A 549,056-nucleotide genomic window follows, 5' to 3' on the forward strand; every position below is an offset into this window, starting at 1 on the left:
ATTTCCCATATTCTCTAATACATCATAGCTAGTATTTCATGCCACTATTATTTTTGTTTCAAATTTTATGAATTTGTCTTTTATTTGCATTTTCAGAAAATGTCAACAAGGACTTAAATGGCAATCGGCATGTACCTTACTGAATCATTAAAATAATGCATGAGCAGAATCCAGTTTTAATCTACAACCTTCAGATATTGCTAAACTTGGCCTAATAACTTAATACTGGGATTTGATTCATCAATAATTGCAAGGATATAAAATTACCATTCCTATAGCTGGGCTGTTTAAGGTAATATTAAAGTTCTGTACCTTATTAGGTATAATAAAAGCATACTGAAACACAGTAAATTATTGAGTGGAGCTATGCAGAGAATTGACTGCTACAATGCAAAGTGAATAAACCAGAGAATTGGAAAGCATTTGGCAAGACTCAAAATGTCAAAGAGCCACATGTAGAGGTAAACAGTTTCATCACACTCTAATAAGTTCACTTCTATTTGAAAAAGAGAGACTTGTTAAATCTACAAGGAAATTCAGGGACAGATGGTTGCAATTCACCCAGGAATAGGTTAAAAAAACAACAACAGCTCAAACCTTCTGAGCATCTGGCAAAACCAATGATGCACTCTTATAACACACAAATATGCCTGCTCCTGTGTCTGGGGAATTCTGGGAGTTGAAGTCCACACATCTTAACATTGCTAAAGAAACACTGATCTAGTGAGATGTTAGGGCGGATGGGGAAAAATTATAAGGGGATAAGACTGGTAGGAAAATATAATTCTAATGGCTGTAGTTAGAATAGAATAGAATAGAATAGAATAGAATAGAATAGAATAGAATAGAATAGAATAGAATAGAATAGAATAGAATAGAATAGAATAGAATAGAATAGAATAGAATAGAATAGAATAGGTTTACTGGCCAAGTGTGATTGGACACACAAGAAATTTGTCTTGGTGTAAATACTCTCAGTATACATAAAGAAAAGATACATTCATTAAGAATATAGAATCATAACATACAACACTTAATAATAGTCATAGGGTACAATCAGCAATCAAATCATACTAGGAAACAGTCAATACAGATACAATACAGACAAGTATTTTTCAAAGCAATATAAGAATAAACCAATATAAATAAAACTGTTAATATCATGCACACTTCTTTAATTAGAACTTTTTGCAAGTATTGGTTAGCCAGTGTTTTAAGAAAAGTTGAGAGTATTAATGGATTAGAAAATGAGTTTTCAATGAAAGATTAGTCAAAATACAACTGGAAACCTGGTAAGAAGTTTCAGTCCATGGAAATAGATGGAAACCATTTTGAAATTGTGGTTTTGAGCCTAGTTCAGCTGTTTCCTGTGGAAAGTAATGCAGAGAAACTCAAGAAAATATTGAAAATATGTTTATACCAACATTCCTTTTATTTGATGCCAGGGCAATATACAGTATCTATACAAAACTATGAAAGATCAAACATACTCAAATTTGTTTCCTCAGTTAAACAAATATCACAAACCACATTAATGTGCCCAGATAGAATGGTAAGAATGTTGATTTGCTAACATGACAGCAGTTTTGGTATTTCGTCTACAATTGGGGAGCCTCTGCCAAGAAATGTTTTACCTTTGCATTTCTGCATAACTGAAGGTATCTGAAGAACAATATCAGCTACCAAACTCTTCAGAAACCATCTGTTTAAAACCAAACTCTTTAAAATTCTTTTTGCCTTATTGCTGGGATTGCTAGAAGTGGTGGAGGCAAGGCCATAATAATATAAAAGAAATCAAAGGCATCACAGAGGCTTTTTTCTGCAGTTTTTTTTTTGTTAAAAACTCAGTATATTTTAAAAAGTATAAAGAGGCATTATTCTTCATATACCTCAGGTGAAATATAGCTGTCATGATTATTAGCCACTGGTGGACTTAACTTTATATAAATCTGTCTTTGAAAGCTGCCCAAGTTGGCAACTATCGCTACAGGTTGTCGTGGAGAAACCTGTAATGATGTAATAAATTAATCCACCTGTTGTAAATCTCCATCAAGTTAAATGATAGGATAATCCAGACCCATCTATTCTGGATGCACACACAAGAAGCCTCTCACTATCCATGTTCTGAACATTATGCATTGCCTTTACACACATTTCTGCTTTAATTGTTTTTTCCCCCTATGCTAAAACTGCCCAACATAACAACTTTTCCACAAATAGTAATTTAGGATAGTATAGGACAGGACAGAATAAACAGAGTTGGAAGGGATCTTGGAGGTCTTCAAGTTCAACCCCCTGCTTAGGCAGCAAACCTTATACTATTTCAGACAAATGGTTGTCCAATGTCTTCTTAAAGATTTCCCGTGTTGGAGCATTCACAACTTCTGGAGGCAAGTTGTTCCACTGATTATTTATTCTGTCAGGAAATGTCTTCTTAGTTCTACGTTGCTTTTCTCCTTGATTAATTTCCATCCATTGCTTCTTGTCCTGCCCTCAGGTGCTTTGCAGAATAGCTTGACTCCCTCTTTTTGTAGCAACCTTTGAGATACCGGAACACTGCTATCATGTCACCCCTAGTCCTTTTCATTAAACTACTAGACAAACCAAATTCCAGTAACTGTTCTTTGTTTTAGCCTCCAGTCCCCTAATCATCTTTGTTGCTCTTCTCTGCACTCTTTCTAGAGTCTCAACATCTTTACAACATTTCTACATCTTCATCTCCAAGAAATGCAGTACACAGCATTGTTTTCAACCATATGCAGTATTTAAATAACTTTATAATGTTGTAATTGTTAAGATTCCTTTGCTAATATCAATATGGTTCTTTTTCACAGCAGGTATCCACTGGATCATTGATTTTTCCCATTCCCTTCTCTCCGTTTATAGAGTCCACCTGAAACTACATAAAATCAAAATAAACTTCTGTCATTAATCTGGCATTGTTTCCCATTGCCGCCACATAGACTAGTATTTCCTGATTAAGCGTAGCCTTTGAAGTGGATATACTGTATTTTCATATTAAGCAACATAATTTTCAAATTGTATCTTTGAGTCAGTCTTAATTCCAGACAACTGCCAACAAGTCCATGTGGGGGTTTTTGGCAATGTTTTCAGGAAAGGTTAACCATTGCCTCATTCTTAGGGCTCAGAGAAAATGACTGGCCCAAAGTCACCCAACTGGCTTCATTCCCAAGGCAGGGTTAGAACTTAAATCTTCCCAATTTCAGCCTGGTACCTTTAACCATTACATCAAACCGGTTATCTAAGCAATAAAAAAATGCCCCCCACAAAAATATATAATGGAATATTTTACCTTTCTGCATAGATATGTATACCCACATCATAAAGCAACATTTTAATTGGACTGTTCTAATAAACTCAAATTCCAGAAGCTTAAAACTCTTAAATTTGAAGTATTGCTTGCCAATTTTCATTGGATAGAGATAATGTTCTAACTGTTGATTAGTTTAACCCTAATAACGCCATTTGGGAAGGGTTTAGCAGAAACTTAAGATACACATAATAGATACACACTACAATTAGATATCCTCACAGAACTATTATACAAATATTCATACTACTGAACTCACGATTCCTAGCTTAATGTATAAGTGCTATATTTCATGTGATTGTATCTTGAATGAAGTTGCTGCCATCTAGTTGTAAATGCAGGCAGCAAACCTTTTTTTTTAGGAAATAAGATTGTTTATATGGAATTTTCCTTTTACATTTAGAGATAAAGGGAGAATTGAATCTAAATCATGGAAATTATTTGTCAAAGAATTACAGAAATTAACATAAGTTCTTGAACTTTATTCAAAAAAGTTTTCAACTTAAAGATTTCATCCAAGAAACCATTACAACTTTTGGTGAAATCAGGAGTCTGAATCTCTGTGTTGTATTTGTTGGCCTGTAACACTTTTGCTACTAAAAAAGGCAATATGTATTAAGAAGCTCATTCCCATGAATCTCCCTAGCACCGTAATGGCAAACCTATAGCACACGTGCCACAAGTGACACGCAGAGCCATTTGTGCTGGCACGCAAGCCGCAGGCAAACTTACCTTACTGCGCATGTGCACGCCTCACAGCTGATTTTTTTTCCCCAGTTGGTTTGAGGCCTTTTTCGGCCTCCCAGAGGCTTGGAAAAAGCCTCTGCAAGGCTTCTCAGAGTTAGAGGCCCGTTTCGTCACCTCCTGTAATACCGGAAGTGACAAAATGGGCCTATAATTCAGTATGAGAAGCCTTGCCTCTGGGAGGCCGAAAAAGGCCTCAAACCAGCCGAGGCACAGTGCAGGTAAGGAGATGGGGGATTGCTAGCACATGCGCAGGGGGCATGGGGAGGGGGAGCGTGCATTGCATTTTGGGTGCTGGCTCGCAAGTGCAGGTGCGCTGGTGCGCTGGCAACTTTTGGCACAGGAGCCCAAAAAGGTTAGCCACTACTGCCCTAGCAGATAAAAATTTCTTCTTGTCAAACTTCTCTTGTATATTGACTAAGCTCCATTTGCTACAAAAAAGACTATATATATTAAATAGCTCATCCCCATGAATTTCCTAAACAACTGAAAATTTCTTCTTAGCAAATTCCTTTTACACTTTGACTAAGCCCTTATTAGGGTTAAAAGGTCTTTTTTTTTTACATATTACACCTGGTTCCACTTTAATAGAAATAAAAATAACTGAATGAATGACTACAAGCTTATATTATTCATTGACGTGTCAACAACATATCAATTTCAATGGATAAAATTATTTTGATGCAGTACACATAAATGCTAACAGTATTTTTAAAAACCTGGTTAGAAAGACAAAAAATATTTATCCTAAAATATATATTCAGCAAAAGGATTGATATATTGATATACCTTACTGGGGACTGCACATAAATCTTGCATAAATGCAACTATCCTCACAAATAGTCTTACCAATTTCAGCAGAGTATTGCTGGAATCCGTATCTTCAGTCTGCAGCCTTCAGACTTTCAGAAAAAGCACTGATTCAGGTACCTGAAGATATCCACCAATGTGTCACTAGAGTGATGATACAGTTAAAACAAAACTAATCCAAATTTTTAAAAATTATTTCCTGAACCCAAAGCTGGGCATAGATCAGACTAAAATCTTACTTCAAAAACAATAGAAGGCACATTTATGGTTAGTACCTATGTTTTTCTAGAATAAAACTACTGTTTTATTATTCAAATCTTCATTTCTGCAAATTGTTAGTACGCAACATAAAGGCAGTGTTTGTTAAAACTATTTTGCCCAATCTAGTAATATAATCTGAGGACAGAGAAAAATGCAAATTTTGTTCTGCATAGTTGCAAACCTTCTATCAAAGAAACACCAGCATGCTTTTGCAGTTTTAATAAGTATTTGTTTTATCATCTCGACTGTTCATCAAATGTTTATATTAACTAAAGTTTTAAAACTGTGTTTTTAATCTTTTTGCTAGAAGCAGGTTGTCATACAGTTTCCACATTTTAATCAGTTTATGAACTTAATCAGACTACTGTATTAACTTCAGAACTGAGAGGATGTGGCTTTTCCAAGCCATAACGTAACACTCATGGTACTGTATCGTATGCAGATGGATCTCTTTCGGTTTCCATCTCCAATACCCAATCCTTTTGGTTGCCAGCTTTGTGATGTAGTTACCAACTTCTATGACTACCATTACAGAATTGGCTATTTCATAGGTGGTGATGAATGACAGTGGCACAGCAAAAAGTCCAATTATTCCACAGCTGAAGTATGGTGGTGTTTGAAGATAATAAATTATGGCACACAGCTGGAGCAACTGATCACTCTTTAAAGTTTTCAGATTTCCCTTTAACGGGAACAATATTTGCTGAGACTGCCTCTCTGGCTGAATTATTAAGTTATTTAACAATTCTAGCTACAAAGGTTTGCTGCGCACTAGTTTATCTTGTAAGTTATCTTGTCTGCAACTCGGTAATTGTTTTGAAATTAAGATGAAAATGTTCAGATAGCCAACCCTTTCTAAGTGTCACATTACAAAATCATATTGGTAGACAGCATTACATGTTTTATATATAATTGCATTATTAATACTGTAACGCTAAAATATGTACACCTAAAATCATTACAAAATCATCTACAAAAAAAGACTATTCCCAGCCTATAATCTTCTTAAATAGCAGCTGTTCAACAGTAGAAAGAATTCATAGTTCTGAAAGTGTCACTGAATTTTCTCTTCATAACACCTATTGTTTACACATTTTATGAACTCTACCAGTAAAATCCAATATGTTGAATAAGGATGTAGAAACTCACAACAAAATGAAAATCATGTAGGAGGGGAGAACTATGGAACAGATTATTTTTTTGTTACATCTTTTCTGGATATAGTATCCTACCTGTAGTATCCACCTGGCATTGAAGGAATGCTCTCAATTATTTTAAAAGGTTTACCATGCAAGTTGTCAACCTGTTTTGATTATTATGAAAGAAGAAGCAGCTCCAGTAAATAAGATATTTTATTGTGCATACAGTAAGGATTTTTCTTAAATAACTATTTCAAAATGAGTCCATAAAATCACATGCCATTCTACCAAATGCATGAGTTAAGCACCTTGACAAAATATGCAATGAAGGCATATAGCAAGAGTTAATGGGAAGTTAAGAGTTGATGGAAAACATGTTTACTTCCCAAAATCAAAGTCACCAGTATCACTGTCTTCCAACAGAAAAGGACTTGGAACATAGAAGAAGCAAAAAGCAACTTAAATTTGGCTTAAGGAAGTCAGAAGGAATTAAAAACAAATTGCACCACTTTTTAAAGTTTCCATGTGAGCATAAAGGGAAAAATGCATTTCTCTATGGAGAAATACTGCACTACTTTCACAAACTTATAATCCACTGCCGCTATACACAACATTGTTTCAGTGAGCATCTACTGTTCTCTCTCTTGAGAGAGAATTTTCACAGTTTTAATATAGAATGTTCTTCTACTATCTATCATAGGAACATCAGAAGATCTGGGTATATTAGCTCCTGAACAGAGATTTTTGTAAAGAGCAATGTTCAAATAAAGCCTTGAACTGGTATATCTATAATTTCTAATAGGTTGCAAACCCATCACTTATATACCATGTTTCCCCGAAAATAAGACCCAGTCCTTTTTCTGCCACCAAAAAAGGTACCAGGTCTTATTTTGGGGGGATTTCTTCCACTGACTCCCCTCGCTGCAGCAACACGGACAGCCCCGCCCAGCCCGAGTGGCTGCTGCCGGCCCACTCATGCATGTCACCCCGGCCTCCATTTCGCCATCAGAGGTCTTCAGAAAAGGCCTCTGCAGCTGAGAAACGGGCTCCGGATTGACACATACGGCACCCCTGGCCTCGTTTCGCTAACAGAGGCCTTCAGGAAAGGCCTCTGTAGCTGAGAAACAAGCTCCAGACTTGCGCACATGGTGCCCCCAGCTTCCATTTCGCTATCTGTTTTGCTGCAGCCAAGAAATGAGCTCCGGATTGATGCGCACGTCAATCCAGAGCTCTTTTCTTGGCTGCAGAGGTCTTTCCTGAAGGCCTCCGATAGTGAAACGGAGACTAGGTGCAATGCACGCAAGCAGCAGCAGCAGAAGTGGGCAACGCAAGGCAAGGCGAGGCAGGTGTCGGGGTGTGTGAGGCCTGGCTGCAACTGTCTGAAGGTAAGCAGCTCCATCCCTCCCCATCCCCCTCGCTTTTTACCTGTGCGCCTCGCCTTACCCCATGCAACCAGGTGCAATGGAGTGGGCAAGGTCTTAACTAGGGCTTATTTTGGTGGAGTAGGGTTTATATTGGGTGAAAGTGTAAACATCAAGCTTATTTTTGGGATAGGTCTTGTTTTCAGGGAAACACAGTAGCTTTTTCATATTTCTACAAATTTCTTCTTTACTTACAAGCACTGTGCAAAATTATATGCTTTAGAAATAAGAAAAAAACATATTGGCAACGTTCAGCATGATATTTGTGGATTTTACAGTTTTACAGCATCTTTACAAACATATTACTTAACTTACAGCTATCACATGGTCTAAGTATGAACTGTGATAACAAACAAAACTTTTAAAATTCCAATTTATTTCAGCTGTTTTCCAAAATTGAAATAGCTAAGAAATAGATTCATAGTAGATATGTTTTTGTGTTATATTTAATGATGAGAAATAAATTCTTCCTTTCACAAGTTCAGAATAAAATATATTATTTACTTTCCTTGAATAGCACTCTGGGACCATGCAGAATTTTCTTATAATAGCTGAATACCAAATGTCTATAGCATCCAAACAAATAACACAGCTATGTTATGAAGACATTCATAACATAGCTGTGTTATTTGTTTGGATGCTATAGACATTATACAATAACACAGCTATGTTATGAATGTCTTAACCACCATCTGAATCTGTTTTTTACAGACTGGGCAAACTGAACGTTCTTTCTTCAATCGTTTTGCACATGTGAAACAGGCCACCAAGTGAGCTGTCCTTCCATGGATAATGTTCCCATTCCGCGGCCTCTTCAGGCACACAAGGCAAGGCTTCATTAATTCTTTGCTATTTTCAAGAGGTTGCACTTCTTTTTCTGTGCACTTAAGAAGCCGCAGAGAGGGTTCTTTGTCTTTACATCCCAGGGCTAGATCCAAAGAATCCATAGAGCTTTTAGAGGACAGGTTGGGCTTGACCACTGAACTGCATAAGTCTTTAGGCCGTACAATTGGAGCAGATACTGTCCTTCGGCAATCTGGAACGTCTATGCCTTTCAGGTCTTCTTTACCGTGTATTATAGCAATGTTGGATGTAGACAGTGATGGTATTAGCTTGGGACAATCAGAGAACCAGTCTTTCCTTAAGGCCCAGCAGCGGAAGCAATACCTTTTAATGGGAGAATTGAACTTCTTGCATTTGACACACTGCCAACTGTCCTGCTGAATGAAAAGAAGCAGTCAAACCAATTATATTGATTCATATATAGTTTTTCTCCTTCTGTAAGGAGAAAGAACGCAAGTGCTTTCAATAGTGGCCCATTTAGTCCCTCAATTAAAACCAGTCAATATTCTAATTTGTTTATTTAAAACACTGAAGTCAATCTCTGATTAAGAAGCCCTTTTCCCATGAATTTCACTTTCATTTCTATTCTAGAATTTCATTTTACTACACAAAATTCTTAGTATCACATTCTAAATTCAAAAGACATTTAATGAATTTCTCAGCCTCCATTATAGTATAAAATGTGCTGAAACTACACAATTGATGGTGGCTTACTTGCTTACTCTACATACAAGAGGGATGGCTTTTGAGTTTGAAACTATAATTTATCTGACCAATGGCAAGTTTGTCAAGACGATACATACTGCAAAATATAGTTAATAAACAAAGCTTGATTTGCAATATAGATAACACATACTCCAACCTCAAACAGATACTTGGGCCAGCTAATCCAACCCTGTTTAATGCAGGAATTCATTTTTAAACATCTCCATACAGAGGGCTCTTCACGCTGTGCTTGACCACAGAATGTTGATTAGCAATTTGCTCCACTAGTTAACTGCACTTACTATTAAGATGTTTTTCCTAACATTCAACCAGAATCTTTTTCCTATAAAATGAGATCATTGTTCTACATCTTACACTCTTGGATGATAGTTTTGATATTCATTTGCATCTTTTGGCTTCAGGTACTTCAAAAGTGCTGTCAGTTATCTTTTTTCACCATTAAATTTAATTCTCAGAGTGTCCTAATTAAGTTTTCAGCCCTCAATCATTCTCACCTTCTTTAATGCACATATATCTGTTTTTCTGAAAAATATTTAAAGTATAGTGGCCAGAACAGAATGCAGTATTCTGATGGGATCTATCTAATACATATTTCAGTGGAAAATCTGTATTTTCTTGTATTTGCTAACCACTATTAAAAACAATGTTCGATTGATGTGAGCTAAAGTTGCATTTTCCTTTTTAACAGTGGGTTACACTGTTGACTTGTAGAAGTACAGCTACTGTGCCAATGTACCTTTCCTGTCTTAACACACTGCATAGACTTGTCTCCTACTATATCTTTCCATCAAGTGAGAGTAGAAACACTTCTGGTCCCATTAATTACAAGCAGTGTCAACTAGCAGGATCCAAGAAGTATATCATCTGCCTCAGTACCTGCTCCCACTCAACACACACACTCCAAGAACTGGATGGCTTCCACCCTGATGATGTTCAGGACCTACTGAAGACCAGGCTATTCTCTCAGGGTATGATCCCAGAGGTAGTATTCAGCAGGTTCTGACCAGTTCTGGAGAACCAGTAGCAGAAATTTTGAGTAGTTCAGAGAACCGGCAAATAATACCTCTGACTGGAGATTTTACAGTATCCTTCCCCTGCTATGCCCACCAAGCCATGCCCCACAGAACCAGTAGTAAAAAAAAATTGAATCCCACCACTAATGATGGCTGAGCCCTTGCTGGATGTTATTTTATTCTGTAGTATGATTCTTAGTTTTTACTTTTTAATTACTAGCCACTAGAATGAGTGAGGCAGCCTCTAAGCTGAATGAATGCATAAATAAATAACAGTAATAGCAATAGCCCTTGGACTTATATACTTCTCCATAGTGCTTTATAGCAGGGGTCGCCAATCTTTTGGACCTCAGGGACCACCAAACTCATAATTTTACATCCCGCGGACCACAGACCCTGGGAAAATCCCAAAAAAGAGTCTGCAGGAAATTCCCCACCCCGTTTTCCTTCCGATCGATCATTCTTTATTTGGGATAGCAGGATACCGTCTGCAGCTCTGTTCTCGGGGAGAGAGAGAGACTTTTGGCTTCATGCAAGGACAGCAGCCGAAGCAGCAGCAGTCTTTCTTTCTCTGCCCCAAACTCCGCCAGACATGAGTCTTTGCTGGCGCAACCTCTTGGAGCAGGAGGCCTTGCAGGGTCCCAAAGACTCATTTCTGGTAGAGTTTGGGGGAGAGAAAGAAAGACTTTTGCTGCTTTCCTTGCTTGCAGCCAAAAGCAGAAGAAAGAAGTGGAAAGAAGCAGCCCGGTGGCCAGGCGTGGAGTGAGTGGGGCAAGTTTCCCCCTCAATGCAAGCAACGCAATCCTTGTGTTCCCATGGGCCATGTGGGTAGCGCAGCCTTGTGTTCCCGCGCAACCTGGATTAATTGCTTTGGGGGGGTGACTTTTCTGCAGACCATCAAAATTTTCTCGCAGACCACCACTGGTCCCCGGCCCACTGGTTGGCAACCACTGCTTTATAGCACTCTCTTGAGTGATTTACAATCTAAGCATATTGCTCCCAACAATCTGGGTCCTCATTTTACCAACTCAGAAGGATGGAAGGCTGAGTCAACCCTGAGCCTGTCAGGATTGAACTCCAGGCTGTGGGCAGAGTTAGCTTTCAGTACTACATTCTAACCATTGCGCAACCAGGGCTCCTAAATAAACCCATCTGCCACAGAATCAAGTGTAGGTAAAGAAATGTAGGCAGAGAAACATTCAAGGTATAATAGCAAAAAACCTGTTTCACTGGAATATCATTATGGTGGTCTAAAATATTTCATATCCATTGTATAATGTTGAATTTCATTCTGTTATTTCCACTAGGAAAACAGCCTACCAAGATAATTTTGAATTGGGTTTATATCTTTTAAAATATTAGCTAGTCTGCACAATTTATACAGAGAAAAGACCAGATTAATATCTTAAAAATTATGGCCCACAAGGAATTGCTGCTATGCCAATCAGCTTTCAGCAGCAAGCCCCAGGGTGGCAGCAAAGGAGTTGGCAGTGTCCACGAGACTGCCAGAAGCACTCAGTAGTATGTCTTTCAGAGTGGATGTGGATGTGAAAGGCTGCAGGTCTTCCTGGTGACTGTGATACCACTGGATCAGCTATTTAAAAAAACCTGACAGGCTGCACAAAGCTGTTTGGCAGGCTGCTGCATGCAGTCTGGGGACCACATGTGGTGCAGGCCTGAGATAGCCTAGCCAGCTTTATGTCATGTTCCTGCCTGCCTTCCATTTATTTATCCAACCCCTTCATCAAAATGTTGAAAGCTATTGGGACCAGAACACAAAGCCTAATACTTTAGTTCACTGATGAGGAATCACTGATGAGCACTTGACAAGATTTTGATTTTCAAGCCTCATATAGATCTACTTAACACATGCCTTCCAGGCCCTTTGCTAATCAGACCATGGGGAGAAATATAAAGATAAATGTTTCTGCTTTCTCGTCCTTACATCCCAGCCCTTTCTCCAGCCCCTCCTTCCATTCACCTAATTTATTTCTTATATGCCACAAAAAAGTTAATTGTGTGTGTGTGGGAGGGGGGAGAAACAACAGGGATATTAAGTTCATTCACCTGCATTATCCTTTCTTCTAAAGTACACTATCCAAATCATTGTTAAAGCTATAGTAATCAGGAGATAACTAAGCAGAATTAAGAAGTGCTGCTATAGGGATGTACAATGAGCAAAATAAGAAGCATTGTCACCAATTTGTCTCAGCTCCAGAACATTTCAGTTCCACCTCTGCACAAGTACACAAATACAGTCAGTGACTATTTAAAAAAAACTTTCTAAAACCATTAGTTTGCTTATGCCAACATTTCAGCTATTTATTGAAAACTGATCTGAAGTCACAGAAGTGTGAGCAAAAAAGTTAGGTACGGATAACCCTCAACTAATAACAATAAATGGGCCCAGAACTTCCATCATTTAAGTGGTTATGTGGGTTACAGATGATTTTAATGGCCTTTTGTAACAGTCATTAAGTGAATCATTGTGGATAAATGAATCCAGCTTCCCCCATTGACTTACTTGTTGGAAGACCTCTGGGAAGTTTGCAAATAGTGATCACAATGACCCCAAGACAATGGAATTTTGTAAATACATACTGTTTGCCAACTGCCTGAATTTTAAACATATGACCACTTACGCTGTGATTTAAGTGCAAGAACTGTTTATAGGACAATTTTTCAGCACCATTGTAACTTCAAACAGTCATGAAATGAACTGTCATAAACTGAAGACTACCTGAATATCAGATCCAGCGATCAATGAAATGGAAGAATGATGCAGAAAGTTGAAAAATTAAAAGAAGCATAAAATGACTGAATGATTACCCTGAATTTCTTTAGGTCAATTAGACAAGACAGTTATTTTTCATTACTTCAGATGGTCCAATAAAAAACAACAGTAATGAGAACTATTGGTTTCTATCTCTTAAGTACTGAAAAAGCTGTTTTAACAAATTATACTAAGCTTGTAACCATAAACATTATAATCAAATCAAGTACACTAAATCTAAAAAGGTACCTCAGAGGGAATATCAGTATCTGTATCATCACTTAAAAACTGAGAATCTTCAAGGTCATCACAAGATGCTGTTTCACTCATCTATAATAAATAAATATAATATACAAATCAGAAAAGGAACATGCTGTCATGTTAGCACAGTAAGTGCAAAAGCATTACACTGGTCAATGCTTTAGATCAAAAGCTACATCAACGTTTTCTGATGTTTAATTTCTTACTATAAAGAAAAAGTTTTATTTTTGCAATTGGACTATGACAGCAATATGACCAATAGTGCGATTGTTAGTCCAGTTTAGTTAAGTGGTTAAGGCACCAGGCTAGAAAGCTGGAGACCACGAGTTCTAGTCCTGCCTTAAACACAAAAGTCATTTGGGTGACCTTGGGCTGGTTACTTTCAGCCCAACTCACCTCACAGGGTTGTTGTGGAGAAAGTAGGAGAAGGAAGCTGTGTGGAATACGTTTGCTGCATTGAATTATTTGTAAAAATAATAAAGGTGGGATTAAATAAATAAGTTATACTCATTTAACAGATATCTTCCAATTATTGGGACTTACTACTTTATTATCTTCTTTTCTTTCTTCATTAACTTGTTCACAATCAACTATTTTTGATGGGACTGTGACACTGAAGTTATCTGAAGTAGTTTCATTGAGGAACCACAAGTCATCTGTAGTATCTGAAACAATAGCAGTATCCACATCCTAAAGAAGAATGAAGAAGTACACTTTGAAGATTTTTAGACTTGCTATTTATTTGACTTTATAAAGGAAACTATAAACTACGACCTCACAAAGCATCTCTTTATAGCCACAGGCAGCTAGGTAAAAAATAACTTGCAATTTTCAATAACACTGCATTCTTCCTGTTTCAGTAATGTGTGCTGAGAAATTTTATTTAACACCCAACTTATAATATAAATTATACAATAACCTCAGGAAGGAGATAATTAAATAGAAACACGTACATATGCATCAAGTATTCTAGGGCCTGGATGCTTTAAATAGCTTCATTTTTCAAGGGAAAAGGCAGTCTCATTATTGTAATGAGAAAAAAGAATTGGTCTTCCATCATTCTTCCCAAACTTTATGTGATATAGTAAAGTCCAAGAGCAGTAAGATCAGGTATGAAATCTCTTTCATGTTGATGGTTTTCCAAATCCCTACTTTTCTCCCCATTATCCCGCATTACTTCCATAACTCCACTTTCTGGAAGTCTTTCTTATTTCCTTAAAAGTCACCAATTATATGACACTCTATAACAGAAAACAGTTTTTACTTTTATCTCTATGTCATTCTTTTTTTAATTATATCAAATAATATTAATAAGATCCACAGCAGGAGTCGCCAACCTCCCGGCCACTACCGGGCCGTGAGCTGTTCAAAACCAGGTCACCTGAAGCGGCAGGCAAGCATGCATGCATGCATCCTTCCTTGTGCAAGCAGTGGGCGAGTGCGTGCACATGCACTCCATTTCGCATGAGCGGCAGGCGCACATGCCCACTGCTCATGCAAATAGAGTTGCATGTACATGTTTGCCCACCGTTCACATGGAACCATCGCCTCTCTCCCTCCCCTCCCCTACAGTCCGCAAAACCGGAAAAGTTGGGGAACTCTATCTACAGGCTAGAAAGCTGGAGATTGTAAGTTCCAGTCCCACTTTAGCCATGAAAGTCAGCTGGGTGACCTTGGGCCAATCACACTCTCTCAGTCCAACTGTGTTCTGTGGTCACGGATTATTCCAATTGTTCCCTGAGGTTATCCAATGTGCTGGTATTTGTTTGGTATAAGGCCAGTATCTATGATCATTAAGCATGTTATTTTTCAGCCTTAAAAACAACAACTAAAAATGTCAAAGACCACTTGAGAATAAGAATCCTTTCAATGTTTAATAAAATAATGAAATCAGAGTAAGATATACAGGTTTATGCATATACATCATACTATTTGCTAATGTTTACCTTATTTGTATGTATATCTGTTGAATCATTACTTCTGGATTTGTAATTGTTTCTCAGATTCCCTAAAAACCACCATGGAAGGCCAGCTACATCCCATTCTTCAACTAACAAATCCAATGTGGTCTGCTCTTTTGAAAGGTTATCTATTAGTACCCCATCTGCAAAAGTGAAAAGACATTTAATTTAAAATAACTATGCTTGTGAAATCAACTGGCAAGCCTGATCACTCAGGTACAACTTAGTCTAACATTATATCCATGAATAGCCATCTGTGTGAATTACAAGTAGTCCTCAATCTGCAACCACATTTGGGGCCAGAATTTTTGTCTTAAGTCAGTGTGGCTGTAAAGCGAGTCATACACTACTGGATTTAATTTCATGACTATTTTTACCACTAAACTAATCAACATTTCTTGTCAGAAACTGCCTGAGAAAATTGCAAATGGTGACCATGTGACCATGGGATGCTGCAACCTGTCGTAAATGTAAGCCCATTCACAGTATCTGAATTGTGATCACTTGATCAAGAGCTGATGTGAAGGGACAGGTCATAAATCACTTTTTCTAAGGCCACTGTAACTTAGAACCATCTTTAAACAAATGGTTGTTAAGTCAAGGACAACCTGTAGATATTTCTATTTCCTCCAATCACATATTATAAACAAAAAGCTCTTTGTATTTACTTCTGTTCATATAGTGTGTGATATTTAATGATAGAGTTTAAATCTATCTTGAGAAATCACAAACAAGAGTTTTTCTAAGTAATCAACTATAAATTTGTAATATCTTATGAAGCTATTACTATCTTTATAGCAATGTGACTATTCTAAAAGCTACATGGAATAGCTTTGAAAACAGACTCCCCTTTTGACATTTTATTTATATATGCAATTTTCACAAATTAAATTGACTACTTGAATATTATCTAATTTGCATATTCACATGAGAGAGAAATAAGATGTTTTCTTAAAAATACTTTGGAATATCTAACTGTATTAAGAAATAATAGTAAAATAAAAAAGGAAAACCACCTAGGACTCACAGATACAACAAAAACAACCAGTATGTACATATTCTGCGAGATCCATTAGATAAATAATGTGTCCAGTAGTCAAAGCAATCTAATCGTGTCTATTTACCTTTTTTCTCCTTGCATGTATGCTTTAAGGAAGATAGATCATTTTCATGGTCTTCCTGTTCAGTGCTGAAACTGCTCTCTGTGTTATTATGCTTAAAGAAGAAAGGAGAAATAACTATCAGCTAAGATCCATGACAGAAGCACAGGGATGTAACACTTCCTTTCTTAGTCACCAGCTTAATAGCAATAGTCACATACAGTTCAAATACCATCAGAACTACAGTAGAAATAAGGACAAAAATTGCATTTATTAATTGAACAAGACATTTGCTAAAGATCAAATAGACATGGATATGCAACCTGATAGTTTCATAAGTCTTTCACTACAACTCTCATGGGAGTTGTAGCCCAAAACTTTTGGAAGATGCCAAGCTGCCTATCCCTGAACTTGTTGAGTGTGCATGTGTGTATTTACACGCACACAAACATACACAGAACACATTACAATACAGCTACAATAGGATAAATGTTTCTAAAAAGCTGCAAAGGAATGCTATCAAGCTTATTATCTCTATCAAATTAGGTAGCTTTCTCTTGAGAAGGACAATACTAATTCAACCATAGTATGAGAAACCATCTTGATTTTCCTAAGGTTTTCAAGTATTATGAGTTATTATGAAGTAATAATATCTATATCAGTCCCTGATAAATTAAAAAAAAAAACCTCCCACCCAGTGAAAGCTGGTGTGACTAAGGAAAAGAAATGCTACATCCCAGAGAACATGTTCAGAGAATGGAACTCTGTAGGTAGAGAACAGAGAAGGAGAACTCTGTCCCTGGTCCGTGGAGTCCCAAGAACTTCTGAAGAAGGCAAAGACTCACCAGTAAACAAGTCAGAAGTTCTAGCAATCCACTTTCCACAGATACAGAGAAGGGACACTCTGTACGACAAAATAAACCACCCAGCAATGGGTTTACCTTCAGCCGATCTTGACTTGGATTATCCTCACTCTGATCCTTTGCGAAAGCAAGTGTCTGTGCAGCATCTAGACAGCAGGTAAAGAAAGAAAAAACCTTCCCTGGTAATAACCATTCTCACAATACAAAGGGAGCCCTTGTCAAGCAAGCATACCAGGTTCTTCGTGTATGGGTTTGAAATGGTTCGAAATTTCTCACCCAACATAGTTCAATTTTTTTTAGCTCACTCACACATCGAGAATGGAGCTGATAGATCCAACTCTATTTCCCCTAAATCCTAATTACTGTAGCTACCACCTTCTAACACTAGAATAACAACCATTGCAGACATATTTGTCCTATTGCCATTTTTTAAAGAAAAGCCAGTGCATAGCTTGATCAGGGTCAGAACATGGTCAGTGCACTTCTAACCCAATGAGAAAGTAACTCTACCATCTCTGAAATATTAGGAAGTGCCCATTAGCGCCAGTACAATGTACCTTCCTTATATGTAGATACATTAGATGTGACTAGCTGGATCTTGAAGTGAAGGCAAATAAATATCTTTTTTGCACTTGGTATAACCCTGGTACAGCTTATTCTAAAGGTGCTTTTCAAAAGGCAGTGGGACTTTCTTGTTTTTTTTTCTTTGAAAATGTTTTGCTTCTCATCCAAGAAACTGTTCCAAGGATGAGAAGTGAAATGTTTTCAAGGAAAAAACCAAGGAAGTCCAGGTGCCTTTTAAAAAACACCTTTCGGATAACCACGACCTGGATGATTCTCCATAGATATTCTAGCTATGGCTTTTTTAAAAAATGCAATAATAAACTATGTTACTAACGTCATGTTATATGTTCTGTGATGGTCTTTTTCACCATAATAAAGATCTAGCTAGATGCCAATTCAACTCTGAAGTCGCATACATGTGTGCCATGGAAAACGACGAAGATTAAAAGAGAAGTCAGAAGTTTTTAAAATAGTTACATTCACTAACCATTCAGCAGCAGACATAATGGAACCTTCAGACTAAATTCGGAAACTCTGTAAAAACAACCGATTCAAATTTCTGGTGAGAATTATCTGCCTTGTCCCCCTTATACCAACTGGGGCAAAGAGAAGGAGATAGCCTCACTCACAGTTTTCACTTACAGTCATCCACTGCCAGCAAACCCCCTCCTGAAACATAAAAATAGGCTCTCTATTCTACTGCCTAGAAAGAAAATACAGATGTGCACACCTTGTTTTAACTTTGTGAATGTATTAGTCTCAAAATGATTCTCAAAACAAAATCGGGATCAAATCAAAAACAAAGAAGGATCACATTAAAAGAAACAATCTTCTGCAAAATACACTGAAACTGCACACAAGAACTCCGTTCTAGACAGACAGAGGTACTTCAGCCAGAAATTAGGATGACCCTTAACCTGAGAATAAAGAGCAATCTACAATAGTCACTCCTTTTTATATCAGATTGGAGAGCTCCATTGGTGGCATGTTCTTTGAAGTGACTGTAAAGGCCAGCATAAATAGTACCATGTATATAAAGCTTGCACTGAGAGCAATCTTATCATGCACAAAGCAAAACTATTGACTGATTGCTCATATATGCTTCTTAATTTAAAAAAAAATCAATGCACAATTGTCCCGACTGCTTTAGGAAAGCATCTTCAGATACAATTTTGAATTTTGTATTATGTCAAAATAAAGTTTATTTCATTTTTAGCTTTTAAAATTGTGTTAAATCACGCATTCAGGCAGCCAATCAAATCATCCCAGCAAATAAATACGAAACCCACTATCCTTAATATTATACTGATTTCTACAGAGCAAGGTCAGCAATACAGGTAGTCCGCACTTACCAACTGCCTTATTTAGTGACTGTTCAAATTTACAGTAGTTGAGAAAAACACAGCTTTGCAACCAATCCTTGCATATATGGCCGTCCCAAAGTTGGACAGCCACCATTTGCAAGGTTTACAACCAGTTTCCAGAAAACAGAATCAATGGAGAATGCAAATGTGAAATTACAAGTTAGAGTCCTATGATGTCTTGCTTAATGACCACAGTGATTTGCTTAACCAGAGAAACAGAAGTGACATCCAGCCTCATGACGTGATTTTTTGCTTAGCAACTGCCACACTTATTGACAGAGTTGCCAATGCCAATTGCGTTTAGTAAGCAAGGACTACCTGAATTCCTGTTTGAAACCCCATACTGGTCCACAACACTGGATTAATTGAACGTCTAGTGGAGATGTTAACAGAGATTATCTACTCCAATCAGACTAGTGGTAAATTAGCCAATTCTAACTAAAAAAAGGTGAAGAAATATACTGAAATCAAGATATGTGCATACACTCTGTATTTCTTTTAGTTGTTCTGGATGTATATGTAGTCCTCAAGTTACTGTCGCAACTGAGCCTTCCCATGACATAACTTCTGATGGTTGTAAAGTAGGTCAGTCATGTGACCAACCCCATTTTACTGTTTTTGCAGAGGTTGTAGTCATTAAGTGAACCCATGGTATAGGTTAGTTTTATTGAAAACTAAACATAAATGCTAGTTTATGGCCAAGCCATGACTGTGGGTCACTGAAAATGGCCATAAATGCAGCCTGTCTGCCAAATGCCCAAAGTGTGGTCATGTGCAGGGGCAGAGCACAACCACTGGAACCTCAACCAGTTGTTAAGTCTAGGACTATCTGTGGTCTGATTCTTTTCTGAAATGGAAAGAGTAGGACTGATTTTGTCTGAAATGCCAGCAACTGTTTGTGACTGAAACTATCAACTTCAGTATAACTGTCACACCACCCTCAGAATGACCACATTGATGTAGTTCAAAGAAGAAACAGAAACATTCTATACTTCTCCAGAATGCTCCATTCCCACAATGGCAGGTCTGGAAAATGCCTAAAAAAAGCCAACAGTATATTTATATGCAAAAATGCATTTAATATTCTCACACCAGACTCTCTGACAGTGTAGAACAAGGGTCTTCAAACTTGGCAGGTTTAAGACTTGTGGACTTCAACTCCCAGAATTCCTGAGCTAACATGACTGGAGGAGGAATTCTGGGAGTTGAAGTCCACAAGTCTTAAATCTATCCAGTTTGAAGTACCCTGGTGTAGAAAATGCAGTTACTATAATTCAATAGACAACTTAAAAATAATAAAAGCAAAACAAAACAAAAAATAGCTTTTGTTTTCTTCACCAGGAAAATGTTATGCATGTTCCATTTTCTGCATCTCAGAAGGATTTGGACAAAGGACAAAGCCATACAGGTAGAAAGCCTGGAGACCAGCACAGGATATGTCTATCGGCACACTTAAAACCATTGACACCATGATGGTGACCCTGATTCTGCATTCATTTCAATGTGTCAACATATTGCTAGCTTTTTTGTTAGCACAGGGCTGCAGAATCCCAATACTCCCAATCCTCAGAGCAATTCATCTCAAGCAAAGGCTTTCACATGTTTTTACTTACCAAGATTAATTTTACAAAAAGAATGAATTTGAAGAAACCTACCTGTAGTAGTGGCAAGAGTCACATTCCTTCTCAGCATATCATAAACAAGGCTGTGGAAAAAAAATGAATAATGAGCGGAGAACATAATTGCATAAAGGACATAATTATATAAGGAATAATTTAAAAAAGATAAAGTCGGGTCTAAACTGTCCAGTTGGGTCTGACTCTAGGGAGCGATGCTCATCTCCCTTTCCTAGCTGAGGGAGCCAGCATTGTATAAAAATGCTTCGGTGGTCACATGGCCAGCAAGACTATACCCTGAAGTGCACGAAACACTCTTTCCTTCCCACTGAAATGGTACCTATTTATCTACTTGCATTTGCCTGCTTTCAAACTGCTAGGTTGGCAGGAGGTGGAGCAGAAACAGGAGCTTGGGTCTCAAACTGACCACCTTCTGGTCAGCAAGCTCTGTTTCTTAACCACTAGGTCCCCGCACCCATGCATAAAGAATACTTCTTTTTAATTCAAATATTATGCAAGATGGAGTACTACTGAGCTATCCAATATCATGATACAGCACACGATTTATAAGAAGGAAAAGAAATCTACACCAGATGCATTTAGAGAAAGAATAGGAATAAATATGGCCTAATTTCAAGTCTTCAATTTTAAAAAAAACATGTTTAAACTTTTTTTCTCAGAACAGTTATCAGTTCTCTCATGTCAGTTCTCAAGCTGCCATTAAATCCTTATAGCCATAGCCATTGCTGGCATAAAGACTCTGCAGGAAAATTTATCATAAACTCAATTAACACAATGAATTCTTACTCTGTCAAGACAGGGATTTACTGTATGCATACAAAATTAAGCATGCCAAATATACCTGTACCTGCATACTTTTTAAAGAAAAAAAGAACCCTCTAGCCTTCAGAAATGATCTGTTTGGTTAAACCACTTGACAGAATGATGAGTATCAGATATGAAGCTGGGAGGCTTGATAAAATTTCCATCCACAGAATAGCAATAGCACTTAGACTTATATATCGCCCCATAATGCTTTACAGCAGCAGTCGCCAACCGGTGGGCCGCAGCCCACTGGTGAGCCGTGAGAAAATTTTGGTGGGCCACAGAGAAATCTCACCCCCAGAACCCCCACAAAGCAATTAATCCAGGTTGTGCAGAAACACAAGGCTGCGCCGCCCACATGGCACGCGGGACCCTCCTGCCCACTCACTCCTTACCTGGTAAACTTGCCTGCTAAATTGCTATTTTTCCTTTTTCCCACCATCATCTGTCCTGCTGTGCCGGGAGATTTAGATTAGCTAGGAAGCAGGAAATGGCTGGATTTCTTGCTTTCTAGCTAGCCTTTAAATCTTTGGGTCTGCTTTTAAGTACAGCCGAACCTCCCTTAGGACTGAAGTTTTGCTTGCAAGCAAATTCAGTGCAGACTCACGGCAAGCAAATTTGAGAGACTGAGCTAGCCGATGGCAGATAGATAGATCACTGAATGATTCTGTGAGCAACTCAATCTGCCTGCTTTGCCTGATTTTAGGTAAAAGTTGCTCATTTTTTATAAAAAATTCAATATTTACATGCATGGTGTTTTGTGAGTTAATTTTGTGAGTTTGCTTGTGAGCAAATTTTATGTGACAGACTGAGCTAGTCAATGGCAGATAGATAGATCTCTGAATGAATCTGTGAGCAACTCAATCTGCCTGCCTGCTTTGCCTGCTTTTGGGTAAAAGTTGCTCTTCTTTTTATAAAAAATTCAATATTTATATAAATATTTATAACATTTACATACAAGCCATGCCCAGCCAGTCACATGACCAAGCCACACCCACAAATTAGGCCACGCCCACAGAACCAGTTAGTGGTCCCTGGGATCTAAAATTATGAGTTTGGTGGTCCCTGAGGTCCAAAAGGTTGGCGACCCCTGCTTTACGGCATTCTCTGAGTGATTTACAACATCAGCATATTGCCCCCAACAATCTGGTCTTCATTTTATCAAGGATGGAAGGCGGAGTCTACCTTGAGTCCCATCGGGACTGAACTCCAGGCTGAGCAGAGTTAGCTTGCAATACTGCATTCAAACCACCACCAAGGCTCACTAAGAATAAGCCAATTCCATGCACAGGTAGAATTATATTAAACCTAAATTTTCAGGCTTCAAGCTATGAAATTGTTTAGAAAACAATTGGTTTTTTTGCAAGAATTTTTTACAAAATCAAAACAGAAGTTAGACAAGTCTAAATTTCTAAGTTTACTATCTGAATAATTTTTAACAGGAAAGAATATTCAAAAATAATAGTGGCACCTATAGACTGAAATAAAATATTCCATTTATTAATTTACACACTATTGTTTATTCCACTGCATATAAGAATATAGGAATATAGATATAGGAATATTCAAGACCCAATCTGTGAAATTTTTGCTTCTGTGTAGTTCCATTCCAAACTTCTCTACTGCATAGTTAGAATTAAGTTCACAGGACTTAAGTGAACAATACTATACTTGTGCAATTAAATCCCATGGCAACAGCATGGTCTTAAGTATGCACCAGCATGGGAGCAGAGAGTAACTGACTAAACAAGAGCAGTGTCTGCATGTTAGTACTGCACATGGATTCTAGCATGCTCATTTGCTTCCATTCTGCTATAGACAAATATACTGATCAGCCAAAGGAAAAAAAGAGACTGGAATATTCAGCATTCACATATAATATATACCCAAAGCATAGGAGATACGACTAGAAAATCAAGCATGCATTTTCTTCTTTATTCATTCTCTTAGAAAAAAAGGTAATAAATGTAACTAATCACGCAAATACAAATAAATAGAGTAAGCATAGTATTACAGTAACCAAATTCAGCAAAATATTAATGCAATTAATCAGGATGAAGTTAATAAACCAAATTGGTTGCAGGCAGTGGTGTGTTAGTAAATGTTTAAGAACTGGCTCCGCCACCTCCATTGCCACCAATGCCCTGTGTACAAGTAGTCCTTAACTTACAACAGTTCATTTAGTAACTGTTCAAAGTTACAACGGGATTGAAAAAGGGACTTATGACCATTTTTCACCTTTATGACTGTTGTAGCATTCACATGATCAAAATTCTGATGATGGAGAACTAATTTGTATTTATGACAGTTACAGTATCCCAGGATCATGTGAGCACTTTGTGGATCCCCAAGTGAATTGGGAACCCAGATTCACTTAACACCATGTGACTAACTTAACAATTTTAGCGATTCACTCAACAACTGTGGCAAGAAAAGTCGTAAAATGGAGCAAAATTTACTTAACAAATGTTTCATTTAACAGCAGAAATGTTAGGCTCCATTGTGGTCGTACGTCCAGGACTATTTGTAATAGCACAGAACAGCTGATTTGTAAGTTAGACATCAAGGCTCAATTCTACTTGTAAGTGGCTTGTAACATTTCTGAAAATTTAGTAATGGGCTTTCATGAACCAGTACAAACTGGCTCCACCACACCAGTGGTTTTAGGTTTTTCAATAAACCTAGTCATCAGAATTTTTCAATATGCTTCACTATTGAGCCTATAATCTATTCCAAGTATTATACAAGAGGATTAAGAAATATCGACAAAACAGATTTTGGTAACTCTGTTCTAATACTTATTAAATTCGCATTTGCCATTAAAGTTTATGTATTTGATAATTTCTTAGGATGTCACCAATTACAACACAATTCTCACAACAAAGTATTTACCATATTTTTTGCACTATAAGACCATAAGACGCACCTAGCTTTTCAGGAGGAAAGCAAGAAAAATATTTTTTTGCTTCTGCCTGCCACCAATTTCCTCCTTGTAGCAAACAGCAAACAGCCTGGTCAGCTTTAGCACAGCCTGATTTAGCACAAGCAGCTGATTGGCGGTTGCCTCGGCCTCCCGGAATACCGCCCATCAGCTATTCCAGGCTGCGGGGATCACCACCCATTACCGCCACCTATTGCTGCCTCCGCGCACCCCATTTTCGGCCTCCGCATGTCCGTTTTTTGGCCCGTTCCAGGCAACAGGAATCGCCAGCAGCAATCAGCGGCGATCTCCACTGCCTGGAATGGGCTGAAAATGGGACACGTGGAGACCGAAAATGGGGCACACAAAGGCCAAAAATGGGCACATGGAGGCAATGGGCAGCGGCGATCCCTGCAGCCTGGACAGCTGATTGGCGGTATTCTGGGAGGCCGAGCCAACCGCCGATCAGCTGTTCATGCTAAATCAGGGTGTGCTGAAGATGACCAGGCTGTTTGCTATTTGCCGCAAGGAGGCAAATTGCTAGGACGCAGGGGCTGAAGGGTGGGAGCCGGTGGGTAGAAGGGGGGGCTTCAGCAACATTTGCTCTATAAGATGCACAGACATTTCTACCCACTTTTTGGGGGGTTCTTATAGTGCGAAAAATACAGTAGCTAGATGTGTGTTACAGGGGTGGGATTCAACCGGTGTTACTACCGGTTTGGCTTTGCACATGTGTAAAGTAACCTTAGGCTGTGCCGCCCGGACAGCTGAAAAGCACTGCGCGCAGGTGCGCAGCGTTTGAAAAGCCTCTGTTTCCCTGCTTTTTCAACCTCAGTTGTGCCGCGCAAAGTAGCTGAAGTTGAAAAAGCAGAAAATAAACGTCATGTAAGAGCCCGGGAGGGTGGGCAGGCCAAACAGCAGCAAACACAGAACCGGTTCTGTGTCTGTTGCTCTTCAGAGCTACCGGCTCTATAGAACCAGACAGAACCAGTAGCATCCCACCCCTGGTGTTCCCAAAGGTAATATTGGGCCAGAATTCACTGTATCTACACAAAATAAAAGAGAACTCTTTGCTTTAGATATTAAAATTTGCAGAATCTTATTCTATTGGTATGATTTCCTACCTTGGTTCTTTTACAGAGAAACTCTGACAGCCCAAAAGCTTCCCCAGCTGGTCTTTTCCACAGTGTACCAGGTGCTGCTGCTCTTTATCATATAACTGTTTCTGTGCAATGTATTCTCCAAGATAGATCATACACTAAAAACAAAAAACAAAATGAAAATTTCAGTTATGCTAATACAAAAATCATCTCAGTAGTGTTACTTTCCATTGTTTCAGTAATTTTTAAACCTGTTGTATGTGTGCGTGCACACACATTTTTCAATGCAATATAACCAAACAACAAAGGAACACCATAAAGACAGCTATGGATCTCTACCATAATTCATTAAGTAAGAGAAAGTGTCCTGAAACATTTATAAAAAATCAATAAAGGTCTAAAATGAATCCAAAGAATAAGAAAATCACAGAATACATTTAAAAAGGAAAAGCAAAAGTTATGATCAGGTAAATAAAACCATCAGGAAAAATATGTGAGTTTATAGCCTCCAAAGGAACAATGGGCTTATTTATTATTAATTATGCTTATTATTTTAGTTTTAACTGCTTAATATTTATGTATGGCTTTATTAGTTTTTACATTTTATTTGAATAATGACCACTCTGTGAGGAAGATAGGTTTCTAAATGTGATATATAAATAAATATAAATAAAAATCCGGCCTATCACATGAAAATAGCCATACATTAGAATGTTTATTTCAAAAAAGTAATGTAATCTGAAAACCGAAAGAATTTCCATCAGACTTTTGTTAAATTAGATTATGCTTTGTCTGTATAAGATTGGATGCATTCAGATAGCCTTCCCTAGGCACCTAAAGGATCCAACCGGAAGAGACTTAAGTTCCCCAAAAATCTAGTGGGCATCTCTGCCCTGTATTTTGTGAGCTGGAAAGATCTTGAACTTACATTACCTTCTGCCCTATACACTCCAAGAAGGTGGATAGAGTACTCTCTAGGTTATCCTTCATGCTTGACCTATGCCTATCCAGGCTCCTGCAAGTTTCATGTGACCATATGGATCTGGGAGACTGTCAATATTCCTTTAACAGAGGGGATTCTGCCAGCAGTTTAGAAATCGACTGTGGTAAATCTCCTAAAATTATCTCCAGTTCAGCTAGTATTAGATAACTACCACCCACTCTCCAACCTTCCCTTTTCTGGTATTGGTAAATCCAATATAAATATGAAGCGGTATCTGGAACCTTTTCAGTCAGCATTTAGGCTGGAATTAAGATAGATAAGATAATTAAGACTTGTCACTCTTATAAATGACTACTAATAAGACCTGGCAGGAGGAATGAGCCTCTTGGGGTCCTTTTAGATCTCTCAGTGGCTTTTGTCATTATCCACCACGATACCTTACCAGGTTGAATTATGGAGATAAGGATTGGAAGCACTCTTTTGTAGTAATTCTGTTCCTGTCTCAGTCAATTATAGTGAGGAAGAAATCCTAATGGCCCCTACAATGCAATACAGGGGTCAGTTTCTCCTTTTTAACATCTGTATGACGATGCTAGCTAAAGTTAACTACTGTGTTTCTCAGAAAACACGGCCCATCCCAATAATAAGCCCAATCCTAATTTTTTTGGGGTGGGCCTAATATTACCCCTACCCCGAAAATAAGCCCGGGGGATGGGCATAGCCAGCACAAGTGGCAACGTGGGCATGGGGGGCGCAAGTGTCCAGCTGCAGAGAAGGACGAAAGTCATTCTGCGCTGAAGCAGAGGCATTCCGAGCCTTCAGTGTATGCCAGGATTGCAATGGTGAAGATTCGGAATGGAGCCTTCTGCGTTGCAATCCTGGGATACACTGAAGGCTCGGAGTGGAGCCGTTTTTGTGAAAGGCAGAAAAATGGGGAGGGGAATTTTCCTGCCTGTTATCCATTCCTTTTGGAGCAGGACCCTGCAAGGCTTGTTGTAGCATTGTACTCATGAATGGCAGCACCTCCGTGAGCTTCATCACACTGGTGCAGCTGGCATCCTACTGTGAACAGCTGCGCCAGTGTATCCAAACTCGTGGCGGCACGCACAACAGCACAGCAATTCTTGCAGGGTCCTGTTCAAAGAGGCTGCGTCGATGTGACGAACCACAGCAACGCTGCCACTCACATGCACAACAAGCCTTGCAGGGTCCTGGGATATGCTGAAGGCTCGGAGTGGAGCCGTTTTTCCGAAAGGCAGGGAAATGCAGAGGGAGGAGGAGCTTGAGGAATGGATGACAGGCAGGAAAATTCCCCTCCCCATTTTCCTACCGTTTGCCAAAAACCCTCCATTCTGAACGCTGAACTTTTGGAATTGAGGCTTTTTTGCGAACAAGGAGGAAAATGGGGAGGGGAAATTTTCCTGCCTGTCATTCTTCCCTCAGTCTGTGCTCCTTTTGTCTGCTACAGAAGCAGCCCGGTAGAGAGACAAGGGTGCGCATGGGGCGCTCTTTCAGGCACTAAAGAAGCGGCCCAGTGGAGAGGCAATGGTGCGCATGGGGCACTTTCAGCTGCTAAAGAAGGGACCCATTGGAGAGGGAAGGCCCATGGGACATTCCTTCGGATAGAAGCAGCCCAGTGGCTGGGCGAAGCGTGTTGGAGGGGAATTAAGACACCCCTCGAAAAGACGGCCTAGCCACTTTTTCGGGGGTCTAAAAAAGATAAGGCCCTGTCTTATTTTCTAAGAAACACGGTATTGCTGTATTTTTTGCACTATAAGATGCTCCAGACCATAAGACTCACCTAGCTTTTGGGGAAGAAAACAAGGGGGGGAAATCTGCCTCTGCCTCCCAGCAATTTGCCTCCTTGCAGCAAACAGCCTGGTCAGCTTCAGCCTGATTTAGCACGAGCAGCTGATTAGTGGATCGGCCTCCTGGAACTCTGCCGATCAGCTGTTCTAGGCTGTGGGGATTGCCACTGCCCATCGCCGCCACCTATTGCCACCACCTATTGCTGCCACGGCTTATTGCCGCTTCCATGCATCCCATTTTCAGCCTCCGTGCGCCCCATTTTTAGCCTGCTCCAGGAGGCAGGGATTCCTATCAGAGACAATAGGAGGCGGCAATCGGTAGCAATCCCTACCTCTTGGAACAGGCTGAAAATGGGGCACATGGTGGCAGCAATGGGCAGCAACTGCAACGATGGGCAGCGGTGATCCCCACAGCTTGGAACAGCTGATCAGCGGTATTCTGGGAGGCCGAGCCAACTGCCAATCAGCTGCTCATGCTAAATCAGGCTGTGCTGAAGCTGACCAGGTTATTTGCCGCAAGGAGGCAAATTGCTGGGAGGCAGAGGCCGAAGGGTGGGGGCTAGCGGGTGGGTGGGGCTTCGGCAACATTTGCTCTATAAGATGCACAGACATTTCCACCCATTTTTTTGTGTGTGGGAGGAGTGTGCATCTTATGGTGCAAAAAAATACTTGGGGTACAGTGTTATCACTGTATTAAAGGGAAGGGTGGTATTATTCTCTTATCCTGGTCCCTGAAGGCTGTCAGGATCTGAATGGGATAGACCTACCTAAAGCTGAGCCCAAACAAAACACTGTCCATTGAGGCTCTCCACCTATACCAATCTTGTATCTGCATGGTCAGGCTCTACCTCTTGTAAACAGGTCCTGCTAATATAGCAAATTAAGATGTACCTAGAAGGACTTTGCTCAACTTTGGCTGGTGTACCAAGTTGCAGACCTTAGTTTGCAGAAGACGACTTCCTCAATACCACCCAGTTAAACTATGGCAATGCAATTTACATGGTACTGCCTGTAAAAACTACTTAGAACCTGAATTAATCCAAAATGCACCAACCTGTGTGCTAACTAGTTCACGTTGTTGGGAACATATTCCACCTATATTGTGGATTCTGCAGTAGCTTTCATTTAATTGTTGCCGTGATACAATTTAAAGTACTAATTGCTAGTTTTGACCTTCATGGTTTGGCATCATGTTACCTACTGTAACTAAATTGCCCGCTCTAACATCTATGCAGAATTGCAGATTCTCAATTATCCAGGTCATGGATGTCCTAATGGTGCTTTTCAAAAGACAACTGGACTTGTTTTTTGGATGTGAGGAAAAATGTTTTCAAAGAAAAAACTAAGAAAGCCCACTTGCCTTTTGAAAAGCACCACTGGGATATGCCTGCTTTAATCCTGTATCAGCCTGACCGATTAGATCATATAGAGAAAAATTATTCCTGGTGCTCTAAAAAAATTAAAAAATCTCTTTTTTATGTAGTCCCTATTTGGGATATCAGAAAATAAATGAGGCTGTGCTCTACAGTCAATCTACTGAAAGTCTTGCTATAAAAATCACTCCAACACAGGGGTGGGATTCAAATTTTTAAACAACTGGTTCTGTGGGTGTGGCTTGGTGGGCGTGGCTAGGTGGCCATGTGACTGGGTGGGTCAAAAGAGCAAAACTCACTTTAACAATGCTCTTAGAGCACGGGGTTGGAATAGATGACCTCCAAGGTCCCTTCCAGCCCTGGATTGCTGTGCTGTTTCAAAGCATCCTCTGAAGCTGCATCTAGTGCCAGGGTTTGTGGCCCTTCCTTCCTCTCCTTTTTCTCTCCCTTCCTTCCTCCCTCCCTCCATCCATATATCATTCATTTTCACTTCCATTCCCTCTTTCTCCCTTCCCTCCCTCCCTTTCTTTCTGCCTTCCCTTCTTTTTCTTTCTTTCTTTCTTTCTTTCTTTCTTTCTTCTTTCTTTCTTTCTTTCTTTCTTTTTCTTTCTTTCTTTTTCTTTCTTTCTTTTCTTCTCCCTTCCCTCCCTCTTTCTTTCACCCCTTTCTTTCTTTCTCCCTTTCCTCTCTCCTTTCTTTTTCTTTCTCTCTTCCCTCTCTCTCACCCTCTTTTTTTCTTTCTCTCTTCCCTCCCTTTCTTTCTCCCATCCATCCCTCTTTTTCTTTTTTTCCTTCCTTCGCACCCTAGAAAGCCTCCCTAGAGCCTCCTGGGAGCAAAAATGGGGCACGGGGGTGTGCTCCATGTTGGGCCTAGGAAGCCTCCCTGGAGCCTCTTGGGAGCCAGAATCAAGTGCGTGGGGACTCCTGGGAAGGGCGGGGAGGGGAGGGCCCAGCTGGTCTTCGGAACTACCTGTTTGCCAAACTGGATGTAAAATTAACATCCGATTCACCTGAAATGGCCCGAGCCAGCTGAATCCCACCCCTGCTCTAGCATCATCTCTGAGTATGTTCAGGAAGATGATAAAGACAGAGCTAATCTGGAAAGCATTTTTACTTGTTTTGGAGTCATCTCCATGTAAATTGCATTGCTGTAGTTTAATTGGGTAGTATTGGGGATGCCTTCTTGTGCAAACTAAGGTCTGCAATTTGGTACACTAGCCAAAGCTGAGCAAAAGTCCTTCTAGATACATTTTTGTTTTATTCTTATTTCACTCTCAGAAGCTTTTCTTTTATGCATTTAAGCTTAGTTAAATGTTTTAAATTTGTTTTCTATCATATAAATCATGGAGAATCAAACTAATAGTCTCCAAGTGCAAATTAAGTAATAAAATGTAACAAGGTAGGCTGTAGTCTAGTGCATAACCTATAAGAGTAGTCCATTCTTCAAGCTGTATTTTATGCATAGAATTTATGCATAATATCATGACAGCCGCAGCAACAAAAAAAATCAGAAGAAAAAAACAAAATGAAGAAAGCTGGCTGTGCTTCTAGCTATTATAGAAAACAGGTTCTCACTGTGCTAAATGTAGGCTGCTATGGCAAATTAACATTTTAACATGGAAACTCATTCATTTGAAGCATTGGATTTGTTTTTTGCAAAAATATTGGAAGCTAAATAAGTTATTTAAATGCATAAGTATTTAAAATAAGTCAAACAACTCTGCGGGAATATCTGACACATTCCTAATGAAAAGCCACAGCATTTAATTCCTAACTGACAGAATAACCCTATAAATCACAGCCTGTGTCATTTTTCTAATACTGTACACACTTTGCATTTTAAATTTAAAAGAAATGACTTTATAGGATGTTTCCAGTTTAGCTGACATGACCTTTTCAATAGAGAAGAAATAAAAAGCATAATTTAAAAACATGCAAGCATCAATTGGTCACCAACGTCCTATACCTAGCAAGTGCAAACAAGTTATCAAGCACCCAGACTATAATGTCATGATGGGGGGGCAGCTACAACATTTGCAATGATTGGAAACTTTATAGGCTGTAAAACACCCTTTCCCAAGCCACTGATAATTCAAATCATTAAACGAACAGTCATAAGTCAAGGACTAACCGTACATTTTCTTTTTTCTCTTTTTAAATACTTGCCAGGACTACTGGTTTTACTCTAGAAGCATTGTCAGTATTCAAATTTTGCAGCCACATCACATGGAATAAGAATATGGATATAGACTTGGTCTGTACTGGATGCCATTAAAAAGTAAATTATGACAAATTTCTTTCTTAATTCAAATTTAGATAACCTGACTTTCCAGGGCAGAATTGAGTGCATAGGAACTCACCTCTTTTAATGTAAAAGTTTCGCCCTTAGCACCTGCTGCATGCAGAACTTTCAACAGTTGCAATTTTGGTCGTACCTATGATACACCAAATGGATTTTTTAAAGACATGTTGTATAAAGCTGGACAAATCAATATAAAAAACAACTTCCCACAGGTTACAAATTTAAAGCTTTACAAACCCCAATTCCAGATAAGTTTCACTTTATCAAGCTAGCAGAAGAAAGCAAATACAACTATTTCACAGAATCTCAGCAATGCAATGCTAACTTTTCCCTCTTCTATCAGATTACAGTATTAAATTGAAAAATGCAATTATATTACCTGTTTGACTGGTTCAAGTGATGATCTGCAGGCATTCTCAGATGGTTGAAATTGTGTGGAGGTAGATGTCATTTTGGTAGTATAGTAGCTGTCAGTATTAGAAGCCTAAAATAAAAATCAGGTTTTCTTAATACGTTTATACTCCCTTCTCCTCCAGCAGTTCCAACTGGTATACACAGGATTTCTTCCCCCAATATTTTGCCACACTTTGTGAGATAGATGGGTTAAGACAAAGGGAGAGAGTCACCAACCCAAAGATATCCAGTGGACTACCATAGCTGAGATAAGATTAAACATTCAGAAGTCTTTAGGCCAATTTGATATATATCATCTAAGGATAACACCAGAATGTGTAATTCTATCATGCCAATCATATTATATTTTAATTTTGGTTACCTTAAGCTTGAAAGAAAACCCTGCAATGCCCACTTTACTAAATCTCTCAGTGAGGCTTCCAAGATACCTTATTTAAAGTGTTGTTCCTTGCAAAGTTATTCAAACTGCTTGAAGCAAAAGAGAACTGTGCTCTTTGACATGTTGAGACAAGTAACTGACTCGTTAATGTGACTCACAGGATGTGAGTATTGCTGAATCATTCAACCACTACTGGAAATTCTCCCTCCAAGGTTTACTCAGCAAGTAATGATGAGACCACTATCTGCCCCTATTACTTAAACACTGATGGCAAATACATTTTATGCCACCATGATGTTTATATTTTTAAGATACCATAAGCTTAAGAATATAGATATTAAATATATAGTTTTCAAGTCAGAAAAACCCATTTAATTTTCACTAAGTGAAAGCAAAGAAAAAGACAACATCTCTACACTTCCTATTTTTATTTTAGGATTACTGTAGTATCAATTACCAAGCATGGAAAAGATTTGCATATTGTATTATATACCACTCTATAATATTATAAAGACATAACCTTATGTTTTCTCGACCACAAAGAACATTAAGATTGTAAAATCAAAGTATGCATAAAAAAGTAAAACTTAAAGCACCCTCAACATTAAAAACAAAACAAAACCAAAATTAAAACAGGGAAGTGCAGGCTACAAAGCAACCTGCCATAAAGTATGGGGAGGAAGGGATGCAGGGACGGAGATGACAGGAACCAGAAATGCAAACCAGAGCCAACAATTGAATGATCCAAGGACACAGGCATGGGAATGGAATGTGAAACCAAAGGACAAACTTTAGAACTGTTACCAAAACAACTAATTTGATCTTTATGACTTCAGCATTTTCAGTTTTAAAATGCTTAAATGTGCAGTAAGATATTCCCAAGAACAAAAAGCAACAATAGCAGTAATGCCATTTTGGGAATTTATTTCAAAGAACACGGTTTACCATGTAAGTATACAATCATTCAATCAGTATAAGCATAATTTTATTCCCTTAAAAGAACTTGGGTTTGTACTAGAAAATACACAATTTCTAATAGTATGAGCCCTAGCTCTTTGCTGCTTTAACAATGAAAATTTCAAATTGTGTCGAGATGGGTGGTGATCTATCACACCTGATAAAGTGGTGATAACAAACTTTGTCAAAGCTGACAAAGATCCTTTCAAACATTAAAAAAACCCTCATGATTCTCTAATAACATTACTGAATCAGTAGGCACTCTCCCCTACTCGATGACCAATCATCTAGAAAAGGCTAAATGAACAATCATGGTTTATTCTCCATTATGTCTAAACTAGGTTTCTTACTTTCATTATACTGTATTAATAAACCATATTGACCAATCTTGATTAACAATTATCACAATGTAATCCATATCTTTTGATAATGAGACAAATTTGTATGCCAGCATAGCAACTGTAATTCAACATATTGATGACATCATAGACCAAGTCTACATATGAGTTATCTCATATGGATAAATAAATAAAAGGAAAGAAGTACCCATATTCCTAAAACATACCAAGTAAGGAGCATGAACTCCAACATCTCCTTCTGGAAACAGCAATCCAACCAGGAGCAGAACCAGCATTAAGTATTATATTACATGGTCAACTCAACCAACTTTTGTATATATAGTATAACTACGGTTGAAAATAGACAATGAATTGTTGACTTTAAAACTAGATAGTAATAATGCATAAAATGACAGATGGCAAGCAACAGACCATAGCACATTTCCGTCCTACAGAATCAACAGAAACAGAAATGAAAATATGTACCAAAAAAAGCCACAGTGAGATACTATTTAAAAAGCACATAACCGATGGAATTAATTTAATTTACTTATGTTCAGTGGGTGAAGGTGTTCAATAAAATAGGCACATTTCTTATTTAAACTTATCCAGAGAAAGGTCTCTCTGTGTTACAATGTCAAAAAACACATACTTTGACCTAAAAGATGTTTAATAAATCATACTAGTTGAAATAAATTTTGCTAACAATGGAAAAATAATATGCCAACATCTTCTGGGATATTTTTTCAACTTTCTAGTTTAAACTACAGTACTGGGATTTCCTGATGATTTCCCATCAAAATGGATTCCACTTAGGTTTGGTCAACATCAGCAAAGGTCAACTAGGTGCTACCTCCATTGGAATCAAAAGCTTTCCATAGATTCTTTCCCAATCTAACCTGTTCCAAACATCAATATTCTTAATTTTTGCTAGAGTTTTGCACAAGTCCATTGTAGTTAGTAGATCAATTACTGATGTTCCAAATAACAGAACGCAATGATATTTCATATATCATACAGACTAAACAATGTAGTTTATTTAGTTGAACTTAAAGTGATATGTCAATCTAACCAATGTAATTCATGAGAGATTATGACAAAATGAGTGAATACACATGCTGAATGTGTTAACGTTTTGTGTGAGACTGTATCAATATTGTCTTAAGGTTTCTTGCCAGGATTTTTGCTGTAGGTGGCACAGAAACCACAGTATTTGATAAATATGGAACACAAATTAAGACAATTAGGACAGTAACAGTAAACCTATTGGAGTGAACATTTAGTAGTAAAGCAAAGCTTTCTCTGACTCCTGCACCATAGTATTAAATGCATAATGTGAGTACTGTGTATCATCCACAATAAAATTATGGAATATTGTCTTCCTATATACTTTGAATAAAAATGTCTTCTAATAACGAAAAGAAAAGAAACCACAGTATTTCCTATATTGCAACAGCAGACATTAAAATAAACTTACTTTTACCAAAGGAAGCCTTTTCAGTGAAGCATACACAAGAGAAAATTTCTAATCTATGTTATGTTTACTAACTACTTTGTCCCTAGTCAAAAGAGATACCATTTAGTTTTTCAGTTACTAATCTAACATATGGAGAGAATACAAAGTAGAGTCTTGCCACTGATACTTCAATTACTCACATGGTGGCTACTTCTCACATCAAAGTAAGTCTGTAGTAAGTCAAACTGCATCTTAGTACAAAGTGAGAACCTAGCAAAAGCTCTCATCTGGAATAGGTTAAGGTACTAGACTAGAAAGAAGTAGGAGTCTGTAATTTCCTGTCTCCACTACAGTACTAATCAGTCACAACCATGCTTCATTTCTGATCTGAGATAAGGTCAGCTAAATACTGCCACCTGCTGAGAATAAAGAATGGTAATTACAATAAATTAAAGTTGTCTCCTTTCAGTTTCATCCTGCAGTAAGATTTTAAGTCTCTCCTCTTTTTGAAATGTCTTTATGCTAACAATCAATGGACAAAAACTACATTTTTGTTCATACATAGCAATACCTGGAATAAAAGATACTCAATTGTAGTGGTACCATTGGGTTTTTAAGTAAGTTCATTTTTAATTATTTATCCCACACATTCATATGGGTTAGAGAAATGAATTTTATCTATTACAGCACTACTACAGCACTTTCTAGCTAGTCAATAATCTCTTTAAAGAATGTAAAAAAATTGGTTTTGAAAGAAAAGACACAAAAGATCTATGCTTGTTGAAAATTTTTGTAGTCATTATCCAGAAAAAATGAATATTTTTTCAAATTTTTAAATAAAACTTATAAATTTTATAAAATATTTGAATTATTCTTCTAAACTATATTGACAACAATTGTTCAATCATGAAAATAAAACCAATAGGCTTACTAAAAATATTGGCCTTCTTGAGAACCTTCTTACAGATCAATAGGGGGTATGGTTCTCCAAATCTTGGGAGGACAAGCTATACTACTAGGTAAATGCTACAACAGCAAAAGCACAATTCCTAAGTCTTGGATGACACAACCTGATGGAACACACACCATGCTAACTCCAATCAAATATGATGGGATAAGCAGAATTAACAAGAGACATGCAGTAATTGAGCCCCTTCTTGGCTCATTTTATCAACTGTTTCAAACCAAGAAACCAAATGTTGTTCTGTCCTATTTAGGGAAAACTAAATCCCTAATGCCCTTCTGGAATATTTTTTATTAAGAAATGGCAAATAACATCATTCCATGTTCAACAAGGCAGTGTAAAATGTTTACAGCTCAAAATGGCAGGCTCTACCATTGTCCCAAACATTTTAAATATTCTGCTATTCTCATTAGAAATAGCACTTAGATTTATATACCTCTCCATAGCATTTTACAGCATTCCCTAAGTGGTTTTACAATGTCAGCATATTTCTCCTCATTTTACCGACCTCAGAAGGTTGGAAGGCTGAGTCAACCTTGAGCTGGTCAGGATTGAACTCCTGGCTATGGGCAGAGTTAGCCTGCAATATCATGGCTTTTATATAAGGATAATTAGTAATTCAAACTTTTTTTGTTGTTTACAAAGGTAGATACACAGATTTCAATTATCAGGTGCTACCCACTTGGTCTATGGAGGGCTTTGCAAACAGTTCAGAAAAGGCGTATACTATCCACAACTCTTTAAAGCAGTATTTTTCAAACTTGCCCATTTAAAACTCTGCACCAGTGCTGGCTGGGGAATTCTGGGAGTTGAAGTCCACACATTTTAAAGTGGACTTCACCTTTGGAAAACACTGCTTTAAAGCAACTATATATTTGGTCTCTCTCCGTATTCCCACCTGCACCCATACACCTTTCTGCAATCTAGGCTGAAGCATTATAGTCCTACTGTGCACTACCTGACCTGCAGAAAAATTGACAAGGCACTGGAGTGGGTACAGTTATAGGACCTTCGGTTACTTGGAGGCCAGGAGAAGTATATAAAATGAGGCCAGCCTGGAGTATTTTTGAACCTTTGCATGCAATTCGCGACCTCATATCCTTTCTCTTGCACTCCCGCCTAATTCTTCGCTCCTTCCACTTTTAAACAACTTCCCCGCACTCATATTTCACCAGTTTCGGCATCTGTCCCACCGTGTTGGCAGTTTAAGAGGCTGCAAAAAAAATTCAAATTGAACTCACGGTAAAGCTCCTCAAGGCTGCCTTCCCCCCTAAACTGTTTCGGAGGAGGACCGAAGCTTCAAGCGGACCTCATCGCCTCCATTTTATTTTGGGAGGGTAAAGAAGGAAGCCGCCTTTTCGCCTGCGAGTTAACATGGAGCTCCACGTTCTTCCGTCCAGATCATAGAGAGCGGAGGCGCCCCTAAAGGAGCAGCCGCCTCAAACTTCCGGCAGAGGCGCCGACGAGTAAGAGAAACTTCCTAGGAAGCCTGGCTTTGGAGCGTAAACTCTTTGAACGTAAACTGCAGAAATGAGAAGAGTCGAGAACTCTATAAATTTGCGGGTTCAATTCTTGCTTAATCCTTGCTTTCTATTCTGTACAGGTGGTCCTCGACTTAAGGACCACAGTGGAGCTCAAAACTTCTGTTGCTACGTGAAGCAGGTGTTAAGTTCGTTTTGACCCGTTTTACGACCTTCCTTGCCACAGTTAAGTGAATCACTGTAGTTGTTAAATTTAGTCAAAACTCTGATTGAGTGAATTTGGCTTCCCCATTAACTTTGCTTGGCAGAAGGTCCCAAAAGATGATCACGTCACACACCCACACACCACACATGGCAACCGTCATAAATATGAGTCGGTTGCCAAGCATCTTCATTTTGATCACGTGACCACGGGGAATGCTGCAATGGTCGTAAGTGTGAGAACTGGTCATAAGTGACTTTTTTCAGTGCCGTTGTAACTTTGAACAAAATCGAGGATTACCTGTATTCTCTTTGCCTACCACGACTGCCCCTGGAGCTGTGGTGTTTTATGGACCCACATATCTCAATCGGCTGAAATATTTTCTTACAGACTGCAACCTACATCAAGGGCTTTTGTGTGCGCGCAGAACTGGTCAGTACCACCCACCTTACAAACAAATATTATTGTACCAGACTACCCTGCATTTATCTGAAGGGTAAATGGTTATCATACCCTTTTCCTAAGCTTGCAGGTTGTCGGTAACTTTTTCAAGCTTTAGAAAGCCATGAATATGCAACTATTGGCATCTAACCAAAGGATATTTTTTTTTCTTCTAAACTGATTTTTTTTCCTGCTGGATTTGCAACGTTGTTCATTCAAATCACCAGCAATAGATGCATTAATAGTCCCAGAAGTGATGCGACATTTATATTTATATTATACATGAAACAAATGTATTTATTTATGTCTTTATATTTAATACAACATTTATAACCATGCCGGATGTAAGGGAAACCTCCGCTGTGCGAAAACAATCTCTTGTTCCAAAATTACGGTTGGAATAGTGCCTTTGGGGAAACATATAACATCTTTGCAGAGTCACTCAACATGGAGCCCGGATAGCTCAGTCGGTAGAGCATCAGACTTTTAATCTGAGGGTCCAGGGTTCAAGTCCCTGTTCGGGCGAGTGTCTTTTTTTCTTTTCCTTTTTTTTATTCCGAACTTAAATTTCCCCTCCCTTTTTCCTTATGTAGTTCATATGTTTAATTTCGCCGATGTTTGCTCGACATACAGACGGACTTAAAACTAAAGTTCTTCACTTCCTATGTATTTTAAAAAGACAACCGGAATTTTATTCGTTCTTTTTCCAATTTTATCCTTTGAGCTTCCCGCAAGATAATTTTGGGTGTGATTTTCTATTAAAAATCATTTTCGCCCGAACAGGGACTTGAACCCTGGACCCTCAGATTAAAAGTCTGATGCTCTACCGACTGAGCTATCCGGGCACTCTTTTAAAAGCACTTTCTGCGTGCAAATGGCCTTTATCAATTCAAAAAAAAATGCGTGCTCTTTTTTTTTTTTTAAACTTCAGTTCATAACCTATCCACTCTCACTGATTTCTCGCTGCGCTAACCTTTCCTTTCTATGTCCTTTTCAATTTCTTATTTTTCAGAGAAAAGGTAGAAACCAGATAGGGCAAGGTTTTGAAAAAGAATTAAAGGATCAAACTGGTAATAAAACAGCTACCTCAGCCTGAGTTTTAGTTGGGCAATAACATACTAATTTTGAAAACCCTGCTTAAACCAGCAACGGAACTTCGCACCTCACCTATTATTTTGTTCCTTCAAAGTGAGCGTTGAAAAAATATCTCTGCTCTGAGCTTTCCCTTCTGCTTCCAATTGTGACGAAGCAGAAGTTTCATTGATAAACAAGGCGGTTTTGTTGAGTGCCCGGTTTTTACAACTTTTTTTTTTTTGCCACGATTGTTAAGTTAATCATATATTATATATTATTATTAACTATATATATTATTATTAACTTTCCCCTTTGATTTTGCTTTTTGGAAGCTGGTTGAGAAAGTTACAAATGGCCATCACATGATCTGAAGATAAAGAAAAGGAGGACATGATAGTAGTATTCCAGTATTTGAGAGGCTGCCACAAAGAGAAGGGGGAATCAATTTATTTTCCAAAGCACCAGAAGGCAAGATAAGAAACAATGGATGGAAACTAATCAAGGAGAGAAGCAACCTGGAATTGAGGAAAAACTGCCTAACAGTGAGGACAATTAACCAGTGGAATAGCTTGCCTTCACACATTGAGGTATTTAAGAAGAGACTGGGCTGTCACTTGTCTGAAATGGTATGGGGTCTCCTGCTTGAGCAAGAGGATTGACTAGAAGACCTCCAAAGTCCCTTCCAGCTCTATTCTCTATTCTAAATACATGACAGTTGCCAAAGGCCTTAATTTTGATCATGTGACTATGAAGAGGCTAGTTGTAAATGTGAAAATGGTTGTAAGTCACTTTTTTTCAGTGCCATTGTAACTTCAAAGAATTGTTAAAGGAACGGTTGAAAGTTGAGAAATTACTTGTACTAAATAAAAGAGACAGTAATTTTGCTCTATCTGAGAAAAATAACTTAAACCAAGACCTAACTTTTTAATGGTATTTTGACAATCTTAAGGAAGTTCATAGGCTTCAGTGTCATGGGCAAACTTTCCCAGAAAAGAAAGGATCCCTTGGTCTCTCAGTTTGTTTGTTTGTTTGCAGACATTTCATTACATCATCAATGCTAGTGAATATGAGGTTTGCTCCCTGTTTATATACAGTTGCTTGCCCTGCCAGTGTTGTTGCAAATGTGGTTTCCTCTTAGTAGTTTACTCATTAAGATATTGCTTTCGCTTGATTCTTTGTCTGGAATTAATCCTTGCTTATCTAGGGGGTGGCGGCTGGAGAGGATGTGGTCTTTTTGTTTCCTTCTTAGCTTCTTTATTGTCTCTTTTGAATGGTATATAAATGTGTTTTATATCTATGTGTCTATTGATGATAGATTTGTCTGAGTCGTAAGTTTCCAGGAATTGCCTAGTGTTTTTTTTTTTTTTTAGGATGCTTGCAATTTCCCAATTGAAATTATGATTGAGTTTGTCCATATCTTGTGAGATGACAAAGGAAGGAGCTTTACAACCTGTATGAGAAGCGTGCAGATGGAGAATCCAAGAAGAAAATGAAGTTATTGGTGACGAAATGCTATAGCATAGTGTATAATTCAGTTCATAAACTAGCTACTAGCAAGTTCATGTCTTCTGATTCTTCAAATTCTTTCCTGTACTGCCATAACTATCTCTACTGATAGTAGACAAAGGAAGAATTCCTTCCATAGAGGTAAAGAAATTTTATTAATATGATGTTTAATTCATATGCCAAGGAGCTCTGCATACATTCAGGCTTATCCATGCTGTATTCCATTTATAATTTGAACCTCTGTCTGTTTTTAAGGGTTCCATACTGTTAGGGATAACATTGTTTTACCCTAACTGTTTTGGGTAAAGATAATAAAATGATGAATCATGGTTTGTCAGATAAAGTGTATGTGACTTTAAGCTAAAGGAATGTAATTAAGGGTGCAGCTGTAAAAGTACTATATAAGCAGCAAGGCACTCTCTGGCTTACTGATCCCTAATTACTGGCTGGCTTATTGAAGACTGCATTCTTGCTGGATCGGGGAGGAGAAGAAGTGTTGGATTACTTTGAAGATATTTCTCAACGGAGAGAAGATAAGTTTTGGACAGATTTATTATATGTGTACTGACACTGGCTATTCGACACGGACTTTGCAATTAGAGTATCCTCGACAAGACTTGACTGAATTTGGTATATGACTAATGGACTGTTTATAATGACTATGCTATAATTCTTAAATGGAATAAACTATATTTTTGATAGCACAAGCGTATCTGTATTTTTACTGCGTGTTAACTAGAAAACTTATCTCACACATTTACCTGTCTTCCTATCTGACTTCGCTGCACATTCTGTTTAGTTTGTTTTCCTTAACACCCGTTGGGGAATCCAGGCTTAACACATACTTCTGTTGGCTAATAGACATGAGTCAACACCCCACTTCTCAACCTCCTCACCCCAATTCCTTTTCCCTATGTGTTTGTTTCTTTGACAGGCATACTGCAACTTGCTTGAAAATCATGGGGAAAATAATGGTAGTCATGTCTCTAATCCCTAAAATGTAATATCTATAGTAAAGCAATACTTTAATAAAAAATAACCTTATAAACCTCACACAAAAAGTGTTTAACCATTATTGATTTACTTATTTATTTAAATAGCATTACCAAAATAATTTCTATTTTAAATAATCCTTTAACAAGCCCTTTAAATGCTCTATATGCCCTGAATGGTCATCACTTTTATCTTTTATAAAATGGATATAATTCTGCCAGTTCTAGTATACACTGATTTCACTGATGCAATGATTTCCCTCTTTGTTTTGGGGGTGGATGAATTTTGTCAGTGAGCTATTGACCAGGCCTTATCAAAACATTTTTCAAATTTGAGATAATCTAAATATTTATATTGGTGGGCAATTATTAAATTTGCTACTAAAAGAAAATAAAGCATAAGTTTCTTACATTGTAACATTTTATTCCTCCCATCAATATATACGGCAACCCTACACTTGGTAAGAATTCAATTCTTTGCTATTGTTTTATTAAAAACCTTCATCCCAACTTTTGAAACTTTGTCATATATCCCCAAAAATAGAAGAATGGTGGTTTAATGCCAATAATGTATATTCTCAATCTATCATCCCTGCATGGAAGCAGATAAGAATTTCTTGGACCTCCACAGATTTGCCATATTGTGTATCATTTAACTGCATGCCTGAATCTGGCTCCCAAACTTCTTTTCTGCCTAATGTAGGTTACTGTAGTGATACATAAGTTTCCAACAAACCTGGTTTGATGTTGCTTCAGGTTGCTTGCAATAATTGATGACTGATTTCTCAAATTAGCAAGCATTGCATCATTCTTCTAACCCAATGAAATGAAATTTTGTCAGTACTTTATAATCCTATTGTTGCTCTATCTCTTCCTTACCATAAATTGCCAATTTTTATAAACATTTATTAGTGGACGTAAACTCTTATTTTTCAAGTATACTATTCTATCTTGGTTATAATACCCTGGTTGTATCATCAGGGAAATTAGTGGAGAAATAACTGGCATTACCCCAATGTGTAACCTTTTGGGAGTTTCAGAATTTTTTACCATCACTATGGTAGAGAAGTAAGAATGTTCCAAAAAACCAACTGTTTTAGCTATGAGTTCAAAATCAATCTCAAGATGGAAACTGTGGATGGCATATCTTCATCAGTAGCCTCCTCTCTTGGTTTCAGGTTAAGAATGTATTCCTGGTACATAAGAGAGATGCAAGTTATGTGCAGATGCACACAGAAACAAACCGTAAAGTTTAAAACAAATTATGCAAACATTCTTTCTACTAATTTTACTTTGAGAATATTGCATTAGTGTTTTTACATGTTTCTAATCATTTATTTTCTGAACTGAAAAGAGCTTTACTGTTCCATGATTTATTTATTTATTCCTTACTTTAATTTTTAAACTGAAAGTTTTTTTTTTTTTAGAATTGCTGGATTTCTTAAAACAATTGAAATACTGTAGCACTAAGGAAAGCAAGGAGTGGTTGAAACACGAAGTAGAAATTACAATTTCAGTACAAGTCTAATGTAATTTCTTTATGATTCAACTTAGATAGGATTTAGAGTAAACAAATGCTTCTACAATGTAGATGCTTACTCACTACTAAGTAGAATGTATTCAGTGAGTCAGATTTCCAGTGAACTACACAATACAGTATAGATTCCCTGTTAGTTATACTGTATTTTATTTGCTCCTCAGTGTAATTTTATTTTTGTCCACTTGGGAGCAGTGGAAACAATAAAACTTTTAATATGTTGAAATAAAATTCAATCTTATTAATGTAAATAATTTCAATAAATAAAAGTATGTTATTGCAATTGTACAATGCTACTACCAGATCTATGTTGCATAAGTCCAGATGACCATCAAAATCTATACAGTAGTAATGTAACACATTTATGAAACCAAGTGACAGTTTAATGTTTATTTATCAGTCAAGATAGCTAAATGTATATTTTTAAACATTTTACCTGTTGACAAATTCTTAGAATTTTGAAATAATATGAAATATACAACATGAGGCCATGTCAGTCCCAGAAACTTTGGATATAGTTCCAAACAGTGTCACTAAATTGTGACTACCTAGTTAAATAAATTGGAAGCAATAATTCAAATAAACCTTTCTTTCCAGATTAGTGGAATCTACACCTATGAACAAAAAATGCTCTATTCCTTTCAATTCAACATCAGAGAAGAAAAGGGTCTCAAAAGTTAATTATTACTGAGCCACAGCCATCAAAGTCAGGTCATCAATCACTTGTGGGAATGGCAGCAACCTCAGGTGACCATAGAAGAGATCAGCCAAATGATTGTTCCTACTTGGTTTTAAACACATAAGGGTCCTTTTTCCTCAATGTACCATTTCATTTTAATTACAGTAATGCATTCCTGGAACAAGCTTCCACAATGACATTGTAGGTACAGTTAATACACTTAATATTAATCCTAATTGTACTGCTAATTCATGCTTTGGGAATTACTTCTCAGCATGGATTCAGTCAAGATATGCTTCCTTTGTTCCTGACATTATTAAACTATATTATTTTATTCTTATGATGGCCAGGAGTGAGGGTGCTCTAGGTAACATTCTCTTTCAACTCCCAATTCCTTGGGGTACCATATCAGATTTTTTTTTAAAAAAAGTGTTCCTCTCCCCTTTCTGTTTCCCACTCTTGAGTCTCTTTCTCTTCCCCTATTATTTCTCACCCCAAATACCAAGTAATGTTATTTTTTTTCTTGTTTTTCTTTCTTTAATTTTTTTTTTAACTAGGTAGGATGTTAAAAAGAGCCTTTGTACTTTAATTTCTGCAGAAATCATTTAAGAGAGAAAGGAAGATGTTGTAGGAGTAAGAATGAACCTACACTGATTTTTCAGAAGAAGAAAAAATGTATTGCTTTAATTATTTGATGCAGGTTTGTCCTAATATTAACTGATGAAATGGTTTTCATGATAGACATTTTAAGGTATCGGAGCACTCTTTCTTATTTTGTAAGCTAGTACAGTGCCTTTTATTCTTATTTGATTGGATCTATTCTTAATGTGACAACATCTGGATCTAATATAATGTCCATTAAAAGTTGTGTTCTGGAAACTAAGAATATATTACTGTTTTGGAATCCAAAAATATTATGCCTAACTGGTTTCATATGATACGAAAGCTGCTGCCAACTAAGATAGTTGGCGTGGCAGTTAATGCGAAAGGATTGACATGAGCCTGGCAACAGTTATAGCATAAAATTGCATTATTTTATTCACTATTTTTTAAAAAAATTAAAAAGCTAACAGCGTTCTTGCACGATTGAGCATCAGTTTTTTTCCCCACAAGGTGATAACAGGTTTTGCTCCAAATCTTACCGGCGTTTTCTTGTTATGCCACAAGCTTAAAATGAGGTGTCACAAAAGAAAAAAAGAAAAAAAACAGAGGACGCCAAAGGAAAAAAAAAAAGTCGCAAGCCAACTTTCTCATTTAACTTGAAAAACCACCGGGAAAACAAAACAAAACTTCCTGTGGCGTTTGAAACCATCTTACCGGTGGAAGAAAGCAAAGGGTTTTGCCGGGCAACCTTAGTGAGTGCCCCACATTGTAAAAAATCAACCCCCATCGCCTCGAGGCTGGAATGGGGGGCGGGAGGGAGGGGTTGGGTCCGCGAGGCTTCAGAGACAGAAAACCGGGGTTGGTTTTCTGCGTTCCAGAAATGCAGCGGAGCGCCCGAAGTTGGCTCTGGACGGCGCGAGTTCATCCAGCCGACGCACGAGGTCTCCAGAAGGGGGCGCGTTTCCTCCCCCCCCTTTTCCCTCTATTGTCTCTCGTTCGTTTGCATCGCCGTTTCTCTCCGCCTCGTTCGCTCGGCTCAGCGACGGTGGGTTCATTCGGCGGCGGCGGCAGCGAACTTTCCGATTCATTTCCTGCTTGGATTTTAATGCCAGATGCTGGAGGATTAAGCGGATCATTCGGAGGGCTATCCCGGAATTTATCCCCCCAGGAGACAAGGAGAGCCCGAACCGAAGCGAGGAACACGAGAGAGAGAGAGAGGGGCGTTGTGGCAGAGGAAAGGCAAGCGGAATTCTCTCGTTCAGAAACTGCTGCAAGAAGATCCAGGAAATCAGGTAAGAAGGCGACTAGCTGCAGAAGGCAGGGAATCGAGTCGCGGAATGCTTTTGTGAAAGGGACCCGGGCAGAAAGATAGACCTTGCTGCTGATGCATGAGAGGGAACTGTTGCAGCCGCCCAACCTCGGAGAATCGTTTCAACCTTGACGAGCAGGTTGTAGGCACGGAGGCTGATCCCAGCTCGCTAGTGAATGGTAGAGAGGCGGGTCCTGCCCAGTTCCTGGAATAACACACCTTCCTAGCTGCAGAGGTAGATGAGTTGTTTTTTTTAAATGATTTTTAACAGGGTGTGCTTAGAAGTGAGATCCTCCTGAGTGCGCTTCTACCGCATCCTATCCCAATGGCTGGGAGTGAAGTGGGGAGATAAGATCAACAAAAGGGGTGCGTTGAAGAGTGAAAAACCTAATACTTTGAACGTGGACAGCAGTATTACTCTTCTGCTGAAGCTTTCCAGGCTGCTTGAAAGTCCTAATACAAAGCACCTTTCCTTAAACAAATATCAGAAGTAGCCTTCTCCAGCCAGCGATCTGGTAAATTCTCATTGAATAGGCTGGATTGCTGCCCCCATCATCCACAATTGGGCATCAGAGAGAGGGAGGCTTAAAAGGAATGAATATAAACTCCTTATATTGGAAGGAGAATGTACAGTTAGGATTTGGTTCACAGAGTTATAAGCATATTGTTGGAATATCTCATCAAACTCCTGAGTAAAGAGCTTCTTTCATAACTATTCCAGGTGTTCTATGCATCTGCATTATAACTATTACAGTATTAATGCTAAAAGTCTAGTGCAATTTTTGGGGATTTTACAATAGTCCTAATTAAAATGATGAACAGCAGGATAAAATCCTCAATTACAGAGTTATCTCTAATTTTCTTTGCAGAAGGGAAACAGGAGCTCTTGACCTATTAAAAAAATGCTTCTTTGGGCCAGATACAGGTTGCTTGTAACTCATTTTCTTTGTGCTGTCCAGCCCAGCATTGTAAAAATTAAATAAAAAACAGGAACATGAAACTGGATTTGGAGGTCTGTAAGTGTAAAGCTATGTATTTAATAGGTAGATGGAAAAAACTGCAGCCTTGACTTAAGTCCATGGACATAATATGTCCTTCACAACTATTTCTGTATCATCTCTTCTTCACTGTGATGTTAGTAGCCTTGTATTCTAGTACTGCATTATGTCATTACAATGTAACATTGAAGCAGTTCTAAAGATGTCTTACTCTTCTTCATTTTAGTGGTCACTGAGAAGGTGTGTGATCCACCTTAGCACAAATAGTTGCGTTAGGATTTTAATTTCCCCCCCTCCCCCTTGGCTTAAAAGCCAACAATTGTTAAACTCCGGTTATACATTACAATGCTTACCTACTTCCTAAGCTTTGCGCCATCTTTCCTTTAAGCAAACAAATAATCCCATCACATGTAATAAATGTATTGATTATCCCCAAAGGCAAAATACAATCCTCCAGGCAATGTAAATAAAACATAAATAGTATTACAACAAAGAAAATTCTAGGATTCCTGTGAACTGACTAATTGGTGGCAATGATATGGGAAGAAGGAAGAGATCTGGTAAGTTTTGCTATTGATTTCCAGCAATCTTTAGAAGAGGCCAGTCCCTTTATTATTTAAGGCCAACTAGAAAAGCTTTATCTGCAGTGAAATCTGCCTGGCAATGGAAGAAGGCTGCCCCTCCCCAGCTGGTAGAGCTGTGCAGGTCAGGGCTCACTGGCTACATTGCCATGGATTTTTAGCAAACAAAAGGCATAACATGACTGGGTCAGGCTAAACAGTTCCATTTATTTCAAGGGAAAGTAACAGGCATCTGTCTTAGAGCAGCAGGGAATTTTAAATCCACCATAGCTACCACCAAACTTCACGTCAGCCTTTCTCCAATCTGATACTCTCGGGTATCTTGAACCAACTCCACCTGCTCCGATCAGCATGAATATATGAAGTACAGAACTGTGGGGTATGCAAAGAATGCCGTATTTACCAGCTGGTTTGCTGTCATCTAGGGCAGTGGCCCCCAACCTTTTGGGCACCAAGGACCGGTGCCATGGAGAAAGGTCTTTCCACCAACCAGAGGGGGCGTGGTTGTATGTAGTGCCTGTATCCTGACCCGGTTGCTGTCATGCCGTGGACTGGTGGCGGTCCACGGACCGAGGACCTGATCTAGTGGTCCACTGGATTTTTGCAATCAAAATAAGGCAGCCCTTTCAGATAGGAAGATAATTTCCCTCCCCCCCATTAAACACCTGTCGTTTAGGTAGTTGAGATGAATCTACTAAGTTGGAGGAAGTGCAAATGATGAAGATATGCTGAGAATGCCTTTGAAAATTAGCCTTCCCAAACTGGCGGTGGTGTGGGACTCGTTGCTATACCGTTTGCCCTTTTTGTCATTCCTAAAAAGGGATTCTCACTTTTCTCTCCTCTGACTACTTATCTCTTCCTCTAGTTTATTTCCATCCACATCTGTTCTTTCCTTTCCTCCCATCTGTGACCTGGTTCCCCTACCCTACCCCATCCCTCCCCACCTTTTTTTTTTTTTTTTGCTATTTCTGCTGCACAGTGGAAGGGGCCTATATAGAAGGGTGTACTATATATGTGTATGTACTTCTGTTTGTGAAGAAAAGACTGATCCGTTTATACAGGTGGGAGATTAATAAATGGATTGTCTTATTTTACAGGCAATATATGTTATTAATTTAATCAGTATCTATTTTACCCTGGAGTTCCCCTTTTGGGAGATAGGTGTGCAAGGATGCCCATTCCCACATAGGTATCCACATACAGACAGATCCTTTGCCAGAGGGAGGGGAATCTTAAGATTGATTTCAGCTGCATCTGGAAACAACACCCAAGTTCTCAACGAGGGAAATCTGGCATTGCACAACATTTCTGTAGAAATGAATAATTTTATATTTCTGTTGAATGATTCTTATGGGGGTAGAGGGAGTTGTTTAATTTCAGGATTATCTTCCTTTTGGGTAAAGGGGAAATATTGTTGAACATTTAAGATTTACAGTAGGCAATCGACACGTTAGGCTTGTCAACTACTCCATAGCATACGTTGTGGGTTCGTTGCATGTAGAGCAGCAGTTGTTTTGCATGCCAAAAATTCCAGTTTGGGGGCTTCTGCAGAAATGGCTGGGAAAGGCAGAAGCCTGGAAGGTCATTACTACCAGCGTGGAGTTGATTCTAAGAGCTTGCTAGTCGATCTGCATTTTAAACATTAAAGACATAACTAGGAGCAAATATGATAATGAATAGTTGCTCCTGGCTGCCTATTCTAGAAATATCCAAAGAATAATTTTTGTACACAGTGTATTAGAATAATAGCCTGGATTCTACCCTTGGAGAAGGATTTCTGTTGATGGGAGTGTTTAAATGGATAATGCTGTACTAGGCAGTATTGTACTGCAGCACTTTGGTGTATTTTTATTCAGTAGGAATCCTGAACAGAGGTGGAGTGCCCTGCTCATTATTGGAAGGGGATGGTCTATGTCACCTAAAAATATGATGAATGAATGGTTCTGTTGTTGGACAGTATGGTTCCTCCTGGAAGCACTGTTTGGGCAATGTTGCACCTAAAAAAGAGGGAACACTTTATACTGAGATAAAGGGAAGAGACATCCTGCAAAAGAGGTGATATATTAGTTTTGTGCTGATACAGTCAAGGAAGACAGAACGTTCCAAGTTAAATACTGGCTGCTTCGACTTGGAACTAACTCAAAGAAGAGCTTTTGTGCTTTGTGCATTAAAAAAAAAAATCAAAGCTATAGCACAGCTTCCTCCAATATGATGCTGTCCAGAATATTTAGATGTGAAATACCCATCTAGCTTTAAGCAACATAGGAAATGATCCAGGATTATAGCAGATGTAGAGTCAAGCAATTGAAAAGCCATTAAATTTGTTTTGTGCATAGCAGCTGTTTATGGGCTCAACAAGGCATAATTTTGAATTTGTAGTATTTTTTTTCCTTTCCCTCATCAGCTACAGAATTAACCTAAAATGTTAGGATTTCCTTATCTGGCAAAGGATGATGGGAATGCAAGTGCTGTTTGTTCCTGTGATCTGTTCCATAGGTACAGGGAAGGAGGTTAATCACTTTTTTCACAGCTTCTCCAAAAACTGACAAAACAGCTGCAAGTCATTATAAGACTGCTTGGAGAGGACAATTGTGTTAGATGAACTGGAAATAATTTGCTTAGGTGAAATGGCTACTGGTCATGTGCAAAAATCTGGCCTGTAAGTTTTTATCTCATTTGGGGATGAGAGCAATATCAAGCATAAAAATTAATTACATAACAAATTGTTTATTACAGCCATAAGGCCAGAAGCAATTACTTAATGTTTCAGATATGCAATAAATTTTAGTTAATTAAAAGTATTTGTGTTGATAATTAAGTTTGAAGACACATTTCTCTATTTTTAATGCTTAGGATATATTTAGCCTCAACTACTGTAAATTGTACTAATGTGCTATATTAGATTTATATGTACACAAATACACTTGTCCTTTTGGCTCCTGATAGTATTCAACTAAATTTTCAAAAATTCTTAGCAGGTGAAGCATATTGTGTCCATCTGGAAAGAAATGCCAATTATTCTGATGGTTATGCACTAAGGAATAATCAGAATTTGGCAGTGACTGTCATTATAGAGCAGTTGGATGTCTGATCCTGTGCAAAGCTGGCCCCTTTGTGTCTTTGCCTGAGAGATGCAGCTGACTGTTTCTGCAGTGCAAATTGTCATGCGTGGCTGATTTGGACCGAAACTTCTGCATAGAAAATGAAAGCTGTGCAGAATTTAATTCTGAGAAGTAATAGGGTGACCCAGCAGTGAAGCTTACATTCGTTTAGCGTTAGGAATGCAACTGGCACAAAGGAGTTGACTTTGGCAAATCTTTCAGTTGGCTCTATGACACCAAGAATTTTTTAAATTGTTATTGCGAGAGATGAGAAATATTGGAGGAGATGCTAAAAATGTATCCTCTAAAACATTGTATTTAATTTTAGAAAACAGAAAATACTACAAATGGGGTCAGACATTCAACATAAATGGTGAATGGATTAGAACAAATGAAAATAACTTATGTACAAAAAGTCAATCTGTTAAATTCATGGCCACAATACATAGCAATGATCCCTAGCATGGCTTTGCTTAATGGGAGAAAATACAAATTCATGGGAGATAAGGCACCACTAAGGTACTGCAGTAGTTGTGTTTTCTATATACCTTATTTTTCAGACTATAAGATGCACCTAGATTTAGAGGAAAACAAGAAAAAAATAGTTTTCTGCACGAGCCCGTACAGGGCATGTAGGGGGTTTAGGAGGCCAAAAATGGGCCCATATTCACTCTATAAGATGCACAGACATTTCCACCCACTTTTAGTGGGGTGAAGTGCATCTTATAGTCCGAAAAATACAGTAGTTCTTCCACTTGCAGGCTTCTTTAAATCAGATGCTGAGATTATGAGCATGAGGATGCTATTGTACTTGTGCCTTGTATATGAGCTTTACTTAATCATGTGATCCAATCAGCTTTTCTAATATTTTTATAAGATTGAAACAATGCAATGCAAAAAATATTAGCTTAATTAATTCTAAGCATTAGCTTATTAAGTTGCCTGTTCAGCCCAAGAATATAGTACGTACGGCATTGTTCTGATGGTGGATAAGGACATCTCATCAATGTAAGATCAGAACCATTCTTCTCTGCCTTGTCTTATCCATCCATCTGTGAACTTACCCTTTCCTGTTTCCTATTGTTGGTTTTACCTTCCCAGATATTGAAATTGTAGGATGAATAGTTGTGTTTTCAAGGAATGAACTGAGAGAGATTAAGACAAACTTATGGTTGTGGGGCAGGTGTGTGTGTGTGTCCTGAAACAGAGTGCCTGAAATACTAGAGCAGCATTCCGACCTCTTGAAAGATGCTGAAAATAACCCAAGTATGTATCTTTTGTCTCCTTTGAAATCCTATAACATTTTTAAAAATAATACTCGGATACTATTGTTTATTCAGTTGTGTAAGCACTATTGGTTTCTGTATATTGCTGCGAATTACTTCTTCCAAGACTATTAATTTCATGCTCCCTTTGATCAGAGAAGCACAAAGAAATATTGATGGTTTCTGCCTGTCATTTTGCTGTCATGCAGGTATACATAGAGATGCACATACCTTGCATTCTGGAGGAAAAAAATAAAATGGTGTCTACAATTTTCTCATGCCTCTTAATGTGCCATTCCCACAGATTAAAGGTTTAGCAAAGATCAGTGTTATTTGTGGTGATACATGTTGAATAAGAAAATGCAGCCTGCAAGAAAATGATGGAAAAAGAATTGACTTTCAATTGGTTGGAGATTTTTGGTGCTGATTTTAAGCTCGGATAACATAATTTACTTTTAAAAGAATCTAGAATCAAACATTGTAGTGTAAATCACTTTGCCAAAATGTAATTGCATTCAGTTGTTAATTAAGATGTTAATTGATATCTACCCATGTCCTATATCCGTGATGGCGAACCTATGACACGCAGCAGCAACCAGTTTTAGTACAGAAAAGTTGAGCTAAGTCACGCCCAGGCTCCTTGCTGTCTCCTTGCTCACACAGCAAATACTATTTCAGTTTCCAAACAGCCCTCAACTCTCATTGACAGGACACTGATGAATACCGATGGATGCTGGTAGGCAGAGGCACAATTCCCCCCCCTCCCCATTTTCCTCCCCAAAAACTAAACCTGATCACATAGTTTCGTAGCAAAGCACGGGTATAGAGCTAGTCATAAATATCAGTAACTTCAATTTTAAAGACATTTTTTTCCAGGTTTGACATAATTTCAAAGTCAGTTTATTTTCAGCACCTCTGACTTCTTTGAGGCACCTAAAGTATCTGGTTCATACTGGGATATCCAAATATGCTTAATTTGTTTATATCGCTTTGCAACAAAACATTACTATTTTTTTTTCTTTTTGTTTGCTTTGCTGTTGCAATTTCATAATTGATTTGTTGGATATTGCTATTTGTCTGTATCCTTTTATTCTGTATGTCTTTTAAAAATTGCAATTGAAATATTAAATAAAATACTAGTGCTGCTTTAATTTCATGGTTTCAGGAATCAGGAGTTCTTGTACCTGACTACATCCTCCCTCCCAAAGTGGGTGGGCCTGTGCTGGGCCCTCCTTGCTCAGTTTAGCGGTTGCAAGTGATCTTCATGCTTGGCAGTTCATGCTGCCAGTGGGGAGAGGGGGAGTGGAGGATGGGCAACAAGCCTGGCTGTGAATTCCCACAGACTTCAGTACAATCTTTCTGCTTGACTTCCCATGTCTGTCTCTTGAACTGAGCAGGTGGTGCTCAGCTGCTAGAAATACAAGAGTTCTGGCCTCAGGCTGTTCACATTTGGGTTGCTGTAGCCTGCAAGTATTCAGCCACACGTTCCTTCTACCAGATGGGTTACCATCCCACCCCCCACAACTTGCTTTTAAAGGGCTTCTTTTCATGTGGTTTCCTGCAATTATAAGCCAAAATTAGTGGGGGTGGGGGGAGAGCTACAGAGGACAGCCTTCTGAATTTGCTGCTGTTTCTATAGAAAATCATTTTCCCCTTGCGCGTTTTCTTAGCATCCCTAAGATAAGACATTGCATTCCTGCATTGGATGTTAGATGATCAGTTATTTTTTTTAAATAAATAAAATAATAATGCTGCTGAACTTTCTGGGCAACAGGCCTAGATTCACAGTCGATCAAAAAGCTTATCAAAGGACAGAATTCAGTACGTTTGGGAGCCTGAGGTGTCTTTTTATGCTTCTGAAATAGACTGTTCATGTATGTATTTTAAAAAAGAATTTATGTAACAAATTTTAAACAGCTCCCATAGTGGTGAATGGGCCACAGTATGGCTCTTCTGATGTCTGAAAGACCCCAAAATAAAATACTTAAAAAAAAAAAACAAGATCTCAATCACTGCATAAAACATGGTGCAGCAACAGAGGAAATACGTTCTCATTCCCATCAGCCATTATGCACTACTGAATTATTCTGATTCCATTTCTCCTAGCTAATTTTCCCTGCGTCAATGTCTTTCTGAAAATTCTATCCTCTGTAGGAAATATTTAGGGGTTCTATTAGAAAAGCCTTATAACACACAGTATGTTCATATGTTACAATTATGCTCTAATCTGATTTAGTTCAATTTTTGCTTAACAGTTGTATAAACATAGCTATAAATTATAGTGTATTATTTTGGCTAATTTAATAAATTGTGATTAAGCAATCTATTACTTAAGATGATAAAGATACCAAAATGTCAGATTTATGTCTCTGAATTGCTGCTATCTCTTCAATATGTTTAGATATAACTCATGATGAAGGGACATATCTTGATTAATTGCAGTAGTTAGACTGAATGTTTTCCAATATATTCCTTAATAATATGAAGCTGTTGCTTTAGTTTACGTCCTGTTATAAGTCAAATAGGACTTTTGATCATCTTCCAAGTGTTGTATAAGCATCTTCATTCATTTGGTCATTATGATTTTTCTAGCCTAATAACTGATGCTTCTGAGCCCAGAAAAGCTTAACCAGGTGTTGCTATTTGCTAAAACAACATACAATTCAGAATCCCCCAAAAGGGAATGGCTTCCAACTAGGTGGTAGTAGCATTTTGTTAAACTTGACTGATTTGGGAAAATCAAGCAAAGTCAGACTTGGGTGGTTCTTGAATGAGAGCTCATCAGGAAATCCCAGGGTTTTAAACTAGATTAAAAAGAAAAAAGAAAACACCACCAGAAGACCATACAAATCTGTCCATTAATTATTGAGGCCTGAGTCCAACTTGAAAGGAACTTTATCTCTAATTGTTATGAACTTGTATTTCAACCAGAAGAATATTGTTATACACAAAATTATTCCTTATACCTTTAGCAATTATTAATTTAAATATTTGTTTCCCAGATTCTTATGAGATTCTTTACACTGGCTTTCAGCAAGAAGTGGAGGATCATTACCAGTCCTAAATAGCACGTAGCATTGCTATTGCTCCTGATGTCATACTCGCTAAAATAAAAGGTAATTATCACTGACCGTTGTAGTTCTGAAAATGACTAGAATATGGTGTGCTCTATGAATTATACTTTATTAAAACATACATTCCAATAGCTTTTCAATAATAGGTTAAAATGTACAAGATGACTTACGTAGACAAGCAATATAATGTATGAATCTTCTAGGAACTGAGGATGTTGTCTGTTATAAAGTCAGAAATGGTCCATTTACTTCTGTGTGGCCTACACTAGCTCTGACTTTCAGAGGAAATTGTTTTTCAGACCTACCAGACATACAGTGCCTTGAATATGCTTTTCCAAGTAAAACATGTGCTCTGTCTTTGAATTATATCCCCCATCCCATGAAATACTGTTTTGCTAATAAGATTAATATTCACACTTATTCAGAAACTGCACCATAATATCTTTTCACATGCTTTTTGGAGATGGAACCAAGATTGAGGTGTTAATGTGTGATGGATTTGTTAAGTGTGGAGTAAGCAGACCTCCCCAAGAGAATATAATAATTAAAAAGAGGAAGGCAAAACAGACTTCCCTTTGAATTTATTTCCTGGTCTATTCTAGTCTTGCTAGTGGGATTGATACCAGTCTTAAAATAACTTGAACTGGGGAGTTCTTAATCTTCTTATATGGGACCTCTCCATTGAGCTCAACTTTAGAAATGTATTTAGCGTAAGGGAAGCCCAACTTTAGGAATATAGAAAGATTTAGATTTAGATCTTTAGATCTTAGATCTTAATCTGTAAATTACCAAGATACCAAACTTAACAAGAGTTATGCCAATGCTAAAATGCAGGGAGTATACATGGATGGATTCTGATAGTGATTTTAATGAGAAATTCTTTTTTTAAACAAAAAAAACAACAACCGTAATAAGGCCAACTATCTAGATATCAAAAGGAAATACAGAGAAGATGAGAAAGCAATCATACAGAAATGATTGCAAATGAAAGCAATAAAATTGCCCTAACTAAATTAGTTACTTTTTATCTTCTTGAATAAAATGCAATATTAGGTTTTATCACATGTTCATGATATGATGGTTGGAGTGAGATTTTTGGAGCCTACTGCTTAAATATTAGTAGGCAGGTCCTTTTCATTCTTCTTTATCTTTGTTTCTTTTTCTCCTCTTTGAGTATTCCTTCCCATTCCTCAATTAATAGAATTGTTAGCAATTGATGGAATTATCAGTTAAAATAATTATTGGATGGAGGAGAGAAAAGAGAAGTGAAAACCAACTTCTTCAGGAAGACTAATTACTGCTTTGACTAGTCAAAGAAAAGTTTCTACTCATGATGTCCTAGTTCTAGCAAGTAAATAATTATTTAGGAGCTAAATCCACTTCTTTAGAACACTTGATGGAATTAAAAGCAACAACAACAGAGGTTTTTACTAATTATTTAAAGGGAATTACCTGGGACAACTGAAATATATGTATTCTGATCTGTCTCAATAGGGTCAGTTTATCAGGTGCTTTAGAAAGCCTTCTTATATCATAATAAACCAAGATGATTAAAGTTTCTATCACTCCAATACATTTTGCTGCCTGAAACCAAGAACAGATGCTGCTCTGCTAGTCAAAGTTCATATTATTAAAGCCCACTTAACTTACTTTAATAGGAAAAGCAACAAATCCCACACAAATGTCCCTCCTGATGCTGGCTGTAATTTTGCCTGTTAGAATCAGTCTGAGCTATTTGATCTTGCCAAGATTAAGCAGATGATGGCTCACCACTTTTGAGAGATGTAGAGTTGCCAGTTCTATGGAATGCCTCCCATTGGATATTAGATTAGCTCTAACCCTAACCACAAATATAACCTATGTAATTTAACCTATAATTTAACCCATCACATACCATTTTATAGAAGTTTTCTATTTTTACGTAGTAGCAATGAAAGAAATATACGAAAACTTGGAACTGTTGTTGAAGCGTATCAACCACACCAAGTACAAATGGAATATCTGAGAGATCTACGAGTAGTGACTCTGCTGCTTGGAATACAACTTACAGTAGATATACCCAGTACTGTTGCTACATATGCAAATAGGACAATCGTATGTATGAGAAAAGAGTTACATTAAAAAGAAATGGCCAGTCTGAAAGAATTTGATTCCAAGAAGTAGAGTATGACACATGACCAGTGGTGGTATTCTACCGGTTCTGCCCGGTTCTGCAGAGCCGGTAGTAGCCATGAGCAGCAAAGACTGAACTGGTTCTCTCCACCACTCTGCTGTTGGGCCCACCCGTCTGCCGGGACTCCCATACTCACCTTTATCCACTGAATTTGAAGCGCAGCTGCTTTGTGCGGCATAGAAGAGTGCCGCGGGGCAGCTGCTGAAGCGACCAGGATCATGCAGGCTTGCAGGAGGTGAATTAGAACGCCTCTGTGCCTGTGCAAAGTATGCATTTGGCACGCACATGCACCCAAAGTGTGTGCATATGCACAAAGCGCGCCACCAAGCCACACCCACCGAACCGATGGTAAAAATATTTGAACCCCACCATTGCACATGACTCTCGTTGATCAAACCAGATCCACTACAGAGAATATCAGTGACAATAATCAAGCAATGCATTCTAAATAGAAATGTAGAGAATGGGAACATTTAAAAAGAGAAAACTGACTTATTATGGATATTTGAAGTAGAACAACAGGAAACAAAGCCAACTCTATTCTATCATCTGAGAGCAAATAATAGTTTTATATGACAGGAAGACAGGTTGCAGATGAATGTTAGGAAAAACTTTTTAGGAGTAAGAACATTTAAACAGTGGTTTTTAACTTGTTTTTCATTTCTTTACATAGGTGCCCAGTGATTTGTTTATGCAGTTAATATATTTTTAAAGAATTATATCATCTGTGCCCTGTATTTGTTCTTATTTTTCTTTGCTTGGTCAGAGTGGATCTTACTTAGTAAGTCTGTTTGTGAGGTTCCACATGGAGTAGCTCACCTGATTGGTGGCTTTTTCACTACCTCAGTGAAGGTATTTAGTTGTGCTGCTAGATAATTGTGCTTTTTGTACACTGTAGCTCTACTACAGTTGGTAGTTGGAGTAGTCCTTTTTTCTTTGAAGTTGAGGCATTTATTGGAATAAGCTGAAAACAGTTTGTAAGCAGTTCCTATAGAAGTACTGAGTCATGCGGTTTTATTATCTCTTGTTTTTACACTGGTACAGGCCTCTGCAAATAACAAAGTCCATCTTTATTTTGTTTTCCCTATGATTTTCAATAATATAGCAGTCCATACTAATAACTGAATTAATGTCCATATACCTTAGAAATATAGAAAACTAACCACAGAACTTACTTACTTACTTATTTATTTATTTATTTATTTAATTGGAGAGGGGTTATTTTCTCAAAACTTCTGACAAAAAATGCTGACTATCAACAACTATCAGTCTAGAAAGCTTATTTTTCTGCCGCCATGGCTGCTTGATGATTACTTGCTGAAATAGATTTAAATGGAATTATATACCATAAAGAATTCTAGTGAGCTAAAACAATTTAGGAATTCAACCCCGCCTCCCTTTTAGGACTTTCAAGAGATCATTCTCAGGTTTAGTATAAAAATAATACTGATTCACTTGCTATTAAATGATGCATTCCATTCTTTAAATATTGTTAATGACTGTTTTTATGAAAGAATTGAATTTGACTCATTTGAATCCAAATTGGCACTTGTGCCTGTCCATTCTATAAAATGTGTGCAGAAGTAGCAAGATTGCCATCAATAATTAAATCTTCAATTTAATAAAATCTGCTACCTTCCTATTCTTTGTATAAAGCAAATTTAATCTCCTGATTAAAGATGATCAAGGAATGAAAAAAGAGGAGTTAATAATGGGTTTCAAGAAGACTTAGAACAGAAGATACAAATTGTTCCTCTTTCCACAGGCCTGTGAATGATTGTATAGTTAATTTATTTGTAATGTATTTATATTTATAATTGCTAATAATTTATTTTATTGATACTTTGAAGCAGAGAGTGATAGTTGTAATTTAAACTGAGGAAAAGGGGAAAAATTAAACAGACTTTAAAAGCAAAATTTCCTTTTCAAACATCCAAAACAGAGATGAATACCGGACAGGATATCTTCTTATTGAAATCTCTTCCTGCTTCTCTGATAAACAAGGCTGTTGGTCTGTAAAATTAGAATAAGGCTGTCTCTAGAGATGGAAATAATCTTACAGGAGTTGTTACCTTAGAGAAGAGTCAGGAAAATAAGAGCTTTTGCTATAGCTGTTCTCCTCAGTCTTAATAGTGGTTAATAGTTCAGCTTATTTAAAAATAAAACCATTGGTTTTCATGATTTCCAATAGTATTTAGTATTTATTTGATTTGTCAATCACTTACAAGATAATAGGTATAAGTATAAACATAGTTATGAATACATGAAATGGATACATATAAGAAAAATAAAAAGAAGCAATAGGACAGAGACGGTAGGCACGTTGGTGCGCTTATGCACTCCCCCTACAGGCCTCTTAGAAAAGGGATGAGGTCAATAGTAGACAGTCTAAGGTTAAAGTTTTTGGGGTTTGGGGAAGAAACCACAGTCAAGTAGAGTATTCCAAACATTGACCACTCTGTTGCTGAAGTCGTATTTTCTGCAGTCAAGTTTGGTTCTGTTAACCTTGAGTTTGTATCTATTGTGTGTTCTTGTATTGTTATGTTTGAAGCTGAAGTATTCATTGACAGGTAGGACATTGCAATGTATGATTTTATCTACTATACTTAGATCGGGCCGAAGGTGGTGTAGTTCTAGGTTTTCTAGGTCTAAAGTTTCAAGTCTGGTGGCATAAGGTATTCTGCAATGAGTAGAGGAGCAGAGAACTGTTCTTGTGAAATATTTCTGGACTTTTTCAATTGTGTTAATATCAGATACATGATATGGGTTCTAGACTGATAGGTATTAGTTCCAACATGCCAGAAAACTCTGTTAATATTGCAGCCTTTTAAACTGCATCCCTTTGCAGATCCAGATGGCCCTGACCCTGTTAACCTTTTACAAGGCTCTTGAAAACTTTAGCTGTTCCCTCAGGCCCTGAGGCCTGAAGGCTAGGCGAGCTCTGCTGTTGATGTGGCTTTATGATTGGGAGGTATTGTTTGCCTTTTGTGTAGCTCAGGGTTGAAATGAGGGGTCCTTGGTGTTCTCTGAGCTTGGTTGTCTTCTTGCAGATGTTTCATTATCCAAACTAGGTAGCATCATCAGTGCTAGCAAGGAATGGGGTTTGCTCTCAAGTTATATTCTAGTGGCTTGCCTTGTTAGTTTTGGAGTTGGTGGGAGTGGTTTTGGAGCTTCTTTGGTTGAGATGTTTACTGTTGGTTGGCAGTTCCTTGATTGGGGTATTTTTTAGTTTTTTATTTTATTTATTTATTTGTTTGATTTGCCAATTGTTTACAAGATAATAAGTATAAATGTATACATAGTTGTGAATACATGAAATGGTTACATATAAGAAAAATAAAAGAATAAGAGAAACAATAGGACAGGGACGGTAGGCACGTTGGTGCGCTTATGCACGCCCCCTACAGACCTCTTAGGAAAGGGGTGAGGTCAATAGTAGACAGTCTAAGGTTAAAGTTTTTGGGGTTTGGGGAAGAAACTACAGAGTCGGGTAGAGTATTCCAGACATTGACCACTCTATTGCTGAAGTCGTATTTCCTGCAATCAAGTTTGGTGCGGTTTACTTTGAGTTTGTATCTATTGTGTGCTCTTGTGTTGTTATGGTTGAAGCTGAAGTATTCATTGACAGGTAGGACATTGCAATGTATGATTTTGTATACCATGCTTAAGTCAGACCGAAGACGGCGTAATTCAAGGTTTTCTAGTTCTAGAATTTCAAGTCTGGTGGCATAAGGTATTCTACAGCGAGTAGAGGAGTGGAGAACTCTTCTTGTGAAATATTTCTGGACTTTCTCAATTGTGCTAATATCAGATACGTAGTGTGGGTTCCAGACTGATGAACTGTATTCGAGTATTGGTCTAGCAATGTTTTGTATGCTCTGGTTAGTAGTGTTATATTACCAGAGAAAAAGCTACGTAGGATTAGGTTAACAACTCTTAATGCCTTTTTGGCTATGTAGTTGCAGTGTGCTCTAGCACTTAGATCATTAGAGGTGAGTATTCCAAGGTCCTTTACAGAGCTTGGGTCATCAACAAGATCTTGACTATTCAGCTTGTATTTTATTTTCTGATTTTTTTGCCAATATGTAAGACAGAGCATTTATTTGTTGAGATTTGAAGTTGCCATTTGTTTGACCATTCGGATACATAGTCAAGATCTTTTAGTAGGGTAGCAGTATTGTCTGTGGTATTGAACAGCTTTACATCATCAGCGAAGAGAACGCAATTGCTCTTAATATGATCACAGAGGTCGTTTATGTAGAGTATGAAGAGAGTTGGTCCTAGAACACTGCCTTGGGGAACACCACTATTGACAGGTACTGGATTTGATAGGACGCTCCCGATTTTGACCATTTGTTGTCTGTTTGACAGGAATGCTTCTATCCAGTTATTCAGTTGTCCAGAGATACCATAGGATTTTATTTTTAGGAGTAGTTTGTCGTGTACCACTGAATCAAAGGCTTTACAGAAGTCTATGTAGATTGCGTCTATTGTTTTGCCCTGGTCGAGTTGTGTCGTCCATATGTTTTTGCAGTGTAAGAGTTGCAGATTACAGGATAGTTTTTCCTGAAACCAAATTGTTTATTGGAGAGTAGGTTATTTGTCTCTAAGTGAAGGATGATGGATTGGTTAATAATTGATTCCATGACTTTACAGGTGACGCAGCATAAGGAGATTGGCCTGTAGTTTTCAACTAGGCTTGGGTCTCCCTTTTTGAAGATGGGGATGACTGTGGCTTGTGACCATAGGTTAGGCAAGGAGCTGGTTCTGAAAGATTTTTCAAAGATTATGCTTAGAGGTTTGGCTATGGCAGTGGATAGCTTTCTTAAGAAGTAGGCACATATTCCATCCGGTCCAATAGTTCTTGATTGTTGATCTAATGTTAATCTTGGTATTAATCTATGCTCATCTGTGTGTTGATTTCTGGTAGAGAGAGGTATTTTGGTCTTTTTGTTCCCTTTTTGGCTTGTCAATTGTTTCTTTTTCACTGTATGTAGAAGTTATTTATGTGTCTATTCATGGCTAATTTGTCAAAGTGCCAGGCTTCCAGGAATTCTCTAGCATTTTTGGATTTGACTTGGTCTGGAATGGTAACAGTTAACCTGTTAAGTTTGGTTAATACCTATATGTTGTGAAATTAAAAGAGTGTCTTTAATTTCACATCTTCGACCTACAAGTGGCTGTTCATGGATGTGTTCTGCTAGTCTTCTGCCTGTTTGTCTAACACAGTGGCTGTTGTAGTCTTTATACAATATGTTATAGATGATTCCTGTTTTTTCCTCTGGGCAAACTCCATTCCTTACTAGCACTACTGCACTATTGCCCTCTGAAACATCTGCAAGAATCAGCCAATTTCAAAGAGCTCCTAATTGGCCTTGTGTGTTATGTATTATTCTCTAAACTGTTGGTTTTAACTTTTTTATGCCACCAAGAGTCCTAGGTATAAAATAGGCAGTCATATTTGAATAAAAAGTTAAAAATATTTTTTTGTGTGTGGTATAAAGCAACAGATGTGAAAAGATATTACAAATGCAGTTATAGAACCTATAGTTTAATGAAACCAAACTGCGGTTATTTTCTTATTGTTCTATTGTACAGCACCCTATGAATAGACGATGAGGGTCACAGAAAGAGACTCTGTTCTTTCCACTGCCCTGGGGTCGCAGATTGCTCACCACAGGCTTAGAATGAATGGTTTTTTTTGAAAGAAAAAAACATTCATGGTAAATTTCTTTCTCCAATCTAAAATCATAAACGGGCCCTGCTCCATTTATCCTTCCAGCCTAATGTGGTCACTTAGGAATGGACCTTGTCATGAATATTTATTTATTTTTATATCATCTTTGTTATTTTTAACAAACACGTTTATTCCTCCTTTATTTTCCCCACACCAACAGTCCTGTGAAGTGTGAAGTGTTGGTTGGGCTGATGAACCCAAAGTCACCCATTCGGCTTTTATGCCTCAGGCGGGACTAGAACTCCAGTCTCTAGCTTGATGCCTTAACCACTAGACCAAACTGTCTGTAGATGTCTATTTTATGGCCATTTCACTGCCAGCAAATATATATTCATTCTATTGTGTTTTTTGATCTTTAACTGTATGTGGGCTACTATGGAGCTTTGTAATCATCATCTTACTTTTTAGTTTTTATTATTAACACTTGTTTATTTTTGAGTGTCTTTAGCTGTTTTTATATTGCAATTATGAAACATTTTGGATAGAATGATAGCTGATTGATTCGACTGAAAATGCCAAGGGTGGAATCTGAAATATTTTATCTGTATTGAACAATGGAACATTTTCTTCTTTCCTCTGCTCTCAATAACCAAGAAAATTCTACACTGTATAGTAATAGTTGTTTAAATCTAAGTCTCACATTTGATCCCTGTTCAAAATTTTGTGTCCTGTATTTTTATGATAGTAGTGCTGCTGATATAATCTATTTTATCTCAGCTGTAAGTTGGTACTGGCTCCTGTTTCATCCGCTGAAGCCTATTGCATCAGCCATTTAACTCAGTAAAAAGAATGAGGTTGATTCAGACATTCTGTAGGGAAGCTTTCCAACTCTTATGACCCTATGACTTCTAGATGTTGACTTCACATACCAAGCTAACCATGACTAGTTTTCATCATGGTTTATTAAAACACAAAATCCTTGATTTATATAGCACACTAAGCCATAAGCCATGATTTGTAAGCTACAATTTCTAGTTCATATAAATAACCCCTTAAGTCCAAGTCACATAAATCATACTATGGCTTGATTATACATAATAATGCACAATTATTCGTAAGGCATGAGCTTTAGTCATTCTGGTCTAGGTAGAACCAGCACCTTACTTTAGTTTGCTTTAATGTCCCAACTATAAAGATTTTAGAGGACATCGCAACACTTCTCTGGCTTTGCCATATTTTGTACATGTTTTAGCATTTGTTGCTGTCATTTCCCCTGCTGGTATATTTTGCCACTAATTCGTGAGCTGTTGTGTTACTGCCTAAGAACGGTGTAGCAGTGTTAACAGTGTTTTCTCTTAATCACAGCAAGTATGATTATTAATTAAGTGCCTACAGTGTAGACTGATGGAATATCCTGACAAGGCTAAGGAGTTTACACTTACAGTGACACCTGCATCCTGCAAAAGAAACTAGTTCTTTAAATTCTTGCCAGGCTTCCCATAAAGGGTTTTTAACACATGCTTTAACAACTTCATCTCATTTTCCATGACTATAAATTGAGCAACACTCACATATGTTTACATTTCCATATGTGCTTATTTATTTGCTATTTATTACAGTTTATCTAATCCCCTTCAAAAAGTTGAAAGTGCACACCTGTTCCCCACTTCCTTAATAAATAAATGAGTGTGTGTATACTGTGTGTGTGAGTGAGAATTTGTGTGAATTTGTGCGTGTGAATTTGTGTGCGTGATAGAGAGAAAGCAGAAAACAAAAAGAGAAACTGCTCTATGGTCTGACAATTTGTACCCTGTTCTTCTGGTTGCAACCATTATGCTACTACTATATCAATTACGAATAAGGGTGTTTCATACTTCCTTTATGCATGCTTAGAATATGTCTAGAATGAGCCTTCAGAATACTGATTTGAGACAACATGCTTTTGCTAGTCCTCAGCAGATCTGAAGTTTTACAAGAAAATTTTATTCCATTTTTATAGTATATAATTTTCTATTCCTTGAAATTACTGGAAAATGTAATACAGATAAAAAATAAATAGAATTGAACAACTTAAGAATTAAAAATTGAATTTTAGTCCAATATTTTCTAGCGTCCTCACAAGTCCACCACATATGGTAATATGAGCCAGGTATCTGATGACATTTTCAGCATTTTTCAGATTTATTCTTGAACATTCTTGCTATTCTTGTCGGGGGGAAATGCCACCTGTAAAACATCTTATACAGATTTTCTTTATATGCTGTTGACATTGTCATTTTATAATTTTGAGACCACAATTTTTGCCATTTCTCTAAATCAATCCCATATCCAAAATTCTTCCCCCAAACAATCATAGTTTCTTTAACTTGTTCTTCCTCTAGTTTAATTTCCAGTAAATAACCATATAATTTTTTAATCACTTTTTCATCAGTACCTGTCAAAATCTTATCTAAGTCAGTCAATTTGTCATAGAATCCCTGTTTTAGAATCTTTAACATACCTTGAGTGTATTTGCGCATATGAAAACCAATTCATCTTTATACCTTGTTCTTCTAGATTTTGCATCGTTTTAAGTTCACCCTTTTCATCCAATATTTCCCCATATCTAACTGTTTGTTCCTTCTTGTATGTTATAGGATAAGAAAAAGCTTCAATAGTTGATAACCAAACTGGAATTTTCAAATAACATTGTCTCTTAATTTTCTCCCAGTTTAACCATAAAGACTCCCGATATAATGCCTTCTAAAATAGCCCTGCGATTTAGTTCCCTTATACCACAGAAAAGCATGCCAGCCCAGTAATAAATCATGTCCTTCTAGTGTCAACAATCTAGTCTTTCTTAATGTTATCCATTCTTTAGCCCACATCAAATTTGCAGCTTGATAATACAACTCCCAATTAGGAAGGCCAAATCCTCCTCTAATTCTAGCATCTTGTAAAAGTTTTAATTTTATTCTCACTTTCTTGCCTTGCCATATATACTTCAACACAATTTTATTTAAGTCTTCAAAATAATCTTTGCCAAGCCTAATTGGTATTGTTTGGAACAAATATAAAATTCTGGGTAAAATATTCATCTTGATTGTTGAAATTCTGCCTATTAATGACAATTGTAGGTTTTCCCATTTCTTCAGATCAAGTGCTATCTGCTGTTTGAGTTTAATATAGTTATTCTCTTTCAATGTAGTACATCTTGACGTCAAATATATCCCCAAATACTTAACCTTATTCGTGACTTGAATTTTCAATAGGTCTGCCAGTTCTTCTCTTTGTCTTAATAACATGTTCTTTGTCAGAATCTTTGTTTTATCTTTATTTATTTTCAAACCAGCCATCTCACCATACGTCTCTATCTTTTCCAATAGTTTTAAAGCTGTCTCTAGAGGATCTTCCAGAATGAAAACCAAATCATCCGCAAAGGCTTATAGTTTAAATTCCTCCTTTTTGATTTTCATTCCTTTTATATTTTGGTCCTCTCTAATATTTCTATTCAACACTTCCAAAGTCAATACAAATAGCAAAGGTGATAATGGACATCATTGTCTTGTGCCTTTTCTTATGTTAATAGAGTCTGTAAGTTCTCCCTCTATCATTACTTTTGCAGTTTGCTTATAGTATATAGCTTCTATTGCTTGAATAAATTTTCTGGCAAAACCCATCTGTTCCAGTAGTAGTAACATAAATCTCCATTTCACATTATCAAATGCCTTTTGGGCATCGAGGAATATCAAAGCCATTTGTTTTTCAGGATGCGCCTCATAATATTCCAAAGTGTCCAGAATTACTCTCATATTGTCTTTGATTTGTCTCTTTGGCAGAAATCCATTCTGATCAGAATGAATAAAATTATTTAAGTATTTTTTAAGCCTTTCTGCCAAGATTGAAGCAAAGATTTTATAATCTGCATTCAATAAAGAAATAGGTCTATAGTTCTTGATTTGTACTGGATCGGCCCCTTCTTTTGGAATAAGTGTAATGTAAGCTTCTGACCATGTTTTAGGTATCTTCTTATTTGACATAACTTCATTCATGACTTCTAGCAATGGGATGCTCAACAATTCTTGTAGTGTTTTATAAAATTCTGCCGGAAGCCCATCTGGACCTGGTGCTTTTCCATTATTCTGTCTGTTGAGTGCTTCGGTTAGTTCCATCATTGTTATAGTACTTTCTAACATTTTTTCAGTCTCTTTAGGTATCTTAGGTAGGTTAGCATTTTGTAAATACTGTTTAATTTTTTCCTCATCAATATCCTCTTGTTTATATAGTTGTCCATAAAAGTCTCAGATAATTGCCTTTTTCTCCTTATTACCATAGCACATTTGGCCTTGATCGTCTATTAACTGTAATATTTTCCTTGATTCTTTCTCCTTTCTCAGTTTGTATGCTAACCATCTACCTGGCCTATTTGCATCTTCAAAATAGTTCTGTTTAGCACTTCTAATTTTTTGTGCCAATTCTTCTTTCTCTATCTGACCCATTTTATGTTTAATTATGTCCATTTTAAGTTTAATATCTTTTTTCTGTGGCATTTTCTGTAATTCTTTTTCCAGTTTTTTGTGGTCAACTTCTAAAGCTTTGATAGTTTGCCTCTTCCTAACGGTCTTTTTCTTTGTATAGTCTATTATTAATCCTCTCGCATATGCCTTCATTGTATCCCAAACATTCTGTATTGAAGTATCTTCTTTTTTATTTTCACTAAAGAAGAAAGCCAATTCTTTCTCCATCCATTGTGTGAAGTCTTTTTCCTTTAAAATAGTATTATTTAATGTCCATCTAGATCTTCTTTTTTGTCCTTTCCATTTAATTGTCATTGGATTATGGTCTGCCCATGTACTTGTTTCAATATTTATTTCTTGAATATTAGATATTAATTCTGTTGATGTCCAAATCATATCTATTCTGGACCATGATAAATGTCTATTTGAGTAAAAAGTATATTGTTGAATTTTAGCATTTCTTTCTCTCCATATATCTTTTCAGTTTAATTCATCTATCATTTTGAAAAAGGATTTAGGGAGAGTCTTTCTATTTTGTCATATTGCTGTTGCTGTATAGTCCAGTTTATTGTCTACAATTCCATTGAAATCTCCCATCATAACTATATTAGCATAGTCCAGTTCAATTATTTTCATATGTAATTTTTTGTAGAATTCTTCTTGTTTGTCATTCGGGGCATAAATTGCAACCAGGAGTGTTTTTGTATTATTATCCACTATTTCAACCATTAATACTCTTCCATCTTCATCAGTATGAATCAGTTTTGCTGGGATAGTTTCTTTAATGTATAAAACCACTCCTCTTTTCTTACAGTGAGTCAGGGAAGTAAATATTTTCCCTAATTTTGGTCGTGCCAGTAATTGTTCATGTTGTTTTTTAATGTGTACTTCTTGTAAACAAATTACATCAATTTTAGCTTCTCTAATTTGTGAAAAAAAATTCTTCTTTTGGTAGCTGAGTTCAGTCCATTTATATTCATAGAAATCAGTTTTTTTTCCTCCATGATTATGTTTTGTATTTAGGTCTAACAGCTCTCGTAGATCTTACTTCACGTTGTTCTTTGGTCTCCGCTTGTCCACCTACTGCGCCTTCTTCTTTTCCCATCCCCATTTGGTCCTCTTGAAGTTCAGTTGAGATGATCTCTTTTTCTGTCTCTATTTCTCTGCTTTCGAAAAATTCATTGTAGAATATTTCTGCTTTCTCAATTGAGTCAATTCTGTGTCTCTGTTCTTGCCATGTAAACATTAATCCTTCTGGAATCAGCCATCTGTAATTCACCTCTTTTTTCAATAACATTTTAGTCAAGAATCGATATTCTCCTCTCATCTCTCTCACTTTTCTGGGTACTTGTTTTAAGACCACAATCTCATTGTCTTTATATTTCAATGTCTTCTCTCTTGCCACTTGTAATATTTGTGTTTTAATAGTTTTTTTTGTAAATCTGACGTGAACCTCTCTTGGTAGATTGTTCCTCATTGCATATCTTGTAAAGACTCGGTATATCTCATCTACTCCATCCATCATCTTTTCCTCTGTTATTCCCAGAGCTCCAGCCAGGATTTCTATCATTATATTGGGCTAAAATTCGCATATGGTTGGAAAAAATGACACAGAAACATATAGATTTAAAACCAGAGTTTTTTTTATTGGGAATCTTACCTGATACATACAATAAAAATTTGAAATATTTGATTGTAAATGTATTAACAGCGGCTAGGATTGTATTTGCTAAAAATTGGAAGAGTGAGAAAATACCATCACAGGAAGAAATTATTAAGAAAATATTGGAATGTGCTGAAATGAGTAGATTGACATTTGAAATTAGAGAACAAGAAGATAAACAATTCTATGAAATTTGGGACCTTTTCTATCAATGGCTAGATAATAAAATATAATAATAGAATATTTAGAATTTTAGGAAACAATGAATACATATTTTCTTTTTTTCTTTGATACTATCTTTATAAAATTTTATTAAGATAGACTTGGTATGACTTTATGATTTGCTATAAAATAAATTAAGTAAACTATAGTTATCTCGTCAAAGTATGAATTAATAAAATTATAGTCAAATGATTGCTTAATAATGATATCAGGCTATATAATTGTTGATTGATAATATGAGCTATTATGTAATATAACTACAATAGAGACTATGAAATGGATGCACACAAAAAAGTGGTAAACCAACCGACACACTGTCTGTAAACTCATGAAGGAAAGGATGATGTTTTTATGTTTTATGTGTTTTTGTTTGTTGTTAAAATTAATAAAACTGTGTTTTTTTTTAAAAAAAGAATTAGAAATTGAATTAAGTACAAATGATAAACATATGCTTGTTAAAATGTATAAACTTCTGTTGAAATTTGAAATGGAAGAACAAGTGAAAAAGTACATGATAAAATGGGCCACAATTAATGGACCAATGTTACAGGACTGAAATTCACATTGTGTTATAATTTAAGAGATAACTTTTATAAATGATGTATCATTGATACCACATAAATTATTTAAACTATATAAAGGTGCTTGAAAATGTGTAAAATATGAAGGGACATTACTGTGCATAGTAGACTTGCAAAAAAAAAGGATACAAACATTTACAAATGATGTAAATGATTTTAAAGATCAATATTCAGATGAAAATAACTGTTTTATTGGATTTATGAATAGTCAAAATTGGTTTTGTATATGGTAATTGCAGTAATACTATTGTATGTACAAAACCGGAAAGACATCAAAATACCCATAATGGGGTAGATTGTGAAGATGGTGGAATCTGCAGAAATGGCAGAACTGAGGTTTTTTTTATCAGGAATAAAGCATTAAGTACTTTAATAAAAGACTGGAAAACTCTTATGGGCATTTTGGTAAAAATGGGAAAAATGAATGGGTGATTTATGGTTTCAGACATATAATATTTATTCAAACATAAACTTAAATTATGGAATTCAGTTTCTCAAAATATAGCAACTTGAAAAGTTTTTAAGAGATGATTAGACCAATTCATAGAGATTGAAGTATATGTTATGATGAATATTATTGTGCCCCATATCAGAAAAGGTATATCTCTGAACTCTGGAAATATAAAGAGATGGTCTCACTGCAGTTATGTTCTGCTAAAAAAATTTTAATGGGTCCTTTTCTTGTCTTCTATGGAAGACAGTGTTGATGGCCATTTAATCTGAATGTTCAAAATACTAAACTTCTTTTGTCTTGACAGTAAGCACCTAAATGTCTACCCTATCTTGGGATCACATAACTTATCATTTTTTGCAGGAAAAAAACTGTAAACTTGAATTACTTGACGTATTATTGAACATGAACATAATATTTCAGGACTGGTTTCCTAGCAGGGTAAATATTTGTTGACTGTTTCAGTTTTCAGCTGAGGTAATGGTGATTGTGATAGCCATAGCAGTTTGTTTTCTCAAGTGCTGATCAAACACATGAAAACCTTTCGGTAAAGTAAACAGATATTAATGAAACTCACTTTATTGCCATGTTCTTTTGGTCTCTTAACTTTTAGGTGGCTGGTGGCACAGCATGCCTTTGTTCCTAAAACCTGAGTTGAGCACCCAGTAGTTACTGGTTTCAGCATTTGTTTTCCAAGAGATGTCTGCAACCAGAGGAAATGGAGAGCACTGGCAATCTTTGGAGTCTGTGGGGATTAGTCGTAAGGAGCTGGCTCTTGCAGAAGCCCTGCAGATGGAGTATGATGCCCTGTCCCGCCTGAGACAAGACAAGGAGGAGAACCAGGCAAAGCAAAACACCGATCAACCTCTAATTTCTTGGGATGATCCCATTCTGGATTACAACATACCTGCTGTAAGGAATGACTGCCATAATATTAAGGTCATGCGAGGTCTGTCTGGCTCAGATTCAACTCTCAACTATAATGCGCTCTCTAGCCAAGAAGTTTCAAGAGCTTTGGGGACCAACAACACTACCTCATCCAGATTGGTACCTGAAGCAGAAAGTCAACCTTGGTTAAAGAATCCTCTGTCTAGTGACTATTTGTACATTTTTGAGAGCACGGAGAAAGACTTCCTCAATGATCCCCTCAATAGTACACCCTGCCAGCACAGCAATGGTGGTAGGTCACCCAAAAAGCTTTCTCCTCCCCCACTGCCACCTCGCATTGCCATCTGGAACACTTCTGAAGCAAATCAACCTTCCCTCAAAGTATCCCAGCCCAATAATATTAACATGTTCTCCTCATCTCACGAGAGAGCTGATGGAAAATTGCTAGGTCGAAGAATCTCAGAGGAAGACCAATATAGCACAGTAGACTATGATGGCATTAATGATGCTATCACTCGACTCAACCTCAAGTCCACTTATGATACTGATCTTCTGAGAGAAGCCACTTGGAGCTGGAAGGAAGGCAGAAGCATTTTTGAGAAAGAAAGCAGTGGGAAGCCAGTTGCTCGCAGCAAAACCATGCCTCCTCAAGTCCCTCCCAGGACTTATGTCTCCAGATGTGGTGGACGGAAGAATGCTGCTCTCAACAAGAACCGGAGGATATCAGCAGATCCAGTAAGTCCATTTCATGTAAACAAAAAGATGGATGTTTAGTCCTTCTGCCAGAACACATTTGAGAGCATCACATAACCTTCTTAATGTTCTATATATCTATACTTTAAATTAAGTATGGATATTCTGGGAGTCAGAAGATTCCTAAACTTTGCCAAAGAAATTTAAGGAGATAAGAGTTCCATAAATTCAATTTAGTTCAATTCTTCTTTTTTAGAAGTAATAAAAGCAATATTATTTAAAACTATTTTTAAAAGTTCAGTCATTGGCTTCAGAAAATACAATTTGATAGTGGGCAGCCTTCTATATATACCTTTAACAATTTAAGAGAGTGAGTTAGCCACTTTTTTCCTGTACCACTGTCCTTTTTTTGTTCTCTGATTCATAGCAAATGAAAAATTCCATGGGGAAAGGTGTAGAATATAATTTATTGTTTAGTCCCTTTGCATTTCTAGTCTTCTAAATCAGTCCATAGAGTTGTATCATGTAAGATTCATAATTTATAGTATTTCTGCACCAATTCTTAAGATATGAACAAAATATCTGTTCCAATAAATTAGCCAAGCCAACTTCAATTCTATGTCTAGTTAATGTAAAATTTAAGAGACTCTCTTCCAGCAACAACAGTCGGCAATCTATAATGTACAACTGAAAACAGACAAAATTATCATGTAGATCCATACGAGGTAGTTCACCAGGACCCTACTGAAATAACAATTTAACTTCCTTATTCTAGTCTAAATGTTGGCTCTGGAATTCACTTCCCACTTGTATGTTTGGCTGCACCAAAGCTTGATATATGTCAGTGATCTTAACAGTTTGCCTTGGAAGGGAAGGACTGTATGTCAGTGAAGCTATTTATATTGCATGATCCATAGAGTAACAGTCTGAGGAAAGGCAGTGTCCAGTTAAAACACCATGAAAAGAGGAGTCTGTCTGTCTGTTTGAGCTACTGTTTCCAAAATAGTAGCTTGAATATTCATGTTTAAAAAGCTTGGCATTTTAGAAATAGTATCTTCTTAAATTGCTGTCAGCACATGAGTATCAGGAATATTGTGTACAATATATGCCAGCCTTTTCTTTTCATTACTTTTAATAAGTATGCTACAGCAGCATTCTGAGGAATAGGAAAAAAATTCTTTAGCCCTGAGTCATGGGGAGTATTTTTACTAGTTCATCTGGGATTGTGAGTGGACAGTGTTGTATTTTTGAATATAAGAGTAAATGAGAAATACCTCTGAAACATAAAGGATATGACTACAAGCAGCTTCTCTAAACCTTTGAAGATTAACTTTCTGTGCATCTAGAAATGGTAGAAGCTTGCAAAAATCATGTAAGTAATTCTCTAATTTTGATGTGCCAGAAAGTAATTACAAAAGAACATTAAGACTGCCATGAGTGTCTATTGTATTCTGTGCCCACCTCCACACATTTCTCTGTCTCTTTAATGGGTTAATTGTTCTGACAGTGGGTCTTTTGTTTGCTTTGAAGAAGTGAATGGAAGCTTTGGGTCCATGTGTACACTCCATTTGGTTGAGCTTGGCATTCAGAATGTTTCTACTCTTACTTCTGTCTCATCCAACTGTGACATTTGGGAAAGAGGAACAAAGTAACACATTTTGAGAAGCCTTCTTTAACCATTTTTCTGCTTGTCTGGGCTTTTAGTTACAGTATTATAAGGTTTGGGAAGGTTTGTTTTTTTTAGTTTAAAAGTTATACAATATGCTTTGTTCCACCAGCAGGAGTCTGAAAATGCAAGGGCATAAATATCTATGCTGGATATCATGTGCAATTTTTATTTAATCTATTAAAAAATCATTGTGATATGTTTATTCAGAAGTAATTGTGAACAGTTCTCAGCCAACCTATCTGAAAGAGAATTTTGAGCTGAAATGCAAGCATTATACCACACGGAATAAATAGTAAAATCTTATTTCTGCAGTAGTCAGTATTGAAAAAAACAAAACTATGCACTTACAATTCATTACAAATGTAAGCCTTCTACATCTTCAGTTTTGCTATAGATATAAGTTTGGCTGAGTGACTTTGGTTCAGTCACTCTCTCTGAATTCAATCCACTCACATGGTTATTGTTGTGGGGAAAATAGGATGAGGAAGGAGTATATTAAATATGTTTGCTGCCTTCAGCTATTTATAAAAATAATAAAGGCTGAATAAAAATAAATAAATAATAAAGCCTAAAGTCAAGTTATATACTGACTAGACATTGGACCAGTCCATAGTAGTTCTCTGGTCTTCACAATCTGTAAGCCAGGAAAAAAATGGCAAAAACTTTTATAGCCTAATAGGACTTTTGTTAACTTAGAGAGAAATAACTGTGTTTATGTTATATATAAAATGAAGCCAAGAATTGCTCCTGCCACTTTCCTTGATATATCTTTAACTGGTATATAAAATAATACTCAAAATATTTATTGATTGATGGTGGTGTTTCATTTATTTCTCTCCCACTTCCCATCCATGTTTGGTATCAGGGCACTTCTCGGCATTATCCCATGTCTAATGAACTATTTGAGGTGTCTGAGGAGAAAGATGAAGAGGTTGCTGCATTTTGCCACATGCTTGATGTGTGAGTACCAGTCTAGGATAGAAAATAATCCCTCAGAGTGTCTTTCCTTGGCTTTCCTCTGCCTAATTGTGTTTGTGTGTGATTTTCTTTGTCTGTTCATGTAACCAATGACCTAACCACGTGGACCCATTTATTGCTTAGTTCTTGATGCTTAGGGGAAAAGTGCTCTTGGTCTAAAGATTATGTTGCATTGTGTTTAAGCAAACACTTCACTGAGCAGTGTCTTAACCTGCATGTGATTGGATGAACCTAGGGAAGATTATGATTCCTACCACAGTCATCTAGGACTGATAAGAGGAGAGGAGGCATTCCTCCATGCTTTTTAAATCAAGGAACTGAGGAATCTCACAAGTAAAATTCAGTGAGTTGCAATGGTGGGCTGCCCTTTCATCGACAAGGGGCTCGCTGGTCACCCACGCATGCTTGCTTCGCTTGCATGCACCACTTTGGGACTGAAAAGCAGCTTCAAACAGGCAGCTAATCGACTCAGGCAGCTCCAGTGAATATAGCAGGGCGGCACAGAACTCACCTGGGCAACCTAGGTAGGGGAAAAGTTAGTTATTTAGGAAAAGCATAGAACAAGGGTTATTGGGCGGGCCCAGTCAGAGATCACAGCTAGGGGCTCGCCCATACCTCGCCGACCATCCAGCAGCCCAACACTGGTGAGTTACCACAATAGTTCAATCCACTGCAGCTTCATTTTGTGTTTTTTTTTTTAAAAAAATATTTATTTATTTTATTTTGTCAAGCGATTATAAGATAACAGATATAAGAATAAATATAGTTATGAATACATGAAATGGATACATATAAGAAAAATAAAAAGAAACAATAGGACAGGGACGGTGGCACGTTGGTGCACTTATGCACGCCCCCTACAGACTTCTTAGGAAAGGGGTGAGGTCTATGGGAGACACCGTTTTCAGAAGGAAGTCAAGCCAATATCTTTAACAGACCCTTGTTCCACCTGCATGAAAATGTTTCTGTTTTGCCATCCATTTGCCAAACGTAACCATTTCTGTCTCCATCATGTTTCTCATTCTTTTTAGCATGTTTAAAACTAACACCTAGTCTAGATTGGCCCCAACATTGTCTACATTAGCACTCATCAGTGGCGGTGCTATCTGGGCATCCTCAACTGAGGATTTGTAGAAATAGAGATATTATGTCAATATTTTGAGTCAAACCATAATTTCACTGTTTAAGGACTAACCCATTTCCAAGCCATTCACGTGATTCCATGGTGCATTGGAAATGTATGGTGCATTTCAATGGGAATCGCAGACTGGGTATTAACCCAAATATAGTATCTTAGAAAATGAACAAATATGAAAACCCAATTTAGCAAAGTTTTAACATCATGGCTGGAATTAAAAATGTGGAACAAATGAGAAAATTAAATGTAGATATCTTAAGATGAAGAGAAGAAAAAAAACACACAAAAGCCTATCAGCATGGCATATAATTATAGTAATTATAGTAGTATATATATACTATTTGTACCCATTTTGTCTTGTCCACAGATTGAGATCTGGCTATAGTACCAAGGATTACTCCCTCACAGGTTATGTCTGGAGCACTGTCAATCTCGGCCCTGAACATCTTGGCCATGGGGTTAGCCTGAAGGTGACCGTAGTTTATGATAGCCTACAAGAACCTCTCACATTCACTTGTGACTGTAAGTTTTTGGCTTGTACTAGGAATTTTCTTTGTTCTTTTTTTGGTGATCTATATATTTGTCTAGGGCAATAATTTTCATCTTTTTAAGACAAGAATATGAACTGAACTCAACTAATGAAATGGATCCATTTCCATTTCATAATGTAAATGTGTTTTATTTTCTTTTTGAATTTCTCAGGATATTTTTATCCTGCAGACATGTTAGTTTATGATTCGTGCCTTATCTTCTGGGAACACTTTTTTTCCCAGAGGGAAAGTGATGTTAAGACCCATGTCAAACTAACATTTCCAGCTTTCAGATAAGAAGTTTCAAACTTAAACTGACATAGAATACTTGTAAATGCTTATAAATTGGACAGATTTGACTATTCAGTATTTCTTGCCTCATCAACTACCTCTTCCACTTTTCTTTTATTGTTTTTAGGAAAAATAATGTCATCTAACTGCTGAAATTTGTTTTTGTTTTTTTAAGTCAGGGACCTTTTGTAGATCCCAATTTATATTGTGAAGATTTATGCCAGGCTCTTCCAAGCTGCTGCTATTTTGATGAAATGAATTATAACCATTTATCACTTATCCTGTTGCCTACACCATAATCTATGATCATAAGTTCTGTAAATACCATACAGCCACAAATAATGGGAACTAAAGTCCGAAATATCTGAAACATTCTAGAATAACCATCTCTACAGAAAATTACATGCAAATTATTTTTTTATTATTCTACTTTTTAGAATTTATGATTTTTTTTATTGTCACTTGGATACTGTGGTCTTTTGACTGCATTCATGGCTCCACTAAAAAGAATATAAAATAAATGTAGGTAGTATCTTTAGTGGGATACTACATCAGTTGGAAGGAATAGATGCTTTGTTGCCTTGGTAAATTGTAGCATCTAGCTCAGGGGTGTCAATGGTGGTGCCACGTGACGTATTGGGACTTTTTTCCCTTTCATTAAACTGGGCTTGGTGATGCATCTGGCCTGCGGGCTGGGAGTTTGACAGCCCTGATCTAGCTGATCTTGGCTGATCTAAACAATTAAGCCGGGTTAGTCCTGGTTAGCATTTGGATTGAGAGCCACCTGGAAATTCCAGGCTGTTGATTAAAAGAACAGAAAGAAATTATTTCCATAATATTGTCAAGAATCATGGATAACTAACCACAGCTGAATCCAGGACAAATTACTTTATCTTTTTTATATGTTTCATTGGTATCAGCTTGCACTCCATGTTGAAAATGGCATGAATCCTTCATTGGTGTCCGAAAAAATGAATCTACTGGAATAATTATGTCTGATAAGTATGATGAATTCCATGGGATTTTTGTCTTGGAAATCATAATGCTGACTATTCTTTCCTTTCCTCCCTCTTGCCCACGCTTGCAGGTTCCTCCACAGTGGATTTACTCATTTACCAGACCTTGTGTTACACTCATGATGAATTGTGCGACATTGATGTGGATGATTTTGTTCTCAAAATATGTGGTGTAGAGGAATTCCTCCTAAAGTGAGTGGGTAATATAAAAACGTAGGTTGTAATGTGGAATCTGGTTTTGAATAGATATATATAATATTCTCATCTGCCTTATTGTATTTGTGTCTGTTTTGCCTTCATTGTTATTTTTATCCTTTATCCTTGTGATTAGTAAAGAATTATATGACTAGGATTGCTACTTTAACTGTCTTAGTAATTCTCATTTCCATACTAATTGCTTGTAGTGTCTTTTAAAATCATCTGATTATAACTATGCCAAAGTAATAGTAATGAGGACAGGTTTTATATCACTAGGCAAGTGGTCCTTGACATACAATCACAAACGGGACTAGAATCTTGCTTATTGAACAAAGCAATCATTAAGCAAGATATCATATGACTGCTTCACTTGAGATTGCAATCCTGACACTCCCTATTTCAGTTGTTAAGCAATCTTGTGGGTCATTAAATGGACAAGTGTCCTGGATGAGGAATACAGGGTGTTTCAGGAGGGGGGAGACTCTAGGAGTCCCAGTGCAGGCCATGTGGCAATATATCTCCTCTCAAAAGCTGAAAATCTTCCCTGCCAAAATCCAAGGAGGATTTTCTGCTCCTGGATAGAGAGATACTTGCATGAGGTATGCCAGGTTTCCAGGGCCTCTTCCACCCACCCACCTTGAGGCATCCCTTACCTTAACCACCCTACCTGTCTTCCCTGGAAGCTGAAAATTCTGCTTGGATTTCGGCTCCCCATCACCTCTGGCAGCTGCCTTAAAGAACTGCCTGCTGGAAGATTTCAGCTCTGTGCCTTTTTGGATTACTGAAATCCAAGCAGGCAAGGAGGTGAAATCCTTTGGCAGGCAGTTTATTTAGCCAGCACCCAAAAGTGAGAAGGAGTCCTCTTAGAAGGTGGTGCCAACTTGCAAGCTTCCCTGCCAGCTTTCCCATTGATCTTCTGTAGAAGCCAGCAGAGAAGAATGTAAATTGCAATCACAAGGTTGCAGGATGTTTGGCTGCTGGTTGTAAATGTGAATAGGTTCCCAGATGACAATCACATGGCTGAAGGGGGTGGGGATGCAACATTTTGTGACAGTGGGGAAGGACTTTACAGGTCATAAAGCACCATTTCCTACGGCCTAGGCCGTCTTTAATTCAAACTGTTGTTAAGTGAACGGTCATAAATTGAGGACTGTCTAGTCTGTGTGTGCTTACGTATTTCTTAAGTTACTTAGCATAAGCTCACAAAACCATGTGTTAGGCTTCTGAAGATTGAAAGTTCTCTACATATTATAGAAAAGCCAGAATTTGAATTTGTTAAAAAAATAAATCAGTTTTTTCCATGCTATTAATCCAATTTACACAGCTTCCACGTTAAATACTCCTGGAATATTCTGCAATTATTTTAGCATCTGTAGAGTTGTATTGAAGATATTTAAGTCTGCATTTTCTAAAATGATTTGGTCTATAAGACATAATGGTTGGTTTTGCAAAATACAATTAATGCTCTGTTTATGAAATGCAGGCCTAGTAGAGAGCTATTTCAAGAGATGCTGTGTCAGCACTGATGCTTAAACACATTAATGTATGAGTCAAACAAATTGCTTGGAAAAAAAATCACCTTCAGTTTATACTTTAAAATTTGACCAACTATAATATGTGGGATGTCTATGGAGATTCTTATCCAGGTCATGGTTGTTCCAATCCTGTTTTTCTTTTTGTACATGTCCATTGACAAGGATAGTCAAGGGATCGTTAATGATGCTGATGGTGTATAAGTTGAGAACTACTCAAATCTTTTTGTTGTTGTTTCTTGGTTTTGTTCCTAGCACATTTTGATTGATAAATTGGATCAATTAAAAGGAGGCATGAATATCTCCTTTTACATTTTGTTTTTAAACAACAAAAATCACTTTTTTCATTTCATTGGAATTATGTCATTTTTAAAGTAGATGGAATAAAGAAAATGCAATATGTTTTCAAGGAAAAATCAATAAAGATCCTGATTGGTGAATTGTCAGTCAACTAATTAGGAGCTAATATTCCAAATATTCAATTGACCATTTAGAGAGATCTTCAGTCCTTCTTAACCACGGTGTGCTGTATTTTCAACCAGACAAATTACTCATTTACACACTGAGACATTTAGAGTAACCTTGTAGTTTTAAACTTAAGAGCTTGTGGTCCAGTTACAGCGGCTGAGTATGCAGCCTGGCAAGAGCAAATCGATTATTACTGAGACCAGCTTATTAAGGAATGGTCTTTAAAACCACTGAGATCTTAGCAGAGAACCATTCAATACGTCAGAGAGATGGAGAGCATATGCACTAAAAAGAAACAAACCTCCTGAATTCTGCAATTATGGTAACTGTGACAATTTTTTAAATGCATTCTTGTGGAAGTCTGCAACCATCAGCATGACTCAAACTACAGCCTGGTTTTCTCTTCATCAGTGAAGTTAGTGGATGCATGCACATATGTATGCCTAAATGGCTCAGAGATCTCAGCCTATCACTTTGGGAATCACTTAGTACATTAACAACTTTCAATATGCATTTTAAGTATTGGAAATACCTCCTGGCTTCTATCAATACTAAAGCTTCTTGTAGAATGAATTGAGTGAGCCACTGTAGAGGCATGGAAGAGTGTCCTGGACTTTAAGCCAAAGAAATAATAATAATAACTCCCAATGTTTTCTTACTGAGATTTTAAAATATTATTTTTACATGGTAGAGATTTAATAAGCTATAAGCAAAAAGAAAAATCTTCCGTTTATGTAACATCACTTAATTAAAAACAGAAGTAAGAGATTTGCATCAGAAAAAAAAATGACACTGCCAACCTAGAACCCACAGGCGCCTCTTGTTTTGTTTTGATTCTCCTTCCAGCAAAATCTGGCAATGTATTTATGGAAAGGAAAAGCCCTTTTTTATTATTGGAATCCATATCATAAAAGGAGGGGAAGAAGCAAAGCTGCTTTCACCAACATGTGCCTTCCAGCTGTGTTGAAACTACGCTTCCCAGAATTCCCAGTCAGCATCTGCTTTATTGGCTGAGAATGGTAGAATTTGTGTTCCCATCATTTTAGGAGGGCAGTAGTTGGGGAAAACTGCTATAAAATATACTGATGTGTGCCCGTTTTCTTGCTGTTGCAAAAGCCATTAGTTGACAATGAATTAGGCTGGGACTAAAGAGATCAGCTTAAGTCCAAATCTCTGCTTATATTAGTTCTTGGATCCCACGTATAATGCCTGCTTGATCATAACATTGCGCTCTTACTGTTCTTATTCATTTATTCTTTCCTTTCTTGCAAATTTGGAGCTCTAATTCATTCTTCCTAAATTAGATTTTTTCAGTTTGATGTTTTGTGCTATCTGGACTACAAACCCCACCTCCCAGTCGGCCTGGCCAATAATAATGCCGCTTAGAATAATGGAAAATGCACTTCAATGAAGCATAGTACCAGATTAAGGAGAAGTGGCTTAAATGACCTTCTTTAGTCCTATTTAGTTGAAACTGTTTTACTCGGATATATAAGTAATGTTGAGATGTATCCATTACCAATGGCAATTTGAACAGTGAATTTTGCTTTCTATTTTACAAATGGCAATGTACAACCCGTTACTTGCTACGGTTGATATTTTCTCCTCTGCTTAATGCAAGGGAAACTGCTGCCTATCTTGCTTGTGTACAAGGACAGCTTTGTTAGCCTGCAGGGATGGTATCCTTCCGTCTTTCTTTTCTGCCTAAATACCACCCCACAGAATCCTTCCCATGCATGTTGCCTTATGCCTCTGTCAAAAGAGAAAAAAAGCTGCAGCTTTTGCATTTGAAGACTAAATCATGTCAGCTATAGACTGCTATTTATTGTCCCTGTTTTGAAGGTGAAGCACATTAATCTGTGCTTTGTGGGGGTTCCTTGAATACTAATAAATGTACAAATGCTCAGTGGGTTGTTTTTTTTTAGGGAGACTAAACAATCAGTCAAAGCTCAAATGTGTGTATAGCCTATAAAAAGCTGTTCCTATACTGCTCTGTGTGCTTGTGTGCTCGCGCACATTGAAATGAACTGTCTTGCCCCTTCTCTGCTCTGCCCCACATCCGCCTCCTTGGCAGGACACTGAGTGCCGGATGAAGTGAGCAGGAGTTCCTTGTTGCCTCTCCATCCACATGGAAATATCTTCGATGAGCTGGTGTGCAAATGCCCTGGTCTATTAACCATGCCCCAAATGTTCCTTAGAAAACCGGGTTTTTTTTCCTAAGCTGTTCCACTAGAATGTTTTGCTTAGCTTTAAATTTGTTCTCGCTGCCTAAGAGAAGGATTAGCAAAGCTGACACTAGATAACAGCAATGGTTCACATGCCTTTCACCCTAATGCTGTTTTGACCTGCTTAGATGAGAGTTGCAACTGTAGTGATTATCAGCCCTATGATGTGGGTCAACCCATTATTTATTAATGTATTACAACATTTCTATCTTGCCACAGTCAAATGGTTCTTAGGGATTAACATAGTATAGGAAAAAATGCTTAAAGGACCCACAGTAGAAATAAGATCAGCATGAAATGAAAAGAACATAATGATAAAATTGCAGCTTAGTAATAAAAGAGGTCAAAAATACCACTGAAATGGTTCAGCGTACTTAAAATGCTCTCCAGAACAGTTTTGTTTTCAGCATCTTTCTCAATGCAAGCGGGAGGGACACATCTCAATCTCCTTAGGGAGCTGTTCCATAGATCCACTTACTAGTACTACAAAGCTGAAACTGCTGGCCCAACACCCTTTCCCTCCTAAAAGTAGGACATAAGAGCAGTTTCTCCCTAAAGGACCTGATAGACTGGATTGACTCTCCTTGGTCCAGGGGTCATATGGATATCTACGGCCCAAGCCATAAAGATTTTTATATGGCACATTAAATTAAGCCTAGAAGCTAATTGGTTGCCAGTTCAGAGCCTGTAGCAAAGGGACTTCCACAGTCTGATTCCAGTTAGCACAAGGGCAGTCATAGGGGTCCCCCGCGGCGTAAAAAAGGTTGGGGATCACTGCTGTATGGTAATAAAGGCATGAGTTTTTATTAGATGTTCTTGTGCCTTGCAAGGCTGCAACTAACACACCAATTGAAAGTTGCAGTTCCTACTGGTTGCACTAAAGCCATGAATCCAGAAAGATCCTGGATCTTTCATGAATTAATGAAAGTCATGAATCTGCTGTATCAAGAGTAATTTCTGCTTGTCCGAGTTAACACTTACGTTGATGAAAGACCTTAGTAGACAAATAGTGCCTCTTGTGTGGGAACTCAGCTTCAGTCAGGTCTGTCCCATCCAGATCCTGAGAGACTTGAGCATCCAACAATCTTCCCTATAACCCAAGGGCAATATAAAGTTATTTATCATTAGCATGCTGATGATAATGCATCCCAAATTGCTGGATAATTTTTCACCATTCATATAGAAGTTTAGTAGTGGTTTAGAAAAAAATTATGGTTGATTGTATCAAAAAATTCTTGAGATATCAAAAGAAAGGAAGCACCAACAATAAGATACAAATAAATATTTCCCTTCTTGCTGCAGAGCAGGGTAAGCAAGCATTCTGGTGACAAAATACTTGCTCACTGAATGGAGAAGTGCATATAAAGCATTTTCTTTAACCAGAGCAATGCCATGTAGACTTTCTGTCATTGGCACAGAAATGTATAGGAAAGAGGGAACGAAAGGAAATCTTCACTGTCATGTGACCCCTGAACTATAGTTTCCACATCCTGGTAGATCCTGCTGCTGCAAATACATTAGAAATTATCAGAGGCAGAATTTCCTGCTGATTTTGGGCAGGAAACAATATAAAACAATGGAAAAAAGTTAAATGAGAAGTAAATTTAATATGACAAGAAAGGGAGGTGGTTTGGAATGTACAAATTCTCTACAATAATGGGAGGGAAAGAAGGCTTCCTAAATTATCAAATACTGATAATAAAATAATGGTTTTAAAAGACTGGCACCTGGCTGGTAAAAAGCAATCCATCTTTGCTCTAAATGATCCTTCTTGTTCTTGTATGTTAGCCAGTATAATTTTTTTTGTTACAGTAATGTATAGTGTTGATGGCAACACTGAAACCAAAGGCAAATTATAGCACAAAAAACAACATAGGCTTTCTACATGCTATCAAGTCTCAGTGCAAATAGATGACAAAATTATTTTATTGTTCTGGCAAATGATAATCTATTCTAGACATTGGGGCATTTGATTCAGAGAAGCTCTGCTGGAGGTGGCATATATTCATTCATTATATTTTTAAAATTTACGTGGCCACTAACTCAAAGTGACTCTGCACAGCTGAGAAAAAGTCATCAACAAAATGGAGTTCATTTAAAACAAACTAAAACAATGAAATGGCAGCAGACTAAAATATACTACAATCCAACCTATTGGGACTTGGCTTATCCAGACCCCAAAATATGGAGGAAGATGTCTTAATTTCCTTTTTTAAAGACCTGCAGGTTTGGGATCAGCTATATCTCAGGGAGCAGATAGTTCCAAAAGTGAAGGGCCCCATCCAGAAGGCATACCTCCAAGGTCTCCTAAGATGGTATTGTCACATTGAAGAGGTCTGGAGTACGCCATCTTATATTCTTGTATTCCTTATTGGTGATGACTAGCACCTTGAATTGTATCCAGAGGTCTACTGCAAACCACTTGAATTTGTGAAGAAGGTATAATGAGGAACATACATGACTACCTCTGCTGCTGCATTCTGGACTAAATGAACACACGCACCTTTGTCTAGTCCAGAAATGGGTGCAATTTGTGCAAAAGACAAAGTTGTATGAAGACTTTTCTGGCTACAATTGCACTTGCCTGCCGGCAAGTCCAGGAGGACACCCAAATTGCACAAAGTCTAAACAGGAGAGTGTAGATATACTAAAGCAACTGTCTATCTCAAGATTAAAAGGGTCAAATCTATCCCAGCTAACATCACAGACCTGAGGATTAGTCAACTCCATAGGTCTTGCCCAGCTGGAATCCACCTTGGGAGTGAATTCAAATGATTTTATCCACCAGGTCTTGAGAATAAACTTCATAGCAACCCTGGAAGCTCTCTCCCAACTCCTCTTCATTCAGTAGAGATTGGGTTGCCCTGAACTGTGCTGCCCGGCAACACTCATAGGACACAATGTTGCTCACCCCTGGTTATCTGCAGGGGAGCACCCCAAACAACCCTCAGTCTCTTCTCCCCCCCCCAACAAAAAAAACAATAGTAGCCCTCCTACCCATTCCTATCCCAGCTTTGGAGGATAGGCACCCACTACCCCCAATTTAGCTAGATCTTATTCTTATAATACACACTATATTCTTTAAAAAAAAAGATTGTAAATATATGTAATTATAAACCCTCATTCCATTCCAGTTCAGTTCTATCATTAATAATCATTAAAATCTTAACATCTTTAACACTTCTTTTCAATTAAATATCATACTTCCTTAAAAACACATATAATCTCCATAATTAATTTTTCCCTTATTTCTCTTCACATATGTTTTATAAATCATTAAATATACCTTTTATTACATTTATTTATTGACAAGCATTCCACTGAATTACGATAGCTATTTTATCAGACATTTTAATCATACATTGTTTCATATTTTCAAAAATTATTTCTGTTTCTAATATAACCATATTATCTTATGTACCTTTGCAGAATCCCTTTTTCCATTAAATTTTCACCCATTATCTCTAAATAGGCCCTGTTCTCTGTATTTTGTGTCTGTCCTTTATGACTTCTTTTCCTTTCTTTCTTCCCTCTCATCTTCTCCCTCCCCTTTTTACCCCCTTGTCTCTCTATTTCTAATTCTCTCTTCTGCATTTTCCTCTTCTGTTGCTTTCTGATTTTATACTTATTTTTCACTCTATTTTTTTTTTTTGGAGTTGTTTTTCCCAATCTTAAACTTTCCATTCTCTTTCCCCCCTTTCCTTTTTTCCCCCATCTAAGATTACTTGTTCATTAAAGATGGCTTCTTCTTTATCACAATCTTCTTGTTCTGCAGGCATTTCTTGTTGTTTCTCATAATTCCAAATCTCCATTTCTAAAAACTGAAATACAAAGCAAAAAGAACCTCTCCCTTCTTGTGCATCTTCTTTGTACTTTTTAAGTTCCATTTTCAGTTCTTCTAAAAGTGGAGCCATTTTAAACAGTTTTAAACAACCACTCGATTGATTTTAGTCATTCAAATACAATAACCAAAAATCAAGAAACCATCAAGTAATCCAAATAGTCCCGAGTTATATCTTCTTATTTCTTTTTCAACTTTCTCTTCCTGAGGTTTTTGTTGCGAAAAACTGGTTTGAGCTTCTTCAGCGACAGACCGAAACCTCATTTCTGCGAGGCTTCGATCCGTGCTCGCCGCTGGAACGCCCTGAGCCAGCTGGCTTCGGGGATAAGCCACCCCGTAGAGGTGGTGAAGAGGGGGGAGACTGCCTGCAGGGTTGAGGAGAGCCACATCTCTCCTCCCCAGCTGGCCATTGCTCCCTTTCCCGAAGGCGGTTGTAGAGGTGGTCAGAAATGGCCACCACAAAGAAGAACTTGACCGGAAAAGAATGTGCAGGAGGAAGATAAGAGGAGAAAGTTTTGTTTGACCGGGTCAAACAGCAAAAGCAACAAATAAGGTACCCTGGAATTGAAACTATTAAAAAATAATAACATTGTTCCCTAAGAAGATTTTTAAGCTGCGAAGGAGAGAGAAAAGGGAAAAGATTTGGGGTTTTTTCTCCTTTTCCTATACTGACAGCTAAGAGACTTAAGTAAGAAATTGGGAAAAAAGTCCACTTTGACATCAATAGGCATTTAATGCTGAAAATCAAAAATCAAAGGGATAATAAAGATTTCTGGATAATTAAAAGCTTTTGAAAATAGGAAAGGAGAGAGGAAGAATAAAAGGGCAGGATCTGGAAGGGAGGAGACTGCCTGGAATTAAAAAAGAACTTATAGCAAAATCCCAACAAGACTTCCAAAAGATACATTCTAACTAAAAAATTACCTTTTAAAGCAATCAGTATATGTGAATTAAGTGTTGCACATTGCCAGTGTATCAAATGAATGTTTCTTACAAGTCTGTTATATCACTTCCTTAAAAGGAAATACTATTCTGGTAGCACATCTGACTTTTTACAAAGTTTCTTTTCCCAGACTTTGAAGTTTTGTTTTACTCTGATTTTCTTTCTCCACTTTAAAAGTAACTCTCTCTCTCTCTCTCTCTCTCCCTCTCTCCCTCTCTCTCTCTCTCTGTCCCCTGACAATCACATTTTTGTAATGACAGCTGTGCTGGATGGGCAAGCCAGGATGTAGGGTGGAGAGAGATAAATACTAACTTTTCCTTTTAGACTTGCAGGTAAAAGGGCCAGACGTCCTGTTCCATCTACTGTGAGGTAACCGCCCCTTTCCTCCTGAGCCCTTCCAACCATTCATTTTTCTGCATGAGAAACTGTACAGGCCACATAGCCTGTCCCAGGCCTTCTAAATTAACCCGTTGTCTTTGATAACTCGAACAGAATGGCTTTATTATTTGCATTGTTGTTTCTGAACAAAGAAGGTACTGTATTTTTTTGGAATACAAGACTCTCTGAAGTATAAGACGCACCTAGCTTTTGGGGAGGAAAACAAGAAAAAAAATCTGCCTCTGCCTCCCAGCAATTTGCCTCCTTGCAGAAAACGCACCCCGCCGTACACCCCATTTTTTTGCCTCCACACAACTGATTTTTGGCCTGTTCCAGTCAGCAGGGATTGGAACAGGTGGAAAATGGGGCACACGGAGGCCAAAAATGGAATGTGGAGACCAAAAATGGGGCACGCGGAGGCAGCAATAGGCTATGTCAATCCCTGCATCCTGAAACAGCTGATCATCAGGAGGCTGATCCAACTGACAACCAGCTGCTTGTGCTAATCAGGCTGAAGCTGAAACAGGGTGTTTGCTACAAGGAGGCAAATTGCTGGGAGGCAGAGGCCAAAGGTTGGGGGCTGGCGGGGCTTTGGCAACATTCGCTGCATAAAACGCACAGACATTTCCACCCACTTTTCAGGGTGGAAAAAGTGTGTCTTATACTCAGAAAAATATGGTAGATCTCCAGTGGCTCAGTGATTAAAGTGCTGTACTACAGGCTACTTCTGCTGACTATCGGCTGCCTGCAATTTTGCAGTTCAAGTCCCACCAGGCTCAAGGTTGACTCAGCCTTCCATCCTTCTGACGTGGGCAAATTGAGGACCCAGATTGTTGGGGGCAATATGCTGAGACTGTAAAACTGCTTAGAGAGGGCTGTAAAGCACTAGGCATAAGTCTAAGTGCTATTGCTATTGCTATCTCATTCCTGTTCTTGTCCTTTCTCTCAGACAGCAAAATGACTTGGTCCGATCTTGAATATAGGTCAATAGAACAACAGGGAGTTGCATTTGGTAGTCTTCATTCTGATGCAAGCAGAAACCCAACATCTTTCCCCCAGACTTTATAACATCTGGATTTAGCAGAAGCATTTGCTTCTCAAATTATTTTAGTATATACAAGCTTCAGGGAAATTGTGGTATGGTTATCTTTGGTTTCATGTTCCTTTTTCTGTCAGGTTATTTTTTTTCTTTATTTTAAATCATGTACTACAAAGATTAAATCAATATATCCTTTCTTTTTAAGATCATCAGTTTTAAGTGCTATGCTGCTATGTTTTCCACTAGACAATGAAAACCATAAGAATGTGTGTGTGTGTGTGTGTGTGTACATACATAAAAATAATGATTGAATTTGCAAATAGTTTTCTTGGGGAAGAGAACTGAGGCATAAAAGTCCTGTATAACTAAGTGCATGATTTATTCATTGTTTCTAAGCTAAGCAGCAGCAAAGGTATTCTTGTTCTGCACTATACACAGAATCATGAGGGTCCAGGGGGTGTGGAAATGGGGTAAGAGGAAGCAAGCAAGATCAGTTGCATCATTACATCATTGGAGAAGCAACATGGATTATATAATTTATGTCAGTTGTGTTCCATTGCAATCAGAAATTACTGTACATAACTCATGTCAAAATTTGCACAATGACATCATGACCTGTATCTGACATCTGTGTGTAGGCCACTGTATATCTGGTTAGAAGGAATTTTAGAAAACTTTGTTACTGGAATAATCTCAGAAATATACAGGGGAAAAAGTCCTTTACTTACATTTTCTGTACTTATTTGTATCATTCCAGCAAAGTTCCACTAGGAAGTCATGAATATATTCAACACTGCAGGAAGTTTGACATAGATATCCGGTTGCAGCTGATGAAGAGGAAGGCTGTTCGCAGTGACCTGGCTAGGACGGTAAATGTCTGGCTTGTAAACATGAAAATAGGCTCTGACAAAATTATTGCTTCTTAGCCGATTCTAATTCAGTATTTCCATTAACATCATGTAAGAGCAAGTTTGATATAAAAATAGTTCTTATATGTTGAGGGCTAAGACAGGGTCTTGACTTAAACTTAACTCTTTATATCATTTTTAATATTTTATTTTTAATCCATAATTATCAGTTTGACCTTGTTGCTTGCCTAGTTGCAAATCTTTAGTTGAGGACTCTAATCTTATTTATTCTTAAAGAGGAATAATAAGATTCAGCATATGTCTAATGCTAGAGGGTAACAACATGCTCTCCAGACTAGAGTCTTAGAACCTTATTTATGGTTAGAGGCATAATCTTAAAGGCATCTGAGATTAAACTGCTAATATTCAGTACCAAAAATATAATCCCTCCATTTTAATAAAATATATCCTATATGTGCTAATTGTCTCAGAGTCTTCATATATATTTTAGCAAAGATATCCCACCCCCAGATCTGCCCAAATAAAACCCAAAGTTCAGCCCTGCACACCCTGCACAAATATCTGATGATATTATTAACATGCCCACTGAAGTCCTAGGGGCAATTCAAAATCACTGTATTAATCATCAAAGTAACTCTGGCATCTGGCATCTTGACTCCTGTTTAAATGTCCCCTGCAATGTAGAATACCTTTCTGGTACAAGTATGCTTTTGATCAGATATTCTGATACCTGGGGAATGAGAATAACGATCACACCTGGGTGTCTGTTTATGCAGAATACTTCTTAGAGCTAATAGCTTCATTTTATACTTCTGCAATTAAAGTGTATCTTGCATTGCAACTACTACAGTGTTATTTTGTGTTGGACAAATTGCATCTCCCTAACATAAGAGAAGTTATCAGTGGTATAATTTCAGGACAGTAGCTTTAATAAATAGAATGTTGACAAGCCAGTAGTGATGTACAAAAGAGTGGGCCTATGTATGTAAAATTAAATGCTCAGAGCTGAATCCCTTGCTTTAATATTTTCATATAAGAGACTAGAAAATCAACTGGTAGCACCTTAAGATATCTTTTTTCAGAGGGCAGTTCTACGGGTCTATTCTGCTTCCTCAAAAATCTAAATCAAATTTAAAAACTATTTTCTAGAAACAAAATTGTTCCTGCAAATTAATAAGTAAGTAATCCTTTTGTCAGAAAGAAATTCACTGCTCTACTTCTTGGGAAGCATTTATGCATATAAATATCTTTTGTATTAAAAGCATTGTTTATTTATGCATTCATTCATTCGATCAATGTATATGGCAGCTATTTTACAAAAAAGAGCTCAGGGTGGCATATAAGGGCTAAAAACAATTGACAATAACCATGATGTCCAAGGTCATTAATACAACCCAACTCATAACCAACAGAGCTCATCTAACCATTTGGCCCAAATTACCTGGGTGGACAGTCAAGTCTTCAATAGCTTATAAATAACTAAAAAGGCTGGGGCCATCTGGATCTCTAGAGGGATGTTGTTTCATTGAGCAGGTGCTTCCACAGAGAAAGCTTTACTCTGGGGTCCAATAAGATGACATTATCTAATGAAAGGGACCTGAAATATGCCCTCCACGATAGATTAGTGAGGTAAGCAGACAGTATGGGAATCAAGTTGTCCTGCAAATAGCCTGGCCCTGTGCCATGTAGGCTTTATAGGTAATGACCAGCACCTCCCAAAAGTCCACTGGGAGCTGGTGCAGTGGTGCTATATAGGCCTAAAAAGAAACACCAACAGCTGCAGCTTCTGAATGCCTTTCAGGTCCATTGTAGAGTGCATTACAGTAATCCAAATGGGAGTTGATTAAGGTGTGAGTCACTGTGAGCAAAGCTCCCGGTCCAGGAATGGGTGCAATTAGTGCACAGTTAACTTGAACGAATGTACTCCTAGACATGCCTACCATTTCTTCTTCAAGCAGGAGACATGAGTGTAGGAATTACACACTGATTAAATGTTCCCCCACACAGATGGAAAATTTCTGGATCCTTGTGGGGAGGGTTAGGGATTGGAGGTTTTAAAACTGTTTGGCCTTGCCAGGGTTAAGCAGGCACCTTAATCCAAACCTCAACACCCTCATGCCATTGGATAAGAATCTTGATGGCATCACCTGGTTGGCCCAAGACAGAAATTTATAGTTTGGTTCATTATTGAACAATAACACAGGCAGCTTTGCAGAAGGCAGCTTTAGCAAGTGTAACAAAGAGATGTTGAATATTGTTGAGCAACTCCTTTTCTTAATGTAGGTGAATGATGACCAAAGCCCTTCCACACTCAACCACTATGTTCATCTACAAGAGAGGCCAATCAAGCAGACCATCACCAGGTAAAAAAAAATGAATTGAAACTGCAGTGTAGTTGGTAGAGAAACTACACAAATAGAACTTCTGTGGACTGTGGCCAGGGGTGTCAAACTCACATCGTCACATGATATATCGGGACTTTTTTCCCCTTCGCTAAACCAGGCATGGACACGGCCAGCACATGACGCATCTGTCCTGTGGGCCGGGAGTTTGACAGCCCTGGTATAGGCTAATACTAAATGACAAAAAGACACATAAAGAGACATAGCACTATCTGAGTTCTTAATGTGGGCCAGCCATGTTTGCAGGCCATATGGGGAAAATCTGCAACTCACTGGTATGACATGGTTAGCATGAAAATCTTCCATGTTCAACCTTGGCAGCTCTAAATATGGCTGGGAAAAACTCATGACTGAAAACCTGAAGAATTGCTAATCAGGACAAACAGTTCTGAGCTAGAAGTGTGCATACAGGCTTTGACTTGACATAAATCGATCCTCCACATGAAACAAACTTTTTTCCATTTTCTATTCTGAGCTGTTCATTGTTGCTTCTTCCTATAGGCAGGCCCTGACCCTTCTTTTTGATACTTTCCACAATGAGGTGGATGCATTCTTAGCAACTGAGGTAAGATGGCAGTGTTCAGATTTGGGGAGGGGCGGGCAATATGTTGATGGCAAGCTCAATTTCAGGAAATGGCAAGCACATTGGACCCTCTCATGGCTGGACATGTCAGTAGCACTTCCAAAGCATAACCTCAGAGAGCTGTGCTGAAATCAGAATGGTAAATCCCAACCCCAGCAGCAGATTAACAGCTGTTGAAACCAGTCAATGGTTGGGTTGGGTTGATGCTGCTACTACTGCTATGTTTATCATCCTCAAGGTAAAGGGCATAGAGTGGAGATGTTGCCACACATGATGAGTAGGTTTCATTGTTGCTACCTCTAAGGAGCCCATCCTGAGTGGGTACTCCAGATTTGGTGCTTGCCTGAATTATGCTTTTAAATAATATTTGGGACTTTGCTGTATTATTTGATGTGACTGAATATTACTAGACATGTAAGTATTATCCTTTTGTAATCTCTAGGATGTGAAATCACCCATCCAAAATGTTGCAATGGGTAGCCTAGCAATTCCACACCTCTTCTTCTAAGTCACTCTCATCTCTAATTCCTGACAACCACCCTATTGCAAGGCTTACACTTTTCAGAATTTGTACCATTATGTTTATCTTCTTGCTTCCTACCACAGCTTGTTTGAAGAACAGCAGAATAAGAAGGTTCTGAGCTTTGTTTGTTTATTAATTTATTATTCAAATTTGTGTAGTCACCCATCTTATATAACAAAGATATGCAACTTTTGGGGGGCTGAATGATACATTCAGTCTTCCAGAACATATCTAGGGCTGGCTGCCCACAATAGAAAGGTCTAGAATACATGAACAATTGTAGTATGTTAGGCAGCACCAAGGCTGGCGTATATATACTGGTAGCACATGCTTGCAGAGAAGGTGCATCACAGTTTGAGTGGTATCAGTAAAAATTAAAATCAGATATGAACAATGAGAAGCAGCAGCTGAGCCTGGGTTGCTTTGTTATTTTAGTAATGGTGGGCAGGATGGCTATGGGAAGCATTGGGTGGTGAAACGGCAGCGGCACTTGAGGGACCAAGTGATGCAAGAAAGTCCTCAATATTATTGTGCAAGACATTTCAGCATAAAAGGACTGTAATTCATAGGTTCGCTGCTACATTGGTGGCAAATTTGAAGAGCTCAGAGGCTCCATCCAGGCCTTTTGCAGTGTGGGGGCTGATTGTGTACCTCTGTTGTAAAGCAGTGTAACATCTGATAGCTTTTGTGTGCTTTGGTTACTCATTTGAAGATACCGAAAACAGTATTATAATAATAAAACAAATATTTTGTGATAATTTAAAGAAAATAAGTGGTAAACATATTTCCCCCACTGTGGTTTCCTCCAGTATGTTCCCCCACATCTCATTGCTCACAGCTTGTTTTATTTCCTTTCTGAAACTGGTCAGAGAAGGTTTTTTTTAGTGCTTCTTTAATGGGACTAGGTCTGCCTATAAAGATAGACAGTTAACACAGTTCTTACTCACTTCACATTTTCCTCATTCCATTTTGACTGCTTTATGGGAGTCAGATTTCCCAACATAAAGTTGGGGCTGTCAGCATAAGGGTACTTGGGATGGCAGCCAAGAGGCTGTACTACATAGCAGTATGAACTATCAGTCAAAGCAGGAAAGAGAAAAGAAAAAAAATTGGGTGTAGAGAAGTGGTTCTGAGGTTCTATTTTTTACATTGTCAGCAGAGCACCATAAGGTAGAAAGTTCCTCTTTGTTTCAGTTTTCCTTCCTTTTAGAGATAGTTATATATGTATGCATAAATGCATTTTGGTTTTGCTGCCAGGATCAGATCTTTGTGAAGCTTTGGCCTTTGCCCAGCCTTTTCTTTCCATTTAGAATAATCTGTGTTATTCAACTTTTGATGCAGAGATTAGAATGTTTGTTCTAGATCATATGAGTCATTGAAGTATGGGATAGGGAAGCAAGAGATCCTTGGAGTTCTTGCAGATGTGATACATAGTCAGCACTGAGTGTAAATGTTCTCCTTATTTTTGTCTTGTATTTTCTTACTATTATACTGTTACTGAAAGGTAAGAAATTTTATGTCCATAAGGACACAACTGAATAGCTGTGATACAAAAAAGTGGAAAGAGGAATTGAAGAAGAACAAAGAACATGAGTTTAGAGTGGCAGATCCTTTTAAATGAAGAGACATACTGAAATCTTGAATTTTTTTTTATGTGAAGCATTTCCTTTGACTCTTCCTGATTCAGAACTTATAATTTTAGAACTTACAGAACTATAAAGAACTGATTAGAATAAGTCTCCACTCAATTGAATGGGACATACTTCATAAGCTTGCGCTGACAAAATTTGTGACTCACTATGTCATAGAAGTTAAAGATAGATGCAATAGAAGTCATGGAACAACAGAATTGGAAGGGACCTTGGAGGTCTTTTAGTCCAACTGCTTGAGCACTAGGATACCTAGATCCCTCTCACAGATACCAGATATCACCTATTCTATAGTTGTATATTTGGGGTTTTTTGCCTATGTATAAAACCTTACTTTTTTAGCCACTGAATTACATTTTGTTGGATAGGGCACAGTGTTCAAATCTCAAGAACCTTCTGATTTTGAGCCTATCTTCTAAAATGTTTGTTGTTGCCTCATTTGGTGTTATCTACAAATTTGATGAGTTCCCCTTTTAATCCTCTTAGTAAATAATTTGAATAGGTTGAAGAATACTGGGCCTAAGACAGAGCATGAGGTATCCCACTGCATGCTTCCTTCCGTTTTAGATATTGTAGTGTCTAAACATTGAGGACTACACACTGAGTATGATTGGTCAGCCAGTTGAGAATCCCATCTAATGGTGATGCTATCTATCTCACATTTTTCTGTTTTACCAAGAAATAGACTGTGGTCTACTTTGTCAAATGCCTTACTGAAGTCTAAGTAAACTATGTCTACAACATTTCCCTCATCAACTAATGTAGTCACTTTGTCAAATAATGCAGTAAGATTTGTCTGGCATGATCTGTTTTTAACAAACCCATATTGGCTTTTAGTAATAGCTTTGCTCATTTCTAAGTGTTCCCAGATCTGTTGCTTAATTATCTTTTTCAGGATTTTCCCAGGTATTGATGTCAGGCTAATTAATCTGTAATTTCCTGGATCCATTCCCCCCCCCCCTTTTGAAGATTGGAACCACATGCAGTTCTCTGGTAGTTTCCCATTGCTCCAGTGGTTTTGAAACATTTGGTTTGTGGTTCTGAGATCATGTCTGCCAGCTTCTTCAGAATCCTGGGTTGCAATCCACCTGGTCCTGGCAATTTGAACTCATCTAGAGCAGGGGTCTCCAACCTTGGCAACTTTAAGCCTGGAGGACTTCAACTCCCAGAATTCCCCAGCCAGCAAAGCTGGCTGGGGAATTCTGGGAGTTGAAGTCCTCCAGGCTTAAAGTTGCCAAGATTGGAGACCCCTGATCTAGAGTGAATAGATAATCTCTTACCATTTTGTTGCCTAGTTTGACTTGTATTCCTATTGTGTCTTCTAGAGTACTGCTTTTGATTGGTTAGTCTCCCCCACCTTTTTTTAAAGATAGATGCAATTAAGCAATTCCCACTTTCTCCCTGCTACCTGTTACTTCCTTGCCATCTTCTCCCATCTTCTCCCGATCATGATTGTATCACTATGATTATGTATCACTATGCTCAAAATGGTTGAGGTCAGAACCTGCATCATTAGATAAATTAGATAGAGCTGGTGGTTTTATAAATGTGTGTAGGGTGAAAAATATTATCAAAGGGAAAATAAAATATAGTGCAAAATAAGGTAAAGCTTAAGCTTATTTGTTTAATTTCTATCCAATCTAAGAAATAAACAATTGATGCAATACTTGGGACAAATATTATGCAGTTTTTGTGTAAGTTGTATATATGAGAATGAGAGAAACACAGGGAATTTAACTATTATTCTGTTTTAGAGATTATTCATAAACAAATAATTTCAAATACATATAAAATCCTAAACAATTCATATTTGATTTTGTAAAAGATTGAGTTGTTAAGTCCTCTGAAAAGGAAAAACAATACTTTTATAGCTGAATGTACATATAGAAATTTCAGAAAATGTTTGTGAAAGTGATTCTAGTTTCCACAGAGCACAATTTTTTACACTTTGCACATTGTTTTTCCTGTTTGATACACATCTATCCCTTTGTTCCCAGTTTTGCTTTATGGGATCCCATTTCTTCAAGTGCTGTCCAGTGAAGGAAGAGAAATATCTTTCTTCCACATCTTGCAGGTCTGATCCTTACAGACTATATGCAACAGAACCTTCTCAGGACTCTTATCCAATAAATACCTGCATTTTGCTGGCAATAGGTGCAGTAAGCAACAGTGCCCCTTAGTGGCAATTCTTTCTATGCCTTCTGGAGCAATCACTTAAATTACTGTATATTGGTGGAAGATGTTAATACCATGTTTCTCATATAATAAGGCCGGGTCTTATTTTTTTTTTTGAGCCCCCCAAAAATGGCTAGGCTGTCTTTTTGGGTGTGACTTAATTCCCCCCCCCCCTTGCATCTTCAGGTGGGTGGGCGGCAACGGCTTGGATGTTGACCTCGGCGTTGGTGGGGCACTTCGTATCGGGGTCAACGCAGGCAGCACCATATCCGGGTGTGCAACAAAAGTAGTTCCTAACGGCAAGACCCCCCCACCATTCCCCACCATTTCGCATGTTTTAATATAGGCCTTAATTTGGGGGGAGGGGCTTAATTTAATTTCATGCCTATAAAACATGCTGGGACTTCCTATTAGGGGAGGCCGTATTGTTGGAGAAACAGGGTAGTTTCTTTCACATGTCTTCCAAATTCTACATGAAGGAATTGAAACACAGGAAATTCCTTCATGTAGAATTTAGAAGTCATGTGATGCTATCTTTTTTCTTTTAAATTCAAGTATGACTTTAATGTTGAAAAGCATTAAAGACATATTTGAAGCCATATTTGAATTTAAAACAGAAAAGGTGGTAATATTTTTTTTCCACAACTTTCTGTTTAGTTTTTGGTCACAAAGATGGTGAAGAGAAAATAAGGACCATCTGTGCTAAAGCTCACAAAAGTTCAATAGGATTTGTCAGAGGTGAGAAAGAGGAACAGACTCTTCTAAATTTAGAATGTTTACTGTAGTGGTGCTTTTTAGATAAATAATGTATATATATTTCCAATAGATACAACGGCCTTGTTTTAACTAACCATAGATTGATAGTACTACATTGAAAACTCCAACCAGAAACTCTTACCTGTTTCACGCTTCCTGCCCTCTTTGGCTCATGCAATTTCATTTAGTGCTTTCATTTCTGAGAATAGGGAGAAAGCAAAACAAAAGTTTCTCACTTTGATTTTGACACGCTTCCCAAGGTATCCTGCTCTGAAGACATTCTTGCTGTTTCTTTTGGGAAGAAATATTCCACTGATATCAAAGGAGAGGAAATACTTGAATTCCACACCCATGCTGGCTAGATCTTAATGATTGTCAGGCTCCCAAGCCATGTGTTAATGCAAAGATATAAATAACATAATTGTAGCTTACTCTTCCCAATGTTTCAATTATTCATCCAGGGAGATTTCCAACTGAAAGCAGAGCGGGTAGTCCAGTCTGTCATGGCCATTTGCAATGCTTTGGCTGCTGTAGAATCCCAGGAAATCACTGCAGCCCTGAATCACCTACCACCTTGTCCATCTCGCATGCAACCCAAAATCCAGAAGGTAAGAAGTGAGAGTCTGAAAAGTTCAGAAACAGCAAGCTTGAATTTTAACATCAGAGCCAAATAGATGAAAATGATAGGAGGGGAATTCAATGTATGCGAAGATAGGACAAGAGATGCTATTGCAGCTGCTTCCCCCTCCCTCCCCCTTTTAACTACAATAATGGTGTGTTGCATTCTATCCAGTTACTTTCTGGAAATATGTTGCTTTCTGCAAAGGAACAATTGTTCTTTCTACCTTTTTCAGAGCAGTTGAGTTTATTTACTTACCCACATAGTTTTCTGTGCCACTCCAGACAAGTAAGACACTGATTAATATGTGAATAAGGTGAGAGTTTTAAGTTACTGAAGCTCAGTCCATTTTGGATTCTTTCATATTGTTCATTTACATGGCTTGGTTTTACAAAATACTACCGGTATGTGATAATTGGTAGTTCCAGCATGGTGCTGAGCTTAAAATAAATCACATTATGATTTAGTGCAATGTGTAAGCCCAGACCAGCTAATGGAATAGTTTAGGATTGGTGATTGGTAACTTATGACCATAACAAGATAGAAAGAAGAATTATTCCCTCATTCCCTCACTATCTTGACCTACATAATAGATGTGGTGTGTGGGTGAACTTTAAGCCATTCGCATTAGCAGAACAAATGAAACCTGAGGCAGACCCTCAGAGATGATCTATTTTAAAAGTAGCATTTACAAACTGAACCTTTCTGAGCTTATGAACAATAGTCTGATCAAAGGAAATGCCCCATGCCCAGGAGATAATTAAAAAACATATCTGGAAATGTGTTTACTTAAGACATTAGTAATTATCTCTGAGCTTACATTGACAGGTCAAATTGCTAGACTGCCTGAGTTGCATAAATGGGTAGAGTAAAGAATCAAGCCAAATTCTGTAGATAAATAATGTTAGCAATGCTCTTTTAGATATGTAGATTTCCCTATGTAAATCCCCAGCCCGCTTAGTTGTTGCTAAGATTTCTGGGAGTTGGTCCATCTGGAGGACCTTAGGTCAGAATAAAAAGATCAATGGGTATTTAACATTGGAGCAAAACAGTAGAATGGGTGAATATTTGCTATGATGATTTAGTGAATAAACTTAGTTAGGATTGATTCCTCATTATCTCTCACAGGTGGTTTTCGGAACTGAAACATGTCTCTGTACTGTATATAAGGTGGTCAACTCATTAACATTAACTATTTTCAATTTTGTTTTTTTTTCCTGAATAGGATCCAAATGTTTTGGCCATGAGAGAAAACAGAGGTAAAAATTTCCTCTCTAATTAATGAATTCTGGAGGCTTTAGTAGTCTGTAGTCTATAACAACAAAAAACAATCACAATAAAAACAACAATGGCAATGTATATTAATTTTCTGAATCATTTGACTTCTTCATTTAGAATGAATACATAAAATGGAAAATTCCTTTGAGCAAGATCTTTGGACAGCTGATTTATCTTGGTCAGAGCAGTAGTGGAAGATTTTCAAAAAATGCCAATTACACCTTTGTGAGGCTGTGTTTGCTAATTATAATATTAGAGTTCTCTGAAGTAGGAACTCTTATAAGAAGGGTTTTTTTTAAGTCAAAAGCAGTGATAGTGTGATTTTGGTTAAAACTTTTTCTACCCATTTTCACAATTGAAATAGATTCAGTTTTCATTCATAGAGCAAGCCATATGAATACCAGCATGTTTTGTACAGCAGTAGACACATCACAACTTTATAGAAAATGAGCATTCCAGGGAAGAAAATAGTATTCAGTTCAGTGCTGAAGAACTTGGCATTGTCCTTGCTTTGGGTTTTTTGTTTGTTTGTTTGTTTTATTTTTTTGTGGCCTAGGAAAACTGATTTTTATATAGATGTTAAGTGATACTACAGACATTAGTCAAATGATTATTGGTAGAAAAGAAGGCAGCCTCTTTTCACAACACATGATTAGGACATGTTACTTAAGATATTAGAAATTGTCTTCTGGAAGGCATGAACCAACAGTCCAAATGAGTAACTTTGGAGAAGAACGTGCTACAGTACACCTAGACGGAGTTCACACACTCTGATAAGACATGGTTTCTTTAATCAGCTTTGCCCAAAAAACCCCACACTTGGCTGAGGTTGCTAAAACATTAAGCAATAAACAAACATCCTTCAAAAATGACAGTTGCAAGATTCACTCATGCTAAGCCAAAAATAAACCATGTTATACAAGTAAGCAAGTAAAGATTTTATTTGTTATTTCCAAATGTTTAGGTTTTAATTTTTAAGCAATTTTTGCAAAATTTGCAAATTATGTTTTGTATACAACATGATGAACCAAAAACAAGCCTTATACCTAGGAATTTAGAAGTAGGGAACTCCATAATGGATGAGCACCACTTACAGAACAACATCACTGTGGTCAAAATGTTTGCCATATGTATAAGCTCCACAGGGACATTTTCTTGATGGGCAGTTAAAAATGAATTCTAGAATTCATTCTAAATTCTCACAATATCTAAATAGATTCCTCTCTCCAACAGAGAAAATTGTAGAAGCTTTGACAGCCTCTATCTTGGATCTTGTGGAGCTGTATTGTAGTACCTTCAATGCAGACTTCCAGACAGTGGTACATGGGAATAGAAAGCATTCATTCTCCCAAGAAGCCCGACTGCTTTCCTGTCCTCTCTCCTTCAGGGTCTATGCTACCCATCGTATACCCATCACCTGGGCTACAAGGTAAACAAGAACATATTTTTGTAATAACTTGGCAATGTTTGGCAAAGGACAACAGGCATTTGAAGCTAGACCTAGGGGCTAGGTTTGAGACATCAGTCTTTAAGTCCACCTTCAAATGAGAAAGCTTGCTAGGTGACTTTGGGCCACAAAGTTCCTTTTAGCTCTGTGTGCCTCACATAGATAACAGTGGAAAAGGTACTGCTGTGTATGGCAAAAAGATGAAATGGAATATTAAAATAATAATGTACAAGTCTACAGCTATTGGAGGGATACTGGGAAGCTTCATTCCCATTTTGAAGTGGCCAGTCACTTATATCAACAAAGACATCCTTTCTGGCACATGGGAGAGGGCATCTCTTGTGGTTCCCAGGCTATGGAATGCATCCCCAAGGAGATGTCTTTGGTCCCCTTTCCCAGTTTTAAAGAGAAGGCTAAAAACTATCGTGTACTGATCTTAAGTTAATTGCATTGTCTTGTTTTTATGTTTTATAGATTTCCTTTTAATTGTTCTAGGCTGACTCGAGTGTTGTATGAAATATAAATCTAATAAAATAACCAGGATTGTAGAAAAGAATCTCCTATGAAGATCGCCAGGGTTCACTTTTGCCATTGAGGTGTAAAAATCAGAGAGAGCATCCATAAGGGAACTGTATATTTAATAGTACACATTCCACTCCTTTCCCCATGACAGCCTCTTTAAAGTACCTTTAAAGAGGGTCTATTCTCCCTGAAAGAATGAGATTAGCTGGTCAGATGAGCAAGGTCTAAATACAAGATTCTTTGTTCTCCTGCAAGTCTGATTCTGGAAACTCCCTGGGATGCTCCACTAGCACAGTCCATAGTTAGGTACCCTCCCTCCTGGGCTTGGCTCTATAGACAGTGACAGATGGCTGCTTCTCAGCCTGGGCTTCCCCTCTTGGACCAAAGACTGCTAGTGGAGGGGACTCACCTAATGGATATAGAGACAATAAGAAGTGTGTGTGTGGGGGGTGTTTCTTTGTAAACACTCTTTGCTCATGTGTTTTCATTCCAATAAAGACAGGGATGCAGTGACTGGGAGTAATCCACCTCCCCAGCAGCAGGAACACGTGAGAGGTGGTTGCAGAAGTTAGCTGCCATCCCTCCAGGGACCTCTTGCTTTTGTTCCATCCTTAATGTATTCCACTGAATGAGTGATTCTGAACAAAAGCAGTAGCCTGGGAAATCCAAGTCTGTCCTGACCTTTGTTACCCAGTAAGCCCTCCTAGCATCATCGTTCGGCACCTGTCACATGGCTGGCCTTCTGACAGAGCACCCTGTGATGGCATTCTAAAAGGCGTATGTCTCTCCAGCTGGCTGAGAAGGAAGTAGGGAAACACTTCTGAAAAGATAATAACCCCAGGAAGCACCCTGTGGTTGGTCTGTTGGGTGTGTGAGTGTGTGTGTGTGTGAAAATCTGTGGGAGAACTGTCCCTTTCTAGCCGTCTTCCTCCTCCTCCTTTGTTCAGCTATCTGAGCTGAAAAAATGACTTGGATAAGGCATCTTTCAACTGAGATTTGGATCAGTTCAAAAGGTGACTTAATTTAGATTTTAAAAAGGTTTGGTTTAGACACCCCAGTCCTGGCCATAACTTGAATATAATGTATTGGGTTGGATTTCTGTGCCCAAAGCTACACCTTTATTGGATGCCAGAAAAAAAGACTCAGGATTTTAAGATAATAGCAAAAATTGTAAACTTTAGAATCTTGAAATGTGGAAATTTCCCTTTAAAAATCATAGACATGAAAGAGGATATTATTTTGGTTGTCATACAGTCATCCAAATGTTTAGACTGGATTTGGCATTTTTATCAATCTAACCCTAACCCTTCTCAAGGACCTGGGATAAACAGATAAAAAAAACTGTTTAATGGTGTTTGAAATATGGTCACAGGATGTTGTCTTGTGCAATTGACTGTTAGTGATTTTGTCAAACCTGGTGGTGTTCAAGTGGTTATTGTTATTCCAAAGTGTAAATCCATTTGCTCAAATATATTAGTCATACACACACACACACACACACACACACACACACACACACACGTCCACTGGGAGGAGGAGGGAGAGGGAGGGAGGGAGGGAGGGAGAAAGAGAGAGAGAGAGAGAGAGACCTGCTAGCTTTATAAAGCTTTATACAGCTTGAAGATTTTTGTTTCTTGCCCTCCAGGATTTTCATTGGTATGTCACATAACCAATCATACAAAACAAAGCCAGTATTATTTTGGTATAGAGGAAACAGGGACTATCCTATGATATTATAAGTATAGGTGTATTATTATTATTAATTGTTCTTTTCCATCTCAGGCATACAAAAGTGGCTAATAATAGCTTTTAAAATTAAACAAAATGTAGGGAAATTTTGTTGAAAGACTGAAAGCAGAATTGATCCTAACCCAGCAAACATGCTTTCTTATTCTCCTGCTCACCTCTCAAACCAACTTCAGATAAAAGTTCTTTCAAGGCTTCCGAAAATTTATTGGCCTTTAATGAATCTCAGGTGGGGAAGGGAAATTATAGTTGAAAGCCATCTACTAATTGGAGATTCCTCTGGTTGCATGAATAATCTTTGGGCACATTATAGACTGAACACGAATCATCTGAATTTTTCTTTTATTGATTGTTAGCAAGCTGGATAGGAGTTTTCTGGGCTTGGGAATAAAACCAATTCTCACCTGTGAATCAGTTGCTGAACAGGAAATAAATCAAGGCATTTTTTTTCATGTGAACCTCCTATTTTTTTCTGCATTGCAGTTACACGTTACTGAAAGCCTCCATTTTTCTTTTCTTTCTTTTGCATTGTGAGATAATGAGAATTTGCTCGTCTGACCTTTATTGTCATCCATCTTTCTACAGCTACGAAGATTTCTACCTCTCTTGCTCACTCAGCCATGGGGGAAAGGACCTTTGCACTCCTCTGCAAACCCGAAAAGCTCATGTATACAAGTACCTCTTTCATCTAATCATCTGGGACCAACAGTAAGGCATCATCTCTTTAATCTGCCTTTGAAGTATAAGAACGGGAGAGAGCTTGTACATTCTTAATGTGGGGAGAGAGATAATGGCTTTTTTAAAAATGTTTTTCTGTGAAATGACTACTGTTCAGTGGCAAAGGATATGATACACTATCTCCCAAGAAGGCTCAATCCATTTTTAAAATCTCAAGACAATGTGTCAGGAACCCAACAGTGTGCCTCAACCAGCCTGGAATAGTTATAATTGAGTATCATCAACATACCTACTGATAAGGGGTATGTGTGTGTGCGTGTGTGTGTGTGTAAGCACCCCTGCAATTCATTCTTGATTCCTGGTGACCACCTAGACAAGTACATGAATTGGCATTTCAGAAATAGCTTGCTGTTGCTTTCTTCTTGGGGCTAAGAGATAGTGACTGGCCCAGTCACCCAATGAGCTTCATGCTAAAAATTGAAATAGAACTCACAGCTTCATGTTCTGAAGCTTGATGTTTTAACCACTATGCCAAACTGACTTCAAGCTGGCAATGCCTCATCCCAACCTGGCAAATAACTTCTTCTATAGTTTATATTAAATACGGTGGGGAAAGAGAAACGGAGCCTGTGGCGTCCCTCATTGGACAGTGGTGGGATTCAACCAGTTCGCACCACTTCAGCTGAACCGATTGTTAAATTGCTGGCTGGCCCCTCCCCTCCCCACCCTGTCCCTCCCAGGTAAGTGCAGGGAGGCCCACTAGGCCCAAAATGGGATGCGGGGGGGTTGCGGCGTGCCCCCCCCAGGCCTGTTTTTGCTGCCAGGGGGCTGCAGGGAGGCCTACTAGGCCCAAAATGGGGCATGAGGGAGTGGTACCCCCCTGTCACTCATTTTTGCTCCCAGGGTGGCTGCAAGAGGCCAAGTGCTGCATGTCATCCCCTGGCCATACCCACCATGGCCATGCCCATCCAGCCGGTCATTAGGGGAGAGAACCGGTTGTTAAATTATTTGAATCCCACCACTGTCATTAGAGTACTCGGAAGCTTGACTATTCTACCCCCTTGTGCAACTATGTTTATAGGAGTTCTGGTGGCGCAGTCATTAGAATGCAATATTGCAAGTAAACTCTACCCACAGCCTGGAGTTCGATCCTGATGGGGCTCGGTATTGACTCAGCCTTCCAGCCTTCTGAGATTGGTAAAAAGACAGCCTGTATTGTTAGGGTTAATATGCTGACATTGTGAACCACTCAGGGAATACTATAAAGCATGATGCAGTGGTATATGAGTCTTAAGTGCTATGACTATCACTGTTATTCACTCAGGCAGGAATAAATCCCTGCAAAACTGTGTCATTCCAGAAGAATACCATTTATTAGTGGTATCAAATCCTGCTGAGAAGTCCAACAGGCCCAAGAATTGTATATTCCAGACCTGACAAAATAATTCTATCAGTGCTAGTGCTGTTTCTGGCCTATGTTCAGAAACAATTTGATCCCAGAACACTTTCTTCCTTCATCAGAACTCAAGGTAACTTTAGAATATGCTGGTCTGCCCCAAAATAATAGATCAGAATATCTATGTTGAATGAATTAGACAATGTTCAGTACATTGTGTCATCCAGTATCAAAACAAAGCAGCCTTTATAAAATACAGAGTGCCTGACTACCCATTGAACATAAACTCATGCACTGATAGTTATTGTTTATCCTCCTTTTTAATGGAAATTCTGCTTTATGTAATGAGGAGTAGAGAAGCAATATAGGGATGTGATTGTTACCTATTTTCTATCCGTTGTTTTTCAATTCCACATCAGAATTTCCACAGTGCTCCAGTTCTGCTTTTTGAGGGCATAAATATAAGAAGCAACTCTACAACGGGACTTTATTTCTAATATTCCTATGCTATGATCTAAAATTGTTCTAAAACATACAAAAAACACACAAAATCAGAAGGCTCTACAGGGCTTGAAAACTGTAGGTTGCTTTTCCATGCGCTGAATTTTTATAAAATAACCAAAATCCACTATCAATAAAAATGGGAAAAGCTTACAAAGCATGTGGTGCATATTACTCTTAAATGAAGCTATTATTCCATAGCTTCTGTACTATCGTCTTTTATTTTTTTTTCATGAGTAACCAACGTGTGGCTTTCCGGCCAAGTATCTGTTGGAAACTAGCTTGCAATATTAGAGGAGGAGGAACACAATAAACACAAAGAAAGAGGCTTCAGGCACAATTTTGGTGGCTTTTTGGCACATGCCCACGATGTGTTTGCAAACTTCAATCTGATCTTAAAAGGTGGGGGGGGGACTGTTTTTTATTTGTTTGGATGAAATGGGGGTGGATAGGCTCACAAAGAACAGATGGTGCAAAAGTGACAAAGTGGTCTGCTATGCAAAGTGTAATTTGTCCCTAACTGCTTTTGTGATTCTGCAAAATAAACCCTGCATGCTTGGACAGTTCTTCTCAAGGGCAGATGTCTACATTTGGGAATCTGACAAAATAACTTCCGAGGGATATTGGATTGCAAAGCAACGGAGAGGGACAGGTTTCTTCTGTTAACCCTACACTCCCTGCCAGAGGATATATAGTATACTTTGGAGTTGTCAAGGTGGTGGATAAGAGAACTAGATCCGAAAATAGCTCAGGCAGCAAGAAGTCTGCTGCCCACTGTTGAGCTACAGATAACACTTAGTATTTTTATTAAGCCATCTGAAAAGGCCGTGTGAAAGAGATAATTTTAGAAGTTGTCTCTTCCAGCGAAGAAAACCCTCTAGAATCACTGGAGACCACCATGGAAAGTGTGACCTAAACTTCTCTTGGTAGGAGTGCTTTATTCAAGCAAGTAAAAATGGATTAAACTCCAGAGCGAAAAAGCTGGAATGAGGCGCCTACCATGTAGCTGTTTCTGCATACCCCTAGCTAGCTGCCAGAAGGGTTTACAGACATGAAAGATTTTGTACAGCACCTTTGGGCTGTCTTTGGGTCTCTATGAGGCTTCCCTGAGCACAGGCGTGCCCTCCAGCCTTGCTTACGCTACAGGATCAGCCTAGGATTCAGTTGGAAAACTTAAAGTAGCTGTATAGAATGGAGGAATGGAAACTTTGGAAGAAGGTTAGTGTGCCCTTCCCTTCCCTTTAATCCAGCCCAGAAACCTCCAGATGAAAATTTGGCATAGAGAGGAGTTATGTGGAGGTTTTCTGCAGTGGTGATTCTCTCCTTTCTGAATTTGGCTTTAGCTCCAAAGTCCATTTTGTATGGCAGAGCTCACCCATGATATCTGGGTGGCATTAATAAATATATTTCTAAGCATATGCTACATGTCATTTTCTCAGCATTAATAACCACTTGTCAGCTATTGAAGACAGAACTTTTAGGCAAAAGAAGTGGTGTTTTCTGCATTTTTTTCACCATTTAAAATGTTTGGGAATGTGATTCTCTACTTGATGTCTTAGTAACTACCAGCACTATCTTTTGTATTTATTTAAAATGAAATACCATAGTTGTTCATTTGCTATAATGTTGAATGCTTAACTTGCACAACCTTAAATTAACTCTTGATTCAGCTGTGGAGCTGGCTGTGATCAAATTAACTTCCTTCAATTCATTCTGTTCCTGTAAAATTATAATGGTATTGAGAAAAGGCAAAGTAAAGCTCTCAACACTTTCATCCTCCTAAACTGTATTTTGAATAACAAAACAGTTAGTGAAGTGTGAGGATAATTGTCATGTTTATTTCAATGGTTAGGCAGCTATTCAGCTCTTTATATAAGACTCTGTGTCCTACAATTATAAATTCTAGTATGTGTATTAGAAATCTCTAGTTCAGATGCTAATCCTTTCTCATATAAACATTGCACTGTGTATTGTTGTCTCTAGAAGAACACAAATCGTTTTCTTTCCTAGTAATTTAGCCTTTTGTTTCTGAGCCTCAAGAAGAAAAATCCTAAATACTAAAAATCTTCTTTTGTTTGCCTTTTTCCATACGAAGAACTATTTCCTTCTGCCAGAATAGAGTGAGTCATGTTGCCTTAACCATGCTTTCCTCACTCACCCGCTCCAATGCTGTGCAGCAGAAGCTTCATATGAGATACTGGTGTTAGAGCAGTGATAGTTTTTCAGAGTGACCTATTTCTTCTTTGGCAGTAGCTATTTTCCAGAAATATTCTTGCTTTAGCAAAGAATCAATATGATTTGGAGGCTGGGTGGGTATGTCCCAGTCCTCTGGCCTACTTTTCTTTTACACATTCTTTGATAAAGAGATTAAATACATTAATAAACTAAATACATTAATACAAAATTTATACTTAACTAGCACAAAACAAAATGGAAGCTGGAAAAAAGAATTTGTCACAATTTAAGTCTGTAGGGCATTGCTTACAGACTTAAATTTTGAGAAAGCTGGCTTGAGAAAGCTTTTCATACAAGCTTATGAAGATTACTGCACATCTTTATCTTTAAACACAAAAGATGTGTTCATCTTGGGATACCTGCCTATCCAATTCAGCCCTGCAATTTAATATGTTGCAGTGTCCCAGAGCAGCCATCCTCAGCCTGGGTGCCCCCAAGATTAGAAACCTGTTACACCCATATTTCTCAAGCCAACATACCCAGTGGAGAATAAGTTCCAGAACAATGTTAAACTTGGGGATACTGCGAGAAATTAAAAGGAAAAGTACAATTATTTATTTTAGAAGGCTTGCTAAAAGGAAGCCCAAACACACCATATTGCCTTAGCACTTGCTTGCAATTGTCACATCTTTAGTGTTGGGACCTGCTAGCTAACATACATACACGGCAGACTGAAACAGGTTTAAATATTTCCTTTTTATCTAGGAAATGCTGAAGGTTCTTAGCATCTTCACTAAACAATGATCTTCAGAGTCACAAGAAAGATCATAAAATTAGAACACAACATAGTCCACAAACGTTTAATTTGTCAGATATATGTTGCACTGAAACCCAAACACCTAAAAATACTATGATCTGACACCTCTACATGATTATTTCATTTCCAGTGCTAATTGATTTATTGCATTTCAGTTGTTTGAGGTGTTACTTACACTTTGAAACCCAAGGAATAGCACTAAAGCTTAGTGAGTTCAAGCGAGGCTTGGCTTCCCTATAGCCATTGAGCTAAAGAAGTAGCACTAGATCCTGCCTAGACAAGAGAGATAAAATTGCATTTATTCATATTCTTTCATGTTTATAAGGATCCAGATTTGAATAATGAATTATATTTGCCATCTATTTGGTCTAAACCTCCCTAATTTTTTCCAATGGCCATTGAATGAAGAAAGGAATGAAGGAGGGGACAAAGTGGAACATAAACCTAGCAAAGATGAATTACAGATAAAAGACTGGATTAAGATAAGATAGAAAAGATAACCTTTGTTGTCATTTTTTACCTTAAACCCACTTGCACACATTAAACATGAAATTCTGTTGCCTGCTCTCAAAAGAAAGCATATATTAACCCATACACATACATAACACACATATACACATGATTACACACACATGCATTTGTATACACACGCACACACACATATCAATCACTGCCCATTTTGAATACATAGTGGAAAGAAGAGACTTGAAAGTTCACAAGGTTGAGGCTATAAGAAACAAAACTGAATACTTTGATTGAACCATGATTGTTATGGAAAAGGCCTTTTATATGCTCTTTTTTAAAATATCAGCTACATATCAGTATAGTAAAATGGAAATCACAGAATATGCAAGGGTCTGGAATCTGTGATTCTTGGGAAGGTGCTGAGCTACAGCTTCATGAAACCCCTTCTAGGATGGCCAAATGTACTGTGAATTTTAATTCAGCAGCAACTGGAGGGACATAGGTTTCCCAGGCCTGGGACTGCTGTGAGCAGCTAGTGAGATAATTATTTTCTGTGATGAAAATGCTGTAGTGGAAATCCAATAGAGCATTGCTTTAAAAAAACACAGTAATTTTAAGCTAATTTATTGTAATCTCTTTCAGGATATGTTTCCCAGTTCAAATGAATTGTCTTCCCCGAGAGACTCTTCTGACAGCCACGCTCTTCGCTATTCCAGTCCCACCTCCTGGGAGCTCTTCGGAGACGAACAGGCAGCGCCGCACCCCAGAAGCTCTGGGCTGGGTCACTACCCCTCTCTTCAACTTTCGGCAGTAAGTGTGCCTGCTCCAATTACTTCTGTGGGAGGAATAGTGAACTCCACTGAGGATAAACAATGCAGCTTTTCAGAACATTGGTTTGAGATGAATTCCAAGGAGTTTGCTGTATTACTTTATTATAGCAAGCATAGAAAAGGAATCTGGTTGCAAAACTCTGAAGAACTCTCATAGAGTTCAACTCATCACAAAATATTCACTTAAATTGGCAGCTGAATGCATACTGTATACAGATAACCATATACTGTATATTCATTAGAATACATTGATATGAAGAGGAGAAAAAAATTGCAAGGCCAAAAGGACATGATTTAATACCTTATTTTTAATTGAATCATTGGTGAATGGAATCAAACTTTCAAATAATAAATGACTCGATGGTTCCTATTAATTGTTAGCCTTTTGTTGCTAAACACCTAAGCCACAGATATGGGGACATATAAGGAGTTGGAATGTATGTGGTGCATGTATCCATGAAAAGATTGCCAAGAGAGACTTGCCTGTCCACAAAATAGCCATAATGGTTGGGATGGTCATTCCTAAAACAATACTTTACTGAATACTGAATACTTACCATATGCTCTATCTATAATTTTCAAGAGACATTCCTCACAGAAATAGGAAGTTTTCCTGGTTATTTTTCCTTTAAAAAATGTTTTACAAAATCAGACATTTCATGAAGCCTGGTGAGTTCTAGAAAAACGTTTGAGGGCATGTAAGTTCCTACAGGCATCAAATTACCTATTTCTGATCTGGATCTATTTTGTTGGTAACTATCCCTTCAGGGAAGAAACAGTGGCCCAGAAAAAGCTGTCCAGGATGGCTCAAATGACTGTGTGATTAGCCAAGAGATATAAATATAGCACCCAACATTCCCTTGTATGTTTTTTGCTGCAAAAGTAATCCAAGACTATTTTTAGATTTTGTCCTGTATGATAGAATAGAATCGAATTCTTTATTCTGTGGTTGGACACACAAGTGTGCTTGGACACACAAGGAATTTATCTTGGTGCAAATACTCTCATTATACATAAAAGAAAAGATACATTTGTCAAGAATCATAAGGTACAACACTTAATGATAGTCATAGAGTACATTAAGCAATCAAATCATACTAGGAAACAGTCTATATAAATCATAAGGATACAAGCGACAAAGTTATGGTCATACAGTCACAACTGGGAGGGGAGGAGTGATGAGAAGATTAACAGTAATAGTAGTGCAGACTTTGTAATAGTTGAACAGTGTTGAGGGAATTATTTGTTTAGCAGAGTGATGGCTTTTGGGGAAAAACTGTTCTTGTGTCTAGTTGTTCTGGTGTGCAGTGCTCTATAGCGTCAGGTAGGAGTTGAAACAGTTTATGTCTGAGATGTGAGGGGTCTGTAAATATTTTCACAGGCCTCTTTTTGACTGGTGCAGGTCCTTGATTGAAGGCAGGTTGGTAGTAATTGTTTTTTCTGCAGTTCTAATTATCCTCTGAAGTCTGTGTCTGTCCTGTTGGGTTGCAGAACCAAACCAGACAGTTATAGAGGTGCAGATGATAGACTCAATAATTCCTCTGTAGAACTGTATCAGCAGCTCCTTGGGCAGTTTGAGCTTTCTGAGTTGGCACAGAAAGAACATTCTTTGTTGTGCTTTTTTGATGATGTTTTTGATATTAGGTGACCGTTTTAGGTCATGTAATATAGTAGAACCTAGAAATTTGAAGGTCTCTACTGTTGATACTGTGTTGTCTAATTTTGTAAGAGGTGGTAGTATGGAAGGGTTGCTTCTAAAGTCTACCACCATTTCTATGGTTTTGAATGTGTTCAATTCTAGATTGTTCTGGTCACACCACGAGGCAAGTTGTATAACATCCTGTCTGTATGCGGATTCGTCGTTGTCTCAAATGAGACCAATCACTGTTGTGTCATCAGCAAACTTCAGTATTTTAACAGATGCATCATTTGAGATGCAATCATTGGTATATAGGGAGAAGTGAAATGGAGAAAGCACACAGCCTTGGGGGGACCTTGTGCTAATTGTACAGGTATCAGATGTGATTCTTCCTAGCTTCACCTGCTGCTTCCTGTCTGTTAGGAAGCAAATATAAAATACAATATAAATACAAAATCAAGACACAAATACCTGTCAATTTACAAAACTGAAAAAAATGTGTTAAATGTTAGGAAAATCTTTCTTGTGATAAAAATGGTTCAATAGTGGAGTCAAATTACCAAGAGAATGGAAAGCTTTCCTCGGCTGAATATGTTCAACAAAGAAGACCACTATTTTCTGAAAATACTTCATTTGGGCTTCATTTCCATGATTCTAAGTAAACAAATAAATATCTACACCTGCAAATAACAATTATACTCAACAAAGTTGGATTAAAGATCTGTTTCTATACCTCTTTAATGAGCATTTTGAACCTCCTTTCAAACAGTGACATTGATATTGTCAGTATAACAGAGCAGTTTGTTTTGTTTTGGTAGATTCTATTGGAATTGCTTTCTCTTCTAAATTAATACTTTGCTTTATACAGGACCTGAATCTGCCATCAGTGAATTTGCTTGTGTTTTTCTTTTCTTCACAGAGTCCTGACTTGCGGAAGGAAACTCCTAGGTCTGTGGCCCGCAACTCAAGGTCCTTCTAGTGCCAGATCAAGCGCTCCCAACTTTAACCAGCCTGATAGTGTTATTCTACAAGTGAGTTTCCTGCTACAGCTCTGTTTTTTTATAACCTAAATTCAGACAAGAGGAAGTTATAATGACACTATGTCCACAGTCTGCTGTTGTACAAGCACCCCTACTGGGCTTAATTTAGAGTTCCTCTTTCCAGAGATATACAATAACTGACTTGTAGAAATTTTGTACTTGATTCAGCTTGATTCAGGTGTTAGTGAGGATTATCTTGCATGACTTTCAAAACAGAATATTTTTGATTAATGTTAGTTGCAGTCCCAAAGTATCGGCGTAGTGTTCCAGATTTTCAAAGGGAGGAATGAAGAAGCTATTCTCCTCCATAGGTTGTTTACACAGTATTGCAACATAGCAATTAAGATGTCAAATTAGGACTGGGAATTCCCAAGTTCTAGTCAACCTTCAGTTGCGGATGCTGGTGTCACAGGGAGTAGCAGCAGGGGGAAATGAAGGGATATTCCCTTACAAGCTGCCTTCAGCTCTTGAGAAAAGTCAGGATGTCAAATATAACAAATAATCACCACTGCCACAACAACTAGTGTCCTTCAACATTGTCTGTACTGGATGGGACTGGTGGGAGTTTTATCACATCATCTGGAGGGCCATACCTTCCCTATCCGTGATGAAGGATACAGGGAGCTATCCTGCTGAAGGAAACCTCATTAGTTCTTTGGGTTTCAGGATTTACTTTTTAAATGAAGGAAGCAAAGACTCCATTATGAGCGAAGAAATGAAGAGAAGGAGGCTGTATTTAAATGAAAAGTAAAAATGTTGCGAGAATGTGCTCTTAGTATTAATAGTGTTTTTACCCAAATCCAATAAAGAAAGAATGCATATCTTTCCAAAAGCACAAGCAGATTTGCACTTGTTAATTTCAAAGACCTGCATATCTTAAATTTAAATATCTGAAGAGCTATCACATAGAAAAGGGAGCTGACTTCGGGACAGTATTGCCCTAGAGGGCAGGACCAGTACAAATGAGTTAATGGTAGAACAGGCTGCCAAATGAAGTGTGAGTTCTCCATCAGGTAGGGAAGGATGACATTGCTTTAGGGCAGGAGTTTTCAAATATGATGAGCCTGTGAAATCTTTTTTTTAAAATATTATAGCTCCTGATCAAGAAGCAAAGCTTTAGAAAATCAGATGTGTTTGAATGAACTTTTTCCTCCTTTAGTTTCTCAGCAAGTCCTCACAGAGCAGTTTGAAAAACCCTGATCTGGGAGATCCTGCACTGAGTAAGGAGTTAGACCAGATGACCTTCACAGTCATTATGTCTATGACCTTTTGATTAATTTATGTTCATAGATGGCCATTTAGAAATCATTACATTTTCAGTACAAAAAAAAATGCATCTTAATAAGAGTTTTTTCCAGTGAGACCGGTCTATCAGGGAAACCTGGTCTACCGAAATATGGGATGGAGCATACTGCTTCCGCTTTCACCTTTCAATCCCAATCCAAGAGCCTTCGCAGGCAGTCGCTTTCACGACAAACTTTTTTTTTGTGTTGAATTTATATTTTACCAACATAGTCTCCCTTTTTTTCTTTGTCGGTAAAATATAAATTCAACATCTTAATAAGACCATGAAGACTTGGTTGTGTCCCCAGGTTGGCGCCCCAGATGTGTCAAAGACCAAAGTGCTTATCTATATAAACATCCATGGTTACAGTTCTACTTGCTTCCATATATATTTGATTTGTATTGTTTTAATTGTTTTTAATTTGTTTTGATGTTCTATTGCATACACCTCCCAGAGTCACTTGTTGAGATACGCAGCTATAGAAATCAAATAAATAAATCTTACAATAATTTGAAAGACTATGATTAAAGTCCTTGATGCCAGTTCTGTCTTAAAGCTAAAACCTGGTAGCCATAAACTTCACTGAATGCCCTTTCAAATAGCAAACTTTTGCTCTGATAAACTTCAGATAAATTGCTGGCCTCTACGAATTAGAGACACACTAATTCTATTCTCTTTTGGTGGATTTTTGTTTAGGAAAGCTAAAATCCTCATCATCATTATTATACACAAAAAATGGCAATGTACACAGCAAACAAGATAACTATGCTGGATTTTGTATCACAAATCACTAGTCAAACACTTCCCAAGTGTTTAGGACTGTGTGATGTATCGACGGATTAGGCAAACAGATCCCAGTAAGGTGGCCTTCTGCAGCTGATCAGTGGTGATTTTATCAGCGCCAATTGTTTTTAAGTGCTTGCCTAGGTCTTTAGGCACAGCACCCAGTGTGCCGAGTACCACTGGAACCACCTGCACTGGTTTATGCCAGAGTCTTTGCAGTTCGATTTTCAAGTCCTGATATCTGGTGATTTTTTCAAGTTGTTTCTCGTCGATTCTGCTGTCACCAGGTATGGCAATGTTGACGATCCACACTTTTTTTTCTCCACAATCATGATATCCAGGGTATTGTATTCCAAAACTTTGTCAGTCTGTATTTGGAAGTCCCACAGTAGTTTTGCATGCCCATTTTCGACCACTTTCTCAGGCTTATGATCCCACCAGTTCTTTGCTACAGGCAGATAGTAGTTGTGACACAAGTTCTAGTGGACCATCTGAGCAACTGTGTTGTGACTTTGTAGTCAGTCTGAGCGATTGTTTTGCAACATCTCAGTATGTGATCGATGGTTTCGTCCGCTTCTTTGTAGAGTCTGCATTTGGGGTCATCAGCAGATTTTTCTACTCTGGCTTTAATTGCATTTGTTCTGATGGATTATTATTATTATTATTATTATTATTATTATTATTACTAATACTACTACTATACTACTACTATTTTATCCTTTAATTCTCTTTCTTGTGAATACATGAAGGAATGCTGGGATATAAGAAGCTTGATATTATTGTTTTCTCTTTCATAGAACTGTTTTCCTTTATAAGAGAAAGGCAGAGTTGTTTTTCTGGATCTTGATTCCCTATATCATTCTGATTCTTCTGTTAATACCTAGTACAAGTGCTTGTAATTTATAACCCTTAATGTGATTCCCAGTAGTCATACACTCAACAGCAACTATTTCTTCTTTTTCTATTGCTTCGGTATATCTTCCTTCTTTTCAACTCTAGTGGATAACTTTCCTTCTCTCTCCTTTCCTGTGTTCTTTTTTCACTGGTATTTGTGAATAGCATTTGGCTATGAAATGAGATGGCAAAGTCTGCTGCTTAGGGTGTGGACAAAAGGAATGGAAAGCAAGGTAGAGATTGTTAAAGACTTGGCAGACAGAGAGGAAATCCAGCTGGGCTGGTTTAAAAAAAAGAAACCTTCTCCCTTGGGCCATATCATGTACACACCACTGACTTGGAGTAAAAATGAGAATCATTACTGAGCATCTGACCTCACCCTGCCTTGCTCCATTTACTTCCCTTCCCTGCTGCTGCAACTCTCTGACCTGCTTCTTCAGTATTGATTTATTTGGCCTGCAACCAAGCAGTTAATTCTACTTTTCCACAGTTACTTACAAATCCATTGGTTTCTTGATGAATTAATGTATTTTTTCATCAAAGCTGCTACTAGAGATGCGCATGCAATAACAAATGCATGCTCAATGCATTTATGTAGACATCATATCTTTATCCATAACTGGATCTGGTTGAAACTTTCTAACCGACAGAAACCTTATCACATCTTTCATCTTGAAAAACTCAAAGGAAATACCTTGTTAATCTATATAACAGCAAAAAGGCTCAGATTCCACAAGAATTTTAAAATCTTTGACAGACTGAGGCAATCCTAAAACACAGGCGCTTAACTTCAGTTTGATTTTTTAAGTACTTCCAAAGATGAAGTGAGGAAAGAGTGACACTGACAGAAAACAAAGAGCAAATATGAAAGAATAAGTGTACAAGTTCAAATTTGAGCCTACTCTATTGCAATTATTTTCCAGCTTGATTTCAATTGCAAAATACATTACATTTTTTAGAGTTATGTAAACTGTATTAGGGAAGAACAAGCCAGAAGATCTACTGAATGTAAATCATGACTATCTGGCCAGTTGTTTCATTGATAAAGTCACTAGTATTTACCTGAGTTGAATGTATAAGGACAAATGAAATAGTAAGGGTAGTCCAGTATTTTGCAATGATATTTGGGAGGTTTATGATCTTGTGCATCTTGAAGAAGTGAATAGGACTCTCCATCATATAAACCCCACCAGGTGTGGATTTACCATTTGCCCCTCCTGGTTGGTTAAAGTAGCTAAGGAGGGGAGATTAAGTGAGATCCTAGCTATAACTAATGCCTTGTGGCGGGGAGGGGGGAATTGAAGTCTCAGTGGTCTTGATGATAATCATAGTCTTATAGCCACTATTACCATCCTTTGGGGAGAAGATTATCAAGAAAGTGGTGGAACAACTACTGCATAGGATTTTGGAAGACATAGATTGCCTGAACTCATGGCAGTTAGAATTCAGGGCATAGGACATGGGGCAGCAACCTAAATCCTAATCCAAGCAAGACAGGGGAGCTATTAACTGAGAAACCCTAGGACAGGGGTGTCAAAATGGCAACCTGCAAGCCAGATGCATCAAGTGCAGGCCACACCCACCCCAGGTCCGCAAAGGCAAAAAACATCGTAATGCGTTACGTGACATCACGTGATGCGATTGAATTTGACACCCATGCTCTAGGACAGGGGTGTCCAACCTTGGCAACTTTAAGACTTGTGGACTTCAACTCCCAGAATTCCTCAGCCAGCTTTGCTGGCTGAGGAATTCTGGGAGTTGAAGTCCACAAGTCTTAAAGTTGCCAAGGTTGGACACCCCTGCTCTAGGACAATACAATAAAAGAGCACATTCATAATCCAGAGTTCTTCTTGGAATCATAGCTCTTGCTACAGGAGCTGTTGAAGGCAGAGGCCAGGAAAGCCTTGGACCAACTTCACCTGATATTCTAGTTGCAGCCTTTCCTAGAACAGAACAAACTGAAAATATTCAGTCATATCCTTGTCACCTCTTGCTTAGATTGCTGTAATTTGTTATATGTTTGAAGACTACCCAGAAGCTGTATTTCCCGCAAAATGAAGCTGCATGTGTGCTTAGTGGTCGATCTCAACATTGCCACATAATACTATTACTAGCTGGATTAGTTACCAGGTTATTTCGAAGGGTATATTCCATATGTGGCTCAGGTCACCCACAAGGTAAGTTTGTCTCCTATTCTCCTAGCCAGGATAATTTCACGTCAGGATAATTTCCCTGGAAGATCTTTAGAAATTGAATGTCTTGAGCCAATCCTAGAATGTGAGAAACTAGTTACTCACTGGAATTGTTTAATGTGTTGTTGCATATTGTTAATGCAGTCAGATTGAAGTGATGTGTATGTGAATGCATTGAATATTCACATTTCAGATTTATTATTTGTTTGTAATTCTTTCTTCAACATTCTAAACTAGCATTAGCTAATAGTTAGATTGCAGGAGAAAAGGGCAGGATTGAAGTTAAAATTTGCTCTTGACTTTCTAGAGAAGTCATAAAGTCTCAAAACATGGATTCTGATCCGAAGGTTAATCATTCTCATAGCCACAGTGCTACATTAGTTTTCCAAAGCAACTTGCCCACTCTGATCCTTCTTAATTAAGCCATATATTTAAACCCTGAATTATTTATTTAGTCTGTTTGCCTGTCTAGCATGCTATCCAATATTTCCACTAATTATGAATAATAAATCCTGGAGATGATATGTCTGTGTAGAAGATTTTGTGTGCCTCATATCTGCAGGAAGGCTGGGCATGAAGAACAACCATGCATTTGTGGTCACTTATATTAGCATTCACTATGGAGACAGGTCTGTTGGCATACTCAGAGCTGAATAGTACATTCCTTTTGCATATGGTGTGATGTGTATTGCCAGATTATTTGTTGTGCCAAATGCAGAGTTCAGATTAAACTTGGCAAATCAATACTCATTTACTTTTGTGCTAATATGGTGAATCACAGTTTGAATGCATGATGTGTGGTTGCGCAGTCAGATGATTCAGTGTTTGCCGTTTCCCTAGTAACATTATGATGATCAGGCTAAAAGGATAGGAGGTTTGGCTTTAAGCCTTTTTTTTTTTTATTCTTTTTCCTGGTTTATTCTTTGGTCTCCCTAGTCATCAAGCAGCTCCCAGAAACTGGAAACTGGGGTAGCTTGACTTAATCCTATAATTAATCCTATAAAGTTGACCCAACTCAAATCACTTTTGGCCCTGTCTTTCTTGCTTTGAAGAAAAATTACTTTTAAAAGCAACAAAATATGAGTGAAGGACAAGTATAAAAGCACTGCAGTAATGGTCTGTTCTAAATTGGATTAAGTGGAAATACATACTGCTACATCTTGACTCCTATTACTAGGAGGGGCCATGTAACTTGTTAACTGTTTTTACCAGAGACCATCTATAAAATAGATTAGATCCAGAAGTATAGTGCATGATGTAACTCAGGTCAATATACTGACCTGCACATTATACCTTCTGAAATGGATAATTAATGAACAAACTTGCATATTTTGGTAAGGAAGAGACCAGAGGAAATGGAAAAACAGTAACATATTGCTTCAATTATAAGAACTCTTTTTTCGAGTTATTTGTAATTCTGTAGATTATTGTACTACATAGGGATAAATTAAGCAATTAAGTGAATAATTTAATCTCCGTGCTGTCTAAATTGCCACTCAGAATAGTAATATTCTAATACAACTGGGAAAAACTATGATGCTTTCAGGCTAGTTTCATGAAGCGATATGAGAAAAGATTGCTTGCAATTAGATTGCCTTATAAATCAAGTGTCATACATTTCCAATATCAAAAAAACATTTTTGAATGCTGATAAAGTCTCTATGCTATTCTCTTCTCTTTCTCTTGCAGATTGACTTTCCCAGCTCATCATTTGAAATTAAGTTTACCAGCCCACCAGCAGCAGAATTCAGTCCCAAGTACAACTTCAACAGTCTTTTTGAGGGAGACCAGAGGAAACTAAAGGAGGTTATGCAGAAGGAATCACTTTACTGGTGAGAGGATGGAATCTTCATCCTGATCCATGTCCACCCAGACTGTTGAGGAAAGAAAGTCTGTAATGTTCATATTTTTGAATAAGCCAGATGACCTCAGGGAAGGAAGGTGGGGTGGAAAACTGCAACTCCAGCAGAAGTCCCACTTCCTTACCCAGAACTGCCCATTCTCTGTTTGGAAAGAAGTGGCAAGCAAGTGTTATCCATCTTCCTCCGCAAGAAATGGCTTCAGCTGCCCTTTGTCAATAAAAAAACACAGGTGCCATGTGACTTTTGATAAAATGTGTCATAATAGTTAGGAAAGGTGCTGCCAAACTCCTTCAAAATTTTTGTACCATAGACTAATATGGTTTTCCTTCTTTTATGGCCAAACTCTTAAGCTCCTCATTTTACCTCAAGAACTCCTTCCCCAAAAAAACAGATCTTGGAACATAGCTCAGAACATGCCATCAGGTAACTGAAGTTGTACATTTCTCCTTGAGGCAATGTGTCCATCTTGCTGCTGACATCTTTCCTTTTTCTGGATCGAATTGCTAAACAAGGCTAGTTAGATATTCTTATGGTCTGTGTTTCTCTTGTCAACTAGCCCCACGCATTATAGAAACAGTGGTGCACAATGTTGTATGTTTCAGTTTTCCCAACTTATAGACCTCCATACATTCTGATCTACAAGTATCACTGTCCTCAGCAAGCATAACCAACAAGGAAGTTTATCTGCAAACCAGCATTCAGAAGCATGCAGAATTGAATGGGTTCCGTTCTCTCACTAGGAATGCTTCCTTTCCATAAAATAGCTATTTAAGACATCATTTCTTCCACCAGCCTACTTTGTTTTTACTGGAACCGATCACCCCTTCTTAGTTTTATAGCATTTCTCCCCCCCACTCCGCCCCAATAGGTAGGAAGGAACAGATGACATTAACTGCCCATGGGACTTACTGTTTTTACTTCGCCCAAATGCCTGGTGTGCATTAAATTGGATCAGGCAGCAAGGGAGTTAATCCCATTCATTTTCTTTACAGAGTGCATACTTTGGGAAAGAAACACCCATTAACAGGAAATCCAGACTTGGGCCATCAGTTGTCCCCTTTCACTCATGGAAGGAGGAAGATTATGATATATGTATATGTTGAGGCAATGATTTACAGAATAACATAGGGTAAAAAAAGAAGTTTCCTATCCTGAGAAACATCTATGCTAAAAGCCCACAGTAAGAATTCAAAAGGAGATAAACGTTCAGCCGTCTTAAATTAAAAGCCTACATATGAATCTATGCCAGGGATGATGAGCCTTTTGGATTTGATGTGTCAAAAATTCAGAAAATGAATTTGCTCTTGTGTCAAAAAGAGGTATCTCTGGATCTCCTCTTCTCTGGACTTTCCACTCCAGACCCTCTGAAAGTCACAAGAGAGGGCCCTGCTCTTATACAGCCTCAGAAAATCATGGGATTGGATGCCTCAGAAACCTCATGAGCGAGGCTCTCTCACTTGTATTTCAGACTGTCTGGAGGTCTAGTGTGCCAACAAAAATATCACAGTAGCGCCATCACTGGCCCATGTTGTGGTTTCATCTTCCTTTAAATCAGAAGTGGAATTTTAAAAGGAAGATTTTTCAATATGGTGCCCTTCAAATATTTCGGGATTCGAATTCTTGGAATTTCCAACCTTATTTTCAGTTATTTTGAGTTGTCAGTTCTTGAGCATGGTGGCTGGGAAGTCTGGGGATTGCAGTCCCAACATACTTGGAATTCCCTGCTTTGGGCTAATGTAATCATAGCCTTGAGTTATAGTTTCTGCACAAATTTCTAACTTTTGTTTTGTGCTTGTGGTGTACTCTGTTGGTTTGGATGCTCTAGTGATGCATTATATTTAAAGGACCCTTCTTAAAATTCCGTTATTCCCTTACATGTTATTATTTTTATTACAACACACAATATTCTTCTTTTGGGGGAAGAAGAATACTGTCTCTTAAAATGGAGCGAACCTGCAACAAGGGAGCTTTGTAATTAAAGGCAACAAACCCTTCAAAGTTTATTAGCTCTGTGCCTCTTCATGTTAGACAGGCTGGTGCTGCAATTATATTTTTATTGCTTCCCTTACCACCACCATTACCATAAATCAGGTTGGGGGGAACAAGACTTAGAACAGTGGAAATTCAGCAGACGGGGTATTGTTTGTCTGCACTATAAAAACTAAGTGAACAGACAATACTATTATAGAGATAAGGGGTAGATTGGAAGCAACTGCAGTCCCTGTTTCTCTAAACTGTTAACTGCAAAGTCTTTTGGAAAGATAATATTTATGCTAGTGGCATTATCATATCCATTAATTTTTTTTTACTATTTCCATACATTTTTGCCACTATATTTGCAATGTCTATATTTTAGGAGGAAGCAATTGCCTGAGCAGTGTAAAGTAGACAAATAAGACCGACCTGATATCGCACAGGAGGCAATCGCACATACTTTCTTGCCTGCTCTGGGTCATTGCTGGGGTGGGAGGTTCTCATGGGTGGGCAACAATTTCACTCTCCATCTTTGTTCTGGCCCCAGTGAATTAATTTCCTGGACACAACTAAAGAACACTTGTGGGAACAGAGCTAGCATTATTATATGTGATTGCCCCTCCTATCTATCTTTGCCAAGGCCTCTGCAAGCTGCTTCCCCTCTTTTTCAAGAAACAATGCAACTGGGTTGAAATAGATGGATCTGGATCATAACCACAGCCTATTATAACCCTGAGCTCCCTCCAGAGTTTCCCTGCCTTACAGCACAGAAAGCTTGATTCCCCCAGGACTGGAAAACAATCTCCACCCCAGGAAACTGTTTCCATGAGTTTCAGTTGGAATGTTTTGAGAGAGGTGGCCTTTTCCTCACTGCTAAATAGCTACTGGTCAGAGTGGCTGTTTAAGCTTCAACCCCTTCCCCCAAAAGAGGACACCGATTTCAATAAAATGTGCATATACTAGTTAATATGCAGGGATGCAGAAGTAGAAGACATTCCTTTAATTACAAAATGCATAGAATACATTAGCTCACGAATACTGCTTTCAGTAGGGTTTGATTTGGACCACATAAACGATAGCTATGAGCATCTGCAGAGCATGTTTTCCTCTTCACTAAGTATAAACCATCGCCGGTCAACTAAAATGAGGATGATCAGATCTTATAAGATACAACCTGCTGCAATTTTTGAGTAATCCTGACCCTCATACGGGAAATGTAACCTATGCTACTCCATTCAGAAGCATGTTGAATTGTTAGTATAAATTGTGGAAAGGAAAAGGCAGAACTATATGCAAGACCAGCGATTGTTCACATGTAGTCCTCAACTTACAACCACAATTGGGAGTAAAATTTCCGTGGTAAGTTGTTGTAGTCATAAATTGAGTCAAACCGATTTTACAACAATTTTTGTGGCAGTCAATAAGTGAATCACGTGATTGTTAAGCAAATCCAGCTTCCTTAATGGGCATTGTTTTTGTCAGAAATCCTCAAAAAAGGGTTTCAAATCATCGTCAAGTAATGGCAAATGCAGCAACCAGTTACAAACATGAGTCAGTTGACAACTGGCAACTTTGGAATCACATGACACTCCTGCAGTTAGTGTATATACAGGTAGTCACTTTTTTGAAGGACATCGCAAATTTGAATCTTTGTTAAACAAATGGGTTGTAAGTCAACAACTACTTGTACTTCTTCTAGGAAGCAGCTTCTTCCTGAACTTTGTACATGTCATAATTGATTGCAGCTTTCTTGTTTTCAGTAGCCCTTTGGGAAGGTTGTCCTTTTAATCCCATTAGATAGGAGATGGAGTTGCTTCAGGTTCTCTCATTAGCCATCTGATCCTGTCATTTTCTTGGAGAGATTTGGCAGCTAATTGAAATAGAATAGGATATTTTCACATGAATTTGCTGCTCTCTGGTGGTTACACATATGGGAACATCTTTGTGATCCTGTATGAACCTATCTCACAGTATTTTTCTGTAAACAAAAAGTGTACAATCAAATGACACAGGCTAGTTTTATGATGGTCTTACATAGAGTATTTTAATAGCGTATAGCAGGGCTTGTCAAACTCCGGGCTGCGGGCTGGATGCGTCACACGCTGGCCATACCCACACCTGGTTTAGTGAAGGGAGGAAAAGTCCCAATACATCATGTGACACTACCGTGAGAATGTGAGTTTGACACCCCTGGCATATAATATTAAGATCACCTACAATGTATGTCACATTTTCTCAATATGATATAGAGATTTTTTAAAAAAATAAGCTAATTCCTATCCATACATCCATATCTAGTAAATATCAACATGGTAAATATCAACATAGTATAATAGACTTGCAGGACCAGCATGTTGTGTAACAAGGTCACATAGTGTAATAAGATTGGGACTGGGTTAGGGACTTCTGTCTTCACTGAGTTGTGTTCAAGAGGGGTGCACAAAGGGAGGCTCAGCCAATCTCATTGTACACGTGTTGTATTCTGACAATAAAGGTAATAATAATAAATACGATGGAAAAGGGAAGGGAATGGGGGTTGCAAAGCAATAGAAAAACAATTCTTGAAGTTGTAAGGAGCCAGCAGCCTTGACAGGTATGTCTGTGTGCTTTTAATTTAAAAGCAGACCCAAAATTCACTCTGTCCATCAGTCAGTGTCTAATTGCATAATTGTGAAAAATGTGCATAAGTGTTATTACATGGAGATTCTTTGTATCTCTTGTGTCTTTCTCTCATCCCAGGCTAACTGAAGCAGACAAAAAAAGATTATGGGAGAAGCGTTATTACTGCCATTCTGAGCCAGGTTCGCTGCCTCTGCTGCTTGCTAGTGCCCCAAGCTGGGAGTGGGCCTGCTTGCCTGACATCTATGCCCTGCTGAAACAATGGACACACATGAATCATCAAGATGCCCTTGGACTCTTACATGCAGCGTAAGTAAGAGCAAGTATTGGAAATGTCCAAAGTGCACAGATAGGGTGATCCTGATTCTACATTGCGTTTTGATTAGTCAGATCTTCCACCCTTGATTTTCTATCCATCTCCTCAATACTGGCAGTTGGACTAATTTGTTCTTCTAGACTAGCTCCTTAGGCTCAATCCTGTCTTAATTCGTTTACAGTAAAATGTGTTGAACTCACTAAATAGAAGATGAATAAATGTATAAGATCTGGTTATCCATGGGACTGTTTGTCATTTCTGCCCATTATGTGATCTGATGGAATTGGCATGCTCTAGATCCCATCAATTAAACAGTGCCATCTGGTAGGCACCCAGGAAGTTGCACTACAATCTGTGCAGTGTTTGCCCTCTCAAATGATGATGCCCTCCAACACTGATAAGGCTTGCACCTTGACCATATTCAAACAAGCCCTTAAAAGCTAGCTTATCACCAGGATTGAAGTAGGTGGCGAGCCCCTTGCATACATAGTTGATTTGTGAGAATTTTGTATTTTTCTGGATAGCTGATTTTCATGTTGCTTACATACTACTATTTTTAAATTATGTACTATAGGCTACTACAGATAAGGAATCCCATCTTGGTTGTGAAATTGTGAAGGCATGTTGTGATAGTAATAACTGCTATGCGGGGAGGGTCTTCATGAAATAGTTGCCACGGTGGCACAGACTGCAGTAAGAGTTGGTATCATATAGGCAGTTCAGTGAGTTACAGATATTGTTGAAAAGAATTCTCAGTTTGGCGCTTGGACAATGTGTCTTAATGAACATCTGTTATAAACTCTCTTACTGATGTGGCTGCAGGTTCCCAGATCAGGAAGTGAGAAGGACAGCTGTACAGTGGATTGATTCCATAAGTGATGCTGAGCTATTAGATTATCTGCCCCAGTTGGTACAGGTGAGTCGATGTGCTTATTGAAAGAATTGCCAAGGGTTTAGCTGGGAAATTATTGCTGTCAATTTGGGAACATGCCTATGAATGATTTGTAACTCAATAGAGGGTTATGTCTAGCAAGGAAATCGCTATGCTAGAGTCTCTGTTTTAGGAACTGATAAATTGTTCTCCTAGGGTAGCATTTCTTTAAATGATTAGGAATGTCATAGCTTCATAAGTTTTCAGGATGGTTGCTCTGCTGAGAAATCAGTTGTAATGAGATTATTTTGACCAAATACATCTGACCAAAGAACAGACATTTTTATAAGTAGATCATATCTTTCAGATCATATTTTTATATTTTGCATTGAATTCAGAACACTTTCTGTTTGGGGATTTTGCTTTCATACTTAACAGTTTTCAGTTTCCTTCTTCAGTACTCTGGCACAGGGTAGGCAAGTTCACAAGTAACCCTCATTTTGCAGTCCCAGGTCATCCTTCACAAAGTTTAGCAGTAAAATAGCAAATGTAGCTTCCCAGGTTTATTTTTTCTTTTGAGGCTAGAATGAGATAGTTGGGGATATGATTTGCCTGCAAGATAAAATATATTGATTTCTGCTCTGAACTCCTCCAAGGCTCCCCAGAGATAGATTTTTTAAAAATGTTCAGTTCTCCCAGCTGGTAAGATCTTGAACCATTTCCCCTCAGCCCCTGCAGTCAAAATAGATTTTAAAAATTAAAATAAAATAAAGCTGCTTTCCACAAAGAAGCTAAGTTCTTAAGTTATGTTTTCTGCATATGAATGTACCATATTTTCACAGCTATAATGCAGATTGGAGTTATTCCTGCTACACTTGTTAAAATGTATTTACATACATACATTATATGTATGTATATACATTAATTATTTTTACATAATTTTTACTGTGCTGTAACATCTCTTCTTGTACAATTATAAAGGTGTTATCATGTTTTAAGTGTAAAGAGTAAAGTAGCAATAGTATTCCATTAATGGATGTTTATGAATGTCTCCTTGGGGACTTTGTAAGCAATTTATTGGGGAAACCAATTTGTATTTTCTTGCATTGTGCACCACTGTTACATTTTCTGTTTCCATGCTTCTGTAGCTCACTGCAGGTTTTATAGCTTGCACCTCTTTTTTTTTTTTTTTTTTTTTTTTTGCTGTAAAACCAATTTATTTTCTTTTTGTAGGCTCTTAAGTATGAATGCTATTTGGACAGTCCCTTGGTGCGGTTTCTTATGAAGCGAGCCATTTGCGATCTGAGGATCACCCACTATTTTTTCTGGTAATATTGGTGGGCATAATGAGGGTAGAATGAGATACATAAGAAGATAAGTACTGATAGGAAAAAGGGGGACTCTAATTTCATTGTTGCTAGCAGACTTTTTTTATCCCATATTGCCCACTAATAATCAGGCTCAGGATAAAACAGTTCTTTGATTAAGATTTTTATCTATATAGATAATACTGTATACAGGGATATTTCATATAATTCCTGTTCTGTGGAGTTCCTGATGATCTCTGAACTTGGTTGTTTGCTTGAAAACTCTTCATTACCCAAATAGGCCATATCAGTATGAGTGAATATGGAGTGTGCTGTAGTTTGCCCTGATAATTTGGAGACAGGTATAGTTTTTACACCCCTAAACTACAAAAGGGCAGGGCAAACTACTGCATATAAACAGGCATAAAACAGCAACAAACCTCGTATAGACTTACAATAGTTTATTTAGTGACTGAAGTTACAAAGACATGGAAAAAAAATGGCTTATGACCATTTGTTTATGATCATTGCAGCATCCCCATGGTCACATGATCAAAATTCAGAGACCTGGCAACTGACTCATATTTATGACAGTTGCAGTGTCCCAGGGTCATGTGATCACTTTTTACGACCTCCTGATAAGCAAAGTCAATGGGGAAGCCAGATTCACTTAATAATTGTGTTACTAGCTTAATAGCTGCAGTGATTCACTTAACAGCTGTGGTAACAAAGGTTGTAAAATGGAGTGACATTAACAACTGTCTCATTTAGTAACAGAAATGTTGGGCTCAGTTGTGATCATAAGTAGAGGACTACCTGTTGCACGTTCACTTAGTCTGCATAGGAGAAGAGACAGAGAGCTTTTGCTTAGTTACTTCTACTAATGTAGATAATTTGAAGTATGGCTCCGTTCCACACTAACATTTCTATTTCCAGTGACAAAGTTTCTGTATTCCCAGGCTTCTGAAAGATGGTTTGAAGGATTCTCAGTTTAGCATTCGTTACCAGTACCTGCTGGCAGCTCTGTTATGTTGCTGTGGAAAGGGTCTGCGGGAGGAGTTTGACCGTCAATGTTGGCTTGTTAACACCTTGGCTAAGCTGGCTCAACATGTCCGTGAGGCTGCTCCATCATCGCGACAGGTATATGGCTTTATGGTGACTGGAGGAAAGAGCAGAGAGGAATAAGAATGGTAGACTTAATGTGCAATGATGAAATATTTAACTAAAAGTAGAAATGATGATGGAAAAAAGGAAATCATTATCTAAAGAATAGTATGTTTCCTCATAAGTTATGTTTCCACTAATTCCACAAGACAGTATGCAATAAATGATGTAAAAGTACTGGCTGATCAAGATTTTTATGCTGCCTAATGTTCTTTCCATGTTCTAAGATACATCTGAATCAGTGGTGGGATTCAAATTTTTTTACTACTGGTTCTGTGGGCATGGCAGGGGAAGGATACTGTAAAATCTCCAGTAAGAGTATTATTTCCCGGTTCTCCGAACTACTCAAAATTTCCGCTACTGGTTCTCCAGAACTGGTCAGAACCTCCTGAATACCACCTCTGATCTGAATGTTCTTACCTACTTCTCTAGGTATCTAGTGCAGTATGCTTTGGTTCTGGTTATCTGCAACATAGAAACAGAATTCTAATTTCTTTCCACTTAACTATGTATACCCCAAAAGATTGCAAGTGCTTTATAAGCTTACTGCCTGGAAGCAGAAACTGCATGTTAGATCTAAGTATGTTTGCTAATATTTGAATACAAATTTTAATTTGATACTATTTTGGGATCAAGTGGGCCTTGTTATTCACAATGGGTCCATTTCAACTGAACAACTGTGGATGACAAGACTATGAAAAGAAAAACACTTTTCACATGCACCAGAGTCAGTTCACCATGTAATACATGTGTAAAAAATATACAAAACCCCCTCAAAGCTATGAATATATGAAACTGTTCATCAAGAGTAATAAGGTTTGGTCTGTATTTTCCAGCTGTAGATACAGGAAATTACAACTAATGGTTCCACAAATAACAAGGGCTTCCTGTAAACGATTTTAATATTTTTTTTCAAAGTTGTCCATACACCTAATTATTAGAACTTTTCATGATATTGTGGCTTGTTTTAGCCAAGTTTCATATCATGTTACTAACAATACTAAAGCTAATGAGAAGAGCAGACACTTTATGGATAAATACTTTTTAGTGGTGAAAAATGACCTGCGTTGGAAAGGGATTTGAGTAAGCTGAAGTTAAGAGCTTATAGTTGTTGTTTTTCCTTTAGGCCATCCTTCGTGAGGGATTAGAGGATGTCAGACAGTTCTTCAATGTCAATGGCTCCTGTCGACTACCGCTTAGCCCCAGCCTGCTGGTGAAAGGAATTGTGCCCAGAGTATGTTGTTGACTGGTTAAAATGCTTTTATTTATATACTGTGGAAATGGGATTAGTTCTTCCTTCAACACCTTAGGAGTCACTCACTGAGATGCCATGTGTTTCATGTGCCAAAACCATCCAAGCTCCAGAGAAGCATTTCTATAACCAGTTTTTATGCAACATCTTACCTCTTTAGTATGAAAATAATTGGCTTCCATCACCTAACTATCCATTATTTCTGGTGGCTTTGTTTTATTTGGGCAATTAGTAATATATCCATGAGGAATAACATAATACCTTTGATCTGATCCTAAATCTGCATTGCGTAGTAATTCTTCTTCCAATGCTTGGGGATCATCGATCTCCCATATTGCTAGGGTGCTTGGTTGTAATATTCACCTCCCCCCATTGGTCTCCATTTGTCTTTGCTTGCAGGATTGTTCCTATTTCAATTCAAATGCTGTCCCCCTGAAGCTCTCTTTCCAGAATGTTGACCCCCTTGGAGAAAATATCCGTGTTATTTTTAAGGTAAGTGCTAGGCTGGAATTGTTTAGTTTTTAAGGAAGATCGCTGTTAGATTGAAATCTTCCTTCTGATTGGAAGGCAGGCAAAATTATTTCTACTATAATGTGCCTGAGGATTTGATTATGGTTGGGATGGAGACTGAATATCAGGTACAACAGGAAGTTGCTTTCTAATTCCAACTAGTATAATAAAAACTAGTGTAGACTTTGCTATTAAGCTAGATCCATATGGATCAGCAAGGTTTCTTAGCCTGAGGACTACGCTGCCTACAGTTGACTTTGCAGGCTGCACTCCTGTAATGGTTGGAGTCAAAACAGAGAGGGAGCAAGGCTAACTATACACATTGTTATATTCATCAATACATCTGTGTAGTTATAATCAAGCATATATCCAGACTTTCTCTTGTTCATGTGATGCTCTTTTCAACCTTCTCCCCCTGCAGTTTCAAAGCAACTCTTAGGGAAGTGATAATGATTCTGGAGTAAATTGGGGTTGACACCTTTTTAAAAAGTGAACAGGTGATTTAGGTTACATTGCATGTTTTAAAAAGAGGAAACATGTCTAATAACTTTCTCCTAATATCAATTATTAAAAAGCTCTGGAAATAATCTGTCTTAAATCATGCTTTTGTTCCCACAGTGCGGAGATGATCTTCGCCAAGATATGCTAACCCTGCAAATGATTCGCATAATGAACAAGATCTGGGTGCAAGAAGGTTTGAACATGCGCATGGTCATATTCCGTTGTTTTTCTACAGGCCGTGGTCGGGGTAAGCCTAGATCCAAGAATGAAACATTTTTAGTTTGGCGACTGCTGGTTTAAACTACAATTTTCTACCATCTGGGTGATCCTTCTTCTGAATTATCTATTAAAGACTGCCTAGAAAATGTGTTTATACAGTACATGAATTTGTCTCCCCAGGACAATTTTACATATGGCCTTGAGATGGTTGTGCATTCCTTCCATTTAATACAAATATCCACCTGGATACTATTGGGCTGTACAGCCCAGATGTCTGAATGGCAATAAGAATATCTTTCCTCTCCTATAACCAACCTCATTTCCATCCATTGTGCATTACAGGGATGGTGGAAATGATCCCCAATACAGAAACTTTGCGAAAAATTCAAGTGCAGCATGGTGTGACAGGTTCCTTCAAGGATCGTCCCCTTGCAGACTGGCTACAGAAGCACAACCCCAAGGAGGATGAATATGAAAAGGTAAAGAAAATGAACAAGAAAAACAATAAAATCATTTGCCTTAGAGTCAAATCCACAGTAATTACAAAAAGCAGAATAGAAGCACTGTAATTTAGATTTGTTTCTGTGTTTTCAGATCCATTTTTTTGTTTCTTTATTACAGTATTGGATCAAGAAGAAGCTAGTTTTTTTAATTTGGCATTATAATGGTATTTTAAGTCTCTGAAAATGAGAAGCAATATTAAGAATCATTTTTTTCCTTTACAAATTATATTTTAAAATCTCTGGATGCAGTGCTTAGCCACACACACATGATTTTGGCAAATGTGATCATTGTGTTAAGTTTACTTGCAAAAAGATTTGTAAATGAGAATGTCAGGTACTGCTAAATGTCCTTAACTGATTCCAGAAAGTGGCATATCATGGGTTTTGGTTTTTGTTTTGCTTCACACATAAATATACTGTACCTTGTAATCCCCCTTTCTATATTTTAGAAATCTCCCAAAACTTTCTCTACCCATTGCCTTACCTACCTTTCCCACTGATTCTTTTCATAGCTATTCTAAATACATCTTCATCTTTCAGGCAGTGGAGAATTTCATTTACTCCTGTGCTGGCTGCTGTGTAGCCACTTATGTTTTGGGAATCTGTGACCGGCACAATGACAACATCATGCTCAAAACAACCGGGCACATGTTCCATATTGACTTTGGAAGGTTTCTGGGTCATGCCCAGATGTTTGGCAACATCAAAAGGTGAGGGATCTTCTGAAATGGCTGCTCAAAGACTCTGCATGGCTGCTTTGAAATCCTCATAGGATTTTCTGAGAATGCATGTGCATTCCCACAAGTCATCATGCTTGGATTAGCTGTCAAAAGACATTTTATGATACTTTTTATTATTATTTTATTTTATTTTATTTTACTGTATATGCCCACCATCTCATATAACAACTCTGAGTGGCTTATACTATATTGTTCTAAAGATTATTATTATTATGATTGGCCACACAGTCAGCCAGAAGTTTAGACTAGATTTTTATTATTTATTTATACAGTACTACTAAAACTCCCATGTTGATTTTTTGTAATCTTCATTTGACAAAACAGTACATCATGGGGTAACAATTTTTGAATGAACATACCTTAAATTTAACGTCCACTTCAGCTTCATTGAGAAAATGACCAAGGGTGAGAAACAAAAGTGGCCACATTGGTTTTTCACATAAGAAATACTTTGCAACTGGATGGATTCCTTAGGATGATAGAAGCAGTCTAAGAATACCATGACATTAACATGGAAATCACCATAGTTACACTTCAGGAGAAATGCTGTTTGATATAGAAATGCAGCTCTTGGCATTTAAATCTTTTTAAACATTTCCTGTAAAGTGAGATTCATTTGTAATGTAATACCTAAAACATTTCAATTGGATGAAAGACAACAGTACCTGGCACTTAGCTGTCTCCATTATTTGGCAACAAAAGTGAGGCTAAAATTAATGTGAAAGTAGTTTACACAAAATAAAATTAATATAAACCCAGTATAAAATTATGGTAATATTATCCATAGAAATTAAGATTAAATGACAAAACTAAGTATTTTCAGCATGCCGCCTTAGATAATATCCTAGAATCGGCTTAGCTAAAGTAGTGGCACACGGAAAATAATTAATATTTTATGATGATTAAAATATAATTAACATTAAGTAAATAATAAATAATTGGTTGTTTTCCTTTCTGCATTTTAATACTTTTTACAATACAACCTTTCTACTTCCATGTCTGTTGCCCTTAGGCAAGGCCTGCAATAAGGCGGGAACTGGAACTCGGTGTCCCGGCTTCTAGCTTGGTGCCTTAACCATTAGATCAAACTGGATTAACAATTATTTATTAACAAATTAACAAATGGTCAAAAATTTCCCTGATATTTCTCTTTGTTTTTGAGATGTAATCATCATGTGATAACCAAAGCTCTTCCACCTCCTTCTAGACTCACATAACCAAATGTTATCACAATAGGGTAAAATGTAACAGAAGAAAAATTTGCATTCAATTTTCCACCAAATAAGTTATTTCAATTTGATAAAATTAGCTTTGATTCTAATGCAGCCTTAATTTCCAAATTTATTTTTATTCTTTTTTTTTTTTCACTCTGAGATGAGAAAGGAAAAAATGAAGGACAAATTCAATATTGTGTTGAAAGAGAAGGAGAATACTGTCATCTGTTTAGATGTGAAAACAGTTATTAACAAAGAAAAGCATACAATAAAAGGACTTGTTAGAAGAGCTGCAAATACTCTTGTTCATTTCATTGATGCCTATGTCTCTAAGCATGAACAAAAGATCCTGCCAGAAAATGCAGATACTTAACTGTTGAAAAAATTTGCCAGACATACTTAACAAAAATACCTTGTTAAATCTGCTGTTATCTTGCTAAAATCCAAAACTGTCATTCAGATGGAATGTCCAAGAGGATGTCTGAAGAACTATAAAATATATCTGCTTGGAACGATTATCCTTGGTCATTTTAAATATCATATTATTCATGGATTGGCTGGGATATAACACACAACTAAATTGGGGGTGTACTTTGAGAAACAAAACAAATAAATACAATTTGTGTCATGCTATGTAGTTTCATTTTGAATATTTAAGTTGGTTTTACATAACAATAGAAAAAAGAAAAATTAAATTCTAATATTGTTTTGTAAATAATATTTCAAAAGTTGATGAAAATCTTGTTTAAGTTTGAGTTATTTCATTAACATACTTGATGAATGAGTGTAGTTAGGAATGAAAAAGAAGTAAGCCTTGAAGTAACTACAATTAGCCACCTTGAGATATATAGATGTACCTTCTCTATAGGGACCGGGCTCCATTTGTCTTCACATCAGACATGGCTTATGTTATCAATGGTGGTGATAAACCCTCCAGTCGTTTCCATGATTTTGTGGATCTCTGCTGCCAAGCTTACAACCTGATCCGGAAGCATACTCATCTCTTCCTCAATCTTTTGGGACTGGTGAGAGAACCTATTCCCCACCCTATTGCTCATGCTCTTCAGTAATATTGCATACGTCCAGTCAGCACATTGTAATTCTTGCTGAACCCTTCATGTCAGTTGATAAGTTTTGTAGTTTTGAATATTCTCCCTTTTTCGAGCTTTGGGCAAAGATCAAGACAGAAAGTGCATAATCTCATGATTGCCCTGCCCAAAAATCTATTTTTTATTCCTGTAGCCACACAGACTAGGGACTTACTTTATTATTTTTCTTTAGACTTTATTTATCATTTTTATCCAGCTTCCCAAGGATCTGAGTTGCTCAAATATTGTTGTTTGATAAGTTAAAGATACTGTCACAAGATGTACTGTAAGCTGTGCCAAGTAAAACTACCTTCTGCAGTTGACTGATTGTGATTTTGTCAGTACTGATGGTGTTCAAGTGGTTCTCCAGTTACTCTGGGATTGCACCCAATTGCACCATTGATATTATTTTTGCTTTCTTTTGTCACAGTCATTCTACCTCTATTTGCAGGTCTTTGAATGTTGTGATTTCTCTTGTTCTTTCTTTACTATTCTGCTGTCTCAAGATACTGCAGTGACCATTTTCCAGACTTTTTGTCATTTATGTAAATGATTCTAAAGTCTGGGGCAGATGCTTTTCTGTGAATTCTAAAGACATCGAAGTCCTTAGGATCTTCCATCTATTACTTTGTCCATTTTGTGGTCCCATCACTTTTTGCCTCAAGGCAAATAGCTGTAATGATATGCAAAAAATACTTTTAGCAACAGTATTTCAGGAAATCAGAAGTAGATATTCCATTTGTGAAGCTGGGATTCCCATTGCTCATATTTTCAACAGCTGAACCTCTTCATTTTCCAATTCTAATTTTTGATCTCTTTTTTTCACTCAGATGCTCTCCTGTGGGATTCCTGAACTCTCTGACCTTGAGGACCTAAAATATGTTTATGATGCACTTAGACCACAAGACACTGAGGCAGATGCTACTACCTATTTTACCAGGTGAGAAGATATTAGTCTTAACAATGATCGTTAGAAAGTCAGAAAATGAAGAATCCAAACATCTGTGTCCCCAAAAATTTTTCACCAAAACTGTTCTGGAATCTTTATCAAAATCATGGCGTAGTAATAGTCAACTTTACATCACCATATAACTTAGAATTTCCATCCTTTGATACAGATTGATAGAGTCCAGCCTGGGCAGTGTAGCCACGAAGCTCAACTTCTTCATTCACAACCTGGCCCAGATGAAGTTCACGACATCAGACTCCCGGCCAATGTTGACATTTGCCCCGCGCGTGCACACAATCAAGACGTCTGGCCGTATCGTTGACATTTTTCTCTGTCGACATGAAAAGGTTTTCAATCCCAGCAAAGGATATGTGAGTCCTTTTTATGGCCATTTTGTTAGAGGGCACTACAGTAGAGACAATGTTAGGGCAGCTGGTCTAGATAAATGATGCTTAAACAGGGGTGGGATTCAAATTTTTTAACAACCGGTTCTGTGGGCGTGGCTTAGGTGGGTGTGGCTTGGTGGTCATGTGACTGGTGGTCATGGCTTGGTGGTCATGTTATTGGCTGGGCGTGGCCAACTCATTATCACTCACATCAAGGCACACATCTCCTTGCCTGGCCTCTCATGACTGTGAGGATGCTGCAACAGTCATAAGTGTGACAGGCATGATATTCTTCCGATTAAAATTGGAATTCCGATTTTTTGGGGAATCACCCCCTCCTTTTCCCCCACCCCTTCTTCTCCTCCTTCCCCTCCCCTCGAGGGCCCCGAGTCAGGAGTTGCTGGCGCGGCTCCAGTCCCAGCGTTGCCTCAGGAAGGGAAAGGCAAAAAGGAAGAGCGCGGCGGCGCTTGCAACGGCAGCAGCGGCTCCTGGTTTTGCCTTTCTCTTCCCGAGGCAACGCGGGACTGGAGCTGCATGGAGCTGCGCTGGCGGTAGCAACTCCTGACAGCCCCAGCCGGATACCTGAGCGGAGCCTGGGCGGTGCGAGCGGAGGCCGCTGAGCGGCAGGAAAAGGGAGTTGGGCCAGCCACAGACCAGCCTCCGTGCAACACGCCGCCGCCTGGCCCCGGCGAGGGAAAGCAGCGGGCGCTCCCCAGGCGTGCGGCGGGGGGTCTCTTTTGGCCAGCCCCGATTTTTTTTTCAGAGCGGAATGTCATGCCTGGTGTGAGAAATGGGCATAAGTCACTTTTTTCAGTGCCATTGTAACTTTGAATGGTCACTCCACACAAGTAAAGTACCAGCAAAGGAGGGGAAAAAAACTCCAGAGACATTCCTGAGACAGGAAGTCTAGTCCTGCCAAGAATGTAGTAAGAGTTAACGGAGAGGCAGTTTCTGTAAGCAACACCAGAATGTTTCCTTCCTGCCTTCCTTACAGGATTAGGCCAGTAATTTCTTCTAACAACCGGTTCTCTGAACTGCTTAGAATGTTAACAACCGGTTCTAGTGAATAGGTGCGAACTGGTAGAATCCCACCCTGCGCTTAAAGCAAGGGATAGTTTATACCAAACACAGAAATCATGTGGAATCTGCAGTTGAACCATATGAACTTTCATCTTTCCCTTGCAGATTTATATTCTGAAGGTAAAACGAGAACACCCATCTGAGGTCACATTCATTCAGCGCACATTTGAAGAGTTCCAGGAACTGCACAACAAGCTACGCCTTATCTTCCCCTCTTCACATCTTCCAAGGTCAGTTTCCATTTTGCTTATAACCTTCATTTTTCCTTGATGCACTCCTGTAATTAATCAGGGAAACTGATTGTGTATTTATTTACAATTCTCCATATGCTTTCCTGAATGAAATGCAATTTTTCTGCTAGGAAAGAATCAGAATCTGGGAATGAAGTAATTAAAAAAAGATAATCGGGTTCTTCATCTGTACATTCATAATGGGGCAATCAGTCATTTTTCAGGAAGTGCATATTATCATTATTATTAACCCATCTTACGGAGTACACGAGTGGGAAAAGTTGAAATGATTTCTGTTTAGGAAATAGATATAGTAGATGCGCTTATGCATATGATCATATAAACCTATTTTGAGCCTGTGTTAAAAATAACCTAAGCAAAGATATCAAGTTCAGAGACTATATAAAATGTGGCTGGATGCTGCATTCTGAATTGCAGGCATGCATTGAACACCCTGCCTTTTTGTCACTCTGCCTTTGATTCTTGCATGTTTACTAGGGCAGTTATTTCTTAATAGCATGCAGTTATGCTGCAAGAAATCCTAACTTAGTTCCCTTCTTTCCATAGCTTTTTTTCTGGGAAGCACCATTTTCTGAACCTTTTTACTCCTTCTGGCTGAATGTATGGAGAGAAATCAGAATTTGGTAGTCTCACCTTTTTAACATGAAGCAATTCCTTCCACGTACAGGACTTTTAAGGAGCAACCATATCTTTGAACCCGTCTGCTTCAGAAATTTTCTTGATGGTTGGGCTCACTGCTTAAATGTTTCTTTCTCCCCCACCCAATCCAATTTTCCAGCTTCCCTAGCAGGTTTATAATTGGACGATCACGAGGAGAGGCAGCCGCTGAGAGGAGGAAAGAGGAATTGAATGGCTACATCTGGCATCTAATTCATGCAGCTCCGGAGGTTGCTGAGGTAACATGGATGAAAAGAGATCATGCTAGCAAGACTAAGGAGAATTTGTAGGCAAAGTCTTTAATATATAATAATTCCACCTGAATTATTTTGCAGTTTGTCCCCAGGATTCTTGTCTAGACAATTTTGCTTGATTATTCTACCAAAAATTTAAATAGCTTATTGCTGCTCCTGAAATTACTTTACGTTGCTAGTACTGAAGCACGTTGGGTCCTAGGATGCATCAAAATTGCCCTGGTGCTTGATATTCTGCTAGGTTATTTGCATTGCAGAAGAGAAAGACAAGGCTGAAATCTCTTACTCTCACACATCTTTAGAGCTCTTAGCAGTGATGAATTGATATGTTAATAATATTCATGATAAGAAAAATGTCAAAAATCTCAGGTTACATATATAAGCTGAATCTTAACTCTTGGCAGTATTGGAGAGGGGACAGAAATAAGTGACACGTTATTTGCAGAACAAATGTATTGTCTCTAATGTTGAGGTTTTCTTGCAGTGTGACCTGGTATACACATTTTTCCACCCTCTTCCAAGGGACGAAATTGCTGCAGGCACCAATCCACCACCAAAGCCTGCAAGTAAATATCAGTATTATGCAAGTGGTAAAATTTATCTGCTTCAATATTCCATGTTTGGCTGACAGCTGGTCCTGAGTAGAATACATAAAATAAGAATATTTTCATGCAGCCTATCATGGGGTAAAGTCCATCATGCATTCCATTAGAGCAGGGGTGTCAAACTCCCAGCCCATGGGCCGGATGCGTCACGTGCTGGCCATACCCATGTCTGGTTTAGGGGGTTTAGTTTAGGGGGGAAAGTCATGATACATCACATGACGCCACTGTGATGCTATGAGTTTGACACCCCTGCATTAGGGGAAGAAAACAATCTTGATTATTTGACTATTTCTTCCTAAGAACTTATTCAGGGTGGCTATATATTTTTTAGGATCTGAACTGTACTTATAATGATCAACAAGAGGCAACACACAAGCAGTTTCATTTTATTTGGAATTAATCAGACATACATAGCCACATATTTATGGAGTTTAAACCTTCTCCTGGGAATTGTATTCATGGATTTTTGTTTGTTTAGATAACTATGTACAAGTCATAATCTTTGAGAACTGTCCTAGTCCTGACATTCAGCAATATTACAGGAAGGGATATAGCAATAGCAATAGCACTTAGACTTATATATACTGCTTTATAGTGCTTTACAGCCCTCTCAAAGCGGTTTACAGAGTCAGCATATTGCTCCCAACAATTTGGGTCCTCATTTTACCCACCTCGGAAGGATGGAAGGCTGAGTCAATCTTGAGCCTGGTGGGATTCAATCTGCCAAATTGCAGTAGGAGTAGCTTGTAGTACTGCACTCTAACCACTGCATCACCGAGGCTCTATGCATATATATACAGTATATATAAATAAAATGTTTTCTTAAGTTTTCGCAAGTACTTACATGTATGGTATTCAGCTTTGTTCGGGTATTTTCCCACGTCATTATAGTTGTGCTTTTAAAGTTGTAGCAACGTTTCAGCAGAATCTCATCTGCCATCATCAAGATTATTTTTGTTTGTGAGTGCAAACAAGTCACACCACAAGCCAGGCAAACACCTGGGCACAAACAGATCCCCCCTGATACCTCCAGCTCAAACACACCCCAACCAGGCACCCAGATGAAACCTCACTTCCTAATAAATGATAGCCGTTCATTTACTCGGAGCCCAGCTGCACTAAAAGCCTCCAATACAGGAACACAATGTTGCCAGCCAATCAAGACAAAAAAAGCTACAAAACAGACAGAAGATATTAGAAACACCAATCAAGCAGAACACAGCCAACTCCAAGATCAATAAACACAGACCAAGACTCCCAACCAATCAGGACGAAGAAAAAACCATTCTGGCACAGCAGTAGGCTAGCCCCAAATTTAAAACTGAAACGGCTGTGAAAGTCTGACTCACAGACGAACACAATACAGAAGCCTGATGATGGAAGATGAGATTGTGCCGAAACGTTGCTACAACTTTAAAAGCACAACTATAATGACATGGGAAAATACCCGAACAAAGCTGAATACCATATGTATGTATGTATGTATGTATGTATGTATGTATGTATGTATGTATGTATGTATATTTGTTTTCGTAGATTTTCACGGGTACAGGTATGTAGGTCTAGGTGTGTTCGGGTCTTTTCCCGTGTAAGATTAAGAGTATCTTGGCGACGTTTCGGCGAGGTCCCACTCGCCATCCTCAGGCTGGTGCTTTTGGCTTTGTGCCAGTGCAAGCAGTGTGTGATCGGAGCTGCCGTCTCTCTATAAATATTGGTGATGGGGGCTGGTGTGCTGGGCTGGTTGGCTGCGCTGCTGCCTCTTGATTGGTTGATGAAGTTGATGTTCGTAAAATGGGCTGTCTGATGGCCTTGTGAGTTTTGTTGTGGAGATATCCTGTAATCTCCTGGGTCGTTTGTTTTGTAGTGATCTTTTTTCCATTAGCCTCTCATGTTTTAACGGCTTGGGTAATGGGTTGTGTGATGGGCTTTCGAGTTCTTGTATTGTGGTATCCTGGCTCCTGTGTTGTAATCTCCTGGGTGGTTTGTGTTTTGGTCTCTTTTCCATTAGCCTCCTGTGTAGTAATGGGTTGTGTGATGACCTTGTGAGATTTATTGCTGTGGTATCCTTGGTCTTGTGCTGTGATATCCTGGGTCATTTGCTGTGTTGCAACTTCTTGAGTTCTTGTGGTATAATTTGCTGAGTTTTCTGATGTAATATCCTGAGCGGGTGGCTGTGATGTAGCATTCTGTGTTTTAGTCTGGCTTCGAGTTTGGGGTGTGGGTCTGTGTTCTTGGCGTGTGTCAGCTTGTTTGGTTTTGGGGTTGGGGGGGTGCGACAGCTGGCGAAGCAGCCGTGGTCTGTTTTCTGGATGGTGGTTGTCCTTCGTTTATAGGATGGGCTTGGGCCTGGGTCTGATGAGGGGGATTGTTGGTGGTGTACTGTGTTGTTTTGGGTCTGGTGCACTGGCACGAAGCCGAAAGCACCAGCCTGAGGATGGCGAGTGGGACCTCGCCGAAACGTCGCCAAGATACTCTTAACCTTACACGGGAAAAGACCTGAACACACCTAGACATACATTAAAAGCACAACTATAATGACGTGGGAAAATACCCAAACAAAGCTGAATACCATACATGTAAGTACCCGCAAAAACTTAAGAAAACATACACACACACAGAGAGATATATATAGAAGCCTGATGATGGCAGATGAGATTCTGCCGAAATGTTGCTACAACTTTAAAAGCACAACTACAATGACGTGGGAAAATACCCAAACAAAGCTGAATACCATATATATATATATATATATATATATATATATATATATATATATATATATATATATATATATATATATATATATATTCATTCATTCTGAGGTTTTCGGGTATTTGTATGGATCTTTGGTTATTCGGGTTTTCTCCCACATAAAATTGGAAGTATCTAGGTGACGTTTCGATGAAGTCTCATTCATCATCTTCAGGCTTGTGTCTTCGGCTTTGTGCTTCTCGGAGTAATTTTACGCTGGAGAAAACCCGAATAACCAAAGATCCATATATATATGTAAAATTGAAGTATCTAGGCGACGTTTTGATGAAGTCTCATTCATCAGAGGCTTGTGTCTTGAGAAGCACAAAGCCAAAGCTTGAAGATATGAGACTTCTACTTCTCGGTTTAAACTGAGAAGCACAAAGCAAAACAAACCTGAGTGAATGAGACTTCATCATCGCCTGTCTCCATCGGAGAAACCCGAATAACCAAAGATCCACATACAAATACCTGCGAAAACCTCAGAAAACAAATACACACACACACACACACACACACACACACACACTGTATCCTGATATGTAGAATCTATATTTAGAATGTTATATACAATATAGCATGATTTTGTAACCTCTAAGCACTTAACAACCACACTTAATAACAATCATTGGGACAACAATTTTCATTGCTAAGCATTGGAAAGCTAATCAGTTGTAAAGCGTGATGTCATGTAACTTCATCTCTTTGAGATGAAAATTACAACACTTCTGGTTGCTTTTCTTAAGCAATCTCACAGTCGTTAAACACAACTTCATGTGGTCGCCATTTATGACCTCCTATTGGCTTCCTCGTTGACTGTGCTTATAGAAAGCTGCCAGAAGAAGGTTGCAAATGGTTTCACGTGATCATGGAATGCTGTGACTTCATAATTGTGAGCCAGGTGCCCAGTGCCTAGATCGCAATCATATAACTGCAGGGATGTTGCAACTGATGTAAGACAAGGCCCTGTCTTAAGTACTCATTCAGACATAAGTCTGAACAGTTGCAAAACAAGTGGTCATTAAGTAAGGACCACTTATATATATTCTATGAAATACTAATATTGTCCACCAGACAGTACACAACCCATTTCACTGTGTTTGGAACTCATCTGCTGCACATAAATACAGATCTTATGGGCTTCAGTCCTATGATGATGATGTTATCCATTCAGTTGTGTCTGACTCTTGGTGATTCTATGGGCTAGGTCTTTCCACATCTTCCGAACTTGCACTGCTTCTTTGTCAATCCTATAGAGGAGGTGTCCCCAATGGCCATGGACCCATGGCTGCACAAGTGAGCAAAGCTTCATCTGCACATGCACAGAATCTAAGTAACATATGAAACCATGCCCCCCCCACCCATCCATGGGAATTTTTTTTTTTCATGGAACTGGTGCTGGAACCCAAAAGGTCGGAGGCAGCTTCTATAGAGAAACCTTTAGACTTTTAACAAACATAAGATTTCTTACATTGACTCAAGCAATTAAATTGAGAACTGGTGTATCAGTTAACATGGGGCAAAATATATAGGATATTAAGTTACATTGATTTTGTATTAATATTCTTTATATTTTATATTTTTAAAAGGGATTTTCAAAAATAGGACAAAGAAATGTTTTTTCAAAAAAACTACAAGCATTTCTGCTCTTCATAGCTGCTCCTATCTCTGCTACTAAGCAAAATATAATTTTATTTCATATTCCTTTTTCTTAGATGCTGTGTGGTCCCAACCAGTTGGAAAAGTCGGTGGAGAGGTGAAATTATCAATCTCCTATAAGAACAACAAGCTCTTTATAATGGTGATGCATATCCGTGGCCTTGTGAGTGCTTAACATTAGCTATTCTAACGGTGTCTTCTAACCAATCTTCTGCACATTTATACAGCCCAAAGAACTCATTAATCTAATCGATTTAATTTCTCTCTTTTAGCAGCCTATTCAGGATGGCAGTGATCCTGATCCTTATGTTAAGACTTATCTTCTGCCCGATCCTCAGAAAACCACCAAGAGGAAAACCAAAGTTGCTCGAAAAACTTGCAATCCAACTTACAATGAAATGGTATTTGTTTGTTCACCTTGTGTTAATGAAGTAGCCCTTGCATAGATTCAGAAATCCCAAGTACAAGCAGAGTTGGAGCAGATAAAGTGGTGGGCTGACACATTGTAGAATTTGAAAAGAGATGGATTTACTTTTTGAGCTCGCTGCTTGCCTGATTCTGGAGATTTAACATTTATAGAGTGGATTCAATTCCAAAACCTTTGTTGAAATTATCAATTTGCTTAGGCTAGAATGTAGACCATTCATTCTGGCAAAAATTGTGTGAAATAAGCTCATACTTCAGTGCAGCATACACAACTACAACCATCAAAACTTCTAATTAACATGGTATAAGTTTTGTACAGAGAATTACAGTCTGATGCTTTGCTTCTTGCTTCTCATAGTTGCAAAACTGAGGTGCAGTTGCTATGCAGTAGGCCGATCTGTCAACAGTAGCCAGATCTGTCTAGGAATCTGCAGGCACCAAAATATTGTCTTATCCATTAATGTGTTGCCAATTGAAATTATCTTATTCAATTTGCATGGATTTGAAGAATGATAAAATAGATTTGTTGTGTATTTGAAGGATTATAAAATGGATTAATGAAACAATAAATTAGGGAAATAACCTAGTAATAAAATGTACGCATTTTGTAAACAATCTAAGGTAGTGGCATCCCTAGGTAATATAGGGAAAGAAATATCTCAAACCCAACAGCCAATCTAAGAGATGATGCTAGGAAGCAGGATATTGTGATTTTAGGCATTGTGATTATCTAGTTATATAATATGGCTATACTAACCATATTATTCTAGCAAATATAGTGATATCTTTAATAGGAAGGGGTCAAAGGAAATTGACTTCAAAAAATACACTTCTGTATAATGATTTTATAATTTTAGAATAAATTTTATTTTAAATAATATATTAGAATATACTTTACCTTTGCCTTAATTACTTTTTCATCACCATAGTAACTGCAAACAGTTGCTAACAAGGTACTTGCTAAATGAGGATTACCTGTATTCTAGGAGAAAGTTAGATGTGAGAAGGTTAATGTTCTGCCATTTTTGGTATCTTCCAGCTTGTCTATGATGGAATTCCTAAAGGAGATCTACATCAGCGGGAGCTGCATCTGAGTGTCCTGAGTGAAGAGGGCTTTTGGGAAAACATCCTCCTTGGCGAGGTTATAATCAGACTACGGGATTTAGATCTGACACAGGAGAAGATGGGTTGGTTTGAACTGGGCTCTAGGAGCCATGGGATCATGTGAGAAGCAGGAAGGCAGCCTTAGTGTCTGTGGAACTACTTCGGCCCATGGAAGTCCTTGGGAACTAATGCATGTTCCAGGAGTTGTATCCTGGTATAAAACTCAAAGGATTTAATTCGAATAAGAAGATGGACATTTTGTTTCTGTGCAAATGAAGAGTTAATTTCCTGTGGAGAGTGAACATGTTGGGGTTAAGTCATGATAGGGAATCCTATGACTTGAAATGGCTGCTGTAGACTTTTATCTTTGAATACATTTACCTTGTGTCAAGGGAGCAATGACTTAACTGAGGGGGAGGGTTTAAATATTAAAGGCTTCCCCCTCCCCTTTGAGATATTTTTTATTTTAAAACAATTTGAGGCCAGATGTGAATTGTAGGGTGGAATCTAGATGTAGAGGAATGCTATAAATTAAGTTCTTATTGGACTTTTATAAGGTATTTTTTATTTTAAAGGAACATTTACATAAGTATGTGTGATGGGTTGGGAGATATGTGGATTCAGTATGAATGGAAGATTTAAACCCTTATCTCTGGGACAGGAGCTAATGTGCTCCAACACAAGCCATCGTGGAGACATTGCTTCCAAAGGAGAGCAGTAGTACTTGCACAAGCGCAGAACTTACATTTTTGATTTCTTATGATATGTAATCTAAAAAGCATGCTCTCCTAGATAAACATCTGCACTCATTTGGAGAAAGCAGAAGGCAACTCTATTGTTGATTGCAACAGTGCAGAAACAAAGGCCTTGACATTAACGTGTCTAAAAGCAATGTCTTATTTTTCAATCTTAGCTTTTCTAAATTGTCTCTTACATATATGGTGTTCTAGTCAGTCTCAAGAGATTGGATGGGATAATTTGTGGTAAGTTTTAGAAGCAAAGTGTTTTTCATTTACCCAAGCTAGGGAGTCATTGGAAGTCCGCTTTCATAATCACCAGCGTCAAAGAACTGATTCTTTAGATTAGCTAACGATCCCTTTACCCATCCATTTGTAAAGGATGGTCATTTATTTCCAGGCTACTTGATTGAAATAAATAACATATTAATGAGTCTTTAAAACCTTTATTCAGGCTTTTCTTCCAAGATGGCAGGTGAGAGGCAAAGTGGCTGGAACTTCTGAAAGTATTTGTGCTTATGACATTACTGTAACATCTCTTTAAAGCTGTTGGCACTGGCAAACTGCATTGTTGCCCTTTCTCAGAGAAGTAAAACTTTATAGAAAATGATGTGGGGATAGAGAAATTACCAACTATGAAAACTTTTTTCTCTTAAGAATAGATAATTGCTGATGGTTTTTTAATTATTTTTAAAAGAGACAAAGAGTTTTTCCACAAGAACGTCCACATCAATGGTGGGATTCAATTTTTTTTACTACCGGTTCTGTGGGCGTGGCTTGGTGGGTATGGCAGGGAAGGATACTGTAAAATCTCCAGTCAGAGGTGGTATTTGCCGGTTCTTTGAACTACTCAAAATTTCCACTACTGATTCTCCAGAAATGGTCAGAACCTGCTGAATACCACCTCTGGTCCACACCACTACCTTGCCTCAATGCCGACCATCTTCTAGCTCTTGCTGAACTGTTTACAGCAGGAACTCACAAAAAATGGCATGTTTCTCAGGATATGAAAATGTGAACTCAAAAAGTTTTTTTTTTAAAGTAGTTATTCATGCTGAGTTCAGTTTGGAGGAAAAAGCAAACTTGTGGGAGAAATCAATTTTTCCCCACTTTTGAGCTGACGGCTTTTTTTTTACTTTGTGTAATGATGTAACTGGATTTCAAAGAGACAACTACATGAGTGAATTTGGGGCATGACCTTTGAATATATCTTCCATTCTATAGGAAATGAGATAAAGGTGGCATCTTATGAATACCTGTGTCTTTTTACGTTGTAAAATGGTGACATTGGAAATAAATAAAGGAATTGGAATGCAATAGAGACTGTAGTATATCCATTTTAATAGCAAAAGGACTGAAAATATATATGCTTTTTCAAATAACTATGGCATCAACATAAAATATTGTAAGATTTCCTCCAATGTACTGTAAAAATGGGTTGAACTATAGCCCATTCTGACTTATTAGAAAAGTAAGGATAGAAAATTAGTAGCTCACCCCAAATATTGTTTCCCTACTTCTTTAGATGCATTTAGAGAAAACTAGTAATACTTTAAAATTACATGAAGAAATTACATTCCTAGTTCCTCATTCATAGTATATTCTCTTGTATAAAACAGAAGCTAAACTCTTGGAATAGTTCTTCATGAAAATAGAAATTTACAATTTTCCTTTAAAAAGAGCTTTCCATATAAATAGAATCAACAAGAAAAATAACCTCAGAGCAGTTATGTCTATAGTCTTTATTATTCTATTTTTGATTCTCCTATTACTGATGGCTTAGGAAATGACAAGAAAGTATTTTGTTAGGGATATACACCCTAGCAGAACCTGCACGGCAGTCAGGCAGGCAGGCAAATATGTGAGATAAACGTTTTTGTAGCTTACACTCAGTAAAACAGATACACTGTGCTAGTTAAATAGTTTATTCCAGTAATAGTTTTTAGCATAGTCAAACAGTCCATATATCTTTCACTAGTTCAGTCCATCCGGGGATTAATCAGTTGCAAAGTCCAGTGTCGAAAAAGAGGTCGTTAAACTTACAATATCAGTCCAGTAATATATCTCCTTGCAGTTAGAGATATGAAGAAGTCAAACCTCTTTTCTTTTTTCAGCAACAGCAGAGAACACGCAGTTAACAATCCATCATCGTCAGCAAGCAATCCAATAAGCCAGCAATCAATCAAGTTCTCTTGCTCCCTCTTATGGCGATTTACAGCCGCACCCAAAATTACATGCTTTGCAGTTAAAGTGACACACACATAAACTCACTATCATAGTTTATATATATTATTTTACCCAAACTACGTTAGGTAACCTATGTTATTCCTAACATATTTCACGTGAATTTCTTGGTCATTTCACTTCCATTTTTCCCTAGTTTCAACACTGGAAAAGAGTTGTGCCTCTTTATTCCAATGCATTCTTATATTCTAACTTCAGCTGTGCTAGAGGGTCTGTGTGATGTAAGAAGCCTGCCTCTCTGGAACACTGCTCAAAAAAATAAAGGGAACACAAAAATAAGACATCCTAGATCTGAATGAATGAAATATTCTTATTAAATAGTTTGTTCATTACATAGTTGAATGTGCTGACAACAAAATCACACAAAAATTATCAATGGCAATCAACTTTAGCAACCCATGATGGTCTGGATTTGGAGTTACACTCAAAATTAAAGTGGAAAAAAACACTACAGGCTGATCCAACTTTGATGTAATGTCCTTAAAACAAGTCAAAATGAGCCTCAGTAGTGTGTGTGGCCTCCATGTGTCTGTATGACCTCCCAACAACACCTGGGCATGCTCCTGATGAGGTGGCGGATGGTCTCCTGAGGGATCTCCTCCCACACCTGGACTAAAGCATCCCCCAACTCCTGGACAGTCTGTGGTGCAATGTGGCATTGGTGGATGGAGCGAGACATGATGTCCCAGATGTGCTCAATTGGATTTAGGTCTGGGGAACGGGTGGGCCAGTCCATAGCATCAATGCCCTCGTCTTGCAGGAACTGCTGACACACTCTAGCCACATGAGGTCTAGCATTTTCTTGCATTAGGAGGAACCCAGGGCCAACCGCACCAGCATATGGTCTCACAAGGGGTCTGAGGATCTCATCTCAGTACCTAATGGCAGTCAGGCTACTTCTGGTGAACACATGGAGGGCTGTGTGGCCCCCTAAAGAAATGCCACCCCACACCATTACTGATCCACTGCCAAACCGGTCATGCTGGAGGATGTTGCAGGCAGAATGTTCTCCATGGTGTCTCCGGACCCTGTCACGTCTGTCACATGTGCTCAGTGTGAACCTGCTTTCATCTGTGAAGAGCACAGGGCGCCAGTGGCGAATTTGCCAATCTTGGTGTTCTCTGGCAAATGCCAAACGTCCTGCATGGTGTTGGGCTGTAAGCACAACCCCCACCTGTGGACGTTGGGCCCTCATACCACCCTCATGGAGTCTGTTTCTGACCGTTTGAGCAGCCACATGCATATATGTGGCCCGCTGGAGGTCATTTTGCAGGGCTATGACAGTGCTCCTCCTGTCCCTCCTTGCACAAAGGCGAAGGTAGCAGTCCTGATGCTGGGTTGTTGCCCTCCTACGGCCTCCTCCACGTCTCCTGATGTATTGGCCTGTCTCCTGGTAGCGCCTCCATGCTCTGGACACTATGCTGGCAGACACAGCAAACCTTCTTTCAACAGCTCGCATTGATGTGTCATCCTGGATGATCTGCACTACCTGAGCTACTTGTGTGGGTTGTAGACTCCTTCTCATGCTACCACTAGAGTGACAGCACTGCCAGCATTCAAAAGTGACCAAACCATCAGCCAATAAGCATAGGAACTGAGAAGTCTGTGGTCACCACCTGCAGAACCACTCCTTTATTGAGGATGTCTTGCTAACTGCCTATGCTTTCCACCTGTTGTCTATTCCATTTGCACAACAGCATGTGAAATTGATTGTCAATCAGTGTTGCTTTCTAAGTGGACAGTTTGATTTCACAGAAGTGTGAATGACTTGGAGTTACATTGTGTTGTTTAAGTGTTCTTTTTATTTTTTTGAGCAGTGTATATTAATGAAACAGTTGAATCATACCTTCTTATATTACTTTTTTTTTTCTGAAGAGATACCCAAGGGACATTGATAATACCTCACATTCAAACTCTTCCTCACATTATGATGAAAGCCATGTTCAACATTATCTGATCAAGATTCTGGAATACACAGGGGTAAGTTTGCAGTAGCAGCCTGAAAAAGAGACCAGCAAAACAGGTTTTCTAATCTCCCTGTGCTCTAAGATAGTTTAAGAATAGTTTGCAATAGGCTTTTATTATCAAATTGCCCCCAATTTAGTCATTTTACCCCTTCTTTCAATAAGACTAAATGATGTGTTTCACATTTTAATTCTGTTTTGTTGTTATTGTACTATTATTCTGATCAGTGACCATGATAAAGACCAACTGATATATGCTTCAGGAGGCAACTTGCCCATTCACAAAAAGATTGCTGCACATAATTAGTTAAATGTTGCCTGCCTCTGCCTCTTTTCTTTCCTGAAAGATATTGCCTGTTATCCCAAATTGAATTTTTCTCTTCCTGGACAGGTCGACATAAGAATACTGAGCTGCATGTGACTAGCAATTTACAGGTAGTCCTTGACTTACAACTCCAATTGAGCTCAAGATTTATGTAGCTAAGTGAGAAATTTGTTAAGTGAGTTTTGCTCCATTTTATCACTTTTCTTGCCAGAGTTGTTAAATGAATCACTGCAGTTCTTAAATTAGTAGCATGGTTGTTAAATGAATTTGGCTTCCCCGTTGACTTTGCTTGTCAGAAGGTTGCAAAAAGGGATTACATAACCGCAAGACACCACAATAGTCATAACTATGAAACAGTTGCCAATCACCTGAATTTTGATCACATGATCATGGGGATACTGCAAAGGTTGTAACTGAAAAACAGTCATAAGTCACTTAGAAGTGCCATTGTAACTTTGAATGGTCACTAAATGAACTGTTGTAAGTTGAGAACTATCTATATTTGCTAAATTTCTGGAAAAGTAGTTAATTCTGGAAGCTAGTATTTGCCTTCACAATATGCCAAAATCTATTTTTAATTCAAATTATTACTTTATAATGAACAAGGCAAGGAGTATGGCTTGCATAAAGAGATGTAATTCCAGCCACATGTTAGGGAAGCTGGAGTTAGAGTGACTGAAGATAGCTGTGAACCTGGTTCTCAGACTGATAAACCCATTTCTCAGACCCATTTCTCAAATTGTCAAAACATGCAGTCTGCTTCTCCTCTATAAAATAGACACACCACTTCTCCTTTCCGTAGACATATCTTAATCACTCTTATTAATCTGAATTCAGATTTGTTCTTGAAATGAACCCTTTGCAATGCATGCTATTATTAGAGACCGAACAACATTTAAAAGTACTCTGGGAAACATAATGTAACCAATTGCCTATTCCAGTTTTCTCAACCTTGGCAGCTTTAAGATGGGTAGACTTCAACTCCCAGAATTTCCCAGCCAGCGACCATGGCCTATTCTTGTATTGGAAAAGGATACTGTGCTTTTTAAAACTGTATACCAGTGGATATATTAATAACTGAAAACACAGCATCCCAACCACCAAAGTCAAACTTTTTTCCTCTTATGGAATTTAACTCAAAAGAACAAAAAGAACATTATTTCTTTTTAACAATCTGATTGTACCCTTTGGGGATCCTTCAGTAGTAGTAGAGTATCTTTAACAGTACAATTTATACAATGTTTACAATTTACAAGAAGAAAATTAAAAGCTTTTTGGTTTGCTTATATTGTAGAAATGTGGGATGATTTTTATGATTGACACAAGGCTCATCTAAAGCTTGACTGTGTTAATTACCTAGCAACATAATGACACCTATCGCATTGATTGCACGGCTATTGCACCAGTACTATAACCTAGGAAAATAAACAACAACAATGAATACTTCCAATGGCACTCTTGGCCATTATATAATTTTCCATGAGTTTGAGGTTCATACCAGGCTTCATGCATCATAACACCTGCACTCCAAAAATAAGTAGGGTTGAGATTTATCTGAGGTCATATTAAGTTTTTTAAGTGGTAAAATAGAGACATAGATCATTTTGTCCCTTAAACTACCTCCCAAATTCAAAGAATGGTGCAGAGTAGATGCTAATAGATCATTTTTTTGTCTCCCTATGCACTTGATTTAATTAATAGATTTCTGTTTGGGGAAAAGAGATTCAAAAATATGCTTGGAAGCTATTTTTTTCTTGTTTAAGGCAAGTGCTTAGTCTCTAAGAGAGAGAAAAAAGGTCAGTAGTGTTCTTGTTATTTGATATGTATATAATTTATCCACAATAATAGAAATGTATTTTCTTAAGAATACCCTGCAAATTCTGCAAGTTGGTGAATGAACATACTAATCAGAACATAAGGAAGATGTCTCTAATTATTGAGTGAATTTCCTAATTATCTAGTGAGGACTAAATCACAAGACAGCTCATAAAATTGAATAAAAGATTCCCTATTCTAGTCAGGCCTTTGATATGTCTTAAATTGTTGAACTGGTAATGTATACACCAGGTATCTGTGTATCAATGTCTCAATATATCATTCTTTGAAATGCTTAGACATATTCACATACCTTTAGTGAATAATGAAATTCAAAAGTGACTTGACAAAATGTATCAGCCTTGCATAAACGCAGCAAAGAATTTAATCCAACAAGAAAAATATGTGCATTCTTTGATAAGATAGCCTCCTGAGGAATGCCAAAATAGCCTCCTGAGGAATGGTCGATATAAACAAGTCACAGATCTAAAAAAAAAAAAATGAGTTTCACATCTATTACCGTAGTATCATTTTTGCTAAGATGGGAGATGTATTACAATTATCTCATTAGATTTTTAATCCATCAACTAAATTCTGAGATTAAAAAGCATGTAATTAGTTAGATATAGATAAACAGAGTTGGAAGAGACCTTGTAGGTCATCTTTTAGTCCAAGCCTCTGCCCAAGCAGGAGACCCTATACCATTTCTGACAAATGGCAGTCCAATCTCTTCTTGAAAATCTCAAATGATGCTCTCACAACTTCCGAAGGTAAACTGTTCCAGTGCTTGCCTAATCAGCACTATCATTTAACATGCCAAAAATATGTCAAAATGACAAATGGCTTATTCTTTAAATATTTCCTAAATCTTTGTTATGTGGGTCTTATGTAAATGTTCTGAATATTTTTGTAACCTTATGTTTAAGATTGTAACAAAATAATCTGGGCACATGCACCAAGCTTGAAAGTGGGAGAGCATGAATTCTAGTCCTGCCTTAGGCATGGAGCCAGTTGGCTGACCTTGGGCCCATCATTCCTCTCTGGCAATGGCAGATCACTCTTTTCTTAACAAGAAAACAAGTGCAGGGACTTGTCCAGGCAGTCACCAAGAGTCAACACTGACTGAAATATGCTAAAGAAAAAATTAAATATCGCTGGAATTTTTTTAAAATTAAAAGATGGTTCTCAGTAAAAAAAAAAAAAAGAGAGAGAGAGAGAGAGAGAGAGAAACATGCAAATATTCAGCTGCACACTATTTTTTAGTAGAAGCAGAATAGTGAATTCAAATAATTTTAGATCCAAAATCTCAATTCTTTACTATCCTTGAAACAAGGCTAGCTTATCTAGTGGTTCCACCAAGCTAAGCAACCTTTGAGCTCTTGCCTACTACTATCTTAATACTATTTGCTGAGCAACCTAACCTTTGCACCAATCTCTAAAAGGGAATATTTTCCCTACACTTTCTACTCTTTTTTCCATACAGGCTTCATAGGTTTGCACACTGTCAGATTATAAGGCAAGATTACAAATCATAATGGCTAGATCATGTTCTGATTTAGCAGGGTGTATGAACCAGGCCATCTCAAAATATAACATGGGTGGCATGTTTTGGCTGCCTGTGTTATCTCACCACAACAATGGTTTATTAGCCTGGTTTAGGGCTTGAGGTGCCCATGTGTTTCACCAGCAACTAGCAGCAAGAAATAAAACGCCATGTCTCAAGTTTAGAAATAGACTTGCAAATCCGGGTGAGAAGTAAAATGTGCAACAACATTTTGCAATGAAGTGCTCCAATTCTGAATGCTAGTCAGCTCTCCCGCCCTCCCCCATCTGAGTTAACAAATCCAATGTTCAGTTTTCCCGTAAAGGGTTCGTGTGGGTTTCTCCTTTCCTTCCCCAAACATCTCGGAGATGGTGTCATTGTAACTGAAGAAAAGAACAGAGATGTAGGATATCTCTTTCAATTGTTTCCGGCAAAGGTAGCAGTCAAATCATCTTGAGTCAAGTGAAACTATAAAGTTTACATTGACCCATATGCAGCCGAACTCCACTATAATTTGCTAATTGTACTACTTCTAATCGTTCTTTAAAAAAAAAAATACTACTGGCTGATGCAATCCCTGGGCAGTGGCAGCATCCCAGTTACCCCCGGTTCCCTCTCGACCGTAGGCGGGGCTGCGTTTGACTAATCGCAAACTGTCAAAGGATGTGTAGATTACCCGGATGGTGACTGAAGCCCCACCCGCCATTTCTGCTTATCTTCTGGAAACTCTGGACTGCATTTCTTTCCTCCTCGCTACGAAATAGGCGCCTGCGCGTTCGCTCCCTCCTGAAAAGGGTCTTCCGCCGCCTGCCTTAACTGCTCTTTCCCTTCTCCGACCGCCGCCATTTTATTCCTTTCACGGAACCTGTGCCGTGAAAAGCTGAAAAGGGTCGCCGCCATTCGCTGAAAAGATGGCATGGCCCAGCTCGGGGAAAGGCCTCTTCCTCCTTAGAAATCCCACAACTGTCACAGGCCGACAGAAGCGGCCGATTCACCTCGGGTGGAAGCGCTGAGGTAAGGAGCACCCCCCACCCACCCATGGAGCCCCTGAGAGAGGGAGAGCAGGCGGCCTCTCGCCTCAACGTTTGCCCGCCCACGTTGCCGGCCCCTCAGCCCGACGCCCCGTTTTCACTGCTGCGGCTCTTGGCACAGCTGCTTCAGCGCCTCCTGCCCGGTCCGATCAGTCCCCTCTTTTGGCTGCCTTCCGAGGTCCATGCCACGGCGCCGGAGACTTCGGTACCAATGTGGGAGACGCCCGGCCTGCCTCCGATTTTGGCCGTTCAGCACCAGCTGCGCGTGGTCTCTTCCTCCTACGTGCTGGGGGCCTCCGACAAGAACAACTCCCTGCCCGGACTTCTGCGAGCCAAGTTTCCCAAGATCTTGCAGCCGTCCCCGTGGCAGCCGCATAAAGCCGGAGTTCTCGACGAGCCAGACTCGGATTGCGGCTACCACAGCTTGGAAGTCGAGGAGCAGCTGCGAGAGGCCTGGGCCCCAAAGGAGCCTGGTGGGGAAGGCCAAGAAGAGCGGGATCCCACGAAGGCCTCGCAGTCTCTGGATAGGGACGACGCTGAGCGGGAAGCGGCTGCGGAAAGTAGCTCCGAGGTAGAACCCGACCTGCCGGTGGTGGCCAGACCGGCCTGTCCTAACAAGCTTATCGATTACATTCTGGGGGGCGCTTGCAGCGGGGAAGAGAGCGAGGGGGAGGACAACGATGAAGACGAGGAGGAGGAGGATTGGTACGAGGAAGGGGAGGAGGAAGACGATGATGATGGCTTTGACAGTGAAGGGTCCCTTTCAGAGTCGGAAATAAGCCAAGATGGAGAAAGCAATGATCTGTGGAACTCTTTCTGTAGCCCCGATCCATACGACCCGTGGAACTTCACAGCAGCTATGCAGACAGCTGAGAATGTGAGAGAGGAAGGGTCTACAAGAGAGTCAAATGAAAGCGAAGTGGTCGAGGAGGAATCTTCCTCCTGGAGTGAAAGTTCTTGTGAGGAAGATGAATGGGAGTCTGGTAGCCTAGATGAATCTGAAAAATTGAAATTGTGGAATTCTTTCATTAACTTGGACGATCCTTATAACCCTTTCCATTTCAAGGCACAATTTCAGACTGCAGGAAAGAAAGGGAGAAGTGACTTGAAAGGATCCACAGGTTTAAGCCTTAGCCCCTCTCAAGGTAGTATCTTATTTAGCTGTCAGCTTCACCTATTTGATAGTGGAGGCACTGAAAATGCAAGGTATGGCATCCTCTCTAGGGAAAAGTGTAAGAAGAAGAAAAAGGTATGATTGTTTTTTATTTGTATATTGCTAATGGTGGGAGAGATTATTTCAATAGTGAATTCATATGCATTCTGGAATATGCAAAAAATTGGGATAACCTTTGCAAAAGATATGATTTAATTAGTGGATCAATTTTTTAATGAAAGTTAAATCTTGAACTTGTAGTTTGCATTATCCCAGTAAATTGCTTCATTGTTTTTTGGATTATAAAGCCTTTTTTTTTTTTTTTTCAAATTGAGAGATTTGGCCTCAAGGATCCAGGATGTAATAGCAAAAGTTCTGCTTGCTAATGCAACAAAATGAAGTATTTAAAAATTTCAAGTATTTGCAGATCTTCCTTAAAGAAAAATCAGACTCTCCTTTTCATATGCTCTCAATTACTTTATTTTGTTTTCATTAAAATGGGACATTTAATGCAAAAAAGACCAGGCTCTTAGATTTAAATGTAACTAATGGGGACTTTTCTCATGCATCTGGCATACTATGTACAACTTTTTCTAGAACAAAATCACAATTCAGCCACTTTGCTTTTTCTGAGGCCATGTTAAAACATCTCTTCCCCCTTTCCTCCAGCTGCTGTGGTACCATCTAGTGCAAGTTGTGTGGTTTTTTTACAGCTGCCTGCTCTTGGCAACTTGTCACTCCATTTGGTAAAGCAGTGATCAGATAATACAGTGCTTGAAGTAGTTCTATGTGATTGAACACATGAAATTACCTAGGATGACTTTCAAATTTTTCAAAAGAGCACTGAATTATATTTAGTCATACTTGAAATAGAATATTCTGCAAAAGTCATTGTGGTAAATTGTTCTTGGATTGAAAAATTGGAATTAAATAGTGTTTTTTTAATCTGATATATAATTTTAGTCTTGAAAATTAATGTTCATTGCAGTGTTTCTTTTTATGAAGAAAAATAACAGCATATGTAACACTTAGGATTTCAATATAAGGGATCTACTTTTTATTAAGACAATTATATTCTCTTAAACCTCAAGAAGTACAAATCTCACCTCCAATTTTGTGACCTAAAGTAGCCTTAGAGATGGTGATTGGTCAAAGAGGATCCAGTGAGCTTTATGTCAGATTTAAATATATTTTTATATACAGACACATTAATTGGACATGCTTACTTGTAGACATTCTGGTGTCTGCCACATATTTTGAACTATGACTACTATATGCTCTAGCTGGTGTTACAGCTGTTGGGAATTTCCTGAATTATCAAAAACATGGTGTTCTTGCTTTAACCACTAGTTTGCACTAGCTTTTATAAAGCAGTATAGTGAATTACTGTAAGGAAAATGAAGTTAATTATTTACTGCTCCTAATTTAAATATATATGACCCATTTATGATGTACTACTACTAGAAGTCTTTGTTCCCCTTGGTTGATAAACTAACTTTATGAATGTTTTATCCTATTCTAATGATAACTTAGCATTTTTGTCATTTTAGTTTTGCCTTCTGGTTAAATAATACAGCTTGCATCTAATTTATATTGTCTAGAACTAGAGGGATTAAAGATGTCATAAAATAACATGTTTTCAGAAATTCCTAAAGATATTTTAGATTATCCTTCCCTGTAAATCATTCAGTGACTACTTTCAAAACAAATTTCGAGTCCCTTGTGTATCTTTCTAGTGACACAGAAAATTAACGAAGATCTGTATGCAATATATAGTATAATATTACATGACCTGGTAATGGTACCCTAGAGAGAATTGTACAATGATGTAAAAGGCAAGAAAGGATAAGGCACAGAGGGAGAAGCTGATGTAACTTATCATTTTGTATGAAGGTACTAGCTTAGAGTGGAATGATTTTATGCATAACCCTAGTGCTACATTAAAAATGCCAAGTAATAAAGGACAATTTGTTTTATTAGGACCACTTAAATAGGTGTAAGCTTTTGATGTGATTATAAAAGAAGCAAGTGAGAAAGATTGTTAAGCAAGATATTCTAGTTTGCAGCTTATTACCATAAATTGTGTTCTGTTAATGAGGAAAGGGAGGGGAATTATAATTCTTTATTAGGTTTTTACTGTTTTGATGGTCCAGTACTTTAATATACTGTACTTTGTCCTGATTCCTTAATTGGCTAAATTGTATTAAACTTTAATTGCTATAAACTGAGGGTTCTTTTTAAAACAAATGCCATATATAACTCTAGTGCTTGTATAAATCATTTGAGCTTAACATGGTCAGGTCAAGTCAAAAGCGAATTTAGGATCAATAGCAATATAGGCCACAGCAGAACACAGCCTACTTCTGGCAAGATAGAACAATGTGGGGTAGAAAATAGCATCACCCAATGGATTCAGAATTGGCTGATAAATTGCACTCTACATGTAGCCCTGAAATGGAATTACATCTACATGTAGAGAAGCATGCAGTGGAATACCTCAGAGTTCTGTCTCTGTGCTCTTAAACATCTTCATAAACGATTTAGATGAGGGGGTTAAAGGGGAGCTCATCAAATTTGCAAATGACACCAGGCTGGAGGGAATTGCTATTGCTTTGAAAGATAGACTCAAGGTTCAAAGGATCTTGACAGACAAGAAAAATGGGCCTATCCAACAAGATGCAGTTCAGTGGTAAAAAAGTATGGTCCTGCACTTAGGCAGAAAAAGAATAAATACAGTATAGAATAGACAGTACCTGGTTCAATAGCAGTAACTACTAGAGGGATCTTGGTCCTAAAAGACCACCACTTAAGTTTGAGCCAGCAGTGTGCTACAGCTGCCCAAAAAGCCAATGTAGTTCTAGGATGCATCAACATCAAGGGGTAGCATCAAGATCATGAGAATAGTGCCACTTTATACCACACTAGTGTGGACTTGGAATACTGCATCGAGTTCTGATCACCAAGATACAAAAAAAGATGCTGGGACCTTAGAAGGAGGGTCCAGAGAAGAGCAACAAAGAGGTCTGGAAACTTAAACCATAAGATGAACAGTTGCAGTAACTATATTTAGGCTAGCAAAGAGAAGGTGACAGGATACCTGTCTTCCAGTACTTGAGGGACAATCACAGAAATGAGGGAGTTGACATATTCTCCTGAGGACAGGACAAGAAGCAACATGTGGGAACTTGTTAAAGAGAGAGCCTATATGGAACTAAGAAATTTCCCAACAGTGAGAGTAATTAAGCAATAGAACAGCCTGCCTCCCAGAGTTGTGAGTACTCCATGGCTGGAGGTTTTCAAGAATATTAATATCAATAATAGACATTCATTTGTCCAGGATGAAATAAGGATCTCCTGCCTTGGGTAGGGAGTTGAACTAAAAGACCTCCGGGTGCCTTCCAGCCCTATGATTCATATTTGAGAAAAATTCATAGCACATCAGAGTTTACATCCAAACACAGCCGATTTCCTTTATGTGAAAAGTTTCCATGCAGCAGATAACTTTAATAAACAACGTAGCAAGAAAGCAGTAACAGATTATTTATGTAAATATTACATTGTAACACAGCGTAATCACCAAAGTATATATTTTGCACAAGAATCTCTTCCACAATGGCATAGTAGAGTTAAAAATATATTTTCTTTTCCCAAATGATGAATGATAGGTTTATCTTTTTTGTTTTAATATCAAATATATTATAAAACAGCATCACATAAATGTCTGCTAATTTGATATAACTTTATACTTTACATAGGTGACTTTTCTTGAAGAAGTTACTGAGTATTATGTAAGCATTGAGGAAGATCGCAAGGGACCTTGGGAAGAGCTTGCACGTGATGGATGCCGTTTCCATAAACGAATTCAAGAGACTGAAGATGCTATTGGATATTGCTTAACAGTAGAGCACAGGCAGCGAATCCGTAATAGATTGCAGGAAATGTGTTATGAAAGACCTGATATATTTTAAACCCTTATTATCCAGGGTAATATTTTTAATGATATAAGCATCTTTTAAAAATGGCAGCTGCCTCTAATAGTATAAAACACAGAATTGGAGTAATTGTAAAACTTTCTCAATTCTTTGCCAACAAATATGGTATAAAAGCTGGATGCAGTGTTGAAACAAGTCTTTTGAACATCCAGTGTGTGCATAAGTGGTCCTTTCTAATCATAGTTTATTTTTTGCAAAAGCCAATCCAGACATGCCTGCTTGTGCATTTGTGTGTGTGTCCTGTCTCATTCACATATATGTAAGGAAAGAAATGTGTCAAATTTTGCACTTTTGAAAAGGGAAAAATATTTTCAAGTGTATTTATTGGGTTTGGAACCTAACAATGCAGTTCTGATTTAAAGTTTGTAAATTGCACCTTGTACTTATATTTGTACATACCAGAAAATTGTAATAATCTTATATTTCCTATAATTGAAATGAGTTTAATAATACTGTCTACTTCTCATTGGTCTTTTTCTTACATATTTGATTTTAACAAAACTCCTTTGCATAAAAGTACGTTACATTTTTAGAGATTATTATTTGGTTGGAATAGAATGCTGTATATTTTACAATAAAATTGCAAACAGTATTGGACTGCTAATGATAGCCACCAATTAAGGTAGTTTGTAACACATTCTTCCTCATTTTTGGCATACCAGTCTAATGGATATAGCTGCTGTGCATAGATCATCAAAGTTCTGCAGCAGTTTTCTTTATTTCAGAAAGAATCTACTCTCAATAAACACTGTAGTAAGGAAAATACAAAATACACTGATTTGACTGCAGTCTGCTCTAGAAATTTCCAGCTTATAGGAAAAAATAACATTCAATATTTGTAATGCTGATTGGTTACAAAGCTTACCAAAATAATCAGTATAGTCTTATAGCAGTTTAATCATTTCTAAGGATAGTTCTAGAAATATTTTAATGCAGTAATTATTCTTATCATTATTTAGTCAGGATACATGCTTTGATTATTGTATGCTTTCCAAATAGCTGTTATAAATCCAGTATTCAGAATTATTGGGAAAAATACATTGGTTTAAGTTATTGATTAGTTTTAGGTGTACTTTTCTAGAAGGAAGAAAGGCATGCCAGTAATATCCATTGCTGCAATATGTACTTAACACAAATCATAAGAAATGGCTTTACTTTTTTCTATCTTATGCTTTACTGACCTCATGTTTATACAATTGTTACGACAAGCATTCTGTGGTTTAGTCCAGGTAAATTCTAATAGAATAAATAGCCCTTTAAAAAAACATTTTTGATATACAACACAAAAGTATGTTTTGATATGTAACAGTCTAGATGATTTATATGTAGAATACTTGATGTATATCTGAAAAAGATTCCCGTGAAGGACTGCTATTAAATTTCATTGTGCTATCTGAGGCATTTCCAATTTAGTTGCACACTTGAGTATTTGGAACTTAGTTTCTGTATAAACGCATATCAGATAAAGCCACAGAGGATAGAAACATTTTCTATCTTGATACTGTTTTAAGTATTGTCTTTTATTGGTCAGTTATTGACTACTGGAAGGAATGATTGATGTTTCTCAGTGTGAAGCTATTTAAAATGAGTGCAGATTCTTGAAATAAAAATTCATGGCTTTTTGTCTCTCTGTAGAATAATTTAAATGGTGCTATAATGAAGGATGTCTTTATAAATTTATTTGTAACAAGACATGAAAAACTAATTCTAAAACTTTAAATCAAAACTGTAATCAGAATTTTATTTTTATATCATTTTAGAAAGGTGAACAAGAGACAGAAAACTTTTTGTTTATACAGTCCTAACTCTTAAAAATATTTGATTGTATCATTGTGTTTTATATTTAATATATATATTTCTGTATATAATAAAACACTTTAAAACTAATCTATAGATTGTAATAAACTTTAAAATGTTCGGAAACTTGTGCAGCTATACTGGGGTGTAGCTCTTAAAATAGGGTATTCTTTGGGAGCATGGAAATGCTTTTATAATTTGACTTTATTAAATACTTGGAATTGCTAAGTTAAGTACGCAAGGATGATACCAAATCAGATGTTATATGGAATTTGTTTTATTCAAGGTTGTCTTAAAAGGGTGCTAGAATGAATTTCTTGTCCTTTTGGATCTATTCCTGGTGTATGCTCATAAACTGACAAGAGTTTACAATGGCAGGAGAAATATAAGTTCAAAATATTTAGAATTAAAAACATTGACAATAATGATACACTTGACTCAGTTCATAAATTGGATCCCCTTGGGAATCCTCCAAAAGCTTTCTGACAGTACTCTGCTGTTTTGATGTATCAAAATTGTTACAGTAAATTTAAATGACATTTAAATGATGACACTGCCATATTAATGTGTTTATGTAGTATTTTCCTTGTTATGCTCTGCAGTCTCAATATAATTATCTTTCCATAATAATTGCCCAGATGTACAACTCATTTAACAATAGCAAAAAAAAAAGGATCAGAATTGACAGTACAAGATATTCACAAAATAGGCAGGTACAAATGAAATTAAATCAATTTTGCTCAGTTATTTTTCTCCAATCTTGAATTTGATCCATGGGATTTAATATGCATTTTTTGTTAATCTGTATCAACACTTAATTTAAAACTTATGGGATGAAATATCAAAGACAATGCTAAGGGAATTGCAGGACAAAAATAAACCTTGAAAAAAGTTTTAAGAAATCCCCCTTGACCACTCAGAAGAATATGACCCCAAACAGCAGGAAAGCTTCCTTGACTCATCAGGAAACTGGGCAAAGGGGGTAAATTTTATAGCCATTTTCCCCACCCCTTTGGAATCCTCCATTCTGGGATAATTAGCAATGGGAAATTAATGGCTGTATTTACATTCATTGGAGAGGAAGGGATTACAGATGAGTAAGCAAGCACATTGGGAATACACATTGAAAGGAATATCTTGGTGCCTGCCATTTGCTTAGGGGGCTGGGGGCTGCAAGGCAGGAGCACAAGGAAGTTATTAGGACAAAAGTGATTAAGGTTTTGCCAATTTCACATGGCAGCACAAACCAGCCCAGAGTATTCTTGGGGGAGAAGAGCAATCTGGGGAGAGATAGCTTGTTTAACAGATAATCAGAGTTGGAAGAGATCTTATAGGTCATCTAATCCAACCCCCCCCCCGCCGCCCAAGCGGGAGACCCTACACCATTTCTGACAGATGGCAGTCCAATCTCTTCTTGAAAGTCTCAAGTGATGGTGCTCCCACAACTTCTGAGGGCAAGCTGTTCCATTGGTTGTTCTCACTGTCAGAAAGTTTCTCCTTATTTCCAGGTTAAATCTCTCCTTGTTCAGTTTAAACAATCTTTATGCTTTGTGAGGGGAAAAATTCTTCCAGGAGGGAGAAGGAAAATGGGTCAAACAGTCGAACTTGGGGCTTACAAATTTCTCCGTCTTAATGTATACCTGCAATCCTATGAATTATGAACTTTGAAAAAAATGCAATTGTCAGTGGTTTATTTAAGAATCAAGTACAAATGAAATGCATTACGTTGTATATCTAATTTTTCCAGTCTAATTTAGAAATAATTTGGTTCCTTCTACATTAGTCAAAAGGAATTTCTAGTCTACAAAATCAGTAGAAATATACATGATTATGTTCAATTATAGACAACATTACAGGTTGTTTTCAAAAGAGAAATAAGCTCTAATGTTTCTTGTAGCAAACGTTTGGCTTGAATATGTGATACAAAAGTGTCAGTACAGTAATGTACTGTAAAACATAATAAACATAATAAGCCCAGTAAAACATAGTAGCAGTTTCAGAGGACTTTATCCTTTCTATATCAGCCATAATCATAGGGTAAGAACCTGGAAGAAAAACTGCAGTTTTAACATTTGTTCTGGATTCAGCAACAAATTTCTTACTTGATGCTGTTGTGCAAATGCAAAATACACATGTTTCTAATAACTGATCAAACACTATACTTGTGCTATCCTATCTTTCATTTCGGGTTTGAAATGAGGGATCCTTGATGCTCTCTGAGCATTGATGATGTTACCTAGTTTGGGTAATGAAACAACTGCAAGAAAAGAAGCTCAGAGAGCATCAAGGACCCCCCCCCCATACCACTGTTTTATCATCTGGTCCGCCCCCCAAATAATACAACATAGCAAAACATTTTCAGATAATGTTTCAGTTTAATACAGTTTAATACAGTTAAATTACTTCCAGAGGCTTGAACATCCCTATTTTTCACATGGGTCTTTTACATTTTGTTAATGTACAGTTGGCTTTCTAATTGCAAAAAGTTCAATCCTTAGGGTAAAATTAGAATCTTGCTTTTTCTGTGGGAGATAAGAGGAATATGGAAGAAACAAGGGGGGGGGAGGGTAAGCCACATCCCAACAGGAATGCAAATTCTGAATGAGTGTGATTTAGGGAAAATTTAATTAAAGCTGTTTAAATGTACAATAAAGTGATTGTGTAAGGTTAACAGCAATAATATGGGAAAGTAGATCACTCCTCTGAATGCTGGGTGTTCATCTGCCAATTCAATTTGCATTCCCTTCTAAATAAATGCATTACTATATTTCTGACATTTCTGAATGAAACTAATATTTTTTTAGTTCAACTGATTATAAAATCAAAATGGTACAAAAATTGCAGAAAGTGTGCACAACCAATAAGGTTTGCTTTTTTAAAAAATGAGTTTGGTAACACTTCAGTTTTAGATTCCAAGAATAATGTTTAAGAATGGCAAATATTTGTGCATGAGAGAAAAAGATCAGTATAACCCGACAAAAAATTTTCTGAGAGGTTGTTGCCTTCCAGGGAAGGATTGGATGTTGCTGGCCTCCAAGTCCAACAACAGCTGAAAAGCCATAAATTCAGCAGTACTGTCATATTTTGAAATGTTGTGTTATCAACAGCTTTAGCAACTTTGGTACTTTGCAGTGAAGGGGAAGATAGCTAGTGGTTGGGATTCTCCCTCAGCCCCAATACTCCAGACAAGGTGAGTAAAAGAGCAAGCGAATTTAACCATTCTGTCCATCTTTCTACAAGAACTGACCTGATCCTTCATCAAAGAATGACACTGCAATTGATGCCTTTTGATAATGGGCAGGAATGTGTTAGAATCTTAATAGTTTCTATTTTTGATTTATCATTTCATGGAAACACCATAAGCCTGCATTGATTTCTTTTTAAAAAATCTAAAAAATTAACCCTGCATTCTAGAGTGGTACTGTCAACCCTGAAGCTGACCTGAATTTTGAAGCTTCATTGTTGCCACACAGGAGCTGAGGGATAGGGAGGGCAATAGCCAAAACAATACTTTCTCCTGGGAACTAGACATTCTCACACCTGGTGAGGGGGGGGAGAGGAAGAGGAGTAACATTACCAGACAACTGGATGGTACCTTGATTGGACCATATGACATTGTTTGGGGAAGGGGAAAAACTTTTAATTAGGTGAAAACAGCAGGAACCTTCAGAGTTGGTTTTCACCAGAACTGTGCCAATATGATAAGCCAATAAAAATATTCTTTAAGGAATCTACCTGCCTCAGAGCTTTGTTTGCTATGGGTGTATTACTTGGAACCCTGACAGGTATTGCTAAATTAGCTGTGCTGATTACTAGTATATTTTTGAGAGTAATTCCAGGTCCTGTTCACTATGGTTTTGGACCTTAGTTCGTAGGGGCCTGCCTTTTCCCAATACTTTCTGCCTGGTTTACCTAGACAACTAGGGAGTGTATGCTAAGTGTTCCCAACTACCAAGGATGCAGTGTGAAAAGGACAATGGCAGTCATTTTCTCTGTTGCTTCCTCATTGCAGTGGAATAGTTCCACCCTTATGGGCTTCCAGAAGCGGGTGAAAACAAGGCTCTTCTAGGCATTAATTGCATTGTGGCTTTACACTATTTTTATTGTGTAAAGTTGATATGCTGCCTAGAATTTGGTTTCTGGCTGTCAAATTTCATAAGTAATAAACATGTAAATGCAGGATATATCATTAAGGTACTCAAAATGTTTTTACCCTTTACTAACCTGAGTCCAAAAACATGCTTCCAAATGCTTAAAATTTCCAAGCTCTCCCGGAAGCTAAAATTTGTCAGTTATAGTTTAAGATGTCCTTAACTTGGTGGTTTATCTCAGTGATCCCCAACTTTCGCCGGAGCACACTGCGCCACCGACCAGCACGGCGGCGCCCCTCTTTTGATGAAAAGGCTTCGGTGACCTCCCGGAGCCACGCCGCCACTCGAGGCTTTTCCGGGTGAAGGCTTCGGAACCCGAACCCCGCCCTCTTTTGACGTGCCCGTGAGCTCACCGGAAAGCCCCCGTCCCCTTTCATAAAGGCGCGCCCCCTGCCCAGTAGGACTTCCGGACCGACCACCCGGACGGGGGACTGGTTTATCTGTTTCATCAGGGAATATCCCAAAAGTGCTTTTCCAAAAGCAACTGGACTTTCTTTGTTTTTTCTTGAAGACATTTCGCTTCTCATTCAAAAAGCTTCTTCAGTTCTGAGAGAATGGTGGAGAATGGAAGGACATTCTCCATTCTCATTGTGCGAAATAAAGGCCACCCTTCCAAATGGCTGTATCGCAGACATTCGGGGGAAGTTACAGACCAGTCTAGCCAGGGTGGGACCAGCTTCCAGATATTTCTCACTTAATTTTCTTCTTGCTGTATCTTCTGCGTGCCCAATACTTTTTCCACTATTAAAAAGTTATTTTTCTCTATGTAAACTAGATTACCTGAAAGTATAGCAATTTTATTTAGCAATCAGTTACTTGGCATTTAAAATAAAGCTCAACACTATCATTGCAGTTTTTACATTTTATTAGCAGTACTCTATTTAATGAAGCATCCTTCATTTAATGTTGTTCTGTTTATGGTACTTCATTTCCTGCTTAATTAATGAATTCAGCTAGTAATCAAATTATTTCCACAACAATGTCTGGAGCAGTTGATAATGCTTCAGCTTTGACCTTGTTATTAGGTTCAAATTAAAACCCAATTCTTCATCTCATTCTGCATCTCATGTATCTCATTGGACATAACTTCAATAGGCAATAGTTGTTCAATTAAAATGGAATATCTGAGGATTTTGGGGGGGGATTCTTAATTAAAGGGAACTGAAATCTGGCTTGCTCATCTTTGCTTTGTAGGACACAGACTGCTTTTGCTGAATTAAATATGACAAGCTTTCTTTTGACCCTTTTCCCTTCACCAAGGATCATGAAAAGCTATAATTGATGACGAACAAGCCTTTATGACCCTCTGCGTAGAGGAATAAGCCTTAAACCCCACCTTTCCTAGTGAATAAGCTGTAATTAAGGACTAGAGTGAGCATGAAAGTAAAATACCTCCTTTCCTCAAGGTGAGAAATGTAGACACCGGGATGCAGTTAATAAGGAGAAAGAAATCCAGACAAAACTGCCTGCCTTCTCCCCCAGTTAAGTTATGGCAATTAGACTGAATGGTAGGCAGCAGAGGAAGTAAATTGGAGTCTCCTGCAGATTTTTTTCTTTTCTTTAGCAGCCGGAAGGGATTCTGTCTGCCAGCTTTTAAATGAAAGATCAGCCACTAGGCCTCAAAAGGGTTAATCAGGTGCTGTGGATTTTTTTTTTCTCTTCCTCCTGGGCTATTTGCAGTGGAACAGTTTCTGAGGAAAGGCTGACCTACCTGCATTCTGGTAGGACTGGCTCAAGTGGGTTTCGTTTTAACTCCGTGCTCCCATTCTGCTTAAAGCAGGAAGGGATGAGAGGCGGGTGAAGATCAGTTGAGGAGAGAGATAGCCTGTCCCTCCCCCTCTTTTTTTGGTGGCATTTGCAGTGGAAGGGACTGATGGCCACTGAGGAGGACATTGAATGGCTTGATCTGCCTGGCAAGTGGACCTATGGGGTTTGCAGGGATGGGAGAATCTTCTTTATCAAGTAGGTTTGGTTTGTGCTTTGTTGCTGTTTTTGGCTGTAAGGATGAGCTGGATATAACTCAACAAACTTTCATACCTTTCTTTCAGTCCCTATGCTTTTAGGTTGCTGGTAATGAGATAATAAATGTAGAAATATTATCTGAAAAGTCAGGATCTCTTTCCAAAACAGAACCAGTTTTAAATCTATGGTGAAGCATGGAATTTTTTATATACAACTTATTTACAACTAAATTTAATGAATTTGTTTGTATGTGTCTTTAGAGAGGCAATCTAAAAGATTTTGTTTCTGTTGATATAATCTGAAATCAAATTTTAATCTGATACTGGTTCTCTGTTTTTCTACCCTGCCTTTTTAGTATTTCTAAGCAACCCCACCCCATTTTTTGAAGTGGTGTTAGATTAGTTCTGAAAAGTTCCTTATTTGGTTTGCTGAACCTGCTGTGTTATCTACCAAGCTAATGTCAAATAGCCATAAACAATGCTATCCTACACATGGTTGAGAAGTAAATTCCACTAATTTCCATGGGGCTTTGTCCCTGATTGGCTATAGGAATGTAATCTAAGAAGCTCAGTTGTGAATCAGGAAATTGCCATTTCAAATCTTGTTTCTGACTCATGAAATGGCTTTATCATTTTTCCCCTTCAGTTTCTATTCCTCACATTAGACTTAGAGGGCTCCAACCCTGCTGAATTTTCAAGGGCTATTAAACTTTGCATTTCAATACTGTTCCCTCTTGTAGTACACCAGTATCAACACTATTCTGTTGATCAGATTTATACACACAAATCTCTGAATAGGTTATATAAGCCACCCAGAGTCTTGAGTGATGGGAGAGATATACAGGTCAGATAAATAACCATGTTAACTTCCTTACATCACTAAGAAAGCATTGAATAATGACAAAATTACAAATTCTTACCAAAAAGGTTGCTAGGATAAAGTCTTCTAGTTTCTAATTTTGTCAGTTATGTCTTCCTTCCCCACTCTCCCAAATTCTCTAGTTGACTCTCTCTTCCAATTTTCTGTTCCCTAAGAGATTGCTCAGCTATCATTGGTTGGGTGTTTTTCTCCCCCTTAAATATACTGTTGGCAGCTCTTCAAACTTTGAGAATCCTTGTGTATAGATAATGCTGTTTTTGCTACATAAAGATGCAATTTGGAAAATGAGTTCCCTGTGTGTGTTTGTGTGTGTGTGTATCTTTCCCTGTTGATAAAAGTACATGTCTGTAATGTAAGTTTTTGGGAAAAGTAGCAAGATTTAAAAAGGAATTATGATATATAGTTGGTATAACCTTTGTTCTGGTATCACACTTAGCGATAAGCATACTGTGATAAGGTGGTGGACAATTGTTGTTGATCTTTGAAATTGAAAATGATGTTCCATACATTTTAAATACTTTGTTTGGACTTGCTTATAGTGATGAAACAAAATCTACTTGCTGGACACATCCAGGCAGTGGCTATTCTATCCAGAGTGGGCACTTTTCCTGGCCAGGTAAGAAAAAACTAGCCTTTTGTTACCATGCATTCATTATAATAATACCGGACATCTGTGTTTGCACAGTTTTCCTCACTTGCTGTTCATAATAAAACATCTCTTGACTTGTTTCACTCTGGTGTCATACAGATGCGTTGCTCTTCAGATTCCATTTCCCCAGCCATGGATGACTAAGGGGAAGCTCCAGTTTGAGAAAAGCTGCTGTTGGCTAATTCTCTGAATGAGAACAGCATTCAAAATATGCTGTGTGCGTATTTTGTGTGCATAACAGCATTGAAAATATTCATGTGTGAATGTTAGGCTGGATTGATCAATATTATTTTGATGGATGCTAGGTTGTAATGCTACATGACAGGGATCTATACTTTTTTTCTCTGTTGATGGTCATCCTCCTGCAAATATTATCTCTGGCAGCCCTCATCAGTTATCAGTGAATAGTGAAGAACACCAAGTAATGGGCAAGGCCATCTATTCTGTCTGTTTCTGATATCCTTTTTTCCCCCACTCCATATTTTTCTTATTACTTTTCCTTTCTTCCTCATCACAAGCCACCAACAAAATATATTTCTTTTGTTCAGAAGTCTGAAGTGATTACTAGAACAAAGCTTTTGAAATTGGACTAGGACAAAAATAACTCTAGTGCTCCAACATTTATACTATGATCTACAAACTAAAGAAGAATACATACAGGTACTCCTCGACCTAGGACCACAATTGAGCCCAAAACTGATGTTGCTATATGAGACAGTTGAGTGAATTTTGCCTTATTTTACAACCTTTCTTGCTACAGTTAAGTAAATCACTGCAGTTAAGTTAATAACCTGGTTAAGTGAATCTGGCTTCCCAGTTGACTTTGCTTTTCAGAAGATTGCAAGAAGGAGATCATATGATCCCAGGACACATCATAAATATAGGTCAAGCATCTGAATTTTGACATGACCATGGTGATACTACAACGGTTGTAAGTGTGAAAAATGGTCATAAGTCACTTTTTCAGTTCCATTGTAATCAAATGGTCACCAAATGAACTGTTATAAGTTGAGGATACTTGTATGAGGTTTATAGAACCAAGCAGGATTTCTTTCATGGTGGTATTTGAAGCCATATTTAAATTATGAAGTTATATTTTGCAGAGAAGTCATCTTGATGATTGGCCATTTGAATGCATGTCCATTTTGTCCCAGGTAATCAACTCCTGCAATCTGCATTCTAGTCAAGGAGTTGACCTGGGGGATTGCAATTGCCACATCTCAGATGAATACTAAACCTAGAATCTTGCAGATGTGAGTTAAATATTTAACAATATAACACCAGAACATTGTAACAAAAAAAGTGTGAACACAGACTAGCAAAAGAGACTATTAGAATCACAGTATGAAGAAGAGTAACCAAAAATCATTGCCCTGTTATCCCTTTTATATAAAATTTTGATTAAGCACACTTTTTAGTCTGAGCAGCAGGATATTGCAATTTATTATTCCAGAGTATCACAATGTTGGACAGTATCTCACACTTTGAACTTCGGCAGACACTTTATACTACATTTGTAAGAATATGGGGTTATAGCAGGCTACACAATAATGCTCAGCATTTCAGATTTGAAGGCAAAAAAGATGCTTTGAAAAGGTGGGAGTGCAACTGTACCATCCATCTATAGCTCCTTGATTTAGTAGCAGCATGGTAGGAGAAAGATATGTTTGGGATTTTAGGATACAAGTCTATACTAAAAGTTTGTTTACAAGATTGTTCAATTTTTTCAGAAATGTATTGGGCAATAACAACTTTGGGTTTTTTAACATTGAATGTACTAAGTAAACCTAGATAGCATGTTTAAAATACACATTCCATTCACAAATGGAAACAAATGTTTCCATGACCTTTGACAATGACAAACATTTTAAAGTCATCTTCGGTGTCTCAAACTGAGTATATTGAGTTCAAGTTATCAGAGCAGATAGATATGACTCAAAGCTGATTCCAAATAAATATTTCTAGTCTCTGTGACGATTCTGAGTGCACAACTTGCAAGTATGAATGTGAAGATGAATTCTGCATTCAGTTTTACCACCCTGCTGAAGGAAAGATAGTTTCTGTAAATATAAATTGAGAAAGATAATGTGCTTTCATGTTACCATCTGGCCTCCTTTCTCCTTGTGTAACTACTATCTTTTAAGGAACTCCAACTATGTTCTTTCTTGGTTTCATAAGAATGGCATTAGATTCATCATTCAGTGATTTAGAACATTTGGTTCTAGATCATCCAGTAAATTTGAGTGGAAATTTGAAGAAATTCACTCCAGTTCCCAAATCCCTGATGGCTACAATCCCATATGAAAAACTATAAGTAACATGCGGTACATGTTCATTTTAAATATCTTCTGTGCTCAGAAATGTAGACAGAGAGCTCAACATTGAGTATTTGAAGTTTATTCCCAGAATAAACGTATTTGTTTATTCATGCGGCAGCTTGTAAAGACACAAAGTTAAGAGGAAAAAATTGAAGAAAGACCTCTAAAACCTAATTCAGACCAGTATATTTCAGAGCATCTCCCTTCAGAAACAAGTATGCCAGTGAATTCAGCTTCAACTACTCCCATAAGTGTACAGTATGCATGATAAGAAAGAGTATAGGATCAAGCCTCACTGAAGCTTCTATCTATACTCTTCAGACTCAGCTATCTGTACTTTGGAATGGCATGAACATCTGTTCATATTTTAATCAAGATGTTAATTGAATGTTTCTTTTGATTAACCGTCCCTATTGCATTGGCATCTTCCAGAAATACCTTGAGCATTTTGGAATTTGTAGTGCCATCACATATGGACTATAATGGTAGTGGGAATGACCTTTGGAGACACAAGGAAGACCTGCAGCTTAGATAGTGTCTGAAGAAGGGATGGCAAGTATAGAAAGCATCTCAGAAAGGACCTTCTCTAGTTTTCAGTAGAACAAAAGGGAGGGGAGAGGTGGTTGCATAATTGCCAAATACTGTTACTGTAACCTTCCAATAAAGTAGTCTTAGTACTCATGCTTGGTGCTTCTTGTTTTGAAGGGTTGACATAGAACCAGTTTGCTATCCAAAAATGCAAAAGAAACTAAGAAAAAAATAGGGATTTCCTGTGTAATTCTGAAAGTCAAGCTGTATATGTGTTGGGAGGGGAAAATATGAAGATGAACTCATTTCAGGTGCAATTTCCTGAGAGGCAACATTCCACATAGCAGAAAATCAGGTTTATAATTAAGAAGTCAGAGTTGTTAGGAAGGCCTCTTTCATCAAGGATCTCTCACTTACCTACCAGGATTTACTCATGGATCTCCAGGTTTGCTTTTGATTGTAGCCCCAAATTTTTGCAGGTGAGATAAATTAACCTGATTCAGGCAAGCTCAGTTTACCATTTGGGATGTCAGTTGGCAATTTGTGTGAAAATTGGGGTGGAGTGGAAGACAGATATTGCAAAATCCAAATTTTGCCTGTAGATTACATTTAAAGTGCAGAGATGATAGTTACCCTTACTACTTTCAAAAAAACATGTTAACGTTATTTTATTGTTTCATCTATCAAGTTACATTTATAAACTTCTCAAACCAGCGAACAGCTAGCCTTCATATTCTCCCTCGAGCCGCTCGGAGCATCCAGAGACTGGGATGTGCTTCTGAGTCCTCTTCTTGCAGGCTGAGCTTTAGATGAGGAAACGCTCCGCCCCTCACGTGGTATCGCGCAGCGTCTCCTGTCTTTTGCTCAGCCTCGAAGAGTCAGGCTGTGTTTCAGAGAGCTCCTTGGCTGATCGCACATTTCTTTACTATTACAACCCTCTCGTCTTGATAAGGTTTGCTTTTCCTTCCTCCTCCTGCGCAAAGGGTCTGGACTTAAGGGAAAATTTTCCCCGTCCTTGGGGCAAGGCTGCGGGCTCGCAGCGCGATAGCGCGACCCCCACCCTTATCTGATCGCTTCGCTGCCTCCGCGTTGCCTCGTGGCACGCGTTTTTCTTTACTGCTGGATTCCCCCACCTTAAACACCGATCGGGAGGGTCATCGCCCTAGGGCCCTAGGCGCTGTGCTGACCAGCGAAGCCCTCCCTTCCGTCCGAAGGCGTCCCGACGGTTCAGCTTGCGGCCGCCATTTTGGCTCCGCATCGTGGTCGGGCGCCATTTTGAATTTCTTTAGCTGCGGCGAATTGGAGCCCCAGGCCTTGGGTCAAAGCTTAGCTGCCCATTTCTTCCACCTGGCTGGCCCTTGTATTACTTGTTGGCCTCCCGCAGCCCGTTTTTCGGGCGGTTGCAGCCCCCTCCGGTTTTATTTTTCTTGTCTGAGGCCTGCTGCCAGAGGCTCTTCTTCTACCATAGGCCTCAGGTGTTTATTTGACTAATTGGCCTGTACTGAGATATACGAAGTTCTCACTGTTACGGTTACTGTTTAAAAAAAAAAAAAAAAAAAAAATCTATCTATATATATATATACTTAATACATATACAAAAGGAATATATTAAAAAAAAAAAAAATAACTTTTGTCTTGTACAATAATATTTTTTTACATATATAAATATATACGGATAACCTGTATATACATTTGGTACAAAAGCATAATAAAGATAAAAATCAATCAAAAGGATAAGGAAGAATTATAATTAGAGTATCTATTTTTCTGTACATACTATATTTCTTAGATACCTTACTGTTATCTCTGTACACAACAAATTCCAAAAGGGGAGAGGGCCAGCTTCACCTTCACCCGGCCTCATCCAGGCCTGATCTGGGCGTGCAACCGCCTTTGCTAGTAATTGTATCTAACATGGCAGACGACAATCCCTCTAAACGTCCTTCTTTGAAGGCTAAGGCAAAGTCCCACTACTTGCGCAGGCAGGACAAGGAACCTAAGGGCTCTAGACAGGACAAGGAACCTTCCAAGGCCGCCCAACGTGACGCCTTAAGGCGCCACAAAGCGTTGGAAAAAGAGTTTGACCGGCGTTCAAGGGAGTCCCGCTCGGAGCCGTCAATACCTCCTCCTCCAAACCCTTCTACCTCTGCTCAATCTCCCCTCAGACCCCTCTTCCCTACCTAGGCGCAGTTCGCTTCAGGGTCTTCCGACCCCGGACCTCCGACCAGACGGACCCCGAAGCCACCTTTACACCCACAGCCGCTGGTCTGCGCCACGATGAACCCTCTACCTCCGAGGTTCCACCTCACATCAGGGCTTGGATGGAATCAGCCATCCGCCAGGGCATAGCAGAGGGACTACAACACATGACAAGATCAGGCTTCTCTCCGCGAGCCTCCGAGCACGACTCGATATCTATCAGATCCCTTCCACAACCGGTCCCCCAGTTGATCAGGTACTCTCTCAGAGGGACAGCCCTCCTCCGATTGGGGCCCAGGTGGAGGAGGAAGGGGACTTTGGGGATTTCAGGAAGAGGAAGAGGATTCCCGGATGGGATCCTCCCGCACAGTGAACCCTCTTAGAGGCTGACATCATGGAAGGGGAGATGTCGGAGGACGAGGACCCTTCTCCCGACCAACCCTCCTTTGGGGGCTGTTTAAACCGCATATGTTCAAGTCCCTCCTCCTTAAGGCCAAGAATGTCTCTGGCCTTCTTTCACAGTCCGCTGCAGAAACCCCCCTGTCCCAGAGGGCCCGGAAGACTCCATTTTCACCCAACCAGTGGTGGAAGCTGAGGTCATCCCATCCCTCCCATCTTCGTAGATCTGGTAGCGAAGCAACTTACCTCCTCAGGGACCCCTCCCACTCCCTCTAGCCAAAACAAGAGATTCTTTAATCTCGATTCGGCTCTGTCTAACCTCCTGAATATCCCGGAGGTCGATGACCCCATTGTGGGTCTAGCCTCCTCCTCTACCCCTAGTGAGGCCCTAGAGGCCTTGAAACCTGAGGACAGGCGGGCGGAGCAGGCGCTCGCAGGGCTCACCTATCTGACGCCTGGGCCATTAAGTCAGCTACGGCCGCCTCATTTTCACGAGGTCCTCTATCCGCTGGCACGTCAGCTCAAGGACCACATCCCTGCTTCCAATCTCAGAGCTCACCAGGATATAGCGAAGTTAGTGGCTGCAGCCGAGTTCTCGGCTGACGCCACTTACCAGTCGGTAAAATTTTCTTCCAGGGCCATCACGTCGCATGTCACGGCTAGACGCATGCTATGGCTCAAACACTGGCAGGCGGACGTAAAGAATAAGGTCAAGCTGGCCACTGCCCCCATTACGGGAGATAAACTGTTTGGCCCAGCTTTGGAACCACTGCTGGTCGAGGGCCGCAGTAAGAGAAAGTATTTGCCCTCCCTTTTTCGAAGGTCGGAGGCCAGGGGCTCTCAGCCCTTTCGGAGGAGCTTTCACGCCCCTTCTACCAACCCCCTTCCCGCCCAGATATCCTAGACCCCTTCCTTCCGATCACAGGACCGCACGGACCGGGCGACAGATCCAGACGCGGTGGCGGCTACAAGAGACCCTTTGGGGATCGGGAGGAAGGCCCTACCGCAGAAGGTAGAGCCTCTTCCTCCCCCCGTTGGCGGCCGCCTCAGCCACTTCGCCGCCCAATGGGACATATCCACTTCCGATGCATGGGTTAGGGACACAATCAGGTTTGGCCTCGCCCTGGAGTTCAGGTCCGCTCCCTGATTGTTTCTTCCTCCCCTCCTCAAGGGATCCCTCCAAACGTGCACTAATGGATGCAGCCATCCATCATCTTCTTGACATCCAGGCCATTCAACCTGTCCCTCCGGATCAGAGAGGAAAGGGGTTTTACTCCCATCTCTTTGTGGTGCCCAAACACTCTGGGGGTTGGAGAGCCATCCTGGACTTGAAACGGCTCAACCGTCACCTTATCCAGCGTAGATTCAAAATGCACACTTTGCAATCAATTCTTTTAGGCACCAGGCGGGAGACTGGTTATCTTCCATAGATCTTTCGGAGGCATACCTCCATATTCCAATCAGGCCTTCCCATTTCAAATTCCTCAGGTTCTGTCACAATAGCCTTCATTATCAATACGTGGCCCTTCCCTTTGGACTGGCCTCGGCCCCCGGACCTTCACCAAGGTCCTGGCGGCTCTGGCGGCTCATCTCAGGAGCGTTTCTGTCCGCCTCCACTGCTACTTGGACGATATCCTTATTCTATCCCCGTCCAAATCCCAGGCAGTCAGGGATACCAGGGTCACTCTCTCCACCTTACAGGCACACGGGTTCCTAGTCAATTGGCAAAAGAGCCAACTTACCCCTTCCACCCGAATCAACCACTTGGGCGCCATAATTGATTCGGTTTCTCAAAAGTTTTCCTCTCCCAGGAGAGGTTCCTTAGCATTCAGGCCCTGGTCAAACAGATCAGGCGTTCAAGGAGGGTGGCCTTACTGGACCTCTCTAAATTGTTGGGCAAAATGGTGTCATGCATCTCTATTATTCCCTGGGCCCGTCTACACAGCAGATCCCTCCAGTGGTTCCTGCTCCCATTCCAACGATCCGGAAGAAGCAACTCGAAGGCCAGAGTCAGGGTCCCTCCAAGGGTCCTCACGTCTCTTCTATGGTGGACCAATCCCGCCATCAACAGAGGCCATCTCTTCGCGGAACCTCAACGACTCACCGTCACTACGGACGCAAGCCTGTCCGGTGGGGCGCTCATCTCGACTTCGCTCTCGGCTCAGGGCAGATGGTCGCCGTCCGAGCAAAGGTGCAGCATCAATTGGCTAGAGCTTCACGCTGTCCATCTGGCCCTGCGCAGTTTTCCTCAGATCCGCAAACATCACGTCCTCGTTCTCACGGACAACGTCACGGCCAAGGCCCATATCAACAGGCAAGGCGGCACCCAGTCCATCCAGCTAATGAGGGAAGCCGAGCGCCTTTGCCGCTGGGCAGAATCCAACCTCCTATCACTAAAGGCCGAACACATCTCCGGAGTAGACAATACTCAGGCGGACTGGCTGAGCAGGGCCACGGTGGACCAGGCAGAATGGCGTCTCCATCCATCCCTGTTCGAGGAAGCGTCCAGAATATTCGGCCTTCCGGTGGTGGATCTCTTCGCCTCCCCGTCCAACACTCAGCTTCCACGGTTCTTCTCCCGGTATCCATCTCACCGGTCGGAGAATCACAATGCTCTGCGCTGCCCATGGCCCCCAGGGCTCCTATATGCCTTCCCTCCGCTCCCGTTAGTTCCCAGAGTAATACAGAAACTTCTTCAGGAGAGGGCAGACCTTCTCCTGGTGGCTCCCTATTGGCCCAGGCGACCGTGGTTTGCGGATCTCCGCAATTTATCGGTAGCGCCCCATGGAGGATCCCCGGACAGGGTCTCCCTCTCTCAGGGGCCCTTCTGCATCCGGAGCCTCAATGGCTCCAGTTAGCCGTCTGGAGGTTGAGCGGATCCGTCTGACTAGTGAGAATCTCTCGAGTCAAGTCATCGACACTATTTTGGCCGCTAGGCGACCTTCCACTACACGAATTTACGATGCCACTTGGAAAGGGTTCTGCAAGTGGTGTAGCGGGTCTCAGATTGATCCCCTCTCTCCCTCAGTGGCTCAGATCCTAGATTTTCTTCAGGAAGGCCTCCGTAAAGGCCTCGCACCTAACACCCTGAGACGACAAGTTTCTGCCCTCTCAACCGTGGTCTCCTGTGATAACTACGGTTCCCTTTCTCATCACCCCGAATTAGATCTTTCCTTAGGGGCGCCACCAACCTGTGCCCTCCCACTGTTCACAGGTTCCCACATGGGACCTCAACAAGGTCCTCGTTTCTCTCACACGTTCCCGTTCGAACCCTTGAGAGATTCATCCCTTCAGTTTCTCACCTTTAAGGTAGTTTTTCTAGTAGCTATTACTTCTGCTCGTCGAGTTTCGGAAATAGCAGCTTTGTCAGTTAGGAGCGATCTATGTGTATTCCACGCTGATCGGGTGGTCCTTCGTCCTGACCCCACATTCCTACCCAAAGTTAACTCTCCCTTCCATAGGTCACAGGAACTGGTTCTACCAAATTTTTGCCCTAGGCCCTCCAGGGGCAGGGAGGTCCTCTGGCACACCCTAGATGTCAGAAGGGCCTTGCGTATATATATTAAGCGCACTCAACCCATGCGAAGGTCGGAATCCCTCTTCCTATCCTTTCAACCCAGGTCACTGGGGCTTAAGGTTTCTCCTTCCACCATCAGTCGCTGGATCAGGGCTACTATTGCGAGGTGCTACCTTTCCCATTCTCTGCCCGCTCCGGGTGGAATAACCGCCCATTCCACCAGAAGTGCAGCCACCTCGGCGGCCTGGGCCACGCAAGCCCCCATCGCTGACATTTGTCGGGCAGCCACCTGGACCTCTCCGTCCCGTTTATCAGACATTATAAAATAGATACGTACGCCTCAGCGGAGGCCTCTTTTGGCCGACGGGTCTTACAGAGGGTAATCAGTGATCCGGAGGGGCCTTCGGGCCAGACGGAGTCCCACCCGTAGGACAGCCCAGCTTTGGTATGTCCCAGTCTCTGGATGCTCCGAGCGGCTCGAGGGAGAATGGGCGTTGGTTCTTACCTGATACGCCCCTTCTCGGCGAGCCGCGAGGAGCATCCAGCCCCACCCTAATTTCTCCGTCTGGTGGGGAATCTTGCTTCAGCCAAGGAGCCAATAGTAGATTAGATAGAATTAATAACCTCTCTTCTCGTTATCGCAAAAACTGGGGAGGCTGCGCGATACCACGTGAGGGGGCGGAGCGTTTCCTCATCTAAAGCTCAGCCTGCAAGAAGAGGACTCAGAAGCACATCCCAGTCTCTGGATGCTCCTCGCGGCTCGCCGAGAAGGGCGTATCAGGTAAGAACCAACGCCCATTTTCAGAAATAGAAAAATTTTCCAGAATGTCTTTGTCTCAAGAATGCAAGATAAATTTTAATATATGAAAAACCAGAAGGTTGCTTATTTCACAGTAAACTCCATATTAAGCTTAAATTGCAGATATCACAGCTACAATATTTTGATCTGATTTTTGAAAATGTGATTTCTTTCCTCATTCTTCTTTCATCCTGATGAATTTTTTTTTGAAGCTTGCACAGTCCTTTGTCCACTTTATTTGGTTTGAATAAACTTGTATGGATTTTGCTTCTTTCTTATCTCAAAATCGAAAGGTGTTCTTTTTAGGAAAAAAAAACCCTAATAATCAGAGTCCTCATGGAGTAGCTGTGGTCCCTTCCTCTGTGATTGGACAGGGCAGTTGAGATGATGCACACTGAGCAATCTTTTCTCTCTTCTTTGTGGGTTACAATTGGTGATAAATAAAATGCTTCTTGGCAACAGGTAAGGGGGGGGGCAGGCAATAACATACAGAGGACAAATCAGGCTAGGGGATGTATTGGCATTGTCAACATGATAAATGATTGTGAATTTGACTAGACTGGCATCTCTAATAAGGTGGGATATTGAACTTGATCAAAAAGCCCCAAGGGCTGGGAGATCCTTGAAAGGTAATATTTTTTAAAAAGAGTGGTGGACAGAAAAGGCTTGATTTCTTATTTTAAGAAAACCTACCCTGGTGTATTGGGGGGAAAAGGAATCAAATCCATGTACATCTGCAGGTAGCAACTAAGATTAAACTAGAATGGCAACTGCATTATTACTGTTTGCCAAAAAAACCTTGCGCTCTTGGCCTTATGATTAAGATCAATATATATTGCCATCTAATTCCTTTTGCCTGAATAATACATCTTTTGTTAATGTTCTACATACTGTGGATATTACCTAGAATTGTTTGTGATGTATTTAGATAATGTCAAACTCATTATGTTGATTACATGTACATTCTTATAAACAATGTCTGACTCTGATTTAACACACACACACACACACACACACACACACACACACACACACACACCTAGGATTTCCTGGTGGTTGTACATCCATATATAAGCCAGGTCTGACCCTGATTAACTTTTATTTTTCATCACTTCCTGTACAATTTGCAGTTTAGCCCTTACTATGTAAGAGCTATTATTGTATAATAATTCATTTTGCACTCATTTTAGTATGCAAATTATGGTTTGGGGATTCTGCTCCTTAAATTTTGTTGCCCAGTTTGACTACTAACATGAATAGAAAGACATTGTAAAAACATAATAAAAATTTTTCTATGAAACCCATAGAAAATTTTTGTTTCTGAAACATTTTGCTTCTAAAATTTTGTTTGTAACTGCTTGGAACAGAAAAATTTCTAGTGTTAATAGGTATCATTGTTTCTTCAGATATGCCCAAAGGCTGGGAAATGGACACCACCTCAATGGGAACTACTTTTTTCATCAAGTAAGTTGCTAATATTTAGAATAAACCAAAATGATAATCGGGTTTATCCAATTAGAAACATTATGGTGACTTGTTCCTGGGAATGGAAATTAGGGGAAGTAGCTAAAGAAACCAATAATCCAACATTGTAGTTGAAAGCCACAGGGACTTGCTGTACATCTATTACCAAGTCATGGCCATGTTAGCGAATTTTTTGTAGTTCGCAAAATAATACATTGCATAGTACGTACCTGTCTAAGGCCAAGTTCCCCAGGTATCTCTGTCTCCCCAAAGATACCTTCCTTTTGTTTGCTACAATCCTTGCAGATCAAGCTTTTTGTGGTCCTAAGCCAGTTTTTCTCAACCTTGACAAACTGAAGATGTGTAAACCAGCATAGTTGAGAAACACTGTTTTAAAAAAAATATTTGAATTAAAAAATGGAAAGCTAGCATTTTGTAAAACTACAGAATCTATTCTCCTCCAGTGTGGTCTGTTGTTATTTTTTTTAAATAGTATCAAAAGTCCATATATCTGTAACTGCAAAACTAGCTGGGGGCTCCTGTTGGGAAGGTGTTCTCTATTAAGCAAGAAATTAAAACAAGTGCTCTTAAAATATACATGATAAAGTTTCTAAAAAGAAATTACAAGACATATCCACATTTAGAAAGTAATGTTTATTCTATCCCACCTGGAGTTTTCAATGATGTTTATGGATTACATATACAGTTAGCATCAATGTAATTTCATGCTATAATGAAGCTCTATCCCCAAACCGCACAAAATAGATAATGTATAAATAAAAAAGAGGACCCTTTATAAAACTATGGGTCTGTGCACATTTTTAGGATTAAATATTAACCAGCATTTGCTTGTCGAAACAGTTGTGTATTGAATTGTGTACAGTTGTTGAAACTGTATTTGATTTTTATTTTCTATTGCTACCAATAATCAACACAAAAAGCAATTTATTATTGCTTTTTGTTTTTAATTTTATGAGCAGTGGCACTGTATAAATATTTTTACTGTATACTAAAATTAGCATAGTTAATTTTCATAGCTATAGTAAAATTTTTGAGTTAAGCTCACACAACAGGATTTCTCAACAGTATAGCTATATGTGATTTTCTGTAATTGACAGGCTGTTCATTGTGAAAGGCAGGCTGTTAGACTACATAGATCCTGATCTAACTTTCTGATACTTAAGATACACCTAGAGAGGAGCACCTAATATTCTGATGCTTGGTTATTCTGCTGTGAGTAGGTGGTATAAAAAACTGAATATTTTGCAGTGGAAAAGTACCTATTGCATGCTACTGTAACAAGTCTGTTGCTACAAACTGAGATCAGCCTGTAACCTCAAAGCTGTTGCTTTAACCAGATCAGGTGACATTAAATAAATGGTGGATGCAATGAACAAAATAATTGTAATTGCTTTGGATTCCTAACACAATTGTCCTGGATGAAGTTGTATCTCTGAATCAAAGTCATACAACCATTACTGATATGCAGTTATGCTCATGTGGTTCAAGTAAACTATTAACCATTGTCACCATTCTGTTCTGGAACACAGATCAAATTACCAATGCTTATGTTTAAAGTCCTCTATGGTTTGTTCTTTCTCTCTTCGCCCTCTCCTCCCTCTCCCCCCATTACACATCTATGCTCAGGATTTTTAAAGTCTACAATCATCAGAATGAGAAATAAGAATCCACATATACAGCTGTAATAATATGTGTAGACAGCCTGGGAGGAAAATAAGAATCTCGTCTATTCTATATCTTTTCTTATTAGAACATTAATTATCACCAATTATGTAGCAGTGCAGATCTCAATACAATCAGAATAATATGAACTTGGGTATTGGTTCCCCCATCCCCAAATTGAATTGGAATTAATCATGCAATAGCATGATTTGGGAGCATACTGTGTCTAGATTAATTGGAAATTATATCCATGTCTGCAATCAAGGTCAGACTCTGCCTATAAAAACAGGTTGGTGTAAGGAAGATTGTAGAAACAGTTGCAACCTTAAGTGAATGTTTGTGCCTCTTCCCATAATCTATTTAAATTCTGAATATGCAAAAAAATCATCTTGTTATTAACCTTACAACTCACCAGACTCTCTGTTTGTCTAATTAAATGATCTTGAAAAATTTGAAACCTCAATATTTTTATAATTGTTACCCTAATATCTGTATTTTGTGATAACCAAAGTATGTCTCTCTGTGCATGTGCATTGATTTTAATGTAAAGAATCAACATCAGTTTTGTTGGCCTTTCTATATATTTTCAAAAATCTGTTGGTTACAGTATAATGTACATTAAAGCAATTTTTAAAAGCTTTTCATACTTTTAGATGAAACCTGCCACTATCTAATATATTATTACTTACTATGTCTTATTTATTATCTGTCTTATCTGTCTTCTCCACATACTTAACCATATGATCAGTACAATAAGATTGGTAAATAAGAAGTTGGCTTCCTTTTCCTTGAATTACTCAAATGCTAACTGTATCACAATAAGCCATCATTTCTTGAATAAGCCACAATGCTTAGGTTTACCCACTACCCTACGAAGTATGGTTTAAAGCAATAATGACTAGGTTTGTGTAACACACTAAGAATCAAACTGTATTTTGTTTCAGTACAACTGTTATATTTTAGTGCATACCAAGTGAAAAAGTCATAATATGACAATATTGCTACCAGCACTTCTTTTAACCAAATATTGTTGTAGCTTCCAGATTATAATTTCCATGAATCTCCAATGGCAACTACAAAAAATCTGAATAACAAGATAATCCTAATATTTTGTTTAAAGAGTTATCTATCTATAACAGGCCTAAAGTATGTGTACTTGCTTGTTGTTTGTATACCAAATTTATATTGTTTTATAAACTGTCTATAAGCAGTGCTGAATGGAGGTTGAATGCATTTTATAAGTATCAATAATCTAAAATATTTCTATCCAATTATCTAGCAACTTTCAACCAGTACCAATATTGAAAACTAAATCAACCGTAAAAGAAAGTGATGCGTTAAGAATGTGAATTGGTTTTCTCTAAGTGGTTTTGGGAAGAGGGTTGAACTAGTTCCAGGAGCAGTTGAGACTCTTTCTAGCAAACCTGTTCACAGTAATATAATGGTATTTACGCTTGACCTTCACAATTGAATGAGATGCTTAATAGCTAAACTTCCTTCTGCTTTGTTTCTCTCAGTATTAGTGAATGTGTATTAGATTGCAGCAACTTAGGAAACAATTGGCCTTTCACCATCTACTACTTAAGGCTGGCCAAAGATCAAAAATGTCCCATGGAGAGCAAATGCAGAGGCAGGGAATAATGTCATAGGTTTATACAGTAACTAACATTTGAAACCCTGATCCTTGATTGTGGATTTTGGAAGTAGTTGCAACATACGCAAACACAAAAGTAGGGTTATTGGTCTTCATAAGCAAGCTGAAAACATTGTGGGCATTTGGGGAGGGTTTAAAAAAAACTTATTTAAAGGCTGCACATTTTAAATTGCTGACTAATGGTAACTAACAGGTCAATGTCTAATCTAGTAGGTGCCTCTATTAAGCAAACCTGCTGTAAAACTGTGAGGAGGATCAGTGTGATTAAGGGATGTGGACCATGTTAAAAGTAAATGTGTGTGAATCTTCTGTTCTTCCAGGGAACTTTGTGTGAATCACTTCAATCTTTGAAAATTATTTGGTGATGACTTGAGACAGGACTTTTTCAGGACTTGCTGTGCTTATGTTTTAGAAAAAAACAATCTACAGTATTGAGATCTGCTAAGACACATCTTAGATGTCCTTCCATGACACACACAATACATCTTCCTCCCCTCTCATATACATTAACCAAGACCACTTTTCTTGTCATGAACATATTTTTCCCACAAAATATCTTGTTCATATTAAACAAAACTGTACTGTAATGCTAATATATATATATATATATATATATATATATATATATATATATATATATATATATATATATATATATATATATATATATATATATATATATTTTCTTAAGTTTTCTGGTACTTACATGTATGGCCTTCAGCTTTGTTCGGTATTTTCCACGTCATTATAGTTGTGCTTTTAAAGTTGTAGCAACGTTTCAGCAGAATCTCATCTGCCATCATCAGGCTTCTGTATTGTGTCCGTCTGTGAGTCAGACTTCTCAGAAGCACAGAGCTGAAGACAGAAGCCTGAAGATGATGAATGAGACTTCATCGAAACGTTGCGTAGATACTTCCAATCTTACGCGGGAGAAAACCTGAATAACCAAAGATCCACATACAAATACCGCATGAGATATATATATATATATATATATATATATATATATATATATATATATATATATATATATATATATATATTATATATATATATATATATATATATATATATATATATATATATATATATATATATATATATATATATATAATATATATATATGTGTGTGTGTGTATGTATATGTATGTATGTATATATATATACACACATATATATACATACACACACATATACATACATACATATACATACACACACATATACATACATACATACATACATATGATAAATATGTTCATTTTTGTAAAAAAAAAAAAGATTTGGTCACCTAGCAGTCAGTATTATTTTTCCAAAATAAGCCCTTTTGTATCGTTTTTGGGATGTGGCTTTTTCTCTTAGATTTATCTATCTATCCTATCTATCTTCTATCTATCTCTATCTCTCTCTCTCTCTCTCTCTCTCTCTCTCTCTCTCTCTCTCTCTCTCTCTCTCTCTCCCTCTCCCTCCCTCCCTCCCTCCCTCTCTCTCTCTCTCTCTCTCTCTCTTCCACATATAATATTTACCACAAGGTGGTGCCAAAGTTCAAACAATTGCAAAATAATTTTGTGAAACTAAATTATTATTTTCTCTGAAGTCATTTGGCAAGACAATTGCTCTTTTAAACAAGTCAGTGCAGCAAAGGCAGTCATACCTTTCTCATAATCAGGGCATAGTGTTTAGCAACCCTGAAGGGGAAACCCTATACACCTGTCTCTATATAAGATGAGAATGGGTTTAATTCACTGTAGCTTTATTTAATGGCCAGCTTGGCTGCAGGAAAGTTAATTCTCATCCTCAGCTTATCTGTTGCCTGGGAGGGGCTTGGCAATGTGGGATACCAGTGAAAGCATCAGGAACAAAACTATAAGAGGATTACGCTTTCTGGAGACCCCTCCCAAACCCAAGCCATCTGTAGCATAAGCACTACCCATTCAGAAGGAATAGTCTGAGGGCAAGTAGTAGACAGAGCCAAGAGTATTCTGTAAATGGAACTGCAGCAGTCCCACATTTTACAGCTTCCATAAATTAGCATGTTTGGAGAGGTTCCAGGCCACAAAAGAAACTGTGGTTGAATTTCCCCTTAGAATTGAGCCAAGAGTACATAAGTGAAAGGAATAAAATATACTTTTGGGGAAATTTGGATGGAAAAAAGCAGGATGGATGCCTTAATTTGACTTAGAAAATGGTTAGGGCAAATACTTTACATCTAAAACTTTTGAATCTTCCTCCCAAGAGTGTCCCCCATCAATCTCTGGCTGCATGACTCTTAGCAAGATATTGAAAACCTTCATGAAGCACTTGCCCTGTTTGAACTTGTGCATTCCCGTGGCATGATAGTATGGTTTGACTACAGTTTAAGGTAGTGAACAAATCCAGACACTGTGCCTTATTTATGCTTTGAATATAACCATCAGTTATTTATTCAATTAGCTATAGTTAAGAGAACCTTGTCTTGGTTTGTTATGTGAATCCAGTCTCACAATTAGTCTTTTGCAAACTACTGCATTTCAGCTCCCCAGAGTTATGGCAAGTATTAACAAAGCTATGCTAGTGAGAATTCTGAAAATCGATAGTCCAGCAAATCTGAATAAAGGGTTGGAGAAGACTGCCTATAATGGCTCCACTTAAACCATTTTCCCAAATCCTCATGAATGCAATGATGCCATCAGTAAAAAGAATGTCAAATCATATCTTGCTATTTTCTTCCAAGACTACAGACCAAAATGACTCTAATTGCAAGGATTAAAAAGGGCACAGAATCCACAGACCTGCCAGAAAGGGCACTGAACAAAGCCTCTGCTATTTGGCTCAACCTTCCTCAGAGATAGGGTACATGATTGCTGAATTGGTATTATGACCTAAAGAAATAAAATAACCCATATAACCCTTTGCAGCACAAACAATTTATAATCATGCTAGCTCGCATCACAGCCACAGGTCTAGAGAAAGGAATATGATGTACATCCATAATTGAGTATTATGGATAGATATGCTTTCAAAGGCATACTTCATATAACAATCCCACCTTTCTCCGGGTCCCTAGAAAGAATCTGGCCATGTTGCTATGCTCTTTTTCTGAGGCCTCCTTAGCTTATCTTCTGATAAGCTCCTTCACATTCAGTTTTCCAATGCTTTGTTTTCCCTAGTGAGGATGTTAGACCTACTAGGGAAGGTTCCACGCTCTCTTCATGCATGCTGGTTGAAAGTAGCTTATGGGGACCCTTTCATTCCAGGCTGGGCATAAGATCTTTTATTGGCTATGGTTGTTTATTTATTTTATTTTATTTATTTGATTTGTCAATCGCTTACAAGATAATAGGTATAAGTATAAACATTAGTAAGAATACAGGAAATAGGTACGAATAAATGGGGACAATAGGACAAGGATGGTAGGCACTATGGTGCACTTATGCACGCCCCTTACAGACCTCTTAGGAATGGGGTGAGGTCAATAGTGGATAGTTTGAAGTTAAAGGAGTGAGGGTTAGAGGATGTAACAGCAGAGTCAGGTAGTGCATTCCAGGCATTGACCACTCTGTTGCTGAAGTGGTACTTTCTGCAATCGAGTTTGAAGCGGTTTACATTGAGTTTGTATCTTTTGTGTGCTCTTGTATTGTTGTGGTTGAAGCTGAAGTAGTCATTGACTGGTAGGACATTGTAGCAGATAATTTTGTGCGCGATGCTTAAGTCTAACTGTAGGTGGCGTAGTTAAAGGTTGTCCAAGACCAAAATCTCAAGCCTGGTGATAGAGGGTAGCGTTTGCGAACTGGTGGGCTGCGGCAAACTGGTGGGCCATGAGAAAATTTTGGTGGGCCGCAGAGAAACCTTACCCCCAGAGCACCCCCACAAAGCAATTAATCCAGGCTGTGCAGAAACACAAGGCTGCGCCGCCCACATGGCCCGCGGGAACCCTCCCCACCCACTCACTCCTTACCCAGTAAACTTGCCTGTTAAATTGCTATTCTTCCTTTTTCCGACCATCATCTGTTCTGCTGTGCTGGGAGATTTAGATTAGCTAGGAAGCAGGAAATGGTTAGATGGTTAGATCCTCGGCTCTGCTTTTAAGCACAGCCAAACCTCCCTTAGGACTGAAGGTTTGCTTGCAAGCAAATTCAGTGCAGACTCACAGCAAGCAAATTTGAGAGACTGAGCTAGCCAATGGCAGATAGATAGATCATTGAATGATTCTGTGAGAAACTCAATCTGCCTGCTTTGCCTGATTGTGGGTAAAAGTTGCTCTTTTTTAAAATAAAAAATTCAATATTTACATGCATGGTGTGTTGTAGGTTAATTTTGTGAGTTTGCTTGTTAGCAAATTTTATGAGTTTACTTGCAAGCAAATTTTATGTGACAGACTGAGCTAGCCAATGGCAGATAGGTAGATCTCTGAATAAATCTGTGATTCTGTGAAGCAACTCAATCTGCCTGCCTGCTTTGCCTGATTTTGGGTAAAAGTTGCTCTTTTTAATAAAAAATTCAATATTTATATAAATATAATATTTACATACAAGCCATGCCCAGCCAGTCACATGACCAAGCCACACCCACAAATTAGGCCACACTCACAAAATCAGTTAGTGGTCCCTGGGATCTAAAATTATGAGTTTGGTGGTCCCTGAGGTCCAAACGTTTGGCGACCCCTGATATAGGGTATTCTGTTGCAAGCAGAGGAGTGTAGTACTCTTCTTGTGAAATACTTCTGGACTTGCTCAATTGTATTAATGTCCGATATGCTGTGCGGATTCCAGACTGATGAGCTGTATTTGAGTATTGGTCTGGCAAAAGTTTTGTATGCTCTAGTTAGCAATTTGATATTTCTGGAGGAGAAGCTTCATAAGATTAGATTTACAACTCTTAATGCCTTTTTGGCAATGCTGTTACAATGAGCTCTGGGTCTTAGGTCATTTGATATGAGAACTCCAAAGTCCTTGACAGAGTGAGGATCATCAACAAGGTCATATCCACCTAGTTTGTATTTGGTGTACTGATTTTTTTTTTACTAATGTGTAGGACAGAGCATTTGTTGGTCGAGATTTGGAGTTGCCAGATGTTTGACCATTCTGATACATAATCAAGGTTGCTTTGAAGGATAGTAGCATTGTCGGTGGTGTTGAATAGTTTTACGTCATCCGCAAAGAGGATGCAGTTGCTTATAAGGTGATTGCAAAGATCATTTATATAGAGTATAAAGAGGGTGGGTCCTAGAACGCTGCCTTGGGGAACATCGCTGTTAACTGGAGCAGGGTTTGATATAGCACTCCCTATTTTTACTATTTGTTGTCTGTGTGACAGGAACGCAGTAAGGGAGTAGCTGTATTCTCAGTCATTGATTTCTATAAAGGGAGTTTCTGAGGCTCAGATGCACTGAAGGAGTACCACAATATGATTGGTACAGCAGCTAGGTGATTTTGGGCTTAAGTGGAAGCAGTAAGAGCTACCATTTAAATGGAAATGTGTTTTGTGTTGGTTGTTTGAAAATGTATGGGGTTTTTTGTTGTTGCTGTTAAGCTGCAAGAATCCTAGATTTCTATCTGAGAACAGAATTTGCTGTTATCACTGTGTAGAATACCCCTACATTTTCTTCCAGGTTCAGTCATGGAATAACTGGTCAGAGGTGATTTTGTTGTCATGGTAAGTCATGGGTATGGTATATAATTTGGGATCTATGCCTCCATACACCATATTCCAACACCAGATGTTGTTCAGTGCTGGCTTTCATTTTGGGTACCTAATATGGTCTACAGAGAAAGATGGTGGATGATAAAGTTCAACAACACCCTTGCTCAGTGGTAACAGAAAATGTTTATTATCTAGATTTGCCGTCTCAGTTACTACCACTAATCGTGCTGCTAATTGCCAAACAGCTGTTCAGCATGCTAGACATTGTCACTGCATTCTCAACTGGATCACAAAATTCCTAAAAATTTAACAGTCACCCTTTGTAAGCTGGTATGACTTGGCTCTAGCACATCACTGCCCTTGTTTCATTTCAAAGAAAGAATTCTACTTTCTGAACTAACTTTGAGTTCCATATTTCTATACTGTATATTGAGAATACATAGCAATTATTTCTGAATAATAATCGTGCAAGGAATGTACGTTAATAATATGGGGAAGCTGGTCTGTGGGACACAGCAGATGGGGCTATGATACAAAATAAGTGACATTATCACACAAAGTCAGGATTAGAGAACTGACCTCCAATTTTTGGTTGTTTTGTTTTTTATTGCAATTTTCACGAGTTTTTCTCACTTTAATATGGCAGAAAAGTGTGCTATAATTTCTCAAGAGTGTTACCAAAAGTAAATTGGGGTGACAGGTTCAGAAGAAAATAGTGCTTTGAGTTTTCCAATTCATTTTGAACAGTAATGACCTTGTAAAATCCTTCCCAAACTTGTGTCATAAAACTCAACTAATGGTATCTTCAGAAAAAGAACATCTCCATTAAAAAAAAAGCGCTACTTAACCCTGGGAAAAGTTCTCTGATCATGTCTTTCTTTTGGATTTTCTAGAATTAGTAGCACTGTAGGAAGAAAGTTATGTTTACATAGACTAGGCAAAATATCAGAAAGATTTGGGGTACATTCTTTTATGAGTGGTAAGCTTACATCTTTTTTTTAAAAAAAATGATTAGTCTTAAAAGGTGTTACCAGCCTTTCAGTTATTTGGAATTACTGGGTAGGTAGTAAGACTGCAGATTATAGAGGAGTATTCCCTACTATATGCAGTAAGGCTGCAGAGTATAGTAGAGACTTCACAGTAGACAGTATTGTCCAGGGAAACACTATAATTCACATGCAGCCCTTGGTCACATTCTAATAAACACAAAAACACACACTCCATTTCGAATGATTTCCTTTCAACGTACTTCTCTTTTGGGGGTGGGAATAACAGGATTAATAATCCAGTGTATCTGTACTTCCTTAGTGTGTTAATGAAGGCTGATCTATGCAGAAAACTTGTTTTGTAGGTGCCCACGAATGCAGCTGCATTGCTGCAACCATCTTTGTTGGTAGTGTGCAATTAAAGTGTGACTTTTTAATCAGGCAATTGTGAATGAATGTGGGAGAAAACAGTTTAGCCTCCCTCTCCATAAAGGGAGGGGGACGAGAAAAATAGATCCTTGATTAGCCTGATATTGGTAGCCCCAAAGCTCAAAGTAGCATTTATAATATGTTTGAGTACATAAAGGGAAGGTATCTTTGACCCATATCTAACAAGTGTAGCACATCATCTACAGGGTAGCATCCTTACTCGAGGAAGCTCCTGGAGCCAGGGTGGGCGATGTTGACAAAGCATCTTTTCAAATTTGGGTCAGGAAGAGTTAATCCCACCCTGGTACTATTTACTCCTTGCGCTAAATGACAGAACGGGCATCACGTGATTTTTAAATCTCCTGAGAGCGCATGGAGCATGCCCAGCTCTGGCTCTTGATGCAGGATGCCAGACTCAGTAGCAGCCTCGCATCTTCTCCTTGTCCTACTGAGCTGTGACGATAAATTGGGGAGGGGGAGAACACGGCAATGATTGACTAGCATTGAAGGAGAGGAGCGGACGAGTGAGAAAGAAAGGGAGGGGGAAGAGGGACGGCTGCCATTCTACCAGAGGAAGAGGTGGCCGCGGCAGCAGCAGCAGCAGCAGCAGCCAAAAAAAAAAAAAAGGCTCTTGGTGGAGTGTGAGCAGAGGCAGGGGAGGTCATCGCCATGGCTTGGAATCTGCCCACCTGGAGATGAGCCACACAAAGCCACTGCACAGTGAGTGTCTCTGTATCTCCAAGGCATCGAATAGCTGGATGCTTATATTTGTAGAGGCAGCTAGCCAGCCATTGACAGGTGCATTGCTTGAGCTTTATGGAGGATGTTGGCGAGAGCCAGGGCAATGACAAAGAATCTTCAAACTGAAGGCTACTTCTTCCTGCAAAGCAGAAGAGGAAGCCTCTAAATGTGTGTGTGTGTGTGTGGCGGGAGGGCTCTGCTTGCATTGTATACCCCATCCTGTTTGCTTGCACAGGGGTCTTACTGTGCTGGGCTGTGAACGATGCTGAGCTTGAGTGGCAATGTCACTGGGTAAACGTGCCAGAAAGCATGTGCTGCTCTGAACATGCAGGTAGCCTAGCAGCCTTGATGGACCAGGGATGTACATATGCATGTATTTGTGAAAGAGAGAAACCGCTTGGATGTAGTATCATATTCCTGATATTGGAATTCTTTCGTAAACTTGTCTCCCTCCCTAATTAGGTTTTGGCAGGTAATTAGGGATAAAGATTTGATTTGGTTAAGCAAGGTGGGGATCTCAGCAGTTACCAAAAGGTTTCTTGAGTGCACATCTTCAAAGAGTTTGCTCACAATAACAGCTGGATTGTCTCGGCTCGTTGCCTTTTGCAGACAGCGCTTTAAAAGATATCTGTGTCTAGCAAGAGGGAAAGACTAGAAGTGGGAGAGACAAAACAATCCTTCACAAGATATGTGTAGCAGATAGAGGAAGTCAAGCCGCATTGGGTAAAGGTTATAATTGCAATGCGCTCTGCATGCTGTTCTATGAATAAGCCCCTTTAGATAGCATGGGTTTTACTCATGACTTTTTGGATCGTGTTATAAAGCTTGATTTATGAAACTCTAAAGTTTTCTATTGCTCTAAGTATCCGTTGTGTGCATATATGCTGTGATATGTATGTCTGCATTGGAAGGATTGTCTGATCTTACTGTTAGACGACAGAGGAACAGGAAAGTTGTCGCTTATGTCTTGTGATAACAGGAATCTAGGTGGAATTCAGGTCTGCTCAGCCATCAAGTACATTCTCAAAAATTAATCCAATAGTCAGTTTTAATTTAGGGGGCTATTGAGTACTGCTCAAAATGTGGGTGCGCATGTGGTTGTGCATGCCTCTATGCCATTAGGTATGCATGTGCATCAGCATGAATCTACACTGGTTATAGGCTTCATTGTGTTGTGTGGCAGAGCAATTGTTCACGCTAGCACAGGCCATCATAGCAATTTGTCTCAATGGAATGTGTCTGGTTTTTATAATGCTCTCACTACTGTTTCAGAATAAGATATGGTGGACAAAATGCCAGGGCATATTTGTATGTTATCAGTGCCATTCCCGGAGGTTTGTTCATTGCACATCTATGCCTTGTCTTAAGGGGACATAGCATGTAGTTCTCACTTCAAGCAGTGAACCGGACCTAGAAACGATTAAATACTGATTTAATTTCAGTGCTCGATGAGAAATTTCTCTTTCTGAAAAGTATTACTTTTGACCCGATCATTTTTCTTAAGCAGTCCGCTCTGTTAACTATCAGTGCTGCAAGGATCAACAGGAAACAGTTGTCTCCCAGTAAATTAAGCTGCCTTGAAAACAGGAGTTTCCTTAGCTCCAATTAACAGCAGTCTGTTTGTGATGCAGGATCCGAGCTCTGGGCTCCCTATCACGAGATCTTAGTAACCAGCTTTGCATCTATCTAGAGCAAACAAGGGTTTCTTCTGGCGTATCCAGTGCAGATTGAATAAATCATTTCACTTGCTTAGCTGCTGTTAAGGCTTCAAGATCTGCAGCTTAAACATAGTGCAGTGTGAATGGGTCTAGTGTGAGTTTGAGGCTGAAATCCTTTTCTGTAGCTGCTTCTCCCTCTTTTTCTTGTTGTTACTAGGAAAAACAACCACCAGATTCCCTCTTCCTAAAAAAAGCAGAAAACTGTTTCAATGTATGTGATATTGGAAATCCTGTGCAAAATGAGAGCTGGTTTGATGTAGTAGTTAGGGTATCAGACTAGAAACTGAGAGACTGTGAGTTCTAGTCCAGCCTTGGGCACCAAGCCAGCGGGGTTACCTTGGGCCAGTCACTTTTATCTCAGCCCTAGGAAGGAAACAATGGCAAAACACTTCTGACATCTTGCCAGAAAATTGCAGGGACTTATCCAGGCAGCCTCGAAGAATTGGATACAAATAAAGAAAGCGGGAGGGGGGGGGGAGCAAGGTTACAAAACCTAATCAAGCCCATTAAACAGGGGTCTCTGCTCTTGTGTATTTTTAACACCCCAATCCTAAAAACCATTATACAGAAATAATGTTAACTCCATTGAATCTTGTATGTATATGTTGATGTAATGAGTTTGGTCAAGATATGTGACTGTTTGAACAACTGCTTGGTGAATCACACTTTTGATAGACTGAAATTTTCAACTGTAATAATGCAGTGCACAGGATGGAGAAGCCAAATCCGATCCCTTGTTTTGAACTCACAATAAATTATTTATGCAGTTAAACCACAGAAATGTGCTCTGATTCATGTGGTTTATCTATAAACATGTGTATTATATCTTGTATTTGACTTTTTTTTAATACAACATTTGGGTAAATTTTAGTGCTGTAGGTTTGATAGCTTCAGGTTTGCAAACATTTGTAACATCTTTGCTAAGTATATTACACATTACCTATGCTTGAATTATAATGTAGGCCAGGATCTGTGTGGTTGTCTGTGATAAATAAAATTGGCTCCCGGGTAACTAGGCAGGAAACCTTTGCTAAGTAAAAAAAGAATACTTCTCCAGGATGACCTAATACAAGACATTTGAGTATGCAGTCATACATACATACATACATACATACATACATACATACATACATACATGTTACATTTGCAGACCTATTTGTAACCATTCATTTACTACATTGAAAAAAAATCCTTTCTCATCCATTGTATAACATTTCGGAAGTGAAGGGTTCTGACCATAGTTCCTGTCATATCTGAGCCCTTTTATGGTTGCTGAACTGCAGCATTATTTTTCCTCCTTTTTTTCAGACAAGATGTTGTATATCTCCATAAGTCAATGCTTGAATCTTTGGGGAACATTGGTGACGTTGGGTTAAGATTATATATGTTTTAAGTATAGTTTAGATTTCATACTTGAGTTATGTTGCTTCTGTAGGAGTTAATTTCCCTTATCCTGTCCATTATTAAGGATATTTTTCTCTTTGCTTAAGCCATATTTGTTCATCTTTTTAATTTTTATTTCAAAAAGGCTTAGAATGTAAAAAAGAAATCCTTAAAGGATAAATGTTCATGCAAAACTCACATATACTAAGAGTGCATAGCAACATTTCATAAAATAAAAGACCCTGGGTAAAAATGTGCTCAAATACCTTTTAAATAGGAAGAAAGGAAAAATAATGGGATTTCTTAAGGAAACAAATTTCAGTTATGGTGCCACACCTGAGAACACATTGTGCCTAATATTTTTCAGCCAAAAGAAGGGCAGTGGGGACATCTGACATTTTAGAATACATGTGGTGGGTATTATTCTAAAATGTCTACTATAACAGGGATTTCCAACCTTGGCAACTTTAAGCCTGGCGGACTTCAACTTGAAGTCGAAGTCGTCCAGGCTTAAAGTTGCCAAAGTTGGAGACCCCTGTACACTCATTTCCACAGAGGTCAGTCTGGTGAACTATTGCCCACTATCTCTTCTCCTGCACTAATACCCAGTTTACCTGTCTCTTTTTCTTGGCCAGGTGACACATCACTAAAGTAAGTCATACTCAGCTTCACCTATCCACCATTTATATTAAAGAATGGTGGTGGGGCTTCTGCAGGCCCAGAAATTTTCTTCAAAATAAAAGTAATAGTGTAGAGAGGAAATATCACCAAGCACTTTCACATTCTGGGGGAAAACAGAGGGTTGCCACTGAAAGTCTGGGGAAAAAAAACTCAGAAAAGAATCTGGGAATTTTTACTGAATGGGCCTTCTATTCCCATCTCCACCTCACAAAAAAATGCACATCTCTAATATTACAGTAAATCTCAGGCTTTCCATTTAAATGGCAAAAGAAGCTTAGCCACAAAGAGCAGGACACAATGTCAGGAGACTCATAAAATTTTTACATAATTTAAAATCATGTATGGAAGGAAACTGTTCTGCATTTTTTGTAAAATGTATAAAATCATTTCTTTGAAGTAAGTGCAGACAATTTAACTATGACTTTTCTTCCAGAAACATATTTTTTTGCATAATAACACAACTTGACTATCATTCTGTGTAATTAAGGCATTCTTTCGTTAAATTGTACTTCTTGCTTTTTTCAGATATGAAAAATATTATTTTTAATCCTTTAAGTTTCTTCATTAACTCACTTCTTATCTAGGGATGAGTTGCAAAGTTTCTTGCTCATTGCAAAGTATTTGATGGAGGACTCTTCATAAACTCCATTTCTGCTTTGGGTACTGGCCTGGGCTGTTTGTAGCAAGCTGAGATAGATGTCTATGTAATTCCTGCTAGTGCTGGGTGGCTGTGTGCTACTGTGGACACATGCTGTTATATAAGCAAAGTCCGCCCACCAACACTGATCTATTGAAGAGTCTGATAAACTTCCAAGAAATTTTGTATTTCTGGAACATGTTTTGAAGCTACTTTGGCATAGTACAGCCTTTCCAAACTGTGGCTGTCTAATCTATTCCGAGTGACAGTTCATAGGACTCTATGCTAGCTGAAAGTCTTGCCCGTGATCAGAGAGCCATAACCTCCTATAATGTATGACAATAGATGAATACAATCATCTGAAAGGACACCTTCCCCTTGACTCAGAAAACTTTAAGCTTATAACTAATCTCTTACATTTCTGCTAGGGTTCACATATACTCTCTGTTGGATGATAGAATAGTAATGTATCTAGAAGTTCATGAAAATAAGTAGAAGCCTGTTTGGTTGAGATTCTTCAAAAGAGCCATATATATAAGATTGTACACATGGGCATGAGTTTTTGTAAAGTTGATAGTAATACTGTTCATTGCATATTGATCTTAATGGTTTGGTTTTTTTCTGAAGCAAAGCCAAAGAGAATTTGATGATATAAGATGTATTATTAACAAACAAAAAATGCAAATGCCCTCCTTGGCTTTGAACAAGCATCCATGTGGAAAATTTGTGTATTAAAAAAAAAAATCAAAGGAAAGATTTCCATACTGAATTTGTAAGGACACATATTGTTTTGTTGCTTGCTAACAATGATCTGCCTCCCCCAATCCCTTTCTAGTCTAGTATTTGAAATGAGCCCCCTTGAAAGGTGAACTGTTTTTTTATCCTGATACACATTTGTACAACACATTCTCTCTCTCTCTCTCTCTCTCTCACACACACACACACACACACACAAATATTTACATCCTGTATCCCCACAAGCCTTAGATCTGTCAAAATTAATTTTCTCATCAGGAGTTTTCAATGCAAGGCATCATTGACAGGGAAGAATATTGCTTTACGGAACACAAGTTGCCACCAAGGACTATAGTATATGAATATTGCCTGTTCCCTCCTTCTGAGTACTCTGCCGTGCTGTTCCCCCATCCCCCGCCATTTTAGTATATGTTATAGCAAGATTACAAAAAAAAAGAAGAAGAATAGAATGCAACAAACATAAATAGGTAAATCCTAAAATATTTTCCGGGTCTCATGGCCAGGAAAAATCCTAAAGAAAATAGAAGAAAGGATAACAGAAGAAAATAATAGAAAAATATTAAATAAAAATACTAAACAGCTACAAAATATATTAAATACATAGAAACTAGTCATTACTGCTGTAACTTCTAGAAATCCACTATTCTACTTGAGAAAAATGAAATAAGGACATGTGTGATAAATGGCTTTCAAGCAGTTGCTATCCCGTACAAGGATGCCTACCAAATTATTTAAGCCCAGCACTATAATCATACAGTTCAACAAATAAGGTAATTTGTGGAAATAGCAGCATTTTGCTAGATCACAGGTGCACATATTTAGGCTTCATGTTTCAATTCAAGAATTGTATTTTAATTCCAAAATAGTATCTTGATTGGGCTGTAGATCAAACCTATTCTTCTCAGAAGCCTTAAAGAACACATATGTCAGGAGCATTATGATGGATAGCTTTCTTCTCACATAAATACTTATTTTTAGTGACTTTTTTTTAATACTCAGTTTGTGGATCTGCACAATGCAATTCTACAAGACTATAATATCCTCCCTCCTTTTTTTATGTTTATCTGAAGCTGCTGGTGAACTGGAGAGGTTAATCAAAATATTAAAGTGAGATGACCTGAGAAGTATTTCCATGTGTCATTTAAGTCAGGTAGAACTGCTTAGAGTCAAAATGAAGATTCAGAAACAGACTAGAAAAAGACAAAAAAAAATGAAACCAAATGTTAATACAGGACATGCCTGCAGTTGCTTTCTGGAACTACAGCAGATGCAAATGACATTGTACCAGGCAATCTGTGGACACTTCTCTTATTTTTGCTAGGTTCTCAGTCCAATCTGACCTGATGGCAAAGCCCAAGCTTTTAACATCATTTTTATTTCTAAGAATACCACAGCTCCTCTTATTCTCAGCAACCCTGAGAATGATTTATTACCTCATATCATGCAATCAAGTGTCTTTGAATCTATGTAGAATGGATAAGGGAATACAGAAGCACAAGGTATACTATCAATTTGTGTCTGATATATTTTATCAAAATGGCATCTTTTGTTTATCACCTCATCTCTCATGCAGTCATATATGCATATTTGGCTGTCAAAATGAAGTGTTTCACTTTTTAGATGAGGCGGTTCAGACAATTGATCTTTCACTGCAGGTGATTATTTCTCCTCCCATATTAGGATCAGACATAAATTAGATTACTTCTCATAGTCTATAGCACACAATAGATAGACTCTGTGGTTGTTATATTTTAGAAAAGCATATGCTCTTGCATATGGTATAAACAAAGGATTTACATGCATGTTGGACCTATCTAACATTCTGGTAACTTCTTCAAAGAAACAAAAGTATAATGAATTGGCAACAAAACAACAAAAAGAACAAATCTTCCCTGAATGCAGCCAAAAAGAAGAATCTCCTCATGTTTCTTTGGAAGATCATTGCTATTAGGTTTTTTTTTTTTCAAATGCACAATTTCTATATTGAGATTTCTCTCATTCGTCCATGGCCTTTATTTCATGCTCTCAGATCTAACTATTTATATTATTCTTTGAACTGTTGTCTGTAGAGACTTCAATTATGTTCCCACATCTCTCTAAGGATAATGTAGTTGATTTTATATTCATTGAACAGCATGTCTAAATTCAGTGATTATGATTTGTAAACTATGACATGGCTTAGAGTTGTACATGATGGCTTCTACAATAAACTTTGACATAATATTTACAAACCCATTCTTAAAATAGTGATTGCTATAAGCTAATGCTGCTAAAATATGAAGTAAAGGATTTAGGAGCAAGTGACAAGAAATATTACAGCCAGAGGGTTTTGTCATTACAATAATACAAACTCTACTTGGCCCTGTTGGTAAATGGACTTTTTAATGACCATATATAGAACTTTAAAGCAAGTATGCCTGTTTCTTTCTCCCTTCCCCAATATTTGATTCCTTAAACTTTTTTTTGGTTTATTATGCATTTTGCTAAAGGATATCTGGGAAGATCATCTAATGCATAGATGAGAGCTGAACTTTCACAGAAACATGTTTCATCCAAATTATGAAAATATCAATTTGGGAATATATGTTGGGACTGAATCTTTAAAAAAGAACATGAGTTTAAGCCTGCTGGCCTCCTTTGTTCCCCAAGGTATTAACAAAAGAAACATAGCTCTGCATCCTCTAAATACACCCCCCTCCTCAATCTACTATGGTTTCTTCTAAAACAGCTTGGCTTACAATTGTTTGGTATGCAGCCCAGGTCCATGCATTTTAGTGAGAGAGTCTGATTGGGTTTGCATGTATTGAATGCAGTTCATCACCATGCATGAAGCAGGAGCTTTTGGAGACAGATTTCTGCAGAAGGGTGACCTCAATGTTTTGGGAGAAAATTGGATGTATTATTCAGGATAATGCACCAGGAAAGAACCAGATGAAACTTGCATGAAATGAGTCTTTGCAAGTATTTGCTTTTTAAAATGTTCCCATCTTACTAGAGATATAGTAGTTCAGATTTAGATTGCTCACTGATTAGAATATTAAAAAGAACTGATCTTTGAATAAAAGACAAGAGTATAGTTCTGGGAAAAAAAGATATACGGTATATGTCATATGCAAAATAGTTTAAATGTTTAAATAGCAGTACTCTTATTATTTGACAGCATTTCCAAAAGTCCAGCATGTTGGGGAAATGCAGGTGAAAGATATTTACGTTGAAGTAATTAAAGTTGATGTTCCATTGTGATAAAGTCTATGATAAAATGTTGAAGACCTGAAATGTCAGGACTATCTAAAAGTAATGCTGTATTGAATTATTCAGGTCACACATATTGAATTCTTACAGCAAACTAAACTAGGATAAAATGGGGCTGACTTGTTTGTGGTTCAGTGTATTATAGAAAACCTAGCCATTATCTTAACCCGTTTTGTGAATCAGGACCTGTGTTAAGGTACAATATGATATACTTTTTGGGCACAGAATGTTGTGTGATAACAACAATTGTCTTTTGTGTTGTTGGGATTAGCAGTAAGTGCATTGTTTTGCTTAGTCAAATTTGCTGTCAAATTTTTCTTACCTCAATGTTAACGTATTATCTCTGCTCTGAATGACTAAACATAAGTAAGGTAAGCTTTGGAAAAAAATTCAGCTGCTAAATCAAGGTAAAGCTTGTCTTGAGCATATGGGATTCCTACTGACCCTCCCCCACAAGAGATTATTCGTAACTGAGTGATAGGCATTTAAAAGTAAAATGAAGGGAACTTGAATTCCTGCTTTGGTCTAAAACTTTAGGACTACAAAAATACAATCTTAAATTTGGCAGATTCAGATTTTTGGGACATAAATTTAAAAATAATATAATAACATTGTGTTTTCTTCATGAAGAAAGGAACAGGAATATTTTGATTGGGGTCAATGACCACACACAGAGATATGTATAAAAGAACTAATTTCAGTGTATGGTTTAATAAATTCAAGGACTTTACCAATTCAGCAGAGCCCCTTATCCTTAAGGGAGTACTAAATGATTTTATTGGTTAAAGAAATGAATTTGAATTAATCCGGTTAGAAATTTGGATGGGATTCTGCTTTGTTAGGGTAAGGGTCTGGGTATTTGATTTTTACTTTATTTATCTACTGCAGAGATCTCCAAACTTGGCAACTTTAAGACTTGTGGACTTCAACTCCCAGAATTCTCCAGCCAGCATAGCTGGCATAGCTGGCTGGAGAATTCTGGGAATTGAAGTCCACAAGTCTTAAAGTTGCCAAGTTTGGGGACCCCTGATCTATTGGGATCTGAATACAGCCCAGCCCCTGCTCAAGCTTAAAGCTGGCTTTGTGATTGGAGAGCTGGCAGAACCTCTCAGCCTGACTTAGTTCATAAGCCTGGTGTGAGGATAAAATGGGAGACATCTAAACTCCACTCTGGGCTCTTTTGTAGGGAACTTTGGAATTTTAAATAAACAAGTAGGTATGAAATATTCAATGAAAATATAAGCAACACTAGACACTGGAGAGGAAAAAGCAGGGGAGAATTGTATATACTAATTTGTGACCAGATATGAAAAGAATGAAAGCTTTTCACATGTTCATGACAAATTGAAACTCTTTACATATTAGAAGGTTCTAATTTGCAACCCTTTGCAAATGTCAATATAGGTTAAAATCAAAGATAACTGTCACTGGCCCATGAAAGAGGAAGGCAGGGGGTCAAATTCAGATATTGACAATCTTTTCATTGGAATCTCCAACATGCCAAATGAAAGTGTGCCAGAATTTGCATTAATGTAATCGTGTGGATGGATTTCAGGCAGCTGCTTTTGTTTCATCCCTTTAAGCTCTAGGAAAGCTTTGTGCCTTGACCTCTGGCCTGTCTTCATCCCATCTCCACTCACTCAGCCACCCCCCCTCCTTTCAGTTCCTTGATGGACTCTAATGAGTCTACAGCCCCACCAACAACCACTTAGACAGGCGTTAATTGTAGGTGCTGGGAAAGCAATAATTAAGAGATAATGAGGAAGCCTTTGTGTGAGTCTGGGCGTCCTGTGCCCATGTCAGCAAACACGCTGTTTGGGTGCTGAACACCCAGTTAGTCCTCTTTACGGGCTTAGCTTGCTGGCTAAAATGGAGCTGATGCAATCAGCCGAAAACACCCTGGAAGCTTGCCAATGCTCAGCAACTACTTTTGCTATTAAAAGAGTCAAGGGAAGAATTTCTAAGGGTGTGATATTTTTTGTACAGTTTTAGGATATGACCATACTCCTTAAAGCTGATGGCATATGCTTGTCTTCTGACTGACTTCTTATTGCTTTTTTCTTTCAACCCACCTTTGCACAGCACACTGGTGAAAGTAGTTTGATTAAATACCAATGTTAATAAATGAAAGAATTAAAAAAAAAATCCTGAATTTCCACATTAGCTAAAGATACGACTTGTTTGCATTGGCTTAGCGTGACTTGCTACTTTGTGAATCATGGTTTATGGCTTAGTGTTATATGTAGGAACAGATCACTTTGTACTTTTTTTCAAGACAACATGGTTAAAATAAGGCATGTCTTAGCACTGAAAAAGTTGATGAATAAATTCTATTAATGGCATTGAAATAAGTTCAGGAAAGAGGGCGAAGCAACTTTTAATCAATTGTCACCAATAGCTTGCATTTATCATGGTTTCTAATATTTATCAGATGTATATTCTACCTTTCTAAATTACTAAATTTAATTCTAAATTGTTATATCCCAGCCAGAGCCACTTTGGGTCAGATGGGCAGCTATAAAAAAAAAGCAATAAATAAATTGATATTCTTATCCTAAAACCTTTAACTTTGAATATCAATTTAGAAAATAACTTCAGATTAGCAGCAGCCTTGTTTTCTTTTAAGGCAAAAATCTTGGGTTATTTGGAACACTAATAAATTAGAATATAAGATTTAACAGACTCAAGCTGCTTCAGCAGAAGAAAGTCTTTTAAATGCCTTAAATCCTTTGCATATGCAATGCAACAGACTAATGCAAGAGTTGACACACCGATAAGGAAGTTGATCCTTGTGTGTGAACATGGGGTGTCATCAAATAAAAGCTTGTTGTCCATGCAATGGGTGAATAGAAATGATTGCGTAAGTTTGTACTCTGCAGAAATGCGTGAAAGGCTGATCCAAGTTCAGCTTCCACTTGGTGAATAGGGGCAAACAGGACAGTAAATATAAACCCAGCCACCTTCTCTTCAGCAGAACATTTCTTCACTTATCACATGCCTTCCCACACATTTACAGGCTTTTGCCTTTGCCCTAAAATCCCTGTGCTTAAATTCACAGTGTCTGACTTCTAAAAGGAGAGATGTTATTAAAAATTATCTGATGTGTTTTTATAAGCCACATATCTTTTTGAGCATAGGTTGATTTCTTTTTTTCTTCTATTTCTGGTTTCTTAGTATGAGAATGGAGCACATGTTTGCTCTTCTACTAGCAGTTTACATTTACTTTTATCAAGAAAAGTACCTCCTACTCTTGACATCCACAACTGCTTATAAGAATAAACACAAATGTATAAAATATGCAGGTGGGAAAACAATAAACTATATAAATAGAACTTGCAAATAAAAGATTACATTATGAACGTTCCTAATTCCAGGGAATCAACCAGGGATGCCAATCATCCAGAACACTCCTATTCACTATCCCGTCTGGTTTATATTTATACAAAGAGTTATTTACATTTCATAACTACCAAGTACTTTTTGGGGACTGTACTGCCATTTTGCTTCCTTCTAAGTTTCTAATTTCCCTAGCTGACTCTCATTTTGTATACTTCTGTGAACTTGGAAACGTCAACCACGGAGTGCCTGCATGCCTGCTCATACCTGTGAGTTGCATTATGGTTCACTTCAGTCAGCAACTTATAGGGAACCAGAGAATCACACTTTGCTATCACAGTAACAGGATAACTTATTTGATAGTGCTCACTGGTTTCTATACAAGATCAGTCATTCACTAAATAACAGAACAGAATAACAGAGTTGGAAGGGATCTTGGAGGCCTTCTAGTCCAACCTTTCTACTCAGGCAGGAAACCCTATAACATTTCAGACTAAAGGTTGTCCAATCTCTTCTTAAAAACTTCCAATGTTGGAGTATTTACAACTTCTGGAGGCAAGTTGTTTCACTGAATAATTGTTCTGTCAGGAAATGTCTTCTTAGTTCTAGGTTGCTTCTCTCTTTGATTAGTTTCCATCCATTGCTTCTTATCCTGCCTTCAGGTGATTTGGAGAATAGGTTTACCGCCCACCCCTTCTTTGTGGCAACTCTTTAGATCGGGATGTCAAACTTGCGGCCCACAGGCCAGATGCGTCACATGCTGGCTACGCCCACCTCCATTTTAGCAAAGGGGGGAAAAGTAGCAATACATCACGCGACGACACGACAACGTGAGTTTGACACCCCTGCCTTAGATATCGGAAGACTGCTATCATGTCCTTCATTAAACTAAATCTTTCCCTACCGAAAAGCAGCCTGTGATGCAGAATGAGGTTCTGTGAAAGAGGTAATCGAGAGAGTGCTTATAGCACCCCTGTTTTGTCACAACAGTACCAAATGATCCTTCAGCCATTTATCATAGGAGAGCTTCAAATTGAATAAAGAAGGGGGAAACACACACTGGCCTCCCTGCTTTCTCTCTCAGACTTCCAGATCCAGGTAGTCCTCGACTTATGACCACAATTGAGCCCAAAATTTCCATTGCTAAATAAGACAGACAGTAAATGAGTTTTGCCCCATTTTATGACCTTTCTTGCCCCATTTGTTAAGTTAATAGATTGTTAAGTGAATCTGGCTACCCCATTGACTTTGCTTGTCAAAAATTTGCACAAGATGATCAAATGACCTCAGGACACTGCAACCATCATAAATACATGCCAATTGCCAAGTGTCTGAGTTATCATATCACCATGGGGATGATGCAATGGTCGTAAGTGTGAAAACTGGTCATAAATCACTTGTTTTGGTGCCGTAACTTTGAATAGTCACTTAACAAATGGTTTTAAGTTAAGGACTAGCTGTTGTCTGAAACAGGGATGCTCCTGCATTAGCTTGAATGCAGGTAAAAATCTCCCTGTGATCAGGCTGTTTTCTTTATTAGGATCCTGATTACCAATCCTGGAAATAACTAACTTTTTAAAGGACAAGTATACAGTATTAAATTATCAAAACCTCTAGCTATCCTGGTGAACCAGTATCAGTAGAAAGTAGGCATTTTTAACATTATGCTTATATACCAGGGTTTATTCTTAATAGCCTCAGTGTTCAATTTTTTAAAAATAATATTGTCTTGAAGTGATTTAACCTGAAAATGTTACAAGATCCTATTACAGGCTCTATTATGGTACCAAGAGCAGCTCATCATGTCTCTGAAAAAGAAAACAACCTTAAGGACAATAATACTCATACTTTCTATAAGTAATGTTGAATATTTTCACTTGTAACATCTGTTTCTTATAATATGCACTTTAACGGGAATGTAGAAATGAGAAATATGTGGCTTAAAAAAATAGGCTAGAAAAAGAATAAAATCTTGGCTAGCAATTGGTGGAGGTGGGTTTGGGAGATAACTGAATGGAAATCATTTTTTAAAAACAAGATCTACAGTAAAGATACCAATTCCTACAACAAATATAGAACCAATGAGTTATTAAAGAGTTTATGATACTGGAAAGTTATGTTAAAAAGCTAAGTTTTAGAGGCAATATCTGGTTTGTCAGTGCAAAGTTGAGAACAATGCAATTTAAGACAGCTAGAAACTGACCTGGACATTAAAAAAAAAATCAAGAAAATATTGACTTGTATCTGATGATGCTGACAATTATCATTCCATTAAATATGGTTGTTTTAAAGGGAATAAAATGTGAAGTGGTGGCCTTTTTGTCCCTTTTTCCTCAAAGTTTACTTTAGGAAATAAATCCAAGAAGCAATTTTCTTACAAACTTCTGATCAGCTGTTGTTTTGGCCAAAATACAAAATTTCAGAGAATATTTATGAGTATCTAGAGATAGGAGTATTAATTTTTGCTGAATACCGATGCATATTACAAAGCATCATAAAACATAAACAATACATACCACTTTAGTCAGACTATAAGTATATAAGTAAGTATAAGTATATAAGTAAGTATAAGTATATAAGTAAGTATAAAACTTACTTTTATAATAATATATAAAACATATAATATCTTACCATATATGACACAGATGATATTCAAGTCCCATTGTTGCAAATAGTGCTAGACAAAAGACATAAACAGTGCTCATTGGGATGAGTGCAGCAGTCAGAGTCAGGGATGAATTTCAAAGGGTTGTGTTTAGTATATTTAGTGATACTGTACAACAGCCTAGACAAAATACATTTCTCTCATAATTTAGGACCATTAATTATGTATTGTAAAAAATGTGTCTGAGCCGCAACCCAACCACCCACGTTACTTAAGCATTATGATTAGATCAAATTAATGAAAGGTAAAATTAACCCGATACAAACACAGAATAAATTGGCTTTTCTTTCCAGATGAATAGGACACATTCACCCAAATAAGGCACCAGAAAATCTCTCTTCCTAGGTAACAACGTATTAGTTTCTTGATGAAGTGATTTCTTGATGACATTACTTCCAGATGCAGATGGGAGTTGTAAATGTAAGGGCATTCTTTTTCTTAGAGAAAAGGCATCTTAACTTATTCTTTTCTTCATAGTTTTCTATGTGAAATAAGCTTTCTTTATTTGTTGGGCAATACCTAAATATGCAATACAGGTAGTCCTCAACATAAAGCAGTTCTTTTAGTAGCTGTTCAAAGTTACAACAGCACTGAAAAAGTGACTTATGATCGTTTTTCACACTTATGACTGTTGCAGCATCCTCATGGCCACATGATCAAAATTCAGCCACTTGGCAACTCGATCATATTTATGATGATTGCTGTGTCCTGAGGTCATGGGATCAGCTTTTGCAACCTTCTGACAAGCAAAGTCAATGGGGAATCCAGATTCACTGAACAGCTATGTTACTAACTTAATGCATGCAGTGATTCAGTTAACAACTGATGCAGGAAAAGTCATAAAATGGGGCAAAACTCACTTAGCAAATGTTTCACTTAGCAACATAAATTTGGGGCTCAATTGGGGTCGTAACTCGAGGACTACCTGTACTCACCTGCAGCCTAAAACAACGTAGTCCAAAAGAAAAGTATGAACAAGTCATCTAAAAGGACTCATGTCATAATATTACCACCTAATTAAGGAATATTGAGATAAGTGCATATCGCATGGCTGAGCATTGATTTGTTGCTCTTTTAGCAGGAATGAATATCAGAAGCATTTTAGTTAACATGCTCTGTTTACCTAAAGATTTTGATTATGAACTCTGTGAATGAATATAATATTGACATAACTTTGAAATCTAGGAAGCTTCTTCTCAGTATCCCTGCAATGTGAGGAGACAATTCTTGCTCAACATCACCATTTCTTGGTTCTTAACAATGCCCCTGGCAATGAATTCAGTGCATTATCCTTCCTGCATAATTAAAAGGGATGGAAGAGTCTTGTTGGATTGAAGTGAGATCCATTTAGTCTAGAATGTATTCTAAGAGGACTGCTGTGGCTTCCCTGTTGTTTATCCCTGGCATCCTGATTGTGAAGTGGCAGTTCCATTTAACCTATAATGGCTAATAGCTGTCGATCCAATCTCCCCTGAATGGGCCTGTTTTTTTTTTTCTTTCAAAAAGCCATCTAAAAGCCATTTTCAGGAATCTGCCTCTTTGTAAGGGCTTTTAACGAACACTCTTGAGAACCAAATCTTTTGTTCAGCCCCGCCTTCCTTGCTTGCTTTGGTCTTTTATATGGGTACCTTTCTTTGGGTCAAGAAACTCAACCTTGCTCATTCACTAAGTAGCATCAGTACTGTCCAGAGAGGGGGCAGGAAGAAAAAGGCTGCAGCACAACCAAGCACACAGCATTGCTTGGCAGGCTTGGGTGAAGCTTTGGCATAGCTTGATAGGAGGCATTTTGCTCTGAATTGACAATATGCCTTTTTGTTTTCTGCATTGGCACATTAAACTAATATTTCTAGAAAGATGGAAGCAGCTATGGGAACATATAATGAAATAAGTGTGACATCATCTCATAAATGCCACAACTTATATACTGGTATCAGACTAGTGGTTGGAAGTATATAATGATAGTGATGATGCCATTCTGTGTCATTATTTCAGTATCCCTGTGGCTTGCTAGAGACATGGATGGGAGCAGCCTAAGTGATACGCACATGCACCACAAATGGCATCTAAGCAATATTAAAAAGAACTGGAGAAAGTAATAAGTTTGATACTTTTGGTGCCCAAGGTTTTCCCCATTAAGACAACATACTTTGCCAAACTCACCCAGCATCTTACAACAATAACAGTTTGTTTTCCCTCTCATTGAATATCACTGACCCATTTGGAAAAAGGGATCCTTTGGCCTTTCTGTTTCTAAAAAGAAAAATGATCTAATTAGTTATGTGCTATTTGTAGACATAAAATAAACTTTCAGATGTATCCGTGCTGCTTTTGAGGAGGGCTGCTTCCTGTACAGGTAGTCCTCCACATACAACACAATTGAACCCAAAATTTCTGTTGCAAAGTGAGACAGTTTTAAGTGAGTTTTGCCCCATTTTACAATCCTTGTGGCCACAGTTATTGAATCACTGAAGTTTTTAAGCTAGTTATAGCAATAGCACTTAGACTTATATACCACTTCACAATGCTTTACAGCCCTCTGTAAGCAGTTTACAGAGTCAGCATATTGCCCCCAACAATCTGGGTCCACATTTTACTGACCTCGAAATAATGGAAGCAGAGGTGGTATTCATCAGGTTCTGACCAGTTCTGGAGAATCGGTAGCGGAAATTTTGAGTAGTTTGGAGAACCGGTAAATACCACCCCTGACTGGCCCTGCCCCCATCTATTCTCTGCCTCTCGAGTCCCAGCTGATCAGCTTCTTTTGTTGCCCTGCACAGGAGAACAGAGCTGGAAAGCAGGTTAGTGGGGTGGGGAGGGAATGGGATTTTGCAGTAACCTTCCCCTGGAGTGGGGTGGGAATGGAGATTTTGCAGTATCCTTCCCCTGCTATGCCCACCAAGCCATGCCACTCCCACAGAACCGGTATTAAAATTTCTTGAATCCTATCACTGATTCTAATCACTGAGCCATCACAGCTCCTTAACATGGTTGTTAAACGAATCTGGCTTCTCCCTTGACTTTGCTTATCAGAAAGTATCAAAAAATGACTCTGAAACTATGAACCAGTTGCCAAGCATCTGAATTTTGATCGCATGACCAGGCAATAGTTGTAAGTGAGAAATATGGTCAGAAGTCACTTTTTTCAGTGCCATTCAAACAATCACTAAATGAACTGTTGTAAGTTGAGGACTACCTGTAATTTGTCTTTGCTAATAAAGACTGCCAGAAGGCAATGTGTTGAGAGCTCCTAGTTTTCCCTGTAATAGAGTGAAACGTCCTCTTAGCTAGCAATTTTTGTTATATTAGCTGTAATAATAAAGAAAAAACAAAGCGAGAGGATAGCAGTGCAATCTTTTAGTAGGACAGCCAGAATGACCAATCTTAAAAATTGGACTGCTTTTGGAGTAATCAGTCAAAGCTTGCTTGCAGAAGTTTAAAAAGTTAGAGTGAAATGTAGGAGAGCCACCCCTTTGCCTTCTTTCTGAACCTCTCTTTATTTTTCTGGCAATCCCTTTTCTGCTAATTTCATTACAGCTAATAGCATTATGCCCAAACCTTTCAGAAGCAATTTTGAATGCTGCCCTACAATTATTTTCACCACTGTTGTGCTTGTAGTGCCGCACGGATTGCCCACAACCGGATCAGTTCCCTCTCCAATTGATCATGGGGAAATGCAAATGTTGGTGCACAACAGGTTTGTCTCCTGTTTATTACAATGAGGAAAAAAAGAAACTATGGTTCAATTTAAAGAAGTATGGTGAAAATATAGCAAAGTGTGGTAGTGCTTCGACTTCGGCAGGGAAGAAAGCTGAGAACCCGAGAAATGGAATGAGGCAAGAAGTTTTGCCAATGGGAGACCATCTGGTTCATCATTCTAACTTAAATCCAGAAGTTAATCAGATCAACCACAACCAATCAGTTACCCAAGCCCAGTGGCATCATGGGAGGAACGCACTACTGCAAAATCAATCCAGATTAGCATAAGTACTACTTATGGAGGGCTCGTGGAGGGTCTATTTCCATAATCACGCAGCATAATACATTGCACTTTCTAGCAGTATGAACTGATTAGTTAAAGAAAGCTTTTAAAATTAGTTCAAGGGCTGCATGAAATGAGGCTGCATCTTCCTACAGTCCCACAGCTACAGGCTGCCTATCTTCACACAGGATTTTTCTAGAAACAATCCTCCCCCTTGGCAATCATTTGCATAGTGCTTTGTAATAAGTAAAACCTCATATAAATTCAGTGACATATTTTCAAATGTTGGCATTCCTATGTGATTTCTCATGAAATTTCAGAGTTTTTAAAAAGTATTTCATGGGAGCAGTGATGCCTCTTGGGGGTCTGGTGCCCCTCATGCACTATACAGACCTCCCCCCCTTTATTTTGTTCTAGCATCCAAAACTTCCTTGGAGATGCTCTTCTGAAGGACAATTAGAATTAACATCTATGTAATATCAATATCCAAAATCAGTGGGAAGTGGCTCTGGAATTTGGTGGACAAATGCTGGAATATTGTCAAAATTTGATAAAAAAAATATTTTGACAGTAGCACTAGCACTAGCTCTTAAACTTATATACTGCTTTACAGTGCTTTACAGCTCTCTCTAAGCGGTTTACAGAGTCAGCATATTTCTCCCAACAATTTTGGGTCCTCATTTTACTCACCTCGGAAGGATGGAAGGCTGAATCAACCTTGAGCGTGGTGAGATTTGAACTGCCAAATTGCAGGCAACCGGCAGCTGGCAGAAGTAGCCTGCAGTACTGCACTCTAACCACTGTGCCACTATGGCACAATGCGATGTACAAGCCAAGGCTGTACCTGGTTATGACAAACAGTTGGCAAACAGCTGGGAGTATAGAAAGACTATGGAGCAAGTGTTACCTGTTATTCTTCTGGGATATGATTTTCTAAAGTATGCAAGCTCTCTGTTGTTGAACTATTCACATTTATGTACAACATAAATTGGCTCTGGTGCCTCTGGCGTCTCAGCAATTTATCCAGCTGTCTGGGGATCTGGCCCACAGTAGCTCATAGTTTTCCTGAATAGTCTGTCATTGCATTTCAGTTCAGTTCAGATTTTTATTTTTATTTTTCAGCAAGGCAGAGAGCCATCTAACCTCCTCTGTGGTATATATTTCTCCTTGAATTATGAATGCTTAGCATTTTTGGTGTGGGTGGAATTCTGGTCTTATCTTGAAAAACAGTAAGATTCCTCTGGTGCCTATAGGGGCTAAAACTTGTTTTAAAATACTCATATTTTCGTCAAATCACGTGTGACACTCAAATGCTAAGCACATTTGCATTTATATGCCAACGCAGTCGTTTTAGCTTTTGCTATTACAGTAAAGGGCAGATCTTAGAGCAACTTTCCTTCGAGATTTTCCAGGGTTTATTTAAGCCAATGTGTTGAACTAACACAGAGTAGACCAAAAAGGGCATTTCCCCCCCTTTTATCTCCAACACTTCACTTTCTGATATAATCTTTTTCTTTTCTCCCAAGCAAAAAATAATAGGGAAGGAATTCGTAGCTCTTATTAGTGATCTGATCTTGCAGAGGTCTTCTGAAATTAAGGCAAGGTTTTTATGAAATAACCCAGGAGCCACAAATGGACTATGTCTGTGATATCTCTTATTTTGAGGGGGGAAACCCTGACAGGTAGCCCTGATGGATTTACAGATGATTTGAGAATCAGGTAAGAAGTTATTATTAACTTCATTCATATGATATATGAATTTTAAAAAGAATAAGCAGGTGGGGCGGGGGAGAGATGATAGTAATGTATTCCATTTATAAATTTCCTGTGATTTCCTTCATTTATTTCTTTTTGCTATAAAAAAATAACAATAGCAGCAACCACAACAAAAGACCCTGTTAAGGTGAAAAAGAGTCTGCATCTTATCTTTTCATGGATAAATGTATCAACTTTTTGTCTGATATAATGTTGTCTCCTTGGTCTGTCTTTCGTCAATGTTTAGTGTTTTAACAGCACATTTAAAAATAAAATAAAGATAGAGATGGTCCAATGATTCATCCATTTTAGTAAAAGGGGTTGGAGCTCAATGGAAAGGCATAAGCTGCAATTTTGTTATTTTGAAGTACAAAAGATAAACTCTGAAAGAGAGAAACTAGAAGACTTCTGAAATTTTTGGATCTTCTTTGTGTTTGGGACAAACTTTATAATGACAAATCATTTTGGACTCAGTTCTTCAGTCAAGGCGATTCCAAAATGCCATCTGTTGAAATATGTTTATCTCATGAAGCCTGTCTTTCATTAATGCTATTGACTTTTCTTTTTGGATGGTAAAACAGACACTTTTGGATTAACTAAGATCTAGCATAATTTTATCTGTTTTCTCTTCCTGATAATCTCCTCAATTCAGTGTCAAGGAAGAAAATAGAAATATATTGTTTTTACCTTTATATCTGCACTTGGATAAACAAATCTTGGCTTGAACTATGGTTTACTATAATGCTAGTAAATTTTAAACCTTATTTCTATATGTTGTAGTTAAAAATAACTAGTTTGGGTTTGCAGTTAATTGAAAATGGAAATAAGAAGTCAATATTTTGTCCTAACAGACATGGCATTAGGAGGTCAGGAAAGAGGAAGGAAGTAAAACTTACATCATATAAATATAATCCATTGTTTTTTATTGCAATTGAATGCCAAATAAGTTTGTGAAATGTTTAACTTTTTGAACTCCAATCTTTCTGTCTGGATACCCTCTGTATATGATTCTTTTCTATCATTTAGTATAGTTCTTAATTACTAACCCTGGGAGAGCAGCATTATGAAAACTTGTTAATTCAAACATTTACTGGGCTGTAATTTGCATTATTGTTCAAAATAATTTGGTGATCTTTTATTGCATGTAACAAGTTATAAAATACATATTCTGTACTTGTTTCTATCTCAGTGGCAATTGCTGGTACAGCTTGCACATTGAAAGGGGTCTGGATCTCATTGCTTTAAGAAAAGGAATCTTATTTTGCTATGGATTTTAGTCTGTTGTCTCCTTATAACTGAGCTCTGAATTTAGACATGCTCTTATATCAACTCTAAGAAGATACTTTTGTATCTTCAAAAGTTTCTAATGCTATTAATCCTCAGCAAGTTTTCAACTCTTAATTATATTGATTATAAATTCTGTTATCTGGTAAAGTAGCACAAAGCTTCTGATTTCTCACCATGTTATTGATATGATTTAGTGACAATGGGGGCTACCATAAATGGGTCATCCTTTTAGCAATGCATGACACTGAATCCAACCTTTGACTGAAAACATCCCCAGAGCAGATTTTCTTATGACATTTTCAAATCCTATCTTGATTGTGAAATTTGCTGTATAACATTGGCTCACTCATGATTTTTCAGTCTACCTGAGGAGGTTCAAAAAATAACACAGAGAAAGGTTAAAGAATTATGTAGCCTACATAGGGAAAAGGCAGACTACCTATACACTTTTTTTTTAAATGATTTTTTTTTTACATATCCTTTTTGTGCATCATATCATTTCAGTGAGGATGTGGGTTAAAGTTTCATGGAAAAGCTTAAGTTTGACCAAAAGTTGTTTAGCATGTGCTGAAAGGCTGAGTAAAACCTTGTTTCTAAAGCTATTGGTTTTATTGGTAGTTTGTTCTTCACTAATCTGCATGGCTCAGATTGCATGTGTGATGTGTCCTTCTCTATATTGTACTTTACATTAATAAAACATGTAGCAGTGCATTTCCCATCCCCAGAGACCTGAACAATGATCAGACAAATCTCCTTTGTTTTGATGAACTGTCAGATCAGAAGGCAATCCAGATGCGGTACGCTCTTCCTCTTCTTTCTTTATTGAGAACTTTATTTATACTCATAGACATATTCAGTGATGCTTATTGGTCTAAATAATACAATAATACAATTATTTAGACAGATAATGGTCTAAATAATACAATTGCTATTTTTTTTAAAAAAAAAAATTCCTTAAACAAAAATACAAATAAGTGAACTAGATTTAAAACCTAGAAGTAGAGAACATTCATTTGGAAGGAGTAACTACGGCACACACAGATACAAATGCCCTTCTCAAATAATAATATTGAAAAGATGGTACAGGATTATAATCCAGAAGGACCTGCCCTTTTCTAGCAGGGTCGTCTTGTTTAGAACTCTATGCCTACCTCTCCCTTCATCTTTTTTTTTTTTCCTATCCAAAACTGATTATGTGGGTTTGACATTTTGATGCACTGGTGGATGGATTGGGTTCACTTTGAAATGTCCTTGATAATGATCGAAGCAGGCATTGCCCATTCCCAGAGACCTCAACATCAGGCTAGCAAAGAGGGGCAGGAGAGGTGAAAGCTTGCTGTGTCTCAACCCAGCAATTAGTTCAACGGAAGTGGAAGCTGCAAGAATCATCTGTGATGGACTAAGGGCTCCTGGCCGTTATTCCTGCTGACAGCCTGTCCTGTTTGATCCATCATTTGGCCTGCTGCTCCTTGAAAGTGAAAGTGCCAATGCTTTATCTATTCGGGGAGACACTTTCCTGCAACAAGAGGCTTCATTTGGCTCTAATTTTTTGGCATGAAATTTAGCAGCAACAATCCTGTCAAAGCACAGACTTTGGTTAAATAAAACAAATAGAAAAAAGTAAAGTTTTTCAGAAACCTGATAATCTTTTACTGCTTCAGAGATATTTTAGCACATGGTCAATAAGAAGAGAACATTGCTGTTGGAATGCTTATTAAGCAGGACCCCTGGGGATATTAGGTGGTTATCTAAGGTGTAAAGTTAAGAGCATCAATTTTTAAGGAAAAAAATAAAAAAAATGTTTGGTACATTTATTAATAAACCCTAAAGTGCTATTTTTTCATTTGAAGTAAAAAGGAAATAATGTTCTTAGCCAGAGCTCCAGCCATAGTGCATCTTTCTTGGTCTGGGCCCCACTTATCTATGAGACAGAGCCACAGAAGAGATAGCTCAGAAAAATGTTAATATGTCAAAATGATGCTTTTATAAGGTGGGTGATGTTGGGATGCCTCCAAGTTCTTCTATGAGTTATAGTGTCTTGGCCTTAAGAGAGAATCTTACTGAGTTGAAGGAAGAAGTGTCTTTAAGCCGTATTCCTGCATAACTATAGCCTTGCTTTAATCAACACCATGTCTTCTTTGATGGCAACCATGGATCAAGAGTGAGAGGTGCTTAGAGGGGGGAGATTAGTTATTTGCATTTTTTAATGCAGTGCATATTGATATGTAAACAAGTGTGTGTTAGCATGAAGATCTGAAAGAGATTTATAAATCTATAAATGAAGTGGTGAGAATTTGGGCATATTATAGTATTAGAAAATCATTCTAGGATCATGCATTGATGATTAGATGCATTATTTATGAGATTAAAACTATCAAAATATAGGATGTGAAATACTTTTTGGACAATACAGAATGTCAAACCCCATCCATCTTGAGTAGGATTTGGGGCTGCCACAAGGGAGGATGGGTAACTGTGGGAATGAAAGTAAAGTAAGAAGGGAACAGTGGTGGGATTCAATTTATTTTTAATACTGGTTCTGTGGGCATGGCTTGGTGAGCGTGGCAGGGGAAGGATACTGTAAAATCTCTAGTCAGAGGTGGTATTTCTCCAAACTACTCAAAATTTCTGCTACTGGTTCTCCAGAACTGGTCAGAACCTGCTGAATGCCACCTCTGGAAGGGAGGATAGCACAACAACATTCTTTCATCAGAGGTCAAGTCCAAGTTTGGAGGGGAATGATTGGATTTGGTAGGAATTCAGAATGGAGGTGGATTGGAGAGTATGACTTGAGGGTCATCAGAAAGGGGATTGGATGTGAGTTTAATTTAGCAGGGAAAAATGCAGGATTTCAGATTCGGGTTATCCCTGATGTGCCAATATGACTTCTCTAATAAATTCTTACTTTGTCTCTGAGTGCTGAATTAAGATGGGGAGTTTGGTTGGAACGTTGACATAAAATCTGAGAATAAATAGTCAGTCTTCACACTTAACAATTTAGGGGAAAAATCCTTAGCATTCATTGAGCAATGGATACTTCAAGGGATACCAGTGGTCTATGCAGAAGTATGCTTAGAGAAGCCATATGTGACAGCCAACGGGATGAAACAGATATCAGAGATTTCATCTGAGTTTAACTCCCTATAAAATTATTAAACTAGTAACCTAACCAGGTTACTTTTTTTCACACTAACCTATTTCTTAGCTCCTCTATTAAAAAAATATGGGACAAGCTCAGGTATAGCAGGGCAGTCCACCATGTGATAGAAGCCTACGTTGGTTACATTGCTTTATTCATAATTATAAAATATATCTGAGTAGTCAAAATACCTGTATTTATTAGATATTTAACTATTAAACTACATTAAATTACTGAACTTTGACATATACTTCTCAGGTATTTTATGTGTGTATGTGTAAGTATATGGAGAGAGAGAGAGAGAACTGACTCCTTTACTGCGGAGGATAGAAGAAATAGAACAAAAGGTATGTCAAGGCCAAAGCAAGAAACAAACAAAAAAAAAAAAACCACTACAATAAAATAAAGAAGGATTTCTCTTATATTTCTCTTTGGTCAGTCCTTAGGAAATTCTTTCATTCTATTTGTTGTTGGTTTGATTATGCATTCCATTGTTATTTTAGTAAAGATACTTTAAACAATGTGATGACGCACAAAACTCTTGGTGTCCATGGTGAACATTTGTACCTGTTTTGTATACAAAACTTTACCTATCAAACATTTAAAAACAGTGTTCTCAGCCTACTGTACTGCTGTCTGAAAGTGTTAAGACTTCAATTTCATAATGTCCAATGGTGTGGAAGTTTCAGTAGAAGAGAAGATAGATAGTTCAGGATTGTGCTGTGGAGTCCTTAATGTTCTGAGATTGGTTGTTTGCTTCTAGATGCTTCATTACCCAACTAGGTAACATAATCAGTGCAAATAAGGAGGTGTTTAATCTCTGTTTATATACAGTCCCAAGCGTTGGTGAGGATGTGGTTTTCTCCTTGGTATTACTTGATAAAAGTATTGTTTTCTGCTTACTTGATTTGTTTGTCCAGGGTTAACCCCTGCTTATCTGGGTGTTGGTGTCTGGAGGGGAAATACTCTGGTCCATGTTTTTCTTCCTTGGCTTTTTAATTGTCTCTTTTGAATGGTGTATAAATATGGTTTATTTCTATGTACCTATTGATGGTTTATTTGCCTGAATGTCAAGCTTCTAGAGCATTTTTGGATTTAACTTGGTCTAGTATGCTTACAGTTTCCCAGTTGACCATGATTGAGTTTGCCCATGTGTTATTAGATAAAGGAGTTTTCATTGTAACTTGTGCACTAGTTGCTACATGCACTCTGCTAATCTTCTGCTTAGATACTGTAGTGGCTGTTATAGTTCTTACACCATATGTTGTATCTGACTATAACTATTGTAGACCTACCATATCTGCAGGACATGGCCTGACCACAGGATGGCAGCAGGATTAGAGCTTGCAGTTTTTATTTGCTACCTTATAGAGGCCTTCCCTTCCAGATTTTTGTAGTGGAGTTGAGCTCTGGTAACACCAGATTGAGAAAGACTGTTTAAAGGCACCCTTATGATAAAAAGTGGATGAGAGAATATATTGTTTCACAAGTGTATCAGTATTCCTTAATCAACTTCCTGGACTTTCCTTGAATCACAGGTAAAATGAAATAGGTAGGGCTCAATCAAATTTGGCAATGATCTTTCTGAAATAAAGACAGCTGGGTACAATTAGAAAATTATCCAAAAGATATTCAGAAGGATTGAATAGTAATGAAAGCCTGGAGATAAAAGCATCAATGATACTCTGCTTTTGGAAAGTATAGGAAAGGAAGTTGTGCAAAATGAGGTGGGGTGATACCAATGTATTTTTCTCACCAGGATATCTAAAACCATCCCATTTCTTTTCTTTTTTAATATAACTTATATTAAGAATTTTAATTACAATAGTAAAACCTAATATCAACCAAACTTGGAAAAAGAAAAGAGAATTGAAAGAAAGAATAAATGACATTCCAAACATTTAACAATTGTCTTTTGCGAGACAATTCTTTTGTCTTCAGCAATAAGAAAAATATTTTTTATGACGAAGTGACTTCTAACCTTCTTTACAAGTAGTGTAACTCTTCACCACCTATAAGGTTACAAACAAATATTTTTTCATCCAATATCCCATCTCTTATCTCTAAGAAAATCCATAAAACATCTATTTTTCAATCCTAGTGTCAGCAGAAAGTCCATAAAGGGTTGCCACAACCTTGCAAAAAAAAAAAAAAGGTCTTATTTTAACCTTGATGAATTAAACCAACTTTATATTCCTTTCCTTTACTTCTAACAGTCTTAATTCAATTGGATATCATTGTAGGATTTGATTTCTCATTCTGAAAGTCATTGGTTTCGTTTTCACAGAGCTTTCTTCAATTCAACATACCTGAACAACCTGAAGTCCCTATTCCATTCCTTTTCTAAAAAGTTGCCTACTTTTCTTTTCTTTTTGTCCTGTAAATAGACTAGCTCTATGAATCAGAGAATTAAGAGTTAGACCTGATTCATGTTTGCAGATCAAACGTTTTTGTAGTTTTTGTAGAAAAAATCAATTTGGGGTGATACGAAGAAATATTAAAGCATATCTGTGGTGTGCCATTGAAATGTATGTGTCATCACTTGAAGTTGTCAAGATACTCATTAATCAGCCCTTCCAAAGAAGCAGCTGAAGGAATAAAATTGCTCCAACCTTTGTATTTAAAAAATATATATGAAAAAATGCGACACACCAATCTCAACAAGGCATTTGTCAAAGTGTCTTGAGAGAGTTCTATTTTAATGCTTCGATCAATTTAATCAATGTCATTTGACCACCTTTATGAAAAAAATCACTTTTTTCAAGTAGAATGTTGTGAGAGCTCTGCTGTTTTAATAGCATAGAGTTTCTTCACTGAATTTCAAGGGGTTTTCATAACAAAGCACCTCACTGAACCTTTGTGCATCTCTGTGTGTGATAACTGGAGTTGCTGTGTGCCTCATACTCTCTTGTTGCCAACATCAACAATGTCATAGTATCTACTCTACGCCTACTGCAATCTCATTAGTAGTCTTTTTAACTACCCTGTCATCCAACATTACAGTTGTTTCCCTTGTTAGTTTCTTCTTTCTGACATCATTCATTATGGATTTATATTGTTGGTTCTAAAGTGTTTAATGACGCTTCCTGAAAATGCTTTTCTATTGTTTTGGTTTTAGTTGCCTCTGTTATTTTCTTATGCTTCTTTTGTGAATTTTGTTTCTTTTTATTTTCTCATTGGCGAAAGAAAAGTGTAATATTAACCAGTTAAGGACTACTCAATGCAAAGTTTCTGTATTATTAAAATCTACAGGCAGGTAAACTGTTGCTGAAGGTCTTGCAGAATTCTGCACAATGTGTGCCTTTTGGTTTCATCTGGCCATTCTGGTGGTCTAAAAAAGGCAAAGTCCCTGGCTTTGTGCCTTAATACAGTGCAGCTTGAACTAAAATTATAATATTGTAATAAACAAGCACAGATTAGAATCTGCTTTACTTTGTAGTGGTCAAAATATCTTATGTTCTAGAAACCATTGGCTTAGTATTTGACACTAACTTTAATATTAATGCTATTTTTTAAAGATACTAATGTAATAAAAATGGCTCTAAATCAAGGTAGTCTAGATTTAACAGTTTTGCTAATCCAAGAATGGATAGAAGATGACTCAGGTGTACCTGTACAATGAGGAACTGGTATATTTACATACCATTGGTTTTCCCACTTCCTTTACACACCTATTTGAGAATTGCTTTTGAATGTATGCATGCCTGCTGAGCTCCGCGTGATTGTAGGAGTGTTTCCTCCAAAGCATGTGTGGCAAACATTTCCTGTTCAAATTATCTATGCTAACACAAGTTGGCAAGACTCAGAGTTTCTCCTCAAACCTTGACATTTGATAGTCTATTAAGCAAGCGATATATGTTCTATTCAGTAATCAATAATTTGCAGCAGACTTTGAGTTGTCCAGTGTTGCTCACCAGTTTTTTTCCACTCAGTCTCAAGAAAATATATTGGGTACGTGTTGGAAATTTATGTATTTATTTAAAAATATTTACATAGTCACCAATCTTATACCAAAGTCTGGGTGGCTCTCATTCAAGAAATGAGATCACAACTGGGTTATAAACGGTGGGATTCAAATTTTTTTACTACCAGTTCTGTGGGCATGGCTTGGTGGGCATGGAATGGCTTGGTAGGTGTGGCTTGGTGGGCATGGCAGGGGAAGGATACTGCAAAATCTCCATTCCCTCCCCACCCCACTAAACTGCTTTCCAGCTCCATTCTCCTGTGCAGGGCAACAAAAGAAGACCCAGCCGATCAGAGAGTAGATGGGGGCAGGGCCAGTCAGAGGTGGTATTTGCTGGTTCTCCTAACTACTCATAATTTCTGCTACCGGTTCTCCAGAACTGGTCAGGACCTACTGAATACCACCTCTGGTTATAAACCTTCATTCTCTATTATCATCTAGTGCCCTGTAGTTAGTGTATAGAGCAAAGCAACAGTTCATGTAGTCAGTCTGCAGCAGTGGCATGGCAATTCCATCTTTAATTTCTCACCAGAATTCAGAGGCTAAGAACTATTGATAACCCTGAAGACTGGGATCATAGCTTATGAAGTGGTAAAGATTAGATCAAGTGTTTCTCAAACGTAACCACTTTAAAATGTGTGGACTTCAACTCCCAGAATTTTATAGAGCCAGCTATGCTGACTTGGGAATTCTGGAGTTGAAGTCTTCATGTCTTAAAAGTTGGAAAGGTTGAGAAAACTGGATTAGATTGATTGATTTGTGGTTATGTACCAATGTCTAGGCCAACCTGTATTTGTGGTAAAATATTTCTATACAAGACATTGGAAAAACATTGATGCCATTTTAATATTACTTCAGATGCTGTAGCAATTGTTTTTTAATTCCTTGGTAGGATGGCTAAAACAGATGTCTTTTTTTAGCTCCTCACATATGCTAAGTCAGATACATGAAATTAGCTTTGGAACTCTGTCATACTGCATGCTGTACACATGTAGGGATATGTTTATTAGCCCTAGCAAGATATGTTAGCATGAAATTTGAGACTCAGGAAAACTCATTGCATTAAGATTACTCAAGGAGATAATTTAATTTTAGAGCTGTTTCCAACACTAGCTTAAAAAAAATCTTACTTACATAGACCATCAAAGTTATGAGAGGCAGTTTTGTGTAATGGTTGAAGATACCAAGCTAGAAACTGAGAGATTATGAGTTCTTAGGCATGAAGCCAACTGGGTGACTTTGAACCAGTCAATTTCCCTCAGCATTAGGAAGAAAGCAGTGGCAAACTACTTCCGAAAATGCAGCCAATATTTTCCAGGAGTCAAAACTAATTCAAAGCTACCAAAATAGATATGGTATGATATTCTTTGAATATTTTAAATTCTACATTTGTGCATTTAATTGACAATTTAGATTTGAGGCATTTGATTACATTTAAATGCTATTTTGCCTTCTGAATTTTTAATTCAGTCAACTGTGTTCACCATCCTAATGAAACTAGAGTGAATACATTTTTCAGATAAATATTAGATTATCTTCACTCAGATTCATCATTTGAGATTATCAAGTATGCGACACACATTAAGAACTGAGGAATGCCAGCAGAAGATTGGATTTTTTTAATTATAGAGATGGTGTTGTTTTCCCTGAAGTAAAGTTTGATATTGTGCTCAATATTATTGGTTTTCTCTTGTTTTTATAAGGCGTTCATTGCCTAGAATTGCTTTGCGAATCACAGCAACTTATACTTTGTATAAATGTCATGGGAGATCACTTTTGGGAATGTAGTGCATACTGACATACAGACTTACCCATCATACTACCGTATTCTTTTTTGGGGCAAGCACTCTTAATGCAAATGGAATTCATGAGTAAGAAATAGTAAGCAAAAAAAAAGTATAATGTAAAAAGAAAGGGAAAAAAACAATGTGTAGGTAAATTTAATTTACACAAATAACAATCCCTACATCTCCTCATGCCTCTGTATCTTGCTTGCCTAAGTGCACTATTTCATTAACTGCCTTTTGTTCTTTAAACTTCTCACCTATTCTCTTTTTAAAGGGCCTCATCATCTCCATCCAACCATGACTTCCTCCTGATCCACTCACTCTTCTTTCATTATTTGTTTTGCAATCCAAATGTTATTCCTTCTCTATATGGCTAAACTATTTCAATGTATTTGTTTTGTATTGATTACCCACTCTGAAATTCAGTTCAGGTTCATTCAGCATGCATACATTCTTGAACTTATCTCTTCTTATTTTACCACACACATTTCCATTCCCACTCAGGTTTATACTTCTTCTAACATGCCTAACTCTCAATTCCATATATCAAACAGGGCAAAAACATGCTTTATATATAGTCATTTTCATTAACTTAAAAGTCACTCTTTGCAACAAATGACTTAATGCCTAAATACCTTTTTGTCAGTAGTTGCATGTTTTAAAACTTCTCCATAAATTTTAATAAACATTCCACCTACAGTATGTAGTACAGATTAATTTACTTCCTCTATTTTTGATGTTTATTTATACCTTGTCTACGTTTACTCAGATTTTCCTATCATACATAATAGCTTGGGTTTTGATATATTCAGATTCAAAGCTACATTCCTTGTTGCCTCATACAGTCTATGTAACATTTACCATAATTTTGTGTGTGTATTAATTTAATGTGATATATATATATAAACATATTATATATGTTTTCTGAGGTTCTCGCGGGTATTTGTATGTGGATCTTTGGTTATTCGGGTTTTCTCCCACGTAAGATTGGAAGTATCTAGGCAACGTTTCGATGAAGTCTCATTCATCATCTTCAGGCTTGTGTCTTCACTCTGAGAAGCACAGAGCGGAAGACACAAGCCTGAAGATGATGAATGAGACTTCATCGAAACTATTCAGAGATGTTTGGCTTTGGGGTGGTATAAAAAAGTTTAAGAAATAAATAATTAAATATTCATGAACTAGGCCACCAGGGTTTGGTTAAGAAACTATGGTTAAGAAGACCTAGTTTAACATAATATACAAACCCTGCTTGTATTTGGTAAATTAAGGGTAGATGAAAAACTGTATGTAAGTGAGAAACGAAATACATGGACTTTTGACCAAGTTTTTAAGAATTAAATTGCTACTGTTTATGGACAACCTTGGTTGTGTTTTCCATGAAGACAGCAATTAGTGAATGAGGCTGCAATTGGGAAAACAGTCTCTGTAATGTTAAGCCAAATGTTTGACATACTTTCTCTTTCAACAGTTGCATTAATTAATTTTTCATTTTTAAAAAAATAAATGTATTAATTTATTTCTTGCTGCATTAAACTGATGCTTCTCCAGTGCCATGAAGATATCAGTATTAAATAGCTGCTTTTTAGTTGCTATTGTTAAAACATCATCTGGTCTACAGCAGTTGCCACTTTTTCACCATTTCCTTGCCAAACCATGAAAATAGCTGGCATTTGAGATTACTTACTTATTTTGATAGTGATGAAAATGTGTCTTTTCTAGTTGGTATCATATATGCTCCACAGAGGAATGGCCTCTTCTTCAAATCTAATTTAGGTCTTTAATTAAATATACTGAGATTGTATCAAGCTAGAAATTGTTAATTTATTCAATACTTGATTCTACATGCACTTCATTTAACTTTAATCAAGGGTTCCATTATTTCTTTGTTTATTTTGCAAAAAGAAAAGGTTTTATGGATATATTCTATATACAGGATTAGAAGAGAATACCGGTAGGTAACATAGAAGTTCTATTTTTATGAACACATAACATTTCAAGAATAGTTCTCTGCTTTGCAAAGATTATTTGTGAATTCTCTTAGGTTTATACCTATTTCAGGATGCTCTAAGTGTGCAAGGTGATATTCAATAAGGAGTTAGGATCCTCTATAATTTTTGTAAGAACATATAACAACATAAGGTCCACCTTAATTTAGCACTTTGTTTTTCATGGTGGTATACCCACAAGCAGGAGGTAGAGTCATATTCTTTGCTCAGCACTGATTCCCTATAACTAGTATTTGGAGCCCCACTAGTCTTAAACTAGAAGTAATGTTGAGACCAGTAGCCATTGGCAAACCTATTTTCCATTAGTTACCCTTTTAAAGCCACCCAAGTTAGCAGCCATCATATGTGTAATATGCTATGTTATTATGAGTACTTTGGAATGCTAAAATAATATGAAGTGTGACTGTAACTCTGAATATTAGTTCCCAAATTGTCTGCACTAAATTAAAAAAAGCACTGATGCTATTCAAACACACAGAACATGCACAAGTGACAGCAATCCTTGAATTTATATACATATCCTCTTCCCCTGAGTCAACGGCAAGAAGCAGATTGGAAATTCATAATTTATTTATATTTTTCATTTTGTTTCAAGCAAGCCAGGATCAAATGTTACTGTAGGAAGAGGAGGAGCACAGATGTCTGAAGATTACTCATACTCTTGCCTTAGTGTCAGTTATAGTTGGGTTTGCATCTGAAGCAAGCCTATGATGATGATGCTATTCATTCAATCATGGCCAATTGTCAGCAATTCTGTGGACAAGAGCTCTCACATTGTCTGACCATATATGGCTTCTTTCAGTTTTTCAAGCTCCGCTGATATCAGCTTTGATGTGTCCATATTTTTGGTAGCCTCATTTCCTTTTACTGATGACCATTCCTGGTATAAGTGCCTTTTCCAGTGAGTTTGATTGCCTGTTGTGGCCGAAATAAGTAGGAATAAGTGGAATTTTATGATTTTTGCCTTCCAGTGAAATGTCTGGTTTTATACGCTCCACTACTTGCATGTCACCTTTGCTGTCCAAGAAATGTGCAGATTTAAATGTACTGACAAACCATTCTCATGATGTGCAGAAGATAAGCAAACTTGTATTTTGAATTATTTGTCTCTTTCTTTTCTGCACATATGCAAGTAATACATCTCTTCCTACACCTACTGTTGATTGAATATGAAAAGCTGGAATGAATCAAGCTAGCAAACCAATGTCTTAAAATCTGATAAAATGTTTTGTGTGATATTGATAAAAAAATTATCAATGGCAAAGAGACAAAGGGAATCTATATGAAGTGATTTAAGACATGCTGAATTATTTCATTTGTCCATTTAATGCTAGCTGTAAACACTAGTTTAAGCTGGGCAAGATGCCAGTCTTTTCTGTCAATACTTTCTTTCACTCCCTTCTGGCAGTGACTTTTTTGGGTCCTGTTAAATTTCCTATTCTCACATCTTTTACTTCCTGCCAAGAACATATCCTGTGTTTTGGAGCTATCCAAGTCTCAATACCCAAAGCCATGTCCGGTCAGAGATTGGGTGCTCTTGGGGGGGTCTCTGTGAAGGAAATTTGTTTCTGAATATTCGAAATGTCACTGTAGGCCATTTAAGAGATGCTTTGCCCAACATACAAATGCTCTAGTGGAATCCAAGCTCTTTAAATGCCATGGAATGTTAAGCTAGTTGTTGAATTTGCTGCAATTTGGCCCAATTTCCATTATCTTGTGCAGATAATTCTGTATGTTTGCAAGTTACATCTAATCAGATGTTTATCTGAAGAAGGAGGAAACAATATTGTTTTTGAAAGCTACTTTTCAATAGACAATGTATTTCTTTTTGTTTTGCTTTTTGTGTTTTCCTAATATTTGAATGGTGCTTATTCTTATTAAGGCATTTGCCGAAAATCATATTTTTGCACATGAGAACCTGCTAAATAGTAGGGACAGATTTTATTCATATTCCTTTTTTACCATCCATTTTAATGCAAATGCTATTGATTATTTTAAAAGTATTCATTAATGTTTAAAGACTTGATTTTAGTCTGGAGAATCAACAGGTAAATGTTTTTAATAGTGAAATAAATATACTATCCTCGAGAAATAATTGCATGTGCTCAGATATGAAGGAGAATTGCCAGGGTGGTATTTCCTCCCTAAACAGCACTCGTGGACACAATGCCATCTTAATGCAGTAGAAATATGACATTGTTATACCAGCTTTGCTCCTTTTAGATGAAAACATCTTTGCATAAAAAAGAACTAAATATTGAGCATTAATTGCACCAGATTAGAAAGTCTTTGTAAACATAATTGCAAAATATGGATTTGTATCTTATTCTTCTGCTAGGTATTCGTTAATTATGTTTATGGAATGTTAATGACTGCAAGGAAGTTGAACATCAGATAAAGGGAAATTAAATGTTTATAATTGACCCTGCTCTACATAATGAATCCAGGAAAGCAGGAGGAGAGAAGGCCAGATCTGCAGGTAAAATTGCATCTGCTCAGCACTAATAATTATGTAGACTCAAAATGATGCAAAACAACTTTAGCATCACCATCATCTTCTTCCTCCTCCCCCTCTTCCTCCTAGCAAAAGAATAATGAGAATTCATCACAACAATTGCAGTCATCTGATTTGATGACTGGTCACAAAAAAGCAATAATAGAGAAGAAAAAAGAGAAATAAATCCCAGAAAGACTAATTAAGGCAGAACAGGCTCTGTAATACTACAGAGTATATAGTATAGAAGAGATAGCATAGAGGTAATTGTAATAGTGATAACAATAGTATAGAAGTAATAACAATAAAATATAGAAGTAATTGTCATATAGTAATAGAAATACAGTGCAGAATATAGATTATAGGAAGCACTTACAAACATATTTTTACGCATTACATCTCACAATTTATAAAAGAAAAAACTTTTCTTTCAAAATTAAAAGTCTCTCTACTTATAGGGAGAAATAAACAAACCTCTTGTTCCAGGATCCAATGCATTTGTCTCTTTCGTGAATCTGAATCTAATTGATTAATGGTTTTGAAAAAGATCGTGTGACACTCACTACTTCCTGAATCTTTTGAAACTATTGTTCATTTTTCCAACGGCACTCACCTGAAGGGATCTCTGGAAATATTTCCAATATGGAATATATCCTAAAAATGCATAAGCCAGGATTTCTCATTAACTCTCATAGGCAAACTCCTTGCTATGTATCAATCATATTGTCATTCTTCCTTTACTTTAAAGAAAGTTTTAAAGAAATTTCACGGCGCTTTCCAATTCAGATGTTTCTACTCTTGGTGCCCAGTGCCCAGCAGAAGTATGGACCAACTTCCTGATGTTTCAGAGGTGGCTGTTCTGATTGGGACTTCTGCAAGCTGAACTTGCAGAAACTGTCCATTTTGATCATTACAGGCTGGTCCCAGATTATAAAAAAGGTTCACCGATCAAAATATTCTTCTTGAATGTCAACACCACAGTAAATTACCAACAACTACTCTTGTAATAGGAACAATTGGGTAATTTTAGTGAATTTATAAGTTATAGGTCTGGTGTACACTTAGACTAAGACTAGAGTTCTTACAGTGTTAGAAATGGACCATACCAATACTTTTATTTTCTCAAATGTCTTGTAAACATATTTAAGCATTACTGTATTTATTTCAGTAAAATCAGCCTTGCACAATTAGGTATCCTTGAGATATGTTAGAATAATGAATTGCAAGTTCCATTTAAATTACATTTAGTAGATTAAAAAGACTAATTCACAAAGGGGTAAATCTGGGACTAAACATTAGCATCATAAATTAATTATAAAAAATATAAAATCTCTTGTAGCAAAGATTGTAATGTTTTCCTCATCAGAGTCCATAGTGACTTGCATGAGACTTTAAAGTGACACCTTTACTGACAGGCTGAGGGGACGACAGCATTTATTTGTGATTTGTGGTTTTTCTGCTGAGTTAAAGGATGGGAATCAGTTCATTCCTCCTCTTATTATCTTTTTCCTGAAAATTGTACCAATGAATTTCAGTAGCACAAACTCAGCATCTTTCGGGCACAAGTGAGGTACCTGGGAGCTTATTTTATAATATAGGATGTGGAAAATTGAGAATAGCTGTAAATATGTAAACTGAAGAAGAAAAAGACTGGGCATGCAATAGTTTCCTTGTATTTGGCTTATGAGTAGCACATTGTATTGCAGTTTAGCTAAACTGCAATGAATAGCCATGCTGCTTTTTCAACCTAACTCAGTTCTCTTCCTCAGCTTCATTTCCTCAGTCTTCCATTTATTTTGTGTTCACTGGGAAACTTCTGCCAGTTCTTTATGAGACAAATTGTTGGTGTCAAATTGTTACTTTGGTGTTTTCTTCTTTGGAATGGTTGGGTTGGGAGCATAATGAATTATGTAAAGCTCATGTGCAGGAGGGACTGACAATGTAGACAGGAAGCAGTAAGCACTCTGCCAAAAACAAGATGGTTGACTTGAAGTAACTCATAACTCTTGTTCCATTCTTGTCTAACTGCAGGCTCCCCTTTCTTGCTGAGTCATGCCAATGAATTTCAGATAGAACAGATTCCACCTTTTCATCAATATAAATTGGCCTATCCTTTATGACAGTGATCCCCAACCTTTTTGACGCCGCGGCCCGGTACCGGCATCAGCTGGGCGCCGCGGCCCGGTACCGGCATCAGCTGGGCGCCGCCATCTTTTTTTTATGAAAAAGTGCTTCCGGTTTCTACCCGGAAAAGGCTTTCTACCTGGAAAAGCTCACCGGAAGCGCTGGCGCCACCATCTTTTTTTGATGAAAACGTGCTTCCGGTGAGCTTTCTACCCGAAAAGCTCACCGGAAGCACTTTTTCATGAAAAAGATGGCGGCGCCTAGCAAGCCAGCGGCCCGGTAGGAGTTGTTCTGCGGACCGGTACCGGTCCGCGGACCGGTGGTTGGGGACCCCTGCTTTATGATCTCTGTAGCATTAAACAATGTGCTAGTGATAAAAATATGCATAGAACAGGAATAGAAATGTGCAACTTTCTTCAACTTCTCAGAAAAGAGTCATTGTGAAATTTCATGTCTCTCCCTAACTCAGGACCAATTCACACAGTGTATTAATGGATAGATATAGAAACATTCAACGCATACTTGCTGATTGTACTCATTTAGCAGGCCGACTACGTGTTTCCAGAGGAAGATTCAGAATACAGACGTGTTATTTTTCAGAAGGGTACTTTTTAAAAATTCAAATTTGAGCTTAAAAACAGTGTGTAAATTGAAATACTGCAAAATATCTCAGGATTTATGTGGCTATCTTATTTTCCGAAGACCATGCGTACCAATGAATGATTACAAATTGAATGTGCTCTGATATCGAAAATGTTTGGGCAAAATAAAGCTTGATCAGACTGTTAGGAGAAAAACTGTTCAATTGAAATTACCTCTTCCTCACAGAACTTGCTATACTACTGACATATTTTACCAGCTCATTATTCTATAGCTATGCAGTACGTGCTAAGAGCCAGCTTCAAATTATTCAAAGGTTAGCAGGAGATGTTTGAAGGTAGGAATTTTTTTATGTTCAGAAGCTGTTTTTCCTGAAGGACTTTGCAGGCAAATGCTCTTCAGACCCATAAATTCTTCTCTCTCGGACAGTCACTTCCATATGTGAACAAAAATAAGTGAAGAGAACAAAAATAAGTTAAGCAGTCTCTTTCTTAGATTTGAAATCTAAGGTCAGGAAGGTGAGACCATGCATGCCAATCTGTAACCTTGGCTGAGGGTTTGCAGACAGCTTGCTAAAATCTTTTCTGGCTGAGAGATAAGAGCTGCAGGTCTATGCATTCCAGCTAAAATATTGGCCATGTTTGCAAGAGGCTGGTGGAGACAGACAGCCCTGAGTTCACTTTCAGGCCAGTATGTTTTATTTGTTTTCTAAGAATGTCTTAATGAAGTTACACTCTGTGCTGAGGATAAATAGCTGTCAAGCTTGTACTCTCACATCACATATTGTTCCAGAGCAAAACAATGTTTTTATACAGCAAATATGAATCAATTATTTATTTGGCATATTTAAATTACCATACTAATGTAGTACTCTAATAATACATGGAGGTATGTTTAGTAAGGTTTAAACACTGCAATAAAACATGGTTTATTTTGGCAGGAATATACTACTGAGTTTCTCAGGCTCTTCTCTTCCAGCAAAGGCATTAGAAAAAAATTGAGAAATTGTATTTTGATTTTTTTTATTAACCAAGCTTGCATTTATCAAGCCAGGATTAAATTATTATAATTTATGCATTATGAAAATGATTTGTTATATAAAATGGTTGTATTTATATTCTATTTTTTCTTCAGCAACAAAAGATTTCTCCCCCCCTCCCTTCGTAATTTTAAAGATAGTCTTAAACAGATTTTAAAAACAAACATGAAATTATTTATTTAAATTATTTCAGTTTTTATGGCTGTTCCTCACAGATTTGTGGATGGCTAAATACCAAAATTACAATTTAAAATCTCTCTCTCTCTCTCCATCTCTCCCTCCCCCCCTCTCTCTTGGGAGAGATAATAATTTCTTAAATATCAGAGTCTAGTATAGTGATTTATGTGTTAGACGAAGATTGGGAAGACTCGGGTTCAAATCCACTCTCAACCATGGAAGCTTATTGGCTGACTTTAGGCCAAGCTCATATTCCCGATTTCTCACATGATTGTTTATATAGAGAAAAATCAGGAGGGATTGCTTTGTATGCCATTATGAGCCCTGGAGAAAAGATAGCACACGTATCAAATAAATAATAGATAATATATGTGTTAAAAAGTAAGACAGAGGTACCTGCTTGGGAATGGCTCCAGCTAGACCTGGGATATCTAAGGCTTCAGCCTAAAAGATAAAAATATTTTGGAGTGGACATGCAAGGCACACCTGGCATCATCTCCTGAAAGAAGCTACACCTTTCCCTAAGCTTGCCTGGTAACCACACAGACTCAGGAAGATGCCCATTTGGGCTAAGGAGGTGCTCTCAGACTGTGGGTGCCTCCTCTGAAGCATCTTGACGCATCCTTAAACACAAATGGGTATTTCTTGGAATCATCCACCTCTCATGCAAGCCCAGGAACAGAAACTCCACTCCCCCCAAAAGACTACCCTATAGGGGTAGTATGTCTAAGATGAGGATCATTTTGTCTTCTGATCTGAAGTTCTACATATCCCTAACACACAGTATGTGTGTGCACTTACATATATACATACATATACAGTGGTACTTTGGTACTCATTGTTAATAGGTTCCAGGAGGCAGAACGAATATCAAAAACAGTGAATGAAAATATGTCCCTTTGTAGTATTATCACTTATTTTATTCATTCAAACTATGATTTAATTTAATTGCTCTTGTATTTTTTATGTGCCTGATAAACTGTCATCTATCCTGAGATCCTTAGTGTTAATGAGTGGGCTATGAATATTTAACAATTGATAAATAGCTGTGTTCTCATATTACTTTCAGCAATATAGTAGCCTTGTGTGTGCCTGACTTAACATACCTGTTTTATTTCTGGCTGTTTTTTGACTGATTGAAACAAGCAGATGCAATAATAAAATAGTGGACTTTGTGGAAGCAAATTGTCAAAAGGGATCCTAAATTCTACACGTGCTGGTCAGGCCAGCGAAATTGATGTTTTTATTTTTCATTCCAATTCAGGGGTGGCCTCCTCCTCTGAATAAGAATTAAATACATTTTCCAATTGATGTGAACCACATTTTTCTCTATGTGAAAATGATTATTATAATAACCTGTTTCACAGACAAGATATGCAATAAAGCACTTCACTTGCCTACAGAAAACCAATTTAATAATTACTGTCTTCTTTCATCTGGGATTCGGAGATTCATCACACTTCATTCTGGTTGTCAAAATAGCAAAGCAAAGGCTCTTAAAAATCTTTTGTAACAGTTCAAAAAGGAATATAGGTATCCAAACTGCAAAAGAAGCAAAAAGCAAACAGTGAGAGTTAATATGAAGCATATTGTTTGGAATACTTTTTGCATACATATACACTCACATTCTTACACGTAAGGAAGCAATGTCCACGTACTGTTTAACAGTAGACCACAAGTGTGACCTCTGGCTGAACGTAGTTCCTATAAACTATCCACTCCTATTGCCTTGCCTATTTTAAATAGATGTAAAATGGACTCTACGGGCAACTGTGGTGCCAAGTCAATTTGTTGCTTGGCACTATTGTTTGTATCTGTTCTCTGACCTTTGAAACCTGGCATTGGCTGATGTAAATTTGTCTACATTGCAGTTTGTTGTCATTCCAGATTTGGGGAGTAGATAAGCTACACATTTCAAAAAACAAAAAGGAAAGATTCTGCCAAAAGTGTTTAGCTTTTGTACCATGCCAAATGCTTGGGAGGTTGAGCCAAACTCTGTACTGTATAAGATATCCAGTCTTCCCATCAATTGGGAGCATTTTGATTTAACTGAAGCATTTTTCTCTTATAGAAAGTAAGAGAGAATCCTCCTAAAACTGACAGGAGGAAATGTTGGAAGTGTCCTTGGCCACCTCCTGAGTCCACATTCCAATCTGGAAATATTTTTGTATACTTAACCCAGATCTAATTTTTTTTTGTCAACAGTGGCCAAACAGGTGTGGTGATCATGCTGCAATTATTACAATAAAACACAAATTCAGAGTCAGAGAGCAGAAATTCTTTAGGGAGCCAGTAATTTATAGCCCCTGGCCTCATGGTGTGAAAACATTAATTTAATCCCACTACCCTCATTTTGGTTTGATTGTAAATTGCAAACTGTGTTGCATGTATTGCACTGTTGTATAATTTATTTAACAATGGCTCAATCGGTAGAAAACAATGGCTGGTTCATAGAGCTCACTAACCCTCAGACCACATTATGGAATAACATGATCTATGAGCCCAGTGTCATTCTAGCCCAGATGTCTCCAAACTTGGCAACTTTAAGACTTGTGGACTTCAACTCCCAGAATTCTTCAGCCAGCTGAGGAATTCTGGGAGTTGAAGTCCACAAGTCTTAAAGCTGGCTGAGGAATTCTGGGAGTTGAAGTCCACAAGTCTTAAAGTTGCCAAGTTTGGGGACGTCAGGATTCTTTATCCTGATTACATAGCTAGTTAATAGGTCTTCACACTAAACCAAAAGCACTTTGGTTTTAGTGTCTTAGTGTCTAAGCATGCCTAGAAATGTAATCAGGTTGTTAGGAACTAATTCTCTTCAAATTCAGTAGATCTTTTCTCAATTTCCTTAGGATGATACTTCAAATACCCATGCATTGTGTTTGTATTGTAGCTTAATTGATTTGTAGCAGGGTTAGCATATGGACTTCATAATTTAGCCAGCATTTCTAATTATGGCTTTTTTATTGTCTCTTTTGAATGGTGAGTAGATGTTGTTTATCTTTATATGTCAGTTGAAGGTTGATTTGTCTGGCTTTCAGGAATTCTCTAGGATTTTTGGACTTGGCTTGGCCTAGGATACTTAAAATTTCCCAATTAAAACTATGATTAAGTCTGGTCATGTGTCATGAAATTAAGGAGTTTTTCATGAACACCAATCAGAAAACTTGATGAATACGATTCAAAAGAGACAATTAAAAAGCCAAAAAGAAAACAAAAATGCCAAAACACCACCTCACTAGAAATGAACACCCAGATGAGCAGAGGTTAACACTAGGATTAATATTAGATGAACAATCATGAAGCAAATAATATGTCAGTCCAAGACCTACCAACTCAGACAAACAAGCTAATACTAAACAACAGCCCAATCAAGGAACCACTAAGACTACTCCCACCAGCATTGAAGCCACTAATATATAAAGTGGAGTGAACTCCCTTGCCTACTAGCATTGATGATGTTACCTTGTTTGGTAATGAGACATCTGAAAGAAAACAACCAAGCTCAGAGAGCACCACGGACCCCAACCCTGAGCTACAAATATTCTCTTCTATCAAATCTTTTAAAACCATAGATTTTAGATGACAAAATACAATAATAGAATATTTAGAAAGTTAGATAGCAAGAAATACCTTTATTTTTTCTTTTGCCTATGTTATTTGACATTATATCTATAAAGTGTTTTTAGGATAGATTTGGTATGATTATATGATTTGTTATAGAATAAACTGTTTAAAGTATTGTTATCTCATAAAGCATGAATGTTTAAAAGTATAGTCAAATGATTTATTAATAGCGATATTAGGATATATAAGTTTGGATTGACAATATGAGTTGTTATGTAACATAACTGTAATTGAGACTACGAAATGAATGTACAAAACTGATGAACCAACCGACACACTGTACGTACATAAGAGAGTTGATGTTTTAATGTTTTGTTTGTCTTGTTTGTTTGTAGAAAATCAATAAAATTGTTTTTAAAAAAAAACCAATTTAGATTTTGTCAAGTTATTGTGATAAGCTTTACTGTAGTTCATTATCCATTGCAGTTTGTTCAAGTAATGATTAAAATAGTAACTTAACACAATATGCTAGAACTTAAAACAACCTATACCTGCTAGGTTTTCCACATAGCTAACAACAACAAAAGCTTTGATGGTCCATGGCTCTGAATCTAAATCAAGCGGTCTCTGATTTAAAAAAAAATTTCCCCATTGATTCTAACAGAAAATGTATCAAGATTTTTACTCCATAAAATTAAACTCTGGAGATTTCTTCCCAGGTTATCTACTTTAATTTCCATTTCTCCACGAAACACTTGCAGCCTGAAGCAAAAACACTTCCAAAAACTTTTCAGATGAATTAATTTGCCTTTTACAATGGTTGGATTATGACTCTGACTTCAGACCCATGGAGGAAACAAGTTTGCTGTTTGGCTGAAAATAAATGTCAAAATAATTTTAGCAACATGTTCTTTGAAAACCAGCCCTATTTCAAATGATACCAGGGTTTCTTGAGTTGAATAGCTTATAAACATCCACCCAGAATAACAGGGGCAGTTAGGATTGACTATTTCCAGGCTTTGTTTCACATGCTGTTTGTAGGGTGGATGATATTTGACTTGCAGTAACAGAATAGAAAGAGAGAATATACAGTCAAGAGCCAGTTTGATGCAATTGCCAAGGCATCAACTTAAAAACCAGAAACTGTGAATTCTAGTCCTACCTTTGGCACAAAGTTAGCTGGGTGACCTTGGTCCAGTCACCTTCCCTCAGCCTTAGGAAGGAGACAATGCCAAACCAGTTCTGAAAAACCTTACCCAAAAACCTGACAGGGACTTTGTCAGCTGGAAAGCCCATGTTCGAGATCCGAGCACCATGCAACTGGGTAAGCTCCTGTTACTTGTCCCAGCTCCTGCCTATTTAGTAGTTTGAAAGCGTGCAAATGCAGATAGAACCTCTGGCTTCCATAAAATAAACATCAGACATTTTCAATGAAATGATGAGTTGGGAAAGAAATTGATACAAAATACACAGTTCTCTTTAAATTTCATATTCTCACTATCATAGCTACCTGGTTTTATTGGAAGAATGTGGCATTCATTTGCCAAAGAGAGGTCTATGTCTGATGCTACTGGATCAGTTATCATACTAGACGGTGTGAATTTTCTCACAAAGAGAAATTGATGTCATTGAATACAAATACCATTTTTTTAAAACTGAAACAAGCAAACACCAAAGGGCTCAATCTTTATGCTGTAATCTTGGCACCCAAAATACAATACAGACACTGGTGGTATAGTGAATATATATAGGAAAAAAGATGTATTTCTACATGTATCACAAAGAACCTGCTATTGCACTGGCTCTATTGACTTACCGCCAGGTTTATGTTTGCATAGGATTTTCTTCTAGGTCCCAAGAGAAACGTGTAAAGGTCTGGCCCACATAGTGCAATCAGTGCAGAGGATGCAATCATGTCAGAGGAAACTGTTTAACACTTCATTTAAATTTGACTATTATTGCTCCTTCTAGGTAATATACTTTTTTCCAATACCCAGTGATGAAATATTGCACTTTTGGATTGGCATAAATGATTCGTAGCTAGGATAAATATTTTCAAAACTGGCTATGAAGACCTTTATTACAAATGGACTTTAGAAAATTCTACCTTGCCTTTGGAAGTTTATGTTTATCAGCAACTATAACTTGTGAAATTGAGCATTTTCAACAGCACTGCAAACTCATAGATTTATTTGCTGTCTAAAACATAGTATAAAATAGAGCTGTGACAAAATATTCATAAAACATATACACTGCCATACAGTATATAAATTCTGTACATGAAGGTAGATACAGAGATTAATAAATTAAAAAAAAAAACCTCTCCATATTTGCTGGTGCTGGTAGACATACTGTAGTATGAAGCGGATGTAGTAGGAACAGCAGAGCATAGAATTGCTCCATGTCGCCAGAGTTTGTACCCTTCACTCCCACTAGCTTGAATCAAAAAAAAGCTTTTCTTTGATTAGCTCAGTGACATATTGTAGATGGAGAGAGGTGTTAGTCAAATAGGAGGAGGAGTTCAGTAGCACCTTTTCCATTTAACACATTGTATTAAAAGGCATAAGCTTTTGTGAGCCAAACCTGACGTCATCAGATGAGTCTTATGCCTTTTAGTAAAATGTATTATTTAAAAAGGTGCTACCAGACATCTTTTGTTTTTTGACTTTCAGTTAGATGGAAAGTCTAGCAAATCAGTGTCTATCACTCCCTATGCAGAATCTTCCTAGCTGGGAAGGAACTTACTGTTTCCAGAAAGCAGAAAGGTTTAAGATGATGACGATAATGATGATACCAATGGTGTGTTTCTATCATATGTGGATTGTATCTTAATCATGCAGATGTATGTGATAGGCAGCTGTCAGTTTACAACCTTTCGTTTCACGATAGTTCAAAGTTACAGTGGCCTTGGGAAAAAAATGATTTACTTTATGTACTTATGATCATTCCTGCATTCACATGTGATCACAATTCAGGTGCTTGGCAACCAGCTTGCATTTATGAGCAGTTGCAGCATCCTGAAACCACATGATACAATTTGTGACCGTTTTTGCAAATAGCTGCCCCCCCCTCCAAAAAAAAAAACCCATTGGAGAAGATGGATTCACTTAATGACCTCATGATTCACTTGATGACTGTGTAATTTCCTTAACAACTGCTGTAAAAATTGTCATAAAATTGGATCCAACTTGATTTAGAACTTGCAAAATAAATTCCAGTCCTAATTATGGCCATAAGTCAAAGATTGCCTGGATTCAAGACATCATATTGCAACATCTCTGGCTTTAAAAGTTCTGTTAGATCCTTTTGCAGAAATTTTGGAGTTAACAGAACATTAACAGAACATTAAGGACAAAAAAACATCAGTGCCTCCCCATTTCTTTCTGTGGATCTCAGACAGTTCTATCCTCCACCTAGACAAAATCAGGGCTGCTTATATTCTGGTTTAATTCAGTACATTAATTTTATGGCATCAAATTAGTGTTAACTCTTAGCAACCACATAGATAGATTTTCTCCATGATGCTCTTTCTGTAACCTGGTCTTTCAGGTTTTCTAATTGTGTACTCATCACCACTGTAACTTAGTGCATCCTCTTCCTATGCTGCCTCTTCATAGTCCAAAGTGTCAGAGGGAATATCATTGCTTGCACAATTCTGATCTTCATAGGTATACACACACGTGGTATCTAAATGGCCTTTTTAAGGCCTTCATGGCTGTTCTACCTAGTGCTTGGCTGCAGTATATTTCTTGACTATTTGTTCCTTTACAATTAATGGCTGATCCTAAAAGGCAGAAGTTATCAGCCACTTCAATATCCTTATTGTCAATTTTAAAGCTGATTGCTTAGCTTTTGTCCTTAGCATGGCCTTATTGTTTTAGGGTGCTTTTTGACTTTTCTTACCACAGCTTACAGTTTGGCTATCATGGTAGTGTCATCAGCATAGCTCAGGCCATTAATGTTTCTTCCTCAGTTTTAAAACTACACTCATCTTTCAAGCCAGCTTCTCTTAATATATGTTCAATATGCAGGCTGAATAAATAAGGAGAGAAAATGCAGCCTTGTCTCACTCAATTTAGTACATGCTATTTTTTTTAATAATTAAGGAAGCAATTCAGTAGTCCTGGGATAACATCCATGAACAGGAAAAAACATGCATCTGATTTCTCTCTCTAAGGCTGGGGAAATGGAGGGGTTCTTGAATCCTTTCCCCTGTATCTCTGGGTCCACCTGATAGGAAAGGTCAGAAAAGAGAATGTGATAGGGTTTGAACCAGGGGTCTTCAAACTTGGCAACTTTAAGACTTGTGGACTTCATCTCCCAGAATTGGCTGGAGAATTCTGGAAGTTGAAGTCCACAAGTCTTAAAGTTGTCAAGTTTGGAGACCTCTGGTTTGAAGGGTGGAAGGTTGTGTTCAAAGTCTTCTACAATACTTCTGGTCAGAGGGATTATTCCTTCCCACACTTCCACCCTACAGTTTGTTACAAATAGGATGATGGACTTCCTTGGGTGCTGCTATTAAAAGAATCCAGTAGAACCAACCTATTAATCATTCTATTGCATGTTATTAGTTGTGTAAAAAGGCATCTGTTTGACACTGTTGATTGTTTAAGCTCATAGTAAAGTAATCCAATTACTGTTTATCAAATATGTAATTACAGCTGCATCACTTATTTGGGAGTGAGGCTTATTAAGTACAATTAGACTTGCTTCAAACATTATTATCTTGAAAAGAATTGTACAATAAAGCTACAATCCTCTACGCACAGTAGAAAAGTACAGTGAACAATCAGGCTTATTTCTTACAAGGCATGCATAAGGATTGCAGCCGTGACATGAACAACCTTTTCCTTAAAAAACCACTCACATTTTTAAAGTATATGACTGAATTAGATTGAGGGTATTTTGCATATCCTCAAAGTTGACAAGTGTTTTTGAAATTACAAAAAACTTATTCAAGCTAAAAACTTAAAATTAAAAATATGCTAAAGAACTTAATCTAATTCATACACAAGATTTCTCTCACTTGCTTGTTCTCCACCTCCTCAATCAATTGCCTTAAAATCGGTGAATGAAAATCATCTTTGTGCTTCCTCTTCTGCATCTTGTTTATACATTCTCTAGAATAACACTCTGACATATTTTGAAATTCTTCAAAGATGTTAAAATGTATTACTTAATGTTAGATTTCTGTCCTTTGCCTGAGCATTTAATCAGCTTTCGTTGTATGGTTTCTATGAATAAAATAAAAATGCAGGTTTCTATTTGACGGAGCTTACTATGTACTCTTTGTGAATATTATGGAGCATTCTCAGTTTGCAGTAGCACAGCTAGAGGGCTGCCTCCTATTATAATACCAAGGAAACACGGAGGGGTGGTGAGAGAGAGGCGAGTAAATGGGTGTGTGTGTATTTATATATAACTGACCCAACCTGCCGTTTCAGATTTCAGTTTTAGCTTATCACCCTGCTAGTTCCTTCCAGCCTTTGGATATTCCTCTGCCCTTTTGCTGACGGATCTGCTAGGGTGAGGAAAGGAGCTATTACAGCTTCTTTTTCTCTTTTCCCCCTCCTCCTTTCTTTTAAGTTCTTCAGTGAAAGTTTCCAACTGTCTTTTTCCAGTCTCCACCTTTGAGTCGTCAGTCGTGATAACAGGGATTTAACAACGACAACACAAGATCTTGTAGCCAAACTACGGAGGGATGCTGCTCACTTTACCTGAAGGTAAAACTAGATATTCCAATTGAGTATTTATGCAAACCTGCTTTCTAGCTTTACAAACATTGTGACAATCATTTATCTGGATTGAGGTACAGGACTGGCAGTTCTAGCGTGCTTCCAGTTAATATTTAAAACTGACTTATCTGGGTTGATATAAAGTGTAGAAGTTGTGGAGAGCATGGGAATGGAGGAAGTTGACTCCAAATACTTTTGTGTAAGATTATGAGAAATTAAATTACAGATGTGTTAAATTTATGATGCATGTGCTAAAACTCGAATCTTAATACACACATACAAGGACACCCATTTCATCCAGAATGTTCAATGTTACTGTATCTAGAGACAATATTGTTCCAAAATGGAATTTATGCTCAAGTTAGAAGTTAGTATCTGATTTCAAAGCTACAATTCTGTTTTTTTAATTCAGTGTATAAATACTATGTACCTTGCATGATATAAATGCCAGTTTAGTGCAAATTATAAGATTATATATCTTGGTTTTGCAACACCTGGAACTGATTCCATGTATTGCTTGTACAGTAAGTTGAAATGTGTATGTTGTTCTGTGTAGGTGTAGACAATATCTAATCAACCCTTAGTTTGAGAGGGAGTGCCCCATGATAAAGCTAAAACATCAGAAAGAAAGAAAAGAGAAGGAAGGAAGGAAGAAAGGAAGGAAGGAAGGAAGGAAGGAAGGAAGGAAGGAAGGAAGGAAAGAAAGAAAGAAAGAAAGAAAGAAAGAAAGAAAGAAAGAAAGAAAGAAAGAAAGAAAGAAAGAAAGAAAGAAAGAAGCATAAAATGATGTGGCTATTTTTAAGGAATGTATTTGCTATTGATTACAGGTGGTCCTCAGGTTACAACAACAATTGGGACCAGAATTTCTGTTGCCAAGCAATTTGGCCATGTAGTGCAATGTCATGTGATCACTTAGTGACAGCAATCCTAGCAATCATGTCATATCCCCAGGACCAAGTGAGAAGAGATGAGTGCCAAGCAAGCAGCCAGACAGTGACAGCCATCAGTGAGAGCTGCAGGCATCGGGGAAAGGGATATTGCAGGCAAGCAGAATTTAGACAGGTGCATGAGTGCCAGAGGTGCTGCAGGCAGGTGCTCCAAAGTGCAGGCAGATATGCAAGTGTTGCAGGGGGGTAGGGGGATTCTGTGAACTGTGCTCCTAAGCACAGGAGAGCATTAATGGGGGCAGAACACCACTGGCACGGGAGTGCAGGTGGGCAAAACCACAGGGAAAACTGAAGCAACTTCCAACTTCCTGCTTGGTTCCCCACTGACTTTGCTTGAGAGAAGCAAGCAAGGGATATTGGAAATGATAATCATGTGATTATGGAGATGTTGTGATGGCTGGAACTCCAGGGTTGTAAGTTATTGTTCAGGGCCATTGTAATTTTGGACGGTTGCTGAGAGCTACTGGTTATGTATGAGTGCATTTGTCTAAGGACCCTGCTGTCCTCCAGAAGTTAGAGAATTTTAATTTCAATCAACTTCAAGTCAGAGGTGATGGAAGCTGCATGGCATTTTGAAGTGTGGGACACAAATTCTTAATCACTGGCTAGTGAGAATCAGAATGAATTTTGGAAGAAACTTTCTGGGGGGGGGGAAATGAAACCACCCTAGAACTTACTCTTAAATATCAGATTGCTACTGGTACAATTAAATTTCAGTGGGTTTAGATTAAATGCCTATGATAGTTTGCCTGCCTACTCAAGATTACAGTTATCATGATATCTCATATTCTCTCCCTCTCCCTCCCTCCCTCCCTGTATCTACATGGCCACAATGTGTCCAAATTATCAGCCTGTAGAACTTGATTGGATACCAGAGTCTACTTGCAATAGTGGCAGGCTGATCAGGAAATAGATCTCAAAACTTGTTGCTATGTTCTATAGGTAATTTTTGGTGTTTGGGAGACAATCTGTTTTATGGTCATACATGAAAATACACAAATTTACACTTTTTTAGCTTTAAGAAAATTTTCAATGATTGGGTTATTTGATAATATATCACCAGGCTCAGTGAAAGTGGTTCGTTTCTGTGGCATCCTGTTTAATCACTTCGTTATCTATTATGGTTGCTTATTACATTAAAAAAAATACGAATTCTATATATGGTCAGCAGTGGTATAACAGGATATTGGTCTTGAATCCAAACTGAGAGTCAGCTATGGAATTTAATTGGATTATTGTATCATTCTAGGTCAAATGTGGTTTGTTTGCCTTGGATTTGGTGAATTTTGCAAACCCAAACATTATGGCTTGTAAACTCTAGTTTATAGTTTAGGAATATTACCGAGGACGGTAATCCCTTCCTCACGATCTAAAAGCCCTTAAATAAGAGTGGAGGGGGTACGCCATTTTAACTAGGACGAGCCCCTCTGACAAAGAAGACTCCTAATACTACCTCATCACCTCAAAACTTACAACTTTTCTACCTCATCACATATACCAACGATTAGATAATCAATTTCTATAAAATATTTTATTAATGGTTTAATTGATTTATTGTTTTTAACTGATTAGTGTGATTAGAGTGTTTAGTACAAATAGTATGATTACTGACTAGTTTAAAAGACCAAAATTCATGCAATTTAATTGAATAGTAAAATCTTTGATTTAGTGAATTTAAATGAACAGTGTGAGTAATGATTAGTGTAAATAATTGACTAGTGATTAGAGTAATGAATTGACCAGGCTGATTGTTGCTTAGAAATACTATCTGACTTGAGAGATTACTACAATAGATTGTTTGATATTGTTTGATGTAATATTGACTATATAGATTACCCTAAATTGTTCATTTAATTAATTCAATCAACGTACTATTTTACCAATATTACCATGCCAAAAAGAAAATCCTACCTCAAACCACAACTCAATGAGAAGACAATCCCCACCAATGAACTACAAGACTCCTGCACCAATGAACTTCAAGACTCCTGCACATGCCTTAAATGCTGCAAAAATCTAATAGATAATAAATACTCCATCAAATGTTCTCTGTGTAAAAATACACCCACCATGACTGCTTGGGATTACCTGAGCAAATGATTCGATACCTAGAATCATCCAATGAGTTTCCATATTTCTGCAAATTATGCATATCCAAACTAGATCTGTCTAAAAGAGATGATACCGCGAAACCATCAAAACATCCCCAAACATTGAAACCATTGAAACATCCTCAACCATCGAAACCATTAAAACATCCCTCAACACCATATTAGCATCCCTGGACGCCGTAAAAGAAAGAATAACCAACCTTGAAAAAAAAGACACAACACAAAAACCTGAACATCAAATAGCCACAAACCACATCTCCACCCAACAACCACAATCCAATCCAAAACCCAATCCACAAATAAACGCAACCCAGACAAATATTGATATCCCAATCCTCATCAGAGAAGCTGTTGTTGAGCGTGAACGGAAACGTCCAAACGCCATCTTATTTGGACTAGAAGACAGCATTGTCAATGATGACATCACAACTGTCCGAAACATCATCAGCGATTACCAAGCATCAACCATCTCCGGCGATGAAATACTTGACATTTCCCGCATTGACCGAGAGCTCAAAAATAGAGACGGCTCTGTGGCCCCACGCTTGTGCAGGATCATTTGCAAAAATGAATCAAGCAAACGTAAACTCATTTACACTATAAACTCACTCGCCAAAACCAACACCAACCACAAAAACCTCCGTTGCCGCCCTGACTTAACCATACAGCAACGTGCCCGCTCCCGTGCACTCCGCATCGAACTCAAAACCCGTCTAGACAATGGAGAGAAGGACCTGTACATTGACTACCATGCTGACTGCATCAAAAGTAAGACACGCAACCCAATACCCAACTTTTACCCTCAACCACTACCCTACCTCAACCACCTACCACCACCCACCATCACCCAAAACTACCCACCACCCACCATCACCCAAGACTAGGCACGCACGCCCCCAACTACCTCAATCCCAACTGCTGCCGGACTTAAATGCAAACTACTCAATGCAAGAAGCCTCGTGAATAAAATACCTGAATTTCTCATCCTCTTAAATATGGCTAACTTCGACATTATATTTGTCTGTGAAACATGGCTCAATGCATCTCTCCCCGACTCCATTACCACAGTAAGAGACTATCATGTTTACCGATCAGATCGTAAAAATCGTCGAGGAGGTGGTGTTGCTATATTCTATAAAAATCCTTACATCTAAAAATATCCAAGTTACCCAGGAGCTTGCCCTTCCTGAAACCATCATCTGTGAACTATCCTTAAATATCACAATTCGATTCTTACTATGTTACAGAGCACCTGATTATGACATCGAACATGTAAACAAGCTAAATACACTACTAACATGGGCTACATCCTGCCCATACCCTTTTATCTTTCTTGGAGATTTCAATCTACCTCATATTGACTGGACCCTAAATAATTGTACAACTGAAATCATACACACAACCTTCTACAATGCTATTACAAATCTAGGTCTTGAACAACTAGTAACCAACAACACTAGACTGAACAACTGCCTCGATCTCATCTTCTGCAATAGTTTGAATTTAATTTACCGAATACAAACCAAAGAACCCTTTTCCAGTAGTGATCACAATATGATTGACTTTTGCCTCAACATACGTCCACACAAAAATCACCACAACGATGTCATCCCTAGTTGTAACTTCAAAAAAGGCAACTATGATCTTATAGATAACGATCTCTCATCCCTCGATTGGCAATCTCTATTCACTGGATGCAATACTGTTGAAGACCATTACAACATATTTTTACTTGAAGTCAAAAGAGTCATCAAACTATATGTTCCAACAACAACTCCAAAAACAAAACAAAAAAGCAGATTACCCATATCAATAAGGAAACTTCAATCCAAAAAGAGATCACTCTGGCGGAAAAACAAATCTGGTCACGTTGCTAATTTCAAAAACCGATACAAAAATTTATGCCACCAGATAAAGACCGAATGCACCAATTACCACATTAAACAAGAGGAAAACCTTCTAAGCACCAATTCCACCGTGCTTTTACAATTTTGTAAACAACAAACTAAAAGACTCAAGGTCCATCCCTCCCTTGATAGGACCTGATGGTAAAGACTGCAGCGACGACACCATTAAAGCCAACATCTTTAACACATTCTTCGGCTCAGTGTTTGTAAACAGTAATGGATCATGCCCAATGTTTCCTAGCCATACCACAAACAACAATAATGATCTAATACATATCGATTTTACAGTAGACAACGTTGAAAAAGCACTACGCAACCTAAAACCATCTCTATCTATTGGACCGGATGGAATATGTGCCTACTTCTTAAGAAAACTATCCGCTGCCATAGCCAAACCTCTAAGCATAATCTTTGAAAAATCTTTCAGAACCAGCTCCTTGCCCAACCTATGGTTACAAGCCACAGTCATTCCCATCTTCAAAAAGGAGACCCAAGCCTAGTTGAAAATTACAGACCAATCTCCTTATGCTGCGTCACCTGTAAAGTCATGGAATCAATTATTAACCAATCCATCATCCTCCATTTAGAGACAAACAACCTACTCTCCAATAAACAATTTGGTTTCAGAAAAAAACTATCCTGTAATCTGCAACTCTTACACTGCAAAAACATATGGACGACACAACTCGACCAGGGCAAAGCAATAGACGCAATCTACATAGACTTCTGCAAAGCCTTTGATTCAGTGGTACACGACAAACTACTCCTAAAAATAAAATCTTATGGTATCTCTGGACAACTGAATAACTGGATAGAAGCATTCCTGTCAAACAGACAACAAATGGTCAAAATTGGGAACGCCTATCAAATCCAGTACCTGTCAATAGTGGTGTTCCCCAAGGCAGTGTTCTAGGACCAACTCTCTTCATAATCTACATAAACGACCTTTGTGATCATATCAAGAGCAATTGCGTTCTCTTCGCTGATGATGTAAAGCTGTTCAATACCACAGACAATATAACTACCCTTCAAAAGATCTAGACTATGTATCTGAATGGTCTAACATATGGCAACTCCAAATCTCAACAAATAAATGCTCTGTCTTACATATTGGTAAAAAAATCAGAAAATAAAATACAAGCTGAATAGTCAAGATCTTGTTGATGACCCAAGCTCTGTAAAGGACCTGGGAATACTCACCTCTAATGATCTAAGTGCTAGAGCTCACTGCAACTACATAGCCAAAAAGGCATTAAGAGTTGTTAACCTAATCCTACGTTGCTTTTTCTCTGGTAATATCTCACTACTAACCAGAGCATACAAAACATTTGCTAGACCAATACTCGAATACAGTTCATCAGTCTGGAATCCCTATCACGTATGTGATATTAACACAATTGAGAAAGTCCAGAAGTATTTCACAAGAAGAGTTCTCCACTCTTCTACCCGTTATAGAATACCTTACGCCACCAGACTCGAAATTCTAAAACTAGAAAACCTCGAATTACGCCGTCTTCGGTCCGACTTAAGCATGGTATATAAAATCATACATTGCAATGTCCTACCTGTCAATGAATACTTCAGCTTTAACCATAACAACACAAGAGCACACAACAGATACAAACTCAAAGTAAACCGCACCAAACTTGATTGCAGGAAATACGACTTCAGCAATAGAGTGGTCAATGTCTGGAATACTCTACCCGACTCTGTAGTCTCTTCCCCAAACCCCAAAAACTTTAACCTTAGACTGTCTACTGTTGACCTCACCCCTTTCCTAAGAGGTCTGTAGGGGCGTGCATAAGCGCACCAACGTGCCTACCGTCCCTGTCCTATTGTTTCTCTTATTCTTTTATTTTTCTTATATGTACCCATTTCATATATTTACAACTATGTATACACTTGTACTTATTATCTTGTAAACAATTGACAAATCAAATAAATAAAATAAATAAATAAATATTGAGCTAGTAATCAGCATACTTAAATAAAACATGGTTCAGTGCAGTATGTGAGTTCAGTACCTCATAGTATTATTTTTGTTGGGATAAAATTGAAGGTGATGTGTTACATATAATCTGTTCTAAAGATAGATGGAGAATAAACCTAATACATAAAATATAACATAAAATATAAAATACATAACATAAATACATAACATAAAATATAAAGACAGTTTATAGATTCTGTGGGTGATGCCTTCCAGAATTGATTTGATTCTCAGTGGTCTTCAAATTCTCTGTGTCTTACAATGCTTGCAATTCAATTGAGATATATCTATTAAAAATAAATTTTACAATTAGTGATCCAAACAAAATGTAAAAACAAGGATCACATTGCACCTATTCCTATCACCTGTTTATAAGGATAATAAGCAAAAGGAGCTAGCACTTCAGTGTTTAAAAAAAAGTACTTTATTTTTCTACAATTCTACACAAATTCTATAAAAATGAATTATTTTTCTATAAGGAAAGTCTTCAAACATTGCCATTTAGTAGGTATAGTGTAGAAGGTTTATGCAAACTAAACAGCTTGTTGCTGTACATTCTGTGTTCAGTAATGATGATTTTCAAATAATCATATTTGGTCCCTGAATGTGGTCATGTGTTATATTTAAGACAGTATTTCAGATTTTAGTGATTCACAATCAGATCAATATCAAAGTTCAGAAAACACTTTACAGTGCCTAAGAATGGTTGTATCTTTGATTTTCATACTTAAATTCAGTACAAGTTCACTCTCTCAAGTTTCAGTTTGCATAAGATGCTCAATTCAGTTTGCATGCCAAATCTGGTTAGAAATTTCTATGCAATTTTGTATCAATTAATGTACCTGTTTTAATCACTGCTCCCCATTAGAGGCTGATAAGGGGTTTGGTTTTGTGTGCAGTATCCAATTTATGTAAATATAATTTGGAATGCATTTGAATAAGAAAACTGGTTATTTATAAAGACAACAATTTTGATCCATTAGAAAAAGATCTTAAATCTTCTGATGAATAATTGAAGACAATCCAATGCAAGATCCCACAATGCGGACAATCTTTTAAGTTTTTTTTCAACATTTGAACCTAACCCAAAGATAAAAATGATCCTAAGAAATGGTATGTGCTTTGTCATTATAACCACATCGTACCTTGCCATACTATTTGATTTGTACCCTGTTGCATTTGTTGTTCTCATACTAATGCAGAATTACTTTATAATGAGAACACTATGTGAAGTGACAGTTGCCGAGAGCCACTTAGAAGATATGGCTGCAGTGAGACTAACATACATCTATACCAGAACGTACTCCTGATTCTGTGGGCTTAATACTTCAAATAATCTAAGTTTTTTAAAAAATCTCTCTATTGATGATAGCAATGGAATTATGAAAACATCATAAAAGTATGTTCTTTGCTGATGCTACTTCCTTGGGGGTATTTTGCTATTGCTATTCCAGACTGATTTTTATAATTTGAATTGAATATGTCAATACTCCAGGAATAGTCCTGTTTTCCCATTCTAAATAAAAGCTAAAACTTTGTTAATCATGTTAAAAGAAAACTGAATAATTCTTAGTTCCTCAGCAGCAGGAACCAATAAATATAATTTTCCGTTACTGGAAGTTTTGGCATGCATTTTCCTTTTTTTAGGTTCAGGATCTGTCCAGAAGACGAAGAAATGAAGTGAAAAATAGATGTTATCTCACAAATCAACATGTACCTATTCTTTTTTCAAAACAACTATTTTTTTAAAAAAAAAAACTTAGAATCACCAGTTACCTTGGCATTTGAAAAACTGAAAAGCTGTGCCTCTTCTATAGGACTTTGATTGACATTAATTTATCCAAGCCAAGCAATCCCTCTCATCTTATTTTAAAGAAGTCTGGTTCAATTGCAATCACTTGCTTTGCTTTAATTGAATTTGCAATTACATCTGATTTCCTTTCTGGAAAATGTTTCTTTTCCTGATATGATTACTGATTTTGTAAGCTTTATTAAGCTCCAGCGCAGTGCCTTACTCTTACATTCACTGAATATTGAAGCATAAAAGTATTTCAACAGAACCTGTTAATGCTTCACTGCTTGCCTGTCCTGACTGAATAATTAGTTTGCTGTTAAAAAGTATCAAAATCCTAGAAGCTGAAAACAATTACTACAATATTGGCTTCAGAAATTGCATTTTTAAGGGTGTGCCTATAATATAAACTGTAGGGCTTGGCACCTTTCTAAACTTTTTTTTATTGACTGAGAGTAAATGTGTGGCCGGATGTGATACTTTTGTTCGGTAGGATCTGACTAATCCTTTATGGCTATTTGTAATTTACAACTTTGATCATAGTGGTAGTAGTCAGTAGAACTCATTTATTATGATAATCTAGTTTTTATATTTTATTACTTGGACTAAGTGGCTGGCATTCACTGGAGGAAAGATGTCCATGACTTTTACCCAACTTCTTTTATCTGATGAGTTGTTTGGCTTTTTCCTTCTATAGAAGTAGGGAAGGTACATTTCAAGGTGTTAGAAGTGGAATTGCTGTTCCTTTACAGATTTCAGTGCAACTTATGTTATGATTGATTCCAACAACAAAACGACACTATGCCCCAGAACTCTCTAGGCCAGCCTTTTCTAACCTAAAGGAGTGGATTTCAATTCCCAGACTTCCCCAGGTAGCATGGACATTGCTGAAAAATCTAGAACAGCCAGCTATTCTGGGAGTTGAAGTCTACAAGTCTTAAAGTTGCCAAGTTTGGTGACCTCTGATCTAGAAGCTGAAATTCTCAAATCAATAGGTTGCCAAATCTGAGAAGGCTACCCTAAGCATGTTTGCAACTTGTTATGGTTTATTATAGTTATATAGCTGTCCAATTGACATGGGCGATAACAATACAATAACCACAATTACCATAAAAAACTCATGAAGCAAAATCCAAATAAGTAAACTTTAAGGCTCACTCAGTTACCAAGCCCAATGCTTTGGAGAGGAGACTGAGGTTTGGTAAAGTTTGGTCACCTGAATCTTAAATGTACAATTCCATGGATGATCAAGGCAATAAATAATAGACCTTCTGGTCTAGGAATGGGCATAATTGGCAGATAAGATGAAGCTGTGCAAAGGCTCATGACTGCCCTGTGATTTTTGAGAATTTAGGAGGACCCCCAATTGGACATCAGTTCGATATGGGGGAGCCCTGCTCCAATCAGAGCCAAAGATAGTAAGTGTCTGCGTGTGTGTGTGTGTGTGTGTGTGTGTGTGTGTGTGTGTAGAACCAAAATCAGCTTGGTTTTACTTTGAGCTTGACTTGAATTGGTTCATCCAGTCCCTTGCAACTTCCAGGCAGTGAGTGAGAAAGTCCGTGCTATATGTGTTCACCTCTCTTGCCAAAAAAGAAAGAAAAAAGTGGGATAAACAAGTAAAACTCTTCTGTTGTTTCTATTTAATGCAGCTTTCAGCATTTTGGTGCCTGAAACAGAAAAATAGGAAAGGGAGGAGGGGAGGGGAGACCTAGAATTTGCCATCTTAAATAATATTGAGCTTCAGGTGTCACTGTAGCTCAAAATCAGTGCAAAAGCAATTCTCAGGAGTTTTCCATTGTGAACAAGAGTTAAAATCCTCCCTGTAGATAACGTACTTAGTTCCCAGAGCGATGAAGAGAGAACCGCAATCAGCGCTGTCTGGCGCCTGCAAAAGCAGTAAAACTCCCTTTGGGAAGGTGGCCTCTATCCTGAGCCAGAGCAAACAGTGCACCAGGCCTTTATCTCAAGTTGCTCTCAAGATAAGGAAACAGAGTAACAGTCACTTGCCTCACCCAGCTGCCTGTGGGTGTTTTGAGCCCACCCTTTGGCAGCAAGCTATGTGACTTGACTGGCCCAGTTTTGAATCATCACAACATCCATTAAAGCAACAGCAAACATACAGTTTTGAATTAAAAAAAAAAACCACAGAGTTATTGCTGGTGTCTCCTCCAGTTTCCTTCCTCCTCGAGCTCTGTTGTCATTGAGCGCCTAGTGCTAAGAAGCAAATTTATCAACCCTGCTAGACTGTCCGGGTGGGCTGCTTGCCAAATGCCTTCTTCCTGGCTCCAGCCACTTGACGTGGCCCACCCTCTCCTTCGTGTAGCTTCTGATGATGATAATCGGCTAAAAAATGCCAGTGGCAGACAGGGTGCAAAATATGATTGTTTTGCTTTCTTTGGCCACATCTGACCATGAGGATTTGTTTGAAGAGAATGGTGCTCTAGGGATATCCAAAGGACCGCTAGTGAATAGTGATGATTACAGTTATTCATCCTAACGGGTGACAGGAGTCTCCAAAGGAGATGACAAAATGGCTGCCAGGTGGTGTCAGAAGCACCTGTTTTTATTTGCACACAAGAAAGTTACTCGTTTCTCTTTATCCCAATGACTTTTTGAGGTCCACCGGTGGAATTAATTCCCGCGTGCCACTAATTAGTCACTACTACACTTTGGGCTAGGAAGGTGTTAGTGTCAAAACATTTATCATATCTAGTAACTATTCCATTGCAATAGTGGCCAATATCTGTAGCTCAGTTGTACAATGACGGTAAAGGTTTCATTATCAGGCTAGGCGTTTGAAATACTGCTGAAGGTGTTACCTAACCTGGTAACGAAACATTCGGAAACCCACAAACTCAGAGAATGAACATTTACCTTCAAGATGAGTGATTGTTGTGAAAATTACTGCTCAATAGGTATATTATTCCTTTTATGTTTATTATAAGCTAGGCACCATCTGTAGCTCCACACCATGATATCCCTACAACAGCCATATGGAGTAGATCAGTCTGAACAAAGTTATTGGTTTATGTTTATCTGATGAAGTTCATGGCTCAGTGTAGTTTTGCATCTTCGATTTTGCACCCTAGACTACCAGGCTCACAGCTGCATATTAACGTACCTATGGTTTCTTGGCTTAGGCTCTCCAGATTACTTCCACTACAACTCCATTACCTGCAGTTGGCAGGACTGTGAATTATGTGGGTTGTAATCTGATAAAGTAAGAATTCAGGAAGCCTGGTTTTGGCATAATTGCCCTATCAAGTGCAAACACTTCCCTAGTAATCCTTTTTTTAAGATCCATGCCTCTAGATATAGAATGTGCTGCCTGGATTATGTAGTAGACTTTTGGCATACTGTTATTAAAAGCCTGTGATAATATAGTTCTGGTTCAGAAGATTACATTACCTAGTATCCTAGTTTGCACTGAGTACTGCTAATAGAGAAAGTACTATTGGATATTTTCTAGAACAAGCCAATGAGCAGGCTTGCCACATATTTTCAGAGAGTTGCAACTTCCCGCTGAGTGGATATGCTGAGCGGTGCTATGAAGTGGCAGGGAAAGGGTTAAGGAGTGGCCAGAATCTAATATACACTCTTGGGCATAAAACACTAAAAGTACAGGATCATCCATACTTTATGTGATGTGGATGGCTGAAGAGGAATAAAGAAAAGAGGTTTGCTTTTTAAACATGGCTCATTGCTCCAGACCAAGATTTTTGGGAGAAAGAACAATTTTAATTTTCCAATACTGTACATCTTTTTATCCAGACTAAGACTTTTCTAATATAGAATCTATTTTTTATTTTTTAAATCTTACCGCTGTTTTATGACTAAACAGAAATCCAGGCAAAAGCATAGAGAGACTATATTTATTTCCTCATGCTCTGCAGAGTGTAGCACGTGTATGTGTATGTATGCGTGTAAACATCCAAAAATGGAAACATGTGGGTTTTTTTGTAAAATATACATCTTTGAATTCTCAGTATTTCATGGCAGAATTTCATCAGAGAAAAGTCATATATGTATTTTCAAGCATTCTACAAATGAGAAAAGTCAAGAGTTTAAAATCTTTTTCAATACTGATTTTTCAATATGAGGTTGTACCTCATAGCTCATCTAATCCGAAAGCAGAAAGAACAGTGAGAATAGACATTCTTTTCAGTGTTTTTTTTTAAACTGCAGAATAACTTACTACATAGGTGAATGATTGTTTTAAAAAGCTTGTAGCACTCATTATTTGAACATATTTCTTAGTTTCATTTTAGGAAAGTTTCCTCTAGTTGTGTGTTTTTCAAAATTCTTTTTGTATATATATCTTGTGGGCCTGAGGCAGAAAGCTTGCTAGGTGGTGGCATAAATTGGGGGCCTTATTGTGATAAATAAATCATTTTTCTCATCTTCACATATTGCTAGGCAGGGGAAATTTTAAATGCAAACCTGATTGTGGATCAGGAAGCTATATCCTGAATGTTGTGTGGTTGCCGTGAGAGATTGAGCAAACAAAAATGAAATTCAATCCACACAAAATAAAGCCTTTTTTCTCAGTAGAGAATTCAAATTCAGAATAAACACTGTGATCTGTTTTAAAGCCTTAATATTTGCAGCTTAGGACTGGTCTTTCTCCCAATGTTTTTTCCCAGACACCAGAAAGTCAGAATTGTATTTGACCAAATTTTAGTGTGGTAACCACAGTGTGTGTCTTCCTGGAAATATGAATTTGATTAACAGTCATCATCTAGGGCTATGAAATCTGCCCTGCCAATACCTGAATAATATCTAAATGGCAATAAAAATAATAAGAGAAATCTAACTCTTTGCTACTTTATAATAGTTGTTTAGATTTTTGCAGCCTACATTTGATAGTCCTAATTTATCCAAATCAATATGTTGTAAATCAGGGTTGTCAAACTCAAGGCCTGAGGGCCGGATCTGGCCCACAGGATGGTTAGATCTGGCGCGCAGGGCTTCCCTGGAAACAGTGAAGGACTGTCCTGCGGTGCCTCTGCCAGTGAAAATGGAGCTCAGGAGGGCTGTTCATGGCTCCCCCAGCTCCATTTTTGCTGGCAGAGGGCTGCAGGATGCCGTTGTGGCCAAAAATGGAGCTCCAGAACCCATTTCTGCTTTGGCCACCACAGTCACCCCCCCAAACACGAGTGATGTCAAGCTGGCCATGCCCACCCTGGCCCACTGAGGTCCAACACAACCCTGATGCAGCCCTCAATGAAATCAAGTTTGACACCCCTGTTGTAAATTGAATTTTTTTCCTGAAAATTGTCTAGGATCTTCAAATAACATAAAGTGTATTTGGTGTGTTGTTTAGAAACCATATATGTCTAATATTGCATCCATCACATTGGTTTTTAATTCCAATTTCAAAGAAGGGCATCTTCAACAAGCCAAATATTTCATTAACGCTAAAACATGCGTCGTGATGTCCCATGATGTCTAAAGGGGCAGAGTTTGCAGCGTAATGTCACATTTTTCATCCCTTTGATCTAGAAATGTGACTATGTCTGATCATAGATTAGAGCAGCCAGATCTAGAAGGTGAAGACTTCCCCCCCAATCCTCCCAGTCGCCATATTTTGAATTAGTAGGGCAAAAGTAGGACTCTGGATAGGATCATTGAAGTAAGAAGTAAAGGTGATTTACTTCTTACAGTGATTCCCTTTAGAGAGATGATTTTTAAAGGACTTTCTGGGAAAAGAAAGTGAGGCAAGGCTTCTCCTATCTCCCTAACCTATAACCATGTTTGAATTACTCAAACCCTTCTACCACGAGCACAGAAAGCTGTGAGCTGTGTCAGGATCCCTGAGAGGAAACAGACATTTCTCTCTAGTTCTCAGTGACACCATAATAAATATATGTACAAATATGTCAGTATGTGGGTATACATATAGTACATGTGTGTGTCTTCATGTATGTGGTAGCTCTCATCTGTACTTAGCTGTTCCTCAGGGTGAAACGTTGCCCAACCTCACATAACAAGATTTTTATTAAATAATGCAAATCTGATGTACATTAATCTCTTTGAATGCTTAAAGCAAGTCTTAATAAGATAAAAATTCATTCTAGGAATAGCTATTGACTGCAGAAAAGACAGATTAATTTTCAACAAAATGTTGCCATATAGAATGTTGCAGTGTCAGCCAGTCAACCATGTTGTTTCACAAATATGCCAATGCAAACTTTTGTTCTCATACCCTCCCTTAAAACAGTCACTCACTATTGTGTGATCAATAACTGGCCAACAAACATGGGTTGGGTGTGTGAGGGGGCACTAAGTTTACTTTTTGTAGAATTTTCCTCTTTCGTTTGCACTTTCTCTCAATACTACAGAACACTTTGTGTGGAAAGTGCCATTTTTGCTGCATAATTAAGTGAATGCTGAAGTGCTAAAATCTCCCCCAATCTTCCATGTCCTGTGCAATTAATATGAAATTGATACATTAGTCATTGTGATAGTTGTGGATGACTCTAGTCCATTACTAATATTTATATAAGCCTCTTTATGCTGAAAAGTGGCTGAGAAGTAGTTTATACAATCAATAAATAGTGAGAATTTCTAATGCAGGATTGTAATCTGTATACATTTTGTTTACTATGTAGTGAATTATTAGTGATTTTTGTGCCATCTGGTTCCCATTATGTTATTTTGTGTCTTAATTATCTAACACTGAACAATGAGGATTAGGTCAAAACGGGCTTTATGCAATCAAAGGAGGAGAAAAACTCAGCTCATATATACTCAATTTAGAAAGTTTTGTTTTCTATGCAATCAGCATAAAGTTGAGGTTAAAATTTCAGATATTCAAGGTTTGCCGTTTGGCTAAATATAAAAATTATCACTGAGCTTGATAAACAAATTTCTTGAACTTGCAAGAAAATAGGCTCTGTTGAATGTAATTGGACATTCCCTACCAAATATGCATTCAAATTTATAATGTGTTTTATCCAGGAGTGGGATTCAAATTTTTTAACAACTGGTTCTGTGGGTGTGGCTTAATTGGTGGGTGTGGCTTGGTGGTCATGTGACTGGGTGGATGTGGCTTGGTGGTCATGTATTGGCTGGGTGTGTGGCCAACTCAATATCACTCACATCAAGGTAGGCATCTCCTCGCCTGGCCTCTCATGACTGTGGGGATGCTGCAACAGTCGTAAGTATGAAAAATGGTCATAAGTCACTTTTTTCAGTGCTGTTGTAACTTTGAATGGTCACTCCACAAGAGCAAAGTACCAGCAAAGGAGGGAAAAAAACCTCCAGAGATGTTCCTGAGACAGGAAGTCTAGTCTTGCCAAGAATGTAATAAGGGTTAACGGAGAAGCTGTTTTTGTAAGCAACACCAGAATGTTTCCTTCCTGTCTTCCTTACAGGATTAGGCCAATAATTTCTTCTAACAACCAGTTCTCCGAACTTCTTAGAATGTTAACAACTGGTTCTAGCAAATAGGTGCGAACTGGTAGAATCCCACCCCTGGTTTTATCTTATAAATCTAATGCATGTTTGATTGGAAATAAAGCACACTGAACTCAAGCCAATTTTGTTTTGATGCTGTAGTATGCATTGTCCGTGGCCTTCTCCTGTATTGGTAAAAGGCAATAATAAAGCAAAGCTAACAAACCAACAGCCTTGGTAATTTTGATATGGCTTCTCTTTACCAAGATGAGAAGAAAATTGCTGAGCTATAACTAGTAATTGGATTCAGTTACATCTAAATCTGGCTGGGGAATTCTGGGAGTTGGAGTCCACACATCATAGAGTTGCTGAGGCTGAGAAACACTGATGTAAATAATAGGCTTGAGTCCAAGCACTTCAAAAGTCCTTGGAGGCATAAAAAGATTTTTAAAGACAAGTTGGAAAACCATGTGGTTCATTATCTCAGACTCTTGTAAGGGTTGTGACATGATGATGACAGTTCTGCATGTTCTTACTACACCTGTTTTTCTCCTCCTTACAGAAATTAAAGGGAACTGGCACAATTAAACCTGGGTTTGGGATGGAGACATTCTGGCTGTGGCCTTTCAGGGGCTACCATCTTCTCTTTTGATGCCAATGTCAGCATACAGCTTTAGCTGTTGTTGCAAAGCTGTTTTTCCTTTTATGCATATTGGAGGTTTACATATATGGAAACAAACCACTGTCTTTTTGATTTGTAAAGAATGTTTGTGTATTCAGTACTGTTGATTCCTCATTTTGCAAATGGATTTAAACTTTGCACTGTGCTCATTTTACATTTAGCAAGGTCATGTTTTTATCTTTTTAATTTAGGCTTTTCAGTAAATAGTTCAAATTATCCCTGTGCCAGACAAAATGAAAAATGTTGCTTCCTGAGCTGATTAAGAAAAAATGACATAGCCATCCTCCTTACTAAAGTGACTGTATCATGTAGAAGGTTAAAACCCAATAAAGTCAACAATATACTTTATCGGAAGCAACAAGCAGTGTCAAAAATTATACTTCTAGTTAATAACATAATAACTAAACAAGCCTTCCAGCCCAAATGCCTACAGGAACATCCAGATCTTTAACTCCTTGAAGATGGCTAACAAGGAAAATAATCCATAGCTTCAGAAAGTTCTCTGAATACAAAATTAATACTCAAACAAATATAACTAAACATTTAACATAAAAATAAGATTTCTTGTAGAAAGAATTTGGCTGCCAGGGATCAATTGCAATTATTAAAATGACTGTGTTACCCAAGATAAATTATTTATTTATTAGCCATGGTGGCGCAGTGGTTAGAATGCAGTATTGCAGGTTACTTTTGGTAACTGCTAGCAGTTCAGCAGTTCGATTCTCAATGGCTCAAGGTTAACTCAGTCTTTCATCCTTCTAAGGATTGTTGGGGGCAATATGCTGACTCTGTAAACTGCTTAGAGAGGGCTGTAAAGCACTGTGAAACAGTATATAAGTCCAAGTGCTAACGCTAGTGCTTGCTAGTGCCATTTTAAACGGCCCCAAATTCAGAAAAAGACTTTAAAGGCTTTAAAAAGAACAACAAGTAACAATTAGCAAATATATATGCAGTGGGGAAAAACCTTGGGACAAATTTAAAATTTAACACCATGCTGCAGAAAGAGGTGGCTTTGTCATTCCAGATTTTAAATTGGTATTACAGACAAGCTCTTTGTCATGTTTCACAGAGTAGATAAAATCCCCAAACAGCAAAACATTAGTACAGTATTGGAAAGAGTTGACCTAGCTAATGGTCTTCACACATACGTATGCCACAGGGACCCAAAAGAATATAAAAACTTAACAGGACACATTATAAGACAAAGTTTAACACAAGTATGGGACTCCATGTGGTAATGAGCCCAGACATTTCACCATTAGGTCCTAAATGGTTTTCATGTTAGAGACAATTATGGTAAGGAAAAAGCAATTACATATGTAAACATGGTCCACCCAGACCTTATGAATAGATTACACACATAATAAGAATCAGCAAAGACTGGAATATACCATAGCAGATTTATTTTCAAATTGCTAGAAGAATAAAATCCGACCTCAGAAATGAGATATTAAGAAAAATGACAAAATTTGAAAATGTTTATACAGAATCAGTATATATCTATAAATGTCTACTTAGATACAACACAGAGATGGAGCATATATGTTAAATTGGATGCAAAACTGGAAAGAAGCGGTCAGAAGAATGTGGAACAAATCTATAAAATTCACTCTCAGTTATGGTTTGCAGGAGAACTGATGTAAAATATTTTAAAAATACAAATAGACAACTCCATCAATGATTGCTAAGATAAAGAAATCATAGAGCAACAAATGTTGGAAATTTCACAAAACAGAAGGAACATTCTAGCATGTGTGGTGAGCATGTTAAAATACCCCCAAAGTATTGGAAAGATGCACAAAGCACTATTCAGAGACTTTAGGGAACAAAATTGAAATGAAGCTACTTTTATAAATTAGATATCATTCCAGAACACATAATAAACATACCATAAATAAACCTGGCACAATATAATATAGAGATGTTGGCATTAAACTCAAACATTTATACATCTTTATATCATAAAAATAATTTTACATAAAGTAAATGAAATTTGTTAATTGAAAATGGATGGAAGGAAGGAAGGAAGGAAGGAAGGAAGGAAGGAAGGAAGGAAGGAAGGAAGGAAGGAAGGAAGGAAGGAAGGAAGGAAGGAAGAAGCTATCTGAATTTCTCCAGGTATGTTGGTCCAGCAACCAAGAAAGCACAGCACCAAATTATTAGATCAGTACTTAATAGATCAGGGGTGTCAAACTTGTGGCCCGCAGGCTAGATGCGTCATGCGCTGGTCACCCCCACCCCTGTTTTAACAAAGGGAGAAAAGTCATGATACATCATGTGATGACAGTGTGACACTGCAAGTTTGACTCCCCTGTAATAGATGGAATCTGGAATATGCCAACCCTGCCATTTCTTGTAGGCTGCATAGAGACAATTGGAGGCAGGTAGTTCCATGAGTAACGTGGCCCTGTGCCATGTAGGACTTTATACGTGATAATGGTATAGGGCCACCTGCTTAAGCAGGGGGTTAGGCTAGAAGACCTTCAATGTTCCTTCCAGCTCTATCAAAGATGCCTAAACCAGTACATTAAATTGCATCTGGAAGTGAACTGGGAGTCAGAGCAGGCTGTGGAACATAGGCATTAAATGGACATATTGTTGTATGCCTTCAACTGCCCACATTGCTGTATTTTGAACTAGTTGCAGTTTCGGAGAATTCTCTGTATTCTGAACTAGTTGCAGTTTCCAAGAGTTCAGCATGTACCAGTAATCTAACTAACAGATGACTAAGGCATGCATTACTGTGAATAGCTCTTCCAATTCCTAGAGAAATGATAGCAGTTCTAGTACAGAATCTTGCAAATCTGAATGTGCTTTCTCTCTGAAGACTTGTAAATTTAAGGGATTGGTGGGGAACAAGCTGAGGCATTTTCATAAATGTCTTTCCTAGTATAGGCCCAAGCCTCATTTATCTGATTGTTGCCTTCATATTAGAACTTCCCTTTGTCTTTCAAAAACATTCTCTAAACACATTACGAGTGAATTGGGAGGGAGAGTCAAGATCCACAGCTACTGGTTTTTCCAAGATTAAACTCTTTAAACCTCTTTGAAGGAATTGGGGTGGTTCAGAGATGTGAAAAAATAAACAATAAACAAATTGAAACCTTTTCTTTCCCATTCATGCCCTTACAGCATTACTTAGTTGGCCTGGGGCAAAGATATATAATTAGCTTTCATCAGTTGTCTGATGATACCTCGCCCTGTGCTAACCCACACCCAGAAGCTTCATATAAATGTTAAATAGGAGTAGATAGACTGTAAGTCAACAAAGCAGGGACCTGCTCTCTTCCTTCCTATCAGCATTGACTGGAATCAGCACTTGAGAAAGGACAATACCGCTATAGAGCCATGCCTCTCATCCCCAGCTCCCTGAGTCAGTGCAAAAAAACCCACAATTAAAGATCACTGAGAAATCCATAATGATGCTTTGCCCCACCACTCAGTTCTCAATGTTATTTCCTATGGGATCTTGCAGACAATAGATACCTTATTTGTATTATTTCATTTCAGTTGAAAACCTGGGGGAATAATTAAATATTTTAATATAGATATTTATGTCTTCACGTGGGACTATTTAGGATGTTACCAAATTACAATTTGAAATACCGGGATCTATTAAAGCCCTAGTATTTAATAGGTGCAATGGTTCATTTTCTATGATTACTTTCATTGGGATCCAATCGACTGTGTTATAGTTCTAGGGCATTATCCTGCAAGTTTGGAGAAAAATGCAATAGATCTTACTAATTTAGGAGACCATCGTTGTTAAATAGCTCAAATCCCTGAAAGAATTCTTTTCTCAATCCATCCAGTATCTAAAGCAGGGGTCTCCAAGGTTGGCCACTTTAAGACTTGTGGACTTTAAGTCCCAGAATTCCTCAACCAGAAAAGTTGGCTGAGGAATTCTGGGACTTGAAGTCCACAAGTCTTAAAGTGGCCAATGGTGGAGACCCCTGATCTGAAGAACATTTGGCTGGGATATGAAAAACAGTCTTCCCAATGTAACTCACTATCAAAGGCTGGCATGACTGGGAGGCTCCTGATGATTTTGCCATGGTTCAGGATTACTTCAGAAGTTTCATGCTTGATTAACTTCCAGCTATGACACCATGGACTGGTGAAGTGTCCAAGGTCAAAAGCTCCAGCTCCCCACAGAATCCTTTCATTGACGCAATGCAATCTTAGGGGCACTAAAAGAGGAGTAACCATGGTGACAAGTAGGGAGATGAAAGGCAAAAAGGAAAATGTTCATTAGAAAAAAAGGACTGAAAAGCCCAAGCCTGTGCCAGGCCTGGGCTCACTGGGGAGCCCAAACTTTGGAAATCTTTCCTCAACCAGTTTTTGTTTCATGGCCCTTTTTTTAAAAAAAAATATTCTAATAGATTTTATCATGGCAAGCTGTGGCTATTGTTTGATAATTTATGGCTAGTTTTATTTATTTAAAGATATTATAGCATCATTTTATTCCATTTTTGTTACAGTTGTTGCTAGGTACTGTGTATTCTGTGTAAAACGTAGTATACAAATGGACATAAGCACATCTGTTATTAATTTTTATTTCATTTCATATTTTTAGATCATCTTTCAGGGTAAAAAAGCTGCCTTCACACATGTTCCATTAAGCAATCATTTAAAACTGACATAAATATGAAATATTTGAAAACCTGTTCAGTGTGGGAGAAAGTAAAGAATAGAACTATACTCTCTGGTCTTGGTTCAAGATGGGCAGCAGCCTCCACAGAATACTCCTCTTCTATCAAAATAATGAAAAAATCATGTCATTGTGTTGGCAGCTCTGCCCCCTTTGTAGATGAATGTGACGTCATGAGACATATGTACCAAAGGGATGGAGCTTGCATTACATCACCTGACACCTGACAGGTGGATACCTCTGAAGATCAAGTAGATCGGGGCTGTCAAACTCCTGGTCCATAGGCCAGGTGCATCAGGCAATAGCCACACCCATCCCGCTTTAGTCAAGGGAAACAAAATCCCAATATGTCATGTGATGCTGCCGTGACGACTTGAGTTTGACACCCCTGAACTAGATTTAGTGTAAATGAGCCTCTGGCCTCACCTTGAGAGTTTTATTTCACAACCCCCTCACCAAATCCTCAGTGCAGATTTCAGAAGCCAAATGAAAATGTTTACAACTTGTAGCTCTCAAGCCTCTAGGAATCCTGACTCTTCCGGGCAGAAAGGATACAATACTTGCTATATACTCTAGAGAATTTTGTTATAATAACCACAATTGCACAGCAGTGATTGATGTTGGTTCTCTAATTCTGACACTAGGTTTCTGAGGAATTATCTTATCTTCTTGATGGGTTCAGCTTTGCCAAATGAACCAAAAGGAAGGGCAGTGAAATGTCTAACAGCTGGTTAAAATATGATGCCTTGCAAAGTATCCCTGTGAGACCACAAAGCTTCCTTCCCTCCTGTTCTCTAAAATGCTCCCATTTTATTGCCTGAAACTAGAATAGCTTGTTCTCTGGGTTGTATGCATGCACATAGATCACTTCAAGCTCTGGGGCATTTAGAGAACCAGCAAGATACTAATAAAACAGCTGACAAAGAACAGTAACATTCTGCCAGTTGTTATAAGAAATAGCTCTCCTGGGAAATTTAAAATCTGCTGTGTTAACTCATTTGAAATCACCAGGGTAGGTACTTCACTTTCTCCCTAATACAGGGGAGTCGGGGTGAGGAAGCTTTATTTCTTGCCATGCTTAGTAATTTTTATGGATTTTCCTCAATAACCTTGCATCTCACAATGTCTTATGCTTCTGTGTTACTGGTATGTGATAAACAAAGCCTGATGGATACATGCTCTTATGACACTTTAGCAGTGCAAAATTATTTAACAAGGAATTTGCACCAACCAAAGGCCATGAAGATCAGGTTTTGAGTTACAAAGATATCAGGGAAACTTAAAGGTGTAAAAATAATCTATTCCAATTGAGATCATGATTGCAAGCTTACACCAATATTTATAACTCTGTATGCTATTGGATTCCTTTGTTTCAAAGGAATATAGGAAACCTGCCACAGAAGCTTTGATCCTAAGAGTTTTGTTTGAGTACCTTAATTTAAAAAAATATATACAAAAAAGAGTAGTCAGTGACAGATTGGATGCTTTGCATGAAAAAAGGTCTCAGCTACAAATCATAGGAAAAACAAATCATTTGAAAGCCTGTGACAGCAATGTAGCAGTAGCAATAGCACTTAAACTTATATACCGCTTCACAGGACTTTACAGCCCTCTCTTAAGTGGTTTACAGAGTCAGCATATTGCCCCCAACAATCTGGGTCCTCATTTTACCCACCTCGGAAGGATGGAAGGCTGAGTCAACCTTGAGCCTGGTGAGATTCCAGGCAGCCAGCAGCCAGCAGAAGTAGCCTGCAGTACTGCATTCTAGCCACAACAGCACCGCAGCTCTAGTGTTCTCTGCAATATTATTTGCAAGCTCATATCATCAAACAAATTCAGGTAAGATTTCTGAGTTATCTTAGGCAGAATAATGGAATATGAATAAAGATAGCCCCTTTCTGAGTTATCTTAGGCAGAATAATGATACATACCATCAAACAAATTCAGGTAAGATTTCTGAGTTATCTTAGGCAGAATAATGGAATATGAATAAAGATAGCCCCTTGGAAATGATGGGCCATTTGATTTTAAGCTACAAAGATTATGATAACTACCTTAAATTAAGCCTCTGAATTTTTAGTTTCTTGCACCTTTAACAGCTCTGCAGTGACACCACTGTCTGCTCTCTTCTTCTATCATCTACAAACCCATTGGAAGAGCAAGGGAGTGCCAGCTGTGACTGCAGCTGTGCTCTGCCTCAAATCCAAATGTTTCTAAAACTTCAAGGAAAGAAATAAAAGAAAAATACCTGTGTGCTAAAGAGAGGGACCAGGAAGAAGGTGCTGAAGAAAGGACAGAGGGGGACATTCTTCTGCTATCACATGGCGTGTGAAATGCCTTTTTCTATGGAAATAAATAAATTGGGAGAGGGAGTGCAAGGTGAGCTATACATGTTTGGCATTTTGGGCAGTGGTATCATTTTGGGATATCCTATGCAGGCGCCTCTCCTTTTTTTTTTTTTTTTTTTTTTGCAGAGATAATTGTGGGGTGACAGTGTGGTTTTCTGGAAGGAAAGGTGCTTTGTTTTTGGATCGCACATCTGGTTTTGGGATCCTTGCAAGCCCTTTGTCAGGGTTCCAGCAAACCTCCATTCCAATCAATAACTCTGAGACAGCCATATCTCAAAGGTATCTTTATTTGAATAGTAAACTGGCACATCTGTGGAATCCCGAATCTGAAAGTTTTCGGCTTCCTTGCAATATTCAAACTACAAATCCACCCCCCATTGGCCGTCATCACATCACATGGCCCAATCACAATCTGTCCTAAAGTCAGATTATTATTTCATTCTGTGCCATACTCAATGACCTTGAACTAAGAGAAGAATTTTATTTTGTCTACTTAGAGCTACTCAATTGAAACCCCCCTTCTCCCACTTTCTCAGGCTTGTGGCAGCATGGGAGCATCGACTCTCAAAATGACTTCCAAAGCTGACCCTGTGACACCAGGAAGCATTGCAGGATGCCCACAAATCCTGAAGGGCTGCCTTCTTCAGAGGGAGGGTTTTTATTTCCCCCTCCTTGCTTGGTTATTTTGGAAATTTGAAGAGCTGTGGTTGATTTGCCCCAACACTGGAAGATTTTAAGAAGAGATTGGACAACCATTTGCCTGAAATGGTATAGGGTTTCCTGCCTAAGCAGAGGGTTGGACTAGAAGACCTCCAAGGTCCCTTCCAACTCTGTTATTCTATTTTATTTCCTCTGGCATGTTTTAAATTTGCCTTTTTAAAAATTCCTAGGCTTGTTTTAGGGTATTTTAAATTTGCCTCAATGAAGAATTTTGCATAGCAGAGGCAAACTGATTCTCTTCGGAGCAAGGAGGTAGGGGGAATCTGCCTTGACTTCACAGTGTTTTGAAGCCCTTGTTCACTGAACATGGCTGCTGCTCTGCCTACACAGAAGCCTGTGCTACTTCACAGGGCCATTGTACATTCTCCAGTGGGATAAACTAGAAGAGGTTGAAGTGCACATGCAGAAATCTCATCCAGGTTTTCCAAGTGCCAGACAATGCTGAGGAGGTGGGCTTTGTAAGAATCAATAAAATAAGTGTATGATGCCATCTCTGTTAGAAGAAGAGAAAGGCATGCTGTTTTCTTAAAGTGTTTGAGAGACTGCTTTACTTCACCAGAGCAAAGACTAAATTCTAAAAATTTGCAGAACGCTAAAAATACAGAGCTGTAGCAACATTCAGCTCAGTGTAGAGACTTTCCTAGCAAGATGCATGTTTCCTTTCCCTTATGCAAATTTTAATTGTTTTTTTTCCCCTACTACTGTATACAGTACAGCAGGAACCCTTTAGTATCTGCTGGTGTTCAATGAGCTTAGAGTTACAGCCCAACATATTTCAACTGGAAGGATCAGGTTGTGGAAGACTGTCAAACAGGAATTTGCTGGGCATGACAAAAGAAAGAAACTTGTGACACGCTGGGGAGAGAAGGTGTAGATAGAAGGACATGGCTGAAATTACAAAAGGCAGAGGAGTATTTCCAAATTCTTGGACGAGGAGAATAAATTCTTAGTACATTGGGCTGGGCATTGTCCATGAAAGGGTGGCAGCCTCTACGTTTCAGTTGGCACAGGCACAGGAGATGATGACATTAATGAAGAATGTTTCTAGGAGGTAACCAGGTTGAGGGTCGGTTGCTTTAGGAACAGGAAGCTGTTCATCAGAGCCAAGGAAAGGTAGCAGATGGTATGAAGCAGGGTAATTAAAGCAATAAACCTGAAAGGATAGTAGCAGAAATGATTTTTGCAATGGGGTGAAATGGCAGTGATACTCAGACTGTTTCATTGGAGCCTTCTAAGAATAGACACGAGTACTTTCATATCTGAAGACACACCTTGGTCTTGGCATAAAATGAACACTAGACAAGTCACTAGCACAACAATAGCCTCTAGAAAGCCTGAAGATGCAGATAAAATTCAGTTGGAGATCTGATGAATGAATAATGCTGGGGCATTTAGCTGCAGGATATGTTTCCATGAGGCAATTTGCAATCCATCCCACACCCTCCAAAGCTGGAATGTACCAAGACACTCTAGCAAATTCAGTCTCTTGTAGTTGCTTCCTTTATAATCTCATCTGTAAAATTGAATTAATGAGTTCCTTCTGTTCCAATGATGTGTGGCTCCAGCTGTTACAGTATTATCATGTGATGCTTTTGCCATTTTAACATGGGGGATTTGAAATCGGCATTTGCATTTTCAACATCTGTCATTCATAACAAGGCATAAGTATGGGTTAAAATGGGCATTCTGTGTGACATTTGCTGTTGCATTTTCTCCTCCTCATTAATAGCTCACACATTCTGTTCTGAGAACTGTTTTAGATTTTCTAGTGAAACCACTTCTAGAAAAAAAAAAACAGATTACCCATAACAATAAGGAAACTTCAATCCAAAAAAAGATCACTCTGGTGGAAAAACAAATCTGGTCACGTTGCCAATTTCAAAAGCCGATACAAAAATTTATGCCACCAGATAAAGACTGAATGCACCAATTATCACATTAAACAAGAGGAAAACCTTCTATGCACCAATTCCGCCCGTGCTTTTTACAATTTTGTAAACAACAAACTAAAAGACTCAAGGCCCATACCACCCCTGATAGGACCTAATGGTAAAGACTGCAACGACGGCACCATTAAAGCCAACATCTTTAACGCATTCTTTGGCTCAGTATTTGTAAACAGCAATGGATCATGGCCAATATTTCCTAGCCGAGCCACAGAAAACTACAATGATCTAATACATATCGATTTTACAGAAGACAATGTTGAAAAAGCACTATGCAATCTAAAACCATCTCTATCAATTGGACCGGGCGGAATATGTGCCTACTTCTTAAAAAAGCTATCCACTGCCATAGCCGAACCTCTAAGCATAATCTTTGAAAAATCTTTCAAGGACCAGCTCCTTGCCAAAACTATGGTCATAAGCCACGGTCATCCCCATCTTCAAAAAGAGAGACCCAAGCCTAACTGAAAATTACAGACCAATCTCTTTATGCTGCATCACCTGTAAAGTCATGGAATCAATTATTAACCAATCCATTATCCTCCACTTAGAGACAAACAACCTACTCTCCAATAAACAATTTGGTTTCAGAAAAAAACTATCCTGTAAACTTCAACTCTTACACTGCAAAAACATATGGACTACACAACTCGATCAGGGCAAAACAATAGACACAATCTATATAGTCTTCTGTAAAGCCTTTGATTCAGTGGTACACGACAAACTACTCCTAAAACTAAAATCTTATGGTATCTCTGGACAACTGCATAACTGGACAGAAGCATTCCTGTCAGACAACAAATGGTCAAAATTGGGAGTGTCCTATCAAATTCTGTACCTGTCAATAGTGGTGTCCCCCAAGGCAGTGATCTAGGACCAACTCTCTTCATACTCTACATAAATGACCTCTGTGGTCATATTAAGAGCACCTGCGTTCTCTTCGCTGCTGGTGTAAAGCTGTTCAATACCACAGACAACACTGCTACCCTTCAAAAAGATCTTGACTATGTATCAGAATGGTCAAAACAAGTGGCAACTTCAAATCTCAACAAATAAACGCTCTGTCTTACATATTGGCAAAAAAAAATCAGAAAATAAAATACAGGCTGAATAGTCAAGACCTTGTTCATCTCTAATGACCTAAGTGCTGGAGCCCACTGTAACTACATAGCCAAAAAGGCATTAAGAGTTGTTAACCTAATCCTACATAGCTTTTTCTCTGGTAATATAACACTACTATCTAGAGCGTACAAAACATTTGCTAGACCAATATTCAAATACAGCTCATCAGTCTGGAACCCATATTACGTATCTGATATTAACACAGTTGAGAAAGTCCAGAAATATTTCACAAGAAGAGTTCTCCACTCCTCTACTCATTGTAGAATATCTTATGCCACCAGACTTGAAATTCTAGACCTAGAAAACCTTGAATTACACCATCTTCGGTCTGATCTAAGTATGGTATATAAAATCATACATTGCAATGACTTACCTGTCAATGAATATTTCACCTTCAACCATAACAATACAAGAGCACACAATACCCTGTTTCTCCAACAATACGGCCTCCCCAATAGGAAGTCCCAGCATGTTTTATAGGCATGAAATGAAATTAAGCCCCTCCCCCAAATTAAGGCCTATATTAAAACATGCGAAATGGGGAAATGGCGGGGCTTGCCGTTAGGAAGTACTTTTGTTGAACACCCGGATATGGTGCTGCCTGCGTTGACCCGAGATGAAGTGCTCCACCAACATCGAGGTCAACATCAAGCCGTTGCTGCCCGTCCGCCCGAAGATGCAAGGGGGAATTAAGTCACCCGAAAAGACAGCCTAGCCATTTTTTCGGGGCTCAAAAAAAAATAAGACCCGGCCTTATTATATGAGAAACACGGTAGATACAAACTCAAGGTTAACCGCACCAAACTTGATTGTAGGAAATACGACTTCAGCAACAGAGTGGTCAATGTCTGGAATACACTACCCGACTCTGTGTTTTTTTTTTCCCCAAACCCCAAAAACTTTAACCTTAAACTGTCTACTATTGACCTCACCCCTTTCCTAAGAGGTCTGTAGGGGGCGTGCATAAGCGCACCAACGTGCCTATCGTCCCTGTCCTATTGTTTTATTTTTCTTATATATACCCATTTCATGTATTCATAACTATGTATATACTTATACCTATTATCTTGTAAGTGATTAACAAATCAAATAAATCAAATAAATAAATAAATAAAAAATCCAGCAGTAGTGACTTAGCACTGAAGGCTGCTTCACATACCAATGACATCAGCTTGCCTTTGACTAGATTAAGAAACATGTGGGTGACTTTTTGACTGAGTGCCCTTGTTATAATGCATATATCTGTACATATATCACAAATACACCAAAAATGGTTTGCACACATCCTAAATTGATAAGGGTTAACTGTTTCATCAGTTTGTTATAATAAGGTTGGCTTCAAATTTATTCCAGATAACATTTTCTGAAGCCTTTCCTACTGTTCCTTAAATTGTAGGGTTTTTCTTCATTGTGCCATCACCTTAAGGAAAGTTAGGGATGTGTGAAAAATAGAAACACACTTGTCTTGATGGCCTTTCATTTGGATGCAGGATGCAATAGCATTTGTGAAAAGCCTGTAGAATAGAATAGAATAGAATAGAATAGAATAGAATAGAATAGAATAGAATAGAATAGAATAGAATAGAATAGAATAGAATAGAGTAACAGAGTTGGAAGGGACCTTGGAGGTCTTCTAGTCCAACCTCCTGCCTAGGCAGGAAACCTTACACCCCTTCAGACAAATGGTTATCCAACATATTTTTAAAAACTTCCTGTGTTGGAGCATTCACAACTTGAGGCAAGTTTTTCCACTGATTAATTGTTCTGTCAGGAAATTTCTCCTTAGTTGCTTCTCTCCTTGGTTAGTTTCCACCCATTGCTTCTTGTCCTGCTCCCAGGCGCTTTGGAGAATAGCTTGACTTCCTCTTCTTTGTGGCAGCCCCTGAGATATTGCTATCGTGTCACCCCTATACTTTGGTATTTTTCTGAAGCAAGCGAAGCCAGTGTTTTGGCAGCAGGGTGTCTGGATTTTAGAGAGCAAAGGCGGATGAAGGGAACAATAGACACCTGGATGTTTCAGCAGTATGCATAGCACATAGGGTCAGGCGGTAGAGTGTAAAGAACTGGACTCTGCAGTGAGAAGGGAGTAGGGCAACATGGATTCCTGGTTCTGAAAAGCAAAGTAGTCCAGCAGCTGCAACAATAAATGAAGTCAGCTATGGTCCTAGATGGGAAGCCTTTATTTCATGAAGGAGGTGGGCAAATTCAGAAAGCGGGTTTCAGTCTTGCTGCTGTTCTCATGTTTAGGAAGTTATAAAGCTCTTTAAAATAATAATAATAATAATAATAATAATAATAATAATAATAATAATAATAATAATAATAATAATAATAATAATAATAATAATAATAATAATAATAGTAAACTTTTTAGTTATGCAGAACTTCCCAAATGCGTATGAATTGAAATTGGCAATATTTTCACTTTTTTGAATGATGCAGAGGGGGAGAAACCCATAGTAAATGCAGACGAAAGTGTCTTGGTAATCTTTCCTCCCTCCCTCCCTCTGTCACCAGTATATTTTTGATCATGGAAACTTAAAGGGAGCCTTGAGAATCATTGATGGTGCATGCTATTTCTTTATTTTGAATCAAACATAAATATACAAAAGAGAGTACCCTATTGCACATGTAACTTTGCACATGTGACTTTAGTTCAAAAAATTATCAGCATCATTAGACAGGAAGCAGCATACTTAAAGAAATATAAGTAAAACTAATATATTCTGATTTAATTTTGAAATAAAGATATATAGACAGTTCAACAAAACCAGTAACTGGATTTCAAACAAAGCTAAATGTTACATCCATTAAGCAATATGATATACATTAAGGATAGGAAATTTGTGTTACTGTAAAACTTTTGCAGTTGAAAGAATGCTTGAATGTGTGATGTTGAACGTAATTCGCTTTCCTTGAGGGCAAAGTCTATACAAGGGTCAGTATTCAGAGGATCTTGGTTTTTCTTCCTATCCTGAAGAGAGGACAGAACAGAATCTGAAGCTTCATTTCAGAAGTTTTTCTTAATTCTTAATTCCCTCTACATTATCTGGTTTCTATCCAGAGTACTTGTCCAGTGATCTGTATTCTCAAAGAAGAGAATGCCAAGCCACACTGCAAGAACATTACCATGCTAGAAAACTTTCTGTCCCTAGTAAACTGACCAGTGGAGCCAAATGTCTACTGAGCAGAAAGATAATTGTTTTATTTTGTGACTAGGCTGACTTTGTTTTTGGGATTGTCTAGGCTAAATTCCCTCCTCTTGCTCAAAATACAGTACAATCTGGCTCCATGAGAGGAGGGGCGGGGATCCACAAGAAACTTCTCACCATCCAAGTTTTGCATTTTTATATACAGCCCCAAAGTGCAGGGAAATTGTCTAAGAAATCATGCATTTTTGCTGTTGGCACTGCTACATGCTTCAACTGTTTCAGAAAATCAGGTCGCAGCTTCCTTTACCAATGAGGTTGACTCTTTTCACAGACCCAGCTTTGCAAAGAGCCAAACTGCTATGACAGCATCTTTGATGAGGATTGCCAAATGCGCAGTGTGTACAATTTCTTTGGGACCAATTTGTCCATGTGCACTGTGTGTGTGTGGGGGGGGGGGAGAGAATGCACCAATGTATATGACTTCTGATTACCTGCTACAGCATACAGACACTGTAGCTCAGGGGTGTCAAACTCAAGGCCTAGAAACAGTAAAGGACTGGCCCACAGTGCCTCTGCCAGTGAAAACGGAGTATGTTCAACCTCTGTTTTTGCTGGCAAAGGGCTAGCAAAACAAACTAAAAACAAAACAAAAGGAGAAATGTTCCCCCTTTTGCATTTGAGCATGCAAGAAGGGACAGAAAAGGAGAAAGAGGAAAGACAAAAAAAAGAAGGAAAGATGGAAAGAGAGCAAGAAAGGAAAAATAAGGAAAAAGGGGAAGGAAGAAGAAAGGAGAATGAAGAGGGAAGGAAAAAGAGGAAAAGGAAGGAAGGAAGGAGATTATAATGAGAGTGAGTGAGGGTCTGAGGGAAGTCCTGCCTTAGTACTTGGCCACCACTAGTGCCCCCAACGTGAGTGACGTCGAGCTGGCCATGCTCAGCCTGCCCATGCCTACCCTGCCCACCCACCCACCCACACACACACACACCCAAGGTCAAACATAACCCTGATGCGGCCCTCAATGAAATCAAGTTGACACCCCGGCTGTAGCTCATCATTTGTGCAATATATGATCAGGAAAGTGTCTTATCTCAGCATGATATTGAAATCTGAAATAATACTTTCAGAAAATACTATATTTTTAGCCTAAGCTGCCATCCAAGATTGATTTACCTTTCAGGAAAAGTGTTATGCAGTGTCTCTCAACCTTGGTAACTTTAAGCATGCTGGCTAGGGAATTCTGGGAGTTGAAGTCCAGGAATCTTAAAGTTAGAACATTGATGTTCAGTTATCACTGAGATAATTCTGATGAGAGAGTCAGCTCTAAAGTGTACTAGGTAACACAAAGACTTGTTCTATGCTATTATCAGTGTTCCAGGAACATGAACAGTCTAATGTTGTCTGGTTTTCTTGTATGTTGCACAACACTATTTTTTTCAGCCCTTTTTTGTCCAGAAATTTGAGTAACTTTCCCTGCCCTCTCCACACTGTTTACATTTGACCACACTTTGTCCCCTGGCCTTCCTACCAGCTTGTGGCTGGGCAGTGGGCCAGGAGCTTTTCTGACACATAAAAGTGGGATTTAAGAGATAATGTTTTGATTCCAGCAAAAGACATGTAAGATTGTAGACGCGAGCAACAACATTTGAATTTTGTGGCAGGCAGAGGATGACAACATCCAACTGTTGCTGTTTCTCCTGCCAGAACCTCCTCTCATGCTTTTAAGTTTTTGCATTTTTCCTTGTCCAACAGAACCTCCTCTCATGCTTTTAAGTTTTTGCATTTTTCCTTGTCCAACTGAAGTCTGATAGGCTGAATGAAATTGCTTGCAAGATCCTCCCACGCACTTCTGGTCATACAAGTTGAATCTGTTGCGGCTGTGTGCCCTGTTAATATCAACCTTGGCTTACTATAAGGCTCCACCTGACCCTTGGCTTGTAAGCTTGATTGTTGACAATTGAATTTTCCCCTAGAAGGTGGTTCTCAGTCATGCCCCTCCTGTCTTTTTCGTCCCTTCCAAAACCTACATATACACTCTCTATGTATGTAGGCCTAGAAATATATGTGCACATAACATTTCCTATTTCAATAGTCCTTAGTGAAGCAAATTAAGTCCAATTCTGTATCATGCTTTGGCTTCTTAAGTTAATGTGAGTTTTCACAGCTCTGCTTGATCAGTGGTACAACCTCTTTGTTGGCATTTTCCTGAAGCTCCCCTTCTCATCTTGATTGGTCATTCTCTTGAAGAACATGCCATTAAGAGCTTAAGGGCAACTCCATCTCCACCTTATTAAAATATTAATATTTAATATTAGTATTTAAATATTACAGTCAGGTTTATGATGCAATACCATTCACCAAAACTAAGCAGTAAAGTGCCAAGCACTGTGAGTTCATGGTTTATATTGTATTCCATAGGAGATAGGCAAATGGGAAATGGGATTTTGGTATAATTATGTTTTATAAATGCTAAAAATAACATGTATAAATTTTTAAAGCGGGGAGGATGCTTTTGAAGATAATGGCACTATGAAAAAGAGTAATAATCAATTATTCTATTAATGTCGCAAAAATACTAAGATGATTTAGGCTCCTGTAACTGATGGAAATTTCTAAATTCTGAGTATTTATAATTCTGCTTTTGTTCTTTGTAAATCAATTCTTATTAGATATCCCAGATTCTCTTCTGGGGGCTGCATGTTAGACAAACTAGAATGGGTTAAACAAAAACAATAAAATGTAACAATTTGTAAAACAATAATTTTAGGGTATAGCCTAAAGGCATGACAGGTATACTTTATAACAGACATATACCAAATTCCTAAAGGGACGTTATATAGGAAAGAGTAACAACTGACCCAGGGAATCGATGTTGAAGCTACAAAAGGATAAATTTTAATTTGGGATGATAGGAACAATTCAACATGGCTTCAGGATGGCAGGTTGAACTAGGCTGCTTTAGGGCATAAAAGTTATAAGTTCCCTCCCCTCTTCCAAGAAAATAGAACATCCACCATATAGACTTCCAGAGATCTTCAGGAAATGCAGAACTCTTAATTGTGTTTTTTCCCCCAAGCTGAGGCGCCTGCAGAATCATGGCCATTCATCAAAACAACAAAAACAGCATTGAGCTATTGTGATCTACCCCTTTCATTTGGGCATAACATCACAATACATGTACAAAATGATGTCTCTGTAACAGGTCCCTTGTCGTACAGGGACATGGTAAGAATAGCTATTTTAGGAGAAATTCTATTGTTTAGACTGAGGAAATGATTTGATAGCTGGCATTGGTCATCTCAGAGGCCCATAAATGTATTTATTGGCAACTGTGAAGGTGTTTTTATGAAAGGGCTATGGATCTAACCTGTTGTTCTTAATATTTATATGTATTAGCACTTCTGTAGCAATTCTATGTGCTAGCATTCTTTAAACAGAAGTGCTTCATGATATGAGTGTGACCAAAAAGGGTATTTCCATGATATATTCCAAATCAGGATTGTTTTTTGAGTCGTACGTGCAATGCACATAAAAGATAGATGGAGTTTGATCACACAATTATGATCACCATCTTGACTTTTTAAAATGATTCCCTATGTGTTCCATACTAGCAGGCTTGTAGGCCTGCGTTCCTATTGGTCCGGAAAAGCCGGGCCATGATTGGACAAAACAAGCAATCCTGATTGGTTCGTATTCGGGCTGCCGCGATTGGGTAAAACCAAGCGCGGCAAGCTCAAAAGCATGTCATAGGCTGCCTAGCTGCAGCCAGCTCTATATAAAGGGCTGCTGCGGTTAGGGTTGTTGTCTCAGTATCTGATCTCCTAATAAAGAGCTGTTGTTACTACCTCGAGTCTCGTCTCTCCTTGGGACCCACTGCCCAGACTTAACCCTATGGATTACCCTAGGGTCTAGGACAAAGCATTTTTGAATCATGAAAGTAGCTGTATTGAATCATTAAAGGGCTATGCATCTGTTTCAGAAGTGGCATAAGTAGATATACAATCCCTTTATTTTGTGCGTGTCTATCTTAGTGTTTCTGCATTTGGTTTTTCTACTCTCATTCCACTCCCATTCCCATCCCCATTTTGTTTTATTTTCTCTCGAACAAATCATTAAGGCTTGGTAAAATTTGTTCTGAATTGAAAATAAAAACGTTTACCCAGTGGCATGGAAGTGCTAATGTTACTGGAACAGGCAGGATTCCAGGAAATGTTGACACAATCTGTTCAAGTGACAGGCATTTTTCTTGGATGTCCACTTTCTCTACTTAGGTAATTACCTAACAGTTTGATTGGTTGTCGACAGGTAATATTCAACAGCAAGTTTGCACATTTGGTAGTCAAGTACTAAATGCCAGTCAACTGACATATTTTGGCTATGCATGCATTTGCAATAATGAGAACAGGCAAATGAGCCCTGGTAGTTATGTTGTTTGTTTTGCTCTCTCTATCCAGAGATCTGTGGGGTAATCATGCAAACAGACTAATGCTCATTTCAGTGTGATTGCCATGCAAGCTGACTTAATAAATGAAGTTTTGTATTTATACATTTAAGAATTAGATTTGGCTACTGAGTGTTCTTCACTAAGACTTCTTATTTGAAAATAATACAAAAGCAGCAATATCTGTTTTAAACAACATGCCTTAACAACAAACCAGTGATAGCTGTAGCATCAAGAACTTTCCAGAATTGAAAATATACAATTTTAGAACAATTCATTCAAAGCTTTAACTTCCTTGATCCCCCTTTTTACTTTCCTTGCTCTCTGCAGAATAAATACCCAGGTTACTTACAAGCAAAATATATAACAGAATAACAGTGGAAGGGACCTTGGAGAGCTTGCAGTCCAGCCCACTGCACAAGCAGGAGATTCTCTGCCCTTTCAGACAAATGGTTATCCAGTATTTTCTTAAAAACCTCCAGTGATAGAGCAACCCACACCTTCTGAAGGCAAGCTGTTCCATTGGTTAATTGTTCCCACTGCTAGGAAATTTCTCCTTAGTTCTAGGTTGCTCCTCTCCTTGATTAGTTTTCATCCATTGTTTCTTGGAAGATATTCAATCTTGAATTAGTTTGAATCTGTCCTGGTAACCTTTTTTTTTTTTAAAGCTGCAAATATTAAGTTACATTCAACTTCCTTATCATTGAACACAAACAAAGTTGAGTGATTTGTATATGTGAGTTGTGTGTGTTATTGTTGGAAATATAACATTCCTAAAAGTTATAATTGTATTCTTACCACACTCAAAGTTTAGGCTTACATTATCTCAGGTGAACTCAAAACCTGTTTTGGTCTACATTCCAACAATGGGAGGGGTCAGAGCCAAAAGCAGGTAGAAGTTATCTGTTTGACTCTTTCTTTTGTCCAGGATTTATAGCAGTTGACCTGCTATTGTGCATTCAGCCCTTTAACACAAACCTACCCAAACTGAGGAGAAAGAGTGAGAATCATATTACCACAAAAGGCGGAGGTAGTCTACTTATACTATATTTACGCCTTTAATAAATCTCAACCAATTATTTCTGTCACCAACACATGAAGAAAATTGCAAATATTTGTGACCTTCTCTGCACAGGAGGATGCATGTCCTACTTTACAGAAGAAAGGCTTCTATTCAAAAGGCATCCAAAGAACAATTTCTATTTTAAGGTATCCTCTGTCTAAAGAGTTGTCCAATGTAAGTCCAGTTTAAAAATAAACAATTATATAAAGGGAAGAAAAGTGCTTCTCATCAAGTAGCTGGACTGCTACACAGATCATTCAGTCATTGGGGTTTTTATTTTTGTTGGTAACAAAAATTTTCTACAGTATAGAAATTTGCATCTGTACATACAAGCTCTCTCTCCCTCTTCCCCATCAGAAGAGACAGAAATAGCCACTCTAGCCAAATCCCACATTCCATTTGAAATGTAGGGATCATGTTAGAAGCTCTTCCAAGACTCTATTAATCTTATTTTTTCCTGAAACACTTATAAAACATTAGTATTTCATCATAGGCTTGTTAACAAAAGGGAACATATATGATATGCCAATGATACTTCTTCATTGTTTTTCTATCTTCTTTCTTTTCACTTGTACATAGTTAATTTAGCACACTCTCATGAGCAGACAATTTGTTTTGTCTACCTGAAATTCTCCATACTAAGCACGTTCCACAGTGCATAGAAAAACCCATAGATAGGTAGCAGGCATCTGGCAACTTACCAGAAACTGTAAGCGGTGTAGCTAAAGATTTTAGCGATAGTTCCATACGATTAATGAAAAGCAGCATTCAGATAGGCATCTGTCTTTGTATTTAGTCATATGGAGTGTAAAGCCATTAGTATTATGGGGCTAAAGTCTTCCTTGAATCAAGTATGACTCTTGGTGACTGCGAGATCATTGTGCACTTTTCTTGGCAACTGTATGAACGGTTTGCTACTATTAGTGTGTTTTTGGGGGGAGTTTCTTTTGATTTCCCCATGTAGCCTGTAATCCTGAAGTTTTCTGGTAGTCTCCCATCCATGAATGTAAGGGCCCCTCCCTTCCTGCACCCCAATCACTAAACCAGTAAGTGCTGCCTCCTGCTGTGACAATATGGGTAAATTTTGCAAACATTTAATGACATAGATCTTTTTGCCACAATGAATGCTATTAATTTTAAGATGTCAAAAGACAACAAAAATGTAGTTATTTGTGTCTAGAAGATCACAGAATATTTACAGATAATTTCCAAGATACAAGATGGAAGAAGGATACCTGGACAAGAAATGTTTTCATTATGAGAATTAGTCTAGCAAATGTGGATCTAGCTAATGTCTGCTTTTAGATGCAATTAAGATACAATTAACTGTGGGGTCTCCCCCCCCCCCCCATTTCATCCTACTCTTCACCTGCTCATTCTTCTAACCCACATTTCAAGAACAGCCTGCTCTGCATGGTTTTCGAAAGATTATAGTGCAAGTTTTAGTTTCTTGAAGGAAAAGGGTGTTTTATGTCTGGAAAAATGAAAGAGTATGATCAGACTTCGTATGATCCAGAGAAAGGTTGTTTTCACAAGGGTTTTAAGTAGCTGGTTTGCATCACAAACTCATAAATTGCTATATTGGAGCGAACCTTTAATTTAAAAATAACAGAGAGTGCTTGCAGTGCAGTGTGCGTGACATTTTTGTGTGTGTGTGTGTGAATCTGCTTTTCCTAATCAAACAGCACTGTACATAAGGAGTTAACATGCTTTGGCAGCATAGATGGTAGTTAATGATTGATAGCAAAGATGCCCTAGCGAGTTTTGAAGGAAAGCTTATTCCAGCAACGGATATTGTACAGCTACATAAGAACCAGCAATGTTTGGCTAGCTGATTCAAGATTGGAATTCAGAGAAGAAGGTGAGCAAATGTGTGGGTATATGGCAATATTATTCACAACCAAATACTGATTCCCAGCTTGCTGCCCTTCAAAAATGCTTGAATCAATTCCCAAGACAGAGGCTGACATCTGGAAGGCACCAAGTTGAGTAGTGGATAGCAATGTCTGTTATCAAGGCAGAAGGAAGTGTGGAATTCTACCTGTCCTATTTATTATAATAGCATTATATTTGATGCTCCCTTGCCTGAATGTATATTGGAAGAAGATCTAGATGGTTCCTATGGGCAAGAAACGTCTTTGAAGAACAAAGCCCTGGAATTTGAACCATGTGTTTAAACACAGAAACATCTCGGGGAGACCCTTCCCCTGGCTTCTTTTAGTTACATAGGAGGATCAGTGACCACCCAAGCACAGCTGCCTTTCATTGTCTATCTGGCACACTTGTAAGAGGAAAGAGCTCCACATTCTTTTATGGGTTGATCTATAAATCTGAAAAGATAGATGCTTATGAACAGCCATGGCTTTAAAAATGCTGCAGTGTTAAGGATCATGAAGCTTCGCTTTTTGCTCCAGTATCAGTTGTTGTGAAGGATCTCCTTTACCTCTCAATATAACTCATTGCACTCTTTGCTTTGTAATAACTGGTCTCTGCAGAGATACTTAAAAAGTAACATACAGCCCATATTTCCGCAAAGGAGTTGAAAAAGAATCAGATGCCATTTATATCCAGTTGGTCTCATTTTTTTTGAGATGGGTTTACTATTGAAGACCAGGGGTGGGTTTCTACCGGTTCTGTCCACCTCTGTAGAACTGGTAGCTCTGAAGAGCAGCAGACATAGAACCGGTTCTATGTCTGCTGATGTTTTTGCCCACCTGGGCTGTTACCTGACCTTTATTTCCTGATTTTTTTCAATTTCAGCTGCCATACGAGGCACAGCTGCAGTTAAAAAAGCAGGAAAAAAGGGCTTTTTGAAAGGCTGCTTTTCTGTATGCAGCAGGCTGATGAATCATTACAGGCGTGCACTGGCAGCGTGCAGTGAAGCACACCGTAAATCACTGAACTTCATAAATTACCGAACTGGTAGTTAACCCTGTCGGATCCCATCCCTGTTGAAGACCTTTATAAAAATGGTCAGATTTGATGAAGTATACCTGTATATTTTTTTTCTTCAATGAGCCAGAAGTGATGCCCAGGCTAGATGCTCTTGCCCTCTTGTTTAACATGCATATAATGCTGATGAATGAGGTTATCAATTAGTCTGGGCTAAAGTATCTTAAGTATGCTGATGATCCCCAATTCTACATCTCAACCTTGGGCTTACCAAGTCTTGCCCCGATGTCTGAGATTGTGAGTGTTAAGTACAAGATGTCAGGAACTAGGATAGAATTCAAAAGTACTACAAGTTAAATTTCATGCTACCTATACACAAGAATCTGAGCTACTAACAGTCAAGGCAAATTGGCCCCAAGTAAAAATTAACAGACTTCAAGGGGGACTGGATTTAGGTCTCTTATGGGGCTTTAGAGACTCCAAACTGATGATGGGTTTGACCAGTGGTGGGATTCAAATTTTTTTACTACCTGTTCTGAGGGCGTGGCTTGGTGGGCGTGGCTTGGTGGGCATGGCAGGGGAAGGATACTGTAAAATCTCCATTCCCTCCCCACTCCTGGGGGAAGGTTACTGCAAAATCCCCATCCCCTCCCCACTCTGCTATCCTGCTTTCCAGTTCCGTTCTCCTGTGCAGGGCAACAAAAGAAGACCCAGCCAATCAGCTGGGACTCAGGAGGCAGAGAATAGAAGGGGGAGGGGCCAGTCAGAGGTGGTATTTGACAGTACTCCGAAGTATTCAAAATTTCCGCTACTGATTCTCCAGAATTGGTCAGAACCTGCTGAATAACACCTCTGGGTTTGACCTTGTTCTCGGGCTCAGCCTGGTCATCTCCTACATAGGTGTTTGGATGGGAAAGGACTCAGGCTCAATCCTAGAAAGATTGAGCGCTATAAAGATTTGGGTTCCTCAATCCTAGAATTTTTCATCTTTAATCTTGGAAGGGGTTGCCGTTTCCCATTTGAGACTAGAATCCCTCTGAGTTTTTCTTGGGCTTGCACTTCCTATTTGAAGAACTTTTCAGCTGTGGTGAGGAAGCCTTTCACTCCATCTGATGTTCTGTTGAACCAGGAAGCCCTTCAGACAGTCATTCCTACCTTAGTCACATGTGGGTATTGCAATAAGTTCCATGGGGCTGCCTTTGAAGATCACTTGGAAGATGCAGCTAGCCCACCAGCATAGACACTAAGGAGCATGCCTCAGTTTATCCATCTAATACCGCTGCTCCACAAGCTGCTGTGTTGCCAGTTGACTTCCAGATTCAATTCAAGGTGCTGGTTGCCATCAATAAAGCCCTTTACGACATAGGGCCTGAGTACTTGATAGTTTCTGCATATAGCAATAGCACTTAGATTTACATACACTTCATAGTGCTTTATAGCACTTTCTAAATGGGTTACACAGCATATTGTCCGCAACAATCTTGGTCCCTATTTTACTGACCTTGGAAAGATGGAAGGCTGACAGTCAACCTTGAGCCACTCAGGATCGAACTGCTGACAGTCAGTAGAGTTTGTCTGCAATACTGCATTCCAACCACTGTGCCACCATGATTCTATTTGCTATGATTGAACAGAATTGGCGTGCTCTGGTTCTCATCCATTAAAATGTCATCGGATGGGACCCAGAAAGGAAGTCTTCATTGTTGCAGGTGTCTACCATGCAGAACAGAGGAACATCCACACAGAGATTTACGTGACTCCCAACCTGAATATGGTTAAACAGTCTTTGAAAAACCAGACTGATCCCTCAGTTTTAGATTAGGGTTGTTTGTTTGCGTTTTGTATGATTTTACATCCATATAATGCTGATAAGTGTTTTTAATTTCTCCTGGACATAGATAATTTTTTCTTTTAATATTGTTTTTTTCTTTTTAAAATATTGTATGTCACCCAAAATCTATATGGAATTGGGCAGCCTTAAATATGACAAATACAATAAATTTAATTTCCAATAAGCCACTTATATGAATTTACTCTAGCTTGTCTTGCTAGTCCTACATGGTGTTTAACATTTGTGCCACATCATGTTTATATTGTTCACTAATACTTGGCCAGCAGAAAACTCTGGGTATGAAATTATTTAACACCAACTAAATTCTCAATACATTTTGAACACATTTGTTTAGGAGACACTGTGGTCTGATTTCTCCTCCCCAGTTATTCTAAATGTGACAAATCAATTAAATAATGAAAATGAGATAAAATCAGTGGTTTGTTCAAGTTTGTTCCATAGAAATTGTTTCTTTTTTTCAAAAAACTATATGGAGAACAGAAATGGATGTTGATATTGTCTGTCTGTCTAGCTGTCTGTCTATCTATCTAGTTACCTAGATCTACTTACCTACCCACCTATCATCTATAATCTATCTTAGCAAATGACTCTAGAATGGAATTGAAGAGAGTGTATGGCAAGAAATTAATTGCTTTCTCTGCCAGGTTATGTAGTAATCCCATGTTTCTCCTGCAAATTCAAAATAAAAAGATCTTGAAATTCCCAGTACCCCAAATTTTCTTCCAAATGTTCTAGTCCTTGGAAGTTACCTGGCAAGTGCTAGGATAAGATTTCCTGAGAAAAAGAGGATATCTTTTTCTTGTTCCAAGTACCTATATTTAATTTACATAATTCAATCCACAAAATTTAATCAGATACTGGATTTAAAAAAAAATTCAAAATCCATATTATACTTCATTGAGGTTGATGATAATGAATGTTATATCATCAAGGATTTGGAAACATCTCTTGAGAATTTCAACTGGATCCCTTACTGCTTTTATGAAGTTAGTGATTGCATATTTAGTTAGGTTGAGAGCTATTATATACAGATATCTGTTGCTGTTTTAACTATTATTGTTTTAATCACTGCTTTTTTCAGTTACATTTTAATGTTTTTATTCTGAATTCATGTAAAGTGCCAATTGATTACCCAGTGTGTCCTTAGTAAAGGATCCTTTGTCCAGACAATGCTCCTTACTTCTAGGGCATCGCAGGCTGTTTCCATAGGCTGCTCAGCTGATGTTTGGATTAAAGATAAGGGCTTAGTTTTTAAAGCCAATCAGCACAAATTAATAGTTGGAGGGTTGTGTGGATACATAGCCAGATCACTGGGCTGCAATATTTTCTTTAATGGTAATATGTGTCATATTTAAATTATCATAACTATTTATAAGCATCAAGTTACATATATCAGTCAGTAAAATCAAATGCTACAAAAATCAGTGTTATCTTTTGATCTCTTCTTAGGCAATGGGTTTTCTGTGTGTGTGTGTGTGTGTGTGTGTGTGTGTGTGTGTGTGTGAAAGCAGCAATTTTGTATTAGGTTGGAGGTCAGATTGTTTATTTACCCTGACTTCCATGAAGAAATCTGTCTATTAAATTATGGTAGACTTTCTGATTAAAATTTCATGCCCCCCATTTTTTATTCATTTTCCCAAATCTCTTCTGGATATTGCTTTTCTCTGTTAATTGTCCATATTTCAGGTTAAGTTATACTGTTCTAAGAGTAGGAGGGGAATATCAGTATCTTTATGAAACAATTTATAAACATCAAACTTCTGCCCACAAAATGCAAGAAAATGCTTCAGAGCAAACTTCTCAAATTTAAATGCTGGAGAACAGCAGTTTTCTGTAAGAGAATTATTAATATGTCACTAATAACAGTGCAGGTTTAAAGTCCCTTGTAAACAAAAACTATCCAATTAAAGGGAAGCTTCTCCAGAAGTCACTAGTTCTTTCAAAGATATCCTGACTAAATCTGCCACAATTCTGCACTATGTTCCCTTCAGACACTCAACTCCATCAGCCCCTCTTAAAGAAGGTTTCCTTTGTAGCTCTCCCAACTAAAATCTAGGATAGGTTTCTGCAGACAGTTAGGTGGTAGCAATAGCAATAGCACTTATATACCGCTGCACAGTGCTTTACAGCCCTCTCTAAATGGTTTATAGAGTCAGCATGTTGCCCCCAGCAATCTGGTTCCTCACTTTATTGACCTTGGAAGGATGGAAGGGTGAGTCAAACTTGAGCCAGTGAGGCTCAAACTTACCACAGAATTAGCCTGCAAAACTGCATTCTAACCACTATGCCACCATGGCTCTTAAATTCCTGGATCCTGCTGTTCAAATGCCTTTTTCCATTTCCAAAAGAACCTCAAAGCGAGGGGTTTAGCATTATTCCAGGGCAATGTGGAAAATTAAAGCCCACTGACACTGTACCATCCATTGAGGAAATACAGCTATCAGGAGTTCCCACAAAATATAACTTATTGGATTGGAGAGTCAGCAAATCTTAGACATATAGGCAGCAGAAGTATCCATTGTGAAATCCAAATTTAAAAGACAAGTCTACTCTTTCCTAATTCTTTCTCCCATCTTCCTTCCCCCACACACATCTGTCCTGGGTATAAAAATGAAAGCTGCATGAAGGAATGTATCTAATCAAGGAGTTCAGGAAGAGGCCACTGTAGTGGGTGAGTAAACTATGCAAACAATGATTTTCTACCTCCCTTTTCTGATGATTTTGTAATCCATAAGCAGTGCAGGAATGTAGCTGATATTTCAGAGTCTGATTTAACACACATTGTTCTTAACTATCTCACTGAAGTTCTCATGATCTTGCAACTGACTTAATCTTAGTAAGTAGCCTGTGGAATGCATGAACTGAACATTTAGAAAAGGAAAAACAGTTTCACTGCATGACTTGAGCCTTCTTCTGCTGTATAAACAACTAATATTTTGTATTATTTGTACCGGAGAACTGAAAACAGAGAAGAATTTGTGGTACAATACTTAAAATGGGTTTGGTTTTGCTTATGAAAAAAAAAATGTCCTCTGTAAATGGGAAATTTTGGAGACCACCTAGAAGGCTAGAGACTTCCAAAGGAGGCTGAGTGGGTGGCCAACCAACTTCAACCTTCTCAGACTGTCTTTCAGATACGAGTTCTTGTTGGTTTCAAACACTACATAGTGAAATTTTCACAACCCAAACAGCAGCCTAATTCGGTGACAGTGAGAAGCAAATCAAAACAGAATAAGATTCCTCTCCCAATTGCCAGTATATTTTGACCCCGTCAAATAGAATGATTCACCACTGTTATGAATGGAGTAACTAATGTAATTTTCCCTATGAGGTAAACTGCCAGTATCAGCCACATTTTCCAATTAGGCAAGACATCCTTTTTGGATAATGAGAGAAAAACAATTCTAAGATTTTATAGTCTATGGCAAAATTAGTACTAATTAGTACAAGCTGAATCCAAGGAAACTGCCAAATAACAGCTGTATAAACTTTGCGCAAGGAAACAATTGTCTGGACAAGCTCTTTATTGACTCCTTCAAAGAAGCTGTGGAACAACATGGAACAGAACTGAAGATAAACTCTACTTTGAGTCAGACTCAATTCCTGGTGAATTTATAATTATAAACCATCATTATAGAAATGGTTTGCCTTTGCCATCTCTTTTTTCTTTTCCTCCTTAGGAAAAAGTTTTGCTATATTTTTAGGATTTGCTACTCTTTTCCCATCTAAGTATTAACCAAAATTGATGCTATTTTATGTTTTCAATCACCCAAAGTACTTGTATTGAGACAGAATTGGGCATTTTTACTTTCCAGTTTATTGCAGTCCATAAAGAAAAATCATTATAGGATCAACCTCTTAAATGTAGCAGTCACATTAGCTTCTCTAAAGCCACATTCTCAACGATGATGAGCAAATCTTTGTACAACCCATTCCTTTCCAGAATGATTATGGCATCAGTGATAAGTTGTTGCACTTCAACTTTACAATTAAATATTGAAGCAATTTTCCAACATAAATTTGGGAACAATTGTTGTCTGTGAAGAAAAAGACAGTATAATAAAGAATCCCTGATCAAACCAATGTCCAGTGTTATTATGGAACTCTGATCTCCATTGTGCTGGATTGGTAGCATCTATTATCATTCCATATTAATAGATTTCTTTTTATTTTATCCAGAAAATAAATATTTTAAGTCAACAGATATTTTGGATTCAGTTCATAAAAGAAACACCTTTCTAGATTTTTAGATGAATGAGGAAATAAATAATATAAATTTGCATGAAGTTACCTTATACCTAAGATAGAGAACTAGTTGCCTCCCAGATACAGTACATTGGACTACAACTTTCACAATATTTTGTCAGTGGTTTGCTGATGCTAAATTTAAATCCAAAACAACACTATCGTGTCTACTCCTGTCTTGTAATAAATCAGCTTGTTGTCCCAAAGGTGCTTTTTCAAGAGGCAACTGGACTTTCTTGTTATTCTTTGAAGACGTTTTGCTTCTCATCTAAGAAGCTTCTTCAGTTCTTGTTCAAAGAATAACAAGAAAGTCCAGTTGCCTCTTTAAAAAGCACCTTTGGGACAACCATGACCTAGATCTTGCCAACTTTAAGACTTGTGGACTTCAACTCCCAGAGTTAAAGTCCACAAATCTTAAAGTTGGCAAGGTTGGAGACCCCTGACCTAGATGACTGATAATCTCCATTAAAATGACATTGTTGTATTGTCGGAAGCTTTACAAATATAAAGTACAATGCCATAGCTACTGGCAAAAGCCTTCATAGAAACTTATAGGCCTCTCTCCTCCATCATTTCCAAAATGACAAAAATGTTTTTATTTTAAAAGTTCACTTTGTTACCAGAACCCTCTTATCGGCAAAGCTTGTGTTGTATCACTGACCTAAAACTTTCCATGTCATTTTATCTATTTTAAAACAAATACCTAAAATTATGATAGGCTTAATCTTAGAAGGAGAGCAAGTTTGGGATAGAAGTTAAGACATTAGATTAGAAATTGAGAGACTGTGAGTTCTAGTCAGGGGTGGGATTTAAATTTTTTAACAACCAGTTCTGTGGGTGTGGCTTAGGTGGTGGGCGTGGCTTGGTGGTCATCTGACTGGTGGACGTGGCTTGGTGGTCATGTTATTGGCTGGATGTAGCCCACTCAATATCACTCACATTGAGGCACGCATCTCCTCGCCTGGCCTCTCATGACTGTGGGGATGCTGCAACAGTCATAAGTGTAAAAAATGGTCATAAGTCACTTTTTTCAGTGCTGTTGTAACTTTGAATGGTCACTCCACACAAGCAAAGTACCAGCAAAGGAGGGGAAAGAAAACTCCAGAGACGTTCCTGAGACAAGAAGTCTAGTCCTGCCAAGAATGTAATAAGGGTTAACGAAGAGGCAGTTTCTGTAAGCAACGCCAGAATGTTTGCTTCCTGCCTTCCTTACAGGATTAGGCCAGTAATTTCTTCTAACAACCAGTTCTCCGAACTGCTTGGAATGTTAACAACCAGTTCTAGCAAATAGGTACCAACTGGTAGAATCCCACCCCTGGTTCTAGTCCTGCCTTAGGCACAAAGCCAGCTGAGTGACCTTGGGTTAGTTATTCTCTCTGAGCCCTAGGAACCACTTCCAAAAAACCTTCCCAAGAAAATTTGTTGAGACTTGTCCAGGCAGACATTAATTATCATCAATTATTATATTAATTATACGCAACTGAAGAGAAGAAAGTTTAGAAGAGAAAAGAAATAAGCTTAGAAGAGGAAACATAAAATAATATTTGTAAAGGAACAATTGTTTTCTTCAAATGCAGATTTTACCATGATCCATTATACCTAGCCACATTTTTGTCAATTGGATGTTCAGTCCTAGAAAATGCAAACATTGCTCAGACCCTTCTTATTTGTAATATCAAGTTTACTTGAATATAATAATTAAATTAATAAAATTGGCCAATATTGAGGCTGAAGCCAATCTTGGTACAAAGAGCACAAACTACAACATTTTTAAAGGTCAGACTCAACTAAAACAAACAGATGGCAACCCTTCAGAAATACACCAGGCTAAGCAACTTGGTAACAGATTAAAATAATTACTCTCTTGCTTCTTCCTGTTCCATTCCCTGGTTTTTCAAATAGTGGATGTGAGCCAAAGGTGCCCACATAATAAAAACAGAAATATGCTAAGGTTCTTTCCTGTACCTTTGGTTTGGTTAGAGAGCTTTTTTTTTTTTTTTTCTTTGAAGAATTGCAGCAAGATTCCCAGGAGGAAGCAGATTAGAATTATGTATCATGTTCTTACCTTCTTCTTTCATATCAAAAAGAAATGGTGAACATGCTGCATGGTGTATTGAAACTATGTTATTATTTTTGCTGTGATATAATTGTTGTTGTGTCAAATTCTCCCACATTCAATTTCCAGGAGGTGTCATTCCATTAAAACCCACCAAAGTAAAATGAGGCTGTAGAACCATAGAATGGAGCAATTTTGAGACTCTCAGACCCAAAAGCACAGGTGTTTGTGTTTGTGTGTGTGTGTGTGTGTGTGTGAGAGAGAGAGAGAGAGAGAGAGAGAGAGAGAGAGACAATAACGTTGTGCAATAATCACAAAGGATGAAGGAGAAGATGGTCTACTTGACTAAAATTATCATGGAATTTGGCAGTTGTTTCCATTCTAAAGCTTAGTTATTCTAGCAGATGGATGTTTGAAATTCTGTTGAAGTGTTCAGTATCTAAACCAGACTCCTTCTTTGTAGGACTATTAGCCATGAGAATGCTCTTTCAGAACCAGCTTTGGGTGAGACTTCAGTCAATTTTTGGCAAGTTGCATTTTCCCGGGACAGTACAATTGTCTGAAAGCTATTTATATTTTAGTAAGATCAGCAAATAATCCTGCCATTTTAGGCCATCCTTTTGTTTTTAAACATATAAATATAAAGTATAAATAAAATATAAATAAAGTTTACTATTAACTCTCAATTGGGTGGGTATGTTGACATTTACAATGTAGTAAATGTAGTAAAACTGCAGTTTAAATGAACTGATAATATATCATTTCTGATGTGTGAATATATTCTGTAGAAAAAGTAATTGGACAATAAATATATTGTTTCTCATTGGCAAAGAAGAATAAAATTACCGTATATACTCGAGTATAAGCCGAGTTTTTCAGACCATTTTTTGTCCTGAAAAAATCCCCCTCGGTTTATACTCGAGTCAGATTCCCCTCTGAAAAAAAAATGGGCTCAGAAAACAACGCGAGCCGAGGTCGCTTCGGCTCCACTCGGCTTTTCCAACATCCGGCACTGCCCTGTTCTATGTGCCGGGCCCGGCAAGTCTGAGCAGCCAGCGCGTGGAGCAGGACGGCGCCGGAGATCGTTGGCTGCCTCTTTCGCAGCACGGGAGGCCTCCCCCGGCTGGCCAGCTGCTCTCCTCCTTCTCTGCCTGTTTGTTCTGTGTGACCGAGGAGGAGGAGACCGGCCGGCTGGTTGGGGGAGGCTTTCTGCGCCGAGGGAGGCGGCTGCTGGTGTCCGGTTTTGCTCCGCTTCTCCGATGGTCCGGCGCGGCCGTTCTTTACTTGGGCAGCCGGGCGCCCGCAACGGCGCCCACGGCGGCAACAGGCAGTTCCGCCCGGGCTCCGCTCAGGTGTCTGGCTGGGGCTGTTGGGAGTTGCTGCCGCCGGTCCCGCCCCAGTCCCGCGTCGCCTCGGGAAGGGAAAGGCAAAGCGCCTTTTGCCTTTCCCTTCCCAGCTGGGGCTGTTGGGAGTTGCTGCCGCCGGTGCGGCCCCAGTCCCGCGTCGCCTCAGGAAGGGAAAGGCCACGGCTTGGAAGGCTGCCGCTGGAGCGAAGCTGCGCGCAGCCACGCCGGACGGTTCCGACCGAGCCCCGAGCGTCATCTTTGGCGCCCGCCCAGCGCCGCGGAGCTCCCTGTACCGGGAGAAGGGGAAGACCCCCGGGCGGGGCAGGGAGAGAGCTTCTCCCGCCCGCCCCTCTTTCCGCGCCCACAGGTGTCCCCGCAGGACGACCCCGCCCCGCAGTCGCTGCCGCTTGAAAGAGATGGGCCGGGGGTGGGTAAAAAGGCGCCGGGCGCCCTTGAGGAGAAGGTCCCACGTTCGCCTGTCTGCCCACGGATGTCAGCAGAGCTTTGCCGCTGCTTCGTCCGGGGTCTCTGGGCAAACACGTCCACCCGAGCGGGGCTTGTCGCCTCCGGCACGCAACGAGCGCTGCCCTCGGATTCCCTGTCCGGTTGCCCCCTTTTGAGGGCGATGGCAGTAAACTGTTCCCGTAGCAGCGGCTGCTCCTCTTTCCCGGCTGGGCTGGTGAACGAAGCTTCATAGGGCACCTTCGGCTCAGCAATTCTCTCCGCCGGAGCGGCTGGTCCCGGGAGGCCGGCCCCTCTGCCCGGAGGGGCTGTGGGGAGGGGGCTCCGGTCCGGCCTTCCGAAGCCTTGAATTCGTCCCTCTCGCTGATACGCCTGAGGCGCCCCTGGTTTCCTCGCCGGCTGGTTCCTCCGCCACAGAGCGAAAGACGCGCTTCCCTCAGGGAGAGCAGGGGATGCGGGTCCTGAGGCAGCCAAGTCCCCCCAAATGCTTGCAGTCCCACCTGCCATCCGGACGGTCGCCGCGCTCCCCTCTGGACTCTGCCGGTGCCTGTGCCCTCCAGAAGGCAGGAGGGTCACCCGGGTGGTTTTGTTTTTAGCAAACCTGAGAGGAGCACCAGGGTGGGGAAAGGGGAACACGTGACTACGCAGGAGCTGTTCTGGGGTTCTTTCCTGCTTCTTGTGCAATCTCACGCCCCTCCCGAGAAGGGACACCCTGACCCCCATTTGGGACTTGCGCCTGACAGGGGCCTGATGGAGCCCAGAGCTTTGGAAGTCATTCATTCTTCCAGGCTGCACATGAAGGACATAAAGAGCTTCCAGGCTCTTGAGAAGGGGGGGGAGAGGCCAGCCTGATGAGGTCTCTGCTCCATCTGACCCTGGAGTAGTGGGGTAGTTGTGATTGCAGGGAAGCCAGGCAACAAATTACAACTCTGGCCTGGCGGGTTGATTCAGACCGCCCTGAAGGAGGACAGAACCCACGTGAAGTTGTGATAACATTCAGAGCCAAAAACAGCCCCCACCCCTCTTCGGAGAACCCAGTAGTTCCCACCAAAGAGAGGGCGAGGGTGCAAAGGCTGGTCTGAACACAGCTCAGATCTGGCTTTTTAATCAGGGCCAGGGGAGCCCCCTGAAATGCAGGTCCTGGGCCGCATCCTGATACTTTCCTTGGTGCTCTGGGCAGAAGTAACTGGCCTGCTTCAGTCACAGTTCAGCAGAACACCCCACTAAGTACCCCAAGGTTTAGTGAACCATAAACCACTGTTGGCTCCAACAAGGGGACAGGCCAGGAAGAAGTAACTGGGGTTTAGTAAATCTAGAATCATTTTAATCCCAATCCAGATTGAATCCATACAGTCTTAACTCTGCGAAGCCTCGTTCACCAGCCCAGCCGGGAAAGAGGAGCAGCCGCTGCTATGGGAACAATTTACTGCCATCGCCCTCAAAAGGGGGGGCAACCGGACAGGGAATCCGAGGGCAGCGCTCGTTGCGTGCCGGAGGCGACAAGCCCTGCTCGGGTGGACGTGTTTGCCCAGAGACCCCGGACGAAGCAGCGGCAAAGCTCCGCTGACATCTGCGGGCAGTCAGGCGAACGCGGGACCTTCTCCTCCAAGGGCGCCCGGCGCCTTTCTACCCACCCCCGGCCCGTCTCTTTCAAGCAGCGGTGACTGCGGGGCGGGGGTCATCCTGCGGGGACACTGGTGGGCGCGGAAAGAGGGGCGGGCGGGAGAAGCTCCTCTCCCTGCCCCGCCCCGGGGGGAGGTCTTCCCCTTCTCCCGGTACAGGGAGCTCCACGGCGCTGGGCGGGCGCCAAAGACGACGCTCGGGGCTCGGTCGGAACCGTCCGGCGCGCCCGATCCGATGCTAGCGCAGCGGCTGCGTGCAGCTTCGCTCCAGCGGCCTTCCAAGCCATGGCCTTTCCCTTCCGGCGGCAGCAACTCCCAACAGCCCCAGCCGGGAAGGGAAAGGCAAAAGGCGCTTTGCCTTTCCCTTCCCGAGGCGACGGGACTGGGGCGGCACCGGCGGCAGCAACTCCCAACAGCCCCAGCTGGGAAGGGAAAGGCAAAAAGCGCTTTGCCTTTCCCTTCCCGAGGCGACGCGGGACTGGGGCGGCACCAGCGGCAGCAACTCCCAACAGCCCCAGCCGGGAAGGGAAAGGCAAAAAACGCTTTGCCTTTCCCTTCCCGAGGCGACGCGGGACTGGGGCGGCACTGGTGGCAGCAACTCCCAACAGCCCCAGCCGGGAAGGGAAAGGCAAAAAGCGCTTTGCCTTTCCCTTCCCGAGGCGATGCACCGGCGGTAGCGACTCCTGACTCAGGGGGCCTCCGAGGGAGGGGAAGAGAGTGACTCCTGCCTCCCGCTGTCGTCATCATCTTCTTCTTTTGGGTTAGTGAATCAATTAAACCTTTCATGATGGTGAGATCGTTTCCCAAATTAATTATTTTTATTTTTGAAATTTACCAGTAGCTGCTGCATTTCCCACCCTCGGCTTATACTTGAGTCAATAAGTTTTCCCAGGTTTTTTGTGTAAAATTAGGTGCCTCGGCTTATATTCGGGTCGACTTATACTCGAGTATATACGGTAAGTAAATGTAAAACAAAACTGCCTGATATTATGAATGCATTTCTTAAGGACTAATTACTTGTGACAGTTTATGCCTTAGTTGTTTTATTTATTTAATTTAGAATATTTATACCCTGCCTCTAGAGTGCATGCAGCAATCTTAAAAAGTCTGTCTGTCAGTCTGTCTGTCTGTCTGTCTGTCTATCTCCCTCCCTCCCTCCCTCCCTCCTCTCTCTCCAGCTAAATCTAGAACTTTCTTGAATATAAAAATAACACAGAAAGCCATGTAAAATCTCCAGTAAAACCCAGTTACTTACTTGGGTTCAAGAATTCCTGTCTTCCTCCTTCCCCACAATGATAAGTTTTTTTTAAACAAAAATATTATTTGAATTCTTGGAATAAGTATGCATCTTTAGCTTATAGGTGTTATTGGCTGGGCCCTATTAGATTTCTTCTAATTTAAATCAGCACAAATATCTAATAAATATCTAAGGAATTAAAAGAGAAAGGCTATATACTCTGTGTGTGTGTGTGTGTGTGTGTGTGTATAGATATAGATATAGATAGATAGATGATAGATAGATAGATAGATAGATAGATAGATAGATAGATAGATAGATAGATAGCCTTTCTCTTTTATATATAGCCCACCAAGCCACGCCCACAGAACTGGTAGTAAAAAAATTTGAATCCCACCACTGATGTGTGTGTATGTATGTGTGTTTATGTTTATGTGTGTGTATGTGTGTTGGTGTGTCTGTGTGATTCTGTGTGTGTCCCATTCTTATTAGAGCAGGAAAATCAAGAAATCAGCTTTTCAAACCACCTAGTTCTATAGCAGCCTCCTCTCTGACTGCTTCCAGCCTTGACTGTCAAGAGCCCTTGGAAATGGAAATGGAACACACTGAAAAAAGCCTCCTCCTTCTCAGGATTTATCGGTCAGTTAAAACGTACATGAATCCTTACGCTGCCATTCCCAGCTTGATTGAGACAAACGTCTTGAAACTATTCTGTAGAGAATCCTTTGACCCAGAATTGTGGCTGCAATTCGTCAGCTCCTGATTTGTTGGATCAACCAGCATGCCAGGTTGTTTGTGGAATTCAACGGCAGGGCTAGTGAAAGATTTGGCTCCGAGATATGGGCTGTTATGTAAAAAAAAACATGTGCCTTCCCTGGAGGAGGCAGACAGTTGCAACAGGGCCTTGATCCTTCAACAGCATCCCCCTGGGGTTATGAAATCCTGATTTGGAAGGAGAAATCATGCTGCAGCATGCTCTTTTCTCTTGTGAAAATGAACTGGGGGGGGGGGACAAGGAGACTTGAAGCATGCTATGAGCAAGAAGTAGCTTGAATGTTATACGCAGACAATGCGCCAATGTTACCAAAAGATACTGAAGCAGAGAGTAATAATGCATGCCTGAGAGAAGAATGAAACAGCAGGCAATCAGATGCTTCTTTATTATTGAATGTTCGCAGAATATAATAAATCCTTCATCTCCCTCCTTGTGTTCTGTGGATTGCTTCCTCTGTCTGCCGTAGACAAAGCCTGCCTTTTGAGCTGTCAACCAGTTTATCAAGCTCCAGAGGCAGTCTTGGGAAAGGGGCCTTTTTCTTAGTAGGTTTATTCCTTCAATGTGCTGCCCAAGTCTATATTCCTCTTGTTCAAGGAGGCAGGAGCTGGGCAGATGTGTTTAGATTGGGACCAGGTGGAGAGGGGATGTTATAACTCCACAAACCTCTCTACAGAGGTGGAAGATTTTCTCCCTTACAGATTTCATCTGGTGAAATAATGGCAGTGGGTTAAGTTAATTGTTACAGATACTCCAAAACAGGTCATGAGAATGTTAGTTTCAATACTGTATTTCTATAAAGCTTTATTTATAGAGTCTAGTGTTTACTCTTTCCTTGCAATGTGTCATCAGATTGATTAATTGATTTGAGGGAAAATGATAGCAAGGAGCAAAAAGCATATGAAGAGGCTCCCCAATAATTCATGCATATCTCTAAATGTAAAATTATGCCTTTTAAATTATTTTAGTTTGAAAGTAGTTTGGTAACAAAGGATCAGTGTGTAAAAGATCCCTATGTATTGCTTTATTCTCATGGTTTATTGTTTTAATTATTACCTGCCTTGAGCAATGGGAATAATATGGCAGGATAGAAATTTTCATACTTCTTTCTAATATTTCTTTCCAAAAAAAAGCCTCTTAAAATTAATTGGTATAATCATAATTAACACATAGTGATACATACAACAAGGTAAAGTGATATTTGCTAACCCTTAAGGAGTGGTATAAGTACACCGGACAAAGCTAAAACTAACAGCAAATAGTATACACTTAAGCCAAGTATTACAACTGGGTAGGGGTCCCACTGCAAAACGAGTGTATAGCTAGATTAAAAGAGCAGGTGAAGATATAGTCACAATTTAACTCAATTTAATTTTAACAGATAATTAATATTTATATTTACTAAAACATTTTAGTATAAAATTACAAGGAGAAAAACAAAATGCATTCATATGAAGGACACAAACCATTGTGAACAAGACAGATTTTAAAAAATTGGAACAAAACTTCATCAATTAGTACAAGTTATACAATTCTAATTATAGCTACATAAAAATTCCTACAGATCGGTTTGTAAAGCATGAATTGAATATCAATCACACAGAATCATATTGTCCAGTCTTTCCTTTATGTTGATAGACAGAATGTTCAAAGGCTGAGAGCTAACACAGTACATCAAGTGAAGCTTTGACATCTGATACCAACATATGATAACCTTTTGGCATTTAACCAGTGTTCTTTGTGAATGCACATATTATAATTTTTTCAAGTATATTTTAGTAACATATTAAAATGGTTAAATCTTGGCTTTCTTCTAAGACTTCAGTTTATCTTAGTAAGAATATTCAACTAATAAAGAATTAACAAAGTTTGTGACCAAATGTTTGTTTTTTGATAGCCTGTTGGTTTCCAGAGGGCACTTGGGAAGTTTCCCAGCTTTCCTGCATGTTGCTTGGTTCAGTGCCTGATGGGCCACTGGCATCAGGAGATGAATTGGGTAAGGATTCTATTGTCCCTAAGTGGCCACTTTCTGAGTACCATTCCTGACTTATGCCTTGATTTAATGAGGCCCTCCAGCAAATGACGTCCCAGAAATTATACCTGGATCAGACTGTGACCAATTTACACAGCACTTTGTCAACAAAAACATTGAGATTCACATGGGCAAGTCTGCAGGAATGAATGGTTTGCATTATCTTGTCCTGTCTGGCAATCTGGGGTTCTTTTATGGTCTGTGAGCCCTGAGGAAGTGGATAAGATGCTATCTAATCTATGTTTTGTGACATGTAGGTTAGTCTCTTACCCAACCTGACTATTACAAGAAACAAGCAGAGGAGTGACCATGTGGATCCACAAGGTGGTCAGTCACCCTGAAAGAGTGAATGGCTTTTGATACTGTTGACCACATTATCTTATTAGATCATGTGCCAGAGGTTGAGGATTTGGACATTGTTTTGTAGTGGTATTGCTCCTTCCTCTCTGGATGGTTGCAGTCTGTTATAGTTAGGGAGCGCGGTGGCTTATGTGGTTAGGCCACTGGGATGACAATCAGCAGGCTCATGTTCAAGATCCGGTTGCTGCCACGTGATGGGGTGAACTCTCATCACTCAGGTCCAGCTCTTGCTGACTCAGCAGTTTGAAAGCAGGAGACCGAGTAGATAGATGGGTACCACTTTTGTGGGCAACTTAAAGGGGACATGAAAGAAGTCCCCAACAGGGCATCCCCCAAGTAAGGATGATGTCGCTGTTCAATCCTTTCAACCCGGAAGTGCTTCCGTGCTCCTGACATGAATGTAATAGTAGTCTCTTATAGTAGGAAGAAATGTTCAGCCTGGTAGCCTTTCACTTCTCTTCACTTCACAAGCACTTCACTTCAAAGGGGTTGGTCCTCATATACACAGACACACTTTTTAACATCTACATAAAACTGATAAGGGAAATGATCTGGCCCTTTGTGATTTTGGGTTCTTTCTGTACTCCTGATTTCTGCTTGAACTGGTGGAAGCCAGGGTTATGAGGACCTTTTAAGCTATTGCCATATAATTGTAAAGCCCTTCAGTGGTTTGTCACCTGGAAACCTACAGGATCATGTCCTCCAAGCAGACTTTTCCTAGCCTTTTAGATTATGCATGGAGGAACTCTTTTTTGTCCTTGTGTGCAAATGACAGAAGAGCTGTTAAAAAGTGTTGCTTCTCCATAGCAGTGCTAATACTCATCATTGAAATGAGACTAGTCCCCTCCTTGGTGGCTTTTAGGAAATTATTCAACACTATGCTTTTTGAAGAGTAAGATTTCATTAAAATTACCAGTGCCTTTTGTTCTTATTTTTCTCTCTTACTTTGATTTTATTTGAGGGTTTTGGATTTTATATTGTTTATTTCTCTTGCTTTCATTGCAAGATTGTAATCACTGAGAATTACAAGATTAAAACACTATAAATATCAAATAAACCTTAAGATTTATTACATTTCCAACATAAGTTTGATAACAAATCTTTATAAGATATCAACTGAAAAGTCCTATAAACCCAAATAATGTTTTCCCATGAATTAATCTTCTCTTAAGACTGTGAGAAACATATTTAATATTTTTTTAAAACTTGAGTTTATTGATTTTGTAATAGTGTGCAGTAAACTCCAATTCTCTATTCCAAATTTCTTGTTTCATTTAAAATGTTTATTAAATGGAATTGTTAGTTTAACTTCTAAAGAAAGATTTTGTAATGCATTCAATTGCACTTGGGGTTTTTAAGGTGGAACAAAGGGCCTAACTGATACTTTGGCTAAATAAATATATAAATATGTAAAATGTAATCTCAATCAGTAATTTCACCAGTTTATTCCAGGACAGTCGAGCATTCTGTAAATAAAAGAAAGTTACAGAAATTATTCACTGTCAAGAATCCATGATCCTGTAATGTCCCAGGATAGATGATTTTCATACTGTACTTCTTTCAGTAGTGTGCTAAGAGTTCCATCCAGACTCTTGTTCAAACAAATGAACATTTGAAGTTAAAATTATGTGTTTCCTCTTTGCTTGAGGCAGCTTCACTCTGGCTTTCTGACTGGAGTTATACAGATCCATTATTTTAAAGTGATAGATTCTTGTGTCATAGGCTCAGTCTGTTGACCAAATTGTTATAGAACCCCTAAATCTGTTAGATTCCAATCTTTTGACACAGAAATATTAATGGGCTGCTATCTTCTTATATTTAAATCAAAGAAAATTAAATAGAGCAAGAAACATGAAGATTACAGCATTTTTTTTAAAGCCATGCAAGGCACCAGGTGCTTGGAAGGTTTCCAAGCTACAGGTCAAGTTTTAATAAAAGACAGGAAAGGTTTAACCCCTGAGTCATCAGTCGAATGAATGCCATCAACTTTCCAGCCCCAAATGCATTGTGGCCAGTGAGAGCAATGCAGTTATTAAAAGCTAGTTGTGGCTTAATCGAACGAGTGCTGTGGATTCTTAAAGAAGGCAGGCAAAAGAGGTAAAGAAAAGGGTATGAAAACAAAAGAGGAAGCCAAGTCATTAAAATTGGTTTAAATTCTAGCCACCCTGGCCTCTTAGGTTTATAGCAGTCCAAATCCATGGTTCAGAAATATAGACTAAACTTCTGGATAGTTTTCCCTTGCATAAAATCATTCCATTTGGTCCTTCAGTACTTTGTAATTGGAAGATTTCTACTACGATCAAGTCAAAAAAAAAATATCCTTGTGTTTACAAAAATAATAATAAATTCATGGTGAAGAATTGGCTCCAGGACCAAGGGATTTCTTAGCAAAGAGTTTAATTTTCTGTATATCAGAATGCTGCCTGCCAACAGCAGTACATCAGTAAGTCCCTCCTGCTATTTTCATTTCTGCCATGGATGACACCGATCATTGGTTTGTCTAGGGTGATCTTCTTTATATTAACTGGCAGCAGTTTTTCAATGTTTCGAATACCTTTTCTAGCCACATCTGGAAGTGTTGGGTTCAAATCTGGATCTTTTTGCATGCTGCATTCAGCCAGGGAAATGGAGAAAAATGGCTCTAATTGCATAGATGTGCCCTGAGTGACTTTCTTGCTGCCTCACAACAGAATAACAAAGTGGAAGGGACTGTTGAGATCTTCTAGTCCAACATAATTACTCATCTAATAAATACAGATTTGATAATGACTATTCGTTGTTTGCATCAAAAATATTAATGGTTTGCTTTCCAATCACCTTGGAAACAACTGTTTCCCCTTCCTTAATAGAAATTTGGGTTCACTTTTAAGTGAACCTTTTATCTTAAATGATAGAATTACGATTGCTAGTTAATTTCTACATGATGTCTTCTGGACACTTTTGTACACTACATATATAAAAGCAGGTAGTTGTAGTAGCCTTTCTCATATGTGACATTGTAGGAAATGGGGTCCTCCAAATCCCATCCCATCCATGTGTAATACGCCCATTTCTACTTTGCAGTTTTCAGCCACCCCCAAAGTTTAAGCACATCCTTAGCTACCAAAAGGTTACCAACCTCTATTCTAGACTCAGCTTTACCTTCAACCCTCTGCATCAGATGGGATACACATTCCAGCATGTTCTTTCTGTGCTACCCCTGCCCCGCCCCACCCATGCAGACATGGACGAGTGCTATGACATTTGTCTCATAGGTCAGGGGTCTCCAAGCTTGGCAACTTTAAGACTTGTGGACTTCAACTCCCAGAGTTCCTCAGCCAGCTTTGCTGATTGAGGAACTCTGTGAGTTGAAGTCCACAAGTGTTAAAGTTGCCAAGTTTGGAGACCCCTGACCTAGGTCACATTTCAAATTCATTCAGCCAGTGGTGGGCTAAAATATCTGCCACATACACACTTGGTTGTATTCTTGCTGCTAAAATATTTGAAAGTATTTGCAAATGAGGGGAAAACAATTTGGTTTACACTGCACTGGGAAATGGTTTGCAAATCAGTTGTTACGTGACAGGGAAGCCAGCAGCCATCCAAGGATGCTACCTGCTGACATCGGATCTCTCCAGTGTTTTGCAGTTAAGAGTTCACTATATTCAGCTTCAGCAATCTTGGGAGAATGATTTTTCCCCCCATCAAACAAAACTTTCTGACAGGTGAGCAATAGTGAATATTGGGTTGAGGACTGAAAGGAAATATCCCATGCTGTTATTTTAATATACTCTTTAAGTCTACTGCTGGAATTTTATCTTGGCTTGGGCTCCCCTCCAGAAATAAAGGGAAAGAATGTGTTTTGGGAATGTCAGAAAACTCCATAATATGGATCTGGCAGCAATTCCCCCAGCAAGCCCAGTCAAGAGCAAAGCAAGAATTAAGAAGGGCTTGCTCACCAGGTTCCCCCCAGCCCCCATCACCACAGTTTTTACTTAGCACACACCAGGTTCCACTACTGGGAAAAAACTGTTCATTTTGGAGGGAGGGAGAGAAACCTAGTTTTGCAGATCTTTCTCTTCTTCCAGACAGACTTATCTTGGACATGCAAAAATCTCAGACTTTCCAGCAACAGGGCCTGTGTTAAGGGATGGTTTCCATTAGTGTTGTATATATACATTAAGCATAGGGGTGTTGGCCGGGGTCAGTTAACTGCCTCATTCTTAGCTGTCAGCAAAACATGTACTTACTCCTTTCTGCCCTCTGTGGGCTACAGGAATATATTATAAAAACCCAGCAAAATGTATATAATAAAGTATTTCATATTCAGACCTCAGCTTAATGAGGCTCTGAGGATCAAATATTTTAGCAGCAAGAATACAACCAAGTGTATATGTGACAGATATTTTAGCCCACCAACTTCCATTTCGAAGGAAAGATTTAATATTTAAAATGACAATCTTAAATGCTAATTGCCTTAGCATTTAAGACTGTTAGCTATGCAATAAGTACTTTCTGTTTAAGGTCCAAAGGTAGTTCACTTTATGGGTGGACATATAAAAGACCTGATACTGATGCCATTGTATGGGGACAGAGAAACAAAAAGTGCTTTTTGTATAGATTTTTGAAAATGCAGTTATGTCTAATAGAATATATAATATTATCTTGATATAAGATTTTCTAATTTGCAGGATATCATTAAACCATAATTTCATTGAAAAACTATCCTTGTTTAGAGCCTCAGTGGTGCAGTGTGTTAGGGTTTGAAGAATTAACCCCTAGCATAGTATTGCAGCAGTAGTCAAGCCAGGCAACCAAAGGAGAGCGGAAGGGCCCCAGAGTATACACACACTGAACACAAACACTGTTTGTAGTTTAAATAGTTTTTAATCCAGTTAGAGTTTAAGCATTGTCATTCAGTCCATTAAGTCATTCACAGTATTTCCATCCAGTAAGACTCACTAGTATAGTCCAAGTTAAGAGTCCTTGCAATATCTTTATCAGCCGATAAAGATATCTTCTCCTCCTCCGGTTTCACTCTCCAGAGAAACAAACGCTGGATATTCAGTAGAATTACGCAGTAATCAGCAAACAGTAGCAAACAATAACAGTTCAGTCTCAGGCACTCACAGTCAGTAATCACAGTTAGTCGCAGCAGCACACAGTTACAGACAGTACACAGTTACAGTTACAGACAGTAACAGCCAGTAAGCTTTCCAGCTTCTAATGCTTCCTTATATTGTAACTTCTAACCGCACCCTTAATCGGCTAATTGCCTGCTGCATTGTGCTTAAAGTGATAAGCACTTAAACCATGATATCTAAGTTTTATATATTTATTCACCCAAACCATATTTGGTATCAATGTTATACCTAACACAGTGGTTAGAGTGTACTACTGCAAGCTACTTCTGCTGAAGCCAACTGTCTGCAATTTGGCAGATCAAATCTCACCAGGCTCAAGGTTGACTCTGCCTTCCATCCTTCTGGGGTGGGTAAAATGAGGACCCAGATTGTTGGGGGCAATATGTTGACTCTGTAAACCACTTAGAGAAGGCTGTAAAGCACTATAAAGCGGTATATAAGTCTAAGTGCTATTGCTATTGTTACTGTCAGTCAAAAATGTTGTAAAAACACTTTTACAAACTGAAATTGAAAGCAGAAATAACAACGTATTTCCCTAAACATGCATTTCTCTGCTTAAGTACACATTCAGAATTTTTCTTCGGTGTTCCTTTCAAGATTAACTTTCTTGTATCCTGGGAGATGTTATAATTATTTATCAACACAATCATTTCAAGGGTAAATGAAAGCAAATAGACATACTAGGACGATAGTGAGAAGCATTAGTCTTCTCTTGTATTTCTGACATGCTCACACAACATCATAACTTAAATGTTTACCAAGTGTTGCTTTCATAATAATTTATTTTCCAGTCAGTTTCACATCATTAGCTTTAATCCACACATTACCACAAACACTCTGGGTGAATATATTCAAAACTAAACTGTCGAAATTAATCACCCAGAATGGGAATGATGCTCTGGCTGTCTACATTGCAACATCTGACTTTAAAAAAAAAGATGTTATCAGATTCAACTAATCCTTGATGTTATTCCTAATTTCCTAATATATGCATTGGGTCTGCATAGGGATAAGAGCCAGAAGAACAGGAATTGTCCCCTCTGTCTAATGGGATTATTTATTTATTTATTTATTTATTTATTTGATTTGCCAATTGTTTACAAGATAATAAGTATAAATGTATACATAGTTGTGAATACATGAAATGGGTACATATAAGAAAAATAAAAGAATAAGAGAAACAATAGGACAGGGACGGTAGGCACGTTGGTGCGCTTATGCACGCCCCCTACAGACCTCTTAGGAAAGGGGTGAGGTCAATAGTAGACAGTCTAAGGTTAAAGTTTTTGGGGTTTGGGGAAGAAACTACAGAGTCGGGTAGAGTATTCCAGACATTGACCACTCTATTGCTGAAGTCGTATTTCCTGCAATCAAGTTTGGTGCGGTTTACTTTGAGTTTGTATCTATTGTGTGCTCTTGTGTTGTTATGGTTGAAGCTGAAGTATTCATTGACAGGTAGGACATTGCAATGTATGATTTTATATACCATGCTTAAGTCAGACCGAAGACGGCGTAATTCAAGGTTTTCAAGTTCTAGAATTTCAAGTCTGGTGGCATAAGGTATTCTACAACGAGTAGAGGAGTGGAGAACTCTTCTTGTGAAATATTTCTGGACTTTCTCAATTGTGCTAATATCAGATACGTAGTGTGGGTTCCAGACTGATGAACTGTATTCGAGTATTGGTCTAGCAAATGTTTTGTATGCTCTGGTTAGTAGTGTGATATTACCAGAGAAAAAGCTACGTAGGATTAGGTTAACAACTCTTAATGCCTTTTTGGCTATGTAGTTGCAGTGGGCTCTAGCACTTAGATCATTAGAGGTGAGTATTCCAAGGTCCTTTACAGAGCTTGAGTCATCAACAAGATCTTGACTATTCAGCTTGTATTTTATTTTCTGATTTTTTTTGCCAATATGTAAGACAGAGCATTTATTTGTTGAGATTTGAAGTTGCCATTTGTTTGACCACTCTGATACATAGTCAAGATCTTTTTGTAGGGTAGCAGTATTGTCTGTGGTATTGAACAGCTTTACATCATCAGCGAAGAGAACGCAATTGCTCTTAATATGATCACAGAGGTCGTTTATGTAGAGTATGAAGAGAGTTGGTCCTAGAACACTGCCTTGGGGAACACCACTATTGACAGGTACTGGATTTGATAGTACGCTCCCGATTTTGACCATTTGTTGTCTGTTTGACAGGAATGCTTCTATCCAGTTATTCAGTTGTCCAGAGATACCATAGGATTTTATTTTTAGGAGTAGTTTGTCGTGTACCACTGAATCAAAGGCTTTACAGAAGTCTATGTAGATTGCGTCTATTGCTTTGCCCTGGTCGAGTTGTGTCGTCCATATGTTTTTGCAGTGTAAGAGTTGTAGATTACAGGATAGTTTTTTTCTGAAACCAAATTGTTTATTGGAGAGTAGGTTATTTGTCTCTAAGTGAAGGATGATGGATTGGTTAATAATTGATTCCATGACTTTACAGGTGACGCAGCATAAGGAGATTGGCCTGTAATTTTCAACTAGGCTTGGGTCTCCCTTTTTGAAGATGGGGATGACTGTGGCTTGTGACCATAGGTTAGGCAAGGAGCTGGTTCTGAAAGATTTTTCAAAGATTATGCTTAGAGGTTTGGCTATGGCAGTGGATAGCTTTCTTAAGAAGTAGGCACATATTCCATCCGGTTCAATAGATAGAGATGGTTTTAGGTTGCGTAGTGCTTTTTCAACATTGTCTTCTGTGGAATCGATATGTATTAGATCATTGTTGTTATCTGTGGTACGGCTAGGAAATACTGGGCATGATCCATTGCTGTTTACAAATACTGAGCCGAAGAATGTGTTAAAGATGTTGGCTTTAATTATCATGATGACTGGCAGAAATCTATTTTAGAGCTTGCCTGAAAACCTGTGCTAGTCCTTACCTGCTTAACACTCCATGTCTCTTCTATTATGCAGAATAGATGTGCTTCTCATTCTCTCCCTCTTTCTTAAGGCATTGAGATATTCTCAGCATATTATTCGTGCCGTGCTGCTTGTCATGCTTCAGTTTTTCTGTGGTAATGTCCAGGTCTGATACCCTTTGCTTAAAAAGGAACATTACACTTCATCTCTCTTCTTAAGAGAACTGTTATCTCTATTCTGCATGGCTTTTTTCAATGTCTGTGCCTCATACTCTCCCTCTTGTCCTTAAATTATCAAATAAATTAGATTTTATTTTAATCCAAGAGCCTTTGTGTCTCATTGTTGTGGCCCTTGTTGACTAAGAATGAAACTAGCCCTAGGCCAGTGCACTTTTCTCCCATGAACAGAAATATTTTGCTTGCCAGCCCCATAGAAGACAATTACTTAACCAAGGGAAAACACTTGCTGCTGACCTGAATATCCTGAATTACTTTTAATAGAGTTTGCCCATCATTAATTAGTCACCCAGATCTTTTAGGATATTTCCAGAAAATACCAAAGCATCATAATCCAAATTTTATGAATGAATGCTCTGCTAATACTCTACTAATATTATGTGGTTGTCAATGTGTTAACAACAAAATGGAGCCACTGACTGAGATTTTTAGAAAACAGGCCATGTTGGGGAAGGGGAGGGGGAGGGAGAGAGGGAGAAGGAGAGGCAGAAGGAGAGAGAAGTAAAGCCTCCCCTTCCAGCTATATAATGAAGCAGCAGCCCATCAAAAGAAAGAAATGGGTTTTCATAGGATCTACATACCTGCCGCCTGCTTCCCAAACCACCTTCATACTAAAATCGCCCAGAATTTCAGATGTGATTCCAAAGAGATGCTTTGGAGTGCCCAAGGTTATAAACACAGCAACTGTCTGCACTTCCTTAAAGCAGCCAGTTCTTTTCTTTTTGTTGCTAAGAAAAAAGATGTCATTATGGTTACTTGTCTCCAAAACCATCAAAGTATAGCTATGTATATGTATATATGTTTATGTATATAACTATATTATAGAACTAGATGTTGGGTTTCCTTTCCAAAGTAAGGTGATCATACAGAAGAAACTGGTAGCATTTCCTTTCATACATTCAAGTGTAAATATTAAAGAAAACTTTACCTACAATATCATAGTAAGGTGACTGAAAAACAGCAGCTGAAGCTCATCCTAGAGGTGTCTATATTTTTAGAGATAAAAGAGACACACATCTGGAGAATCACTTGTTCCTTACGTCTGTTTTAAACTATCCTTGTATATTGGAGGTACAGTTAATTGCCTTGGGCTGCATTATTTGATGTGCCTCGAGAGAGATGTATGTAACAATCAGATTCTTAGTAAGGTATCAGAAAGTAAAACATATCAAGCAGTGTTCTCAGTTCCTGGCACACATTGCTTCTTGAACTTTGCAAGTAAAGAAAGGATGAGTCCCAATTATCTAACAGCTGCCAAAAGCAGAAGTAATTAGCAGGGGCAGGTGTTGCTCTGAGGTATGTGAATAGGTTTACAGCTTAGTGCCTATGAGTCAGGGTGAGTGTCAGACCACAGGCTAGGTGGCCTAGCTGGGAGTCAGTCCAAGTGCAGGCTGATCTCCCTTTCGGCTAACCCTTTGTCCAAAATATTTCTTGTAGCTGAACAAAGCAGAAAGCAAACCTGTACCGAGACCTCTTCCGAGCTGACTGACTTTTTCTGCAAAGTATGGTGGGTGGGAAGACAGAGCATAGAGGTGGCCAGGAATTTCATGAGAAAGGGAGATCAAGAGTGCTGCCCTGGAATAGAAATATGGCCATTGGCACGTGTTAATGCATCAGTTGCTGAGTCAATTAATATTGAACAAAGGAGAGATAAAAATCTGCACTGCCAGGAGTTATCTGGCTCCTATTCTGGTGGCAGGACTCTGCCTGTCTTTCTACCTGGGGTTAGCTGCTCACTCATAATAGAGTTTCTGCCTTTGTGGTGTGTCTCTGTCATTCTATCACTATTACGTGCGTCAAATGGTGTTTTTTTTCCTAATGGTTCTGCACTTAGTTCTTATTTTCCTCCAGTTTCTTTGATGGGATTAGCAGCTATGCTGCTATCATAGGAAATCCGGCACAACTTGCTTTCTGCAGCTAGCATTTTATAAGCTTCTAGGACTCTTAGAAATGTAATTCAAAAGTCTTTTTGGAGGATAGGAAAGAAGTCTCTCACACAGAGAGACAGAAAAGCACAGGAATAAGGAATGAAGGTACTGCAATTGGTTTCTGTACAACAATAGTGCAAAGTGTATTTATAAGACTTTATGTTCATAGGTGTAGGCATTTTTATCTATAGTGACCTAGCAGAATATAATATAATACAATACATATTAGTACTTAACCAAATGGTGTTGCTTATAATACAAACTGCTTGGCTACCTTTTTCTTCCTCCTCCCATACTACATTATCTACAAGCTTAGGAATGCTAACAGCTTCTCCTTTTAATCCTCTCTTGCTCAGTTATCCAGTGCCTGAACCACGTGGAGTTCACTCTGCCACCATCTAGAGTCCAAGCCTTTCCTTTTTTTTTTTTCATGGTAGTTCTTTTCTACAGGGTCCTCTTTGGTTTCAGCTATCTCAGGCACCTTCCTTGATCTTTTCTAGGTGTGGACACTCTTGTTGTGCCAGCTACTACCTCCTTTGCTCTACCTCCTGTATATCACCTCTCCCTCAAAACCCTGAAGAAACCCCCACCAGTTCTGTTTACCTGCTTTGGCTTCTTTTATATCTTCTTCATTTGTACCTCAGGAGTCACATGGAAGGGTTTCTGAGGAGTTTTATGCTTTTTTTCCTTTCTGTGCAAGTGCTTATGTACCTCACCTGGGCAGCTGACTGCAGAGAAAAACCTGCAACGATAATACAGTAATCTTGTGTCACATTGTTTACAAAAAAATATTCATGAAAGTTCATCCTTCCACAAGATCCATGAATCTAAGGTGTGAAAGTTTCTCTCCTAATAACATCAGAAGCAGTATAGCAACAGAATACCAATAGTGGATTTTGGTAGATTCAGGAATACTGCTTGAAGCTTGCTTTGGTCATTCATTAGTCGTTTTTCTTGATACCACGGGATAGACAGAAATGACATTGATAACTTCTGGGCATCACAGCTTTTGGTCAGCACACTGAGATGTTTGAAACAGAATGGAGTGGACGGGAACAATAGTCCAATACCCAAAACATGCATTTTACGCATATCTCTGACCTTAAGCTTTCTGGAACTTATTCAATGCTGTTTGGAAATTTTTTATAGGGAGATGTGTTTTTTTTCTTGCAAAAAGAGGAAACAAAGCCTGTCTGTGTTACAGTGTCTTCATTTGGCTGAGAGAAAAGGTCACACTGCAAGATGTGGACAATAATCAGTCAGCTTAGCTCATGAAGATGAGATTGGAGTGAGGAGCTGTCCCTTTCATATTTCCCCCTCCCCCACTCTCTCTCACACACAAATTTCTCCCTCACCACACACCTATAGATTCTTTCAAAAGAAAGCAGCTGAGGAGATAATAAATTCTCTGTGAAGGTGACCTTCTTTTACTTGTCAGTCCTATTTACTTAGGCTGAAATTTATTCTCTACTCAAACAGGGTCACCTCTTTTCACAAATAGTATGCTTCCCAGTGCATACCAGTCAAATTAAATATCAGAGTTGGACAATCATCTATCAGGATGCTTCAATTTGGATTTCTGCACCAAGTAGGCATTAGACTCAATGATTTTTATAACCCTTCTCAGGCTGAGAGCCTTCCCTGAGCATGGGTGCTCCTACGGCATATTAGCTGCAGTTTATACCAACATTCTCTCTTAGTAGTACCCTCTTGGTTTTGTAGTTACCCCCTAGGGAAAGCATGAGAGGCAATGTTCCTCTTTCCAAATGTCAGGGGGGAAAAAAATCAGATTCTCCCAATTTGATACCCTTGACGTGTACAACCCTTGGCTGTATTATGACCCCAGCAATTCCTGACCAGCATAGCCAAAATGTCAGTTGGAAATGCAGTAAGAGGACTGATGTTTCCCTTGATGAAATTTTTCTATGAACCTGAAGGGAACAGGGAAATGATTTTGGAGAAAGAATCTATTGGGAAATAGGTGAAGAAACATTTGAAGTAGGAGAACATTAGATACAGATTCAAACTATCTCTCCAGAACTCCCTGAGAAGAAGTGGGAAAGAGAGGCAGCCTTGCAAGATTGTTATTATTACCCATTTCAGTAAAGTCCATCTCTAGTTGTCCTGTGAAATGGGTCTGTGCTTTCATTTGATGGATTGGGATTCTGGGTTACTGGGAAATGTAGGAAGCTACTGTCTGAAACTGAGCTCTTCAGAAATCTAGAAAAGGCAGCTAATGGTAGAATGTTACTGTATTAGATGCAGGGTGCAAAACTCCAGACTACCACTAGAGAACTCCCTAGAGCAGGGGTGTCAAACTCACATCGTCACGGCAGTGTCACATGACGTATTGGGACTTTTTTCCCCTTTGCTAACCCGGGCATGGGTGTGGCCAGCGCATGATACATCTGGCCTACGGGTCACTAGTTTGGCACCCCTGGCCTAGAGCTAGTATTCATTTTTTCCATCAGATTTGCTGATGGGTAGTGGTTTTCCAGAGTTTTACAACCCAGATCTGGTAGATAGCTGAAGCAATTAAAGATGTAGATCCTGGGTATCCAAACTTTTGGCTTGCCTGAAACTGCATTGAGTGAAGAGAAATAGTCTTGGACTGCATATAAAATACACAATATAATTGTACAATATAAAATCACATAATAATGTTAAACATTTAAGATCTTGTGGGGCTGTATCACTAGTGCTGAGGGCTGCATGCAGCCCATAGGCTGTGGATTGGACATGCCTGATGTAGATTATAGAGCATCTTTTGAAACCTACAGGTGAAGCTAAAACTTTTCATAGAAGAGTAGAACACATACCAGGACGAATCTGTATGTAGTTTGAAACAATGCTAGGTGCTGTGTGTCAAGTTTTGAATAACTTGACACAAGTTATTGATTGGTTTCTGAATAAAGGCAAAAAAAGTAGACTTTCAAGGATCAGGGTCAATGTTTTGATGTTTAGTTTGTTCCAAGCATTATCTTTTTTTTCCAAATTAAAATTGTTATGATTATATTAAAAGCATTGTAAATATCTATACCCTACAAAAATTGAGAGGGTTGGACAGTGTGTGAACCTGAAGCTAATTAACATCACAATAAACTAAAGATTACCATTACAATTATGTTCATACACCAAAATGAACATAAACAATGATTTACAATCACAATGACCAAGTTCCCACAATATGCTCATCTAAAGCAAGTATACCACTTAGGGCCTGAAATGGTTGCTTGGTTTGGCAACCATTAAGACAGAATGCTAGGTTTAGCTAAGTGATTTGTAAACTGTGGTTTACAGTTTAATGTGTTATATGAACATATTGTTGATAATGGCCTTTATTGTATGAACATAGCAGATTTATTTTTCAACTATCAAATGGAAACATTGCTCTTGCAATTGATGCATGGTTTTTAATATTGCATACATATGAGTTTGCATATATTAGTAAGCCATCATCAATGTGTATGTTTCTGTAGAACTGGAATTAAAGCCTCATGAGATAGGAGTTTCAATTCTGTCTGTTTGGGACACTCGTTAACAATGAAAATAAAATGTATAAATATTTCTAGTTCTCCCCATATTTCTTCTCAACAGCATGTAATAAGAGGGAAAGATTAGCAATTAAGTCAAATTCTGAAGTGTGATGGAAGGGAAGTTTCTGAACACCCCCCCCCCCTTTCAATCTTCCACTAGATCTTTGAAGATCTTTGAAGTATTCCAATTAGATCCTTCCTTCCTTCCTTCCTTCCTTCCTTCCTTCCTTCCTTCCTTCCTTCCTTCCTTCCTTCCTTCCTTCCTTCCTTCCTTCCTTCCTTCCTTTCTTTCTTTCTTTCTTTCTTTCTTTCTTTCTTTCTTTCTTTCTTTCTTTCTTTCTTTCTCTTTCTTTCTCTCTTTCTCCCTTTCTTTCTCTCCTTCCTTCTTTCCCTCCCTCCCTCCTTCCTTCTAAATTTATATAGTTACCCATTTCCACAAGTCACTCTTGGTGGCAAGCAATTTTAACAAAAAAGGCTATTACAAAAATCAAACCACACAGGAGTTAAGAGAAATAAAAATGAATCATCAACATCCTTTACACACTCAGTGTCCCAGGCCCAGGCACAAAACCAGGTATTTAGGGACTTGTGAAAGGCCAGTAAAGCCAATCTAATCTCTGGGGATGAGATATTCCCAAGAGTGGATGCTATGGAGAAAATGTTCAACTTTGGGCTTCAATAGCTGGTATTCCTTAGTTGATGGGATCTGAAATATGCCCATCCTGCTGGACTGTATCAGGTGGTTAGGAAGAACAGGGGAGAGATGGTCCCATACTAACTTGGTCCCACACATTCTGCACCAGTTACAGCTTCCATATGCTCTTCAAGGGCAACCCCATATTAGAGCGTATTACAGCAATCCAGACAAGAGGCCATGAAGGCATGAGTGGCAGTGAGCCTAGCCCAGTTTTCTTGATATTGGAAAGAGCCTGTCTTGAAAGCTGTAACAGGAATACTGTATTAGATTTCTCTCTCCAGAGTTAGAGCCCTGGAAAAAACAACTGGGTCTACGGGACCTTGGATGCTAATCCCAAAACATCTGGAGGAGCACTAGTATATCAGCAGCATTGACAAAATCATCAATCAATTGCAAAAAGGCAGCATTACTTGGAATGAGCATTACATCATCAAACAATAACACCTGTCTATTCCAGGTCCTTGGGAAGGACTTGATAAGTGGATAAAAATGCCGAATCCTGACTATGGCTATGTGACCAACCATATTTTATTTAATTTATATGCCACCTGACTCCCAGTGACTCTACACATTTACATGTGTGCAATTTTAATTTAAGTATATTCAAATATCGCCTAACAAATTGACATGAAAAATGGTTTAAGGGAAAAAAATATGACAATTTGACCCAAAAAAGAAAAGAAAAACAGTGAAATGGAACAGCCTGAATAAATGAAATGGAGTCGAGAAATAGGACAGAGAAATGTATAAAAAAAATTGAAAGAAAAATCTATTATATATTTGTAAAGGTGAAATTTGTATGGAATCTTTCAGCCTTTATTTTGGAAGGCCATGGATCCTCTTGAGTATCCTAAAAGTCTTTGTCACTCCAGGAAATGCCAATGTCTCATTTGTTTCACCTTCATCAATCTTATAGAAAGCCCTTGTTCCTGAAAGACTGTAGCCAGGTTAAAACACAATTAATCTCCTGCTGCACCTGGCGTGAGTGTGTATTTGTGGACATGGGTGAATGTGTGTATATATTTGTGTGCTAGCATTTGGATGTATGCCAGTGTCCATCTACCCTTCAACTTTCTCTCCTTGGGAGAATCGAGTTTGGAATATCTTCCCCATCCTTCCTGCCTTTGCCATGCCTGCCGGCTGCTGTGATTGCTGCATGCAAGGCTGAAAGCATTGTTTGAATGATGAGGCTGGACTAGGCTAGATAGACCCTGGTGCCTCAAGAGAGGGAGAGAGCAGCTGCCTCTCCTTCGTTCTCTCTCTCTCTCTCTCTCTCTCTCACACACACACACACACACACAGACACTGTCTCTCGCCTGCCCAGAAATCAGATCAGAAAAGCAGCGATGAACTGCTTTCTTCCCCTGAATTCCAGAGAAACAGAGAAGTTGAAGAAGGAGGCAGAGCTGTAGAAGCACTACATACCTTTGCCAGTGCCAGAGTTTTTCACTAGGGCTTATTTCTCAATGCCCTAGAGGAATTGGTTATGCTCTGGGAGGACTTCCCTTTCCTTTCACCCACCTTCGAGGGACATGATTTTAAGTGAGAATTGCAGCTGAGATTTACCACCATGCTTAAGTTTCGAGCAGATCGTCGCGTCAGGTAGGACTTGCCAAGTGATGCTCTAAAGTGTTGGGGGAAGGGTAGTGGTTCATGGCCTTGCTCATTCTGCTTTTGTGGTGGGGGTGGGAGGGCAGGGAGTTATATATTTCATATTTTGGGGAACTTCATTTTTGTCAGTGGCTGCTGCATTGCAGTGCTCAGGATAGCAGATGGCTTAACTCAGGAGTTTGTGGAACAGGACCAGGCAAGGCAACTGCTTCTAAGGAAACATTTAAGAGAGTCAGGGGAAGTTGTCTTTCTTGTGCTAGTGCTGAACCCTGAAAGCTGAAATGTGTGGAGGGGAGGGATTGGAGGAATGCCAGCAAGAGCTGCAGAAACCACACACAACTACAAAGGATGCTGAAGGAAAGCGGAGCAGAGCTTCACAATAAAGGCAGACCTGCTTCTGGCTGAATTGATTAAAGAACTCTTCTGTATAAAGACTGAAATGAAAGCAGATCAGTAACTAAGTACTGTAGAGCCCCAGAGGCGATATCTGTCCATAAATAACAGGATAACTCCAAGAAAGTTAATTTCCTCAGAAGCTGGGCAACCTATACTCAGATTGAGTCTTTTCCCACCTTAAACTCCTTAAGAAGTAGGGTACAGCTTCAATTGTTATGTTAAAATAAAAAGGGCAGGCAAATTCACATTGAAGGTGTTTTCCAGTGTTGCTAAGAATGGTTTCATTACATGTGAAAGCCCTGGTGCAAAGAGGCAGTAATCTAATACCATGATGACTCTGATTTTTGCTCCAAGGACTTTGTTCTCATTTAAGTTTTAACACTGGAAAAAGTGCAGAGAGAGAGAGAGAATGCAAAAAACAGGAAGGTCATGGAAAGTAGCACAAAAGATGAATATGAGTAAATGCAATGTTAGATACCATTAGAGCACTGTGATGCATTGAAGAGTTGGATTAAGTAGGAGCTTTTCACTTGACATTTGGCTGGGTGTGGAAGATCCTATTTATAGATACAAATCCTGTTTTTTGCTCAGATTCTTGTATTGGGTAAACACGCAACACTGATATTGCTATAATGAAAAATGTTTATATCTGTCTTTCTATGTGAAATATTCTCTTAGCTTGACATGTCTCTTCAGTTAGGAAGGGATTTGCTACTATTTGAAATTATATTGTCATCCTTAGAAATATTGTTATTCATTTTTTAATGCTATTGTCTATCTCCAGGTTTCTTACTTGAGTTGATAGGAACAAATAAGCAGTAAAATCCTAGAATTCTGTGTATTTTTTTAAAAAAAGAACATTCTGCTGAGGCTCCTTCATACATTCAGATGAAATTTCACATAGTTTGGTGATTTAGGCTTAACTTAAAACTTTAATGTAGTGTTGACCCAACACAGTAACAACATGTTCTCTAGTGTTAATGTCATTTACACTGCTTGGACCTATTTCCAGTTGCCACACAAACCTAAAAGTTATACTGATTAACTTATTCAAGAAATTATGCATGGAGAGACAGATAATATGCAATGTTATATGTGTGAAATTTGTTTGAAAAGTAGTAGAAGTCTAAAAACAGATTATTTGTTTTCCTTCCTTTATCATACAATTGCAAGATCATATGCAGTGAAAAAGTTAAAATTATAAACAAAGTCTCTTTCTGCTTGTTGTTTCTGCATCTTCAGTTCCTGACATAAAATGGAGACTATCTCCATAAGACTTGGCCTTGGTTCTTATTTGCAGATCTTAATTCTGATATGGGCATTCTGTCCAACACTTATTGCTACATTGCAAATATCTTTTAATAGTACCCGTGAACTGTATATACCTATGAAAATGCTAAAATAGATAGATCATATATAATCCTCCAGAAGGTAATAGTTAATTTCAGTACCTCTTTTCCTTTTTACTGAAATGTTTTTCAGCAATATCATTCTCTTATCTGGAATGCAATTTTTGCTAGTGTTGATGTGCCTGCCCCAATGCACATCCTCCCTCTACTCCAACTTCAGCATTGTCAAAAAATTAGAAAATGATATATGATATATCTGAAGTTTCTTTCTTTTAGTGACACATCCGTTACAACTGGTACCATTAAAAACATGTTGAGGAATGAGTTCTTCTTTATTGCCAGTTTATGCAAACATGTCTACTTATGAACCATCTACTTCACATTTTCAAATGGAACATCAAGTTGTAGCCTCCTATCCACAATATTCTACGTTTCCATAATTCAGCTTTTCCAAAATCTTGAATCTATCTAGAGCTTTGCTCATGGTCCATCCTCCTTCATTGTAACATAGTTTAAAAACAAGGACAGACACTTTAATGATCCAAAGATTGCAGCCATATTTATTGTTGCTCTCAGATAAGATCATATTCCCCCCCACACACACACACAAAAAACTATCCTTGTTGGGAGAAATTGTTGATGTTTGTTATATTTGGGACATGTTTTCTGATGGTTGCTTCCATTAGTAATGTACAGTTTATGAAGTCAATTTATCATACAATTGCAAGATCATATGCAGTGAAAAAGTTAAAATTATAAACAAAGTCTCTTTCTTGATCCTTTATTATTTTTCAAATGCCACTACAAATAAATATCAAGATAATCCAGAACTAAATTTAAAATATAGAAGATGAACATAATATTGAATTTTGCCGATTATCTTAATAAAGTTAGAAAGCATTGCATCTATTTCTGAATTCTGCATGGCACTATGGTTTTGCTGAGCATTACTCCAAATTTTCAGTCAGAATGACATAAACACATTGTCTATGGAATAAGTAGGCTTTCCAAATATATACCCAATCCTGAAACATGCTTTTTAAAAATTCATGGTGCATGTGCATAGCAGTAAAATCAGGCTATAGACAGAAGTAGTAGTAAGAAATTTTAGTTATGGGTTCAGCAGGCTGATTGCAGGAGGGAACTCACTGTGATGTCAGTACAGTAAGAAAAGCATCAGGACCCTGGACAGAACCCAGAAATGCTGGCAGCAAAGCTGAAGCCAGCAAGCAGGTAGCACTGGTCAGAAGCCAACAGAAGGTTGACATAATGCTGCAGAAGTGATGTGTGATCTTGGCATTTCCTCTGTACAACCAACCAGTTAGTTAAAGCGACAGAGACATGTTCCAGCCATTATGGCAAGTCTCCTGATGTATGTACTGGCTAACGTCTCTGGAATAATGGCAAGTTTGGAGAGGGGATGTTCAAAGATGTCATCTTTGAGAAATAATCCCAAATTGGATTGCAGAGAAGGATGGCAGCTCATTTCACCAGTTGTCAGTGGATGTGAGGATTTTCTAAGTGTGTGGGATGTGAATGAAAGTAATCAGCGAGTGAGATTTTTTTTTAAAGTCTCATTAGTCATGATCAGAATACAACTTTTTCTAGGGTGAGAGCTACTGGGTGTCTGGAGAGTGCACTCCAAATATTAATAATGAGGTCTAATATAAAAACTTTGTTTTCCCATCATATCACGTACATTTAATTAGAATCAATTATAGCTAATATGATTACTCTGCTATTTTCAGCCCATTTCTGTAAGTTATCAAGATAAATCTTCTTTCTGTCTTCTCAAGTGTTACCTTCAAATTTGATAAAGATTTGGTCCATTTCTATATGAAATGTTTTAATACAAAGAACAGATAACTCTCTCCAGTTAAATGAGAACTCTGATGACAATTGAGAGGTTTGTATATCGTTATATCATCCAATCCACATTTAAATAGCTTACTAATTAAAACATTATGGATTACCTTATGAAATGCTTGCTAAATTCAATACATATTTCATTCAACAGCTTTCCCACAATCTACTAAGGAAATAATTTTATTTAAAAGTTGGGGTAAAGTCTGTAAAGTTTATTTGTGATAAATTCTTGCTAGTTTTTGATCATTGCTAAACTGTTTTTAAGAAGTTTATATAGCATAGATGACTTTATTATTCTTTATTATTTGCTCTAGAATTTCTGAGGCATTGGTGCCCAGCTTTTTGACCCAAACATGAACTATGTTAGACCTTCTCCAATTATCTGGCTTTTCATTAATTGTCCAAGATTTCTCAAAGACAACACATGGCTTTTGGTGAAGCAATTAGTAAGCTATTTCATTACCATTGGAACAATTTGTCTGGCCCTGCACATGTAAATTTATTCACAATAAATTAATATTGCTTTACAATACTTCTGTGAATCCAAGCTTCCCAAGCTTTTCCCAAGAATGAATGAATGAATGTTGGCATTCTTACCATGATAAAATATAGACTTTAGTATTGAACTGGCTCAGGAAAAGAAGTTGGGATATATTTAAAATAGGACTAAAGATTTGGGTATAAAATTCAGGTGAATACTAGGTGACAGCAGTGGATCAGAACTTTTGTGCCTCTTTGTTACCAACTCATAGTCATCTGTGTTTTTACAATTCACAATTAGTAGCCTTGTGCAAAAGAGCTGTTGTTCCCTTAGAATTGGGGGCAAGAAAACATTTAAATACTTGCTTGATCTATCTCAGTGCACCATTCCATTGCACAGTTGTATATTTGTTGAAGAACTGCCATCCATTTTCAAAACTCTTCTAATGCAGAAAAGTAAGGCATATAAAAAGTGACTGAAAAATCCTGATAAAACAAAGCGTAGGTAGAAGAAGGAATCTGGGAGCAGAGTTAAAAGAGGGATCAACCTAGAATCCCTACGTAGGCACAAATGAACTAGGTCCAACCTCCCTTGAATTCTGTTGACTATTATCTCACCCAAAGTAGGTGTTAATTATTAGTTGAGAAGATTCTTGTGCATAGGCATGATTAACAATAAATCAGTTTAATTGCACCTGCACGTGTGGGCCTGATCTTTCAAGTATGACAGCATGCTTTTGCTACAATTATATATTATACAATAACCTCTCAAATTTCTGCTGACTTCTGCATCCAAATTCTGTCATTCTGTTCCTATGAACATACCATAACCCCATCTCTTAAGTTTTGGTTTTGCTCACAAGTGTTTAATATTTATTGGGAAAGAAGCCCAGATCAAACTGTTTAGACCAGGCTTGGTCAATTCATCCAACTGGGCATGGCTAGTCTAGTGAAGAGAAGGAGCAGGGGAGATATGATAGCAGTGTTCCAATATGTGAAGGGCTGCCACAGAGAGGAAGGGGGTCAAACTGTTTTCCAAAGTACCTGAAGGCCAGACAAGGAACAGTGAATGGAAACTGATCAAGGAGAGATTCAACCTAGAAATAAGGAGAAATTTTCTGACAGTGATAATCAACCAATGGAACAGCTTGCCTTCAGAAGTTGTGGGAGCTTCATCACTGGAGGCTTTTAAGAAGAGATTGGACTGCCATTTGTCAAAAATGTACGGTCTCCCTGCTTGGGCGGGGGGGTTGGACTAGATGACCTACAAGGTCCCTCCCAACTCTGCTAATCTGTATCTGTAATATAGTACACACCATTCTCACCCACTGTACTTGACCAAGTGCAATTTCTAGAGCAGTTTATCTGTTTTGTAGGACTTCCTGTTTTGGAGATCTTCAATGCTCTTTCCATTTAAACATTCATACCAGGCCTTAAGAGAGAATAGACTATACAAAATAAAGAGTTTGCATAAAATTATATGGAATTTTGCACACTGGGACGAAAAAGCTAGACATGTGCACTAGTGCCATTTACATGCCAGACTGATCATGCTGTATGTTCCTTTAATCAATTAAATGGGGTTAAAACTGTAATTTTGTCTGTCGCAAGTCATTAAAAACTTGTTTATCTTTTCTTTGATACAGATTTGTATGTGTATGTGTGCAGGAAATAACAGCCTGCTTTTTGTAAACACAAAACTAATAAAGCTCAGCAGGCAAAGATAACATAATGTATTCTAATTAAAATCTGCATCCGGAAAAGCACATCACAGAGCACTGCTGGCTTGATTTGTTTTGTCTGCTGTAATTTAATAGTTTTGTTTTAGTCAGTATGCCTCAATTGTAAAAGCACAGTTTTACATGGAGTAGGTATTGTATTGTAGGGATCTCAACTGGTGCCTTTCTACACATTATATGGATTTAGGCATCATACTTAAATGGGAAAATTCTCAATTGTGCTATTATAGCCTCTGAATTCATTGTTTAAAATGTTCCCCAGATTTTTCTTTAAAAAAAGAAGAACCCTTCCTTCTGTACATATCAAGAAGAGAAGTGTTCTAAATCTGCCTCTTCAGTGGATTAACTCAGTGCACATACTATTATTTATTTCATGTAATCTCAGCCTTGTGAGATAGTCTAGACAAGAAGCACACCCACAAGTATTTACTCTATATTTATTGTAAAGTTCCATTAACAGAATGTTGCAGGTCTGAAAGTACATCTCTCTCTCCCACCTGATCCTTGCAGTGCAAGAAATTAGGAAGGGTCCCTTCTGAAAGCTTTGTCACAACTCCATTCCTTTTGTAGACCCAGCCACCTCTTATTTAATTGTTCCCTAGAAAGTGGTTTTTTTCCCCTCAAGGTCATTCTCACATACCATTACAGTTGAATAAGAGTTTGAGGTGATATAATCCAAAATTTCTCCTATCATTTGCATGCTATGGTAATAATTTTAAATTGTTGACTCTATAGAAGATGCCCTGAAATGGTCAGATATCTCTCAGCCTAGAATTAGTAGAGCATCAACTTTGTATACTAAAATAGTCAGCTACATACAGTTCCAAAGAAGATGGAGAAATGACATATAAAAGGCTCTTAGAACAGGCAGTCCAATTCTTAAAACATTTTTCTGGCAGAAGGCTATTTGAAAATTTCAAAGTATTGTTTTTAGGTCTCTGCCAAGAAATGGTGGCCACGATGATCCTTAAGGAGCTATCAAAAACAGGTCACATGGTTTCTAATGCCTCATTAATGTGCTTGCTTAAAACAGTAACACATGACTGTTATTATTTTCTTACAACTTTAATATACATGGACTCATCATAGGAAATAATTATGCTTCTAATTAAATCACAGCAGCTATTTTTAAAAATGCTTCATTGTTAGTGGTGATAGATATTTGCATGCAGCAGCCTGGGGCCCATAAACAACTTTTAGCCAGGTAAGGCAAAAAATACCAGACGGCAAAGTCATGATTTGTGTCCACATTGATGTATTATGAGTACAGTTTTCATTACAGCCATCAGCATAGATGTTTCTTTTGTCAGATCATTATAGGAAAATTTCCACTGAGACTAAAAACTGTATAAGATGATGATTATTACTGTGACTGCTTATCTTTTCAAAATTCAGCAGTTTCCTGGAAATGTTCTATAGGTACAATTGTTTTTGATGGATGAAGAATAGGCTGGAGGATGTAAAATCATTTCAGATAGAAGTAATAGCTAGTACTTGTCTGTAAACTGAATTGGTAACTCTAAACGGGTCAGGGCAAACTAATTTCCATCTCCAAGATATAGTCATAGTCAACCTACTATGGGAGCTATAAAAGAGAAAAATACATATTCTCTCTTAATTAATAATCAGCCAAATGAAAATTACATTTCCATATAAGCCACATCATTAATGCCTTGTCTATTTCTCTTTGATTTTTCCCTAGCCATAATGAAAGACGGAACACTTTCCTTCATCCTGTGACTGACCAGATCCCAGAAAAGAACAACCATTTTGAATTGCAAAGGTTGGTGGTTTTTAGTGCCTTGCAATACTGGACATAAAATGGAAGTTCATGAAAGAGTATAGAGCATAAAATTTAAGGATGAAAAATACCATATGAAAGAAAATAGTCCCTTAGTTGTCCAGAGGTTTACCTCAAGAAACAAAAAGGGCAGGGATTTGCACAAAGGAGATTTGTATTCTGTCTGATTTGATGAATTCTTGGTTTAAGTTAATGTTAACCCAAGATCAATACAGGGACATGTATTTGTGGTATGAAAGTATAAGAAGTATGAGAAGAAGGGTAGTATGACCATAGACATCGGTCAGAACCCTGACACAAAGTCAGTTTCTTGGGACTATTAATGATGTATTTTTCTTCTCCTTCGCCTGCAATCCCAGATCTGTCTTTGACATGTCAAGCAAAGCAAGTAGCAAGCGGCCGGCAGCAGTCAGTAGTGAATCCTCCAATCACACAATGGTTTCAGAGGTGCCTCAGGAACGACCAAATGGCAGGGTATGTTTGCATTGTGGTCTTGCATATTTTCCTTTTTGTGGCTCTGTTCTGATAGGTTCATCCAAACCTTCTGGTGGTCAAGTTTTCCCATCTGAAAAATAAGGTGCAACTGATCTGCTACTATGGAATTCAGGGCAGTATAGAACAAACCTCCACATTGTTGTTCAAAGTTTAAAATCATGTTTGTGGTTATTTCACTTCATGTTGTCCTAGGAGAACTAGTTGATATTGGAATATCTCAGCATAAATGGCATACATGTAAAAATTGTACCTCACAAAAATTAGGCACCTTGACTTCCGGTGGTATTTCGATCGAAGACGGACCAGAGACCACGATTGTATGCAGCTTAGATCTGTGCTTGCCCTGTTGGAAGGGTCCCCAAGGGACTGAACCATCTGACCCACCCTATAGTGATGGGGGAAGAGGGGGAGACCGCCAGCTGGGTTGAGGGGAGCCTCATCTCCCCTCCCTGGCTTGGTACTTACTCCCCTAGAAGACAGGGAGAAGCGGCAGTTTAATGACTGCCCTGAAGATGGGAACTTTAAGCCGGGACTTTAAGTTTTGTGCTGGAGAGTGGAACTGGTGAGTGGCGTGTAATTGGATAAAAGACTTTAGATACTTTTTTTTTGAAAACCCCAAAAAGCGGAAAGAAAGAGTCCTCATTTGGAAGAATGGTAGCGGCGAACTGGGAATAAGAGGAAAATATAAGGTAAAGGAAAAACCAGAAATAAAAGAATTATATGAAATTAAAGATTAAATTTAGACTAATATAGAGAATTGGACATTAATTAGGCATTGGATAAAATGCTGGACGTATTTGGGAAGGGTAAAATTTAACATTAATACTATGGAAAAGAGAATTAAAAATAAGAGAATTTTGAAAAGAAAGTGATATAGAGCATCACCTAATGGTTAAAGATTTTCCTCTTTTATGTTTTTATGGAAAATTACTGGTCACATAAATATTTGAAAGAGACAAAAAATGGAATAAAGATTATTAATACATCAAAAACACAGAAAGTTTTTTTTTAAAAAAAAGAGGGGACTACAGTAAAATATAAAGGAATACAATATTTTGGGACTGCTGGAGGTTGATTGTGACAAGAAAGAGAAAGTGAGAGAAACAGAGACTTTTGGCAAGGACTATAATAGAAAAATTTGACCTTTAATAAAGAAATGGAAGAAATAAAGCAAAGAATTTAAGTTAGAGCCAAAAACTGTGAGAGATATGTTAAAAGAAAGAATGAAATTGCTGGACACAGTGATTAGTAAAGTAATGGAGTTGCAGCTTGTAGAAGAACAAAGAAAGTCCAGAGACGACAAGTCGGAAGAGGGAAACAACAGCCCAGATAAATATGGAGAACAAGGACCATTGCCAAAGAATATAAAAGGATTTAAAATAGAGACATTGACAACAGGGACAACAGATAAAAGAGATAAGGCTCCCAAGACTAAGAAGAAGAAAAAGGAATTATATAAGAAGAAATCCCAAAAAAGAGAACTGGTAAGGGTGGGGGAAAACATGGCTGACAGGCAGAGGGGAATAAAAATAATACCAGAAGGAAAAAAGAAGAAAGACCGGGGAAACTTAGAAGAGGGGAAGCTTAGAGATAAGGGTTAGGGATGTTATAAGGGGGCTACCACATGGGAATTTATATTGGTATTTAGTTTAAAACTTGCTGATAAATATTTTAGGATTGTAAACACACACACACACACATACATATAGATAGATATGAATATGAATTGTAGATGAATTATGCTGTTATGAACCCTTTCTTTGGAAGATTAAAAACGGGAATGGAAATGAATTAAATAGATGAACTTTGGCAAAGGGGAAAGGAAGAAAAAATATGATTATTAATGATTATAAGTAAGGTGAAGATAAAATGAGATATATTAAGAAATTATCTTAGCGATTTACTGAGGGAATACTTTAAAATACAATTTAAAATATACAGTTGGATACTAGAAATGTATAATGAGAGTATTTTATTATGATTAAAGTAGGGGAATGAAAAATACCATGTGGATCCTAAATGACTTTATTTTACTTTTACTCTTTTTAGATTGTTTATTATATATCGGCTTAGAGAAAATTAAGGATAATAATGATGTGTGATATAAAATAAAATAGGTGGTAAGCTGAAAATGGAAATAATAGGGGATAAAGAATTGAAAACCTAAGTGTGGATGAAATGATAATGATATTGAATTAATGAATTGAAATATGAAATGCAAATTTATTTAAAGATGAGTGAAATGGATAATGATATGATGATATTATATAAGATTAATGGAAATGAAAGTTTGACTATGTACAAGTGTTATAATCCGGAATCATGTTGCCCATGTGAAGAGATGTGTAAAGATAAAAAAAATAAAAAACTTTTTATATAAAAAATAGGCATCTTTTTTATGCTAAATGTCATAGCCAGCATGTGCCCAAGATTATGAGTTTGATCCATGTTTAGTCATGCTTAAAAATTGACCCATTGGTACTCAGTTAGGCTTAAGTTAATGATGTCTTATTACTTTTAGTCTGTCTGTTCTAATATTTATCAAATTTATTCCCCCAGAGTTCCAAAGGAGTTTTAGTGGTTCATAAAAATATAAATCAATTAAAAAGTCAAATTAGAACTAATATAAAGGATATAACAAAAATGAATGATGCAAAAACTCAGCAACCATCAGACTTAATATAATTAATTAGGATTTCATTGTATTACCCATTGCTTGTTTTGCCTTCCCAAACCTTTCTGTTTTATTTCCCAAAGGCATCATCACGTACCTCCAGGAAAGGAATTGCTTTTGGAAAACGTTCTAATTCCATGAAGAGGAATCCCAATGCTGCAGTGACCAAGAACGGTTGGCTCTTCAAGCAGGTAAACCACCTGTCCTTCACTACATCAGAAGATACACAACGAGATGAACTAGATTATTATAAAATATGGAACAAATTTTATGAATGGAGGGACATGCAAGGGTGCTCATAGATTTAAAATAAGTAGAGACGTGATTAAAAGGATCATAAAAATAATTGGAAAAATGATACTTTAAAATGTATATATGTATCTAAATCTACTAATTTTTTTTCTTTATTTCTAACTGTTAAGAGATTGGACAAAAATGTATGTCAAAGAAGAACCACCACGTTCACTGTTTTTAATGTTTATATCTAATAAAATTTATTTTTTTAAACAAGGAAGAAGATATGCATAGTCCAGGGGTGGGATTCAACCGGTGTTACTACCAGTTCAGTGACTACATTTTGCCCGTGCATGTAAAAAAACTTACTGCCACCCAGACAGCTGAAAAGCGCTGTGTGAGGGTACACAGTGTTTGAAAAACCTCTTTTTTCCTGCTTTTTCAACCTCAGCTGTGCTGTGCAAAGCGGCTGAGGTTGAAAAAGCAGGAAATAAAGGTCAGGTAAGAGCCTAGGCGGGTGGGTAGGCCAAACAGCAGCAAACACAGAACCAGTTCAATGTCTGCTGCTCTTCAGAGCTACTGGTTTTATAGAGCCGTACAGAACCGGTAGTGTCCCACCCCTGGCATAGTCCCTAAACTACGAGTACATTTTAAAGGCCCCCAAATCAATTCCTGATTCTACTGGTAAATTAAATTCCACAATTTTAGGCTGAAATTGTTTTGCAAAATGTTCCATAGCCACGTACATATTTTAAATAGTTATTGGGGGGCTTCTGGGTTCTTTTCTGGACTGTCCAATTTGACAACACAGCCATGATAACTAAAGCATCTCTGGCCCTACCAAACATGACTTTTTCATCCACTAAAACTAGACCAAATGCTATTTGGTGTGCTCAAGGCTGCCCATTTTTGCACAAGCTTCTCCTGTTTTCTCTCCAACATCACAGACCAGGCATCAAGCTTCAGGATAGTCAAGGAAGTGCTTTTTCACCCACTACTTGGTTTTCTTCATAACTTTATTGAGCAAGAAACTGATTTGAAAGTCATTAGCTTATTTGATCATTCCACCTGTGAGTTCTAGTGCTACCTTAGGCATGAAAGTCAGCTGGGTGACTTTGAGCTAGTCACTCTGTCTCAGCACCCATCTCACAAGATTGCTGTTGTTGGGAAAATAGGAGGAGGTGTTCACCACTTCGAATTATCTATGAAGTAATAAAGCCATGATAAGGTAGGTAGGTAGATAGATAGATAGATAGATAGATAGATAGATAGATAGATAGATAGATAGATAGATAGATAGATAGATAGATAGATAATGGATTCTTGGACTGAAAATCTTGGGATTGCTATGCAACTAGTGAAGATGTCTGCATGACTTCAAAGGATTAATTTATGGAGCTAAGGCTCCTTCTCATAGGTCACACATAGGTCCCAGTCACACTGGAGGCAGGCCTGAGAGAAGATCGGTTGCTGCTTCCTATGGAAGGGGATAGCTTCATCCCAGTTTTGGTTCTGTCTTTTTCCAAAGAACATGTGAGTCTATCAAATTTAAGACTCCCTAAATATACAACTCTCCTTTTTAATTTTCTCCCAATTTTTATTTACTGCTAACATTCCCTAACATTTAAAACTGGATTAAAATATTTTATAAATCCAAAACAAAGAGATCATTTTCAGAAGTAGTTTAAGCATATATTTTCTTAATTCATTGGAGTACAAAAAGGAGGAAGTACAGCACAATCAGATTTGCAAGATTCAGTTATTAGTCAGTAAAAGTAGTTTTAGTCTGCAGGATCCAATCTGGGTCAGTCACTGGAACCAGAAATTTAGTCTTCTGAGTTTTTGGACTCGTGCTGGAGCTCATCCTCAAGGAACTTCTCTCTTTCCAAATGGATCAAATCAAGCATTAGACTACCCTTTGAGACATAGAATAAGGGTGCCCCACAGGACAAATGGGCAGCTAATAAGCTCCTAAGAGACATCTATAGAGTGGGCTCATGGTTCTCCCATGTTCTCTTCCACTAAAGCTAAACTCTTATGCCTTGGCCAAAGCATCCTTTCCAGCAAAAGTACTCCCCTCCCCCCAATATGTGAGGGACAACTTTGATTGTGTTACACCATAGGGTGCCTCAGCTTCACTGTAGGAAAATGATTCACTGAAATTGGAGAAGTTCCAATTTCTATAGTGGAGAGAGGCCATTCGGTCCACCTACCTATTACAGGAAGGAGGGAATGTTTACGGAAAATTGCACATCACAGACCCCTTATTTCTTCTTTCTCAAGTGTGTGTTTGCTGAGATTGCTTTCTGACTTGTCATTCTGAGACTGGGAACCAAAGTATTCCCTCTCACAGGAAGTAACTTCAGAACTCATCTAGACACTGCTCCCACAGCAACTGGGCAGGAGATATTCTATTCTAGAAGATGGATCTTCATGGTAAATCCAGCATACCAGTTCTTACTACCTAGCAATTTTATTACTTTGTCTGACCTTAGCCTGTCATGCCATTTTCTCACAGGATGTTTTTTTCAATTTATGTGGTATGTAGTATCCAGATTATGACATTTATTTTGCTTTCAACAACTCTTTACAGGCCAGCTCTGGAGTCAAGCAGTGGAATAAGCGCTGGTTTGTATTGGTGGATCGCTGCCTTTTTTACTACAAAGGTATGAGGAAATTCAAGTTTAAAATTAAATATTAAAATTACATTTAATTATATATTAAAATATAAAAGTATAAGGAAACTCCTAGATGCCAAACATAGTTTGAAAGCAATGGCAGGAATGTATGCATTCATTTTCTGTATATCTTATCAAACTAGAGTTTCACCTTCACACCTGGTGCTATTGAGGAACAGTATTGCTATTTACAGGAGAGACTGATTTATTTTTTATCTGTAAAGGATGCAATATTTTCATATTGGTTTAGGAGAGATAGGAAAAGCAATATTTCTTCACAGCAAAGTATATACTTGAGAAATGCCATTCTAGACCATGAAATGTGATAATTGCTGCCAACTGGATGGTTGTAAAGGACACAACCCCATTTCTTTGATGGTAATTACAGAGCCTGCAGTTGTATGATAAAATATTACTGGATAACCCGTGAGCCATTGAGACACTGTTTCAGATATATTTGCTTACTTAAGCAAATAATAATAATAGTATGAACATGGGTGGACAAAAAAGCAGTGGGAGCAGGAGCAAGTTCCAACTTCCCACCAACTTCCCATTGACTTCACTTGTGGGAAGGTAGCCAGGAGCATTGGAAGTTATGATAGTATGACCGCGGCGATGCCATGACTACAGGGCAGTATGGTGACACTGCAGTGGCCACAACTTTGCCATTGCAAGTGGTATGAAGATCCTTGAAATTTTAGTCCCACAATGGGACTGGATCTTTGGATGCATTCTTTAAATTAGCCCATTGGAGGTATCTTGATTCAAAAAAATAGTTCCCTATGAGGCATGCTCTCTGCCAATTGTGGATTACAAATAGACAGACAGAAGAGTTGATGTACAAGTGAAAATTGTAGAAGTGTTACTGAATTTATGTCTCAGCTGGCTGGCTATTACCTAGCTGGCCACTATGAGGATAGAATGCTGGCTGAGATGGTCCTTTGATCCGCTGTAGCAGGATTCTTATGTTTTTGTAATATTATTTTGTAATAATGTACTGTTAACTCTTTCGGGGCAAACAATATACCAATAGTTTTCCAGTAATACATAGGAATAATTTCTCAGATGAGTGATGACCCTTCCTTCCTTCCTTCCTTCCTTCCTTCCTTCCTTCCTTCCTTCCTTCCTTCCTTCCTTCCTTCCTTCCTTCCTTCCTTCCTTCCTTCCTTCCCCAGCTAGTCCTTAGCTATTTTATCTAGCAATTAATTTTTCATTTTGCAATACAGCTATTGAATGGCTGAATCCATAAAGTCAAAGGCTCAAAATCATTGACCTGCTCTTCCAGAAATCTCCTGTATCTTTTCACTCTGCCCTCACCTCCACTTTGAGGGAGCTTGATAATTTAGAATCTGTGCTGCCTTTGTGGCAATTAAATGGTAAAAATATTGTAAAATGAAATAATTTTAATAGTGTCATTTCTTTCTATGTCGTACAGAGGGATGTGGCGAGTAGTTTCAGTCTTTTCTTCTTCTCTTGGGAAATAAATTGATCTCACAGGAGATAAGCAAAATAAAATAATAATAAAATACCGTTTAAATTTTAAATACAATATTCAAAATAAAAACATTCAGTTTTGAAGAAGATAAATGCTACCTGATTAAAAAGAAAAATATAGAAGGATTGTGATGCTTGGAGCCAGCTACAAAAGGATTCTAGTCTGCTGCAAATAGGAGTTTCTCTTGCAGAGTCTCAATTTACTACCGAGCTCAAGGAAGTTATAAATACAGACAATAACTTCATAGTCTGAAAAATAGGATTAAGGCTGAAATTAGGGAGAATTTCCTCACTAATAATAGATAATTTTATATGTGGCATGATATTTCTTGTAGCCTAGTAATGTAATTAGTTCTCTAAAACAGATGATTTGAGTATTCCTGTTGTTGCCCCTTCACAAACTTTGGATTGATTGATCGATTATGTGTCATCAAATAGAAATCTAACATTCTCTATAATATCCTGTTAATCGTGCTTGCCTTTAGACTTACTGGAACGATTAAGATTTGACAGTGAAGAGGCATGCATGACAGTGCAGAGCATATATATTTATTTAATTTATACACAGCTTTCTACTCTGACAAGTACTCCAATGAAGCAGACTCCATGTCACCCACCACCAATGCAACTTGTTTATTTTTCTATACTCTGCCTGCCAAACTGTGAGCCCTACAATATCAGTATGAATGGCTGTCCTATAATCTTTGGTTCTCACAGACCTGCTGACTGGGCCTTTTCTCTGGTAGCAGATGGAAAAGATGATGGTCATGAATAATTAACTAGACAGTATTGTGAAGTATAACTGTAATTGATATGCATACAGGGATATGTGAGCACTTGCTGGTCTGAATTGGAGAGAAGAACAAGCATGAATGCATCACGGCAAGGAGGGCATCTTTCATAGGTAGATAAATAGTTAGGCATAGCTTTTCCACCACACTCCCTGCATAGTGATTGTTTTCAAGCCTTCCTTCCTTCCTTCCTTCCTTCCTTCCTTCCTTCCTTCCTTCCTTCCTTCCTTCCTTCCTTCCTTCCTTCCTTCCTTCCTTCCTTCCTTTCTGCAAGGAAATTACCCTATGCCCCTGAATTGTTTCTTAGTTGCAATGGTGATGAAGAAGATGGATGTCCATTTTAACAATTGTTAACTAAGATAAAGGAGTATTCTTTAATTCTTCGTCCCTCTCTTTTTCTTTCATGCAGATGAAAAGGAGGAAAGCATCTTGGGCAGCATCCCACTTCTCAGTTTTCGAGTGGCAGCTGTCCAGCCATCGGATAACATCAGCAGGAAATATACCTTTAAGGTCAGTAAAAAATGGAAGTGTTCCTAGTATATGAATGTGTAAATAGACTTTGCTGTGCTTGTAGAAATGTATCCTAGGCTAACAACACTATCTGTTTTCTATCTGAACTGGATCCAGTAGACACTTTATTTAGAAGGAAAACAGCATTTGTATCACACACTTAAAATTGTGTTGGATTCCTAGAGCGTACATTTGTATCTGCATGTGTGATGTCAGTGTACATGTATGAGCTCCTAAATCCTACAAGATTTAGCTCCAAATTCATTCTGTACCTCTTTCACTTGATGGCTATTAATTCCTGTGAGTCTAGATTTAGTTAAATAGATCATATAATGTTTATTGAATAAATTTAGAGTATTGAAAGATCTTGTGGGACAGATTAGAAAATATGTGTTCATTTAGAGATATTTAAAGATTGTTTCATATGCAAAAAAAATGCAATATACTCTTTCTTTTCTATCTCTTCTCCTTATTTTTCTTTTTGTCTATCCACCATCTTTTTCTTACTTTTTTCTAAGTTAGTATTGCTTTTATGCTGCAAAAAATCTTAATAAAATAAATTTTAACAAATTTCCAGTACACTCAATGAAAATTAATTAGATGTAAGTACTTGCACATCTACATGTTACATATACCACATACTTTTCTCATTGCCATCTCGACCATTGTATTGTTCCCTAACCCCTTTCTAGTCATTGAAATTGCTTGCTCTTCAGATGTTTCAAACCTGTGCTATGTAATATTTGTTCCCTTTTTAATGATGATGAATTGGTTTTGATTAGAAACCACTGATACATGAGTTTTCTTAGAAAAACTTCCTACATGTCTTCCCACTTGTGGTATATAAAAAAAGAGTTGCATTTAAAAATAGCACAGGGACTCCAAATGTAAACATGCTTTTCAGGACAACTTGGCTGATTATGAGTGATAGGAATCCAAGAACTCTTTTTCTGGCACAACTTTTCCCACTAAGTTTTACTGATACTATTGCACTAGACAGGATCTCAGAGAGATATATAATCTTAGAGAAGAGTATCATATTTCCAAATCATATAAAGCTTATGAAGTACATTTTAGAGTTCAGTAGGAATTATTCTGAAGTAATGTGCCTAGATTTTCAATATCTGTAATATCCATGTTGAAGGAAATGAAAGTACAGTATTGATCTTCTCTAAACTTCAGTATTGATGACAAAATAGCCAAAATTTATATTCTGTTCTTTTGTTTATTAATAATTATTGTGCTCTCATTAATTCATGTTCAGAAAAAAATTTGTAATGGATAATCTATTTATTAGATTATCTATCTATTTATTTTATCTATTATAATAGATAATCAACATGTACGGGACAGGTAGCTCTAGAAATATAATTTTTGACTTCATCCTACAGTTTATAGAACTTTTATTTTACATCATATCCTATTGGTGTAATATTTGAACCTACATTTTCCCCTAGCATTCTGACACAACTATCTGAGGGTTCTTCCATAGGCTGAGATGCAAGGACTAGTTTTCCTAAATTCAGTGAAAGCCAAGTTGACCATTCAGTTTAAAGCTCAGAAAGCACTAAGTATGAATCCAGTTCTGCTTCAACAACTCATTCACAGTGACCATCTTTGCTCTTGGCGTGCTTTGCCTGCTGATATTCCTCCCCATTGAATTGCTTATTGGGTGTGGCTGATCTGTTCTCTGTCTTCCCTGTTTTTCTGTGTGAGGATCCCCTGGACAGGAGATCTCTTCTGATTACTGGTCTGCAATACATCACCCAGCCACCAAATAGGTAGTGTTTTCCTTCTGTTTCCAAATGCATGCATGCATGCCAGAAAGGAAAAATGAAGTACCAGTGGTAAAAATGATCCTGCATGCTTTATTCACCTGCAATCATTCCCAAAGGAAATTGTGGTGGGGGAAATTTTGAATCCCTTTGTCTAATGAAATACCTAGAAGTATTTTTTAAACCATGGAGAATACTGGAAACACAGAACTATGTAAGCAAATCCCACTGAGGATGTAGATCTTGAACTCATTACTGTTATATGACTTGTACATAAATAAATGTTCATGTTATGGGTTTCACTCAATGATTTGTGAAAGATAATATCTAGCTCAACAAAGTGAAAGTCAGGAAGGCATGTAGTAGTTAGTCAATGAGTGGCAATTAATTGTGAAATAAAACTGATGGGTAAATATAAACAAAAACTAAATTATGCTATTCATTCTCTACTATGAATATGTAATGTACATAATAAAATATGTAATATATGAGCCCAATTGTGTGTGTGTTATATTGATTAGTAAGTTTCATTAAAACATCTGGATTTTTAAAAAATCAGGATGATTGAAACAAGCACACTATAAATGAGCTGGTTATATTCAGACAAAGAATTTGAACTTAGCTAATTCAAGAAATACTTTGATCTGGATTTGTTAGCCACATAGGATTGTTTTAAACCAAATGTGGTTGCCTCTACTGGTATTCTTTATATGCATGCCTAGTCTTTTTATCCTAGTCTTCAGAATAACTGTGGTATTAGCTCATGAGCACATTTTATTTAGGCTGAAAATATCCACATAGCAAATTACAAAAGTTGGCAGTTTCAAAAATAATCTTTCCTTTGTGGGGTTTTTTAATCTGAAAATCTTCAGCTTTTACATATCAAAAGTCAGGAATGAAGTACTTAAAAGTCTCTCTGTGTGATTTCCTAGACTCTTGTTACATTTTAACCTGATGAAGAAATGGTTCGTGCTGGGGAAAGTAAACAGAATAGCATGCACTGCACAGCTGAGAGCAGTCAGATTTTGTCGATGTCCCAAATGCTGAGATAGCATTGTTAGGGAAGATTCAGTACTCCCTTCAGTGATTTCTTTAAATCAACAACTATGCCTGTTGTGAAATTGTAATCTTATTCAAAGTCTGCAAGGAAATGGAATTTACTTCTCTGTGGAGAATTCTTAGCATTGACATTCAAAGATCACTTTACCACTACTTAATCTATCCCTCCTTAATTTTTCCATCTGCTAAGAAAAAAGATGGCAGAAATGATGGGATAACATTGAAGTGTTACAGGTGGAAGATCAGTCTATCTGAAATGCTGTGAATGAAGATGTTTAGAAAAATTAGGACATTTGAGAGATCTTTCTTCCTTGTTTGTGTTAGGAAGAGATATTGAATGTCTAGGAACTATTCCCAAAGCAGTAAGTTTATATTATTTAAAGTTTAATGTTGGCGGGTTTATGTTAAATCTCTCATTCTTTTAATTCAGATCAATAAGTTACCATAAGCCATTTCACAGTAGGTTTTGTTCTCCCTACCATAAAAATGATTTTCAAGGAGTTTAGCAAAGGCAATCTGAGTTGAACCAGTGTTTTGCATGCTTTTCACTTACACTTTTTGACCTATGCATATCCTGCAAGGGGAAAGCTTTCATCCATGGTGCTGGAGAGCCAGAGGTGGTATCTTTGTGTTGGAATAAGCGGAGTTGGTTTGTGCTAAATTTTAAAGAGGATAATCTTCCTTTTAAACGATGGTCAGGATTACTCTTCTGTTTGAAAGCACTGTCTATTTGAACAAATCCAAAAATAGTTTAAAGATAACAGCTGACAGTCATGAAATAAAAATTTGGTGAAATTATAATGTTCCTAAGGGAAAGAAAACAAAATTACTCTCTGGACACTGACTGGGATCTTTTTATCTCCCTTTCTCCCTTTCTATTCTTTGTTTCTGCAGGTAACTGTATGTTGGATGGAAGAGATGCCACAAAATCACAAGAAGTCATTCTCCCCTCAGGCTGAACATGCTGGCATCCGGACCTATTTCTTCAGCGCTGAGAACAATGAGGAACAAGAATCCTGGATTCAAGCCATGGGCGAGGCTGCCCGGGTTCAAATCCCACCTACTCAAAGGTCAGTTGTTCAAAAGATGGGTGGCTGTGGTTTAGAACTGGTTGTGGACATTTCACTGTGCTGAACACGCTATATAAGGGTGTTATATTTATTGCTAAGTTCAATTTTAGATGAACTTGGAAGATGCTAGTGGCATGGCTAGTAAAATACTAACAAACGCATTGTCTCATATGGCATCATTCTATAGCCGTAAGATTATTTCTTCAGTGGAATTAGAATAATTGCTTTAAGACAATGTGAAACTGGTAGGTTCGTGAGAAAGTTCAATCAGTAATAACTTAAACTGTTATATCAGATCTGCAAGAGGATGGTCAGAACTCACAGTAAACTAGAATCCCTTGTTTAGGATATGCTGATCCTAAACTATGGCAATGAATGCTCTTATGCATTCTTCTTAGGCATGAAAAGACTGACTGTGAGAACATTCCTCCTAGCAAAAATCATCATCATCATCATCACCAGCGCAGTATCCTTACCAGGGAGCTTGCCAAAGCTGAGTTGGAAGCAAAGACCAGAGGAGAAGGTGATGGACGTGGTTCTGAGAAGATTGAAAGAAAACCAGAGCGTGTTGCAAATAAGAAAGAGGCACTGGTGAAAACCAATGGCATTGCCAGTCAAGATACGCCCTCAGAGCCTGGAAGTCCTTATCCAGAAGCAACTCGTGTGCCATCTGGAGTGGAGAGAACCCCACAACCAAATGGTTGGCAGTATTCATCTCCAACTCGTCCCGGCAGCATGGCTTTTCCACAGCATGATGGAGATACTGTTATCTCTCGTCGGAGCTTCGCACCTCGCACTAATCCAGAAAAGATTGCTCAGAGAAAAAGCTCCATGACCCAGTTGCAACAGTGGGTCAATTTGCGCCGTGGAGTTCCCCCACCTGAAGATCTCCATAGGTGAGTTGTTTAAACAATCAAGATACAAAGCATAGCACAGATTAAAAAATTTACCTTACTAATACTGAAAAAAGAATCTATACTGTAGATTTATTGTAGATTTTAGGTCCTGTAATATGTTATATCTTATACTGTACTTAGTACCACTCCCTCTTCCCCAAATAATTGTCCATGACCTTAATACATGAGGCTGTAACAATTTCAGTTTCTTTTCTGACAAAAAAAAACCCTTCATCATCTTCTCTGGGTGCCTTGGAATACGTTATTTTAAAAATTTACAGTTGGTTTATATTTAGTGCTCTTGCACCCAGAAGAGCAGAAAAAATATTTGGCAAGCAGGTGACTATATTCAGCTTATTTACCAAGTGTTCCTGATCATGGAATGAAGTAATTGTTTTTATTTTTATTTTTAAAAAATCAACTGTTTATCAACTGCTGCTCTTAGAAAGTTTTCAGATTACCCTGTAGGAATAAACACAGTCCAACAATATAAATACCCAGTGAGAGAAAATAAATACTAGCAAAAAAGTACAAAGAGATGAATATCTTTCCACTGTTAAGTTTACTTTTTGACATATGGACAATGAACTTTACTGATTTGGGGCAATTCAGTGATCCAAATCTATAAGTCACAGTTTTAGCACAAGTACCAAAGCAGCTTTTATCCTAATTGAACCTTGCAAAGATCAACTTTTACATGTTATTTATCAAAAACTGACACATGTATGTATACTCTGCTACTCAAGGAGGTAGCTCACACACAGGAGAGGAAACTAGGAGTGTTTCACAACTTTAATTATGAAGAATAAAAAATTAAGAAACACAAGCAAACAATATAGTGAAACAATTGGAGTCAAGAAGGCATCTTTAATGCTTAAAACAAAACTGTAAATTTTGCAGTTTCTCCCAGTTTTACACATAGAAATATGCAAAATATATCAGTGCTGTTCAGCAGATGGTAGACTGAGATTAACATAGTTATAGAAAATCCTAAAACCCCAGACCAAATATTTTCCTTTCTTGTTTCTTTTGCAACTTGTAGCCCCAACAGATTCTTCCCAATGTCTCGGAGAGTACCTGATTATTACCCTCCCTATTCACCCCAGTACTCGGAGGATTACCAGTACTATCCACCTGGTGTGCGTCCTGATAGTATCTGTTCTATGCCTGCCTATGAACGTGTGAGCCCTCAGTGGGCTGTGGAGGACAAGCGCCACGCCTTCCGCAACAGCAGCTCATTCCAGCTGCGAGAGTGGAAAGAACAGCCTGGCTATAGCAGACAAGATATGCCCATCTGGATCCCGGGCCCCACACGGCAGCCAGTGTACTATGATGAAATGGACGCTGCTTCCAGTTCCCTCCGCAGGATGTCCCTTCAGCCTCGTTCGCGATCAGTCCCCCGCTCACCAAGTCAAGGATCCTACAATAGGACCAGAGTCTATTCTCCAGTAAGGTCGCCCAGCACCCATTTTGAACGAATGCCTTCTCGAAGTGAGGAGATATATGCTGAGCCATCGACTTACATGATGAGACGATCTGTCAGTTCCCCAAAGGTAAAGTTCTTTTGAGGCTTCCCTCCTCCAAATAGCTCAGCCATCTTTCGGTAGATACCCAGCCAAGTGAGGGTGGGAGGGGGAGATAAGAGATTTTAATAATAGTCCTATCTCTATATTTATTTATTGTTTATGCCACATAGTGGAGACAACTGGGGAGGGAAGATGCTGCTGAACATGAAGGAGATTTATTGATCAGTCAAGTCAAGAGACAACTGATTAAGAATTGGAGTAACGGCAGGAATGAGCAGTGTCATATCTAAACAATGCTTACAGAAGCTGATCTTAAATAACATTCCCTATTATAAACTGATTATTTCTCAATCTCAGATATGTTAAGACTATTTTAAACCAGAGGTGGGCAACTATGATTCTTTGATGACTTGTGGTTGGCTCAGGAATTCTGGTAGTTGAAGTCCACAAGTCATAAATGGACCATAGCCCCTGTTCTAGACAGTCAGAAGCAGGAGCATTTCATCCTGCAAATCCTCTAGCACCATCTGTTCTTAATTATACTTAACTCAGAAATAAATATAAAAGATCTGAGATGAGCCCTAATTCAAACTAAATATATGGTATAAAGCTCCAGCAGCCGAAATGTGATGCCAAGGTGGCAATGTTAGCTGAATTGAGAGGCTAGTAGATTAGACAAGTTTTTGAACTGAGACTTGAAGTGTTCATCTTTATGGCTACACCCTATAGCTTGATCAGTGTGATTTTCAGAACAAATTAGAGAGTGTCAATGGAAGAGGAGAGGGAATCACCCCAGGAACGAAGTAATATTACAATACAGATTTCAAAGTAGCTCTGCTTATGAAACCAACCTTTTGTCTTGTGTCCAGACTTCAGTTTCAAGGAGTTTCTATAACCACTTTAGTTAATGGCCTTTGATATTTTTTCTTCCGGCAGGAAGGTCATTGTTATTACTAGATTATTAACATAAGGAAAATATATCTCACACACATTCCTTTTGTTTGCCCAGTATGATTACCTTGGTGATAGAAAGCCTGTTCCTGCAGGAATGTTTCCTTTCAACTATCCAGCATCCCCTACAGTCCATGATAAAATGGTAAGCCACAATATTATCCCATTCTTTCACTAGTGAAGGTGTTTTTCTTTCCTAAAGCTATCATTTAATTTAGAAGTGGGAATAATTGCCTTAGCAGCGAAGTTCATTAGGGTTGGTTATGAACCTAGCCTGGAGGCACCATGACTATGTGAACAGGTGGAAAATTTTAATCATTAGCCTGATGATGATTGGATGATCATAGTTTGTATGCGTTTTTGAAGAGCAAAGAAGGAAACGAGTGTGTGATTTTTAGAGAAAGAAAAAAAACCCCATGCATATACTCATTCATTGAGCTGAAACCAGTGTTTATTAACATTACCACCCAGGAAGAGTTGCAAGAAGAGATAGAATGCAAAGTCCAGTATGTATAGAGAGCGTGAAGATGACTTTGATGGTGATACCCAAACTCTCTTCCCAAAGAGACCAGGGGCAAAACATTGTCAAAGTCCAGAACATCTATATAACATTTGGAAAGGCACAAACACCTCCCTAATTCACAAGTGTAAGAGAGAGGAGGAAGTGCAGTATATAACTTGATTATCTTCCATACTTTAGGGAGGAATGGACCACCTGTTTAACAACTTAGTTATTGTATCATTTCTTGCTTCTACCTCAAAGTTGAGGAAAATTTGCAATTAAGTCACAGATTGCATAGCAAGCTGTTTGCATGTTGAAGGTAACAGCTCCACCAACAGTGAGCTGTTTATTCTTGTTGCTCACTTCAACCAAGCATTTGCCTTGCCTTCAGAGTTGGTCCACTTCTATGGGTGATCTCTAGATGGAAAAATACTGCTTTATTCCCTGTAACAAGCAGAACCTTCCCAATGGCTGAACACCCATAAATCTTCTGGTATTGTATATGGGATACCATTCTGAAATTGATGGTATCCCAAAGAATTGGTAATGCAAAAACTGAGGAGGACTAATCCTCTTTAATTTTCTATTGTCATTCTCTGCATCACAAAAATAATTAGAGTCAAAAACTGCAATGGAAAAATACATGATAAAATCTCTGTTTCCCCTTGTTGGCTATTTTTATATGCTGTTTTCCTTGGTCATTCTAATTCTCTCTTTGTTTGATTATTCCACTGCGGGGGAGGATCCATGTGGTGGGGGCAACAAACACTGTGAATGGGACTCTGCCAAATGAAAGTGCCAACTTCATTGCTCCATGCCACGTTTTTTGACCCTACCTGACACCTGACAGCAGCCAGTAAATTCTGGACTGGATTTAAGGTGCCCTGTGGAACAAACTCTAGATGCACGCTTGTTGCACGCAGCTTCTCCCTCACCACCCCTGCTTTTTCACAAGCTATGCACAAAAGTAGATGCATGCGGCTGAACTAAAAATGCAGTGAGATGAGTTTGATATCACTAAGCGGGTCAGGAACGTTCTTTCTGATAACAGATGCTCTGTTTCCAACCTCAGCCTCCCCCACCCACCACCCAACAAGGGCCATATTCTTGTACTGTCTCTGAAGCTGCATGATCGCAGTGGATTGTACAGAAGCATGTTGTGATGGAGCCACACACTTCTACCCCTTTTGTCCAGTTGATCTGGGCATGATGGGTCAGTTCAGAGTTCATCATATGTAAACACCATTGTACCTGCTGAGCAAAAAACAGAGGAAAGAGACATTTCAACACAGCCCTTTGCTTTCAAGGTAACTTCTCATGTTTTACAGGGGAAAGTGTTGAATGCTATCTGCAAATATGTTGATCTTGGCAGCAAATGTAGCCTCAACAGCAAGAGCAGAGGAATCGCTCTTGAGGTCCTGAATTCAATAAACAACACATGTGGACTCAGAAAATGGTCTTTTACAGGGGAAGGAGTAAGACTTATATTGTGATATAACTTGATCAAATGATATAACTTGATAGCCTGCCAAACTCAGGCTGTATTAAACAAGATAGAATGATCTGGATTAGATTAATGTGGTCACTCTGTTAATGCTCAGCCATACAATAAGATGCCAAACAAGGCTTGGGGAGAGAGCACTGATGATCGTTCAGGGCTATTGGAATCTCTGAGAGTCCCTGAAATGAATTTTATATATTTCCTGATCTGAAAAGATTTCTGAACAACTATTATTCACTTATCTTCTCTTTTTAAAAGTGCTTCGAAGTCTGTGAATGTTCCCTTTGCTGTATGGGGAAAGCTCTTTGCCTGTCTCTAGTTTAGCTGCACCTAACTGCTTTTGCTTCTTCTTTGTGTTCGTTGTTTTTGTATGTTTGTGTTTCCATTTTGCCGCATGCCTAATGGCTCCTGATAGGATGAACTTTTAGACCTTCAGTTGCAAAGAAACCTAGAGTATTTGGACCAACAGGTAGGCTAAGCTGGCTGTGTTTCCCCTCTCACCACTTCACTACTCCCCACACATTCAGCCTTGGCTCTGCCAAACCCATCTTCCTCCAGTCCTGTTGTCAGGCCTGTGTCATCCTCCCTTTCCTGCACCTCCTTCCCTTTCCCCAAAATCTCTTGATGCTTGTGCTAGCACTACTGGTTCTCAGTTTGTGTTAACGTTCCTTGTGGGAGGGCAATGCCCAGAGATGGGCAGCACAAAAATCCAATGAATACATATATAAAAATAAATAAATGTTTCATTTTGGGGATCTAAAAAAAAGAAATACATTGCTTGTCTAGAGATCTGTAGATTTCATATGCTAGAAGGTGTGTTTCTCTAATGCATTCCTGACTACAGAATGTTTACACAATATTCTGACTAGATTTTCTAGCAGAATTCTGCTGAAATATTCACATGGGTGGAGGAATGTGGTGTTCTTGGCAAATATTTAGTTGGGAAGTAGCCAAAGGGTGTACGTGATTGTTGTGCCTTCCCTTGCATAATCATCTTTCAAAGGAAGACATTATGAGGAGTGCCTCTCACTAAATATTTTTTTAAATATTACTGAGAGGGCATCTTGTCCTCAAGAAGTTGTTGCGGAATTTCTCTTTTCCCCTACAATTTTTTTTAAAATCATCCCCTCAGTTTCTCTGCTCATAAATCTGGTGAAGAATTTCAAAAAAGCCATTTGTATACACCACAGACATTTCTTTGAAATGTTTTTCTTCTTTGAATGAAATGTTGAAAGCCAATTCTTTTTTCAGTTGAACTGGTAAAAAAAATGTAGGAAAATTTCTTACTGCTTTCTACTTTTATTTTTAATTTGACCTATATATGGATACATTCCTCCTCCCCTCAGAAGATTGGCTTTGTAAAATTCATTATTGTCCTGGGGCACTATTGACCTTCCCACCAAGACCAAAAGGCAGGTGTTTGTTTTGATTACCCTACCTACAAACTTGCCTGCAGGAGGTGTGTTTAATGGCAGGGTTTGCCCCAAGTGTCCTAGTGCTTCCAGTGTAGGACCTGTGGAAGAAAGAAATGGTAGATGAATACCTAACCCAGTCATTACTAGGGGGTCCTTGGTGCTCTCTGAGCTTGGTTTTCTTGCAGACATTTCATGACTAAACTATGTAACATCATCAATTCAGTGATTATATTATATAGTTTGATAATGAAATCTTTGCAAGAAAACCACAAAACTCAGAGAGTACCAAGGATCTCACAGTTCAACCCTGAGCTACAAATATCCCCCCTTCTGTCGTTACAGTCACTGGTGTCCTTGCTAGTGGGTGAATGAAATCTAGCACTGGCTGTACTTTAAATGGTTTCTCTCTGATGAGAATAGCAATGGAAGCTAATTAGAGTCCTCACTCATGCAGCTCAACAAGTCTTTCCTGAATCCCTGTTTCTTGAAGCAGTTTATATGTTTCACAGACTCAGGTGGTAAACTTTCTTTAGATTGTACTGCAATAGGTAAGGAAATTCACCTGAAGTCTGAAAGAATATTTATTTGGGAAATCCTGCACCATCTTAGCACTCTGAACTACACAGGGGGGGGGGGAGGAAGGAAGGGTTTTGTTTGTTTGTGTATTTGTTTTTGCAGTATGAACTGTCACAATCCTGCTGTTCACTTTTTAATGTGCTGATTTAACAAATGGATCTATAGGTAATAAGTAGCTGAAGTACTACAGTCCAGAATTCTAGCAACACATTTTATCAAATTAGGAAGCAACAGCTGAGGAGCAATTTTGGATAGCTATTAATGTTTGAGGATCAGTGTAAAAATAAGAGGGGGACCTCTGGGATATTCATCTGGAGTTAGAGCATTGGATGTGAGGGATCTTTACTAATTTGACAGATATGCCAAAAGAATAGACCCCCTCCCATCCCCACCTACCCACCCCGCTCACACACCATAAAAAATTGTCAGGAAGGATAAATTTCAGTTTACCCATTCCGTAAACTGTCTCAGTAAATATTTGTTTTAAAAAAGAAAGAAAAATGTTTGGAAATCTAAACTTGAATCTCTAATGTTCTTCCAAGAAGTGAATTTGCATTTAACATTTAAATGCAAATTCACTAACATGTGCTACCAAAATTTATGTATATGTGAAGCACAATGGTATGCTAATATACACAACTTTCTGAAATTTTTGATGTAGGCTGCATGTATTAAGGTAAAGCAAGACTGAAATTACATTATATAATTGAAAATCATTTACACATTAAGAAAATATTTATTGTTAAAAATGCTTGTAGAAATTCATACTGTATAATGGAGAAAAAATGTGCAGAAAACCACAATCCAGCAAGTGAAAATCCTTATAGATATCTATATATTAAGAAAAATGTACACATATTCCTGTGATTTTCTTTTTTTAAATCCAGGAACAGGACATACAGTAATAAAGTTAAGAATGTAAATGAACATTGTAGACTAAGTGAACCTGAACTTTACAAAGCCCACCTGGTTCTTTAGGGACACTGATTAATCTAAATTATTTTTATTCCTTCATCTTTCTGTCTCCTTGTTGTATTTATCAGACATTGGATTTTCTATCTGTTCCTACAACTCCATACATAACAATTTCTTCATTGCCAATAACCTTAGCTATTGGCAAGAAACATCAATCCTGCATCACTGTATTTCAACTTTCTCAATCAGAATTACTTGAAGTGAGCTTTAAGCAGATTGAATGAACTCTAAGTTGTATCAGAATCATTATGCAATGCCACAAATATCCCAACCAGAATTAGCTGCTATTTTTGTTTGACTCAGCAGGGACTAAGCAAATTGATTTATCCAGTTTGAACTAAAGAACTGAATATGCGCAAAGTATGAAATATAGTCTGTGGCATCCCTATCAGGCCTTGAACATTCATGTCATATTGTCATACAAATTGCCAATTTAAATAATGACACCATAATGTCTAAGGCAAGTTCAAAAGTCTTATCTTTAATGTGATGTTGTCATCAGGGGCATGCCCAGTCATTGCCAAGCCTTCCTTCCTTCCTTGCCTGGTGCAGGTGTCCCCAACTCCCGATCTGTGACCCATTGCGAGGCCACAGCCTATTGGGAACTGGGCCAGGGAAGTGGTAGGTGAGTGCATGTGCACACTAAACCATCCCCTCTTCTTCCTATCACACCTCCATCGGTCCACTGAATCAGAAAAGTTGGAGACCTCTGTCCTATAGCACTGAATTGTCTCTGGATTCTTCAACTTTGCAAAACCTCTAGTACTAACAGATTTATTAGGACACATGCTTTTGTAAAGCATATTGGAATATCATACCACATTTATTAATCTTTCGGTTCCCCCAAATTCTTTGCAGTTTAAATGTAAGTCGCATGAATTGTTCAAATATTGCATGGAGAAAAATTGAGGCAGCTAGAATAAAATATTTAAGATTACATTTCTTAAATGTGTATGCTACCAGAATATCTGGTATATGGATGAAAAAGGCCGAGCAATTAAGACACTGGGTTTGTCGACTGGAAGATTGGCAGTTCTAGACCTAAGTCCCACATGGCAGAGTGAGCTTCCATTACTTACCCCAGCTCCTGCTAACCTAGCAGTTCCAAAGCATGTAAATGCAAGTTATCTAAATAGGCACCATTTCAGTGGGAAGGTAACAGTGTTCCGACTGCCTTCGGCATCTGGACATGCTGGCCACATGACTGTGGAAGCATCTTCAGACAGTTCTGACTCTTTGGCTGTAAAGTAGAGATGAACATTGCCGTCTAGAGTCAGACATGACTGGCAAGCAAAACCTTTACATAGGTATGTATGTATGTATGTATGTATGTATGTATGTATGCATGCATGCATGTATGTATGTATGTATGTATGTATGTATGTATGTATGTGAAGTAACAGGTGAATTCAGATATAGTCACCACATAAAATCCAGTTTTTATCATAAGGCTATCTGCCCACCAGAAAAAAAATTACACATTTAAATTTGGTAACTAATACATCAAGCAGATAAACCAAACAACCTTCCCTACAATTTAAATTTGAGATTCAGTAGTATTCTCAGCATATTACATAGTGTTAAGACATAGCTGTTGACCTCTGAAAAACATCAAAGAAAATCAAAGCTTTTTGAGGAAATGCTGGCAGAGAATTTCAGCTGGAAATTAAAAAACATGATGACTGGCTGATACTAGGCTGAAAAATGCCTGCATTGAATCAGTGCTAGTTCCAAAGCCAATCTCATTGTGGCTTCAGTGTCAAAGTCCACCACTATACAATAATTTGGAAGATGTGAGTCCCTAGGTTGGACTGAAACCAAGCTGCTGGGTTACTATTCATGGTAGTGGGATTCTGCCTCTCTCTTTTCATTGTAAATTTTCTAAACCTTGCAACTTTGCAAACCCCTTTGCAGCTTTCCATCTTCCATTTTAGAACATAGGAGAAAGATTATAGTATACCATAATCAATTGGAATCATTCTGCTTCCAATTTTTTTTTTGTTATGCCCTGGTGATTTGTGTTTTTAAATGCAACTGATTCAGAACCTCTGTTTATGTTCCTTGTGAGATGTATGAATATAGATGTAATCCTGTTGACTTTTGTTGAAGAATGAAAATTTATTCAAAGATATATCTTCTAACCTATCCTTGAGATTTTGTTTAAGCAATGAATATTTTATTATATATGGTTTGTTCTCTAAAAATCTATATTTAGAAGGAATTCAAAAATGAGAAGATACATACAACCCTACATAAGTGCCTCTCCTTCCTCCAGGATCAGTCTAAATAACCTATATACCAGGGGTCCCCAACCACCGGTCCGCGGACCAGTACCGGTCCGTGGAACAAGTCCTACCGGGCCGCTGGTTTGCTGGCGCCGCCGTCTTTTGATGAAAAAGTGCTTCCGGTGAGCTTTTCCGGGAGAAAGCTCACCGAAAGCACTTTTTCATCAAAAAGATGGCGGCGCCAGCGCTCGGTGAGCTTTTCCGGTAGAAAGCCATTTCTACCCGGAAAGCTCATCGAACGTAGCGCCGCCATCATTTTTGATGAAAAGTGCTTCCGTGAGGTCACCGGAAGCACTTTTTCATCAAAAAGATGGCGCGCCCAGCTGATGCCGGTACCGGGTCGCGGCGCCCAGCTGATGCCGGTACCGGGCCGCGCAAAAAAGGTTGGGGATCACTGCTATATACCATATGCAGTAGGATATGCACAAATAATGCTTTCTAAACGAACAAAAATCTTTAACTCAGATTTGAACTGTGAACTCTCTGAGCTTGGCTCTTTGCTAAGTAACATCATCAGTGAGAGACTTTCTGCATCTCAATACTCCAGATTTAAATAATCTGTTCTGTTGAAACATTTATTTCTGAGAGGCAATATAGTAACTAGTCAGGCCGTATACCTGAAGAAAAGTCAATTTAAAGCTAATTTGCACTGCTAAGGACTCATGTGAGCTACTCTCTATTTTAGAGCAGTCTTGGTTTTTCCAAATGGAAAATAGAATATGCAAAGGGAACTGGAGGTACGATATAGTGCATAAGATTAAAAGAGAGAGACCTAGTCATGATTAGCAGCAGCAGCTTTCCTTTGCTTTCTTTTTCAAAATAGAAACAAATTATTTGCTACAGCAACATCTATTTGCTTTGTTTGTTAAAGAAGTAAAAAGCTGCTCCCAAAGTAAAATACTGAAAGGTAGAAATGGGAGCTACATCCATTCCATTTCAACAACCCCCTTTCTGGTTGAAATCTTCCTTTCTTGCACTATTTCTGTAACATAACCTTTGCCCACCAAGGTCCTATTAATTAGACCCATAGAGGAAACAGATTAGAGTTTCCAAAGGACCTGTGACCAAAGCAATTTCCATGGGAGAAAGAACGGTTTGTAACTTTCTTCCTTTCTTCATTTTCAAAGTGGCAAATGCCTATTTTGGAGGGGTCAAAAGGGAAAAAAAATGCAGCAGATCCAAACATGGATCTACTGTGTTGGTCCTCCAAATAAAGTAAAGGATATGGGGGGTGGGGGGTGGACAACATACTTATATGTATACATACATAGTTCCCCCTTACCCCAGAAAGATAATCCAATATGATTCCTCCAATGTAATGTCCTTCATTTTAAACTATAGGATGGTGTCCTGGCCCAGTTGCCTGTCCAACTGACTTTGTATGGAGATGGAGAGGTTCTGGGGAAGGCCAAAAAAGGTTATCCTGTCAGTGAAATCTAGTGCTTGTACAATGAGGATTCTTGTCAGCAGGAAGGAGGCAGGATTGACTTCTTCTCTCCAACCAGGCTTCCCTTCTCTGTGACGGCGATTTATACAAATCAATAAACATGTGCATGTAAATTGCAGCAAAGAATTAAGAGGAGACTGTCCATACTCTCTGCCTTGATGAGGTGCTTTCTATCATAGAGGATTGCCTTGAGATGATGAGCTGCCTTGTGGAGATGCCTCGTTTCACCTCAACAAAGAATTAAGATGGACCGCTCTGCCCCAGTTGGCCATTCCATTCAGAAGCCCCTTATTATCAAGTGAACTGAAGTGGTTATTTCTCCCTGACAAAGAAAAATGTGGGGCCATTTTACTTAACAGCTTTTCATTGAAAAGACTCTTCCGTTGAAGTCTCAAGAAAGTTCACCACCCTTTTGAAGACCTGCATGGTCTTAACAATTATCATACAGTGAGCTTCATTTTGGTACCTCTCTCTACTACAAGATATGAGCTACTGATCCAGATAGTTCCACATTTATCTTAGGGATGACACAAGTTTAAGCTTGAATAGAAATGACTCTGTCTCCATTAGCATCATGACTGTTTTTCCTTATCTGCCACAGATGAGCGAGAGCGAGACTTTGATCAGTATGGTGAACAGAATGGTGGAGAGCTCCTCTCCTAGGGCTCAACTGTACTTGCAAGTAAGACATCACAGAAGCTCTGCCATCAACCATGACATTCCAGCTGTTTTTGCATATTGCAGAACCATCCAGTATCATTGTTCCATGCCTCACCTCCACAACCATCTGTGAGGTGGCCATTCAACTTTCCATCCCACAGTTGCCTTTGTTTACAAACTCATCATGGCATCCATGCCCCCCTGTGCTAGTGACTCCAACAGAAGAGGCTCTCTTAAAATGATTTAAATCCATATATTTCTTTTGAGATTGATGAAAGCAACAAAACCTACCAGTTGATTAGTTTTTTCTAATGAAAAAATCTTTGTTATTATATTTACATAAATTATGATACCTCTGGAAAGTGGTTAAGCATAGTAACATCTATAATTATATTTACATGAAGGAAGAATAAGTTTTTCCACAGCAATTTACCCTTATAATGGTAGAGTTGTCTTAGATTTTTATAGAGATTCTGTTTTTGTAAGCTTGGCATTGTTCATTTTGTATTGAGCAACACAGTCAACAACGGAATAATTAGAGCTGCATTCCTCCCAATTACTGCCAACCATCTACCATCAATCTCTGTCTTTGGCTTCAATACTTGTTTTGTAACTTTTAGCACTAAAATATATTTTTATGGGTTTGCACCACTCTTTAAGAAGAACAGCAGTTGAACATTGCTTATAATTGCTGGTTAGGTGGAATATGTTTGGAGCAGTCTGAGTTCTGTTTATTATATGAGAAAAGTGGATTATTGTATATTTGATGAGACATTACAAGTCCAGCGGCAAAATGCCTTATTTCTGTTAACAGATGCATTCTTTCAGAGTAAGAACCCCATATATGGTGGATGGAACTGAAGCAAAACTATAGGGAAGAGGAGATGGGCACATTTGATCTTTCTTATACCCCTTTTAGGGAGGGGCTTTTTGTACTCTCTTCATGAGGCTTTGTGAAGAGGTAGATAGCTCTTCTTAGAAGTCTAAATTGGTCTCTGGCTAAAGGTTTTGAAAGTAGGTCATGAATCCTTTATTGACTTATATGTTGCTATTCTCTGGCCTACTTGCACTGGAGGACCTGAAGATGGTTTTCAACTGTCTTCCAAACATAGATATTATTATGTTGCATAACATTCACAAAAATATGGGAAGATACTACAGACCAAGGCAGGCCTTTTAGCCATTTTATTTATGTAGACAAGCAGTGACTTTTTAAAGATTTCAGTGCATGTGAAATTCTTTGGTAATGATATTAAATGGTATTAAAAGTAGTAATAAAATATGTTTTAAGATGTTGTAATAGTTAAATAAAAGCATGATGCATTATGTTTGTGGGTGAGGCTTTTCCCAGCAGTGCCTTTTCCATTAGGAAGTTCATTCTAATCGGTTCCTGCCAAGTATATGGTAAGGCCAAGGGGGTGAGATGGCTCAGTGGTTAAAGATGCTGAGCTTGTCAGCTGAAAAGATGACAGCCCAAGTTTGAGACTTGAGTGCCACAAGCTCCTGTTACTTGGCCCAGCTCCTTCCCACCTAGCAGTTCGAAAGCATGCAAATACAAATAGATGAATAGGCACCACTTTGGTGCAAAGGTGACAGAGTATTGAGTGCCTCGGCATATAAATTATGCTGGTCACATAACCATGTAAAGTGTCTTTGGACAATGTAGGCTTCCTTGACTAAAAAATGGAGATGAGCACTGTGCCCTAGAGTCGGACTTAACTGGACAGGGGGAAACTTTATGTAGTAAAGCCATAATGGAGCCGAGCTAAGCATCACCAAACCTGGGTTCTGATATAGTGGTGTATGTGAGGGTTTCCTGTATTGGTACTTATTGGTCATGGGTGTCCACAGAGAGAGAATCTACAAGATGGCAGGTGCAGGGTTGTGATCAAAATCTCAGTGCTTTGTACATGCATGGAGATGACCAGAGAAAAGAGATTGGATTTAATTACAACACCACATCCATCATTTTGACTCTCCCTGCAGATCCTGCCTTAATCTGTATTCTCCTCTCATACTTGTTCATACAACTGGGGATAAGTGCAATTAGCAACTTCATTTTTCCAGAGAGAAGAAAATCCACAAAATTTGAGTTTGATTATGAAAGCTTAGACCAAAAGGGCAGGGTTCAAAAACCACCTCCTTATTTTTTTTTTTATTGCATTGTATTGGTTTGCTTATAAATTTAAGTCTGGATGTTATATAAAGCATCTTCATCTTGAAAAATATTGTCCAGATTTTTGCAGTTTTGAAATCAGCAATTAAATTGGGGATACAATCCAATCTATAAAGATTCCATTATTGTAATTAAGTACAGGTTCTCAAATTAAACTATCACTGCTCTCACTAAACAGCCTTGTTAATCCAACTAAATCTAGCTAAAGGTCATATTATCCTGAGCAATCTGTTTCTAAAAAGTCAGGATCTATATATCAGCCATTTTCATCATATTGGCATATGATGTATACATGTGATGGCATAGACCCAGGAAGCTTTATGCAATGCAGTGTATATCCATAACAATTGTTATTAGGCCAACAAACACCATCAAACAATCTTCTTGGCTTTTTGTGCTGCATTCTTGCTTTGTATATTAACATGAAATGCATTAGTGTCTGTATAGAATAACTCTTTTGCACCGTAGTAGTTATGATAATTTTAAGGAACTTTTCTCCCCATAATCATCCTAAATTCTAGAGGGGCAAGGAGAATGGGCCATATCCTTAATTCTCATTACAAATATAGATGTAGTAATCATGAAGGTAAACTATGGCTTTATCGCATAATGTGTATAATTGCCTGATAGTTGGACACCTAGCACTCATGTAAAAGAGCTAATTTCTTCATAAATCTGACCAGTAATTATATAAAAAAGCAACGTTTTGTTAGAAACCTGACTGTTCCTTCCTATGTTGAAAGCAAAAGAGCCATTTTCTTTCCTTGACAAAGAAGAACTGTTTTCAAAGACAGTTGGTTAGATTGGGGGGAGGGAGGGGGACAATTGTCATACATGGTAATGTCTCTTTTTTTCCTTCAGTTATGTGTTGTTTTTGAGAAAGGCTTGGAAAATTTAATACTTAGAGTTGTACAATCTGATAATGTATGTGTATGTACCGTATGTATATGTAAAGGGTGGAGAGATCCACTAAGTAGTAGCAGGCTTGGATTTCCTCAGGGGCTTATTATGACAACATCAAGGTAGAGAGAGCAGCAATGACCTGTTTTTATTTTTTCAGGTGTCTCATTTCCCTGAAGCATATAGAGAGACGCTGCACACCTACAAGATAAATGAGCAACACACAGATGTAAGAACACCTCTTCCTCACTGTCATCTGCCTACTCAATCCATCCCCCATCCTGTTACCACTGTCTACCCTGCATTCCCTGAGGTTCGTGGGGGTTCTTTCTTTCCATTTCATATCTTTAGATAATCCATCTTTTCTGCTAATGGAACTGCAAGGCTATAAAGGCTCTTGATCATCCTCCACCAAAAATCTTGTGCGGTCTCTTTTCCTTTTGTATGTCTCCCTTTTATTCAGTGCACACGCCTTCATGCTGGTTTAATTGTTTGTATTTTCTCTTGCATGGATTTGGAATTCAGGAACTGAGACCAGGCCTCTGGTGGGGTCTAACTGATCTCCATCAAAGCAGCTGAAATTTTATATTTCTCATACTTGATGTCTTCTACAGACTTCATGTTTTATTTCTCTTTTTCACATGGCAGAAGCTTCTAGGAAAACTCTGTGAACAAAACAAAGTGATAAGAGAACAGGAAAGACTTGTACAGCAGCTTCGAGCAGAAAAGGTAAAAGACATGAATCACAAAAAATACGGTAGTAGTATAGACAAGCTGCTTTCCACCCCTATGAATGAAGCTCATTTCTCAGACGTTTTTATAGCCATAACTAAAAAGATTTCATCTTCTAGGCAGTGGTTACATTTAACAGAAGTATTTCCAGTTCCCTGAAGCTAGGAGACTGAAATATTAAAATGTAATTTTGCAAAGTATTATAAATATTTTAAATCTGCCAAGTCATTAAGATTTGAATTGGTTACAAAACTATAAACCAAATACAAATAAGTAATAAAATAAACAATAAAATAAAATAGCAAGTGTTAAAGATAAATGTTCTTTAAATAAATAGATATAAACTATGATTTTCATATAGTGTAGGCAGTAAAAACCTAAATTGAGCCATCAAATATAAGTACCAGGTGTGATTACCAGGAAAGACATTCTGTAATAAGGAGCCCATAACTGAGTTGCTCTATCCCATTCCTCAAAGCTACTTGCCTGGCTTCATTTTGGCGGGGACACTTAAAAGACAGACTCTTAAAGTAACCAGAATGCTTATAGTAGTACCTATGGGGAGAGAGGTGTTCCTATAAGTATCTGGCCCCAAGCCATTCAAAACTTTAAAGAATAATATCAGCTCTTTGAATTGCCAATGAAGCACTGATTTCTTGTGTCTGAATTGAACAGTCCCAATTAACTTCCTGGCCAGTCTGTGTTGGAATAACTAACGTTTTCATCTTCAAAGGAGCCATGCACATTTGAAGATGAAAAAACACATTATAATAATTTAATCAGAAGTTTATCAGAGCATGTACAATTGAGCATTGGCTATCTATTTCAAAGGAGGGTGGTTTTATGAGGTAATTAAACTACCACTGAGTTTCAAGAATACTCCATACTGCTTTCCCAAACTCTCACAAGGGCTTTTAACCTATACTGGAACAAATAATCACAACCACCCCAAATAATATTTCTGATCTCAGTCTGGGCTGAGCTTTGTTTCTTGATTTTCATCCAGGCAATTATGCTGTGTTTCAGAACATTTACCATGTCAGCTGTGTTAAATGAAAAATGTCATCTGTGTGTTGATAATAGTTCAGCTAATATCACAAATAATTTTCCACAGCAGTTTCATGTAAATGCAAAATAGAAATATGAAATAATTGCAATATGACAAAACAGTAACTACTCTCAGCAGTACCTTCTGGAATAGACTGAACCAGTCTTAGTCAGGGAGCTAATTTTAATGGATACTATGGCTGATGGTGCTAAAAACTGTGAAGTCCAAGGAAAGCAACAGGACTGGTGTTCCCTCCGTTTTTTCTCAGCAAAGGTCACTCCCAAGGTGACCAAGTCAGTCTTTGCCACAAAATCCAGGTGAATGTAGAACGTCAACTTTATGCCCAGAGTTGTTTGATAAGCACTTTTCCCTAGAAATGGAACTGTGTGGCACACTTCTGAGTTAAGTTCCTTTAACATGGGCTGATTACCACCTCTTTCAAAGAGATCTCTTAAAATACATCCAAGTTCTTTGGGTCTTGGGGCACAACTGCTTAGATTTGTTACAACTAAATGAGACAATACTCTGGACATCTCAATTAATATAACTGTTCTCATCATGGAATCCAAGTCATACTGTAAAGGAGCAATTTCAATTTACAAATCTTTCACAGCAAATTATTTTATTGGTGTGCATAATAAAATACCCAGAGATACAACTGAATGAACATTTTGCTGCTCCCACCATATTAGAGCAGGTTACAACCTGGATTATTACAGCCAGTCTAACTATAGGTGGACTGAGGTTAACTGCCTCAGTTGACAGGTGTTGAAAAACATCAGAACAGTTAATAATCTGCCTCACTGCCAGGGTTGAAGCAAACTTCAGGTATCAGCTCATGTGACTTTGGGACATGGAATTGGGGGAAGGCTTGGGGATTACATTGACTTGGCACTAATATAAATTTTATTGCAGAAATATTGACTGTAGACCCTTAAATTCTCAGGGTTTTATAAACTACTGTATTCTCCTTCAGAGCCTGATGTATAGGCATGTTTCTGTTTGTAAATGCCTAAGAAAAAGTCCTTATCTAAGAAATGTATAAAGTTCAGCTCTATTTTTTTCTCATAAGTTTACTAGATTTCCACCCTAGAACATGACAAAAGTTCAATTAAATTTAATGATTTTCAAAAGAATAAGAATAGAAATAGAAATAAATCCATGGACATACATTTTAGAAGCAATGTGAGACTCCAAATATTAGAAGCAGTACAGACAGACATACAGGCAGTCCTTGAGTTATGACCACAATTGAACTCAAAATTTCCACTGATATCAAGATAGTTGTTATGTGACTTTTGCCCCATTTTACAATCTTTCTTGCCATAGTTAAGTGAACCACTGTTGTTGTTTAGTTAGTAACACAGTTGCTAAGTGAATCTGGCTTCCCAGTTGACTTTGCTTCTCAGAAAATCACAAAAGGTGATCACCCTGGGACCAGGGGTGGAATTCTACAGGTTCGCACCTATTCGCTAGAACTGGTTGTTAACATTCTAAGAAGCTCAGAGAACCGGTTGTTAGAAGAAATTACTGGCCTAATCCTGTAAGGAAGGCAGGAAGGAAACATTCTGGTGTTGCTTACAGAAACTGCCTCTCTGTTAACCCTTATTACATTCTTGGCAGGACTAGACTTCCTGTCTCAGGAACGTCTCTGGAGTTTTCTTTCCCTCTTTTGCTGGTACTTTGCTTGTGTGGAGTGACCATTCAAAGTTACAACGGCACTGAAAAAAGTGACGTATGACCATTTTTCACACTTAAAACTGTTGCAGCATCCCCACAGTCATGAGAGGCCAGGCGAGGAGATGCGGGCCTCGATATGAGTGATATTGAGTTGGCCATGCCCAGCCAATAACATTTAATGGATAGGTGATTAATGAATATATAGCCACGTTCACCCAGTCACATGACCCAGTCACAAGCCACGTCCACCCAGTCACATGATCACCAAGCCACACCCATCAACTAAGCCACACCCACAGAACTGGTTGTTAAAAAATTTGAATCCCACTCCTGCCTGGGACATTGCAATCATCATAAAAAATGGCCAGTTGCCAAGCATCTGAATTTTGATCACGTGACCATTGGTAGGCTGCAACAGTTGAAAGTGTGAAAAATGGTCATAAGTCACTTTTTTGAGTGCCATTGTAACATCGAACAGTCACTAAACATGTGGCTGTAAGTTTCTGACTACCTGTACGCTAGTCCAGAAAGAGCCACTTAGTTAGAAAACAACCAATTTCAAGTCTTGAATTTGCTTCTGAATCACCTGCCTTTATTAACAAGCATGTATTTCCTGATGCTCATTTCATCACTAGGAGAGTCTAGAGAGTGCACTGATGGGGACACACCAGGAACTAGAGATGTTTGGGAGTCAGCCGGCCTACCCTGAAAAGCTTCTGCACAAGAAGGAATCTCTTCAGAATCAGTTGATCAATATCCGGGTGGAACTGTCCCAAGCCAGCACGGTAATCTAAGAAGTCTTCTGCATTGAAAGCATTCCATTTTCTATGGTCACAAAATGATCCCAGGCATGTAGAAACCTTCAGGGACTTAGTACTATCTGAGGCAGCGTTTCCCAACCTTGACCATTTAAGATGTGTGGACTTCAACTTCCGGAATTCCCCATTACACATGTTAAAATGCCAATGTTCAGAAACCCTGATCTAAGGGAAAGAGTTATATTAGGTTTGATTTATCCCATCATTCAATATCATTCACAGATATACCAATGGAAGCATACTGATGGAATAGTTGACCCTCTGGTCATATTTATGGAGATTTTTAGAGGCTTTGGCCTTCTCAGCTTTGCAGCCTTCACTGCTTCTCCAGCAGCATTAGCTGCTGTGAAAACCAGGTGCTTCCAGCTGAGCTTGAATGGGCAGTCTGTTCTTCTTGCTTTGGCAATGATGGTGCTGCCAGGAATTGCAAGAATTGAAAAGAATAATGTTTTGTTAGTTTAGCATTGTGCAATACATCTCTTCAGTCTTTTATTCTTTTACTGCCTTATCCTTTCATATAAAGAGTGGGGGGGATAAAAACATAAAGCCCAACACAACGGTAAGTTGCAAACATCCAAAGCGTATGGCATCAATTTGTCTCCCCAAAACTATATTCAGGGTTTCCTGAATAAAAAGGCTGCTCTTTGTTTTCAAGAATGGGGAGTGGGGAGCTAAAGAAACATGCAAGATGATAGCCTTGCTTCCCTATCCCTGAAGACTTGTAATGAGTCTTTAAAAAGCAAGTGTTTTTAGGAATGGAAATCTTTGTCTTTTCTGTGAAGTTTTGAAGGCTGTAATCTAAACAGATGGTTGAACAGTTAGTGCTCATATGCCAATTAGTTTTTCTGCACTACAGGGATCTAGTTAGGTGTTCATATCTTGATGAGACTGTTTGCAAATCCCCACAGGCACTGGCCAACAGCACTATGGAATATGAGAATCTGGAAGCTGAGGTGTCAGCCTTGCATGATGATTTATGGGAACAGCTGAACTTGGACATCCAGGTGAGAGAATGAACTCTGCATCAGATGGGTTGAAGGCAAATGCTCAGCATGCTGAGTTGCTAGAATATGTTGGAAATAAGTGGAAATCTTACCCAAATTTAGAGAAATTATTCACCCAATTTCTCAGTCTACTAGGTTAGGGAAATTTTCAGAAGATTAACTGTACCCAGCAAAAGTTATAATGTAATATACTTGGAGAGCCCAAGTTGAGAGAAAGTTGTCTAAGTGGCTTGGAATTAATACTTATTGAGACACAAACTTCTGTTTGTATAAACATTGTGTCATATATACCGGGGTGAAATTCAACCACCTCACACCACCTCAGGAGATAGGGACGATTTGAATTGGTTGGCCCCTTCCATGCCCGCCCACCTTCCTCCTTTTAGAGACTAAGTCCTACCAAGCCATGCCCACCAAGCCACGCCCATGGAGCCAGTTGGGAAACCTTTTGAATTTCACCCCTGAATATACCAGATAGATGTTTAATCCAAGCTTGCTTTGCTGATATTTAGCATCCTGATGGCTCCATTGGAGGACAGGAGCTGTTCTGCCTCCTGGTGGAAACAATTGCTTGTGGCAATAGAAAGGGCAAGCACACCTTGAGTTCTAATTGGATGGATGATTATCTCATCTCTGTGTTTAAATTATAACAAATTAATGCTTGTTTATATTCGTGTGCATATTTCCAATGTAATTTCACTGACCTTGATATGCAGTTGTCTCCATGACTGAATTGAGCTACAAGTAACAAAATATTTATCACTGGTAGCTAGATGGGAAGGATATCTCCTAGGTAAAGGGTATTTCCCAAGTGATCTCTCAGCTGAGTGACCAGAGTAGCTCTTTCCTTCAGATATTCATATTAAAATTGAACTATAACACATTGCCTAACTTAGACGTAGAATATTAATTTTTATCCAAGCATTTTTTCCTTTTTTCTAGGTTTTTAAAATTCAGCTGAGAGTTGGTTTTGTTTTTATTGTAAATAAATATTTGTAAATTTCCTAATGGGTATGGAATTTTTTAAAATGAATAAATTTACATACAGTATCTTGCTCGTATCACATTTTAGCCATATATGCTATTGCAGAGTCACAAGGGTAACATAGTTCATACACTAACCATGTTTATGGGACAATATGACAGAAAGGCAATTGAATAGTTTTCAGAAATCAAGCTTATTTCTAAAGTACTATACTATACTGATGTAGGGATATCAGCTGTTTTTTCTCTCCTTTCCAGTGATTCTGGTCACAGCATCGATTGAAGAACTGTAATAAGATAACAGGCAGTGAATCAAAATTTTACAGACCCACACTGTCAGAATTGTAATTTTTTTCAAAGACTGTAACCACAGTTGTAAAAACCAGAATGCAGAGTATTTTCTGCATTATATTTATTGTATTCCACACATTCGTGCCAGCAGGAAGCTAACTCTTGAAGCACTCTCCAATTCAGAGATAAGATTGAGCTACAGTCTGGAGTCTTGGTAAAATCATGTTCACACACCCACAGGTTTTTGCATTAACAATGTCACATGAAACACTATACCTTTCTTTACTTGGGGATTATATAGCCTGTTCAGAAACTTCAAAACCTCTAGAGGCTGAATTGCCAAGAGCTGATGAAGCCAAGTGTCCTCAGGAGAACCTAAGCTTAATCTACAAGAAAGATTGCACAGAGACTGGGCAAGGATACACAACTGAAATAATTTTAATAATTACTTGTATTTATTTTTAATTAATTCAGCAGAGAAATATCACCATGTTAATTGTGGAAAAGTATTTTTGTGGTAACATTTGTAATATACCGGTAATTGTTTCATCTTTTTATAAAGGAAGAAAACAACTTTTCCCCAGCCCTCTTTGCTGTTTTGTACTCTTTTATTCCCCAATCTCTCATCCCTTCTTCTCAACACATAGCTTTCCTTCCTTTGATTTCCATATTTTTTCTTTACATTCTATCTCTTCCCTTTGCAATCACACGTCCTCATTCTTTTATGGACACTCATCTACAGAATGCATAAATATAATAGATACCCAGTATATTTTATTAAAAGACATCTTTGAAGGGGATCTTTTTGGTAGAAAAGTTAAATGAAGAAATTGCTTACTCCTTGGTTGCCTATTCTTTTTCTGTTGAAATTCCCTTTCCTACAAGACACTTTTTCTGTTGCAGAATTCTAATAGCAGATGCAGATAAGCCTAGGAGGAAAAGCATTTATAGACTTCTGTAACTGAAGGTCTTCCAGACATGTGGACTTCAATTCTCAGAAATCCCCAGTCATTTGGATGCCACTCAGTTCTGAAATCTGTAAAAAAGAGAAACACAACCAAGAGCAGATACTTTTGATGATGCATTTGCAATCTCTATTCCAGATCCTCGTTTTATCAACCTTGGAAGGTTGGAAGGCTGAGCCGGTCAGAATCAAACACCTGGCAGTCGGCAGAATTAGCCTGCAATACTGCATTCTAACCACTGCACCACCATGGCTCCTATGACTCTCCTTTTATAATATATTGTTTTTTATTAGGTGTCATCCAAAAAATTTCATTTTAAAAGAGTTTTGTTCAAGTTTGAAAGGATCCTCCCAATTGTATTGTAGTATTCCCATTATTCTACATCTGGTTTGAACTTGAAGCAGCTCTTTTGTATTTAAAATAAGTCCGAGCTTGAAGTCAGGCTGGTTGGAGCTAATGACATATCCAGAGTGATCAGAATAGCATCAGAATACTTCCAATAATGTCAGGATAGCTATTTCAAATACAAAATAGATCATTTCAATTCACAATATTTTGAGTTTGAAACATTTTGCTACCACCATTTTCTTCATGGATTGTTGCTTATTCTTAAATAAATGTGTTTAATATCAAAAACAGCAGACCCAAAATCTTTGTATTTTATTACAATGATGAGGCTATGCTTTAAATAGATTTTAAAGGAACCATTTCAAGCACACAATATTTTTCTTCCCTTTGTCATATTTCGTTTCTTGATTTAATTTATCTACTTTCTATTATAATAGTTGTCAGATATTAAGTGTAGCCTGATGACAGAGAAAAGAAAAGAAACATATGTATCATAACTGACCTGAAATTAGGCAACATGTTGTTTGCCTAAAATGACCCTTCCCCCTACTTCCAATTAAGTATAGGAAATTAATTACTAACATTAGTACTTAGTTTAATTAAATGTGGATTTGTTTCTCTACCTTGGTTTTTCAGAATGAAATGCTCAACAGGCAAATCCAGAAAGAGATCTGGCGGATCCAGGATGTGATGGAGGGACTCAAAAAGAACAACCCCTCTCGGGGCACAGACACCGCAAAACACCGAGGTAAGGGTCATTTCTTCTATTCAGAGAGATTTTGAGTTTTATTTCTTAATGAGCCGTGGTGGTGTAGTGGTTAAAATGCAATTGTTGTTAGTTGCGAAGTTGTGTCCAACCCATAGCGACCCCATGGACAATGTTCCTCCAGGCCTTCCTGTCCTCTACCATCCCCTGGAGTCCATTTAAGCTCATGCCGACTGCTTCAGTGACTCCATCCAGCCATTGTCTGTCATATCTTTTTGCCTTTTGGTACTGTCCATGGGGTTTTCATGGCAAAGATACTGGAGTGGGTTGCCATTTTCTTCTCCAGTGGACCATGTTTGGTCAGAGTTCTCTGCTATGACCTGTCTGTCTTGGGTGGCCCTGCACAGCATAGCTCATAGCTTCATTGAGCTACGCAAGCCCCTTTGCCATGACAAGACAGTGATCCATAAAAGGGTAGAATCATAGGTGGTATTAAGCAAGTTCTGATCAGTTCTGGAGAACCGGTAGCGGAAATTTTGAGTAGTTCAGAGAACTGATAAATACCACCTCTGACTGGAGATTTTACAGTATCCTTCCCCTGTATGCCTACCAAGCCACGCCCACAAAACCGCTCATAAAAAAAATTGAATCCCACCACTGGGTAGAATGCAGTATTGCAAGCTAACTCACTCTTCACTGCCAGCAGTTCAATTCTGAGGGGCTCAAAGTTGACTCAGCCTTCCATCCTTCCGAGGTCAATAAAATGAGGAACCAGATTATTGGGGGCAATACACTGACTCTCTAAACTTCCTCAAGAGTGCTGAAAAGCACTATGAAGCGGTATATAAATCTAAATGCCATTGTTATTGCTAACCTGATACAATATTCAATTAATATCTGAGTGTAAAATATCTGAGTGTTAATTAACTGCCAACACAGATGAACATCCATTTTCTGCTGCTTGAAATGGTCACTGGAATCTGTTGGTTGCTGTTCGAATCAGGGTAGAATTACCATTTGTTGCACTTTCCTGCTGCATCCTGGGACCATTGCTAAAAATGTCATAAAATCAGGCGGGTCATGTGATGACCTACTAAATATGCAGAATGACACTCATCCGTAATTTTAACAGAATAACTGAGTTGGGAGGGACCTTAGATGTTGTCTAGTCCCCTGCTCAAGCAGGAGACCCTATAATATTCTGGACTTAAAAACCTGCAGTATTGGAGCACCCACAATCTCTGGAGACAACCTGTTCCAACTGTTCTGTCAGGAAATTCCTTCTTTGAGCTCAATTCCTGTCTTAAGTCAAGGACTACCTTTATTTCATTCCAACAAGCATTCTTCAAGTCTTTAATATTGAAATATTTTGAACTCCAATATTCAATTTCTGTAATGCCCAGTCAGAACAGTCTATGGCTCATTTTAAAGATACAATAAAAAGTTCAGTTCTGTAAAGTGAAAGTTGCATGCATCCTATTTGCTAGACAACTATTTGTGTTGGCAGTAGTATAACTGCTTTGGCACTCCTCTTGATGATACTTTTTTAATCCCTGTATTTTTCTTGTCCCATTTCTGTTTAACTAGTTCACCTAAAACCACTGATAGTCTTATCCTTCATAAATTGGCCTATAATTTTAAACCAGCTAATTTGCATGCAGCACTATCATCTCATCTTGTGGCAATAAATTCCATCAGTTAAAGCTGTGTTGAGGGAAGGAATTATTTTTTGTTGTCAGTCCTGAACTGACTGCATTTGAAACTTATTTCTCACTATTCATATTTCCATGCTAGGCATCATTGTGTAAACTTTGTCCACACCTACTTCAAGCTGCCTCTTTAAAAACTTAAAAGTTTTTAAGAAGCTCTGAATGCATTAGTTGTATTTTAAAGAGAAGGTTTCTAATCTATTTTAATATCTCTTTCTGTACTTTTTCCAATGTGTCTTATCTATTTAAAAATGAAGTCAGCATGCAAAGCATTTTAGATCGAGTTGTATATGCCCTTCTGCTTTATGATCAAGCTTCAGATCTCTCTTCCCCTGTGACTCCCACGTCCCAAACTAATGACAGTCTATTAAATGGTGAGACCGATATAGTTATTCCAAATCTGAGTATCTGCTTTTATCTTAATGCACTGCATGAAATGTTTTTTCAGCTGTAGTTGAAAAGTTCCAGTTGCCAGCCCTGATGCTGCTTAAGAACAGTTCCTTATCTGGGTTGCTCAGAGCTTTCTGGAGTGGAGAAGCATAGGAGTTTCATAAATAAATGACAAATAAATTAAGTAGCTAATCAAGAAACGTGGCCTTTTCTTTAATCAACCAAAGGTACCAATAACAATCAATCAATCAGCAACTAGAATAATTACAGTGATGATACCAGGATTAAACTAATGGATACAAGTTAAGGGCCCTACCTCCCAAGAATCTATGCATTCAAAGCTACATATGTGTTCTGACTTTCTTTATCTCTAGAGCTAGGGAGATGTAGCAAAAATATATTGGGAGGGGAGTACCTAAAAGATGAAAGTGGAGGTACTGGCACTGGGAAACTATCCATTGTGGCCACAACCCTCTCTGTATTAAAGTTAAAGTACTTCCTTCTTATCCGTGAGCCTGAAATCAGCATAGTTTACTACTCACATTGCTATTTCTCAGTGTCTCTGTTCTAACTTATAGAAAGAAGACAGCTGTAATTGGTTTTTTGTTTTTTTTACTTGTGACTAAATTCTAGTTTTCTGTAAAAACTAGGCTTTTCACTTGGCATTTTGCCACATATGGGGCCAATTGCCCAGGTGGTAAGAGGTAAAGGGATCTCAATCAGCCTGAACAGCTGAGAGGTTGGAGGTTGTGTGACTTTTCTTTCTCTCTCTGCTTTGTGGTACAATCCATTATTACTATCAGACTATCCTTGGACACCAAGATTAACACTCATCCATTAAAAATCCCATCTGTGTCCAAAAGCAGTAGAAACTGATAGGCTGATAGTCTTCTAGGGGGATTGTATGAGTAGTTCTTTCTCTGCCACTCTACCCTATCTGTCAGTTGTTCGAGCTGATTTTGAGTTTCGATTTACTGCTCTTCCAGTAGAGTGCTAAACCCAGGGGGGAATTGTTCAATGAAGCAGCCATCTGACTCTGCAGCCCCCTTCATCCATCCATGTCAGCTGTTATTCGGGTTGATTTATTGGCTGAGAGATCTGGCATGTACAAGGAAGAGCCTTGTTTGAAATAATTGGAAGAACTGGATGCTCTCATTGCTCAAGCAGAATGGCCCCAGAGGATAGCCCAAGATCAGAATAGAGAGATATAGCTGTACCAATCTAAAGTGTCAATATGTGCCAGCCTGATCCTGCCACCATTGCTTATGCCATACTGATGGAACCATGGATAATACAACAGAATAACAGAGTTGTAAGGGACCTTGAAGGCCTTCTAGTCATATGGGTTGAAGTGCCTCAGATTGTGTCTTTGGTAAAACTGCTGCCATTTGTTGACTGCCTAATAGGAAAAACTACCTTTAATACTGAAACACCCATCAGGAGGACTTAAAACTTTTTGGAATATGTGTCAAGGTTTAAATGAAGTCAACATAAGGGGAAACAAAAGAAAATAGCGGTTACTAAGGCATGCAGTATTTTAACCAGGTTTAGGTACTTTAGACCAGCGTTTCCCAATCTCAACTATTTTAAAATGTGTGGATGTCAACTCCCAAAACTTCCTGGTCAGAAATCTGGGAGTTGAAGTTCACACATCTTCAGGTAGTTGAGCTTAAGAAACACTGTTTTAGGCAGTAGAAAGTAACATTATATGCTTTGCTTATTTCCTATATGTATAAGTACATTGAGCCTCATCACTTTTTTAAAAAAGTCCTCTGTCTCCTTTTAATAGAAAATATTCTCTGTCCCATTCCATTCACTCCAGTTATTTCCAACTCATCATCATATGATATTATATTGATATTAGCACAATTGAGAAAGTCCAGAAATATTTCACAAGAAGAGTTCTCCACTCCTCTACTCGTTGTAGAATACCTTATGCCACCAGACTTGAAATTCTAGAACTAGAAAACCTTGAATTACGCCGTCTTCGGTCTGATTTAAGCATGGTATATAAAATCATACATTGCAATGTCCTACCTGTCAATGAATACTTCAGCTTCAACCATAACAACACAAGAGCACACAATAGATACAAACTCAATGTTAACCGCACCAAACTTGATTGCAGGAAATATGACTTCAGCAATAGAGTGGTCAATGTCTGGAATACTCTACCCGACTCTGTAGTTTCTTCCCCAAACCCCAAAAACTTTAACCTTAGATTGTCTACTATTGACCTCACCCCTTTCCTAAGAAGTCTGTAGGGGGCGTGCATAAGCGCACCAACGTGCCTACCGTCCCTGTCCTATTGTTTCTCTTATTCTTCTTTTATTTTTCTTATATGTACCCATTTCATGTATTCACAACTATGTATACACTTATACTTATTATCTTGTAAACAATTGGCAAATCAAATAAATAAATAAATAAATAAATAAATATGTCCCTTTCCTGCAGTTCATTAATGTTTTACTATCTGTTCCCCTTTTTTGCAGTGGCCCTTGGCCCATCAGCAACTTACAGCTCCAACAGTCCAGCCAGTCCTCTGAGCTCAGCTAGCCTCACCAGCCCCCTGAGCCCTTTCTCTCTTGTGTCTGGATCCCAGAGTTCCCCTACCAAGCAAGGCAGCAATGAGGTGAGCAAAATCTCTCATCAATTAGAATGTCTAAAAGTGCTGGAAGATGGTGCCTGATAGGTTTTGTTTTTTAAAGGTTATCCTTCCACCAGTAGGTGGAGATCTAAACCTTCTTATGACGTGGAACGGTTGGACTAATTACTCCAATGACCACCGTTTAAATCTAAGCATGACATTATTGGCTGACAACTCTTGAATAATTTCAGAGAGCCAGGCAGTTAAAGTTTGGGAAACTTGGCCCCAAATCCTTGAAAATGTATAGAGTTTGTTCATCTAAAGAACAAATTCCTGATAGCTGGCACTCAGTGCACCAGTTTACCTATAAAAACTCTGTATGTAATTGAGTTTAATTTTTATTTCTTCATTTGCTTCAAATTTGGTTTTTAACATTTTCTAGCACCTGAAAGTAAGTAAGCCAGAGGTTGATCATGATAGAAAATAGTCTCTTTCTTTGTTCTATTCCATTTTACTTTTATAAGAAGAAGCCTTTTAGCAATTAAAATAATGAGCAGATGTTTTCCCATAAGGCAAGGCTCTCCATCTCTTATTTCTTTATGCTTCTGCAGTTGGCAAAAAACTAATGATGCATCTGAGTAACACCTGGGATAAAAAAAAGGGGTCCTTCTGAACTGCACCTCTGTTCAGAGCACTATTAAGTCTCATCCTTACACCTGCTGGATAAAGCACCTTGGTGCTTTCCCAACTATTTTGGAGAGGCATGTCTTCATGACCTTGCCTCCATCTCACCATCAGTCTGCTCTGAAGCAGTCTTGAGCTGTCTTTAATTGTTCCAATTTGGAAGTAATGTTTTCTTTCCTTTTTCCACCTGAAAATCTTGAGTACCTTGAGGACAAGATGTCATAGTACAATCAGGGACAGCCTCTCTGCAGCTCCACTTGGCTAAGTGATTCTGCTGTGGAAACATCCCTTACCTCTCCAATTGTGGCCATGGCAGCTCTTGACCCATTTTGTCTTTGGCTATGACAGGACCAAGCTTTGGCTGGCTTTTTCTTTTTTTTTCATTACAGAATGTAAACTATTTGATGCGTATGTGTTTGTGTACTGGGGAAATAATAAATTAGAACAAAAAAGTCTGTGTAAGATACATAAATGCACATATATGGGCATATGCTCTGTGAAAGGGAAATTGGAAGAAAGAAGAGATTCTTCCTTGGGCCAAACATAATTCAGGAGTGTTATTGGCTTCAGGAGGGGGAAAGAAAAGAAAGACTGGGAGCCACAATAGAACTAAGAACTGTTTGGACTGCCTCTGATTTGTATTTTAAATGAGCTATTATGAACATTCAGGCAGACTTTTGTGGAGGTGTGTTATTTGACATAGATATATCCATGTTCTATTTCTTTGACAGGATTGTCAGTCTCTCAGGAGAATGACAGTCCTATGGAACAAGTGCACAGAAGGTGTCATCTAGAGGTTGTTTAGGAAGTCGTTAGGCCTATTAAAGAAGCACCTAATAAATGCTAAGTATTCAGGTCAAATAAATGGTGCAAATTCCACCATTCTGTTTTAGAAAGGCCCTCTAAATATTTTGGCAATAAGTGTTTCGGTACTCTAAAAATCTGGAATGACTTAGTTGAAATTAGTAGCATAGTAATGTATGATACTAATTTTGTACCATCCTTAGACAGTCATGCTTGCCCATCATAAATAAAAACTTAAGTCATTGGATTGAGCTGAAAGATGAGGACAGTCAGATAGCTTACTTCTTCGTCAATATAAAAATTATGCAGAAATTGATAGACCAATGTGCTCAACCTCAGCAGCTTTAAAATGTGTGGGTTTCAAATGCCAGAATTCTATCTGGGGGAATTTTAGAAGTTGAAGCCCACACCTCTTAAAGCTGCTGAGGTCGATTAACACTTTGGTAGACCATGTCTTTTCCTTTACATTAGACTGATAGATACATCAGAACAAGCCAAAATCTTTTAGTTAAATGTCTAGGTTCAGTGGAAGCATCTAGTTGAGCTACTGTGTCATCAAAACCAAATTCCTGCCCTGAAATAGTCATTATCCCTAGTTCCACTCGTGCTATCCCTATACTTGTGTGGAGCATCATTTTTTATGTTGCTAAAACCTATTGACCTCAATGTTTATGAATCAACAAGAGGTCTTTTAAGTCTACATCAGCCATGTCTTCAGGTTCTGTTTTGCATTGTCTGGTGAAGCAGCAGATTGTGCTGATAGAAAATATTTGTATTTTGAAGAATGTGTCTCAAAAGGGATGCATATTTTGAAATGGCAGATATTTTTTGAAGCAAGTGAAAATCAAGTCATCATATTATGTACACTATTTATCAAGTGACACCTGGCTAACAGTAGTATTCTCTGGATTGGTACTGGGTTGGTCACCAAGGAAAAAGGCTGTTCATTTTGAGTTTTTGGTGTTCAGATGCAGGTACCTATCCTGGTTTAACATCTGTCCTTATATCTGTGTCTCACTAATTCTCTTTTCCTTCACATTTTCACAGTTTCTTTGCTCTTACTCCTAATGCTTCTTGATTTCCTCTCCACTCCAGGAGCCTGGTCCACCTCGACCTCCCCTCCCCAAATTATATGTGCCCTTGGAGTCTCCTCCGACTATCCCTCCACTTCCTTCTGAAAGCCGTCTCTGGCAATATCCTAACTCCCCTTCCTGGCAGGAAAGCAGCGAGTCGAAGAGGGGACAGGTATCAAAATGGAGTCTGAGATCTAGAGGCATAGTCTATCCTTTGTTATTTTCCCCAGGCAGTGGGGCCAGAGAGAGGGTGGGTGAGGGAACCCTATGTCTAATCTTTCCTGCTCATGACATCTGTTGTGTCTTTAAGCTCATAATGGATAAAAGTAGTTCCACATGAAACACTTTTTCTACATGTAGATTAAGTCCAGGTATGACAATTATTTAGCAAATAGTTGGCCTTTTTGAGAATGCAAACCATTGTTTGATTATGTAATCATAGATGAAGATAGGTAGGTTTTCAAAACAGGGCATGTAAACTAGAAACACAAAATGGGGAAGAGGGAGGAATTAAATCATGGCACCAGAGAATTTGCTCTATTGGGACACCTCCATCCCACATCTGAAAGTAGGTTGCATGTTTTTGAAAAAAAATCAAAGATCTGGAAAACTTACTTATGCAGAAGCAGCAAGCAATATAAAAGCAGTTTGGTCTAGTGGTTAAAGTCCTGCCTAGCCATGAAAGCCAGTTGGGTGATCTTGGGCCAGTCACTCTCTTGGGTCAGTCGCTCACCTCACAGGGTTATTGTGGTGGGAAAAATAGGAGGAAGGTGTATGTGATATATCTGCCGCCTTGAGTTATTTCTAAAAATGATAAAGGCAGGAAATAGATAGATAGATTGATATATATATAGAGAGAGAGTGAGACAGACAGACACAGACAGGCAGGCAGGCAGGCAGACAACCTGCCTCTAAATTATTGCAGCAAAATTAAGTTGAGGCTTGACTATAAGAAGCTTAAAAACCCTTTGTTCCCTCAATTAAGCTCATGAAAGTCATAGAAATGGCAGAAGAAAAGTATCCAAGACAGTGAATCTTTTCTGCAGACTATTCCTCAAGTAGTTGCTATTTTTGTTTTCTAATTAAGGGCAATATAATTTCTTCAACTATCATGTTCTGGTGTGATTTCTGGTTTCCATTTATAGAAGTAGAGAACAGGTGGCAGTCTATCTCATGAGCTTTATTCTCCAATGTATATCCAGCTGGTCATTTCTAATTCCTAGGGGACTCTACTAGGAATAGAAATCCTTGCCTTTCCTGGATATTTTACCTTCACTGAACAAAAAGCATGCTAATGAAATAAGCATTTGCCCCATCTTTCCTTCAGCTGACTGGTTTTTGATTGTTTGAATTGTTTTGGAATAGAGAAGAAAAAAAATCTACATAAATGCTTCTGATTCTTGTTTCAATATGTTCATTCTTGTTAATATTTTATTCTTGTTGCCTATTTTTCTTCTTCTCTGTTTTAACTCTTTGTAAACCATCTATAGTCAGAACTATGAACTGGGTGGCCATATAAATTCCTTAAACAAAAGCAAACAAACCTTCAGAGCAGTAACAGATGTCTATAGGCGGTTCTCTTTAGCAAGACCAGACACTTTTCAAAGAAAATATATTTTCCCCACAGTCAAAGTCCAGCTTTGAACAGAGCAAGAAGGACCATCACCGGGCATCAGCCTCACATTCGACAGTGGAGTCTGGTCTCTTGCAATCAAGACAGGACCAAGATGCTGATAAGCAGGTGGCACTCAACAAAGGTACCTATAAATTGCATGTATTAAGAGAATCCATTTGTTTGTTAATTTTATCTTCTTTGCCAGCTCCAAAAGTCATGCTGGCTTGGGATAGTAGGAACTGTAGTCTGGTGTGTATAGACTGCGAATAACTGGTATAAAGTTTGTATCTCTAAATTCAGGAAAGATAGGTTTTAAAAATCATAATATATACTGTAGGAATACTTTACAATAAGTAAAGCCATTTATCCCCAAATTCCTTTATTCAGAATAATACAATTTATCAGTATACAAAGTCAGTATACAATATCACATACAGACAAAGTTCACATACATGCCAACCCTCGCATGCTACATGAGCCTAGTCATTCTTAAGCCATGACTTGTATCTTAACTATCAATCCATCCATTTTGGCTTATTAAGCAATCAATGCACACACAAAAAAAAATCCAGATTGCAATAGGCGAACCCATCCATAGACTTTCACAATGGGGGAAAAAACTGCTGTTCAAGGGTTATTGTCTTAACAAGCTTGTAGGCCTGCCCAGTGAGTTTGGTCTCATTCAGTAAGGCTCTTCTGAAATGATTTTAGCAAGAAAGTAGTTCTTGTTTCTTTTTTTGTTCCACATAACTATTTGGATTACCTGTCCTAATTAAGTATTTGGATTACCTGTCACAAGGATGGATGGGTGGGTGAGTGGATGGATGGACGGATGGATCCATCCACCCACCCACTCACCCACCCACCCACCCATCCATCTCTATCATCTGTCCCATTGATGTGGTGATGGCCACCCATCTAACTATTATAAGTCTATGTGGCTAAAAATGAATTAAAACACACACACATACACACACACACACACACACACACACACACACACACACAATAAATAATGGAGCAGAAATTATAATAACATTCAATGTAATATTCCAGAGCCCAAATAAATCTTCTCATTTTACAATAGATAATGATCAAACAATAACAGGCAAACCAACCAACACAGCTTTGCTAATACAAGTGTTGGGGTAGAATGAGGCTGGAGCTTAGGCAAGACATGTGGGTGTGTGGGAGAATGCTTCCCTCTAGAGCATCCTAAATTTTTATTCTAATTATTGGGGGGGGGGGTATCTGTTTGTACTGTTTTGTGAGCCAGCCATAGTTGTAGTTACAATATGAGTGGGTGTAAATGTCATTTAAAATAAATGCTTTCTATTTATTAATTGCCATTGCCAGAATCTTCTCCCTTCTTGTTAATATCTTTATTTGTCTTTACCTCCTGGATTTCCATAGTTGGTATTGTTCCTCCAAGAACTAAGTCACCTATGGATGATGAGACCTCACCAACATCAGGTGTGGTGAGGAGGAGTGCCAATGGGCGTGATTCTCGGGTAAGGGTGAATTCTGCCATCATTTCAGTATTCTTCTTTATTCATTTTTAATAATATTAATTACTCTGCGGGAAATAGTGCTGAACAATACAATAAATAAAAGCCAGCAATGCAATTATTCAACTAATCAGAAAACAATACAATCAAGTGATCAATGAAAAAAAATCAAATGAAATTTTAAAAATCAGCCCTCAAACTAAAAACTATAATCAATTTTTAAAAAACCTCTTAAATAATATATCAGCAAATTTGTACTAAAAATTAAAAAATCTATTTCCTATGGGAATGAAAAAAAATTTGCTTGGTACCAAAAAGGGAACAAAGTTTATTACAAGACAGAATTTCCCAACCTTGGCAACTTTAAGACATGTGGACTTTAGCTCCTAGGATTCTGGGATATGAAGTCTACACATCTTAAAGCTGCCAAGGTTGGGAAACCCTGGCAAAAGAGAAAGTTAACCATTGTGAACCAAGTTAAGGAGATCATCAGAAGTATCAGCATTCTAATTGATGTCAGTGTCCTCATCAATTATAGACGATAATGTCTGTATGATAACGCTCAAATTTCTCCACTTTGACAGGGAAAGATGATATTCTTCCTATTTTACTGACAGTTCAGTGGCTTGGGAGGAATGTGATGAGAACATTTAATCCAGGATTGCCAGAAAGAGTGAATTAAATGTGTGGCCTCTAGTTTGATCCGTAGGCACCAGTCTAAATCAACTTTTCTTACTGGAACACAATAGTATTGAGATCTCAGGAAGGTTTCCTAAACCAACAGTTTTACCTCAACACTCACAAGTATGTTTGCACTGTCCCACAAGGGTCTTTAACCACTAACATTCCCACAATCATCCTCACAACCTATGAAGCAATTAACATTCCCTCCAGGTGATCAACAGGAGACACAAAACCCAGTGTCCAGCCAGCACCTGCCTTCTATTCTTATAATGGTATCACTATAATGGTATCATTCTTATTTTCATAGAAAAACAATGAGTCCATTTGAAAATCAGGATGAAATGATACCATGACTTCAAGTCAGTGGAGAAAACACCCTGCTTCGAAATGCACATTGAAAGGGCATCAAGGCACTTCTGGGAGGTGGGAGAACTGAGGATCCTGGGTGGGGTGAGGTGAGGATTCCAGCCAATGGCAAATTGCTATCCTGATAGTGAGATGTTAATAACAAATCTACTTCTTGGAATTTCATCCTGGATTGACAAAAATGGGAAGCCAAAAATGGACACAGCATTTGTCTTTTCTTCTGATGTTTGCATTGTAGGCTACATTAATACTGAATTTTTTCTCCCCAAAACACAGTGGTTATAAGCTCATAAATATTGTATTATATTATTAGATTTATATCCCATCTTTATTCTGTACATCATATTTTATCTTATTATATCAAAAACATTTGATATAATCATACCATGCAGAAAAAAATACTGTATTGTTCTAGTTTCAAAATTCCTGTGTCCTGTGTTCTCCCTTAGGACAGGCCAAAGAGTGCTGTGTTTTCCAATGAGATGAAAGCAAAGATGAGTGTTGAGGAACAAATTGATCGCATGAAACGCCATCAAAGCAGTTCTATGAAGGAAAAGAGACGGAGCTTGCAACTTCCAGCCAATCAGCAGCAGACAGATAGCCCTCTCTCAAAAGCACCTGCATCTTATAAAGTGGTAATGCATTTATTTTATTCGTGAAAACTAATCTTCATCTTGTAAACCACTCAGACACACTTCAGTACAGTATTAGTATTTTCCTGAGATAAAATTGGTCAAGCACTGTTTCATATAGATGTTTTGAAGGTACTGAAGTTAAGGGCTGAATGATAGACAGTCAAATACTCTTAAATTCTGTAGCAATTACTAAGAGGCAGTAATGTAGTCTTATTCTTACCAAGCTGAGTCTGCAGTGGTAAACCTATATATTAATTGTGCAGTCCAAACTAGAGTTTGAAATCCACATGATTGAATCAGTAAATTATGCTGCTCTAAAATTTTCTTTCTGACATCTGTTGTTCTTTCTATAAGGACATTTCTTAACGATCTAGTATAGAAGAATAGTCGTGGGAGATTCAGCCAGTGCAGCTCCAAATTGATCAAGACTATCAAGTGATGTGCCAAGCTAGAAATAATATTGACAATGAATGAAGACAAATATGTATGTTCCAGGATAATGTTTCAGTATCCAATCTGGGTTCATCACCGGGACTAGAGATTTAGTCTTCTGGGCTTTCATACTTGTCCTGGAGCCCACCCTCAATGAACTTCTCTCATATATTCTGGTGAGAGAGAAGTTCCCTAAAGATGGGCTCCAGCATGAGTCCAAAAGCTCAGAAAACTAAACCTCTGGCCCCAGATTGGATCCTGCAATATTGACAATGTCTTAAGTGGTCTATTTTGCTCTAGGTTCGCAGGCATCGCAGTATCCATGAAGTGGATATATCTGATCTGGAGGCAGCACTGCGTTCTGAAGATTCTGGCAAGATGTATGAAAGCCCCCGAGATGAGATTGCTCGCCTGCGCAAAATGGAGCTTGAGCCAGAACATTATGATGTGGACATCAGCAAGGAGGTGAAACACATTATTGATCTGAATCTCAGCACATCAAAAGTGCAAACTGCCTTTTCCCCAATAATGTACACTGAAATCTAGTTGCCTTCTCTGAAACTCAAAGGGTCTGTGTGGTTGGAGCAACATGAGTTGAGAATTTCACTACCCGTTAAGGATACAGGACAAGCTGAATGAAAAGTCATGCAGGTGCAGGAGAGAAACTGAGAATCTTGAACTTCATATTTATGAAAAGCTTGGAATGTTTGATTTTAATATAGCCTGGAGAGTTTCAGAGCACAGGTGTTTTGAGCATGATCTGAAGAATATATTCTTTAATGTATAAAATAGTGATTAGGGTTAGATAAAGGATATGCTAGACTAGACTAAACTTAGACAGTAGGGTAGAGTTCAGCAGGGTAGAATATACTACCAAGTGAAACATGTAATAAGGCATTTGTGGTCATTGCCACTCATTGGCTGTTTTTGTTACTCAGCTTTCCACTCCAGATAAAGTCCTCATCCCAGAAAGGTATATTGAGCTGGAACCTGATACCCCACTGAGCCCTGAGGAGATGAAGGAGAAACAAAAGAAAGTGGAAAGGATAAAGACACTGATTGCTAAATCCAGGTGCAGTGCTACTTCACACATTTTGACTTTCCCATGTGCCATTTGGTCACTGAGCATGGATTTTTATTTCATTTTGGAATATTTTACCCTTGATTTAGAAGCTATGCATTTGGTCTTGCTGCTTATTAATAGCACTTTGCAGTAGCCTCTTAATATTCAGAAGTTACTAATGTTATATACGTAGGTTTCATTCTGTTTTCTTCTTTCTCTTTGGTACCTTGTCTGTATATCTGGACTTGCTGGATAGATCTCATAGCAATTCCAATTTATAGTACATAGGAAAAATAACTTATCTAAATATTTATGGCCCCAAAATTCCCTCACTAGAAAATGAACAAAAATATTGATTTTGTAAAGGAAGAGTGATTATGTTTGCAGGCTCAAAGATAACTAAAAAATGGCAATTTGTGTTTTACAGAGAAATGTCAAAAATTAAATTAAATAAATAGGAATCTGTTTCCATCTTATTGTATTGACCTTGCAGCTTTGAGTGTTAGGCTTGCCTTCTGGTTGAAATAACGTGTGCGTCCTCTCTTGCAGCATGCAGAATGTCATCCCCCTCAGCGAGGGAGAGATGGACGTGGTCCAGGACCCAGAAACTCAGTTACAGGAGCAGGAAAAGCGGATTGAGATCTCCTGCGCTTTAGCTACCGAAGCCTCCCGACGAGGCCGCATGCTGTCTGGTAAGATGAAATGCTCTGCAGCATTATCAAAAGATTAGCCAATTGGGCATTACAATCCCAACAGGAGCAAAGCTTTTGCTTCCATTGATGAAGTTGGCCAGATGTTGTTGCTTCAGCTTTTAAGTGTGGTGGCATTGGACATTACAGCAAAACAAACGAACTAGAGATCTAGCCTCCAAAATAAGTTGAATTTGACAGTCCAAATGGTGAAAATTAATCAAATACTTTAAATGGTTTGTTGTAATTCATTAAAATTATTTATAAAGGTTAGAAAGTTGTTGTAAGAAGCCAGCTGTACTGCTGTACTATTTTAATTTTCTTTTGAGGTCAATGAGTTAAGAGGCATTTTTCCATCATCGATTCCAATTTCCAGAAAATGTAAACCAATGAATTAGTCTGATTTGTTAAATGACACATAGAATCACAAGCCTTTGAGTGAATGGCAATGTCTTCTCTAATTTGTAACTCCAAAGAAAAGCAACTCCAACTACTTATACCTTCTTACTATAGATTAGCAGCAGGCAACTTTTCCATAGAGACCTGAACATTTAAGCCACTTTTTAAAGGTTAAAGGAATCATTGAAGGCATTGAATATGGAATATTGTGTTGTTTTATTTTATTTACAATGGGAGTAAGGATTTTCAAAAAGTAGAATCTCTGTGTTAAGCCACCCACAGCTAAATTAAAAAATTGCCACCAAATGTTGTTAATATTTTTGGACCTGTCAATGAATTGTCCTCTCTTCACCTCAAAAATAGTCTCCTGAAATGCATTTAGAGAAGCCCCAAAAGCATCAAGTGGTCCAAAATGTAGCAGATTTCAAGACATCCTGGAGCAGATTTATGAATGTAATATCTGTGCCACAATAACTTCTTTGGTTGCTGATTTACTTCCTGATTCTGGTTGAAGTGCTATTGACTTTAAAGCCCTAGATGACTTGGCATCCAGTATCTGCAGAACCATTTTTACCATCAGATTTGACCCAACTGTGGGGAAGATATTCTGAAGGTTCCCACCCCACATGAAATGAGGAGTGTAAGAGTCATGAACATGCCTTCTCAATGGTTGCCTCCACACTTTGGACCACCTTGCCTCCTGAGATAAGCAATGCTTCACGAAGGCATCAAAGACCTTACTGTTCTGCAGAAAATTTGGCACTAATATTAAAAGGGCATTCTTATACTAGTTGGTTTAAATGACTGTCCATTTTGTGCTTACTTTTTTCAGAAACATCTTGAATCCTCAGGAAAAATTGAGTATACATTTTTAAAAGCCATGCTCATTATATAGGACAAAGCCACACAGTTTTCTTGCCCTGGTGTGAGGACTCTCACTAACCATTTCCAGAAGGCATGCACAAATATGTTAAAGCTCTATGAATAGCAGTACAGCACAGGGCCATTCCAGGTTTGTAGCAAGATACAATGTGGGGGCAGCAAGTTTTAGGGTAGCATAATTTCCTGATGGCTTAGATGGGAAGACAGCATGACAAAGAAGATATGGCAATAGCCAATTTTGCACATCATCCAAAGAAGGCATTTTTCAGACTCCACAAAGAACCAACTTTTGTGGAGCTCTGCCTCAGTTTTATTCCTATACCAGAAGGTAGCCCTTGTTAGAAGAGGCTAGAGAGCTATCCAACTTATCTGGAGTGCAGGTATTATAAACTGAAAGCTTGAGGAAGGTCAATAGCAGTTATGCCTGTCAGTCTTGAACATATGTATATTTGAAATATGTCCACTGCTGTGATAACCATCTTGGCAAAAGGCATTTAGGACAGTTAACTACTCAAATATGCTCGTTCTGCATTCTTGCATTAAAACATTGCCCTGGTGGTATATTCTACCTTCTACAGTTTACTGGAAAGATATTTCTTCTTGAAATATTTCTCACTACTACTGCACATCACTGCTGAAGAAGCTGTTGTATAATGACTATAGTTGCCTTATAATTAGACTTTTGCCAAAACATAAAATTCTTCTTATTCAAATTGTCCTTTGAATCTGTAATTAAATTGCTACACATTTTTGGGGCGATTCCAAAAATATGTTACTTTCCATGAATATTAATACAATACAATTTACTAAATTGGCATTGACAGAAATTAATTTAGTCTGCATCATATGACTGGGTATGATCTATAGCAGCCCTCTGGGAAATGGTTGGGGTTCTGAGCACTGTTGTCCCAACACACAACATATTTGGAGGGAACCAAGCTGAAAAGGCTGGTCTTGTTGCCTGTATTTATACAGACCAATTATTGTTAAGTTCGATCTCTGTTTATTCTGTGGATAGGAATGATGGCCTAGAATCTCACTTAGAATTTTGGGAGAGAACTTGGAACCTCAGAGTGAATGGGACTGACATCATGTGGGATTTGGGATATTATTTTTATAAGTTAGTTTTGTAATGTTTCTCACTACAAAATTGTGGGAAATGAGGCCTCCTGTTTTAGCAATTATGGTCAAAGGGCTATGCACCTGGAATTTGGGACTGCACACAGCCCAGCTTGACTCCATAGTCTAACCTGAGCAATACTCATGGGATCTATTTGTAGGTAATGTAGTACAGCCCTTTTCTATTGCTGTGTGATTTTTTAAAAATTGTGTTTCCTTTTCTTTCTCTTTTAACCCATGTTTGCTCAATGGATTGTGTTTCTTTGCCTTTGTTTTCTCCCCTTCCTCCCCCGCTGTCTGAAGCACCGTATATTATTCAGGCTCTATCTCCATTTCTTGTTTTCAGCTCAATGTGCTACCCCGAGCCCTCCCACTTCCCCCACTTCCCTGACTCCACCGATCAAGTCCCTCTCGTCTGACTCATCCCAGGGCACCGACAGTCATTTTATGCGTGTCTGAAACTTAAAGTAAGCACTTTTTGTATTATACTTCCATCTCATTCATGTGTATCTGTGAAGAAAAGAAGTCTTAGGCTTCTTTTTCAATAGAGTTTCATCTTTTCACTAAACCCACCCATCCACCAATATCCATTAAGCTAACCCTTTCTTTTTTGCCACATAAGTCCAGTCTCCTCCTATGGAATGTTTCAAAAAACTTATCAGTGAATCAAGTTGCCACATCCTTTTCTGGATTTACTAGGACAAAGTAGCCTAATTTCATCATTTGTTTCACTTACAACAATTTAGAGCAACATTACAGCAAGTCTTCTAAACTGAACATAGTGAACTTAGCGCAGGGGTCTTCAAACTTGACAGCTTTAAGACTTGTGGACTTCAACTCCCAGAATTCCTCCTCCAGTCATGTTAGCTCAGGAATTCTGGGAGTTGAAGTCCACAAGTCTTAAACTTGCCAAGTTTGAAGACCCTTGACTTAGAGGATATTAGTTGTTGCCAAGAAGCCCTGGTTCACAACTCATTTCAGTCATAAGATCTCTAGGTCATTGGTATTTTTCTTTGATTTTCTTAAAACCAAAAGTTAGTTTGGGGCAGTGGTGGGATTCAAATTGTTTTACCACCGGTTCAGTTGACGTGGCTTGGTGGGCGTGCTTTGCCTAATGCCAGCGCACAGCTTTCCCCACACCAGCTGAGACCTGCAGCGCCAATCAGCTGAGAGGATAAAGAGAAAAACGCAGGGGCAGGTGATCCTCTCAGCTGATCATCAGAGGCTTTTTTTACTACCAGTTCGGGTGAACCGGTCCAAACCAATAGCATACTACCACTGGTTTGGGGATAATGAATTTAAGCAGAATAGTCAGCGATTCAGATTTACCTGGGGGGAAAAAGGAAAATGAAATTGGGGTGTTGGGGTGAGGAGTTACTTTATGAACTAACTGAAAACAAGTAATACATTCCCCTCTTTTTATTCGCAGCCTTGTTAGATTCTTGAGGGTAAAAGTTAGTTGAAAGATGCTCATAATGACATTATATCTAATGGAGATGTGCATGCTTCAAAAACAATGAAGAGATCCTTCAGTTCATGTAAAAGCACAAACACAGCACTTCTATGAAGTAGCAGATCTTTTTCAGGCTTCACTGGCTGTACTAAACCTGTTAAAATAGCTTCATCTTTAACATGATTCTCAAAGCATCCGCCTCAGTTTTCAGATGCATGCAGAAGCTTAAAGAAAGGCAGGCAACTTTAAGGAGATGCTGGAAACAGAATCTATTTACAAAGATAATTAAAAATAGTATATCTAATCTGAAAAAAAGTACATTCAAAGGGGAATCTAGAGGAAGGAAAGTGTCCAATATTAATCTTCTCAGAAAAATATGCCCATTTGTAAACATCTGTCATCAAGTTCAAATTAAAGCTAGCTTCCATTCAAACAAATCTTCTTTTTACATTCCATGGATTCTCCAATTAAATATGCTACTTATGAGCATTCAAAATAATGTTGCAGTATTTTTCTGATCATGCATTAGATATAATATGACCAAAGTATCTTATAATAATCAATTTTTAGAATTCCAGTTTTGCCATCCTAGCTGTCAAATACCATTTTCAGTTAAGAGACCTTCCTATGACTGCTCTGAAACTTTGCCTTTGGGACATGTTGTGAAAAGGCAAAAAATGGTGCAAGAAGCAGCAGGAATTTATCCAGACGTCCCTTATATATTTGGTTCTGGATCCAACATTTGGGGAAAGTGATAATCAAAAGCATTCTTATTTAGTCTTTGAGCCACGGTAGCACAGTGGTTAAGAGTGCAGTGCTGCAGGCTACTTCTGCTGACTGCCAGCTGACTGCAATTTGGCAGTTTAAATCTCTCCAGGCTCAAGGTTGACTCAGCTTCCATCCTTCTGAGGTGGGAAAATGAGGACCCAGATTGTTGGGGGCAGTGTGCTGACTCTGTAAACCACTTAGAGAGGGCTGTAAAGTTATGTAAAGTGGTATATAAGTCTAAGTACTATTGCTATTGCTAGTCAAATCTGGTATCTGCCATCTTGTTATGACTTTTCTATTACTTTCAAAATGTGCATGTATATATCAGCACACATATGCCAAACTGCCATATTTTGGACAATATAGCTACAAAAAATAAGCTGTTTTTGTTAGTTAATCTACTCTGTTCCTGACAATTATTTCTGTTTTTAAATAATTGAAAGAAACAATTGAAAGATGGGGTTAATGATTTATTTAATGCCCCAAGTCCAAAATTTAAGCTGTGACTTTATGCATGTATAGCTATCCTGACCGCCATAAAAGGGATATTTCAAGTAACAGTTCGCAAGATAGCACTGTCAGTCCAGCTGTCTTCTATGATTGGTAATATGGAAGATTGTCCAAAAATTATTTTAGTATTTGGTTTCTATGTTTGTAAAGACCTTGGGAATTGATTTGGGATGAAAATGCTGGAATGTTGCTACATCCAAAATAGGCTTTCCTATTCCTATCTAGTTCTACTTAAGAGATAACAAGAGTTTAATTTCCAGCCTTTTTCTCAAAGGCCAATAAACATTTCCATTGTGGTCAGAACAGTAAGAATAAAACACTGCTCTAGTGATCCTTCTCTGTCACAAAACTTTAAACAGAGATATAATCAATGGAAATGAGTAAACTGAGATAGGCTTTGGAAGTTAGGTTTCTGCCTTGACATTTTCCACCATTTTTATTTTTAAAGGGTCCAGGAGAGTAAGAGTATCCTCAGCAGCCACTGAGGAATTCACATAATTCATTGGGAAAAAATGTGGTCCCCATTCTTCTTTCCACCAGTTTTTCCAAGAGAAAGAAACATGCTTGTTTACCAACTTTAGCATTTATCTACAGAGGTGGTCCCATGCTTTGTTCAGGCCTCTGGGCCATTAAAAGTATTATTCTCCTGTCTCCACTTAAATGCTAGACTTCTGACTTCTGGTGGTTAATGATGGCTGATTTGGGAGTGAGACTGGCAGCGCAAGAGATATAACCAGCAGTGGTGGCCGCACTTCCTTCAAATGCTGCCTTATTCCTTCTGTGCTGTGCTATGGTTGTATTGGGGCCCCATACTCAAGCTACCAATCTGGGCTGACAAAGCTGAATGACCATTCAATATGTCAGCAAATTCCTTACCTATGCGTTTCTTAGCTATATTTATACTGCTGCCTTAATCTCTTCTCTTCCTCCTCTGTTCTCTCCAGCACAAGCCCTGGCTGCTGTGAATGCTGTGAAGTTCCATGGAGCCACATTTTAACACATGAATTTGCCCTGTCAACTCTACTGCTTAATAATGTATAGAACCATTCCTATGATTTGCCAACTATCTCCTGCAGTTGAGCTGCAGAAACATGCAGGAAGGAAAGCTGCCTCTGAAGAGAATGAGGGTGCTTTGTCTTTGCTCTGGTTCTCCTCCCACTGCTGCCAAAGCCTGTACCAAAACCTTTCAGATGCCTGGTCTATTAAAAGCAATTAAAGAAGCAGCATCCAGAAGAAGTTTCATTCTACAAGATGGCTTCTTCATCCCTGAAGGAGGTCTAAAGACAAAGAACTGGTGGCTAAAGATCAGCAGAAGCATCAAATAATTTGAACTGAAAAAGGAAAGCTGATGATAGCAGGGGAATGTACAATTTCCTATCCTTAGGTAGCCATTTCCTAAACGTCTAACCTCCTTTATCACTTATTTTTATTTTACTTTTTTTTCTTACATTGAGGGAAGAGAAATGTATAAAGAATAGATTGTCATGGCAGCCAGAGACTTTATAACCACTTTACTGAATTGAACGACATATTTTTCTTCCTCACACTTTGTTCCCATCTGCCAATCTGATTGGCTCTAGAAACTTTAATCTATGGAACTAAACAACCCATGCATGGTCATGCTGCTTATACTTATATCTACCCACTCACAGGAAGAGAAAGGAGGGGGCATCATTAAACTTTGTGGATATGGCAGATGAAGAAAACAGAAGGGTGTCGGTGTGGAGGGGGAAAAAAAAACAAGCAGCTTTGGAATCTGCTAATTCTTGGGAATCTTTCAATGGCTGTGATATGCTGAAGAATCCCCTCCCCCTCACTTTTCCTAGGTTTACAAGGAAGATGGAATAGGAAGTATGTGCAATGTACGTGGACATGTAACAGAAGTGTGGATGAAAGATACAAAGGGGAAGGATGGCTACAAAAAGAGTTCAGTTTGATGGGATAAACCACCTGGTGTGTTTTAAGTTTACTGTGACTCAGAAGTGGGACTGGTAGGTGACATATTTATTCTCATACCAGAACCTATTCAAAATGTACCACTCAACTCTTGGTTCTCCAGGATATAGGTTGGAGCCAGAAAGAAAACACAATGCTGTGAAGATCTCAGCATAAAGAAACTAATGAAATAGTAAATCTGCAAGAGAAATGGAAATGTGTCTGAACTTGACTAAAGCAAGCTATGAGTTGATTCCATAGTATGTGTAAATGAGTTCTCTCCTATTTATCATTGGGAGGAGAAAGTGAGGCTTCTTCAATTTCTGCCATTTGTAGCATTTCTCTCAACTTTAGAATAATAGAGCAACGTTTGCTTTGAAGTAGAATTCTCTCACTTTCTCACACAAAGTGCTTTTCATCCATCTCTATCCAAGCGAAGCTGTAATAACAATTGGCTGATGATCTTTTAGAGGAGCTGCTAAGCTCCCACATCAAAAGTGCAAGTCCTTTCCTGTATTTGCTTCTATCAGCATCTGAAAGGTGGCTGCTTCCCCAAATGAGTTGTCTTTTTTCCCCCCCTAAATAAATAGTGAAAATAACTCACAAGGACAGAGGAGTACAAAAAAAGGACTTGGAAAATTTACTCTTGTCAAGTACAGAAAGTACCAAGGTGTCCTAACTTATATTATGCTAGATCAAAGATCTAACTGGACCTTTTCCACACTGCAGTTGTACGTTCAAAGGTTTATACATGGTGAATCCTGAACTGAATACCATTTGAAGCTATGATGACCTTACCTCTTTAGAAATAATCAGGCTCTGCAGGACAGGACTTTTCACCCAATGTAGTGCTTTTGAAAACAATCTATTTCATTAATAGATGGATCAAAATATAATTGGATGATCCTGTGGCCCATAGATTTATTTCAAAGGCTACCAAAATTGATTGCGCCCAGTATAAAACCAAGTAGAATCGATTTTATGGAAGCGAATAAAATTATTCTAGTTATAGATCAGAATACAAAAAAAAAGTGCTAGCTTTTTAATAATCCTGACCTACATTTTCAGTGAGTTCACTGCCATGTTTTCAAAAATTCTGCATTTCTTCCCCCACCCCTAATATTTTGCTTCTTTACAAGTACAGATAGTCCTCAGTTGAGCCCAAAATTACTATTGCTCAGTGAGACATTTGTGAAGTGAGTTTTGCCCTGTTTTACAACCTTTCTGGCCACAGTTGTTGCAACTCTTAAGTTGGCAACATGGTTGTTAGGTGAATCTGGTTTCCCCATTGATTTTGCTTGTCAGAAGTTCATAGAAGAGGATCACGTGACCCTGAGACACTGCAACTGTCATAAATATGAGTCTGTTACCAAGTGTCTGAATTTGGATCACATTGGGGATACTGCAATGGCTGTAAGGGTGAAAAATGGTCCTAAGTCATTTTTTTCAGTGATGTTGTAACTTTGAATGGTCACTAAATGAACTGTTGTAAGTCGAGGATTACCTGTACTCAAAGGAGGATATACTAGTAACAGGTGGCACCTCAGACTATGGTATGATTTGAGTCCTAGGTGACAATTTAGCTCTGCTGAAATTATATATTTTTCCATGTAAACATGTCCATAAACATATTGATCAGTTTTAATCCAAAGATTTATCAAAACTGGGAATTTATCAATTCTATTTCTGTATTATTGGAAGGAATAACACTGCTTCAGGGTCTAATATATGCAACTCTTAAAGCAGACATTAAATGCAAATTTAGTTGTGGAACATAAACCCTCTACCCCCCTACTACTCATTTTCTTCCATAATTCAGATTATTTTAATTAAATCAGGATTCTTTACAATGATGCATGAAAGACTAATTTGGACCCCAGCTGAAACAGAAAATGCTAGCTTTGAGTAGCACTGTTCCTTATGTTCAAACTTCTTCAAAATAGACTTGAAAATTCTCACCATTTTCCCAGGCTATCAAGAAGTCTAATTTTTTTCTGGCTTTTTAGGAATAAGTTTAATATCCAGGTATCTAGTTTAATCAATTGATGACATACAGTATCACTACACATAACTCAAATTCAAGTTTAAGTAGGTATGAAATGTGATTTGCCTTGATTTTTTGTACAGCGAAATGAATGAATGCTGTAATTTAAAGAGCAAAACGTTTGCAGAGGGGAAAGCATCTCCACAGCATATTCTTCTCCCTTGACACCACTTTTTGCAACAGAGAAGTGATGCCAGGGAGAAATCATTTAGGAAGAGTGAACTAGAATGGAGAGAATTCAGTACTTATAATATGTACTGCAAACTCTTCCCAGCATATAAACTCCCACATTTCAAAAGTTAGAGCTGTCCTCTTCAACTTCCCAAGAAAAGACAACGGCAAACCACTTCTGTTGTCAAGAAGGCTGCAGGTGCGCATAGTCGCCAGAATTTAAAGTTGGGGATATCAGTGTGATCTCAAGAGAATAGAGTCCTGTTTACAAAATGAAAAGAGCTAACTGCAATATTACCAAATGATTCTTTGTCACCCCTGTTTGTGGTAAGGATATAGTTCTGAAGTAATCGTGCATTGGTGGAATTTGGCTGGCTCAGCAAAGTCTCTTAGCAGCCAAGGAGCATCTTCTTTGATGACTTTCTGGTCCATTGTAGCCCATGTAGGTTAGACTGAAAAAACACGGAGAGACCTGGCATAACAGTCCATTAAGGGGAATATTTCTCAGGCCCACACATAGTAGAAGACTTAAGTTTCAAATTTTACCTATGCTTTTGGGGGACTGAATCCCACTGAAATAGATGTAGCTTATTTCTGAGTAGATCCACAAAGCTGTGCATCTCTTAGGCTTTAATCCTCAATGTGCTCATAGTAAGTTCTTTCTTTCCAGTTCTTTACATACTGGAGCTTCTAAGCATCCATATATGATTATTCTGTTAAAATGAATGTTCAGCATATAGAAAGTTAAACCCCACAGTATCTCTGGGAGAGTTCTGATATTGTTATTTTTAAGAATTTGTCTAAGAATCTGTCTCAATGTGTATTAAAAGGAATTAATGTCTCAGCACTTAAAATCATCCTTCTGATCTAAGAGCTTAAGTGATCAATGTTTCCCATCTCTTGCACTGTGGAATCTAGCTTTATCGGGTCCTCTGTCCTATTGCTTGCCGCAAAAGAAGCACCGTCTTGGGTATGTCTAAGAGTTCAGCTTCATCTATATTTTCAAGAGAAACTTTCCATCTCCCTGTCCAATAAAGATGACATCTCCTTTTTATTATTTAAAATGAACCTGTTGGCAATACGTAGATCACTCCAGAGAACCAGAGTTTTAGACCCTTCTCCTTTAGCAATACTGTTGACATTCCACGGTGATGAAGATGATGATGAAAGTATTTCATTCTGCTCTTGCAGAAGCTTGTTAGCTCATAAAAATGTTATCCCTTCATGATCCTCTACATGCCTTAATATGTGTTTTTAAAAATTATACCGTGATATATATGTGTGTGTGTACATTTATATATATTTTATATATAGATATATATATATACATATATAATATATGGGCTTTCTTCCTCTTCTCCCTATTCTTATTTCGTTTGGACTAACTTTCTCTGTGTACAGGGCTGCTGAAGCCTGCTTTGCCACTGAGTTTCTGAAATACAGACGCTGGGATGGTATATCAAAATAATTAAAGAAAGAAATTTTAAAAGGCATATTTAAATAAATATATATTTTTCTGCTTTTTATTAAAAGCAAATTTATTTAAAATGAATGGAAGCTGTCTGTAAGGGAGTGGTGCATTTATTTCCTTGTTACTAGGTAAGCTCATGTTTTCTACACCAGGGCTTAAGTCTCAGTCGATGCAACTTGGCAATAGCTTATTTGGAACTAGCAAAGCTGAGTTCCCTTAACCCTGGTGAAGTTCTGGCTTGAAAGAGATGTTGTCAGATGAATTATAGAACTGTAGCATATCAGGGACCGCAAAGATTGTCTCGCTGGTATACAGCTATCCCACTGGGATCCTTTGCAATAGAGGTGGCTTTGAAATGTTGATGCCACTTGTTTTTTACCTCCCTTTTGTTCAAATTTGTTCATTTTGTGTGATATTTTCCTCTCTTCAATCACAGTTGCTCTCTGAGCTGCTTTATTTACCTCTGCAATGCCCAGCCTAGTGGGAGAAAGGTACGTTTTTCAGTTGGTACATGTATTTCCTTGCTGTGATTTGACCCATACCAAATGCCAGTAGCTTAGTAGAGAGATGAAGTAAGAGCTGAGGAAAGGCCTTAGTTAGCCTATGTGAAGGATTATCTATTTAGATTTGGCCCTCTCTCAATTTAGAGAGTGGCTCCTTATTCTACCTCTTTTGAAGACTCGGAGGTAGTGGTCCTACTTGTGCAGGTGCTTGATAAGCATGGCAACCATCTTGAAAGAAAATTACTCCACCAATATTTTAGGGTACAGAGGGCAATGTAAAGATGGTGTTACATTTTGGAGTCTCAGCTTCTGTTAAGAAAGTGCAAATCCCTTCTCAAATCACCTTTTTCTCTTTCCTCTTTCCCTCTGGCCCTCTTTTTTTTGCCATTGTGGAAAGCATTACAATGATATAAATAACTTCAAAAACATTATCTCACCCTTTCCAAGCCCTCTGTTCAATTCATAGCAAGGTAGGATTGTACCTGATTATTGCCAATGTCACTTTAAGCATTCTGAGGCTTCTAATCAGTATTTCTCAACCTTGGCAACTTTGTGTGAACTTCAACTTTCAGAATTTCCCAGCCAGCAGAGCCGGCGTTTCCATAACTGACTAGAGAATTCTGGGAGTTGAAGTTCACGTGTCTTTCAGCTGGCAGGGTTGAGAAATGCTGCTCTAAGTTCTCGGCAGAGCACATTTAGGGTCACAGTTTTGCAGTATTGTAGAACCCTGTTTTTAAAATGTTTTATTTTTTGTGTACGTGTGTGTGTGTTCCTTTCTAATAAAATTTTCATATACCAGCAGCACCTGCAACTAACAAATACTGCATTATTTATGCACATTATTTGGAGAGAAAAAAAAACTAGTGTTAGATGTTAAAATTATCAAAGAAGCAATGTGAAGTTAATGTCTTTCTTTTTTTCCCTTTCTTTTTGTATAAAAGTGACCTTAGATTATGACAATTAGCTGTTCTGTGATTGAAAATAATATATTGGTGACTTGGGGATTCTTCACACCAGACCAAGGGATAATCTTTCCATAATTAAACCCACAGTGGCTTACTTAATATTCTTTCCTGCAACATTTGTTCTAGATGTAGTTACTTTAAAAGATCCTCCCTCTCAAAAAACAAATACAATATGCGCAAGAAAAACAAACAAAAATAAATGCATTTGTACCTTGCAAGTTTGTATAAAGCAAATAAAAAAAATGGATGGTTTATAACTAGACTGTGTGTGCTTATTTTTTTGTAAGTGTTAAGACCTAAGAAAAGGAGGGATAGAAAGGTATACTATATATAGTTGTCCTCAGAGTGTACTGTTCTCTATATTTCTATATATTTCAGCTAAATATGTATAGTTACATTTATTTACTATTGAATTACTTTTCACTCACTGCAATTGAAGGATTCTGGAGGCTTACATCTTCATGGCACAGTAATATGATGATAAAGAATAAACTGCCCCCCCCCCAATAAACCACCAATAAAGTCATAAAATGAACAAGAAAGAATATTGTTATATCCAGCGACAGTCTTCACTCTGGTCCGCTGCTTAAGCGGGAACCAGAGCCATCGCTGATTGGCTGAGCCCTCTTGACAGCTCGCTATAAAAACCTGTTAGCCGGCTGCCGAGTTAGCGGCCGTACGCCCGGCTGGGTTACATTGTGGCCAATAAAGCCTGTTAACCTTTTCCGCCAGCCTCTGCCTCTCCTTCCTTGCACGCCAAACTTAAAACTGGCGACGAGGGTGGGATGTTAGTGAAGTGAGGCATTTTCTGAGGCAACAAAGAGAACTGAAGAGTCACAGAGCTGAAGCACTAATAAGGTTAACAAGGCTGCCACTAAGCTAACCCCAGATGGCGGTAGCACCTCCCAACTTCCCACCGTTCCACCTGGCTTCAGAAACATGGACATCATATATCAATCGTTTCGGGTGCGTGATGGACACCGCCAACCTGAAAGATATCCCTGCGAACAGAGCAAAAGCTTATTTCTTAAGCTTCTGTGGAGCTACGGTCTTCGACACCGCCACTGCCCTACTGGCTCCACAGACAGTGAAAGCTGTAACCTGGGGAGAGCTGCAGGAGGTCCTCACTATGCTGCAACTACCTTTGAATGCCAATGACATTGCCCATTTCTCCTCCAAAGACCCTCAATTGAATAAAGTTTTGGACTGGGTCAGAAGGGGTTGGCCCAGAGACCCTGTCCCAGTGGATCTCCACCCTTTCAAAGCATGTCACCTGGAACTGAGTATACTGAAAGGCTGCTTGTTGTGGGGAAACAGGGTGGTCATTCCTTGAGACCTGAGGCCCTGAATTATAGCTGTATTACATGACGGGCACCCGGGCATCACTAGGATGAAGGCCCTAGCATGAAGTCATGTCTGGTGGCCGGGTCTTGATGAGGCAGTCGCTAGGAAGGTGCAGGGCTGTCAGGCATGTCAGTTATCAAGACCTGCTCCTCCTGCTGCTGCCACCAGTGAATGGGAAGACACAAAGTCTCCATGGTCTAGAATCTACATTGACATAGCAGGCCCGGTGCAGGGAAAAACCTTTTTAGTGGTAGTGGACTCCTACTCAAAATGGGTCGAGCTAGCCTTCCTTAAGTCCACCACTACTGAGGAAGTGTCTGGCATTCTGGACTCTCTGTTTGGGACCCATGGTTATCCTGACACCCTGGTATCAGACAATGGCCCACAGTTTACCTCCTCTCCCTTTGAACTATTCCTGACCCAAAGGGGAATCGGGCATGCCCTAATCTCCCCTTTTCACCCCGTTGCTAATGGGAGGGCAGAGAGAGCTTTCAGATCAACCAAGGAAGCCCTGGGGAGGATGACTGGGGGGAATTGGCTTTCTAAAATTGCCTTATACCACCTAACACAGCACACCACTCCAAATGCCCAGACTAACCTATCCCCAGCTGAACTACTAATGGGCAGGAGGTTGAGAACAACCCTGGACTGACTCCACCCAGCCTATGCTTTTAGCACACTTCTGGATTCCAATAACAAAACACGGGAATTTAGACTAAGGGACTGGGTCTACGCCTGCAACTATGCAGGAAATCCCCTATGGTTGCCAGGCTGGGTGGAGAAAATAACAGGCTCAAAGTCCTATAGGGTGCAGATGGCCGATGGGAGACTATGGCGCCGACACGTGGACCAGCTAAAGAGTCGTTGGAGTACTCCTGCAGGTCCACCCCAAGACGACGCTGAGGCCATGGTGATCAAAGACCCTACCGAGGACAACAGGCCAACACCCGAACAGCAGGCTTACGCAAGGGGCTTACCAGAGCCAGATGCACCACCAGTGGCTGAAGCTTGCCTGCCACCCAGTGAAACCAACCAGTCACCCACGGAGGCCACCCAGGGGAGAGAGCCGACATCGGCCCCGGTGGAAGATGCCAGCACCACAGCCGATCATCCCCCATTGGTGACTCCAGCCAGACTGAGAAGATCCGAGAGAGTGAGGCGTCGCCCTGCCTACCTGGAGCCCTATGCATGCACAATTCCACGGGGGAGGAGTGTTATATCCAGTGACAGTCTTCACTCTGATCCGCTGCTTAAGCGGGAACCAGAGCCATCGCTGATTGGCTGAGCCCTCTTGACAGCTCGCTATAAAAGGGAGCTGTCAAACAGGCTCAGCTGTCACCTGTCAGCCGGCTGCCAAGTTAGCGGCGGTACGCCCGGCTGGGTTACATTGTGGCCAATAAAGCCTGTTAACCTTTTCCGCCAGCCTCTGCCTCTCCTTCCTTGCGCGCCAAACTTAAAAAATATAAATCACAAGTTTTCATCTCTTAAAAATATGACAGCAAATACATATATAGTTGCACTGCTATCAGTATTCAAGAATGAGAACCTCCTTGTATACCATAGCTAAATATAGAAACTATACTTTCTCTGTTATAAAGGAAGTGAGGCTCCAAAGTTAAATTACTATGGATGTTGAAACCATTATCATCCTGTAGTACAGGTTTTACTCAAACATACCTAATAATAATATATGAAATTAATACAAAAACTATTTTTAAAAATAATTGACTATACATTTCATGTATATAATGTTCTGCATGAGTCATTTGTTTTCCTGCATTAGCTATTCAGTAAGTATTAATATGATACATGTTCTTCCTTATAAAAATATGTTCTGTGACTCACACAGATGATGTAGATGTCCCTGGTCATTTAATTAGTTGTATAATGATGCTTTGTGCTGATTGTCTTGTCAAGAACTGAAACTTTTATAACAATATATCTGTGTATTAAAAGGAAATGCTCCTAAAGTACATTGGAGAGGGGGGGGGAAATAGTATTTATATGGAAAAGAGAAAAATAGCAAAATGCTAATATGAAACTATTTCTATCAGATAATCGGAATCTCAATATCCCCTAGTAATAAAGCTTTTTCTGATGTTTACTTGTTTCCTGATTTCTGAGGGCTCCCTTACTAAAATACGCATTTGCAACTGTTATCTAGCTATAATCACTCATTGGATTGTACATTTAATCTTTATTTTTTTTTAAAAGTAATTATTCACAAAAAGTTAGACAAAATCGAATATCGATTTGTATTACAGTAGCATATACTACTTATGGGCATCAAATCACATTTAGAAATTGAAATTCCACTTAAATATGCTGTGCATCTTGACACACGAAGGACCAATTGGTTGTTATTCTGTATCTCACATTTTGCTTTCTCTTTCTTAAGGCTTGTTCATTCATTAATTCATTATTTATTTTAGTGTCCCACCATTATTATTTTTACAAATAACTCAAGTGGTGAACATACCCAAGGTGACACTGCCGTGACGACGTGAGTTTGACATCCCTGAACTATATGATTGTAACAACACTGCTCACCTTGTAAGATCTATGATAATTCAACGAAGTCTCCATTGCAGAGAGGTTAATAATTTGCAAGATGATGCAGTAAGGGCTAAAGGTCTTTCTAAGGTTCACTAACTGGGAAATACATGGGAGTCTTGACAGCCAATCCTTTCTAAGCCTTCGGCAGCAAATATGTTGGAAATTACAGACCTTCAGAGTGAGTATGAACTTAGAAAATAGGATTTTGTGGATCATATTTCAGCAATATGTCATTGGTTTCACTCTGGAAATATAATCAAAACTAATCATGGTGTCTGTTTCAAAGCTCAACCCTTTTTAAAATTATGTTACTATTGATTGCTCAATTGGCACATTTGCCTATTTTACTAGAGGTTACAAATCTGCTTATAGGGAACAAGCTAAGCAGTGGTGGGATTCAAAATTTTTTTACTACCAGTTCTGTGGGTGTGGCTTGGTGGCCATGGCAGGGGAAGGATACTGTAAAATCTCCAGTCAGAGGTGGTATTTCCCGGTTCTCCAAACTACTTAAAATTTCCGCTACCGGTTCTCCAGAACTGGTCAGAACCTGCTGAATACCACCTCTGAAGCTAAGTAAATTTCCTTACTTCTGGTCCCAGGAGACAAGTCAGATAACCTCATAATATCTCTAACTGATACCAATGATCTCTCAGCAGTGTGATTTAGTGTAATCTGAAATGTATTTGTAAGAAGGATTATAACCAACTGATCCAACTGCTGTAAAATCATAACCACCAGACATTACAGACTTGTATTAAATTGTCACCAAACGTATTTGTCCCAAGATCGCTAATAATATGCATGTCAGTTGTGACCAACATAATGTCTTTCAGATGTACACTAACTGGGAATTCTGAGTTAGTGGTCAGTGGTGGGATTCAAATAATTTAACAATCGGTTCTTTGCCCTAATGACTGGCTGGGTAGGTGTGGCTGGGTGGTCATGTGACTAGGTGGGGAGGGCCAACTTAATGTTACTCATGTCGAGGGGTGCCTTGCGATGGCCAGTCTCTCCTCACCATGCCCGGCCATACCTTGCCCCTCTCTTCCCAGCCACTTCTTGCCTGGACTGAGAAGGTAAGGCCACTGGCAGGGGAGGACAACCCGCTCCAGGCCTGATGCATTCAGTCGAAGGGCGTGGGGCACCTTGGGGGCAACGATGAGGCTTGGTTGGGTAGGCGTTCTCTGCTCCAGTGGTTCTCAGCTTCTGTGGGGCCTCTGGGCGGCTGCTGCCAGCTTGCTCTCCCCTGTGCCTTGGGTCCCACATCCAGCCTGCGATGGGGGGACTTGCCACTTCTGGCCCAGCCCAGCTGGTGGGCAAGGGAGCAGCCCTTGGGGAAGAGCACCACTCTGGGATGCTATGTTTCTGGACCAGGTGCTTTCTCTTGGTCCTCCCACCTGGAGGCCCCACAGAAGCCGAAAGCTGGGTCCGAAAGGCAACCGAGTCGTGCTGTGTCCCTCCCCCAACCCGGCCTTTCAGCCAAGTGTGCCAGGCTTGGATCTGGTCTCCCTCCCTCCCTCCCTCGCCATCAGCCTTACCTCCTCAGGCTGGGTGAGGAGTGGCTGTGAGGGGAGGGACAAGGGGCAGGGTCAGCTAGTGGTGGGATCAACGAGTTCACCGAACTGCAGAAAAGTTAAATACCAGTTTGGCCGAACTGGTAAGAACCGGCTGAATCCCATCTCTGGTTGTGGTCCAATAGCTGCAGAACACCAGGTTGAACAAAGCTAATGTAAACTAATATCAATGTAAAGGGGTGTGAAAAGCAAAACCATGCATTGACATTGATTTACACCAGGAATATTTCAAGGTGCTTAATGGAGTTTCTCTGGGTAAAAGAAAACCAACAACAATAAAAGTTTATAATATTTTGTATTAAAGTTAATCATTCCAAACTTAGTAATTAAAGCTTGTTCATTTTGGATGTGCACCAAAATAGACGCTGGTTTCAAAGATCCAAACTGATATTCTCACATGTTCAAATTTTCTGGTTGAAAAAGTATTGGAAAAATGTGAAAGAAACTGATCTATATCCTATAATGCAGGACTGTCAAACTCATGGCCCACGGGCCAGATGTGTCGCACACTGGCCACGCCCATGCCCAGTTTAGCGAAGGGAGGGAAAGTCACATGATGATGCCATGACAACACAAGTTTAGCACCCCTGGTCTAATGCCTAGGCAAATAGGGAAAAATATCTTATGCCTAAAGACTTTAGGGAAAGAAATTAGAATGAGAAATGTTAGGAATAACATAGGTTACCTAACGTAGTTTGGGTAAAATAATATATATAAACTATGATAGTGATTTTAAGTGTGTGTCACTTTAAAATGCAAAGCATGTAATTTTGGGTGCGGCTGTAAATCGCCATAAGAGGGAGCAAGAGAACTTGATTGATTGCTGGCTTACTGGATTGCTTGCAGACAATGATGGATTGATGGTTTGATAACTACGTGTTCCTTGCTGTTGCTGAAGGAAGAAAAGAGGTTTGACTTCTTTAGACCTCTTTTTCGACACTGGACTTTGCAACTGAATAATCCCCGGATGGACTGAACTAGTGTATGATATATGGACTGTTTGACTATGCTATAACTATTACTGGAATAAACTATTTAACTAGCACGTTGTATCTGTTTTACTGAGTGTAAACTACAACAACGTTTATCTCACATATTTGCCTGACTGCCGTGCAGGTTCTGCTAGGGTGTATATCCCTAACACTGGTTATGGGCCCAGGCTGCACAGTCAGACTAACCAGGATATAACAGGCTTATATAAAGTGAGAGTTTGTGTAGTTACACAATACTGTAAACCGACAGCTGTGTTTTATTAATTATAGTTTAATATCCAGAAAAAGATGGCACAAGTCAATTTACAAAGTTTGTCTCTAATATCCAAACTGGATGGAACAAACTATGTTTCATGGTCTGTGAAATGCAGCCTACTTCTACGCAGAGAAGGTTTGTGGAGTATAATTCAAAACCCACCAGAAGTAGATGCTTGGGATCCGGAAGATGAAGATGATGTCCAGAAAATACAAGAATATAAACTGAAGAATGAGCAAGCTCTCTGTATAATAGGACTGACACTCTGTGACCAGCAGCTTGTCCATATTCGTGGAGAAGAAACAGCTGCGAAATGTTGGGAGAATTTAAAGAAGATTTATGTTCGAGACAGTGTAGGAGCACATATAAATCTTATACGGAAACTGTTCAGAACACATCTTCAAAAGAATGGAGACATGTTGACTCATATAAACACAATGAAGAGAATTTTTCAAGAACTGCATGAAAAAGAACTTATCTTCACAAAACTACATCAGGTTTATATAATTTTGTCTTCGTTAGATGAGAGCTATGACGAATATGTAACTTCACTTGAAGTACTGCCAAAAGATAACCTCACATTAACTGACATTACTGGCAGATTAATTGAAGAAGCCAGGAGAAGGCTTGAAAGGGATCAACTCAGAAGGAAACAACCACAAGAAGATAAAGAATCTTCGACAGCCTATACAATTAGAAAATGTTTTAATTGTGGAGGAAAAGGACATTTGGCTAGATTCTGCAAGAAAGGAAAATGCTACAATGCCAGCCAGAATGCTAAAAGACATCAAAAGGATGAAAAATCCTTAGAGTTAGCCATGTATAACAACGAAACTGTGAATAATAATTTATGGGTTGTAGATAGTGGAGCATCACACTGCATAACGAAAGATAAGAAAAGATTTGTTAAGATGTCCACGACTTCACAGCAGATATCGTTAGCTAATGGCTGGAAAATGAAAGCAAAAGGTGAAGGTATTGCACATTGTTCTTGCATAAAAGAAAATGTAAAAATGTTATATGTACCACAACTTAACTTTAATTTGCTTTCGGTTAGAGTTTTGGTTAAACTAGGTTATGTAGTTACCTTTAGGGGAGAAAACTGCATAATAGAAAAAGAAGGTAAAAAAGTGACTGCAACTTTAAAAGGTGAATTGTATGTGTTAAATGATAATTCATTAGAGGTAGCTAACACAGTGTATAATAACGTTAAACCTCATGATGAATGCATACATTTGTTACACAGACGTTTAGGGCATATAAATTTTAAAATGCTCAAGCAAACGGTTGAACTATCTGAAGGTATAAAACTTAAGCCTTGCAGTAAGTATTTGCACTGCAATGCTTGTAGTCAAGAAAAAAACAAGGTAATACCACCAAATAGAATAAATGGATTTAAGACAAAGGAACCTCTAGAGGTCGTATTTGCTGATATTATAGGTCCTAAAAAACCAAGTGTGGGAGGTGGTCGTTATATACTAAGTATAATGGATCATTATTCCAGATATGGTTTCTGTTATTTAATGAAGAGTAAAACGGAAACATATCCGAATTTCTTTAATTGGTTGAAGTTTGCAGAAAGAAAAACTAAAAGGAAACTAGTAACTCTTGTAACTGATAATGGTACGGAATTTATAAACAATAAATTCCAAAATAGACTGAAGATGGCAGGTGTTGAACATAAAAAGTCTGCACCATATAGGCCACAACATAATTCCTTTATAGAAAGACGAGGCCAAACAATACAGGCAATGGCTCGTACTATGTTGTCGGATTCAGGATTACCTGAAACTTTGTGGGGAGAAGCAATAATGTGTGGTAATCATATATTGAATAATGTTGTTAACTCAACAACAGGTGAATTACCATTCACATGGTGGCATGGTAGAAAACCTGACCTAAGCTACATGCACACATTTGGAGCACCAGCATGGGTGCATATTCCTACACAACTGAGACATAAGGGGCAGCATAGGGCTAAAATGTTATTCTTTGTAGGTTATGAATCTAATCACAAATCATACAGATTCTGGGAAAAAGGTACACCTAGAGTTTACTGTAGTGCTAGTGCACAATTCCTAGAACATGTAGGATGGAAAAACTGGAGCAAGATTCAAGTAAGGATGTAATCATAGAAACCTACAAAAGACCAAAATCACATATCAGTAATAAGAAGAGTACAATTAAAGAGGAAGTACAGGAAGAGCACATAGGACCAGAACAGGAAGAAATAGATAACCAGGAACAGGTAGTACATGAAAGTCCACCTGTAAGCCCTGTAATACCTAGACGATCAACACGTGAAACCAGACCACCTGACAGGTACCAAGCAAGTGTAGTTTGCCAAGTTAGTAAAGTTCCAACTACTGTTGAAGAACTTAGAATGTATCCAGCAAAGGAACAAGAAAATTGGCATAGAGCAATGGAGAAAGAATTAAATTCATTAAAACAAATGCAAGTATATGAAAATGTTAAATTACCTCCAGGTGAAAAGTCCATTGGCTGTAAATGGATATTTAAATTAAAAACAGGTAAAAATGGGACTGTTACCCATAAGGCTAGGTTGGTAGCTCAAGGATTTAATCAAACTGCATGTGGTTATGATGAAGTATTTGCACCGAGTCTAAAAGCGACAACCTTGAGAGCAGCTTTAGTGTGCGCAGCTAAGAAGAATTATATTATAAATCACTTAGATGTAGAAACTGCCTATCTGCATGCACCATTGCAGCACACTATATACATAAAGAAACCTGTAGGAATTAAGGATGATAAAACTAATAATGACTGTTGGAAACTTAAAAAGAGTCTCTATGGATTAAAACAATCTGGTTACGAATGGAACCAATATATTGTTAAGGAGTTAAACAATATAGGATTTAAAGCAGGTTTAGCTGATCCATGTGTATTTAAGAGAGAGAAAAATGGAATAGTGTCATTATTATTGTTGTTTACAGATGATATTGCTTTAATTACAAAAACTAATAATGAAGCTACTGAAATAATATCATTATTAGGTAAGAGGATAAAATTAAAGCAATTAGGAGAGATAAAACAGTATCTAGGATTGACAATAAATAAAACCAAAAGTGGCTATAAGATATCTCAAGAGGATAAGATTTATCAATTACTAAAAACATACAAGATGGAACTTTGTAAACTGGCTAAAACTCCAATGAGTCAGGAATTTGGCCACACTGATGCTCAAAGTCCAAAATTCGATAAGACTATTTATCAATCACTAATTGGTAGTTTATCGTACATTAGTAATTGGTCAAGGCCAGATATTGCCTATGGCGTTAATCAATTGGCAAGATTCAACGCTGAACCCACTGAACAACACTGGCAAGCGACAAAGCATATATTAAGATATCTTAAAAGGACAATGCACTATGCATTGTATTTGGAGCCAAAAGATGATCTGATTTTAAGTGCATATGCTGATGCAAGTTTTGCAACAGACATAAACACTAGGAAATCAACTTCAGGTACGGCTATACTATTAGGAAAAGCACTGATTGGTTGGAGGTCAATTAGACAGCAACACATAAGTATGTCCACAATGGAAGCAGAATTTTCATGTCTATCTTTATTATGTACTGATTTAATTCTGTATAAACAGTTGTTATTGGATATGGGAATAACTGTTAATGATTCTATTGTAGTTTATGAGGACAATCAAGCAGCCATACGGTTGGCTACAAATATTGCTGTGAAAACGAGATCTAAGCATACAGATCTTAGATATCTGAATGTAAGACAATCTGTAAAAAATGGTTTAATAAGATTGGACTATTGTATGACTGAAGAAAATATTGCTGATCAGTTTACAAAAGCCCAAGGTTCAGTCAAACATAAAGAAAGTTGTGATAACTATGGTTTAAGGTTGTAAATAGATATATATATTATTATATTACCCAAAAGGGGAGTATGTTAGGAATAACATAGGTTACCTAACGTAGTTTGGGTAAAATAATATATATAAACTATGATAGTGATTTTAAGTGTGTGTCACTTTAAAATGCAAAGCATGTAATTTTGGGTGCGGCTGTAAATCGCCATAAGAGGGAGCAAGAGAACTTGATTGATTGCTGGCTTACTGGATTGCTTGCAGACAATGATTGATTGATGGTTTGATAACTACGTGTTTCTTGCTGTTGCTGAAGGAAGAAAAGAGGTTTGACTTCTTTATATCTCTACTGCAAAGAGATATATTACTGGACTGATATTTGTAAGTTTACTGACCTCTTTTTCGACACTGGACTTTGCAACTGAATAATCCCCGGACAGACTGAACTAGTGTATGATATATGGACTGTTTGACTATGCTATAACTATTACTGGAATAAACTATTTAACTAGCACATTGTATCTGTTTTACTGAGTGTAAACTACAACAACGTTTATCTCACATATTTGCCTGACTGCCTGACTGCCGTGCAGGTTCTGCTAGGGTGTATATCCCTAACAAGAGATGAAGGGTGGCATCTAATCTGCATCATCAGAGGAATATGGTGAAATTTGGCTGATGTCAACAAATTTGAACGGGGTTGAATTTTATGTTGAGGCCACTATTTTACTTCAGACTTATGTGAAAATCCAACTCTGGAAAATACTCTAAAGCTGGGAAAGGAAAGAGAAGGATGGAGTGTTCTATGGGAGACATGAAAAAACAGATTTGGGATGAATCACCTTGGAAAAAATCTATATGGTTGCTAAGAGTTGAAAACAATTTGATGATATCTAATCAGTTAATCATCAATCAATCCACTAGTGAGGCCACCAGAAAATCACAGAAGAAAGCAATGGCAAAATCTCTTCTGCAAAGAAAATGAAACAGAAAGATCCATATATTCAACAGCAGCTGGGTTTGAAATGAGGGCAATTTTTATAAATCTCCTGCTGTATTGGAAATTAAGCTTAAACTTTGCTTGGTTGGTTGGTTGTTTCTTTATTCAGAAGAGATAATCTGCTTTTTTTAAAAAATGTCTTCAAAAAAGATTATGCTAAATAGTTAAAATTCTATAGTACATTACAACAAAATGCTCTGACATTTTGAAGCAGTTTCCAAGAACCATCTGCAAGATGGAAGCACCAAACGAAGGGAAAGAGTTTGTTGTCACTGATATTTAGAGTTAATCATTGCAAATGGTCAATTAGAAATTATTGAACTGCCGCACGAGCGCAATGTATGACCTGCTAAACTGCCCGGACTGCTGAGCAGCACTGCGTGCAAGTGCGTAGCAGTTGGAAAAGCCCTTTTTTCCTGCTTTTTCAACCATAACTGTGTGGCCCAAACCAGCAGCGGACATAGAACTGGTTCTCTATATGCTCTCTGCCTGCTGCTCTTCAGAACTACTGGTTCTACAGAGGTGGACAGAACCGGTAGAATCCCACCCCTGACCCATATGTACAGTATATAATATGTATCCTTTTACAAGGATAGAAATATGTGTAGAGAGCTGTAGTAAGTGATGTTTCTTTTGATGAATATATTTTTATAATATGTTTTCCTGGAAGGATGAACTAATATTGTGTTTTCAATCTGCAAAGCTAGCTGTTTTATTTGTAAATAAATAAGTCAGTGTTTAGTAGCGTAGAATTGCATGGGCACTTTTCTTGCAGGCCATTTTTAAAATCTTTGTTCAGCCCATCCATGTAGTTGGGCCAGGCTTAGAAGAGTCCTATCAACAGGGAGTAGTAATAACAAAGCGTCCTGGGAGAATATTGATTATAAATTGTAATTAATTGCTAACACTGAGGTGTGATATTTAAAAGGATGGTGCTAGGTTACTTTCTTACTCCAAAATCTTGACACCGCCAAGCCATCAATTATATTTAAGGTGGCCAAGGAATTCTGGATGAGTTCTTCCCTCTGGGCCTCAATGGTTGAAAAAGTTTAACATGAAATGAGCCAGCAGTCCTTCAGCTATCCTGAGCACCAAAATTTGTTTCCTTCCACTACATTCCAGGTGATCCTTGCTCTTCTCAATCAGGTGATCCCTTAAGATTGCTGTGATTCTTATGGTAACAATTTCATCTATTGTAGAAATTGGTGTTGGGCTTGTTGGCTTTGGGATGTTCTTCCTCCTGTTTGGTGTATTGTTGTACATGGATTCAGTACTTCTGGCCTTTGGAAATGTAAGTATTTTTTAAAGTGTCAAATATTTCATGCAAAAAGAAATAATAAGTAGTGAGTATGACAAAATAATAGACTGATTAAAAAAAAACAACCTTTCACTTTTGGTGAGTCCACTTTACAAAGAACTTGTACTCATACACTTTTATGCTTTAAGGATAAGTGCATTTATTTATAAATAAACTTATTTTTTAAAATCAACCAGGCTGCCAGATCAGAATTAGCCATTTTAACCCATTACAGAATTCAGTTTAAAATTGTACATTGTTTAATAAATATAAAAAATGTTATAACAACGGCTGTAGGGTGACAGTGTTTCAAAACATAGAATACATGTCAATAGTGATTCAATATCTTTTGCCATGGTGGCTGACTTGAAGATGAAAAGGCAGATCCTAAAGGTAGGCATCAGAAACAGAACACTGAACTGTGAAATGGATTGGCAGGGAAGATGGGGAGAGAATGTTGGTACAAGAAAAAACTTTCTCACCCACCATGCATAAAAAGAGAAAATGCTGCTTCATCCATCCATTCGTGAATCAATTTCTGCAGGAAAAATAAAAGCATTTTCAGTCATACCGGTTGATGTCTGCCTATGAGAAGGGCAAAAATGATAAAAGTCTTGTCAGATTCATCCCAGCTCCCTTTTCCTCACTACTGTACTTGGAGTGGGAATAGTACGCAAATATTCCGAGCTTAGATCAATTCAATTGCACTTTAAGATAGCCTCAGTAGATATACATTTCTAGTGGACTTTTTTGTTTGAATTGTTTTAAAAATGAATATTTTGCTATACAGGGGATCTGCGAAGCTATCATGCCACCTTTCCTCTTGAAGATAATTTTTTAAAAAAATAGAAAAAATTGAACCAATGTTCTCTTTCCTAGTCAACAGTATAAGATAGTTGGTCAAATGGAATATAAAATTGGTCCCAAGTATATATAGGATTCAGCTTCCATTTTCCCCCCCATAAAACACCATATTATGTAAAGTTTGCTATTCTTTCTATGATTGGGGCCTTGATGAGGCAAAAGGGCTTGTGTGGTTAAATGAAATCGTGGACTATGTCATTGGAAATGTATATGATCAGAAGGTTCCCCAAGGTGAACAGGCTTTGATGGCTATCCCAGACTAACATCAATCATATCTGCCAACCCACATTGGATCAGCATGGCAGACAGAGGTGGTATTCAACAGGTTCTGACCAGTTCTGGAGAACCGGTAGTGGAAATTTTGAGCAGTTCGGAGAACTGGCAAATACCACCTCTGACTGGAGATTTTACAGTATCATTCCCCTGCCATGCCAACCAAGCCACACCCACAGAACCGATAGTAAAAAAATTTGAATCCCACCATTGGTGGCAGATTATGGTCTATTCTTTCCACATGCCAATACACCTGTATTGGTTGGAAACATGCAGAAGACCCTTCATCCTGCAGTGGGTAGACAATGGCTAAATGATAATGATGAATGATGATTCTGGCTACATTCCAATAAATCCTGAAATCTGTTCTTTGCTTCCTTAGATCTTGTTCCTGTGTGGCTTGGCTGTTATAATTGGATTAAGAAGAACTTTTGGATTCTTCTTCCAAAAGGAGAAGCTTAAGGGAACTAGTTTCTTTCTAGGAGGCATAATCATTGTTCTGCTTCGGTGGCCTCTACTAGGCATGCTGCTGGAGACTTATGGTTTCATTAATCTCTTCAGGTGATCAATCATCCTAAATCAGAGGTGTCAAACTCATGGCATCATGGTGTCATCACGTGACATATCGTTGCCTTTTCCCCCTTCGCTAAACTAGGCATGGGCGTGGCCAGCATGTGATGCATCTGGCCCACAGGACATGAGTTTGACAGCCCTGTCATAGACCATTGCATTTTTTATGGGAAAGAACAGGGGTTGCAGGAGAGCTTTTTGTTTTCTAGCCATGAATATTGGACATTGACACAGCCACGTGTAGGGTTGTTAATCAACCCAAAAGAACACTACAAAAGATTAGGGAAATCTGAAAAAAAAAGTGGAAAAAATAATCATCTGCAAATATAAAACCAAGCTCTAAGAACTTATATAATCCAATCTGGAACTATATATATTCTGCAACATAAAGTATACATCATCGACCCCAGGTTGTTTGTGAATTTGATAGCTTCTCTATGTTAGTCAATTGGGGGTGGCATTTTTAATTTTGAATATACATTGTGCTTATATTGTCTTTCACTTCTGATAGCTTCCCAGAATCATGTTGGTAAGATGGGGGTGGGTAGTTTTAACTTTCAACAAAAAATATTTATATTATCACATCTGATTTGGCTCTCAAGTTCATTTCCAGTTGAATATTTTCATCAGTAATTAACTTTTTCCTTTTTTCTTTAGGAGCTTTTTCCCAATTGCTTTTGGATTACTGGGCTCACTGGTGAATATCTCATTTTTGAACAAGGTAATGAAAAGCTGGGGTGACCCTGTGAGGAACAGGATTATAGTGAAATAAATGCTGCACTCTCTAAGCAGCCTGCCCTCTTCCATTGGCCCGTTGCTGACATGTTGGCTAAGTCTTTACCTTATTTAATTGAGGATTCTGGGAGAGTCATTGCATCACATCTGGATAGAGATCTTTGGGCAAAGCTGCTCTTAAAAGTACAACAGGAGACATTACTGAAACAGTCATTCATGCCCTGGTCACTTCATAAGCTGACTACAACAATGTATTTTATGTGGGTCTGCCCTTGAAGACTACCTGTAAGTTTCAACTAATCTAGAATGAAGCAGTATGGGTAGCCATTGGCATGCCTCAGTATGCTCATGTAACACTTCTGCTCAGGGAGCTGCACTGTTGCCAGTTTGCTTCCTGATGTGATTCCAGGTGCTGATTATTTGCAGATAGGCACAATATTGGGCTAGCCAATTCAGTATGGCACAGTTGATACATCCAGAGGGGCACATTCTCTTTTTGCAGCATCTGCTTTTTAGAATGAGGTTCCCCCTGAGATTAAATAGTTCCCACTCTGCTGGTATTTTGAAAGGGCCTCAAGACTTGGCTGATAGTTGCAGGTAGAGATGAATTCACAGCTTCATATTTTTCATTGATGGTTCACTAACATAAACCCAGTACCATTCAAGAGGTGGACATTTTTCTATTGATCTCATAGGTAGATCATTCCCACAGCATACAATGATCTTAGCAGTATTAGTTAATTAAAAAAAATATCTGTCATATATCTTTGTTCTTTTACCCTAGTTACTGTAATTTTCATTCCATCATATAATTCTTTATAAAATTATTAGTAATTTTTTTCTTTTTGCAGCTGTTTCAGAAATTTGGAGATGCCAGCTCTGCAGTGTAACTTGAACAAATGACTTGTTATCAGAGACAAGTTCCCTTCTTACAAGCACAAACATTTTTTATGAATAGCCTGCTACCTCAATAATCCATGTTATTTAATGCTGATTTAAATACTATATATGGTCACCGTCAGAAATCTACAAAGTAATTGGTAGAATCATTCCTTGTAAAAGGTGTGATTATAATGGAGTTTCCACCTTCTGATGCTGGTTTATACATACTTGATTGTGAAAATGTTGTGTCATTTAAACATACAAAAACACACCTCAATGATCTTCAATACCCTGAAGTATCACACATTGTGTCACAAGGATTGACAGCAATACATCCAACACTTAGGATGTGTCAACTCGGTTGCAGAAATATATCTGAATGGGATCATCAATATTCAAGCAAGGACTCCACAAATTTAACTATAAAACTAAAAAGAAAATAACTAATACTTGCTTTTATCTAAACTACAGAGAGAAGGAGAATGGGAAACAGGGAGGTCCATTTGTCTCTTAAAATATAAAGATCCCCTTTATTAATAATAGGCCAGGTGAAAAACCAGCACAGAGGCAGAATATGAAGAATCTTTCCTTAGCCGCCCCCCCCCCCTTCTCTCTTGCTCTCTCTTCTCTTACTCCTATAATATCATTTCCATTAGCAATAAAAATAGGCTGATAGATGCAATGAGTAGCCTCTGACAATACTGTCTCCAGACCAATAATTTATATCATCTTCAGCACTTTAAAATCTCTATCCAAAAGAGACAATAGAATGAAAGTAGGGAAGGACTTGGACAGATAAAATTAGAAATAGTACCCTTAGCAGAAAATTTGTAAAAGTGGAGTATAATAGAATGACGTTTAAATATGTCCATTTCCCTGACATATTTTTGCTATTCTTTTTTCTGTAGGAACAGTCAATGGGGATATAGTGGGTACAAAGATTATTTGGGGTTTCCTGTTTCAAATCTTATGACAAAAATTATGCAGGAGACAGTTTTTGTATAATGTATATTTTGCAATACATTCTATGTATCAAAACAATATTTGATCTCCAGTGCAACTATGTGATCTTTGATATGAACTGAGTGGAACTGAAGAAGCTTCTGGTCTGGGATGAGAAACTAAATATTTTCAACAAAAGAACCAAGAAAGTCCAGTTGCCTTCTGAAAAGTAACTTTGGGACAACCATGACCTGGATAATTGAGAATCTCCACAGACTTTGATACAAATATTTTTCATTTTTAACAACACTAAATTGTAAAAGTAAATTAATAAAATGTCGTCTCAATCTCTGTATTCGTTACCTCACAAGACAAATAGTAGTTCCAGAAGGGCAATCTCCAAACCAAGCCAGAACTGCACTTCCTGTTTTGTTTTCTTCCCAGTAAAGGGAAAACTTAGATAATTTGGTCAATAGTATAAAGATAATTCAACAGCAAGATCTTTGCACATTGTGCAATTTTCACATTGTGCAAATTGTATGAATATACCCTTCGAAGGGTCTTCAGGGGCATTAAACAATCAATTGGGCAGGCACCACCATGCAGTCAAATTCCTACCTTCATGCAGCATACCCTCACCTCTGTATACAGGAGGATACACCACTCCCACACACCATCTGGACAGTGGTGGGATTCAAAAATTTTTACTACCGGTTCTGTGGGCATGACTTAGTGGGCGTGGCACGGGAAGGATACTATAAAATCTCCAGTCAGAGGTGGTATTTGCTGGTTCTCCAAACTACTCAAAATTTCCACTACCGGTTCTCCAGAACTGGTCAGAACCTGCTGAATACCACCTCTGCATCTGGAGATATCTCTCTGTATTCTATACTCTTCCAAAATGCAGGTTGTAGACCTAGCAGTTAGTTCCTTGCTTCCTTATTCAATGATTAGAAATGAAGGAGGGGGGAGCATTTAAATCAGAGCAAATGGCAGTATCCTCATCTTCTTTGTTGCTAATAATTCCAATGTAATAGAGCAAATTGATTCCAGCCTATTTATACCAATTGTTCTGGCTTGGCTGTAAAGAAAAGGAAAGTAGAATTGTTTTGATCCGGTTGAAGAAAACAAAGAGAAGACGGTTTAATGAAAGAATGCTTAAGGAAATAGTTTTGGGTCTACCCTTCCAAGATACAATAAAGCTGCTTAGGCAGGGAAATTAAAAGATATAAACTAGAGGCGGATCCATCTTTGCTGATGTCACCAGTAAGGGCATTCAATAATTCAGACCCCGGCCTTAAGAATCAGAAGAGAGCTGTAGCAGAGATCATCCCATCTTTTCCCAAGAGATCAAGACTTTGGGCCTGGACCTTGCAGGAAAAACTGAAGTAAGTAAAGCTAAGGATGTTGAAGCCATGGGGGGTGGGGGGTGGGGGCAAACCTATACAAACATTTATCTGGCAGTAAATCCACTAAAAACAACATGGTTACAAATTATGCTAGAGAATTGTGCGTATTTATTCAAAAGTTTGTTCTATTGCATTAAATGGGATTCTGCAGAAAATGTTCATAGTCTTGACTCCACTGTCATATTTCAAGTAGACAGTTCTGCATCATATACCTCTGCTTCCCAGCCTCAAATGCATTTTTATCAATTCAAAAGTTTTTGAAAATGGTGTAAGGTTAGGACTGTTGTTTGAGACTGCAGGTAGATTGTGATTTTTAAAAATAGTCTTGATGTTGTTGTTTAAGAGGAAAAAGAACTTAGAAGTAGAAGCACTTAATACAGTATGTATTTACTCATACCTGCAACTTTTGTCTTCCTTTTGCTTCTGGCCAAGCAGGGTTACCTGGATTTGGAAAACATATGTAATCTGTTCATTACTGGTGGAATGGGAATGAAAGTTTGTGTGCTGAATACCTCTCTTTCAAATCACATTTAATTCACTCTAATTAAATTTTCTCCTTGAATGAATGATGGAGCATACTCTCTGTGTATGCTCCATCTCTGCTTGTCTTTTTCATAACAGCCAGTTATAAATGTTTTCTGCTCTACAAGTTTGAAAACTGGTCTCAAGTCTTATTTTTTCCCAACAACATTCTTTGATCCTCACTGGTCAGGCAAACTCTACAAAGAATGGGGAACCTTGGCAAAACTGGAGAGATTCTCTAGAAATGCTGCCTTCTCAGCTGAACCATGGCTTCTTATTTCCAGAGGTGCATGGGCCAGGCTTCCACCCATGATCCCATTTTTTCTGACCCACAGCTGCATTCTGTACTTTAAGGCATTAATAAATCACAGGACACTGAAAGAGAGAAAGAGAATGGCAGGTCTTGATCTACAATAATGTGTCAGTGCTGTGCCAGTCAGTGTATAAGGTTCGTGCTTTGTGAATGCATTTTTAAAAAACCCTATTGTGGGTATTATCCTATTATCTGTAAATAACTATTTTTGCCATGCACTGGAATTTCTGTTTAGAGACAGACCATTAACTGTGTAATAATAAATTAGACTTAAATTAAGGACTGTAGTGTAACTACAATAATTAATAATAATTAAAAGTAGTAAATCAGTAGGAGTACAAAGCAGAGATAATACATTTGTGTGATTGGACAACTGAAGGAAATGATCCAACTGTCAAACAGACAGTGGAACTTAACCAGAAGATTGGAAATTTGAGTTTAATTTTATATTCAGTTCACACTAAAAAAAAAAAAACACACATGCATGCACCATGCACGGAGAGCTTGCTTCCTACCAGTGATTCTGAGCCATATCAAACTGGAACTGAGATTATTTTAGATACACACTACTAAACATTTCCTCTATAACTACAGTGGCCATATTTCCTGGAAAAAATCAAGGACAAACCTGAAAAAGGGGCAACTCTAAAAGAGGTTCATAAGGATAACAAATGTAGTTGTTTATAACTTTGCTTTACAAAAGAAAATTCAGGAGCAAAACCAAGAAAAAAATTATAAAAATGCATATTCTAATAAAAATATAAAACCAAACAGTATGTATAAATGTATTTTTAAAAGACAAGTTAGTTTCCATATTTTTCACATGAATGTTCTTTACACCTCCCATGGACTCTGTTTGCACTTGGCTAAGGGATGTATACCACACAGTTTGGAAAACCCTGATCTAAAGCATTCCTCCTTCCTTCATTTTTTTTTATCTTAGATCTACTGAATTACAGAATGAACCTATTATGTCCCCTGCTTATGTTCCTGTTATTCTTCAGAGTTCAGTTTGGAAAACTTGCAGACAGTTATTATCCTTTAAAGAGCTTCTGGCCTCAAGGTAAGAAGTAGAGGCAGTCTTGAAAGACTCTTATTAGATTTAAGGAGAATCTTGTAAACTTAGTAATGATCTGAAATTGCCCTGTAAAAGAATGTTCACTGCTGTTTAGAGAACATACATATGGTCCTTGTGTCACTGCATTTTGGAGCTGTGAAGAAATATAAAAAATGCTAAAGGCAGGGTGGGAGGATGCTCACCTGTCAGCAACTCTGTAAAGAAACTGAGTCTTGTTTTGTGTTCCATCAACACTTAGTACACAAATCCCATTGGTGGGGGGGAGAAACATTTGATTTTTAAAAGTGCTATGGGTGCTGTATATCTTGAATTATCTTTTCCTCTTCAAATCTTGAACACAAAGTAGCCTTATATCCGTGCTTTTCATAATTTCCGAGACCTTCAATTCTGCCATGGTGAACTGGCAGGGCTTTGAAATTGACACTTCCTTTATCATAATGGAAATGAGCCTTTTCTGCTGTGGCCCCACCCTCCAGAACATCATCACCCCCCCGAAATGAGGTTAGACTTTTGAAAAACTCTCAAACTTGCCTTTCCCCCCCATCCAGTAGTGAGATTCAATTTTTTTTACTACTGGTTCTGTGGCCATGGCTTGGTGGGCCTGGCAGGGGAAGGATACTGTAAAATATCCAGTCAGAGGTGGTATTTGCCAGTTCTCTGAACTACTCATAATTTCCGCTAATGGTTCTCCAGAACTGGTCAGAACTGGCTGAATACCACCTCTGCCCCCATCAGACGTACCCATTGGTTCATCATGTCTTTTTATTTAACCCTCTTGTAATTTTGTTTTTACTTATGTTTGTTTAATTGAATTCTATATTTAAATTTTATATTTATTTGTTTAACTGACTTTTAATTGGTTTTATTGTATGATCCCCAGAGTCACCCTGTGTGAGATGGGTGTCCATACAAATTTGATGATGATGATAGATAGAATGTTAATTTATTTTATTTATTTATTTTATTTTGTCAAGCAATTATAACAGGTATAAGTATAAACATAGTTATGAATACATGAAATGGATACATATAAGAAAAATAAAAATAAAAATAAACAATAGGACAGGGACCTACCGCACATTAGTGCGCTTATGCGTTATGTGTGTGTGTGTGTGTATACAGAGAGAGGGGGGGAGACAGATGAGAGATAGGTATAGATAGATGATGATAGACAGACAGATACATGGATAGATATAGAGATGATAGAGATAGAGATAGAGATAAAGAGATAGAGATAGAGATAGATAGAGATAGAGATAGAGATAGAGATAGAGATAGAGATAGAGATAGAGAAGTTATTTTACAAGTTTATTTTATCTCCATCCTGATGCTTCTCCAAGTATGTTCTCTCTATAAGCTTCTCTTATTCTTTCTAGCTAAACCCTCCAGAGGCATGGCCAAATGGATCCATTGGCCTAATGACATCCCATGTTCTGAAAGGAGCTTCAGCTCTGGCAAAGAAGGTCTGAAATCCACAGTAACCCTTCTGTGCAAGCGGCAAGAGCATCAAGTGCAGTTATGGCCAGGGATGCCTCCAATAAAAAGCAAGGGGGTTCCATTGCTGGAAGGGGCATTGCTGTTAGAAAGGATCCAGGATCTCTCCACCTACAACTTGAATTCCTTTGGGTTAAGATATGGAAAGAGGCAAGTAGTAAAAGCCCAGGAAAAATCAAGAAAGCCTCAAGAATGATGGAGAGGGGGGTATTCAGGGGAAGGGATGGTTTGAGATGGATCCCTTTTTCATTGTTCCAAGGTTATGACTACCGACACTCTTTAAGTATTATTGTTGTTCAGTCATTAAGTCATGTCTGACTCCTTGCTACCCGTGGACTATAACATGCCAGGCCCCACTGTCCTCCAGTGTTTCTTGGATTTGCCCAAATTCATGTTCATTGCATTGATGATACTATCTAACCATCTCATCCTCCGCCATGCCCTTCTCCTTTTGCCTTTGAAATTCTTTGGCATTACCTTTCTTTGGGATTGGAATGTAAATCAATCTTTTCCAATCCTGTAGCCATGGCTGAGTTTTTCAAACTTGCTTGCATATTGAGTGCAGCCCTTTAACTGCATTGTCTTTTAGGATTTTAAATAATTCAGATGGAACACCATCACCAAAGCTAACCCTTGAGTTTTTTAACCAAATAGATTGAAAAATGTGCCGTTCATGGATAAGCCAATTGTAAAAATTAAAATGTATGGACATTGTGTGGTTTTATTTTCACCATGTTTCATGATATTTTGGTGAAAAATTGAGGCTTGGCTTTTCTAAGGAAGGGCTTATACTGTATGTGGTATATATGGTAGATGTGGCTTTTTTAGAATTAGTCAGTGTTTCTTGCTTTCTTTAACACCAGACATTACAATAAAAATAATTAATGAACTTCATTACAGTTAGTGTATTACTTGTGTTAATTTGTGTGTGGTGTTATTTTGAGGCAAAAGAATAAAATAAAACAGCAACAAAAAGAAATATAGCAATGAAGATTCCCAACATAGTCAAAATTGTATGGTAATTTGTAACACATTAAGACTGATTTAGAATTGCCCACAACTACCCATAGCCATTGCTGCATACATATCCTGCCCAGAGGTTGATGGGTAAGCAGAGGTTGTAGAGGGCTACAGATGAGCCAACACAAACACCTCCTGAATACCAACTGCTGGTTGTGGGAAGTGTGTGCTCTGCATGCTGACTGGTTCTGACTTCCTGAGACAGAGAAAAGCAAGGCATATTCAAGTGGGAAATGTTAAAATTCACTAATGTATAAAAAGAACACCTATGCAACCACCCCTGAATAAGAGACACATATGTTCCCTCACATGCAGTCAGTGGTGGGATTCAAATTTTTTTACTACCGGTTCTGTGGGCGTGGCTTGGCGGGCATGTCAGGGGAAGGATACTGTAAAATCTCCAATCAGAGATGTGGGAATAACTCTGACTCCAGTATTGAGTAATGATTAATCTAAGACCTTATACATACATGTCTGCCTAAAGGTCACCTAGATAAAACAAGGAAATTAAAAGTAAACACCAGAAACAATCATGCAGCTCAGACAATTGTAAATAATTCCATGTATTATGTTTAATTATTATCCACAATGTGAATGCGTACTATGTGTAAAATTCTCAATAAAAAGGGAGCACTAGAAATTGCTCTAGACTCCCATCCCGAGTTCACTCGCTTGTGTCTCATCCTTTCCATGGGAGTCCACCACAAGTGGTGACCCCGACGTGATCCATTTGCCTGATCATGTATTTCCAGTGGTTATGGCAGCTGTCCTTGGGGCATTGTCCCACATCCAGGATGTGGGAACCCCAGCACAGTCTTTTTCTCAAATTAAGCAAACAGCATCTGAGTCTTATAATGATTTTGTGGAAAGGCTGCAATTGGCTATTACCAGACAAATATCTAATGAAGAAGCAGCAAAGGAACTTTTGCTGAAATTGGCAGTTGAAAATGCAAACGCTGACTGCAAGCGTATTTTACAGCCTTTGGTGGCTAGAGGTGAGATTACTCTGGCTGATCTGTTAAAGGCATGTGCAGTGGTGGGTTCTCAGGCTTACAACATGGAGACTTTGGCTATGGCATTACAAAAAGGGATGAAACCTACAGGGAATTGTTTTAATTGTGGGAAGCCTGGCCATTTTAAAGCCCAGTGCCGTGCCCCTGGGGGGGAAAATGGCATTTTACAAAAAGAAAATTAAGGACATCCGCCCGAAATCGGTCTGTCCAAAATGCAAAAAAGGGTTTCATTGGGCAAATCAATGTCGCTCTGATCAGAACCAAAATCCGAGAAACTAAATTTGGGGCGTGCAGCTAGCCCCGCTCCCAAGGCTGTCACAAAAGCATCGCCTGCAATTACTGGGAGTGCAGGTTTGAGTTTAAAAATGCTGAACTCAATTGATGTGACCTTTCCTAATCAAGTATACATTGAGGACACTCATTTGCATGGGCCACTGCCAGAAAAAACAGTGGGGTTAGTACTTCCCAGGTCTTCTGCATCAGAAAAAGGGTTTTTTGTTATTCCAGGAGTTATTGATCAAGATTATAAAGGGGTTATTAAGGTACAATTATACACTGATACTCCTGCATCATTAATGTCCGGTGACTCTATTGCACAGTTATTATTGCTTCCATACATTCCTATGAATCCTTTAATTGGGATCCCACGAACTGGCGGTTTTGGGTCCACTGAAATGACCAGTTCTCCAGTTGCTGCAGAATTGCTAGCGCTGATAAAAAATTTGACTACAGACCAACCAAAAATGACAATTGAAATTCAAGAAAAATCATTTTCTGGCCTTATAGATTCCGGAGCAGATGTCTCTGTGATACGCCAAAAGGAATGGCCAAATGAATGGGCGCTTGAGGACTCTCCGGCTGTTCATGGAGTGGGTGGTATGCAGTTTGCTAGAAGTAGTGTACATTGGTTGAAGGCATTGCATAGAGAAACTGGTGAGACTGCAAGGATTCAACCTCTTGTGTTGCCCCTGCATATAAACTTGTGGGGTAGAGATTTGCTATCACAATTTCGCACAAAAATTGTTATTGGATAATGGAAAAATTGCAATTGTTAACCTCTCAGCCAGTCTGGATTGACCAATGGCCACTTCCAAAGGACACTCCTTCACATAAAAACAAAAACGGGGGAAATGGATGGATATGGCTTGCCTTACATACAAAACATTCTTAATATTACATTATATACTTAAAATTTTCTAAACATGACAGCTGCTACGGCAGCCAGTAGGCATTTTGCTTCCTCCCCTTCTGCAGGTACGCCAAGACCGAAAGTTCGGTATAGGAGACTACCAGATCCAACGTGGAGAGGACCTGTCCCGCTGATAACTTGGGGCAGAGGATACGCTGCTGTTGAAGATGAGGGGACAGTTGTTTGGGTTCCTGCTCGCTGTGTGCGTCCTTATCATCAGCCAAAGGGGCAAGGGGATGGATTTGGGGGAATGGAAAAGAAACATGTTGATCCAGGACATGGGGAAGCTAGCAAACCTTCATAATAAAACTGATTGTTGGATATGTATGCACATGCCAACTCACAAAACATCAGGGCTTTCAATGGTTGCAGTACCTCTGGCCGAAGGTGACTGGTATAAGGGTCAATGCTATGGTTGTTCAGGGATGTGGTCTAACAGTTGGACTATAAGTAACATAAATACCTTGCACCTTGGAAGCCGAATCCAAGAGGTGGCGGGTATCTGTTGGACCCACAATGAGACAGTAGAGAATATGACTTACTTGGGAACATATCCATTTTGCAACAAAACAATTGTTATTAGCAATGGAAGTCGGTTTTATTCTAATGATATGAAAACTAAAAATCTCACTTACTTTGTACATAACATTTCTCGATATGATATCACATCTTTGATCAATGAAAATAGGTGTCCATATATTCCTGCCACATGTTGTCCCACCACGAGAGAAAACCAGTTGCCCAAATGTGCGAATGGGAAATACGCACCACCGTCCACTTATTTGGCTATGTTAATGGAATCCTTTGCACAATTAATCTATGCTGAACCAAATACGGTTGGTCATCTCCTGGGAGCAAATCTATGGTTGCTGTGTGGACGGATGGCCTATGATCGCATGCCAGCACGATGGAAAGGAGTCTGCACCTTTGGGAAAGTAATCCCATCTCATTTCATTCAAAAATCATTGGGGACTGCTCATATCCGCAATGCGCGTTCCACAACGGAAGTAAACTCTATTTTGACTCATGACTACTGGACACAGATATCAAGGGGAGTTATTCCTCCTTTAGGAGTCATGATGAACTATAGAGATTTACATTGTTTAAACAATTGGACAGTTACTATGTTTAAAGAAACCATTAAAACTCTAAAGCTGCTTGAAGAAGAGCAAGGAAAAATCCTTGACTTTGTCCTGCAAACCAGATATGCGGTGGACACTATTTTGGCAGCGCAAGGGGGAGTTTGCACTGTGATTCATACGCATTGTTGCATGTATATCTCTGATTATTCTCCAAACATTACAGCTACTATACAGCATATGGAACAAACCCTGAATGAGAATCCATTACGATCGGAAGACGAGGGACTGGAAGTGTGGTCTGCACTTTGGTCCTGGTTGCCAGATGGTTCATGGATTCGTCACCTAATTGTTGGAGTGATCTTGCTTTTTATACTTTCTCTTTGTGTATGCTGTTGTATCCAATGTCTCCCTGGACTTTTAGGAATGTGTCGGGTGAAGCCTACGGAAGGAGAGCTGTTGTTGCAGATGGCGAAAAGCTACCGAGGCATCTGCGATCATCAAAAAACTAAAACAGAGGAGATGTGGGAATAACTCTGACTCCAGTATTGAGTAATGATTAATCTAAGACCTTATACATATATGTCTGCCTCAAGGTCACCTAGATAAAACAAGGAAATTAAAAGTAAACACCAGAAACAATCAAGCAGCTCAGACAATTGTAAATAATTCTGTGTATTATGTTTAATTATTGTAATCCACAATGTGAATGCTTACTATGTGTAAAATTCTCAATAAAAAGGGAGCACTAGAAATTGCTCTAGGCTTCCATCCCGAGTTCACTCGCTTGTGTCTCATCCTTTCCATGGGAGTCCACCACAGGAGTGATATTGTTTTTTATACTTTCTCTTTGTGTATGCTGTTGTATCCAATGTCTCCCTGGACTTTTAGGAATGTGTCGGGTGAAGCCTACGGAAGGAGAGCTGTTGTTGCAGATGGCGAAAAGCTACCGAGGCATCCGCGATCATCAAAAAACTAAAACAGGGGAGATGTGGGAATAACTCTGACTCCAGTATTGAGTAATGATTAATCTAAGACCTTATACATATATGTCTGCCTCAAGGTCACCTAGATAAAACAAGGAAATTAAAAGTAAACACCAGAAACAATCATGCAGCTCAGACAATTGTAAATAATTCTGTGTATTATGTTTAATTATTGTAATCCACAATGTGAATGCTTACTATGTGTAAAATTCTCAATAAAAAGGGAGCACTAGAAATTGCTCTAGACTCCCATCCCGAGTTCACTCGCTTGTGTCTCATCCTTTCCATGGGAGTCCACCACAAGAGGTAGTATTTGCCGGTTCTCCAAATTACTCAAAATTTCCGCTACAATGCAAAAGGCATAGGATATACCATCTCTTTCCTCAAAGAAAGGGGAGGATAGTTCTTTCTCAAACTGCATGATTCCCTCCACCAGGGGTGGGATGCTACCGGTTCTGCCTGGTTCTATAGATCTGGTAGCTCTGAAGACCAGCAGACACAGAACCGGTTCTGTGTTTGCTGCTGTTTGGCCCACCTGCCCACCTGGGCTCTTACCTGACCTTTATTTCCTGCTTTTTCAACCTCAGCTGCTTTGCATGGCACAGCTGAGGTTGAAAAATCAGGAAAAAAGTGGCTTTTCAAATGTTGTGCACCTGCACGCAGCACTTTTCAGATGTCCGGGCGGCACAATCTATGGTTATTTTATACGTGTGTGCAGCAAAATGTAGTCACTGAACCGGTAGCAACACCGGTTGAATCCTACCCCTGCCCTCCACCATATTGTTTTTTCACCCTGGGCAACATTAAGATGTATGGACTTCAACTCCCAGAATTCCCCAATCAGTATCCTGGCAGGGGAATACTGAGAATTAAGGTCCAGATAAATTGCCAAGTATAAAAAAAATGTTGCTCTAGAAACTGCAGAAAAGTCCATCAAACTTTCCTTATCCATTGAGGCATTAATAGTGATGGATGCTAACAAGAGACAATGAAGGTCTGGGAATATTCTTTTATTCAGTATGCTTCTGAAAGACGAGGGTGGGGAGAGCAGGACAGCTTTGGGGTGCCTAATTGACTGTTGTTTATGATGGAACCAGCAGGAGACAAAATACACAAAAATAGACGCTCACATAGCACATTCATGTGCCTTTCATCCAGGGGTGGGATTCAAATTTTTTTACAACCGGTTCTGTAGCTTAGTTGGTGGGCATGGCTTGGTCGTCATGTGACTGGCTGGGCGTGGCCAACTCAACATCTCTCACATTGAGGCACGCATCTCCTGCAACAGTCATAAGTGTGAAAAATGGTTATAAGTCACTTTTTTCAGTGCCATTGTAACGTTGAATGGTCACTCCACACAAGCAAAGTACCAGCAAAGGAGGAAAACAAAACCTCCAGAGAAGTTCCAGAGATAGGAAGTCTAGTCCTGCCAAGAATGATGTAAGGGTTAACAGAGAGGCAGTTTCTGTAAGCAACACCAGAATGTTTCCTTCCTGCCTTACTTACAGGATTAGGCCACTAATTTCTTCTAACAACCGGTTCTCTGAACTGCTTAGAATGTTAACAACTGGTTCTAGCGAATAGGTGCGAACTGGTAGAATTCCACCCCTGCTTTCATCTATTAGCAAAATTGGCAGGGATTTGAACTTGAAGAACAGTTGCAGAAATTGGGTTTGTCTGGTTTAATAAAAAGGAGGACTGGGGGTGGCCTGATAGCACTGTACAGGGGTGGGCTTCAAAAATTTTAGCAACGGCTTCTCTGCCCAGTTGCTGGATGGGCGTGGCCATAGTGGGCATGGATTAGTCAGCCTCCTGCACAATGGTGGCATGTGTGTGTGTGTGTGTGTTTACCTTCCCTGAGCTCCGGAGGCTTTCCTCGAGCCTCCGGGAGGGTGAAAACAGTCTCCCCAGGCTCCGGAGGCTCTGGAAACTGGAAATGGGCCTGTTTTTCACCCTCCCCGAGCCTCCACACATGCCCTGCACTTACCTGCATCCAAAATGGGCCATGTGGGGACTCCTGGGAGGGGAGGGGAGGGCGCGGCCAGCCAAGAGTGGGATTTGGGATTCTCCTGAACCCCTGCAAACCCCCAGAATCCCGACCCTGGCAGTGTTCCAATTCCACAAAAAAAGGGGGTCAACCTATTCTCCAAAGCACCAAAAAAGCAATGGATGGAAACTAATAAAGGAAAGAACAATCTAGAACTAAGGAGGAAATTCCTAACAATTAGAGCAATTAATCAGTGGAATTAGTTGCCTCCAGAACCTCCAACACTCTAGGTCTTTAAAAAGAGATTGGACAACCATTTGTCTGAAATATAAAGGGTTTCCTGCCTGAGCAGAGGGTTGGACTAGAAGACCTCTAAGGTCCCTTCCAACTCTGTTATTCTGGCCTCTTTCACAACTAAGGTCTCCTTCCCTTGCTTTGTCACCCCACTGGGATCTACATGCTCCTTCCCATCCTCCACCCATCCGAATCGCACTCTTTTCTTTGAAGATCTCTAGAGGTGAGGGCACAGGAGAAGGATAGGCCACTCTATTCTGACCCAGGCTGAACAGAGTCATGAAACAGACTCCTTGTCCAAAAAACCTCCTCTTTTTATTTGGTCAATGTGAATTCCTGGCATTCACACCCAGAAAAGTCCCGGCAATAATATTTCCCAGGATTACGTTCAAGAACAGAACCTTATCAGTCCTTGGATAGTTGCCAGGCCAAGAGCTTCCACTTGCAACACTGTAAAAGGAAATACTTGGCAAGGAGTCTCTGTGAGGCACGATCTCAGATAAGTAAATCTTCACAATAATGTGTGAACTAATTGTCTCCTTCAAGCACCCCCTCCCCTTTTGCTCATATTTATTCCCTATGGAAGGAGCCATTCAGTGTCCACTTGTGCCTTTTCTTCCAAGTCAACCCATTCCTTAGTTGTTCCCTTCTCCTGACAGCTCTGTGCATACGCGCATCTGGAACAGGCTCCAGCTGTTCTTCTTCCCCATTTATCTCCGACTCCGAAGTCATCTGATAAATGTCAGATGGCCCTGGCCCCATTTCTGCCTCTGACGCAGAGCACTCCAGGACTGGCCCAAGTCCCTCCCCAACCTCCTCACTGTCCGAGTCTGCCGCCAGCTCTGCTGGCAGCTGGTGAACCACAACACACTCTTTGCTGAGCCACATGGCACAATCTCACAAGCAGCTGTCTTTTTCTGAGTGACAAACAATGCAGGTGAATCTAAGGCTAGAGTTAGTGTGGAAAAGAAAACCTCTTGGTTTGCTTTTCCTCACTAACACTAGTGATGCTAATGCTGGAGGGCCTAAGGAAATGAGGAAGTGAGGAAATGAAATGGGAGGTTTTCCTTTCTTCACTATCACTAGCAAAACTAACGCTAGTGAAACTCTCAGTTCTTATTTCCTGGCTAACACTAGCCTTAGCTCTGCCAATATTGGCATCACTAGTGTTAGCGAGGAAAAGCAAATCAAGAGCAGCTTTTAACCGTTTATTAAAATAGTTTATTTTATAGATTCTGGAGTCTTTCTGAAGTTAGAAAGTAGAGACACGAATCTCAACAAAACAACTTCTACTTCCTCCGGTATAGGAAATTTAGAAGTCCCATGGGATAGATAGATATAGATTGTCATATATAAAGTGTCACCAGAATGACAAATGGCGATTGGGGGTGGGGGGGACTAATTAGAGATGAAAGGTTGATCAGATTAATGAATCAGTTTTGACCAAAGATCTTGCTCCTAAAATTAAGTCTTTATAAAAAGTCTTTCTCCTACTATTGCAACCATAGAACTGTAATTTAGAATGTTTCAAAATCATGGTTTGATGAACATGCCATAATAGTCATACTAAGATGTAATGGTAGGCATCACATTTCATAAAGCAAAACTAATAATTATATGTGAACAGGGCACTGACACAAAGGATAGCTAAGTTGTTAAGGCACATGGCAGTATTTTCTGGGTAACAGTTTGTATTAATCTCACCTCATCAGATGGCTCCAGCTGATTTGTACAACTCACAAATGGTAAAAATCCTAAATGGCTATCTTAATCCTCTGGGCTGCAAAAATCCAGCTGACTATTAGACTGATGTGCAGTTATAAGAAACCCTAACTCTCCGCTACGAACTAGTGGTCATCTGGATTTGTGCAGCCTAGAATTGAAAGTCCTACCATTGCTGCTTCCATTAACATGGTTAGAATGAAGATGATTGAAGTTATGACATGCTCTGCTTAAGCTACATTTCATTTTAAGAATATGTATTGCACAGATGAGGCTGTTTACCAGCAAACAAACAATGGAAGAAGAAAAAAACAGTAAGACCTAATGCAAGGCTCTTCAAACTTGGCAAGTTTAAGACTTATGGACTTCAATTCCCAGAATTCTTGAGCTAACATGACTGGAGGAGAAATTCTGGGAGTTGAAGTTCACAAGTCTTAAAGCTGCCAAGTTTGAAGACCCTTGACCTAATGGAACAAAGTACTTCACTGCAGGTATGCCAGCAGAAGTTGTACAATCAGACACTATGGGGATGGAAATGGATGACTTTGCATCAAACCGATTCTAAAATTCGATGGTTCTACGAGTTGCATATGCTATTTAAACCTTACACTTTTCATTTATATTATATCTCTGAGACACTGGCATGGTTTGCTTCCTTTGCTTCTATCCCCCTAAGCTACTTGAATTATTTCCTTCCTCATTAAAATAACATGGCTTAAATAGCTCTAAAGCACAATGCTGCCTTTGAAAGCTTGATTTGGATCCTTTAGATTTCTCCCTAGGTCTCAGCTGTTAATTTCTACAGAGCTAGTTTGGCTATTGGGGGAGATAATTGAAAATACATTTTTTTTAATGAGACATTTGAATCCAGAGGACTAATCTGCCCTGGGAGAAAGTGCAATAGATAAATACAGTACACACAGACAATTCTCCCAGCGGGTTTTAACAATCTTGTTGGATATGAGTTTCCTAGTAGTACATAAAAGAATATATAAATAAACAATTGTTCGTTAAAATTATCTATTTGGCATCAGTTCTTCCCTGCCATGTTTTTCAATTAATGTGGGGAATGTATGACAGAGATAGGCAAAACAAAGTCACCAGGATAGTGGTTTATAAACCCTATTGGCCATACTGGCTAATTAAGAGTTCAACAGTATCTGGAGAGCAACGTTTCCCAGTCAACAATTATGTGATGTATTACCCAACATCAGTAAACTTTGAAGTCAGTTATATTATTGTATACATTTTAAGGACTACAGTTTAATTCATCAGCCCCATTCAGGGAGCAAATGTGTGCATGGATGCACACAAGGTATACATTCCTCTTTTGAGAATTGTAAAAGATAAAGAGTTATTGGCAAGGAAAAGTTGTGCCTATTCAAATAGAGTTTAAGTATAGGCCCACTGAGCACAGTGATTGAGGGTACAAAATTAATTGGCAGGCCTTCATCTATATTGCTGTCACTGGCCGCAAACATTTCTTCACTGAATTTAAACGGACTCTACAGCCTGAAGTGATTTGAAAAAGGCTGTTCTTCCCTTGGTGAGATTGTAGTTTGTATCAAGACAAAGTTCTGTTAGATGACCTGGAAGCTGATTTCTATCTGCCATCTACTCTCCCAAGGCTTTCTCATGTCCCCTTCACCACTAACATAATGCAAGAAAGGGTTAGTAATTTGTGACCTCCCTGGTTGTAACAACTTGCCCAGAGGCCAGTGAGCCAGGCAGTGTGACGCAGCCCTGAGCTTTAAAGGGTGGGAGAGTCTCAGCCATCGTGTGGGAAAAATATTAGGCAAACCTCTGAGTCCCGAAAAAGAATCTGTTCTTTAATGAACCTTTGGCAAAAAGCTACTAGCAGGAGAATAGTAAACAGAATGGAACTAAGAAGACTTAGTCAAAAAGGGTTGTAGAAAAAATCTATAGCATTACAATTCATACAGTAGCATACTATCTACTCTATAGTATTATAGCGAGAAGGCATAACATGACTGAGTTTGTTTATATCATACATTGGCCATAGTTTGGTTGGGGAACCCAGGCTTTCCAGTTTAAAACATAGTTTATGGCTTAGTATGATGTGAAAAAACAATTTATTATGGTTTAACTGTGGCTTGGCACGATATGTGGTTTAAGTAAACAAGTCAAAAGGCAAACGAGTAACATTATGTATAATGTAATGGCAAAATTCATATGGCCAAAGATGGGTTTTATGAATGGTTTGTGGGATTCCATAAAGATTGTGAGATGTTATGATTGCAAATCTGCTTGTTCACCATTACACTGGACTACATTTACCATAGTAATGGATAATCTATAGCTGAGATATAGTTCTCATTTATTGACTGCCTTGTACAGTGACCATTTGCAATTATGACTATGATGAAAAAGCTACTTTGTGACCAATCTTTGCATATTTACAATCTTCATAGGTCTGAAAAGCAAAGGAAAGCTGAAGAAAATCATAAGCACAGTTGCAGTTTTACTTAGCAACCACTTTGTTTACTTGACTGAGTTGCTATGTTGCTATGGTAGCTAAACAAGAAGTACCTGTAATTTTATTACAGCTCTACCAGATTTCTATAGGTCCTGGTCAGCAAAGCCCAAATGGAGAGGCCCTTGCCAATTCTCAGAGTGGGCAGGAGCTCTGCAGTTGGCAGCAAAGAAATTGGTGCTCCGATTCCTTAAAAATTAAGCCCTACATTTGAGAGTTAGATCCTTTTTGCAAAATCCAGGTGATGGCAATTGCAACATTTCCTTCCAGTATGTAAAAGTATGCATTATCTGATTAATTATGGTTTTAAATTATCTTTGGCTTGCAACTTGGGCTATAAGCAAATATTCTACTGATAAAAGTTTTATACTTATATTCACATCAAAGATTAATTAAATCTGGTGGAATGTGGGTATGTGAAACTTTGTCCAGTGATTTCTATATTATTCTATGTCATTAAAAAGTTTTATCCACATAGAAAAGAGCTTTGCACCATCCCCTTTGTGACTTTTAGCCTGGTTTGAGAAACCAACTTTGTGGAAAAAATGCCTGCTCACAAGCATAATGTTTCAAGGCATCCTGTGGGAAAATAAACAGAATTCATGCGAAAGTATCCTAACTTCCTTCAAATTGCTAAAAAAGATGGGAGGTTGTGTTGATGAACAGAAGGCCGAATGTGATATTTCCTGCCTTTAATACAGTCCAAATATTTGCTTAGATTGAACAATGAGCAACAAGGTGGTTAACCCATACAGTACTAGGGCTAATCTCTGTTAGTTTATGTGTGAGAGCCTTAATCCTGCAAGGCCACATTCACATTATGTGGCCCTCCTATCCAGTTTCTTCTAGCAAAACCACAGTTCAACTCAAATTACAAAATGGAAGCTTTGAGGGCACAAGGGAAAATTGTCTTCCCAGGGGGAGACATTCTTACCTCAAACAACCTCCATAGAGTTCCCTGCTAAATTTCAGAGACAACCTTATCAATGAAGTGGATTGTGTTCCTTTTCACATTTTTTAGCCCATTTTGCAGGTTCTGTCAAAAAAAACCTTAAGCAATAATCATTGAACTCTTATATCACCTGATTGATTGATTGATTGATTGATTCATTCATTCATTCATTCATTCATTTATTCATTCTATTTATGTGTCATATTTATATGGTCATCCATCTTACAAAAATTGGCTCTGGCAGCAAACAGCAGTACTTGGGCTAAAGTGAGAATTTGAACTCTCCTAACCTCCCATATGCAGGGAGTTCTAAAGATTGCACTTTGCAACGTACACCCAGCATTTCGGCCATTGGGAAAAACACCTAAGCAAAAAATGGGTGAGGAATTATATCATCAATCATGTCATCATCACCATTTAATGGGATTTACCAAACTCACATATTGATAGCCAGGTAGTTTGCTCCCAAATTCACACTGCACATACTAAAAATGGATGGCTGGGAATGAGATGATTTTTTTTTTAATGCAATGGCTGTGACATTGGATAATAGTTTTTGAGCTGCAAGGCATACTGACTGAACATTGAAAGCAAGTAGAAAACTTCATAAGCCAAAGTTCAGCCAGAGTAAAAGCAATTGCATGATCAACTTCAAGCAATTTTAAAATCTAGAAACATTGCCATGTAAAGTACTCTATTTTGTTTCCTCAATAAAGGTCGATGAAGACCATGGACAAACTGAGCATGATATTTGTTGTATGTTTTGGTTCTGTGATCTTGTCATCTCTTTTAGAAAGAAATAGGCATGGAGCAAGGGCAGAAGCAATAAGACCAAATAATCTCCCACAGAAAACTAGGGACCCCAAAATGTATTTTAATTGCTGTTTTAATATGCTTAAGGTTTAAATGCTCCACACCGTTATGCTGGATAAGAATGATGATAGGAGGAAATGTATTAGCAGGCGCCTACTTGAAAGAAACTACTGAAAAAAGTTTAGATCCTATTCTTTGCTAGTGATCTAAAAAGATATAAATGGTACCAAGTGCTGCAGAGAGATAGAGCAGAATAGAATAAAATTATTTATTGGCCAAGTGTGATTGGACACATAAGGAATTTGTCTTGGTGCAAATGCTCTCAGTATACATAAAAGAAAAGATACATTTGCCAAGAGTCAAGAATCATCAGACACATCACTTAATAATAGTCATAGGGTACAATAAGCAATCAAATCATACTAGGAAACAGTCAATATAAATCATAAGGATACAAGTGACAAAGTTACAATCATACAGTCGCAAGTGGGAGGAGATGGGTAATAAGGAGTGAAGAGAAGATTAACAGTAATAATAGTACAGACTTTGTAAATAGTTGGACAGTGTTGAGAGAATTATTTGTTTAGCAGAGTGATGCCATTCTGGAAAAAACTGTCCTTGTGTCTAGTTGTTCTGGTGTGCAATATGCAGAGATCTAACAAGACAAGGATAGGTGTGATTATAATTTTACTTAATCAACAAGCTTAGTCTGAATGAAAACTATAAGCATAATCCACATACTTGGTAACTTGTAGTTATGATTCTTGGATGTTTGAATATTAAACAATAGCTACATATCTTCTTAATAGAAGACAGGTATATCATGCCATGCCAAATTCTACACCATGTGCATTGTAAATGGTTGTCTAAACAGATGAAACTAAGCCTTTTCTTCTCTGCATCCCTTTCCTATGTGGGATGGTCTTTATATAAGCTTTATAACTGTAAAGTTGGCATAAAATAGCACCATGTAGACCAGGGGTCCCCAAACTTGGCAACTTTAAGACTTGTGGACTTCAACTCCCAGAATTCTCCAGCTAACATAGTTGGCTGAGGAATTCTGGGAGTTGAAGTCCACAAGACTTAAAGTTGCCAAGTTTGGGGACCTCTGGTGTAGACTGTTGAGTATTACCTGAATACTGGAAGAGTCCTCTCCTCTAAATAAGGGCAACAAGCTAGATTAAGGAATATAGGGCTAGTGGCAAAGTAAACTGACCGCCATTTTACAATATATCAGTGCCTGTTCTATGACAATATCTATGGTCTGAAGCATTTCAAAGGTGCCTCATTTTACCTAATAGATAAACCAGCCCCTTCCTTCCTTCCTTCCTTCCTTCCTTGCTTCCTTCCTTCCTTCCTCCCTTTTTCTTTCTTTCTTTCTTTCTTTCTTTCTTTCTTTCTTTCTTTCTTTCTTTCTTTCTTTCTTTCTTTCTTTCTTTCATTCTTTCGCTGGATCACAAATACTCAGGAAAGGTTACCAAATCCAAAACTAACCCCATTTTTCCTATACAATCCTTACAAGACAGCCAATATTACAGGACCTTAAGATCTTTTGAGATAAAAATCTGACCTAGTCCAGATGAAGATGAATGATAAAGTGAAATCCATTCTGGTTGTAGCTTTTGCTTAATATAGCCAAAAGAATTCCTCTGGGCAAAGATTCTTGCTGATATAGCACAAAACATGACAATCTTGTTCTTGCTGACCTAAGAAACAGGAGACTGTGAGTTCTAGTCCAGCCTTAGGCATGAAAGGCAGTTAGGTGACTTTGGACTAGTCGTTCTCTCAGCCCAGCCCACCTAGCAGAAAGGCAGTTAGGTGACTTTGGACTAGTCGTTCTCTCAGCCCAGCCCATCTAGCAGGAGAAGGAAAGAGTATTAGGTATGTTTGTTACCTTGAGTTATTTATAAAGTACTATAATAAGGGAGGATAAAAATCAAATCAAATAAATAAATAAGCCTCCATAGAAAAGAGTATAATAGGATCTGTATTTAGAATTGTAGTTGTAGCAAGGTTTTATTTTTTTTCCAAGAACATTATATTAACAGGGCAATATTGACCTACTATGGACATTTTTTAAAACTTAAGATGCGTAAGAAACTTCTCATTTTGCCTCACTGGATCTTGTATATTGAGCTAATAGTACACATAAATAAGAGATTGAGTGGACACAAATATTAATGTGCACTGACCAAACTGACCTTTACCAGGAAACAAGGTCAAAGCTAGCACCTCAAAGGTGTCCTCCCTCTGCCAACTGCCAAGATTTATTACTGCTTTCTTACCAATCAAAACTCAGCAGAAAATTAGAAATTGGACATATTTAGCTATAAAAGCCTACTGGAATGGGCTTCCTTTTTCACACAAGATAAGAAAAAAGCAGCTCAGAAAAACTGCATCCATATCAAAACCAACCAAATAATGCTGCGGAGTTGGGAGTTTGTTCTGCTTATCTCTTGCTTTTTGTGTTTTTCCAGTGATGCCTTCCAAAGGTAAGACTATCTCTTTTTTTAGTATATCACCTAGTAATTGACCAGTGCAACAACCAGATAATAACACATCAATAATATGATGCAAAAAGCAAATGAAATATTCTCTCAAAACAGAAAAGCTTAAAACTACTGCAATGGCAATTCACTGCAAGTATCTGCTGCCATCTGGAGCAATACATTGGTATATATATCAAACTAAGCCAGCTTCAGGCTGTGCGTCAAACTAGTTGCACAAAAGCTGGTTGACATATCAGGATAGCCACAACTATACATCCCATCAATCTGATTGTGGGAAGGAGGGTGGAGAGGTCACAACAGAATTTATTAAACAGATTAGAAATGTTTAATTGGTGAGAAGGTATAAAAGCAGGCAAAAGAGAGAAAATGGGATTCCATCTGGGATACAGCAACATTCCACAGCCAAAACCTTGATAGGCATATAACTCTCTGTTTACTCTACTCACCTTTTGAATAGACTTTGTTGAGCAGTTCTACCTGTCTGCTTTTCAAATACTAGCAACAACTGCTTTGGGAATGCAGTTGGATTTCACCAAGCCCTGAATTAATGTAGGTTACTTTGGACAGGTTAATAAGAAACCTAAACTGAATTAACTCCTTCAAAAGCTCATTAGTATCTCAGGTCTAGGTCTTCATAAAGAAGTATATTTTTCCAGATATTAGTACCTTTCTCCCCGATGTCTGTCTGAAAAAAGAAAATGTCAAGGTGAGTAGACACCAGGGAACGAAAAAAGAAAAAAAAGAAGTTTGGGTGGAATTTGTGGGTCCTGGAAAGATGTATTGTTGAAAATGAGAGGTCCTTGATGCTCTCTGAGCCCAAGCTTGTTTTCTTGCAGATGTTTCATTACTCAAACCAGGTAACACCATCAGTGTTGCATGAGCACAGCATGAGCACTGATGATGTTACCTAGTTTAGGTAATAAATGTCTGGAAGAAAACAACCAAGCTTAGTGAGTACCAAGGACCTCTCATTTCAACCCTGAGCTGCAAATATTCTCCTTTATAGGTATTGTTGAAAATGCTAAATGTTTCGTTCCTTCCATCCCTATGTTTTGGTTCACATCTACCTTCTTCTCTTTTGTCCAAGTATACTTTCTATGCCTGCATTATCATAGAAAGAATATTCTATTTTTTTCATTCTTCAACATCATGATCAGGCAGATGTCCTGACAGTTCAATATTTTGGATTCAGTCTCCCAAAAGGGCTTCAGAAGTAGCACTCACCTATTATTTCCTAGCATTGTATGTTTGCCATTCTAAAATAGAGCCTTGTCACTTCCAAATTGTTTATTAAAACACGTCATCATATGCTGAACACTTTCTCTATTGGTCATACTAGTAACTTGGCAATTGTGTCTGTTGACCTCCACATCTATTGCAAATGTGGCTATCTTATTCACCTTCCAGTTTTACCATGGTCTTTTTTCTACCTGTCAGAATTTCACTCAAAAGAATGCCCTCAATCCGAGAAACACTGCAAGGGATGGGCATGAAAGTGGCAGACGTCCTTCCTTCTTTGAAGCACCATATCTACTACCATGGTGAAGAGCTTCATAACAAAACAGCAGCTACCGTTCTAACCAACTTCTTGGATGTAAGTGCATCACATGTTCCTAAAGAAAGCAATCAGCAAATAAAGACTAGTCAGACATTTTATACAGATATTGATGGGATGAATTATGATTTTTCTTTCTCTAACAAAAATGTTGTTCTGCTCTTTGTCATGATGTGCCTTTCAGTCACAGTATTATGGTGAAATAAGCATTGGAACACCAGCCCAGGTCTTCAAGGTTGTCTTTGACACAGGGTCAGCTAATCTTTGGGTGCCATCCCATCAATGCCTCCCATTGTTCAGTGCCTGTGGTAAGTTTTGGAAACATGTAAGAATAGCAAAATATGAAAATTTCTACCCTGAGGTGTTTTCCCATTATGCATGTGGAACAATGTTATGCAACTGTTATTTTTATTCCTGTCATACTACACTGATACCCTAAAATAGATTTTTCTTATCATTTACAAATAAGATACTTGGACAATTCCCAGCTTGCAGCCATGAGTGGTAGTGTGTGCTAAATTAATGATGGATTATGAATAATAAGTGTCCTGATATTTTAGTGTATTAAAAAATAGAAAAACAATTTCAAATATAGCACTGCATAATATTACACATGATTTTGGATGTTAATATTAATATAGAAAAATGAGTACAAAATCATTAATACAATTCAGTTCACAATATCTAGTGCTTGATCTCTCCTCCTATTTTGTCCACAACAATAACCCTGTTAGGAGGTTTGGTTGAGAGGGAGATTGGCTCAATCTGGCTTTCATGCTTAGGGCAGGACTACTACCTCCCAGCCCTTTAACCACTACGCTAAATTATATTGCAAACAATACAGTATATGCTACACAACTCAGAGCACTGAATTTGAAGAAATAATACTACACTTACATTGAATAAAATATTCCCTAAGCAATCAAGTCAGCTAGTCGTTGATCTACCCAGCTGGTTAAAAAGTGAGACATTTTATCTTCCCCTCCTTTCCCATTGGGTTGTTCATCTTTGTTTTCCATGTACTTTCATGAGAAATAAAACTTGATTTTGGAGATCTGTCTAGAGAATTCTGTTTCCTCAGAACAATGATTTGCAAAGCAACTACTGTGGAGCTTCTGAAAACACCTTGTGTGAAGAGTAAGACTCTATTTTGCCATCCTCTGAGCTTTTCCATGCAGCTCTAATGACGCATTTTCTCCTGCCCTTGAGATGGGAAGAAAGTAAATTTTTAGAAAACCAATGGTTCCAGGGCCTTCTTTTAGTATATCTCAGAAGAGGCTAGTAAGGACTGTAAAGCTGCAGTTAGCTTCTGCTATGGCTGCTGCTGCTGCTATTGAAATCCATAGCAGGCCTTTCAAGAAAACCATTGAACTTCTTTCAGGTGTGTTGGAAAAAACAATCCTTTTGAGTTTCACATTGTGAATGATGTTAAAAACTTATGGTTCCCCTGCCCCATTATAAACTAGGACAGCAACTCAAATGAGGAAATCCCTGAACCCTCTGTCCCTTTTTTCCTATTCACTGATATCCCTTCCCTACTTTTAATTACCCTTTTCTGCCAGATTTGCCCTCCTTACAACAGTGGAGTTAACAATTTGTAATGAAGCGGTGGGGCATAGACTTGGACTACTGTGATATTGAATGGTTTGCCTTGGATTCAAACAGAGATAATTCTGTCATTTGGGGGATTGTATCCCAGTATTGCTTTTCCTACCCTTTTATTGACTATGAAGGCTACTCCATATCTTCTGAGGAATTTTTGCCTGCAGTAGTATAGCTGATGGTCATCTGGATTAAATTCACCCATTCCTATCTATTTGAGTTTGCTGATTCCTAAGATGTCGATGTTCAGTCTTGTCATCTCTTGTTTGATCATGTCCAGCTTGCCTTGATTCGTGGATCTTACATTCCAGGTTCCTATAGAGAATAGATCTTTACAGCATTGGACTTTCCTTTCACCACCAGATGCATCCACAGCCTGAGTGTCCTTTTGGCTTTGGCCCAGTTGCTTCACTCTTTCTGGCACTACTAGTACTAGACCTCTGCTCTTCCCCAGTAGCATATTGGACACCTTCTGATCTGAGGGGCTCATCTTCCAGCATCATCTCTTTTTGCCTTTTGGTACTGTCCATGGGGTTTTCATGGCAAAATGGTTTGCCATTTCCTTCTCCAGTGGATCACGTTTTGTCAGCGCTCTCTGCTATGACCTGTCTATCTTGGGTGGCCCTGCACAGCATCGCTCATAGCTTCATTGAGCTATGCAAGCCCCTTCATTACGACAAGGCAGTGATCAATGAAGGGGATGTGGTAGTTCAGTGGCTAAGATACTGAGCTTGTCAATCAGAAATGTTGGCAGTTCAGCAGTTTGAATCCCTAGCACCGCATAACGAGCTCCCATTAGTTGTCCCAGCTTCTGCCAACCTAGCAGTTCTAAGGCATGTAAAAATGCAAGTAGGAAAAATAGGGACCACTTTGGTGGGAAGGTAACAGCGTTCCATGCACCTTCGGCATTTAGTCATGCCAGCCATGACCATGGAGATGTCTTCGGACAGCGCTGGCTCTTCGGCTTTGTAACGGAGATGAGCATCTCCCCTTAGAGCCGGAAACAGCCAGCACGTATGTGCAAGGGGAACCTTTACCTTTACCTTTTAATGAAGCCAAACAATGTTGTGGGCCAGTGATTTCATCTGGGCCACGCAAGCAAACAAACAGATTCCCTAATGCTCAGGCTTCCCACTTTGCAGTCTCCATGCCTGCACTGTTTCTGCCTGCATTACATTCTAACTGATTACACTATTTGATCTATGGCTGCAGGTCTGGTGAGCAGGAAAATCTTCCCATTACTGGTGGCTTGACACAGAAACTCAGGGCTTAACTGATTAGCTTAATTCTGGTCTAAAAAATATAAGCAAAAGTCTGGATAGTTCGCCAGAAGTTAGATATTTACTGTTATAGTTTGTAAGGTTATGTATTTACCCCTGATTAGTATTTAAATGCTGTACTGTATGCCTTTCTGAAATCTGTATGGTTCTTCTTGAATTTGCCAGCTATGTGAGGCTGACATTTAAGGCACTGGTTCCTGATGATGCCTAAACAGTCTCAAACCAATTAACGTTCTAGATATTAATATTCTTTCTTTCCTTCTTTCTTTCAGTCTCACACGATCGTTATGATTCCTCTGAATCGAGTACATACAAGCCAAATGGAACTGAAATTACTTTACTATATGCCCAAGGATATATTAAGGGTTTCCTTAGCCAGGACATTGTCAGAGTAAGTGCTAATAGGATGACAAGTATTTGTGTTTCTGCAGGAAGGAAATGGAGGAAGAGCTTTCTTGCTGTCTGGCAAATGCCAGGTTATTCACAGGCCTTGAAAACTGAACCAGAGGGCTATAAACAAGGAGAATTATTGGTATTGTGGCACTTTGACCACATTCATCCCATTTGTACTGTGCAAGATTTGAGAGATGCCAGAGTTACCCTGTTTATCACTGAAATCATTGGAAGTTTTATAATAGTATTTTTTTTAAAGGAACACACAGGTTGAATACAGGCAAGTGCATTGTTCCCACAGTAAATATCTAAAGAGATATATGTTATAGGTCTTAGAATATCCAGTTAGTTATAACATCAGGCTGTAATAGAGCTGGGGCTCAAACTATAGTAATGCAAAAAGGAGAAAATCATATAAGCAGCAATCCATTTGCATTTACTCATCTAAGGCCAAATGAGCATGTACAAAAATGCAGTTTTAATAAAACATGGCGCTAAAGCACAACATGACAGGCCCCTTAGTAATTTAAACAGTTACTAGGATTGAAGCAAAAATGACTTAACTATACATAAAAGTATACGTGGGTGTATATCAGTGAGGTGGGGGGAGCAAAAATAAAGAATTAAGTGTTATTTTTATTCCCTGTGAAGAATGCATTCAACTCATTGCTCCACAGCAGTCTGTTCCTTTGTGTGTGCTTCTCTCTAGGTTGCTGATATTCCCATCATCCAACTCTTTGCAGAAGCTATAATACTAACTAACAATCCTTTCATCTACGCTCGGTTTGATGGAGTGCTTGGTATGGGCTACCCCAGCCAGGCCATTGATGGGGTTATCCCAGTTTTTGATAAGATAATATCCGAAAAGATCTTGTCAGAAAAGGTCTTCTCTGTCTACTATAGCAGGTAGGTTTTGTTTAGGAATATAAAACCCACATTTCAAATTATTGGACCAACACATAATTTGATTGTGCTTTGGGTTCACTGTCAGAATGATTTATCTTTTCAGAAAATTCAACATTTGAATGTGTCTCCTTAAGTTGTCCCAAAGTTCACTAATTTATTTATTTGATTTGTCAATCGCTTACAAGATAATAGGTATAAGTATAAACATAATTATGAATACATGAAATGGATACATATAAGAAAAATAAAAATAAACAATAGAACAGGGATGGTAGGCATGTTGGTGCGCTTATGCACTCCCCCTACAGACCTCTTAGGAAAGGGATGAGGTCAATAGTAGACAGTCTAAGGTTAAAGTTTTTGGGGTTTGGGGAAGAAACCACAGAGTCAGGTAGAGTATTCCAGACATTGACCACTCTTGCTGAAGTCGTATTTCCTGCAATCAAGTTTGGTGCAGTTTACCTTGAGTTTGTATCTATTGTGTGCTCTTGTATTGTTATGGTTGAAGCTGAAGTATTCATTGACAGGTAGGACATTGTAATGTATGATTTTATATACTATACTTACATTGGACCGAAGGCGACGTAGTTCTAGGTTTTCTAGGTCTAGAATTTCGAGTCTGGTGGCATAAGGTATTCTGCAGCGAGTAGAGGAGTGGAGAACTCTTCTTGTGAAATATTTCTCAACTGTGTTAATATCAGATACATAATATGGGTTCCAGACTGATGAGCTGTATTCAAGTATTGGTCTAGCAAATGTTTTGTATGCTCTAGTTAGTAGTGTGATATTACCAGAGAAAAAGCTACGTAGGATTAGATTAACAACTCTTAATGCCTTTTTGGCTATGTAGTTACGGTGGGCTCTAGCAGTTAAATCATTAGAGATGAGTACTCCAAGGTCCTTGACAGAGTTTGGATCATCAACAAAGTCTTGACTATTCAGCTTGTATTTTATTTTCTAATATTTTTTTTTTTGCCAATATGTAAGACAGAGCATTTATTTGTTGAGATTTGAAGTTGGCATTTGTTTGACCATTCTGATACATAGTCGAGGCCTTTTTGAAGGGTAGCAGTATTGTCGATGGTGTTGAATAGCTTTACATCATCAGCGAAGAGAACGCAGTTGCTAATATACAATCCTAGAATGTTGGCTAAACACCAGTGTCTGAAGCTTCTTTTAGAATTTGGATGGGTGCTCACAGAGGTCTTGGCTATCGCCAGAGAATACAACTGGTTTGCAATATGGAATACATTTTTAGGATTAGAGTTTAGCATAGGAGCAAGTGAAGTAGAAATAACACTGATTGTATTGGATATTTTGAAGTGTTTCCCCTAACTTGCCATAAAAATGCCAGTAAACATTTCACTATGCAGAAGATGGACTCAAGCAAGGAAAAGTCTAATACAGTCTATCAAGGGGAAATTTAAAGCCGAAATCATGACTGGTGGGTTTTTTTTTGCAGCAACCACAATCTCTGTACTTGGTTCCCACCCCCATCCCCACAAGTCTTTCTCTTGTATCTTTTGAAATTGTGAATCACAGAAAATTTCAATGAATTCTATCTACTGGCAATATGACTTTTGCTCTAAGCTTGAGTATTTTTGTTGGAAATTGCCTTATAAGCCCTGCCTTAAAAGCAAAATGCCCCCCCACCCTTCATAGGCTTTTAACCACGGGTGGGCTGCTGGGGGATCAGGAGAGCCCCTAAGATTCTGTGCAGTTCAGAGAACCCCCAAATCCTACCCCTAGCTGGCCACACCCACCCGTCCCATCCCGTCCCATCCCAGGAGTCCCCACACAGCCTGTTTTGGATGCAGGCAAGTGCAGGGCATGCACGGAGGCTCAGGGAGGGCGAAAAACGAGCCTCCCGGAAGTTTGGGAAGGCCGGAAATGGGCCCGTTTCCAGCTTCCAGAGAGCCTCCGGAATCCGGGGAGGCTGTTTTTGCCCTCCCAGAGGCTCGAGGGAAGCCTCCGGAGCCTGGGGAGGGCATAAACAACCCCCATCACTGTGGTGCAGAAGGCCGACTAGGCCATGCCCATCATGGCCACGCCCACCCAGCAACCAGACAGAGAACCCTTTGGTAAAATGTTTCAAGCCCACCCCTGCTTTTAAAAACAAAGCTTGTTAAACCTTGTTGCACACAAAAGTGAGCAAGAATAAAACTACTGTTTTGTGATTTTTCTCCCCCTCCTTTGGCCTAGACACTCAGACTTGAACACTGGAGGAGAGATTATCCTGGGTGGCAGTGATCCCTCTTACTACACTGGAGACTTCCACTATGTCGGTATTAGCAGAGAAGGCTACTGGCATGTTGATCTTAAGGGGTAGGTTCTGTGTAATGTCAGACTTATAAAATCAATAGCCCAAAGGGGGAAGTCATTTGAGTCAACTAAAGATATGAAACTTTAATTGCATTTTGGAAATCAGCTTTCCCAAGATGGCCGTCGTTTATGAGATGCTAACAATTTCCTCTTACAAACTACAGGTAGTCCTTCATTTATAATGGTTCACTTAATGACCGTGCAAAGTTACAACGGCACTGAAAAAGTTACTTATGACCATTTTTCACACTTATGACCATTGCAGCATTCCCAGGGTCACATGATTTACACTCAGATGCTTGGCAACTGACTCATATTTATGACCATTGCAGTGTCCCAAGGCCATGTGATCTTTTTGCAACCTTCTGACAGGCAGTCAATGGGGAAGCCAGATTCACTTAAACAACTGTGTTACTAGTTTAACAACTGCAATGATTCACTTAACAAATGTGGCAAAAAAGTCATAAAATGGGGCAAAACACACTTAACAAATGTCTCACTTATCAACATAATTTTTGGGCTCAATGGTGGTTGGAAGTTGAGGACTACCTGTACTGCGATATGCAGATAAGAGGAGTTCAAGATCTTGAATGGCAATGTTTTTTCTTATTATTATTTTGACATACATGAGGCTTATTTTTCAAAAGTACAGGAACGTCTGAATGCTCTTTTGCTTTCTCTGCAGCGTTTCTATAGAAAATGATGTAATGTTTTGTCATGAAGGATGCACAGCAGCTATAGATACTGGCACTTCGCTTATCAGTGGGCCAGCCAATTTGGTATCTGTTCTGATGAAAACCATAGGAGCTACTTTGGTAGAAGAACAAAGCGTAAGAAATCTGAACATAACTTTCTAAAAGTTTGTCCTCCTTTCTAATCATGGGAAAAAATGAATCTAAAAAACAGCAATGAGATATAAAACACATTTGATTTCCGGTCTTTCATGTAATGTCCATGTTCCCTAGTGTTTAAAACGTCAAGTGTCCAACTTTAGCACGTTTTCCTTTTTGAAAAAAAACCTACTTCAGTGGCTTACTCAAAAGTGTAAAGTCTAAGTAGTTTAAACTGCAAGGTTGCTTAAGACAAATCTAGATTAAATCTGAGGAGGAGAGATTCCCATTGGAACTGGAAAAATTACTGTTAGGCAATTCCCCATCCTGCTATCTTCTCTATAGTGATGTATTATCAGCTGGGAAAAGCAGATGTAAGACCTTTTCCTATTACCTGAAGCACTGGAACTTATAACATAGGAATTAATGGCCTTTATATCCTCTGTTTTCTTTATTCTTTCACAGTATGTCATTGAATGTAGAAAAATTCATTTGCTGCCTGACATTTCCTTCCATCTTGGTGATATGTCCTACTCGCTCAGCAGTTCCACCTATGTCCTCAAGGTAAGATCTGGAGCCATGATTTGCAATAAAAGGAACAAATATGGTTGAGCAACCGGGTTTAGATAAAACTTGGAAAGTCAGAGCTCTGAGAAAATAAATTTGGGAGGGACTTTTGGGAGCTGGTGATTAAACCAAAGGTCTGACAGCGAGTAAACCTAAACCGGGAATTCAGTTCGTGACCTTACATTGTTAGGCATTACTCAGGTCATCTTGCTGATTTACTGCCTTTTGTCTGTATTGCTTTCTTTGCAGCATTCAAAATATGGGGAAGAGCTCTGCGTTGTGGCATTCTCAGCTCTTGACATTCCTCCTCCTCTCGGCCCTCTCTGGCTTCTGGGTGCAACTTTTATTAAGCAGTACTACATTGAATTTGACCGGCAGAACAATCGGATCGGGTTTGCTACATCGCTCTGACAACAGAAAAGCCCCATTTTGAAAGATGTTCCCTTTTGAGAGATTGAACTGTGAAAGAGAATAGCTTGATAACAGATTCTATTATACAGTAAGCAGTTGTGCCCTTTTAGCTGTAGCATTTTGTATCCCATAACTTCCTCAAAATCAAATTAAATGACACAGAAAATTACAAAGGACCTTCAGTTTATTTTGCATTTCAACTTATCTCTGCTTAGCTTCATCTGTTGGATGAATCATTTTGCAATGTCACCATGCCTTGGATTAGTATCCAACCCACTTTCAAATATTAGCCATGTATGAAGAAGATGGTTTGCCAACCTTTTTGACCTCAGGGACCACCAAACTCACAATTTTAAATCCCGCGGACCACTAATATGAATTTTGACTGACAGTGGCTTGCTGACATTGGTGGGAAAGTTGGTTCCATATTCCAGAGCTGCAGTAGACACAGGACTGGCCCTTTGGTCATCCCGGAGCAGCTGCTCCTTCACCCGAATGCACCAGCTTGCCATGTACTGGAGGAGCTGCTGTGGGATGACCAAAGGGCCAGTCTTGTGACTACTGCAGCTTTGGAATATAGAAACGACTTTCCCACCAATGTCAGCAAGCCACCCTGGGGCAGATTTTCCTCCCCCGCTGTTGGTCTTACCTCGCGTGGCTCTACTGAAGATAAGGTTTGTGCTTGGCCGAAGGGTGGGGGCCAGCGGGTGGGCGGGCCATTTGAGCGGCACAGTCTTGTGTTCCTGCACAGGCTGGATTAATCGCTTTGGGGGGAATGCTTTGGGGGGCATTTCTCTTCAGACCACCAAAATTTTCTCGTGGACTACCAGTGTCCCCAGCCCACTGGTTGGTGACCACTGGTTTAGGATACAGACAACTTGCCTATGATATCAATAAGTCTTCAATGTCACAGAAGTATCATGCAGGGACTCCAGAGTGCAAGTTCATCCTCCTACTGAAGAGAATTAAAATCTGTTAGTTCAGCCTATATTCTTATCCCAACATTAAATGGGCTTTCCCCCCACTTTGTGACCAGAAAGATATTATAGGAAAAGAAAAGGGTACTGCAATGAAATGTGACATAATTGTTATATGTATATAAACTCGATAATCAATGACAGATTTTATCTTCCTGAAAATAGAACTGCTTAAGGCAGCATGAAGCAAAAAAAAAAAAAGTGACTCTCACAATAATTCTATGTGAGTGGCGCAGTGGTTAGAATGCAGTACTGTAGGCTACTTCTGCTGACTGCTGGCTGCCAGCAGTTCAGCAGTTCAATCCTCACCGGCTCAAGGTTGACTCATCCTTCCGAGGTCAGTGAAATGAGGATCCAGATTGTTGGGGGCAATATGCTGACTCTGTAAACTGCTTAGAGAGGATTGTAAAGCACATTGAAGCAGTATGTAATCTAAGTGCAATTACAAGTGCAATTATTATTCAAAAAGGTACCTTTTTTTTTAAACTTTTTTTGTTACAGATTGAAAAAGCCATTACTTTGAAAATTGAAATGTTTTCTACTAGTTCTAAGCTGGATCATTTCTATATAACTAAAAAAGGGCATACAGATTTGCATAATTCATGCATGTGCGCTTTCTGTCTCTCAGGAATGAGCAGCAATCTGGATTCAAAGGGGAAAATGTGATTCAGTGAACATATGAATACATGCTTAACTCTTGAAAGGAATCCCTTAAAGCAGGGGTCCCCAACCACCGGTCCGCGGACCGGGACCGGTCCGTGGAACAAGTCCTACCAGGCCGCTGGTTTGCTGGGCGCCGCCATCTTTTTTTGATGAAAAAGTGCTTCCGGTGAGCTTTTCTGAAAGGGTAGAAAGCCGTGAGCTTTCCGGTAGAAAGCCTCACCGGCTCACGGCAGCTGGCGCCCCATCTTTTTGATGAAAAGTGCTTCCGGTGAGGTCATCGGAAGCACTTTTCATCAAAAGATAGCGGCGCCCAGCTAATGCCGGTACCGGGCCGCGCCATAAAAAAGGTTGGGGATACCGGGCCGCGGCATAAGAAAGGTTGGGGATCACTGCCTTAAAGCATCTATGCCTTCTCCTGGGATCAAATATGGTCACACAATCCTGGAACAAGAGGAGTTTAGTTTAAGGTGTTCTCAACAGGTGCTACATGTGTACCCATACGCTCTCAGAATGACATTTTACTTTTCATAACCAATCTCTGCATGCATGAGCAAAGATGCATATATATACATATTTTAATTTTGTGGTTATCTTTCATTTGAACTTGGATATCCTCAAATGAAACACTGTCCTCTATAAACTATAATATGGAGTCACATGATGCTCCAACATGTATCACTCCTTTTTATCTCAAGCTTTATTTTAATGTTTTTAAAATTTAATAAAGATTATCTATCTATAAAAAAGAAACAGAAGACTTATGTCAAGATCTTTTACCTTTGTTTCTTGGCTGTTTTACACTGAATATACCTCATTCTACTTTCCTTGCCTTGTGGAGGAAAAGTTTCCAGTATTTTTATATTTAAATTTAACTTTCCTCTCAGTGATAGGGTCTTCAGCCTTGGAATCTTGCACTGTTCTTTTACAACTAGAAAAGTCACCAAACCCCTGGGAGAAGATATATGATCACCACAGATTTAATCACATTCATAAGGCCTCCTAGAATCACCGTTTTGCTATTATAGTGGAAAGTCAGTATCTTTCTGAGAGTGGAAAGTTGCCTCTCATTCTCTGGAATAAAAAGTTCAATTATTTAGTAAAGAATAAAGTGATGATTTTCTATGACACTGTGTATAGTTTGCCAATTGCACAGTGGCAGATAGAGCATTCCAGAGGGTTAACGTCATTGCCCAGAAGATCATTAGTTGCCCTCTCCCCTCTCTTTGAAGAGCTTTATAGCTCTCACTGCCTTAAGAAAGTTCAAATATACTCAAAGATCCATCTCTATCCTGGGCACCCTTTTTTTTTTTTTTAACTATTACCATCTGGCAGACGGTACAGGATAATAAAAACAAGGACAAATAGGCTGAAAAACAGCTTCTATCCCAGGGCAGTAACTCTATTGAATTGTACTGTATAATGCAATATTAATGCAATATCAGGGGTTTTCATTCAATGTATAGAATGTACATTGTGTGTTTGTGTTTATTTTCATAGTCATAATGTACACTGAAGGTGGTATTTAACTTCTTGTTCATCTTCCCATCCAAGAATATCTTAGATATTATTCTATATAATTAATCACTAAGTCTAATTACCACTTCCATGCACATATCTGCCTTTAAATCAGGGCTGTCAAACTCGCGGCCCGTGGGCCAGATGCATCATACTCTGGCCATGCCCACATCCAGTTTAACTAAGAGGAAAAAGTCACGATGCGTCATGTGACAATGCAAGTTTGCCACCCCTTGCTTTAAATAATGATGATCTCAGGTTGGAGGGGTTTAGCTGGCTTTGACTAAGATGGATTTGAGTCCAAACCAGCAAACTAGATTTGACCACCCCAAATATGGTGAGATATAATTCTCCAAAATTAAACCACTGCTGAGTATTTCTATCAAGTAAAGCATCCATTATCACCTCTATCCAGAAGTGACAGGACAATTTCCTGTCTGCCAATGTGTATGACATAAAGATGATTTTGGAAGGAAGCCACTAGTGACCTGCAACCAGGAGATATTAGCAATTCACACTATTCCCAATCAGGCAATTAAGCAAACTGAGCCCCACAAAGAAAATAGGATAATTATAGCAGTTCTAATTAAAGTAGTTAGACTCATTCTACTTTAAAAAGGGAGGGGGGAATCACTCCCTGCAGCTTGATGATACTTATTCAATTAATTGAGTTTGAGTTAGTTAGCTGGATATTTAAGGGAAGGATATTTTTTCCCTCTCCTGTAAAAAATCACATACTTGAGTGGAATTAACTTCAAAGTATTTTATTTTGGGGGAATATGCTAACATTTTCCTTATTAAGATTTAGTGGTTATAATAAAGATTTAGTGGTTATAATAAAGATTTAGTGGTTATAATATACTGAATCTTGTTCCCACAAAAAACTTTTGAGGAGAACCAGCTTCTTGCCATTTTTGTACTTCAAATGCAGGTGATGTTCACACATTATATTTCTCTACAAACAAACAAGGTCACCGTTATATGGAAAATTAACATGCTGGTCAGGGAGAAGGATTTTAATGAAGGTGGCTATTGATAGATCATCAAAATAAAAAGGACAACCAAAATAAAGAATGAAAAAGGAGTAGAGATCTGCATATGATAATATACACAGACATATAGCAATAGTACTTAGACTTATATACTGCTTCACAGGTCTTTTTACAGACCTCTCTAAGCGGTTTACAGAGTCAGCATATTGCCCCCAACAATCTGTGTCCTCATTTTACCCACCTCAGAAAGATGGAAGGCTGAGTTAACCTTGATGTTGGTGAGATTTGAACTGCCAAATTGCAGGCAGTTGGCAGTCAGAAGTAGCCTGCAGTACTGCACTCTAACCACTGTGCCACCGTGCTCATATTCTGTCATAATTGCTCATATTCTGTCACAATTCTTATTTGAATAAATGTATAACAGAATTCATTATAGTCAGGAAGACTAACATGATGGCCAACTTTGAAACTCAGCACTTATGGCAACTTCAGAACTTTTACACTTATTTTTAAACCAGATATGAACTGAAATAACCATCTGTAGAATAAGTAAGGCATCCGATTCAACGCTGTATCTAGACCACGGATGTCAAACTTGCAGCGTCACGTTGCCGTCATGTGACATTTCATGGTGCTTTCCACCTTTGCGGGGATGGGCGTGGCCTGCACGTGACACATCTGGCCCACGAGCTGCCAGTTTGATATTCCTGGTCTAGACCAAGGTGTTCTTTAATAGGTCACTTGTTGGAATTTTTAATGTGTCTTTTTTCTATGGTCACAGATTCAGTCATGGGAAGTTTTCCTGCTTACTCCTCCAAGTGACGCAGACCAAAAGGCACATGTTAGGCACATCTTCTGTTGCTTCTGAAAACAACTAGGTTTCAATCCACTGAAAATGGGAGCTTTCAAAATACTGAGTTGTTTCAGTTGCAGTTTAAATAATTGAAAACACTGACCATCAATGACAGGACCACGTGCTGCTACATTACTATCTGCATAGCTTTTAATCATAGGTCACTACCATCAGGATACTTTTTACCACCCCAAAATAATTTCCTGATCTATGTAATTCTATGTATTGTTTACATTCAGCAGCTAAAATTATTTCTATCTTTTGCACACACAAAAAAGAATGATGTCTCAGTTTTCCACTGATGAGGCTTTGTAAAACTATGAATCATCTCTTTTCCCACTGACAAAAAATCTTGCCTTATTGTATCTCCCCAAATTCAGCTTAAGTGGCATTTTATCTACAGGTCTTGTGAGGGAAAATGGCTCACCAGCCACTCATATTTGTTGTTATGTTCCACAAATATACACCATCCAAGTAATTCTGCTTCAAAATAGAGCTAGATTGATCTGGAATGTTTTGACTGTAAAGCTTGCAATTGTCTTCCCTCATATTGTAACCCAAAGCGACAGAGCTAGAGCAAAAATTGACAAGATTTATCTCTGGTTCCCTCTTTTCTGCAACTACTTATGGATGGAATGATGGGATACTAGTATTTTTTTCTTTTTTTTGTGTGTAGGAGGAATGGGCTTGAATCCAGGACTTGTGTCCCCTTTCCCTTCAAAAAGAACAAATGCAATAGAACAGCGGTCACCCACCGGTGAACCACGAGAAAATTTTGGTGGGCCGCAGAGAAATCTCACCCCCAGAGCACCCCCACAAAGCAATTAATCCAGGCTGTGCAGAAACACAAGGCTGCGCCGCCCACATGGCCCGCGGGAACCCTCCTCGCCCACTCACTCCTTACCCGGTAAACTTGCCTGCTAAATTGCTACTTTTCCTTTTTCCAACCATCAGGTGTTTTGCTGTGCTGGGAGATTTAGATTAGTTAGGAAGCAGGAAATGGTTGGATTTCTTGCTTTCTAGCTAGTCTTTAGATCCTCGGCTCAGCACAGCTGAACCTCCCTTAGGACTGAAGTTTTGCTTGCAAGCAAATTGAGTGCAGACTCACGGCAAGCAAATTTGAGAGACTGAGCTAGCCGATGGCAGATAGATAGATCACTGAATGATTCTGCGAGCAACTCAATCTGCCTGCTTTGCCTGATTTTGGGTAAAAGTTGCTCTTTTTTATAAAAAAATTCAATATTTACATACATGGTGTGAGTTAATTTTGTGAGTTTGCTTGCTAGCAAATTTTATGAGTTTGCTTGCAAGCAAATTTTATGTGACAGACTGAGCTAGCCAATGGCAGATAGATGAATGAATGAATCTGTGATTCTGTGAGCAACTCAATCTGCCTGCCTGCTTTGCCTGATTTTGGGTAAAAGTTGCTCTTTTTAAATAAAAAATTCAATATTTATATAAATATTTATAATATTTACATACAAGCCATGCCCAGCCAGACACATGACCAAGCCACACCCACAAATTAGGCTACGCCCACCAAACTGGTTAGTGGTCCCTGGGATCTAAAATTATGAGTTTGGTGGTCCCTGAGGTCCAAAAGGTTGGCAACCCCTGCAACAGAGGTAGTACTTGACTGATGACCATTTGTTTAATGACTGAGTTACAATAGCATTGAAAAAAGTGACTTATAAAGACTGATCCTCACCCTTACGACTGTTGCAGCATCCACATGGTCATGTGATTAAAATCCCGGCACTTAGCAACTGGCATATATTTACAAAAGTTGCAATGACCTGGGCTCATTTGATCCCCACTTACGACTTTTCCAGGGTGCTCCAAGGTCTTCAAGCTGAGCTTAGGGGGAAAAGCTCGGTCGAAGCAATCAGACTGCCTACTGTCCTATGAATGACTTTGGAAGACAATGTCCAGGGAGAAAAGGGTGAGAGGCATGCTTTGTATTAGCTAAAAGTGAGCAACTGTTACCAAGGCTATTTCCGTTCAAATTGTTCCATCAATGAATGGTCAGTGAAGTGTATCAGATTGTACCCATGGCAGAACCCAGTGGCGGATTAAGGCTCACTGGTGCCCTAAGCACTGACAAATCTTGGTGCCCCCCCCTCCTTTGTACATGCTGTACAAACAAAGCCAAGCTTAAGCTACATAAAAGTTTTTGTGGTGCCCCCTTTGGGCCTGGTGCCCTTAAGCACGTGCTTAGTCTACTACTTAACCTGTGCAGAGCCTGTGTCACATTTTTAACCACTGACAGAGTTAAGGAAAAAAATAAAGTTTAGGTATGGGAGGGAAGGAGGAGGAAGAGCAAAGAGCATGCTGTGCAGGAGCTAGGATCAGGTGTGAAAAGGATCTTAGTTGGACACATTAACTGTTTCATAATATTTGTTTGAAGCAGGCCTGGGAATTCCTCTCACCAAGCTTGGTGAAGATCCTTTGCCTTTAATTGCATGACAGCTAAAAGTTAGTCTGATAATCTCCACCTGCATCTACACGCAGTTGAAATCCCTGGTGAATTCTTGCTTGTCTGTCACAAACCAACTTAGTTGTCTGCCGCTTAAGAATGTGAAAGGTTGCTCATCTGATATTCCAACCCACTGAGCTCAATTTCCTGGATTCGCATAATTCCCTGAACCCCTAGCCTAAGAGGGGTTCGCATCCCGAGTTAGGCTATGAGGCGTTGGGTGCTTGTTTGTGGCTCAGAGCAGCCTGCCACGCACACAAAGCAACGTGTGCAGCGGCGCTTCCCTCCTCCGAGCAAACAAGCTGAAAAAAAGACCCGCAGCACTAAAAGCACAGATCCCGGTGGTGGGACGCTCGTTCCCTCACCAGTAATTAATCCTCGCAGCTCTTTTCCCAACCCCTTTCCCGGTGTCTTGGACTGCCATATGTCAGAAATGGTGTAGGGTCTCCCGCTTGGGTGGGGGGTTGGACTAGATGACCTACAAGGTCCCTTCCAACTCTGATTAACTGTTATCTGTCTTAGATCCAGAAACTCCCAGGAGCCGAGCTTGGCGGGCGCCGCTTTGGAAGCGCCAATTGTGGCGCCAGCTAACAAGAGCACCGGGAGCTGGCGACTTCTGGTTTGCAGGGCTTCGGCGGCAGGCAGGAATCCGTGATCGTGCACGGTTTCTGCCTGGGCTCGCCGCTGGAGCGTCCCGAGCCATTTGGCTTCAGGGCTAAGCCACCCCATAGAGGTGGTGAAGAGGGGGGAGATCCCAGCAGGGTAGAGGAAAGCCGCATCTTTCCTCCCCAGCTGGCTAAACTCCCTTTTCCGAAGGCGGTAAGAGCGGCGGTCAGAAATGGCTGCCTCAAAGAAGCACTCATCCAGAAAAGAAAGTGCAGGAGGAAGTTAAGAAGTGAAAGTTTTGGCTGACCAGGATAAGAAGCAACAACTAAGATACTCTGGAATTTAAATTTTTTTAAAAAAGATACATCGCTCCCAAAGAAGATTCGGAAGCAGCGAATGAAAGTGAAAAGGGAAAGGTTTTTTTTCCACTCTCCTTCCTTACGTTGACAGCGAACAGAGATGAACGAGAAATCAGAAAAACCCGCTTTGGCATTAATAGGTAATTAAACTGGATAATTAAATGTCAAGGGGATAATAAGGATTTCTGAACACTAAAAAAAGCTGTTTTTCTTTGCTGTAAGTGGGAAGGGAGAGGAAAAGAATAAGAGCAGGATCTGGAAGGAGGAGACTGCCTGGAATTTAAAAGAATCTGATTAAATCTTAACAAGACTTCTAAAAGATACATTTTAACTGGAACTTTGTAACTAAATAGTAACCCCAGGAAGAGAAAGTGAAAAAAGAAGAAAGTGTTAAAAGAAACAGCTTGTGTGTATTTGGATTGCTTGGTGACTTTGGGACTTTTGGAAATTATATTTGAATGACTAAAAACACTTGGGTGGTTGTTTAAAAAAAATTTTTTTTTTACAATGGCATTACTTGTGGATGAACTGAAAATGGAATTTAAAAAATACAAAGAAGAGGAACAAGAAGGGAAGGGCTCTTTTGGCTCCGTTTTTCAATTCTTAGAAATGGTGATCTGTACCTATGAGAAACTACAAGAAAACACTGCGCAACAAGAAGATTGGGACAAAGAAGAAGCCATCTTTAACGAACAAGTAACTTTACTTGGGGAAAGGGGGGAAAGAGAATGGAGACTTTAAGACCTAAAAAACAACCAAAAAAGGGAAAAATAAGGTGAAAAGTGGATATAATGTTAGAAAGCAACAGAAAAGGGGAACACAGAAGAGGGAAATGGAGGTGGAGAGACAAAGGGGTAAAAAGGGCAGAGAGAAGAAGCAAGGGAGGAAGGAAGGGAAGAGAAGTTACAAAGGTGTGGAGCAAGATGTAAAGAAACAGGACTTATTCCGAGATAATGGGTAAAAATTTAACTGAAAAAGTGATTCTGCAAAGGTACATAAGATTGTATTGTCATATTTGTATTAGAAATAATCTTAGAAAATTGGAAACAACATATGATTAAAAAGTGGGATAAAATACTTAGTGTAATTCAGTGAAACTTTTGTGAACAAAATAAATGAAATGAAATAAATGAGAGAATTGAATTAGGAAGGAATGGGAACATTTTAATGACATAATGTTTTAAAATATAAGTGAAGTGGGGGGGAAATAACTATGGAAAGTTTATAAGTGTTCCCATAGAAGCATGATACTTATTTGAAAAGTAATGTGTAAAATGTTTAAGATTTAAATGATTATTAATATTAATGATAGATTTGAATTGGTATGGATTGTTGTTTTAATTATATTATATATTTATAATTTTTTCTCTTTTTAAAATATAGTGTGTAACTTTAGAATGTACTAAGCAGAATCCAAATGGAAGTTATGTATTTAGGGGAAAGATATAAAGGCGTCATAATCCAATCAGTGATCACAGGAGAAATTATGTTTAATGAGAAAAGACAATAGACAGCTGAAACAGGACAAAGAATATAAGTATAATGATCTGAATTGAGATGAAATAAATAAAATAAAATAAAGAAAGTTAAAAGAGGGGAGAAGCTATATACAAAATGTAGAATGGTAATAAGATATGGAATGGTATATAAAATGAGGATGAATTTGAATTTGTGTCTGTACCAAGAGATGTAACCCGGGATCAAGCTGCTTTCAAAAAAGATGTTTTATGTTTTTATGTTTTTATGTTTTGTTTGTTTATGTTTGTTTTTAAAAATTAATAAAAAATTTATATAAAAAAAAAGAGCACCGGGAGCAGCACCTTCCTAGCGGGAAGATGCTCAGCCGGCGATGGCATCCTTCTCCTCCTCCTCCTCCTCTTCTTCCTCCGCGCCTGGCTAGCGTTCTGCCTCTTGCCCTCCCAGAGGAGGGCTGCTTCGGGGCGGGGGGGGCTGCTGTGGTCTGGCGGCGAACGATTCCTCCCTCTGACATCATAATCCGGGTAGCCTGGATGTTCCAATAAGAAATGCTTGCTGGGGGTGCGGTGGGAGGAGGTGGCGGCGGCGGCGGCGTGACTCATGGATTCCTCTCGGGGCTGGCTCCTCCCCTCCTAGCCCCTTCCCATCTCCTCCACATGGGCTACCTCGCAAGCCTCCCGGTGCTGAGAGGGGTGGAGTTGCTGGTGGGAAAGGCTGCTCTTCCGTTTCCCTAACTCTGCCTTGCACCTTGAAGCCCAGCCGCGTGGTGGTTGAGCGGCCGATGGGGCATGGAGGGAGCGGAGGAGGAGGAGGAGGAGAGCGGGCACGTCTTCTCCAGCTACCCAGCCGTCCGGCGTGTCAGCATTGCAGTGGATGAGACTAACGTCCTGCCGGGGGCTCTGCAGCTGATCCGAACGCTCAGACCACAATGGGAGACGGAGCGCGTTAAAACCAAGGTACGAAGGCAGAGAGAGAGAGTTCGCTCCCAGCCGGCAGCCAAAACGCACCGCTGCGGCGAGACTCCTCGGCATCTTCCTGTGAGGATACCGAGGGCATAGAAGGAACAACAGCGAGGGGCGTGGGGGCGGGAATGGTATGCCGGAAGTGCAATTCACCCTCTTAGATGGGTGTTTGTTTTTAAGGAACATTCAACAGGTCGAGGTTGGGTTTGGTAGTGCGAGCCTTTCCCCATTAAGATGGACCGGGCAGCACCTTAGCTCTTTCCTTTAAGCTTTAGCTGCACCTCTTACCCAGGAACATAGTGATTTAACTCGCCCATTGGATTCTCTGATCACTTGTCTTATCAAGGTGATCCAAAATTAGATCTTTTTCATCCTTTCTGTACAGGGATGTGGGTTTGAATCTTCCACCGTAGTTGGCATGCGGAGTGAGGTCCTTCAGGCACACAGATTATGATCAGGAGGCTGTTCTGAATGTTTAGTGGATGAAACACCCACTTTGTTCTTTATGATCTCTAAACACCAGCTGAATGCTATTTTCCCCCACAAAATCACCTGATGGTTAAAAGGAATTGATTTTTAAGTGGAGAGATTTCCCCTGCCAGTTCATTGTAGTCTAGTTGTGTTTAAGCATCAGGTGTGATTGCAGGCATACTGTCTTTAGTTTGGAGAGAGGGATTTGATAGTTGCTGCCTCCTATAATTTTTATTTTTGTGACTCGGTGGTCATATCTGTAAAATAGAAATAGAATGAACATTCTCTTACTCAGAAATAGCATGAACATTAATTGTTCCAATGTTGGCCACCATCCATTTTTCATTCTGCAATCTTGAATCCCTTCTAAAGCATGTAAATCAATCTATGTTGGTTTACTTGTATTGTCTTTACAGCAATCTCGGAATAACAAGCCACTCATGACTTTAGCAAGTCATGGAATAAGGAGTGCATTTCTGAGCTACACCTTTTTTTTTCTTCTTCACAGCTTTTTGCACTTCAGTGTAAGTAAAGCACTTAGCCAGGATTGCAGAAATTGCCCTGTAGCCATGCCCCCCTGATCTCAAGAGTCTTAAAGGAAAAATCTATAAATCACACAGTTGTATGGAAGTATGCTGGTTCTTTATAGGTGCCTTTTCCATGATGCAGCCAATTCATATCTAGAAAAGTTAATTTTATCATATCTGTTTATATAATAGTTGTGCTCTTCAGAATAAATAAGATTTTATGTGAAATACAATATACAGAGTCCCTGACTCAAAGCAGTTAATGACACAGTCTCACAAGATTGCAACTTTGTGCTAATAGTTTTAAGTAGTTTTACATGTTGGACACAGGGATAACTATGCTGAATAATCTGTAATTAAGAAAAACACATTTGATTTACTTGAAGCATCTTCTACAGAGTGAAAGTAGTATGTAGTCTGATCTTGGACCATCTCTGGATGAACTGACAATTTCTACTTTGCATGCATGAATGTGTAGTTACCCTTGTCTTGCCAAATAACAGTTATTGGTCCCTCTATTACCAAAGTAGGTACTTTGATGTTGGTTAATAAGTGAACCTCCACTTTAACCAAACAGGAAGAATTTCTGTTCCTCTTTTTTTGAAACTGTGCCAGCAAAACAAAAACATATGTTCGTATTCCCTTGCAAAGAGTAACACTGCCTTGGAAATACCTTTTCTACTAAGCTGCTTCTAAACCTGGATTCTAGAACTATCTTCACTTTTAAGTAGCTATGGACAAACTCAGTTTGGAAATCAACTGAGATATTATTTTCTATATTGAAGACCCGGTTTGTTTGTTTTTTGTTTGTTTCCTACACCCATTTCCAACAATGGATTCAAAGCAAGGCTCTTCTCCAGCCCCTTCTGTGAGCCCCCAGATACCTCCTCTACCACCATGAGCTTTTGAAAAGGCCAAACCAACCAGCTCTACATGGGGGCCTTCTTGGGCAACAGATATGGATGTGCAGCAGGTGATGGGTGATTTATTATTACACTGTTTTATACTGCCAAGAAAGGTGAAGGATGCTTTTGAGACATGCATACTATAAACAACACCTTCTGGCTTGGGTAATATGCCCCTTGATAGGGGGTTAGAGAATGATGGACTTCTACCACAGATAGTAATATACCTGGGCCTGCTGAAGCTCAAGATCCTGCCCCTCCTTTTTTTCTTCTTCTTCTTCAACAAGTGGCATTTGGTAGTAAACAAGTGTAGCTGAAGGTCTCTGGGAAGCTTCCATTTCACTAAGTCCCTGGAGTCTGAGCAGCTATGTTGCTGTATTCAGAATGCCATTGAGGAAGGCAGATGTGGACTGAGACCTTTGGGGAAAGCTCACTTCGTTGTGATAAAGTGAAAATAAACTCTGTCCTGGTGTCTTGCAGAGAATTCTACTGGTTCTATTTTTTTTCCTACCAGTTCTAATTCAGTATGAAAAAGGATGTTTGCTTTCATTATTTCTTTTAGAACAAGAAAGAATGTTGATCATGTTCTTATGAATAAAATAAAATATGCTACTCTTACATTTGCTTAGGTAGGAGGTGGGCAGTGTGAATTGTCCAATCTATTATTTTTTGCTTATCTTTTCGGTTCTTCAGCCACTCTGGCTTTCCATGCTGCAGATCCCCAAGGAACCCCTGGAGACCATTTTCATATTGGGAAGTGTGGTGGCAGTCAGGGATGCTGTGAGTGATTGAACGATGTGTAGCCTAAACCATCTTCCACTACCTACAATAAAATAAACTTACAAACACTTCTTCTTGAGGGCGATGGTTCGTTCTTTGAGCTTATGCGTTGGTTTCTGAATGTTTCATTACCAGGCTAGGTAACATTTTCAATGGAGTTTAGGGGGGTGTCAGTGTCAGTGTTCTTCTGCTTATAAGGATTTTGTGTGGACAGTAGGTCTTGTGATGGTGAGGTCACATCAGGTGAAGATCCCATCAGGTCAGGGTCTTGTGATGTGACCTTACTACCCCAAGACCTCCTGACCTCCTGAAACCCTTATAAACAGAACACTGTCACTGTCATCCCCTAAATCTGCTAAAGATGCTACCTAGCCCGATAACAAAATGTTCAGAAACCAACCCACAAGCTCAGAGAATGAACCTTCACCCTCATCCTATATCTGAGCTACATAATACAGATGTTCAGCACTATTGCCGCCATCTTCTTCTTCCTCCTCCTCCTCCTCCTCCTCCTCCTCCTCCTCCTCCTCCTCCTCCTCCTCCTCCTCCTCCTCCTCCTCCTCCTCCTCTTCTTCTTCTTCTTCTTCTTCTTCTTCTTCTTCTTCTTCTTCTTCTCCTCCTCCTCCTCCTCCTCCTTCTCCTTCTCCTTCTCCTTTTCTTTCTCCTCCTCCTCCTCTTTATTATTATTATTCATCACATGTTGTTGTTGTTGTTGTGCTATGGCAGAGTCTGCTTAAAATAAACTTAGAAACACTTAACAAGAGAAATTTGAAAGGCTTTCTCCAGTACCCAACAGTAAGGTAGAACAGAAACACTTTTATCGGGGAAAGAAAACTCCTGAGAAGTTGCAAACCAGATTACAGCAGCATCAAGCATCAGATGTATTACTACAAGCATCATTCCCTGCTGTGATTCCCAATCCTAATACCTTGTAATACTAAGATAAAAAGATTCACCTATTCATAGAAACATAGAAAACTGAGGGCAGAAAAAGACCCAGTGGTCCATTGAATTTGCTGTTTGAGTATTTTGTTTGATTGTGTTTTCTTTTTTATTTATTCTTTTTTATTTTATTAATTTTTGCCAGATGATAGACATGTATTTATCCTAAGTTACTAATGATTGACCCACCGCCTTTGCTTGAAGTCGGTTCCCAGCTTCTACTACTCTTTCTGTGAAGTAATACTTTCTAACATTACTTTTGAATCTCTCTCTTGTCAGATTGAGGTTATGCCCCTGGGTTCTTGACATTTGCTTAATATTGAAACTACTACCTTCTAGAAACTTATGCAGACCCTCAATATATTTAAATGTTTCAGTCATGTCCTCCCATTCCCTCCTGTTCTCCAGGCTGCACATGTTCAGTTCCACCAATCTCTCCTGATATGTTTTGTCCCACAGACCTTGCCACAGAGTCTGGAGATGAGCAACATTTTTGTTGCTGGTCTTCGGACTTACTCAATTTTATCAATATTTTTTTTAATGAGGTCTCCAGAAGTGTATTCCAAATGGGGTCTGACTAAAGCCCTATATAATGGGATTAGGGACCTGCTCTTTCCTACTGGTGATCCCTCTAGTGATAATCCCAAAATGTTGTTTGTCTTCACAGTTGCCTGGCCATACACTGTTTATTCATTTTGCAGTCATCTGCTATGAGCACACCTAAATCCTTTTCTTCTGTTGTTCTGTCTAACGCTGTACCCCACCCCAATACTATAGTCTGCCAGTGGATTCATTTATTCATTAATAGAAAAAGCACTCATCCCCATAAAAGCTACTGCAGATTAAAAAGGAGGAGGGAACCATGACCATTGTTACTGACTGGGAGAAATGATATCCTGACCCCCTGTTTGATGTGATTCTGAAGGGATGCAGGCTTGTTGGCTGTGACTCTCTACCCAATTTGGCTGGGTGCCCTCATCAAGCAGATTCTCAGCAAGCCTGGGGAGTCTGTGGCAGAAGGATCATTACAAATTTATAAATTGTCAAGTATAATCAAATGGAAAAAATCAGTGGGAAAATAAATGGGAAAGGTCATCTATAAAGAGCCGGGGGGGTGGGGAGGGGGGAGAAATGCTAAGACTATGAGTTCTCTAGGATAGTTTGTTCCTCTGCATGCACAGCTTTGGTTTCTGCACCAATCACATCTTTTCTGGAGTAGGGGTTCTCCTTATAATCATTCATGCCTTGATTACCACATGAAACAGTCCTTGAAGACCACCCAGAAACTGAGGCTGGTGCAAAATATCATGCTGTGAGCAATTACGGGCACTTCTTAAAGTGTACAAGTTACACCTATGCTCCACAAGCTTCCACAAGATTTGTATCCACCTATCTCATCAGATCCACATGAGAAGCATACTACAAGTCCTATCCCTTGAAGAGTCATCTAGCAGGACCAGGAAGAGACCCTTTTCTGTTATGGCATCCAGGAAACAGCATTCCTCCAGATATCAGATTGCTACTGATCATGTTGGCCTTTTGCAAGTCCCTGAAAGCCAGAGCTGTTGTTCATATTAAGCCACCTCCAATGTTCTTGTCTGTAGATCAAATCTTATATTAGGATTTGTCTTTCCACCACTTAATTTGCCCTGTTTTTTGCTGGGTTGGGATAAAGAGTTTAGTTTGGGGGATGTGAAATGAGGTGGTTAAACCAAAGAGATGAGAAAAATATGGAGGTAGGCAAAAGCCCATCGACAACAAACTCTTCTTTCTGTCTCTGTGACATGCTATGATTTGCTATGTGTATGGTTATTGCAATCACTGACAGCATTCACAAACTGCTAGCATTGGGCAAGTACTATAATCAAGATATTGAAGGCTTATGTAAATTGAAGACTATAAATAACCTTTGGCCTCTTTTAGCGGCTCATCTTCCCCATTTTACAGCTGAGCAAACTGGAAGCGTTTCTCTCCAATGCTCAAATAAAATGAAGTTCCTGGGCATTCAGATTTGAGAATTCATTCAGGACTCCTACTTCATGCTCGTCTAAGCAAAAAGCCTATTAGGATTAGCACCTCTAGTTGATGATCCCAGTATTTATTAGTTGTATTATATTTTACTTTAGTTCTGCCATGTTCATGGTATATAAGTTCAATAAACAAGAATATAATAGACAAAATAGTCTGGGTAGTGTATGTGGGAGTACCTACAGAACAGAAAAGAAAGAACTGGAGAAAATCACAAAATATAAAGACCTGCAAGTAGATGTAGAATAACTGGCAAAAGAAAGCAAAAATAGTATCAATAATGGTGCCTTGAGTGTAATCATAAACATCTGAAGCACCACTTGAACACCACTGGCATTGACAAAATCATTGTCAATTGCACAATGCAGCATTACTTGGAACAGCTTACATTTTGTGATGGTACCTTTAATGCCATTAAACAACAAGGAGCATAGGTGGGTGTGGAATGTTACCTGTACACCAGGCAGTAGAATAAGAAAAAAGCACATTGAAAGAATATATGAAGTACAGTGAAGAAGCACTGAAGCTAGTACACTACGAAAACTTACTGAATACTGGAGAGACCGACACCAACTGAAGAGTAGAAAAGAGACATGGTAAGAAAAAGTATTACATGAGTAGTACATTAAAGAAAAAACTAGCAAACAATGCAGATAATAAAAAGACCTGAAAAAAACTCCAGAGAATATTGTCAAGAGGAAGCAAAACATAGGAATGTCTATTACACATGACAACAATTCTATCACTTTGCACCATTGGCCCTCTACCTAAAGTTTTCCCATCATTGATGAATACACTTGATAGGATGCTCTGCTGAACTCAGTAGGGCAGGGGTGTCAAACTTGTGGGCCAATGCATCACACGCTGGCCACACCTACACCTGGTTTATGGGGGGAAAGTTGTGATACGTTACGTGACGAGTTTGACCCCCCTGCAGTAGGGTAAGCTTACTTAGGCTTATATCAAGTCTCTTAGCAGAGAAATAAGGAATTTCTCCTTTCTAAAAGTTGCTCTACTACATCCCATCATCCCTCAACATTGTTGATGCTAGCTGAGACTGCTGGAAAAAGGTTATTCAACGTATGAAAAACTACTGACTCTTCATCATTCATGTTTTAGCAGATGGGATTTTAAAGCTTGATTCAGGCCAAAGAGATGCTGCCATTCTTTATGAACATTATCTTTGTTCATGATGTTTAAAGAGTATTGAGGGATAAGTCCCTTCCCAAAAGAACTTACAATAGAAAAACATGGGAGAAGAAACAGGAACACGAGGGAGACAGAGGCAGAGATAAATAAGATTAGTGCAGCTTGCTTTAATTGCATATGTTTATGTATAATTACAGACCAAGTTATAATAGGACATGGGAAGCAATGTTATGTGAGCAAAAGGAGTATATAGAACTAGTAAGAGAGGAACACATTTTTTCACTGGTACTCGTAAAATGCTATTTGGCATTTATAAAAAAAAAAAGTCAGATGTTGAGACTGGATTTGAATTTTAGTCACCTATCAAGTCTTTGCTCAAGATTCCATCCAGGGCACTTATTACTATTAGTATCGTACTATCTTTGCTTTCTTTTGCCATAATTATTCTTCTTTGTGGGTCTTTATATTTTGTGACTTTCTCCAGGTCTTTCTCCTCTGTTCTGTCTCCAAGTTGTATCACATCCACGATTCAGACTTTTTGCCTTTGTTATTGACAATTCTTAAGTAGTCTGTTAAGTAACTGCTTGTCTGCTTGAATGTTACTGGTAGGTGCTTGTCTGGTGGAATGGTGAGCAATGAATGGACCAACTCTTTTGAATTCCAGACAAGGATAGGAATAGCATCATTAACAAGTGCTAGAGTCAGTTGTTCTTCATAAGGAGACCACTAAAGAGCGGTCTCCAACAGGTTCAGATCTCTTGGACACAAGGGGTAATCACTGTAGTCCTAACCACAGTTCAGCACCTTTCTAAACGATACTAGGTTCACATGCTTACTTTTCTAATCACTTTTGGAAATTGCTTGTTAGCTGTTTTTTCAACTATTACATGAACCTCCAGAATGGCAAGTTTGATACAGTGAATGAGTTTCCTTCAGCCCTCAGCAAGAAAAGTTTTAAATATAATTAAGATTTATTTTTTAAATTCTGGGGAATGGGGGGCAAATAGCAAAAGGCTGATTAAAACATTGAGTTTGAAAAGTTATAAGCAGGCTAAGGGTCCAGATGGATTTAAATTAAGATTTTGAAATTAATTATAAGAATCCTTCCCTTGGGAAAATGTTGTTTTGAATTCATAAAAAAATAGGATGAAACTTCAAAGATTGGCCACTAGAAGGAACTAGAAGGAATTAAATATTACAATTAAAGGAAAAGAACATTTAAATTAAGTTTACTAATATGGAATGGAGCAAAATACTTTAACATTGAATTTTATATTTGAACAATGGACCCAGAAATTTTAAGAGTATCTACCATTATAGATAGACTTGGTTTAAAATATGCCAAAAAACAAGTTTTACTGGAAAAGATTGAAAGTACCTGAAAATAAATTTAAAAATGACCAAGATTGATCTGAAAGTGGATTTTAGGATGACAAGTTAAATGATATAGAAAAAGATGCCACATTGGATATACATATGAATCTAGCTGATGTCTTAATAATTAAAAGAGGTATACAAATAACAAACCAAAAGAATAATCTGGACAGCTTTCCTATACTGAATTTACAAAAAAGACTTGTTAAAAAACTTTGTGAGAAGGGACGAAGAAAAATAAATAAAAAGAAATCAAGTTCTAAAGTACTCTTTGAAAGGACTAAAGATTTAGATTGTTAAAAGTGAAAGGAAGGAATATAAAGTTGGTTTATTTGGTCAAAGTTAGAAGTGATATGTTGTCTCTGATAATCCTTAATGGACTTTATCTGATCAAGTCTGAACAATGAGATTTTTAGGTTTTGTTTATGATAAGATATGAGAAATGAGAAGAAGAGATCATTTGGCACTGATGCCATTTTTTGAAGTTCAGCAAAACTGATTCTTCCCAACTTTACCAGACTCTTTTCCTCTCTCAGATACTGTTCATTTCTTACTCATTATGAAGTATGTGTGTGTGTCTATAGCTTTTCTAGAAATAGATATCGTGGGTTTTGTGGGAGGGGTTTGTAAAATGACTTGTAGCCTAGATTTATTTCCTGCTTTATCCTTGTCACATGGTTATGCACCTGAACTATTGTTTGATGTGAAGCTCCTTGGGCTGGATGTTGAAATTCTACTAAAAAGCCATTTGGGTTATACATCACCTGAGGTCTACTTATTTGTAACATAAGAGAAATACCTGAAGCTGTAACACCGCCCTTTGAAACACAAGAACATGGAAACATTAGTGGCTTGCTGAATTAGACTACTAAACATTTAGTTCAGCATTTGTTATTATGCAGTGGCCAAACTCACAAATGCAGGTAGAAAAGTATTTCTTTTTAATTGGCCCTTAATCTCTTCAAATTTGTCTTAATCACCATTTCTGAGTTTTCAATATTATGAGAAAGAAAGAATAGCTTGTAAAATGTATTCACATTTCATATTATGAGAAAGAAAGAATAACTTGTAAAAATGTATTCACATTTTTTTATATTGGGCAAAAGTGTGTACACTTCCACCAGATTGGATAGGGTGGGCATTCTCCAGGCCCCTTCTCTTAAATGTTGCCATCTATTGGGACTTAGGAAGTGTTCCCTTTCCCATAGCAGCCTCTCCCCTGTGGGAGCCCCTCCCCTGTGGAATGCCCTTTCCCCATGAGAACAGGCAGGGCCCACCTCTTAGCCATCTGGAAATCTGTAAAGTGCCAACTCTTCTACTCAAGTATTTAGGGTTTATTTTTGGCTTTTGTTGTTATGAGCCACCCAGAGTTCTATATCTTAATTTAGACAGCTATATACTGTAAGTCTTTTCGATCAATCAATCTCTTTTATCTGCTAATTCATCCCTATTTAAAAGCCCCCAATGCTGCTATTGTCTCTAGGACTGTAGCCCAGAAGTTCTCAGCTAGGGGCCATATGGTCCCCTGAGGGGGCCTTGGATTTTTTTAAGGGGGCTTACATAGCGGGCCATGGCATGTACTGAGGGAGCCATAGAAAAGTGTATTATAAATAGATTATAAAAGTGTATTATAAATAGATTCCCACTGATGTAAGAACATGTACCAGTTAGTGATCTATGTCCATATCCAGTAATGAGACCTGGACAAGAGGGAACCATAATAAAAAAAGCAAGGTCAGAAAAAGTGCATGGTGAAAAAAGGCTGAGAACCACTGCTCTATCCCCTTCATTATTTGGGTTGCCTCTCTTTGCCCTTTCTCTTATTCTGCCTGAAGCCAGGTAGATTGTTGTAAGATTTACTAACTAACTCTTATATTTCCAATTCCTAATGATGCCAAGGGTGGAATTTACCATTTTTAAAGCAACCATAGGCTGAGGTGACATTTCTGACAGACAGAGCTTGTCCCTCATGATTCCAAAATCTTTTTAATCTCAGCTCCCAGCAATAAACAAATTGAATTTTGCATATATATTTTTGTGCCAAGTTGTATCACTTAGCAATCATGATGATATGGACTTACATTTGTCGTTGTAGTTCCCATTCACCCACTTTAGACAGAACCTTTTGGATATCTTCCCAATTTCTTTTTATGAGCTGTTTGGTATCAAGAGCAAACTGGGCCAACTGACTATTTATCCCTAGCACTAACTTCCTTTACTGGACCCAGCCTAGTTTGATCATTCCTTCAATCGGAGAACGCTCTTTTTATTCTTATTCTCTGGGCCCCTTGTTTCTCAACCTTGACTACTTTAAGATACAGTATATGGTTTCAATTCCCAGAATTCCCCAGCTAGCCTATCTTAAAGTTTTCAAGCTTGAGAGACAGAAACACGGGTGTGGGCCAGTCCTATGGACTCAGAAACACATGGAAGTCTAGCAGCTTGTTTTATAAACAAGAGAAATCCATCTGTTCAGGCAACCAGCCAAATTAGGGACAGTTGGTTTTTTTAAGCCGTCTGTTTGCTTGTGAGAAGCAATCTAAGCATTAGCACATCCTCAATGGAGATATCTCCATTGATCTGGGACCCAGGGCTACTCGGTTTGCTTTATGGTTATAGTCAGAGTTTGAACATAAAATGCATTGAATCTGCATTCATTGCTGTACGATACAAAAGAATTCTCCTTATCCTAGTCCAGAGATGCATTTGTAAATTAGAGGAGGTATATAAATTCCCCTTAAGAGTGCTTGAATTGGGTGTTTTTTAATTGTGTTTCTCAGTGCAGAATGATTGCCAAGGTGTTTTATATTAAAAAAAATAAAGCAAGTGCAATGACTGCTTATACTCCTTTCAACTTTGCTGTTGTATATTCTGCTGTCTACATACATTAGAAATTTGGAGAAATAGAATCCAAATCAAATATGTTTGTGGAACATGAGTTTGGGAGGCATTTCTTAATGAAAGATAATCCATACTGGTGGATTATTTTTGTTTGTCACTGCTAAGAAATGCATTTATACTGTTGATACTATTAGAAAGATACGTATATATTCTTCCCTTTTGCAATCTTCCCCTAAAATAACAATTTCTCCCTGTCAACCTTTATGCATTCTATACATTATATCTGGTGTGAGCAGAAACTATAGATCCTGAGATCCAGATAGATAGTGTGATTTGCAATAATTCAGCAAGGATTTCTCATTCACAATTATGTTTAATAGCAAAATAACTCTTGAGAGCCAAATTGTATTGCTGATTTTTTAAAAAAAAAATGGAGCAAAGGAAGTGGATTTTGGAAGGACTGCAAATTTTTGAGCTTAATTTTTTTTAGTTCTAATCATATGTAATGGTTGGTCCTTGTGCAAGTTAATAAAAACATGCATGCTGCAATTCCAAATGTTCTGTTTTCTGCCCCAATTTCATAATGCCAGTATTCAAAAGCATGCTGAAAAGAACTCTTCATGTGTAGAAGTAATGTTTTTCATAATAATAATGCAGTTTGAATAGAATTCAAGTTTTGCTCAAGGAGAGCTGCTGGGATATTCCATTCAGCACCATAGTGCAGACGAGTAGGGAAAATGATTATTTGTTTCATGGCTGTTTCAAAAATCTACATTCCCCTTTCTAGGCCATGAAGTTAACTCTACTAAAATGCATGCAGCCTTTGTACATTCTAAAGCATGCTGGATGACACATCATTCTGAGTTTGGGTTTTTTTTTTATTTTAGAGCGTCATGCAGTTTAAATATTGTAATTAGACTTGCATCATCTGTGACATTATCAAAGGACAAGAATTAACGATAGTAATATTAATCCATTCATTCAGCATGTACCATAGCACTGTTAAATTAACTGGTTTTGTTATACCATATTTTCCTTTTTCCTCTCCTTATCTGCTGCTTTGCTGATTTTCATGCAAATATAAAATATAGATGCATATTTTCAATAGAATGTGCTGCACATCTCTTTTTTTAATCCAAGTTTTAGCTTACAAGAGCTAAGTCCCAGGTTAAATTCTCAGGTCCAATTTATTTATTCCATATGAAACTCATATTTCCTCCAATAAACTGTAGGTTGCATTCATATTTTCCTCCCGCCTTTCATTTAACCCTTGAAACAATCTTGTGAACTTCATTAAGCTAAGACAGCAAGTGACAGCTGGCTCAAGGTTGCCCAGTGAATTGTCTGTAATTGATTAGGAATAGTCATTTTAACCTTGATTTAAGTATCATTTTAAACCAGGAATGGGAAATCTGTAGTTCTCCAAGTGCTGTTGAACAACAGCTGCTTAGGAGCCCAACCTCTAGTTCCATGTACTACAGTCTCCCTACCTTATTATATTAAGCTGCTTTCCTATAGTATAACCTCAAAAGATAAACAGATGAATACCCTTTCTATATGGCCCCGAAGTTTGCATTGCAATGATCTCCACCTTTGATCATCTTCCTGAGGCTGTTCCTCTCCGTAGCATAAGAGATCCAATATATTTGGAGGCTGTAGAAGCTAGGTCAGACACATGCAGTAGAAGTCCTTCAGTTATTGTTCTCAACTCTTGTTAACCTACACTAACTTAGCCATTGAAGGGGCTTGGTGAATGCACTGTGCAATAGCGTTGTCTACAACTATGAAGAATGAAATGAAAGAAGTGACAACCTACCTGCCAGGAAGTGGCACCATCAAGGGTGGGGAGCGGGAGAGGAATGGAGAGAGACTTCAACATCTATTTTCAAAGGTGGAACGTCAAGACATGATAGCAATAACAACTTTTTTTAATTATTACAACCGGCATCTCACAATATTTTTTGTGAAACCTTTCCCCCAAATGTATTCTTTTACAACAAAACAAGTTGAAACTCAGACACTTGTATCTTACTCTTTCGCTTTGTTCATATACAACATAAAATCAAGGGTTGGTTTGTTTGTTTTTTAATAACCCATAATGACCCATTCACATATAATGCAAAAACAAAATTTATGGCTTCTCACATTTTCTACTACATTTAAAAAAAGACTTTCAAGCCTCAGATGGCTGAATGTTATATATTGGACTGTCCTTTATGATTATGATTATGATCAATTATGATTGTTCAGCCTGCCTTTCTCTTTGTCCCTGTCTAAGCTCTTCACTGAAGGCATCACCAACAAGCTAATGGCTTGTTTCACAGATGAGAATATGAGAGATGCAGTCCTAGTGCGGGTCTATGGCAGGAAAACAGAACTTATTGTGGACCGAGCCAATGAGCTGAGAAATTTCCAAGTCCTTCAGGACAACGGCTGTGCCCCCAACCTCTTCTGCACTTTTGAGAATGGATATTGCTATGAATTCATGTCAGGGAAAGCTCTGGGACCAGAACATATCCGGGAGCCAAGTATGTTCAGGTATGTGTACCTCCTTGCTCAAATCTGGAAATAAAGCTGATAGTTATTATGAATAGGAAAAGGTATTTGCTCCCTGCTTTTAGTTTGGCCCCATAGTGCTATTGTGGTGATATAGCTGACGTATTACTCAATTCCCAATTTAAAAAGTTTTAGAGATAACACAGAAAAAGAGATGCTCAGAAGACTCATAGCTTTTGCGTAACAGTGTTTCAATGTCAGACTTTTTTGCCTCCATGGCAGGATACAAACCCACCAAATTCCCTTTCTCTACTCTGTCCCAACCCCAGATGTTTTCTGCTGTAAAAAAATGAATGAATAAAAAGGGCTATAGCTGATGCATGTTTTGAAATCCAGTGAAGATGCTTAAACTTCATTTTCATTTAATAGGAGACGCAGTTGGGAAACTAGATCATTTACAGATCTTCAAATTAGTTGCACAGGAGACCACAAGGAGTATTTTGCAGATTATTTTTCTCAAAGCAATTTTTCTTTAGATAGGTTGAACTATGATTCCCATTATCCCAAGGGAGACTAAAACAGGCTGGAGATTATGAATATCACAGTCACATTTTTCTGGAGGTACTAGATTAAGGAAAACTGTTTTAAAAGTAAGTAAGTTTTAAAAGAAAGCTACTTTCCCAAAGTAATACCAAGTGAGAATCCCAATACCGCATAATTTTGATCAATTACCATGGTACTGTAGTTAGCACAATCACTAGCAGTGATGAACGTTTACCTAGTTTGGGTATTGAAACGTGTGCAAGAAAACAAATAAGATCGGAGAACACCAGGGACCTCTCCTTTCAACCCTGAACCACAAATATTATCCTGTATTGGTACGTAATTAGAAAATAATTAGCATGTTTAAAACAATACTTTGTATAATGTTCTCTTGGATCAGAGATCCCATATACTAAATTTGGGCGATGTTTTTGTAATGGATGTAGGGCACCCATTTATCCAGAGTATTAAGTTAGATACGTTGTCATGCTAGATTTATCGGAACTGGGATACAGAAAGTAGAGTACAATATTTGCTGATTTTTGTGGGCTCTTTTCAGTTGTCAGAAAATGAACTAGAGGTATATCAGTTTTTCTTTTTTCTTTTTACATGCAAAATTAGGGAACATTTTGAAGACAAACTGCTTAAATAAACAAAAATGAATTAATTCAGATCTGGCTGGATTTTCCAAATTAGCACTGATGATGTTACTTGGTCTGGTAATGAAAGATTTGCAAGAAAAAAAATCAAGCTCAGAACTCCCAAATTATCTTTTTTATGCAGTTCTAATTCATCTGTTGTGGCTTTAATTTGTACAACTCAAAGTAACATGTATGATGTTACTTCCTCCTGTTTTCCCTACAATAGTCCATTGTCTTGGACTAAGAAGAACTGTCCTAAAGTCAGCCAGACAGCTTCCAGAGATCAGGGACAACTTAAGTTCCCAATCTCCCACCTTAGCCACTACACAAAACTGGCTCCCTCTTTTGCTACATTAAAACAGTTGAACTGTTCATTCTTTGTGATTTATTTTAGGCTAGTAGCTCAGGAGATGGCCAAAATGCACAGGATTCATACCAACGGGAGTCTTCCCAAGCCTTGTCTTTGGCACAGATTGTACAAGTACTTTAATATTGTGAAAACGGAGTTTGCTCAAAAGACATCAAATTCCAGGTAAATTTAAAAAATAAAAATGAATATCTGGTAAATACAACAGTTAACAGTTTTGGTTATGGCATTGCAATTATTTTAAGCATATGGTGCAAAATGCTGGGATAAGCAATGAATCAAGGAAAGATAATAAATTTGTTCTCATTTAAAACACATGCACACCCATGATAAAAGTTATGGCTGGGTCTTGGACAAAGTTTTTGAACTTTCAAAATTGAAAAGATGTACATAAATTTGTTGAATGAATTTGTCTAGCCTGTTGTTGAAAACTTAGGACACTTGTACATGGTTTATCATATTTGATTGACTTCCATAACCTGATGCCCTCCAGATGTGTTATAGTCCAACATATATAGAAAGCCAGTAGACAGAACAAATGGGTTTTAATACTGAATAATGTAGAAATATCAGACCACAAAGAGTACAAGTCAGTGTCATTTATGTTGCAGCAAAAATTGACTATTACACATTTTACGTGCTTTAGAGTAAAAAGTTATATAGTTTAGAATTTCATCTAGAATCATACTGTGCAATAAATCGCAACAGCATTTATTCTGAAATAGATTTTTTTCCTTTCTGAATAAAATGCCTATTTGTCTTCTGTGCATTTAAAGCACAATTATACATTAGGTTACTATAGGGGACACCCCAGTGGTGGTATTCTACCGGTTCGGCCTGGTTCTGCCAAGCCGTTAGTGCCAATGAGCAGTGGAGACCGAACCAGTTATCTCCGACACTCTGCTGTTGGGCCCACCTGCCCGCCCAGTCTCCCATACTCACCTTTATCCTCTGCTTTTGAAGAGCAGCTACTTTGCACGGCACAGCAATTGCTGCGCGGCAGCTGCTGAAGCGACTGGGATCGTGCAGGATTGCAGGAGGTGACTCAGAATGCATCTGCACCTGCGCAAAATGCACTTTTGGCACACGCATGCATGCAAAGTGTGTGCACGTGCACAAAGCGTGCCCACCAAGCCACGCCCACCGAGCTGGGGGTAAAAATATTTGAAATGCACCACTGGGACACCCCACAGTACGATCCATCTTTTTGCAGCAAAACTTACAGCAAACCGTATTCAGGCACATTTATTTCAAATATCCCAAGATTTTCACATCTGTGTATAACTGATACTGATTTATAGGAGTATGCTTCTAGTTCTCCTGTCCAATTTCACTTCTACTTAGTCCATTTGCACAGATGGGCAAAAGGCAAGAAATCTGAGCACGGTATAGTAAGGATTGTGTTTGCTTTGCCATTCAATAATACCTTCAAAAGAAAGTAAGCCTATATCATCCATGAAAATTTGTTGTAAAACAATTGCTATGTTGGTACAAATAGTATTTAACTAAGGGTGAATACTAGGATCAGAGGTGGTTTAAGAAAAGCTAGAATTATTATTGATGAATATTTTTAATTGGTGAAAATTTACAATTTTAAATATTTCTTTGGCAAATTCATATACATTTGATAGAGAATTAATTACTATTTCCTAATAGGGGCCAGCAGCTAGAAAAAGTGAGCCTTGTATCACAAATCTTACTAATTTTTAAAAAAAGACTCTAGCCATAAGAAACGTTTACTGTCTACCAGTGGGCATGGCGTCACTTTGTTTTCCTTCTCAAGCTTCCTTCAGGAAATGCAGATTCCTAGCCTAGAGGTGTTAGAAGAAGAGATTCATTGGATGAAAGAACATCTCTCCCAGCTTCAGTCTCCAATCGTCTTCTGCCACAATGACCTTTTGAGCAAGAACATCATCTACAACAAAGCCGAAGGTTTGTTACCTTGTTCTCAGACATGCATAATGCTTGCAAACCAAGCATTAGTTAATTTAGAACATCATTCAAGATAAAAATGATGTTGGCACTTTTTTTTTAGAAGAAGCCTCTTTGCTAGAAATTCACTTGCAACAGTTTCTGGCTTTATTTTTTCAGGTCATGTCCGGTTCATAGATTATGAATATACTGGCTACAATTATCAAGCATATGACATTGGGAATCATTTTAATGAATTTGCAGGTGAGTGGATATCCTCCCCCCACCCCGGCATTTCCTGCATTTGTAGAAGCAGGAAATATCTTGTTATACTTAAGATTGAAATACATTATATATCACTTTTCTCCTATAGTAACAGCAGCAACTCATTACTCATAAAAGGCACTGCTCTTTAACCTTCTGCCAAGTATCTGCAGATCTCTCACTGTGCTGACTTATTGTGCTCCAAGATGTGAGAGTTGTTTCTGGGCTACTAATTCCCATTTTGCTTTCCAGCAGATTCAAAGAATGCCCCTGTCAGAATCTGAATCTGAGGAGAAAGATGAACAGCTGACAGGGAATGGGAGTATGGCTCCGTTGGCTGTGGAGGAAACTGGGGAAGGGCAAAGTCCAGCTGGGCAGAGCAGGGGGGAGGTAGAACAAGGGAGAGGGAGTTCTGAGGAAGACCCAGGCCCACCCCCTCTTCATCCTAGACCACACAGGGAGGAACAGAGAAGAGAGCAATGTGGGTTGCATAGTTTATGTGGGAGGAAAGGGCCCTGATTTCCTTCATTAGACACACCTGCGAAGAAAGTTTAAAAGAGATGCAAGCTGAGTTTGGCGTCTGCTGGGAACAAATGTGAGTTTATCTTGTGTTGACTTTGGTTATCTGCGTTCCTGTCATCCTCCCAACTGGGTTGAATTACTGCCGTTCCTTCATATCTAGAATTCCTTCTCTTGCCCTGCTGAACTAATTACCTCATCTTGCATTGATTGGACTTGTAGTTACAGTTTTTTCTTGACAACCTTTTGGACTTGAATCTCTGCAGCCAACGGCTGTTCCTAGGAGAGTTTTTCTCCATTACAGAAGGTAACCCAGGACATTGGGAGCAAAGTTGGAGCAAATAAAGGGACTCCTACTTATTATTTGACTGTATTGCCTTTGTGCCCCAGGTCATCACAGAATGGAAGGCAAAGTTCAAATAAGTTTGCTTTAAATTACAAACTGCTGAGAAACACTATCAACATAGTGATAAATGGCTTAGAGTCCATCGGAGTTGGGCAGCCAATACGTTGAAATAAATAAATAATAGTATCTTAAACAGCCATTTTAGGTCACTGTAAGATGATTTTCCTACCCTGATCCTCCCTCTCTCTCTTCAGCAATTCTGATTTTAAGGATGGGTTTTAGAAACCAACTGGAAGATTTTCAGAAGGAAAATGCAAAAGTTGTTAAGAAAAGATTTAAGCGGTAGCACTTCTTCAGAACAAGCTGTTGGTTGGATGGCTATTTGCTTCTGCTGCACTGTACACTAGAACAGAATTAACATGATTGCAGAAGAGAAGCAGGCTTGCTCTGTGTGATAGTCTACACTGAGAAGCAGGACTTCTCTTGATTTTGCTGAATGACTTTTAACAAATCTTTTAAGATATGTAGAACTTGGGGGCCCTATTTTGCACTGATTCCAGCGATATTTAATTAAATGTTTCCAGAACACAGTGTTGGATATTGCTCAGCTTCCCTATTCCCCTCAGGACCTTATCTTCTCCTTTAAGAAACACAAATATCTGCATAATGCCAGTGGAGAAGATAATTCAGAGCTGTGTCTTATAATTAAGCTTTGGCTGGACACTTCAGAATTGTCCTTTCAAGGAAAATGTCTTGAACCTGTATCTGAAATCAGCAAGGAATTGGATGTGGGCCAAAAAAAGCCTCAAACCAGCCAAATCTCCTTCAGGTGTTGCTTTTGACAACCATACACTGAGGTACTGGCACTTTGCTGCTAATCCCTGTTCCCTGTGGAGATGATTTTGAAAAGGGTTTGGAAAATTCTGGTAGTATAATAGTGTAACAGATGGATTATTGTCTTGTAGATACTTTAGAAGCTATTTATTACCAGGCTTAGAACAGCTATTCCCAATGCTTGCTAAGTTCAGTTCAAGGTTGCTCTTTTAGATCTATAAATGGCTTGGGCCAGAATATCTCAAAGACTGCTTCCTCCCTTGTGAGATTACTTATAATCTATAACATTCATCAGGAGTCCTGAAAGAGAGGCTAGGCTGGCGGATGTAGTATACAGGATGTTTTCCACAGCACTGTAATGTTGGGAGTTTTATTCCAAGAGCAATTAGGATGGGTCCATCCTTATTTACTTTTGTAGTCCAATAAAGAAGTATTGTTTGGTTAGACCTTTGATGTCCTCTGCTTGATGTGAAGCCCAACAAAAGGAAGAAAAGCAATGGGAAGAAAGGATTGAGCTGTGGTTACATTGATTCAAAGCTTTTCTTAGTTTGGGTCTTTTATTCATTCCATCAATAAACACCCGCATTCATTCTTTGTAGCGAGCTACAATATGAAACAACAGCTTATCCAGTAGACGAGTTCTCTCAGCATTTCATTATTTCCATTCTCAGCCTCTTCTCCTCTTAAATCTCTCTCCTTGGTTCTACCAGTCAAATTCCTTCAGTTTGTTCAAATAACGACAGAAACTGTAAGAGAAGTACTTCCTTCTACAAACTTATTTTTCCTTCTTCTGTTGTAACCTTGCAATTTCTTATTAATATGCGACAATAGTACAGTAATGCATTGGGGTATACAAATCTTAAAATCAATCCAAACTTTCCAACAGTCTGGCTAAATTTAAGCCCATGTATTTTCTGGTCTCGGTTTAACCCATTTCCATCTAGTCTGACATCGACTGCACCGAGTCCTCTTGCCTTCTCTGCTCCCAGGGCTCAATGAAGTCGATTACAACTTATATCCATGCAAGGAAGTCCAATTGCAATGGCTGAGGTACTACCTGCAGTCTTACAAGAAACTAAGCCCAGAGGACCAGGGAGAAGGAAACAAAAGCAGAGGAGGGAGTGGAGCAATATCTGAAGAAGAACTGGAGAGTCTCTATGTGCAAGTGAACCAGTTTGCTTTGGTGAGTATTTGCAAAATGATCGAAGGGTGGATAAAATAAGGGAGACTATTGCATGCTCTGAAAACTGAGGCTGTCCAAGTCACATTAATCTAATGGCCATTTTTATATTTATATTAATTTATTAATTAAAAAGAAAGCCACAGCATCATACTAATCGTTTGTTTTCTAATCTCTCTTCATCCCTTCATCTATTAGCTATTCTTATCTATAGATCAATGTGATGTCTTCTAGATATTTTGGATAACAGCTGTCATATTCCACAGCCAATATGATTATTGGCAATTGAAATTCATTTGTTTGGAAGGCACTCTATTAGAAGAGGGTATTCTGTAACTATTTATTCTACCCTGCAGCCTAAACCTAAGACAACACATTTGTTTGCCTAAAAGTGGAGACTAGTACTGTAAAAGTCAGCTTCTACTTGCATCAATCTGTGTATGGTTCTTATTCCTGCAGTTCTAAGGACAATCTAATTTGAATGTTTGCAACCATGACCATGTAGCTTCAACAACAGTCATTATTCCCTGTTTCATTTAGATCAGCGTAAGATTTTGAAGAACATCAAACCACATAGGTACAAATTTAGCTGGGCCCAGTTCGGATATTTTTGTGCTATATTTTGTTCATCCTTCTCGTGACTTTGTTCATTCTGCAGTGGTTTTTAGCTTGTTCCACTATCACAGTTCTATGTATTCCCAAGTTTTCTCAAATACTAGCTATTGTTTTGCCTTTCTGTGCTGGTTCTTTCTTTCTTTCTTTCTTTCTTTCTTTCTTTCTTTCTTTCTTTCTTTCTTTCTTTCTTTCTTTCTTTCTTTCTTTCTTTCTTTCTTTCTTTCCTTCCTTCCTTCCTTCCTTCCTTCCTTCCTTCCTTCCTTCCTTCCTTCCTTCCTTCCTTCCCACCTGTAAATAACTGTCTCTGCAGGTATCAAATGCAATGAGAACTCTTTGGGTGTGTGCAAGTACATACATTCTCTCATATAGAACAAAGTTGTTACATGTTAATATGTCCACTCATACTTCTCAAAGGCATTTTTCTAATTTTGTTGTCATTTCTCAGGCTTCCCATTTTCTGTGGGCTTGCTGGGGCCTGATCCAAGCCCAATTCTCTACGATAGACTTTAATTTTGCCAGGTGAGTCATTGCTATTTGCACTGACAGGATACAAACAAGATGCTAGTTGTTTGTTTCTTTGTCTGCCTGGCATCGGGGAGGGGGTGGAGATGCCAGTGACAATAATTTGCTATGTTGGTTCAGAGTCCTGATATCAGTGTAAAATGTTATGGTTGCAGTCATATAAGACTTACCTAAGAGCATTTCTGTGAGATTTACTTATATAAAAGTAATGTGAAAACCTTACGATGATTTTAAGCCTTGATCACCTGTTTACCTTATCCCTCTAGCAATAGAAGTGGGAGCTTCCAGGTTTCCAGCTTTGTTAGAGTTTAATAAGCTCTCATTCTAGAAATTAAACACATTTAGTTAATGACCTATTAGTTCGGTGCCATCTGTCAGTTCTATGCCTTCCAAAAAATTGTCTTTTTTCATGAGTTTCATGATAGTTGCCTGTTTTCATGAGTTTTAAGGTAATGATTGAAATATTTTGATGCTTAATGGCTTTTTTGATTTTGAAAGGCAGGCTAGAGAAACTTACACTATACTGCAGTAAGACACCTAAAGTCTCAATGCATTATAAGAAAAAAATAACTAACAAATAACTTTTTGAAAATATCCGTGAAGAATCAGTTTTAATAGAAGTTCCTGATTCTTCCCTTGAAGTCATTCACTCTTCTGCCCCACATCCTTACCATGGTTGATTAAATATAGATGAAATGAAGAGAAAGGTAAAATGAAACCAAATGTATGGATGAATAACCTGCTTTGCCTTCTTTCCCATAGCCTTGTGACCCATTGAATAACTGCTCATTTTAAATTTCCTGCACTTTTTGCAAGTTTACATTTACATTCCCAATCACCTATATTTGTCATCATTTCCAAATAATCTTGCATGGGATTGGTATTTTATGTACTTTTTCAGCCAAGACAATTACTCCTAGGTAAATGTGAACTTAGGATGCAGCCTTTGTCTTTTTTCTTATTACTGTAGTTAGTTGATAATGCGTTTAAACCCACCCTGAAATCAAAGGTGGGGTCAAAATGTTTGAGTTAAGCATTCGAAACATTTCTCATCCAAGAAGCTTCTTGGATGAGAAGTGAAACATTTTCTAGGAAAAAAAACAAGCAAGTTCAGTTGGCTTTTGAAAAGCACATTTGGGACAACATTCGATGACATTCACTTGTGATGAAAAGAAAAGGTCAAAAGCTGAGATAAATTTATATTAATACTTTAAGGGTATACCGATTCATTGGCTTGCTGCTCCAGTCTCCTATTGGAGCAGCACAGCTGATGATTTTTATTATCTGTATTAATTAGAAAATACTTCCTAGAATTATTAGGCACTTGGTTATCTGGGAATTGGTGCAATTGTGATTATTCTCCCATGAGCTGTTCAGAGCATCCAGAAGTGGGAGGTGCTTCAGTCTCTTCTGGAAAGGCTGGGCTTAAAACTCTGGGACGCTCCTCCTCCTCCACAGGACACCTCCCCAGCATCCCCCAGTTTTAGCTCAGCCTTCGTGGTAAGAGGTTGTGCACTTCCTGACTGGAACGGTTTTCTGATTCAGCTAGTCAAAATTCAGGTTTGCTCTTGAGTTAAATCGGCTTGAAAAATTTTCCCCAATTAATTTGGCAATTTCAAGGCTTGTGGCTCTATTAGGTCATTCCCCCGATCAGTTTGAGAGCAATTCTTTGTGGCTGGCGGAGCCTGCCATTCCACAGGCAGCCTGGGACGGCCGCTTCAGGCAAGTAGATTATCTAATCACCGATCGTCTTATCTCTGTGATCTTGGCGGAGCGCTCGCAGCCGCGGCTTACTTCTCCATGCCGTTTTGACTGACAGGATCATTTATCTGACAATTTAGAGAGTCAGCAGCAGCGGCTCGTTAAACTGCTCAGGCAATTAACATCGGAGATTCTGCCTTCCCGCCATTTTCAACGGCTGGCTTCAAGTTCGTACCTAAATATCACAGGCGCCATTCCCCACTGGTTTCCCTTCTTGGGGACCGGGGCAGGTACCTTCCCACTCCGCTTCCCTGGCATTATTTCTCTTTTATCTTGCTGGCGTTGGATAAGCAGGCTAGTCCTTAAACAGGATTTTTTCTCTCTCTCTTTTTGCAATTGCTTTTGGATCATTACATTGGAGTGAAACTGCAAGTGCCATTTCAAACAGTGGGATGTTTTTGACAGGAAAGGATCCATCAGGCCCTGTATAGCTGGTTTCCCTTGTTGGAGACCAGGGATCCAGAATATTTCTGGCTTGGAGTGCTTGGGGGTTTCCCTTGTTGGGGACCCTTAGATACAGTTTCCCATATACACAGTTTTACATGTAGATATAGGCACGTATGTGTATGGATACATATATATGTGTGTGTGTGTGTATTGTATATATGTGTATGTGTATATATGTGTGTGTATATAGATATATATAGATAGACTTACACTCCTGGAGAAGCGTTCTACTTTCACCCACAGGGGTAGGCATCACCCCTAAGTACTAATAATATTAATAATAGTAATAATAATTTTTTAAAAAAATTAATGTTAGAGGCATGAGAATCAGTCCTCCACAATGTAAGGTGACGTCTTCCGCTCCAAGACAAATAAGTCCCGAGATAAGTCAGTGGGCCCCCAAAAAGCCTCTAAGGTGGTGGATAAGGATGCCCATAGACGGCACCAAGCCTTGGAAAGGCAGTTGCAGAAACGGGCCAGGGAGGTGGACAAGGTGGCTATGACACAACAATCGGATCAGGGCCCTTGGACTTATTCACCCAGCCCAGACAGGCTATTTCTGGACAGCCTCCCATAGGCATATCTCCTCCAATGAGCACTGCCCGGTGAATCCCAGAGGCAACCTTCACCCCTACAGCCGCCGGTTTAAGACAGGAGGAGGGATTACCTGAGACTATTCCCATCGAAATGAGGCAATGGATGGAGATAGCCATACAAAAGGGCATTGTGGCTGGAGTTCAGCAATCCATCTGGATCAGACACTTTTCGGCTACTTTGGAAGCAGGATCCCTGTCTGCTCGATCCTTTGTGCATATAGGACATCATCAAACTCAGGTATTCCCCAATATCCCTGACATACCAGTCCAGGGTCTTCAGGAGGAGATGGAATTAGATGACCAGGATGTTCCCATGGAGGTGGGGTCGATCCATCAGATGGACTTGGGGTTGTCAGAGGCTGACCCACTAGAACGAGGAATGTTGGATAATGAAGGCCTCATTCCGGACCAACCTACCTTTTCTGGCCTTTTTCGTCCGCACCTCTTTAAATCTTTACTGTTCAAAGCAAAGAACACCGCTAAACTAGGCACATCAAGCCCTCATCCATTGTCAACAGGGTCTCAGGACGAATCCGAGGATCTAATATTCTCACAACCGGCTAATGAGGCAGAAACTATTCCTGTCCCTCGTATGTTTGCTGAATTAGTACAGAATCAATGGGCATCAGCAGCATCCTACCCAGCCCCAACAGGGTACGATAAACGATATTATAATTTGGCACCAGAGTTTTCAAATTTTCTCAAAACGCCGGAGGTGGATGAGCCCATTGTGGCACTGGCCTCTTCTTCAACCTTTCCCAACAAGGCCGAGGAAGCCCTGAGACCAGAAGAAAAGAGAGCAGAGTTGGCACTTCGTAGGGCGCATGTTTCTGATGCCTGGGCCATTAGGGCAGCTACAGCTGCATCCTTTTTTACACGGTCCTCCCTACGATGGCTCTTCCACTTGAGGGATATATTGCCGGCGTCAAATGTCAGAGCCCACCAGGACATTGCTAAGATTATTGCAGCGGCAGAATTCTCCGCCAATGCCACATTTAATGCAGTCAAATTCTCGTCTAGAGCCATAGCATCTCACGTATCAGCACGGAGACTGCTATGGCTCAGACATTGGCAGGCGGATACCAAGCATAAATGCAAGCTGGCATCAGCCTCAATATCGGGGAATAAATTATTTGGCAGTGTCTTGGAGCCCCTGCTTATTGAGAATAGAAACAAGAAAAAAGTGTTTCCCCCTCTTTTTTGGAGGTCTGAAAACAGAACGCCCCAGTCGTTTCGAAGGGGTTCCTTTCGGCCCTACTATCAAGGCCCATTCGTTCCCAGTTCGCAAAGAACATCAGGCTACAGACCCAGTTTTAGACAGGATAGGTCAGAATCTTCTGACAGAGGTCAGCGGGGAGGCCAAAACAGAAGACACCCAGAGGTACCGGAGGCCAATTTTTTCGTCGCCCCAAGGGAGTCCTTGACAGCAGTTCCCATTGGAGGGCGGCTAAAATTGTTTGCTGATCAATGGGACAGATCCATCTCTGATGCATGGGTCAGGGACTCTGTTAGGTTTGGTTTGGCACTAGTTTCAATCCTCCCCTCCGAACTTTTTCATTAGGAGCCCTAGGTCCACGGACCCCATTAAGAGAGTGTTGATGCAGGAGGCTATCAATCATCTTCTGCATATTCGGGCCATTGGAGAGGTCCCATCTGAACAACGGGGTCAAGGCTGTTACTCTCTATTGTTTGTGGTCCCAAAGAGTTCGGGGGGCTGGAGGGCAATTCTGGACCTCAAACGTCTGAACAGATCATTGGTTTATCGAAAATTCAAAATGACTACTCTCCAGTCCATTCTGCTCAGCATCAGAGAGAACGATGTCCTGAGCTTTATAGATCTGACAGAGGCTTATCTACATATACCAATTAGACCTGCTCACTACAAATATCTTAGATTTTGCTATTGTGATCGGCACTACGAATATATCGCCCTACCATTCGGTCTGGCTTCGGCCCCTAGGACTTTTACCAAGGTCCTAGCAGCTTTGGCTGCCTCCCTCAGGATCAAATCTATTCGTTTACAATGTTATCTGGATGATATTTTAATTTTGTCATCTTCCAGACATCAAGCAAATTTGGATACCAAGATTACTCTGGAGACCCTTCAAGGTCACGGCTTTTCCATAAATTGGGATAAAAGCCATTTGATCCCTTCAACTAGGTTAGTTTATTTAGGGGCAGTGGAGGGCAAGGTTTTTCTCTCTCAGGACAGGTTGAATAGTATCCAGTCTTTGGCCAGAGAGATCAGAGCCTTAAAGAGGGTTTCCCTGGCAGTTCTGTCTCAACTGTTAGGGAAACTGATTTCTTGTATTTCCATTGTGCCTTGGGCTCGATTCCATTCTAGAGATCTGCAATGGTTCCTGCTACCTTTCCAGCAATCCAGAAGAGCCACTTCCAATGTCCGGATAAAGGTACTGCACAATGTTCTCCGATCGCTCCGCTGGTGGTCGGAAAACACGATAAACAAGGGGGGCCCTTTCAAGGAACCTTGCAGGGCAACGATCACAACCGTTGCCAGCCTGGTAGGATGGGGAGCTCACTTCCAATCCCACACTGCACAGGGAAGTTGGACTATTTCCGAACAATCACAAAGCATCAACCTGTTGGAGCTGCGAGCAGTTCATCTGGCGTTACGCAGTTTTCTACCCCTTTTCCAATCACGCCACGTTCTGGTCTTGACAGACAATATCACAACCAAGGCCCACGTAAACAGACAGGGGGGTATCCACTCCAAACTTCTGATGCTGGAGATGGCCAGGTTGTTCAAGTGGGCCGAGGCCAATCTGCTTTCGCTCAAGGCAGAGCACATAGCAGGGGCCTTAAACACACAAGCGGACTGGCTCAGCAGGGCCACGATAGATCAGACAGAGTGTCAGACAGAGTAGTCTGTCTTCCAGGAAGCAGTGCGGAGGTTTGGGCAACCGGTGATCGATCTATTTGCCTCTCCCCTCAACGCCCAATTGCCCCGGTATATTTCAAGGTACCCGACTCGGGGTGGAGGCTGTCAACGCCCTGTGATGTCAGTGGCCTCCCGGACTTCTATATGTGTTTCCTCCACTCCCTGTAATACCCAGGTTGATCCAGAAGTTATTGGAGGAACAAGCAGAATTGATATTGGTCACCTCTTACTGGCCCAGGCGAACGTGGTTCGCGGACTTACAGGACCTGTCGAGAGAACAACCTTGGAAAATTCCACCGTCAAGGGTTTCCCTCTCGCAAGGGCCGGTACTTCACCCGGACCCACAATGGCTCAGCCTAGCCATATGGAGGCTGAGCGGACCCGTTTAAAGACCCAACAGATTTCAGAGGATGCCATTGCCACCATACAAGCATCCAGATGGTCCTCAACAAATCGTATATACGAGGCCACGTGGTCCGCTTTCTGTCGCTGGTGCCGGGGGTCTAAGATCGACCCAACCACCCCATCAATAGGACAGTTATTGGACTTTTTACAGGAGGGGTTGACCAAGGGCCTATCTCCAAATACTTTACACAGACAGGTGGCGGCCTTAGCCTCGGTGATATCCTGGGGTGACCTTCGTTCCATAGCGCACCATCCACATGTCTGCAGCTTTCTTAAGAGTGCTGCAAACTTACGACCTCCTGTAATTCACCGCTATCCCACTTGGGAGCTCAATAAGGTGTTAACCGCACTTACAACTGGCCCATTCAAGCCTTTAAGAACCTCTAGTCTCAAATTCCTTACATATAAGGTGGTCTTCTTCTTTGCAATCACATCAGCAAGGAGGATTTCCGAATTGGCAGCATTGTCGATGAGAAAGGACCTGTGCGTGTTTCATGCGGACAGAGTGGTTCTCAGATTGGATCCATCGTTCACCCCTAAAGTAAATTCAGTCTTCCACAGAGCGCAGGAGTTAGTGCCTCCAAATTTTTGTCTGAAACCATCTCATAGACTGGAGCATCAATGGCATCGACTTGACGTTCGAAGGTCGTTAAGCATCTATCTAGACCGCACGGCAGCATTTCAAAAATCTGAGGCTCTATTCCTATCCTTCAACCCATCCACTTTAGGACACAAGGTGTCATCGACGACCATTGGTAGATGGTTGAGAGCCACCATAACTAAAACTTACGAATGCCAGTCCATCTCAGCTCCTAAGGGCATTACAGCCCACTCAACAAGGAGTGCGGCAACATCAGCAGCATGGGCCACACAGGCTTCCATAGACAAAATTTGCAGAGCGGCAACTTGGGCTTCACCATCGCCCTTTGTCAGAAATTATAAAATTGATGTCTATGCCTCAGCGGACGCTTCATTTGGCAGAAGAGTCCTGCAGAGGTTCCACAGAGTTTAGGAGTGGATTTCAATCCAGACGGAGTCCCTCCCTAAGGACAGGCCAAGCTTTGGTATGTCCCACTTCTGGATGCTCTGAACAGCTCATGGGAGAAAGGGCGTTGGTACTTACCTGATACGCCCGTTCTCTGTAAGCTGTGAAGAGCATCCAGCCCCACCCATTTCTTTCCATCTGGTGGGGTTCCGTTCCGGTCAGGGATCTAGATTAGGTGATGAGTTCTGGACTTTGGCACTCAGTCTTTGCAAAACTGGGAGACGCTGGGGAGGTGTCCCGTGGAGGAGGAGGAGCGTCCCGGAGTTTTAAGCCCAGCCTTTCCAGAAGAGACTGAAGCACCTCCCACTTCTGGATGCTCTTCACAGCTCACAGAGAATGGGCGTATCAGGTAAGTACCAATGCCCTTTTTAGAAATGCAGGAGAAACTCTTAATGTAATGAGAAATTTAGAGATCATCACATGTAGATTTTATGATAGATTTGAGAATCAAGAAGGGAAATTAAATGACACATAGATTTAGAGTAATTTTGACCAGAATTCCTGATTAGATTAAGTCTGATGCATTAGCAAGATGTTGGACATGGAAGGGAGTGGTTTGCATATAACCTGCCTTATACCATTTTTTAATTGTTCCTATAATTTTATACTTTTGGCTGAGAGTAAGTAGATAGTTCAAGTCCCAAAGGGGCTTTTTTAAAAGGCAACTGGACTTGTTTTTCCTTGAAGACATTTCACTTCTCATCCAAGAAGCTTCTTAATTCCATAGATATTCAGATGGTTCATGATCACCTAAAAACTCCATATCTAAGTCAGAATCTGATCCCTGATTTCAAGTTCTAGCCTAATACTTTCATTGCTATACCCTGTTATTGTTGATTATATTTTTACAACAGCATGTAAAATCATCCTGTTATGAGCATCATGTGTGAATTATCAAAATAAGCATGTTTATAAAAAAAATGTAAGAATGCATACGTATAAATGCATGAGGTATCAGTGTAAGAATTCAATGTTCAAGTGCTGTAGATGTATGTGAGAAGACAGACTCTGTATAGAAAGGACATCTGCAACTTTTTTGGCATAATTTTCCATTCGTAGACACCAAAGATATACTACAAAATTAATATGTACACAATGTTCCTATTATTATACCTAACAAATATTTATCTTTGTATTGCTGTGCAGGTACGCAGACATAAGATTTAAGCAGTACTTTAAAACAAAACCTGTGGTGACTTCCCTTCAAATGTCCAAGTGAGGTTGAAGTCCAAAGAGTCTTCGGGTTCTCAAGATTCTACTCGTTATTTTCCCTGGTGCAAAGCACCTGCCACCCTCTCCTCCTGCAGTGCTGAGTGGTCAGACATCATGCAACAGGGCTAGGAAAGAAAAGTACACCTTCCACAAAGCCAAAAAATTCAACAAAGCCCCTGAACTTGGCTGCCGCATGTTGGTTTCAGAAGGTGATGTTATGACATGGCTGCTGGCAAGAGTTTCTGGGGCATATGCAGGAAAAATTCCAGGGCTTTTGGGCTTAATATGTGGGTGGCCAATAGGGGAGAAGATTTGCTTAGAGATTTGTATAGCCTTGAAGGTTATTGCTGGATGACACTTTTGTTCTTTGGCCAGAAGAAAGAAAACTAACAAGAGTTTTGTTTTTGTTTTTCAAGAACATGGGATTGTGATCTTTTGGTTTGTGAGAATGGAAGAGAAACAATAGCTTCTCTTTACAACACTGTAAGAATCCATTTTGAGATCTGCTTCACTCTCTACATGTATGGGTAGAGAGAAAATCCATGATTTAAAAGATTAAGACCCTGAAGGTGGAATAAATATTCCCACACGCATCAGTTTTAAAATATGAAACATTTAGACTCAGGGAAAGTCCCAGTCCTTAAAAGAGCTATTACAGTTTTGATCAAGCTTTGAGCTGATGGCCTCCCTGAACTATTAACTGGCAACAGAGAGCTCTGTGCTGAAAATTGTATTAGACGTTGTGGGCAATTTCAACACCTATATTCTGAAAGTCAAACAGTATAGGCAACCTCAGATTATGTGTGCATGTAATTCACACGGTGCCACTTTGAAGAGAGCAGATATTACTACCTAAAACCTAATTTGATGAAAGCACAAAAGACAGAGTATTTTTTTGTAAAGAATAGATATACCAAGTTTATGCAATACTCTGTTATTGTAATGGCCACATGTGAACTCATCTCTCCCCACCACAAAATTGCATCCTGTCCCAAATGGTACAAATATGATTGCATTTCCATTAATGTGTTGATTTGCCCATAGAGTCTTTTGTAATATTACATTGTGCCATTCAGTATTTTGAGAAGGTGAATTCCATGAAACTAAACATTTTAATAACACAAATCTATATAAGTAGGAAAGTGTAATTCATGTCGATGTAGCACAGGAAAAAGAAAGCACGTCAATAAAACCTGTTAATGGGGTTTTTACCCAAGTTTACTCCCTGCTTACCAATTTAGTACAGCTTTTTTCCACCTGGACACATCCAGCAGATTCAGATAGTAGCTCCAAAATTACCAGCCTTCCTCTGGCTAAGAATTCTGGAATTTGAAGACTTGTTTTATCTAAAGACGGCCAAATTGAAGCTATTTCAGTCATACAGCCTTATGACTGCATAAACTATGATATAGACAGTCTGGTCTCCTTCAGCTAATCCTTTTATTTTCCAACTTTACCTTGTATATAAATAAATAAATATACCCTTTATACCCAGATTGTGGAACAGGAAACTAGAACCAACCTGAAGATCTTTTATGAGTTGCAAAGAGCACTCACTGTTACGGTGCTTTATCTTCAAGATCATTTGAGTTCCTCTGATTAAAGGGCCACATTTATACATACCCCCTATGGGTTCTCCAGTCAGAAGTAGATTGGCATTTCTGCATTGCCCTATGACTGGATAAAACTGAAGTGTGAAGGCATAATGGGAATAAAACTTGGTATCAGTCCTTGGGTCTCTATCTGAGGCACTGTAATCAATATAAAACATGTCATTTTACACTCCAAATTTTCAGATGGGTTTTTAGTTTACTCAGCAAGCAATTACTAGAATTAAAAACAGATGACCTCTCAGTTCCTATAATGTCTCTTCAGCTTAGTTATGAACTTAAATGATCGAATGTTCACTGAATTTGTACTTTGGAGCAAAGATAGAAACAATAAGCCTCCTGCAGGCTTGTAATTGCAATGCTATTATAATTAATTTCCTAGAATCTGATTTCCTGTAGTTTCCTCATAGTAGGATAGCTGGTGCAGAATTGCTATCAAGAGAGGGCATTTAGTATCCTTAAGAAAGGGGACAGTCAAGCCAGTATTTGCCAGATGCTTTACATTTACTCCCACAAGCTGCAGCCCATGTTCCTGGTGGTAAGATATGGAATTGTAGTCCAAAATATCCAGTCAAAATAAGGCTGCCTTAGACATTTATGTGCTTGGATAGTATTTACTTCCTTTCTCCTTTATAGAATTGTTTTGCTTTTTTAAAATTTCTGTTATCCTTTGAACACTTGGATAAAAACAGTTGTATGTTTACATTCTCTGCTTTCCTGATCTAACCATTAACCCTGATTCATTATGTATCTCTATACATTTTCAGCCTTGCTGTATTGCCTTTCTTTTTCCCCCAAAACATTCCATTCAATCACTATCTTGGTCTTACCCCTTTTCTCAACCCATTCACCCTTCATGTGCATTGTGAGAGCAAGATATTTGATCCTCATTCATTCTTTATGACTAAGCCATTGTCACGTCTTTATTTTTTTGTGCAGTCCACATTCAATGAGCATCCTCTCATTCCATATTCTATCTCTGTTTGACTCCACATATATTTTAAGCACCCCATTCCTGGTGCATTCAAGTCACTTTTATATTTCTCTTGACATACCCAACTCTGACATCTGTGTGACAAATTGAGCAGGATACAACCAATCTCTCTTTGCTTCTTTTGACAAGCATCCATTCTTCACCACAGACCATACTCACTATCTTTTCATCACATTTGTACATCTTAACAATTATTTTTCCAGTTTTGCATCTGTAGTGAATCTAGCAAGACCTGTTCACCTACCTGTGGAGTTTTAGCTGTGTAACTGTAACACATAACTTGCAGTCATTCAGTCCATTTTCATTATCAAGAACAACTACCTTGGTCTTTATTGCATTAATGTTCAGATAACTGCCAGCCAAATGGATACTAAAAAGCAGGACAGCCTTTTAATTATAGGGTATCCCTAAACGTTATGAACATGTCCTCTAAATTGAGTTAAGGATATGAAACTGAAGTAGTTCTTTGATGTTTCCTATTTATAAATGTAGCTATTTATTGTTATTTGGTAAATAATACTTACAGAACTGATCTTGTGAAAATTGGCCAAACCCTGTTTTATGATAGGACCACACTAAACCTCACTATGAATCTAACCAGCATGATTTGAAATCCTTCAAGTGAATTTGACTTCAACTCCCAATAGCCAGTATAGACAATGCATTATGGGAGATTTATACAGAGACAGGTATAATTTGTGAATGTAAATACAGGTGAAGAAAAAAATGTATAAGATCTTGTTCATGGTCACTTCTTATGACAATCATTATTTATGAACAAAATGCATGAACTTCTGACTTCTCAATACTTCTGATCTCATATGCTATAATGGGACTGACATCTGTTTATATATAATCCTTCCAAATAATGGGGATGTTGATGGATAAAATGGATTAATTGGATGGATATAATGAGCAGGATCAGCAGAGTACAGCTGTGGAGAAAGGATTGAGAATGGCATAAATCGTCTTACTTGTGCAGAAAATAAAACACATGACTTCATTTTTATGCTTCTACCCCTCCTACTTCCCGTTCCTTCTTCCCTTTCTTAATTCACGATAGGACCTCCTTGGTCAGTTTTTTGCAGGACTTTTTCTTTAAAGATGCCCTGCTTGCTTTGCCTGTTCTTACCAATGCCTTCTGACCCTCTCATTAAAAAGTCTGCTTTTCCCAATTGTCCTTTCCTCCATCTCTCTTACAAGCAAGATGCTGACTTCTGAATAAACCTCCAAAACCACAACATGCCAGTCAGGAGACACAAGAAGACATTAGAACTTTCAGACCCAGAAAGTTCCTACTGAGGATTTCCCCAGGGCAAAAAGACATGATTCTTCAGCCATAGCTAAATTTCCTTCACCTCTGATGCAGCAAAAAGATAAGCCTTCTTTCTAGGGAAAAGTATTCTGATAGGCCTCCAGAGGGCATCAAAGAGTAATGAATTCATCCTTTCTTTTGAACCAGTAGCTGCAAAGGGCTGCTTGTGAACCATTTCCTTTCTTCCTCCCAGTAGCAGCTTTTCTAACCTAGACATCTTTTATGACATTGTAATTCCATGTTTTTTTTTAAAGGGGCAGAATGTCATTGTCAGCAGCCTTACTCACTGATGATTATGAATGACCCCCGATAGGTTGGACAATGGGGTACAGTGGAGCTAGAAAAGGGAGTTAAATGCTAGGGAAAGGGCTTCTTCATGTGGTGTGTATGGAGGGGGAAAGATTAGCCTCAGACTGGAAAGTTCAAGAAGCATGTAGTGTGTTGAAGTTAGATGTTGCATCTGAGTGAAGAACCTGTAATCATCTACACCGTGCCTATCCTTGATTCATTGGGAGGGCAGGAAAAATTCATAAGTCGTGCTATTTTTTGCCTTTCAAAATTATTAGTCTGGGTGATAAGCTTTACTTATCCTCCATAGTTAGAAGCCGTCTGGGTGCAGGGACCTCTGTGGAGGAAATTCTTCGAAGGGATAGTACAAAAAATATTAAAAGCCAACTTTGCCCCCAAACAATCTAAGAATGGCTCACAATTGTCCTGATTACAGTCTTTGTAGGAATGGCCAGCCCAATCTCTGTTCCCTCCATCCAAGAAGGGAGCACAGAAATTGCATCTTGACCAGCAGCATCTCTTCACTCTCTGCTTCTAGCTTTTACTATGCAGTCTTTGTTCTTTAGGAAGAAAAAAGTAGATGAAAAGTCTACATGCATTATGCTGCTTTTACAAGCAAGGGAGGTGGTGGAAGTGGAGCCCCATGGAACTGGTTCAACGGTGGGCAGTTTGCCCATTTAACCCTGACTGCAAAATGGAAATATTTTTATTTGAATTTCTAGGTAATGAATCTGCCCTTTTTCAGAAATAATATTGTAAAAATTGGAGCCAGAATGTGGATTGTTGCAGCAGCATAAACAGTACCAAAGCCCCATGGAGCAGTGTCATAAGTTATATAATTCCCCATCTTCTGAGCAAGTAGGAGGCTTAAGCTGTCTTTGACACCTCCACCCATCAGACCAAGATGGAACCTGCTGTCAGGATCTATCTTGCACTCTTTGTATAGCCTGTTAAGAAAAAGCAATACTTTCAAATCAAGGACTAGCATTCTTCCAAGCTAGTGCATTCTGGATATTCGTGTGGAAGCTAAAATGGTTTTTAAACACTGAGTTGCTCAGAGCATTTGTGGCAAGCTAATCTTCACAAGATCATATAATGTGCATGCTGTCCACTAGGGAGAATAAAAGGGATAACATAATAGGAAGTTTTAGGAAATAAGTGAACTTATACAGCAAGGATATTTCAACCTTCCTCTTTACTTCACAGGAATTCACAATCGTACTGCATTGTCAGGTTCTCAGTGTTGACACATTAATATGCAGTCTCTTTATGTGATGTCATAGTGAGGTGAAAGCTTCCGAGGGAATTTCGATCTACCTAAAAACAGTAAAACACATTCCCCCCCTCAAGATTAAAGTATATGGATATGTCAGTATGAAATAGACATCTCTGTAGATACCGTAATTGTGCTCTTAATCACAGCATACCAGCAAACTATTAAAAAGGCATGAAGACAGACAGTCATTGGCCTTATCTCAGAGGCATCACAAACATCCCAACACGCCATATTGATGTGTGTTGATGTATATCTCTACTCGTCCTCATATAGTCAGAATCAAGCAATTTATGAAGTTTTACAGCTTGATTTTTGTACCATGAAAAGTTGATTTCATGGCCTTAATAGTTATCTGAACACAAACAAGATTGCAGTGTGGGTGACATTGTGTATGTGGTGTTGTGTACTTGAAAGAGAAATCTAATTGCATAGTTGTGTGATGTAGTTACTGTTTGAAATATGACTGCTTTGAAGCTTTAGGGCTTTTCAGAACCATTGCTTTCTGTGGTGCTTGTTTGTCTCGAGAGCAAAACAGTTGAGCAAACTGAGGTAACAGGGTAAAAGCCAACAAAGGTATATTTAATATGGGTGGAGCTTTCCCAGTTCATGCACAGCCACCAAGCAATGAACTGGTTAGGCTGAACTTTCAAGGATTACTCTACATCTCTTAGTTGGTTACCTCACAGTGACTTGCTATGTTTTTTTAAAATGTGCAGATGCCAGCATACCTCTCTTGGTATGTGGCACCACTAATTTTCTTATTAGCAATTTTCATGTACTCCGTTCCATGTACATAAACAATACAAGATTTTTCTGTATTATGATAGTTGCTGACAATACTGAATGAACTGTGTGTTCCTACAGGTACACGTCAAATCGGTGGAATTTGTTTCTTGAATGACAAAAAGGAACCTTTTAAACACCAAATGTCTCTTTTTATCTATAAAGCTAATGTTAAAAATAAAACTGGAGGGAAGATGTTTTGTTTCTGAGTAATCAACTATTCATATTATGCAGCTTATTGTCCTTTGTTAGTTCATTTGTTTAAATCAGTTGCTGAATTAGGCTGGGAGCTGTAGGCTTCAGCAGCAACGAAAGGATTCCAGATTCTCTATCCTTGCTGTCTTCTACCCCAATACTTATTCTGCACAAGTATTATTATTTCTTGTCATGTTTAACTGGCTTGATTTGGAAGGGGTAGAAAGAAGTAACAGCTACTAACCTAATACCAGGGATACAATCATACTATGTGTCTGGGCCAATGTTCAAGACAGATCCCTGTTTCTCAAGAGAATTTCCAGTATCATTCACCTGCTCAAGGTCATTTCTGTCAGTCAATTGCTCTTTCAAAGCAGTCAGAAAATAAGTCAATGGATCCATACTGTATAGTGCTCCATAGCACAGAGACATTCTCATTCCAAAGGCACTAATGATCAAGACGACACAGCCAACTATCTCTGTCATGTTAGTTTTTGAACGACTGCCAAAATGCATACCATGAGGTATGACTGCTGCAGCAACTCTTATCTTACATTGATGGATTGCAGTATCTGACTGGCAAAGCAAAGAGGGCCCGAGTTGTCTGCTATAGCAAAGAAAACACTGTAGATCCTGTGAGGTGTACCTCTCTCATTTGAAGTAGCTTGGAACAAGGAATCTTGAACATCAGGAGGACAAGATGAAGCACTCCAATCTTTTTTTTTTTTTTAATATCCATTGAAATTAACCACAAATAGCTTTCTAAAAGACCATTTGTTTAAAAACTCTTTTAATATAAAATGTATGCATTGTCTCCTCTAAAGATTTAATCTCAGAATAAGATACCTTGATGAAAAGATTTCAGAAATATGCAGATGGAGGGAATGGTAAATGTTAATGGCATTATCACTTGTAAAAGACTATACTATGTAATTTCAAGGAAATAAGCCCCTTTAAGAACAGGGGAATTTACCACCTCATAAACACATGGAAGACTGATGTTAAGCTTCAATCCTATACAAACCAACCTGGAAGTAAATCTTATTGAACTTCCTGGCAGTTTCTTCCAAGTAAACCTGCATAATGACTGCATCAATGTTTGCAAATAATTCGGGGGAAGTCTAGCATCATGCACCTTCTCTATTTTAAAGACTAATCATCAAGTCTCCACAGCCTTTAAATGTTGTTAAAAGGAACAGGCACAATGGGTTAGGTGGCAAAGTGAATTTTACAAAACTAGAATTAGCACCGATCTCTGTTGCAAAACATCTTTATTGTACCAAGAAAAAGAAAACCCTTTATAAACAAGAGTGTTGAAATATACAGATTAAGTTACTAGTCTTATTAACAAAATAAAGCTCTATCTATATGTACAGACTTTTTAAAACAAAACAAAAATAAAGCAGCAGCCAGTTGCTAGAGCGCAGTGGAAAGGGATAAGATTATGAAAAACTGAAGGAATGGGAAACAATATAGATCAAAGCCATTCATCTATCTTGATGCTCTCCAGATGTTAAGACTATAACTCCATGATGCTTGCCCAAAATGCCCATTAAGATGTTGGAAGTGATGGGAGTTGTAATCTAACAGATCTAGAGGTCACTGGGATAAAAAAAAAAAAAAAGCAGGTGTAACACATTCTCATGTTGCATATTACACATGAACTAAGTAATCCACTTCCTCTCAGAAGATATAATTGCATTTTCCTCTTTTCAAAGTTAGAATAAAGGAAAATAAATTGGACAGGTGCAGGTAGTTTTGACTTATTTAAGCTAGTTAGGGACATAAGTCATACATAATGTGACAAAATGATAAAAGCTGTCATAAAAGAATGCCAGACAAGTTTTGTTTCTCATAAACAAAAATAGAACTCCAGATTCTATCCAGATACACCTCAGGTGCGGTGTCTTTCAGCGACACTAAACTGTGATGACACTACATAGACTAAGATCAAATTTCAAAGTGACAACTGTTCTATTGCAAGAAAAAAATCATGGTTAGCATGAAACTTCTGTCAACTTCAGATTTGTATTATGTTTTGGCAGACATGTGAAGGACCACACTCCTAAAGATGGTGAGGTCAAATTCAGGGGTTTGTAAGGAATGAAATGGGTGCATAAATCCTCTGTAAAATGTTAAGGTATGTACCTCATTCTTAATCCCAGTTATCAATAATGCAAAAAAGTGGTATTTTGCCATATCTACTTGTACTAGAGTACAAAAAAGATGCTAGTGGGTTTTTTTTCTAATATTAGACTAAGGGTGAATCCAAATAGTGTGTATGGTATTCTCAATCCTTACTTTTCTGCCATAAATGATAAATGGGCTTGTCATTTACAATCTCTGCCTTCGCACATAGTATTATGCTTCATCTTGCAATGGGCATGACACAATGATGTGGGCAATGTTAAATTTCTTCCATGATCTCATATCTGGTCTCAAATTATGGAGATCAGTGTGTTATACAACTTGGTCACCCTAACATAAAAAGGAGACCTTGTCAAAAAATGAAGAATAACATGTTTACTTTAAGAACTCCCAATTTAGTTTCTCAGTGATGTTACAATTTCTGAAAATTAGTAAATAAGATTCCATGCTGAGATTTAAATCCAATGGAAGTGTACAAAAATATTTAAAGGACTATCTAAAAGGGACAAGGGCAAAAAATGTATGCAAATGTACATAATTCAAACATCGGAGACATAACTGTGTATGTGTATATCATGACCCTGTACATCCTCTGTGCCTCTCTCATCACTGTTCTTTCCATGTGCTGAAGTAGTCACTGGTGTATCATTAACCAAGAACACTTAGCTAATTTAAACCAGGGCAAGACTGCTGCTTTCACTAATGCCACTAAAGGATAAAGAGTAAGAAGAAGATGAAAGAAGCCACTCAAATACATTATACACTCAATTTGGATGATTTGAGCATGATAAGCAAACAAGTACTTATACTGAAAACTATGAGTGTTGAATTCAATGTAAGGAAAACATGAATTTACAAATATACTGAAGCCTACCAGAGGCTCAATAAACCAGAATGATGAAAGTGGACAAACCCCTTGGAAGTTGCTGAATTATAACATCTTCTTCCTCATGAACTGTAACTCAGAACAACTAGAATAACACAGGTTCCCTATCGTGTATTACAGCATCATTAGACTAATTCAATAAAAGTATCCATTTAAAAGAATTCCTACTCCTTCACAGAAGATGCTTCAGAACAGTTTTTCCAAGACGGTGCCTTTCACATGGTGCCTATATGTTGGATTATAATTCCCATTATGCACTTTTGGTGTTCTACTGGGTGGGCATGAAAGAGCTATTACCCTTGTAGGAAAACAATTTTGGAAAGATTGCCTCAGAAACTTCACATTTTATCCCTTAAACATCAAGTCAGCTTTCTATTGTTGCAGGGCGTCCTCTTCTCCTTGTGTACTGAGCGTTGGCAAGCAAACAAGGGTAGGAGGGAAACAGGCCATGGCTTAATTTATAAGTTGGGCCAAGGCTGCCAAGGGTAGAGGGCCCTTCGAGACCTCAGTTGCTATTCATTCAACTCCAGAGCTAAAAATGGCTCCATGGGAATTTATTGGCAGGCCCAGTGGGAATTGAACAAAACAAACACAGGACAAAGTGAAGCTGGAGTGGAGGAAAAGGCAGAACTAGTTGAAATCCGGAATGAAGGGGGAAATAAGTGTTCCACCCAGATGTTTCATTTCAGGAAAGTGAAAAGGCTCCCCAAATGTTGGTTGAGTGGTACTGATTGAGTGGCTAGTAAAAGCCGATGCAGCTGGCCAGGTTGTAAACAGGTGAGGTCTCTGTTTGGCTATTGGTAAAGTAAGCTTTTATACCAGCTTTATGGAGAAAGGAGAAAAAAGAGGAAATGAACGAAAGACATATTACCCAGCCACAGAGCATTTGCCCCTAACTCCAACACAACTGAACACCACACAAAAGATAGACACAGTTGCGATTGAAATGAGGAAGCTTTTTCTAGTAAAATTTTCATTTCTGAGAATATAACACGTAATATGGCGCTGCTAAGAAGATGGGTTCAACGATTATAGATTCTGAAATATGCTGCTCGATATTTCAATTCTCATTCTTCATCCCTTAATGACTCCATAATAACTTTGTTCCCTTAACTTCAGTGAAGATTTGTGATATCCTTAGCAGGAATTCTGACTTTAGTAGGAAAAAATACCAGATTTGTTACAAGATTCATAGTCAACTCATATTCAATTTCCTTGGGGTAAATTCAGCAGGTCAAAGACAAAATTCCTCCCTTTCCACAGAAGATAAATGGATGGGAAATAAACTCTACCAATATCACAGATGGTGGCATAAAGAATTGTTCCTCTGCTCCATGTCTGTTTCCGCTTTTTTTAAGCTCCCCCCTCCTTGTTTCTTCCAATGCCATTAATTGTTCCAAGTTAGAAAGAGGACAATGGCTTGTCCATATTTTCTATACTTGCTTCTTGTGACATTAGTCCGTGAGAACCACTAGCTCGCCATCACTCTTCTCTTCGCCCTCAGAATCCTCATCTTCACTGTAGTGGTACATCTCCCCATCAGGCATTGAATGACTGTCCTCTGCCCCATCCCCTTCTTCTGGCTTCAGACTACATGTGTTTACTATGACTGGCATGTTTGGTTCCATGTTATGGGACAAGTAGTGATCCATCAGTGGTGGAGCTAGATGAATCCCAACTGATCGCTGGTACACGAGATCCGAAGAGGAAGGTAGCATCTGGCTGCTTTGGGGCCTAGGAAAGACATTATAATATATCACAAAAATTATGCCATCTTACATTCTGTTCCTCCCCCACCTCCAACTCTGCATTCATAACATTATTACTGCACTTCCCAACATGGAAACAGATAAGCAAGAATAAAGAAGTTGTGATCTTTTACTGTGAAGCTGTGATCTATTGGTCATGAACTGAGGCTACTTGCAACTGCAGTTCAGTAGTGTCTTATGGGTTATCAGTTCCTTACTCCTAAGAAACAACAATGCACTGGTCAAGTGTTTGTACAATACCGGTCTCCCTGGAATGAGATCAGATCAACTGTCTTCCAGGAACCTTCTACAAGCAAACATTGCTGGACCTTTCCTACCTTCTTCATATAAGCTTTCAGAGCTGCCTGATTTCACCTAAGTGCTAATCATGTTTTTATATGATCCAGCAAAATATTTAATTGTGTCTTTGATCCTTTCAGTCGGCAAGGCTACAAGACACACAAAGACCATAAACTGGGTTAGCTCTTCGTAAGGTCAGGGCAAATAAGCCCAGGAAGACTGTGCAGGTTACAATTAATGATGAATCAGGAACCTGAACCTTTTAAAACTATTGCTGCCTTGCAAAAGATAGTCGGTGCGGTTCCCTTGAAAGAGGTGAATTTCAGACATAGGAACCTGCTGGCTCAGAAAGCTGTGCTCAGGAGGAACAGGGAAAAGGGGCAGGAAGCCTCACGCAATCAGGTAGCCCTGCCTGGCGTCCTGGCGCCGATTCCTCATCAGTGCCTTGTACTCGCCAACACGAAGCCGCTTCCCTTCCACAATGCAGGTGCGTTTGGGGCGGGGCTTGTACTTGTAATTGGGATACTTCTCTAAATGCTGGCGACTCAGCCGTGCTTGCTCTTCATAATAAGGCTGCTTCTCCTGGTTGGACATGGATTTCCATCGGGATCCTATAAAAACAGAGAGCAATGAAAGGATGATTTCATTTACCTTTTTCATTCTTCCTCTACTGTATGGTTCTTCTCAGTCTTATGATACGCCAGAATACTGCTTCCTAACAAATGGACTTAGAAGAAGGAAGAACAGGGACATACAAAAGTTGACCACTTTTCACTTTTAAGGTGAAAAACACCTCCATGTCTATAATAATTCCCCCCCAATAGCCAATGCGAAACAAATAGGGCATCTTTAATAACAGAGTTTGAGACATAAAACAGGGATGGGCAACCTTTAGATAACCAGAAACCAAACAACAACAGCAATAACTTCTTGTTCTTTAAATGGCAGTGAGCGGATGAAGCAAATTGGCTACAAACATTACCAAGGCTTTCTAAGTTTTCAAAGGTTGGGGAATTATTTCCCCCCTTTGTTTCTGAAATGCATTCAGCCTACTCTGAGACATGTACACTTTTTTCTTTTGGTTTTGCTAATTTTTGTAATCAGAGGGTCCTGGAGGTTGGTGTTATAAGCAACAGCTCAGTCCCTTTGAAAGATAAATTATATGAAGAGTTAATGTAAACTGCTTCTTTAATCAGATACAGTTCTAAAGGTTATCACACAGCTCTGCATTTATCTTTTATTACCATTCAGGCAAAAAGAACTTTTTCTACAGACTGCTTTATGTCTAAGAAACATAGGGGAATTCTACACGAGCAAGCCAAGTACTGAAGATTATCTGGACGATCATATCACAAAGGAACTAGGAGCTCAAGAAAACATCTGTATCGCCTATCTAGAAATGTAAACTGAGATATTAAGCAAGCCATACAATGTAGTTTTAATGGATGTTCTGGGTCTTGAGGATTACAAGGTACAAGATACATGTAGCCTGCAAATTACAACTACAATTGAGCCCAACGTTTCTGTTGCTAAGCAAGATAGTTTTTAAGTGAATTTTGCCTCATTTTATTACCTTTCTTGCCAAAGCTGTTAACGGAATCATTGCAGTTGTTCAGTTAGTAATACAGTTGTTCAATGAATCTGGCCTCCCCATTGACTTTGCTTGTCAGAAGGTTATAAAAGGTGATCACATGATCCCTGGACACTGCAACCATCATGATTACATGCCAGTTGCCAAGCATCTTAATTTTGATCACATGACCACAGGGAGTTGCAGCAGTCATAAATGTGAAAAACAGTTGTAAATTACTTTTTTCGGTGCTGTTGCAACATCAGATGGTCACTACCTGTATGCGATCCTCAGTTTGGCAAAAACTAGACTGGGATTACTCAGTTTCAAAATGAAAACAAATCTCAAAACAAAATGCCGATTTCCTTTCTTTCTCAGAAGGCAGAATAATTTTCTCACAAAGTGTAATTCATGGAAATGGAGGCTAGGGTCACAGATTTATCCAGATGAGTCCTGTTTATTTAGGAATAAAAATTTTGATTTTTAGATTTGTGAACCACTTCACTATGAAGATCTAGGTGGTGTGCAAAATTAACACCAAAACCAAACCAAAAATAATGCAGTAAAAAATAAACTGTAAAGAAGAATGAAAAATAATGGCATGAATTTTCCTCTAGCTCAATGTTGGCTACTTTGTGTGGATTTCAACTCCCAGAATTCCTCAGCCAGCATGAAGCATGGTGTTGAACTCCACACATCTTAAAGTTGCCAAGTTTTGAAAAACACTGCTCTAGATGCTTGATTACCAATGGCCTTCTAGAAAAGCCAAATTCTAACTATCTCCAAAAGGCCCTAAGAGAGGAAGGAATTCTTGCTTAGCCCCTGAAGCACAGGTATATTAACCTGTGTACATAATTATTTAATCAGCATTTAACTGTACACCAACATAAAGGCCTTGTTATTACCGTATTTGCCGGCGTATAAGACGACTTTTTTGCCCTGAAAAAGATGCCTCCAATTGGGGGTCGTCTTATATGCCGGGTCGTCTTATACGCCGGCAAATAGTAATTGGGAAGCACTGCGGCTGCCCGCGGCTGAGGCACTTTGCGCACCGTGGAAACGAATCCCGTGAAGCCGAAAGGAGCAGCCAGCCTTCTCCCAGCTCCCAAGGAAAGCGAGGCTTGCACCGCCCGGGCTCCGCTGAGGTATCCGGCTGGGGCTGTCAGGAGTTGTTACCGCTGGCGCGGCTCCGCTGCTCCAGTCCCGCGTTGCCTCGGGAAGGGAAAGGCAAAAGCGCGGCTCTTCCTTTTGCCTTTCCCTTCCCGAGGCAACGGGACTGGAGCCGCGCCAGCGGTAACAACTCCTGACAGCCCCAGCCGGATACCTCAGCGGAGCCGGGCGGTGCGAGCCTCGCTTCCTTGGGAGCTGGGAGAAGGCTGGCTGCTCCTTTCGGCTTCACGGGATTCGCTTTCCACGGTAGACAAAGGTGCCTCAAAAAAAAAAAAAGTGCAAAAGTGGAAGGCGTGCGGAAGAGGGGGCGAGTATATAACAAACTATATTTTGAGTGGAAATGTTGGGGGTCGTCTTATACGCCCGGGTCGTCTTATACGCCGGCATATACGGTACATCATGTGGGGAAAGTGTCATTTCTGAAGATGCACTATTGTCAAACTGCAAGAGAATCCATTTATTTAATGAGACCTTTCACATTTTTCAAATATTGTATTGACTGATTTGTGCTGAGTTATATGACATCAGGTAAATGGTAAAGTAAAAGGCAGAGAAGTACAGCTCTTAGTGCTTCTCTCTTATAAATGGGAAGCTCCATGACCATGGCCACCATCTATTGCTAACTAAAACTCTTCTGTCCTGCTGATCTTTTCTGTCACCTTCCTACAGGGCTCCTTGAATTCTTTCAAGCCCAAGGTATGAGGAACAGGTGGAACAGCTAAAATAGGCTGGCCTTGTGTGTGACAGGAATTCCCTGGGTTGTGTGACCTTTAACTGTCATGCCCACCAGAGAGTTTGTGAAGAATTGAGGCTGGAGAGATGAGGAAGGGTTCACCCAAGCAGTTAATGTGGGGAACAAAGTCTAAGAAGCCTATAGCTGGTGGCACTTGAGAAAAAGTTAAGCATAAACTAATTTTCTAGGTCAAAGAAAATCCTAGGATTTCGCATAGGAAAAGATAGGCATTATTAGCATTGCTAGTAAAATCACTTCATTATATTTTCAGAGTCAAAATAATTCAAATAACACTGAGCTTATACAAAATAATCATAATTTTGTATAAACTTTCAAAATGAAAAATTCAAGACAGGATTCAGCCATATGTAGTTTTCTCTATGTTGTCATTATTGTTTTCCCTTTGTACTTTCTTATTATATGCATTTACTTACATCCAGTTTGTTTTGTTTTTCTAAAGAACAAAACAAATAAACTCAGAAGCAAAACAACCGGAGTTCCTATTTTTTTCACTTTTAGACAACAAAGTGTCTAAAAATGGAGAAGTCAAAAAGACAGAGTGGATCATATCATTGTCTGCCAGGTGAAGGCAGCATTTCGGAATGTTCCCCTTGAAAAAAAAAAGCCTTGCTAATTAAAACGAGCAAGGGAGAGGGAGGGAGAGGGGGGGGGAAGATCCCCAATTAGAAGCTGTTCAAAGTTATGATGGACAAAAAAGATACTTGCAACCAGGATATGAGGTTCCCGAGCCCCCCTCCCCCCATGGTCATGTGATTGCATTTCGGGAGGGGGCACTCAGCAATCCATTTCCAGCTGTTTGTAGTATGCTGTGGTCACATGACCCCCCCCCCCCTTTTTTTTTGCTAGAAACTGGTTATTTACTTTCAGTTTCTGGCAAAAAAAAAACAACTGGCTTCACTTAAGGATCGTGGCATTTTCTAATGATCACTACAAAAAATCATTTTAAAAAGTCAGTCATAGGATGACCTGCTTAATAACTGGCACTATTTACAACCATAATTCTGAGCTCAATTACAGTTACAAGTCGAGGGCTAGCTGTACTTACTGGCTCAGTGCATTCTATCATCTTATTTTTCTTTATCTTCAGAGTACAACAATGTTACATTCATTAAATATTAGAAATACAAACACAAAACAAATTATCTAATTGTGCCTGAGAAACAGGTAAAACCACCAAGACATTTGCTATTGAGACACAATTTCCTACTGCTCAAAATACATTCCCCTGAAGAAACAAACGTATAAGCTTCTAATTATGAATCCATCATTGTGGTTATTGTAATACTTAAAACTTTTCAATGGTTTACGCTGATGAGATGCATAGAACCTCAATACCTGCGTTCTAATTAAGCACACATGGGTGTAATCCACAAGCATCTACTGAAACATTACAAGTCCATTCCTAGTAGCATGGATATATTCTTCAGAAACCGCACTACTCTCTCTAAATAACTAACCAGTCTATGCTGAGTCTCAGGGACTTCAGTTAAATATTAGCTTATGTGGTAAGAAGAGGAACTCTGAGTGACGAACTCCTACAACAAGAGAGGATTATTTTTATTTAGCAATGGCAGAATGTAAAGCTGTAATAAGTATTAAATTATCATCTTCTATCTGTATCACGCAAGGAACTTGGAAGAGTATAAAAAAGCAAGGAGTTTGGTATCATCCAGACGTTTTAACAGGGTAGTCCTAAAACTAGGCAGAACGCCCCACTGAATGAATGAATGAAACTTGCTTCTGAGCATCTTGTAAAGTACTGTGCTTAAATACTATATTTTTGTTCTTTTCCTGCTGAAAACTGAGGAGCAGCATTGATAAGAACTGTTGACTGTCTTCAGTTTATGATGTGGTTGGGTTAAACATGTTTTGCTTCCTGTTGCTTTAATCCAATATACCTTCTTAAAAGCAATGTTTGCCATCCTGATTTTGCTTTTAAATTTTGATTTTTTTAAAAATCCAGTTAATCCATTAGAAGCTGCCATGTTGCAAAACAATTTTAGGCACTAAGTATTTTTTTTTTTCATGAGTATTCCAGGGCCCAATCTTCTAGAAAATAAAAAAAATGCTAACTCGCTCAATGTTAGCATATTACTTGGAAATGTGACTACTTATCTAAAAAAAAGAGCAAAATGAGTTAGCTGGTGGCGATTCTGGAAGTAATTTTGGGAAGCTACTTTTCTTCTGGTAAATCTGATTTTAGCTGTGTCCCCGATGACAGAAATGTGGGGGAGGGAAGAATCTTTTTGGTCCCATCATTTTGTGAGGGTTCCTGCAATATGCTCTCAAAATTCCAAATGTGTTCACTAGCCTGGTTTGGATTAACTATTCAAAATATACTTACTGAAATACTTTTCAAAGCATATTTTAGTGCAGAGTTCTGGTTTGTTCTCAAAATCAGTATCTTCAGAGACTTGTGTTTATTACAACTCCCATCTCTGAATAATATTCCCCTTGATCAATCTGATAACATATTACTGTTTCATGCAACAGCAGTACATATACTAATATCGCCCTCTGAGATAGGATTTGAATTCATTCTTCTGTTGGGAATATTATTTAGTGGAGCTCATTTTATGCATGAATACAGATGTGTTCCCTTCTTTATTGACTATTCAACTATAAATACGTAGATCATTTCTTGCCCAAAATAGCTTATTGGCTTATTAGCCTGCTCTGACACAGGCTATGCGATCTGATAATGTTGATATTATCAAAAACTATCATAATAATCATTGCTCCCACCTTTTGGAACATTCCTCCCCCAAAAGGTGAGGCAGGTGGCCCACTCTCCTGGCCTTTCGGAAATGACTCTGCTTGGGGTCATGGAAGAGCACGCAGCCATGGGGCTGGTAGTACCCTGAAGGCCCTCCTTCTACCTTTTAATTAACATTTTTAACTATCTTGCCTTTTATTTAAATTTTATACACAGCTTTTATATTTTAATATTTTACTTGTATACTGCCTAGAGTTTGATGGAGACGGGCAGTTGTAAATTTGATAAATAATAGCAACAATAACAGTAGTGTCTGCTAAAACTAGTCTACAGGTACCATGGTTGTAAAACCTAATACATTTCATTTGCTTGCAAAACATGATCATATATTTGTGGAGCGAATACCGTAACATATTTGGCAAATTATTTAATTGTGGCTGTTGCTGCTGTTGTTTTGTATAACTGTACTTGATAAGGTTGCTAAGGGGGGATAACTACATTACTGGATTTTCTGTGCATAGTCACTACAAGGCAATCACTCATAAAGTAACTTGAACTGCTTTGGTCACTACAAAAAAGAGCTCTGCCTAACCATTCTTTATCACAGAATGTATATAACCAAATTGAAATTAGGTGATGTTTAGTTGAATGGATAGTTGTAATTTCAAAGGATATTTAACGTTATTTGTGAACAGGCTCATTTTGGCACATTCAACTAAGTTTGGTTTAATATGATCTCTGAATTTAACTATTCTTACATTTAATTTCCATTTTCTTTGTGGCCTTAGATACATCTTATGTCTTTATTACATAGGCCTATTTTGTAACAAATCATCCTTTCTTCCTAATTATCATAAATTCTGAAGTTTAGGGAAAATTATGAGGTATGTTTGTAGATTCTACCAAATTTACCCCTCCGGTTATGACCAATCCCTGAAGTAATAATAACCACTGTTACAAAATTGCCCATTTCAGAACTCAGGCATAATACTAGGCATAGTGATTAGGGGAAAGACTATCTCTATTTAAAAAATTATTGTAAATTCCAGGTTTTCATACACTAGCTCCTTGAACTGATATTAATAAAGAACTTCCTACTAGCCCAGAGCAAAGAATCTAAGCTTGACATCCTATTCTTAGATAGGGAGCTTTTCCCCTTTTCTCCTAATGACTAACAAAAACTGTCAACAAGATGGGTTTGCAGCTCATTCTGATAGGGGGGAAAGGGCCTCCCTATTGAGCAAAGCGGCTCTGTTTAAGTTGCTATTTGAATTCTGGGGCAAACAATGAATTTAACTTTGTGACTAAGACCTTGTCTAGCTTGCTCTTTGGTCTGAGATTAATAATCATAAAAAAGGTCCACAACTACAACTGTATAAATAGCATCCTGAGAAAAGGTTAGTCTTGGCTTTCTCTTTGATGTGAGCTTGTTTGTTTTTTTAAAAAAAAACAAACAAACCTACATTCAATATCTGTTTTGCATGTGCTGGTGTAAAATCTGCAGAAACAAGCTATCATGATAGACAAAGAGAGAGAACTGGGCTTGGTCCCTCCACTAAAGCACACCACCCAGTATTAAACTGTTGGAAATTACCAATAATTACTTGCCCAAAGGGCAATATGTTTCATAGAAATATCAAAAGATATCAGAAAAAAGAACCGATAAGATACCAATGTACACATCCTTCCTTACCTAGAATCTTACTGATGCTTGAATTGTGCATGTCTGGGAAAGCTTGCAAAATTTTACGTCTTTCATCCTTGGCCCACACCATAAAAGCATTCATGGGGCGCTTTATGTGGTTGTTGTTCCTGGATTCAGGGAAATGTCGTGAGCCTGCCAAGAAAGGACCAAAGAACAGTTCATTAAACTGACCAGACCTATGGGAGTTTGTGAATTCTGGAAATTGCAAATGGGGCTCATACATAGTGGATTTGTCACATCTGCTGTATACAAAAGCTGATTCCCTATCTCATGAGGTTTTGGCAGCATTAAAAAAATCGTAATTCAGCTAGTCAACTACAGTTTTCATTTATTAAAGGAGGCTTGATTAGTTTTTCTCTTCAAAATTCAACATTGGTGAAATTTGTGAGAAAAAGAAGAAAATGTCATTACCATCTCCTTCACATGTTAGTAGAGACTCATCCAATCTCTGAAGAGACGACTCGTCCATCTGTTCTTTTCCAGGTGAAGAATCCAAATTGCTATGATCCTGAAAATACAGAGTTTTCTGCATCTTACCAAGGTAAGCAACATTAAAAGTTACTACAGATGGTCCTCGAAACACAATCATTCATTAGCGACTGTTCAAAGTTATAACAACACCGTACAAAGTGACTTATGACTGTTTTTCACACTGAACAACCACTGCTGCATCCCCATGATTATGTGATCAAAATTCCACTTGGCAACTGGCTCATAGTTATGATAGTTGCGGTGTCCTGGGGACATGTGATCACCTTTTGAGAACTTCCGATAAACAAAGTCAATGGGGAAGCCAGATTCACTTTACAACAAGGGTGTCAAACGCGATTTCATTGAGGGCTGCATCAGGGTCATGTTTGACTTAGGGTAATAGAAATATTGGGCTAAACTGCCTTAAACCTAGATTTTTAAAATAAATTATTTTGCCATATGTTAAATTGTCAAAAGAATATGGCTTTATATGATCTTCTAAAAATCCCCGCCCTCCGCCGCGCCCCCCACCCCACGCGGGCTGGGCCTTTTCTGTTTCCGGGGGGCCCCCGGCACCCATACCAAAACCCCCCGATAGTCCAAATCTGCTGGACAGGGAACAATAAAAGAAAGATTACAGGTAACATTATCTAAACAAAAAGAATCTCTGGAAACAAGGTATTTTATAATTTTTTGTTTATTAAAAAAAGGTTTCAACAAGAAAAAGGAACAATTCAGCTAACATTCTGGATATTTTTTGTAAATAATACCTTAAAAACAGGAGTCTAGGGAATAAAAATGACTTTTATGGGATATTGTAATAGAACAAGTATTTTATGTAGTTTAAGTTTAGACTTAAAATGTCAGAATATGGAGTTCTTATGCATTAATTTCTATTTATTATGTGCTAATCTCAAGCTCTCCAATTTTCACTCTCAGTATATAATTATTGTGCTATCACTGAAAGCTCTTCCTTTAATCATTCAAATTATCAGGTAGGCTTCTCCTACAACTTTCACCGGGCCTTACATCAGGAACACAGACTTCTGAAAAATAAAGTTAATAACAATTTCAAAAGACACCTCAACCCCATGATACTGTTGTTTCTACCAGAAATGTTTGGGGGATTAAATCAAACAGAATATAGTCTTGCCAGCTCACCAAATAATTTCTAGGGTTGATTATGTTCTACAATGGGTATGGGATGGGTTGGGTAAGAATTGGGAAGCTTATACATTTTATCCAATTATTAAATTGTCTGAAATGCTACCCTAATATAAACCATGGCCAATTAGCTCATTTTTTAAGAAAATTTTGAACTGAATCTTTTGAAGGTTCATTCATTACTATTCACATCGCAGACAATCGCTCTCAAACACCCAAATACCAGGGTTGTGTTTTTTTTAAATTGATGGCCGCTTTCATTAGACTCCGATATGTTTCGTTCTTCAAAATTCTAATCTTCATTCAAGGCTTTGTCAGAGGGCATTCCTTCCTTTTAAGAAAATCAGTATCACTTACCTTAATATATGGATGATTTGGAGAACCATCTATAGCTCTGCTTTGGTTGTGCAGAAGTTGTTGAGCATCTTGTATTGCTTTAGTTATAGCATCTCCCTCTCCAAGGAACCCTGATATTTAAAAAATACAACCGGTGATCAACTAATATTTAATGTCTTCATGATGATCACCAGTGCAAAGAAAACTACTAAAACAAAGAAATAACACTTGGGCTATCAAACCCAGACTGCGAAAATCCAGTCAACCACTCGATGGCAACAAAGGGTTACAGGAAATCTCCGAGTTCACTGCCATGACCCAGAATTTTATATCCTGGTTACAACAGCTCTATCCTGCATTTTCCATAAGCATGCCTTGACCACAGCAATTTTCCTCTATAAAGCTTCAAGAGAATTTTCTTTTAGAATCAGTGATTACTTTTTTTTTCCTAATCAGAAAAATAAATATTTATGGTGCAATCCTGTGATTCCTAGGAAGATGATACATGAGTTCTATGTGAACTTCCACTTACATGATTGGTATGTAAAATCTGCAAGGAGATTTTTCCTGAATGTCAGAGGTGATGTAGACTACTGTGGCTACTGGCAGTGATCCACTGTTACAAAATAGAAAGAAACTGAATTCCAGCCCTGAAACTTTTGTAACTGGCTGCAGATATGAGATTTTCAACACAAAAAAGACTTCAACTCTAATTAACAAAACCTGGAGGGCTCAAGAATTATGACTTTCCTTCTTCCGCATGACCAAAATTGCTGTGCTTGTTATCTTGTGCCTTCAGCTATCATGAAACAGCAGAATATGCATCTCTAACAACAACAAAAAATATACTACAATGTCTCTACAAATTCTGCACCACATTAAACTTCAGACTAGATTTATGCTTCTCTTCAAGAGTGCAATAAACTTATGTTCTCATTTGGAGTGATTAGGAGTATTCTAAGTATCTGTTAACTTCATATTAACTCTAGGAGCCTTGAACTTTATAATTTGCATATATTTCAAAATCATGGATATCCCAAAAGATGATCTAACACATTGGATATATTGATTTGGAATATATGAGCACTCCTGCAACATGAAGATCCTTGGTTCACATCTACATCAAATTTGTCTCTCCTGATTTGTAGAAATTCTCCAAGTTTTCCCAGACATATTTGGAGATGTTATGGACTGAATATTTTACATCCGCAGTGTATGCTTCTTCCTCTGAATTGGTAGTTTCTCTTCTCCCTTCAGCACTGGTGAATCCACAAGATAAAATCCCCAAAGAAATATTGAGGAAAGCCAAATTCATCTCTTCCTGAATCTAGGGATGTCAAGAATTCTTTCCCAAAGAAAAATCAAGAGTATAACCTAATTCGTAAAGTATTTCGTAACGTTTGCAATGAGAAGTCAAATCAAATAAGCATTTCTCTTTCAGCTCTGAATCAGATGAACAGACCTACCCAACGGAAGGCTGGGAGGGCTGGTCTGCAACTCTCGAGAAACACCACCGAGGGACTGGTTGCTACTAATCTTTAAATTAGGTGTGCTGCAGGCATTGGGGGGTTCAGAGCCTTTAGACTTTGCTGTTAAGTTCAGTGGCTGTGAAGATTCCTGAAAACAAAATAGAGAAGAAGGAAGATAGAAACATTTTTCTACAAGATTTGGAGATCTAAGGAAAAAAAGACAATTAAGGTTTTACCTGGATCTGTAGGTGGCCTGAGCTTGCAGGTCTCTTTAGTGCTGAAGGAGGACTATGAAGCAGCTGCATAGGATATTCCACTGTAGATTGTAAAGAAACAGAAGAATCGGAGATTGTGTACAATGTTAAACATAAACTGAGATCCTTATTATGTCAACAGTGAATCAAGAAGGAATCTGCTGTAAGTACAGTGAAACCCAACCTGGAATAAAGTAAAAGGGCCAAATTTGAGCATCTGTCCCCAAACATGTAAAAACATGTCCCCTTTGTACATTACAGCAACGGGTTTGGAGACACATATCATCAATGTAATAAAAGTACTGAACTGTTCTATGGTTCCAGACTATTAGAATGAGAGGGGTTTAATTTAAGTGATAACTAACTTTTAATACTAGATTAAAAGGGATCTAAACGCAACTACAACTATAAGACCGGGTATAGCCAAATATAACTCAGCTTTATTACAGTTGTATTTTATTGTACAGTGAAATACCTTGGGTTAGTCACTTTTTCTCAACCCAATAAAGAAGGCAATGGCAAATACTATTTCAAGTTATAATAACAAAATCATTTTATAATATATTATTTTATAATGATTTTAACACACTAATGAAAGGGAAGACCACTGATTTCTGCCCATCACCGTTCAATCTATGTGGAACTCTATCGTTATACGGTATAACATATAACAAAGCCTGCAACAGGTTCCTTCTGCCCCTTCTTATACTCAGTTGAACCAGGCCTTTTTCATTACCTGTATTCTCTCAGTATAAAGTTTGTTAGGAATATAAGTCACCTAACAGGTATTTGGGTTAGAAATATATAAACCAGGATAAACATTTTCGTACTATGTCTTTAAGAGATTGCAAAAACTGCAATTGGGTGTGGTTTTTCAAACGGCCATAAGATGGAGCCAGAAACCTGGATTGTTTTAGTCTGAGTCTCAGAAGAGAGTGTGAGTGTATCTCTGTTTCCTTCTGTTGGAAAGTATTGCCGTTGCTCCATTTTTCCTAATTGACTGATATTCCTGGATTTAATGTAAGTCTGATACTGAACTGTTTTTTTGACACTGGACTTTGATATTTGGATTATCCCTGGATTGAAAAACTGACTGATTTCCCTGTGAATGATTTTGGATTGTTTGGACTTTGCTTCTGGAAGTAAAAACCTACATTTACTGTACAGTGTATCTGTGTGCTGTATGTGTATTATTCAAACACTACTTTCAAATACGTCTCCCTGTATGCGCTCATTCTCCTAACGGGGAATTACCTCAACAAAGTTGCTACATACTTAATGGTTTGTGCATTTCTTCTTCAACATGATCTCCATACTACTCTATGCTATCTTTCTTTTTGGCCAGTGAGAATTGTGCTATTGCCACAAAGAGCTTATGTCAAAAGAATCCGAAGTGTTTGGAAATGTTTGTGTTAATGGGCTACCGTAGTGTTAGGCAGTGGTGGTATCCAAATTTCTTAACAACCGGTTCTGTAGGCATGGCCTAATTTGTGGATGTGGCTTGGTGGTCATGTGACTGGGTGGGCATAGCCAGATGGCCATGTGACTGGCAAACCAAATACCTCCTCGCTTAATGGCGGGTTGCTTAGCATGTGTTCTAATTTACGACTGACCTCCCCAGAACTACTTGACCTGTTTTTGGAGTTTTGACAGCCATGCGTGCACACACACACACATACACACACACTCTCCCTTCCAACTCTGCTATTCTATGATTCTGTAAGGATCTCCTGCTGGGGGGGTTGGACTAGAAGATGACCTCCGAGATCCCTTCCAGCCCTATATTGCTTTGCTGTTTGAGTCTTCTGAAGCCAGGTTTGTGTCCTTCCTTCTCCTTTTTTTTCTCCCTCCCTCCTTCCCTCCATGTATCTATCCATCCATATCTCATTCACTTTCTCCTCCCTCCCTCCCTCTTTTTCTTTCTTTGTCCCTTCCTTCCATCTCCCCCTTTCTTTGTCTATCCCTTTTCTTCTTTTCGCTTCCTTTCTTCCCCCCTCTTTTCTCTTTCTTTTCTTTGAGTCTCTCTCTCTTTCCCTCTTTTTCTCTCTTCCCCTCTTTCTCTCTCTCTCTCTCTGGCTCTCTCTCCCCCTCTCTGTATCTCTCTGTGTGTGTCTCTGCCCCTCTCCCTATCTTCCCCTCTCTCCCCCTCTGTGTGTGTGTGTGTGTGTGTGTGTGAAAGCAGACTGGGCCAAGCCAGCAAACTCTCCTTGGCGCTCTTCGCTACTTTTTTCATTTTTTCTTTTTTGAATCCAGGCTGGCTGAATGATCGCCAGCCGTGGCGGAAGCATTCCTTCAGGTGACCCTTCTCCTCCTCCCCCTCCTCTCGCAACTGGTGGCTGTGGCAGGGCCGGGAGGGTACACACGCACGGGGAGATCCTCCTCAAGCGAGCAGCCACCCGCCCCGCAAAGTGGTCGCCCAGGTTAGGGCGGCAGGCAGCGGCGGCAAAAGGCAAGTGAGGGGGGAAAGGCAATCGGCAGTGGCAGCTAGGCGACTGGGCCCCGGAATTTGCAGAGCCTCACTCACCCAGGAAGATCAGGCAGGGCCACAGCAGAAGGCAGCCAGCAATAGCTGGCCTGGCGGGTGGGCAAAAGCAGGCTGCAGGTGATACTGCACATGCATGACAATGACTGGGACGGGAGGGGAGGGGCGGGCAGAGAGGGCAGGGCCAGCCAGTGGTGTGATTTGCCGGTTCTCCGAACTGCGCAGAATAATAACAACTGGTTCTAAAGAAACAGACAGAACCAGTAGAATCCCACCCCTGGTATTAGGGATGCTCCTATAGAAGGAGCAGTAGAGAAAAGCACAATCCGATGCTTCTTTTATGCCTGCTACACAATGGCAGAGTATTTTTCACTGAACAGAGCCTTTTTTCTATTTACCCTTGAGAACTGTTGAAAGGGGGATGTTAAAACCTGCATGGTTGAACATTTGGCAATACTTTAGAGGAGGAAGCTGTTTGAAACAATCATACTAGTTCTGTATTATGTAACCAAACTCCAGCTATTACATTTGCAGATTGTCTACCTTGATTTTCCTACAAATCCATGTTAATAAACCTCTTAGAAGAAAAGCCCGTTTTGCAGTATTTTTCACACTACCTTTCATTTCCAAGATATGTGGAATGGGTTTATCAATGTTGAAAGGTAAGGTTTGTGTGGGGGAAAAAATCAGTTTTAACCATTAAATGCAACATTCTGGCTCTATTTTTACTGACTGAAGCATTAGAGAATTGATTCAACATAGATTCATTTAGTCTCATGGTTTTCAATGGCTGAAACTAATAGAGGATGCCCCCTCTTCCCATTCCAAAGCCACTGTATAAAAGCCTTGGGAAATCCACACCACTTTAATCAGAATTCCACTTTTCTTGGCCTTTTCATACCTGGCTTACATGGAATTGGCTGGATAGGAAGTGCCATCTGAGAATCTGGAGGGACAGGAAGAGGGTGGTGGTTGGGAGAAAACGCTGGAATCATAACGTAGGGCATGTTGACCTGCTGAAAAGAGTAAGGGAAGTGGTAGACACAGAAATAGATAGAGGGCATATGAAACTAACAATGCTACTTGTCCAAACATATCCACTAGAGGCAGTAACAAAGAGATGTATATCACGTTCTCACTTCATACCCATATTGCAATATCAAATGTTAGGTACTTAATGTAAATACCCAGACAACATATTTAAGGAAGTGCAAAACTTGTATTACTCATACTGCAGTGGAAGGAACACTGAAGTTTCTCATCAACTTGAAAAACATTTTTAGTATGTATTTCTTTGCTAGAAATGGCAAGTAGCCAGAAACGGGGTAAGGGGTGGGAATATGAATTCAAGGAGGACAGGATTGGCCCTTTACTCCCATATCAAGGCTTCAAGCCCAATCACATTTAGTCTGAACCAAATCCTAATTATTTCACTGGCACATGCTTTACTGTAAGGCACTGCAGACCTCAACCTCTTTACATTTTGAAAAGCTGCATTTAATTTATCATTAGCAAGATAATAATTGCTTCTCTGTTAATTTCTGTACATCTAAGGGGAAAAGAATCTGCATGTAGCACTATTACTCTTGTCTTGGCATTAAATCTTTTGAATCCCAATTTTTAGGTGAATGCCTTCAATTAAGCCACACTTCACTCCTATTACCTAAGGGAAATGAATAACGTTGTACCTGGATCTGCTGTTGCAGCAAGTTGATCTTGTGTTGTTGCTGGATAAGTTGTTGCTGTTGCTTGGCAATCTACAAGTAGGAAAGATGAGGTGGAACCAAGATCCATACTAACTGAACTACATACCTTAGGGCCACGTAGGCACAATGCTCACTTCTATAAAATAAAGGGAAGGCCACAATCCATGTGGCAAAAACAAGAACACCTCATGTAAGCAGAACCCTGAATGCATGGGTGCAAGTGATAACAAGTCTTGTTTGGAAAAGCAAGACACTGGTGAAGGAATACCATGTTTCCCCTTTAGATTTCTCATCTATTTCTCCATCATTATTACACAGAATTCCAGTAATGAAACTACTATATTGAATAGCTGTAAGAAAGTAAATAAGCATATATTTGACCTATTAGTACCCAAACCTACAAGTTATTGGAGTGAAGTGAAGTAAAACATTGTGCAGATTATATCATAATTCGGCTTGAAAATACCAGCAGTGTAAAGAAAGTTTGATGTCTCAGGCAGCATCCTAATATTAACTTCATCCTAAACCTTAAGCTTTGTGGATTTATTTAAAATTATGGCTTGCTTTCATATGTTAAGAGAAGGTGTAATTGGAGCAACAGCCCTAACCATTCCCCTCACTGTTATTTCTGCACAATAAAACAACAAACATTTTATGAGCATTAACACTTGTTCAATTTACTGTATATCACTGTAGTTTTCACTCTGAATATGCATATTTAGGATTTTATAGTATCCTATTTATGTAGACTCTACACCCTGTTGCTTATTGACATACTACAAAACACATAGTTGGCAATTTTTATGTCTTTAGCTTTTGCAGCCAGAGGCTACGCTTTATTTAATGGAGGGGAAAGTGGTCTTCAAGAGCTGCAGAGAAGGTGGGACCTTAACTTTCAGCCCTTGATTTTTTTGGAGTTGTGTGGTGGGAAATTGAGTAAGCAGGAATATTAAACTAAAATATATTCCTGATTCATATTGTGAAAAAACCATATCATAACATTAATTTACTGCTAAAAATGAGCAATATTATCTGAGAAGATTCTAAGGCCCACAAAAATGGCCACAGATTAACCATCCCTGATATAAATATTTGTTCTATTTCTAAACTGTTTGTCTTTTCAGGCTGATTTGAGTTAGATACAGACCTATTAATTTATTTAGCTCTATTATATCCTATATACGTTGAAGTTCAAGTGCCAATCAGGAAATATTCTAAAGACAAATCTCAATAAAAAGGATAAATATAGACACAGAGTAGTGTTTTAGTACCTACCTGTTCTTGCTGTTGCCTGGCCAGCTCCATCTGTTGTTGCTGCTTCTCAAACAACATAGCAGCCATGTTCTTCTGCTCTGAATGGGCTGTCAGCAGCTGGTCCCTCAGGATGGACAGTTGGTTAATCATGACCAGCAGCTGTAATTCTTTCTCTGCCAAGCTTTCTTGGGTTCCTGGATCAAGCAAAAGAAATAGAGAAGAGATTAATAGGGAAAGAGGGAAGTAGTGAAATTTTATTCTGAAATATTAAGGTTGTCCTCTTAGCGGGTATCCTGCAAGCATCGAAAAATCTAGGGGATTTCCTTTGTAAGTCTAGGACAAAGGAAAACAGGGAGACCTGCTTTGCAAGCCATAGGTCTGACATAAAGTCATGCAACATGCACTTTACATTTGGAAACCCAAATCCTGGAGAACATATAGAAAGAGGTGCTTGAGTAGATATAAGATGCTGCAGTCCTACAGGATCCAAACCAGTTTATTTTTTTTTACTTTTTATTGACAGATAATTGCATTCAAAGATCCACAGAATTGTATATCAATTTGTTAAAAGATTAATTCTCACATGGTTGGGACCAATGTGGTTGTGTGAGTAGTTCAGCCTTTCTCATCCTGGTGCCTGGCAGATACTTTGGAATACAACTCCTACATTCTAACTAGCATGTTGGATCAGAATGTGGGGATATGCCTAGAGAGTACAAAGTTGATAAAAGTTATATTGTCTCATAATGAGACAATTATGAACCACTTCTTGGATGGAATTATTTTTTTATCCTTTAAAATAAAGCAAAAATATCTGAATCCTGATGGTATGAATTTAAAAATGTCTTTAAAATTCTAATTGAGTTAGTTTTCTCTGTTCTGAGCATTAACACATTCACAATTGAGCTAAACCCCTTGCTCACCTTTTACCTCTTTGGAATCCATAGGATTTTTCCCCAGAAGTCTCTCTTTCCATTCACTGGACAGTAACTTCTCAATGGTCGGCATCACTGTTGCAAGAAAATATGACAGCCCCAATAGGTAGGTTTGCAATTGAGAAATATAATAGTTTTTTTAATATCATAATGCATAATAATAGAAATGAAGACTAGCTTGGCTGGTGATGGATAATACTACAAGGACAGACCAAGATAATCAAGGAAATTGGTGACTTTAATTAAGCATCTGATTAACTTAATTAAGCAGCTGAATGCAAAAACTGGTACGAACATACATTCCCCTGACTCCTGTAAATCTAGTGTTATTTAATTTATAACATTATAGTTACTTCTAATGTAATGGGATTGCGCAAATCATTTAAAAAATATTACACATTTTTCAAGGTAGCTATTTTGCAAAAATAATCATTTAAAAATTATCACATATTTTCCAATGTAGCTATTTTCATAAGCAGAAACCAAGAATCCACTCTAAGAAATTTTTTTTATAAAGGTGTATAAGGAGCTATATTTCTCTATGACAAGGGAGCTGTTTGCCTAATATAACTATACATCCCATTTGTACAATGTTGCTTTATTTTGCAACTGGAGGATTTTAACTGGCGATATCATAGGCCGGTGTTGCAATAGTTTTACATTTTTTAAATGTCACTGCTTACCGTCAAGTCCTTATAGCCTAACCTACAAAAGAAAGCTTCAAAGTGCAAAGAACTGTGCTGACCCCAAAAGTGGGTACATGCCTGTATTAGGTTAAAGCAAAAGCCTCTTTTTAAATTTATAGCTGACAAGTTGAAATATCTGGCAAAAGACAGTGAGAAAATGCTGAAGAAATCTGGATTCCCACCCTGAGATCATTTACACAAAACATGTAGTGGTGGGATGAGGTGAAGTGGGAAAAGAAGACTGCATGAGAAAGAGGAACATGAACTGTGTCCGGTTTTAATAGTTTTCTTCAGCACCAGGAACAGACCTTTTGAATCTCAGTAGGACTTAATTGACTATTCAAGATCAAGCCACCCCCAACATACTTTGCATTATAACAGGAATTGCTCACAACAATATATTCTTCTTGGGAATGTCTCCCAGCCCCCCCCTCTCTTAGTATAAGGATTGAAGCCAAATTCAGAGGGAATAGGGAAGCCCATGATTGTTGCCAGATGATGTCATTGCCTTTATAAATAAAAAAGACATTTCATTCTCACCCCTCCCACCAGCCCAGCTCCACAACGCTGCCAGAGTCTGAATATATCATGGGCCCCATGATCTCAAAGCAAGTACTCTACTACACAATTATGTCTCTTCCCAGCAAGTAAAAGAAGAAAAGCCCCAAAAAACAACAACCTGTAAACGGATGCGTGTGGTTCTTGGTCTGGATGTGTGTGGGAGGAATATCGCATCTGTAGAACACCCTTCCTACCTTCTCTTAGATTTTTATTGAAATCCAATTTTTCCTGGTGGCTAAGTGCAGGCTCGAGCACAGGGTTCCTGGAATCTAACGCCTTGTCCACTGGAGATACAGATTCCTGAAAGATAGTGAGCCACTGTCAATCACCAGCACCCTGCAGGAAATTAAAAAGGGAAGGATAACAGATATGCTTATCTTCACAGTCTTCCTTTCAAGCAGGGTTTGTCCAAACAACCTCTAGAGTGTAGTGAAGGAGCTGCAGACCTGGCTGGTCTCTCCCTCCCTCCCCCCCCCCCCCAAGTGCTTCACTTCCCTAAGTCAAAAGTGATGGGGTCCCTTGGGAGTGACAAGGTATGCTTCATGTACACGTGTCTGAGAGAAGGTGGCCCACCTGTGGGAGAATTGGGGGATCAACAAAGTCACCCAGTGGCAAGGGTGATTTACTGGGGCTGTTGGAGCCAGGTGATGTGCAAGGAGCCTCCCCCTGAGTCAACTTGTAGTGGCTCTCGTTCTTTTCTTCTGTTTTAACGGTGCAGTTCACCATATTCCCAGCTCCATTAAGCTCCAACTGAGGAGAGACAAGGCTCCTCATGGACATCCTGGATGACAAGGGAAACAAAATCAAGATTATGAAAATGTGCAGGAAAAGAAGGGCCATGAACGTCACTCACTTTAAAGAAAGACCAGTGTTCCAAACGTGAAATCAAGCATAACAAGGTTTCAGGCAGGCTCAGAAATGTCTGTTACTTCCATTGAACCTTTTTAGACACATCAACAGGACTCCAATTTGCACAGAGCGTGAATATGCTAAACTATATATCTCCTTACTAATTAAATCTATCTTCTGTCTTATCTCCAGAATTCCTTGGACTTCTCTACAAAACACAAGAAATTGGTAATTTGGGATCAGAAAGAATGACCGCCCCAGGATCATCCAGTGAACTTTCATGGCTGAAGGTCCATTTAAATCTGGGTTTCCCCAGTTCTACTTCAATACATTCATCAGTAACCTATGCAAGCTCTCACACCACACTTGCTGTACAGGTTGAAATAATAATTAGAATTTCAAAGAACATAAGACAGCCTTCCATTAGGGAAGTCTGTAACAAAGTAGTACCTGTTCTTATATAGGATACTATCCAGACACTTAACTTTTGGGGTGCATTTAGAAAGCCTCAACTATGTGGTTTCCCATTTATACCTCAATTCCAGATTCTGCTTTGTTCTGAAAAGAGACTTATCCTTTATAACAGGCCACATCTTCATAACAACCATCTTATGACTAGTCCAATTTCTTAAGACAGCCATTTGGAAGAAGAGTTCATGACAATTTATTAGATTTCTAAATGGTTCTGCACATACAAAAATATTGGGGAACCCTGCTGTAGAAGATTACACTGACTGATTTACCAAAAACAAAGTCAGAATTTGATGAAAAAGTATATTATTAAATCAGGTGCAAAGTTAAATACCCCATACGTATTTTGTGCAGAGCAACAGACATGCAATATTTTTCCTGCACCAAGGCAAGAAAATCTTGCTTTGTACCCCTCTGAAGCAAAGCACTATTGTGCAGCCACACAATAATTTTCTAGTTTTAGGAAGACAAAACAGCAGAAGCACAAAGGTTTAGGGGCAAAAGCAGCCATCATAACTGGCCAAGTGCCACCATCATTGCCACTTGGAGTTCTGGAAAAGCACAGGGCAGTAATTACATAACAAACAAAGCCTGTCTCAAGCTGTGAATTAATCAAACTGCTGAAAATAAAACCTTCCTCTCAGGAACTTCAGACAAAAGAAATGAAAACAACAGGGCTGGCTGGGTAATGAAAAGCCAGCACACTGAATGGGGGACAAAAGGAAGTTGAACAATAGGGTGTTGGACAAAAGCAATAAAGTAAAGGGAAGTGTGACAGCTGAACAATGAGGCACTGTGCACGCCAGAGTTTCTGATCTTAGCAGGCTTTTTTATCTCAGTTCCCTGCCCTTCTATGAACAAATAATTGTGCTTTTCAGGCTATTGGGTTTCCTTTGCCCATTTGCTTTTTGGCTCCTGCAGCCATTCCGGTTAGAAGCCTATGCTTTTGCATTTTCAGTCCTGTGTGCCCCTATCCATGCTGCAGTCCACCATTGACCAAACAGATTCATCTTAGGAGGATAAAAGGCATCCATGTGTTAGGGAGGCACACAGATAAGTGACAGTAACTCACCCTCCCCCCAACATACATCCAATAAGACATGCCGGTTGATTACTATAGCCTTTAGCTCTCTCTTGCTCTCCTTTTCTCTCTGGATGATAACAATATAGGTCTTTCTGCCTGTGGCATGATACTGTCAAAGGAGAGAATCTTGATCTTTATTTGTCCCTATTGTTTTACCTTGTGCTCAATAGACACGGCTAAGAGGATGCAAGCATGGATTTTCTTGATGCAAAACAAGAGCACTTCCAACCAGAGGATTTTTTTTGGGGTTGTTGTTTTAATTGGTGGGTACCCAAAATGTTTAGACAGCACATCCAAATCCAAACAGCCAAATAATACAAGAAATTGCTATATGGCTTCCATGTTGATTCCACAACTAAATAATATTGACTATGTAGTTACAGTATTTTCTGTGAAGTATTTTGCTTGTTTTTAATCTATGTCCATATGCACAGTTCCCATCTTTCTGTGTACAATGGAGTTTACTTCAAATTACATGGGCTGAACCTGCACATGCATAAGAGGACATAAATATATAAGGGAAAATGATTAGAGAAGTTTAAAGAACAAAAGCAAAATAGTCTATTTATGATCATGGTAGAAACAAGGATGTTGTGTAAGAACAGAAAGATATGGGAAAATGTCACATGAACCCATCTTTATTAAAAAGGAGAAGAGCGACACATCATTCTGAAGAACACCTAGCAATGCAGGAACCAGCCATCTAGATCAGTGATCCCCAACCTTTTTTACGCCGCGGCCCGGTATCCCCAACCTTTTTTATGGCGCGGTCCGGTACCGACAACAGCTGGGCGCCGCCATCTTGTTTTGATGAAAAAGTGCTTCCGGTGAGCTTTCTACCCGGAAAAGCTCACCGGAAGCACTTTTTCATCAAAACAAGATGGTGGCGCCCAGCAAGCCAGCGGCCCGGTAGGACTTGTTCCGCGGACCGGTACCGGTCCGCGGACCCCTGATCTAGATAATCTCATTGATGGATAACACTGGAGGAGAGATTAAGCATTCACTTTCATAATCACCACAGGAGAACTAATAAGGAAATTTTGTAACAAAATATATTCTATATATATACTCAATGTTAATCTTGTTGTGGCCTTAAATTAGCTATTTTTTTTTTAAAAAAACTTGAGAATGATCTCTCAAGTTCTTGCCATAGGATTTACTGCAGTTTGGGGTGGTTGTTTTTTTTTGCTTCCAGCATACAATTTTTTGAAGTGAGGTATCAATAAAAGTGAACTATATGAGGACTAACAGAACCATGTTACTTAAGGAAGCATAACATTTATAGATTTATAAAGCTACACAAAAGAACTTGTTCACTACAATGTCAGTCCAAAAGGAGAAGGAATCAAGTTTATGTGCATATAGCACATATGTTTCTAGTACAGTATATTTTGTATTTTGATAACTGTGCTCGTCAACAGTGGTAATATTCATTAGTTCATTATGGTCATTCAGAATGGAATTGCTTCCTTAAAACACAGTGTTTCCCAAAGCATAGGCTACGGTTGTACAGAATGAGGTTCATGGAAGTTATACTGTAATCCAATATATCTGGAAAGTGACAAGTTGAGAAAAGTCAAAGCAAGGAGCATTAACATCTTTTCTTGGTCTTATATATAATGGCAGAGTATATGCTTTGTCATGCATTTTCAACCAGCTATGGGAACTTTAGTTGGGTCCTAGTGGTGTTGTTTTTTTAATTAGACTAAAAGATTTTAAATTGCATTTACAGGTATCTAGTAGTCAAATGCCTGGCTAAATATATTTCATATTATAATCAAAACATAATAAAAATATAGAAAATGGATTGCCAAGAAAGGAGGATATAACTGATACAAATTTACAAAGGTTAAGCTCTTTCATCATACCCAGAGATATTTAAACAGATAGGGCAAATATCAACTCAGAGACACTGAGAAAAAGGAACTATATTGAGATATAATTGCAGGAATTGACTGAAATGATAAAAACATATTGGTAAAGACTTGTGCACATATATATTCTTCCTGTTAGGCATTAACTGCTGATGGACAACTTTATGACCCCTGCCCTCTTTTTTAAAAGTTGCTTTATTTTTAACTTGATTTGGCTTAAATAAAGGATCCCTTTAAATAGAGCTCTCTCCTCTAAAGTAGGACACCTGCACATCCCAATGTTTAAATTGAGCATATTGTCTTGAATATTTACTCCTACCTCTGGCCCAGACGCATCATTACCAGAGATTTCAATGGTTTTATATGTCAAGGCAAGGGTCTGTTAACAAGGGACCCTAGCTACATTTGCAAGCACTCTGTATTTGTTCCTTTGACACCTCAATGTTGCATGCAACGGGAATAAAAATGAGCTTTAGGAGATGCACCTTTCTCTCCCAGATGCAAGAAATGTTAGCAGGGCAGACTGCTCCACACTGCAGTAAACTGTACATGCAGAGCCTCAGGACACCTTCCTCAAGTTGTCATACCATTCGTTTTACAGAACAACTCAAAGGGTTTGCAGAAGGTCAGCATGAGAGAAATGTAAAAAGGATCTTCAGGGCACCCTGTCCTGCAAAAATACAATGAGCAGAGATGAAAATGAATTGAACATAAAGAAGCTTGTGCTTTCATCCCAGTCCTTATTACTTCAGAAACCCTGTTGAATGCATAACCCCATTATGCCAAGGGGGAAAGAAAGCCATATTCTTGTTTGCGGGTCTTGCTTGCTCGCTCACTGGTATGTAGCCATGTAAGGGGACTGCATTGTCATCCAGACAATGGGGGAATCAAGAACAATCAGCTGGTGGTGAGCTGAAAATGTATTCATTTTAAAAGAGCACACAAAAGGAAAGTTTCAATCCTCCAGTGGGTCAGATTTCTATTGTACTTAACGTTTGTACTACTGGAAGTTTACTCTTAAAATGGGCTTGCTGCTTTAATAGGTGTGTGTTTGAAAGGAGGCTCATTGTATTTTTATTACATGGTTTGCCGAACAAAAATACAGCCAGTTATACTTGTTACAAGGCTTTTTCCAGCAATAGGTCCATTCCCTATTCTAATAGTATCAGGTAGTTATCACAAAAGGGACGGGAGGGGGAAGAATTGCTCAGAACAGCAAACAATGGGAATGGGGACAATTGGCCCTGGCACATGGAAAATGTCTTCCTGTAATAGGCCTTTTTTAATGTTTCTTTTTCTTGCACTGAAAGGGGGGGGGGGAGCAGAGCTCAAAGTCTTCTAATGTACCAGACAAAGGGAAAGGATGTAGCTGAGGCTGAGACTTTTCTTAACAAGATTAAAAAAGAATTTGACACTTGTGTGGATAATACAACAAGCCAAGCAGTAAAAAGTACTCAAGACAACAACATAACAGATTTTTTTTTTCATGTTATTAAATAGTTGACATTTGTATAGCTTTGATATGTAAAAGGTTTCTATGATCAGCAATCATTTTTTTCATTTTGACAAAAATGCTATATCATCGTAATATATTTTTTTTACTTTACAAACTGGATGATGAGAGTTAAAACAGTACATTTAAGGGTCCATCATACGAAGCCCTAAAACACAGTTTAAAAATCACACAGCATGTTTAGCCAAAACTAATATACATTACAGTTCAATGTGAACTTAGCTACCTTTCCAGACAGAGCACAGGAAGCTGCCAATACCAAGTAGAACTACTGGTCCATGTAGATCCAGCTTTTTGTGGTGGGGGGTGTTTGCCTTTTTTTAAAAAAATGTTTACTTTTTTTCCTTAACAGATATTTTCACATCAATGTTTCCAGAAGAATTTTGCAGCAAGAACCTTGAAATGGGGATGTAAAATGACTTACCTGCAACTCTATAAACTAATGCCTAATTTATAAAGAAAAATAAACTGTCTCCAATCACAATCATCACCACAAATTATTTATTATTTTCACCTTTCAGGGAAACAACCTTCCCAAGGTGGTTTACTAGCAGCATGAACTTTTGTAAACTTTCTTTATTGAAGAAATATGGCTTTAAAAAACAAAAACAAAAAAAAAGTCCAGATTCCTTCCCATGCATTAGTTGGTATTAATGGTCTTATAGGGGTTGGACTGAGAGTGGGAGAAAAAGCCCAGCTGAATCAGGCTCCTTTTCTTGTCTGCTTTTTTTCTTTTTCTTTTTATAGTTATCAAATAACTGAGTGAGCGTGAGAACTTTATGAAGAAGAATCATATTTCAGCAGTATGGTCATATGTATACGTTAAAGTCATTTTATATCAATTAAGGCCACATTCAATGTTCATGTGTTTCATTTTGCTTGCATTTTGGCACCAAGCATTTCAAATTATCAAAGACCTAATCATTCTGATGCGGTAGTGACAGAATGCAATTTTGATGGATTGACACATTGGTCTTGAGCTAAATCTGTTTCTTAATGATGTACTCAATTCTAAGAAATACAACATTGGTCAATTCTTTAGTTGGGATTCTGGGTTGAACTAGAATGCAGACATTTTGCTGCTGCTTGGCAACAACCCTACACAAAAGAAATCCATCTATGTTTCACTGAAAGAGTACAATAATAACTGCATCAGCCTCTCAACTTAATACCTAGCATTATTTCTTACGCATAGGTGGAATTTTTCTTCTCAAAGAAGCTTGCCCTCAGAGGCAAATTTGCATATCTAGTCAGAATAATCACTGAAGGCAGAGTCAAATTATTTATTAACCTAAACTGAAATCTTTGAATGGTGCCAGACTCTCTCAGCAGTGGTTTTATAACTTTTCTACCCCTCCACTGTTATTTCTTTGTGGCATACATCCTGCTATTCTCACTCTTGCATTGCCACCCTTCCTGGTCAAAGCCTCACTATCTCTTCTATTTATTGTGCAAGGGTGGTTCCAGTGCCAGCAGCAAAAATATCCACCCTAGAACTGGCACCATGTGAAAATCTCGAGATCTGAAATCAGGAAATAACATCTTCTGTGATAAGGTGAAACTTTCAACTACTTGTACATGAGCCCTAAACAAAGTACGATGATTAGACATGAAAATCTTTGGTTCCCATTTGCATGAAATCTCACACTGACATAAATGGACAATGAGAGTCAAGGGGGAAAAAAGCCAGTAAATTGAAGTGTGTTGTGTAGTTAGCAGATTTGGGCACTGTCAGTTCTATTGTTTGGAAAAATAGTTATTTCTAACTTACAAAGATAAATTAATTAGTTTGATTCACCCATGCAAACTCATACATGAGGAATTGTTAAACCCACACATACTCACTCACATTTACAAGCAATGAAAAATGATTAACTTAGAGGAACAGCCAAGTTCAAAATATTGTAAGTTTCACGTTATAATAGACAAAAGATATGTCCACCCATAGCAAGTGATTAGCATAGTAATGTTAGTCATCTTAAGACAGAAAAACAATGAAATAGAGTAATGTATCTTATTTACCAAATTTCAAGTAAAAGGTGATTTTTTTAAAAAAGAGAGATGGAATAGCTTATGCAGTTAGATGCTGATAAAAAGAATTTAAAAAGGTTTAAAAGAGAAACAGAGGAACCCAGCAAAAAAAAAAAGGTTCATAATACATGTTCCAAAAAATGAAGGTATTCAAAGGACTTAATTTTTAGGCTGCTAATAGAGAGTTAAAGTCATACGCCCTTATAGGCTATTGTGTAGAATTTTTATTTTATAACCCGAATGTATTAAAGCATAGATAAAATAACAATTCTTGTTCATCATTGAGTTATTATAGCCCCCAAATCACATACTCCAGATGCGAAAACCCAAAAGTTTAAGCTGTAACCAGCAAACTGCAAATTGGATAAAACATGTTTTTTTAAAAAAAAATATGCCAATTATTAAATTTTACTGAAGATCATAAGTTGGGATTTCTTAAGTTACTAGCTCGATGCCCGTGCTTCACTACAAAACTATGTGGTCGGGCTTAGTTTTGGGGGAGGAAAAAAAAGGGGGTGAAATTCTGCCTCTGCCTACCAGCATCCATCAGTATTCATCTGGCTAGCGTTCTGTCAGTGTGTGAGAGTTGAGGGCTGTTTGGAAACTGAAACAGTATTTACTGTGTGAGCAAGGAGACCTCAAGGAGCCTGGGCATGGCTTAGCTCAACTGTTCTGTACTATAAAGTTGCTTGGTGCTGTGAAACTAAAACTGAAACTGAAACTCCTTTCCTCGTGTTTTCCATTTGGAACAGATTTCTTTTCAGGTGGGGAGGGGGGAGTAGAACTCCTTAGCATCAGAGCATGTTAGTAATAGTATACAAAATACTAATGCTCTGATGGTCATTTCGAAAAATCCTTTCTTAGTGAGCACCTAGAAGCCAAGAGATGCCAAATTTCAAGTTTGTAGGCTTTATGGTTCTGGAAATTTTGTGATGATGCATGAGTGGTATTTCACTTTTATATATATAGATAGATTCACCAAATCCATTTGTCAAAGTACCAAAAAAGTTGCAGACAATCAAATGTGCCACTGAATCTTGACAAATCCTGGGCAAGGCTAGTTCTTTGCTATTCCTTTCTTTACCACTGTAAAAATATCACACTACTAAGGTAGATAGAGTTCTACTTAGAGTATCTAAGTTAGATACTAAGTTCTACTTAGTACACCCTCTTACACCAATACCCTTTTGAATCAATCAGGTATTACTTTAATTAATACAACCTTTGAGGTTATTAAAATACAATATTATTGTGACCTGTATTTCGGAGTTATTTAGTCAGGCTCCAGGTCTAAAACCAATGTCCCTGCTCCACTCTAATGCCTGTGGATTTGATCAAGGAATAAGGTATTTTTGATGTAACAGAACCATCGGTCTGGACAGTTAATAAAAAAGGCCCAAAAAATTGCTTATAGTCACAAGGAATAAGAAAGATTTACCAATATTGATCAAGACACTGACTAAGGAAGATAATCCGAGAAGGAAGATCAGCTAAGAAAAAAATAAAATGGTAGTTTTAAGCATTTACAACAAGGGGTGTCAAACTCAAGGCCTGGGAGCCGATTCAGCCCACAGGGTATTTAGATCTGGCCTAGGGGGCTGCCTGGAAACAGCAAAGGCCCATGGTGCCTCTGCCAGCGAAAACTGAGCTTGGGAGGACTTCCCATGGTCCTCCTGAGCTCTGTTTTCGCTGCAGAGGGTTGCAGGAAGCCATCACAAGCTAAAACGGAGCTTGGGAGCCCGTTCTTGCTGTCAGAGCACTCAGGCCACCACAGGCACCCCCGACATGAGTGATATTGAGCTGGCCATGCCCACCCTGGCCCTCCGAGGTCAAACACAACCCTGATGTGGCCCTCAATGAAACTCAGTTTGACATCCCTGCTGCAGTTGGTACAGGCAATAATTACTTGTCTATAGCCAAATGCTGCTCAGTGGTCTATTAAGAAGATAGTCACTGGGTCATTTTTCCTGCCAGGCTGAGGATTGGCCAGTTCAAAGATTTCCCTAATAAGTTGAATAGCAAGTTGATGATTGGTAACTGCATGTGTAATGCCAGTTTACTTTGTGTTATCAGGAAATGTCCTTTGGTTTAATTGGTTGACAAATGCAATCTTTAACTTAATTAGATGGATTGTTCTGTTAGGAACACTGTACCTGAACTGCAAAAATCTAGATAACATAACAACATAACAACAGCAGAGATGTGGCATTTTCTGTATCTCTTTGCTGCCATCTAGATTTTGGATTTTATGGCTCAGATCTTATATTCTTATGCTTTTTCTAGAACAAAATGAGGAAATCTAGGCCAAACCTTTTGGACAATCTCAAGATATCACAGTAAACTCATACAGGGAACAAGCCTACAATAACAGTTCAAAGTACAAACAGTACTTTGCTCTTTCACTTCAGTCTCAGCTACCTGCAACCTGTGATTGCAGTCAAGCATAGGAAGTTACAATACTTCATTTAGGAGGCTGCTTCCTCAAGAAGGATGAACTGAACCAGTATAGGTGCATGTGCACAATACAGCATTCACTATACTCTTAACCATTATAAATGATCATATCTTTATATTATGTATATGTATACTTCATGCTTAGTTACACCAAACTGCAAACATTTGTTTAAAAATGTATTTTAAAAAACATTGTTCTAAGGCGGGGGTTCCCAACCTGGGGTGCGAGACAATATTCCAGTGGGTGCGAGAAAAGTCCAGGTAAATAATAGGATATTGGCTATATGTTGGCATTTTTATTTATTATTTATTTCAGGGGGTGCGAGGTTTGAGTGAAATTTCTTTAGGGGTGCGGGGCAAAAAAAAGGTTGGGAACCACTGTTCTAAGGTAATTGTTAATATCTGACACAATGTAAGAAAGCAATATAAGAAAGCTTCCAAAACATTAAGAAAGCAATGAGGTTTGTCATCTCCTTAATACACAATTCTTATTTATTTGTATCCTGCTTTTATTTATAAGAGCCGTGGTGGCGCAATAGTTAGAATGCAGTATTGCAGGCTAATTCTGCTGACTTCCAGCAGTTTGATTCTCATCAGCTCAGTGTTGTGTAAAATGTGATCCTATCCCCCAAGACCCTCTCAGGGATCTAAAAAATCAAAATTACTTGCCAATTATTAAATATATTTGGAAAAAATGTAAAACAATGTCAACGTTCATTTTTATTCATTAGAAATATTGGGGGTGTTATGAAAAAAACATTGGTTAGTATCTAATGGGTTTAATGTTGTTATTTTTACATGGTTCAATAAATATTTTGCAAATGCATCAATTTGAATTATTAATAAGGTATGTATCAATACATATAATCCATACAAACAAAGTGCCTTTTGGGTCCTCCACATTTTTTAAAAATGGAAGGGCCCTGAGAGCAAATATGTTTTTTTAAAAAAACCATTGATCTAGTTACATGCAGTTTTTCTTACAGATGAAACAGCACGTTTTTCACACTATATATTTTTAAAAAATCTTGACCAAATGATCTGGAGATCTTAAAACCTTATATATTTTAGTACCGGTAATAGCGTCTGAATTTTCCCAACAATGATATTGCTCTAATAAGGATTTTTTATGTTCTTCTGTTGCTTAGTTGCTGTATTATAGGAACACAACAGATATAGAAAGCTTGACTAACTTATACAAGAAAACAAGGCTGCTTCATAAAAGCATGTCACCACTTGATTATGTGAATTAAATCAACTGCAAAGCATTGTAAGGTGATATGTAAGGTCTCTAGTGTTTGATCTGAGTTGCCTCATTCACACATGCAAATCATTGTTAATCATCATATGATTAACATACATGCATGAACTGGTTGTGGCAACTCCAAAACAAAAAACAAAGACAGAAAGCAGAGTTTAAATATTGTGTTTTTCTGATATTTAGATATCATTTACAAAGTAGTAAAATAAGAAATTTTAATTAAATATTAAAATTTTTAAAAAACCTTATTTTTCTCTCTGTAAAGTTTTCTTGATAACAAGGTAGAAGAGGTCTTCCACCTTCCCCAATGGTGCTTTTTCAACTTCTTAGTCCAGCCTATTGCCCAAGTACTGGTCTTCACATCCAAGTAACAACCTGGTCCAAACCTCCATAGTTTGGGTCTTTTTAAAAACTTAGCTGCTAAAGGTAGCTCAAGCTGCCATTTAACTAGGCAAGTTTAAATATGCATAAAATAGTGTTGGCCTTACTTCTTCCTTAGACTGCACCCCTTAGCGTGTCACTCAAATGTCAATTTTGACATGATAAAAAAGCAATGTATGTCCCTGCTGTAAATGATAAATCAGTATTTTAGGGCTTTTTGTATACTCAATCCACCTTGGACAATTTAGCTTTGATCCTGTCAATCTTCTTCTTCTTCTTCTTTTTCTTCAGCGTTTGTCTCGCGCTCTGGCGAGGTCCGCTAATGTCCTTGAGTACTGCTTCCACGCCTCTCTGTCTGCCACGTATGTCGGGTCTGCCTTCGCGATCTCTAGATCGGCCTTGATCGTGTCCATCCAGCGTTGCTTAGGTCTACCACGCGGTCTCGCTCCTCCGACAATCACCTTCATCACAGATTTGATGATGGATTCTTCCTGGCGCGACTCACATGGCCGAACCATCGTAGCCGGGACTGCCTCATGACCGTGGGGATGGGCATGACGTTGAACCGTCTGCGCACTTCTTCATTCCTGACGTGATCGAGTAGGGTGAGGCCTACCGACCATCGGAGCATTCGCATCTCCATTGTCTGAGTCTGCTTTCGACTTCTTTGGTCGGGCCAGCACTCTGCGCCGTATATGGCCACGGGCGCACCACAGAGTTATAGATTTTCGCCTTCGGGCGCATCGGCATCTTCTTGTCACAGAGGACGCCCGTGACGGACTTCCATTTGCCCCACGCTGCGTTGATCCTGGCTGCCACCTCAGTTTGTAGTAGGCCTTCTTCCCCAAGAGTAGTTCCCAGGTACTTGAAGGTGGAGGCGCGCGGTAGCTCCTGCCCGTTCACGTGGATGGAACCTGTCGTTTCGTTGTCAGTGGTCAGGTATTCGGACTTCTTTAGGTTCAACCGGAGCCCGAACTGCTCGAGGCGGTCGTGCCACTGTTGGACTAGGTGCTCAAGTTCAGCCTTGCGCAGGTTGGCCAGGAACACATCATCGGCGTAGAGCAGCGTCCATGGGGCGGGCGTGTGCAGGTCGTGGTGTAATTGTGTCCATCACCAGAATGAACAGCAGTGGTGAGAGAGCAGAGCCCTGGTGTACGCCGACGGTGATATTGAACTCCTCTGATATCCCAGCTGCCGCTTTTACACGGCTTTTGTGACATCTGTATAGGAGTTGGACCCATTGTACGAGTAGCTCGGGCACGCCGTGATCTCGCAGTGCGTACCAGATGAGATCATGCGGGACTCGGTCGAAGGCCTTTTCCAAGTCCAAGAAGGCGGTGTGGAGCGGGATTTTCTTCTCTCTGTGAGCCTTTGATCCTGTCAATCCTTACCACATATTACAGCTACAGGAAATTTTGAGTTTTACAGGCGAATCCAAATAAATCTAAACTTTGGGGATCATTCCCCATAAAAATATTTTGCTATTCAATTATTGCTATTTTTTTTAGAGACAGATCATTTCTTTTATGCTGGCCAGCAGAATGAAATAATTGTGACACGGCTGTTCACGATTAATTAATGGTTGATAACGGTGAGTAGGGTAGAGATTCACTATCTCACTAACATGCATCTCATCTGAAAATAACCAAGTTGACTAAAAGAGAATAGCTTTAGGTACTTGTGAACACATGAATACATTTATACAATGACCCTCTCAGCTCTTTGCAGGCATTTTACACACGGCAACCCATTTTACAAAGAACTACATAAATATTCTTCTATCATGTTTACCTAGGAATAGAGAATGGTCAAAATAACCTAAAAGACAAAGCCATTCTCAGCAACTGCAAATACCAGGATCTTCAGCTAATTCAATATTAAGCCTTCTTAACAATAGCTTCACAATCCTTAAATTGAGTCAGAATATGTATTTTAGCTATCTGATTATTAATTCATTTATTATTTTAATGTAGGAACTGAGAATAGCAGTTACAAAGTTAACCCACCCGGTCCTTCCTCAGTCCTACGAGACAGATTAACAAGAAAAATTGTCTGTTTCAGTATAATGTCAAAAGAGAATCAAACGTAGTAAAGCATTGCAGAGCCCCATACCTGACCTCAGTTAATGAGCAAGTGCTACCTCAAATCCCATTGCACTGAACAGGGAGACCTAAAAGTAACATAGACAACATGATGTCCTTAGATAGAAATTGCCGCTGGCCAGAATGGAGGCACCAATGAGAACAAAGCTTCTGTTAAGGCACAAGTTGTTCTGTGGCATCCCCAATACACCAGAATAATCTCTCCTTAGAATTTAGGCTCATCCCTCTGTTACAACATTCCAGGAGTGAATCAAAACAATGCCTTCCAGAGTGCATTTAGTGGTTAGTGCACTGTTGCCACTTCTAGTGGGTATGGGTACTTCTTATTGTTAATTGGATAGGTTTGCTCTATGTTTTTTTTTAATTTTTTTACTTTGGACATTTTAAATTGTCGATTATATGTCACAGATCATTTGCTGTAATTATTAGTATAAACTACCAAGTCTTTTGCTGATTAGTCAGCTAATTAATTAAATATTACGCTGATAATATCACAGACTTATCTCTTCTATCACTGTTTTTAATCAAAGATCCATACTGTTTTTTTAACAGTATGTCTTGTAATTCAAACTTTGGAATGAAGAAGCTAGCACACTCTGAGTAAAGATGACAGTGTAGCTGCAATCAAAGGACTGGAGGCTATACCAATCCCACAAGGAGATTGCCCAGTTGGGCTCTAGATGGATGCTCCCCATGAGGACACCACAAGATAGCTATTTCCCATAGGTCTGAACATAGGGAAACAAAGAAAACCATCACACTCCCAACCATGTCAGAGCTTTTCAAGTACACTGAGGTCTCAACCTCACTTTCTAATAACTTTCAGAAATTATCTATTTAACTATCTTAAGGCTAATAGAGGTCTTCAAAAGGACAAGTTTGCAAAGCCACGTGGTGAGTTTGCCTTCAGTCTAGAAAAAAAATAAGAATTAAGCATAAGAATTTTAAAAATTTGAAATGAAAATTAAAAGCTAAATATGATTTTAATTCAAGGGCTATAAATGAAGGAAGGAACCAGACAAATTTGGAATATTAGGATTTTTTGCAGTAAGAATTTGCAAATAATTATATAAATTAACAGTGCCTTTGTGGGAACTAAATCGTTTAATCTAATTTAAGTCATAACAGAAATCTGTGATTTTATGATTTTAGAAATTGAACATTAGAAGAAACTAAAGATTCCAGGCATGAAAAGAAAAAAGGGGGGGGGAGGTAAGATTTAGCTTTTGTTTTTAATTAGCACTGATATAAAATGACAGAAAATATGACAGTTGAAATAATCCAGGAGATATTTTAAAAATAGGGACAAAAACTAGTACCTATAGTACCTACAGTCAGCAATATTCTCTGCTTTTATGGATAGACTATGTCCAAAGGTATTTTTAAAATAATGACTGATCTGAAAGAGAATACCTTGGAAAGTCTACAGGTTAAGAGCTGAAGTAGGCTTTATCTGATGCTGAAAAATTAGAACTTAAATTATAAAATATTGGAAACTGAAAATATTATGGATTATAAAAAGAGATCACACTTAAAAGAGAGAATAGAAAGTCAAGAAAATGACATGGGTAATTTTAATTGGATTTACCAAAAAAAAAGTCTGTTAAAGCCACAAAGAAGCCTCTGAGATGGAAGAAAACCTGAGGAGAGATCAAATCCTGTAACACAGTGGTCCCCAACCTTTTTTGTACCAGGGACCAGTTTCAAGCACAAACACTTTTTCAAGGACCGGGTTGGGGGGAAGAGTCGAGTTTGGTGGTTTGCTTGCAGACGTTTCATTACCTGACTAGGTAACATCTGATGTTGTTACCTAGTCGGGTAATAAAACGTCTGCCAGCAAACCACCAAGTTCAGGGAGCGCCTCGGCCCTGCCTCCCTCAGCCCCATCCCTCAGGTGTCTCCCTCCCTCCCTCAGGTGTCTGCCTCGTTCCTCTCTCAGTCGCTCTCTCGCTGCTCCACCAGCCCAGGAAGAAACTGCTTCAAAGAAGCCGGGGTGGCTTTCCTGTCGCCGCAGCTCCTCCGAGCGCCCGTTTACCCCCACCCCGCCCGCCCACGCGCGGTTCAATCCACAGTGCTCCGTTCTGCCTGCCTGCCTTCTTCGTTTCGGAGCAGCTTCGCTGATAAAAAGAGGCAAATAGTTATTATTCTCAGCCGAAGCTGCTCCCAAACAACCAGACAGGCAGAACGGGGCACTGAATTGAACCGCGCGTGGGCGGGCGGGGTGGGGGTGAACGGGCGCTTCGGAGGAGCTGCGGCGACAGGAAAAGCCACCCCCCCCCGGCTCCTTTGAAGCAGTTTCTTCCTGGGCCGGTGGAGCAGCGAGAGAGCGACTGAGAGAAGAACGAGGCGGGAGGAAACTGAAGCCGCTGAGCCAGAGAGCAGGACAGGCTTCGGTTGCTTCCTCCCTCCCCTTCTTTCATTTGTGTCCTTGATCCCCGATCCCAGCAGCATTCACCGAAGGCAAAGAAAGCCGCCATTTTTTTAAATTTTTTTTTCTTTGCGGCCTGGTACAGAGTGCTCCATGGACTGGTACCGGTCCGCGGCCCGGTGGTTGAGGATCCCTGCTGTAACAATAAGTTGTTACAGGATTTGAAACAAAGAAACAAAAATTAAGATTACTAGAAGCAAAAGGAAGGAAATATAGAGATGGTTTCTTTGGCCAAAGGAAAAAAAAGACATGGCATGTTTCTATAAACTTCTTTATGGACTTTTGCTGACATCAGAACTGAAATTTTGATGTTGGGTCCCTGATGCTCTCAGCTTTCTTGCAGATGTTTCATTACCAAGCTAAATAACTTCATCAGTAACGAAATGTTAATGTTTTACACTCCTCAATTTATGACAATTTAGCCCAAAATTTCCTTTGCTAAGCAACACAGTTCAGTGAGTTCTGTCCCATTTTACAACCTTGTGCCACAGTTGTTAAGCAAATCACAACAGTTGTTAAGTGGAACATATGGTTGCTAAGCAAATCTTATATACTTGCATGTAACCTAACAGAGGTTGAATAATTACGGAGTTTATACTTGTTATAATGAAAATCACTTGTTTAAATATTTCTTTTCTTCTTTTCTTTTTATTTTTCCCTGCACTTTCCATTTTCTTTTCTGAGTTTAGTTTGTGTTGTTTTTTATCATTGTCTTTTTAAAATAACTATCTTTTTTTTTAAAAAAAAAAAAAAAGCATGAAAAACTCTTCATAATCCAATCTTAACTCTCAAGACCACACAACATTCTTTATTAAAGTAATCACACTAAATTAAAAGTTATTCTGGAGAGTAATGATAGTGACCAAACATTTTAAACTTAATTTATTTTATTAGGGTCATAGTCACTTCAAAGTAAATTCAAAGATAAAGCACATTCTTCTTAAAACAGCAACAGAGCTGTGGAACCTAAATGTGAATAACTAATTACAGTAAATAGAATAAAATTAAAAAAAACAAGTAATCAATTTGTCTGAATACAATAGCATCTAAAAACTGCTTTATGGTAAGTTATGGCAAACACTATAGACAACAAAGTAGCATTTAGCTACATTCTGTGAGACAAAATCAAACTAGTCAAAGACTAATAGATGAAGATAAATTTGAATGACCACTAGGGCATTTGTCTACAAGGAGAGATAATTTGACACAACACAATAGAGACAAAACAATACAACATGACCTAATGTCTCATTTATTCCTGAAACACATATACTTTGCTGTAATGGTAACTCCCCTCAAAGATGGTTGTAAGGAGATTGTTAAACCCAGCCAAACAAAAAACTACTCTTTCTTAAATATCCTGCCTTCATTTTCATAAAAATGTATGTACTTTACACTTGCTTTTTTCATAAAGTAGCTGCAGTGTGGGAACAAGAGGGAAGCTGTCACAATTCAACATTTTCAACTGTTGAATCCAGAAAGATTTCCTTCCATTTCACACTGCATCTAGCCATGACAAGAGCAATGAGAAATCACCACTTCCTAAAACGGAGACATCATTTAGATGAACTAATAGCTGTTTTAAGGGGTATCTCCACAGAGAAAATGTCAATCAATTGTTTATTGATTGTAATGCAAATGTAACACACACACCCCAACTAATATAAGAATAGGATTGGCTCAATAGTTCCAACAGAACTATTTTAAAAAAAGTTTACTGTGGTAGCATAATATAAAAAGCAAAAATCAACAAAAACCCAAATTCTCACCCTCATGCTACACCACAGTTGGTTGAATATGCCAATACTTAATAGCCAAAATCCCAGAAGACAAGCTCAGGATCCAAAAAGATCTTGACAGACTTGAACAATGGTCCCTATCCAACAACATGAAATTTAATGTGGAGAAAAGCAAGATTTTACACCTGGGCAGGAAAAACAATGGGTACAAGTACACATTAGGTGAAATCTGGTTCAAAAACACCAACTGTGAGAGGGACCTTGGAGGCCTAAATAGCAGTGTGCAGCAGCTGTCAAAAAAGCTAATTCAATCCTTGGTTGTCTAAAGGGAAGCATAGAATCTAAATACGTGAACTATTAGTACTGTATTATAAAACCTTAGTAACATCACACCTGGAATACTGCATCCAGTTTTGGTCACCACATTCCAAAAAATATGTTGAGACTTTGGAAAAAGTGCAAAAGAAGAGCAACAAAGATGATTAAAGGCCGAGACTAAAATATATGAAGAACGGTTGCAGGATTTCTCTAATCAAGAGACAAGAACTAGGGGGGACATGATAGCAGTATACCAGTATTTTACAGGCTGCCAAAGAGGAAGGGGTCAATTTATTTTCCAAAGCACCAGAGGACAGGACAATAAAGAATGGATGAAAACTAATCAAGGAGAAAATCAACAGGGAATTAAGGAAAAACTTCCTACCAATGAGGACAATTAACCAGTGGAACAGCTTGCCTTCACACATTGTGGGTGCTTCATCACTGGAGGTTTTTAAGAAGAGACTGGACAGTCGCTTGTCTGAAATGGTATAGGGTCCCCTGCTTGAGCAAGAGGCTTGACTCCAAGGTGCCTTCCAGCTCTATACTGATTCTAATTTGCTCCTACAAGATGCTAAACTATAACCCAGAATTTACAAAAATCAATAGATGGGTTTTCCCATTATGCTGAGCAAAACCTGAAAAAAACCTACTGTATTCTTTAATAAAAATGTGTGAACATGAATGCCACTAAGGTACAACTCATTTTCTGAAAATAGTCTTCTATAAAAGAGAGGGAGGGAGAGAGGGAGGGAGAGAGGGAGGGAGAGAGAGACTGGCCTTGAGCTCCACAAAGATTCCTTTTGAATTTTAGTTGCAGCCTGGACTGAGAAGTAAAACAAACAAAGAAATCTAGAAGTAGTCGGTCACAAACCACTTCCATATTGTCGAGGAAATCACATGAACCTATCCATGTGTTAACTACTAAAAATCAAGCTCGATTTGAGAGAGTCTTTACCTTTTTCTGCTGCTTCATTCCATGGCACTGGCAATAGTAAATTCATATTCAAGACTTCCATTGTATATGTGTAGTTGTTTACAGAAGCATTACAATATTTCAAATATTTTATGTAAGGAAAAATTAAAAGACCCAACTTTGAGCAACAAATAAACAGAAGTCCTGGAAGGGACAGAAAGAAAGCAGCAATGTTCTCAAAGCACATTGAGCTATCAATAATAAACCAAAATGGTTAGTTTCATATGACATGCTATGGCAAAACCAAATCTATCATCTTTTGGCTTGGTGCAATTCATAAACCTAATTTATGTAGAAAATATTATCTCAAATCAGTTTCTGAGATCAGTCTCTCCAAACCGATGCCTTTGAAAGTGATGCTGACTGGGAATAATTGGAAGTATAACCACTCAGAGGGTACCAAGTTAGAAAAAGTGAATAAGATGACAAGAAAAAGAAATATGCTCTAATCACATTCTTCACATGAAGGATATTTCATCCTGAGTCTGTTTTAAGAAACTGTTCATAGCATATTTTGCAAAGATGTAGTGGGTATTTTAATATAACTGTCTTGATTTATCACTGATTTGTCTTCTACTCCAACTCCTACTCACCAAAAGAATTGTACCAATTTATGCTGGTTGCTGAGGGTAATAGGGTGTGAGCTTATACTTTCTATCTATTCTGAGGAATTCTTCTCTATTTTAGTGTCTGGGTGATAACATGAAAGGGCCCCCTAAGGTTTTTGTAGAAAATTAAGTTTCTTTTATTGCACAGCAATATAAACCAAGAGAATTTTCAGGAAAGGAAATGGTGCCTTTGTATTGTTTACTGGCTCTCAATTGCACACAACCCACCCTAAAGTTTTAAAGAATGGCATGTGTTTTGTTCTTCAGTGTTGGTCTACAGACAAACAGCTCTTTGTGTCTCTTGGGTTCCTAGGGCACCTGTTCCCCGCACCACTTCATTCCTCACAGTCCGCCTTTATTTATCCCTGCATGTTCTGCTTACTGTACTTGCCAACAAGCTGCCTTGACCACTCTTTCCTACACCTGCTTCAGTCAACCTGTTGAAAGCAGAGGCTCACAGTTGTTAAGCCCAGATATGTGCAATGCTGATATCAGACATTTGTTCTGGGGAACCCATGACACACACAACAGAGTGCGAGAGGGAGTCATAAGTGGAAGTGTTTAGTGCTATTTTTGCAACTGGACACTCAGCAATGAACACCTTAAAATGTTTAGCTGCCACAATCAAGGTCTCTCTAGCAGAATGTGCACATTCAGAGGTGGTAACCTCAGGACGGGATCTTTTGTCTACACTAATGTAACACAGATTACACCACAATGAGGAAGTCCCCAGTTTGAAATTCATCAAATGGCAAGTCCTTGAACATTCCTTGCAGTTTAGAAGATTCTGAAGATTCTATATATGTGTTGTCTCTTTTAAGGTTTCAAATTATAAGCAACAACACTTTGCTAACTAACAGTGCTGGAAAGCTTTTGCACCATCAGAATCCATATTCCTTGTGTCCCCACTAATCAATTTTTCCTCCCCCTTGCTCAGAAGACCCCCATAAATGTCTCTTTCTGACTCAGCATGAAAGGTACTAGTATTCTTTAAAGGTGACACTTACTTTAAGTGAGCTCAGCTGGGACTACTTTGGTAGACTGGTGCCTTTTTTATTGCTAGCAGCCCTGCTGGGCTCCTGGTCATGCTGGGTTCTTTTAAAAGACATGGCAATTTTCTGCATCTCCTCCACAGCTTATATCCACAAAAGTGAAAAGTGTTAAAAGCAGCTCTAAGACTTGCCCCCCACAGTGATGTATTCTGGCTCCCAGCCTTGACATAGGTTTTCTGGTATGATATGTTCCCAAGAGATACAGTTCTCTTTGTCTCCAAGCTGACTTTGGAGTCAATTGCTTCAAAAGAACTGAGGCCATAAATGCAGTTCCTTTTTTTTTTAGCATTCAACACACAATGTACAAGCCAGGTTTAGTTAGTTCAATTGTAATGGAAGTAGAACACACGCGCGCACACACGCGCGCACACACACACACACACCCGATGTCCTTCCAATATCCAAAATTCATCCTTTCTGTGGCTTCACATGAACTCCACCAACATACTACAACCTTCCAATGTATTAGTATTACCATTCCAAGAATTATCACTTTGTGTGATCTGTAGCCAGGCCAAGCTATTCCTTAACTTTCAACCCAAGAAAGTTTCTTACCTCTTAATGAAAACTGAAATATTAATAAGCAAATTATAAGTTTTCTTTTATAATGCCACTTATTAATTTTTCTGGTTTTAAACAGTTTTACCTCTTCTATGTTATCTGCTACAAGTATGTGACAATGTGAAACTGCCTTTTAATGAGAATTGAAATATTAATAGGCAAATTAAAAGAATCAGATGCATTAGTAAGTTTCAGGATTAATAAGCAGGAGATGAGATATTAACAAAATGTAACAATAGGAGACTGAACAGAATTGTCTTTTAAGATTGAGAAGGTAAAATATCTGGGTAACACAAGGTCAAATATGAACTGAAATATATTATTTTATGTTAATACATGGAATATATGGAATGAAATTAAAATGTTAAGATGGGAGAAAGTACAATTGTCATTGTTGGGACGAAGTTCTGTGATAAAAATGAATGTTTTGTCTAGAATTATGTTTTTTGTTTCAGACAATAGCTGTTTTGACAACTGATGCACCATTTAAACAGTGGGAAAAAGGTGCATCTAAATTTATGTGGCAATGGGGAAAAATGAGTTAAACATAAAGTGTTACAAGATACAAGGGAAAAAGGAGAATTGGTTTCCCCTGACTTGAAATTATATTTTGTAGGTTGTTGTTTGGTTTGCATGAAAGAGTAGGTGTTGCTGTAAAACAGAAAGCTTTCTGAATAAGAAGGACATGAACAGAGATTTGGGTGATATGGATATTTGTGGTACAACAAGGTTAATGTGGATTTTAAAAATAATTATGTTAGACATGCCATACTGAGAATATGGAATAGAAATCCAGGTTGTGCCTGAAAAAACCCTTTGTGGCTTTTAGCACAAGAAGCAACCCTTTATACACTTTTTGCAGGAAACAGAAAAAAAAGAGAAGAGAGTTATATTACAACCACAGAGTAAGAGTTAAATTTATAATTGTACTTAAAAATGTTGTAAAGAAAATTAGAAGCCACTTCTTTGTATCTTTGTATATTTTCCTTGCACTTTTATTTTTTCTTTAATTTCTTCCTCTTGTCTTTTTCTTACTTTATATCAGTTTGTATTAGTTATTAATCTTTTATTTAGCAAAAATCTTTAAGAAAACACTACACAAAAAATGAAAACTACTTTTTAATATTTTTCTCTAAGCTACCTTGAATCTTTTACTGGAAAGGCAAAATATGAATAACTTCCAATATTTTAAATAGAACAGAGAACAATTCTAACCTCCAGATAAGATTAGAATAGGGTGGCTAACCTCAACAAAGAAGGAAACAGGAGTTCCATCAACACAGATCTACCTGGAGGCTCTAATTACATCCATGGATAGCTCTACAAGTATAACTCTAGCCTTGGGCATTCAAAGGACAGAGCAGCTTTGGACCAGCAGGATCACAAAATTTCCCCCTTTTTAAAATTGCACCAAGGTCAGATTCCTTGGCTCCTGGGCTTTTGCCCCCCCCCCCCCTTCCCCTTCCCCTCTCCCTCATTAATATAAGGGTTTTTTTTTAATACTTGGCCAAAGAGCTTAACTTCTGCTTTCTCAACTTCTGGCATGAATGGACAGGCTTTAGAAGCAGCAGAAGATCTGACACTTCATTCTCTACCCAGGATTCTCCAAGTCCGCTCCCCATGTCTGTCTAAAGATCCTCTGTTCAACTGCCTTTTTTTCACCCGTTTTTCATACGTTTCCCTAAGAAATTTATTCAAACCCTTCCTAAAAACAGTTTCCCTTGTGAATACTTTAACATAAAGCCTGAATTCTTGTCCATTGTAGAAATCAGATGGATGGATGGATAAGTAGACAGATACCAATGAAATGCTATGTACATGCCTGGTTATAAATTGATTCCAGAACAGTCTGTTACTTAAGATGCATGTAGGTGTTTTCCTTTTTTATCTTTGTCTTCCTTTTCTTACCATCATTCTGTAAGCTTCTCTGGGCAGGGACCAACATTTTTCTACCTACCATGTTATTTGATAGAATGGGGTAATATAGCTGACCCTAACAACTGGTCAATAGATAACATTAAAAACTATTTCATTCCATACAAACTTCCCATGCCACTGTAATTATATCCTTTTCATTGGTGATGTACATGTGTGTATGTTTTCCTATACAGAAACTGTGTTTACAGAAATTCAATATACATAAAGAAATAAAAGGAGTACCAAGACAAATAGATTACATATCAAGATTGGCAGATCATTGCCTAGTAATTTACTTTTGATCTTTAAAATATTGGAAGTTATTCATATTTTGCCTTTCCAGTAAAAACTATTACCAATTGCATTTTTTTACACTTCCAGTTACTACGCGTATGTTGCCTCCAGCACAGAAAATCAAAACTAGACTGTGCATTATATTCTTCCCGATTCCATTAGAAGAGAATATCTATTGCTTAGAGCTGAACTAATTAGGAGTTCTTTGTACTTTCTGAGCTTGGTTGTTTGTTTGACTGCTTTCATTACTCTGCCAGGTAACATCAAAATCATGAGTAACATCACAGGAAATGACAATAATCATAATCCAAATGCAAGGAATGAATGCCTCTTATGTTAGGAACCCAAAGGAACAATGGTTTTACCTTACAGTGAGCAACACAACATTGTTTTCTTCTCAAGTATTTTTTTAAGTAAACAAGATATTTAAAACTGATTTTATCCTGAACTATCTCTCCTCACATTATGATCATCAATTTCCATTTACTTCATATCTGTTTCTGGTCAAGAGAAATTGGTTTAGAATATTCTTAAATCAGTTTAAGTCTGAATTGAATAATTAAAGTCAAATCTGTTAATCATCACATTTACCTATGTGTTAGTTTGATAAAACTAATCTGAAGATAGAGAGACATTTGAAACAGTTTAGCCACAGATTATGGTTTAAGTCAAAATTAAAAAACCAGGTCACAATGACATAACCAGCATTCTAGCTTTATTGTATTATTTTTACTTTAATGTTATTGCATTAACATGAAGTGCATTATTTTCATTATTACTTTGAATTTAGCAAAAATTTAATGAAACAATGCAAACCACACTCTATGAGTAAAACTGTTTCTATCAGTTTGAACCAACATGCAATCAATATATCATGGTTTTGTTTAAACCAAATATTTTCCTTTGATTTTTTTCAAACTACATTCTTACCACATGGTAATTCGATCCTATTTTAAATTAAAAATTTACAACTTCTATATATTTCAGGTGGGAGCCAGTTTGGTGTAGTGATTAGAAGGCATCAGGCCAGGAGCCTCAGAGTTCTAGTCCCATCTTAGACACAAAGTCAGCTGGGTGATCTTGGACTAGTCACTTTCTCTCAGCCCTATGAAGGAAGTAATGGCAAACCACTTTGGAAGAAAAGGAGCATTGGTCTTACCTGAGACACTCTTTCTCTTTGGTGGCTGTGAGAGTCCAGGCAAGGTTAACTCCATCTCCTAGCTGATTGGACTGAGTCTGTCAAAGCTGTTTAGTCCCACCTCTGTTGCCAGTCTTCCCCAGCTTTTGACAAAGTTAACTTGACAGACCTAACGTGCCTCTGCAAGTGGAATAAGAAGAACAATTATCTCCCCCTGCCCACGCCCCAGACCAGAAACACCCAGGGCGGGGCTGGACTCTCTTGTCACCAAAGAGAAAGGGTGTCTCAGGTAAGACTAATTCCCCTTCTCCTTTGTGTGGCTGCAAGAGTCCAGGCAAGGGACATACCAAAGCAGGAGTGTCCATGGGAGGGCTCAAATCTGGTCCTGATCACCCCACTCTGTGTGCACCCTCTGCCAAATGCTACCTCCACCAATGCAAAGGTGTCCAGGCGGTAATTCTTCATAAATGGAGAAGGAGATGTCCACGTGGCTGCACGGCAGACTTCTTCAATTGAAGCTTGCATGGCTCAAGTGGCAGTTGTGACCACACTCCTTGTGGAATGAGCCATTACTCCACGGGGTACTGGAAGGAATCGGCTCTCATATGCTGAGAAATGAACAACTGGATCCATCTGCTCATAGTCGATGGGATGACTTTACTGTGTAATGTGGCAGGCTGGAAGGACATGAAGAGCGACTCCTTTCTATGGAAGGTAGAAGTCCTCTTAATGTAGATCCTCAAGGCTCTCCGCAAAAATCTGGCAACACAATATCTTGTGCCCAATGAAACCAAGAGTTCACTTTGGGAACAAACGTAGGGTCCAGTCTGAGAACCACTCTGTTCTCATGGAAAATACACAGGTCCTGACGAACCGAGTGTGCGCTAGTTCTGACACCCTCCTGGCTACTAGAAAAACCACCTTGAGGGTCAAAAATTGAAGGGACACCGGATTAAGGGGTTCAAATGGCTGTTCTGTAAGGGCTGTAATACTTTAGGAAGGTCCCAAGTGGGGTATCTATGAACCACTGGAGGGTGGATTAGAAGATTAGAAGCCCCTTTCAGAAATTTGTGGACTGATGGATGGAGGGATAAGGATGAATAGCCTTCCCAGAACAACACAGATGACAGAGCCGCCACATGACACATAGAGTGTTAGGTGCTAACCCCTGATCTAACCCATCTTGGAGAAATGTTAACACATCTGCTACAGATGCAGAAGTGGGGTCTCAGGCTGACATGGCATACCAAGTATAGAAGACCTTCCAGTATATGCAGGTGGTGGAAGGTTTACAGGAAGCTTGGATAGTCTCTATCAACCCATCGGGCAGGTTAGAGTCCCTCAGAGATTGCCACTCAAGTGCCAGACGATTAAGCGAAACCACTGAGGGTCCGGTGGAGTAAGGTTCCTTGACGGAGGGAGATCTTGTTGGCTGGAATCCTCCATGGCTGGGCTGCAGACAGATTCACCAGATCGGTGAACCAGGGTCTCCTGGGCCAATGAGGTGCCAGGAGTATTAGCTCCGTCTTTTCCTCCAACATCTTCCAAATGACTTCTGGAATGATTGGAAGAGGGGGAAAGGCGTAGAGGAGACCTGGTGGCCATCTGTTCTGAAGCACATTGGTCCCCTCTGCTCCCTGGGTTGGGTACCTGGTGAAGAATCTGCTTACCTGCGCGTTTTAAGGAGAGGCTAAGAGATCTACTGCTGGAGTTCTGAATCTGTGGGTCAGCTCCAGGAACAAGGATGGAGGGAGACTCAACTCCGACTGGTCGTCTCTCGACCGACTCAGCCAATCAGCTTGGGTGTTGTCGACCCCTGAAATGTGATGGAAAGAAGGTGAGTCAACAACTGTATGTTGTTGTTGAATCTGAATGATGAACTCGCTGAGGCTTTCTCCGCGTTCTGGAGAGAGAAAAACCTTGCAGAGCAGCATGTTGATGACCTCCCTGAGATGAAGCAATCTGGTTGTTGGATGGAGATGCCTTTTCCTAAAGTTGATGGAAAACCTGTGGTCTTGCAGGAACTGCAGCGTGATATGGAGATCACGAGAGGTGGATTGCATCAATGTAGACTGGATCAAAATGTCATCCAGATAACACTGGATCCTCACTGGAATTGCTTGGAGTGCCAAGATTTTGGTGAAGACCCTGGAGGCCGATGAAAGCCCAAAGGGAAGAGCCCGTTACTGGAAATGCCTGTTCTGGTAACAGAAACGAAGAAACTGGCGGTGATGAGGCCAGATAGGAATGTGGAGGTAAGCCTCCGTAAGTTCTATTGAAGAGAGGGGATCGCCCTCCTGAACCGTCTCTAGAATTGAATGCAAGGTCTGCATCTTCAAATGCCTCTATGGGATTAATCTGTTCAAAACTTTGAGGTTGAGAATGGCTCGCCACCCCCAAGGCCTTTGGGATCACAAAGAGGCGAGAGTAGAAACCAAGCCCTTGTTGATCCACTGGAACCAGGTGAATGGCTCTGATGTCCACAAGGTGTTGAATGGCCGATTCCATCAGGGCCCGTCTCAAACTATCCCTAGATATCGGGCAGGAGACAAAAAACCTTGGGGGTGGGGAGAGGAACTCCAATTGGAGGCCTGACCTTACCATCCTGAGCACCCAGGCGTCCGATGTCAACTCCTCCCATCTGGAAGTGAAGATAGCTAAACGATCTCTGATGGGTGGGGAGAAGGGGCATTCACTTTGAGCATTGGAAAGAACGACCTCCTCCTCCTTCTCGAAAGGGCTATTTACTCAAAGTCTGCTGCTGTCTACCTGTCACCTCAGGACGCTATTCCTGATGAGGAGGGAATGTCCTCTCGTCCCTGGAGAAATGAGCTGAGGACTCAGTCCGGTAGGAAGAAGGATGATAGTAAGGAGTGGGATGGAACTCAGACTTCCTCCCCGACAAGGCGAGAACCTTCCTCTTATCCCTGGTTTCCACTAAGTATGGTTCCAGGGCATCGCCAAACAACTTGTCCCCGGCTCAAGGAACAGAGGCCAGCTTCCACTTTTGGCGGGAATCAGACTGTCAATTTTTCAGCCAAAGGAGCCTCCTGACCGCCACCGATGAGGCCATGGCCTTGTTGCAAATTTGGCCGAATTCAGTGTAGCGTCCACCATGAATTCTGCTACCGCAATGATCTTGTTTAAGTCCTGATGTGACCTAAAATCAGCGGAAGCCGATCTTGCAGTTGGCGCAGCCATCACAGAGATGCCTTCGTGAAGAATGAGGCTGCTGTGGAAGCCCAGACTGCCCAAGCTGCTGCTAGGTGGGTGCACTTGAGTGTTTGCTCTGACCTTTTGTTCTTAGCCTTGAGGATGTCCTCTGGCTCAGTGGAGGTGCCCGATGTTGAGAAGGAGGTGACCACTGTGGCATCCACAGCTGGAACCATGAGAGCATTGGCCAAGGAAGGACCTGCATGGTAAAACCGCTTGTCATGAAATGACTGCTGAGGCCCTGCCCGAGGGGAGGCACACTGTTCCTTAACCAAGTCCAGAAAGAGCAGAGGGGATGGAAGAACCTCTGTATGTACCAAAGGCTTTGAGAACAGGGAATCACTGTGGCTACTGGAGGCTATTTGGGGTTCTGGAGCCACTTCCTCCGGAGTTAATTGGGCAGTCACCAGGGCCTTATGGAGAAGCAGTTTGAACAAAGACTTAAAAACCACTGCTGAGGGGCTTTGATCCAATCTAAGCCCCTCTTCGTCAGATAAATTAGGGTCCCTGATCTCCCCTTCCTCTTCCTCAGACATGGAGGAACGACTGTGTTCAGAGGGGTTTGGTGTAATCTCTGTCCTCATCTTCTCCCCAATCTGATTGGGCTGATGAGAAACTGAACTGGGGTTGTCTGGGGAACCCCCTCTGAGCTGGGGGGGACTCATTGGGAATGATCAGGTAATAAACTTTCGTCCTCAGAGAGATCTGACTCACTCTGTTTGTTTGCTCCTGCCAGGGAGGATTGACTATACTCTTGAGCGATCAGATGAGCCGGGCTCCTGGAGTTGAGGTCTGGCCTCAGGCAGGCATCCCACCTGCTCCCGTGATGGGACAATGGAGATTTCAGAAGCCATGGAGGAAGGCCTCCTAAAGTGCTGAATGCCTTCAACTATCCCCTGCCTGATAACCTTAGCAACAATAGCCTGCATGTTAACAGGTATTTCAACATCAGGGGAGTCCCTGGGGCGAAGCCCCGCTGCTGTGGGAGTAAACGTTGCCTCCACTCCTGGTCTAGGCTTGCTAACAGGCTGCTCCCAAGATTGTGATTGAAATGCCATGCCTTGGGGATCCCCATAATCTCTGTCTTCTGCAGGCAATAACTGAATAGCAGGGCCTTCTGTGCGGTCTGGAGACCAGGCCTGTGCCCGTGGTCTGGTAGTTGGGGCCAGACCTGCTTCTGCCTGTAAGTCCTTGCTGTGGCAAGAGATAGCTGAGTCACCCGAGTGGGATGATCTTTGACTCCACCCACTTGTGGCCTTCTGGCTCTTGGCAATCTGCCTTTCCAAGGCCTTCTGATGCCTCACGGTGTCCTTCTCCTCTTTAGAGGCCTTTTTTAGACGTTAAAGCCTTCTTGCCTGTAATCACAGAACGTGTAGGGCTGTGGGTGCCTGACCTTGGGGCCTTGCCCCCCTTTGGGGCTCCACCATGATATAACTGGCAATAGCTCTGAAGCAGTTGGTAGCCCATGTATAGGAGGAGAAGTCAGGATGGGGGTGGGGGAGTTAGATTGCACTGTTGTTGCTTGCTACGCCCCCAAAGCTCCAGGCCAATGCAGTTGCAGCCTCCTTGAACCAAGTCTAGGGTTAAGAAAGTACCTCAGCAGGTCACAAGACATGCCCTTCTGGCACAACTTGCCCTTACCAGGGCCTTCGGCGGGATCGTGCTAAGCACTTCTTGCCATCTTGGGCGTTATTCCAATGGCCTCCAATAAGGCCTGTCACCGGCACAGGGGAGCAGGTTCCCATGCCAGAATATAGTACGTGTGCACCCCCTTCACCTTTGCACTGATCCCTCGGCCTTCAGCGCTGGAGTCAATGCTGCCAGCACTGGAATAAGCAGCTATGGCGCTCGATAGGGCCTGGAGATATGCGGGCTGAATCCTCCCGCCAATCCTTCCTTGCCACGAACCATGCAGCCACCGCTTCCAGGACTAGGGCCTGAGCCTCAGTGCTCGATGCCGAGGCTGCCGGGCAGCCGAAGCCTTACCCGCCGATCCTAGCCCTGTGGAACAGCTGTGAAGCAGGAGCTGATATTTTGAAATCAACCAATCTTTCTGAGGCAATTCCATTGAGAAAATGAAACTATGAGAGAGAGGCAACTGAACATCCATCCTGGCTGAGGGACTGAGTCAAAAAGCTTGGGAAGACCGGCAACAGAGGCGGGACTGAACAGCTTTGACAGACTCAGTCCAATCAGCTAGGAGACAGAGTTAACCCTTGCCTGGACTCTCGCAGCCACACAAGGGAGAAAAAAACCTTTCAGATGAAAAATTACAACTTAAAATGCAAGACAAGTGATAGAGTACAAATTAACATATTAAAACAAAAAAGGAAAAATACTTTGTGTGTTTGTAAAATTAAGCAAAAGGATAATAGACAGATAATAGATATAAAAAGACATAAAAGATCTGAATTAAAATTATCTGCTTTTGTCATGTGGGGGCAGTGAAAGTATAGATTATTAATAAACAAAAAAGGCCAACAGGGTATTATAGATATCGATGAAAATAAGAATAGGCTGGTAGAAGCTGCATAACTCCAGTAAAATGACAATAACGGAAAAACCAGGAACGAATTTTTAGGAAGACTGTTCAACATTCTGAATGAATGTGACTGGTACAAAAGAAAACTATTTTGATAAGTCACATTTTGCTGAGAGGGAAAAGTACAGAAAAAGCGATTGAAACATTCAGGCATACAAGTATGAATGAGAATGATTTGCACTTCATCAGTTTATGCTGAGTCTAGGCCCATAAAGATTTGACTTATGCCTCCAATATTATGGAAATATAGAAAAGGTGCAGACTATGTCATCAGCCTAAATTTATACAATATGCAAAATCTTTTGCTAACAGTATATTTTGCACATTTTAGCAAGTATTGCATAAGGGCAATCAAAGCCCACTTTTACCATGAGCGATACTCATGCTTGTTTTCTGTATCTAGAGGCTATCTTGCAAGGCTACAATACCGCTTACCTATATCCTACTCAGCTGAAGCAGGATATTGGCACACAGAGAGAATGTGGAGAGATGTACTGAATTTCTATTTATATAGTTATTATTTCTAAATTTCCATCAATACATGGAGGTTTATAAATGAAAAAAATTCAAGCTTATGCAGATACATCCTCTTTTCCTTTATGCAATTGCCATTCATTGGTAAATGTATGCATTTTTCCATTAAAAAGTAAATAAAGCTTTTTTTATTTATATACAAGAAAGTTGTAATAGTTTTGACTCATACTACACAACATAATAACACTGTTAGAAATGTGGTTCTATTCAAAAATTGCATTTTCATCCTGGAAAAAAATAAAGTTATGCCAGGCATTCAGTGAAAGGGGGAAAAACAACTGATGATGAACTTAAATTTGCCCTATACTGAGAAAATATTATTTGATCCTTGGTGTCTAAATATTAAGATCATTTGGGAAAGGGTCAGAAAAGCATAATACAGATGGCAGAGCCTTTGTGTCTCAGTAGAAGAGAAACTTGGTTCTTTATTTGTGATATTTTTTACTGCCAAATATTGCCTGGTGAGAATTTCCTACAATGAAAACAGACACTAATTTCAGACCCTGAAGTACCGCTATCATCCTCATTCAGCCATGCATGGAAAATCCCAGTCAACTGCTTTAATCCCCCTCCAACTGTGCAAGAGAAGCTGTGTTGATCATCATAAAAGGTTATAGGCCAGTATATTGCACAAAAGGACTAGTAAATATTTTCCCCTTATCCACAAGGCAATTCTAAACAATGAATGCACTGGCAGATAGTAGTTTGATTAGAAAGGTACTACTCCTTGAAGCACATCACTGTAAGTTTATGAAAGGAATACATTATATGTTATTGAAATGTGTTTATATTAGAGAATTCTGAATTCATATTCCAATGTTCATGTTCTGAGATGAGTCTCAAAATTGACTTGGGTTGAAGGGATGAGCAGTTGCAAAGGAAGAACAGAACAAAATGGAAGATTTATTTTTTGCTAATAACATTGAGAAAATAGGAGTTCTTCATCTAAAATGATAGTTGAGATTCTTAGAAACATTGGTAAATTATCAGATAGTTTGGCTTGAGGAAACAGTTTACCTTACTTTAGCAATAACAATTGTTTGCTAAAGGAAGGCAAACCTAATCCAGTTTATTACCACACTACAGTGAGGGGATCAGTAGGAATCCCCGATTCAAGCCTGAATATCTTCCACAGTTTTCTTGGTTTTGGCACCAGTTAACTTCATTCCAATCAACATGGGAAAATTCAATCTCAACATTCCATCCCTTTATTACTGTTACTGGTAGGCCTAAATCAGACTAAAGGCTATTGTTTGAGTCTGAAACTGTTCCAGTTTAGACATATGGTTTTCAAGCAGATGGATAAAATGCAGGGAGTATCTGGTGTATATGGTGGTGTATATGGTAGAATGGAGATAAGTCTCACAGTTTGGGAAGGGGAGTGTATTAACACAAATACAGTTAAGTTTCCAAAATGTTTCTGCTTCCAATTCAGTCAGCTTTTCGTCCTCTATCAAATGAAAGACACTCTATGAACTTATTAGCTTCTTCACCAAGATTCCAATGATGAAAAACCCATTAGAACATATGAAAAAATCTGGTCGGAGATGCACACAGCTATAATCCTGGAATAGGAGGGATTATATTTTACCCAATAGGGATAAAGAGAAGCTCTTCAAAGAAGAGGGAGAGGGTCAAGAGAAACGATTGATTTGTTTCTCTGTGAAAGAATTCATATTCCAGTTATTGGGCAATTAGGTAGTTTATATCTGTCACACACAATCCATCATGCAGGAAACAAGATAAATAGGATGCCACCACCTTTTCCCCCTAAAATGGTTTCACAAATCAGGGAGTTAAAGGCTACATTCCAATCTTTTTAACTGGACTTTCTGTAAAGATGCACATAATCTGTGAAAGGAAAAAAATAGTATTATCAATGAGAAAAAGAAGGGGAAGAGATTTGTATGAATCAGTAGCATGATCTTTGCATTGTTAGTTTTATTGTTTATTTATTCAACTTCTATACCACCAGATCATTTACTTAATTCAATAAACTCAGCATCATCCTTAACTACATCTATGTCATTAACATAGATAAGCTTAAGTACGAAAGGCCCTATGTTACTTTAATTTTTACTACTTTGTGGAATGGTGCTAAAATCTATACAAATATAGTTAGGGACTGGAAGTTTATTTCATAAAATGGAAACTATTATTGGGAAACACTGCTACTGATTTCATTTCTCTCTTGATAAATATGAATAACTTCCTCTCTTGGGATAAACACACCGGACAGGATGGTTCTTCTTGGAAAAGTTGATCCTGAAGGAACCTAAGAATCAAACCATGTATAGGACATAAAGGTCAAAAGCAAGACCTTGAATTGTAACTAAATAATTGGACAACCAATGTACCCTCCCTTCAGCCATGGTGTAATATGGATGAATGGCTTTCATCCAGCTAGTAAACTTTAGTATTTGTTACCAACTGCAGTTTCCAAGTCATTTGCAAATGCAGCTCTTTGTATGTAAAGCACACTACAGCAATAGTCCAACCAAGCACTGAGAGTCATAAGTTATTGTTGAAAGATCCTGCCAAGCGGATAGGTACATCAGTCAGAACTGGACAAAGGCCCTCCTGGCCATGGAATCTACTTGCCCAGACAACACTTGTTATGAGTCCAGAAGGATACTCAAGTTATAGATCTGGGGTTTTTTTCAAAGGAAAAGCCACCCCATCAGACTTATAATATAGGAGAAAAAGAACCATATGGTTTTCAGACAAATAGTAACCCCATAATCATAGGATTTAATTTCAGCCTGTTTCATCCTTTCCATGTCCTACAATATTGGGTCAAGATTTCTACAGTATCTCTAGTTTGACTTGGGGAGGCCATATAGTACTGATGTTATCTTACACAGAACCAATAGTGACATTTAACAGTAGATCTATGTATCTATTTAAAAAGTAAGGTAGAGTGAATCAAATTGCATAGGACTTTACTCAAAAGGGCGCAATATGCTAACCCCTTTTTCCTGGCCTCAATCAATTGTATTTACCCATTCAGGAAGGAATACATAAAATCTTCAGCCTTCACATGCAATTCAAAAGGGTACCATGACCAATGGTACCAAATCCCACTATAAATGCATTATAGGAAGTCTCAATGAAGCCATGATTTTCTTAAAATTGAATAAATCATAACTGGAAGGATAACAAAGCAGGCTAAGCTAAACCATAATTTGCAAACCACAGGATTTTGTTTCATGCAGTGTGCTAAGAAAAAATCAACCACACTGTGATTTAGTGCAATGTGTGAACCCAACCAATGTAAAGACTAAGTTTATCAGTCTATTCAATATGGATCCAGTTAAGAGGAAAGTACTAAACCTGCCTCTGAGACCCTGTCATAAGGGTCAGAAATAGATTTCCCTTATTTTGAGGGTGCCCTTGATGAACCAATTTAAATCCATAACTATAATTAATATCTTCAGAAAACATAAAGCAAAACACCTGGAAAAAGAATAGAAATGTGGGCAAAACTTACCTTATTCAATAACGAGGCCTCACTGAAATTATTTTTTAGGGATACAGCCATCATGCAGCTGTACAAAGACACTCCTTAGTTGCCTCTGCAATGTCCAAGCCTGCTTTACATATGGAATATATGCACACACCTCAGCCATGTAATAACAGGTTTGCTGTACTATATAAAAAACACAATGCTGTAAGTTCTCCATTAATGTGTTTTACTGTTGTACTATTATTGTCCTCTCAAACTGTTCAGTGAAGAGTACAAGTTCTCTAATGCCTCTGACAGAGCCATTAGCAGTTCTATTCTCAATCTTTTGAATTCTAAATGAACTCATACCAGGCAGTTAGCTTTCTGCGTGTTTCTAAGGCAGAGGAAGTGGGCTCAGGTCTCATAAACCCTAATATTATGTTATGCTTACTTTTTCAGGAAGTTCTAGTATACTCAGTTGTATGGTTCATAATAAATGTTTGGGATGAGTCTACAATCCTAATGCAACAGAAAACTGCTGCTGAAATAACCAAATTTATTTGCAAAGCTTTGGAATCACAACATAAATATGAGAGAGAAACTTAAACTAACAAAGCTAAGCTGCAAAAACACTAGACATTTCAGCTTCCGTGTACTTGCTTTGTCTGCAGCTTACTCAAGTGGATCATTATTTACATTATGCTTCTAACACACACACACAAGTATTTTCAACTCCATGCATAGCTATAAGGTGGGATTTGTATGAGTGTTGTCACATGTATGCCATACATATGCACAAGAAAAATGTTTGCCACTGTATAACATAGTTTGTCTTCATGCTTACACACTAGATGTAAAAGCTCTCAAAATAAACTACTGCAAAATCTTGTCTCACTGACCCACCAAAGATTGCAATTAGCGAGAAGGGAACAGCTGGTTAAACAGCCAAGTTTTCTGCTAGGAAGATTTGCATTGCATCTGTAAGTGGGCTATACCCATCTGGTCACAGACAGAATATCTCAGGCAAATCCAATTTTAGCAAAGGATAGTCTGAAATAAATGTACAATTTATGTGTCAAGTGCACAAGAATCCAAAGAATTCCTACCAGCCCGCTCAAAAATCTCCACACAGATATTTTAAAGAATAGCCCTCTGTCCAATCCCATCTTCCAGTCTATCTGCAAAAGTTCACTTGGTAGAGTCTAAGAAAGGTTTACTTACCATGTGGTATGAGTGGATAGATATCCTACAAGAAATCCAAATTTTATTTTCTTCTAATTTATTTTAAGATTGACATCCTTTATTTATGTTAACAAAAACTTGTAAAAAGTATTTATGGCAAAACTTGTAAAAGACAATGCAACACTAGAATAAGCTCTAACAGGTATATGAGAAAACTATGAAGCAAGACAAAATGTAGTTAAGAGAAACAATAAAACCTGCTTCAATAAATGTGATATACTGTATTAACATGGGGTTTCTCAACCCTGGCAACTTTAAGGTGAACTTCAATTCCAAGAACTCCCTTGCTGGGTGTGGAATTCTGGGAATGGAAGTCCACTCATCTTAAAGTAGCCAAGATTTGGAAACACTGTATATAACCTATGATATCTTCCAAATATATTAAATTTCAATCCCGATTCTCTCCATGTACATGGTATGTGAACTAGGGATGGTACAAATTGTAATCCAATGCCTATCTAAAGGAAATTTGAATGGAGACACCTGTGTTAAACAATTGCAGGAAAACTCATTCAGTATTTTCTAGTGCTGGAGCAGAGAGATGGTTCGATGTTGTTGAACTACGCATCTCAACATTTCTTTTCGCTATACTGAATGGGACTGCTGGGAGTTATAGTTCAATTACTTTGGAAGGCCATAGATTTCCCATCCCTGACTTCACTTATGTTAAGCCATAGTTGACCTATATAATTTCTGGAGTTTGGCTTACATTAATTAACTAATGAGATTGCAAAATAAACTTATTAATTAACTAATTAACTAATGAGATTGCAAAATAAAATGCAATGACATTTCTGCTTTTTTTTACAACACAGAAGCAATATTAAAATACTAAATGGTAAATTTTTCAACCATAACCCCCGCTCCCCAAAAATCTATTTTTGACTGTCATTTCCCATAATGAAGCTATCATGCCAGTTAAAATCACCACACATATTCAACGTAATTCAATAGAGTCAAGTTGCTTATGCAGATTGTTTAAAAATTCATGTAGGATTCTTTTCTTTCTATAATCTAAGTATGAGAGAATAAACAGCAAGTAATGTGAATGCAATGTAAAATAATCTTACCATTACGTTTCAGGTAGGACAGTTTATTGACAGTTGTTTGTGGTATACATTTATTTATTTCATTTATGTATTGTGTATACTTCAAACTTGCAAGCCATCCCACAGCCCATAGCAGGCATTTTGAGGAATACAGCAGATTACAATTGCCATCAGGAGCAACTGTGTTAATGCTTCCATTGTATTTGAATGACAGCCCAAAAAATGCTCACTGACTTTCTCAAGAGGACAATAATATATGACTCTGCACATAAAGTATTTCTTATAAACAGAACACCCTGTTTAGAAGTATGGAGACCTATGTGTGAGAATGCCAATGTTCTAGGAGCAGAATTATTTTAAAAAAGTGATTGCAAAGGAGCTAATCTGATGGGCAGTGGCCAATGATGACACTAGAACCCAGCCAGAACTTACAAACAATCCTTTTAAAACTATAAAACAATATAAAACATAAACACAAAAGGAGAAACTGGTGCTCTAGAAAAACAACCAGTCCTCATTCAGTACATAACAGCAATACATAATCTCATTTCAAACCCTTGGCAAACAACAATGCCTTGACTGGAAGACTGAGCAACCATTAACACAGCTTTCTTTACATGTTGCTTTTCCTTTTGGGGAGAGAACCCCCTTCCCCCACAGTCTGCATGACAAGAGTTGGTTCTTTCCAATGACTATCTGATTCTCTGCCTATCCAAATCTTCATTTTGACTGAAGAAGTTATTCGGATGAATAACGAAATGTCTCAGTTTTAATAAACTTTGGTCCGGTTGTCATGATTTAACGTTTTAAGATACTTTTGGCCTGGATGATTGAATCATTTACAAGATACATTAACACAACTGATTTCCAGGTATGGCTCAGGTGTATGGGAACTGATGATGGGGAGCCTGGTGGATTTCTTTAGTAGAGCTGCCAAACAGCAGTTCTCTTCAATTAAATCAGAAGTGATGTTATATTCCCATAATGATGTCACATCAGAGGCAATTACATTGACTTCTTAGAAAATGGGGCCACATTTTTAAGTGGACATAAAGGCAAGTTTCAGCAGCCAACCTTTCCAAGATGTTGGGACTCTGGCAGCTCTGCCCATATAAGTCAGGTGTCAAGACTGACTCCACAACAGTGCCTCAGGAAGAGATTTCACAGTTTAGATGCCACAACCAGAAAGATTCTCTCCTGCTCCCTAAGGACAAATGACAATAAGTGGGTAGTAGTTAACTCCCAGGATGATGGTATCACATTACACGCTGAATATTTCTAGATGCCATAGGGGTGAAAGGAGGAGAATATGTGAGACAGCTGTCTTTGTTGACAAACATGTGTCATTTGTGCAGACTACTTTTCTCCATAGAAGCAGGGATTCCCTATACATGTTTACTTCAAGAGAACAGTTAGGAAGACCTTGCATTTTCAACACTCAAATTAAATGAAGAACTTTACAAAATAACAACAAATAAAACTGAACCTTATTTACTCCACATGGTTAATACTGTACTTCATTTTTTAAAACCATATGCCTGAAGCTTGCAAAAACCTATGTTTATTGCCAAACAAATGATTTTCTTTGTCCTAAGTAAAGCAAAATTTGCTTGTTAGAAGTGTTATTTGACTCTAGCTGCACAGACCTGACAAGCAACAAAAGTGTTAATAGCCAAAAATGATATTCTAATAAATAAAACTATAATAATTCTTGCAGAAAGCAAAGACTGCATTCAAAAGGTTGTTAGGCAATTTTAGGTTAGGTTTGGGATTTAGGAACCAGCATATGCACCAGTTACTTTTTGTCTCACCTCCAGATCAACCATGCTAATTCTGAGGTGCACAAACATTAATGGCAGGTAACTGGATCCAAAGCCTCAACCCCACCCATTTTAATTTTTCTGCAGTGATGCAGAAAATATTTTTACTAGCAAAACAACAAAAGCAAAGAGATCGTAGCCCTGAGACTTTGGAAACTATTAAACTAAAGAAAATTTGAAGTCAATTCAAACATGATGTTGAGGAAGGTCTCAATTTCCTACGCATTGTACTCTAAGAATTGGCAGATAAAGCTGCCCAAGACAAACTACCAGTTGCCACACAGTAATCTATATTATGCAATCCTGAAAAGGAGAGAACTCAGTAACTGAGTAAAGTATATTGTACAACATTAAAAGGCCATGTTGGGAACATTAATATTCTGAGATGCACACTTGAAATATCAGGATTAGTATCAAAAAGGTCTCTGCTTTTTGCTTCAAAGGATACTATGGATATCTACTTCCAGGAGCAATTAATTATTTTTGTTATATTTATTCTAGTTTTTTTCCAGGAACTCAAGTATAACTCAAGAATATTCCAAATATTCTTTACAAGAACCCTGGGAAGTAGGTTGAACTGAGAGAGAGAACAACTGCCCAGTTACCTAGAAATGTCCATGGCTGAGGCATTCTGGTCCTAATCCAACATTTTAACCACTACATAACACTGGTTCCTGCCACTCCAGAGGGTTCCCCCAAACTATGAACAGCTTTTCCAGGGATTTTATACCAAAAAGCTTTGACATATACAAAATTCCTATATCTTGGTTTATATCTGCATATTTTAAAAAGTGTGTTGAAAATGCCCTTTAAAGCTTACTATTCCACATAACAGGTTTGTGTCTTAGATGGGGGTGTGTATTCATTCTTTGAACTTTAACTCTTCAATTATTGACCATCCAATTCTACAAACTGCTACCTAGGTACACTAACAAAATCAACCAAACTCCCAACATATGCCCAGCTGCCCCAGAGATTGGACCTAACCTGTCCAATCAGTGGAGCAATAGTTATCATGGCCATCACAGTTTGGCTCTTGTACAGAGCACAGGTTAGGACACTTGAGTGGCCCTCCATCTTACAGGTTTTATTTACTCACATGAGTCATGGTATCTCTTAGGTCTAATAATAAACAAAGGCACAGCCCATCTACAGGGAATAAACTGGGATTTAGTTGCATTGCATGCCATTGTTTATTCTGCTATACCTAACTAATTTTATAGGATCAGACCTTCAGTACTTTAATTATAGAACCCTGAAAATAATATCTTTTAGGCAGAAAAGGGAAGAGAAAATTGGGACACAGATGACTATCAATATTTCTGTAACTTCAGAAAAATACTGTGGCTGTATCAGTGGTCAGGGATAAATGTTATTCACTTATTGTAAAACTGATTCTAAATACCAACACTACCCAAAAGTACAACAGACAAAACAGGATTAGTTTTATTTATCATACAGCAATGAAATGTTTATGGTTTTGTGTCCTACATCTCCCTTAGAAATGCACATCATGTTTAAAGTTTCTTGCACTCCTATCCCATACATTCAAATTAAAAATATATCCTGAAATTACAATAAAATAATACCGCAACTAAAGCGCAATAAAGGGCAAGAGCCAAAACAGACGAAGCAGTCTTCAAAATGTAAGAGCTGAAACTTTATGTGATTTAGAAAGGGCTTGATGATCATATACATGTTACAAATAAACATCAAGGAGCTTGGTGCAATCTTGTATGGAATGACACCTTCTTCAACAAAACAAGTTTTTTTTTTCCTTTCAAAAAATCCAGACTTAGGTTAAAGTTGTATCTGCTCCCCTTTGTAAAATGAGAAATAACCTCTTGGCAGGCTGCTTATTTTATAACATGCTTGGTGACCTCTGTTAGTGCCTACAACTGCAAGAACATCACCCTGCCTCTCCCCATTGACTATGAAATCATTGTGTTACAGAACCCCACAGACTGGCTGGCGAGACAGTGCCCCTAGTCAGTTATAAATATGCCGTTTTGTTTTGGTCAGAAGATGGGGAGGAGGTGGACAGGAAATGGGAAGAGAAAGTAGCTCTGAAGCTCCTTTAAAAGTCTCCCCGTCCATCTCTACGATTAAGTTAACTCTGCCTAAACGAAGGTCTGGGCAAAATAGCAGTCCGATATAGTTCCTTGTTCACGCAAATTAAAAAACAAACAAACACGGGGAACGATGGAGAAAACCGGACAACATGTAATTTATTTGATTTAGGGCGTGAGCGAGTAAGACACAATTACGATCCTTCACCTTCTGGCAGATATCAGGAGCAAACGGGACCCCTTTGCAAATACCGATTTTGAACTGGAGCCCCACTTTTGAATTCACAAAATACCTTTCTCAGGAGCCGCTTCACTGCCGTCCCGATGAAATCAGAATATTGCAAAATGGGGCGGAGTGAAAGTCTGGGCAATAAACAGAAGAGGTTAACCGACCGACTCTTTTTGATTCTCTTGGGGTATTTTTATAGACGGCGATCTGTAGACTGCAAGAAGCGAATCAATGATTCCCTTCACTAGTGTGTTGTTCATTTACAGTACAAAAGCGGGTTTGCGCGCGCCGGCGCGCGCACACACACACATCCATAAACAGAGTAAATAGCCAGCAAACAGAGAGATCCGTCTATGGAGTTTGTAAACCGAGAGAGAAGGGACTGTTAACTCAAACACCCTCCCCAAATTCAATTTCCAGTTGAAAACCTCTTTTATCCACCGGCAGAGTTCACGTGTCTTGAGAAGGAAGGAAAATAAAAATCGAAATCCGCGCAATAGAGCAAGCCGGGGCGCGCGCGTGTCTGCGCTCTCTTGACAAACAAAACATCCCACCAGCTACAAGTTTACTCAGCGGCACCTCAGGTCGCTGGGGCATTTCACGGGGCATCCATTAACACGCCAGTGGCCTCATCTTGAGCCCGGAAGACCGGTCATTTCATCCACAGTTAGAATTAGCTAACAGCGGGAAGGAGCCACGAGGAGCCCAAAAGGAGACGCTCCGCTACGGTTTGCCTAAGAGGTTTGGAAAGACCCGGCCGGCGGCACTTACTAAATTGCTTCGCGGGACTCGGCGCGGCTTCCTCCGGCAGCGAGCTGCTTCTTCTGTCGAGCTCGGGCTGTTGTCTTCCAATCCGCCCCGCCCCAGGGGCAGGCCAGACCCGGTTTTCCCTTCCTCCCTCCCTCTTTTTCTCTGTATACAAGAGGCGGACACTTAGTCGGTGCGATCGCACGCGGCTGGCGTTGCAGGCTTCCAGAGGAGGGGAGGGGAAACGAGAAGGACCCTCCTCCGGCCGGCCATCCATGCCGTTTCTAAGGAACACGCTTCTGCCTCACGTTCGCTGGCAGACCGTTTCCATTGCTCGTTTGCCTCAAAAGAGTAGTAATTTAGGTTTCGCGTTCCAGATTTGGCTTTGGATCTCTTTCCTACCGGACCTTCCTCTTCTGAGCTTAGAGAGTGGGTGAATTCACGCATTGTGCCAATGCGTAGCTAATCTTGGTTTCTGGATTAAGCTATGGTGGCTGGATTCACGTGTCCACACTTAGCCGGGGACACAAGATACGAAGCTGAAGTGGAATATTTCCCCCTGTTGCCCCCCAGATTTCATTCCATCCAACTTTGTGTGTCTTAAATTTCTGCAATTCCGAAAGAGTGTCTTTCTCTATAAATGTTCTGCGTTTATCAGGAGTCCAAGTTAAAGCAGCTTTGTGAATGGAGCCTATCCCAATATAGGAAGAAATACAAACTTTTGAATTATTACAGCAAGTTTTAGGCAATTCAAATACACAAAGCTTTAGTTAGTTATTTTCTATCGTCCTTGATTTAAAACAAGTGGCTCTGGGCAGCAAACAATCATAAAACAATTAAATACACTTGTAATGCAATACAAAAATAAGTATAAAGGACAGCCAATTCTGCTTAGTATAGGTCCCTCTTCCTGAAATTAACTAATAAAACTCTGTATGATGTCTATTTGTCAATAAACTTTTGCTAGATCCTTACCAATTTTGGTAAAATTTGGAGAACATCCACAGTAAGTTATCCATCTTCTCTTGGGGAAAGGAAACTGGCATGAAACTGGGACTCTGCATTTAAAAGTCATTACAGTTGAAGCTGCTGCTATTAATATCTACTCATGGTTAAAATGGGAAAGTGTTTACAGTATTAAAAAAATAGTGTCACTACGCTGTTTGGTGCTGTTATCATGAAGTTTGGTTGCCACTTTGGGATTCCAACAGAGTACAGTTGTATAATGATTTTGCAACAAAAAATGGAAGGTTAAAGTGAATCCTCAGCTATAATGATTTACCATCCAAATAGCAGTTTTCAACTTGTCACTAGAAGTTCAAATTAATATATAAATCTTTCCACCATATTCACTGTTCTAGGCTGACTTCAAAATAAGAATCTAATCTACAGCTTTATTTTCTATCAAAATAATTTTTAAAAAGTATAGATCTTGACTTTAAAAAAATGGTGAAAAGGTTTAGAATATAACTTTAGAACACGGGTGTCAAACTTGATCATGTCATGTGACATATCTCGTTCTTTGCCTTTGCGGAGCTGGGGTGAGTGTTGGCCTGCCCGTGAAGCATGCGGCCCATGGGGCTGCCAGTTTGACACCCCTGCTTTAGAATGACTGAACTCTCTGTAGCCTTTGGCCTGGATATATCAATAATAAGGATGCAGCAGGGAAGGAGGTTCTATTAGAATTTATTGTAAAATTATAATTTCCTGATTTGCCCTTAATATATAATTTTCAAATTTACTATATTTTGAATGAAAAGTCATTGATTTGTATATAAATGTAATAAAAATACTGTACAAATCATTTATTGAAGAAGTTATTTGTAGCAAGGAATGTAAAAAGTGTTCTGCGCCATCATATTGGCCACCCTACTTGGGAATTAGATGCCAGAATTGAGATAATGTTAATTGTTTAATTCTCTTTCAATCTCTTGTAAATAGTATCATGCCCTCTCCACAACTAAGGCCAACTGCATAAGTTTTAATTTAAAGAATGTTTGTCTTTTGAGGAAGTTATTATAAATATAACGAAACATAATACTGAAGCCTGATGATGGCAGATGAGATTCTGCCGAAACGTTGCTACAACTTTAAAAGCACAACTACAATGACGTGGGAAAATACCCGAACAAAGCTGAATACCATACATACGTATGTATATGTATATACATACATACATACATACATACATACATACATACATACATACATACATACAGCCAAGAACTCACTTGAATGAGCAGCTTTTTATTCTTTAATTTTTCATTTCAGGACACTTTTCTTTGTTGTTTCTTCTCAAGCAATTATGTTATTTAAATCCTTTAAAACACTCTTATTCCCAATGTCTGCTAGTGAGGGATTTGAATTTCCGGCTAGCTTTTTATCATAGCTGTTGCCATTGGAAAATAAACTACAATTTTAAGGTGATGGGACATGATGCTATCAATAAGCATGCAGTCCAAGAGAATTATAAGATGGTTGAGCTTTTCTTGGGAAATTTGTAAGAAAGCTAATAATTATAGAAGCAATTTTCAGACCTGTTTGGGGGGGGTTTCTTATTCTTGTGTTTACAAGTGGATGCTGAAACACTCAGCCAGAAACCTCCTAGAACAGGGGTGGGCAAACTACGGCCCACGGGCCACATCCGGCCCGTTGGTCTGTCCAATGCGGCCCGCCCCTGAAAAAAAATCGCTGCCATTGGTCTGTCCAATCCGGCCCGCCCCTGAAAAAAAATAGCTGGGCGTGGCGTATTGCCCTGTGCCGCGTGGCCCCCAAAGCTGCAAAACAGTGCGGAGCGATCTAGGGGTAGGAAAGAAAAGAAATTTGCAAAGGCCTCGACTGGGAGTTCGAAATCACCTTCGAGTGTGACCTCTCCGAAGGTGAGTCCCCGCCGATCCCCCTTTTTTTTCCGGGGCTTCCAGGCTTAAACTTTGCAAAGGCAAAGCTTGCAGGCTGGAGCGTCTTCCCGCCGAGGAGCGGGAAGGGTTCCACTCGGCAGGCGGGGCGGGCTGCTTGGAGCCACCTAAAGCTAGGCCGCTGCTGGTGGAGCCTTGCCCTGCCTTGGTGCCCCGTTTCCCGGCTCGGAGGTCCTGCTCGGGCGGCACTTTAAAAGCCTGCTCCCAGCACCCGAGCAACTTCCCAGCAACTTTCCGCTTCGTTTTAACTCGCGGGCACTCACACCTGGCCCTGAGCCGCGTGGCGGAGGGAAGCCCGGCGGGTGGGCGGGCAGGCGGGCTGCTTGGAGGAGGCGACCCGGCAGCGCTCCGGGGTTCCCTCCGCCATGCAGCTCGGGCGAGGCGCAGCGCCCGCGAGTTAAAACGAAGCGGAAAGTTGCTGGGAAGTTGCTCGGTTTTCCGGGCTTCCAGGGCTTTGCAAAGGCAAAGTTTGCAGGCTGGAGCATCTTCCCACCGAGGAGCGGGAAGGGTTCTGCCCGGCAGGCGGGGCGGGCTGCTTGGAGCGGGCTGCCGTGCGGCTCGGGGTGAGGCGCGAGCGCCCGCGAGTTAAAACGAAGCCGAAAGTTGCTGGGAAGTTGCTCGGATTTCCAGGGCTTCCAGGCCTAAACTTTGCTCGGGCGGCACTTTAAAAGCCTGCTCCCAGCACCCGAGCAACTTCCCAGCAACTTTCGGCTTCCTTTTAACTCACGGGCGCTCGCGCCTGGCCCCGAGCCGCGCGGCAGAGGGGAAGCCTGGTGGGCGGGCAGGCTGCTTGGAGGAGGCAACCCGGCGGTGCTCCGGCAGCAGCAACAGGCAGTTTCGCCCGGGCTCCGCTCAGGTGTCCGGCTGGGGCTGTCAGGAGTTGCTACCGCCGCCGCAGCTCCGTGCGGCTCCAGTCCCGCGTTGCCTTGGGAAGGAAAAGGCAAAACCAGGAGCCGCTGAGCCTGAGCCTCCGGTGCCGCTGCTCCCGTTGCAAGCACCGCCGCGGCTCTTCCTTTTTGCCTTTCCCTTCCCGAGGCAATGCGGGACTGGAGCCACGCGGAGCCGCGCCGGCGGTAGCAACTCCTGACTCAGGGGGCCTCCGAGGGGAGGGGAAGGAAGAGAAGAGGGGGGGAAGGGGGGTGGTGATTCCCAAAAAATCCCGGCCCGTCTGTCAAAAGACCCGGCCCGTCTGTCAAATTTTAAAAGTCAATGCGGCCCCCGAGCCAAAAAGTTTGCCCACCCCTGTCCTAGAAACTAGCAGTGTTTCCTATCATAGGAAAACAATCAGGAGTGCACAGCTGTCCATTTGCTATGATAAACCAACATCATGGGTAAAGCATGGTTCCATATGGGCAACTATTAAAAGTTACATAGAGCGGTGTGAGTTAAATGCATATGTATGTAATTATACGTATATATTCCTTTTAAGCAGGATTGTTCTGATGCAATATGTTCTAATCAACTACCCAGCTGCCTGTTCCTGGGTCTGGATAGGAAGCACCAGCTGAATTTTACTATAACTAGCCCTAGAAAGAGGGGATTTCAAAAAAAAATATCTCCCATCCTGTCTCCAGAAACTGGAGGGTGGGGCTATTTCCTAATTCCCAGGGGGTTTCATGAGTTGGGAATTGTCCATATTTTCATAGTCTTAGTCCAACAATACTCTGACTCTCATTAACCCAGGGGTGTCATTAACCAGTGTTACTACCGGTTCAGTGATTACGTTTTGCAGTAATCGCCAGGTGGGTGGGCCAAACAGCAGCAGACACAGAACCAGTTCTGTGTCTGCTGCTCTTCAAATCTATCGGTTCTATAGAGCCGGGCAGAACCAGTAGCAATCCACCCCTGCATTAACCACTAAAGACAGCAACACTGCTTAATTCACATATAATATCAGGATGTGTAAAACCTTTCTCACTTTATTAGTGATTTTAGATGAAACAAATACAGATAAGTCCTTAATTCAAAGAGAAATGGGAAGAGCGTGATAAAATTTAAGTTTATAGATGTCACACTTAACAATACACTTAATAGCTATTGTATATATAAAATTATTTTGTTTATATATTCACACTCTAAAATTTAATGAACATAACAGGAAAGGGATATACAAAAATAAGAATTTAAAGCTACCTGCCAGACTGCATGTAGTTTATGAAAACTGCAAGGATTCCTATGTATCTCCTATGGGTACCCACACTGTTTGTGTATCTATGGATTATAGGGGATGGCCATTATTTCCTTACTTTTCTCTCAGAGAAAAAAAAAAAAAAGGTAAGAATCACCATATTTTCACTAGTAGTGCCAATAATTCAATTTTTTTTTTTTTCTATTATGCATCAATAGTTTCTTTCACTGCAAAAAACAAGTCCTTTTCAGCAAAGGAATGTGCATAGGGAAGGGCGAGGCAGTGATGTGGATTTTTTCTTTGGATGAAGTTGAAGGAATCTTAGGTGTTACAACTGATTGATGTGGCCACAAAAGACCAACCTCAGCTGCCAACATGTCCCTCATCCTCTTTTTAAGTGGAGGCCACAAAAAAGAATTTCTCCTGTTTATGAGTCGTAAGAGAATTTTCATGAAATGGGAAGATTGCTCATAGAAATATAGAAAATTCTTAGGATTTCTTTTAAATTTTACAGCTGCTTTTAAAATTGAGCTAACATACCAGTATTTGTGGGAACTTACATGGAAAGCCACCAGGAAATACAGGGTTGTGGGCTAGGTTAGGAACTTTTTTTTTTAAAGTAAAAACCATCCTGAAAGAAGGCAGTGACAAGCTACTTCTGTACTATTTTTCCAGAAAATGACATGAAATGGGTCTACAAATTCATAAGGAGAAGTTTACTTTAAAGGAGATTTCACTTCTTTTAGGGTAAGTCAATTGAATCAACGTGGTGTAAGTGAAACATGATTGAACTTCTGTTTCTATTCACCATTTCAGATTTGGCCAATATTTCAAAAAGCATTGTCTGTGAGCTTTCAGCATTTAGTCATGCTGGCCACATGACCACGGAGACATCTTTGGACAATGCTGGCTCTTCGGCTTTGTAGCGAATATGAGCACCGACCCCTAGAGCCAGAAACAACTAGCACATATGTGTGTGGAGAACCTTTACATTTTAGTCCAGTTTTGCAGTTTGACAAAAATTGTGGCAAACTAACGATGGCATACATCAATTTCATTAAAGCTTTTTACCATATTAGCCCAGTATTGTTATTTTGAGGGGCATTCCTCTGACCCACAATCACTTGCTTGATATCTTAACATTTATCTAGAGATAATTGGGAATTGAACCTGGGAGCTTTGGCATATAAAGCATGTGCTCCAGTATTAAGAGGTAGCATAGAAGTGTTAAGAAGATCCCTTGCTCAGGGTTTTTATTTTGGTTAAATATCCAGTCACATATTACGCAAACTCAGAGAAATACAGTTATTATTGAAATTGAAATTACTATTAGTTGTTCAGAATAGAGTAGCAAAAATATGTAAGTTAAAGTTATTAGCTTTAATTAGAATGATTTACACACTTTTTAACAAAATTTGATTGGACAAATATTTTTTAAATTATTTCCTTAACCAATAATTAACAGTGCCTAATTCATTTACAAAGCTCATGTGTGCATACTTATACATATTCCAACACAGAGAGAAAGTTCCTTTTATGTCATTTCTCACTTCTTTCTAATTTTAGTATCAAGTAAAAGAAAAAGGGAAGAAAAGAAAAGACCAAGGAGGCATTTGTGCGTCATACTTTTTCCAGGATGAACATACCCTGGCATTTTGGGCAAGAAGCCACAGAGACAATGTCCAAATGGCTTTGATCCATGTTATTCTCACCTTTGAGAAGCTGCCCCAGTCAGAATGTGTGTGGTAGAGATTCCCTAAAAAAAATGTCCAGGCCAGGGGCCAGAGGCATAGCCATG

At 38.7% G+C, this 549,056-nt stretch overlaps 8 protein-coding genes, 2 long non-coding RNA genes and 2 other non-coding genes across 36 annotated transcripts; 9 read left to right on the forward strand and 3 right to left on the reverse strand.

Annotated features, from left to right (window-relative positions):
* Positions 1–6,480: 6,480 nt before the first annotated feature.
* MDM4 (MDM4 regulator of p53) lies at positions 6,481–38,020 on the reverse strand. 5 transcript variants are annotated; one of them, XM_087959702.1, is made up of 11 exons: positions 37,811–38,020; positions 32,441–32,545; positions 32,120–32,194; positions 25,660–25,793; positions 20,830–20,879; positions 17,325–17,392; positions 16,408–16,498; positions 15,269–15,426; positions 13,866–14,012; positions 13,311–13,391; positions 6,481–8,923 (listed from the first exon to the last, which is right to left on the reverse strand). In XM_087959702.1, exons 2-11 carry the CDS (start codon positions 32,510–32,512, stop codon positions 8,372–8,374), a joined length of 1,428 nt encoding a protein of 475 aa, XP_087815828.1. In that variant the 5' UTR covers positions 32,513–32,545; positions 37,811–38,020; the 3' UTR covers positions 6,481–8,371. The 5 variants fall into 5 exon arrangements, with proteins under 5 accessions (XP_087815828.1, XP_087815827.1, XP_087815825.1 ...); XM_087959701.1 differs by having other exon boundaries at positions 6,481–8,926; XM_087959699.1 differs by lacking the exon at positions 37,811–38,020 and adding an exon at positions 35,806–35,982.
* Positions 38,021–38,489: 469 nt separating this feature from the next.
* LOC148131165 (uncharacterized) lies at positions 38,490–41,515 on the forward strand. The gene is made up of 3 exons (XR_015748326.1): positions 38,490–38,684; positions 40,100–40,354; positions 41,138–41,515. It is a non-coding gene; the product is annotated as an uncharacterized LOC148131165 (long non-coding RNA).
* On the forward strand, positions 39,146–39,218 carry TRNAK-UUU (transfer RNA lysine (anticodon UUU)). The gene has a single exon. It is a non-coding gene; the product is annotated as a tRNA-Lys (tRNA).
* TRNAK-UUU (transfer RNA lysine (anticodon UUU)) lies at positions 39,466–39,538 on the reverse strand. Its single transcript has one exon. It is a non-coding gene; the product is annotated as a tRNA-Lys (tRNA).
* Positions 41,516–46,058: 4,543 nt separating the features above from the next.
* PIK3C2B (phosphatidylinositol-4-phosphate 3-kinase catalytic subunit type 2 beta) lies at positions 46,059–146,082 on the forward strand. 3 transcript variants are annotated; one of them, XM_026676848.2, is made up of 34 exons: positions 46,059–46,376; positions 55,341–55,454; positions 71,289–72,298; positions 74,791–74,885; positions 76,409–76,563; positions 77,950–78,070; positions 89,260–89,371; positions 91,655–91,734; positions 92,275–92,338; positions 97,921–98,067; positions 99,304–99,337; positions 100,590–100,785; positions 103,657–103,779; positions 109,746–109,913; positions 112,492–112,603; positions 119,456–119,598; positions 124,342–124,530; positions 125,360–125,453; positions 126,642–126,736; positions 127,675–127,855; positions 129,006–129,113; positions 129,531–129,623; positions 130,260–130,389; positions 130,704–130,840; positions 131,405–131,574; positions 133,687–133,843; positions 134,737–134,846; positions 135,025–135,226; positions 136,427–136,551; positions 137,351–137,468; positions 137,968–138,049; positions 142,555–142,661; positions 142,771–142,899; positions 143,964–146,082. In XM_026676848.2, the coding sequence occupies exons 3-34, from the start codon at positions 71,375–71,377 to the stop codon at positions 144,150–144,152; spliced, it is 4,890 nt and encodes a 1,629-aa protein (XP_026532633.2). In that variant the 5' UTR covers positions 46,059–46,376; positions 55,341–55,454; positions 71,289–71,374; the 3' UTR covers positions 144,153–146,082. The 3 variants fall into 3 exon arrangements, with proteins under 3 accessions (XP_026532633.2, XP_087815830.1, XP_087815829.1); XM_087959704.1 differs by having other exon boundaries at positions 46,098–46,376; positions 71,373–72,298; XM_087959703.1 differs by lacking the exon at positions 55,341–55,454 and having other exon boundaries at positions 46,254–46,376.
* Positions 146,083–147,735: 1,653 nt separating this feature from the next.
* PPP1R15B (protein phosphatase 1 regulatory subunit 15B) lies at positions 147,736–160,748 on the forward strand. The gene is made up of 2 exons (XM_026676850.2): positions 147,736–154,936; positions 158,596–160,748. The coding sequence occupies exons 1-2, from the start codon at positions 153,695–153,697 to the stop codon at positions 158,806–158,808; spliced, it is 1,455 nt and encodes a 484-aa protein (XP_026532635.1). The 5' UTR covers positions 147,736–153,694; the 3' UTR covers positions 158,809–160,748.
* A 5,723-nt stretch (positions 160,749–166,471) lies between these two features.
* On the forward strand, positions 166,472–381,386 carry PLEKHA6 (pleckstrin homology domain containing A6). 12 transcript variants are annotated; one of them, XM_087959705.1, is made up of 29 exons: positions 166,472–166,742; positions 168,161–168,237; positions 179,437–179,494; positions 317,400–317,480; positions 317,858–317,972; positions 320,751–320,858; positions 323,495–323,567; positions 326,274–326,374; positions 330,103–330,278; positions 330,677–331,174; positions 332,217–332,727; positions 333,710–333,796; positions 336,070–336,123; positions 342,954–343,034; positions 346,249–346,401; positions 346,737–346,817; positions 350,184–350,333; positions 351,275–351,370; positions 354,595–354,706; positions 359,259–359,398; positions 361,937–362,086; positions 363,542–363,671; positions 364,943–365,040; positions 366,537–366,722; positions 367,455–367,619; positions 368,093–368,226; positions 368,767–368,909; positions 371,653–371,773; positions 374,982–381,386. In XM_087959705.1, the coding sequence occupies exons 1-28, from the start codon at positions 166,654–166,656 to the stop codon at positions 371,763–371,765; spliced, it is 3,960 nt and encodes a 1,319-aa protein (XP_087815831.1). In that variant the 5' UTR covers positions 166,472–166,653; the 3' UTR covers positions 371,766–371,773; positions 374,982–381,386. The 12 variants fall into 12 exon arrangements, with proteins under 12 accessions (XP_087815831.1, XP_087815832.1, XP_087815833.1 ...); XM_087959713.1 differs by lacking the exon at positions 166,472–166,742 and adding an exon at positions 238,577–238,678 and having other exon boundaries at positions 168,162–168,237; XM_087959706.1 differs by lacking the exon at positions 342,954–343,034.
* Positions 381,387–385,101: 3,715 nt separating this feature from the next.
* GOLT1A (golgi transport 1A) lies at positions 385,102–398,605 on the forward strand. 4 transcript variants are annotated; one of them, XM_087959726.1, is made up of 6 exons: positions 385,102–385,204; positions 393,689–393,817; positions 393,895–393,986; positions 395,512–395,690; positions 396,357–396,420; positions 397,286–398,605. In XM_087959726.1, the coding sequence occupies exons 3-6, from the start codon at positions 393,924–393,926 to the stop codon at positions 397,322–397,324; spliced, it is 345 nt and encodes a 114-aa protein (XP_087815852.1). In that variant the 5' UTR covers positions 385,102–385,204; positions 393,689–393,817; positions 393,895–393,923; the 3' UTR covers positions 397,325–398,605. The 4 variants fall into 4 exon arrangements, with proteins under 4 accessions (XP_087815852.1, XP_026532683.2, XP_087815850.1 ...); XM_087959725.1 differs by lacking the exon at positions 385,102–385,204 and adding an exon at positions 393,064–393,271 and having other exon boundaries at positions 393,671–393,817; XM_026676898.2 differs by lacking the exon at positions 393,689–393,817.
* Positions 398,606–399,367: 762 nt separating this feature from the next.
* On the forward strand, positions 399,368–403,968 carry LOC148131166 (uncharacterized). Its single transcript, XR_015748528.1, has 3 exons — positions 399,368–399,646; positions 401,446–401,565; positions 402,957–403,968. It is a non-coding gene; the product is annotated as an uncharacterized LOC148131166 (long non-coding RNA).
* Positions 403,969–419,015: 15,047 nt separating this feature from the next.
* REN (renin) lies at positions 419,016–429,039 on the forward strand. The gene is made up of 9 exons (XM_026676899.2): positions 419,016–419,115; positions 420,571–420,727; positions 420,873–420,996; positions 423,843–423,961; positions 424,673–424,869; positions 427,072–427,194; positions 427,877–428,021; positions 428,487–428,585; positions 428,838–429,039. The coding sequence occupies exons 1-9, from the start codon at positions 419,045–419,047 to the stop codon at positions 428,997–428,999; spliced, it is 1,197 nt and encodes a 398-aa protein (XP_026532684.1). The 5' UTR covers positions 419,016–419,044; the 3' UTR covers positions 429,000–429,039.
* Positions 429,040–439,491: 10,452 nt separating this feature from the next.
* Positions 439,492–470,718, forward strand: ETNK2 (ethanolamine kinase 2). The gene is made up of 8 exons (XM_026676900.2): positions 439,492–439,872; positions 453,174–453,433; positions 454,970–455,107; positions 456,726–456,874; positions 457,034–457,117; positions 459,806–459,999; positions 461,057–461,130; positions 469,433–470,718. The coding sequence occupies exons 1-8, from the start codon at positions 439,705–439,707 to the stop codon at positions 469,503–469,505; spliced, it is 1,140 nt and encodes a 379-aa protein (XP_026532685.2). The 5' UTR covers positions 439,492–439,704; the 3' UTR covers positions 469,506–470,718.
* Positions 470,719–477,211: 6,493 nt separating this feature from the next.
* SOX13 (SRY-box transcription factor 13) lies at positions 477,212–542,318 on the reverse strand. 5 transcript variants are annotated; one of them, XM_087959729.1, is made up of 14 exons: positions 542,240–542,318; positions 500,848–501,055; positions 500,469–500,574; positions 499,016–499,102; positions 498,114–498,286; positions 496,821–496,889; positions 496,034–496,145; positions 492,633–492,712; positions 492,394–492,544; positions 490,949–491,058; positions 489,368–489,464; positions 488,945–489,088; positions 481,454–481,652; positions 477,212–480,727 (listed from the first exon to the last, which is right to left on the reverse strand). In XM_087959729.1, the coding sequence occupies exons 2-14, from the start codon at positions 501,052–501,054 to the stop codon at positions 480,448–480,450; spliced, it is 1,815 nt and encodes a 604-aa protein (XP_087815855.1). In that variant the 5' UTR covers position 501,055; positions 542,240–542,318; the 3' UTR covers positions 477,212–480,447. The 5 variants fall into 5 exon arrangements, with proteins under 5 accessions (XP_087815855.1, XP_026532639.1, XP_026532640.1 ...); XM_026676854.2 differs by having other exon boundaries at positions 481,436–481,652; positions 542,240–542,316; XM_026676855.2 differs by having other exon boundaries at positions 496,034–496,148; positions 542,240–542,316.
* Between the last annotated feature and the right edge of the window lie 6,738 nt (positions 542,319–549,056).

The sequence above is a fragment of the Notechis scutatus genome, chromosome 3 (assembly GCF_049901735.1).
Source record: "Notechis scutatus isolate UNSWTSFEM ecotype Mainland chromosome 3, rNotScu1.2, whole genome shotgun sequence".
Classification (NCBI taxonomy): Eukaryota; Metazoa; Chordata; class Lepidosauria; order Squamata; family Elapidae; genus Notechis; species Notechis scutatus.

What these genes read in the sequence shown, in the direction of transcription:
- MDM4 (XM_087959698.1), bottom strand. Translation starts at nt 35,892, where the DNA reads ATGAGAGCTTTTGCTAGGTTCTCACTTTGTACTAAGATGCAGTTTGAC. An exon ending in ATGTGAGAAGTAGCCACCAT is followed by an intron (nt 32,546 to 35,805) that starts GTGAGTAATTGA and finishes TTTTTATTTTAG; the next exon opens with GCTTCTAATACTGACAGCTA. An exon ending in ATACTGATATTCCCTCTGAG is followed by an intron (nt 8,927 to 13,310) that starts GTACCTTTTTAG and finishes CTTTTCATTCAG; the next exon opens with CAGGACAGTTGGCAGTGTGT.
- PIK3C2B (XM_026676848.2), top strand. Translation starts at nt 71,375, where the DNA reads ATGTCTGCAACCAGAGGAAATGGAGAGCACTGGCAATCTTTGGAGTCT. An exon ending in ATCAAGCAGACCATCACCAG is followed by an intron (nt 91,735 to 92,274) that starts GTAAAAAAAAAT and finishes TTCTTCCTATAG; the next exon opens with GCAGGCCCTGACCCTTCTTT. An exon ending in CAGAAGGAATCACTTTACTG is followed by an intron (nt 119,599 to 124,341) that starts GTGAGAGGATGG and finishes CTCTCATCCCAG; the next exon opens with GCTAACTGAAGCAGACAAAA.
- PPP1R15B (XM_026676850.2), top strand. Translation starts at nt 153,695, where the DNA reads ATGGAGCCCCTGAGAGAGGGAGAGCAGGCGGCCTCTCGCCTCAACGTT. An exon ending in AGTGTAAGAAGAAGAAAAAG is followed by an intron (nt 154,937 to 158,595) that starts GTATGATTGTTT and finishes TACTTTACATAG; the next exon opens with GTGACTTTTCTTGAAGAAGT.
- PLEKHA6 (XM_087959705.1), top strand. Translation starts at nt 166,654, where the DNA reads ATGGCCACTGAGGAGGACATTGAATGGCTTGATCTGCCTGGCAAGTGG. An exon ending in CTGCCTTTTTTACTACAAAG is followed by an intron (nt 323,568 to 326,273) that starts GTATGAGGAAAT and finishes TCTTTCATGCAG; the next exon opens with ATGAAAAGGAGGAAAGCATC. An exon ending in CACCTGCATCTTATAAAGTG is followed by an intron (nt 366,723 to 367,454) that starts GTAATGCATTTA and finishes ATTTTGCTCTAG; the next exon opens with GTTCGCAGGCATCGCAGTAT.
- GOLT1A (XM_026676898.2), top strand. Translation starts at nt 385,180, where the DNA reads ATGTTGGAAATTACAGACCTTCAGA. An exon ending in TACTTCTGGCCTTTGGAAAT is followed by an intron (nt 393,987 to 395,511) that starts GTAAGTATTTTT and finishes TTGCTTCCTTAG; the next exon opens with ATCTTGTTCCTGTGTGGCTT. An exon ending in GGTTTCATTAATCTCTTCAG is followed by an intron (nt 395,691 to 396,356) that starts GTGATCAATCAT and finishes TTTTTTCTTTAG; the next exon opens with GAGCTTTTTCCCAATTGCTT.
- REN (XM_026676899.2), top strand. Translation starts at nt 419,045, where the DNA reads ATGCTGCGGAGTTGGGAGTTTGTTCTGCTTATCTCTTGCTTTTTGTGT. An exon ending in TTCTCTGTCTACTATAGCAG is followed by an intron (nt 424,870 to 427,071) that starts GTAGGTTTTGTT and finishes CCTTTGGCCTAG; the next exon opens with ACACTCAGACTTGAACACTG. An exon ending in GTTCCACCTATGTCCTCAAG is followed by an intron (nt 428,586 to 428,837) that starts GTAAGATCTGGA and finishes CTTTCTTTGCAG; the next exon opens with CATTCAAAATATGGGGAAGA.
- ETNK2 (XM_026676900.2), top strand. Translation starts at nt 439,705, where the DNA reads ATGGAGGGAGCGGAGGAGGAGGAGGAGGAGAGCGGGCACGTCTTCTCC. An exon ending in AAGTGAACCAGTTTGCTTTG is followed by an intron (nt 460,000 to 461,056) that starts GTGAGTATTTGC and finishes GTCATTTCTCAG; the next exon opens with GCTTCCCATTTTCTGTGGGC. An exon ending in ATAGACTTTAATTTTGCCAG is followed by an intron (nt 461,131 to 469,432) that starts GTGAGTCATTGC and finishes ATTGCTGTGCAG; the next exon opens with GTACGCAGACATAAGATTTA.
- SOX13 (XM_026676852.2), bottom strand. Translation starts at nt 501,054, where the DNA reads ATGTCCATGAGGAGCCTTGTCTCTCCTCAGTTGGAGCTTAATGGAGCT. An exon ending in CAATAAAAATCTAAGAGAAG is followed by an intron (nt 499,103 to 500,468) that starts GTAGGAAGGGTG and finishes TTCTTGCAACAG; the next exon opens with TGATGCCGACCATTGAGAAG. An exon ending in CAAATCATCCATATATTAAG is followed by an intron (nt 489,465 to 490,948) that starts GTAAGTGATACT and finishes CTGTATTTTCAG; the next exon opens with GATCATAGCAATTTGGATTC.